General features: G+C 38.6%; 7 protein-coding genes and 1 pseudogene across 14 annotated transcripts; 6 read left to right on the top strand and 2 right to left on the bottom strand.

Annotated features, from left to right (window-relative positions):
• Positions 1–23,343: 23,343 nt before the first annotated feature.
• Positions 23,344–54,669, top strand: LOC141365309 (calpain-1 catalytic subunit-like). Its single transcript, XM_073869509.1, has 21 exons — positions 23,344–23,483; positions 24,061–24,322; positions 24,639–24,708; positions 26,612–26,730; positions 28,890–29,023; positions 30,616–30,790; positions 30,937–31,008; positions 35,114–35,199; positions 35,872–35,943; positions 36,037–36,197; positions 44,691–44,851; positions 45,154–45,380; positions 45,568–45,616; positions 48,309–48,389; positions 48,507–48,564; positions 50,639–50,703; positions 51,177–51,245; positions 51,333–51,411; positions 52,464–52,580; positions 53,016–53,068; positions 53,163–54,669. The coding sequence occupies exons 2-21, from the start codon at positions 24,074–24,076 to the stop codon at positions 53,187–53,189; spliced, it is 2,124 nt and encodes a 707-aa protein (XP_073725610.1). The 5' UTR covers positions 23,344–23,483; positions 24,061–24,073; the 3' UTR covers positions 53,190–54,669.
• Positions 54,670–56,537: 1,868 nt separating this feature from the next.
• Positions 56,538–71,963, bottom strand: LOC141365308 (calpain-1 catalytic subunit-like). 2 transcript variants are annotated; one of them, XM_073869507.1, is made up of 13 exons: positions 71,829–71,963; positions 70,718–70,952; positions 69,225–69,297; positions 66,950–67,068; positions 66,721–66,854; positions 62,179–62,353; positions 61,938–62,012; positions 61,616–61,701; positions 60,973–61,047; positions 60,737–60,894; positions 57,617–57,783; positions 57,245–57,256; positions 56,538–57,153 (listed from the first exon to the last, which is right to left on the bottom strand). In XM_073869507.1, exons 2-13 carry the CDS (start codon positions 70,934–70,936, stop codon positions 56,944–56,946), a joined length of 1,503 nt encoding a protein of 500 aa, XP_073725608.1. In that variant the 5' UTR covers positions 70,937–70,952; positions 71,829–71,963; the 3' UTR covers positions 56,538–56,943. The 2 variants fall into 2 exon arrangements, with proteins under 2 accessions (XP_073725608.1, XP_073725609.1); XM_073869508.1 differs by having other exon boundaries at positions 71,834–71,948.
• Positions 71,964–76,062: 4,099 nt separating this feature from the next.
• LOC141365307 (protein N-lysine methyltransferase METTL21D-like) lies at positions 76,063–79,114 on the top strand. The gene is made up of 5 exons (XM_073869506.1): positions 76,063–76,359; positions 77,843–77,956; positions 78,300–78,372; positions 78,654–78,773; positions 78,896–79,114. Exons 1-5 carry the CDS (start codon positions 76,103–76,105, stop codon positions 79,001–79,003), a joined length of 672 nt encoding a protein of 223 aa, XP_073725607.1. The 5' UTR covers positions 76,063–76,102; the 3' UTR covers positions 79,004–79,114.
• Positions 79,115–80,236: 1,122 nt separating this feature from the next.
• LOC141365412 (calpain-1 catalytic subunit-like) lies at positions 80,237–96,940 on the top strand. Its single transcript, XM_073870016.1, has 14 exons — positions 80,237–80,248; positions 82,163–82,290; positions 83,403–83,643; positions 84,343–84,415; positions 84,795–84,913; positions 85,209–85,342; positions 85,474–85,648; positions 86,590–86,664; positions 91,249–91,334; positions 92,268–92,342; positions 92,431–92,591; positions 95,548–95,714; positions 95,867–95,878; positions 96,032–96,940. Exons 1-14 carry the CDS (start codon positions 80,237–80,239, stop codon positions 96,269–96,271), a joined length of 1,698 nt encoding a protein of 565 aa, XP_073726117.1. The 3' UTR covers positions 96,272–96,940.
• LOC141365306 (calpain-1 catalytic subunit-like) lies at positions 81,589–132,981 on the top strand. Its single transcript, XM_073869505.1, has 13 exons — positions 81,589–81,772; positions 105,436–105,676; positions 106,298–106,370; positions 106,739–106,857; positions 107,217–107,350; positions 107,482–107,656; positions 109,316–109,390; positions 119,598–119,683; positions 122,110–122,184; positions 122,268–122,425; positions 131,629–131,795; positions 131,946–131,957; positions 132,110–132,981. Exons 2-13 carry the CDS (start codon positions 105,443–105,445, stop codon positions 132,344–132,346), a joined length of 1,545 nt encoding a protein of 514 aa, XP_073725606.1. The 5' UTR covers positions 81,589–81,772; positions 105,436–105,442; the 3' UTR covers positions 132,347–132,981.
• A 19,196-nt stretch (positions 132,982–152,177) lies between these two features.
• Positions 152,178–154,660, bottom strand: LOC129417595 (ADP-ribosylation factor 6). The gene is made up of 2 exons (XM_055172410.2): positions 154,505–154,660; positions 152,178–154,315 (listed from the first exon to the last, which is right to left on the bottom strand). Exon 2 carries the CDS (start codon positions 153,635–153,637, stop codon positions 153,110–153,112), a length of 528 nt encoding a protein of 175 aa, XP_055028385.1. The 5' UTR covers positions 153,638–154,315; positions 154,505–154,660; the 3' UTR covers positions 152,178–153,109.
• Positions 154,661–156,727: 2,067 nt separating this feature from the next.
• Positions 156,728–191,246, top strand: LOC141365304 (60 kDa lysophospholipase-like). Of its 7 annotated transcripts, none has more exons than XM_073869503.1 (18): positions 156,728–156,866; positions 157,241–157,391; positions 160,401–160,530; positions 160,957–160,992; positions 164,997–165,108; positions 166,984–167,109; positions 167,504–167,587; positions 168,058–168,184; positions 169,407–169,519; positions 171,064–171,363; positions 172,095–172,214; positions 172,789–172,884; positions 177,363–177,526; positions 185,247–185,333; positions 187,599–187,698; positions 187,879–187,944; positions 190,256–190,377; positions 190,568–191,246. In XM_073869503.1, coding segments are annotated over exons 1-18 (1,953 nt in total). In that variant the 5' UTR covers positions 156,728–156,848; the 3' UTR covers positions 190,569–191,246. The 7 variants fall into 7 exon arrangements, with proteins under 7 accessions (XP_073725604.1, XP_073725599.1, XP_073725600.1 ...); XM_073869499.1 differs by lacking the exons at positions 156,728–156,866; positions 190,256–190,377 and adding exons at positions 189,187–189,210; positions 189,778–189,804 and having other exon boundaries at positions 157,090–157,391; XM_073869498.1 differs by lacking the exon at positions 156,728–156,866 and having other exon boundaries at positions 157,089–157,391.
• An 8,542-nt stretch (positions 191,247–199,788) lies between these two features.
• LOC141365303 (kinesin-like protein KIF26A) lies at positions 199,789–297,030 on the top strand (annotated as a pseudogene).
• The last annotated feature ends 184,298 nt before the right edge of the window (positions 297,031–481,328 follow it).

Raw genomic sequence — 481,328 nt, 5'->3', positions numbered from 1 at the left:
CATGTCGGGGTCAGAAAAGCCATTACAGCAGATTGAGTTGCGTATTATTCGGTATCGTCTAAAATGCCTACTTAAATTGTGGGTGGTGAAATCGCACCAGGTCTTCCTTTAAGTTTTCGCGATTCATGCAGAATCTAAAAAAAACAAAAAAAAAAAAAAAAAACATCTGCGTTTACAAACCTTGAAGGGGTCTATTCTACAGCGCTTTGTAAACAGACCATTTCCTCTGGTGGTTACCAGTAATCTGTAATTGTTTAAAGCCTTTTTAAGTTTTGTTAGTCACTTAGTTTAATCTTACAATCATCTTACCTCTTTGTTTTCATCAATAATTATGTTTATGTCCATTGCGATTATTATTGCCCCACCATTTAAAGCATAGCTGTGAAAAATCCACCCTCAGTTATGTCTTCCTTATGCACCAAAATAGTGTCAAATCTGCAATAATCCTAGATCATTATTCACAGATGATGTATCAGCTCTTTAAATTCTTGGCACTCTTAATTTAATTTTAAGACAGTACAGATTGCAACAAGACTGGTGAACAACAATGTTAGATTTCAATGATTTTTTTCAGAATTGAATTTCTGTAACAATTAAGATTTATAGGATCTAAGAAAATTAGCTGCAGTACACTATAAAACTTTTTGGGATCTCGCCAAACAGTTTAAATCTGAATCTATATTAAACAAATTTCACTTTTTAAAAAAACTTTAAATAACAGTAATATTCAGTTACATTGATTTAACCAAACAAACAAATCTCCAACAGAAGGATCTTGTACTAGCCTAAAAATCTAGACGCACCCTAGCGGCCGCAAAATATATTTGCTGCCAGGGTTTAGTCTAGGCACTCACTCACAATAGAGACAGAGCGCCGTTATGCAAATTTGAAAACCACGCCCACCGGGGGGGAAATCAATCCAACCGTCTCCATTGAGGTTGTATTGCGAGAAGCAGCCTCCTTGTCATTTCTGGCTTATAACAAAAAACTGAATAATGCCTAAAAGCTGCTGTGTGACAATATGTACAGCTAACAAGCCAAAGAACCCAAAAATAAGTTTTTATAAGCTGTCGAGCCGTAAAACACAGCCTTTAAGGAGAATAAAGTGGATCGCCGACTACGTTTCCCCCTATTGGACGCAGTTCTACTAATAGAAGTACTATAAAAAGTTGCCTGTATCCATTTTTGTGTCTTTAAACGCTCGTTTTTTGGGGTCGACAGCTTATAAAAACTTATTTACAGAATAAACTTAAAAACAGAATAATACCTAAAAGCTGCTGTGTGACAAGGTGTACATCTAACATGCCAAAAAAATAAATAAATAATTTTTTATAAGCTGTCGACTTCAAAAAACGAGCGTTTAGACACAGAAATGGAAACAGGCAACTTTTTATAGTACTCCTATTAGTAAAACTGCGTCCAATAGGGGGAAACGTAATCGGCGATCCACTTTATTCTCCTTAAAGACTGGGTTTTACGGCTCGACAGCTTATAAAAACTTATTTCTGTGTTCTTTGGCTTGTTAGCTGTACATATTGTCCCAAAGCAGCTTTTAGGCATTATTCAGTTTTTTGTTATAAGCCAGAAATGACAAGGAGGCGGCCTTTTGCAATACAAAGTCAATGGAGACTGTTGGATTGCTTTCCCCCCCGGTGGGCGTGGTTTTCAGGTTGTGACGCGCTGCGCTCTGTCTCTATACACTTAACAGCTCCAAAAACCAAAATTTGGTCAGGCCAATCACATCGTGTGTAGCGTCTGTGGGGCGGGCTTAACATGATGACGACAGAGCTGCCTGCGACGGTTCCTACTTGAAAACAAAGAATGGCTGCTGCTGCTGGCGAACAGCTTTCGTTTGAAGCGGCTTTGGCCGCGACTCTGGAGGACTTAGACTTATGTTTTTCTTTGAGAGAAGAGCAAATAACCCTACTGAAGTCCTTTTTAAGCAAGAAAGATTTGTTTGGAGTTTTGCCGACTGGTTACGGTAAAAGTTTGATATACCAATTAGCTCCACTGGTGGGGAAACGCAGGGGACTCATACGTCACCTTCTTCGTTGCTCTGATTGGTCATAGCGCTATCCTATTGCGTGCAGAGGCATTTTGAGGGACAACCTTATATCCCGCCCCTTGCATTGAGCCGTTTGTGTGAAGAGTTGCCAGACCTTACATCTTGATGTAGGTCTGGCTAACCAGGCTAATCTTGTACATCATTTTTGTTGTTTATAACTTTTCACTATGTCATGTATGTGTACATGTTGTAATGTTATGAGTGTACGCTATGAGGCGCTATTGAGTTACCATCTTGTATATAGATCCAGACATGAGTAAACGTTGTTGAGTTCAACCACATGCGGTCTCTTGTCATCAATACATTACATGGTGTCAGAAAGTCAATGATAAATAATGGATCAGCTAAAGCCCCCGGGAGCTCTGTGCTTGGAAGGAAACCTAGCCGAGAACTGGAGAGGTTGGATCCAGCGATTTGAACTTTATCTTATCGCGAGTGGAATCTCAGAGAAGTCGGAAAAAATAAAGTGTGCCACTTTTCTGCACGTTGCAGGAGACGATGCAATCAAGGTATTCAACACGTTTACATTTGATGACGATGTTGACGACTTCGAGACATTAAAAGAGTTGTTTGCCAAATACTGCGAACCACGAAAGAACCTGACATACATAAGACATTTGTTCTTTATTAGAGCACAAGGCCAAGCAGAGTCGATTGATGCTTATGTAACAGATTTAAAGAACAAAGCGAAGGACTGTGAATTCGGAGAACTTACCGAGTCACTGATAAGGGACCGAATCGTTTGTGGCATTACAAATGACCAGATCAGAGGCAGGCTGTTGCGGGAACCTGATTTAACCCTACGAAGGGCAGTGGATATTTGCCGTGCCAGTGAGGTGAGTCAAAACCAGTTAAAATCACTGCAAGAGGAAACAGAAATTCCCGTGCAAAAAATTCACAAGCAAAAGATTGGAAAAAGGGAAAAAGAGTATGTTCAGCCAAAGAAATCACTAGCAGAATGCACAAGATGTGGCTACAAGCACGAACCAAAGAAATGTCCTGCATACGGACAGATATGCAAAGCCTGTCACAAAAAGAATCATTATGCAAAGAAGTGCATGAGTCGCACACAAACAGAGAAACAACGAAGAATTCACGGAATCGATCAAGATGATGAAATGTTTCTAGGAACAATTGAATTGATGGAGACTGAACTGTACCAAATCAATGAAAAGGATAAGGTGAAAAAGAAAGAACTGCAAACTGGAGTGAAACAGTGGACTGAAACCCTTAAGGTAAACAACCAGAAACTGATTGTTAAGTTAGATACAGGTGCAGACTGTAATGTAATTTCAGTGCAAGAACTGGATGCATTGAATATTGACAGAAATGGCATGAAAAAATCACGTTGTAAATTAGTGACATATTCAGGCCACAAGATGTCGCCATTGGGTCAGCAATGCATTGAATGCCAGTACAAAAGCAAGCTGTATACACTTCAATTTCAGGTGATAGAGCAAAATGCCTGTGCTATTCTGGGAAGAGAATCCTGTAATACATTGGGATTAATAAAAAGGATCTATGAAACAAATGTAGACACTTCAAATGATATAATGAGTGAATTTGAAGATTTGTTTACAGGACTGGGTTGTGTTCCGGGAGTCCACCACATTCAGACAAAGCCTGAGGTCATGCCAGTGATTCATGCTCCCAGAAAAGTTCCTGTGGCTTTAAAAAAAGACATTGAAAGAGAACTGAAGCGTATGGAAGAGATGGGTGTCATCAAAAAACAGACTGAGCCCACTGAATGGGTAAATAGTATGGTGACAATAGTAAAGCCCAACAAGATTAGAATCTGCATAGACCCTCAGGATCTAAATAGAGCAATACGGAGAGAACACTATCCTCTTAAGACGCTTGAGGAAGTCGTTGCAGAAATGCCCAGAGCCAAGGTATTTTCTGTAGTAGATGCAAATCAAGGATTTTGGCAGATCCGGCTGGATGATGACAGTTCTAAACTATGCACATTTAATACACCCTTAGGAAGGTACAGTTTTACAAGGCTTCCCTTTGGAATATCTTCAGCTCCAGAGGTGTTCCAAAGGTGCTTGTCACAGCATCTGGAAGGAATGGAAGGAGTTGTTAATGTGATGGATGACATTCTTGTGTGGGGAGAGGACAAAGACTCACATGACAGCAGACTGAGAGCGCTGTTAGAGAAACTGAGAAGCATAAACCTGAAATTGAATAAGGACAAATGCAAAATTGGTCTCAACGAAATCAGCTACATTGGTCATGTGCTGAGCAAAGATGGTCTGAAACCTGACAAAGAAAAGGTGAGAGCTATTCTGGAGATGCCAGAACCACAGGATAAGTCAGCCCTACAGAGGTTCTTAGGCATGTTGCAGTACTTAGCAAAGTTCATCCCAAACCTTTCAGAAGTGACTGCACCTCTCAGAGAGCTGTTAGAAGGTGAAACAAACTGGCATTGGGAGAGTGAACAACAAGACAGCTTTAATCGTCTGAAAGTGCTTGTCAGTACAGCACCAGTGTTGAAATTTTATGATGTAAACCAACCAGTTACCCTGTCTGTGGATGCCAGCTCAGAAGGGCTAGGGGCTGTTATACTTCAGAACGGACAGCCAGTAGCATACGGATCGAGAGCACTAACAGACTGTGAGCGTAACTATGCACAAATTGAAAAAGAGCTATTAGCAATTGTGCATGGCTGTGAGAAGTTTCACCAATACCTTTATGGTCGATGCGTTCAGGTTGAGTCCGACCACAAGCCGTTGGAGATAATTTTCAAGAAGCCACTACATAAAGCTCCAGCCAGACTTCAAAAAATGCTGATGAGACTGCAAAGGTATAGTCTAATGGTGAGATATGTACCAGGAAAACTGATGCACATTGCTGACGCGCTGAGCAGAGCTTATCTTCCAGTGCAGTGCACTCCAGACAGCAAAGACGAGGATGAGATGGATGTGAGCTTTATAGTGCACCAGTTACCTCTATCAAAGCAAAAAAAGGAACAGTTTCAGTCAGCAACCGCAAAGGATGATGAATTGAAATTAGTCAGAGAAGCGGTCCAGTCAGGTTGGCCAAACTCAAGAAGCCAAGTACCCGAACCCATTCAGCAGTACTGGACGTTTAGGGAGGAACTGAGTTACGCAGATGGACTGTTGTTCAAAAATGGAAAACTAGTAGTTCCCAAAGCAATGCGAGACGACATGCTTGAAAGAATTCATGAAGCACACATGGGTATCGTTAAGTGTAAGGAAAGAGCCAGAGATGTCTTGTTTTGGCCAGGGATGGCAAAGCAAATTGAGGATGTTGTAAGTAAGTGTGACATCTGTAATAAGCACAGAAACAACAATCCTAGAGAACCGCTTGTGTCACATCCTGTCCCAGAAAGAGCATGGTCAAAGGTCGGAATGGATTTATTTCATTTTCGAGATGCTGATTACCTTCTCTGTGTGGACTACTTTTCCAAGTACCCTGAAATCGCGAAGTTAAATGACATGACAAGTAAGCAAGTTATTGCTGTTCTCAAATCAATGTTCGCCAGACATGGAGTGCCAGATGAACTTTTTTCTGATAATGGAAGACAGTTTGTGAGTGCTGAAATGCGAGCATTTGCAGCCAGCTGGGAGTTCATTCATACTACTTCAAGTCCAGGATTTCCACAGTCAAACGGTCAAGCAGAGAGAGCAGTACAAACAATAAAAAATCTGCTGAAAAAAGCCCAAGAGAGTAACAGAGATCCGTACATTGCTCTTTTGGAGTATAGAAACACACCGTTGAATGGAATAGGTCTTTCTCCTGCACAGTTATTAATGGGAAGAAGATTGAAATAAAAGATACCAGTGTCAAATAAACTGTTGATGCCCAAAGTTTTCAGACGGGTGCGTGATCGACTGAGGAAAAGACAAGTCAGACAACAGCAGTACTTTGATCGTGGGACAAGGAAGCTGCCAGATCTGAAAAAAGGTGAATGTGTGAGAATTAGACAGGATAACAAATGGCAACCTGCAGTAGTTCTTGACAAACTTGAACAGCCAAGATCTTACATTGTTCAAACGCCAGACAGTCACGTCTTCAGGCGGAATAGAAGACATTTACTAAAAACTAAGGAGACAGAGTTTTCTTCAACTCCAGCAGAAGCTGTGGAAGATTTACCTGTTGATTCTCCAGCTTTGGAGCAGAATTCAGAGCAGGAAAACATTGTGGACAATAATGCAAGTGCAAGTTGTTCTTCATCTGTGAATAGCAAGAGTTCACCCGTGAGAAATAGTCAATCTCACTCAGTGGGTCATGAGAGACTGTCAAGGTTTGGTAGACCTATCAGAGTGCCTAGTAGATACCGGAAGTGATACATTGTAAGAAGGTGTAACAAAGTTTAAGTTTAAAGTACAAGTTGTGTTACTCAAATGTTTTTTTATTTTTCTCTTTCTCTCTAGTGGTGTTTAAAAAAAAAAAAAAAAAAAAAAAAAGGGAGATGTCATGTATGTGTACATGTTGTAATGTTATGAGTGTACGCTATGAGGCGCTATTGAGTTACCATCTTGTATATAGATCCAGACATGAGTAAACGTTGTTGAGTTCAACCACATGCGGTCTCTTGTCATCAATACATTACACACTAATACTGCAAGTTTGGTATATTTTGTATCTTAGGCTTCAAAATTCTCCTCGTCATTTTTATCATTTTATTCATTATTTTCTTTTCGTCTGAATTCGACAAAATCTAAAAGAGTAATGAAGTTTCGACTACTGTAATGGACGGAGCTTAAAGTAAAATACTGAATCTGACCACATTGAGAAAAGCAATCAGATATATGAAGAATTTGATCTGTAGTTATGGCCAAATGAAAATAAAATTATGCTATGTTACAGTGACCTCTGGTGGAAATACGGTGACATACAGTATTGGAGTTTTAATAGTCACTGAATCCTAAATCAACCTGCACATTCCACATTGTGCCCATATTATAAATGACAATAGAAAGTATTCTTAAGGAAGACAAGAAAATATTTGATCATAATCTTTTTAAGACACATAATTTGCTTTAAAGTTTGTATACTGTACATAAACACTTTAATTCAATCACACATGTTGTGTCTGAAATACACCCCATATCATTTATAGTGCACTATTTGACATGACAACTTTGCAGTGGTGTTTGAATCAAAGTGGATTTTATTGAGATTACTCTTAATTCAGCCCCACGAAGCTCCATTAATGTATTAAGGCTAAGGCCTAAAGTATAGTTTTTACGCATATACATTCGGCGCCTGATTTTAGTAACTGCATATGGGCATACAGGAGTATGTAGCATGTTTTTTTTTTTTTTGCAAATGTACATAGATATCAACAAAAAATAGAGCTTTGCATTACACATATACACAGTTAAAGAGTAATTATTTAGTAGGCCTATATAGGCCAGGAGAGCCATTGCAATTTGTGTGTAGCCGTTTGAGTCAAATAAACAATGCTTTGCATAGGCTGTAAACCTGAAGTATAGTTCCATTTTTACTTGTACACAAGGGTCAGCACCACATTTGAAGGTGGTTAAGGCCCAAATTTGTAAAACTAAGGAAGGTCATTTAGCCCAATATTTGTTTAGACATTACATGTACAGATGGTGGCCACTAGGGGGCGCCAGACATGTATTTTTCATGTCTAACGCCCCTAAAAGCCACAAGCGATGCAGCACTGTCACAAAGGAAAAGAAGACAGAAGATCGTGTAGCTCACATTTACAAGCCATTTGTAAAGGTGGTCACTTGTTTAAAGTTTATATTAACAAAATATTGCCTTTAAGGGAAAAAAACCCGGGTCGCCCATGTCGTAGGTCTGTGAAACTAACACAGCGCCACAGAGTCACATGACATAAGTCACTCTCTACACTCCCCAAGTAGCCTCCAGCTAAATTCATGTAAAAAAAAATTTGTGTTCGGGCCCCAGACAGGACTTATATATTCAAGCAATATAACATTACTTACTAGTCCAAAAGCATGACGGCCAAGTCAGCATCGGTCAGGAACCCCTCCTCCTCCTTTAGTTCACGCCAGCGAGCGACCGCTGGCCCAATATTGATCCTTGTCCTTCCTTTAATTCTGTAACTCTCCTGTTTTCTCTTTCTGGTCTCCTCCGACAAAATCTTGGGTTTCTTTTTCTTAGTTGCTGCTTCGGCCATGACAAAAACATCAGGAAAATAAATAGTTGCGCTCTCACATCCGAATTTGAGGAAGTGGAGGAAGTGACATATGCTGTAAAGCAGTCGAATTTTGTAGTTCTTTTTGTGCTCGGGTTACTACCAGAAACCCCAAGTTTAAAAGTACGGTAGACATGCCATTCAACCTATTTTAAGTCGATGTACCATCACAAGGGTCTTGAAAATATATTATGAAGGTTGGAAAACTACAAAGTGTCACTCTAACCCGTGCTTTCTTAGTTCTGCCGTAGGCTACAGGTCAGTTCCCTTATGAAGGAACTTCACGCTGCGCCAGAGAGCTGACGTTATGTAAAATACGTGTGGCTGATAATGAAAGCAACTAGAAAGCAGAAAGGCGCTTTATACCCGCTTTATCACGAGGGAGGATTCGCACGAAGTGTGTTGTATGTTTAGTCATAATGTTATCACATTGTTACTCACATTATGTCACAAATCAGATCCGAGGACTGGTTTGTGTCAATATATTTTTCATGTTCAGAGAGTCTCAGGTTTGCCTTTGGGGTCATGGCATACCAATATCGTCCTTCCCTTCGGCCTAGCTCTATCCCCTCTCACATTTACAAAATATGTAAATGCTGCCCTGGCACCATTGCGTCTTCAGGTCATATGCGTACTATTTATACTGACAATTGTTTAATATTAGCCTAGTCAGCACAAATGGCAGCACAGCATCGAGATGTTGTGCTTGCAGATTTAGACACCTAGGGTTGAGACTGAACACTAAGAAAAGTATGTTAGTCCTAACACAGGTGATCACATTTTGTGGATAATATGGAATTTGATGATGATGCAGGCACGGATGTCTCCTGCTTGTGTCATGTCCGTTTTTCACAGAAGTGAATAAGATGAAGCTAGGTGAATCACACACCAAGTGGTGGCTTAAAAACAGGGTTTTTCCCCAAGGAGCAACCCTTTTTTGCATGTTCAGGGTTACGTGCACGTCTTCGTATCCTAAAATATGGAAAGATTTTAAGTTTCTGTCTCAAGGCCCGAGACACAGTTCTGTTAAGATGAGGATTGGCTATGGAAGGCCAAAAGAGAAAAGATGTCCGATCAGCTAAACGCCAGGAAAAGTGTGCTTTGTCAGATGACCTCTTTTCTGAGCGTAGTACGGATATTAATGATTGCATGCACGGCTGTCTCTTGATCGTACAGAATCCATTCTTTAACCATGGCGTTCCCTGAGAGGCAACCCATTTCTTATGATAAAGGTCACACGCAGATGCTTTGTGCCTTAGTATTATGGAAGAAACCATGGTTTCTTTCTCAAAAAGGCCAGTGTTGGCCTTTTTAAATGTTTAGGGTTACGTGTGCATGTCTTGTACCCCAAGAATATGGAAAAATGTCAGGTTTCTGTCTAAAGGTCTGGAGTTAGATACCGTCTGTCGCCACATGACATTAATGACAAATGCATCTCTTTTAGGGTGGGGATTGGTTATGGAAGGCCAAAGGGACAAAAATGTCCCATCAACAGGGGACCTCTTTTCTGGGCGTAGTATAGATTTCAACGACTGCAGGCTCGGTTATCTCCTGCTCATATAGAATCCATCCTTTAACCATGGGGTTCCCTGAGGGGCAACTTGTTTCTCATAATCAAGGTCACACGCAAATGCGTTGTGCCTTATTATTATGGAAGAAACCATGATTCCTTTCTCAAAAAGGCCAGTGTTGGCTTTTTTTAATGTTCAGGGTTACACACATATTCTTTGTGCCCTAAGAATATGGAAAAATGTTGGGTTTTCTGTTTACAGACCCAAAGTTAGGTCATTAATGACATACGCACCTCTATTAAGCTGAGGATCGGCCATGGAAGGCCAAAAGGGCAAAAATGTACAAGAAGCTAAATGCCAGGAAAAGTGTGCTTCTCCAGTACAGATGACCTCTTTTCTGGGTGTAGTATGAATTTCAATGATTCCAGGCATAGTTGTCTCCTGCTTTTATAGAATCCATCCTTTAACCATTGGGTTCCGTGAAGGAAACCTCATGTTCACTCTTGTACACTCTTGAGTTGGATCCCAACTCTACTCCTGGGGATCATGTGCTTAGGTCTTAGTTGTGCTTTCAACACACAGACAGGCACTAGGTATAGCGTTCCCTATAGCGTCAGCTCACTCTAGATGATCCATCCGGAAAAAGAAAATCTTCAGCTATACCTTTAACAGTTTTATTCACAAAATACGGGACAAGTTGTTACACATAATGATTCAGGGACAGTGTTTTCCATGGCAATCCCATATTAACCTGAAGGGTTGCAAACTTGTAACAGTATAGTGCACACTGAGCTGTCTGTACAGTATATATTTAAAACAGACTGCGCAGAAAATGAGAAAGCACGAACAATAAAATAATTGCTAAACATAAATCTTTATAACAAATTTGAAAAATTGCATAAAGACAACCATTTGTCCATAAAGACAACTGGGCATTTTCTTGTATTGTCAAATGGATTAAATAATTTTATTTTCTTTGTGAATTAGGCCTATGTGTGCATTATGTGCTTTTCTGCTGGAATTGTGTGTATCAAGTTTGGTTTAGGAGATACAGGACCAAAAGTAAAGAGTGCTGTTATGACCTTCAGTCATTTGTTTTATGGTTCTGTGCTTCCCTCTTGTGTCTTCTCTCTGTACCTGTACTGTATTTGTTTTCAGAAAAGCGGTTCCTGGAACTAATATGATGAAGGCTCCGATCTTCTGATCGGTTCTTTTCTCCACCGGTTCCGGATAAAAGCAGTGCTTTAAGTGGCCCAAAAGAGGTGCCGGTACTCTATTATTTTTTGCTGACTCGACTCCCCCCCTAAGGTACCAACTGCATTGAAGGGGTTTTATATACAGCAGTCAACAGACAACCTTGTTAAACATAATAAATCCTTTTATAAGTTTGTGGATTGCTTGAGCTAGAAATAGCTACTGAACATAAATAAAATGTGCAAAAGGTATGCAAGTAAAATTTTCAACATGGTTAAATGCTAAAACTAATTGTTCAGATAGAAAGAGCTTGAAATAAAAACTTTAAAATGACACCAAGACCATGTCTATGGGTTCAAGAATAACAAAATACTGGTCATTTGAAACTCATCACTTTATTTTGTCCCATTGTTTTCCATTTTGCGGGTGGTAAAACTCCTGTGCGTGTTCAAATTAATTGAAATTTCATTCACTTGTAGTTTAGAAATTAAACTAAATGTATATTACAATTTCAATAATGTTTTTACTCCGCACATTGCCTGAGGAAATCCGAAGTTGAGTAGAGGGGAACCAAACTGACAGCCGCGACAACGGAGATTGTCACGTACCTATTGGAAAAAGTTTGCGTCTGACCTGCAGCGATATCACTCTGGCTTGGTGGGATGTCAGCCAGTGAGTCCTCTGATTCTGACCTTGTTCTTACTCAGAGTCTAAACCAGGAGGGCATATTAAGTGTTCATTTGTATTTTCATTTTAACTGAGCAGCTATGGTTGGGCATTTCACACACAAATACACACCTCTCCAGACCACGTTGAGTTGACACTGACAGCAGCAAAAGCGACGCATGCGCTTTTAACTTGTAAAACTCAAGGGTGTATGGGTAATGTAGTCTCTCCCGGTGGGACGAATTAGCGTGCATAAGGGCGCTCTGAAAAGCTGCAGCACAGCCAAAGGATTAAATTAAACCTCTGATTTAAACAGATGTGCAAATAAGCGTTCCGGTACGCTAAAAGCACGTTCTCGGCGCACAGAGAGGTGGTGGTATGCTCAAGAGCTATATTTGGAAGTGGTGGTACTGGGTACTGGCGCGTACCAGCCCACTTAAAGCACTGGATAAAAGGACTGGCTGGATAACTGATTGAGGCCTTCGTGCCGTTGTGATTACTTTGGTTGCGTTGTGCTTTTATATTGATTATTTGTGTAATCCTCTAGGTATTAATTCAATTCGTTGTCATTTATTACTGATTGTCATATGAGAGAGAGAAAGATTGTAAGTTAGTGTTCGGAGTGTGTTGAGCCTGTTATTTTGATATGTTCTGTTTTTGTTTAGTTTATTATTTTAATTGATAGATTTGTTTGTACTTGACCTATGCCTGATATTGACTACGATCACAGATTCTGATTTTGACTTGTTTGTCAGATAATTATATATAAACTTTTATTTAATACGTTGTAAAATATTGTGACAAGGTATGTAGGGGTTGACGCCATTTATTTTGGAATTCTTTATTATTGTTTTTTTTTTTGAGAAAGGGAGTTAGGTAAGGATTGTACTTCATTTTCTTTCATTTTTGGTGCTTTTCCATTGCATAGTACCCCACGGTTTGGTTTGGGTCAGGTCGGGTCAGCTCACCTCACTTTGGCTTGGTTAGCTTTTCCATCGAGTTTAGTAACACTTCTCAGTGGGAGGGATTATAGGCGTGTCGTTATATATATATATATATATATATATATATATATATATATATATATATATATATATATATATACAGTGTTGGGGAAAGTTACTTTTAAAAGTAATGCATTACAATATTAAGACACCCCCTAAAAAAGTAACTAATTGCATTACTTAGTTACTTTTCATGGAAAGTAATGCTTACGTTACTTTTAGTTACTTTTGCGTTACTTTTTCTTGGCTAAAGCTTGATCTCTTTCAGGCCTTCCAGGTGTTTTTATGACTGAAACGTTCTGCATTCAGAAATTGCATATTTCATCACAAAAATGTTTAGCTCTGGCCTGCCATCTCAGTTTCTGACTCAAACTGTTTCCACTCAGGCACAGAGAGTGCATACGTTAAGTTTAATTCAGTACATATTTTTTAATCAAATTAATTAAACTAAAAAAGTAACTTGAGTTACTTTTTTGAAAAAGTAACTCAAATATTAATGTGTACATTTAAAAAGTAATGCGTTACTTTACTTGTTACTTCAGAAAAGTAATATTATTACGTAACTCAAGTTACTTGTAATGCGTTACCCCCAACACTGTATATATATATATATATATATATATATATATATATATAGACAAGGCGTGTCTGCTGCTGTATCAAACAAGTGAGAGCATTGTTGGAATGCTATACATCCCCATACATTCATTTAATTCTCAGCCACAAAATAAAAATTGGCCACCACAAAGATGTTTGCACATCGTGTTTATTACTACCTCTGTATCACATGACAGTTTCTGTACAAACACCAGTGGCGTCGTCAGTCGACGTGCTCTGCTGAGCCTGTTTAAGTTGCATATACACATATAATGTGCATGCGCGTTGCGAATGTGCCGCTACAAACAAGTCTGCAAGTCTGGAAAAAGTGGTATGGTGTTCCTGGTTCTCAACCTGTGGATGTTTTTCATCGCTAAAAGGGAGTTTGGGAACTTAGCAGAGCACAGAAGACAACATGTTTGCTGGAGACAGCGCAAGCTAGCATGAAGATAAAGCTAATCTTTACATTATAGCGCTGATGCTGGTAGTGACGATTCTCTCAGACCAATCAGTGATCTACTGTGTTTTTGCGTCACGTTCGGTATCAGCTCGGATCGCTTGGAACCCCTACCGAGGTGGTATGAAAAAAGTATCAGGTACTACGTACTGCACCCAATGGAAAAGTTCCCAAAAGTAAGCTGACCCGACCCAAACTAAACCAAACCAAACCAAACCGTGGCGTACTATGCCATGGAAAAGCGCCATTTGATTCAAGTAAGAGAGAGGTATTTTAAAGAAGATTGTTTTGTTTGTTATTTTAGCCTTGTCCTTCCCTGAACTAGTTATGTGCACATCTTTGTGCCCTAAGAATATGAAAACATGTTGTGTTTCTGTCTCAAGGCTCTAGGTTAGGTGCGGTCTGTTGCTGCATGACATTAATGACAGACAAATCTCTTTTAGGCTAAGGATTGGTTATGGAAGGCCAATAGGGACAAAACTGTTCCATCAGCTAAACGCCAGGAAAAGTGTGCTTCTCCAGCACAGAGGACTTCTTTTCTGTGTTAAGTAAGGATTTCGACAGGTTTGGTTGTCTCCTGCTTGTATAGAATCTATCCTTTAACCATGGGTTTCCCTGAGGGAACCCTCATGTTCACACGCAAATGCTTTGTGCCTTAGTATTAAGGAAGAAATCATAGCTACTTTCCCAAGAAGGCCAGTGTTGGGGGCTAAGGGTCATCGCATCAGGCTTACATCGAATGCATCCCTCTAGGCCTGGGTAGTGCCTATGGAAGACCATAGGGTTAAAATCTATGTAAGTTCACAGGGAGCAGACGTTCTGTTGAGGCAGGCATTGATCTCAGGGGAATGGAAGATGGTTTTAGAACCCAGTCTCCCTTCTAGACGGCTCCCCATTTCAGGTTCTGATCAGGACGGATCTGTGGTCTCAGGCGAGGGGCACAGTGTTTTACCCCTGCCCTTGAGCAAATGAGTTTGTGGTTCTGGCCTCTAATGGCGCTTTTCCATTGCATAGTACCCCACGGTTTAGTTTAGTTTGGGTCGGGTCAGCTCACCTCACTTTGGCGTGGTTAGCTTTTCCATTTGAGTTTAGTATCACTTCGCAGTGGGAGGGATTATAGGCGTGTCGTTATATTTGCGCTGCATACGGCTGTGACATCATACAACTGAGAGCGTCCTTGTACATTCCCATACATATTTATTTATCAGTCCGCCACAAAATTAAAATTGGCCTCCACAAATAGATGTTTACTTTGCACATCGCGTTTATAACTACCTCTGTCTCACATGACAGTTTCTGTTCAAACACCCGTGGCGTCAGTCAAAAGAGCTCCGCTGAGCCTCAATGAAGTTGCATTAAAGCATAAATAATACTGACGTGCACGTCGCGAATGTGCCGCCACAAACTGCAAGTCTGGAAAAAAACTGTTATGTGTTCCTGATTCACAACCTGTGGATGTTTTTCATCGCTAAAAGTGTGTTTGGAAACTTATAGCAGAGCACAGATGACAACATGTTTGCTCGAGACAGCGCAAGCTAGCAGTAAGCTAAAGCTAATATTTTACATATTAGGATGACGCCGATGACGATTCTCTCAGACCAATCAGTGATCTACAGTGTTTACGCGTCATGTTTGGTATCAGCTCGGGTCGCTTGGAACCCCAACTGAGGTGGTACGAAAAAAAGTATCGGGTACTACGAAGTGATCCCAATGGAAAAGCTCACAAAAGTAAGCTGACCCGACCCAAACTAAACCAAACCGTGGGGTACTATGCAATGGAAAAGCGCCATAAGTGGGACAGGCTCATAGAAACGGGTCTCTCAAAAGAGGTTGTGCAGACTGTTTTACATTACAGAGTTCCCTCCACCAGGAAATGATACACATTTAAATGGAAGCCAGAGGCACTCTTACTGTGCATTCATACCGCCACTGGCAAGAGCGTCAAAGTGGCTGGAAGTCATTCATTTTCAATGAGAGCCGGCGACGAGCTCCGGCGAGCAGCGGCGCGGCACGTTATATACAGCGTGAGTGTTGAGGAGAGTTGAAATCAGCTCAACTTTATGGTAATGAGCTATGACGGAAATGTTCAGCGGCAACCAATCAGAAGGCGGAAACCTCCGCCTGAGAGGAGTTCAGAGAATGCATTCGAGCGTCATCACATCCACTACACCTTTTCTTTAGCGTCATTGACAGGGCAGCCAGAGCTTTTATTGACGCTCTCGCCGGTGGCGGTGTGAATGCACGGTTATGACTCACTTAAATGTCACCTTCTTCTTGATACCAGTTTTCAAACTTTAGTTAGTGTGTAATGTTGCTGTAAGAGCATAAATAATACCTTCAAAATGATAAAGCTTGAAGTTCACTGCCATGCGATATATATTTTTTAACAGAAGTCCCCTTTCAAAGCCTACAGCGAACGGCCGGTTTGGACAACAGCCCTCTACTTCCCCGTTTAATTACGTCAATAAAATAGTTTTTGATTAAACTCCGCCACACAGGAATACATCAGTCGTAAGGTCAAACGGCTCTGCTAAGCTAAGCTGCTGTCAAATCACAACACACTAAATAAACTACAAAATCAGAACTCGTTACGTATTTCTGAAGGAGGGACTTCATAGAACAAGGAAGACATCGGCCTGTTTTTAGGACAGTGAAAACAGCGGTATACAGATAAGTAAATTGTGTAAAAAAATAATTTTTTACATGTGAAACGTGAGCACATGTTATATTGCGCACAATCAAAGCTTCAAAAACACAGGAACAACGGGACCTTTAACTGCCAAGCAGGTTCAGTTCTGGAGTCAGGAATGTTTGCAGCATGGCTGTCTCCTAGGACCATTAAGGTTTATGTGGCAGCTACGTATATCTGCTTTCCACACCTTGGTTGTTGGTCCCTTATTAAGTAGAGATCAACTAGTTATGCGTTTCCTGTGTTGCACTCGAAGGCTGAGGCCTTCGTGGGATCTGTCCGTGGTGCTGGAGGGCTTTTCAGGGGCACCATTTGAGCAGTTGGACACAGTGTCTGACAAGTTTCTCACACTAAATCTATTTCACCTTAGCTATTACCTTCTTTAAGAGAGTAGGAGATTGAGATGCTCTCTTAGTTTTGCCAATCTGTCTGGAGTTTGCTCCAGGCATGGTTGAGGCTTATCTATACCACAAGGGTATGTTCCTAAGGTCCTTAACAACATAACACGCCCTGTAATTTTGCAGGCATTTTGCCCTCCACCTTTTAGGGATATGAGCCAAAAGAAGTTTAATTAACTCTGTCCAGTGCGAGGACAGGTACGTGCCCAGAACAGCTCAAGAAGACGTTCAGGAAAACGTAGCAGTTATTTTAATGAAACATCTGTGAACGACGGCATCCAGCTGATGACCCTGCAGCTGACCTAATGGCACCGGCGGAGGTGCGACAGGCTAGAAAGCAGACTTTGAGTTAATGGATAGTTGAGGCTATTTCATTTGCTTATGAAGCCTCTGGACGGCCCTTCCCTTTAACAGTCAGAGCTCATTGACCTAGAGGTATGGCAGCATCTGAAGCATTTGGGCAGGTGCCTCTTTCAAGGATGTCTGTGATGGGCATGCTGGTCCTCACCGCTCACTTTTGTACAGTTTTATAAGTTGGATCTTATTTCTACCTCTGTATCTTGGGTGGTTAGGTATGTGCTTTTACACACAAACAATCACTCGTAGTGTGACAGATTGGATATAGCGTTTCAATAGTGTCACTACGGTGACACAGTGTGAGTTCCCACGAAAAGGAATATCTCGGGTTAACTGTAGTTACGAATTGTATCATAACATATGTCAAAATTTAACCCATCACAGTAATTTCTTCATGCTTTAAAACAGCTTGTTTGTAACTCTATACCCTTGCCTTATTTAGTATATGCAGATATATGAATATGCAAATTAATCCCCAAATCAACCGCACTGCTCGGACCATAAATATGAATATGCAAATTTGCACCGAATCGAATCAGCGTTACTGAGGGTCCATAATGACATTCTTGGAGCCTTGGATAATAAAAGCTCTGTGGTTTTGGTGTTACGGGACCTAACCGCTGCATTTGACAGCGTGGATCATGCCATCCTCATCTCTCATCTCCAACATGTTATTGGACTGCAGGGTGTGGTGCTAAATTGGTTCTCATCATACCTCACTAACAGAACTTTTTCAGTAATGCTAAATGATTATTCTTCCTCTATTGCTTCTCTATCATTTGGTGTGCCTCAAGTATCTATTCTCGGCCCTATACTGTTCTCACTCTATATGCTGCCACTTGGTCAACTCATATCCAAACACAACGTTCCTGTTTAGCCCGGATTCACCCAGTTCGCTTAGTTTTGGTCCTCTAACACCTCAGTTTGCACCTACCGCGTGTAACCTGGGTGTTATTTTTGACAAAAATACGCATTTTGATAAACAGATCAGTACAGTAGTGAAGGCAAGTTTTTACCAGCTAAGACTTCTCAGTAAGGTCAAATCATTCTTGTGTTTGGAGGCTGGTCATTTACCGTCCAGGGACCAAAGCTGTGGAACGCACTTCCAGCACACCTACGAAGCATCTCTGTGCTGAGTTATTTTAAGCAGCTGAAATCATATTTATTCTTACAAGCTTTTAACACGTAACCTTTGATTCTATTGCTATTTTATGTACAATTGTGTTGTTATATTTTATTGTCTATTGATGTATTTTATTGTCTGTTGATGTTTTTTTACTGGAAAGCACCTTGTGCTCCTTTTGGTTGTTGTAAGGCGCTCTATAAATATAACTGAATTAGTCCCTGCCTCCACTCTTTGGCACCACCTCAGACCGTAGATATATATGTAAATAGATGCTACATGCGGCATTTCAGACACATTACTGCTATCTTCGGTTTCACACAATGTATATGTGAACTGTCACGGTGATCCGTGTCATGTTTTGTGTCTGTTCCGATTGTCGTCACCTGGACTCTTGTTAATTAATTACCTGCCTCATCACACCTGTGTATCGTTAGTCTGTTTGTATATATACCCCTGCCTGTTGTATGTGCACTTGCCGGATGATTGTCGTTACTCTCATGTCTGTTCTTGTTCCACGTTTGATGTTCCTGTGTTACTTACTTGCCTGTTGTTTTTACTCCTCGTGTTTTGTTTATTTATTAAATGTTCTTTATTCAACCACACTTGCGTCCTAACTTCCTCACTCCTGCATCCCAGTCGTGACAGAATCATCCGGCCATTATTGGACGCAGCGAGTTCACGGAGGGCGGCTCCCCAGGAGTTTCGTCGAGGGGGAGTAGTGACATCGGGGTTCATTCCCCATCAGCCCCGATGTCTCTTGGGGACCACCATGAGCGATCGCTCGCTCCTGCGGGAGGAGGATCGGCCCAGGCGGTCCCCCAACGGTTGAGTCGTCGTCGACGGTCCCTCGGAGGACCACCATCCTGCTCGCAGGGGGATCCTGAACGGACCACGCCCGATCATTTCCCCGGGGTGGCTACCGAGCGAGGGTCTCCGTTTCCGCGAGGGGATGGGAGAAGATTTCCGGGGGCATCTGATCGTCGACGATTCCCAGGAGGGGGGTAATTCGTCTGCCTCGGTTCTCGGAGCGATCGCTCCGGTTCTCCTGGCGCAGTCCGGCCAACCGTTCTGTTGGTCTCATCCCGGCGGCTGCCTGCTTCGCCAGGGTCCCCAAGCCCTCCACCCCTCCCTTGGACTCTCGCTACCAGACTTTGTTTTTGTTTTGTGTCATGTGAGTGTCTGGTAGCCACTCGTAGAGGGAGGGGTTATGTCACGGTGATCCGTGTCATGTTTTGTGTCTGTTCCGATTGTCGTAACCTGGACTCTTGTTAATTAATTACCTGCCTCATCACACCTGTGTATCGTTAGTCTGTTTGTATATATACCCCTGCCTGTTGTATGTGCACTTGCCAGATGATTATCGTTACTCTCATGTCTGTTCTTGTTCCAAGTTTGATGTCCCTGTGTTACTTACTTGCCTGTTGTTTTTACTCCTCGTGTTTTGTTTATTTATTAAATGTTATTTATTCAACCAGAACTCTGCACTTGCGTCCTCACTTCCTCACTCCTGCATCCCAGTCGTGACAGAATCATCCGGCCATTATTGGACGCAGCGAGTTCACGGAGGGCGGCTCCCCAGGAGTTTCGTCGAGGGGGAGTAGTGACATCGGGGTTCATTCCCCATCAGCCCCGATGTCTCTTGGGGACCACCATGAGTGATCGCTCGCTCCTGCGGGAGGAGGATCGGCCCAGGCGGTCCCCCAACGGTTGAGTCGTCGTCGACGGTCCCTCGGAGGACCACCATCCTGCTCGCAGGGGGATCCGGAACGGACCACGCCCGATCATTTCCCCGGGGTGGCTACCGAGCGAGGGTCTCCGTTTCCGCGAGGGGATGGGAGAAGATTTCCGGGGGCATCTGATCGTCGACGATTCCCAGGAGGGGGGTAATTCGTCTGCCTCGGTTCTCGGAGCGATCGCTCCGGTTCTCCTGGCGCAGTCCGGCCAACCGTTCTGTTGGTCTCATCCCGGCGGCTGCCTGCTTCGCCAGGGTCCCCAAGCCCTCCACCCCTCCCTTGGACTCTCGCTACCAGACTTTGTTTTTGTTTTGTGTTATGTGAGTGTCTGGTAGCCACTCGTAGAGGGAGGGGTTATGTCACGGTGATCCGTGTCATGTTTTGTGTCTGTTCCGATTGTCGTCACCTGGACTCTTGTTAATTAATTACCTGCCTCATCACACCTGTGTATCGTTAGTCTGTTTGTATATATACCCCTGCCTGTTGTATGTGCACTTGCCAGATGATTATCGTTACTCTCATGTCTGTTCTTGTTCCACGTTTGATGTTCCTGTGTTACTTACTTGCCTGTTGTTTTTACTCCTCGTGTTTTGTTTATTTATTAAATGTTATTTATTCAACCAGAACTCTGCACTTGCGTCCTCACTTCCTCACTCCTGCATCCCAGTCGTGACAGAATCATCCGGCCATTATTGGACGCAGCGAGTTCACGGAGGGCGGCTCCCCAGGAGTTTCGTCGAGGGGGAGTAGTGACATCGGGGTTCATTCCCCATCAGCCCCGATGTCTCTTGGGGACCACCGTGAGCGATCGCTCGCTCCTGCAGGAGGAGGATCGGCCCAGGCGGTCCCCCAACGGTTGAGTCGTCGTCGACGGTCCCTCGGAGGACCACCATCCTGCTCGCAGGGGGATCCGGAACGGACCACGCCCGATCATTTCCCCGGGGTGGCTACCGAGCGAGGGTCTCCGTTTCCGCGAGGGGATGGGAGAAGATTTCCGGGGGCATCTGATCGTCGACGATTCCCAGGAGGGGGGTAATTCGTCTGCCTCGGTTCTCGGAGCGATCGCTCCGGTTCTCCTGGCGCAGTCCGGCCAACCGTTCTGTTGGTCTCATCCCGGCGGCTGCCTGCTTCGCCAGGGTCCCCAAGCCCTCCACCCCTCCCTTGGACTCTCGCTACCAGACTTTGTTTTTGTTTTGTGTTATGTGAGTGTCTGGTAGCCACTCGTAGAGGGAGGGGTTATGTCACGGTGATCCGTGTCATGTTTTGTGTCTGTTCCGATTGTCGTCACCTGGACTCTTGTTAATTAATTACCTGCCTCATCACACCTGTGTATCGTTAGTCTGTTTGTATATATACCCCTGCATGTTGTATGTGCACTTGCCAGATGATTGTCGTTACTCTCATGTCTGTTCTTGTTCCACGTTTGATGTTCCTGTGTTACTTACTTGCCTGTTGTTTTTACTCCTCGTGTTTTGTTTATTTATTAAATGTTATTTATTCAACCAGAACTCTGCACTTGCGTCCTCACTTCCTCACTCCTGCATCCCAGTCGTGACATGAACTGCGCGTTTGCGGCACTAATCTTCTTACATCTACAGTATGTAGATGTATGACTGTATGACTTAGATTTAAAAAAATACGATTTGTAGATAATTTTTCTTTTAAAGGCCGTTCGTATCAAGTCGTGCATAGATCCGTGGCAAAACCGAGGGGCAACCTTCCGATCTCTCTAATGAAGCCACTTAAACTGCAATTCATCGACTGACCGCTTGAGGCAGGCTCCAAAAGGGAGTCAATTTCCATAGACTTCCATGTTAAAAATGGCGAACTTTACAGCAGGAAATAATATGTTTACAGTCTGGTACAAAAAGTGTTTCATGACAACTGTGAGGGGGGTGAATTTTTGTATAACTCATCCGGTTAAATTATATTAAGCCTTAAACTTCTGCATAATTAAGGGCGTGGCCGCTTGAGTGTCGTTTGAACAGCCACTGCTGTCACTAGACTCGCGCTAGGCGGGCGTGGTTTCACCTCAGCTTCACCCATATCCCGCCTCTTTACCCATTTTCGTTTTCCGCGAGTAATTCGCGGGGACGCGTGGCCAAGATGGCGATGGCAGGCAACGCCTACTTTAAGCTTCAAAAGCGATCTTCACAAACCAATGGGTGACGTCTCGGACACTACGTCCATATCTATGGGCAAAACTCTTTTTCACAGGTGAGCGTTTTCAAAAGCCGAAGAAAACCGCACGTCCTGCGGTAAAATTTTTAAACCCCGCAAATGCAAGTGGGGCTGGATAAGTGCTGGCATCCTAGGGACAGCAACCTTCAACCCGGTAGCATGACAACACCGGCCCTCGTGGCCAAAAAAAAAAACAGACATGCCCACCGGGATTTCTCCCGGTCCTCCCCATGGCCAATCCGGGCCTGTCTATGACCCAAACTATTGATCCACGTGTTCAACTGTGTTGATATGATTTGTTACATGTTTTTGACGTTGGAAACCAAGGGGATTTAAATCACAGGAATGAGACTGTGATTGTTTTTGGAAAAAATACTTGAATGATAAATTTGCACATGACTTGTCCTAAAAATATTAAACACATGGACATATAAACAACAATAAAAACCTGATTTTCCCCACAGTGAGACTTTATCAGTATCTTGTAAACTTATGAACTAAACTTTAACCTGATCTAACATATCTGGTATTCCTTGGCGAACAGTAATGTAAAGTCATGCCATTTGTGTTTGTTTAGTACTTTTCACAGATATAGTTTTACAAAAATGTCTTCATGTTTTATGCTTTGAGTGACAACTGCAAGAAAAACTATAACAAGTATATTGTATATACTGCAGTATGCTGTGTGAATAGCTCAGGTATGCACACAAAGTATACTGAAGGCCAATATGTCATGGGTGCTTAGTGTCAATAATTGTAAAGATTTTCTTGGTAAATACAAACAAAGGTCAACGTGGTCTTGATGAAAAAGTAAAAACCTGCATTCCAGACATGTACGGACAGAACTTGCAAACTGGTTTTTGTTGCATAGCTAAAGTTTTTGCTGGCCTTTCGTAAACCCATACTTTAAACAGGTTCAAATATAAAATGTGCTAGCAACCCCCCAAAAAAATGATGCTTCATTTTAGTCATTTAATGTACATGTAATGTACAGAATGACACAGTAAGAAACACTTTTTCTTTAAATCAAAATGCCTCTGTTCTTTACACATTTTACATCTGACCTACTTTGTTGTTTTTCAAGAAAGGACATCCCTCCATTGTTTGCATAAATCCATTTGCTTAATGTGAAATTGTCACGCATGTAAAGAATTTAGCTGTTTCTTTAAAAAATGACAATTGGCTATGGGTGAATAATCTCTTAATAAGCAAGCTGTGGGATGGGTGTGAACTCCAGAGGCGTTTTTAAAGCTTGAGGCAGGGCAACGGTGTACCATATATAGCAGAGAAGATTGTAAAATCATTTGAGTGTAATTTTCGGCTTCGTCATTTTATTGCAGCCTTGAAGGTACATAAAGATCTTATTCATTTCAATAATGAGATGGTGAAGGATTATAATCTTAACTTCAAAATATTGCTTTTAAATTAAATAACATAAGGTCTGTATTCTATCTGTAAATGCAAATTAACTGATCTGTAGCCAAATGCTTTTGAATGTAGTTTGCATGATTGACAACTGTTTGACTTTTATTAACACTTTTATATGTATGACTGAACAATATGATGTAAAACAATTTTTGAAGTATATTTGTATTGTTTGTCTTGGAAATATGAAATCCAAATGTTTATAAACACTTAGCAGTATTTAGTATGCAAAACTTAATAGATTGGATGTGTAATTGCATCTGTAAATACAGTTACACAGGTAATGTTCCTACAAGAATACACTTCTTACTTATGTTTATGAAGCATTTCATTAAAAAAAAATTCTGGAATCTCTGCAGAATAGGGAATTATTTGGTATTGATTTGCTAGAGTTTTTTTTTTTTAATTTACTAACTTATGCTTTACTGCAAAATAGGTTACATCTCTTTTATGCAAATGTTTTTTTTTCTTTTTGCATTTTCTCTTTTTATGGAAAACAGGTTAGATTTAAAAATGAATTCAACAATGGCTCCATATGGTATGTGCCTAACAATCATGAACGAGCGCAACTCCAAGGGTGGCATGGGCTCTAAAGCCAAACCTTTAAAGTTTATGGATCAGGACTATCACTTTTTACAAGATTACTGTCTCCAGAATAAATTGAGATTTCTTGATGAGGTCTTCCCACCAGACCCCCGTTCCATTGGCAAAGGGCTGCTGAAAGAGGAAGATATGCTTAAAATAGAATGGAAGAGGCCAAAGGTATGTAAACAGTACTGCATTCATTCCTATTTAAGACTTAGATATGTTGCATGCAAAGGCGGACACTACATAAGTACTTTTACTTTCTATATAGAAGTACATTTTGAAGTATTCGTATTTTATCCGTTTTTCTTAGGAAAACATACATTTCAAAACATATTATCATAATTTTTACTCCACTTAAAAAACACAAATTCTCAGAAAAATCAGGTGTATAAGATAACAGAGCATTTCAATACATTCAGTCACTTTCAGAGAAATCTACATGTTAATACGTTGCGTACCAAATGCCATCATTCTTCTTATTTTTTTTCAGACCATGAGGCAAAATGCTGAATTTGTTGTAGATGGAGTGTCCAGATTCGACTATGCGCAAGGAAGTTTAGGTAAGAATAACACAACATACTCAACATGTTTAAATAAAACATTTAGTAAGTGATCTGTGCAGTCCTAAAATCTTATATTTAAACATTCAGCACACTCAACCCTTGATTTGGTCACCTTGGTAATCAATAGTGTTCACCTGTACAGGCAAAAAGCCACATGATGCAATTTCTCACAACTATTCAGAGAACTAAACAGAGGTTGTTGTTTATACAGTTGGCACAATGAAGTTAGGTTTTATGTTGAGCGGGAGGGTGCAGATAGGGTGTAGTTAGGAACTCCACCTGAACATTCATCCTATGACTGCTGGTTAAAAACAGCTGACAGGTATGCCTCCGTCTTAAGATTACTATTGAATCCATCAAGATTTGCATAATAGCCCACAGGCATTTGAGGTTTCAACGAATGCCGTTTTATGTGGGTTAAAATAACAACTTTTGTCTTTCATGATTTGTCATTGAAACTGTTTTTAATTATAACGTGATGAGATGGTAACCTCTGCACATAAATCACTGGTACGTTACTATATCACTTGTATCTTGTATACATCAAAAGCCAACCCTATAAGGTCCCTGATGACTCACTACATTCTAAATATGCTAGGTTATTTTCAACCCTGCTTTGGGTCAAAACGGGACAACAATGCGTTGGGTTGTAATATAACCTATCAATACAGAAAAGGATTCAGAGAGTAAAAAGCTAGCTACGGTTTCATCAGATGCTTATGCATTTGGGAGGAACTTAACTTTGTTTAATGGTCTGTCTATGGCTAAACTGAACTTTTATAAATACCTCGTCAAAAAGAACTAATGTAATGGTTTCCTAAAGATGAGGGTAGACGGCGATCACAGTAGCCGATTTGTAGTTAAAATTGTATACAATATATAGTACACATTTTTTATACGCTTTAGGTATGATATATGAACTAAAGTAATCTACTTGTTGTTTATTTGGCTTGTTGTCAGAAGGACTCTGTTGTTATTGATTCTTTTAGGTTACTGGAAGTTACGTTTGTTCTACGAAAGCCATTTGTTTATGTTGTTCCTGCTGAAAGCGTCTATATTAACATTATTGTCAACATTTCCGTATGATTTAGTATATAATCATGGATACTATACAGTGATATGCATAGGCTAAAGAGATTCATAACATGAAGGGGAATGTCACATTAAGTCAAGTTGGTCTGTGCTTGGTCTTGAAGCCCTTTGGCAACTACACGTTTTGGATTTCTCCCTCATCTAACACACCTGATAAAACCTATAGCTCACTACTAGTGAATTGGGTATAAATTATTGTTTTTATATTAAGGATTTTGTAAAGAAGCTCAATGTAATACCCAACATTTTAAATTCTGCTGGGTTATTTTTAAATGCTGGGTAAATATTGGACAGAACACATGTTGGGTTATAAATAAAAGTGTGCAGCATTTTTGTCAAATCAACATATATTTTTATGTTACTTTAACTTAAAAAATTAAGTTAAACAATTTTAACTTGGTTTTTAAGTTATTTCAACTTTTTTAAGCCAAAATTTAAAATAGTAGGTTGAATTGACTTGCAAAACCACTTAGTTTTCTCTTTATGCTGCATATTTTTTACAGTGATGCTGGATTGTTGTTAACGCAACCATGAGTTGAAACAGCCCACCATTGCATTAAAACAACCCACCGTAGGTTTATTTGTCAACTCAACATGTTTTCTGTCCAATATTTACCTGGCATTGTGTTAGAAATAACCCAACAGAATTAAGATTGTTATTCACTATTCACAAGTTGCAGCCACCACTACTAAGTGTTTTCTGTTACAAAGAATGTAAATGTCGTTACTAGTAAAAATATTTGAATTGACATGACATGTCTTATCCACCTGAAACATTCACTGTGCCAACTGGTTTATTTGTTTTTAGGAAACTGCTGGTTTCTGGCTTCTGTTGGGGCTTTAACTTTTCAAAAAGACTTATTTCCCCACATCGTTCCACCTGGACAATCTCTCATTAACAATTATGCTGGGATTTTTCACTTCAGGGTAAGATCCTTGATTCTTAGATCCGTACTTTCCTATATTCTTTAATTATAATATAATTTCTTGGTTATTTGTGACCCTGTCCTGGCTAAAGTCTTAAGAGGGTCGCACACCGAACGCACACCGCGCCGTTCTAAAAAGATCAAACACAATGACCACGTTTACATGCACACCAATAATGCGATTATTTCCAATAATGCGAGTAAGGTCTTAATCGCAGTAAGATGTTTACATGACTGGAGCTAACCTCTTCACTCCGGTTTATATGCAGTTTTTATTTTCGGATTATTCACACATAGCCCAATGCAGAGCACAAATGATGAACTCACATATATGGTCCACTTTTTTAATTTACTTACGTTAAATGACAAACACATTGTTATAGATGTATTTCATTATCCGGTGCCGTGATGAAGATATAAGTATGACAGTGCCTGTAAAGGGCGTTCACATGATATAAAAATATCGTTTTAAAAATCATTTTATATTAAAGATAATAGCAGAGCTCACACAACAACTATAACGATAGCGATTTTGGCACATGATGAACGATAAACCATTAACAGCCAATCAAATATTTGAACTTGAAGTGCACACGCACTTAAAATGCAGTAGAAAGCTCATTTATTGCTGAGGTTATAACATAAAATTACCTCAGGTATCCAGAGCTGATGCAGTTGTTGCCGTGAAATTTTTCTACCACACGGACTACGCCAAAAGGTAAGCTATTAACCTAGTACATTCATTGTTTAGTTACGCGAAACGCAGCGAGTTGAGGACATCTGCTGGTTTCCCGCTGTGTAAATGCAACAAGAACAGCATACATTCAGTGACATGTAAACAATTGCAAAAAAGTTTTTATTTCAAGAAATATCCAATATTAGGTAATGCCGCGCTCGTTGAGCGAATTAGCATGAAGTTATCATTATGATGTGGTCACTAATATATTTATCGTTATAATTATCGTTATAATGTCCCTTAAAGGTTTTATACACTGCTGTTGTGTTATTTGAGCTGGTTTTGGATGAAGGCAGACTGCTGACAGCGAGTCGTGTTGGCAGAGTTCATGTAAAACTTCCTAATGTCAAGTTTAAAAAGAATTTGTGGTTAAGGTGCGTGACTAAAACACACGTGCACTTAATTCGTGCGGTATAAATGCGATTAAAGCGTTTACATGGACGCATACTGCGATTATAAACGGCGTACGGCACCTCTTTTAATGCGATTATACTTACTGCGATTATGAGCTTAATCGCATTATTTTTATCGAATTATTGCGTTTACATGAGGTAAAGTATAATCGCAGTATTGACAAAATCCCATTATAATCGCATTATTAGGGTGCATGTAAACGCAGTCATTGTTTTCTTTGAGTATACACCCGTGCCGACAGGTGGCGCCTATCTGCGGCGCCCAGCTACGACTCAGGAAGTTGCTCAAATCTCTTGTCTCGCCACAGAGTGACACTCACATAGTTTAACATTAAATAACATATTTGCCCCAAATCATTAACTATTAACATTGGCTGCTAATGTATATTTTGCATTTTGAAGTAGATGCTATCTGACTAAGCTTGCGCTATTTAATATGCACTTCCGGTGTACGATACCTCCGAGTTGTCCTAAACGCGACGCGGTGCTGAGCTGCGCGTTTGGTGTGCAACTCCCTTGAAAGATTAGAAGTAGTAAAGTTTGATTTCAATCACTGATTCCCATTTGCCTTGCTCAGTCATTATTAAAAACATTAAAATTATACTCTAAAAATTAATAATGCTAAGGAATAAATGTGTTTCACTGGCTTGTAAATGTATAAGAGAACCACTTCAAGTGCTATACAGCACCTATGTAGAGCCATAAATGGTGCAATACATGATTATAGTACCACTTATGGTTCTACATAACACCATATGGTTTTTATATACTGTAGGATGGTTCCCCTACATAAATACGAGCCAGTGAACCACTTTTAGTGCTATTAAGCACCATTTAGGTTCCTGTTATTATGTAGTAAACAGTAAATCACAATAAAAAACAATTTTAGCTTGGTTTTTACCAACTGGGTCACATTTTATTAAGCATCGCAAACCCAAATGATGTATATTTGTTGTTAAGACAAGCTGTTTTGCCTTAGTAGCTCAGTCTCTGTAATGCTTGATTTTTCAGTTTTGGAGGTTTGGAAAATGGTATGATGTTGTGATTGACGACAAACTGCCAACAATCAATGACAGACTTATTTTTGTGCAGTCGAAAACAAATAATGAGTTTTGGCCAGCCTTGCTGGAGAAAGCTTATGCCAAGTAAGTGCCATAACTTGTTTAAGAAGTTACCTGACTCTGTTTTTTTAGCTTTTTAAAATATTACATCAAGTGCACTGACAGATGAAAGGTGTTGACTCACAATCATTATTTAAAAAATCACCTACACACAGAACTTGCTAGACAGGTTACATGCAGTGTAAGGTGACAGGGTGCATCTCCTTCACAAAGCTCGTTCTCCTCTTTCATTTGAAAGATCTTTGTTCCTTGAAATCACAAAGTGTACCTAATACCCCACCACTGCTGATATATCTACTGTCAAACAAATGCAGTTTTAACTGGCTTATTTAAGCCTTTAAATGGCACAGCCCTTTTTAAGTGGGGGTGAAAAGGTGATGTACACCTTTGAATTGAAATAACTCTGGCATTTTATGGTCTAGAAGGCTTATTTTGGTCTTGTTTTAAAGAAGGCAAAGTAAAGAAGACAATTTTTATGGAATTGTCTGGAAGTAAAAATATTAAATGTATAAAAATAATGGCATATTGCAGTGGCGGTTCGTGACTGGTCTTCCGAGGGGCGCAAATTCAAAATAAGTGTTCGGAGTGTCATGTGTGTTGCTCGTGTTTTCAAAATATGTGTTTGTTGCGTCATGTGAAGTCACGTGCATCACATGTTTTGTCAAAATAAGTTTTCAGGCGAGTTGAAGTACTGCCAAAAGTGCTATTACGCCATACAATATAGTTCTTCTTTTAAATCCGCTTAGAAAAGCGTTACGTTTTATTTTGTACCACCAAACTTGCTTGTATAACTACTCGTCTTAAATAGGAAAAACGTTGATGTGTTTGGTCACTTCTAACTTTATCTCTAAATGGTACCATTGAATGAATGGGGCTAAGATAAATGCTATCGAAGCGTCGCAGCGCGCTCCAGCACTTACGTGTACACACACAGATGATAGAGGGATGTATCAACAATTCTTAGTTAAGGTAATAACATATTTTAATATTGAAAATGAGTAGACTATTCCTTTAACCCTTTTGACATGTCTGCAGCAGGCATTTATTTTGACAAAACACGTGATGCATATAGGTTCACTCGATGTGCCTTACACATATTTTGACATTACAAACCACACACATGACGAACTAGATAAATGTTGTGACGAACTTCGCATCGTGTGTCCTCGAAAAAAGAAGTCACCGGGCGCCACTGCCATATAGTTTTATTTTATACATAAAATTATCAAAAAAAAAAAAAAAGTTTTCCTGTGAGGTTTGCTCTTGCAAACTCTTGTCAAAAATTAATAAATTACATTCACTGCATTATTATTACTGCTAAAAGGTGAATATGAAAACTACATTCTTAGACCTTTCCAACAATATAGTTTGTTGTGATTAACATTTACAAGCAAAATATTGAAGTAAACTCAGGTGTCCCGCTCACAGGTTAAAAATGGTTCTCAAGCTAGATTTGAACCTTTTAGTTTTTGTACTTGTAAGTCAAGCTAAATTTCTTTTAGCCACAATAGAGTACAGTATATAAGTATAATGGAAAAGTAGATAATATCTCCCAAGTTGTATTTTTTTTAACATCTATATCTGTATACATTTTAAAGTTAAAATGATTGTTACAGGGTATGTGGCTCTTACGCTGACATGCATGCTGGTCGGGTATCTGAGGCACTGTTGGACTTTTCTGGTGGGGTGCACATGCACTATGAACTCAATTCAGCTCCTCCTGACTTATGGGAGATGATGCACCGTGCAAATCAGGCAAATGCCCTCATGGGATGTGAAACTCCTGTATCGGTAAGCAGTGACAACATATTACGAAAGTGAACTTTTCACGTGTGGTATTACCAAAAATATTAATATACAACACTTAACAATCAGTACATTTTTCGATATAACATATGACTACTGATAAAAACAACAGTTTTTTTCTATAAAACCAGGATGTGCCTGAGAAAAAATTACATAACGGCATAGTTCTGGGCCATGCTTACGCTGTCACAGGGGTTCATCAGGTAAGACTGCGGTTTCAATTTACATAGTCATCCAGTTCATCTGGTCTCAAGTAAACAGCTTAGGGAGAATGTTGCTGTGGGGTTACACACCCACTTTTAAGCTGTATTTCACTGTTTTCCCACCATTTGCCTTGATTCTTTAAGTCCAAGTCATCATCTGTAAAATATATAATTAAATAAAATGTTAGTTTTCTAACTAAAGAAATTAAATATGTTTGCATGATTATATTTTGTCTACAAAAGTATTATAAAACAAGCATTCACCTTCAGATTAAATGATTTTTAAGATCATTAGAAACATTTCAGTCAAGTGTTGTAAAACTTTTGTATGGTAGTCCATATATATTTTAAATTATGTTAAAGCTAGCCCTGGCACAAGTCACGAACCGCACATACACGGTAACATCTCAATGTATGAGCCATGCCGGCAGCAACTACCCACACAGCAAAAGGACTCCGTGGCGGATTAGCCGTGGAGGTATCGCGGCTTCCGAAACAGACCCGTGTCTGCGTCCACTTGCGCGCCGTGACGGATCCGCAATGAAGGCGGATCGTAGACCCGCCGTGGCCTCGCGCTGCATCCGTGGCGCAAATTGATTCATATATCCCCCGCGGACCCGCAACTGACTCAAGTCTGACCCTCAATTTCCACCGACTGCGGAACGGCTGCGGATCCGTTGCGGAATGGCGGCGGAGTCAATCAGTTTCCATTAAAGTCAATGTGTGTGTTTCCACTGACTACGTTCCGAATCCATCACAGCTCCGGCCATCCGCAGCCCTCCGGCACAAATACGCAGAGCTTCTATTTTTGACGGACGCCGGACAGCTCCGCAGGGCGGAGGCATGAATTTATCGCGTGATCATACCTGAATTCACGAGATCTCGTGTTGGGATCTGGGCTGGTTTGTAATAACGTCATAATTTAACGTCATAATGGGCGGAGACGGAACTACATATCGCGCGATCTTCATGTGAATTTGCGAGAACTCACGGGTCCTCGTCACTTCAGCACGCAGCCGCTCTGCAACAAATACGGATCCGGTGGGTATTGACGGACGGCGGAGTGCGGAGCCGTAACGCAGCGGACCCGCTCTGCAGCCGCTCCGCAGTCGGTGGAAATTGAGGGTGACTCAAGCTCCGGGATGGATCCGCAACGGATGCAGACCGGAGCTCTTCGGAGCGGTTCCGTTATGCTGGGTACACACCAAAAGATAATCGGGCTGATTTTGGGCCGATTTCCCCCCTTCCGACAATCCTAGCTATGTCCCGAGTATCACGATGGTTTTACAGATTATCTTATCAGATTGTCCCTTCGTGTGAGTTGTGTTAAGAGTGTCCGAACCTGCTCGGAAGAACGTCGGAGCCGCGCCAATCGCGAATCGTAAATATTAAACATGTTGAATATTTACGATCAGAAATCCCGATGTGTGTGGGGAATCCCGAGGACAAACGCGAGCAAGCTATTGAGATTATCACGTGAAACGAAACCATATCCAATCAGAAAGCCAGATGAGGGAAGACGGAAGCAGTAATGGCACGGCACAAAGGCCGCTTCTCATTTCCAGGCTGCATAAACGTCATCAAGACTGTCTCAGAATATTAACAGTTATAAAATTGACTATTATTCCTAGTTTATCGTATATTGTTGTAATATACTTATGACTTTCGAATGTAATGCTCAGTTAACTTGAATAAACCAGGTTTCATGACGTATGCAGCCTGCACTGCGACCTCCGCAGGCTACAGCCTTCGGATTGAGAAACGGCCAAAGTGAAGTTGATGTGGACAGCAGAGATTGAGGATCAGCTTCTTGATTTGTGGCAACAGCACGAATGTTTATACAACGTGTCTTGTAAAAATTATTCCAAGCACTATAATTGAAATGTCTTCCTGCATATCGTCCACCATTCTGAAGTCTCGCGAGATTTTGTGGGATTTCCTGTGTTCACAGTCGAGACTCTGGTTAAAAATCTGTTTGTGTGTGGTGTGCTGTCTTTGACACATAATGGCACACCACACACTATAAGAGCAAAACGGTTAAATCTAGGATTTTTTATCCTCATGTTTGTGGTCTATCACATTTTTAAAATCTTATAAGATGTAAAAAATCTTTTGGTGTGTACCCAGCATTAAGGATCCGCCCCGGAGCTTATTGCTATCAGGGCCGGGTCCGTTTTGGACCAGTTTATCTCACTTTCAAATTCAAAATCCCTTCTGTTCTTACTGTAGGATAAAATAGGATAAACTAAACTAAAGGATAAAACCAAAACTATCACTAGGCCTGGCTACTGCAACAATATAGAACCTTAAATCTTCATTGCCTTGTATTTTTAACCTAACAATATTGTAAATAGGCCTAACAGAAAAGTTTCCCTAAAAGATATCAATCTAATGTACAAAAGTAATTACTGCTCAATGGAAATATAAAATTGCCATTTACATTATTGGACAGTTATAGGTTATATATTTTTTGTGGTCAAAACCTAATTTGGTGCTTTATAGGCCCAGGTCAATGCAAACATAAAATACTTGATCTATTAGGCTACAACTTCAATGAAATGCTGCACTATGCACAGCTAAAACATCTGACAATGAATAATTGGAAAAAGGCAAGTTCAACAAAAATGTTTTTATTATTTAATCATTTCTCCCATTACACGTCTCCTCGTTGCCCGATCTGTTGCCAGGTTGAACACAGCACCTGTAATCAAACAGACAGAAGTTTATGGTATGTAGCATCCAAAGTCAAGTATGCTTATCATAGTAACGCCACCGAATGAAGTAAAAGTACAGTTTTTTCACTAAAAATGTACTTGAGTAAATGTATCCTTAAAAATCACTTTAAAAGTAGTTACCCAAAACTGTAAATGGAATTCATTGCACACCTCTGGTTAAATCACCCTGTTAACGGATGCTCAAAATAACAGACGAGAAGATTGTCTTTACCAACCACACAGTCGGTCTGACTGACACCTGCATTCATTTAGTCACTGATTAGGTAACATGGCTTCTTGCAGTGTGACCGTGAGTCTGAACCAAGTCAAACAATGATTAAATTGCCAAAGATTATTTTTCATTATAAAGAAGATGGCAGATACACTACACCAAAATTGCCAACATGTAAACTTAATAATGCACAGCTAGGGCTAAACCATTATCCACGAGTGAACATGCTAAAGTTTTCCTAATATCAACGTCATTCCAATCATTAGTATACAGGATGATTAAAAAACATGTTTACTGCCACAATTATATCAATAAATCAATACTTACTCAAAAGAGGGTTCAGCTCAACCATGTCCCAGCAAAGAAAGTCTCAATTGACAGGTGTGCATGGTTTAACCGTTCAGTAAAGGCGCGTCCGAGGATCCGACATGGGTCCGTTCAGGATCCGCTGTTTGACAGTAGAATTTCCGGCACTGCCGGAGGCGGAGCTGATCCTCTGTGCGGCTCCAAAACGAATGTGACAGTCACGCTGGTTTGGTGACTTGAACGCGGATCCGCATAGAGTCTCCTGCTGTGTGGGTTGTAAACAGAGTGAAAAGAAGAGGCTTGTGCATGCTCTCTCTCGTGCACATGTTTATTAGGCGTCCCCTCTCGGGAGCAGGTAGAGTATTTCGCATGTGCATTTTTTTTAAAAAGTGGAGGGGCGGTTCTTTTCAAAAATTCGGGAAAATCTTATGCTATACCTTTAAGTTAACTTTGAATAAATGGATAAAAAGAAGAAATATACATCCGGGTTTTTATTTTCTTCTTTGACAATAGTTTGATCCTACTTCGATCCTTTTCACCTGGTATGGTCCTTATTTAACAAAAGATTGCTTCACGTGCAAAAAAAGAGTACACCAAATCATAGTGATTATTACACCAAATCAAAACACACTGAAAAAAATGATTCATTGAATTGAATCAATTTTTTTGGGGTAAGTGGTTGCAGTCAATTTAATTGAGCTACATTTAAGCAAAAAAGATTAGTAACGTAAAAAAAATATAAAACTTTTGTTTAAATGTAGTTTAAGTGGATTGGTTGCAACCACTTACCTTGAAGGGATTGATTACATTCAATAAATCATTTTTTTCAGTGATTTGAATGTGTACTTAACAGGTAATGAGTGGTAGACATCTAGTTCAGCTGGTGAGACTATTCAATCCATGGGGAGATACAGAATGGATTGGAGACTGGGGTGACATGTAAGTAAATTGAATTTACAGACTGACTTTCTATGAATGCTTAACAATCAAGCTGTTTTTCCCTATTACTAATAATTTGTCTGTGCAGATTATATCAAATGAAAAATTAACTGAATTAATTTGGATATTGCATAAATTAGTATTACTTATATACAGTATTTATGATGTCATTTGTATGTACTTCCAAAGAATTTGATTGAGTTTACTTGGAGAAAGGACATGGCCTCCAACAGAATATGACACTGCTGTGCAACAAAAACAAGAACAAACCGATATGAAATGCATAAATGTATTTCTGAAAATGTATTTTCAGCTTTTGCCTACAGCATACTCAAATGGCAACCATTTTTACTGTTTGTGTGTCATAAAATTATTCTTTTATATTTAAAGACTTAAATCATGTTTATAGTATAGCTTAGTAAACATGTCATTAAACAGTATTCGTGTCCCGTAAACCACATATAACACCCCCACCCATACACACACATAATTAGTATTTATGTGGTTAAAGAAATGGTAGTAAATGGTAGATATTAGAGATATATTAGAGAGAGCAAATATGAGGTAAAGCAAAAAAAATGGTATTGGTTAGGATGTACTGCAAGGTTTGATGACCACAAAGTAAATATGAAGTTAATTTTTTTCTGATGTTTGTGTACATAATTTATTCAGGTCACCTCTGTGGAACACAGTGAGTGAGGCGGACAAGAAAAAACATCGATTGGCTGAAAATGGAGAGTTTTGGTAGGCCAGAACCATGTTTTTTAATGTGATATTTTTAACATCTAAATAATGAATTACATTTAGCAATGATTTACTATGAAAGTTATTTTTTAGGATGTCAATGAAAGATTTTACAAGAATTTTTGACAACATGGATATCTGCTGTCCTTGTCCTGATTTTCTGGAAACGTCCTCTCAGTGTCACTGGACATCAAAGTACCACCAAGGCCGTTGGGTAACTGGGAGTACAGCTGGTGGCTACATGAATTATAAAGGTGCAAAATAAAAAGTTAAAGAAAACATTTATCAGTTTAAAATCAGTTAGCCACATGATGCTAATTATACATTTCATGTTAATAAAGCTGAGGGCTAGTTAAAGATTTATCAAAATTATAATCACAACACTTTTTCATGAGCTGAAATCAAAGATCTAAGATTGTTTCTATGTATACAAAACGCCTATTTCTCCCAAATTTTGTTCACAAATCTGTCTAAATCTGTATAAGTAAGCACTTCTCCTTTGCCGGGATAATCCATTCACCTTACAGGTGTTGCATATCAAGATGCTGATTAGACAGCCTGATTATTGCACAGGTGTGCCTTGGGCTGGCCACAAAGAAGGCCACTCTAAAATGTGCAGTTTTATTACATAGCACAATGGCACAGATGTTGCGAATTTTGTGTGCAATTGCCATGCTGACTGCAGGAATGTCCATCAGAGCTGTTGCCTGTGAATTTAATGTTCATTTCTCTACCATAAGCCGTCTCCAAAGGCTTTTCAGAGAATTTGGCAGTACATCCAACCGGCCGCACAACTGCAGACCATGTGTAACCACACCTGCCCAGGACCTCCACATCTAGCATCTTCACCTCCAAGATCATCTGAGACCAGCCACCCAGACAGCTGCTGCAACAATCAGTTTGCATAACCAAAGAATTTCTGCACAAACAGTCAGAAACGGTCTCAGGGAAGCTCATCTGCATGGAGAGGTGTTCTCTTCACAGATGAATCCCGGTTTTCACTGTACCAAGCAGATGGCAGACAGTGTGTACGGCATCGTGTGGGTGAGCGGTTTGCTGATGTCAACGTTGTGGATCAAGTGGCCCATGTATGTTATGGACAACGAACACAGGTGTATTGTATGGATAGTATTTTAAAATGCACAGAGATACAGTGATGAGATCCATTGTTGTGCCATTCATCCATGACCATCACCTCAGGTTGCAGCATGGTAATGCACAGCCCTATGTTGCAATTATCTGTACACAATTCCTGCAAGCTGAAAAAAAATCCCAGTTCTTGCATGGTCAGCATACTCACGGCATATGCCACCCATTAAGCATGTTTGGGATGCTCTGGATTTGCGTTTACGACAGCGTGTTCCAGTTCCTGCCAATATCCAGCAACTTCGCATAGTGAGGCAACTTGTGGTCACACCAGATACGGACTGATGGTTTTCGGACCCTCCCTCGACCGCCCAATGCAGTAAGGCTGCACATTTTGGGGTGGCCTTTTATTGTGGCTAGCCTAAGGCACACTCCGTTCTTCATACGTGGATTACTCGGTTAGCTGGTTTTGACCGTTTATGATTTGGCTTGATCTTTAATTATTTGGTTCTTTCGAAGCTCATCCTACAGTTGCTGTCATAGTAATAGGGCCGTTAGCTAAAACCTGCTCGGGAGGCTTATTTCATATAAACAAGATTAGATCGCACCTTTGAAAGCGGAGGTGATATGGAAAGTCTGTCGCAGTCATGTATTCTCCATATACGAGCTCATTTTGTCTAAGAAGCACGATTAATATAAAGGGCTTTTTAAATTCAACACGTAATAAAAATATTAGATTGAATCTTTTAGCGATGTTCTAAAAAAATTATATAGGATTTTTTTGGTGCTTGTGCAACTTGTTTTTGTGGAGCAGGTATTTTAATTATTATTCTTAAACGAATGACACACTTATGGCCACATTTATTAAAAATTTCCTTTATAAAAACAGCAATACTAGATGTGATTTAAAATAAAAAATATTACTCAGTGTGAAATAAGTTTCCTTTAAATCAACTCATCTCCAATTTTATCTTTGTCTTTAGATTGTCAAGTTAAGTATAGTGTCATTCATGAAAGGTTTGCTTAGTAATTTGTATCTACTATATTTAAAACTTGTCTACAAAGATGTTGTTACCCTGTCCCTTTTCTATGACAAAATAATTCCAATAACCAAAAACGTTTATTGCACATATTGCCACATATCTTTATCTTCTTTACTACATTTTTCTGTGCAGACTCAGTAGATGCAGGACTTTCAGATAATGTGGACTCCTGCTAGGCCTATTGCTGCAGTCAGAAATCAGTTATATAAGAATAATGCAATTAAAGTAAACTTATTTAGGTACTTGCAGGTAGTTTCTCTGAAGGACTGTTATTTGAGAGGATTTCTTTACTGTCCTTAAACATAAATGGCTCAGAAACGATTGCACTTTGTAATCTTTTGATGTGAAAAGTTTGATTACAATCATGATATCAAACTTTGACATGTATATTAAAGATATCAAGATTATATTTTCAAAGAATAGTTCACATTATGTTGGGTGATTTTATGTAGAATAATTAGCTTTAGCTGGGTTTACAAATTCAGCATATAAGAAGTTCACAATAACCTTGCACACTGCAGGGGTTAAAAAATGGGAGTGTTCTTTGGCCATTGTAACAACCGACCAATCACAACATTGCTGATCATTGTTTCTACTATCGATATGTATTGCTTTTTCATGTGGTGCACGAATGCACAATGATTTCAGATAATTAAATCCAGCCATACAAATCATCAACAGCAGGAGTGTTTAAAGAACCGGAAAAGCAAGGTCATAATAAGCGAGATCTGAACATCTTGGATGTCTCATTTAATCTTGAATGTATTAAGCGTATATACGTAGAACAGACCCCTATTAAAAAATCATGCTGTCTAATGAGCAGCTTGATATGGCGCACTTCTGTGGTAGATGGATTATCTTGGCAAAAAAGTGCTCACTTTTCACAGATTAAGACAGATTTGTGAACAATATTTGAGAGATATAGGCCTTTTGTTTACATAGAAAACGTTTTAGATCTTTGAGTTCAGCTCATGAAAAATGGGGGCAAAGACAAGTGTTGCGTTTATAATTTTGGTGAGTGTAGTAAACAAAAGACACTTAAAGGCACAAGAAAATCATGCGATTTTTCCACTGTATCTCTTACTCAAATAAGGACTTTTCCTTAAGTCTTTTCCTTCAGTGTCTTATAATTTCTAAAACGTTGTAGAAGACACACATGAGATTACTAGGGTGTTTTCTCAGAAGACAAATCTATCTAAACATATATCAGTGCCATTGTTTTGTCTCAAGATGCACACCATATTGTTTTTTTGTAAGGGTTGTTTGGAAAAACTATTTAAATGTCATACTATAACTAAACCCTTTCTGGGAAACATAACTGAGACCTTTACTGTAGTTCTTCTGAGCTATAAAAGCTACAAACCTTTAGCAATTAAACATTTCTGTGGGTACATTTATATCATAAAGGTCTAATTAGGTCTAATTTAAAGATAACAATATTTACTGAACATTGTTAAAGGTGCTCTAAACGAATTCACGCGTTTTAGACCAAAAAACATTTTTTGTTACATACAGCAAACATCTCCTCACTATCTGCTTGCTGCCTGTCCGCTGATCAAACAGTAAAAAAAACACGATCTCTGTAGATGTCACGTACAGAAGATGATGGAGATAGTTTTAAAGCAGAATGGAACCGTTTATTGGAATGATACTGAAGGATAAATCAATTGCAGATAATGTGGCTTGTAGAAGGTTCAAACAGGAAACACAGACACACACTTTGGCTCTGGAAGTTCCACAGAAGAAGATGAAGATTATATCGATCTGAATAATAAACACGTAGAGTCACGTTAAGTCCACAATAGCTCACAGTAATGTTTGCTTAGACGAGACCGGACAAAGAGTGTGTGTCAGTAACAGGTGCAGTAAATCAATAGTCCGGTGATTGTGATCGGGGATAATGAGTGATGTGTGTGGACGGACCTTGTGTATCCGTGACAGTACCCGCCCTGAGGGTCCGCTCCCGAGGACCGCTGTGATCCACGACGTCGAGGAGGGCGACCTCTAGGTCTGGGTGTAGGTTTGTCAGGATGTGTTTGGTGAAAGTTTTGAAGGAGTTCAGGGTCGAGGATGTCTTCTCGAGGTACCCAAGATCGTTCTTCGGAACCGAAGCCCTCCCAGTCCACCAGGTCCTCCAGCTGCCCACCTCGATGTCTGGAATCCAGTAATTGTCAGACGGTGTAGATGGTAGAGTCTTCTTCAAGAGGGGGGTTTTCTTCACCAGGTCCTGTGGGGGAAACAGAAGAAGTGACAGGTGGATGAAAGGGTTTAAACTGGGAAACATGGGAAACTGGATGGATCCGGTAGTGTGAGGGGAGACGGAGCTGAAAGGCTACCGGATTGACCTCCTTGATGATGACAAATGGACCGATGAATTTGGGTCTCAGCTTTCAGCAAGGCAGACAGAGCCGGATGTTTTGTGTTGATAGCCATACCTGGTCCCCGACCTTGAAGTCGGGTTACATTTGGCATCTGCCTGCCGCTGATGACGTCTAACAGCTGCCTGGAGGTGATGGTGTGCTGAGTCCCAGACCCTCTCGCTCTCTCGGAACCAGTGTTGGACTGATGGTACTTCGCTTGGTTCTTCGGTACAGAGAAACATGGGTGGCTGGTAACTGAGCACGCACTGGAATGGGGTGAGTTTGTTCTGTTTGGCCGTTAGTTTGAGGGTGGTAACCTGATGACAGACTAATGGTAACATTCAGAAGTTTGAAGAATGATCTCCATACTCAGGATATAAATTGCGGATCACGATCTGAAACAATATCCTCTGGGATGCCAAAATATCTGAATACGTATTGAAATAATACAGTTCTGCACTTTCCATAGCAGTTGGCAGTGCTTTGATGGTATTAATCTCAGCATCTTCGAAAATCGATCCACCACCACAAAGATACAGGTGTTACCTTGTGAAATGGGCAAATCCGTAGCGAATTCTACTCCGAGATGAGACCATGGACTACGGGGAACAGGTAGAGGACGGAGTTTTCTATGTGGTAAATGTTTTTGTCTTGGCCATTGCACACTCTTTACACCCCCTCACAAACCTTCTGATGTCCTCTGCCATGGTGGGCCAACAGAAGCGATGTTTTAGCAGCAAGAGGGTTTGTTGGATGCCGGAGTGACCAGTGCCTGGAGAAACATGAGACTTTGTAATGAGTGGTGTTCGCTTATGCAAGGGTACATACGTTAATCCAGTTGGACAGCCGCGTTCGCCGTCTCGTGGATGGTATCATCTCCACTCCATTCAATGGGACAGATAAAGAACTTTTGTAGGTAGGATGTTTTCAGGAGGCACAGTGTCTTCCTCTGAAGATGACAATCTTGACAATGCATCTGCCTTACAATTCCTGTTATCTGGACGATATGAGATGGTGAAATCAAAACGAGTAAAAAAGAGAGCCCACCTGGCTTGTCGGGGATTCAGTCTTTTCGCTTCCCGCAGATATTGGAGGTCTGTTAATACTGTGAATGGATGACATGCCCCCTCGAGCCAATGGCGCCACTCCTCCAGGGCCAGTTTGATTGCTAGCAACTCTCGGTTTCCGATATCGTAGTTCTTCTCTGCCGGGCTGAACTTGTAGGAGTAATATGCTCCGACACCTGTAGAGGAAGCATCCACTTCCACAGTAAAAGGTTTATTTGGATTTAGATGAATTAGGATGGGTGCCTGGCAGAAAGTTTTCTTCAGCGTGTTAAATGCTGTGCCTGCTTCATCATTCCAAATTAACTTTTTGGGTTTACCTTTTACTGCTGATGTCAGTGGAGATGCGATGACACTGAAGTTGTTGATGAACCTACAATAAAAATTTGCAAACCCCATAAATCTTTGAAGTTCCTTCACTGAGATGGGTTGGGGCCAGTTCTGAATAGTCTTGACCTTCCTCTCGTCCATACTCACTCTGTGACTGGAAACTTGGTAGCCTAGGAACTTAATGGTGGTTTTGTGAAATTCACATTTCTCAGCTTTAACGAATAAGGTGTGTTGACGTAATCTTTCCAACACTTCTTTAAAATGCTGAACATGGGTGACACGGTCACAATAGATGAATATATCATCAATGTAGACTATCACAAAGCGATTGAGCAGATCTCTAAAAATAGTGTGCATGAAATTCTGGAATACGGACGGCGCGTTGACTAGGCCAAACGGCATCACCAAATATTCCCAGTGACCAGTAGGGGTCACAAAAGCTGTCTTCCATTCATCACCGTCACGTATTCGGATGGGATTATAAGCACTGCGTAAATCAAGCTTTGTAAATACCTTTGCACCGTGAAGCTGTTCTAATGCCGCTGGGACGAGGGGAAGAGGATAGTGAAATTTTCGGGTGATGGCGTTTAATCCTCTGTAATCAATACAGGGTCGAAGTCCTCCATCCTTTTTAGCCACAAAGAAGAATGGTGAAGCAGCAGGAGAGGTTGATGGTCGAATGTAACCTTGCTCTAAAGCTTCCGTGATGTACTTCTCCATTGCTTCCTGTTCTGGGATGGTGAGTGAATACATTTTACCATTGAGCACTGGTTCACCCTGGAGGAGGTCAATCACACAGTCCCATGGCCAATGAGGTGGTAGTTTGGAGGCTCTCTTGGGACATATTGATATTCTTAATACTCTGGAGAAATAGAAACAGAGATATTATCCTGGGGACTTTCTATTGTAGTTCTGCATACCTTTAATTTTGGAGGAGGATGATGAGGTTCTGGCATCTCAGGAAAACATTGCGGAAAACAGTGACCACTCCATCGTTTTACCTCCCCAGTGTCCCAAGAGAGCTCTGGATGATGTTCGATTAATCATGGTCTCCCTAAAATCACGTCTGCTGTGGAGTTCTCCAGGACCAGCAGTCTGATCTTTTCCTGATGCAGGATGCCCACTGTCAGAGTGATTTCATTGGTGTGATGCTGGATTGATGAGCGGTTTTCCAGTGACAGATTGAACTTTAAGTTTTTGTGGAATGCGTTCTTTCTGGATGTTGAGTTGCTGGCAGAGCTGGGCAGATATGAAATTCCCGGCTGACCCAGAGTCGAGGAGGGCAGACACTGCAATAACAAAGTTTTGAAATGATAATTTAACCTTTGTACTCAAGGGGGTATATATGTGGTTGGACTGTACTCACCAAAGCTCTGGGTGGACGGATGGGGCATTCAGTGATGACATGCCCTTTGCTGGCACAGTTTAAACACAGACCCTGGGTCAGTCGTCATTGTCATGGGTACTGGTCCTGGAGAGGGCAGCTCTGGTGGGCAACATGGTGCAAAAGTGGAATGATGGCATGCTAAAATCCGATTTTCCGTACGAATCGCATTCTGTATGAAACGCTCAAGCCCGATGGTGTCATCAAATGCAGACAACTGTAAACGAAGATCTGGATTAAGACCATTGCGATATGTGGTTATAAGGGCCCATTCGTCCCAGCCGCTAATGGCCGCTAGCGTGCGGAAAAGGAGAGAGTAATCTAAGGCTGAAGCTTTCCCCTGTTTGATGTTATACAGTTCATCACTAACCGAGCTATCGCCTTCAGGAAAACTAAAAACTTCTTGGAAATACTCACTGAAAGTGCGATAGGAGTTGAGGAATGGACCGTTTTGATTCCAGATGGAGACTGCCCAACGGAGCACTTTCCCGGTGAGTAATGAAATTACAAAGGCAATCTTGCTGCGATCTGTAGGATAATGGGTGGGTTGCATCTCGAAAATAAGTTCACACTGGAGGAGAAAACTTTGCACTCATGTGGCTCACCAGAGAACGTTTTAGGGTTGGCCATAGGGACTGAGGTTATGGTAGCCGGAATCTGTGATGCTGGCGTGAGATGTTTGTTGTAACTCCGCTCAAAGTATGTCCACCAGGTTCTGGAATGTGTCCTGATCTTATAGAGTCATATATAATTTGTTGGTCCGGTCTTCTGTCATGTACAGAAGATGACGGAGACAGTTTTAAAGCAGAATGGAACAGTTTATTGGAATGATACTGAAGGATAAATCAATTGCAGATAATGTGGCGTGTAGAAGGTCCAAACGGGAAACACAAACACACACTCTGGCTCTGGAAGTTCCACAGAAGAAGATGAAGATTATATCGATCTGAATAATAAACAGAAAGTCAAGTTAAGTCCACAATAGCTCACAGCAATGTTTGCTTAGACAAGACCGGACAAAGAGTGTGTGTCTGTGACTGCCTTATATTGAGTGGGTGATGATGAGACAACAGGTGCAGTAAATCAATAGTCCGGTGATTGTGATCGGGGATAATGAGTGATGTGTGTGGAAGGACCTGGTGTATCCGTGACAGTAGACCGCCTAGGCTCCACAAACTGCAATAAAAACAAAGTGGCCAAACATACTACCAGAAACGATAACAAAGTGTTCCAGCCAATAAACGACAAGAAGGATTTGGGGGTGGGGGTTTGGTGCGTTTATGAAAGCACGAAAGGGAGGGGGAGTTAGCTACGCAGCTAACAGTTCAAACATCAACAAAAAGTAATGTCACACAGATTTGCTTAGAGTACCTTTAAGATGGCATATACTTTAGTAGAGTTGTTCAGTCCTGCTGTAATGTACTTTTCTTAATACAGTTTTAACCCTGCTTCTAACACTTTTTCATGTCATTGTATAAAGACACTTTCTGTACAAATCCCCAGTTTTGGCTGAGAGTAGGTGAAATGGATAAGACAAGTGAAGATGGCCACAACAATGTCCTCGTATCCCTGATACAGAAACCAGACAAAAGAAACAGGCGCTCTGTTTCAATCCACGCCATTGGCTTCAGTGTGTTTGAGGTCAGTATTAACAGAACAAATCTAATGCAAGTGGCTCTTAAACCACACTTATAAATGTGAGAGTTTCATTGTATTTGAAACAAAATATAAACTCTAAGTGGCAAATTGCTTTTCTCATTTCTCATAATAATTTTTCTTTTTAAATAACTAAACATTTAACACTAGAACAAAACATTTTGTCATTTGAAACCTTACAATCTTTTTACTTCTTTCACAGATTCCACCAGAGGTAAGATGCACCAACTAGGATTGTTTATACATGTTTATTAACACCTTTTCGACACACTTGTTTAATCTTGAAGTTTTGTATCATTCCCCCAGAGATTAGATATGAAGAAAAGTTTGGTTCAAGCTTTTTCCATAATAGAAAGCCTGTGGAAACAAGTGGGGAGTTTCAAAATGTAAGACAGGTGATGAAGTTCTTCAGGCTGGAGCCAGGACAGTATCTCATTGTGCCATCCACTAATAAGCCCAATAACAATGCTGAATTCTTCCTGTCTATTCTCTGCAAAAATGAGATCCAAACTGAGTAAGTTGTAATGTAATTCAAAACTATAATTACCTTGTGCTAGTTAAGTAAATATTTTTGCTAACAGCTTTAACACCCCCACTGTGTATTCAGTCTATGTCTTACTCATACATTGCCTCAGTTAAAACCTGCAATTAATGTTTGCATGCTTTATTGCATTCAAGTTAAAAGTATATTTTTATTTCAGAAAAGACACAGAAAGAACAGAGAAAGATTTTCTTGTGGATTTTACAAAGGTAACGAAACTATCAATATGCAATCAACTTTCAATGGTGTAGAATTAACTGAAAAAACACACAAAGCTTTCTTTAAAATAAATTTAAACAAAGGATTAAATAGTAAAATATAGTAAAATCAGAACTGAGGATTTGTATTCTGCCTTAGCTAGCCGTAATGCTTCTGTGACCGCGAACAGTGCTGTTTCAGTAGAGTGATTGCATTTGAAGCCTGACTGCTTGTCATCAAGCAGGTCATTCTGAGATACAAAGAAGGATACCGGGTTAGAAACAGCTCTCACAGGTGTTTTTCGCAATGAATGGAAGTAGGGAGACAGGTCTGTAATTGTCAATATGAGAGGAGTTCAACCTAACTTTTTTAAGCAGTGGTATGACCAGGGCCTGCTTGAAAGATTAAAAAAAATCCAGAAATTACAATGTATGATTTATTAACTATTTATTTGTATGATACAGCTGCAGATAAGTATTTGAACATCTGAGAAAATCAAAAAGAGTTATGAAACACAGGACATGATGGTAAACTGTCCTTTGTGCCAATAGGTGGTATGCACATGAGGTTTGCCTTAATGTTGAGAGTGGCGTGAGAGCTGTATTTTAGTCGTGGGAAAGCTGTAAATTGGGGCACATCATCAGTAGTGTTCCTTTGAATCAGGGGGTGTTTCGGCCTTTCAACACTAGACACCCTCAACAAAGGTGGCCAACTACAGGGTGATCAAACCTGAGCTTGTGTCCCATTTCCACTCATGAGATTGCCTAGTTGTTTGAGTGGCGCAACCCATGGGCCTATGCAAGGCAGGGGGGTCCTTTTCCATAAGTCAAGCCTAAAGCTTACCGCATATCTTGTTCACCATTCCTCCTGGAGGGTCATAACCTGGATTTGCAAGTGGGGTATTGGGTGGGAGAATTTCACGTTAATGCCTTTTGAGCCCAACAAGGGGCCTTCCGCTTAATTCATATCTTGTGGAATGTGATTTGATTGTCTGTCAATCTCTGGTGGAAAGATTAGTTGCTGGCCAATATCGACTATGATCTTCCAATCCCAGGCCATGGCTAATTGTCCAGCTTCTGATTTAATAGGGGGATGGTTGGGCTTTTCCTGTCCCTCTCGGATGAAGGTTGGAGCTGTGATGGAATTAGTTCTCAGGGGCAAGGCGTTGATGGTATTCCTCTTGGTCTCAAGAGCTGTTGCCAAACTCTTGAGGACCTTGTTGTGCCTCCAGGTGTAGCGACCCTGTGTAAGGCTGGTCTTACAACCAGTCAAGATATGTTAATATTTGGTACAGTACCCTTTGTTTGCAATTACAGAGGTCAAACGTTTCCTGTAGTTTTTCACCAGGTTTGCACACACTGTAGGAGGGATTTAGGCCCACTCCTCCACATAAATCTTCTCTAGATCAGTCCGGTTTCTGGTCTGTCGCTGAGAAACACAGAGTTTGAGCTCCAAAGATTCTATATTGGGTTTAGGTCTGGAGACTAGCTAGGCCACGCCAGAACCTGGATATGCTTCTTACAGAGCCACGACTTTTTGTATTGGCTGTGTGTTTCGGGTCATTGTCATGTTGGAAGACCCAGCCTCGACCCATCTTCAATGCTCTAACTGAGGGAAGGAGGTTGTTTCCCAAAATCTCACAATACATGGCCCCGGCCATCCTCTCCTTAATACAGTGCTGTCGCCCTGTCCCATGTGCAGAAAAACACCCCCAAAGCATGATGCTACCACCCCCATGCTTCACACTAGGGATGGTGTTCTTGGGACAGTACTCTTCATTCTTCTTCCTCTAAACACATTTAGTGTTTGAAAATAGAAAAAGTTCTATTTTGGTCTCATCTGACCACATGACTTTCTCCCATGACTCCTCTGGATCATCCAAATGGTGATTGGCAAACTTAAGATGGGCCTGCACATGTGCTGGTTTAAGCAGGGGAACCTTCCGTGCCATGAATGATTTAGTGTATTACCAACAGCAACCTTGGAAACGGTGGTCCCAGCACTTTTCAGGTCATTGACAAGCTCCTCCCATGTAGTTCTGGGCTGATTTCTCACCTTTCTTAGGATCATTGAGACCCCACGAGGTGAGATCTTGCATGGAGCCCAAATCCGAGGGAGATTGACAGTCATGTTTAGCTTCTTACATTTTCTAATGATTGCTCTAGCAGTGGACCTTTTTTCACCAAGCTGCTTGGCAATTTCTCCGTAGCCCTTTCCAGCCTTGTGGAGGTGTACAATTTTATCTCTAGCGTCTTTGGACAGCTCTTTGGTCTTGGTCATGTTAATAGTTGGATTCTTACTGATTGTATGGGGTGGACAGGTGTCTTTATGCAGCTAACGACCTCAAACAGGTGCATCTAATTTAGGATAATAAATGGAGTGGAGGTGGACATTTTAAAGGCAGACTAACAGGTCTTTGAGGGTCAGAATTCTAGCTGATAGACAGGTGTTCAAATACTTATTTGCAGCTGTATCATACAAGTAAATAGTTAAAAAATCATACATTTTGATTTCTTTTTTTTAGATTATGTCTCTCACAGTGGACATGCACCTACGATGACAATTTTAGACCCCTCCATGATTTCTAAGTGGGAGAACTTGCAAAATAGCAGGGTGTTCAAATACTTATTTTCCTCACTGTATGTGTGCATTTTGACAAAGCAGTTAATTGAAACAGTCCTCTCGTGGTTGTCTTGTGTTTAGGGTGATTACACAGACCCTGTGGACCAGGAGTCAAACTATAGAAATCAAAATGTCGGACTGTTTCGACAGTATTCTGATCAGGTAAATCTCCAAGTTTATGTCCCCTTTTCATAAGACAAATTTTTATTTTAAATTAAAACAACCTTGCATTATCAATGTTAACTGTCACAAACCCTCAAATGTCTTGCTTGGAAATAGTACAAAGATGTTGATGCTGGGCAACTTCAACAGCTTCTACACAACAACTTGTTCGGAGGTTAGTATTTTGAAATCACTCATACTGTTGTTGTTGAATGGGGATGTTTCATGAAATTGGGGGGCACATAGCGGATTTGTAAAGTCCATTTCAAAACCTGGCCCATTAAAATATATGAATAAATGCATATTCACATATGCTCTACCAAATCCGTAAATGTAAATATAATGTAATGCGAATTTTGAATATCAATATTGAAGCAGACAACTTTGGCATTGTTGAAGTTACTGTAATTTGCCTTTATGGCAGTGGTTCTCAATCCTGGTCTTGGAGGCCCACTGCACTGTACATTTTGTATCTTTCTCTTATCTGACAGACTCAGTTCAATTCAATGAGATCTCTGCTAATGAGTTGATGATTTGAATCAGCTGTGTTAAAAAAGGGAGACATGCAGAGTGTGCAGAGCGGTGGGCATCTAGGACCAGGATTGAGAACCACTGCTTTAGGGCAATATAAATGTTATTTTCTGCATAATTATTGAATTGCTTGCAGATTAAAGAAAACAGGACTTTTTATTTATCATATGGCTTTTGTTTCATATGTATTGCCAGAATGTTATAGAAAACAACCAAATGTGTAAATTAAAGGGACACACCACGTTTTTTGAAAATATGCTAATTTTCCAGCTCCCCTAGAGTTAACCTCTCGACGCGCACTAGTTCGGGGGCAGAAATACGTCCGTTTTTTTAACGCCGCTGACAATATAGCCTACTGTCTACAAACAATGATAATATTAACATTACTATTATTAGTTTAAAAGGTCTACAGGTTTAGCATCAGTGTAAGGTCTCTGTTTTGAGATACAGATGCTCTAGCATCATAAATATAGTATTTTGTTACAGAAGTCCAGATGACAACATGCAAAATATAAACGGGACTGCTTACCTTTGTGTTGGTATAACGATCGCGTATTGAATCCAGTCTGTTTCAGATGTTTGAATAACCCATAAAACTCTCAATAAAGTACATCCAATGACCATTTTTGTCCACAAATGCATATAATCCGTGAAATATATATTGTCCATTGTTTACATCAGATTTCACATGCACGTCTTGTAATAGATTATAATATACAATCTGAGGACTATTTACATCGTAACACTTGTATATGAGATTAAAACTCACGTTCAAAACCAGCGGTCAAGCTTGTTTGTAAAAGTAGGCGAGAGTATAATACATAATATCCAAACAGCGCTGTCAAATATCGTGACGTCATCTGACTCGCTCGTTCCTCCAATGACTTCATGGAAAATATTGATAGACAGAACGTGTAGCCAATTAGATAACGAATCCAACGATCTTTGTGTGACGTTTTATTTCCTGGTGTGGAAACTGCATTTTATACGCTTACATAAGAATAAATAATAATAAGAACGAACATGTATGCATGGAAACAAAAGACTTTTATTTTGGGCTGACTGGCACTTAGAAAAGGCACTAGTCTTACAAAAACTCTTGCAAGAACCTCATTTTTGGGCCTATTGACTTCAAATGTGAAATATAAATTCTTTAGACTTGTGGCTTTAGCATCATTGCATTTCTCATTAAGATTTTTAGTATTAAAAAAGATGTTATGCAAAAAAATTGTACTTCAGCCTCTCTAACTTTTTAATTTTTATCTTAAAATAATTTTGAAACCAGAAAAATGAAGCTCAAAGTGTCTTCTATCTAATGATACCACAGTTTTGCTTATACAAATGGTTTAGTAAAAACAGCTTTTTTGGTGAAAGTAGGTCTTTTCATGGTATGGGCCAGAGTGTGGGTGCTTTTCAAGAGGTTAAACATTTGATTTTTACCGTTTTGAAATCAAGTCAGCCGATCATGATGCTAATGGTCTAATCAGATTCAATAAATTATGCTAAGCTATGCCAAAAGTGGCAGCGCCAGACCAGAAGATCGGCCGAATGGATTCCAAAACGGCAAAAAACAAATATTCAACTCTAGGGAATCTGGAAAATACGCATATTTTAAAAAAAGTGGAGTGTCCCTTTAATAATTATTGGCCCTGTTTAAAACAAAACATGTGCAAAATGTAACTAATGTTAAAATTCATTTTATTATTCATACTTTATAGGAAACGCAAAAATTTCAGAAGGATTCGGTCTGGATACTTGTAGAAGTATGATTGCCATGTCAGATGTATCCTTTTCTCTTTTTATTTTTTGCTTATTAGCTGATTAAATGTTTCATTATGATTTACCCACAAGTTAAGCGTATTTTTCTTATTGTTATGAAATATGTTACCCTGGATCACAAAACCAGTCATGAGTCGCATTGGTATATTTGTAGTGATAGCCAACAATACATTGTATGGGTCAAAATTATACATTTTTTTAATGCCTAAAATTTACTTCTGTAAATATATCAAAAATGTATTTGTCACTATATGCTAAGGACTTCATTTGGACAATTTTAAAGGCAATTGTTTTTCAATATTTCAATTTTTTTTTTAAATTGTTGTGTCATACGAAACCATAGATTAATAGAAAGCTTACATATTCAGCTTTCAGATGATGTATCAATTAAACAAAAGACCCTCATCACTGGTTTTGTGGTCCATGGGTCACATAAAATATATCCTTATACAATTTCTTTGACTATAATTGCTATAGTCGTCTATAACTGGAAGACTTAATGGATCAGAATTCATGCATCTGTGGAATCGAATTATCAGATACAAGGTGAGAAAAAAAGTAAACTGAAGTCTAGAATATGGCATTGTTTTTTTCAATGTTGTTTTAACTCTATTTTTTAAATATTTTTACAAGGATATCTTTTACAGCATGCATTCCACTAAAGATGGTGTTCTCTCTTTGAAAGAACTGAATAAAGCATTGGAGAAAACAGGTTAATGCTTTTTATTTCTTGTACACTACAGGTACACTACAGTAGGTGCTTAAAAGGTTTTCCACAGTGATGCCATAAGAAGCATTTTTTGGTCCTCAAAGAATCATTCAGCATTTCATTTATACATTTTTGTAATCTAAAGAATCTTAAAGATGTTAAGGGTTCTTTATTGAACCATTTGATTACAGTATATTTCATTAATATTGTACGAGTAAAGTAAACACTGTACATGATTATACTGAATGTTTACAGTATTTCTTTCCGCATGGTAAAAAACATCCATGCATTTCCAATATGTGTGCTTTCCACTGAAAATCAGTTATACTAAATATGATGTAGAATATAAACGTTTGTGGAGACAAAAACAACACATGAGGGGGAAAACACAAAGCTTACAGTATGTTTTTGATCAACTGGTTCATAAAAGGTGTGGTATTTTGAAAAAGCAGTGCCTTGAAATGACAGCATGTTAGATTGTGTTTAAAGTAGAGATGTGGGTTTAGTATTTCGCAATACACTGTGTGTATTGTTTTGCAAAAAGTATGAGGCTTAGAATGTGCTTGTAGCTAGCAGATTTTGGCTGAAGTTTTGCTTCTTGAGTGTCAGGTTTCACTAACTGAATGTTATTTGTCATTTTTGTGTGTAAACAATCATAAAAATCTGTAATAAGACTACCCTTAAATAAATTAGGGGTTTTAGTGCCTCAGTGATCTTGGAAGCTTTATTTTATGGCTCCTGGTATAGGCATGGTGAATCTTGGCACCTTATACACTTTCAGAAAAAAATTACAAAACTGTACCTTTTCTATCTTTGGAGTGGTATCCTTAGGTTCTGTGCCTTTAAAGGGCTATAGTTGTTTAGAGGGTCTTTTAAGATGAAGGTACTGATAAACAAATGCTCCACTATAGAGTTTTGTGTGCACATATGTTTGTCCTTAAAAATATGTTAATTTTGACATACCTACCTAATTTTAATGTTTTAAATATTGTTGTCCAAATATAATAGAGGAACTGCATTTTTTTATGCGAACTGTCACAATCCCTTTCCCCCAGGCATGCATTTAAGTGAAGAAATCCTGAATCTCATGGCTGTGCGGTATGGTGGTACACTAGAACAGATCTCTTTGGAGGGTTTCATATGTCTTGTTTTACGTTTGGACTGCATGGCTAGTAAGTACGACTCGACTCGTTCTTGTGGCTTCCTTTGTCCATCAGTATCAGTAACAGTTGTTTTGGTTTTGTCATTAAAATGGCAATGGGTTGTGGCAGACCCTTCTCAGGGATGAAAGGACAATTTAAATTTCATTGTTCATGCACCAGCCCTTGGGTCAACACAATATTTTGCCAATTAGGTTGAACATGAAATACACAATGATAACTGTACTGGCATTAACTAACATTAAAAAAAGATTGCTGAAAAGCTATTATTGATTGTTAGTTTCTGAACCCATTCACTTGCTTTTGAAGACTTATTCATAACCACTGTAAGGACAAAAACCAAACAACTGTTTTAAAAGCGGTCAAATTAATATAAATAATTCATATTTTAATAAGTTTACTCTTCCTTTAATTGGAATGCTAATATTGTTATTCTTTTGTTATTAGAATTATTTCAGAGACTTTGTAATAAAGGAAAGGTGACTTTTGATGAGAGTGAGGTAATCCTGATGTAAACAATATATTTTCTCTAATATCTCTCCAGATATAAAGAAATATATACTTTAATGTTCTTATATATCCTTGTTGTTTTAGTGGATAAGGCTCACCATGTATTCATGAGGGAATGTCTGATTGCAATCAAGTGGAAGAAGCAATGCGACGACTAAACATTGAAGTTACTGATGGATGTAAATTTGATTGGTGTCAACTGTACCTGTACATGTGTTTTTAAGGGGTTTAATTGTGAGTTTTGATTATTGGTGTGTGGGGAGGTACCTTTGCCCATGACCGAATCCCCCCGAAACTCTCCTCCTGATGAGCTATTTTTCAATACAATATAACTGAACAGTGATGTTAACTTTCAAGCTCCAAAACCCCCCCAAAAAGATATCATTATATTTATCCATGTGGGTCGAGTGGTAATTCAATCGTTCTAAAGAAAAACAACCACTCATAAACAGACTAAAATTTAAAAAATCAACTGAAATATTCAATTAATTTAATAGACTAAAATACTTTATTGGCATGATGGTGAGTTAAGATGACGGCATTTTCTATTTGAGTTTCCCAGTCCTATCCTATTGTACAGCATATGTTTGCTTCAAGTGATATTTGCCCACATTTCCTACGGTGACCACTAGGGGTCACTGTTGTTGGGCCGTTTTGCTTTAGTTTTCTCCGTTTCTTCTACTTGCTAATGTATAATTTGTGAATCTGTACTCAGGTGTTTGTCTTTTTACATCATGTTTAAATGTTGTAATTTTCCTATTAGTCAGATGTACTGTAGCATGCAGCTATTATTGCAAAATCAATATCTTAAGGCTGAAACATCCTGGTGTTCACCACAATGGTGTTGATTTAGATTTTTTTATGTAGTTTACATTATAGGTTCCTTTGAACTTTGAAACTGCTGTGTTTAAGCTTTGAAACAAATAAATGCTATAATGCTAACCTACATAGTTTTGTATCAATTGAGGCTTCTTTGCAATGACTGCTAAACAAAATGTAACATGCTAAAGCTTTTCTATTAATTTAACCTCTTTTTTTAAAGATTTTTGCCATCACTTACATAAAAGTAAACCCGCCATAAAGTTTCCTTAAAATAAACACATAAACCTTGCAGTATGTCTCTCAAGTTAATAGACCATGACGTGCCAGTGTGACATTGTGTATTACGTAATCACGTCGAAAGGTCACGTGTTACATATGTAAAATGCACACTTGCGGACCTTTTTTAAACAATAAACTGACACAAAAACATTAATTAGTATCATTCCACATACAACAACATTGGAAAAGTCCTTTTTCTCCACCCTTGTAAACCCTGAATCCATAGTTTCGCAGTAGTCATGCGTCATGTGATTACTTAATATGCAAGTTCATGCTGGCACTTTGGCACATCACATGGCTATTGCAAGATGAGAAGTTGTTGTTTAAAAGTACCTTTTCTTGCCGAAAATGACAATCATTTGTTAGACCCTTATGCCTCAGTTAGGATTGTTTAGAGCCCGTTAAAGCTGTGTTGAAACGGCAATTTTAAACTACATTGAAACTGTTGAGGTCCAATAAAGTCTATTAAATTGAGAAACATTTTGGAATCTTCTTTACTAAACAAAGAAAGACATAAATATTCTGGATGACATGGGGGGTAAATTATCAGGATTTTTTTAAGAAAGTGGAATATTAGAGTTATTTTAGTTAATGTCCTGGCTCTTCCAAGCTTTATAATAATGGAAAAAAAAGGGTCCATGAATTGCAAGCCCAAAAAAGTGCATCCATCCTTCCCAGAAGTAAACCAATGGAGCTAATAAAGGCCTTCTAAGGTGAAAATAATGTAATATGAAAGAAAAATATTCATATTTCAAACTTAAAAAGTTATAATAACAAGCTTTCCTCGCAATGCGCGTTCACCAGGGCATAATTTTTCTTAAGGGGGCATAGTGTGCACACTTCATACTTCAATTATAATAATTAATAGAAAGCTTTAAACACATATTCTCATGAACAGACACAAAATTTAAGAAGCGTTTACAAGTTAATTTAATTGCCATTCTATACATTAACGAAATGCTAAGTGAAAAAAGCAAACACGTTTACACCGACAACTCATTTAAACTTTACATTGATGCGCCTATCGGCCATGTCTGTAATTGGTTGTAATGATCAACAGGGAATTAAAAGAAACCTTTGATGCAATAAGTAGATCTTAATGTAATGCTGTACTTTTTTTTCTTTAATAAAAACTAGCATATAAAACAAATTTGTAAGAAATTATTAGATGAATGCATTTGCATTATATATTTTACCTCAGAATCAAAGCACATAAACGTGATGGCACGCCCCCCCAAGAGGTGAATCTAGATATAAGCATTAAGAAACTTTGAACCATTATGTACGCCGGATAAACTGAAAATTGTGGTACTGAAAAAAAAACTTGTGAACACCAGTTGGACATGATTGAATTAAGTTTTCTTAAAATTAAATTAAGTATGATATTGTTCATACAAAATCGCACCGATTATTGATTATCCTCAGAAGTCACATTGTGCCTTGTAGCTAATTCATTATGAAGGCATAAAATAATGTGATCAAACGTACAGGTAAAAGTAAAACACATTAATCCATTACCTCATTCATGAACACGATTAGCGAATTCCATACATATGTGAAAGCAAGATTTCCTATCATTCCACTTTCTTTTATATAATCCTATAATTACATTAAAGATTATGTTATAATCTTCGCCTTTGTTATTGTGTTGTTGTGTAATAGCGACCTCTAGTGGAATATTTACATATTGTGACTAAACTAACCTACAGACTGACACTACACTCTTGTTTTCAATATGTGGTTCACATATGGACATTTTCTTTGTTAATTTAACACAATGGTTGTGTTTGGTCCATTGAAACAACTCTTCAATTTGTGCAACATGACTTTGGAGCAGGTTAGCCATGAACAAAAGTTATGGATGAAAAGGTAAAAGCCAGTAAACGTTTGTGGTGCCTCATGGTTAATGGAAACTAATTTAAAATGCACTTGGTTATTCATTTAAGTTGGTTTTGTGGTTCTGGGATAAGGGTGCGAATGCTAGGTGTATATGACTTTCATCTTTCAGCCAAACACAGTCAGTTATATTAAATGATATCCTGGTTATTTTTAGCTTTATAATGGCACTGAATAGTGCCCCATTTTAAAACACCAAAAAGTGAATCCATTTATCAAAATGTAATACATATGAGTATTAAATGTAATCTGAAGTGAAGCAATGAGTTTTTGTAACATTGGGTCAGAAGTCCACCTGACCTCAACTGTCATGTACGGCTGTAAGTAACATATACTGCCTTTGGATTAGTTTTTGATGGATAGATGTGCTTTTTGTAGCTGGAGCTTAACGTTTATGTTCACTTTAGCGACACTTTTAATGTTGTTTATCTAATAGTTGAATATATGATAAATTACTCAAAATAATTTTCATTGTGTTTTATTTGCCAGAAATTGCCTATGAAAATACATTGACATTTTAGCCATTACAGGATAAACCATGGCATGGCTAATAAACAAAACATGTCAAGATGTAACACATTGTTACTCACATGACAGCAATGAAGCAGCAATGAACTCTCATTAAACTAAAATAATGGAACATTAACATAACGCATATAATGTAACAAAATACCCAACAAATACAACAGTTACCTAAGAATAACCTTTAAAATTATTTACATTAATCTGATGCATCAAACAGACATTTATGGGATTGTCATTTTAAAGTTTTCATTTCATAAATATAATGTATTCTATCACCAGGGGAGTCTTAACCAATTAACAGGTGCCTAACAAAGCACAAAGTTCTGCCTAACAAAGCACAAAATCATTTTCTACATTGAGTCTTTGTAAAAACAGATAGGACAAAGGACGCACTTTCACCAGGATTTAACGTGCATGGTACAATCACGTACTCTCCTGGCTCCAGCCTAAATAATTTCATCACTTCTCTCAAGTTTTGGAAAACGTCAGTCCTGGCCAAAGGCCTTTGAGTTGTAAAAAACGAAAATGGAAACTTCCCAGTTTCGGCTTTCATCTAAAGGAAAATTAGAAACGGCTTTATTATCAGAGTACAAATATACATAACCTAACATATAGTATATAAAAAAATCTGAGATGGTACTTGCCTTAGGTGGTATCTGTAAAAGTGAAAAAGAAATATGAATAAAAACAGCAAGCACAACAGTGAAACTACACACAGTACTACGTATCACTGGATGCTCCATAAGGATACTACGCCTTTAATTTCCAACAATAAGTGTGAACTCATCTAATCATACATATAATGAAAGAACCTTCAATTTAACTAACTTTGTTTCTCTCTCAACAGATATTGTTTCAGAATTGTAAAAAAAGTGTAACTTTGTATAAGCACTTCTTGTATTATTGCTTCCCTATGACAAATCGTTTGATTGTTTCCTTATCTTTGTAAGTCGCTTTGTATAAAAGCGTCTGCTAAATGCCTAAATGTCAATGTCATAAAGAAGTACAATACTGACCTCAAAAACATAGAAGCATATTAAAAGGTTGGTGAACTGTTTTCTGTGTCTGTTCTCATTGTACTGCGTTAGAGACACCAGTATGTTTTCCGGGCACTTCCCAACAGCACAGTCATCATCAGTCTTCTCAATCTTTACGCGAAACTGAGGATTTGTCCAGAAGGTTCCTACAGAACATCCAGTTTGAATCATTTATAATCTACATCTTAATTTAACCTGTCCTTTTTGTACTGTAAGTCGCACTGTTCTTTTGATCTTTAAGCCTATAAATTGTTATTCTATGGCAAGCCATTTTAACTTTTATTTGTTGAGTTCTTGATATCAACATTTTAATTTTCACTAGTTAAAATTTTAATTATTGATATCAGAAATTAAATTTCTACTAGTAACAATGGTAATTCTTGATATCTGTAATTGTATTTTTACTACTGAAATGTCACCATAGACTGCTATTTAAATTCAATTGTTGATATCAACAATTACATTTCCACTAGTAACAATGTTAATTGTTGATATCAAGATTTATATTATTGATATCAACAATCGAGTTCTTGATATCAAGAATTCAATTGTTACTAGTTAAAATGTTAATTCTTGATATCAATTATTCGATTTTTACTAGTTACATTGTTAATTTCTGTTATTTGAAATTGTATTACTGATATCAATATAATTTCAGATATCTACAATGGCTTTCTTACAAGTAACAATCCAATTCATGATATCAGAAATTAAAATGGTCACTAGTGACAATCAAATTATTGATATCAAGAATTAACATTTTAAGTAGTAACAATTGAATTCTTGATATCAAGAACTCAGTTGTTGATATCAATAATTTAATTCTTGATATCAAGAATTAACATTGTTACTAGTGGAAATGTAGTTCTTGATATCAAGAATTGAGTTTGAATGGCAGTCTATGGTGACATTTCACTAGTGAAAATACAATTACAGATATTAATAACTTAATTGTTGATATCAAGAATTCAATTGTTAATATCAATAATTGAATTGTTGGTATCAAGAATAAACATTGTTACTAGTAGAAATGTAATTTCTGATATCAAGAATTAAAGTTTTAACTAGTGAAAATTTAATTGTTGATATCAAGAACTTAACGAATAAAAGTTAAAACGGCTTGCCATATTGTTAGTAGTGGAAATGTAATTGTTGATATCTATAATTCAATTCTTGATATCAACAATTCAATTCTTGATATCAAGAATTAACATTGTTAGTGGAAATGTAATTGTTGATATCAACATTTGCTATTGTTACTAGTAGAAATATAATTTCTGATATCAAGAATTTAAATTTTACTAGTGAAAATTGAATTGTTCAGGGCCGGTTTTTGCTATGGGCAATGTGGGCGAACGCCCAGGGCGCAATCTATGTGAGGGCGCACGAGTGCATTCAAAAAAAAAAAAAAAACAAACATCAAAGCGGTTTTTTAGACTAACGCTCATTTCCATGTCAAGTTAGTGCTGAGAGTCATACACAGGTTGTGTTCGTCGTGTCAGAAGAGGCACGGGAGAAAGGGGCGGGCCAACTTGCGACTGCAAATCGCTCGCTCGCCTTATAGGGGGCGAGCGAGGGATAGACTGATCCCAGGCCAGAGGCCACACAACATAAACTGCTGCGTCTGCTTCCAAATAAATTTTATTTTTCATTCCTAAAATTAACATAGACCCATATACCTACGAACATGTTATCTATTGGATTTTGTGAAAAAAAATCTGTAGAGTCATCTACGTGACTCACGTCACGTGACACCGGTTGATTGACGGGCGAACGGATGTTGTTGTTGGCAAAATGTAATGCAAAGTTAATGATGTCGAGTTTTCATCATCATCATGCCATGGATCGAATTAAAAGACCAAAGAAGCCATAAGTTGCCCAGATCAGAAAAAGAAGAAAAGAAGATGAGGAAAAATTATAAAGATAAAGGTATGCCGATTTCTATAAGTGACGACGTGAGTGACAGTAGGAAATAGGCTAACGTTATTTATATTAGCCTCGCCCTCTTGCTAATATATTGCTATTAGCCACAGAACACGACTGTTTTTTGTTTTAGTTTTGCTGAACTAGCAACGAATTGAGGCACCATGTCATGCAACTAAATTCACCCATAGGCAACACAGTCTAGTTTATCTGTGCAAACTCACACAGACCTCCTGACTGTGTCCTTTTTTATTGCTATATACGCTATATGTGAACTTAAATAACTTCTAATATAAGTTGACATGCCATTTTGTAAGCTACACAGTGATAGCTTTTTAAATAATTTGTAGTGTATGCTTAGCATTTGTTAACATCATATAAACTAATAAAATATGTGTTATGGTCATTTTAATTGGGTAACTGATGCATGTGTGATGTAAGTGTATCTAACTTACATATTGTATCTTAATTGTAAATGCAGGGGCACTTCTGAAATATTTTAGAGTTAGAGCACCCACTGGCAAAAATGAGGAGTCGGATACTTCAGTATATAGTCTGATGAGGAGTGTGTGTGTGTGTGTGTGTGTGTGTGTGTGTGTGTGTGTGTGTGTGTGTGTGTGTTTATATACTGTTCTTGTTACCTTTTTGTATTTAAGATTATATATAATAAAATAATACATGTTGGTGGCGGGATTTGGGGGTAATTTTTTTTCTGGGGGCGGCGAAGGGATGGTTCGCCCAGGGCGTAAATCTAGCCAGGACCGCCACTGGAATTGTTGATATCAAGAACTCAACGAATAAAATTAAAATGGCTTGCCATAGTCTATGGTGATATTTCACTAGTGAAAATACAATTACAGATATCAAGAATTATGTAATTCTTGAAATCAAGATCTGAATTATTGATATCAATAACTTAATTGTTGATATCAAGAACTGAATTTTTGATCTCAAGAATTGAATTGTCGATATCAAGAATTAACATTGTTACTAGTGGAAATGTAATTTCTGATATCAAGAATAAAAAATTGTAACTAGTGAAAATTGCATTGTCAACGAATAAAAGTTAAAACGGCTTGCCATATTATTCATGATTTGCTCAATCCAATAATAAACAAAGTATTTTTTGTGCCTGGGAATAATACTATTTGCTAATATGATCAAGAATGTAAGTACTTATGTTAGCCCTGCTGCCACCAGCTGTGCCAAAATTCCACTGGCCAAAATAGCATTTGGAGGTCCAAGAACATTTAGAGGAAACATCCAGATAATCAGGAGAGAGACAACAGATATCCATGTTATCGAAGCTTTTGGTGTAATCTTCCACTGACATCCTGCAAAAAAATATTTGGGTTCCTAAATATAAGTTTTATTTTACTGTACATTATTTTAAAACTGTTGTTCATACTTACCAAAATTCCCCGTTATCAGACACAGAAAGGCAATTTTTGCGATCTTCTGCACTCACTGTCATCCACAAAGGTGATCTGAAAATTTGTTTTGCAAAAATAATTTTATGCACAAATGTGACCTTAACTTAATGACCAACCATGAGTAAAAAAATTAAAAACATTCTTTAAAAATGCCTTAAGCTTCATACATCCACTTTTTTATTTTAACTGCAACAAGACCCTAGGCTAGGGCATGAACCAAGACATTACTGTATATCACAAGGATCTCGAGGATGTGACTAAAGATTAAAGGAACAGTATGTAGGATTGTGGCCAAAACTGGTATTGCAATCACAAAACTTGTGGCTAAAACTGGTACTGCAATCACTCAACTGGTGGCCAATACACGAAATGACAACATAAACATGAGTTGAGGGCGGCAACTCTACATTTTAAATGACAATATCCTGGCCAGACTACTGTTGTCAGCGAAATAAGTATTTGAAATGAAAATTATTTCTTAACGTCTAGTGACATATCAGGGCCAATTTATGATTAATTGATATAAATTTCTTACATACTGTTCCTTTAAATAAAGTATTTGTACTGCAACTGCACTTCTGGGCTTGTGAAAATGTTACAAAATGTATAGAGTAGCTCTTACTCGTCACTCCAATCCCCTTTCCATTCACCCTTTGCCCATGGGTTGAACATCCTCACCAGTCTAACTGGTTGTCCTCTACTCATTACCTGTCAAACACAATGCCTTATTAATGGAGGGATCATGTATAGAGTAGGGCTTAGTTAAATCTAAAAAAAATCAAAAAGATATATACACAGACTCAGAAATGAAGGAACTTTGACCTTGTTTAAATATTCATTAAGTGCACCTTTTCATATTTTCAATCAATCTTTATTACAAAGAAATCATACATAAAACTAGGGTCAACATGAGTTTAATCAAGACGGTATGATTTCAATCTTACCTTGTAAACCCCTGTCACAGTGTAGGCATGACCCTCTACTATGCCATTAGGTAACACTGTGTTTTTTGAAGATGCCTATTATTATACAAAAACAAAATAAAAATATAGGTACAGAGCAAATCACATAAAATGTACCCTGGGGGGAGGGGGTCTAAGATACTTCTAAAAAAATATTTTACAAGTCAATACTTAAATTTACCATGCAGTGAAATGTGAAAGCTATAAAGATGCCTCTGCTTACCCCTTGAGGTGTGCTACAGCCCATGAGTGTACTTGACTTGAATGCACTTTCCATCAAATTCCACAAGTTAGCAGGTGCTTCTTTCAGGTCAAAGTGCAAGGGCACCCCACCAGAGAAGTCAATGAGAGCCTCAGATACAAAGCCACCTTGTAAGTCAGCAAAGGATCCGCACAACCTGTAAAGGCATTTCATTTTATACTAGCTATAATGTCATAGATATACATTTGTCTTTTAAATCGCTTCCAGCTGTACACTCTTAAAAATAAAGGTGCTAAAAAGATTATTCACAGCGATGCTTTAAAATAACCATTTTATGTTCTTCAAAGAACCTCTCGGTTATGACTGTAACCTCTGTTACTGAGATAGGGAATGAGATGCTGAGTCACGAAACGACACTTTTGGGAATGGCATCATCGTTCACGCATCTGAATAATTTGTAAAACTTGTCCATCTTGAAGGTGACGGTCACAGGAGATGACGTCACAAGTGCGAAGGATACCGGAAGCATGAAAGAGAATCGCAAACAGTGCATGTCAAATAAAAAAAGTGAATCAAGTGCTACAGGCACAACACCCATAGCCTTATTTACGCAAGTTTTTTTAAGTCCTTGAAAAAAGAACGAGTCCTTCATTTTTAAGTGTCTTTTCTGCCTGCCTCTTTTTACAAGAATTCTTATTTAAATTTAAAGGAAAACACCAAATTTTTTCAATATTTTACTATGTTCGTACCTCAACTTAGACAAATTAATACATATGTATCTTTTTTCAATGTGTGCACTTAATCTATGTAAAGCCTGTTGTGAATATGTTAGCATTTAGCCTAGCCCTATTCATTCCTTAGGATCCAAACATAATAGACAGTACTTTTATACTTAAGTACCTTTTGAGGCAAATACTTTTGTACTTTTACACAAGTAAAAATGTATTACTATAAAAGTAAATTACTTATACTGAAGTAATATTTTACCTTGGGTACTTTTACTCAAGTACATGGTCTGTGTACTTCTTCCACCACTGAAACTTTTATTGAGAAGGAGGCCTCATCCTCAATGTACCACACATGAAACAAACAACTAACGGATAACTCCCTCAGTAAGGGGGGTTGGGGGGGCCTTAAGGCTGCAGTATATACTTCTTAATGTAGAGGGCGCACGACCTAAGGAAAACCGGTCTTACAGAAATTTCAGAACTGAAGCAACGTAGGCAGTTAACTGGGTCAATATGATTTTCACTACACATAAAGTGAAAACTCTATACTTTAACATATACAGTACTGTGTAAAAGTCTTAAGGCCACCACCACCAGACTTGTTGTTTTAGAAGTTTTAATGTCCATCCATATACATTTTTCAATCTATTTTATTAATATAAATACAGAAGATACAGGAAATGTGTACAATAAAAATTTAATTAAGGACTAAATGTCTTCTTTAGGCATCGTCTGTGTTTAGTGTGAACACTAAACACATCTTGAGCGTTTTTGAGCAGAATGAAGTAAAGTTGAAGTAAGTGAAGACAAATTTCTTTAAAATTAGAAATTAGGATTTAATTTTATTAAGGTCTAAGAGATCCTGCAGTTTCCTGCTATTGCTCAAGTGGAAGCTGAGTTTACCCTAAAAACTTGACACACTTTTGTACAGACTTTTGTACAGTACTGTAGTTTCCTGGTGGAGGGAGCTCTAGAGTAGCCTGGTTCCGCCCTCCTACGTTCTTCCGCTTAATTTTCATTTCGCTTCAGAAGAACGTCTGGGACTGCTCTGTATAGTTTCGTTTTCTCCGGCAAAAAACTGCAGGTCCAATCAACGAACAGCGGGGAATGGCTAAGAACGCAGACATTGAGGTCGTGCGCCAGACTGAGTGACATACGTCACGACCAAACGTTAGCGATTGGTTATGGCAGATTCAGAGTGACTCTGGGCAGATCCAATAGTTTTAAACTTCAACAGAGGACCCTCCTTAACGGAAGTAACGCTTGCAATGGAGCGTGGCCAGACTCTCTGTACAAATGAATTAAATGTACGAGAGTCTGGTTGCACCAGGCTAGCTCTAGAGTTAGGTATGGTCTCAACAACCTCAGTTGAGAGACACTGATTCAAAAACTGATAGCCTACAGAACCCTAAAAACTCAGGACGCAAAAAAATATGGGCTATCAGTTCACTAGAATCCTCAGGAGCAGAGCAATTGGGAAATAAAGGTGTGCAGGCGTAGCCTCAGCCATGTCTGTACCATAGCCCCGATGGGCCTGGATGTGTCATAGTGTCAATAGTGTCATATGCAAAACCATAGGGGTCGTCTGCTGAGACACAATAGGTCTGTTAGATCTAAATCTGTTCCACCAGCTCAGGCCTTTCCCCTGCATCGACAGAATATCTTCTTTCATGTTTTGAGCACCTGGAATATGCATTTCCCTGGGTACAAAAAATGTTTCCTTTAGGCCCAGAGGAGAATATAAAGTGCCTGCCTGTTCAGATGGTGTGACTTTAGACCTCCTTGGTGATTGTTGAACGAGACCACCGACCTATTGTCTGTTCTGATAAGAACATGATGGTCTCTGAGGACTGGGAGGTAGTGTTTTAATACCCGAAAAACAGCTAATATTTCTTTGCAATATATGTGACAGAGAAGATGCTGCCCTCTCCACAGGCCTCTCGCCATAGACTGTAAAAAAGATGGACGACGCGACGTCGCCTCCCACCATTGTAATGAATTGAAGCCAAAAATGTCCGACCACGGTCGCCGCCATGTTACGTAAAAACGTCAGTTTGGAGCCAAGGCATGCGCAGAAGGAATCGTCCGTGGAGCCAGAGGCGGAGCCGCGGTATCAAACTTCCGCCCAAACGCTCGCGCGGCCAATTCAACCACTCCAATCATAACGACACGCCCCGTTTCTATAGCATCAAATTACAAGCTAAAATGAAACTTATCACAAAAATAAACACTAGAACATATATCAGTTTGATAACAACTACTTGAAAGGACCAAAACCATTTTTCGAAAACTTTTACTGGAAGTGTAAATATTTTTTTTATTTAGAGCGCAGTCCCATTCATTTGAATGGAGAGGGTGGGGTTATGACTTGTACTGCAGCCAGCCACCAGGGGGCGATCAAAGAGCCAGAGGCTTCACTTTTCAAGGCTTATGAGGCACACCCGCCTCTCGCTAAGCGGCCCTCTACTACTGCTCCCCAACGAGGGAAGAACCCCCCAGTTCAGACCCTGGTTAAGAAACTCGGATGCTGCAATCAGGATTGACTCAGTGCAAGCAGGAAACAGATGTGCCTGCATTGTCACCAAATCCAAAACTACCCAGAGAAACGTTGTTCTTGTTAGGGGGTTAACCAGGAGATTTAAAACTTCTTCCTATAACAACTGAGCCTTCATGGGGTTCACCTTGGTGAAAAAAATCCTATGAATCTGGGAGGATGAACAGTGAATTGCATCCTGTACCATTTTTCTATGGTGCGAAGAAGCCAATTTATTAGATATGGCAGTTTACTCCACTTGTGGAAGAAGTGTGTTAGAGAAATCAACCAAGGCGCAATGTTGGGTTTGGTTGTAAGATGTGTTTTATCAATGGCCTGAAGCGACTGATCGTCAGGGCATTGATTCGATTTTGCTACAGTATTTTATATTGAATTCATAGTTCTAAAAACCTCTACGGGTAGAGACAGATTAACCTGTATACTGTAAGCTGACCTGCCACGAAGCATCATAAACAGTGGGGTTAATGCTTGATTTTCAGTGGGCTCTTTGGGAGAGGGTCATGAAGGCCTGACTGACTGCCAGGGCCACTTAGTGCCAGCCTTACAGTTTGCAATAATTACCATTCTGAGATCAGTTTTACTGCATTAATCTGTGGCTGCTGTGTGCCCCATGCCACTATAAAGAGTTATATAAGCCTTGCCCACTAATTAGATGCGACTTTGTAGTCAATGTTGAAGGCTTCAGGGATGATGCCAGCTCAAGAAATAATATGTATTAGGAGTATCTTTTATGGCAAATTAATGTTCCATTCTATTTATAGCCTATTATGCTTATTAAGATAGATGACGTGCTTGTGTAAACTTTATTGAATGCCTTATCAAACGTGTGAAACATGATATCATTGTCTGACGCATCAAACAATGACGCACTGGCCACTGGTTGGGGCGGGAGAAACTGACATGCGAGTTATAATCTCTATCAACTCCTCATATTTGTGTAACATTCAATAGACCAGTTGGGGCGGGGCTCAAACTGCGAGGCACGCGAACATTGTCTGACTCATCAAACAATAATGCACTGGCATCCAGTTTGGGCGGGAGAACCGAATCTATCTATCTATCTATCTATCTATCTATCTATCTATCTATCTATCTATCTATCTATCTATCTATCTATCTATCTATCTATCTATCTATCTATCTATCTATCTATCTATCTATCTATCTATCTATCTATCTATCCATCGCATTTGTAAAGTTATCTCCCGTCGTCTATGAGATGAATAGTTTTACAGATTATTCAGATGTTATCGTAATCATAAATGATGTCCTGGCACTTACTTTGCATAAGCTTTCTCCAGTAAAGCAGGCCAAAATTCATTAGGCGTTCTTGAATGAACAAAAATTAGCCTGTCGTTAATTGTTGGCAGTTGGTCATCAATGACAACATCAATCCATTTCCCAAACCGCCAGAACTGTGCAATACACAAAACACAGAAATTCTAAGTCAATGAGTGATAATATAATATTTATATATAAAAATTAAGTAAATTATACAATACGTGCTTACCCTGAAATGAAATATTCCAGCATAATCCTTGTCGAATGACTGTTCAACCGGAATGACTTTGTCCATAATATCCTGTTGACAGCTAAGTGCCCCAAATGAGGCCAAAAACCAGCAGTTTCCTAAACACAAATGAAAACTTGCTTATCTAAAATCCTGTACACCAAGTTTTCAAACTTTTGTTAGCCTAAACCTCTTAACCTAAATTATTAACTTGAATTACCCCTGAAATTGTATTATTTAATTGCTAAAAAACAACGTTATTTTGTGTATTTGGTATAATCTAATGTTTTAGCATTGTTTATGGTTCAAACACATTGTGTTCCACTTGCCGTACATTTTTGTATCTCCAGATTTCACTCTTTTCCTGAAACGCACCAATTTTGTACAAAACTCATCAATTTGAAAAGTGATTTGTTCGTACGTTGTGATTGGCCTAAATATCTCTGACGTCAGCCGGAAATGTGATGCTCCTTACCATGTTTGAAAGATTCAATCACAAGGCAATGCTAACAGGAGTTTACTTAGACTGAGTCCGAAGCGGGAGGAGTTATGATAATGTCGGTCTTGTCTAAAACACCAATCCCAGGAAGTAAACTGTTGCCACACATTGAAAGGGTTTATGATAAAAGAGACCCTCACTTACAGTTTTTCTCAGTCGTTTGGTGCATTTCTCACATCACTATTTACATTTGCACAACAGTTAGTTCAACCTCCACAACATTTGTGCACATCATAGAAGCAGTTTCTCATTCTTTCGAACAAATTGCAAATCCTTTTGGACATGCATCAATTGCTTTTTATACAATTCTCTGCTGTTTTATAACATTATCATTTGCTTATGTCATGTCAGTCAAAATTAACTATACTTGTGAATGCTGAATAGTCATTCCATATAAATCTAATAGTCCTCAATTCATTGCTTGACTCATTACATACAAAAAATGTTGAACTAGTTGTCAAAATCTTTTTTTTTTAATCTTTTTTCTCAGAAAATATCTCCTAAATTGAGCATTTTTTGAAATTATGTGGCCAGACAGAGAGGAATGTCTGGATATGCAAGAATGATTGCAGTACTATGTATGTTGTATGTTCAGTTCCAATATGTACCGCAATATTGTTTACAGTTGTGCACAGCCAAAGGGAGTTTATGTTTGTTGTAAATAAGGGTGTATTTTTTTTTTTAAACATTAGGATAGGTGAAGAAAAGTAACTGATCCACCATTGCAAACACAGTTTAGAACAAACAACAAGACAACAAAGAACAGGAATCAAACAAACATGCTCCACAGCTTTCTGTTCTTGGAAGAAGTAAAAGTTAAAGAAGAAAAACGATAGTGTGCGCAAATGCTGTCTATTTCCTTTGTATAATTGTATATAGTGGAGTGTCCTGTCTAAATATTTTCAAGCGCATGCTCTGTCGTACGCGGACTGTACGCGCACTGTCCGCGAGCTCTCAAATTTTTTTCTGCACGCGGACGGTCCGCCCGGCCGGCCGCGGACCCTCCTGATGACGAAAATGACGTCATGCGGACGGCGCGCATGCGCGGACGTCCCTAGTATACTTTCGGCTTAAGCCATTTGACCATCTTGTTCATAAACAATTGTGTCAGGACTTTTTATCATTCATTTTGATGAAACTGACACTTTCATTGACATGAATACTTGCTTTTGAGGAATGACCTATCCATTTTGAGCAAGTGACATGCTTTTGCAGGTTATCAACTATGTTTTGCAGTTTGTACTAATTGTTTTGAGAACTGCATTAACTGTTGTGCAAATGTAAATAGTTATGTGAGAAATGCACCAAAGTGACTGAGAATAACTGTAACACTAAACTCTGATTACACATGAGCTTAAGCGAGTATCTGGCGAACGCAAGTGTCTCCTTTATCAAGAACCCTTTTGAAGCATCTGCAGCAGGCATGAAATGCATAGTGAAGCTACAGTAGCCACCACAGGACAAACATGTCATCGTCTGAGACAATGTAGTGACAAAATGCGCTCTATAGAACAGTTTTTCCATTTAGGGCTACTGTAGAAACATAGCGGGGTAAAAATTGTGACTTTATGTACCCACAGTGTATGTAAATAAAAGATAATCATTCTAAGGTAATAAAAACAATACACTTCATTTTATGAGGTATTTATATACCCCAGATAATATTTTTATGTATATTATTTTGCATTTCTGTCAAGAGGACCTTCTAAAAGTTACACAATGCATCTTTAAAAAGATTGTAATATCATATTAGTATGATAATAAATTCAAATGTACCTAATTTAGATCCCTGGGCATAGTCAAATCTGGAAATTCCATCTACAACAAGACAAGGCTCGGATACAATTTCCTAGTAATAGAGAATTAGAGCATCAATGGCAGCAGGTCAAAAATATACAGAGAGAATGCAATGTTACAGCATAGAGTAAAACAGTCAGGTTTGGGAAGTAAAGCTTTAACTAATTTTCTCAATATAGATGTATAAGTGGTCAGAAAAAATGGGCAAAAAATGTTAATGCTCATGAGGAGGTACCCTAGCACCTAAAAAGTTCATATTAGTACCTCTGAGGTACATACTGGTACAAAAGAGTGCATGTTGGAACCTCAAAGGTACATATTGGTATACATATCTGTACCCATACTTTAATATTAGTACCTCATTAAAGGTTACTGCCCAAGTGACAACTTTGGGCTATTTTTGACCATTTCTTCTGACAGTGTACAGTATATACTTGGGAGTTCCCGTTTTATATGCAAATGCAAAATGGACAAACTCCCTAGATGTATAGTTCTTCTTAAAGGACAAGTTCGGTATTTTACACTTAAAGCCCTGTTTTCAGATTGTTTATGATGAAATAGAACGGTTTTGACTGAAATTTGGACATATGATGCTGGCCCGAGAATTTTCAGGTGTTTGTTCTATCACCCCCCACCCTCACAATGGCTGCATAGGTGCACTGGATCAATCCTTCCAAAAATGCATAAAATTTTCGTTTACAAAGACGTGAAACTCACCGAGTGGTCAGGGGTGTTCACTGATATGCTCACACAAAAATTGCTGCAAAATATGCTTTCCAACAGCTGTTTTAGCATTCGTTGAAAACTTGTGGACCTATTTTTCCAAACGCCTCACACCCGTATATTCTTCCGCTGAGAGCTTGAATAATAAACACTCCAGCCCAGTTGATGGCGATAATCCGCCTTTGCCAATTGCAAGAATACAAACAAAGTTTCCGTCGCGGATTAAAATCGTACCTCACAGCACATCTAATACAAGTCAATGGAGTTGGACAAAAACTACGATAAAACCTGTTGGAATGCATTTTTTCCAGCGAGTTTTGTGTGAGCTTATCACTGAACACCCCTGACCACTCTGTGAGTTTCACGTCTTTGTAAACGAAAGTTTAATGCATTTTAGGAAGGATTGTTTCTGTGCACCTATACACCCATTATAGAGGTGGGAGGTGATACACCAGACAATTTCAGTCAAAACCGTTCTATTTCATCATAAACAATCAATGAAACGAACAAATGAAAACAGGGCTTTAAGTGTAAAATACCGAACTTGTCCTTTAAAGAGTTTAGATTTTTTTGGAAGAATGCTATGACTTTGGAAAACAGCTTTAACTGAGTTGGATATAGCTTTAAAGACATTACATACACATAATCTTACTTTTTCCGTTTTCAAATACTTTGAGGAAAACTTTGAGGAATTTTTAAAATCCCTATGTTAAAATATACTTTCAGACACTTTCGCACATTTTACATACCGGTGGTCTTTTCCACTTGACTAGGGCCATATCCCTATCAGACAGCAACCCTTTCCCAATAGAGGTGCTGTTTGCAGGAAAGGAATCATCCATGTACTTCATTTTGTTGGAGAGATAGCGCTTTTGCAACATCTGGTAGTCTTGATATTGGAACTTCACAGGGTTGTGTGAAGTACCCACTTCATCGTCTTGTCTTTTGTACATATCAGGGGGAGGCATTTTTACTCTGAGGACCCTTTTCAGAAAACAAACATGCACATAGTTTTACATTTCAATGTCATTAACATTATAGGGCGGTTTCCCGGACAGGGATTAGACTAGTCCTAGACTAAAATAAATGTTAAAGCTGTCCAAACCTAAAACAACTTGCATTGACATATTTTAAAATACATCAGTGCCCTTTGTTTTGCCTCAAAATGCACACAAGTAATGTTTTTAGTCAGGCATGTTTGTTAAAACTATTTCCTAATTAAACTAAGGTCTAGTCCTGGCTTAAACTTATCCCTGTCCGGGAAACCAACCCAATATCACTTAAAAGCAAAATGTTTCAGTTATCAGTATTATTGTAGAAATCCTCTACCAATCAGTCATTAGTTATTTAAAAAATTTTGTTTTTGCAAGCAATTTTAATCTTTAAAAAACTTTGGCAGTGGATAGTGCAGCGCTTAGCTTCCCTAAAAAGGGAAGGAGGTAACTCCCATATAATCAAAACAAGCAATTACAACCCTTCTAATATTTATACAAAAAATAATAAAAACATACAATATGTACAACTGACACTGCAACCCCCCAACATTCAAAACAAATTTTTGTTTGATATCAAAAACAGAATTGTATGTCTGCAGTAGCCGAACCACAATGACAATAATAAAAAACAGATACGATTTTATCAAAGCAGAAATTTTAGTACAATGTTTTTTAAGTCCCAGTATGTCCTTATTAAGCAGTTCCAAGTAAAGTAAAAAAAAAACATACCATTTAATATTTATATTTAATTTATTTTATATTTAGATTTACACACAATTATATATTAAAATATTTATCATTCTGTTTGGCTCCACATAAAACGCTTAAACATAAAAATATATTGTTAAGTAAAAGATATACATACTTCACCTGCAACGATCCAATGAATAAACTTTACACAACGTGTTTCTTGCTGTGCATCTGGTTTTATATTCTTCTTGTTCCAAACTTCTTTCAAGGCATCTGCAGGGATCAAAAAGCTCCACCCCAATTTTCGCTGTGTCCACCCTTACTATGCAAACTTCTCATTGCTTTATCACACCCACTGAATGTCATGGTACAACAAAACAACAAACTAAAAAAATATATATAATTGGTGTGGTTTCCTCAGGCTATACTGTGACTTGCATGATAAAACAAAGGAGTCAACTGTCAGAGCAGTTCTCTTTCTAGTTTCACCAATATTATAGGTTGCTCTGTATGTATCTTTTCAATAAAATAATAATATGATTACAAAATCAGTTTACTTAGACTGTCTATGAAGCATAACTCCACTTACCATCATTTCAATATCCACATGTCAGTAATGTTACACATGATATTCTATGGAATCATATGTTTCATTAGCATGATTGCTCTGTCATATTTCCCCCGTAAATCTTATACTTTATTTACAGTAAAACATAGAGAACATAAATGTCTTAAACATGTTGGGACAGGGACAGCAACAGGTAAGTTTTACAAAGTAACAGATTGAGAAACATTTTTAACTATTTAGGTTACTTGACAACAGGTCAATGATATGAAAAAAAAAAATTTCACATTTAAGTTTTCTGGCTCTTTTTCTGTAAAATGGAGAATTCCATTTAGTCTTTTTTTAATTATACATTCATGTAGGAAAATAGTTTAGATTTTTAAAAGAGATCTCATCTGTGATTTTGATTTGTTATGGGTAAAGACAATCTTCTAGGGGTGGTTTTCCAGACAGGATTTAGATTAATCCAGGATTAGGCCTTAGTTATATTAGGACATTGAAGTAGATTTTACAATCAAACCTTACAAAAACAATACTGGTGTGCATCCTGAGACAAAACAATGGCACTGATATATGTTAAGATATGTCAGTACAAGGTGTTTCAAAATGAAGGCAACTCAAACATGTATTTTACTCTGAGACGATAAGCCCTTTTTCTCTCTATATATATATATATATTATTTAGAGAGAGAGAGATTATATATATACTTATCATATATTTACATTTATTCATGGCTGACGCTTTTATCCAAAGCGACTTACAATTTCTATATATGTCAGAGGTCGCATGCCTCTGTTAAGTGTCTTGTTCAGGGACATAATGTGTCACAGTGGATTCGAACCTAGGTCTCTCGCACCAAAGACGTGTGTCTTATCCACTGCGCCATCATATATAGTTCACTGAAAGCCCTAATGCTGTTTGCACTCAAAAAGTCAAGCAATGATGACTTCAATTTTGCATTTTGGATCCATAGCTTAACTATATTTGTTCATTTAACGTATTAACTTAAATTAAACCATAAACCTAAACAAGCAAGTGCAATTAACTTAAGATTATTAGTTCAAAATGCTCTTAGAAAAACCCATAAGCCCATGCCCCTGAAAATTTTAAAAGATAACAACTGATAGGACATATAAACCAGTTGATAATAATATTTCTTAGAGTTTTACATTCTTTGTAACATTATTGATGTTTTTGTAAATTATAATTTTTTGTGAAGTCACTGTTCAGGTAATTAGTGCTTTCTTTGGTATGCATGCACCACATTTAACTCTAATTGTATTTCTCTCCACTACAATGAAGATACACGTGAACAGTGCAGTTTGTTGTGTGCTTTTGTGGAGAATTAAGTTCATTGATTGATTGACATAGACTCAGTCCTGAATACCTTTTATTACACATTGTTATATAAAGTTAAATGACAAATTAAGTTCAGTCTTTATGAACACCAAGTGAAATTAATTGTTTACAAACTCCAAGTTTGGTGAACTTAAAATTTTAAGTTCAGTCTATGTGGCAACCAAGTTAAGTGAACTTAAATATAAATACATTTTTGGGAGACCCATTACTTAATTTAATTGAGGCAACGAGTTTACTCATTAAAATAAGTTCAGTCAGTTCAGGGTTTTCAGTGTAAATAAATAAAAAAAGAAATAATAAATAAATAATATATATAAATATATATATATGGTTATTTAAAGACTTTTGACAGGTCAGGTGTGTGGTTTACGTAAGGAATAATTGACGACGGGCCATTGGATTGTAGGAAAATGATGCACACCAAGGTGGTAATGCGGCACGACGCGAAGCGGAGTGCTGTTACGCCACAGGTGTGCATTATTTTCAAATAACTCAAAGGACCGGAGTCAATTATTCCGCTTATACCACGGTTACCACAAACATTGCTCTGGTGCCTATTTTTAAGACATTTGAAAAGTTAGGTGTGCGGTTTACAGAAAAATAATCAACACCCATAGAACATTTCTCAGCCAATCAGAATGCAGCATTCAACAGACCCGTGGTATAAAGAACAATAATCAATAAAACTAAGGCAAACAGAAACACTTCTTAGAATTTTATTTCGTAATTTTGTATTGAGGCACATTTTTATTCTTTTATTCCCCTTTTAAATTACGCAAAACAGATAAGTTTCTTCAGGCGTGTCTCACGTCATAATTGTGGAATGCATGACAGGTAGCTGCGTGTAGAACTTTTCTAAGAAACATCACCACCTCATTTTATTTCAATGTTTAATTGCTCTAAAAATAAAAGGATAGCTTCAGAGAAAACATATTGTGAAGCAAAATGGTGATATTGTTAACCTTATACATTGTTGGACTTTAGAGGCAATCGCTCCAAACAAGAGCATTCTGTAGCTCTCAGTAAGACTTCTTTCACCTATCAACTACTGTAGTTTGCTGATGGGATTTAATAATGGGGGTTTATGAGCCCATTCCAGAATAGTTCAGTGTTTTGTTCCTGGCCTTTTTTTACTGCTTTTAACCATGTGTTTTGAGTCATTGTCTTGTTAAAGGACATATGACCTACAACTGAGACACAGCTTTTTGATACAGGGCAGATATGTTTTGCTCCAGAATTAATTGATAATCTGATGATATTAGATCTTGTTTTGTTAAATCATGCGGTCACATTCAGGGAGGAAGGATTTAGTCTTCTTTTTTACCTTCTTTTCGTCATGAGCTCTTCAGATGACTTTTACATTTAGTCTCTCTGTGGTTATTTTGATGTATTGTCGTTTTTGGTGCACACAATGATATCAAACAGCTGAACAATAAACATACTGAAATGATTACAAGATTGTGTAAAACTGAGAAAGGAAATTATACTTTGTTTGTTTAAAAATCACTATAATACAATAATTTATGATCTTTCTATGGGTACTAACAAATCTGTCTGGGCCATTTCAGAATACCTGTAGTAAAAACAATACTTCTTCCAATATTTAAAGACAGTTGCTTTGGATTTCATTCACTTTTTAGGAGAAATTAAGCATTGATTTAATGAGCTTTAAGAGTAACAACAATTTGTCAACATCTGTATTTGATATTTTTTACATTCTTTTACCGTATATGTTGCATTTTTCTCTTGTATATGTTTAAGATTGGTTAAATTGAGTAGTTCAATTCACAGCATTGTATCATATTTTATAAAATAAAAATATCTATTTTTTAAATCTCTATTTTAAAAATATGTTTTTTGTCAGTAGGCAACAGGCATGATAACAGTTGATGACACAAATAAGAAATCTTTAATCATTGTTAAAAATAGGTTCCTAAAACATGTATTGACTGTATGTGGTTCATAAGAGTCACTTCTATAGTATTCACTTCCACAGTAGGCTATTCTTTATTTCTACTATGAAAGTAAATGGGGCTCCAAACGTTACAACCGTTCCTTAAAATATCTTCCTTTGTGTTCATTAGAACAAAGAAATTTATACAGGTTTGTAACAAAATAAAGAGTAAGTAAATAATGACAGAATTTTCATTTTTGGGTGAACTACCCCTTTAACATCCACACAAAGTTAAGTAGACGACGGTTATACAGACAGACTATAAAAAGGTAAGAAATAAATGTTGTTTTTTTTGCAAATTAGTTCTTTAGTTGAAAACTCCTTTTTTTCATTTAGCAGAATAAAATGTTTTTTTTTTTTCACGGGGTTATTGTCCAGAACTATAATAATCCGAGTTACAACTCTTTCCCCTACTCATAGTTGTATTTATAAACATTATATATACATTATATTTTAATGAAATTCTAAATGATTCAACTCGGTTCTTTCGGTGGAAGCTTCAAAAGAATGATTCGCGAATCATACGTCATGACGTAGACCATCAGCGCCGCCGCGTGCAGCGAACCAAACATGGCGACAGAAGAATCGGAAGAAGATTACTTTGTTAGAGAAATAGAGAAAAACAATGGGTCTGTGTTGAGAATGTATCAGTGCAGCAAAGGTGACGTCGGATGCGTAGTATGGGACGCTGCTATCGTTTTATCAAAATATCTAGAAACGCAACAATTTTATAATGTTCAGTCTGATGCTAGTACATGGCACGCTAAAAACATTATTGAACTGGGCGCAGGAACAGGACTAGTGGGTCTCGTGGCTGCCACTCTGGGGTGAGTTATGAATGCAGAGCTGCCAACTTCTGAGTTCAGCTTGGAGTGAGATTTTTTTTTTTTTTGGGGGGGGGGGATTTTTTATATAAGTCCCAACCATTTGCCAATAGATAATATTGTGGATTTTAGCTATTTCTGTGTTAAATAGTTGGAAAAGACTGCGTTAAAATGGTTCACAATACAAATCGAATCATATTTTAGAAATTAAATTTAAATAAAAGCTTTTACTGAGTTTAAATGCCTGAGATTAGAGTCTTTACCATTATTTTATACAATTCTATTATGCTTTCCTTCTGATAAAAGTTCCTTCCAAAAAAGTTCTTAAAATCTAATGAATACTGGTCTCTGTAAAATGTATAACTGCAGATAACAGCAGCTTTGATTCAGTTTATCCACTGAGAAAGAGAAGCGTAAAGTGATGATTTGTGATTGGTGATAGAGGGACTGTCACAATCAAATAATCCAAATGAGTACTTTATATTAAACTAAAGCAACAGATAATGTGTATGTCAAGGCCATATAATTATATTTCGTATATATTATTGTTTATAGATGTCAAATATCAATTGACTTTTTTCTCTTTTATTAAAACCTGCCACAGCAAACATCACGCAGGCTTGTACTGCTTGCAAACATGCACACGCGAGTGATGGTTGATTAAAATTTCTGTTTTCTGAGGGTATCTGTGTGCGTGGAATCCGGGCAATTCTCTGCTTTTCATCCAAACCTTGACGCTTTGTGTGTTCGACTGGTGCGGAGCTGACTGATCGGCGTATGACATCAGAGTAACGCGAGAGCAAAGGTAAAGGCGGACCCTTTTGTAACATTTCGCATTGCTCTCGCGGTACTCTGATGTCCTCGCTGCCGAACTTCCTGCGAAGCGCCACATAAAGTAAAATGCTCTTTGACTCTTTGCAGCAAAGTACCAGCAACATGAGAAGTGGTGGCACCTAAGACAGTGAAGGTTCGTTAAATATAAAAGTGTCAGTAGGCTACTGCGAGCACTGGTTTAGCTACTTACATCGTGCTTTGCTCTTTCACCATCGCGCAGCCGCGCACTCGCTCTCTGTGGTTTGTAGCTGGCGCTTCGGCATCTGTAAACAATAACTCCACCTTCTTTGATTTGATTGGCCTTCGCATCATCTTGACTTTGACGAGCGCTTTATGCTGTTTGAGGCACGCTAGATAGAGATAGGCGTTACAGTATTTACAGTTAGGTATATTAGGCAATTATTTCATGTCTTTTGTTAAACTCAATGGGAATCTCAATGGTGGGCACGAGCCTGCGTGAGAAAATGGATGTGTGGCGTGAGAGCGTGAGAATGGGGTCAATTGTGTGAGTCTCACGGTGAATGCGTGAGAGTTGGCAGCTATGTGAATGCCGTGCGATGTCAATGTGTTTAATCACCAACAAGCTATTACCAATACAATTAAGTTTTGAACATGTTAAATGGAGTTGAACTTGATCAATGTGCTCCTGTAGGGCTAATGTTATAGTGACTGATCTAGAAGACTTGCAGCCTCTTCTGCAACTGAACATTAGGAAAAATCAGAATCTCATTCGTACAGGTTCAATCACAGCCAAGGTACTGAAATGGTTTGTACTAACTTTCATCCTATGGGTTTTTTGCCTTTATGTATTCCTGACCATAACAAACTGTACTGTTTTGGTTTGTCAGAGGTGTAAAAATAATCTGAACATTTTGATATTATAAATGATATCAGCATCAAGACACAAGCAACAACATGATATTACATAATGCCAATTACAATTATAATATTCCCCAAACTGGTTTGCTAAACTGTCATTGGCAGAGGTTTCGGCTTAGTATAATAGTTATTATGCCTCTGGGCTTGGCTAACTTATCTCAACAACCATAACCAAAAGATTAGTCACAAATTGTTAACTGTTTTGTAATGCGTTTTCGTCTTTTTGAAAGGGGAGAAAATGTGGAAGACCTTCTACCTCAACCTCATTATATTCTGATGGCTGACTGTATCTACTATGAGCAGGTATATAGCAGGACAGTTTATTAAATCTACTTTACTTACATTATTTACTCAATTTATTCACAGGTACTATTTACATCTAAAATGCCTCATATTTATACTAAAACAAATGTGCTGGGTTGTTTTAACCCAGGGTTAGGTCACACTGCTGGGTTAAAATGAGCAGTGTGTTCTCTCTAGTGACCCAACCCTGGGTTAAAAACAACCCAGCACTTTTTATCTCAATAGTTTAGTTTAACAGTTTTGACTGCTATGTAAACTACTGTGGTTTATTTATATTGCAGTCTGTAGAGCCTCTAGTGCAGACTCTGAAGTGTCTTGCTGGGCCTGAGACATGCATCATCTGTTGCTATGAACAGCGCACTGTTGGTGTAAATCCTGAGATTGAAAAAAGATTCTTCGAGGTAAGATATAAGATTGATTATAATGCATATGATATATGACATTTTAGAAAGGGCATTTAGAAGTATCTGGGAAAGCTAAATATAATGTTGACTTCTTTTTCCTTAATGATTATTTGAAACAGTTACTTCTGCAAGACTTTCAGTCTGAGGAGATCCCACCTGAGAAACAAGATCCAGAGTTTAACAGTCCTGATATTCACCTTCTCCATCTGAGACGAAGAATTGTATAAAAACCTCAAGCTTCTTTTAATTTGAGTAAACTTGTCTTCGGATGTGTATATGTTCTTTTCATTGGACTGTTGTGTGGGCCAGGTTTCATTCATTATAACAAAATATTTTTGCTTTTCTTTCCCCCAGTTTTTCTCTCACCATATTGACCTTATTTAAATGCAGTCTGCTTAACCTCAAGTGCTTGTTATGTGGTTTGCGGAGCTTCATTTTAGGATTTACTAGACAAAATGTGTACTACTGTAAGTGATTGTATGTATCAGGGTTCCCACGGGTCCTTGAAAGTTTGTGAATCTGGAGGAAATAATTCAAGGCCCTGGAAAGTTTTTGAAAATATACATACATAGATAGATACAGGTCATTGAAAGTACTTGAATCTATTTTATGCAAGAAGTTTTCTGGAAATAAAATCCATATTATTCCCTGTGTAGTGTAGGATAAAATCATCAAATTTGCAAAGTGCAAAACTGTTCACTTTAAATGCTTACATCTTCTGTGTGCAGATGTTAATTCTTATCAAAATGCTTTTTTGCATAGTTGTGTTTGAAAACGGTTAGGTATGTAACTGTTGTTCCCTGAAAAGGGAACGAGACACTGCGTCTCCCTTGCCATACTTCCTGCGTCCCTGTTACACCATCTATGGCGATATTTCCAATAGCGATATACTTCCTGGCTCCCACTTCACCCTGTCTTTGTCATTAAGCCTCACCATTGGTTGAATTTGATATACACATTCAGATGCACTTACCCCTGGAGGCGTCCCCAAAGTGTCACCGCATGATGCAGCACGAGTTCCCTCGAAAGCAAACTGTAACAATGTATCTTAACAGGTAACACGATGTAACCTTGCTCTCATTTGAGATGTGTCTCCACATTTAGTCCTTGAATTTGAGGGTATTGGTTTGGAAAGTCTTTGAAAGTTAACTAAGGTGTGGGAACCCTGATGTATACACATACACTTTACAGATTTGGATGGCATAAAATAGTCTCATATACATTTTTAAACTGTTAATCGTTGAATTAAATAAGAGTGTTATTTTCTGTAGTCCAGTGTTTTTTTTTTTTTAAGTAAAGTTATAGAATGTTACATTAAGTGTAATATGTTAACAAACACTGTCTAAAGTTAACAAATAATTTTTTTAATCAATTTAATTAAAACTTAAGTATATTTTATGTTTTGTTTTGTTATCCTTTTTACGTAATAGATCTCTTTGGTCCTTTGTGTATATTGGAGTATGGATGCACAAGTGGGAAATTCCACTTTTTGGGATTTCTTTATACACTCTCTGATAAAAAGGTACAAAAAGTGTCACTATGGTGGACCTTCTAAAAAAGTTCCTAATATGTACCATTTTGCTACAGATGTTTGAGGTACTACTAATGAACACCTTTTATGTAGGCTACAAAAATCTACTTTTTAAAAAGGTACCACCCTAGTGACAACTTTTGTTTGTTTTTATTAACTCATGTTGGCCAAAATGCTTTCCAATAAAACAACATGTAACCAAAACATAAAAACAACATGACATAAGACCAACATATATACCCTGACTATCTCACAGCAAATGCTTGGGCAAATACGTGCCCTATTTAAAGTGTTTTAAATTGACCTAATGATGTACAACATCTTATTTACAGTGACATTCCAGAGGCAAGGTGCCACAATCGAAAAGACATCATCTCCTGTGGACTATAAGTGGCATTTAGGGACCTTTAATATTTATTTTTAGATGACCTCATTGGCCGTGTCGTTTTTTTGTACCTTTCTTTTTAAGAGTGTATGATGGATAGATTAGATCATCTCTAACGTTGTTCCTGAAGGGCACATGTCCTGCATATTTTAGTTCCAACCCTACTCCAACACCCTACACCTCTTTATTTTTTCGGTAGCCCTGAACAACTTGATGAGCAGGTTTAGGTGTGTTTGGAACTGAAATCTGCAGGACAGGTGCCCTCCAGGAACAGGGTTGTATATATATGGATTATATTTTTCATGAACAAACTTAATAAGCAGTTCATTTTGTGAATTGTTTTTTATTTAAAAGAATAATTTTAAATATTTTACAAAATATCAATAATTGCTTTTATGTATTAAGTTTAGGAGTCTATAAGTTTGTCTGACATTTTTGTTGACACCTTGTCTTTGGCTGTATAGACTGTTTAATACAGTAAACACTTAAAAGTGCTACTTGATGCCATAGATAAACAAGTGTTGGTTGTATGATTTGGTTTTATTAAGAGGGATGGTTCCCTTTGAATGGTTCTTTGTACCTGTGAGGAACCAAAAATGGTTCTTCTATGGTATTTCACTAAAGATTTAATGTTTCTTAGGGCTCACAAATCCCAGGGTGTAACTGTTAACATTAACACTTGATGTGTTAACAATTGTTAACATTTGAGCAAATTGCCTTTTTAAAACCTGACAAGGGCCAACAAATAAAAAAGCTGTGGCTTGTTTACAATTTTGTACAGTACTGTGTGTTGATAAATGATATCTTAACAATAAATTAAATAAAAACAAACATTTCCATAAAGAAGTTCATAATCAAAGATTGCGGCATATTGGTGTTTAAGTCTCTTTATGCAAAGGCGTGTCTGTGCAGTGTCGACAAAACAAAATACTTTACATGCTGTATGCTTCCTGAAACAGCACATATCTAAGTTACCCAAATGTGAATTTCTGAAGCCTGAGGCAGAGAGAAGACATTCAAACCATAACAGAAGACAGCTCATTTCAGTGGACTCCCAGTATTTGCACTGTATCCTTGAAGGTGAAGTATTTCTTATAATATCTTTAATTATTTTAATTTATTTATTTTTAATTCTCAACGTAGATGATATGTGTCAAAACAAATTGACTTTACACCCATAAAGTTAGACTACTCTGTAGTCCAGTTTCTTTAAGTTCTTTAAAAACTAACAGTATGAGCCAGGGGATGTAAACTTGTCACCCTCGGCGAAATTTGCCGGTTTTTGATCCAAAATAGGTCACTCTTTTGATTCGTCTAGATCCGATGATTTTTTGAAAATGATTCGAGCTACGCGCCCGTCAAGTTGCTGTGACATTTAACATTTGTACACGTACTTAGCACCGCAGTTTTAAATAAGTGACGTTGAAACACAAACAAACGTTCTACATGTGCTTACTGTTTCTGTTTTAGAGGAGCGTGCAAGCCGCACATCCGCTTTTCGTTGAGGTTGTGAGTATTTTTGCAGCTGTACACACATGCGTCAAAATTCCCGGCTTTCGCGAGTATCCTAAACACGCCAATTTAGATCTTAAGAGAAGGTAAACAGATTAAAGAGAAAACGCAAGTGTAACAGTTTATTAGATCCGCACTTTGGTCTTAAAGGGTAAGTAACCTAATTTTGCTCTGTCTGTCACTCGTGTTAGAAAAATCGTGCAGAAAATCTCTCACTGCTCTTAACTAAATCACTTTTCTACCTTTTAATAAGAGTTGTACGTCGAATTGTACACGAGTTTGATTCGAGTTGCTCTATCAGGGTTCATTCATCTTGTATTAGAGCTATGAAAAATCCAGTTAAGACCAGCATAAGCTGGTGAGCTGGTTTTAGCTGGTCTCCCAGCTTGGTTTTAGCTGGTGTAGCAAGCTGGTCTAGCTGTGTTTTGGTCACTTTTTAAGATGGTCTAGCTGGATTTAGCTGGTCAGACTGGTAGACCAGCTTAAACAAAAGCAGTTACCAGTTTATGCTGGTCTTAGATGGATTTTTCAGTAGGATATGACTGTGAACGGAACAGCTAGACCTTAAATGATTGGTTTATGTGTACTGAATAATATGAAATACAAATTTCTGTAACACTTTACAAAAAGGTTGTATCCCTGATAGCACACATACATCTCGGAGACGTCTATTTAATGCGTTTACATCTGCAAGAGTCAAGACGTATTATTTAAATTGTTTGCTCATCTGCAATACATCTCTGAGACATTTCCTAAAAGATGTCAGACATATTAAAGACGTCTGCAAGACGTTTTTGAATTAGAATGTATGTAAAGTAGCTCTTTCTAAGACCTTTATAAGATTTTTTTACACACCAGATGTAGGCCTATTCCAGATCTTTACAGACATCTTACAGTAAATGAGTTATGAACAAAAAATGAACAATATATAAGCATTTATTAATTCTTGTTTATGTCATTACAGTAATTGATGTTAGTTTGAGGTGCATTAACTAATGTTAACAGTTTCAAATTTGATATAAAATTAAATTGCTAAAATGAATCAAATTTACAATAAATAAATATTAGATAGATAGATAGATAGATAGATAGATAGATAGATAGATAAAATACAAAATTATAATTGATATCATGTGTTTTGTGTCAACTTCCCAAATACAGTCAGTTGTGATATCTGTTTTTCTCTTCATGTTTTCAGTGTAAAAATGCCTCGTGTAAGTAAAAAACCCCGTAATGCGCGCACCACAAAAGAAGAAATAGGCTCTCTCCCTTTTCCTGTCAAATTCTTGGATCAGGACTACCAGGAATTGCTCCAGAAATGCCTGCTCAATAAGAAGAACTTTGTTGATGAAAAGTTCCCTTTGGACCGCAGCTCTATTGATCCACGGAAGACGCTTGAAGAACTGAATCAGGGCCAAATCAAGTGGTTGAGACCATCAGTAAGTTATCTTTACTTAAGACCAGTGCAAAATAAATATAATTGAATGCTTTAAGCAATGTTCTGCAGCGAGTGTCTTTTAAACACAAAAATGATAGGTTGCATATATTCTTGCTTTTTAGAAACAGATCTCATAAAGCTTGTTTGAACAGGTTTGCTATCCAAATCTCCCAACATTTTTAATAATGGTTGTGACAAAACATCTGCAGTGTCTTATCAACAGAAATATAAATCAAGTCAAGTCATGTTTATTTGTATAACGCTTCTCACGGACATTTCTTCAAAGCAGCTTTACAGACAGCCATACTCTGTTTTAAATGTAGTCACACAAAATAATTGTGGCATACGCATTTGCACAGCAATCGCAATAAAAGTACAATTAAGAATAGTTTAAAATATGAAATTATGATATATACAATTAAAAATGTGAAAGGATACTTGTAAACGTGAAACGAAATTCTTAAATATTACAGTATGCTCTCTCATAATAAAAAGTATATGTTTATCAAGTCTGTGTAAAGATGATTTTATTCAATGGACAACTTATTTGGAAAACGCCTGAATGGGCAAATCAAAGACAACTGTGGAAAAAATGTAAAACTATATAAGATTATAAATGTCTTAATGTTTTTTTTTACTTGCATTGTAGTTCTAAATGCTTAAGACAAATATCAAAATATACGTTATTCTCTCTTTTTAGCAAATAGTGAAAGACCCTCAGCTCATTGTAGAGGGGGTCTCACGCTTTGACTATGCCCAAGGAGATTATTTAGGTAAGTTTATGTGTATTTATTTGTGTATTTAACATAATCCCTTCAGTGACCACTACCTAGTTTATCCAAGTAACCACATATCACTTTGTTGACACAACATTTTTAATTCAGTTTTATTTCTGTAGCCCTTTTCACGGTGCAACTAAACAAAAAAACATCATTACAACAAATCAACATAAGAAAAAATACTTACTTTTAAGAAATGGTCACACTTACTGTAATATATGGTCACATAAATAAATGCTAAAACATCCATACCAGCCAAATGTAGAACCCATCCATACAAGTCAAAAAACATGAAGTGATTGGTGATGATTGTAGTTTCACAGTTAATTTGTTGTGTTAAATGGTTTTTTGTTTGTTTGTTTGTTTTTCTTAGGAAACTGCTGGTTTCTTGCTTCAGTTGGGGCTTTAACCTTTCAGACGGATATCTTGAACCAGGTCATGCCAGCTGGCCAGTCATTCAGTAAAAACTATGGAGGGATATTTCACTTCAGAGTAAGTTCTTTGGTCATAACTGCCTCCAGATCTGTGGAAATGCAATTATAAGTCCAGTTGAGTAAATTTTTTTTTTTTACTTTTTTTGTCATTTCAACTTACCATTTTTTTTTTTTAAAAAACGTATAATAAGAGTTAAAATATGTCAACTTTATTTTAGAAGTTGTATTAGCTCATCTCTTGTCAAGATAAACAAGTAAGTTGAAATTAAGGCAGCAAAGGATTTTTTACAGGGTAAAATACTCAAGAGGTCAACATGTGTGAAGGATCTGTTTTGCTTAAATTATTCCCACAGTTCTGGCAGTTTGGGAAATGGATTGATGTTGTCATTGATGACCAACTGCCGACAATCAACGGCAAGCTAATTTTTGTTCATTCAAAAACGTCAAATGAGTTTTGGCCTGCCTTGCTGGAGAAGGCTTATGCCAAGTAAGTGCCAGTAGCCCATGTCATTTTTAAGATTGCTTTAATTAACGTATTTATATGATGAAAGTAATGACAATGGTCACAGAATCTTTTAAGAATTTGAGTAAATGATACGGATATATTGTCTTTCACAGGGTGTGCGGCTCCTATGCTGACATGCATGCTGGTTTTGTGTCGGAGGCCCTCATGGACTTCACTGGTGGAGTGCATTTGTACTTAGAACTGAAAAGACCTCGCACTGATCTGTGGGAACTAATGGATTGTGCAACCAAAGCAAAGGCCCTGATGGGCTGTGGCACTCCTCAGGGGGTAAACAATAATCTCTTTCACTTTGTTTCACCCTTTTAAACTTACTGTTGGGCTGTCGCTAGATTTAGCTTTAAAGGGGACAGAGAATGAAAAACCATTTTTACATTGTCTTTGTTGAATAATGGTAGTCTACCCACATTCACAAACATACAAAAAGTGCTAAATATGCTAAACATCTCAGTCTCATAGAAATTCCTCTTTTAGAAATGTCAGCCAGAAAACAGCCCAATCTGAAAAACTGATGCTTATGACATCATAGGCATCTAACTGCCCATCCACTTTAAAATAATTGGCTACATTTTTTGAGTGGCAGCAAAGTCAGCCAATCAGTAATGAGATTGCAAGTTAAGCCAGTAGGGGGAGCCAAATAGGTGCAAAACCACTCGTTTGAAATTCCCCACCCTAATAGAGCTTTCTTAGAGAGGTTTTTAGGAAGCTTCTAATGCATTACAGACCCAAACAAAACATTTTTTGTCTACATGTCACATCACAGAACAAGGATAAATACTCCGTTCAACCATTCTATGTCACCTTTAAACAAAACAAACTAAATTTAAATGACTGTGGACATACATACATTTCATATACAAAGTAAGATGCACACAAAAAAAGTGTATTAGTTGAAGAGCTCATGATGCAAAACCTACTAAGTGCGTCCTGTAAATTAGCATTTTTTTATCAGACTCTTAATAGATTCTGCCAACAAAGCAGTATTTCTGAATGGCCTGATGCCGGGATTAAGCAGATTTGAAGCGAAAGTATTTGATTAATGTATAATACGCGCCAAGAGCATTATCTAATTTTTGATTGAGGTGGCATACAGCCACTTTTGCATCAGGACTAAATGTAAATGTAATTAAATGTAAATCCATCTATTTCTGATGCATATTTATTCTTATTGTATTACTGATCAAATATATCTGTTTTTTACACAATTTCAGAAAACATCTGCAAACACAGTATTACCCAATGGCATAGTTCGGGGCCATGCGTATACAGTGACAGGGGTTTTTAAGGTAAGTCTGCACTAAAAACATCCTCAGTTTACATTAGCAGTAGCATTAGACTTTATAACTGGAAAACAGCCCAGTGGCATTATCTAAGAACACTGTCTTTATTATCAAATTGAATACATAGTATAAGTTTTAGTTATGTGGTTAGGTAAGAAAGGCAACCACCAACCAGCGAAAACAAACAAATAAACAAAAACATTACAGCTAACTTTTAATGCTCATTGCTTCAGGGCAAAACTTTTCAATTATATACCACAAATTGTGGTTTGTAATTCTGAGATGTTTGACATAAATAAAAACAATAAATGTGCATTGCTTAAACATACATGCACTGATGCGAGAACATTCCTTGAAAACACTCCAAACAGTAGTTAGCACTTTAACCCTTTCTGTTAACCATAAACTTAGTAATATTTTTGTTATTCAAAACTGCCGTAGCACAGAAGAAGATTACAGTTACAGTTGTCAAAAATGTGTAGGAAGTGTAGAGGACTTTTTAAATGACTTCAGCACATCTACAACCGCAGGACATGTAGTGTCTCACACCACTCTGGTGTGTTCTTGGTCCACTCTTCTTTCAATCTTAGAATTAGTTCAGTAACTAGTTTTTTTTATCATAATTCGATTTATTCAGATCCCCCAAAAAGTTTGTCATCAAAGACAAATGCACGAGAGGATAGGATATAATGCAGAGGCTCAATAGGGAATCGATTTGACACTGCAGCTGGAATTTCTCGCCAGTTCAGCATTAAACAGATTAAGAGTCTCAACTCAAGGTCTCAACAACATACACAGTCTCACAGTTTAAAGCAACTCTGCAGTGAACAAACCTTTCATCAGCATAAAGAATTAAAAGGCTACTAACCTTTACAGAGAAACATGCCATCTTCCACAGACAGAGGAGAACAAGTCTAAAGTTCACTTGAAAAAGAACTCAAAGTGCATAAAGAAGTCAGTAAAAAGTGGGGTGTGTCATGGTTTTGGGGATAGTTTTTGCAGCAGACCTTTTATAAAGCTACCTGGCAGAGTGAATGCAAATATTTTTCATAATCTCTTTCAGCAACTTGTGATTCCTTCCATGCAAACATCTCATAACCAGGCTGCAATTTTTTTCATGCAAGACAATGCCCACAATCACGCTGCAAATAGAAATTTATGATTTCTTGGCCATTTTTATTTTGATCAGGGTCATTTGGGAAGTTTCTGTTGTCATTATGATTTAAAGAGAGTAAACACAGTTCATATGCATCATTCATATTCAAAATGGCCAAGAAAACATAAATTCTGCCATTGTATGTAAACTTTAGAACAAAACTCTTTCCTGGCCTTTTGATTACAGTTTTGCTCATAACTCAACTGAAAAATATTGGAAAATTATTTGCCATAATGTTATGTAAGTTAAATAACAGTTACTGAAATGTGATATGGACCAGAGTGGTGTGAAAAACCAGTCATGTTCTGCGGTCACAGATGTGCTGAAGTCATTCAAAGTCCTCTACACGTCCTACTAATTTTTACAACTGCCTTGAAAGTGTTTAGTTAATCTTCTTTTGTGCTACAGTAGTTACTTTTCTCTACTTTTCTCTGCAACTGTTTTAAGTCAAAAACTAATTTTTTAAACACAAATGCAATGCTATGTTCAGAAATTATTATATGAATTTTATTTCATTTGAAAAAGTAAATGTGAAATGAGTTGCAGCTTAATATAAACAACAAACTGCACATGTGAAAAAAACTGCAATTAAACATACTATTACAGCCTAGGTCCCATTTAATGTCATTCCAAAGAGCCATTAGTTTAAAACTGAGGTGGTGGGTATATGAAGTTTATAGTTGTAACAATCAATAAAATGCTAAAAAAAAAAGTTCCCCTTAATGTCCAAAATCACTGAAATTACAGGAATTTCACACATGAAACAAAAACTAGTACATTACAAAGCGAATAGATCTGTGGATTTTAGCTGCTTTCAATTGATGCTTGATCTTTTCTTTTGACTCCTCTTTGGTTTAGCCACCGATCCATTTTTATGTTATTAAAACAAAATTGCAAGAACTGATATCACAGTTTCACAAGTGCATTAAAATCTACTTACATAAGTGACGATTGTGTAAACACTTGCCTAATTTAGGTCATCTTTTGGCGGACCACTGGGGGAGTTTGGCGGACCACACTTGGTATGCACGTGATGTCACCTTCGGCGAAAGTGACTGCGGTTACGCCCACTGAGTGGCAAAAGACAGAGCGTCAGCATTTGTGTATAGTGTAAAATCAGCGAAAACACAGAAATGGGAAAAAGCTGTTATGCGATAGACTGTACTAACAGATTTAACAAGAATTCGGAGCAATCGTTTTACAGACTGCCAAAAAACACAGAAAGGAGAAGACAATAGCTCCTCAAAAAAATACAGCTTGAAGGATAAAAAATGGCTTGAAGGATTTTAATCCTTCATGCTAATTCTGTTTTCTAATTATTTTAGAGAAATAAAAACCAACACAGACTTTATTTATTCACATTTTTTAATGTAATTGTGTGTACTTATGTTTATTTGCTGTTCTACCTTCACCTATATCAAGGCCTATTTAAGTTTCCCCAAAAAAGTTATCACTGGATAGTACTTTATAAAAAGGTCCTAATATGTACCATTTTGGTTCAGATATGTACCTTTGAGGAACCATTATGTACCAGTACCACTATGGTACCAGTATGTACCTTTTAGTTATAAAAATATACTTTTAAGAAAGGTAACGCCCCTGTGACAATTTTTTTACCTTCATATACACTCCCTGACAAAAGTCTTGTCGCTTGTTTACAAATTGACCTAAAGTGCCGCTAAAATATATTTCTAATCAAGATTTGCTTTCAAGAAATGGCTCATTTTAATCCCAACAGCTTTTGTAATAATGTTTCAGTGCAAAATGAAACTCTCAAAAAGTATTCTAATATTCATGCTTGGTAAAGCCCATTGAGTAAATTTTTGCAAAGACATAAGTCTTGGCGCCTTGTCATATAAGGTTCATCTGTGACTAATAATGGATCAATTAGGTCTTAGAACCCCAGAACACTAGACCTTCACATCAACTGCAACTAGACATCTACAAACATGCCTAAGATTCACCCTGAGACTAAAGTTTTGATTATCAAGAGGCTGAAGACCAGGTCCACTGCTGATGTGGCAGACACCTTTAATGTGTCTCAGCATCAATTACAGAGGATAAAACAAGATTTGAAGAGACTGGAGACGTTTTGACAAGCCCAGGTCATGCAGACCCTGCAAGACAACTGCTCATGGGGGCCGTTTGTTGGCTTGAAAATCCAAGGCCAGCCCATTTTCCACTGCAGCAGAGGTCCACAAGACCTGGTCACCTGAAGTCCCTGTGTCAACCAGAACAGTTTGTCGAATTTTGTCTCGAAATGGCCTCCATGGTTGAATCTGTGTCCAGAAGCCAGCACTAAACAAAAGACAATTGAAAAACCATGTGGCATTTGCCAAGGCCCACAGCCTGCTAAAAGGATGGACGCTGGAAAAGCAAAAGGTTGATTTTTCAGATGAATCTTCTGTATAATTACACCACAGTCATCTCAAACATATTGCAGGAGACCTACTGGAGCCTGCATGGATCCAAGATTCACCCAGAAAACAGTGAAGTTTGGTGGCGGAAAAATCATGGTCTGGTTACATCCAGTATGGGAGTGTGCGAGAGATCTCCAGGGTGGAAGGCAACATCAATAGTCTAAAATACCAATAAATCTTAGCTACCTCTTATATTCCCAACCATAAAAGAGGCCAAATTCTGCAGCAGGATGGTGCTCCATCACATACTTCCATCTCCACATCAAGGTTTCTCAAGGCGAAGAAGATCAAGATGCTCCAGGATTGGCCAGCCCAGTCACCAGACATGAACATCATTGAGCATATGTGGGGTAGGATGAAAGAGGAAGCATGGAAGATGAAACCAAAGAATTTTGATGAACTCTGGGAGGCATGCAAGACTGCTTTCTTTGCTATTCCTGATGACTTCATCAATACATTGTATGAATCCTTGCCAAACCGCGTGGATGCAGTCCTTTAAGCTCTTGGAAGTCATACAAGATATTAAATTTGATTCTTACAGCACCACTACTTAATTTGCTGAAATATTTTTGTATTTGCAGTAAATTTGTTCAATTTCTGTATAGGCGACAAATCTTTTCTCTTGCCAAAATTTGACCTCTCTGTCTTGATTAAATGATAAAACATTTTTTAGTGAAACTAATTCATTTTAGTGCATTAAACATCATTTTGGAGGGTTTTAGCTTTTCATATGAGCTATTTCTAACAGCAGTTGATTAATTAAAAGTCAGGTTAATAGCAGGTGTTTCTACAAAATAGAGTGTAGGCTACCATTTTCTGAGAGTGTGTGTATAGTACTTCTTGGGTCAAAACTGTAAAGTTTCTAATCTTCACTGACCAATGTTTAATTGCTGTAGATATGGCACATTTAGGTTATATATAGCTATATTTGCACAAAAATATAGCTTATTTTGTAGATCCTCATTAAGGTGTAAAGACATCACTAAAGGTATGATGTCACTTTAAATTTGACAGGTAACATGCCAAGGAAAACCAGTAAAGCTGGTGAGAGTCTTAAACCCATGGGGAGAAGGAGAATGGACCGGTGATTGGAGTGACAGGTACAGTAAGAGCTAGTGTATTATGGGTAATACTTTAAAATAAGGTTGTATTTGTTAACAATTAGTTCATGCATTAGCTAACATAAACTAACAATGAACAATACTTCTATAACATTTATTAATCATAGTTTGTGTTAATTTCAACATTTTCTAATACATTTTTGAAATCAAGCATAAACATGAAAAACTGTATTGACAAACTAACATTAACATGAATTCATACTTGCTGAAAAACTGTATTGTTTGTTCATGTTAGTTAATATATTTACTATTCTTTACTAATAAAATCTTATTGTAAAGTGTTACCATATGAAGGGGCGTCGCCAGGCGATTTTCCAGGGGCTTCAGCCCCAAATGTTTTGAGTTTAGCCCCGAATGTATTTTGAAAAGTTGATTGACAAATATGAAACCGGACAATAGCCTATGTAAACCTCTTAAATCAAGTTGCCTTATTTCATTGTGCTTTGGCTTACTGCATACAGTCTGTTAGAAATAGACATAGGGCTAGGTCTTAAAAAAATCTAGCCTATAGAATACATTTCTTTACTGTCGGTGAAACCATAATTAAATAATAATAATAACAATAAATAACGTATATAAATTATGAAGTAATTTATGATTAAAATTATTCATACAAATTATTCCTGTGGCCGGAGTTTAGTCAAAAAACTGTTCTAGTGATGTCATTAAAGCACGAAGTAGAGGGCTGTAGTCCAAACCGGCCATTCCCTGTAGGCTTTAAAAGGTGAATTCTTTAAAAAAATATATATCACCTGGCGGTAAACTTTGAGCTTTATCATTTTACAGGTATTATTTTTACTGTTATAGCAACTGTTATATGACTCAATTTTTTAACTTTTATTTAAATTTCACTTTTATTTATTTTTCTTTTATTTAAAAATCCCTTTCTCTTTCTACTTGCATAACATATAGATCCCCACTGTGGGACAAAGTGAGTGAAAAGGACAAATCCAAGTGTTATTCGTTGGCCAATGACGGGGAGTTCTGGTGGGTATCGTTTTAGATATGACCTATTTAGATATGTCACAAGCATACAGTAAATTGTGTGTTGCCACTGACACATTTTTCACTGTAGGATGTCAGTGGAGGATTTCACCAAAAGCTTCGAGGACCTTGATATTTGCTGCCCCCGCCCTGATTTTCTGAGTGGTACCTCTAAATGCAGCTGGACGTCCACTTGCTATAATGGCAGCTGGGAGGCTGGAACTACAGCTGGCGGATGCATCTATAATAGAGGTAGCAATTCAGATCTTCAAATAATCATTTAATCAAAAGAACCATTATGAAATACTTCTAAAATCAAAATTATTAGCTTTGAGATCAGTATGCTACATTACTCTTAAAAGTTATGAATAAATAAACAAATCTATTTAAATGTACTCTTTGTTCAAATGCATGGCTATGATCTGGGCCATATGCAGGGTTTTAGAAATACTAATGTCAAACAACTACCTTCGTGTTGGTGGGGTTGTTTTCACTATTTTCCATTTTTTTCAATCAATCAATTAATCAATCAATTTGGCTCCTGCGATGGGTAGGGGGTGTCCCCTCCCTGTGCGTTGAACCGACCAGATGAACCAGCTGTTTCCAGCGCTGACGGTCTTGTGCCAGCTGCTCTGCATCCTCTACAGCGACTCCTTGTTGTTGGAGGTCACCCGCAAGGACGTCAAGCCATCGGGTGTGGGGTTTACCTTGTGGTCGTCTCCAGCCTGCGGCCCTCGGATCAAACTGGAGAATAGCTCTCATCGGATGGTCAGAAGGGAGGTGGAGGACATGGCAGAGCCAGCGGGTGCGACGTTGTGGTGTTATATCCCCGTTGTCTGTCACTATGGATCCCAGAAAAACAAAGTTCTTGACAGGCTCCACAGTGTCATTGCCGAGCCGAAGGGAAGGTGGATGCGGACATGAACTTGGATTTTGTCCATCTCACCTGGCAGCGGAGCTTCTCCGCCTCTTCACTGTATATGCCCAAAGCGTCTCTCAGTTGGCTGTAGGATGTGCCGAGAAGGATGGTGTCATCAGCATACTCCAGGTCAGTCAGGTGGTAACTGTCGAAGGACACTCAGAGGACCTGCTCCCAAAGCCTGGACATCAAATGGTCAATGATGCAGTTGAAGAGGTCAGGTGCGGCCACTGGAGATGGGAAACCAGTCTGAGTCTCTGCCGTTGATGCGGACACATTTGAGCGTTGCTATAAAGCAGCTTGAGCAGGGCAACGATCTTGGGTGGTACTCCAAGGGCGTGTAGGATACTCCACAATGAAGTGTGGCAGACAATATCAAAGGCAGCCTTCAGATTTATGAACTTGATGTAAAGATGGTGATCTTTACGGAATTCATAAGTCTTCTCTATCAGCAAGCGAACTGCAGAGATTTAAGGGGATCGCACACCGGCCGCGCAGCGCCACGCTGTTCTAAAAAAATCTAACACATTGTTTTCTATGAGTATACGCACACCGGCGCCGCCAGGTGGCGCCTGTCCGCGCCGCCCAGCTGTAACTCAGGAAGTTGCTCAAATCCCTGTCGCGCCACACAGCGGCACTCACATTGTTAAACATTAAATAACATCGTATTTGTCCCAAATCATTAACGATTAACATTGGCTGCTAACGTATATTTTACATTTTGAAGTAGACGCTATCTGACGAAGCTCGCGCTATTTAATGTGCACTTCCGGTTTACAATACCTCCGAGGTTTCCTAGACGCGACGAAGTGAATCATACAAATAAGCAAGATTATTATTAAAAAAGCAGCCCTGACCCTGCCACTAACCCCAAAGTCACAGGGGTAAAAGCAAATCATACAAAAGTGGTCATAAAAGTTTATACGAATTGGCAAAATACGTCTATCACTTTAAAAAATTGCAGCATGAAGTTTTAAGCAACATAATTATTCAAGTCAATTTAACCTACTTAACCTAAGTTAGCATAACTTAACAAATTAAGTTAAACAGTTTCTACTTGTTTATATCTTATTGATATTTCCGCTATTATCCACTAGATGGCAATCTTACCCAACTTAAACACTGACGCATTCACTCGACACAACAGCGTTTTGGTGGATTTAGCGTGACGTGTATGTTTGATCAGGATCTGAATCTGATCTCTTACAAAAGTTCTTCACAAAAAATGGAATTATCTCTGCTTTTTGAGAGGTGATAACTGATAAGAGAACAAATGAAGGTAGGATGAAACTTTTTTTGTTGTTGTTGGAAAGCGAATGGACTGTTCTTTCATTTGATATTTTATGTTTATTTAAAGAAGATAATTTTTCTGTAAGGCATTAAACTAAAACTGGGTGGCAACTTATAAAAAACGCTGACGGGGAAAGAGTTAAGCATGCTTCCAAGCATATTTAATCATCACTTCAACAGTTGCACGATATAAATGTTAATGTATATTTTAGATGAATGTTGATATATATAAATAAACACCACAGTCTTTAATCATATTTTCATTGTGTCTTTGCTGTGTCTGTGTTGTTTGTGAATTGCGCTCTGTTGCAGCCACACTTGATTCTGAGGAACTACTTTGTTTGGTGGAAGAGTAATATTAGTACTAATATAATTACAACTTATTTGTGTTTTATTTTGTGAAACCCTGCTATGCATATGATGTAACCATTTTATAAACGCCATAAACCCCGCAAAGCAGTGGGTTACCAGCGGGTTACTCCGCTTCGCGTCGTGCCTAACAACGCCCCTTAGCTGTTATAAAATGCAATGGTAACCCACTGCTTCTTGGGGTTTATTGCTTTATCAAAATATTTGTTTGTTACTTTAACTTAGAAAAACAAGTAGAAACTGTTTAACCTAATTTGTTAAGTTATGCTAACTTAGGTTAAGTAGGTTAAATTGACTTGAATAATTATGTTATTATGCAATTTTTTAAAGTGATAGACGTATTTTGCCAATTCGTAAAAACTTTTATGACCACTTTTGTATGATTTGCTTTTTACCCCTGTGACTTTGGGGTTAGTGGCAGGGTCAGGGCTGTTTTTTTAATAATAATCATGCTTATTTGTATGATTCACTTCGTATAAATTTAGACAAATTAACCAACTTATGTGCACATATTTCCGTGGGATCAGTACTTCGGGACAGACAAAATTATTATTATAAATTATATTATTATTATCTTATTAAACTTGTGTGTCTGTATACCTCTGTTTTAACTCATTGAATGTTTTGCAGATACCTTCTGGACAAACCCACAGTTTCGGGTGAGGATTGAAGAGCTTGATGAGGAATGTGCTGGTGGGCAGTACCCTGAAAACATACTGGTGTCCCTCATTCAGATCAATGAAAAGAGAAACAGAAGTCTTGCTTCTGAACGCTCAATTGGCTTCTATGTTTTTGCGGTCAGTATTAACAACAACAACAAAAAAACAGTCTACACAATCTGTAAATGTCACAGAATACAGTTATTTTAATTTAAAAAATATTTCAAAATATATATATAAAAATGGTTTGATAATTCTTATTTCTAAATGTATTGTTTCTACTTTTACAGATACCACCAGAGGCAAGTAAAATTACTCATTAAATACTACTACTCTGATGAGAGTACAATATTTATTATTATTATTATTATTATTTGGTTTTTGAATATACTTTGTTGCAGAGCATTCATATAACAGGTTGCTTGAATACAGGTTTTAATTTAATTCTCTTTTAGCTGAAAGATGAAATAGGAAACTTCCCAGCCAAGTTCTTTAATCAAAGAAAACCTGTGGCAGATACTGGGATCTTTGTCAAAGTAAGAGAAGTGATGAGTTTCTTCAAACTTAAACCAGGGGAGTATATCATCATACCATCCACTTACAAGCCTAATGAAAATGCAAAATTCATTCTGTCCGTTTACTCAAAAATTGAATCTCATAAGAGAACTGGGAAACGTGTGATGACAGATGTTTGACTGAGGCAAAGTGTTGTGCTTTATGTAGCATTAAATGACTAAGAACCACCCACTTAGAGCCATCCGACATTTATAGTTATAAGTAAGATTGTTTTTATAATTTTGGCAAGTTGTCATGTCCACTTGCAACACATACGTTCACATGCATTTTAACCTGAAATATAATTGCTACTGTGAAACATTGGAATTTATTAAACAGTATTAGAGATGGGAAAACCCAGTGTTAAGTGCTATGCTGTTTATAAACAACCATGATTGTATTTTTTAAACCAGTGTTAGGTCAAATATAAACATTTTCTGGTAAATTTTACCCAACAGCAGGGTTCGCCCCTTTTTGAACCAATGCTGCGTTGAAAATAACCCAGCCTTTATTTTGTACACTCCAAGATCTTTAACCACTCAAAATGTATGCAAACCAAATTGTGATGGTCCTTTAATGTATATGATTGTCTCCTTTTGTAATACTTTACTTGTATGTAATATCTGCATTTGTGAAACTGTTTTCAGTCAGTTGATTTAAGTTCTGTTAAACTCATGCTGTAGGTTTGTGTTTAGCTTGGGAGTGTATTCAGTAGTTAACATTTTTTATGCAATTTTACTCCTATCAGCATGTGCTAACAAAAGTAACTTGGAAAACTGTGTACATTAATAAAAAAATATTTTGACAAAGTACTTGTTGATTTGAGTGTCACAAAAAATATGTCTGTATAACACTCCAATCCTCACATTAATTTCTGGGAGATATTTACATTTATGCTTATTACCTGAACTAGGCATTTTACAGTATGTGCATTCCCAGGAATTCATGACCTTAGGGTTGCTAGCACCACGCTTTGCTAGTTCATGAGTTCAGGTACATGAAACCTATCAGTTCTTTATCTTTACATGTGTAACAGATCATTGTAAAGAGGACATTATCTTGGTTATCTGGAACCTTAACAGATTTTCTAGACTTGATTTTCTGCTCTAGGCACAAAAGAGCGTGTGAACCGTGTGCACTTCACAACTCACAGCAAACATTTCTGTTCATGCCTGTGTGGTTTCCATGCCAGGCAAAATATAATCAGACAGGACGCTTCAAAAACAGTAACAGTGTTCAGAATGTGTCGGTAGCCTAAAACCAATGTGGCAAAACATTAAAAAAACTGTTAGAAAGCTGACAGATTTTATACATATGTAAAAACAGACTCAGAATAATTAACTGCATGTTGTTGAAAAGCTTGTTGTTGCATATGGTAACTGCCCCGATAATAACACTGCACTCTCAGAAAAAAATCTCTGGGTGGTACCTTTTAAAAAAAGTACACTTTTGTACCTTAAATACATAACAACTGTACCAAGATGGTAGTTTTCTTTTTCTTTTTTTTTTGCTGTGCATAATGTTACTTTACAGAAGAGGGCAGTAGATTACTGAAAAGTGGTTTATAGTATCACTGACAATGGCATTTAAAGCAAAACAAAGCAGTTTTTCAATATTTTACTATGATCTTATATCAACTTAGACAAATTAATACATACCTATCTTTTTTCAATGCGTGCACTTCCATGTGGGCCTCATATGGGCTTCTTATGTGGGTTTTATATGGGGTTTTCAATGGGTTCCACTATGGCCCCACCTGGGTTAGCCAACATGAATTTGATATAGAAACTGAGTGGGGCTTATGTGGGACCCAGCTGGGGAACACACATAGGGCGCATATTGGCCCCACCTAAAGAAGCCCACATTATTTACCAGGGCCCAGGGTTTTTAATGGGTACTGGACTGGTCCCTTATTATGTAATAATTATACTTTTAATGCTTAATTGTAATTTACTTAAATAATATATTTGTTTTAAATTGAAACTGATAAAAGCTAATTAATTTCAGTGTGGTAAATATCAGTTTTCAGCATAAATATTCAACAGTTCATTCATCTATAACATCACAAAACATGAAGGAGCTGCAATATGAAAAATGAAATAAAAAACTGTAAAGGTTCAAATATCAAAATACTTTATTGTCAATTTATAACACTTTCAATGCTAAAATAATCATCAACATTTCAAAACTGCTAATGCAGGTAATGACTAACAATTTAACATAACACAAAATAAACATTGAAAAAAGTCAAACTCTTAATATACTTGGAATTCAAAAACAACACAAATATTGCTCACTGTTCTGGAGATGGTCTTAATTCTGATCATCAATTTATCTCTACTCAACAGTTTTATGAAGAACTTCCAAAGCACCCACAGCCAAACTCATTAAATGTCCTTGCACGTTTGCTTTGATTCATCGCTGTGCAGTCCGTGAACTTGTACCGTAGTACATTTTCTAAAAACACAACGCAGAAAATAAATTACAAGTGTAACGGTTGTGAGAGACTCCTGCTGCTCCAAGAGAGGCAGGTAAACATTAAATATCACAATTAAATGTAAAAAAAAATAATGCATTTTTATTTAAAATGTTTTATACTGGTCAGATCCTATCTGTGATATTATTTGATCTTTGTATAAAAGTGACTATCAACCAAAAGTAATAATTTTAAGAGTTTAAATGTATATAAAATGTATTTTAAGCAAGAAATTATTTAGCCCACATAGGTCTCATATGTCACATAGTCAACCCACATGGGACCCACACTGTAAAAAATACTTTTCTGCTTTAAAATCTTTTGTTGAATCAACTCGTATTTACAAGTCATTTCAACTTAATATTATTTAGGGCTGAAACGATTCATCGAGTTACTCGATTTACACGATTCAAAATCGGAGCGAATATGTCCATAAACGGCAGAGAGAGAATGTCTAAAGTTTGGGATTATTACATTATCATTACATTCAGCATCTGAACCGAAAACATCCACTGCTGTTTCACCAAGCGTCGATGAAACAAGGTAACGTAGCTTCCGCTGATTTTAATCCCATACTGTATTTGTAGCGATGTCGTTATGCGGTTTGACTAGATATGATGCTTAGCTTTGACGTTTTTAAGTAGTAAACGTATTCACGTTCAATTGCAGGAGAGTATAGCTTAAAAAAGAACCCCTTCACACACACGCATGCACTTTACAGGTGTGTGTACCAAAATACGGCACCACAGTGCAATCATATATGGGCAACTTGTAATCTGACATATTTTGTTCAATAATAATAATCTTTGTCTTATTGGAGTTTAGCATAAGTTATTCTCTCTCACGCGAGTCGGACCGATCGCGCAATGCATCACATATGCTTAAACTTTTATGTAGCCACGCAACAATAATTTCAGCATGCATTCAAAGTATATAGGGGACGTGATGTTGTGATTTTTCAAACGGATTCTTAACCTAAAATGCACCGCAATGCAAGTGATGCAAACCAAATGCAGCGTTCTATTGAAAAGGAATGTATTTATTTCTGCCGTACCAAAATGCAATGAAGCAACTGAACGTCTGACTGGGGTGTCACTCTTCCTCACACACAGAACGCGTGCACACACACAAACACAAGTGCACGTGCGCGCATACACATAGGTTGTTACCATAGCAAATAGGCTCACCCCAGAAATTATATATTATATGTTAGTAGCCTAATGGTAAATGCTGCCAGTGTAGAAATGTACATAAACCAGATATTTACTTTGATGTCAGGGCTAGATTACAGCATGAAACCTGTTGTGCATATTAATAAATTAAAGTGTTGGCACTGGCACTTATAGACACTAAATGGGTAAAAATTGAAATAAATAGGCTTATTTTTTGGAGCCAAATACCTCTGTTTTTTTTAGAAATAAAAGCCAAATGCTTGAACATTTTACAGCCACATCATTTTCGTTATGCATTATTTGTTTTGGTTGTTTAAAAACACATACAAAATTTTTATCCGATTACTCGATTACTCAATCGATTTAGTGCTAGATTAATCGATTTCAAAAAGAATCGATAGCTGCAGCCCTAGTTCCAGTTGCAATTGATGGCAAGCGTTTTAAACGTGATAGCATAGTCCGTAACAGATGAGGTCCGCTGCTGCAATCTCACCAACTCAGCTGCTGCCATGTCTCCTTGAAGCGAACGGTCAAATAAGCTCAACATCTCCTTCTCGAGGGCCTCAAACGAGGTCGTACATGGAGCCTTGGCCCCCCATGCAGCCATTCCCCACTCTCTATCTCTCCTGGTGAGTAACGTCAGGACATTTGTCACCCTGGATGTAGAAGGAGCAAAGCGACGAGGCCTGAGAGCGAAGAGGCCCGGCAGGTGTTGGGATCGCCGTCAAAGGAGGGGGGTGTTGCCGTGTGTGGCTCACGCTCTGTCGAAGCGGCTCCTCCAGAGGTAGAAGAGTTCACCGAGTGGAGAAACGACTAGGTCCAACCGGTTACTGAGTTCCGAAAGTTGTTCAGACAGGAGGCGGAAATCTCTGGCCGCTGCATTCAACAGAGACGAATGCTGCTCAATGATCGCTTCCTGCTGGTGAAGAGCGTCCTGCACAGGATCCGAACCCTCCGAACTCGCTGACTCCATTGGTGGCGCGCTCATTCTGTCACAAAGAGTCTTAGAGTCAAATGCAAGTTCACAAATTTATTGAGAAAATAGAGAGAGGATGAGACAGAGCAAAAGTCAGTTCACAGGAGAGCCACACACGACGACCACCGCTGACCCACTCTGGATGGAGTCAGAGGAAATTCATAGGAGAGAGGCTCACTCGAGCCGCTGTGCTGGACGCTATTACAACAGCGCCTGCTCTTTTAGCTTATAGCTTTATATTAAAAATATTGATCTTACCGGGCGGCCGCAGGGGAGACCTCGTCAAGCATGTGTCCGCTGCACAGGGCTCGTACCACGGCAAGCGAAGGCTATCTTCGGTTCTCAGCCGGAAAGCGGCAGGGGAAGACGCTTGGCCTGGATTCCGCTGCAGGGCTTGTATCAACGGCGAGTAAGGCTTCTTCTTCTTCGGAGCAGCGAGAGGTTCGCGCTGAAGGAGAAAATTAATGAGCTCTTGACGCTTGATCCCGGACGTATATAAGGACGTGTGTCACGCCCCACGCGGGCTCAAACATCCGTGAATGAATGCCGTGCAATGTCCATGTGTTTAATCACCAACAAGCTATTACCAATACAATTAAGTTCTGAACATGTTAAATGGAACTGAACTTGATCAATGTGCTCCTATAGGGCTAATGTTAAAGTGACTGATCTAGAAGACTTGCAGCCTCTTCTGCAACTGAACATTAGGAAAAATCAGAATCTCATTCGTACAGGTTTAATCACAGCCAAGGTACTGAAATGGTTTGTACCAGGGGCGTTGCTAGACATAAAGCTCTACTGGGGCACAGGCCCCCCATTTTTTGCTGACTTTTTTTTAAAGCCTGCTGTGTAGGCCTGGCAAACTCGATTCCTTTTAAGGATCCGGGTTATTGTGAGTCACTCACTAAAGTGATCCGGTTTGTGTGAGTCACTTGAGTCAGGATTGCTAAATCGCCAAAGAAACTCAGTACAGATCCACTTGTAACCGGCTGATAAACGCGACTCGAGATTCTCAGAGCCGGAAACATTGCACTCACAGACCATGGGACTCATGAGACTTCACTCCCTCTACAGATCCACTAACCGGCTCCTGCTGATCTGCGCAAATCAGCCAGTTAGTGGATCTATAGAGCAACTCATGAGGATTTGCTTTTGAGTCTCCTCAAAAGCAAATCCACAACAAAAGCCTTTCACTTCTAAAATAAGATGCTTATAGGTTTTAGGTTTGGTGTGTATGATCGACCATTTAAAAATAGGCCTAATAATAATAATAGCATAATAATATAGAGAAAATATATAAAAACTGTGTCCTGATTATGTAGCCCCCCGAGCCGGAGAGTCTCGAGTCTGCAAATCTGCAGTGTTTCCGGCTCTGATTCGAGAGACAGTTTGCGTTACAAGTTGAGAGATTCTCAAGTCAAATCAGATTCACGTGTCTCTTGAGTCCGCATTGTTTTAGGCTCCGAGTGAGATTCTCAGGTCAGTTTGCGGCTCGCGCTGATCAGCAGGTCTCCAACACCCTACACCTCTTATTTTTATTTTATGAGCAGGTTTAGGTGTGATTGGAACTGAAATCTGCAGGACAAGTGCCCTCCAGGAACAGGGTTGTATATCTATGCATTAGATATTTCATAAACAAACTTAATAAGCAGTTAATTTTGTGAATTGTTTTTTATTTAAAATAATAATTTAAAATTTTATACAAAATATCAACAATTGCTTTTATGTATATAGGTTATGGGTCTATAAGTTTGTTTGATATTTTTGTTGACACCTTAACTTTGGCTATGTAGACTGTTTAATACAGTAAACACTCAAAAGTGCTACTTGATGCTATAGATAAACAAGTTTTGGTTGTATGGTTTCATAAAAAGGAATGGTTCCCTTTGAATGGTTCTTTGAACCTTTGGGGAACCAAAAATGGTTCTTCTATGGTATTTCACTAAAGATTTAATGTTTCTTAGGGCTCACAAGTCCCAGGGTGTAACTGTTTACTTAACACTTGATGTGTTAACATTTGAGCAAATTGCCTTTTCAAAATCTGACAAGGGCCAACAAATAAAAAAAGCTGTGGTTGTTTACAATTTTGTACAGTACTGTGTGTTGATAAATGATCTCTTTACAATAAATTAAATAAAAACAAACATTTCCATAAAGAAGTTCATAATCAAAGATTGCGGCATGTTGGTGTTTAGAAGTCTCTTTATGCAAAGGCGTGTCTGTGCAGTGTCGACAAAACAAAATACTTTACATGCTGTACGCTTCCTGATACAGCACATATCTAAGTTACCCAAATGTGAATTTCTGAAGCCTGAGGCAGAGATAAGACATTCAACCCATAACAGAAGACAGCTCATTTCAGACCCCCAGTGTTTGCACCGTATCCTTTAAGGTGAAGTATTTCTTATAATATCTTTAATTTATTTGTTTTTAATTCTCAAAATAGATGATATGTGTCAAAACAAATGGACACCCATAAAAAAGTTAAACTAATCTGCGGTCCAATTTCTTATATAGTTCTTTAAAAACTAACAGTATGAGCCGGGGATGCAAAGTTGTCACCCTCCGGCGAAATTTACTGTTTTTGATCCAAAATAGATCACTCTTTTGATTCCTCTAGCTCTGATGAGTTTTTAAAAATGAGGGGGGTCTGCAACAGGGTAAATTAAACTATTAAAATCATGTCCAGTTATTGTAACAATGTCAAATCACTAGCCAGTTTGCTGGGTTATGTTTTACAATTTATAGTCACCTTATTTGCTGCGTGAGCAGATTGAGTGCACACACAAAACACTCGTAGTATTTTCTCATTCGGGCGCCGTCACGTTGCTGTGAGATTTAACATTTGTATACGTATTAAGCACCGCAGTTTTAAATTAAGTGATTTTAAGCTGTTGAAACACAAACAAACGATCTACATGTGCTCGCTGTTTCTGTTTGAGAAGAGCGTGCAAGCCGCGCATCCGCTTCTCATTGAGCTTGTGAGTATTTTTGTAGCTGTATTTGCCTTAAATATACACACATGCGTCAAAATTCCCAGCTTTCGCGAGTATCCTCATAAACACGCCAATTTAGATCTTAAGAGAAAGTAAACAGATTAAGGAGAAAACGCAAGTGTAACAGTTTATTAGATCCGGGCTTTGGTCTTAAATGTGCAGTGTGTAAATTTTTGCGGCATCTTGTGGTGAGGTTGCGCATTGCAACCAACGGCTAAGTTCACTGCTCACCCCTCACGTTTGAAACGCATAGAGGAGCTACGTTAGCCGCCACGGGACAGACATGTCATCGTCGGAGACAACTTAGTAAAAAAAGTTTGTGCATTAAGGGCTTTTGTAGAAACATGGCGGCACAAAATGGCAAATTCCATTTAAGGGGACCCTCGGTGTATGTAGATAAAAACATCTCATTCTAAGGTAATAAAAACCTAACGGTTCATTATGAAAGGTCTGTATACACCCCTGATCATATAGTTTTGTATAATATTTTGCATTTATGTCAAGAGATTCTTCTTAAAATTACACACTGCACCTTTAAAGGGGAAGTTACCTAATTTTGCTCCTGTCTATCACTCAAACAGCAACAGTCTGTCAATCAAAAAGCAATGAGAGAAAATCTCTTACTGCTCTTAACTAAATCACTTTTCTACGTTTAATAAGATTTGTATGTCGAATTGTACACGAGTTTGATTCGAGTTGCTCTTTCAGGGTTCATATTCATCTTATATTAGAGCTACCCTAATGAAAGATCCGGTTGGGACCAGCATAGGCTGGTTTTAGCTGGTCTCCCAGCTTGGTTTTGGTTGGTTTTGCTGGTGTAGCAAGCTGGGCTAGCTGTGTTTTGGTCACTTTTTAAGATGGTCTAGCTGGATTTAGCTGGTCAGCTAATTCAAGCTTGGCCAGCTTTGCCAGGGTGGGAGGGCCAGCTTAAACCAGCTGGAACCAGTTACCAGCTTATGCTGGTCTTAGCTGGATTTTTCAGTAGGATATGACTGTGAACAGAACAGCTAGACCCTAAATGATTTGTTTATGTGTACAGAATAATATGAAATATAAATTTCTGTAACACTTTAGAAAAAGGTTGTGTCCCTGATAGCACACATACATCTTGGAGACGTCTATTAGATGTCTGAGTTTACATTTGCAAGACGTATTATTTAGATTTGCAATACATCTCTGAGACGTTTCCTAAAAGATGTCATATAGACATATTGAAGACGTCTGCAAGACGTTTTTGATTTAGAATGTATGTAAAGCAGCTCTTTCTAAGACCTTCATAAGATGTTTTTACACACCAGATGATCTATTCCAGATTTCCAGATCTTTACCAGACATCTTACAGACATACCTGTGCTATCTGGGATTTGTTCACAAAAGTAAATGCGTTATGAACAAAAAATGAACAATATATTGTATATAAGCATTTATTAATTCTTGTTTATGTCATTACAGTAATTGATTTTAGTTTGAGGTGCATTATCTAGTGTTAACACTTTCGAATTTGATTTAAAAATTAAAATGCTAAAATTAACAAAAATTACAATAAATAAATAAATAAAATATAAATTATAATTGACATATAAATGCAGACATATTATATGTCTGCATTATATATAATACGTTTTGTGTCAACTTCCCCAAAAACAGTCAGTTGTGATATCTGTTTTTCTCTTCATGTTTTCAGTGAAAAAATGCCTCGTGTGACTAAAAAACCCCGTAATGCGCGCACCACAAAAGAAGAAATAGGCTCTCTCACTTTTCCTGTCAAATTCTTGGATCAGGACTACCAGGAATTGCTCCAGAATTGCCTGCTCAATAAGAAGAACTTTGTTGATGAAAAGTTCCCTTTGAACCGCAGCTCTATTGATCCACGGAAGAAGCTTGAAAAACTGAATCAGGGCCGAATCAAGTGGTTGAGACCATCAGTAAGTTATCTTTACTTAAGACCAGTGCAAAATAAATATAATTGAATGCTTTAAGCAATGTTCTGCAGCGAGTGTCTTTTAAACAAAAAAAAAGATAGGTTGCAAAGATTCTTGCTTTTTAGGAACATATCTCATAAAGCTTGTCTGAACAAACATCTGCAGTGTCAAATATAAATGAAGTCAAGTCATGTTTAATTATATAACGCTTCTCACTGACATTTCTTCAAAGCAGCCATTTTAAATGTATTGACACAGATTCATTTTTGCATATGCATCTGCACAGCAATTGCAATAAAATTACAATTAAGAATAGTTTAAAATATGAAATTATGGCTATAGAAATATACAATTAAAAAATGTGAAAGGATACTTGTAAACGTGAAACTAAATTCTGAAGTATACAGTATGCTCTCTCATGATGAAAAGTATTATGTTTATCAAGTCTGTGTAAAGATGATTTTATTCAATGGACAACTTATTTGGAAAACACCTGAATAGGCAAATCAAAGACAACTGTGGAAAAAATGTAAAACTATATAAGATGATAAATGTCTTCATGTTTTTTTACTTGCATTGTAGTTCTAAATGTTTAAGACAAATATCAATATTCCCTCTTTTTAGCAAATAGTGAAAGACCCTCAGCTCATTGTAGAGGGGGTCTCACGGTTTGACTATGCCCAAGGAAAATATTTAGGTAAGTTTATATGTGTATTTATTTGTGTATTTATCCTAATCCCTTCAGTGACCACTACCTAGTTCAATTTTAATTCAGTTTTACTTGTGTAGCTCTTTTCATGGTGCAACTTAACAAAAAACATTATTAGAACAAATCGACATAAGAAAAAATACTTACTTTTAAGAAATGGTCACATAAATAAATGCTAAAACATCCAGAGAACCCAAATGTAGAACTAATCAGAAATATTTTTCGTATACAGAAACATCAAAAAACATGAAGTGACTTTTACTTCTGTGTTAATATTTTAGATAAAACCGGATTGGTGATGATTGTAGTTTCACAGTTAATTTGTTGTGTTAAATATATTTGTTTGTTTTTCTTAGGAAACTGCTGGTTTCTTGCTTCAGTTGGGGCGTTAACCTTTCAGACGGATATCTTGAACCAGGTCATGCCAGCTGGCCAGTCATTCAGTAAAAACTATGCAGGGATATTTCACTTCAGAGTAAGTTCTTTGGTCATAACTGCCTCCTGATATGTGGAAATGCAATTATAAATTCCAGTTGAAAAAAAATCTTACATTTTTTTTGTAATTTCAACTTACCATTATTTATTCACTATGACTTATATAACATAAACTATAAACTTATAATAAAAGTTAAAATATGTCAACTTTATTTTAGAAGTTGTATTAGCTCATCTCTTGTCAAGATAAACAATAGTAAGTTGAAATGACTTGTAAATCTGAGTTGATTTAACAAATAAACAAAAAAAATTAAGGCAGCAAAGGATTTTTTACAGGGTAAAATACTCAAGAGGTCAACATGTGTGAAGTATCTGTTCTGCTTAAATTATTCCCACAGATTCTGGCGGTTTGGGAAATGGATTGATGTTGTCATTGATGACCAACTGCCGACAATAAACGGCAAGCTAATTTTTGTTCATTCAAAAACGTCAAATGAGTTTTGGCCTGCATTCCTGGAGAAAGCTTATGCCAAGTAAGTGCCAGTAGCCCATGTCATTTTTAAGATTGCTTTAATAAACGTATTTATATGATGAAAGTAATGACAATGGTCACAGAATCTTTTAAGAATTTGAGTACATGATACGGGTATATTGTCTTTCACAGGGTGTGCGGCTCCTATGCTGCCATGGATGCTGGTTTTGTGTCGGAGGCCCTCATGGACTTCACTGGTGGAGTGCATTTGTACTTGGAACTGAAAAAACCTCGCACTGATCTGTGGGAACTAATGGATTGTGCAACCAAAGCAAAGGCCCTGATGGGTTGTAGCACTCCTCAGGGGGTAAACAATAATCTCTTTCACTTTGTTTCACCCTTTTAAACTTACTGTTTTACATGTTGTGCTGTTGCTAGATTTAGCTTTAAACAAAACAAATTAAATTTAAATTACTGTGGACATACATTTCATATACACTCACCTAAAGGATTATTAGGAACACCATTCTAATACTGTGTTTGACCCTTCTTTTGCCTTCCGAACTGCTTTAAGTCTACTTGGCATTGATTCAACAAGGTGCTGAAAGCATTCTTTAGAAATGTTGGCCCATATTGATAGAATATCATCTTGCAGTTGATGGAGATTTGTGTGATGCACATCCAGGGCACGAAGCTCCCGTTCCACCACATCCCAAAGATGCTTTATTCGGTTGAGATCTGGAGACTGTGGGGGCCATTTTAGGAAAGTGAACTCATTGTCATGTTCAAGAAACCAATTTGAAATGATTCTAACTTTGTGACAAGGTGTATTATCCTGCTGGAAGTAGCCATCAGAGGATGGGTACATGGTGGTCATGAAGGGATGGACATGGTCAGAAACAATGCTCAGGTAGGCCGTGGCATTTAAACGATGCCCAATTGGCACTAAGGGGCCTAAAGTGTGCCAAGAAAACATCCCCCACACCATTACACCACCAGCCTGCACAGTGGTAACAAGGCACGATGGATCCATGTTCTCATTCTGTTTACGCCAAATTCTGATTCTTCCATCTGAATGTCTAAACAGAAATCGAGAGGCAACATTTTTCTAGTCTTCAACTGTCCTGTTTTGATGAGCTGGTGCAAATTGTAGCGGCTTTTTTTTCTATTTGTAGTGGAGATGAGTGGTACCCGGTGGGGTCTTCTGCTGTTGTAGCCCATCCGCCTCAAGGTTGTGCGTGTTGTGGCTTCACAAATGCTTTGCTGCATACCTCGGTTGTAACGAGTGGTTATTTGGGTCAAAGTTGCTCTTCTATCAGCTTGAATCAGTCGGCCCATTCTCCTCTGACCTCTAGCATCGACAAGGCATTTTCGCCCACAGGACTGCCGCATACTGGATGTTTTCCCCTTTTCACACCATTCTTTGTAAACCCTAGAAATGGTTGTGCGTAAAAATTCCAGTAACTGAGCAGATTGTGAAATACTCAGACCGGCCCGTCTAGCACCAACAACCATGCCACGCTCAAAATTGCTTAAATCAACTTTCTTTCCAATTCTGACATTCAGTTCAGGAGATTGTCTTGACCAGGACCACACCTCTAAATGCATTGAAGCAACTACCATGTGATTATTAATGAGCTTTCTCATTAATGAGAAATTGAACAGGTGTTCCTAATAATCCTTTAGGTGAGTGTACAATGTAAGATGCACAGAAAAATGAAGTGAACTAGTTGAAGAGCTCATGATGCAAAATACGCTAAGTGCAACTTGTAAATTAGCATTTTTTTTATCAGACTTTTAAGAGATTCTGCCAACAAAGCAGTAGTTCTGAATGACCTGAGGCCGGGATTAAGCAGATTTGAAGCGAAATAATTTGATTAATGTATAATACAGGCCGAGAGGTGGTGTAGAGCGACTTTTGCATCAGGACTAAATATAAATGTCATTAAATGCAAATTCATCAATTTCTGATGCATATTCTTATTGTATTACTGATAAAATATATCTGTTTTTCACACAATTTCAGAAATCACCTAAAATCCCAGTATTACCCAATGGCATAGTTCAGGGCCATGCGTATACAGTGACAGGGGTTTTTAAGGTAAGTCTGCACTAAAAACATCCTCAGTATACATTAGCAGTAGCATTAGACTTTATAACTGGAAAACAGCCCAGTGGCATTATCTAAGAACACTGTCTTTATTATCAAATTGAATACATAGTATAAGTTTTAGTTATGTGGTTAGGTAAGAAAGGCAACCACCAACCAGCGAAAACAAACAAATAAACAAAAACATTACAGCTAACTTCTTCAGGGCAATACTTTTCAATTATATACTACAAATTGTGGTTTGTAATTCTAAGATGTTACTATAATCTAAGATGTGACATAAAAAAAACAATAAATCTGCATTGCTTAAACATACATGCACTGATGCGAGAACATTCCTTGAAAACACACCAAACAGTAGTTAGCACTTTAATCCATAAACATAATAATATTTTTGTTATTCAAGACTTACAGTGAAGATGGAAATTATATAACAATTTATGAATTTTTTTTTCAGAAATGTTTATTTTCATCACTTAAAATTTGAAGGAATATTTTGGCTATGTATATGGGCTGGGGTATTACAATGTTCTACTAGTATGTTTTACAATATAACAAAGACATTAAAAAACAAAAACATTAACACTGTGATCAAGATTAAAGAACAGTAACTGCCGTAGCACAAGAAGATTACACAGGGTTACAGTTGTCAAAAATGTGTAGGAAGTGTAGAGGACTTTTTGAATGACTTCAGCACATCTACGACCGCAGGACATGTAGTGTCTCACACCACTCTGGTGTGTTCTTGGTCCACTCTTCTTTCAATTTTTAAAAATTATAATTTAATGAATTTTGAGAGCTTTAGCAACTTTTGCTTTCTTAAATGAATTTACAAGTGCATTAATCATTTAGTACTTGTGCCACTAAGTTCATTTATTGAGAGACAGAGCAGCACTCGAGTCACTAGGGGTTTTTCAAATCATGACTGTAAAATCCCATTCTGTAGGACCAGTTTTGCTCAGACGACCTTCTCTTTGAAGAGCTCCAAACTCTGGAACTCATTACCATCTGACATTAAGACTGTACTGGATTTTAATGTGTTTACTTCCAGGTTAAAAAAACTGGTTAAAAACAAATCAAAGGTGCACTAATTTTTAACTAGTAGGTATGAGTTGTATGTATATGTGTGTATGTAAACCTTACGGGTAAATTTCATGGGTAAATTTATTGTGTATGACTAGGGACATGAATTGTCTATATCATGTTATTTGTTTTAAATTATAGTAGTTTAGTATGTAAATTGTATTGTGTTTAGAGCCCAACCAGGGACAGGAGTGAAAATTAGCATTTGCTAATGCATGTTTGCATTGTCCCTGTCAAATAAATTGTCAGGCAGAAAACACAGAAGATCCCAGTGCGGATAACAGAAAGTTTTTATTTAAATAATAATGGGTGCAAAACTGACAATCGCACGTCTGGGCACAAAGCCACACCAAGGCAGACGGCTGGAGGTGGGGAGCACACACAGGCACTGGGGCGATGAACCACACGCGTTCGGGCTCCGGCCAGACAAGCGAACGGTGGGAGAGAGTATCAATGGCAAATAATCCACTACACACAAGGAGACTCGTGGTCAACCCGGCAACAGGCACTCGAGGCAGAGGGTGATAAGAGATCCTGCGACGGGCAGAGAGAGAGAGAGCGTTAGTGGTGCTGACGGGAGAAGCTGGACAGCTCCAGCGATGAAGGACCGTCCCACTGGACAGCGGCAAATGCCGCGGCGAGCGTCCTCTGCTGCAGATACTAAATAGCAGTCTATAAAGCAGGCAGAAGGTGTTAGCAGTCCGTAACTGACAGATGACAAACAGTCCTGGGAGCCGTCGATACAAACAAAGTCTCAGAAATAATCCCAGACAGCAGAGAGCACAGATTAGGGGTGGGTAAGGTTAAATCCACAAATAGAAACAATCACAAGACAAGACTGGAAACTAGCAGAGCTAGTAAATTGGCGAGAACATACACTGACGAACTCGCAATGAACCAAAAACACACAGGGATTAAATACAGAACCGATTGGCCATCAAATGAACTGCAGGTGAGGAACGCAGGTGAAGGAGATGACACTAATGACACCCAGAGACGCGCACGTGTAAAACTGTCAACACAAAAACACAAACAGAGAAACCAAAATAAAGCAGTCAATAAAACCAAAGTCATGACATAAATAAAATGAATGAATGAATGAAATCTTAGAATTAGATCAGTAACTAGTTTTTTAGTCATAATTCGATTTTTTCAGATCCCCCAAAAAGTTTGTCATCAAAGACAAATGAACGAGAGGATAGGATATAATGCAGAGGCTCAATAGGGAATCGATTTGACACTGCAGCTGGAATTTCTCACTAAGTTCAGCACTAAACAGATTAAGAGTCTCATCTCAAGGTCTCAACAACATACAGTGTCTCACAGTTTAAAACAACTCTGTTGAAACTGAAAGCCCAATCTGCAGTGAACAAACCTCTCACCAGCAGAAAGAATTAAAAGGCTAACCTTTACAGAGAAACATGTCATATTCCACAGACAGAGGAGAACAAGTCTAAAGTTCACTCAAGTGATGAAAGCAGGTTTAATAGGAACATTATGTGAAAAAAAGTGCATGAAGAAGTCAGTAAAAACTGGGGTGTGTCATGGTTTTGTGGATAGTTTTTGCAGCAGACCTTTTATAAAGCTACCTTGCAGAGTAAATGCAAATATTTTTTATAATCTCTTTCAGCAACTTGTGTTCCCTTTCAATACGGTTCACTTTGCACTGCGCCAATTTGCTGACACCATGGGGGAAATTCCTGTTTACTCCGTGATTGAAGCCTATTGGTTAACGTCTGTACAAAGTACAGGCCAATGACGTTTGAACCCGCGCGCGGGATGCACATGTTCTTATATAAGCGCGGTTCAAGCGTCAAGAGCTCATTAATTTTCTCCTTCAGCGCGAACCTCTCGCTGCTCCGAAGAAGAAGAAGCCTTACCTCGCCGTCGACACAAGCCCTGCAGCGGAGTCCAGGCCTAGCGTCTTCCCCTGCCGTTTTCCGGCTGAGAACTGAAGATAGCAGAGTCCAGGTCTAGCGTCTTCCCCTGCTGCTTTCCGGCCGAGAACCGAAGATAGCCTTTGCTTGCCATGGTACGAGCCCTGTGCAGCGGACACATGCCTGACGACGTCTCCCCTGCGGCCGCCCGGTAAGATCAATATTGTCTATATAAAGCTAAAAGAGCAGGCGCTGTTGTAATAGCGTCCAGCACAGCGGCTTGAGTGAGCCTCTCTGCTATGAATTTCCCCCGAGCACGTCACCGGTCTGGCACCTCCCACGCCGGGATCGCGCTTATATGCATCGGTTGCCCTATCTGTCACATCGCAACCGTTCATGCTTACACTCACAGAGTCTCTTTGCTCCTCTCACATTCAGTGGCGAGATCTCTGGCACATATATGAATTCCCCGAGTGCATCGGGTGATACCGTTCATACGACGCATGGCTGTTCTGTCTGTGTTGCTGCTCCCCTCTGCCATTCCTCTCTTGTTGAGATGAACAAGCGGGGGAACCGTAGAAGTAGATAGATGCATACGACAAGCAAACACAGGCGGGTATGCCCCTGTTCCCTGTCATAGCACAGCCACTCGTGCTCCACGCTCGCGGAGTCCCTCGCTCCTTTCCCCGCAGTGGTGAGGTCTTTTAACGGCTTCTTAGAGTTAGCACGCGGTCTTATGGCTCGCTGCCTCTAAATGCCTCTAGCTGTCTAGTGTTCAACGATTACAGAGCTTCATGCCCCTCCCCTCTGGAGCGGCGCGATCTAATTCGTCTGCTCGATAGGGCGGATTCACCGCTATTGGAGCACCAAGAACACTCATTATAAGAGCTTAACCGGCCTGAGTCTGTCTCACTTCGGGAGAGCTCACTATTCGTCTGCCCGGTCATTTCTCTCTGGTTTAGACGGAATCAGAGACAGAACGAATTTGTTTATGATATACTGAGTCCCGAATACCTCCCTTTATTTAGTCCTGTCCTATATCAGTACGCTGAATATTGGTACATTCTTATATACCCGTTTTTTCTGCCCTTTTAAAAAACAGCAAAACCGTGGGCCTCACGGCAGACTTCCTCTCTGTGATGGGTCCAGTCTGACACAGCACAGCTGCGTTGACAGAGAACGAACTGTCTGGGAGAAGAGGGGTTAAGTCGCGCCTCGGCTGGACTGCCCTGAAATGTTTTCTGTGTGCTGTTTATCCAAAACATACTGTGTAATACTGTCGGTTATGTGACCTCACTGTAGTGGCGAACGGTATTGAATTCCTCTAAAAAGAGTAATTTCCGTGCTTACTATACTGTGTATTGACACCCCACAGTTGTACGTGTCTCTAAACACTTTTCGCCTTACTGACAAGCAATCAGTAATATGCACACACGGCCCGCTGTCCATAATTCTATCGTTGCTTGCCGAAAAAAACCCGGTTTGGCCATATATTGTGTATTGACACCCCACAGCTATACGGTGTCTCTAACACCTTTTTGCCAAATTCGCTCGCAGCCCACCTCAGATGCGCAGCATCTCGTTTAAGACGGGCTCACGTACCCCTCTAACGAGCCTCAGAAAGCTGAATATTGTGGCATTCTGGTCATAAGACCACTTCAGTTTGACTAAGCAAAGGTCCCGCCCCGAGCTAATGGCCGGGAAGCTTATGCTTAAGCTGCACACAGCTGCATGAAGTGCTATCATTACGAGATCGCCAGCATCTGCTGTGGGTTGAACATGCTTCACGACGGCAATCAGCCTTCGGCGCGTGGAACGCCCATTTGTCTCATATCAATCACATTGTACTGTACATACGGTCCATTAAGAGGATGATTTTAGCACTGCAGCACTCTCGACCGTGTTAATGCGATCAGGCAAACTACGTTGGTTTCATTATTCACCGAACCAGACTGAGATCTCGCCCCTGTACAAGTTGACGAGTCATCTCCTTTATAAACTTATTGCATCGCTTTATAAGCTATGTTCAATCAGAGTGATACGCATCTCGTTCTTAAACTACCAAGATGCAGAGATATTAACCTGTTACGATAGGCGTGCGGAGATTGCATCCGTGGGAAACGACCTACATTACGTGCCTTATGACACGTTGACACGAACTGCCAGGACCCTTTCGCGAGGCGTCCTTATGCAAAGTCTGATCTATTCTGTCTAGTGACAGCGAAAGTATAAGCACCCCGCGAATTGTGGGTGGAACACTTTTCTCCTCACTACAGAGGCTCGTGGACGGCGGCTCTCTCCTCCTACCTATGTGGCGGTGAAAACAGCAAACCACGCTCTTAAGACCGACCATTTACTTTATTCATAAGCCTGTCATTTCTCAGATGCGGATGGTGCCCGAGGCGCAGCGCTTTGAAACTGTCCAAGGTCCTGTATGACAGATACGTCTGACGTACATCAGACTATCAGCTGTTCATCAGCATCACAGATCACTCACTAGCGCACCTGTCACTACAGGTTATTTATGGATCGTTGACGTTATCACCTCCAGTGACAATGATGCTCACTCGTGGTTAGTCTACTCCATGTATGGATTAGCTCCTCGGGCATGGTCTTAGAGGTTTCTCATTTGACATTTGTGACACGGCCGGCTGGTCCCCGCTGTCCACATTGTCAGTTTACAGCTTCGACATCCCTGCTTCGCGCACTACTGAGGTTTGTTGCATTAAAGGTGCGCCCGTAAGCTCACCTGTATGCTCGATATGGTTTTTAATTATATGCACTGAAGGGTTCACCCGTGTGCCCACAACTTGTTATCAGAACACATACCGGCCTGTGCATTATAACACTCTGATTCATCTATATGCATTCACGATGTACTCAAGTGTTCACCTGTGCCCGTGCAATTTATAGTCAATACACATTTACGGCGCGCTTGGAAAGCTCACCGATCTGTGCACTATAATACTACCTATATGCATCCCGATGCGCTCGAGGGCGCACCTGGGTTCACACTATTGTGGTATCCAGGGTGCGATTTGTGAAAAAAACAGAGGGGGGGGGGTTCATAGGCGTCGATTTCGGCATTTTTTTTTTACATTAACTTACACCGCGATGCTGAGCTACAGTGAAATGATAGAAAAGACAGATGCATTATGTATTAGTCAATTAGCCTCATTTGCGCAAACTGGACGTGCCCGCGCCTCGCTAAACGCCTCATCAGCATTTATCATGTGTAACTTCAGCCATTCTCAGTGGTGTGACTGGGACACTAACTCTGCTTGTCATCATAAACAGATAATCAGATTGTGATGTTTATTTCCGCTTTATTAATATGTGGCTGAATATGCTGGCTTCCATCGTTTCGACACTCCATAACCATCTCGCAAGTGTTGATAGGCTATTACTCGTGAGGCGTAACCTGGTCTGTAACCAATCAGATAGCGCCGTGGGCGGGACATTGAGCAAGTCTGCAGAGTGGTGAATACAGAGAGGCTGCGTGGCAGCTGTATCAGAGCCAGCCAAAGTAGCGAATTTTAAAAAACAATATTGACTTTAATCAAACCACGGATCCGTGATAAGTTTTGTGATCTGTCACTACGTATGTCTGTTGCTAACAGTGGTTATTTGGATGGATCGTTGAAACCATCGCACTGGCTCACGCCCCTCTATGAGCTATGTCCTATATAGAGCTCACTCTGTGCGAGTTTGGCTTCTTCATGGACTTGGTCTACAGGGGTATCTATATTTGATATCTGCTACGCAGCAGGCTGGTCTTTGCCGTCTACGTTGTCAGATTGTACAGCTTAGACGTCCCTGCCCTACGAGCGCAGGTTCTCTCGGCTCAATCATGCACGCTCATGCGTTTTATGTGTACACCACGGTGCGCTCAGCGAGCTCACCAACGTGACTCTGAATTTACTTATCTCGCACACCCGCGGCGCGCTCTGTATCTCGTTGTCTTGTGCTATGTTATGTGCCTCCGGTGTGTTTAAAACCCCACCGTATGCGCGTCAACATTTTATATGGTGCTTACACATTTGCTTTAAAGCTGTGAATATGCCGGGTATAGGGCCACACGCAGTGTCTCTCCGGTAAGGCACTTCAGTATGTTGTTTATGCACGGCATGATAGGATTACATTCCCCCATAGCGTCAGCTAACTGAGTCTCTTGCCGTGCTACAAACGTCTACGCAGGGAGTGTTATTCGGCTGCACGCTTCAGTCGAATAATAATGAGCTCTTGACGCTTGAACCGCACTTATATAAGAACGTGTGCATCCCGTGCGCGGGTTCAAACGTCATTGGTCTGTACTTTGTACAGACGTTAACCAATAGGCTTCAATCATGGAGTAAACAGGAGTTTCCCCCATAGCGTCAGCTAACTGACGCAATGCTTCTTTCCCATTATTTCAGGGAACAGGGGTTACGTGAGTAACCTAACCCTGCAAGTAAGCCTACGATGGCCCTTTATGGGCCCACTTAGGGCTAGTCTAAGTGCCCCGCGCAGGTTTGCTCATTGGCAAAACGTTGGCCCTTTAGCGCTGGCCCTGCGCGGGGAGCCCTCACTTGTCCCCCAGGAAGCCCTCATACAGAAAAATCCCCAGAGTTCAATGAACACTGCTGGATGTATATATTGTCCCAATCTTACAGAGTGTTAAAAAGTAACAATGAAGCAGAATTAAAAGCTCTGTTATCCTCTTTCTCAACATCTCTGTCTGAAACCTAAAATTGCATTTCACATCTTACTTGTAGAGTCATTTTCTTAACTTATGTTAAGATGTTGTCTGTTTCATTTAAAGTCACCATTATTGTGATCAGTGGTTGTTTTAGTTGGACTTTGACTCTTGACCGTTGGCTTGTAAGTGTTTTCTGGCTGCTATATCTAAGTGTGTTTAAAACACATGTTATAGCAAAGAAAAGACAATTGTCTAATTGAATATTGATGGTTGATACATAAACATTGTCAAACCTAATCATTTAATGAACAGATTTATTAATATAGTTTTCCCCCCTCATCAGAAGCATCCTTTTATGTTAATAATGAAATACTACAGTGTAAGGTCCAGAACTCTCATAGCAGTTTATCATTCTGAAGGATTTTGATAGTTTGCACTTAAACATTAACCACTGCATAATGTAGATGCACAGACATCAAGAATCAGAGTATAAATCTCAACAATGGTGACAAAGATGGTTAAAAAAGGTAATTATTTAATCATGCTGCGGTTCATTCTGGGAGCCCTGGATGAGATTTGTAATTTGTTGATACCCAGCATGCATTGCAGCATGAAGCTTTTCATTTTATTGTCACCATCATTGTGATTCATACTCTGATTCTTGATATTTGTGTGTCTACATTACACACCGGTTAATTTTGAGTGTCAGTAGTTTCAAAATTCTTCAGAAAGACAAACTGCTATGATAGAGCTGGATCTCATACTATAGTATCACATTATTGTCAGAGAAAGATGCTTCTGATAAGTGTGCAAACAATAAATTAATACATACGTTTTCATATGATGATGTTTAGACTTTATTTACTGAACTGACCAAACGATTGCACTCTGACATAACAAACATGTCTTAAACACACAAAGTTATAGCAATCAAACGACTGAGCAAGGCAGGAGTCAAGAGTCAAGTTTAACTAGGTCAAGCACTGATCACAATGGTGGTGACTTTAAATGGAACAAAATCTCAACCTTTAGTAGGAGGATGACTCTACAAATAAGATGTAAAATGCAATTTTAGATTTCAGACAGAGATTGTGAGAGAGAGGATAACAGAGCTTTTAATTCTGCTTCATTGTTACTTTTTAACACTCTGTAAGATGGGACAATATATACATCCAGCAGTGTTTATTTAACTCTGGGTATTTTGCTGTATGAGGACTTCCTGGGGGCTAAGTGAGGGCTGCCCATGCAGCGCCAGCGCTAAGGGGCCAACGTTTCGCCAGTGAGCAAACCTGCGCGGGCCCTTAGGCTATGCCCATACAGGGCCATCGTAGGCTTACTTGCAGGGAAGCGTTTCCTTCCTAATCTGGCTGCAATTTTCATGCAAGACAATGCCCACAGTCACACTGCATAACAGAAATCGCAATTCAGCTAAGAACATACAGTTGTGCTCATAAGTTTACATAACCTGGCAGAATTTATGTTTTCTTGGCCATTTTGAATATGAATGATGCATATGAACTGTAAATCATACTACTCGCTTTAAATCATAATGACAACAGAAACTTCCCAAATGACCCTGATCAAAATAAAAATCATGGTATGTAAATTTATGAGCACAACTGTAATCAAATGGGCAGGACAGAGTTTTTTTCTAAACTCAACTGAACATCTCTGGAAAATCCTTGGCCATAAAGTTATGAAACTCATGACAGTTACTGAAATGTGGAATGGACCAGAGTGGTGTGAAAAACCAGTCATGTTCTGCGGTCGCAGATGTGCTGAAGTCATTCAAAGTCCCCTACACGTCCTACTATTTTTTTACAACTCCGGCGTGGTTACGTGGAAAAGTGACATCAATGCATACCCGCTATACCCATAGCTACCCTTCACATTTTGAGTGATGAAGATTATAACATTATTTCAGGAAAACAAGTTTTATAAATTGTTCTCTAAATTTCATCTTCACGGTAGCTCCTCCAAAAATATAACTTGAAGGATTAAAAATAGCTTGAAGGATTTAATCCCTCATGCTAATTCTGTTTTCTAATTCTGTTAGAAAATTAAAAACCAACACAGACATTATTTATTCACATGTTATTTAATGTAATTGTGTGTACTTATGTTTATTTGCTATTCTACCTTCACCTATATCAAGGCCTATTTAAGTTTCCCCCCAAAAAAGTTACCACTGGGATAGTACCTTATAAAAAGGTCCTAATATGTATCATTTTGGTTCAGATATGTACCTTTGAGGAACCATTATGTACCACTATGGTACCAGTATGCACTTTTAAGAAAGGTAACGCCCCTGTGACAATTTTTGTACCTTCATATAGACTACCTTTTTTGAAGAGTGTGTGTGTGTAGTACTTCTTGGGTCAAACCTGTGAAGTTTCTAATCCCACTAACCAACGTTTATTTGCTGTAGATATGGCACATTCAGTGTTTACTGTATTTACATTTGAGGTTACATCCTACAGAAAAATATAGCTTATTTTGTATACCCTCATTAAGGTGTAAAGACATCACTAAAGGTATGATGTCATTTTAAATTTTAAAGGTAACATGCCAAGGAAAACCAGTAAAGCTGGTGAGAGTCTTAAACCCATGGGGAGAAGAAGAATGGACCGGTGACTGGAGTGACAGGTAAGAGCCAGTGTATTATGGGTAACACTTTAAAATAAGGTTGTATTTGTTAACAATTCGTTAATGCATTAGCTAACATGAACTAACAATGAACAATACTTCTATAGCATTTATTAATCTTTGTTCATGTTAATTTCAGCACTTACTAAATCAAACATTGTAACTGTTAAAGTGAATTAATGCACCATGAAAACTGTATTGAAATAAACTAACATTAACAAGAATTGTATTGGATTGTTCATTGTTTGTTCATATTAGTTAATGTATTTACTAATGTTTACTAATACAAGCTTATTGTAAAAATATGTACCATATTATGAAACCATAATTAAAATATAGCTGCAAGCAGCAATTGCGGGGCCAAGCACCTTCAGCGCAATGAGCACTCAAAGCACAGCAAGCAACATACACGCAACAATCACCCAAAGGCGCATTGAGCACCCCAGGTGCATTAGGCACACAAGGCACAGCAATCACAGAGCCGAACCACCGCAGTGCAGAGCAACAACGGGAAACATGGCAAAAATAGAACATATGTGAACTACAGACAGGTTGAGAATAATTGGTGAGAGAGAAACTTTAATAGAAGAACCCAAGACCTCAGAATCTCAATGCATCTGATTTACTAGATGCGCCACTCAGTTGACACAGTTCATGGGGCAGCAGAAACAGCATAGACATATGCCAATCACCAAAGATGCAGAGCAGAAATAACAGAAATACATCTATATTGAGAATCAAAAAGCTCAAGTGAGATTGAAGACAAGAAGAACATTCTGTTAAGTAATGTTATACAATGTAATATACAGTCACATTAATTTACTATGACAAATAGACAACGTCACGGTCAACTTTGGAGTGTTATTTCTAAGAAAGAATAGAATATCAAAAATCTGTTTAGTCATTTCTGTGTGGATTACTCCAAATATTATACGAGCAGAACCTGGCATAAAATAAACACAATTTGTAAAAGGAGTAGCAAAAAAATCATTTACCATATGCCTTACAATAACACATGAACAGAGTATTGGAAAATGACAAACGAGGTATCGTTGTGATCGGCATAAACGAAAATGTATATCAGACAAAGTATTCAGAAGTTATAAGCAGTTCTATAAGAACTGTTATAGTTTATAAACCCTTGGTGGCGCTGTAATGACTTTCCAGGTACCTTCAGGACATCAAGGTGAAGCTCCTCACCGATTTTTGCACGGATATGTCCAACAGTTCAAAAGATATAACAATTTATGACAAATTTCAAAATGGCGGACAGGCGGTGTGGTCCAACCCGACATAATACATATATACAGATTTGGCATGAGCCAAGGAATACGTAGACACCAAGATCAAAATTTTCTGACAAACATTTCAGTAGTTATAGGCAAAAAGAGCCATTTTCAATATCTCATGACCCATAGGTGGCGCTGTCACCAAATTTAGCATGGACCCCCAGCTCATGGTTGACATGAAGTGTACCAAATTTCATTTCAATTGATGAAAGAATGACCGAAATACAGCCTCAGAACTATTTTTGCATCAACCTCGTTAAGTTTGCGCATTTATTACTTTTGAACAAAGATAAATATCAAAATTCTGTTCAGTCATTTCTGTGCAGCTCACTCCAAAGATCACCTGTGCCAAAATTTATAACAATTTAACCAAATTTGGGGGAGTAGCAAAAAAAAAAGAAATACCGTACATTTCAAAATGGCCACTACTGTAATGGGTGGAGTCTTACTGTAAGGTATTAAAAACAATAAGCGTGATGAGAGCAATCACGTGTACTAAGTAGAATTTTCATAGATCAAGCGGATCAGCAGTTATAACCATTTGAACATTTAATTTTTGCACTGCTGGTGGCGCTAGAGAGTTAGTGCTAGAGACCCCATTTTTTGTCACATGACTTTATAGGACCACCACCACAACTGTGCCAAATTTCATCATTTTCCTACTTGCGGTTCATAGGGCTGCCATAGACTCACATTGGGGAAGAAGAAGATGAAGAATAATAATACTGACAATTCCAATAGGTGCCTCAGCACCTTCGGTGCTTGGCCCCCAATAATAATAATAATAATAATAGTGATTTTTTTTATATACAAAGTAATTTATGGTTAAAATTATTCAAGATTCTATACAAATTGAAAATTGTAGTTCTTTGGCTTTTTGACATACATCAAAAGTGTATTCCAATAAAGTTGGTGTAAAAGAGTTACAAATTAGTTTTAATTATACTATGTTTTAGTTAATCTTTTATAGTCTTTTTATAAGGGGTAGATTTAGATTTTAATGTGTGTTTTTGTCAGGAACTGAATTTTGCAGGGCAGTGGCTTTTGGGGAGTATAACTGGATGCCAGCTTGACTCAATATTCACAAGTTTTATTTAAATTCTTATCACTTTCTCTTTCTACTTACATAACATATAGATCCTCACTGTGGAAGAAAGTGAGGGAAAATGACAGATCCGAGTGTTATTCGTTGGCCAATGATGGGGAGTTCTGGTGGGTATCGTTTCAGATATGACCCATTGCCACCTAAGCATACAATAAATCATGTGTTGTCACTGACACATATTTCACTGTAGGATGTCAGTGGAGGATTTCACCAAAAGCTTCGAAGACCTTGATATTTGCTGCCTCCGCCCTGATTTTCTGAGTGGTACGTCTAAATGCAGCTGGACGTCCACTTGCTATAATGGCAGCTGGGAGGCTGGAACTACAGCTGGTGGATGCATAACAAGAGGTAAAGATTTAAATCTTTAGCAACCTAACGACAAATAATTATTTAATCAAAAGAACCATTATGAAATACTTGTAAAATCAAAATTGTTAGCTCTGAGATCATATACTACATTACTCTTAAAAGTTAGGAATAAATAAACAAATCTTTAAATGTACTTGTTGTTCAAATGCATTCCTATGGTCTGAGACGTATTAGAAATACTAAGGTAAAACAACTACCTTCGTGTTGGTGGGGTTGTTTTCACTATTTTCCATTTTTTATTTATCAATAAATCAATCAATCAATTTGGCTTCTGCGATGGGTAGGGGGGTGTTTCCTCCCTGTGCGCTGAACCGACCTGATGAACCAGTTGTTTCCAGCCCTGATGGTCTTGTGCCAGCTGCTCTGCATCCTCTACAGCCGGGGTTCCCAACCTTTTATGTTCCAGGGACCAGTACATTCAAAAAAAAAATTCCAGGGACCAGTTGTCAATTTTAAGATGCATCGTTTGAAACATATCACTGTGTAAAAACAGTACAGCCTATCATTTAAATGCATATAGGTGGCAACAAAGGCTACTTGTATGAATATATCAATCTTTTTAAACTTTCAGACCGGTTCACAAAATATTTCCCTTCTCTCCCATACAATTAGGTCTACTTTAAAAGCAACTTGCACAGCACTCACTCACTACCAGTAATGGCAAATTGTATGAAAATACCGGTTTTACCTGTCAAATCTCTCCAGAACCACTAAAGACAATCACTTCAACAGCAACATAGTGTTTTCACTTACCAACAGGTGACAACAAAGACTAATTGTATGAAAAATAGAGCCAGTTTCAAGAATACAATATCAAACATACAGTAATTTTTGTTCAGCCTAATCACTAATCAGCCAATACTTTTTAAAAGTATTAAATTAGAGATTAAGCTTTAACCTTTAACAAAAAATACCAGACCAATGAGAACAAAACTATTTTAATGTGAAAAAAACATACGCACTCAAAACAACGCAGAGCGTGCCGGAGTTATGTTTGGGACCATTTTACACCATTGTGGAGTGTAGTAAATGAGGAGACAAAAGACGGAGATGCGTTGAGTCAGCTTTACTATCCACTTCAATACTACTATCACACAGTACAGCGAGTGATATCAAAACACAACACACAACCGAAAACCGTAACTTGTCATTATCTACCACCCCTTCCTTAAAGGTACAGTCCCTTGGTGAATGTCTCTTTCAGTCTTAATTGTGGTCACATAGGCCCCCCCCCAGAATTCACACATAATGACTGAACAGGTACCCCAAATAGAACATGTGACACTATGCACTACAACAAAATAGAACTGTCCAGCACATAACAGTCCCTGAAACAAAGTCAACGTACAGGGGGGGGACTGGGCGGCCATACCGGCTGCGCTCAACAGCAGAGGGGCCAAGGGCAAAGGGCGGGGCAGGAACAGGGTTAGGGGCAGGGGTGGAGGCTGCCGCAGATGGGCGCCCACGCTGGGGGGGCAGTGCCAGCTGAAGCGGTTCGCCAATGTCCACATGAGCAGGTTTGAGACGGTCAATAGTCACCCACTCAGGCCTGCCTCCCATATCCACAACAAAGTTCTTAGACCCCCCCCACCAGGACACGAAAAGGCCCATCGTATGGGGGCTGCAGCGGGGTCCGATGGCCATCATGGCGGATGAACACATACTTGGATGACGGTAAATCCTTGGGCACGTAGGACCGTGGAAAAGGCCATGATGAGACGTCGGAATGGGGACAAAAGCGTCTGCAATGTTCCGAGACACAACCCGGTGTGAGCGGCACAAACGTCAGCGGCTTGTGGTCAACGAAAGCTGTGAACCACCAGCCCTCCAAAAGGAAACGGAAATGACGGGTGGCGAGGAAAAGACCCAGGAGCTCCCTGTCGAAGGTGCTGTACTTTCTCTCGTTGTCCCGGAGCTTCCTGCTGAAAAATGCCAGGGGCTGCCAGGCTCCACTCACCCACTGCTCGCACACAGCCCCCATAGCGTAATCAGAGGCATCCGTAGTAAGAGCAACTGGGGCGGTCGGAGACGGGTGTGCCAGCAGAGCAGCGTTGGCCAGGGCAGCTTTAGCACCATCAAACGCATCAGTCATCTCTGGGGACCAATCCAACATGTCTGCCGGTCTCCTACCCCGCAAGGCGTGGTACAATGGACGCATGAGCTGGGCCGCACGGGGGAGGAAACAGTTGTAGAAGTTCACCATGCCCAGGAACTCCTGCAGGAACTTGTCAGGGAGGGGAACTGCCCCTTGCGGGGTGACGTGGTGGCCGAGGAAAGTGATGGACGACCGGCCAAACTCGCACTTGGCTGGGTTGATAATGAGGCCATGCTCACTGAGCCAGCCGAACAGCTGCCGAAGATGCATCAAATGGTCGTCTGCGGATGCACTGGCCACTAGAATGTCATCCAAGTAAACAAATATAAATGGCATATCTCGCAGCACAGAGTCCATGAGCTGCTGAAACGTCTGTGCAGCCCCCTTGAGGCCGAAAGGCATCCGTAGGAATTTCGAAAAGGCCAAAGGGTGTGATGACTGCTGTCTTGGGGACATCCTGCAGGTGGACAGGCACCTGGTGGTAACCGCGCACCAGGTCCACCTTTGAGAAAATGGTGGCGCCGGGTAGAGGGGCGGAGAAGTCCTGTATGTGCGGCACTGGGCCGGTCGGGTGTGGTGGCATCGTTCAGGCGACGGAAATCTCCACAGGGAAGCCAACCGCCATCAGCCTTGGTCACCATGTGCAGGGGGGAAGCCCACGGGCTGTTGGAGCGGCGCACGATGCCGAGGTGCTCCATGGTGGCAAACTCCTCCCTGGCGATTACCAGCTTGGCAGAGTCGAGGCACCGGCTCGTGGGTAGACTGGTGATGTAGTGCTAGTGATGTAGTGCTCCATGCCATGCTTAGCCACCGCCGATGAAAACGTGGGCGTGGTGATGTCAGGGAACTCAGCGAGCAGGCGTTGATACAGGTCCCCATTGGCCAGCGTGTTCGACAGACAAAGCGCCCCTCTCCCTCCCAGCGTGCAGGGGTACGAAGCAAAAGAGAGGGCATCGATCAGGCGGCAGTTTGTAACATCCACCAACAGTCTATATGCACAGAGAAAATCCGCTCCCAGGAGCGAAGTAGACACAGCGGCCATGACAAAGTCCCAGCCGAAACGGCGCCCACCGAAACACATTTCCACATGTCTTGTGCCATAGGTACGAATGGGTGTGCCGTTGGCGGCGTCCATAGGGGGGCTATGCCCATCAGCTATGGTGTCCACCGGCTTTGCCGGCAGGATGCTGCGCTGAGCCCCAGAATCGACCAGCAGCCGCCAGCCGGACAAGGTGTCAGTGATGAATAACAGCTTGCAGTCACAGCCAGCGCTCATAGCTGCTAATGAGCGCTGGCCCTGGCTTTTCCCTGGGCTACAAAACTGCAAGGCTGACGACACTGCTTAGCTTTGGCCCCAAACCTGGAATGGTAATAACACCCCCCGTCCTCACGCTGTCGGCGGGCCATCACCGCAGCTGCAGTGTCTGGGTCATCCTCCGAGGGTGGAACAGATGTGGCAGACGTGAACAAATGTGGCAGACGTGCGCTGGGTGGGCAGCAATGCATGGACAAACTGCTGCCGTTGGCGAGGAAAATCCTGTCTGCCCCCACAGCCAGCGCTCGGTAGTCTTTGGAGGAAGTGAGGGGGGAACTAGCCAGTGCAGTGCGTACGGGTGACGGAAGCTTCCGCAGGAAAATGTGGGCGAAAAGGAACGAGGGATCCGCCCCGCCCAGCACCGCCAGCATCCGCTCCATTAACTCAGATGGCTTGCTGTCGTCCAGGCCGTTCAGGGACAGCAGGCGATCTGCCTTCTCTAGTTCCGAAAGTTCAAACAGGCTCAACAGGAATGCTTTCAGTGCGTCGTACTTGCCGTCAGCTGGCGGAGCCTCTAAGGGCGCACTCACACTATCCAAACCAAACCGCGCTCGGGCGCGTTTGACCCCCAAAGCCTGGTTTGTTTGACAAGTGTGATCGCTCTGTTCCGCGCCCGGGCGCGGATTGGTTAATCGCGCCACGGCCGGGTTGCAGAGGTGGGCCGGAGCGCGGTTCACTGGGGCTCAGGCGCGGAAGGCTGTGGTGTGAGCGCATTCGCGCCTGAGCGCGATTCAAAGGTGAAGACGTCAGCTGCGCGACCACTCACCTTCATCTGCCGCCGTAAAAACCTTTTGATGCGCGCAGCGGGGTTACGTGAATGTCCGAGCTGCACACGTGACAGATCAACTAAGCAATATGATGACATGTGAGAGGGCTGTCTGTAATCGCGCACCAAACGACTCCGGGTAAAAAACACAGACTTATCATTACGGTGGGTGCCAGTGTTAAGGGAGAGCTTTACTTCCTGCTTTTTTCAAAACAAACGCATTTTAATGACGAAAGCACGCCCGGACTCGGATCGATAAAAAGTACAGTGTGAGTGCGTGCACCATGGGAGAGAAGGGAGGGGTGACAATCGCGCTGGGGCATGGTTTGGTTTGGTTTGGATAATGTGAGTGCGCCCTAACAGTGCCATAGCCCTAGCCGTCGTCGAGGCATCTAAGGCTGCTACCACATGGAAATACTTCGTAACGTCTTGTGTTATTCCTTTCAGCTGGAACTGTGCCTCGATGTGCTGAAACCACGGCCGTGGATTATGCTGCCAAAAGTCTGGTAACTTAATGGTGGCTGCGTAGATAGAGCGACATTATCCGCGAGAGCGTCCACAACATGAGCATTCTGAATGGCACATAACTTGGTTCGAATTCCCTTGTGCATTCTCTTAATTTTGTGCAGATATAATTTGTAATGTTATGTTTATTTTGTATATATCTGATTAATATCATCTAGGTCAGGATACATTTCTTTGCGTTAAATAAAGCGCTATGCTCAAGTTTATGATAAAACTATTTTATTACTAAATTTTGGGAATTTATTGGTATTTGTTATTTTCATCACATTGTTCCAGGAAGAGCGGGTCCACAACAGTAAAAATAATATATTTAAATTAATTAAATATAAAAAGTAGCCTATCATTGTTTGAAAAATCTGCATTTACTGAAATTATTATTTTGCCAAATTGAAAATTAAATAGAAAATATACTTTGGGGACGGGCTTATATGAATATGTAATGTGAAAATATACCTTGGAATGGGTTGTGCATTCATACTTTGCCATTCCTTGGGTCTTTTTCAGATGGAAAATAACGCTCAAACTCATCAGACAGTGAGGTCAGGTAGCAATGTATCAACTAATGAAATTAGCCATTGAAGTTTGCTGAGGCCCGCTCATCTCTCCACATACTTCTCTGTCACTTCAGGTGCACCATGCTTTTTTTATAGTCCGTTCAGATACGACGTTGCTAAGCAAGGCGCAAGGTGCTCAAAGAAACACATTTTAATTTACTTATTGCTTATTGTTTGGATTAAATAACATGACATGTCATAGCATTTAAAAAAGACAATTATTATTATTATAAAAATATAATTCTGGGAATATTCTGGGAATATTTCAAGGCCCGGGGGTTGGGAATCACTGCTCTACAGCAACTCCTTGTTCTTGGAGGTCACCCACAAGGACGTCAAGCCATCGGGTGCAGGGTTTACCTTGTGGTCGTCTCCAGCCTATAGCTCTCATTGGATGGTCAGAAGGGAGGTGGAGGACATGGCCGAGCCAGCGGGTGCGACGTTGTGCGGCCAGGGAGGATGCTTTTGTCACAGGTCGGAGCGGACCACAGACTTTGTGAGTCACGCCCCTTCCTAGGTTCCACCTCGAGGAGGTCCCAAAAGTACCCCAATGACCAGCCAGCAAAGGTAAGTGCCCACAGATAAAGGACAGGACGGAGCTCCTTCGTCCCGGTCACACCTCCTGCGATTTTGTTGTTGCTCCCGTGGCGCCCTTCTCTTCTTCCTGAAGGCAGAATAAACCCACTATGAATTTTTGGGGAATAGGTGAACAGCACTACCTAGATCCACTGTGGACTAAGTGTCCTCAGGCCCGTCTCCAGTGGCCTCGTTCTCCTACTCAAGGTTGTGTTGAGTATTGGTTGTCATACTTTCCCTTCTACGTGGAGCCTTCTAGATACCCGAGATGGATGAACATGGACAGGTAAGTAGCGAGGATCGTTGGTGTATTCCTCCACTCTAGGTCTCTGTCAACACAGGGTGAGTTAGCTTTAGCTCTGGGTACAGGTAAGTATCGTTCGTTGCTGTATTCTTCCACTCTAGGCTCTCAAAATGTGCAAGATGAGTTAGCTTTAGCTCTGGGTACAGGTAAGTATCGTTCGTTACTATAATCTTTCACTCTAGGCTCTCAGACTGTGCAAGGTGAGTTAGCTTTAGCTCTGGGTACAGGTAAGTATCGTTCGTCGTTATAGCTTCCTACTTTTAGGCTTCATACAGGGTGCGTTAGCTCTGAGTGTAGGTAAGAATCGGTCGTCGTGATATTTTCCTACTTTAGGCTTTCAGTACATACAGAATAGATTAGCTTAGCTCTGTACAGTACCTCCACGATGAACTCATACACCTCCGTTTCCTCTGGGCCACAGATGGCAGTGGGTAGTCGTAAGGCTTGGGCGATTACTGGTGACAGCAGCTCTCACTCGTTCTGACAGGGGCTCCCCAGACCTGAGGGAAAACTTGGATTTACTGTACACACACAATATTCGGCCGGTTGGGTTAGGCCCGCAAGACCACAGGGCTTCACTCTGCCACTTCAACTCCTCCACTGATGTCCTCATACATGGTGGGGCAGTTTTAGACAGCAGTCGTACTTTGCAACAATAATGTCCAAACAAAAGAAATAGCAAGCATCAAGATCCGTTGTACTCACAGTCTGTGTTGATACTCGTCTCACTCTCTCCACAGCTTGCTTACCGGATGCTCCACAATTCCACCCTGACTTCACCCTGGCCGGTTTCCTTCTCCGTGTCTTTAACACAACACACACAAAGGTAAGTATGTTTCCTTCTTAACATTCACGTTGCTCACCCCGTTTACTCATCTGCTTCCCATCCTTCAAAGCACGCAGCAAAAATCCTCCAGAGCCTCACTCGTCCTGTTTACTTCCGGGTGTTTGACTCACCGCTTCGCCCGCGGTGCTTCTTCCCCATCAACATGCGTAACTTCTACATCTCCACTGCTCCTTTTGTACCCTATACATCCACGGAGACGCCCAGTCAGCAATCGCCACGTCATTCCTCTCACCTACTGTGAATTCGGCCTGATTTAGGTTGCCCAGGGTTACCCGGAAGTGACGGTGTTTGCGGTATTCGGTCCGGGCAGAACTTTTCCTCTCACCTTTGGTTCCGCCCTAAAAGTCACTCCATGACACTTTGGACTGGCACGTGCGGGCTCTAGCATTTGATTGGAAACCCACTGGGGCCACCTAATGTTCTCGATGGTTCTGAGAGCCAGAATAATCTTGCAGCCAGTGTCTTGTTTAAGGCCCAAGTCTCCGAGCCATAAAGCAGGATGAAGGGTACTGCTGAGTTGTAAATCCGGAGCTTCGTCTTGTGTGAGATAGTCTGGTGCCGCCAGAGTGGTTTCCAGAGAGATAGCAGAGCTGACACAGCCAGGCCTCTTATGCAGGTAATCTCTGGTTTTAGGTCCCTGTTTTCTGTCACTATGGATCCCAGATACACAAAGTTTTTGTCATTGCTGGGCCGGAGGGAAGGTGGATGCGGACATGAACTTGGATTTCGTCCAGCTCACCTGGAGGCGGAGCTTCTCCGCCTCTTCACTGTATATGCCCAGAGCGTCTCTGAGTTGGGTGTAGGACGTGCTGAGCAGGATGATGTCATCAGCATACTCCAGGTCAGTCAGGTGGTAACTGTCGAAGGACACCCGAGGACCCGCTCCCAAACCCTGGACATTAGATGGTCAATGATGCAGTTGAAGAGGTCAGGTGCGGCCACTGGAGATGGGAAACCAGTCTGAGTCTCTGCCGTTGATGCGGACACATTTGAGTGTTGCTATAAAGCAGCTTGAACAGGGCAATGATCTTTGGTGGTACTCCACAGGCGTGTAGGATACTCCAGTCCACAATGAAGTGTGGCAGACGGTATCAAAGGCAGCCTTCAGATCTATGAACCCGATGTAAAGATGGTGATCTTTACGGAATTCATAGGTCTTCTCTATAAGCAAGCGAACGGCGGAGATTTAGTCTATTGTAGAGCAATAAGGCATGAAGCCGGCCTGCTGGGGACGGCGGCTGCTTCTAATGGCTGGGAGAGCACGATTATGCAAGATCTTGGTAAAGAGCTTGCTGGGGATGTAGAGAAGGGTAATGCCTCTGTGGTTGCCATTTTTTAACAGTTGTCAAATATTAAATGTTTTGCTCATTGTGACAAAACTTAAATTACATACCATGGAAAATATTATTTATTGCCATCTGTAGTTTAAACAGAATCTCATGACAATCCATACACTGTAAAAATTATATCACAATATTTGTTTGTTACTTTAACTTAAAGGAACAGTATGTAAGAAATGTATATCACTTAATCATAAAATGGCCCTGATATGTCACTAGACATTAAGAAATCATTTTCATTTCAAATACTTATATCACTGACAACAGTGTTCTGGCCAGGATATTGTCATTTAAAAAGTCGGGTTGCAGCCCTCAACTGATGTTTATGTTGTCATTTTGTGTATTGGCCACCAGTTGTGTGATTGCAGTACCAGTTTTAGCCACAAGTTTTGTTATTGCAATACCAGTTTTGGCCACAATCCTACATACAGTTCCTTTAACAAATTAAGTTAAACAGTTTCTACTTGTTTTTCTAAGTTATACTAACTTAGTAAAACTTTAAAAGGAGGTTAAATTGACTTGAATAATTATGTTGCTTAAACTTCATGCTGCATTTTTTAAAGTGATAGACGTATTTTGTCAATTCGTATAAACTTTTATGACCACTTTTGTATGATTTGCTTTCACCTCTGTGACTTTGGGGTTAGTGGCAGGGTCAGGGCTGTTTTTTTAATAATAATCATGCTTATTTGTATGATTCACTTTGTACAAATTTTATACAAATTATCCAACTTATATGCACATATTTTCGTGGGATCAGTACTTCGGGACAGATAAAATTATTATTATAAATTATATTATTATTTTATTAAACTTGTGTGTCTGTATACCTCTGTTTTAACTCATTGAATGTTTTGCAGATACCTTCTGGACAAACCCACAGTTTCGGGTGAGGATTGAAGAGCTTGATGAGGAATGTGCTGGTGGGCAGTACCCTGAAAACATACTGGTGTCCCTCATGCAAATCAATGAAAAGAGAAACAGAAGTCTTGCTTCTGAACGCTCAATTGGCTTCTATGTTTTTGCGGTCAGTATTAACAAAAAAACAGTCTACACAATCTGTAAATGTCACAGAATACAGTTTTAATTTTAAAATATTTCATAATATATATATTTCATATATATAAAAAATGTATAATTATTCTTATTTCTGAATTTATTGTTTCTACTTTTACAGATACCACCGAAGGCAAGTAAATATAAATCAAAACTACTTATTAAATACTATTATTCTGATGAGAGTACAATATTTATTATTACTTTGTTTTTTGAATATACTTTGTTGCATAGTATTCATATAACAGGTTGCTTGAATACAGGTTTTATTTCATTCTTTTTTAGCTGAAAGATGAAATAGGAAATTTCCCAGCCAAGTTCTTTAATCAAAGAAAACCTGTGGCAGATACTGGGATCGTCAAAGCAAGAGAAGTGATGAGTTTCTTCAAACTTAAACCAGGGGAGTATATCATCATACCATCCACTAACAAGCCTAATGAAAATGCGAAATTCATTCTGTCCGTTTACTCAAAAATTGAATCTCATAAGAGAACTGGGAAACGTGGGATGACAGATGTTTGACTGAGGCAACGTGTTGTGCTTTATGTAGCATTAAATGACTAAGAACCACCCACTTAGAGCCATCCGACATTTATAGTTATAAGTAAGATTTTTTTTATCAATTTGGCAAGTTGTCATGTCCACTTGCAACACATACATTCACATGCATTTTAACCTGAAATATAATTGCTACTGTGAAACATTAGAATTTATAGTATATAAGAGATGGGAAAACCCAGTGTTAAGTGCTATGCTGTTTATAAACATCCATGATTGTATTTTTTAAACCAGTGTTAGGTCAAATATAAACATTTTCTGGTAAATTTTACCCAACAGCGGGGTTCGCCCCTTTTTGAACCAATGCTGCGTTGAAAATAACCCAGCCTTTATTTTGTACACTCCAAGATCTTTAACCACTCAAAATGTATGCAAACCAAATTGTGATGGTCCTTTAATGTATATGATTGTCTCCTTTTGTTATACTTTACTTATATCTGCATTTGTGAAACTTTTTTCAGTCAGTTGATTTAAGTTCTGTTAAACTCATGCTGTAGGTTTGTGTTAAGCTTGGGAGTGTATTCAGTAGTTAACATTTTTATGCAATTTTATCAGCATGTGCTAACAAAAGTAACTTGGAAAAGTGTGTACATTAATAAAAAATTTTTTGGACAAAGTACTTGTTGATTTTGTCACAAAATATATTTCTGTATAACACTCCAATCCTCACATTAATTTCTGGGAGATATTTACATTTATGCTTATGGCATAGGCTTACCTGAACTTAGTGCATTTAGGCATTTTACAGTATGTGCATTCCCAGGAATTCATGACCTAAGGGTTGCCAGCACCACTCTTTGCTAGTTCATGAGTTGAGTTCAGGTACATGAAACCTATCAGTTCTTTATCTTTAAGTGTTTAACACATCATTGTAAAGAGGACATTATCTTGGTTATCTGGAACCTTAACAGATTTTCTAGACTTGTTTCTGGTTTTCTGCTCTAGGCACAAATGAGCGTGTGAACCGTGTGCATTTCACAACTTACAGCAAACATTTCATGCCTGTGCAGTTTCCATACCAGGCAAAAATATATCCAGACAGGACGCTTCAATAACAGTTACGGTGTTCAGAATGTGTCGGTAGCCTAAAACCAATGTGGCAAAACATTAAAAACTGTTAGAAAGCTGACAGATTTTATACATATGCAGAAACAGACTCAGAATAATTAACTGCATGTTGTTGAAAAGCTTGTTGTTGCATATGGTAACTGCCCCGATAATAACACTGCACTCTCAGAAAAAAGGTACAAGAAAGTACAAAATTTGTCTCTGGGTGGTACCTTTTAAAAAAGTACACTTTTGTACCTTAAATACATAACTGTACCAAGATGGTAGTTTTCCTTTTTTTCTGCTGTGCGTAATGTTACTTTACAGAAAAGGGCAGTAGATTACTGAAAAGTGGTTTATAGTATTCACTAACCATGGCATTTAAAGAATTTTTATATCAACTTAGACAAATTAATACATACCTATCTTTTTTCACTTCCATGCAGGGGCGGCTCTAGTCCTTTGATTGCCCTAGGCGAGATTGAGTTTTGCCCCCCCCAGTAAAAAAAATTCACTCCAACAAGCAAATTATGACTAATGATACACTCTAATAAATTACACATACAAAAATGCTACAAATAATGTAAAAAAATTACAAACATTTATAAAAAAAGAAAGTTGCACATTAAGTAAGGTCTAAAATTAGCATTAGTTGCAGAAATCAAATCAAATTAATAAAACACCGTCTTTATTGTATAAATTAAATATAATTATTATTTTTTTGAGCTACAGAAGTGATTTTCTCTTTGTCTTGGGTTGTTTGATTAACATCAATGACACAGACCTAAGTAGGTTAATGTATTTGAGGTTACTGTCTCATTAAGAGAAGCTTGGATCTGGTTTTTGACTCTAATCTATACATAAACTTAAGAAATAAAGTCTCACTTTAGCACCTTTAATGGTTTAAAATCACTTGAATGTTAACATTTTCATGCCTTTGAAACGTGTAAATTATAAACTTTTTTCCAATTTAAACTTGCATATTAATCCGTGAATCGCATATGCGAGCCGAACGTTTGGATCATGGATCAACTGCGATCCGTCACAGCACTGATTAGAAGACTAAACGTTACCGGGGCTTTCTTCTTCCTTTCTCCGTTTTTGTCCCAGTGCACCAGAGGGTTTAGTAGGCCGCTTGATTTTAGATCAATGCGCCAGCAGCTGAGCACTTGCCTAACATAACGCAACTCCCCTCCCACCAAAGGGCCCCCAGGTGCCCCCATCACATTTGTCGCCCTACACTGTAAAAAAATTCAGTAGAAATTGCAGCTGGGTTGCCGGTAACTTACCGTAGATTTAAATTTATGTTATTTACTGGCAAGAGTTTGTTCAAAGTTAAATAAATGTTAAATATGAACAGGTCTTTATCTTTACAGAATAAGGCTATACAATGGCGGCCTCGTGCAAAGCATTCTGGGAACCAGAAATCATCATCAACCTTTTTCTGTTTCTTGCTTCAGATTTTGTTTCCCAGAATGTTTTGCTTGATGCTGTTTTTTTAGTTTTACTCTGTAAAGACAATGACTTGTAAATGTTTAATGTTCATTTAACTTTGAACAAAATGTTGCCAGTAAATAACACAAATTTAAATCTACGGTAAGTTACCGGCAACCCAGCTGCAATATCACTATAATTTCTACGGAATTTTTTACAGTGTAGGCAACTGACTAGTCCGCCTATAGCAATCGCCGGCCCTGCTTTCATGTTTTTCCTATTTAAAGACTGTTACACGCATAGATATGTATAAAGGCTAGATGGCTCAAGGCGGAGTCCCTAACGGCATCACCTGGCGGCCATCTTAGGACAGGGCGCTCGCTTACTCGTAGCATTGAGTTTAATGGTGCAGGTACTTTTAAATGACCATAACTTGCTCAATTTTCTACCGATTTTCAAACGGTTTGGGTTTTTACAAACGTTATTAACGTGGCTATAATTCTGGATGCTTTAACATGTTTCATGAATTTATTTTTTATTTTTAGTATAGGTATGCAGTGTCATAGGTACATCTTTGACGTTTATAACAAACCAAACCGTTTGAAAATCGGTAAAAAATTAAGCAAGTTATGGTCATTTAAAAGTACCTGCATCATTAAAACTCAATGCTACGAGTGAGCGAGCGCCCTGTCCTAAGATGGCCGCCAAAATGCGGACGTTGCACTCAATTGGCCAGCAGCGCGGACGAGCCATCTAGCCTTTATATCTATGGTTACACGAGTAAGTATGGTGGCACAAAATAAAAAAAAATTTAAAGGGACACAATGCAAGTCTGAGTATTATTTCTCTACTAGCTCCCCCTAGTGTCTGGGAGTACATGCTTTCTATATCTGAGACTTTACGAGACTGAAGGACACCGGGTCGGATACAGCGAACTTGCAAGTGGGGTATTCTTCCTACAGACGGTAGGGGCGGGCGAGAGAGTCTTCATTCGTCATGTAATGAGTCATTTAACCATATACAGACTTACGAAGATGATTTATTAACATAAAAATGCTGCCTTGTGTCTCTTTAAGCGGATAAGGGATGGGAGCTTGTTGTGTGGTGGAGGAGCACTTGGTTTGCAGCACTTTGGCCGCGGGCGCATTAATTTCGACGGAAGTTTGAGGAGGAGTACTCAGGAGTGATGATGTTACTGCGCGCTGAGGTCGGGGTGCTGCAGGCTGGGTGCTCTTCCGCCATGCAATATAGTTCTAATTTTTTATCCGCTTAAAAAATCACCACGTTTTATTTTGTGCTACCATACTTACTCGGGTAACTACTCATATAACAGTCTAAATTCATCCCTGTTTGGATCCTAAGGAATGAATGGGGCTAGGCTAAATGCTAACAAATTCACAATGCGCTGTGCAAAGATGAAGTGCACGCATTGAAAAAAGATAGGTATGTATTAGTTAGTCTAAAATTAGGTAAGAACATAATAAAATATTTAAAACAGTGACAAATATTTTTTCCTTTTAAGTGTAAAATGCCGTTAATATTTCACTGTCTAGTGCCTTTCTTATAACAGATGATAGTCACTAATTTAAAGCTAGGATTTTCTTATGGCTCTAGAAAAATATCCTACATTTAAAGCTCATTGGATTGGTTAAAAAAAGTTAATTCTGGTAAGATTTCAATCACACTATTTCAACTAAGGCACTGCTATTATGACAAATAGGAATGCTGCACTGAATAGATATAGAATCAGGTTATGCACCATATGCAGCACCACGTAGGGGCGCTATATGAACAGGGGGTGCAAACCATCAGGGGGAGGGGTGGGTGCACAGCATAAGGGTCAGCATACATGTTCAACACTACTTCAGAACCTTCAGGGTCTTATTAAGACATCAGCTGCTCTTAATGGTGCTCCAGTGGTCTGGCAGGTCATGTAGTCTGCTGAGGTTAAACCCCATTAAAAGACCAGAAGAAGCCATCTGTGCTGTGTCACTGCAGCCCATTTCAGTGTAATCCCATTATGTATTCATTTTACATTTATGGATTTTGGCAGACGCTTTTATCCAAAGCAACTTACAATGCATTACAGGCGATACATGTTTATCTGTATGTGTGTTCCTTGACCTATGACCTTTTGTGCTGCTGCTAACACGATGCTCACTAAGCTATACAAGAGTCTTTGTTGTATTCTTTCAGGGTTTGAGGTTGATGTTGACACTGCACATGATCAATAAACACATATTTACTGTCCTACTATCTACTATTTCCTCTCATGATTTGTGTTTAAAAACAGCAACAACATCAAGCTGATTTTTGCACTACTTAAAGTAAACATGATGTCATTTGTGATGTGACTTATTTCCAAATAAAACAGGACGTTCAATTAAACAAATGTAGTGCCTAATTTCCATCAAGAAAATATAGCGATATTTATTATAACATGCTTCCTTGCTATCTAACTCTGTTTGCCCAACATAACCAACAGGTGGCACTGTATGGACAGCAACCACAGAATACAGTAGTGTGCACCATAAAGGTTTTGAATACATTTTGAATTCAAATGTTCAATAAACATACAGGAAATTACATGAAATACAGTCTAGTTTAGACAATGAGGGTTATTTCAGACATATTAAGAATTCTGTTTTTGACAGAATAAAGTTAAATCTAAAGTAAAATAAATTGTATGTTAGTGAATAGATGCTATGGCATAGTACTAGCTTGCATATGATGCATTTTACCCTGAACTTGCCTCACTTCCCTTGCAACAGTTACTATAGGAAACCCACACTTCCTCTCTTTCTGCATTGCAATCTGACTATGCAAGCTGCTCTATGATAAAGGCCATTGATTCATTCAGTAAAAGTTCATTGCATGTCTGTCACTTGATGATGGGACTGACCAGGTAGGTAGTTTATAGTTCTTTGGAGTTCTTTAGTCTCTCTGAAGAAGGACCGGTGTACAGTACACCAATACAGATAGAAATCCTTCAGGGTTTTTGCACAAAACACATTCACTGCTATTAAATCCCATTAAAATTGTGCAGAATAAATATTAATGATACTCTTGAATATGACTACAGGATTTGACATTGTGACTTCTAATAAGATTATTCTGCCCAGCAGGAACGGAACTGTATCAATGTTTTACATCACAGGACATCTCTGCCTTTCATTGGTAGATAGTGACATCATGCAGAATGGTTTTTGCATGGTGCATGTACACACACATTCACAGTGCAGAAATGTTATCATTTTAAATACTGATAATATTCAAAACTACCAATTACAGTCAAAGTAACCAAACCCAATTAGGGTGTTCTCTCTTATTAGCCTAATAACAACACTGTCCTTAGATCAGCTTCTGACCAGATCAAAATGGGCCTACATATCTGCCTAAATTAATAGATTTTAATAGGATGTTAATAGGAGAAATACTATTTAATCCATTCCTCTTGCTTGGTGAGACTTCACAATTCAAGCTTAGAAACTGGATGAAGCTGCTTAGAAATTTTACTGAATGTGTTTGGTCAGCATGATGTTTCAGAGAAGTGGTATGCTGGTTGGGAAACATTTTCTGATAGCTTTGTGTAAGAAAACAGATATAAATGTAAGTTTTATTACTTTATTATGGAGACAAGTTTACAGTTTGATTTCAGGATTGTGAGGCAGTGGCAGGCCTGGACAGTGGAGCAATGGTGGGCCTGGGCCGTGGAGCAATGGTGGGACAGCTAGCCACTAGCATAGCAGGCTAGATGTGAGCAGACTCTGGTTGAGCAGAAATTATGTGAGCAAACTCTGGTTTGGCAGGAATTATGTGAGCAAGCTGTGGCATGCATGACGTCAGCAGGCTGTGGCATAGCAGGCTTTACATGAGCAAGCTGTGGCATCGCAGGCATGACGTGTGCAGGCTGTGGCATAGCAGGTATGACTTGAGCAGGCTGTGGCCTAGCAGGCATGAAGTGAGCAGGCTGTGGCATAGCAGGCATGACGTGAGCAGGCTGTGGCATAGCAGGCATGATGTGAGCAGGCTGTGGCATAGCAGACATGACATGAGCAGGCTGTGGCATAGCAGGCATGACGTGAGCAGGCTGTGGCATAGCATGCATTATGTGAGCAGGCTGTGGAATAGCAGGCATGACAAGAACAGGCTGTGATATAGCAGGCATGACGTGATCAGGCTGTGGTATAGCAGGCATGACGTGAGTAGGCTGTGGCATTGCAGGCTTTACGTGAACAGGCTGTGGCATAGTAGGCATGACGTGAGCAGGCTGCGGCATTGCAGGCATGACGTGAACAGGCTGTGGCATAGCAGGCATGACGTGAGCAGGCTGTGGCATAGCAGGCATGACGTGAGCAGGCTGTATTATAGCAGGCATGACGTGAGCAGGCTGTGGCATAGCAGGCATGAGGTAAGCAAGCTGTGGCATCGCAGGCTGTGTTATAGCAGGCATGACGTGAGCAGGCTGTTATATAGCAGGCATGTCGTGAGCAGGCTGTGGCATTGCAGGCATGACATGAGCAAGCTGTGGCATAGCAGACATGAGGTGAGTAGGCTGTGGCATAGCAGGCATGGCGTGAGCAGGCTGTGGCATAGCAGGCATTATGTGAGCAGGCTGTGGCATAGCAGGCATGACAAGAACAGGCTGTGATATAGCAGGCATGACGTGAGCAGGCTGTGGCATAGCAGTCATGACGTGAGCAGGCTGTGGTTTAGCAGGCATGACGTGAGCATGCTGTGGGATAGCAGGCATGACTTGAGCAGGCTGTGGCATTGCAGGCATGACGTGAGCAGGCTGTGTTATACAGGCATGACGTGAGCAGACTGTATTATAGCAGGCATGACGTGAGCAGGCTGTGGCATAGCAGGCATGACGTAAGCAAGCTGTGGCATCGCAGGCTGTGTTATAGCAGGCATGACGTGAGCAGGCTGTGTTATAGCAGGCATGATGTGAGCAGGCTGTGTTATAGCAGGCATGACGTGAGCAGGCTGTGGCATAGCAGGCATGGCGTGAGCAGGCTGTGGCATAGCAGGTGTGAGCAGGCTGTGGCATAGCAGGCATGACATGAGCAAGCTGTGGCATAGCAGGCATGACGTGAGCAGGCTGTGGCATAGCAGGCATGGCATTAGCAGGCATGGCGTGAGCAGGTTGTGGCAAAGCAGGCATGACGAGAGCAGGCTGTGGCATAGCAGGCATGGTGTGAGCAGGCTGTGGCATTGCAGGCATGGCGTGAGCAGGCTGTGGTATAGCAGGCATAACGTGAGCATGCTGGGCATAGCAGGCATGGCATAGGCAGGCTGTGGCATCACAGACATGACTTGAGCAGGCTGTGGCATAGCAGGCAAGATGTGAGCAGGCTGTGGCATAGCAGGCATGACGTGAGCATGCAGTGGCATAGCAGGCATGACGAGAAAAGGCTCTGGTATAGCAGGCATGACGTGAGCAGGCTGGGCATAGCAGGCATGGCGTGGGCAGGCTGTGGCATCGCAGGCATGACTTGAGAAGGCTGTGGCATAGCAGGCAGAATGTGAGCAGGCTGTGGCATAGCAGGCATGATGTGAGCAGGCTGTGGAATAGCAGGCATGACGAGAGCAGGCTGTGGTATAGCAGGCATGACGTGAGGAGGCCGTGGCAAGGCAGGCTTGACGTGAAAGGGCTCTCAGTTCCCACAGTGAAAGGAGAGGCACCCAACAACAAGGCATAGTTTATATATTTTTCTAGAGTTCAAAGTGGATTATTGCATGGCATTAAACAGAATATATATATATATCAGAGTTTATTCATAGCAGTTATGTGAAGTTGATCTGAATTCCATTATTTTCAAAGGGCAGTGTGCCTGAAAATGTGCATTGCATATGCCTGGGTGCTTTGTGGACAGATCTAAAGCTCCTGTCATACACACACTGCTGCTGATGTCTGAGAGCTAACATTAAGAAGCCTGTCAAAGCCTGATGATACTCTGGGTTCGTGAGAGCGTGTGGGCTAGGCAGTTATAATCAAACCATAAAATTTAACCCACAGTCTAAAGGAAGTGGTTGGTAACATCCTCAAACAGCAACTGTCAGTGTCATCTTTGCTTGTGGCCATGGCCATTGTGCATAAAATAGTCTAAACCATCAAACTGATTGATTTAAGCTTTCTGAGAATCATCACAGATAAGCCTTACATAGTAACTATACACTACAATTGTTTAAAACACAGTGAGGACTTTATACAATTATTTGCTAAGAACTATGGTTGTATTTTTACCAGCGTGATTCACTCGTCCCCCCGCCCTGTGCACAACAGAAAGTTAAACTCAAAAGGCCTGTTTGTTTTATTTTAATCTGGTGGATGAGGGTAAGAGCCTGATCACCATGTTTTTCAAATCTGTGTCCACCAGTGGCATGTATGCATGCTCTCTGAATGGAAATGTGTTTAATGTGCGTACATGTACTATGCAATTGCAAAATTGCAGTATTCCACATATGTGAACCTGTCTGTGAAATCCATTCTGCATCTGTATTACCCAGTGATAGCGTTGCGTTAGCAGCACAAAATGTCAGGATCCTGGGAACACAAATACTAATTAAAAATTGTATACTTTGTATACATGCACTGTAAATTGCTTTGGATAAAGTGTCTGTCAAACGTTCAAATTTAATGGTAAATCCAGGCTAAAGTGTTAGAATCAATCATTAGATGTGGCAACCAAGTTTGATTTCAAACATTAGTTTCTCATTGATTTCAATCGTTGACCTTACTCTGTCAATATATTAAAGATATTAAGGTTATTTTCACAAAATGTTTCTTACACGTAAAATGATTTTATTTAGAAAACAGTAAATCACTAAAATGACTTTAGCTGGGTTTTAACATCCAGGGTCAAATATATTACTGCAGTTACTACTTCAATAATAAGCATAATTACATTAAAGGGGATATTTTCACAAACCTTTTTTGACATGTAAAATAAATCTTTATTGTCCCCAAAGTACGTATGTGAAGTTTAAGCTCAAAATACCATATAAATAATTTATAATAGCATGTTAAAATTACCACTTTGTAGCAAAAATGTGCCATTTGTGGGTGTGTCCTTTAAATGCAAATGTCGTGGTTGGATATTGCAGATTAAGGGGCGGTATTATCCACTTCTGAGATCACAAGGGGAGCCAAATTTCAATTACCCATTTTTTTTCACATGCTTGCAGAGAATGGTTTACCAAAACTAGTTACTGGGTTGATCTTTTTCACATTTTCTAGGTTGATACAAGCACTGGGGACCCAATTATAGCACTTGAAAAAAGTATAAACATGGAAAAAGTGAGATTTTCATGATATGACACCTTTAACATAATTATAGTATTCTGTATATGTGAGTTTAAGTGCAGTTACAGTATTACCTTGATCCCATATTCCCATTATAATAACATTTTGAGGTTGCATGTAAACATACTGTAAAAAAAGCAAGCATGAATTTAAAACAACTTGGTTTTGCAAGTTAAAGGCGAGGTGCATGATCTCTGAAAGCCAATGTTGACATTTGAAATCACCTAAACAAACACATCCCTACCCCAATAGAATCTGGACCTATAGACCCATACATACGCAACCCAGGCAACAATGTCAGTTAGTAGACACAACATTACTGCTGATTGGCTCTATAGTGTTTTGGTAGTGACTCCCTTTTCTAAAATGACTCCCTTTTCTAAAGTTTTTTTTTTGTTCAGTCATGCACCCCGCCCTAATTAAACTTAGTGATTAAAGTTTTGGCTTGTGAAAAGTTAATATAACTTATAAAATTTGAAATTGTTTAACTTTTTTCATTTTTTTAAGTTAAAATAATATAAAAATATGTTGATTTGAGAAAATTGCTGTGTATTTTTTACAGTGCTTGTTCAATGCTTTGAGACTAACAGCACAAGTAGTGATTTTGTATAGCAATTTTCCATCTGTAGTTCTGCTAACTCCTCACCTGCACCACATGCCCGCAGGGTATGTACAGAGTTTCTCTTCCCAGTCATTGTCAAATAAGACAATCATGCTTTGTGATTGAATAACCGCATTATCTCTTCTATGTTTAAGTTAAAAAAAACAAACACAACAAAAACACTTACTCTCTGTTTTTCTCTCAACAGGTATTGTGTCGAAATAATGAAAACTTGTATCTTGGTATAAGCACCTTTTGTATTATTGCCTCCCTACAGTATGAAATATCGTTTTATTTTTTCCTAAGCAAGTCGCTTTGAAAAAAGCGTCTGCTAAATGCCTAAATGTAAATGTTACATATTTAACAAAGCATAGATGATTGACATGCATGTAAATTGGTCTCCTTAAAGAAACATACCACTTTTTTGAAAATATGCTCATTTTCCAGCTCCCCTAGAGTTAAACATTTGATTCTTACCATTTTGGAATCCATTCAGCTGATCTCCAGGTCTTCCGCTAGCACTTTTAGCATAGCACAATCTATTGAATCTGATTAGACCATTAGCATTGCGCTAAAAAATAACCAAACAATTTCGATATTTTTCCTATTTAAAACTTGACTCTTCTGTAGTTACATCCTGTACTAAGACAGATAGAAAATTAAAAACTGTGATTTTCTAGGCAGATATGGCTAGGAACTATACTCTTATTCTGGCGTAATAATCAAGGACTTTCCTGATGTAACATGGCTGCAGCAGGCGTAGTGATATTACACACTGCCCGAAAATAGTCCCCGCCTTGGTTACTTTCAATAGCAGGGGACTTTTTTCGGGCACTATGTAATATTATTGCCCCTCCTGCAGCCATGTTACATCAGCAAAGTCTTTGTTTATAACGCCAGAATGAGAGTATAGTTCCTAGCCATATCTGCATAGAAAATCGCAACTTTTAATTTTTCGTTGGTCTTAGTACACAATGTAACTACAGAAGTTTTAAATAGAAAAAAAATCTAAACTCTTTTGTTATTTTTTAGCGCAATGCTAATGGTCTAATCAGATTCAATGGATTGTGCTAAGCTATGCTAAAAGTGGTACCGCCAGACCCGGAAATCAGCTGAATTGATTCCAAAATGGTAAGAATCAAATTATTAACTCTAGAGGAGCTGGAAAATGAGCATATTTTCAAAAAAAGGGTAATGCCCCTTTATTTTTTTACAAAAAAGCAATTTGCAATTTAAAACAACACTGCCAACATTAGTTGTAAGGCTAGATCATTGTTTTGATCCTTAATTCTCATACATTTTCTAATATGACACTCCGTTTGCAAAACCAACACATTATTTCCAAATAAATGCAGAATTCATTGGTGAAAAACAAAATAATTGGGAGCACTAACATTTAATATTACTTTCAGTGACAGCATGCAAAAAATGTACAATAAATCACCATCAGAGAGTGATCTTTCTATTCAGTGCTTGGCACAAGAGAGGGGTCGCTTTTCTCAAAGTACTTGCCAAAACAGCCTTGCACTTCAATATAATATTGTTTTCTATGCCAACCAATCAGATCTCTTTCTTTTTGCATCATAATGTCTGTGCAAAAGGTCAACTCCCTCCTTTCTTCCTGTCTGTGGCTTTTATTTGAACTAGACTCATGGTGGATGATTACTGCCTCTTATATGAATGTGAAGGTCCTTAAATTCCCATTTCCATACATTTATAAAATGTGCTTGTTACATCTGCATGGTTCTTAAAATGTTTACTTTTTGCGAGTCAAGCTAAAATAATATTTATCCTATAGCTCGGCATGAAAGCAACACCCTTCTTCATTTCACATGTTTACAATTAGCATGAAATATTCTGATGTGAAAGAAAACACAGGCTGTTTGAATTATCTCAGTGCCTGTCTTTGCATGTTGCTTGGGTTTAGTTTTCTAAAGACCTGTAATTATGACTTGTTAGGCGTGAAAGATTTAGTCCTTACACTTTTATTTTTGAATGCAACAGCTCAGTATGACTATGGCCCGCTACAGGGTTTCAGTGACTACAGATGGCTCCATTCAGTCTTATGGACCACAACAGGAAGAGTGCAAACTATAAACCACTTCCTGTGTCAAATGAAGAACGGTATGTAGTGTTTATGAGCAGGGCAAAACTCTGAAGACACGCTGATGCCTTAGGGTCACAGATTAAAAAGAAAAGCAGTGGTGGTTTAAACTTAAATCATATAAATGAGGTTTAAATCAAAATTGTAATAAAGGAGATAGTGGTATGTAAAAAGGGAGACAGTGGTATGTAAAAACTCCCTGCGATCCTCTCAATCTATCCCATTTGGAAATCTTTGAAATATTAGTTGTTTCTAAACTGTAAAGTTTTTTTTGAGTGTTGTGAAAGGCTTATTAGAGGTCAAGCCATGAAAGGGTAAAGACCTCGATTGTATCTATTATTCTTCTACTTCTGCTATTGCATCTATAGCAGCCCGCAGAAGCGCAAGTAGGAAAGTTATGAAATTTGGCACACAGATCATTTGACGTAATTTTCGGTCATGGAAATGTATCCGCCATTTTGAAATTCTTGAAAACCCCACTTTTTCGTCCTCCTCCTACAACTTTTGTCCAATTAACGTGAAAATATCTATAGGCACTCTGGGCAAAAAGTTATGGAATTCGTGTTGATTGGCCACCCCTCAATTTCAAAACGCATGGTAGCCGCCACACGACAAACATGTCGTCATCTGAGACAACGTAGAGACAAAACATGCTCTGTAGAACAGTTCAACGCTATCTCACAAGAATTCGTACATATTTTACAAGTTGGCTAATTCGTACACATTCGTACGTTTTTGTGCAATTTGCCTTGACCCCTGTGACGTTGGGGTTAGGTGCGGGGTTTGGTTTTGTTGTTGTTCTTTAAACGAGAATCATACGTTTTTGTAAGATTAACTTTGTATGAATTCATACGAATTAGCCAACTCGTAAAATATGAATGAATTCTCGTGAGATCGGGCTGAACAGTTTTGTCTGTTTAGGGCTACTGTAGAAACTTGACGGCGACGTTCATGTAAGTGTGCCCACGGTGTACAAAAAATAGCTCAAGAGCCTTCTAAAAGTTACACAATGTACCTTTAAGGAGTAACTACACCCTAAACAAACTTTTTTTGGTAAATTATCTGTAAGAATGATGCTTTATTATTGCTGTTTATTGATTTTAGTAATTTTTTGACATTTGGAAGTGTTTCAATACTACAATATATGGTGTAAAAACGTCTGAGTGCTGCCCTCTTCAGGTTGAACGGTGGCTACTGCAGTTGAATTTTCCTATTGGATGTTGGGTCCAAAAAATAACTTGTGAGGTAAGCAGGTTCAAGCTCACCACGCCCTTGTTACGGTCTCACCACAAACTTGGTACGAGCTTAGTTCGTCCCTTCTATCTCAGTTGGGATCTGCCCACTTTTCTTGCATTTTTCAAATATTGCCAGTGGGTGGAGTCAGGCTTTGACCAGGGGGTTAGTTACGCTTTAAGTGATTTCCCTTTGTGCCCAGGTTGAGCTTGACTCCGTAATTGCTGCTTTTAGCTATATTTAAATCCTTAAGTTTAAAAAAGCTTGAATTGTTGGATTTTTTGTAGGCTTGCAATAGTGTGTTTAAAGTCATATTTGCATGCTAAATAAGAACTCATATAAGCTTTATATAAACCATTTATTATAAACCAAAGCATGTATAAAATGTGAGTACAGATAATGACATGTCCCCATGTCACGTCAGCAAGACAGGTTTGACCCACACAACCCTCTGAAAAAATTCTGACTCAGACTTACTCATGATTTGCAGCAACAGTTTTGTAAGACTGTTGCCACAGCAACGGATCAAGCAAACAGGCTTTTGGGTGAAGTTATCTTGCACGCTTGAAAAATGGGTGGGTCTGCTCTAAACCCACGGTTACACCCTTTACAGAAGTGAGCTACCACTGAAGCAGATTTACTGACATACTTTGGCTCAGTTAATTACAAAAAATATACACATACAATGTTTCAGCCAATGGTTGGGTAAAATACGAGCAAACCCTAAAATATGAGTTGACCCTAATATATAATTAGCTGATAGGTGTATTTGACTTCCATTCTTCAGTCAAACAATAAAATCATTTTTCAAAGTTAGTAATGCATTAAATGGTGTTTGGTTTTCTCAAGGCCACCCATCATCAAAAAATGACTCCATTGGGTTAATATATGTCTTCTAAAACAAAACATACCTCGTATGGCATTAGGGTTAGTAAAATATTGGGTAATTTTGGCTTTCCTTTAGAAACAACCTAGAAAAATGAAAGTTAATTTAACAAAATGGTTGGATTTCTCCATTTTGACCCAACCACACTGGTAAGTGATCACAATCAATTTATTTAAGCTACATTAAAAAAAATTAGAAAAACAAAACAAAACAAAAAACTTTTGTTTAAATGTATCTTAAATAAATTGATTGCAACCACTTACCTTAAAAATTTGAGAAAATTGAATGAATAATTTTTTCAGTGCATGGATTGAAGAATTTTTGTTTGTGAAATAAATATAGCCTACCATTACCATAGATAGTATATAAGTGGAAGGTTGGAGGCTGGTATATTATACATTCATGCTGTCTATTTGTTGCTCTGAAAGCTTAGTTGAAATTGCATGATGATCGGGTAGGAGGGAAATCTCTCCTAATGTAATAACAAAGAGCAAGCATTCAATTCCCACTGGTTGTCAGATCCATTAATGATTCGCCTGGCAAGCATTTCATTGGTTGTGCAATCTATCCCTCATGCCTAAACAGTGAAACAACATCTGTCCCATTCCACTTTCCCATTCATCGCCTTTCCTCCCAGGAAATCCTAAAGAATTCCACAAATTCCCATAAGAATACTTCCTCTAACAATTCCCGAGCTGCAGAGCATATATTAGAATATTGTAAGTGATAATAATAAACATTTTATTTAAGTTATTTTAAGACTGGTCAGCCAATAAATTAACTATGACCAAAGCCATGGGTAGAAAGGTTGTTTACCACTGTAAATTAGATAATCCAGTTTGACTGACAATTCTTTCTTTTAAAACTCCACCCCCTTGGTTACTTTTGATCCCCCAGGCGACCTTTACAGAAGTTACTATTGATCGAATTATAATGGGATAATTAGTATATTTCTATAAACAGTGTCATTTTTGGTAAAATGTGCTCATAAACTGGTAAAAATAAAATGGATATTATTTTTTACAAAAGCTGGAATGTGTAACATTATATTTTATCTGCAATTTTAAATGATTAATTAGTTTCAAAGTAAGCAGTCACATGATGAAAATTGTGTCAATCATCTGAAAAAGTCTTGTTTCTCAGAAGAGTTTTTTTATTATAAAATGCTATGATCTAGTGAGCATTTTATTTACTATGATTTTTGTTTTGTTTTAGGTATAGGCAATTTCATTTAAATTACATTGTTAACACTTGCCTAACACTTTGGACTTAAAAAATCTAAATCTAAAGGTTTGCATGATATTATATATTATTTTTTTAATGCAGGGCCTACTGAAAGACCAATGGTTGGTGATATGGTTTTGATAAAAATAAAGATAAGCACATGTGTGCATGCTGGGCTTGGAATTCGGATCAGTCTTTATGGATTTGGGTGTTTCATTACATACAATATACATCAGTGAGCACCAGTGCGATTGGTAGTTTTCTTATGCCGTCATTGCTAATATTGATTCTAGATGCTACCATTTGACCTTTCCCTCTTCCCCCTGTTTCTCTCCCACCATTCGCTTTTCCATATCCAGTGTAATCTGAGAACATCTGTAGCTGAGGTTCACCAGGGTCAAAGTACAGAGAATGTAAACACTACAGAGTCACTAACAAATCTATGCATTTGGTACACAGCCATATGAGGTACAATGATATTACTATTAAATGAATCATTTGAGTATTTATGCTTATTTTATTACTAAATATATTTATAAGATATAATGTACTACTTCCCTAAACATCAGTTAACGATTGCACCTTTTTTAACAGTTGAATACGAGTCTGCTGGTGGTCCTTATTGTAGAAACATGGATTTCAACTTGATTCCCAGGGAACACATACACAAAAAATGCAGTTTAAATGCAAATGCAAGTCAATTTGACTAAACGTGTCTGCCAAATGCATAAATGTAAAATATAAATGCATATGTAAACTTTTAAAAAGGGGTTATTTTGTAAATTCAGTTATTACTCAGACAGCAGACGACACTGGGCCAGATCTACACCGGATAAAGTCAGAGGATCCAATCCAGCGTTGTCTGTTGTGTTGTGGAGTATATGTACACATCTGTCTTGTGAAATAGCATTTTCAGGACAGTGCTAAATATTAAACAAGCTACAGTTTTACACTCTTTATGTTTAGTACAATATAGTATTGTATATGTAAATTGACTGCATGATTTGGTATTTTAATTAATGTAGCTTACAGTGTTGACATCCTGTATTTGTTTAATATAAGGGAAGCATTCTTCACATTACTCTTTCCACAATAACGTCCTAGTTCCCAATTCAAAATAAGCAGGTTTATGAGGTATAAAGGCCATATTTTCAGCTTAAAACCATTTTCTCTGCATGGCCTAAATGCACCTGCACATGACTGTGAAGAAGGTACCTGACAAGAAATAGACCTTGAAGATCACAGCCCATAGATGTTCACCTCCAAACATGTCTCATAACCATTTTATATTAATGCAGAAACTGTATTAAGCTAATATGACAATTAAAAACTGCAGTTACCAAACCTGTTCAACAGAAACTTTAGTCAAGCTGTACAAACAATAATGTTTACTTCAACTGACTGGGTGGTTTGTGTGTTAGATTGTGTGATAAGGGTGTCCATGTACTACACATCAAGTTCATAATTATGAACTTGAATTGGTTAAATACAAGCACCAGTTACCCCTATGGCATCAAAAAGATTAAAAACTCATTTACTGATGAGTAGACTTTAAGTACGACCTATTTCATTGCTCTATTCTGGTAAGCGATTTCTAGTTCTAGCTTTTATGATATGACCATTTTATTTTTAACACACAGGCCTAACTTCAATAATACACAATAGTTACAATAGTGGTGTAAGTGTAGTGGTTGAATGAATTAAAGGTTATGTTGCATTGAAACTGATACCAGAACAGGGTGAGTGACCTCAACTCAATGCAGCTTGGCACACCCAGGCAATAGGGATTGCTAAAGGATGTGTACACATCAGAAACAATGTAAACCAAACGTTTATTACAAATCAGAATTAATTTTGTGTAAACAACACCTAGACATAAATATCTGGTTTGAATGAATTGTTTTTGCACAATGAATGCGTACGAATGGTTTCTTTGAAAGACGCAGGTCCCATAGCCGAGTCACATGCATATTCAAACATTATAAGTTGTGTTCTGTTCCGAGTTAAATATATATAGAGTGCTATTATTAGCGTTTGTGTCATTAGCTCAACACCGCCGCAGAACTACACAGTACCACCCAACCTCCCACAGCCAGGCCTCACAACATACCGACCACTTCCCTTCACAGATCGCCATGAGATTCTAAAGCTAAAACTTCCTGCAACGCACTTACATTACTGTCTACTGAGAATGTGTTGGGAAAACTGCTGATTGGAAAATGTAAAAATAAACATTTGTTACTGAACTTTTGCCTGCCTTCATTAATCATTTGACTCATGTGAAGGTCTTTGGAAAGACTGAAGAAAAAGAAGTGATTCTCTTTTTAATGTTTAAAATGCATTTGCTTAGAGCTAGCAATTCTGAATGTTACTGAGCCCATTTATAAAAATACAAACGACCAATCAGAGGGGTGCGTTGAAGGCCATTTTAAGATAAGTGCAGGTGGTTTGGCATAATCAAACCATAAAGTGGAAGTGAAACTCTAAACCTGGTAGTTGTTTGGAAAGGCGCTGTCACACTTCCTCTTTAACTTAAGTATGAAAACCATCGAAAAACTGCAAACTGATGTTACCACGCAAACATTTCGGTTTTATTCACTGTGCAGGAGTTTACCCTTTTTCTGCATACCAAACTGATCAGTAATAAAAAGCATCTGTTTCCTCCATACACTTACTCACCGTTTACAAATAGTAACTTTTCAGGCTCAACACTATTCATGCCTTTGTTTTTACTATCTAGCACATCTCTTCATGGGCTATGAATGAAACATTGTGCATTAGGCGAGATATAAAAGGGAGAAACGAGATTATTTATACTTTAACCTTAGCTATTCATAAACCCAAAGAAGAAAGGTTATAAAATGCAACTATGAAAATAACATGTGACTATCACCTGCTTTGTGATTCAAACAGTTCCATCCTTAATGTGACTAACATACAAAGTCTAAGTGGCAGGTCTCAACTAGTTGGACGACAAAAGTAACAGTAACATTCATCCCTCAGGAATGGTTAACAAAGAAAACAGTCCGTTTCATTATTTCTTGCTTAAAAAAAAACACACCATCACTTCTTCTCGATGAATACAAAACTACTCCACATACCAAGTGTCAAAATGCCAGCGCTTAGCTCATTTCCGGCAATATGAGCGCCTTTGACTGATTTGAATACTGTTGTGTTCAGTGCGGGACAAAAACAGCCTACTGGTTTAACAATCTATCAAGATGGCGAGCAAAGCAACAAGTGTGCACAGCACTTGTTATTAACAGCTGTGTCAGCAAGTGCAGCATTTGTGCCGTCCAGTGCCGGCCGCCCATTACACTGTGCAAGAGTTTAGCAGCTGTGCAGCCTTTAGAAAGCATGCGGGAGACATCCTGTTTTTAAAGCTGGATTTGCTGGGGTGTATAGACCTGACCTGTTTCCAACACACCACTTTAAAACAGTAGAGAGAGAATCATGCTGGATGAGCTTATTTGGATGAACTAAAATGTTTATATGAAACATATAATAAGCTTATGAATATTAAAAGAGTTGCCAGATTTCCCCCCCAAGTTAACGCAACAGTTTACAAAAGAAATCACTCACCACAAACCTATATAGCCTTTAGAAAGGTGTTTCTAATCCTGTGTGCAAACAAATGAGGATGAGGTCAAACATTAAACCCAACACACATTCTTTGCAATCTTATCTACTGTAGCATGGATTCCAAAGTTCTTAGTGTCCCAGTTTAGAAAATATGGTACTAAACCCTACGACACAGTCAAAGTGAGAATACTTCAACAAAAATTAAAAAGTAAATAATGGGGCCAGTGGGAGGAATTTCCTCGCACAGAATTGCTAAGCATATTTTCCATTTCACTTTGGTTTGGCTTCTTATAAAACTGGAAACTCCCATGCATCATAGCATAGCATAGTCATAAAAGACGGCAGAATTGGCAAGAATAAGAATGAACTAAAATGTTAAAATGACTAAGTTTAATTCGAAGTTACAATTACATAGCTGATTCTGTACATGTTTCTCAAATTGAGTAAAGCAAAAAAGATGAAACGAATAGAATGAAGCATTTCTCTTAAAAATTAGTCCACTCTACCATGAGCACTACACTGGAAATGCAAGAATGAAATAATCCCACATTTTAGAAACATAACTGTAAGTCAATGACAATCTGGTCAATGCATTAAGCCTAAATGGTAAAAGGGATACAAAATGCATCACTCTGTCAACAAACAATCCTGACGTTTTTCAAGCTTTTTTTCTGAGCACAAGACGTGTTTATGTGAAAATAAGTTATGCCTATGAAAACTGTTACTTTCAGTATTATAGCCCAAAACTTTTGCATAAAATGTTCCATGGACTCATTTACAAGTTTATCATTGGATGTCAGTGATATCATAACTATGGCACGGTTTAAGGTCCGTTTCACCACATAGCTACTTACAGTTAGTATGCTACTACCTCCTCAGCAAAACTGTGATTTGCTACAGTAGATGCCTGGACAATTCTGATACACTGTAGTACAAAATGTCTTTAACAAACTGATGGACCTGTTGTCGGGGAGCCAACCAACAGGTTTTTGACTTTCTCAAAAGAAACAAGCTGAAGACAACAAAGATATAAAACCTATACTGTCAAAGGAAAAAAATAGAGACTCTTTAATCAGGAATGCTTTATCATGTTAAGCCACAGTCCGAGGTGTGTGACAAGTGTATGCCACAATACACAGAAAACTATAAGCAGGCCAAACCCATTATGTTTTTAAAGAGAAGGGTCAACTCAAAACAAAAATAAATGTTAACTATAAATCAAAATATTACGAATATTTGTTGGAGACATCCGATTTTCTCCAATATTAAGTTCATTTGTCCTAAACAGTCAGTGCCAAACGGTGTCATTAAGACTTGTAGTTAGATGTCAACCAAGTTAACCCCTCATACAGTCCGTCACCGGTGGTCGCACAGGAGGGCTGCACGTACCAATTCCTATCTCTGATGCGGGTCAGTCCCAGTTTTTCCTGGATTTCGTGCGGCTTCATGGCGTCCGGTAGATCTTGCTTGTTGGCGAAAATCAAAATGATGGCATCCCGCATCTCGCGGTCGTTGATGATGCGGTGGAGTTCTTGCCTGGCCTCGTCTATGCGATCTCTATCCGCACAATCCACCACGAAAATTAACCCTTGAGTGCCCGTGTAGTAATGTCGCCAGAGGGGACGGATCTTATCCTGTCCACCGACGTCCCACACGTTGAACTTGACGTTTTTATAAGTGACCGTCTCCACGTTGAAACCGACGGTGGGTATGGTGGTCACGGACTGGCCGAGCTTCAACTTATAAAGGATGGTGGTCTTCCCTGCGGCATCCAATCCGAGCATCAATATTCTCATCTCTTTGTTACCAAATATCTTTGACAGCATCTTCCCCATCTTGTAAACTGTTCATAAATACTTAACACCTTCCCAAAAAAAGTATGATACTGTTTGTTTAAGAGACAGTACAGTCTTGGTTTGTTTTCCTTCAAGATTTCTTTCTGGGAATGTCAAGTTTAGAAGGGATCAGGATGACAGGGGGTGTATAACGTCAGTATATTGGAATGAAGTTACTGTGATCAGTGATGAAACAGGCCGTCAAGGTAGAAAAAATACTGGAATATTGATTAAACGACAATACTGAAAACTTTCAGTACTACACATGCGATGCAGAAGGTCAAAGATCGTTTTGTTAAGCTTTTGCTCCAGCTGCGGGGTGGTACCAGTTTGACAAAAAGCACCGCACTCAGCAATAATCCAAGGGAAACGAGAAAAGCAGCGTTTAAACCTATATCTCAGTGCTTTTCCGGTGTGATTTGAAGTGCTGCGAGGCCTCTTTAAGAAATTGCGGTGTTTCAAGACTTCCTTCTGGCGTGTGAATGTCCGTCTCTGGGGCTTTTCTACGTCCTTCCCCCAAATTGTAACTGGATAGCAGCTGAAGACGTTCAGAGCCTCGACTGTGAAGCATTAAATTGGCCGGCTGGTAACGTTACGTCTGTCATCCAGGTTGCCCGAAGCTGAGGCGCATCGATTTCAACCGTCCCGTCCCGAATTCGAATTGTGCCTCACGTGCCCCTGAGAGACAAGAGAAGCTCAGAGGGAGTGCCAGTAAAGAGCAACTTAGCCAGCTAGCTTAGCCGGCCGAACAGCGATTAAAAATTCGTTAACAGATTCTTTTCGCACACATTTTCGACAGGATATATAAAATATAATGATTAAAAAGTTCTTCTTATTCATTTTAGACAATAAATTTGTTTCGGTTACCTGCAAAGGCCCACCATTCTCTAGCTGTGTCAACCCCGGTGCTCACTTCTACAATCAGCCGACTTACAACCGCCGAGTTCAGTGTGAAACTGGCTACGTCAACAATAACCAGCGGAAATGGCTGTTGCAGCCCCAATTTCACAATAAAGGTTCTTATCAAACGTCAAAACTGTTAAGCTTGTTGTAGTTACTGTATATAAAAACTACAGTCTGCAATAAAAATAACTTTTATTGAATGCCGAACATTAATTTGTGTTAAAAGTTATATTTAACGAATTACAGATAATGGTTACCACTAGTGCTCCTCATGAATGGGTCAGAAATTGTGTGGTAATTATGGAAATAAAATGCTAACATACTATACCGTTTATAAATAAGTAATAATTTTATTTTTTTATAGAGAATTTTTATTTTATTTTGTGCACTACCAAATTGCAAAGGCAAAATAAATAAGAATGGGAAATACAATTTAAAGCATAACAATACAATGTTTCTCAATGTCCATATGCAATGCTGCTAATTTGCTACATCATCTGAGGACTTTTGGATTGACATAGTTTCATTGTTCCTCTCACACGCACGATCTTCTGATCTTCTGACGCAAATACCGCCTAAGAAAAACCGGAAAAGGTGTGGGTAAGACTCTATAAAGCCGTGGTGTGGCTATTTTGTGCCATTGGCTTAAATGCATATTGCTAGAATCCCACAAGTTACACTTTTGATCATTAAAAATGTCCCAAGTTCATAAAACAGTACATTGCTTTAACTATTATAATATAACTGTTATTGGATTTAATGGCAATAATAGCAATTAATAGCTGTTTAGTAGTGTTTAGTAATAACTATTATAAACTTTTCCTGTAGATTCACAAAATTACCTCTTACAAAAGCTAACGTGTATGTACACAGTTCAATTTTCAGTGAGAACATTGTGCACGTAATTATGCCATCTAGCGGTCCTAATCCTCATCTTCAGCAGGTTTTCTGTTGGTACATGAATCATTATTTTTCATTATAACGACGTTCCGTTGCGTTTACCAATAGTTGTAAGAGTCTCTTTGATCACATTACGGTTTATAGTTGTCCACAAAAAGACAGCCAGTTTGGTAATGTAACAATAATTAAATTTGACTAATTAAGATGCAAGACTGTGATATTTATTTTACAAGACAGGTATAAACCAGGTAAATGGCGACATCTATTGGTAGAAAAAGATTACAACATTAAATCAGGCCTATGCTTCCATACTTCAGCTCCCATATCTCACATATTTCAAAGTTAACAATGCTTTTTATTATATTCAGAGCATTTTAGCATTTTGTTAAGTCAACAACCAATTGAACATATTCGTATTGTGTACTTGTTTACAAGTAAAAACGAAAACCAAAGTGTACTGATGTGCATACAGTAGCTATCTGGGAGCTAAACAAAACCACACATTTGTATCCTAATACTCAATTTGTAACAGACAAAAGCTTTTCTACGCTCTTTTAAAATGAAAAATATATATATATTTTTTCATTTTGAAAAGTTTTTTTTTGTCAGGAACATCAACATACATGAAATTGTTTGTGTTTAAAGTTAAAGGGATAGTTCACCCAAGAATGAGAATCCTGTCGTCATTTGCTTATTTTCATGTTGTTCTAAACCTGTATGAATTTCTTTTTTTTATGAACACATGGTAACCACATAGCTGACTTTGACCATTGACTTCCATAGTAGGAAAACAAATATTATGGTATTGTACTGTGATAAATGATGAAGAAGATAATTTGATAAATGATGGTAAGCACCATAGGGTAAGCACACAGACAGTACCCACTGAATTCCATCGTATTTGTTTTTCCTACTATGGAAGTCGATGGTTACAATCAGCTGGGTGCTTACCATAGGAGGCTAACATTGTCGTACGCCCCATTTAAGAAGACAGCTTTAGGCAGGCAATTCATTATCAAGCCCAACTTTAAGTTAGTACATGTTAATTTCAAGTTTAAAATATGGTTTAATTTACCAAGTAGTGTCTATAAACAGCTTTTCACAGGCAAACAGTAAGCTACCTGAAAGCTTTAAACACTAAACAAATACCTCCTTGGAAGAAAATTAAACATGAAAATTGAATAACTAGAAATATGTAAAAATGTAATAACATAATACAGTCGCCCTGTTAGTTCAAAAACTATTTTGCATTCATTATACACCGCGCCTCCTCATTGGTCAAACACTTTTACATCATGTCTTTGACAAATGAGAGTAAACTAGAGAAGAGGGTGTGAGTAAATGTTATTTTCATTCCCATGGTCTATGAGGCATCCTGCACGAACATGATGATAAAACCTTTACTAAGATGGCTTTGAATATTTTGGTAAGAAAAAACGCTAATGTTGATTTTATTTTAAAGCATTATCGATTATCAATACTTTTTGTCACAATAAAATACAATAATATAATATAATATAATATAATATAACATAATATAATATAATATAATATAAAAGTATAATGGCATACCTGTGTCGTATGTTTCCAACCACGTGTGTGAAAGTGTTTAAAATAAATGCGCTGTCTCTTTAAGAAACACACATGCTATTCGCGGTGGTACTAGGTTAGCTTAAACAGTCAGATATGGCGGAATGGAAGCGCACTACATCGGCTCCGTCTTCAACAAGCATGACCTCGCTGGCTCGAGCCCTGTCTCAGACCAGGTTAAATCAACTTGACCAGAACGATCTATTTCAGTCGCAGACGTCTCTCAGCCGGGGCCAGGGACGCAGGAGAAGGAGGTCGAGCGGTACCAGTGTCGATTCTCTGGACATTAGCCCCAGTGCCGAGGCGAGGGTTCTGGTCATAAACACCGGCGGAACCATCGGAATGATGTACCACAATAACGGTAAACACCTGACTGCACGAACGATCAGATGTAACAGATGATTACCATTCCAGACATTATGCACACAGCATTGCAGGATTATAGAGTTATGTGATTATAGAGTTAAATGCTCACACATAAAGATTTGCCCCCCAAAATATTTTGGGAGTCAAGCCACAATTAAATGTTGATTTTCACTGCCACAAATCTCAAAAAAGGAGACATCTAACGTTTTAAACCAATGTGCTCCCCTGAAGTTCGTAGGCTACAGTTTCGTAGCAGAAGTATGGTTGCAATGTTTGCTTGAAATTGCTCTTGTGATATCTTTATTAAAAGCCATAGCTGTCACGTGTGGCTTGTATATGGGGCACTGTAGGAATCCATGCCTCTAGAAAGATGTTGGTTGTAAGATACTGGATGCAGGTTTATTCTCCAAAAATGTCATTGTGGTCCTAATCAGTAAACTTTATTAAATTTGCATGCCCTCACCACAAACACATAGATATTCACCTGGTGGAATATGCAGCTGAGCTACACACGTGATTTGATTATATAACACAATGAAGAGTAAGCATCAAGAGGAGTTTGGTTACATAATTTAAAAAGAATTGAAAGTCTGTACGGTAGATCATGCTTTAAGCCTTATTAACATTTTAAGTATGGATTTGTCTTTCCAACCACTAAGCTTTAGTATCAGCGTCTGCACAATAATACTACTTTTCAAAGCATAGGACCTCAAATTCAGTTTTGAATTTCATCCAAAATGAGAAAGAGATCAATATTCGAAATTATGCAATATTAAAGATAGCATCTTTTATAGAATTAGGGTCGAATGCAAAACACAAAAGTTGACTCATAATTTACAGGTACGCATTTGGCAGACGCCTTTATGCAAATAATTTCCAGGTAGCTTATAAACTTCATGATTTTGCTGTTGCACGCTCTGTCAGTTTGGCTGAAACACAGAGTTCAAGAAGAAGCGTGCTTGTGACAACAGAAATACAGACGTTTTTCCCTGAAACAAATAAGTTTGGATGTTTTCACTGTAACCTCTGCATATCAGAAACTTCCAGTTTTAGACTCAAGATCAAGGACATTGTTTTTCAACACACTATTTTTGCTTAGCAGCTGATCCGGCTCAGTAAACACATGAACAGTGGTAGTCGTATGGTGGGCGTGCTGTTTTTGTAATGTGACACTGCATGACGTAATATCGCATTTACCTTTCAAACACAAAGAAAAGGATTCTAAGAAATATCAAGTGTTTCACTGACAACACAGTTTGACAATTTGAACTTTGTTGTTCTAAAAAACTTAACGTAGAAGTTCTGTCTGTTAGTGTGAATTGCAGTACTGTGAGCTGATGCAATGTCTTGCAGTCTGCCCTTCAAGCTGTTTGAGTGTTTTGAAAGTCAATACCTTTGTTTGAATAAATTAAACTAGGAAACTTGCCATCACATAGAGTTAACTTTTAACTTTAGTCTTAAGGCTTTTTCAAGTAGTCCCTTTTTATATATTTTGAAGTGGTTCATTTTTATTAACTAACAAATTGAGACTGTGGTTATATTAGTTTTTGCTACTTTACTAATTTTTTTAAATATTTTGTTTTTGACTTTAACACTTGTCATAAAAATTGCACAAACCATGAAAGCCAAACAAAGATTTCAGTATTTACTGTGAAAAAATCATTTGTAGCAATTTTTACACACTGCAACAAAACGTGATTTAGATTAAATGAGTCATGTGATGTGTGAGGAAGATAAAAATCAAGGTCAAAGTTATATATAATTTGGGACCAAAATATCTACATTGTAGGTAAAGTAAGTAAGTGTGACAACATTATTCAATTGTTTTAATTTATAAAATGCTCGGCAGTGAAATTAGATTTAGCAAGACAAAAATTGAAACCTGAAATAGACGCAAACAGTGCTATTTGTTGGTTCAACTAAATGATTTGGGATAAACACACAAGTCTCCTGTGATGTTTGTATACTCCTGCAAACAAACTAAACTAGTAAGAGGGTAAAAAAATCATATAGAAGTCCATAAATTATTTACATTTATGTTGTTTCCAGTTATTGTTACATCATATTTTGTGTCTGTTTTTGTTTTATAATAAAGAGGACAGATTGTTACTGTGAATTATACAGGTCCAGTGAAACATAAAAAGACTAACTATATCAACCAGAAGTTAGTCAAATTTTAGTTCACCCAGAAATGAAAATTACCCCATGATTTATGTGAAGCCATCCTCGGTGTATGATTATCTTTATTCAGATGAACACAATCGGGGTTATATTAGAAAATGTCCTGGGTTTTCCAAGCATTAAATGTTAATGAATGGTGGTTTTGATTTATAGCCCAAAAAGTCTATCCTTCACTGTAAAAAAAATTGCTGTAATTATGCACCTGGTTGCCAGTAACTTACTGTAGAAGATAAAGCCTGAAAATGTTTCATGTTCATTTACTGTTGCCAGTAAATAACATAAATGTAAAATCTACAGTAAGTTACTGACAGCTAGTTCCCAGTAATACTGTAATTTCTACAGAATTTTTTACAGTGTTCCTATGCAATTTTGTAAAATATAAATAATATAAATTTAAAAAATATAAAAACTTTACAAATAAAACGACTAGCTTCTGGTAACGACCGACATGCGTTCATGGATTTCTTTTTGTGAAGGATGGATAGACTTTGTTGGGCTTTAAGTCTGAAGCAGCATTAACTACCCTTGGAACAGTCAGGACATTTTCCAATATAACTCTTACTGTGTTCGTCTGAAAAAATATAATCATACATCAAGGATGTATTGAGGGTGAGTAAATTTACATTGTAAATTTGATTAAAGATCAGTTCTTGGGAAAACGTGACTGCAGAAATGATAAAAATCTATATTTGTATCTATAAAGTTTACTGCTGCTCTGGAATTACCTTGATTTTTATGTTTATAACTGGTGTGCTGCAGCATTTGCTATCAGCCGCATCTTTGTTTATAATATTCTTATCAGCTTTTTTTATCTTATCTGCAGGGTTGTGTCCAGAACCAAACGCACTAGTCAAAACTTTACGCAAGCTTCCCATTCTGCACGATGAGCAGTACGCACAACAGACCAGACTGTACGACTACTATGATCCTCCAGAGATCACGCTGGTGCTGCCGTAAGTTCCCACACAAATAGTTTTGTCATTATTTACTCACCCAGATGTCAAACCACTTATATCTTGTGTTTTATTAAAAAGGTTTTTATAAAAATGATATTTTAAAGTGTGTTCAAAAAGCATTATTAAATAACTCAACAAGATGTTCCAAGTGTTGTAAAAAAAATAGGAACAGGTTTGATGAAAAACAAACTATCGATGTAAGTGTTAAACTCACTAATTTTAAGTAATTTATTTTAATGATTATATTCCATCACATATATTTTTGTGACCGACTTTATTCAAAAATGTTTTTTCCTTTCATTGCAGCTCTTTTTAATGATTTTAAGTGCTTCTGTCATGTAACCTGTGGAGGGTGCTGTTTCCTAATATTTTGAGATGTCAAAATTTACTGATAGCGAAACTGTGTGTGTGTTGTTTTGACAGGAAGCCCACTCATGCTGCTGATCATCTTTTTCATGGGTCCTGTAGTACTGGTAGCATAATGTTTGCCCTTGTGGGATGAGACATAAAAAGTTTATATGTACTTGTATGTTGCATGATTTGTGCAGTATTTTGCGTAGTAGTGTTTACTCTTCTGGGTGGAGCTGTGAGAATAGCAGAGAGAGAGTATGATGGATAGTATTTCACGAGTTCGCATTAACATGGGAATGAGAGAAAGCGTATTTGGTGTGCTGTCTAAGAAATTTTAGCCCGAACCCAGAGTACCCCCCCTTTAACTGGGAGAAATGAAACACGATGAGATAAAGTGCAACCAAATGATATAAAAGTGTTTGCAAGATCTAAACTGTTCACACTGAGTTTAATGCTGCATTTTGCTATCTTCTATTTACCATTATCAAAATATTATATTACAGATATTCACAGCGTGATATCGGGAATTTGTCATGAATTTGGACTTTGTGCAAGTAAAAGCTTTTGAAGTTACACACTGGCTTTAAAAAAATCTGCTGAAATCTATTTGCATGATGCTGTTGTCAGGCTGCTTTTTAGCTGAAAACTGAAGGCTTATTTGCTTAGCCCTTTTTGCCTATTTGTTTGATCTTTGCATTTATTAATCTCAATGGGCCAGTTAGGTTGTTATTCACTGTATCCAGTCTCTTTGGGGTGGAAAATTGGGAATTTGGGAGTGGACAGCTTTTGAAACTCTTTCATCATACAAGGTCTGTGGTGCGTGAAGTGCATTCTTGGGCGATGATGTAATGGTTGTCGCATAATATTATTATAGTTTACTTTAAATACTATGGCATCTATCTGGTAGTTTTTCATGTGTGAATGTTTTACTCCTCCTCACTCCCACCTTCTTACCTCTCAGATCGTCTTTATTTTGATAATAATGTTTCATTTGTATTTTTTCTGTATTGTTTATCATTTATATTATTTTCGGCCCGGAACATAAGACATGGTATTATAGTTTAATTGTAAATGCAGTCAACTGCCACAATTTGTGTATAATTAAATTGAAATATTTTGACATTATAACTACAGTGAGGAAAATAAGTATTTGGGCACCCTGCTGTTTTGCAGGTTCTCCCACTTGGAGGTCGCGGAGGGGTCTGAAGTTGTCATCGTGGGTGCATGTCCACTGTGAGAGACATAATCTAAAAAAAATGCAGAAATCACAGTTTTTTAAAACTATTTATTTGTATGATACAGCTGCAAATAAGTATTTGAACACCTGTCTATCAGCTAGAATTCTGACCCTCAAAGACCTGTTAGTCTGCCTTTAAAATGTCCACCTCCACTTCATTTATTATCCTAAATTAGATGCACCTGTTAGCTGCATAAAGACACCTGTCCACCCCATACAATCAGTAAGAATCTAACTACTAACATGGCCAAGACCAAAGAGCTGTCCAAAGACACTAGAGACAAAATTGTACACCTCCACAAGGCTGGAAAGGGCCATGGGGAAATTGCCAAGCAGCTTGGTGAAAAAAGGTCCACTATTGGAGCAATCATTAGAAAACGGAAGAAGCTAAACATGACTGTCAATCTCCCTCGGACTGGGGCTCCATGCAAGATCTCACCTCGTGGGGTCTCAATGATCCTAAGAAAGTTGAGAAATCAGCCCAGAACTACACGAGAGGAGCTGGCCAATGACCTGAAAAGAGCTGGGACCACCGTTTCCAAGGGTACTGTTGGTAATACACTAAGAACTCATGGTTTGAAATCATGCATGGCACGGAAGGTTCCCCTGCTTAAACCAGCACATGTCCATGCCCGTCTTAAGTTTGCCAGTGACCATTGGGATGATCCAGAGGAGTCATGGGAGAAAGTCATGTGGTCAGATGAGACCAAAATTGAACTTTTTGGTCATAATTCCACTAAACGTGTTTGGAGGAAGAAGAATGATGAGTACCATCCCAAGAACACCATCCTTACTGTGAAACATGGGGGTGGTAGCATCATGCTTTGGGGGTGTTTTTCTGCACATGGGACAGGGCGACTGCACTGTATTAAGGAGAGGATGACCAGGGCCATGTATTGTGAGATTTTGGGGAACAACCTCCTTCCCTCAGTTAGAGATTTGGAGATGGGTCGAGGCTGGGTCTTCCAACATAGCACACAGTCAGGATAACCAAGGAGTGGCTCTGTAAGAAGCATATGAAGGTTCTGGTGTGGCCTGGCCAGTCTCCAGACCCAAACCCAATAGAGAATCTTTGGAGGCAGCTCAAACTCCATCTTTCTCAGCGACAGGCCAAAAACCTGACTGATCTAAAGAAGATCGGTGTGGAGGAGTGGGCCAAAATCCTTCCTACAATGTGTGCAAACCTGGTGAAAAACTACAGGAAACATTTGACCTCTTGCAAACAAAGGCTACTGTACCAAATATTATTAACATTGATTTTCTCAGATGTTCAAATACTTGTTTGCAGCTGTATCATACAAATAGATAGTTGGAGGTCATGCATTTTGATTTCTGGATTTTTTTTTATTATGTCTCTCACAGTGGACATGCACCTACGATGACAATTTCAGACCCTTCCATGATTTCTAAGTGGGAGAACTTGGAAAATAGCAGGGTGTTCGGATATTTATTTTCCTCACTGTATATCGAACATCTACCTCACTTTCTGTTTTGTGCTATATTATTTTTATTGCCGTTATTTGTAAATCATTTGTTTTCCAATTGTGATTTGGATTTACACCAGCAACCAGTTAACCTGTCATAAAGTGTGTTCACACATAAAGGCTTTAAAGTGTTTAAGTAATATTTCAATGTTTTTTAAGCCTTAAAAAGAAAATATTCTTGATATTATATTAAAGCTTATAAACGGTCACACCAGATGACTGACAAGTGCCCTAGACTACCGATTAAATGACTAATCAAAGATAATAACTCTTGTAAAAGACGTCAAACAAGTCAAAACAACACCCGTCCGCTGTCTGTCTCTTTCTGCTCTATTGTAAGCTTTGTCTTCCCCTGTACCTGTTTATCACATTCTGTTATACACTCATAGCAACATTGTTTGGTAAATAATACTTTGAAATATAAGTCGGTGCTATTTTTGAAGGTAAGGCTAATCTGAACAGTTGGGCTGCTTGTTCATCGCAGTGGAGGTTTGAGGTGTGTGTGTGTGTGTGTGTGTGTGTGTGTGTGTGTATATGTGTTTCTGCTTCATCCCCTGCTGTTCTATTGATCTATCGAAAAAGGCTTGGGCTGCACCCTCCTCCATGTCTTTATTTGTTAGTAGGATGTCATAAGGGTTGGGAGGATTCCTTTTTAAAAACGGAGAGATTAAAGCAATCTTTTCAACAAGCCATAAGCAGCCACATGACTCTATTAGCTCATCTGTGCTTCTAACAAGGGTAACAGCACTTGTGGGGCCACATGAATATTTATGCGGTTTTAGGATAAGCCACCCGTTTTTAATTAGGACATGGAGGTCATTCTAATCTGCCCACTTTCTGCTCTTAAATGGAGAAAATCCCAACAGAGTTCCCTCTCATCATGACAGTAACCCCCACCGACACCGCGAGCCGCCCCCTAAGCGATGAGCAAAGTCTAAGGTCTGCTTCTTCGCAACATTTGCTCATCCCTCCTCCCCTTGATACACAAAATCACACAAATATACAAGGACCTGCTTTTTAGAGAGCTATAATCTTCCTGTCTGCACTTTTTGCCTTTCACAATATGGGACACCCCGCTGCTCAGGCAGACGAGCCCCTTAAATCGACTTTGCTCTTACCCCCCGCCCCTTGCTGCTTTTTCTGAGAAAACCTGAACTTGCGCCAGCTCTTACTGTCTGTGAATAATCTGTCTATTTGAGTGAAATCTGGGCTTTTTGTTTGTTTTCACTGGTTTAACTTAACTAATTTGTGTTTGGCTATAAATAATTTTCACCTATTTAAATGAGATGTGTTGCTTGACTGATGGAGCTTCTTACTGTTTCAGTTTATTTTTAATTCTGTATGGTTCTCATTTCAGCTTTTTTTCATTTTCCTCTTTTTTTTTATTGTAGACTGTCCAAACAGAACAAAAGGATTGTGTATACGGTTTTAGAGTACTGTCCTCTGCTGGACTCCTGCAATATGACCACAGATGACTGGGCCTGTATTGGTAAAGACATAGAGGTGCATCACTTTTAACAAATTGAATGCGCACAGTTTATTTCTGACATCAACTCTTAAGTAAAGAATCTAGAATGATATTAAGCACATTTTGTGACCGTTAAGATCAAGACAGTATGCTTATTTTGTTTAAGAATGCTTATAAGATGTGTGTACAATCATGACATTTATGGAAAAGCACAACATCTAAGGCCCTGTTTACACCTGGTATTAAGATGCGTTTTGGTCGATCATCTAACAAGTAATACAGATGTAAACGGTGTGTGAAACGTTTTGAGCTTGTCCACTTTCAACCACATTCAGAGGTAGTCGAACCTTCGACCGGATTGCTTTTGTGGTGTAGATGTGGTTGAACAGCCACAAAAGAGTGTCTAAACTCCGCCTAGTGATCTAATGTGCAATGTACAATGTTTTTACATCGGACCTGTTGTGTTCGGCATGGTCTTATAGGGCTGTCACAATGATTAAAGAATCGTTTCATCGCGATTAATTGTCATCATCGCAATGATTTCACGTTCTTTAAACCATCATTGTTAAATCGAAAGCTGCTGCTCTCTGCCTTTTTCATTCCGGTTTCATTGCTCATTTTATGAATTGCTCTGGAATATCTGAGAAAGCTCTTATACATGCACAGAACACCGTGTGGCATGTTTACTAAAACATAAGTGATACTCTCATAATAGTAAGCGTCAACTTAAACCCGGCATTTCTCCCGCTCGTGTTTTGAAGTGATAGGTTATCCAAATTGCATTACATTAACTACAGTAACAGATTCGGTAACTAGAAAAAACGCAACTATGCAGCAGAGATGGTCTGTTACAAACATCTATAAGCAAGGTAATCACACAAACGTACAGAATCATTGTGTCGCTGTTTATTTCCTATCAATTAAGTATGAAATTAACAGCATGTACATAAAAATATATATTAATAAGTATATACACTCAAATTGATGGTCAGGGCCAAACGGAATCTGCGCCCGCAGATTTCCGCGGAGAACTCATGGAATTCCGCAGATTTTATGCCCGTGATTGACAAACTTACAGTTTGAGTTAAGCAGATCTTGTCTCTCGTCTATATGACGTGACAGTCAGCACTCAGCACCTCATCATTTCAAATCCGTTTACAAGACGAATGCTCTTTTAATATAAAGTTTACATTGGGTTGTAAAAATGCTGAAATGCGTGCTTAATTCATAATGAGAACGTATTAACACAAACTTTTTTTATTCTGCTATATAACACTATAAACATTAATATGTCATTTTATATACAAACTATCATTCTATCTTGACATGCACATTATCTGGTTCATGTTGGTCCAGTTTAATTCAGAGAACTCATTGGTTTGGTGTATTCATTTAAGCCTTAAAAAGTAATTATTTTAGATGAAATTAAATTAGATGTAATATTTATAGCTTTAATTCTCTAATATCTTCTAAACACATTTAAAAACATTCCGCAGATTTTGCTTCAAGCACTCTTTTTCTTCCTTCTTGGACAACCAAACAATCACAGCCTTCAAAAGATTGTGTCACACGTAGCAACAGGGTAACCCCGCCTCCTCACTAAGATAAAAGTTTTTGTCTTTTCCTTACTCAGAGTTGCTCTCAGATCCGTCCCGAATAGCTCTTAAGCTAAGACTCCTACCTAAAAGTTTTTAAGCTAAATAAGGAGTTTTCTGAGAGGACTCTTAGAATCTTTATGAATACGGGCCCAGGTGTGAACGAATATGCGTCTTCCTTGATCAACTAAAACGCATCCTAATATCAGATGTAAATGTGCTTTATGATGCTCACATCATAAAAACAAAACAATCCACTAATCGTTTGAGGATCTGAAATCAATGCTGAAGACTTTATTTCTATCATGTTCACAGAAACACTATGAGAAATACGATGGCTTTGTTATTCTGCATGGTACAGACACCATGGCTTACACAGCCTCTGCTTTGTCCTTTATGTGTGAGAACCTGGGAAAGCCTGTTATCCTCACTGGCTCACAGGTAACACACCTTAACCATATTACAATTATCTATTACATTTTTTTACATCATGGCTTAAATGTCATATCAAGCAAGCTTTTTACTGTTAGTGTTATTCTTGGAAAAAAAGTTGGTTGTTGAAAGGGTTTGTGTAATCAATGAAGTAAATAATGTTCACTCTGTTGGTTTAATGTTTTATTTTAATAATAGAAATTAATGAATTATAATAACTAACATTTTTATGATGGATGTATGGTTATATATTAAGATTAAAAGGCTAGGTCTTGACGCTGTGCGTACATGCATATTAACTTAATGTTAAATGTGCATTAACTTAGTTATTAAATCTGTGGTTAACTTTTAACACCTGTGCATCAAATTCTTTCTTTCTTTTTCTTTTCTACAAAACAACCAGGTGCCTATTTATGAGATGAGAAATGATGGGAGAGACAACCTCTTGGGGGCGCTGTTGATAGCTGGACAGTTTGTCATCCCTGAGGTGAAACTGCCTTTCATTCTTACTGTCAGATGCATATGACCATTACACATGCAGTGTGTTGAATACAGTCAGTATTAGTTATTTTAAGACGTGTATTTCAGGGCAAATGTTAACATGGTATTGTTTTCACATCCCTTTACTCCGTATTCATTAAATCTAAAATCAGTTATAGAATATGAAATAAAATGTATGCATGAAAATTTATATATTTTATTTCTGCCATTTCTGATCTTTAAATCTGTGCAAAAAAGAATGACGTAAACACAAAGTACACCTGTACACCACCTGCCAAACAAGTCACTACATGTTTTGATGGCACCATGATAAGGTGTTTTAATGAGGGTTGACAGAACTGAAATTACTATAGCTTATAGGAAAATACTGTCTGGTATAATAAAGAGACATAAAATTGCGCTGTTCAAATTTTTCAGAGTATAACAAATAATCCCTTTCTGTCATTTTCTTCACAGGTGTGCCTTTATTTTCATCATAAGCTGTACAGGGGTAACCGTGTCACCAAAGTGGATGCTGGAAGCTTTAATGCGTTCAGCTCACCAAATCTGCCACCATTAGCCAATGCTGAAGTTGACATCAAAAGTAATTCCAGTTTATCATAAAGGTTTATGTACATTAAAAGTCTATAGAGTGTATGCATTGACGTCACTTTTCCACGTGACCACGCCGGAACTCGCCCTGTTAAGTGGCAAACGTTCAACAAAATGGCTGGTTTTCATAGCGGCTGCCAGGAAAACTGACTATTGTCAGATTAAATTGAATTTTTTGGGACTTGATAGCAGAGGTGGACAATACTTAGGTACATTAGTTACATTTTTCAAGCATCTGTGCTTTATTAGGATGTTTGTATTGGGAAAAATTTTACTTCACTACATTCTAAAGCATAGAATCATACTGTGTATTCTTTTTTTATTGCATATTAACATTTATTTAATATCTACTTACATTAAAATTGTGTACTTTTACTTGATTAAAAGTACGTTAATGCACTTTAATATTAAATGTAAAACAAACACGTGTATTTATGAAATGTAATAGAGTAAAAATTATGATAATATGCTTTGGAATGTTTGTTTTCCACAGAAGAACACGAATTAAATACAAATACGTGAAAAATAAATTTTAGTAGAAAGTAAAACCTCTGCTTGATAGTGACCCTAGCAAGTTATCAACCCACCTGTGGTCTGTGGACGTTGGCATGAACGATCTATTTATTTCTTCTTTCAGTGTTTTTTGGCAGTCTGTAAAACGATAGCTCAGAATTCTTGTTAATCTGTTAGTACAGTCTATCGCACAACAGCTTTTTCTCATTTAGACGCGTTTTCCCTGATTTTACACTGTACTCAAATGGTGCCGCTCTGTCTTTTGCCACTCAGTGGGCGTAACCGCAGGCACTTTCGCCAAAGGTGACGTCACGTGCATACCCTCTATAAATTTGGAATTGATGCTTGAAAATGTTAATAAACATGTTGAGCAACTTTTAGCCATTATTCCCATATTTGGATTGTTTCTAACTATAAATATAATTGGTAGTTAAAATATTATTTTAGGATAAAAGCGTATAAATGTATAATGAAAAGCTATATTTTACCCTATTTTAGATTGATATTAGAAGTTTCTTTCAGCTGAATTACATTTTTAAAAGTAAAATATTAAATTAATCTTTAAAAAAAGCTGCGTAACTATATCCAAATAAACCGTAAAGCATATCCTATTCTTGAAATGTAATGTTGGTACTAAAGCCATTGTAGTATTCTCTTTATGTGTAATAACAAGCATTTTGCTGCATTTTCTATTGTTTCAGTTAACTGGGATACTGTATGGCGAGCCAACACAACCTCTAAATTCACCGTCAACACGCAGATGAACCGCAATGTGGGTCTCCTGCGTCTTTTCCCGGGAATCACTGCTGCAACTGTAAGGCTGTGTGGTAATGTCTTAAAAATTTTTATTTGGTTCATTTAACCAAAGTAAAGAAATTCCTAACCTCTTTTGTGGTACACAAAATTAGCAGAACATGTTTGGTGTTCTTTCCACTGCTACCATCATCCAAAATTAAAATTATTTGCTATCAAATCTCACTGATATCTGAAATCAAACCTGGTGTAATTTGTGTATAAGCACCACTTTTGAATTTTTCAGAGCGATGATGTATTGGAGCATTTTCAGTGAATCGACTGAAATTTAAACAAGCAAAAAAAAATCCCATGGTTGAGTCAAATATAAACATTTTAGGGTTAATTTAACCCAGTGGTTGGGTGTGTCCCTTTTTGACACATCCATGTATTTTTCTATATAAAAAATAAAACACATATGGGTTTAGAACAACAGTAGAGATGAGTAAATGACTAAGTTTCGAAATTTGAGTAAACTACAGCGTTAATTCAAATGCAGGATTTCACTTTGTTTCTACTATAAGCCAAATTACAATATGTGCAAACTGTAGTTTCTTGGTTGTCCACCAGTGCTTAGTGTTGCTTTCTAGCTGCTGTTATTTGGTCTGTATATAATGAAGCAGAGTTATGAGGCATGTCTAATTCTTTACAAAAAAGCCAGGAGTTGGCACTAACATTTACGCCACCTCTATTAAGAGGAGTGGGGGAAGGATGCAAATATTTACTACCTCAATCTGGCTGTTTTGCCATGCACGGCCTGGGTAGATTTTTTATCTTTTATGACCTCAGTTTTTATGGCAGATCCTTTATATAAGCTTCTGTTTTTATGACACCTCTTCACGTTCATTTATAGCCCTAATGCTAATATACTCTTCTGTTGAAAGTCAGATTAAAATGATATGGAACCGTGAAGGTATTGATGATTTATTCTGCACATTTTCTCTTTGTATCTAAGTATGACATTGCTAGAAGTTTATGGAACTATTATTAGCTTAGTACCTGGAAATGTATCCTAATAGCTATCAAGTTGCAACAGACTTAACTTTCATTTGACCTGTGATAAAGCTCTGTTGTGTCTGTGGTTCCTCTGAAATGTCCTTGGGTGTGCAGGTGTTTAGGAGCAGCTCCAGATGTGCTGTAGTGGGTGTGGGGTCCACCAGGGTTTTAAATTAATCTTTAGCATCGTTAATTCTTTTCTCTGTGGGACACTTGGGCCACACACATCCCAAAGTACAACAATATGGAGACGTGATGGGTTAGCCATCCAATTGGGACACTTCTTGGTAAAAATAAAACATATAGCTTGCGATGTCTGTTAATAAATGGACCTAATAATAGCTGAGCTGTATTTCTGCACATAAACTTACAGTTTACATAACATTAACCAAAATTGGTTTGACTTTGCAAAGACAAAATGTGATTTTAATGCTGCCTTTTTTAGATGCAGTTTTAAATAATTTCTATAAACGTAACCCTTTTAATTTATTTAAGCATAAATATTGTAAAATATTACTTTATTAGCGAAAATATATTTAAACTTTTTAATCGGTTTTGTTCCTTGCACAGGTCAGGGCCTTCTTGCAGCCTCCTATGGAGGGGATCGTTCTGGAGACCTATGGCAGCGGTAACGCCCCTGACAATCGAGCAGACCTGCTGGAGGAGATCCGTAAAGCGACAGAGAGAGGACTTATTATGATCAACTGTACCCAGTGTCTCAGGGGCTCGGTCACAACATCATACGCCACTGGCAAGGCCCTAAGTGATGCAGGTTTGGTCGCTGGGTGCGATATGACCCCAGAATCTGCTCTGTCAAAACTCTCCTATGTGTTGGCAAAAACAGACCTCAGTACGCTAGAAAAAAAGAAGGTATGCAGAGTGTTCTGAAAATGTGATTTCAACCACATATACTTTATGGGTGTTTCTTCAACTACTTCTTGGAAATGTTTTACCGTCTGTCTGTCTGTCTGTCTGTCAGTCTATCTATATCTGGTAAATATTATTTTGTTTGTACAGTGGGGAAAGTAAGTTTTGACACATCAGCATTTTTATCAGTAAGGGGACTTATTATGACTCAACTTGTATACTTAAATGTTCTGATTTCTTTGTATATATTTAATATTTGGCTTAATGGCTACATCTGGTGGAAATTTTGTCAATAGCCCACTTAGAAATCCCCTTACTGATAAAAATGCTGATGTGTCACTTATTTTCCCCGCTGTATATATAATGTCTGTCTGTCTGTGTATCTGGTAAATTATTATTTTGTGTGTATATAATACTGTCTCATTTCCAGTCAAGTTGTTATTTTGTTAAATTGTGCAAAGAAAAAACAAACTGTTACTACTTACTATTTTAACTGTTGTCTTGGCAAAATAGTTTTGTTTTAATTTTTTTATATAGACATTTAAAACACCATGATTTTTAACACATAACTGTATCAGTTTACACTATTGACAGTGTGAAAGTGTGTTTTTAAGGGAGTTTATTTACCAAAAATTGCTTTAACAGAAAGGCAATTTTGACTAGTTTGGAGCATTTAGCTTCAAACAGTGCAAGACATGTTATTTTAAGCTGTAAACACACGATTTGTTCTAAAGATGCTGAGCCGCAATCTACGTGGTGAGATGATAGCTGACCTGGAGGGAGCAAAGCTGTCTCTCAGCGACAGTCGCTTTATTCAGGTTATTGCCAAGTCCCTCAGCATTAGCTGTAAAGAGGTGAGTTGCCACATTCACTTTATATGTATTCACAATGTTTTTGCTTGCAATAAAAAACAAACAACATCTCAAGTATTCATCATCATTTAAATGGAATAGTTCACCAAAGAATTTTAAACCTCTTATATTGCTAATGGTCTAATCAGATTCAATGTATTATGCTAAGCTATGCTAAAAGTGGTACCGCCAGACCCAGAGATCCGCTGAATGGATTCCAAAACGGTAAAAATCAAATGTTTAACTCTAGAGGAGCTGGAGAATGAGCCTATTTTCAAAAAAGTGGAGTGTCCCTTTAAAACCATGTACATCTATGATTTATTATCTAGTTGGTTCATAAACGTCTTCTAAAGTAAATAGACATTTGAGGGAGAAAAAGTATTAATATTTTGAGGCAAAAAATTTAATTAATAAATATATAAACCAACAGATCGGAGTGATACATTCAAACTTGGCAGCACGTCCATGACTTAAAATCTCATTGGTTCTCACACATCTCATATAAACTGAAATGTAATGTTTAGTTACATTGCTCTGCCCATTTTGTAACTAACAATAATATGACTAATGTTCTTAGGAACTTGAAGCCATCCGGGATGCCCTAACACCTACTTTGGCCTGCGCTGCTGCTAAGATTGGAGACATTGAGGCGTTAGAGGCCATAAAAGAAATGGTAAGCAGCTGGGTGTTTGCGGTTACATACCGATAAACCAGCACATGCCTATGCTATGACTGTATTCTATCACACTCTTTGTTAAGACACATGGGGTAGTTTCTTAAAACCTTTAACGCAAACTGTCAGTCAGGTTGGACCAAAATACTACCACTTCTGCCGAACAAATGGCCCTTCACCCATAATTCCAAATACCTGTTTTTAGACCAGTTTTGAGACCTGTTCTGACAGTCTTTTTGATGGACACGTGCACACGTTCCTTTAGAACGACTCAACGTCTTTCTGTTGTGCTGAAAGATTGAAAGTTGTGCGCAAGATGATTTATAATCTTTTTCCAAATTACAATGGGTTTGTGTTTGCAGATTGGGTTATCAACACAATTTATTTAGTAAATGCATACGGTATATTACATGTGTAGTTTGCATATCTATGCCCTTATCAGTTTGGACACAGTTGGTATAAGATAAATGTTGACCCTGCTTATCGCAAACATTAGTGTCATGGCATCACTAGTTAAACAGAAGAGGAAACCAAAACATGTTTTTCATCTGCAGTTCGATAATGCAGATAAGGCCTCTAGTTCAGTGTACTGCTGTTTTATTTATGTAGCCATACAGCTGATAACCCTAACCCAGTTAATTCATGTTACTTATGTAATAGATTTGGCTTGTGTTTACAGTAGTTTCTCAAGGTAATTTGTCTAGCATAATTATATGCTACCCCATATCATTTACATTTTGTGATGCAAAGACAAAATAAAGTATAGTATTCTAGTATAGTCATAGTTCCTGCAATTTAAAGGTGCCATTCTTGTGTTTTTGAAGCTTTGATTGTGTTTACAGTGCGCAATAACACGTGTTCATGTTTCACATGCAAAAACACTGTATTTTTCCACACAACTTACTTACCTCTATACTGCTGCTTTCACTATCCTAAAAACGGGCTGATGTCTCCCTTGTCCTATAAAGTCCTTTCTTCAGAAATACGTAAAATGTTCTGCTTGTGTAGCTTGTTTAGTGTGTTGTGATTCGACAGCAGCTTAGCTTAGCAAAACCGTTTGAGCTTAGGTGGCGACTGACGTATTCTTGTGGGCGGTGTTTAGTGAAAAACTCTTATATTTATGTCATTCAACTAGGAAGTAGAGGGCTGTAGTCCAAACCGGCCGTTCGCTGTAGGCTTTGAAAGGGGACTTCGCCTAGCAGTGAACTTTGAGCTTTATCATTTTGCAGTTATTATTTAAGCTCTAAAGCAACATTACATACTAACTAAAGTTTGATAAATGGGATCAGGAAAACGGGACCTTTTAATAGATTTGTTATTCGCCAAAATATTCCCTATGGTCAAAGTAGTGGAAAAGCAAAGTAACTGGATTGCTTGTATAACATCATAAAATTAAACCCACAGTCCCTCATAACTACATACACAGTGAAATATAACATTTACTGCAGTGTATATTTACATTAGGTGACCCATTTTCAATTTAAGTATTGCTGTGACAAAGATTAGTGGCTGTAGACCAGGGGTTCCTAAACATCTGAATCCTATGATCACCAAAAAAATCGACTGGTGGTGCTAAAATCACTTCTTTTACATTTTCTGTGATTACCTGTCAGGAGTAATGTGTAGCATTTTATTAAGCAATGCCTGCCTTAAACAAAACAATTGGGATTATAGTTCCTTGGCAATCTGTTCGCTTGATGTTTTCCAGTTTGTTCATTCAAGTTTTCAAGTTTAGTGTATTTATGTAACGCATTTAAAACAGCCACAAGGCTGACCAAAGTGCTTAACAAAGGAAACAACATCATAAAATTAGAATGGATAAAAACACAATAAGCAGGAAAGAAAATATATAAGACATAACATCATAGAATTGAAATGACCGTAGCAATTAAAACAAATGCAAATAAGAGAGAAAAGGCGCAGAAGTAAATCCTAATAGGCCAATGAAAACAAATCGTCCCACGCTTTGTCCCCTGCAACACATACCCACAATTGGGGAGATGCTGCTGTGGATACATTACAGTAGGTATTGGTACCTGTATGGGTTCTAGTTTTGCCTACAGCTTATGTCAATTCAATGTCTTCATCTCTTTACCAATAATTTTTACTCTGACCCTAAAACAAACCAAAATCATTCAGTGAATTTAATCAAATGCAGTACTGCCAAAAAAACTAACCAGGTGATACCTGGCTTTCTATACTTATGTTGAATACACTTTTTTGAAAGCGACTTACAAATGTGGAGAATAATAAAGGCAATAAAATATGCAAAAGTAGAAGTAATGCACACTGTAACGGTAGATTCACACGGAGCGTAAGCGTTTATGGTTCCCATTCACTTTTTATGGGTGACGTCATGCGTTGACGAACTGAATTGTGGATCCATCTGCGGCGTATTAACTGTCGTTGCTCACGGGAAAAGTTGAAAATTTCTCAACATTTCAAGCGGCAACGTGTGCGTCAGCCAATCAGATCACTTTATGCAAATAACCTAGGGAAAGCCAGCCAATTACGTTTATGGAAGACCGGCGCATGTGTCGCGGCCACTGTTATTGCCTGTTGGCCACGCTTCAGACAAGCCTTCCGTCAAGCGTTAACGTTTTCGCCCCGTGTGAATGTGCCGTAAGTGCTCCGAGAAGTCCCAAGTTGTCTACGCTGTTAGAAACAAATGACCAAAATGGTTACCCCAGCTCTCACTGGCGCAGTACCCTTTAAAAAGCTCCTAAATGTATCATTTGGTACCAGTATGTACCATTGAGGTGCTAATAGCTAATCTTTGTGCAAAGCTGTACTTTTTGAAAGGGACAGCTGAGGTACATATTTTGGCCATTTTCTTTCTGACAGTGTAGCATAGCCATAGTGTACATACAACCCGAATTCCAGAAAAGTTGGGACGTTTTTTATACTTTGATAAAATGATAACTGAAGGACTTTCAAATCACATGAGCCAATGTTTTGTTCACAATAGAACATAGGAAACAGCAGATGTTTGAACTGAGAAATTTTACAATTGTATGCACAAAATGAGCTAATTTCGGATTTGATTTCTGCTACAGGTCTCAAAATAGTTGAGACAGGGCATGTTTACCATGGTGTAGCATCTCCATTTCTTTTCAAAACAGTTTGAAGATGTCTGGGCATTGAGGCTATGAGTTGCTGGAGTTTTGGTGTTTGAATTTGGTCCCATTCTTGACTCACATAGATTTCCAGCTGCTGAAGAGTTTGTGGTCGTCTTTGACGTATTTTTCATTTAATGATGCGACAAATGTTCTCTATAGGTGAAAGCAGGCAGGCCAGTTCAGCACCCGGACTCTTCTACGACGAAGCCATGCTGTTGTAATAGCTGCAGTATGTGGTTTTGCATTGTCCTGCTGAAATATACAAGGCCTTCCCTGAAATAGTCGTTTGGAGGGCAGCATATGTTGCTCTAAAACCTTTATATACCTTTCAGCATTCACACAGCCTTCCATAACATGCAAGCTGCCCATACTGTATGCATTTATGCACCCCCATACCATCAGAGATGCTGGCTTTTGAACTGAACGCTGATTACATACTGGAAGGTCTCCCTCCTATTTAGCCCGGAGGACACGGCGTCCGTGATTTCCAAGCAAGAATGTCAAATTTGGACTCATCTGACCAGAGAACACTATTCCACTTTGAAATAGTCAATTTTAAATGAGCCTTGGCCCAAAGGACACGACGGCGCTTCTGGACCATGTTCACATATGGCTTCCTTTTGCATGATAGAGCTTTAGTTGGCATCTGCTGATGGCACGGCGGATTGTGTTTATCGACAGTCGTTTCTGGAAGTATTCCTGGGCCCATTTAGTAATGTCATTGATACAATCATGCCGATGAGTGATGCAGTGTCGTCTGAGGGCCCGAAGACCACGGGCATCCAATAAAGGTCTCCGGCCTTGTCCCTTACGCACAGAGATTTCTCCAGTTTCTCTGAATGTTTTGATGATGTTATGCACTGTAGATAATGAGATTGCAAAGCCTTTGCAATTTGACGTTGAGGAACATTATTTTTAAAGTATTCCACAATCTTTTTACGCAGTCTTTCACAGATTGGAGAGCCTCTGCCCATCTTTACTTCTGAGAGACTCTGCTTCTCTAAGACATACCTTTTATAGCTAATTATGTTACAGACTTAATATCAATTAACTTGATGTTCTCCCAGCTGAATCTTTTCAAAACTGCTTGCTTTTTTAGCCATTTGTTGCCCCCGTGCCAACTTTTTTGAGACCTGTAGCAGGCATTACATTTTAAATTAGCTAATTAAGTGGATAAAAGTGTAAAATTTCTCAATTTAAACATTTTCTATGTTATCTATGTTCTATTGTGAATAAAGTATTGGCTCATGTGATTTTAAATTCCTTTAGTTTTCATTTTATTCAAATTTAAAAAACGTCCCAACTTTTCCGGAATTCGGGTTGTAGTTTAATTAAAATGTTTCAAATTTTTTTCTATAGGGTGCTGACTTGAGCATGGCCGATTATGATGGCCGTACCCCTCTTCACATCGCCGCATGCGACGGGCATCTGAAAGTAGTTCAGTATCTTTTGAGTCAGGGGGCAACCGTCTACGCCAAAGATCGCTTTGGCAACACACCCCTCCGCAATGCCGTTCGCTTCAGGTAAGGCTGGGTGGTATAGCTCGATACGTTTGTGAATGAGTGCGTAACTGAATGTTCTTCTGTGACTGAAGGTTTGCCATTGTTCAGCCACAGCTAACATGTGGGTGCGGAGATGTGTGTGGGCATGTTGTATAACAGGTCTTTTATCCTGTAACACATTTCTGCTCTTTGCTCACACTGACATCACCAAAGTGCTCACAGCTTTAGTCACCTAAAGGTTTTAGTTTTAATGCAATACTGTTTTAGTTTTGTCCACCTCATTTACAAAGTTTTCTACCCCTGGTGCCGATCTTATCTTGCAGAGCATGTTTTCAACATTGCTGAACCTTTTGATCTAAAGGCGTATGCTTCTGTGATTCAGTTTTCATAGATGAGTAGGTATAAGTTGTGCCTTCAATTTTTTTGTTTTGAATGTTTTTTTAATGAGATAATGAAGGGATAACAGGCAAAAATTGCATAGTGTAAAGGAGAACTCATTGCTGTTTACTCCTGAGAAAGTTTAAAAGCTTAAGTTTTTACATTTCTGTTTAAGTCATGGTTTGGGTGACATTATTGTTTATCCAAAATGTGAAAAAATTAAGAATGAAGTATGTATGTCTAAACTTTTAACTGCAGGTGTACAGTAAGTAAAACCATTCATAAATAATTCCTTTTCTTTTCCTCATTTTATATCAGATTATCCCCTCTTTACTAGCAAACTCAAACTATCTTCCTGTCAGTCTCTCTGTCATCTTGAAAACTGGTGAAACTTAAGATGTTTATGCTCTGTCTTGATTGAACCTTGTCTATGTAACCCATATGCATGCCCTTTAAAGCACGACTTCTTTTAAAAAAAATTAGAAAATCCTTTAATCCATTTTTATTGTTTCAATCTTAAACATGGTTTTTCGACCTTCAATTGAAAACGATGCTAAGAAAATTTGTACAAAAATTTGTAGAATCGTGTCTTACAGAAATGAATATCATCTAAAGCCCTATTCGGACAAGACTAGTTTTCCCGTAGGAGGACTGAGAAACTGACATTTCACAGACAAGTTTGTGATTTTAATCTGTGGAGTATTTACAGAGAAATTTACCTACTGTTTAAAAAAAAACAAAGTTAATTCTGTCCAAATGTAATCTCATTTTGTCAAGGTAAACTACTGTAAAAAAAAGTCCTTGTTGCACTTACATTTTTACATATAAAAAACTTGAATGATCAAGTCATTTTAACCAGGGCTGTGACGATAAATCGTGTGTCCCATTAAAAAGACCGGTCTGAAATCGATTTTGGCAATTCTGTGTTTAATGCGCATCTTGTGCGTTTTGGTCAGTAAGAAGTCCTTATCAATCTAAAATCATTATGAGTCTGAGTCGTTTATAACATGCATTTAAAAAGCAACACTCATTAAACAAAATCATTCAAAATATTCTTTATTATCTTGAAAATACCGGAAACAATTTGAAGAACAGCGATATAAATTATCTTAGACATTTCCTGGATTGTGTTTGTAATGGTACTTCTTCTTTGGCACAATTGGAGTTTCTTCAAGAGAGCGCCCTCTGGCTTTTGGATGTGCCGGGATTTCATAATTCATTATAATTCATTAATTAATAATGATTCATTAAAATTCATTCATTGAGAAAATGTGCATTTGCGTGATTAATCATTACAGCCTTATTTTCAACTTTTTAGTTTCAATAATTCATTAATTGTTATTATTTCATTCAAATTCATTCATAGAGAAAACACGCATTTGAACGATTAATCATAAAAGCCCTAGTTTCAACTTTTTTGACTAGTGAGAGTTGGCATAAATAAAAAAATAAAGTTAAATGGGCTTAAAGATGCAATTTGTATAATCCGCGCCACTAGAGGGCGCCAGATCAAATCAATAACAATGACGTAGATTAATGATGCTCTGAAGCAGCGTGGACTGATGGGATTTGTTGTCTTTAACTCAAACGCTGATGGCCATCAATCAGACGGTAATGAGAAATCATGTTACACATGAGATAATCAAGTTTTATAAATGTTGTGTTCGATGACATCATTTTTTTTTTCATTATGTAAGGTTTCATGTATTGTTTAAAACGCAATTGTTAGTCATAGATGTTACAGTATTAGTCCAATACGATGGTATGTTAACACAGCACATAATTAAGTGTTCAGATGAACAAACTTACCATAAAATGGCAAGTGGCCCGACAGATGCTATTACTTCGGCATTTGTCCACAACACTGTTGTCATGTGGTTTTTACGTCAGTAAAGGCGGTAACAAAGGGTAACGTAGATATTTACATCATTTACAGGCAACTGCACTACCCCGTGTCACTGTTTAGAATGGCAATTTTCTCATAATTTACAAGTAGTTGAAAACATTAGGGATATTGCTAGTAATCAGCTGGACAAAATATATAACACCGGACAAGTGGTTTTTGGATATTTTACTGCAAATATCTTACAAATTGAACCTTTAATTTCTTACAACTTTATTTTGTAATTTAGTTTATAAACTTGCTAATTTATAGCAACTTCTAACTTGTCAAAAAAGTTTAAATGACGTAATTGAATGCATACATTTTCCATTTATTGCGCTACGTTTACCGTGGATATTTATGTTTGTGCCATCCAGCGAAGAGCTAAAGAATACAATAATAAAGTCAACGGCTTAATCATGTAACTGTAAATCAAAGTAATGTCAGCTTAGTATACGGTTTCATCGGACGCACGTGATACACGTCTGGATCCGAACCTTACTTCCGGTTTGGTTTTTTAATGGTCTGACTAGTTGCTAAACTGATCTCTTGAACAAATGCCTCGTCGAAAATAACTAATGTTTTGGTTTCCTAGGTAATCTATGTGTTGTTGTTTTTTGCTTGTTATATAAATAAACTACGTTTAAAGAACTTTGTTGTTATATATTTTTAGCGAAGTTTACCGGAAGTTCATGCGGACCGTGACAGCCGCTTGTTTATGTTGTTACTACTGAAACGGTCTATACTTACTTTAATTTGTCAATTATGCAGGCTTATGTTGTTATTATTATAAAAGGTAATTGTGTTTATTTCAGTGGGTTTGTTAAAGTAACTAGTCCTTGTAATTGTATTTTAAAGTGCTTCTTAAGTAAATAATTTTGAATTTTAAGTTTGTTGTTTAGAAGTTTATTTATTTATTTATTTTTTACCATACGTGTTGCACGCATTCAGTACACGTAATATTATCCAACACACAGATACACAAAACAGACACTCCCATGCTATATGTCTGAATCAGTACATGAAATCACAGACGTCGGGTGATAACAATCGTAACTCAGCTGTCTTTATATTAAAACTAATCCCGTCCGAATAGAGCTTCATTCTGACTTGATCATTTGTAACATGTATAAGCAAAAAATAATGACTTTATCTTAACTTAAGTAACATCATTTAGCACACTTAGACACGTAGTTTAAAAATATTATGCAGGATTTGTGCTAAAATAGGGCATGCAAATGTAGTGCAAATGTTTAGTAGACCGCCTAGTTTGAAAACAGCAATCAGATTTGCCTTTAAAGGAGAATTTTACGGATAACAGCTAAACCGGTTCTCCCTGTAATGTTTATTTTACTGCTGTTTGTCACATTTTTAATTCTTGACTGCTAGCCAACTGACAATACAGAGCCGTGGTGTATACTGTACCACAGTTGCAGATAAACTCCCTTAAACGGATGTTAAGTCTACTGTATGTCTGCCCTAATTCCACTGTTTGTGTGCATGTAATTGTACTAATAAAAATTTCCCCTAATGACCACATTATGCTCTGTCGAGCAAAGCAAATGATTTGAAAAATCAAGAAACTGGGACGAAGTTTTCACATTTTTTACACTAATCCTCTACAGACCATCAACAGCCACTTAACGTCTTATTCTGTCTCTCTCTCTCTCTCTCTACGGAGAAATAATGTACAATATACACAGTGTCAACCTCATTAATAAGAGTTTAGAAGCCTTAATAAAAGAAAGTAGGGGCTGTTAAATTAGCACAGTGTCCAGAGACAGAGAAAGTGTGTGATTCAAGTGATTAGAGATGCATAATTGGATTCATTATCGGTCAGATCATTTTAGCTCTGTTTGCTTGGACCTGTACACATATTTTATGTTTCACATCATTAAAGGGGGTCGCACACCGGATGAAAGGCGTAGCCCTGCATCGCATCTAGGACAAAATATACGTTAGCAGTCAATGTTAATCGCTAACGATTTGGGACAAATATGATGTTATTTAATGTTAAACTACGTGAGTGGCGCTCTGTGGCGTGACAGGGATTTGAGCAGTGTCCAGAGTCACGGCGGACAGATGCCGCCAGGTCCCGCCGGTGTGCGCACATTCATAGAAAATAATGCGTTCTGTTTTTAGATTCATGGCACGATGCGGCGTTTCTCGTCCGCATCTGCGACCTTTTAAATCTTTTTTTCATAGGACATAAAAGAACTATACACATACCAAATGCACAATTATACCAAGCTGTTACTGTAGCAGTACCCTTTAAAAAGATAACCTAATATGTTTAATTTTGGTACAGCCATGTATGAAATATTTAGGTGCAAGTTTACTTTATGAAGGGTTACTGCCCCAGTGACAGCTTGGGGCTATTTAAAAAAAAAAAAATTGACTGTAGAAAATGTTTGGTAAAATGTCTTTCGTTTACATTTAGCAGACGCTGTTTTCCATATCACATACAGTGCATTACAAGGAATAGATTTGGTTTTATTAGCATGTGTACCCTGGATCGATCCCATGACCTTTTCCGCTCCAGCACAATGCTCTAACAACTGAGCCACAGGAATACGTTTTCCAAGTTTAATATTGAGGGGCAACCTTCCGATCTCTCTGATGAAGCCAATACTGAAGTGATTTAAACTGCAGTTCATCGACTGGGCGATAAAGACTGTCTCCACTTTACAGTAGAAAATAATGTTTACAGCTGGGTACAAAAAGTGTTTTTGGTCTATATAGCTTTTTGTATATGTAAATTAAGGGAATTTTTTATAACTCATCCGTTTAAATTATATTACGCCTTAAAGTTCTGCATAATTAAGGGGGTGGCCGCTTGAGTGATGGTCCCGCCTCTTTACCCATTTTCGGATATCTGCGAGTGATACGCGGGCAAGATGGCGACGGCAGGCACCGCCTATTTTAATCTTCAAAAACTATCTTCAGAAACCTGGTGATGTCATGGACACAGCGTCCATCTTTTATACAGCCTATGTTTAATACAGGGACAATATGGACTTTTAAAGCTTTGCAATTGATTTGTGTGAGGAAAAGACTGAAAATGAATGCGTTATTTGCTAAAAATCTTTTGTCTTCGGCACCTTTGACATTTGCATTCACATTTGTGTATTCACAGACGTGTTGCACAAGGTGATGACAAAATCTTCAATATCATGTGACCAATCATGTAGCAGTGAGTTTGAATATGCTTAGCACAAATGACATTTTAAAACTTTAATTAAAACATTCAGTCAGTAATTACTTGCATTTCTTTATAGGAAAACACCACAGTTTTTCAATATTTTACTGTTCTTAGACGAATTAATACATACCTATCTTTTTTCAATGCGTGCATTTAATCTTTATACAGTGCGTTGTGAATGTGTTAGCATTGGGCCTAGCCCCATTCATCCAAACAGGGATGAATTTAGAAGCCACTAAACACCTCCATGTTTTCCCTATTTTAAGACTGCTACATGAGTAGTTACACAAGTAAGTTAACACAAAAAAAACGTGGTGATAAAAAATGAGAACTTGTATGGCGTAAGAGTACCTCAGCATGCTGTAACATCATCACTCTTGACTACTCCCCCTCAAACTTTCATCAATATTACTCCACGCAAGGTCGAAGTGCTGCAAACTAAGTGCTATTCCGCCATACAATATAGTTCTCATTTTTTATCCGCTTAAAACCCACGTTTTATTTTGTGTCACCATATTTACTCAAGTAACTACAATAGGGAACTAAGTGGGGAGAACATGGAGGTGTTTGGTGGCTTCTGCATTTATCCCTGTTTGGATCCTAAGAAAAGAATGGGGCTAGGCTAAATTCTAACACATTCACGACACGTTTTACAAAGATTACGATCCATATGTATTCATTTGTCTAAGTTGAGGTAAGAACATAGTAAAATATCGAAAAACTGTGCTGTTTTCCTTTAAATCTTTTACATAGAGCACTAAACAGCGACAGAATAGTATGTTACATTTTTGGATATGAGCAGCATCAGCATTCTGCCACTACTTGAGGAGTAAATAAAAAAAAAATGTTTAGGTGAACTGTTCCTTTAAATACGTGATTTGTGCATGTGTAGTCGTCAGTGGATACGCCAGAGTTACGGCAGCATCTTTTTGTTTGCAGTGCAAGTCCAAACATGTTCCACCATTAAAAACACTTAAGGGTTCAACTGACCTGAGAACTGACAACTTTCGACTTTCAATTTCGTTCTGAGTCATTGAAAACCGACGAAAAATGATTCCCTTTAGATCTGTTGTGACAACAGCAATGTCTGATTTGACAATTTGGGACCTCTAGATGTTTACCCTTTTCAAAGTAATAAGGAAAAGTAGGAAAAAACAGAAGCAGGCAAATAGAAGGGGGTGTTTTCTAAACCAGCCCTACCTGATTCAAGTTTCATGTCTAGCAGATACTCTGACTAGTGAAGAGAAACAGAACAAACTGGAAGGGTGACTGCCACCAGATTTGTCAGAGCTTGGTTTGAAACGGTGCCACGGGGGTAGGGCCAACGCTGAGGTCTAAAGTACCTGAAATAGATTAGGCAACAACCACGCCTGGATTCTACACAAGACAACTGCATTATTTCATATTATAACTCAGTTCCGCTCCAAGAGGCACGACTCTTACGCCCTTTCACATTGCTAAAAGTTTTTCAAAGTTTCATTAATTCTGCTCACCAAGGGTGTAGTGTTTTAGGGTGTTGAAGTGTCAACTGAACAGGATGATAAAAATAGATCGTATTAACTTGAATTGAAGAAAACCATATCTAAGAATCCGAATTGGGTGTGAGTTCTCTTGACTTGGGTCTCTTGAGGTTTTTGACATCCTTTAGGAAATTTGTACTGTTAGGAAATGTTTTATTCTGTGCAGCCAATGACAGCTTGGTTACTTATAGGCCATATCTGATTTCTACTGTAAGTAACAAGAAAGGTCATGTCTCTTCATACTCTTATCTTTTGGCCGACTTTAAAATTACACTTAAATGCAATTGTGTTAACAATGATTTCTCATATGACTTTGCTTGTCCCTGCGTGTCAAGACCTTCACGTGTGATAAGCAACCAGTCATTACTGCTGAGCAATGAACAGGATTTTAGTAAAGCAAAGCAGTAACAATGTAGCTTATACTTGGCGTTAAGGATTTGAACACTCGAGTAAACTTGTATTAGTCTTAATTTAGTAAATAAAAGAGATCAAGAAGAGTTCTTTATATATATATATATTTAAATAATTTAATTATATTCACTATGTTAATTGATTTCCTTTAGCTCAATAGATTATGACAAAAAAGTAACACCAAGCTCATAGGTTTGATTCTTAGGGTACACACAAACTGATGTAATCTTGTGTACAGTAATATACATTACTTAAAGTCTATATCCAGTATGTCACTCTAGTACGTCAGAAATCTATTGGACTTTCCCATGAGTCACCTCTCTATACTCTACATTTCTGTGTCTGCAGGCATAAGGACGTGGTGAAACTTCTCAGGAAGACTGGAGCTCACTTCTCTCGTGACGAGATTGAGGATGCAGGGACTGAAATGTGCAGGTCTTTTACATAAACATTTATACACACAGTTTTCTTCATGCCCCCCTCCCTCCTCAGTAGCATTTACTCAGGTCTGACCAGTAATTCAGGGACTTTCAAAAGCTGTTAGAATGCTCCCGGACAACATTGCTTTGAGACGGCAGAGATTTTCAAAGAATTTGGATTTAAACACGACAGGTGTCTTGTGGCATATCAAACCTACATTGGTTTTTCTTGCTGTGTCATTTAAGATCTTTAAAGTGGCAAATTTTTTAAGCAGTAAATGACAAGAAGCTTTAAAAGGTCGTCAAAGTGATTGTACCATGTGTAAGGGGTGTTCCTTCAAAAATGGCAAAATTGACTGGCATGCAAAGCCTTAAGTATAGCTTTTTTAACCAGTGCCAACAGTAATATAAGGACATACCAAAATAATAATATCAATCTGAATTAACAGTTCCTATGCCAAAAAATGTACTTTATTAGAATTTATCATGTGGCTTGTTGGAATGCTTGATTCTGATTGGCCAGTCGCAACATTTGCAGGTTCATTATTCCCAGATAACAACCGCTCGAAACTAATAACACACTGTAACCCAGATTCTGCAAACCTTTTGAGGGGTACATTTTAATATTACACAAAATGAAATATAAATATGCCTGTACATTTTTTTTACTTTCGGTTTTAAGATAAGACAAGACATTTAAGTGTCATGAACACACCATTTGGTTGAATCATTTGTAAATATAATGCTATATTGGACTATGGAAGGGAGGCTTTTAGTGATTTTTTTTAAGTTTATACATATTTTTTGCTTTAATATTTGTATTGTATGCTAACTATTTAAAAAAGCATTAAGGTACCAAAGGCTAGTGCTGTTTTGTGAATAGGTCACGGTTAAAGGGGTTGCAGGTAGAAGTTTTGTTGGGTGCAAAGAAATGTACGCGACCTGAAATGACCCAAATCACTTTTTACCCAAACCTGACATGCAAAAATCTTTTTGTTTTTTAAAAAAAACACCCGACCCGAGACAAACCCATGAAAATAGACACTTTTACAGCCCACATGATCAAATAGTTGCGTGCGCATTTTGGCAACGGTAGTGTTGTTGTTGTTTCCTGGTGGTGTTCAAAAGCATACAGTGACTTATATGCTCGTGATTTCTTTCAGGTGTACACGCTCAGTTTCTCAACTAAATACGTATATAAATCCGGGGTCTCATTTATAAAACTGTGTGTAGGATCCTTACTAAAAGTCTACGTATGCACAAAAGCCAAAATTGGCATATGCCAAAAAATATTACGACTTATAAAGGAAACATTGCTATGTTTTAGAGTCACAGATCACCTGCAAGTGTGCGTAAATGAATAATCCTCAGATCTTACCCTGCAAGCTCATTCTCCCATCAAGTTTTTTTATAGATCGCAACCTTTGCGTGGGAAAGGGCGTACGCACAAAACGGGGCTCGAAATCTGCGTACGCCCGTTCCCACGCTTTATAAATGAGACCCCAGGTACTTGTATATTTGGCCATCTGCTAACGTCTTCTATCCACTCCACTGAAGTACACGGATCTGGTAGCCGGATACTATTTGATAAATTCAACTTTTTAAAATAACTTTCTCTGTGTTGCTTTATCCCCTCACGTAGCTTCACACGCTGCTGATTCTTGCCATACTTTCGTTGCCAAAATGCACGTGCATAAGTTGCAACATCATCATTGTGTACAAACAGTAAAAGGGTCTATAAGACCGGAGTCCGACCTCCCCACTCGCTGTAAATTTTTTGGACCCGATGGCACCGACGTGTGTTCCGTCTGCAGCCCTGCACGTACCGTCAGACAGAAAGAAACCCCGGTGGCCTCGCAACCAGTTTGATCTGCTGGTCCAATTTATTTTCATTTTAAAATACACAAGAACCGATAGCGCTCATATTATACCCAACCATTTCCGAGGGACACGTTTTTTTGGATCTACAGTAAGTGGACCCGTGAAGACCTCTAGTTGTAGGCACTTCGCCTTGCATTGTGCTTAACAGCACCCTTTAGCCGTGACTTATTACACAACCCCTATTATTACAGTACCTTATTGCTTACTAAAGTGGTAGCTATATACAAAAAAATTAACTTTGTACCAAGAACATATCAGGAGTGTCCTGCTGAACAGATCAGTGTATTAAATGTGCCAGAACTGATATTTTCCAAGAGTGGGTGTAAATGTAAAAGTTTATGAAGTTCCAGTGTTTGAATTTACAACTGTCCATTCAGAGGTTCTGGTTTATGTTTTACAGTCTTGCGGCCAGTGCAGATTTGGAGGGATTGGAGATATGGCACTTAGCTGGAGCTGATTTAACTACAACCAGTTATGATGGACAGACACCTATTGAAGTGGTGAGATGTGTTTGAAGAACATAATCATAAATTGACGGCCAGTGCCTACAGTGTCATTAGATGATCAAATCTATGAATAGAAATAGAAGACAAACGTTATTTTTATTAGTGTTGTGTTATAGTAGAAAATATGGTTTCTGTCTTGTTTAAATGATGTTATGTGAAATGTTGGAAATGTAGGCAAGAGCTTCTGGACTTGAGGAGGTGGTTGACTTTCTACAACAGGCTGCTCAGTACCGAACCCAGGTAGGATACAGACACACAAATCCAGACTTTAGAAGCAATATTAGTGTGGTCCTCAAATAGACACAATGGTTTTTGCTATTATGTTATATACACTTATATATTAACTATACCTTACCTCCCCAAAGCTCTTACATAAACCTGTTGAAATTACAGTAGATTATTTGTGAATTTCAAACATGTGTCCCTCAAAACATAGCCACATCAGTACCGAGGGGCAACCTTCCGATCTCTCTGATGAAGCAAAAAATGAAGTGACTTCAATTGCACTTCATCGACTGGCCACTAGAGGCAGCCTCCAAAAGGGAGTCAATCCCCATAGACCCTCATGTTAAAATGCAACTTTACAGCAGAAAATGTTTACAGCCTGGTACAAAAATCAGTTTCGGGCTGTATAGCTATAGCTATTTTGCTCTTCATAACAACTGTGAGGGGGGTGAATTTTTTGTAACTCATCTGTTTAAATTATATTAAGCTTTAAAGTTCTGCATAATTAAGGGCGTGGCAACTTGAGTGACGGTTGAACAGCCACTGCTGTCACTAGAGTCAAGCTATGTGGGCGTGGTTTCAGCAACCAGCCACCTCGGCTTCATCCACGTCCCCCCTCTTTACCCATTTTCGGATATCCACGAGTGATGTGTGGCCACGATGGCGACGGCAGACACCACCCACTATTGGCTTCAAAAGCAATCTATGGGGGACGTCACGGACACTACATCAATCTTTTTTTACAGTCTAGGATCAGTACAAACACGTCTGCATTGTCTCCAAAACACATGCAAACAGACAAACGAACCCAGTCTCACCAAGTTGCGTATAAATAGCATGAAGTGTGAAAATCGTGCAATACATATGCCAATTTCCAATTCGGCGTGCATATGATACGGCAGTACTCCCCATTCACTTAAATGGCACATTCTTTGCTATTTTTTACCATTGTCTCTTGGATTTAGGGTTAGAACAACTTTTTGTTACATAAAATTGACACCAAAACCTATATATTTAATAACCTCTTTAAGCAAATCTCAAATCTAACCCTAAACCCAAGCGAAAAAAAATTGGGTAGGACAAACGCATGCATTTGTCCTTAACAGCATTTTCAGACTGGTAAGATGTATGGAGATTAGGCTACATTTACCAAATATTGCAAACATGACACATGTTTATTCTAGCCTTTTATTTCTGGTTAAGCTAGTGTCTTTATTTTTGTAACGTATCTGTTTACTGCTACTCTTCACTTTTCAGCATCAGGCAGATGAGGGTAATGAGGTAAAAAAATGTTTTCAAGTCATTTTACTCATCAAAGTCAACATCCATCAATTAAAAAAACTTTGAATTTGAATTTTTGGTCCCACTTTATATTAGGTGCCTTAAAATACTGTGTACTTCATTAAATATATACTTATTGTGCACATACTTTCTGGGTAGGTTATGGGTGGGTTTAGGTATTAAAGATAAGGTCAAGAGTGTAATTTTTAAGTGCATGTACAATTGTATTATTTTTTTATGCAAGTACATAATATTTAAAGAAATCTAATATAAAGTGATCTGTTTTTAATGTGCATTATGTAATGTGCTTTAAAGTCATAAAAAATGTATAAATTGGAAAAATACAAGTGGTGCTGACATAATAATAACAAATTATCTTTAGACAGGCAATGTATAAGTGACCATTAAAATTAAGTAGAAAATCCACTGTGATGAAGAGATTTAGGGGACCTGTTAAGGCTCATGTGATTCATTCATAAACCGTGGCATCTTTGTGGCATGATTTGGTGTATACTTCAACACAATAAACCAGCTTTAATTTAACAAATAAAATCCCTTTTCTTGCAGTCAGTATTTGAGGAGAATGATGAAGAGGTAATCTGTGCTGCATATTATTTAGCACGATTGATGTTTATCTTGTTGTTAAAGCGGTAATGTGTACCCTAAGCTATGCTGTGAATGGTGACTTGCATGTTGCAGTTTTTATTGGTGCATCCATTAGTAGTTGTTATGACTCACTATAAAGCTGTGGTTACACCAATTTTAACTTTTGTGAAAAAGCACTTGCTAATCTATAGAATTTATGCAGAAACCGAACTGGACTGTAAACTGAATTCATGATGTAGTGCATTTTCACTAATGGAGACATTGGTCTGACTTCATAGAGTCGAAAACTATATGAAAATTGTATTTTAAAGTGTCACATTTAAATTGTACACATAAAACATTATAACTTTGTGCATGTGTACAACTTTGAACAATTAAATGCATCACTTAACATTTTGATATTCATTTATATTTATTTTTAAACGTTGTTTCTTTGTAGACTTTGTCAACTATGATTTCAAGCAACGAAACTGGAGAAATCCAAACTAAAGCTTTGCTTCAAACAATGTGGGATCCACATACTGTAGCTGTTTTAAGCATGAAAATGGCTGATAAAGTGTGGTAAACGCACATTGTTGTATTTACATCTTCCATGTTGTGTAATTTGGATGTTTTAAGCTATCCAGTATATTTTTTGTGTATAGATTAAACAGCTGTTGCCTGTTTTGCTTATAGCCTTTAAACTCCAGCCACATTGACTTTTGAAGTCCAGAAGTTTGCACATATTTTAGTCTCTTTATCTCTTTTCTAGAATGGCGAGTTTATTGAGTTCACCGCTTGTCCAGCAAGATCCTGAGGACGTCGTCCTGCTAGCAGTCACTTCCTGCCATTATCATCTCTTCAGTTTCTTTAAGGTTTTTTCATAAAAATTTCAACAACAGAAACGCACAAGTCATGCTGGGTGTTAAAAGCCGTCCATCTATAAGAGGCTCTCTGTGTGCAGTCAGATATGAAAAGTAGATAGTAAAGGAATTTGTGTAAGCACATTTTTTTTCAGGGAAAGTTACAGTACTGGACACTGTAACTTAGAAAGTATCAATGTTTTTGGAAATTATTATGCAATTACTCTACATTTAGAAAAATGTACAACTGCCTTCCACTGCTTCATTTAATGGTCTCACTGTTGCCCCAAATACGACAACAATTCAATTAATGTTATATTTGTTGCCATTTGTACTTCTGACATGGCCACCATAAGATTTAAAGTGTGTGGCTTAGGTTATTTTACATTTATGCATTTTACAATTCACTGTTCCCACTGTTCTGTTAATCCACTCTTATTTATTTACATCTATCAGTGTTAAATATTTGTGCGATCATTTTAATGTGAATGTAAAACTGTAAAACTAACTTGTTGCACTTACATTTTTAGGTTTAATCAAATAGAATTTATAATTCATTTAAACTTTTCTGACTAGTAAGGAGTTGCTATAAATAAAGTTTAAATAACTTAAGCTAATTCAACTTTATTTATGAAATTTAGAGTAACTCCTCACTAGTTAGGAAAGTTGATTTAAATTGTAAGTTGAAGTTGATTAAACTTAAAAATTTAAGTGCAACAAGGATTTTTTTTTTTTACAGTGTAGTAATGATAGTACCGTGTAAGGATGTCTTTAAATACTGTATTTAAAGAGATGCTGTAAAAAAAACCATAGAAGTAAGTGACTATCAAAAACAAAGTGTTCATACACCAAAATGAATTAATGTATTGCTGTAAGTTGTTTTTCTTTATTTCCTTGTCTTGTTATTTAGTACATCTGTTTCTTGTTGAATGGTTTGAATTTTGACATAAGAAACTTACATATAAATTGTTTTATAAACCCATTTTAAATTGTTGTAGCAATAAAAATACAACAACATATATTTATGATCAAATGCAAATTATCAGCACATACTAGCATTGTTGTGTTCTGTTTTTAGTGTCAGTAGAACAGGAAAAGGCAATAAATGTGTATTTTTGTCTGAAATATGAAATAAAATTGTTAAGCACAAACAGAAAAAATAAAGTTATAAGTGTTAAATTTCAGTTTGTTGTTATTGTGAAAATTAGTTAAATGCTCTCTCATTTGTAGGTCTTTGAATTAATAAAAATAATGCAAGTGTAATTGCAAAATAAGCAACATTTAGGATAAAATTTGTTCATGAACAGTTTGTTCATGTTTAACAATAACTTGAATTCACATTAACTTCGAGTTAAAAACTATTTATGCACTGTATGAAAACCTAGTTGTAAATTAACAGATTACAAATTGCTAAAAGACTTGTGATTAAGTAACCTTAAGTTCTCCCACCCTTTTTGTTCATAAAAATGTTTAAATACCATTATACACGTTTCTATGGATTGCTGGGTACTGAATGATTTTGGTTTCATGTAAATACAGGGCCCTCAAATATACTTCAGCTTCCTAAAAATATTAGAATTTTATTTTAAGCTTAACAATACATAAAGGAACATTTTGAAGGTCTATACAAAGTAGATGAACTGTTGAAAAAATATTTATCATATTAAACGCATTCAGATAATGGGATGAACGACACGTGTCTAGCCAAAAGCAATTGGCTACAATTGGTAACATTGTAATCATTGTTTAGTTTCATAATAAAAGAAAACAAGTTATTCAAATGTGTTACTATGCGAATTTATATAACACGGTGATAATCTAAGCTTTAAAGACAATAAATGCATGAGTTAACCTAAATCACGTGTGAGATGCAGATGGCTCTTTCCTTCCCCGACAACCCAGAAAATCTGGTCGGACCTGCAGAGTCGCCATTCCAGTCTGAATGAAAAGACCAGTATGAATAGTACACGTACAAAGCAGTATAAAAGACACACTGCACACCCAAAATATGTATAGCTGAGACGAGGACACTTCCAAGGTCTGTCCAGCGATCTTTCATTATATTTCTTGCATGACCTGGACTGGGACGCATATCTCGGAGGAATGAGGTGAACCAGGTGCTCCTCAAGCTATCTGGTTATAAGGAGGTTTCATTCTAAAGAGGAGATACTATTCCAGAAGTTATGCGGCGCAAGCTACGCGAATGAGAATTTTAACGTCGCGTTCAGCTGTTTTGTCAGCGTCGCAGTATGCTTAAAGTAAAAGTAGTTCAGCTTTAACGCGTCGCGTGCGCTCGTTATGGTAGTTTTCAGATGAAGACGCGCTCCTGTACAGCTTCACGTGTGGATGTCGTCGGGTCTGCTCTCTTTTAGTTAGTCTCTCTGGTGCAGTGGTTCTTAACAGTTCAACAGTTCTATCTCAAAATTGTGAAATGTTTAGGACCACTTGATCAGGGAGGCACTTCCATTGGATCTGGGAAAAAGAGGAGACTCTGAACCTATGAATGGTTAACATGAAACATTGCATATTAAACGAATGAGCGTGAGATTATGACTTCATTTTGTCAATTAAAACTTTTATTTGTTGTTATTAAAAGTATTATTTAGGCTGTCTTGCGTAAATACTGTATACAGTGCAACAGAACTGTATACAGTACATATCACGTACAGTATACTACAGTGCTTATATTAGCCTATTTTTTCTTTCTTATTGTCTAAATCTATTGAGATTTTTTTTGTTTCTTTTTATACTGTTTAAAGGGTCGACTGGGGTGTCATTGTTCTTTAAGATGTAATATCAAATCACTGTAAATTGTTTTAACAGTTGCCACAACTGTATTTGAATCAACTTATAATAGGTCTGAGTTATTTGCTTAACTGAGTCTAGGTAAAAATATATGCATGTGATCTGAAGTGACCTGAAATGTTAATTGAAAATGTAAACGACTAACGATTGATATCTTTCAAACGATTGGACACCAAACAGTTTGATTTAATATATTATTTATAATATCTTTAAAGTACATAATGCAATGAAAATAACCTATTGCTGACCTGTTGTATCTTTTATGTGTCACTTTACAAACTGGCTTTTAAGAAATATTTTGTAGGTTCACTCTTATTACAACTGTTTCAATAACACTGAAATAATAAATAAATTAAAAGCTTGGGTATGTCATGTTTATATTGTATGAATGCAGTATCCATTCAAATCATTCACACGTGAAGACTCAATTGTTAATGTGACATTAATGTCACAACCAATACAGTAATGCCTCTTTCATCCTATTTGTTATCACTCAAAAAATGTAAATCAATTTATTAAAAGACAAAGTTCTTTTAAGAGAACTTTAAAAATGCTTTACAGAATGATATTCAACAATTTGTCTCACAAGCATGCATACACACTTGAGGTCAATGATTACAATAATTTTTAGTCAGAAGAAATTTTTGTAGTTTCTTTTCTGTGTTATTTTCATGTTATGCACTGTTCTTTTTCTAACAACCAACTTTATCTTCCACCGCATCGCCCTCTATGAAATTTTAAGACCTATATGTTACCATTATGTATAATCCAAACTTAGATTCAGATTCACTGTTATTTGAGGTATTATGTCATAAAATACTATATTATTTACAGTATTACAGTACAGTATTTTTTTTTTCTTAAAATAAAACCGAATTCATATAAATTTACAATACGTAATTAAAATATGTAATTTAATGTGTAGTTTGTTATATTGAAAGTACATGACCATACTAACCATTTAGCATGAGAACCACAAAAATTTAAAAATGACATCTGTTTTATAATTAATTTATTGCAATTTATAGTATTTATTTTTCACATTACCTGAACAAACTTAATCATCACAGAAAGGTACAAAACCCAGTAAACACGTGAGATCACGCAATGATCACAGTGACACCCCATTCTCATAATGAGATTCTCATATTGTGACTAATAGGAAAGCTCATTGTAAGAAATACTGATTTGATAGTATGAGTGCACGAGAAGTGTGTCTTATATAAAATGTCAAGACATGGCATCAAGAACCCTATATAAAGGTTCTAGAAAGCTCACACAGACTGTATGTAAAAGTGACCGGGATTCACAGGCTTGTGTTGTCCAAGCATCTCAGCCTATAGTGGTAAGAGAGTCAGACTTGTTTGTAACACAGAAGTTGGGTTCAATTCTCACATCTGGCAGGAAGTGTTATAGTTGTCCAGTGTTTGTGTCTGTGTGTGGTTTGTGTGTGTTCATGACTTGCAGTGGACCTTTTATTTTATTAGTCACTTTATTAAAGGTGTTTGATCATAATAATATGGGGTAAATCTGTAAAATAACAATATTTAGCTACAGAACTTTTACAGAACTTTTAGCTTACAGAAAAAATCTGTAAAATTATTGTTTTTAGACTTTATTAGAATTTAATTTATTATTTAATTTATTATTTATTTTTTTAATTTATTATTTAATTTTAATTTGTGTTTGACAACCGCTGCTGCCAGTCATTTGACCATTTTTTTAGAATATTTTTACAGTGCATTTTTGTAATGCCAAAATACATTTCTTGAGAGATAATTGTAACTTAAAAGAGGTTTAGGTATACTGCTTATTTAAGCTGAACACATGACCCAGTTTAACTTGAAAACAATGATGTTGACACAGAGGTGGACTTTAACAATTTGCTTATAACTTGATAGAATAGACCTGACAGCATTGAATGCTGCTTTTAATGTTTACCAAAGTAAATTATTTATCAAAAGGTTTCCTTGACTTAATGTGTTTTTCTAAACAGATACAGCACTTACAACAGAATATATTTAATCTAATAATAACTACAGGGTTTAAAGGTTGGGTTAGTATTTAGAGCAAGCCTATATGAGAACAATAAAAGATTTCCTATTTAGATGTACAAAAACATTTTGATGTGTGTGCTGTGCGCTGCATAGGATTAGATTTTAAATAGATAACATATGGTCTGACACATTAAACATTAAAGTTTTTGTCTTTCTCTCTTATGCCCCCTTGTGTTTCCTTCTGTGCATATTTAGCTCTAATTAATTTCTTTTACGGAATAATTTTTTCCATTTCAAGATTCACATATATGGACTCTCAATAGACTGCTTAACACAAACTGTAATAGGACACTCAACAAAACTGACCATAGCCTCCCAGTTGTCGTTTACACAGTGATGTGCTGTCCGTGGTGCTGAACGCTATAAGTCTCTTGGGTACCACTAACGGGCTTTGCTGGCCCTTTGACATTCGTTTGTCTACATGATTAAATTGGTCCAACCTTAAGATTTAACACTTTGTCTTGAGGTTTGACAACAGAACAACTAGGTGGCGAGAGCAAATAAACACAAATGAACGTCATGCAAATCAATAGTCACAATTATCGCGTCTCAACAGTTTCAACAGTTCATTAGGTAAGCAAAAGGCCAACATGTGACCCTGCTTTTAATTAGAGAGCATGACAAAACCAAGCTGTGAATCAAACTCTGTACCCCTATCAAACTGTTTGTGATCAATCGATCTGAATCAAGAGGGACAAAACAGAGGGGGCTGAAGAAACATCTCATGAATTGCAAATAAAAGTGTCATGCTTAAAGTTAATTCATGCAAGCAAAGCAAAAACCCATTTTTAAAATATCTTTGCAGGTCAGTTTAGCCATTTGTGTTGCTGAAAATAAATGCATATTAACAAAACATGTAGGCCTACTACTCCAACATTAACAAAAGTGCCTTGCTCCGTTTTAAGTTAATTGCTTTTTATTTAACAACCCCTGGCGTACGTTGCATTATATGCAATCCTTTTAATAACAAAAAACAGAAAACTAAACACTGTAATTTGATGTAGACAAGAACCCTCGCTCCAGTCTAATGCTTCAATGGACCCACATTTTGCTGTCCCTTGTTATTGATAAATTATTCATGAGTTTAATCAGTTATTCTGTTTATCCGAGTCCTCTAAAGGCGCGCCTCGTTTTCTTTTGGATCTCAGAGGCTCGTCCTAAACAGCGGCGATATTCGCTAAACGCTCCGCATTGCACCCATGGCGAAATATTTCAGGGGCCTTAACGAGGAGCCTCGAGCGATTTCCCTACATGCATAAGGGCAGCAGATGTCGAGCTGCCCTCCCATGAGACTCGATCTGCGGAATTTCATCATCGTGTCGGGATGACCCTGCGCCAATAGGGGAGTGGGCCAAAGACTTGTGTAGCCTACGTGGTAAATCACCTTTACAATGGATTGTAATCATCAGGACTAATGCATGAGTGACCCATCTCCCCTTAACACACAGCTGAAAAACTAATCTGAAAATCCTCAGGCTATCAATGTAACTTACGCCTCAGAATATTGAGCCGAGCTGATGACCCAATATCCAATTCACAATCAGACTTGTCAACAGTCAACTGCCTAATTTTCTTAATCGGACCAACAAACCGCGCTCCTTCAAAGGACAGTCGAGAGGAGCGAGTATATTATGGCAATAATGTCTGAATTCTTATCTACAACGCGCTCCTCTGTATGCTTGAGATAAGAGTTTTTATGAAGAGAGCAGCAATAATGCCGCGTTCATAGCCCAGCAAATAAGTGACTTTATCTAGCATATTAAGCTTTCTTTTTAAGCTGCTCAATAACAGCCCAGTTTTGCATTAGTTACGCGCACCAGGGAGTCCTTGGTAGGTCTATTTGGTATAAGTGATGAAAATGATATGGGCTAGTGTTAAAATATAACGATAAATGTATGATAAAAGAGTGTTAATAGATATAAAGTAGTTTGGGGTGAATTGTTTCTTTTTCAATAATTTATTGAATGCAAAATTATTTTTTTCACCCTTTCAGCATATTTTAGTTAGAGTTCCCATATAAAGGTCGTATCACGTCTGTATTCCTGTAACATCACAATTCTTTGTCAAAGTAAAAAAAATGTCATGTTCATTAGTATAGCTTAGTTGTATTCTGCTTTATTCAGTTTTAAAGAATATTAATGGTTAAAACGCCCTCACATCACAAACGAGTAGCTAAGCTCTCGAGCAGCGTGGTCCGCTTTGCGCACACTGACTGGGTTGCTGAGCATCATGCACGAGACAGACCACACTAGCCACACTTGTGTCAGTGCGCGCGAGCGAGAGAGAGAGAGAGAGAGAGAGAGAGAGAGAGAGAGAGAGAGAGGTGGAGTTGCTCGAGGTGGTCCACAACAGGCTAGCACGAGTTCACTCCAAGACCTGCAGTGGAGACAAGACAAGGCGTAGACAGCCTGTTTCACAAGGATGTATGTCAACAGCTCATGGATCATGAATGGATTGTATGGGCTTCTTGCGTGCTTTGATGACTATCAACATTTGGATATATGATTATTCGTGGCAACTGATTTGGAACAGAAACGGAACGATCTAAATGTTTTATCAGTTGGATGTATCTAAACAGAAACCTCTGGATAAGAGCATGTCACTGGTTTGGAATAAATTTGAACAATCCGTAAAATGACTCCCAACTCCAAAAAGCTGCAATGACTTCTCCACGTTTCCTATAAGCTGGCCGAGGACATAAATCCACCTTTCAAAATGGATTTACAAAACTCTGACGGGTCGTCTGGGGCGGACCAGCAGAAGCCCAGTCTGATCGACTTGGGGACGTTTTTCGTGGACGCTGACATCATTTTTGGATTCACTAGCCATCTATTAAAGAGAAAAGCGAAGGTAAGCAGCCTTTGAAAGGGGAAAAAGTGGACTATGGTACAACAGGCAGAGTACAGAGTAAAAAGTTTTTTTTTTTAGAAATACTCTCTTTTGCTGTTTATCAAGTGTAATTAGAGGAAGTCCTAGCCTTTTATGTTTTGGGGCAGTCTCCATTATGCATGACAGATGTCATTGGTTATGAAGCGTGGCACTTTATTTCAGCACCACGAACAGCGCTCATCGTCTCCAGCATTTGTGCTTTCAACACGTTGAACCCACATCATCCAAATCTCACACATTTAAAAAAGTTTCAAAATAGCCCACGAGACTTTAATATATTTTAATATAACACAACGTGGATTGTCTTTATCTTTAAAAAACAGTAGTAGCCTATTAGATAAAAAAGTATTAGATAAAAGTATTTAGATGTTGAAAAAAGTCATCCCGACAGTGGGCTTTATGATCAAAATATTAAAGTTGGCCTCCGATTTGTAGCCTGTTTAAAAAATGTCGATTGCATAGAAAATATGAGAAAGGAATTACGTTTCAAACTTCAATAGAAAATATCAATAGAAACGCAAAAAACAGCATTTTTGTTCAAATAAACATTTGAAATCAGTCACAAATTACATACAAAACGTTCACGTATGTTCTGAAAGTCGACCGCGCAAAATTGTCTATTCTGTGCGCGCGCCTAAACGGTCCGTTATTGATAGTTTATTGGACCAGTTGCGCTCTCGCAGACAAAGGATTGAGTGTAAGTTATATGAGGCGAGACTGACAGGATTTGGGTTGTGATTTACCCTCACGTGACCCAAATATAATCTTCATCATCACTATCAAATATTTAGCGATGAATAATTAAACATTTTATTTTAGCATTTATATACCATTTTCCTGAACACCAAGGTTGGAAACTGCAGTTAAAATAAATTCCAGAGGATGGCGCCAGAGTAACAAGTAAAATACAACAGTGTCATCAGGATCCGTAATCTTACAGTAGACACGAGCAATGAATTGCAATATAAAAGGTGACGTAATTTATATCAGAAAATAAACTGCAACTGGTGTATAAACTGTTTTTAGTCAACTATTTATTTTTTGTCATTCGTATCTTTTAAGGACAGTATGTCACTCACTTTAATCACAAAACGGTAAACAATTTGATTATTTTAACATGTAGTATAGGTCTAATCAACACATGTTAAACACACCAGAAAGGATTTAATTCAGGAGCAATTTCTGATCTGGTGCGACCTAATGTGTTCAGGGTGATTCCGTTATTTTTTTATTCATGTCTTAAATACATCACTAACCTTATGAACCGTACCTAACGAACCAGGAGTTTATTAACGTTATCGCATAGTTTATGAACAGGCAGTGGAAAGTAACTCCTCAGCCACCGCATCAATAGTGTTTGAAAAAGTTACTGAACGCAGCTCCACCCTTCCAACCAAGAGACCGCGCGGCTCGCATTGACAGCAGTCAAACTTCGCTTCAGCACACGCGCGTCGTCATGGGATTACAGAAAACCCAAACTTTAGCACGGGAGTTTACTCATGCTTGTTCTTTTGCGCTCAAAACAACACTTCGGGAACCGCGTCTATAGTCAATGTGCCTGGCACGGGTTTAGATAAAACAGATGTGCATTAAATGCACTGTTTAAAGTGTTAATCATTCATACTGAGATGGATTTAACATATGGAGATGAGCAAGAAGAGTTCCAGTTCAGCCGATCATCTGTAAGTGCTTTTAATAAGCAGCTAATGCTGAGAAGTTGTTGGATGTAAGCTACATAGTTTACATGATCATAGTTTACATTACATTGTGTATTTAAGCTGCGTAAATAATTATTGTTGTTTGATTACGAATTTAATTAGGGGAGTGGCCTTTAACACATATTGGTAATATTTCTTAGTTTAATTTGTATTATGTAATATATGTGTAAGTGTAAAGTGGGTAACACAGTGTTAATTTAAACATTTACGAATACATTATTCAAATCTTGTTAACATTAGTTAATGCACTGTGAACTAACATGAACAAACCATGAACAGCTGTATTTTTATTAACTAATGTTTACAAAGATGAACAAATACAGTAAAAAATGTACTGCTCATGGTTAGTTGTTAACAAATGACTTTATTTTAGATTTATATACATACAGTATACCACTTCTGAATTTGACAGATGCATATTTTGTAAATGGTTTTGTTGAATTTTTAAAGGTTGAAGGCAGTTCAAGCGGAGAGTCTTCATTCTCACTCGAGTTGGGTCCAAGGAAAAGACTGTCAGTGGACGAGGAAAGGTGTGCCAGTAGACCACCACCTGAAGGTGCAGGAGCTGTGAGCGTCTCGGAGTCAGACAGGAATGAGACGAAAGCAGATCTGTGCAAGCAATGTCAGATGACCGTAGTTGAACTAAGGAGACAAGCCTTCGCTCTGGCCGATCCCACATCCTTGAAGGTCAGTCAGTGAGAAACATCATTTTTTACGAGCAAACACATCCGAGGCAGGGAAAAACTTTTGTATTATTATTATTAATCTTTAGAGGACCCTCGATTCGTGCAGCAATGGATCTTTGGATCTTTTGTTAGTTTCAAGTAGCACTTGACTTTCACCTTGGCTCTTGAAGTGCTGAAAGTTTTTCTTTGTTCCACTCCGCTCTTTTCAGCGCATTGAGAAAGCTTTTTTGGATCAATGGGATGGAATTCCCAGTGATTGGCTATTAAAGACCGTTTTGTGTAAGATCTCATAAGCTGATGAAAAGTTGACACAAATAGGCCGTGTCTTTCTAGTTTTATGACACCCTTAACAGAAAACTGATATCCTATTCAGGTCCCTATTCACAAAGCTTACGGAGTCATCAAAAGGTTAATCTTTTTACTATACCTTCAAAGAGAGCAAATATTTTAACAACGTCTTTTTGAAAAATGTTGAGCTATGGGCTTTGTAGTGCTTTGGAGTGATTGTTTAGTTACACGTTCACATTTTTTCATATTCTGAAATGTATACAGCACTGGATAGAAGCTTGATCATAGCCGTACCACACAAACACTTTGTGAGTTAATTCACTACAAGCTGTTATATTTATGGTCAATGTGATGATGATACCCCCTCAAGGTGAAGCTAAGGGACTGGAGTGAGATATAAACACTCAACTGTGGATGGGTAGGATATAAAGAAAGCAAAAAAGAAAAAGAAAAAAAAAAAATGGGCTTTTTCATTAGACAGAAGTTGAGTCAAATCAATCAAATGGCTTCCACTGAAAGATTCTATATCACTAAGTCCCAAACAGTGAAAGTAAATCCACAATATCACCAAACCCCAGAACAATCATTGTCCTGTCATAGATACCCCTGTATCACAGGTCTCCACCCTTTGCATTTGGAAACTAAAACACCAGCCACCATTGTTTGTTTGCATTGACTGCAGTCAATCTGTTCAATTCCTAAAGCCAAAGTTTTCTCATAACCTTCCCTTTCGGGAGTTCTTGACAGCTTTTTTTTACTTTCACACACTGTATTCATGGAGAGTACGAGAGTGCCAGTCTTTGAAAGTCTATTGAGAGGAGGGGGGGGGGGGGTGTTTTGGAAGTGGCCCATTGTTTTAGGAAACAATGCTTATCTCCCCCCTTGTCTGTCGACATTGGGGGGAGAAAACGTTGAGTGGACTCGCTGCGGAGTCTGTGGAGGAAGTGGAGACCCAGTTGACCTTCATCACACATTCAAAGTGTTCCTGTATACCCCTCACCAAATTCCCACCACAGTTAAATATAGGCTGTCGACTTTATATTGTTGTCTGACTTGCTGCTTGGGTTAGCCTCAGGTTTTCCCCTCCTCCTTGCTTTCTTTTGTGCTTGTTTTCTAGGAGAGATCTCATGCTTAGGTAGGATTACAAGCCCTTCGGTGTGCTTTGAACCCCCCTCAATTCTCCCTCTGCAGGTTACCTCGGGGAATAAGAAGAGGGCTTTTTTGTCTGTGTTTGTAGGTGTGCATCGGTGTGTGTATGACCTTGTCCAACCCTATCATGTCAGAATAGTGCATCTACTACATACTTATATACAGAATCATCCCAAAGTTTGGCTGTCCTTTTTATGGCACATTGCACTGGGTGGTCTGCTCCAGGTGTGGGATGAAGCGATGGGGTCAAGCCGAAGAGGTAATGGCTCTATCAGCTCATCTACTGATGGCTTAATAAGACTGTGAAGACATTGGCAATGGGAGTTCTGCGTTCCCCACAGTATAGGAGAAGAAAGGATGCTTTGTCCAACAAGAGATGTAGGGTGGTTACCTGACCTGAACTTCTAGACTGAGCGATACAGTTCAAGATGAGGAACTACAGAGGGGTACTGTTTATCAGCTCCTGACAGAGATTTGTGCATGCGTGGGTGGCCTGGGTTTAAAGAGTTTGGTTTGTAATTTTCCTAATTTTGTACAGCAATTCAATTTTAGATGTTTATAATGTAAGTTTGTACTGTAAACCTCAGCAGTCAATAAGTTTCGTATATCACCTCCTCTAATGACCCAGTTGCACTTCAGTGGTTCATATAGTTAATTATCCAGAGCCAGCTTGTATGCCGATAAGTACTAGAGTTAGTTGCTTTTGTTCAGTCATTAGAATGCATTTTTTGTTTAACCCCCCATTCAGACAGCCAGCGACCAGCAGTAGCAGAGCGACACGATCTCATTCATTTCAATGGAAACCGGGCGACTTCCGGCGGCACAAGCGAAAGTGACCGTTGGCGACCGTATGGGCGTGTCAAGCGACGCGAGAAAGTTAAGAAAAGTTTAACTTTATACAAATGTCGAGCGAATTTCGGGAGCAACTACCAATGAGAACGAGGTAGTGGAGTTCACGTCATCCTTCTCTCGTCAGTTATTGGCATGGATGGTACTCATTTGTGTATGACAAGCAGATTTAGAAACGCCTCATTGAAAGAGACAGGCGACACACAGTGATAACATCGCTGGCTGTCTGAATGCGGTGTAAGGTTCACTTTTAAGGTAGTAGCGTGAGCGTCTTGTATCATCAGATTTTGGACATCAGCACAACCAAAACCCGTCCAGAATCGCCTCAAGTTCGATCATTTTCGCAAAGTTACAAAAAATGCCATGCACACCTCCACGGGAAATGGGGTCTCACGCACCCACGCGCACGACCGCCCACTCCGCGTTGACGTAATTTTTGACGCGCGCACCAACGCGCCCGTGCGGACGCGGCGAGCATTAACATAGCTTTAGTACGGATAAGATTGTAGGCAGCATGTAAAGTGACGAAATAATTCATACCTCAATAATAGACTGACCTAGAAAAAAATTTATTGGAATGTATGTGGATTTTGTATCCAAGAAGAATTAGTATTGATCATTTCTCATGATTCAGAGCTCGGTGCAGACGATAAAAATCTGCTGATGCTTTCTGAGTGTCTGTCAAACATATGATGCCACTAACTTAACAACACGGTACACTCCCAGTCTCAGAAAATTGTGCAAAAATGTAACTTTTGACAGCTTGACACTGTTGCAGTAATCTCAAAAAACAACACCTCAAGGTATACAAACATGTGACCCTGCCTGTAAACCCAGCTCAAGTCATTTATGGTGATTTACTGTTTTTTACATAAAATCATCCTAGGTAATGTAAAGAACATTCTGTGAAAATATATCATTGATATCTTCAATGTTGACTGGGTAAGTAAGTTTTTTACACCAGCCAGTCAAACACGTTACTGCAATTTTGGCACACACGTTTCTCTGAAATGGGACAAATTTGAACCAAGAGACTTTGTCACAAGAAACAATAGATCTCACAAAGTCCATTTCAACCTTTAACTCAATTTTGTCCAAATGCGTAGTTACTGCACTTTGGCTTTGTAGGGCAGAGTAAGTGAGGTACAAAAATAGTCAAAATTGGTCTCAAGGTGTCACTGCATTAATACCTATTAAAAAGGTCTGAATATTAAAAAGGCCCGGGTATACCTTTTTTCAGCTTTTAAAGCATACGTGTCTGACACGTACGCAATGCAAATAATTTCTTATTCAAGCTATTACTCTACCAGGCCGTCAGGGCAGCGCTGATTTGGCGGCATTAACAGTACATTCAAATGTAGAATAGGTTTAGAAAAGTAGCCGATCCACCATTGCAAACAAAGTTTAGAACAAACAACAAGAAAACAAAGAACAGCAATCAAACATTATGGTGACAAAATGCTGAAAGTAAAAACAAAAAAAGAAATTGTATATTGCCTTTATGTAATTGTTTGTAGTGGAGTGTAGGGGTGTCAACAATAATCGATTCGGCGATGCATCGCAATGCGCGCATGCACGATTCAGCATCGATGCAGCAATTGCCATAATTGATTATGTCACTGTTTATTTTCTGGAGAGAGATGACCGTGATAGACGGGTAAATAAAAACGCACCCTTTTCCATGGAAATTGGACATATGGGCACATTTCGGATTCTATGAAGTTAATGGGAAACTAGACAAGACTTACGTTGTGTGTAAAATTCTCATCTCAGGCATGCAGGGCTCGCAAAATCGCTAGCCCGACATCTCGGGGCTAATTCCTGTTGGGCTACCAAAATGTATCTCCACCCTGCCCACCCTGGGTATCTTGGGGAGGAAATAATATTTTAATGTTTTTGCTTTGTCTCAGATTTAGTTAGGTAATTATATTGTATGTATTTCGGCGTCCTCTTGTCAGTCATTATCCTCACGTAACAAGTGAAACTGTCAGGAAATCGAGTGAAAGCATAAATAAACCCATCCTTTAATGTGCACGTCTGATATGCTGATAGGTGACTAAACAGCAGTGGTAAGATATGTTTACCTAAAGCGAATTGAATGTGTGTTTGTCATTTCGTTTTACCTCAGAGTCTAACATTCGGGGAACATAAAGGGAATTAAATGTTTATTCCTTTTTAATAAATATCTGCTTTAAGTCTTCTATATTGTGTTTAAAGTCAGTGGTTGTTTATATATTTGATAAAATACCATGTTATCTAAATACAATGTGTGATGTGTTGAGGTTTTTTTTTTTAAATAACCTGTGTTATAATACATTCATATAATATTTCAGTAATATAATTAAATTATTCTAACCTTAGGGGAACGTTAAAATCACCTAAAAATAACATTAGGGGAATGTTTATTTTCTTTAAAAAACATTCCTGGCTAACCAAAAACCTTGGAAAATAGGGGAACGTTTTGGGAACCAAATTGTTAGCTGGCGATGGGCAGGAGTAGTTGGCTTACATGGAAATCAGTGCATTTTTTATTCGGGCTACTTATATTCATTTCGGGCTACCAAAAAAGTAAAATATGGCTGCCCGAAGTGCTACCAGGGATTTTAAAATTTTGCGAGCCCTGCTCAGGTATATAATTGTCATTGTCTTAAAGCTGCTCAGCTTCCGTTTTTGTTGAGAATAGTTGCACTTGACTTTTGTAAAAATTTGCCTTGTTGTGTACAGTAGAATTCTGATGCATCGCAATGCATCGTAGAATCGAATTGAATTGAATCGTTACCTGGTGAATCGTAATTGAATTGCATTGTGATGGCAATGGCAATGCACACCCCTAGTGGAGTGTGCTGTCTCAATATTTTCTCGCACATGTGCTGTTGTACTCGTACTGTGGGACGTCCGTGTATGCGCGCTGTCTGCATGACGTCATTTTCGTCATCAGGTGGGTCCGCAGTTGTCCCCGCGGTCTCAAATTTTGGGGCGCATACAGATGGTGCGTGCGGACGCACGCGGACCTTCCTGATGACGAAATGACGTCATGTAGACGGCACGCGTACACGGACGTCCTGCAGTACGTGTACAACAGCGCATGCGCGAGATATACGTCCCTAGTATACCTTCGGCTTAAGGTACTTGAACTCTTTAGGCCGGTTTCCTGGACAGGGATTAGACTAGTCCTAGACTAAAATAAATGTAAGAGCTGTCCAAACTGAAAACTACTTGCACTAACACATCTTAAAATACATCAGTGCCCTTTGTTTTGCCTCAAAATGTAATGTTTTTAGCAAGGCATGTTTGTTAAAACTAGTTATATTTCCTAATTAAACTAAGGCCTAGTCCTGGATTAAGCTAATCCCTGTTCGGGAAACCACCCCTTTAAGTGCAAATGTGTCATCCCTGTGACAGCAAGGGAGGGATCTTTTATTCTGACAGTATACAAAAACATCTCTGAACAGTTTTTAATAAAAATAGAAGTGGTGTAAAAAACTGTGCACCTGCCAAAAATCTGTGCACCCTGAACTCAATAAAGCTAATCAGAACAGAACATGCCATATTTGAATGGATTATGCATCAGACGGTCTGTGTGACTGTGGGTGTGCCATGTGAGGCTAACATTCTAGCATAGGGTGGATCTGTACAATGTGAACATTACAAATTAAACCTAATTTAATGTGTAGGTTAGGTCAGGAGCAGACTTTAACTGTGCCCGAGTAGAATAAAAGGCCTTGTACATACCGTTAAGGCAGTTTAACAACCTTTTTAGAAGTCCAGTGCTCACTAAAGACATTCTGAGGGATAATAAATATCTTAAAACTGGTCCTGAGTGAGTCGTCTTCCAGAAAATGCCATGTCAGCGTTGCAGCCCACCAGTGACAGGCTGTTTCTTTGCAGTCTTCTGCCAAGCACACGTTCACGGGCGGCAATTAGTCTTTCTTTACGCCCCACAGCTTTTAATGGCTTCACTCTTTTTCACCAGGTTTGCTTTGAGACAGCGCCATCCTTTGTTTTATTATTTATTACCGATGATTCCTTCGCCTGATATCTGTGAGGAATGGTCTCTCCTCTTCAAACAATAAAGAAGCGCTCCCCTCAGTAGTTCATTCACTTCAATGTCAGGGCACTTAACACCTGAACAATGCCGAGGATGGAATGCCTGGAAGCTTAACATGGGACAATGGACAAAGACTTCATTGCCTTCAATGATTGGCACTAAACTTGTCACAATGCTCCAACACAAGGGATGGTTTCAGCACAGCTGACGCAACTCTCAATTTGAGAGTTATCTCTAAATTATATCTCTTGTATACAATTGTAAACAATTAACTGGTAAGAACTAATCTGAAAAGGTTAAACTCTTCAACAAGATCATTCAACAAAATTGCATTTGCACCTGGGTTTTTGCAATGTAACCATATGGAATGTATAGCATTTCCATAGTGATGACAGATTACAAGGTATATGATATCACATTTAATAAGAAGAATATGCGCTTGAGGGCGGTCGCTGTTTCATCCTCATTGTCCAAAGTAAGGCTCTGAAATGGCTGTCATCAATAATAACGGCCACTATATTTCTGAGGGTCTGTAAGCTCTCTGTTGTGACACGTTAGAAGTTTAAAGTCCATTCACAGTTCAGGTCAAAAACACCTGCATCCCTCTGCCCTTCGCATTGTGTGTGAAACCCTAGACGACGGTTGTAATGAGAATACTTACCTCTCCTGTGCTATCACTCATCTCTTCAAACTCCCTCGTGACTAGTCCCCTAACAACCCTGGGAGAATTATCTAAAGGGAAAGCCAAGCTATGGACTCATAGTTTGGCTTTCATTTAGAGTACTTAACCCCTGTAGCGAGTAACACTGGGCTTGTAATTGTTACGTGAAAGGTCAGTTTAGTTTGGCCACCATGGGACAGAATTACAATAAAATATGAAAATGGGTGGACCAGCCATGATTAGACTGCATTGTCTGGCCGCAAGGTTTAGATCTTTCAGACCGTTGGCGGATTCATTCATTTGGTAGTTACGTAAGACGCTTTTACTGAGTTTTATTGCATGCCCATTCTGTGTTATGAAAAATCTGTGAGGCTTGAAAGGACGTGGCATTTCAAAGCCATTGCAAATTAAAAAAGCTAAACCTCTGCTACCGTGCATATCACTTTTATACCCTTGCCATTTTTTTTAAATGTGTCAATATGTCAAGCACTGTCATGAGCTAATCGGAATTTTCAGGTGGCTGTATGCCCAGCGGCATTTTTTGGATGGTTATTCCGAGGACTTCAATTATTTCCTCACGCCCCTACCAAAGAAAAAGTTCTCACGAGAAGCGAGGCTGATTGGAGCGCAGTTGAAGGACTACTGGAAGTCCTGGTTCGACTTGCTCGCCCCATTCTTTACTCTAAACCCTGCAGGAGAGGTTTGCCTCGCACATGCCACAGCAGTCACTGTAAATCACTCCGCTTTTATTACCATTAGCAATAGTTTCACATTCATTTTTGCTCATGTTTTAGTGCTTTCGTATACTTTTAAATGAGTGTAAAAGAAATTCACAGGTGTTTATTAGAAGATTTGTGACGAACGTGGGGGCGTACATGCAATCCAGAGAACATTTTAGTGTCAATCACACCTTCTCAACTGTTTAGTTTGCATGCCTTCTGTTTTATTTGTAAAGAAAGTTTAGTGTCTTTAAATGTAAAATATTTTAAGGGAAATCAATTTAGTCTTTTTACAACATCAGTAAATCAGTCTACAAATCCTTGATTCATGACTTTGTAAATGACCATCCAATGATATTACGGCTCTGGGGTGCGTTTCCCGAAAGCATCGTTAGCCAACTACTGTCGTAAGTTTCGTTGTTACTGACAAAGTTTAACGATTTGGTGTTTCTCGAAACCATAGTTCAAACGGACATTTGCAAGTTGCATCGCAAAGTTATGTGGTTTGAATGACAGCTCTTTACCTGTCATTAGAAGCATCGTTCCTTGTTACTATAATATGTAGACTTATGTTAATCATGCTTTTGAACAAAATAAACAAAAAGCATGTATGTGTATCCATCATTCTAAATATATTACAATTTTATTTTATGTCTTTAAGTTTGTAAACAGAATTAAAGCGCTGCATTTGAAACTGCGCATGTGCGCATACTACGAACTTTAAGTCCCTGGGGAATCCCTGGGAGGAGTGACATAAGAGGGAACTTGCGCGTGAATAAATATCTTGAAAATAAACAACAGATAACTAAATCACGATATGTTATTTACAGAAATAATCTAAGATTAAATCAATTTGCACAGATTAATTAATACTCCCACGTGACATCATTAACTATGTTGTTAAACCAACATGGTTCAAACAACGAATGTGCGACAAAGTTACTATGCTTTCGGGAAACAGTCGTGACAAGGTAGTTCGTTTCTCCAACTATGCATCGCACTATGTTGGTTCAGCAGCGAGTTGCGTCGTTGTTCGGGAAACGCACCCCTGATTCTGTTTACAAACTTAAAGACATAAAATAAATGTTTTATATATTTAGAATAATGGATATAAAATGTACTACATGTTTTTTGCTTATTTTGTTCAAAAGCATGATCAACGTAAGTCTACATATTATAATAACAAGGAACTATGCATCTAACAGGTTAGACAGCTGTCGCTCAAAGCGCACAAGTTTGCGATGCAGCTATGGTTTCGGGAAGCACCAAATCGTTGAACTTTTTCAGTAATGACGAAACTTACGACAGTAGTACTTTTCTAAGGCTAACGATGCTTTTGGGAAACGCACCCCTGAAGTGAAACAGCTGACCAGTAGCATTTTGAAACCAAACATTGGGTGGGAATAATGTTGAGCAATGATGTTGCTTGATTCTGGGATCACCAGCAGCTCAATTTGGAGATGGTCTTTTATGCATGCTGCCTTCCTTTTAACCTTTTCAACCCTGACCCCTCTGACCATATCGGAAACCAGACCGTAAACCACAGGGTATGATGGCATAGACAGAGCCAAGTATGGCATTGCATTATTGATGTTTACTCTAGCGAGCTGTTCTATCTGATTTCCAATCGGTAAAGGTTTAAACTCTTTGTTTGCTTCTGGGCTGTGTCACTGTTAAGCTGTGAGCTCAGCTGATATGACTCTGATAAGCTCTTCCTAAACGGTTTCATTCTCTGTATGATTATTTTGTTGTCATGGTGAAGCACCTGCATTGCATTTGTCTTTTTAAAACATGCATTGATTACTACTGATACAAAATGAGCTATAGATGTCATGATGATTTACGCTGTCAAGTGAAAGGTTTTTCCCACAGGAGGTGGGTTTGACTTTCGATCTTTAAAGCGTATTGAAGTTCCTCTCCTGTCCTCTAGAGGCATATAAGCCTTTTATTTTGAACGCTCTTTTGAGGATTTTGACTTGGTGTGACGGGTTTTTTAATCGTTTGCCAGTTAAATCAACACTTTGTCTTTTATTAACTGGTCAAGTTTATCTACTGACCTATTTGGTATGGAAATGGTTAAATAGAGTAAATATATAGAGTTAAACACATTAAAGGACAAGTTCGGTATTTTACGCTTAAAGCCCTGTTTTCAGATTGTTTATGATGAAATAGAACGGTTTTGACTGAAATTTCGACATATGCGGCTGCCCCGAGAATTCTCTGGTGTTTGCCTTTCACCTCCCACCTCTACAATGGGTATATAGGTGCACTGGAACAATCCTTCCTAAAATGCATTAAACTTTCGTTTACAAAGACGTGAAACTCACCGAGTGGTCAGGGGTGTTCACTGATATGCTCACACATAAATCGTTGCAAAATATGCATTCCAACAGGTTTTATCATAGTTTTTGTCCAACTCCATTGACTTGTATTAGATGTGCTATGAGGTATAGTATTAGTCAGCCGCCGGGACTTTATTTGTATTCTTGCAATTGGCAAAGGTGGATTATCGCCACTAACTGGGCTGTTGAGTGTCTATTATTCAAGCTCTCAACGGAAGAATATACGGGTGTGAGGCGTTTGGAAAAATAGGTCCACAAGTTTGCAACGAATGCTAAAACACCTGTTGGAAAGCATCTTTTGCAGCGATTTTTTTTGTGAGCATATCAGGAAACACCCCTGACCACTCGGTGAGTTTCACGTCTTTGTAAACGAAAGTTTAATGCATTTTAGGAAGAATTGTTCCAGTGCACCTATTCAGCCATTGTAGAGGTGGGAGGTGAAACAACAAACACTCAAAAATTCTCGGGCCAGCATCATATGTCAAAATTTCAGTCAAAACCGTTCTATTTCATCATAAACAATCTGAAAACAGAGCTTTAGGTGTAAAATACCGAACTTGTCCTTTAAATAAGAATCTCACAACCAGAATGTGTTTTGCATATTTACTGTTTTATTGTTATAAAAGGTTGTTTAGGTAGCTGTGTTATGTTACCTTCAAATGCAATTACATTCTTAAACCCTATTCGGACGGGATTAGTTTTATGGGGGTAGATGGCGTAATGTAATTTTACCACAGGACGTCTGTAATATTGATGGTCAATTCGCACAGGATTAGAAATCTCACTAAAACATTCAGAAGTGGGAGGGGTAACATGATTACGCAAAGCGTCACCTCCCTCGTCGTCCTGTTCACATTACCTTGCTTTTGAAATCCCATGTGCAAGCACGCAACATGATGCAGATGAGAAAAATTCAAAATCAGACCAGAGAGGAAACACTGTGTTTAATTGCGAATTGGGGATACGTCAGTTTCAGAAACAGTTCGTTGCCTCTGAGAAGTTTTTTAAGCAGTTTGTGTCATGGTATGCAAGTGGTACTTGCCACTGACTTTTTCCTCCACCTAGAACCCAAGTGAATGCTTCGTTAGGCGCTTCTATATAAAAAACCTTGCAAAATTACAGGAAATGACGGAATTTACGTGTATATTTACTGATGGTCTATTCGCACAGGATTAGTATTAGGCTACCTGAGGTAATTTCTCCGGACCTTTTTATAGAAGGTAAAAGGCGCCGTAATCTTTACTGACATTGTCCGTAATGATTACTGACATGGAGCATTTGGACAGGAATAAAATCAGTGAGAAGCTCTGATAAAAATGTATTTACCCCACCTCCCTATGTAAAACTAATCCCATCCCAATAGTACTTTACATTTTTAAGCAATACAGTAGTATCAAACATTTCAAGATTCACGATTGGATATCCATGAAGTCACCTTTTCTGTACTGTATTTTTGCGACACCACGTGAGAAGAAATGCAGGGCAAAGAATGCAAAACTGTTCTGCTGGCTGTACAGTGCAAAAAGGGTGAAAAGTGAAAAGAAATTGACCCAGTTCACATCCATCCCTCCTCTTTCTGTATTTTATCCCAGGCTGGCAACAACAGGAGGAAACTTCTCAATGTTTCAGGGTGTGACACAGGAAACAGGCTGAAGGGGACCTAAGCTGAAGGCTGTGTACTAACGTGTGTGTGTGTGTGTGTATTTGCGCAAGTACTTTGGCATTTGTGTTGTGTCGAGCTGTCTAGGAACCCACACGACCAAATCTGTGTGGAAAAAGAGCATCCAAGAATGTCCCAACCAGCATAATTGCCATTCTCTCACCGTGCCTTTCCTTGTTCGGTCCTGCCTGCTATTAGACTAAATGTCAGACTGACTGCAGGCTAGCAGATAAGAAATAGGCATGCAATGTACCACACCAGCTCTGAATATCTAGATCTTAAAACATCTGGCCATCAGCTGACCGGCACACTGCCTGACCATTGCATTTACAGACTAAATAAGTGAACTTGCATGGCATACACTTGGTATTCTAGAGGAATTTATTGTGATGATTTTATGTCACCATACAGCACAGTGATCTTAATACAGTGGCAGTCAGCCTGTATGGGGACCCTGGGGTCGAGTCCGTGAACAGAAATCTGTGACATGTTCACGCAAAAAGTTGGAAAACCGTCTCAGTGTCATTTCGTGGTACTGGGTTGGCTTATTCTTCAAATTCCATATTAACAGGCTCAAACCTTAGGTCTTTTTACACACACAAGGAGCTACTGATAGGATATGCTCTGTAAAACAGCCAATCGGAGCAGAGCTCAACATTATTATTCATGACCCTTTCAAATAAGGTAATAATAAATCATTTCATTCGGAAAGCAAATCAAGCCACATACCTTCTATGTAGATATCAGATAACAATTTAACATATTATTTTAATGCATTTTTTGGCACCTTCAAGAAAATAAAAAAATTGTGACTTTTAGCCCCACCAAGATTAAAAAATAAAATCTTTGTATTGTAAGTATATCTGCAAGTTTTGTCCCTGTTCTGTTTGCTTGGCGTGGCCAGCACGATATGAGAGTGTGTGTGATGCCTCCTTTGTATGCCCTTATTTATTTTTTATTCCGCAGAACTCATGCTGATATGTGGCCCCCATAAATCTCTTCATGGAAATGCCAGTCAAAGTTCACACCTAAGTTCATTTCATGCTTCACCGTCTTCCTCTTGCATCTGTGGTTTGGTGTGTTAGTGAGCGTGATATTTTGCATTAAATTATGCTGCTTTATCATGGAACGATTATAATTTTTTTCCTTCATGTGTGAGTGTGTGCGTGCGCACGTCTTCAGAATTTATTCAGGAGTTTAAGAACTGCTTTATGAAAGTGTTCCTCTCAAAGATGAGAAGATTTAATCAGCCATTAAAGTAAAAAATGATTTGTCTCACCTTTAGGGAAGAGATTTGCAGGATTTATTTATAGGTCACTGCCTTCAAAGTTATTTGTCTGTATAAATAATAGCAAAGTTGTTTGGGAAGGCATGCATCGGGGTCATTTCTTCCCAGGTTATCAAATTGAACCTGTTTAGCATTTAAAATGTGTCACTGTTATGTTTTGTGAGCATTGCTATGAAGGAAAAAGTTAGAGTATCTTATTTAGACTTTTAGGGGCTGTTTTCCGGACAGGGATTAAGCTATTCCTAGACTAAAATAAATATAAGAGCTATCCAAACTGAAAACAAACTGACATATCTTTAAATACATCCGTGCCCTTTGTTCTGCCTCAAAATGCACACAAGTAATGATTTTAGTAAGGCATGTTTGTTAAAACTAGTTATATTTCCTGATTAAACAAAGGTTTAGTCCTGTCTTAAGCTAATCCCTGTCCGGAACACCGCCCATAAATGTTGTTTGCAATAGTTATATGCTTTTATCAAAAAAAACTATTACACTGCATTCAAGCTATACATAAGTTCCCTGGGAATCAAACCTGTGACTTTGGGGTCATAACCGCTATGCTGTACTAGTTGAGCAACCTTGTTGTTTTGATATAGCAGGCATCCTGCCAGGATATTCTAATCTCTGTTTTATGGACTTGTAATTACGTTGCATCATGCTTCTTCTCACATTTCTCATTTAAACAGGCTTTTCATGACACAGAGCAGATAAGTGTCATTTTAGCTTGTTGTGGTTACTATCTGTCTGTTCTTTCATCTGTAATGTCTTTATTGCTGTTCTTCTTCATCATTTGCAACATGGTAGAGGATTACGGTGTATTGTAATGCCTTATTATAAATAATGATTTCATGTTTTTGATTAAAAAGGATGACAGCATGATAAATTAATCACTTGCATGTCTTTAGGTGTTTCCAAATTTCCAAGTTTTTCAATGCCAGTCACTGAAATTTGCACTTTATTGTTTTGGTGCTGTAGATCTAAAGATAAAGTCAATATGAAGAGCTATGGGTGGGCGATATGACAAAAATCTTATATCACAATAGGATTTATTTTATACCATGGCAGATGGTAACGATATGTATCACAGTAGAGTTTTCTTTTTCTTTTAATATGTTTTCTATGTTATTAAAATCTTACAAAATAAAATTATCATACAAAATAAAAGTGATTTTTTTGCATAATATATGCGTGTGTACTGTGTGTAATTATTATGTATATTTAACCAAACACACATACATATATTAATTTCAGATTTTTTTTTAATATATACTTTTTAATTTATTTATACATCATATAGTATATATAAAAAATTTGGGCTGGGCATAGATTAATCTAGATTAATATCATACAAAATACAAGTATTTTTTGCATAATATATGAGTTTGTGCTGTGTATAAATATTATGTATATTTAAACACACACACATACATATATTTACATTTAAGAATTTTTTATTTATTTATTGTTTATAATAATATAATATTTATTTATAATATAGAATATATAAAAATATAAATAAATATATATACACATGTAAATGTTTCTTTAATACATACATGAATATGTGTGTATTTATATATACATAATAATTACACACAGCACAAACTCATATGTTATGCAAAAAACTACTTTTATTTTGTATGAGATTAATCTAGATTAATCTATGCCCAGCCCTAATAAAAATATAAAGAAATATATATACACATGTAAATGTTTTTTAAATACATACATGAATGTGTGTGTATTTATATATACATAATAATTACACACAGCACACGCCCATATATTATCCAAAAAAAAAAAAAACACTTTTATTTTGTAATAAATATGAAGAGTTTTGTTGCAAAACGAGATAAATCCATTTTTTTTACATTTTTGTCAAAACATGTTTATTATTATGTTATCATGTTATTATTTTTTTTTTTGGTGCTACTTAGCTGTATTTTTTAACTTATGAATGTTTAAATCAAAACAAACCAACTGCAGTTGCATTGAAATTAATTGGAATGCACAACAAAAAAACGAGATTTCTGAACAATTAAAAAAACGATGGTTATCTCGTTTTGCAACGAAACTCTTCATATGCATATGTAATATATATGCATATGTGTATTTTGTCATAATACACCACTGCTTGTTAAAAATACCTTATATTTAAAGCCACTCTTTTCTAAGAACAACTCTATTTTTAGGTACTTAACCAAGACTTGTTTGCCATTGCACTGGTTTTCCCTTTCATATTCTTCAAATCTTGATAATTAGCACCATGAGAGGTCACAATAGATGCTACAAAAATCCTCTTGTTTGGGGCTATTTATGTTGTGAATGCCAAAGAAATCCTCTGTTGGGTCTGTAATAACCTCCAGTCAACTATTCTGTAGAACCCAATCTGTTACCATGGCCTTACTAATGATGTCGCAACACAAGGACTTTGCATTACCCCATCTGTTACCATAGCATCATTTATGATGTCACAATGCTATCATCCTTCTCTTTGCCTGAAGTACTTGCAGGCTTTTATGATGTCAGATCGGCAGCATCCTCCTGGAGATCTTGTCTTTTACTCTTGCAGCGTGTCAGCTATTTTATCTCACGCCTCTCTTTATGAGCCCCACCGCAGCTTTTCCCACAGACATCAACAGTTCTGTGGTCCTCTGTGTAAAAGGTCTACAAAATTGGACACTTAAACGGCGCAGTCAGGCCTTTTCACACCACACTGTGAAGTCACGTTGTTACAACGGTTACAGTTATGGTTGTTAAAGTTATGTTTGATCCCTGTGGTCTTTTCATGAAAGGAACAGTTTAATTATCAGTGACGCAGCTATTAATGCCAGCTTGTTATGTTGTTGTAAAGGGGCAATGGGTGGTGTGAAGCAATCTTCTGTTTTACTTTCCCACACTGTCTGAGCCAGCGACCGTAAGCAGAGTTATGGCTGTTTCACTCTTTCATTTTCCTTGGAAGTGGCATTAATGAACTCAGTTGCATTTTCTTATTAAATGATGTTTGGAACGGGTATATAGATGTGTGTGAGCTATCTATCAAATGAGTGTCAGCTTTTTAAGAAGTCACAGCCTTTCATCTTAAATATTGACTGATGGAGATCCATTAGTGGATTAAATACTTGTTTGGTTGTAATGTAATATAGGAAGTTTCTTTAATCATTTCTACAGATCAAAGTGGCAACCTGTACTTAAAAGTGAATACAGCTTATAGACCTATTTCTACCTCTGAACCTTAAAAAGGTATTTTTGACTTTTTGAATCATGTAATAACAAGGTTAGGAGATTTTCACCCATACTGACAAAATCCCGAGTACTTTAAAGTTTGTCTTGCAAAACACAGAACTTTATGGAACATGGCAGCAGTTTAAACAATTAAAGGTGGTTAGGTAGCATATTTCTCTTAAAATGAGGTACAATTGTACTCGTATGGCATAGGATAATGTAAATGTATTGTAATGCTGTGTTTACACCAGCCGCGGTAGAGGCGTCAAGCGCGAGTGATTTCAATGTTAAGTCAATGTGAAGACGCGTTGACGCGTGTCTGGAGGTCGCGCGGTGCGGTAGACGAGATTCTGCCTAGATGTGCGAATGGCGCGAATTGAGCGTCTGCAGCGGTATGCGCGGCACACGCAAATGATGTTTTTTGTGCATTTTGTGTTTCATGCGAATTTGTGTCTGACACAGAGTTAAAAAATGTGAACTTTGGCGGATTTTCGCGCCGCGTTAACCAATCAGGTTGCTTGCTGCGGTGGCCCCGCCCGGAGTCACTTATTCAACATAAAGGAACGATTGATATTGTCCGTGAGCAGTCACCCGGAGCTATACAACACAAGTTCTTATTTCTATAGAGATAAAAGGACCTCCCTGGAAGAGTGTCAGTCAGGACATTGGGCATTCTGGTAAGTTGTAAATACACATTTAACTTTTGAGTCACGTGACGTTTATCGACCCGTGGCATTCCCGCCGTTTTTTAAAGTATTTTCCCACTATAGTAAGGCGACCAAATACAAACCAGTAACTTTCTCGATGAATGCACGATCAACATCAGCCATCTTGCAAACAGACAACCGCATAGCACTTAGCCCTTCCACAAGAAGCGGATTTCGGCTCTGACGCACGTCAAATGCTTGCATTTTCCGCGCGTCTACTTCACTCTAGACACGCGAAAAATGCAAGCATTTGACGCGCGTCAGAGCAGAAATCTGCTTCTTGTGGGAGGGCCAAGTGCTAGACGCGCGAATGCATTCAAAATGTTCAAGCGGCAAACTAGGAACGTTAGACGAGATTTTGACACCTCAAACGCGGCTGGTGTAAGCGTCTATACAGCCCAGTCTCACGAAATTACGTACCTATAGTCACGTAATTTTTTTTTGTGATACTGTCATGAATCGTATCATGAATTTCTGCTTATTTGTCATTGGCATGTATTGGTTACTCAACTGTTATGTCGTATTTTCTTACCATTGTTGCTTCGGTTTAGGGTTAGATTTACATAAAATGACATCCTTATCCAAACCCAACTCTAACCCTAATCTGAAAAAATAGTATAAACCAATACTTAAAGGGACATCCTAACGCAAAAACCAAATCTAACCCTATAAACCGAAGCAACAATGGTTTAAAAATAGGAAAAAGCAATTGGGTAACCAGTATGTGACAATGACACATAAACACAACTTTGTGATACGATCACGAAAAAACGTGGAAATCCGTGACAGTATCACGAAAAAGAATAAAAAAATTACGTGACTATAGGTACATCATTTTGTGAGACTGGGTAGCAGCGTCTATAATACCTGAAAATAATCCAAAGGCATACAACACAGTTCACGGTTAAAAATCAGCCTATGTGCATTTTCACAAAAACAAATAGTTTCAGAAATTATCTTACTACATGACGTGATGGCAGTATTCCCAAACGTGATTTATGTTGCAAACTTGGAATGGAATGCTTTTGAACTTTAAGGTCCACATCCACCACTACTGTGCACAGGGCACCCCCCCACTGGAAGGGGATACACTTAAGAAGTGCACCTGTTTCTACGACCTTGGTCAGATTCCTTCTGAGGTTTATGGCTCTGGCTTCAGGGGACAGGAGTTCGAGTACTGTCCAGTCAAATTGTCTGACTTCAGGCTAAATTCAAGCTCTCCTCCCCCTGTTTGTTGCTCTGTCCAGGAGGTCTGCTGGCTGTGGGAAATCCATCCAAGCAAGGACACGTCATGTCACTGACGTCCACTGTATGTTCATGCAGCTACTGCAGGATACAGCATGGATAAAGTATACATGTTTGCACATTTGGGGTTGTCAGGGTGGGTGATCAAAAATGTATAGCTTGAATGAACTATATGTTGGTTTGAGTCAAAGAATCTGCCACATATAGAACGCAATTACTATAGCCATTATTCTATTCTATTCTATTCTATTGTATTCTATTCTATTGTATTCTATTCTATTGTATTCTATTCTATTGTATTCTATTCTATTGTATTCTATTCTATTCTATTCTATTCTATTCTATTCTATTCTATTCTATTCTATTCTATTCTATTCTATTCTATTCTATTCTATTCTATTCTATTCTATTCTATTAATATTATTTGTTGGTGGTGCTTGTTAAGACACTATTACCATATCTCATACCTACAGGGTTAGTGATTTAAATAAACCCATAAGACAGATAAGATGAATATTTAATTTGGTTTGCATTTTTGTTCAGCGTCAAAATGCAAATATCTGTGTGGGTAGAAATTAAAGTGAATCTTGAATCTGTTTTTCATGGTCATGTGAGAGACTATGTATGTACTCCCGTGCTTCGTAATTCTTAATTATCTCTTGAACAATAGGCCAATGAAGATCAGAGAGGCAAGTGAGGGGCTTGTTGTGTCTTCTCACAAGCAGCTTCCTGAACACATGAAAGGAACACACACTGCCCAAAAAAAACGCGTGTGGAGAGAGGAGGAACTCCTGTCAACACCGAACTATGGCCTTCAAAGTGAATGCCACCCGCCCTGCTCCACCCCCCACACGTACATGCAGACAGCCGAATACGTTCATTAGGATGCTTTAAACACACACACACACACACACACACACACACACACACCAATGCATAAATAGACAAACACACACACACAGCATGTATGCATTGTTCTGTTTTTGATTCTTTTGTATTGTCACACTCTGTCTGGTTATCACTGTCTAGAATAAGGTTGTCACTATACCGAAATTTTGATACGGCAGCAAAAACAAATAGACAATTTTTATCTCTTTAATTTTGAATGTTAAATATTATACACACACACGTGCACATATACATAATCTGTGATTCATATGGTCAGGTGCCACTTGATTTAGATGACAGTTTAGTAATCAAATTTAGTCTGGACTAAATTGTATAAATACTGGTATTGTTACATTTTATTTACTGTTTTGTTGTATTTACATTTTTGAAATATATATTGATACTTCATCCAGAGTAGTTATATTTATGTGCTATCTATTTAGTATAACAGTTGCATGATATGCTGTTTCATGAATTGACTATACAGGTATTTTGATCATTTATTGGCTTTATTCGGAAGCAGATGGCCTTTGCATATTTCTATCATATGGGTCATGAGTATCTGATCCAAAATCTTTGATTCACTGCAGATGATATAAATAATAATCTAAAATGACCCGCCACAGGTCACACCCTTCATATCCCTGTTTTCTAGACTGTGAAAACAAGAGTAGGATTCCAGCCAATACACATCAATACAGCAATTTCCTATTCGGTCATTTCCTGTTTTGACAGGAAGCAGAAAAAGATAGCTTGCTCACACAAACAGAGAGAGCAAAAGACTGCTGGGTAATGAAGCCAACTGTCCTCAGGTAGTTCAAGGCAATAGGGGGTGGCTGCCTGCATACACCCTGGTAATGAGATTGGCCTGACACGTGTGTTTAGGAAAGGAAGCATTTGTGGGGAATGCTGTTAATCATTTCAGAAGCGGTGCCCCCATTTCCAGGACGCTCTTTTTTTGACCCGCACACAATGCAATGCTTTTGAAGCCCCCGTTTCTTTTGTTTTTTCCCCTCACATTTCATCAATCACTGTAATCCATCTTGCTATGGTCGGGAAGTCATCACCTCTGTTCACACCTAGCTTCCTCTAATGGGAGCTGAGCATATGATGTTACAACTGCACTAAGGACTGCTCAAGGCATTTAAGTTCAAATAAATATTAGCATGCCTGACAGCCTTGTTAAGATAAACAGCTGCTAATTGATACGTTATTGAGTATAGTAATGGGCATGAAGACACCTTGTAATCACTTAAGCAAGAGGTAAATTAATATGTAATGCTCTCTGTTTTAGTGGTTGTACCAATTCATTCCACTTTTCAGATTATGTACTTTTTCATTTGTACAGTGTATTTAAATCAAGCGTGCCCCATAAGCCTTGAAAAGTGAAGCCAAAACGTCTTGATCGCCCCCCAGTGACTGGTCTCAGTATAGGTCATAAACCCCGCCTCCCCATGTTCTTCAATAGGACTTGAGACAAACTAAAAAATTGAATTACACTTCAATTATCTTTTTCCGAAGCTGGTTTCTGTCATTTACTGTAGTTTTTATCACGCTGATATAAATTCAAATGTTTGTTTTTAAAATAAGTTTGTGTTTAGTTAGTTATTTAATGATTTAAAAACGGTGGTGTCACGTCATGTTTGACAGCTGTGATATTGTGTGAAATGCGCATTCTGCGAGAGGGAGGGCAGGGTCTTGATTTCGCGGCTTTACTTCCTGCTCACTACTGTGCAGGACTGGTCCAGAAATCGCTACTGCGCAGACTCAAGACCCAAGATGTCAGCGCCGTATCGAGACACTGGCGGCTTCACTTTTCACCAATGGAAGAGAGCGAACAGGCATCGTCCATCTTTTTTTACAGTCTATGGTTTAAATACTTTTACAGTATCTACAGTACATTTTACTATAGTAATCTGTGATTAAGGGTCTTGCTTGCCAACAAGGTTTGAACTAAAACTGCAAATGGATGTTATAGACGGTTTCAGCAGTAACAACATAAACAAGCGGCTTTCGTGGTCAACACGCAACTTTCGGTAAACTTCGCTAAGAATAAATAACAACAAAGTTCTTTAAAAGTAGGTTATTTATATAACAAGCAAAATAAACAACACAAAAATTACCTAGGAAGCCAAAACATTTGTTGTTTTCGACGAGGTATTTGTTCAAGAGTTCAGTTTAGCAACTAGTCAGACCATTAAAACAACTGAAACCGGAAGTAAAGCTCGGACCAGATGCTTATTGCGTCACCGCACATGCTTCCAATGAAACCATCTATAGTGAACGCTTAGCATGAACACTAGAGCATAAAGCGCTCTTATGATGAACAAGTTGAGATATGCAGTCATCCCAAAAAGTATTAATATTCCTAAAGCATTTATTTTATGCATTAGTCCGTTGGTTTTCAAATACAGTCGAGTCAGAGACAAGACTGAGTCTTTGAGGAAGCAAGTCTGAGTCGAGACCGAGTCCTTTAGGAGTCAAGACCAAGACCATAAAAACATTTCAGTTTTCATATTCATGATTTAATATCACCCCAGTTAATAATCAACAGTTAGGCCTAGAGACTAAGCTAGATTGGGAATTAATATGAAAATCCAGGAATTACCAATCAAAAGTAGAATATAGAAATCCAGAACGATTGGTCAGTGTGTTTTATGTGTTTAAATGTCGGTGTTTGCGAGTGGGTGGGTCTGTGTATTGTAAATCATTTTTTTATGTAAGGAGTAACCTAATGAGGATGTGCCATACATGTGTTATATAGTACCGGTAAAGGTGAGATGTCAAAGGTCAGTGCTCCTGAAAGCTTGACTCGCTTGTAGCTATTGAGCACTCCCACACTGACCTTCAGAAGCTGCACAATTAGCTGACCTTTGACATCCTATCCCATCCAGTGAACCCTTAAGCACAAAGAACATGCTTACGCATTCTTATCCCACATTTTGTGTTTGCTCAGAACAAAGCAAACATCTTAATAAGGCTGCACGGTGAAATGGAGAGGACACATGTCTTACTGCATTGTCTCTCTCTGTCTGCTTTTATATAACTGGCATAGACATTTTAATGTACCTCTGTCAGCCTTTTAAGTACTAAGGTTTATTATCAGCACAGAAACAGCAAAGAGTGCATGCATATTATGTATTTTTAATGGGTGTTAATATGGGTGGATATATGGTTCTCATAGTTTTGAAGTCATGCATGGTCATTTTTAAATGACCCATTGTCACAAATGCTCTAGTTAGACAGGTGATTGAGCTTTGCATTGTACATTTTAGAGTGCATCTATGGTGGTAAATTATTTTACCAGTATGCCCCATTTATTTTAGTTACCTAATAATTAACCATAACCACACTTTATGTACTAAATATGATTCTAAATTCAGAACAGCAGGCACACATTGGCAGAGGTTAATGGTCATGCAGGAAGTGCTGATATGGACTCCCTTGCCTGGATAAAGGGCGTCCATAAGCCCTGCTCAGTCTTTAACTGAGTACACGACTGAATATTTTAGCCCATTAAAATAATGTAATGAACGCACAATGTAATAGGCTCTCATTCATATGCAAATCAAAGTGGATTCAACCCTGGCCTTGCTGATCCCTCATTCCACATTGACGCTTTATGACAGGAGATGTTTTCTGGTTATACTGTAATTGCCTAGATGCACTGACAACCAATGAGTTTTTATATAAGTGCAGCAGAGATGTGATTTTTCCAGGTGTAGGGCTTCTGGCCCATGACAAATTCAACGTATTTCAATAAAAATAACTTAAACAGGGCAAGAAAGTTCAATTCTTAAATTTTTGCATTTGAATATTTTACAAATGACCAATAACAATTTTAATAATGACATGTTAAAGCACCAAGGTCATTTCTCACAATCATCTGCCCTTTTCTTTATATAATTTTGTCATTTTAATACTACCCATTATAAGTTAGGATCCCACCGCCTTTTTGAATGTGAAGGAGATTTTGCTTTTCGTTGTTTCCTTCAAGGCCATTTGCAGCTCTCTCCATTATTCCTGTCACACCGTGACTAAATACCTATTGTTTAAATTTTTGATAAGGAAATCTTTCAAAAGGAAGAGAATGAAAGCAGATAGGGATGTATGATGGTTAAGGGGATTCATTCATGTGGTACTGCGTTATTTATTTTCCAAGTGCCTGTTCCAGACGGAATCAGCGGTCTATCTTTCTATCTTTATTGACTGTGTCTAGACGACTCTATTCACTCACTGAACACATTTAAAGCTGCCAATCTGCAAAGGCCATTAGATTGTAATGTGTTTCCAAAATATATATAGCACACAATTAAACTCATTAAAACTGTAATTAGACTAATGGATTACTAAATTGACCTAAAATAAATGTTGTTTGTTGTTACCAGTTAACAGAATTGTCTTCTCTAACAAAAGAAGACAAATAAATCAAATGTTTTATACAAATTAATATGTATTTATAATAAAAGTGCATTATTTATTTATGCAAAGTGTTCATAAGATGATTTTATTGCTCACTTTTCAAGAGTGTAAATGGATAGTTCAATCAAAAATTTAAATTCTGTCATAATTTTCTCATCCTTATGTTGTTTTAAACCTGTATGAATTTCTTTTTTCTGATGAACAGAAGGTATTTTGATAAATGATGCTAAGCACACAGCTTATGGTGGAATTCAGTGCTTACCATCATTTATCAAAATACCTTCTTCATCATTTATCATAATACTTCCATAATATTTGATTTAATTAGTAAACAATGATTAAAATAAGATTTTAAAGAGATCATTTAAAGGCAGGATAGGCAGGAACCATCCAAAAAAACTTCTCTACAAATTTGTTTAAACTGTCTTCATATACCAATACATAATTAAAATGTAAGTACTCTGAAAAAAAGAGAGTATAAAACTCGATTGTTTGTAGACCTCTCAATGTTGTTTTAAACACAGCTAATTATTTCCATTCAGGATGAAACAAATGATTGGCTTGCGCGACTATCACTCTCTCTCGCAACCATGGCACAACCCCTCTTGCTACGGGATCTGCCCACAGTATTCACAGTATATTCAGAACTCACAGTACCTGCATATCCAGTCAGCGAAGCCAAACGAGGCAAAAAAAAGGAAATAAACGAAGAAAACAAACGAGAGTAAATATCGCGTGGCTTTCCCCCGGGTCGACGATGCGGTTAGCGGTATTGTCTCCAGAGTGTAGTCCTCATCAGAGTCAACAATGCTTTCATCACGGAAACTCTTACATGCAAAACACCGTATATTTTATGAATCTTCCACGAAATTCACCTTCATCACAGTGTAACTGATGGTAATAAAAAAACTTGTATAAATGCAATCTATTTTTAGTTTTGTCTTATAAATATAACTAGCTCGTTTGTTACCGAATCAAACAAGATATATTTGAAACTTTACCAGTATCGATATGCTAGCTTAATAGTGAGTACTAAAAGCCATCATATTTGTTTATATTCATAGTGATAAGGTTAGGTGTATTATTACATGTGATTTTGACATGATGTTACTACATGCACCGCGCTCCCTTCTCTCCGCTCGTCTGAGGTAAATGCTTCTCCCAGCAGAGCCGGTCAGCGTCGCGCGTTCATGTGTTTTGGGGCGTGGCTTTAGAAGGAACCCAGAAGGGAGGGGGTGGAGTGAATGGAAAAATGAGCTGTGTTTAAAACAGTCGTGAGAGGTCTAGAGACACTCGATTTTTATACTCTCTTTTTCAGAGTACTTACATTTTACTTATGTATTGGTATATAAAGACAGTTTAAACAAATTTGTAAAAAAGTTTTTTTTAGATAATTCCTGCCTATCCTGCCTTTAATTCCTACTGGCACATCTGATTAAACTTTGTTCATGTGGTTTTGACAGAATGATTTTGATAGTGCAATCAGTACACATGTGATTGTTTTTAGCAACAATATTTGAGGAGTTTGGTTACAAAACGCGATAAACAGTATTAAAGGAACAGTATGTATTTGTGGCCAAAACTGGTACTGCAATCACAAAACTTGTGGCTAAAACTGGTACTGCAATCACTCAACTGGTGGCCAATACACAACATGACAACATAAACATCAGTTTAGTGCTGCAACTCCACTTTTTAAATGACAATATCCTGGCCAGACCACTGTTGTCAGTGATAAAAGTATTTGAAATGAAAATGATTTCTTAATGTTTAGTGACATATCAGGGACATTTTATGATTAATTGATATAAATTTCTTACATACTGTTCCTTTACAAAAAAAGCTACCGCCAAAATCAGTATTGTATGGTCAGTATTCAAAAATAAATTCTTAATTTTACACAAAATCCAATATCCGCCGTGTTATTCTGTCATCTTTTCTCTCTTTTTTCCCAAAACGTTATAAACGGCAGTCCTCCTTCTCTGCAAAATGCAATAAATCTGCTCAACAAATCACAGCGCACCATTCCACGCATTGTAAACAATAATGGTGGCACGTTGAATACACACAAAATCCTAGTTTTCTTCATCTACTTTGTACTTCATGATGAACAAATAAACAAAAACAAAATAATACTTTGATGGCATTCATAAACCTGTGGTGGTTTTCTGTGGCAGGGAAGAAACGTAAGCCATCAAAATCAAATAATTTACAACTGTGCTTGTTCTCACACGACAGCATCAAGCTTCTGTCATGCTAACACATTGTGAAAAACTTTCTTATGAAAAACTTTCCATTATTTTACTCGAAGTCAAAGAAAATCGAGCAAGACCTAAACATTTTACAGCTGATCGCTGTCAAAAAAGTTCAGCGATGACTTCCCAAGGATGACAATTGCAATGACAGTGTTCTTAATGTTTATTTATTTAATCAGCGTATACCACTAGTCAACTAAATGAATATACAATGGCAAAGGTTAATGCACATTTATATTGATTCAATAGATTTATAGCATTTTGCGTATAAATAAATCTTTGAAAATCAAATTATGGATTTGAATTTTTAATGTTATTTTACCCAAAAAGCTATGCTATGTGAAAGTTTGCAACAGAAAATAGTGGTTTTCATCGTGTCACTTTCTTGGTATAGAAAACACATTTTTACAGGAATTAGTCAAAATGGATTTATTGCGTTTTGGAACCAAACTCTTTATTTGATTCAGCTGGTTGCCATAGTTCATGTTTCATCATCACCTTTAGTTGTGCTAAATGATCTGTAAACAAAGTGGTTTCTCTAGTTTCACTAACCTCCATGTCGCCTCCCATTTTCTGTTGCAGAGAAATACGTTTTTGAAAATCTCTCATCCTTCCCCTAACAGATGTTGTCCCGTGAATCATATAGCAGTCAGAGTCGACTAATCACATTCAACTCAAAAGTTTATACACTTAGAGCAGCTGAAGACATCATTCTGTTGTGAATTACACTGCATAATTATACATGTGTGCAGCTTTAGAAAGGGTTGTCTTGAGATTGATTCTCAGTGATGAGAGCTTTAAAGCCAGCAATCCCAGTTCCTGTGCATCTCTCTGCATATGAGTGGGGCTCATACAAATTACTGATGCATGTGTTAGTGTGTTTACCTTTCCTGTTTGCATTTTTCACTAGGTAATTAACTCACTACTCACCCGCGCAGACCGGTGCGTGTAAGATCCCAGAGAGCGAGTCTTTGCTGAGCACAGCTGTCTCTGTCTGCCTTTGAGGGCTTACAGGAAGTAGAGTAGAGGATTATAGCTGTTAGTGAAAAAGTTAATGAAAGTTGGCTGAAAGCTGAGATGATGTTTAGCATACAGTGTTTGTGGATAGAGGTGCTCAATTTTAGAGGATGTGGTGGGATTGGGAGGATTTTCAACACATTATAGCTGCATCTCAAAACTTTTTTGTTAGAAATAAACAAAACTCAGTTATTGAGCAAGAAGATAAAAAGTGTTCAAAATTGTCCCATTACCTAACCCTGATTCACATTGGTAGGCCTATAATAATAATTTATATGTTGAGCTGTTGGGAACCCTTTCAGTCTGACATCATCTGACCTCAACCCACATGAAGAAAAATACAAAGTAACTTGCAATTTTTGTTTACTACATCAAATACAATGTGATTTTTATTAAGGTCTGGTAGCAACAGCACATTTTCTGATTGGTCGATGCTCTTGACTCACATGTGCTGGGGTGCCTGCTTAGCAGCTTCCCGCACCCCAAGTGGGCAGACTCGTTCACTTTTCTTTCAGAAACACCACCCAATGCAGAAAGAACCCAGCAAATTCCAATTAACACATAAACAGAACAATCGTGCAGCTTGTCTTAACATTTAAGCAGAACAGTTTGCTACAATAATGACTGAAGAGCACAACAAAAACAATAATGATGATTTACAGCCCAAGTCAAGTTTTTGTGAATGTGATCCGCTCATCCGAGCCCTCCATAACAAGCACAGAATAGCAGTAAAAAACTATGATCTTTCTTTATGTAACCTTTATGTTTGTTAACAGCTTCCCTGTCCTTATTTTCTCCAATGGTACGCAGCACATATATGAACTTCATCCTCTTACACTGATGTAAAGAGCGATTTTTGTTTCATTTATGAATTAGATTATAAAGAATGCAGACTTGTAAAAGCTTTACTTAAGCTACCTTCTGCAAACTATGGTATTTTCTAATTACTTTCTCAAAAGTGGTGGGACAAAAATGGGGAGGGGGCATACCACCCATCCCACCTGCAAATTACGCCTTTGCTAAGCATAAATAGAATTAAAATGTTCAGGTGCATGGGTTTATAGGTATTCATCACATCATGTTGTACTGATAATTAAGTTCATTACATTTGAGGTTTATGGATTTTAATTTAATGTAATTACTACGATTTTTATATGTCCAGGCGCCTCATTTATAAAGTGTGCGTACGCAAAAATCCACGGCAAAGTCCATATTTATAAAAACTGTCTTTGACGTGGAAAAGTGCTTTGCGTCACGTCAGGATCGGAGCAGACGTACACACTTTTGCTTGTCTGATTGCTGCAGGTTTTTGAAATGTAAGCCATTCTTGCTGCTCAAAAAGGATTTAAACATTGCCAAGCGCTCTTTTATATGTCAGTGACATTAATTAGGCATCGTTAAAAGTCGGAGATCTGAAACTGATTAGCTGCGCACAAGTTCAAGATCATTTGCGATTTATAGATTTCACATCTGAAAGAAAGGGGTACGTGCGTTTTCTTTGCGGACGTTCGTTTTATGAATTACACGCAGGGTTTTCCCGCAGAAAATGTGTTAGTTAAGGTGGTAGGGTTGGGGTGGGCGGGGCCAAGGGCGTGGCAATCAAAGGGGGGCGTATGCGTTATGATGAAAATTAAAATATTTTAATAAAATAAATAAATAAAATATTTATTTTTAAAACACTCAAATAAAACTTAATTTTGAAGAAACTATGACAAAAAATGAACACATACTAGATTATTATTGAATTAAATGTTTTTACCTCTAATGGGAATAGTTGCGTGATGAAGTGAAACTAAAGGGTTAATAAACACAAACTAAACCAGATTTTGTAGAACGTCTGGCGAACGATGATAGATAGCGCAAAAATTGTAAAAACTGATTATTTCCCACTATTACATTATTTTGAAGGAGTGTAACTGTAGCATGTAAATAATGCACATAAATAAAGTGAGCAAGAGCGCTCAACAATTATATCTAATCAACAGGCACGTGAAACCCTAGCAGGTTGCTCAAACAACAAAATCACCAGCTAACTTACTTTAAAATTAGAAGAACTATAGACTAATACAATAACAGGTTTAAATAACCCCAAAACATAAGTCCACTTACAGTTCTCACGGACACGCGTTTTATCAACGGGCTATCCTCTAGACATGACGGACCACGTCTTATCTCATTTCGGCCGTGTGGTGCGGGTGCACGCTCGAGGTGTGAAGCGCGTCTGCGCTACTCTCCGAGATGTTTTATCAACTGGCTAGTTATTATCCAGACAGTGACGGTCCGGACCACGTCTTTCACATTTCGGCTGTGTGGAGCGCCTGCATGCGGTGTGATGCGCGTACGCGCTATTCTGCGAGATGTGCTTGCCGATTTATTTATTATTTTTTTTGGACGACCTAGTTAAGGCGGTAGGGTTTCCAAGCTTAGGCGGGCCGCCTTAACTGAAATATGCTGCGGGAAACCCTGACACGTACACATTTTTGATCAATGATTGTAAGATCAAATATAGGATGGTTTCTACGCAGCATTTTTTAAATGAGGTATTTACATTTTAAGTACCGTTTAGCATTTGGGTTTAAAGTGTACTACCAAATAAGTATGAAGAGTTTATTTTCCAAAACTCTGACTAAAAATTAATTATTAAAGACAGTCTGGAGAGTTTCCAGACAGCCTCGGCAAAACAACTGTTTTAATTAGATGAAGAGAAGGAAGCCGGTGAGCATGTATAAATATGTATACACTAGTGAGTCTCCAGCGCAACGTTAGATAGTGTTGTTAGTTTAACTGAGTGCTTTATGTCTCCTCCCTTAGCTTTGGGCCACATTACACTTTTGCTGAATAGATGGCAACCAATTTGTGTTACACTTTGAGCCTCTTCAGTTATATTGAAACACATAAAGTCTTTATAAAGCAATACACCAATAAACAGTTCATTTCATCTGGTCATTATCACAAAATTAGCTAAACTAGGTGATCAGGGCATGTCTTGTATTTACATTTGCGCTTTTGGCAGACGTTGTCTTCAAAAGTGAATTACATTGCATTTAAAGGAACACACCACCGCTTTTCAACATTTTACTATGTTCTTACCTCAACTTAGACAAATTAAATACATACCCATCTTTTTTCAATGCGTGCTCTTAATCTTTGTACAGCACGTCGTGAATGTGTTAGCATTTAGCCTAGCCCCATTCATTCCCCAGGATCCAAACAGGGATGAATCCAGAAGCCACCAAACACTTCCATGTTTTCCCCATTTAAAGACATGAGTAGTTACACGAGTAAGTATGGTGGCACAAAATAAAACGTGGTGATTTTTTAAGCTAATAATATTGTATGGCGGAAGAGCATTTAGTTTGCAGCACCTCAACCTCATTGCGCAGTAATGCTTAAAATTGTCACGTTTTATTTTTTATGCCAGCATACTTACTTTGTGTAACTACTCATGTAACAGTCATTAAAAAGGGAAACCATTGAAGTGTTTTGTGGATTCTAAATTCATCCCGGTTTGGATCCTAAGGAATTAATGGGGCTAGGCTAAATGCTAACACATTCACAACGCGCTGTACACAGATTAAGTGCACACATTAAAAAAAGATAGGTATGTATTAATTTGTCTCGGTTGAGGTAAGCACATAGTAAAATATTGAAAAACGGTGGTGTTTTTCTTTAAGCTATACATTGTTTTGAGTTTTTATTAACTTAACTGTTTATTAACCTTCTTAACTTAGTAGCACAGCTACAAAAATAGGTTTCCTGGAAAATCTATCAGTTACATTGATATTAGTGACAACGCAGTAATACAAACATATTTCATTGGTGAATGTCACATTGTAGTAATCTGGGAATGGTGCAGCAGGTGTACAATAAACTTATTTTCTGTTTTTTTTTTTTAAACAAAAGTTAAACAAAAATAGATCATGTGTCATACTGTACCAAAATATACCTTGGGAATACAAAATTTAAGCCATGTGACTGGTGTTTTTATATTTTTATTTAATTTTTGGTGCTTGACAGCTCAGTTTCAATCACTACTATTTAGAAGTGTTTGACATAAAAGCAGTCAAATGTAATATTTAGGGCTGTCAAAAGATTAATCGTGATTAATCACATCCAAAATAAAAGTTTGTGTTTACATAACATGTGTGTGTGCTGTGTATAATTATTATTTATATAAAAAACACACACACACAATCATATATTTATATATCGTATATATTTAAGATTTTTTTTAAATATTTTTTATATAAAATATTTATATTTCTATATAATATAAATTATATAAATATATATACAGTGTATATATGCAAATATTTCTTAAATATACATGAATGTGTGTGTATTTTTATATACATAATATTTACACACAGTACACACACATATGTTATGTAAACACAAACTGTTATTTTGGATGCAATTAATCGCGATTAATCTTTTGACAGCCCTTGGCTTCTCATTCGCTTGCACACACTTTGTGTTCTGTTTCTATTTTGCCCCTTCACCCCATGTTAAAACCTCAGAAGAGCTACTGCTGTCTCACACACTGGCTGGCTGTCCATCCAGAGTTTGACAATCCACTGACAGCTGGAGTGATCCATGGGAGATGGAGAATGGGAGTGTAACAGACAGAAGGGAGACAATATTGTTAGAAATGGGGGATGTCCAGTTGGAAAGAGAACTGTTTTTTTTTTTACAAACCCCAGTAAACAGGAAAAGCCATTTAAATAACTGAATGACGAAAACGATCTGTGATGGGTAGATGACCACACACAAATTATCTCTACCTGGGCCTTGGAGAACAAGAAGGTATTAGTTTTTTCAACAAAAGATACGCATTTTGCTGATTCAGAAGATGCACATGGACCTAAAATCTGGTAAAATGCTTTAATACCTAAAAGCATAAAGATAATGAAGTTTGTGTATTTGGGGTACTTATTGTCATAATGCAGTTTACCACAAATACTAAATGAATAAAACAAAAACATGTTGAATTAACTCACAAAAATCCTATGCTTTTATATATAATGTTAAACTGGTCCAAAGACAAAGAGGTCTTGATGTTCTGGCTATGTACTGCATAAATATTCATGTGACTTAGCTTTAAAGCTCACGTAACACATGCTGTTTCTGCATTTCTGATGTTAATCTGGAGTACCTATAGAGTAGTATGACATCCTTTATATCTCCGAAGAGTCTTCAGTTTAATCAGATTTATAAAAGAAAGATTAGCTTTACCAAATCTTTCCGATAACGTACAAAAAAATTAAGAAGGAGGAGTTACTACCACGGCTGGAGCGAGTACGAGTCATGCAACACTATACAACACTTATAACTTATGATTCATGTTTGTGTCATTTATATAATATGAACGCGCCAATTTCCAACATAAGACAGAAGTCTTACTTACCGCATGCAACTCATGACCCGGTTGGGAAAATCCACTGCATCAAACACACACGCAAAACGCCGCTGCTAGCCCGGATAATAAACTATATCCATTGTTTTCATAAGGCTGACTATCTTCTCCTTACATTCAAAAACACACTTCTTCATTCGTGCCAATGTTGAGTTTTGAAATTAAACAAAGCTGTGTCGCATGATAAGATGTTTGTAAGTTCTAGCGTCTCCCGCTGATTGACGGGTACGCAGGGTTTTCCGGGGGAAGTGCCCATATAAAGAAGTGATACGTATAGAAAACCCCTGAAACGTCAGTTGGACCTGTAATCGAAAAAAACTTTCTGAAACTTGTACGAACCCTGGCGAAGTGTTCAGCACAGAAATACTCTGTAACACGCCCAAATGCTTTTTGACACTTTGCCTACGTTTAGCATGAGGAAACAACTCTATAACTGTGTTAATAAGTCAGAATGCTTGAAATACCATTGAACCCCCCCCCCCTTTAATTGATAAAACTCGCTAAAATACTGAATGTAATGATATTTTAAATGATGAATGTATAAATATTAACCCACATACATGTTTAAGTGGAAATACATTTAAACAAATATTAAAATATATGGTGTGCATTTGTGTCATAGATTTCAACCGAAAAAGCTTAGTACTAGCAAGAATTTGAATTGAATGTGCGGCAGCCAAAACCCACATTCACTTATGATACACAAACACGCATGAATACAGGTATGTACTATACACCTACAAGTGTCCTCTTCTCCATAATTACACCCAAATAGGCCCTGAACATCTAAAAGCCTTTCATTTAATACGTGGTACAGTTCTATCTGTCTGCAATACTTTGACCATGGTGTGTGTGACTGTGTAAAGGTCCATGGAGATTAGTGTTGGATGTGGTCTTTTGCTCTTTAGTGTACAGTATAGTGAATGTAATCCGAATTGCCTGCTGTGAAAGGACCCAGCTCTTACCTTTTCACTACAGGGTGTGTAGCAACAGCTGTTCTTACGACTTTCTCACAATCCTGTTTACACCTCATAGATGCTCCTCCCTCACATACCAAATTACAAAACTGGCAAATCAGCTTCGCCAGTGGCTAAAACTGTCGGAAACATATTGATGAAACATACATTTTTTTTCATCTTAAACATTATTTGAGTTCTATATACCGAAAGAATCACTCACATAATTCTTGTTCTTTAATGCAAGATACCAATTTTATAAGTCTACATGTAACTTGCCTAGATATTGTTTAGTGATTATAGCAGTCAGACTTCTAAAACATCCTATATGACTCATGTGCCTAATGCAGAAGAGGTCATGTACAGTCTGATTAAATTTTTTTACTGTCTTCAGCTATGTTTTCAATTTCAGCTAAGCAGCTGGTTTCCAAACCCTGCTAATATTGGCATCTAGACTGACTGATCAGCACAGAAACTCTTTTTCAGGCATAGTTATCAAACATCTGATTATTTCTTTTTTAATACACTTTACAAACTCTTCTATCATCTCTGATTATTTTCTCTTTTTTCTATTTTTCCTGCATCACTGTTTCCTTTCTCCTGTGTTTTTCCAGTATCTCAGAAGCTTCCCCATCCCTGTATTTCCCATCTTCTCTTTTCACACTTGTATCTTATCATCATTCGTTTTAAAGACAGTCTGACTAGCAGGCCGAGGGCACACAAGAAGTCGTTTATCCTTCTGTTCAGTCTCTGTTCTTTAGTGCATCACTAATCGGCAGATAGTCTCCTACATTCATCCCCAGAGCTTCATAAAAACCACAACTGGCTTCCAATAAAGTCACACAATGGCCAACTACAAGCCCCAAGGCCAGGGGTCTAACCCACATCATGCCTTGTATTCTTTTGCTATTTCACACATACTTTCCATTTTTCATAATTTTCTTTCTGGCTATATTAGATGGTACTATCTATGAAAAACTGTATTTTTTCTCTTAAAGCTAACTTTTTTGAATAGATACCTAAAATCCTTGAGTATAGTTTTTTACCTGACGTGAGGGGTTCTGGTGGACCAATCACAGCGCTTGTGTCCACGTAGAACTGACGCGTAAAAAATTTTGCGAGTTACAGATCAGGCTACGCAGAGCTACGCACATAACCTACGGTGTAGAGCTTACGCACGACTATAAATTAGGCTTAAGGTACACTCTGTAGTTGTCACTGGGGAAGTATCCTTTTAAAAAGGACACATTTGCACCTATATTAGTATCGTAATATGGTACATATTGGTACCAAAGTGTGCATATTATTACCTCAAAGGAAGATATTGGTATCAAATGTATACATATCTGTAGCCTACCTAAAAAGTACATATGAGTAGGCCTACCTTTTAAAAGGCTACTGCCTCAGTGACAGCTAGGGATCAGTTTTGGCCATTTTTTTCTGACAGTGTATCCAAGCTTCAGTAAGTATGGATTTTGATTCATATACAAGAAAACAGCTCTAGTCTACCTCACTATCGTTTTGAGAAATGCAACTCAAATGGGAGTGAATGCTTTGAGAAGAACGGCAAGGAGTGGGCGGGGCACATGATATAATAGGCTATCTAGTCCAGGTACATCTTAACAAATATTAAGATTTACTAAGAATAGCTGTTTTACAGAGATAATTTAACAGGAAAATCATAGTTGATGGCAAGCCAGACGCACGCAGACAAACCGAGCCTGCGTCCCAATTTGCCTACTAATAGACCCTTTTACAGCGCATGTGATCTAATAGCCTGCGCGCACATTTTGGCAATGGAAGTGGTGTTATTCCCCAGTGGTTCTAACGTGTTAGCAACTCAGAAGGTTTATTAAAACGGTTTCCCAGCATCAAAATGTTTGGTTGTTGTGTTTGGTTGCACTAATATAATATACTAATATACGTACTGTATATATGTATCTGGACACTTTATCCAGATACTCATCTGCTAACATCTTCTATCCACTCCACTATAGCAGTGGTTCTCAATCTGGGGTCCGGGGCTCCCAGGGGGGCCGCGAGATAGTGCCAGGGGGCCCCAGTTTTATGACATTTTATAAAATACATTCATTTATCATGAATTCTGTGAAATTAAACCTAAAAAAAATAAGGCAGCACTACTTTGTATAATTAAATGTTTTGTTTAATTAAAATGTGAAGTTTTAGAACTGTTTTTTGTCATAAATTTTCTTGGGGGGGGGCTTGCAAGGAATGTACCGTACACAAAGGGGGCCGCACGCTGAATAAGTTTGAGAACCACTGCACTATAGTACACGGATCTGGTAGCTGTGTTGAAAAAGTTAATAATGTGAACTTTTTAAAATAACTTTCTCTGTGTTGCTTCACTGCTGATTCTTGACATACTTCCATTGCCAAACTGCGTGCGCAATCGCTGCCACCTCATCATTGTGTACAAACAGAAAAAGGGTCTATTCTATGCCCTAAAAGTACAGTATGTGCAGTTTTTGTTATGAAAAAGTATAGACTTTTGAGTGCATTAAAGGAGATCCTAAATCTAATTCCGACTACTGCTTACTACTACATGATACTACATGACCCTTCAATAGCAGTGAATTATCTTGTGCTGTAACAGTAGTACATGATCCGAGCACATCGCTGTGATTTGAATATGAGAAAGCAAAACATAAGCCCCTGGCCACCAGGTAGGCTGGCTTCATTCCCCTGGCATTGAATGGGAGATTATTATTTTCATGCTGGGCTTCTTGTCATATCTCTGCCTGCTGGGAGTCTTATCAAATGTAAATATACACTGCAATGCGCTTCATGCCCCGGCTCAGCTGTTGTTTTCTTTACACCCTACCACCATCCACCACTCCCTCATGGCCTTCCACAAAACTCTCACTTTTCAGCTCTGCCTAGTTTGAGATTATAATTAAGATGGGGTTTTGGGAATCCTGGGAATATTTTATTGTTGAAATTTCTAAAGGTAGTTGTTATTGATAAACAGTTTTTTTTATTAAAATCTTATATTAGTTGTTTTACTTAGACAAAAACAAGATTAACAGAGTACAAATAAGGACTTTCCTCAAGTAATCGGCATTGTCTTTTGCACATCTGTCTTTTGCGATGGTTGTGTTATATTACATATACTAAGACACTTGAGGACCCCATAAAGTCCATACAAATTATAAAGCTTTGGGTTAGCAGAACAAACGCCGAGGGCATACTGATTAAATTAACCTTAAAGTCACTTTGAATTAAAGCATTTACCGAATGCATAAATGTATGTAATGGAAGTCTTAATACAGAAAAATATGTAAAACAAGCACCATTTATTCTCTTCACCGTTTTTCTCTTGCTCTCTATAGGACCCTGGATTTGCTTCCTTCATCATTGACCAGCTGCAAGTACCTGATTGGCCAGCAAAACGTGGGCATGAAGAAACAAGGTGCCATGTGTGTGCCACACCAGCACAGCAGCTAAGACAGCAAGCACTCCAGGATCTATACCTGGATTCTGACATGCCATCATTGCCTCCCAACACCTACCCTGGACATCCCACCAGGTTGACCACTCACAGCGTGGTAACTCTTTCCTCTAGAGCTGCAAAATCCAGGATACCTCACCCAGCGCACAGCATCCTGCCCGTGGGTGAGAGACAGCGTGAGATGGGCTGGACCCAGAACCCGTCTTCCAGCACTGCTGCACTGAAGCCTGGTGTACAGGTGACCGTGAGTGGAAGACCTTTGACGGGAGCCATCAGCTCAGTCACCATTCAAGCCCAGCAGTACCTGGAAGGGATGTGGAGCATCTCACGTGTAAACAACTTCCTGCCTCAACCAAGCCCAGTATGCAACCTTTTGTTATAAGCATTCTTAGTTTAGATTTTCTTATTTGTAGATTTTAAATTATACATCGAGTAAGTGGTTACCAACTAATCCATACAATCATATGCACAACCTGTTTATGTTAGTCTACCATTGCCTTTCCTCCCAAAGAAAAACTGTTTGTCTTCATAATCATTTATCAAAATGTAACAACTTGCCTCTGCAGGATTTAACCCCTCCCCTTTAACCACCTGTCATATTGATGACAACTTTACACGATTAAATTACTTGGCAATTTGAATGAATAGCGTTTGGTTAAGTACACCTGAAATGCCTGCACATGTAAGATTAAGTGTTGATACTACATGCTGTATCTCATTTCATTTGATTATAAATTTGTAGTTTGACATTTGTTAACGCACCCACAAACTTGAGTGAGTGATTTGGAAATTTAAATCACATTATGGATAGTCAGAGGAGTTGTTTTATTACTTTATTGATGGGCCGTTTCACTGCACTGTTACATTCCACAGTGAACTGCACTTGTGTGCTAAGTGCCCAGCTTTGGTATGTCAACCAAACAAAATAACTAAGCTATTCATGTCCAACTTTAATGGCAGATGCTCTTTTCTATCAAGAGCAATCTCATTTTTAACCCAAATCACCGCTTTTTTATAGTATTGATGTTTCTTTCACAATGCCGGCAATTGCCACTGATAGGGTTCTTTTGTTCTTGCCAACAGTGAAGCTATTGGTGAACAGCGGTGAATTTCCTCTGTGTGCTAATGTCAATAAGCGCCGACACAGAAGCTTTTAGCAACCAGCGTGTGCTTTTGCACAGACAAAGCAAAAAGCTCTTGAAAAAATGAAAAGCAGACCAACTGCTGGCCCAGTTCATGTATAAAACCAACAGAAGCTCTCTGCCTGGCGGTGCTCACCCACAAACACAACTAAGATTTACATGCAGGCTATGCATGTACACTACTGAAACAGCTTTGAGTGGATGTTTTACACTTGCGTTTGGGATTTTATAATATGAAAAGACTTCATGTGAAGTGAAGTTTCCAATCTCCATGAAGAACCTTTAAAAGGATAGTTCGGTAAAAAATAAAAAGTACTCCATGATTTCCCTACTGAAAAATCCAGCTAAAACCAGCATAAGCTGGTAGCTGGTTTTAGCTGGCTTTAGCTGGTTTAAGGTGGTTTACGTTGGTCCTCCCAGCCTGACAATGCTGGTCATGCTGGTGGGCCAGCTGGTATTCCAGCCTGACCAGCTAAGTCCAGCTAGACCAGCTTAAAATGTGACCAAAACACAGCTAGACCAGCTTGCTACACCAGCAAAACCAGCTAAAACCAAGCTGGAGACCAGCTAAAACCAGCTCACCAGCTTATGCTGGTCTTAGCTGGATTTTTCAGTAGGGTTACCATCCCAGACTCATGGAGATAAGTAGCACGAAGTGTGAAAACACATGCAATACATACAGCAAATTCCAATTTTGTTTGCATATGATACGCCAGTCCTTTTACATTAACTTAATACAGTGCATCTTTTGTGTCATTTTATGCGTAAATTTTTTTACCATTGTCGCTTGGGTTTGGGGTTAGAGCAACTTTTTGTTACATAAAATGGTAAATGGACTGCATTTATATAGCGCTTTTCATAGACCAATGGCCATCCAAAGCGCTTTACAATTTTGCCTCACAATCACCCATTCATACACCGACGGCCGTGTCAGCCATGCAAGGCGCCATCCAGCTCGTCGGGAGCAGCTGGGGTTAGGTGTCTTGCTCAAGGACACCTCAACACTTGGTCAGGTGTAGCCGGGGATTGAACCACCAACCTTCCAATTTGTAGACAACCTACATGAACCACTCAACCACTGACACCCAAACACCAATTCTAACCCCAGCTCCTAGTGACCATGGCTTAAAAATAGACAAAAACATGGAGAAACCTATATATTAAATTAAATCCCAAATCTAACCCCAAACCCAAGCGAAAACGGTTTAAAAAACTGAAAAAATAGAGAAACCAATACATAAATGACACAAAAAGATGCGCCGTATTAAGTGAACGTGAAGGACTAGCGTATCATATGCATGAAAAATTGGAATTTGGCGTATGTATGTGTTGCATAAGTTTTCACACTTCGTGCTATTTATACGCATCTACATGAGATATATATATGTCCTAGGTCTTCCAATCTTTATAACGGATGAATATGGGGTGGCTTTTTCATGTCCAAAGAATGTGCATCAATCCTTTGCAAAAGTAAACCACACGGCTCCAAGGGTATAAATAAAGTCATTCTGAGGGCAATCGATGCGATTTTGTGAGAGACATTTCCATATTTAAAACTTTATAAAGTAATGCCTTTCGGTAATGCCGCCATCTTAGAGGCAGTTTATAGAGTGTATTAAAATGTGGTTTGGTTTATAATAGGTTCACAAGTGAATTAAACTAAATACAGGTGTAAACAGGGTGTAAAACACTTTGAGCTCATCCACTTCGACCACATTCAGAGGTAGTCGAAAACGCTTTCGACCGGATTGCTTTTAGCGTGAACCAACAGTGTTCAGCGCAATCTTTAGGCTTTCATTAATAAAACCGCGATATATAGGCTTTCATTGATAAAACCACAATTTTTAGGCTTTCATTGATAAAACTAAAGCGGCTACTCTTACATGCACATGTACAAAAATCTGTGCAGCATGTTTAGTAATAACACAAGCAGCGGACATAATATTAGTTTGCATCAATTTAAACGTGTAATTTCTCATGCCCATGTTTAAACAAAATCAGAGGGACTCGCCAACGCCAACAGTCTCCACAGACCATCCCCTCAAAGTTATCAGGATCAGAAGCAGTTGAAAAGGGACAAAAGAGAAGGATTAAAATGGCAGGTGTAAACGTGAATGTGTCTCTCTCATTCACTTGTGGTCCGATTGACGGAAACGCATCTTAATACCAGGTATAAACAGCCAGCCCCTTACTGTGGGTTCACACAGCTGCGTTTGTTACATCAAATTCGCGTCTACCGCGTCTAGTTTGCCGCTTGAACATTTTGAGTTTACTCGCTTCATTCACTCGTGAAATTCTAGTCATCGAGACATTCACGTGGGAATTCACGTCATGGGAGGGGCTTCTGCGACTTCGCTTGCTTCCTGTAATCACGTCACTATTAGAGCAAGCTCCTGATTTGTTAACGTGGCGCATTTTTCCGCCACAGTTCACATTTTTCAATTCGTGCCATTCGCGAATGAGGCGGAATCGCGTCTAATGCGCTGCGCTAAATGCCTCATTCGCGCCGCGAGACCTCCAGACTCACGTCAACGCCTCTTCACATTGACTTAACATTGAAATCACTCATGCTTGACGCCTCTACCACGGCTGGTGTGAACGCAGCATTAGACCCCTCTGCATGCAAAAGAGAGTATTCATGTTGTGTACACACTTTTTGTATTGACGTATGACGAATGCAGAGGCACTGAACAACCCTCCTCATTCCTCATAACCCATAAAATATTTATATTCGATCCAACAATGGGTTAAAACAACCACAGCATTTAGAGCTAAAACAATGCAGAACAGATTAAATTACAACCAAACAAGTTGGGTTTGTCCCTTTCTGACGCAATGCTGCGTTGAAAAATTAAATAATTTATTTTATTGTAATGACATCATAATGTCTATTTATTTTTAAACTCATCATCTACAGCGATCGGTCATAAAAAAGTTATGTTTGGCTAGCTATGCTGACCTATTCTGATATGCCCAATTCACAAATCAATGCCTGTTAGATAAAACAAAAACATGTCATATTCAATGAATATCCCGTTTAACAGGTTACACAGAAAAATAAAATGATTGCTAATGCAGCGTCATGTTGCCTTTAAGCTTGCCGTATATCTATCACAGTTATCTATCTAAAATGACAGACAAGGCTGTGATTAATAGTTTGTCTCAATATAGTTTATAGCCTCTTTATGACGTGCTTTAAAGAAACGAAAACATTTGACTGAAACCTGATGAGTTTCAACTTGAAAACGTCTTGAGCTGACATTAGTGTCAGCTTTATTGCTTTTGTAGATGGCAGATAAAATTATTAGAGCAGAGCGGAGTGGGATTTTCCACCAGAGTATCGTATGGGTTGAAATGACCTACTAGCCTACTGGGAGCGCAAGACCAGGAATCCTTAAGCAGCTTGAACAGACTGTGCACTGCCTGAGCTGAAGAAAAAGAGAGATGATATCCTGCTTCTTTTCATCTAAGAAATTCTGAATCAGATGTTGATAGTTGGATTTTCTGGTGAGGGTGTAGGGAATACCTGATTTTATCGAGCGCTCTAAGCACGCTGCAGCTGTACTTTAATGACCCGACCTGGGGATACAGCATGCTCACCTCATGCTCCATGTCTGACACACATGAAAACTGCTTGACTGGAGGGCTTAAGTCCTCAAAAACCCACAGTGTTCGGTTGACAGCTGCTGCAGTGTGCGTGCACACAAGCTTATGCCTAATGTCTGCATTTGTGCTTTCCAAATTCGGTATCACCCCTACTGTGAGGCCCATTTAACCGTCTTGGTGATGTGTCATCTGACACTCATTTCATCCTTATCTGTGCATGGGGGTTTAATGTGCCGTCCAGACAGCCACCATTCGTTCTCAGTGTGACGCAGTTTTGATTTATCGCGCTTCATTTGAAACCGGAATGCCATGTGCCGGGATATGATTCCTTGTCATGTCACTGATCCAGCATTGATGTTTTTTTGCATTGATGACTGCACGAGTGTTGTGTTCATTTATGCCTTTCTGACTTTTCAGAAAATGTACTTTTCTTTTTTAAAGTCGACAGCTGTAAACTATTGCTTATATAAAAACGGCTTTGACAGTTATCAACTGTGTTCATTGTCAAAAAACTAATCGAAATTTTAGTCATGCATTCCATGTTATTTTGAACCACGCATTTGTCAGCTCCACAACCAAATTGACAGACATAATTATTGACTTGCACTATAAACAGAAGACAATTACAGACATAAACACAAGCCTGAGGCGTTTGAATAAACAGACATAAACAAAATCAAAAATCATTTGTTCTGCTTTGATTAGTACTCTCTCAAAACTCAATTGCAGCTTGAGGTAATTGTATTTTCTCAACCAAGTTCAACAAAGTGCAGACTAGAAACATCTCAAACTGGACGCTGCTTGTCTGGCTTTATCTGTTTCAGTGATACCACCACGTGTCTGCGGTTCTGTAATGTATGGCGCTCATATGTCATGCTAGCTATATAAATAGGCTTCCTGTCAGTTATGTCGACACATCGGGCACATTGGATGGCATATGCTTCATAAACCGATTCTTAATGCTGTTATTTTAGTTGCCAGACATCAATCCAGAGCAAACACGAAGCCAGCCATTATGCACAGCCACCACAAAGTAGATGTCAGTTGCTCAATCTGATTAACTCATGCCAGACTCTTGGATAAAGCCCAACCTTACCTGTGGGTTCTTTGCGTGCTGCCTTCATACAAAACAACCACTTGACAGGTCATATTGATTGTGGGTTTAAGCTGCTCACTTACTCACAGGCCTCAGAAACAAAGACCGGCTCTAGTAAACTAATGAAAACGTCCCTAAATTAATGGTTTCAGTTTGGGGGGCGAGCAGGGACTAGACGTCATTCTAAAAACTTTTTGATTTGTGAAAAGGCTTTGACATGCAAGACTATGTACATTTCAAATATAAAACTTACTCGAAATCTCTTATATAAATCTCGAATAGCTTCTTTACATGGTTGCTTTTCGCAAGAGCAGTCAACCACCTCCCTACTGTATATTAGTCAAGAAAGCTCTGATGGATCCACATCTGAATCCACATCTATCTCTGGCTTAGAAGTGGACATTATATGTAAACCAGCTCAATCTCTGCCTATTCAACTGAATAGATGAATGCTCCTCCCTGGTGGCATTTTTTATGACCTTGCTTGTGTAATTTTCGATAAATGCATGTACGTAATTGTTTTAACTCTTAAATATGACCTTTAAAACATAATTCAAGGAACCGGCTTTTGTTCCATGTAATAACCTGCTCTACTTTGTCTAGCTGTTAGCAAACCTACGTTTTAAGGTGTGATACTTCATGGCCTAGGTGCAGGATTCTTAGGGCGCACTCATAATATACCTAACACAAACGAACCGTGACAGATTGCAATTGTCTCCACTTCCTTCTCCCCCAGAATTTTGATTTGGATAATGTGAGTGCGCCCTTACAGCTGCAAACAAGTGTGAAGCATCTCTCTTTTCCTCCTCAGACACAAGCCCTCATGAGTCAAGGAGAACAGAGCGACTCGTCCTCAGACACATCCATCTCTAGAGTGTCTCTAACACCCTCCAGACGGAAAAGCCCGGTTCAGTTTGGCCAGGACGGGTCAACTTCCATCCAGCAGCCAAGCTCAGCTGCAGCATCCTTCTTCATTAAGTAAGAAAAGCATTGAATTTGCTTGACATTAGCTTTAATGTGGCCATGCATGTTTTTTCTTAGATGCCTCTGGTACTCTTCTTTACGTATGAGCAGACTATGCAGGTTTTGCACTTGTTATTATGCGATATGCTATTGGGCGGGTTATAGGAACATCTGTAGAATGGTCCTGGAAAGTACATATGACATTGTCCCCAAGCCAACTGACAACATGGGACATTAAAGAGTGATCAGTGGGCCTTTCCCTGGGTGGAGAACTTAGACAGCCCAGTCTTCAAATCCGCTTGGGATATTGCCACCTGCCCAAGCACATCCAGGTCAATCTGACACAACAGACAGACCTGACCCCATGTAGAACAAGGTTAATTTTTGTGCTCTGATTTATTTTGCTTGTGTGTTTTCTTTGGAGTTGTTCTCAAAAGAGCGGATATGAGGCTGCTATGTCACAGAAAGACTGAAAGAGAGAGAGAAAATATATTTGTTTTCCCTTCTTAATTTAACTCCTGGCTGAAAGCAGCAGGAAATTTTGTCGGGTACCACCTCATGTTTCATCCCAAATACTGACACGTGCCAAGAATTTTGATGTTGTTGTTCGGAATGAGTTGCGTTCCTGGAATAGTAGTCAAAAGATTAGGAAACACAGTGGTGTAGTGCAGGATATACATAGGTATACAGAGTATACCCACTTCATATTAGATGGCATGGGCTATACCCACTTCTGCTTTAAATAAATTGTGTCATAAATTAACAGTATACTCACTTCTCCAGGCACCACTACACCACTGAGGACACACATAACCTTTACTTTAAAACAGCAAAAGCTAATAAATGTAAACTAGTATTGCAGAGTATCCTAAATTGTATCACGGCCATAGCCAGGGTTTGGAAATTAGTGAGGTCCAGGGAGGGGTAAGAGTTAACAAAAGCTATCCCAGGTGAAAAAGTGCACTAAAAAACACTTTTTAAAGTACAGTTATTAAATGTACAATTTCGTGCATTAATTTTGAAGCTAATATATCAATATACCAAATTTGTATTTAGTACTTCTTAAGAATAACTTAAGAACATTTTTTTTATTTTGAGACACCATTTATTTTAATACACTTAAAAATTTATTTTAGTATTATTGGTATTTACGTTTAATATACTATACTTTTTCAGGTGCACTAAAGTACTACTAAAGTAGAACTTTATTTTTAATTAGTATATTTGTTGCATAACTTTACAACTTACAAATGTACTTGCTAGTATTAGTTTTTAGTACATTCATGTATACTTGATTTTTACCTGGGATCTAATGTGTTCTGTCTTAACCTTTTTTGCCATTTTACACTTTGGGTACACACTCTGTCTGTCTGTTTTGGGGGTGGACTGAAAATGTGGATAGAAAATGTATTTATTTTTAATGCAACAATGCTTGTTATTGTAAATCATTTTAATAAGCAATGTTATTAAAACTTTCCAAGATACTAAACAAGAACTTTGTTTAGGGCTTTTATGAATGTTTTCAGAATGACTTTGTTAAAGGTTAACTCCTAAATTAAATTAAATGAAATTACATAGAATTCTTAAGGCTTATGTCCTGTTAAGATAAGCTTTTTATGCTTGGGTTGTTAACAATTGATACATTTTATATTTCTTTTTTTTAATAGTGTTGATATAGTTGATACTCTTACAGACACAATCATGATGATTACTGCTTTTGTCTTACCCAATTTAGTATTGTTTGATTTGATTTGATTTGTTTATTTGCACATTTAAAATACAACTTTAATAAATCCATAAAAGGAAACAAAAGAAAAGAAAGCAAAAAAAAAATACTGTGCGGGAGAGAGTGAGAAGACCCTAAGGTCTTATAAAACCACCTCCCCCAAATCTCATTAAATGAAACATAATATTACATGATCAAACAAGACAATACAATCAATACATAAATCATTTTAATATAACAAATTTACAAAATAAACTTATTTGTATATAAAAAATTTTTTCAATTCTCCTTTAAAAGAGGTTAAAGTGATTTTAGTCTTTAATGCAGAATCTAAATGATTCCATAGGAAAGGCCCTCTGTATTTTAGTGTAGATTGATTAGCTGTAGTTCTACAAAAAGGAAGATCAAAATCTTTGCAGCGCCTTGTGGAGTAGGCATGAATATCCGAAGAATACATGAAAAAGTTTTTAAAAGCTCTGGGCATAATTTTTGCCATATTCACATACTTATACATAAAGATGTTTATGCAATAGATGTTAACATTAAATATTGTCAAGATATTATATTTTATGAAAAGCGGAGCAGATGATGACAATCTATTTGAGTTACTCATTATTCTTAAGAATTTCTTTTGTATTAATAAAATCTTATTTAAATATGTTTGGCATGTTGCACCCCAAACAATATTACAATACAAAATATGAGGATAAATTAAACTGTAATATAATGTTTTCATACATGAAATATCAATTAAAGAGCGAATTCTACTCAATATAACCTGCCGTGCTGAATGATGCGCCTTATTTTTTAAATAGTCAGTTAAGGTGCTGGTCACCCAGTGTTGCCAGATATTAGTACGAAAAACAAACAAAAATAATAGGCCATAAAGAACAAAGTAAGTCCAAACCTTGTCCTTCAGAAATAAATAGAGAAATCGCTAAAAATAATCTACACCTAATCATCACTTTATAAATATCCCAAAGTGTCTTATTAATTGCTAAAACACTACTTCTAAAGAGGATTTTTAATAATGGGATTTGGCAACACTGCGAATTCTGCACCAGCGCCCTCACGTCAACGAGTCAGTCTCTATCATTTTACACTAAATAAGTTTTACAAAAACTAATAAGTCATTCAGGGAACTTTACAGACATTTGGAGAAAAATAAAAAGCATTAAAGGACAAGTTCGGTATTTTACACTTAAAGCCATGTTTTCAGATTGTTTATGATGAAATAGACTAGGTTTTGACTAAAATTTGGACATATGATGGTGTCCCGAGAATTTTCGGGTGTTTGTTCTATCACCTCCCACCTCTACAATGGTTGTATAAGTGCACTGGAACAATCCTTCCTAAAATGCATTAAACTTTCGTTTACAAAGACGTGAAAGTCACCGAGTGGTCAGGGGTGTTCACTGATATGCTCACACAAAAATCGCTGCAAAAGATGCTTTCCAACAGGTGTTTTAGCAATCGTTGTAAACTTGTGGACCTATTTTCCAAATGCCTCACACCCGTATATTCTTCCGTTGAGAGCTTGAATCATAGACACTCCAGCCCAGTTGGTGGCGATAACCTGCCTTTGCCAATTGCAAGAATACAAACAAAGTTCCCGGTGTGGAGTAATACCGTACCTCACAGCACATCTAATACAAGTTAATGGAGTTGGACAAAAACTATGATAAAACCTGTTGGAAAGCATCTTAAGCAGCGATTTTTGTGTGAGCATATCAGTGAACACCCCTGACCACTCTGTGAGTTTCACGTCTTTGTAAACGAAAGTTTAATGCATTTTAGGAAGGATTGTTCCAGTGCACCTATACACCCATTGTAGAGGTGGGAGGTGATAGAACAAACACCCGAAAATTCTCGGGACAGCATCATTTATCCAAATTACAGTCAAAACCGTTCTATTTCATCATAAACAATCTGAAAACAGGGCTTTAAGTGTAAAATACCAAACTTGTCCTTTAATGTGAGCATCTTCTGAGGGAGCCATTTAAATGTCCACATTTAAAGTAAGAGCCAATGCTGAATGTCGAGATCTGCAGTGATATGCATTGGCCCTTTAACATGCTTGTAAGGTGGATCTTTTTGTAAATAAATTGTTAATTACACTTTAATTAGAGGAGCACAGCAGAGAAGAAAGCAACAGGGGATGTCAATCTGTTTCAATCTCCTGAATATCTTTAGTGTGGTTATCAGGCTTCCAAAAACATCTGGGTACGTTGTTGCACGAAAATCTCCTTTATCTGTTGTGTATGTTTGTTGGTAACGTTTTTTAAACGAGAAGCGCCATTTCTGCACCACTGCTGGCACCAAATAAAATAAGCAAAAGAGAAAATCACTCCCACCATCATTAATTTTGATTATTAATTACCTTCTTTATGGTATCTAGCATTAATACATCACTAAACAATAGTCCTGCCACTGTATATTTTGAAGGGGATTTTTGACTGCAAAGGGTGATTCAACCTTTTATGCAGCATTAAGTGTGTAAACAGTAGTGGGTAGACAGCATAGAAATCGAGGAGCGGATGGCATGTAGATGCCTGGCTAAGAAAGTTGACTTTGCGTTAACCCTCCCCTTCAGCATATGTTCCAGTGTGACGAAGCATATGATCGGTGTATTGACATTCTAGCTGGCTCCTGTAATGAATACAGACACAAAGTCTCATAGCTCTGGGAGGCACTGTCACAATCAGCAGTCTGGTGTGTTTGGCTATTCCACCTCAGTGCTCCACAAAATGAAAGGCTCAGAACTGCAAAGCTATTGCGTTGTGTGTGAGGTCGTACTGTATGAGTGAACCATCTGCTTGTGCTAGATGGGAGTTGAGGTAGAACTGATTAAAAGGATATGACTGTTTTAGATGGCCACATGCTCTATTGACTCCAAACGGGTTGAGAGAAAGAAAATAGGGTTTGTGTGTGCGGAGCTGTCCATGCTCAATGAATGGTAAAAGCTTTGGTGTGTATGTGATGAGTTTTCAATGTGAAAGGGTTTTTTAAGCTTCAGGAAATGTTAAGTATGTGTAAAAACATCATACATGCTTGTGCACGCATGTGTGCAGGTCAGCATGCACATTGGACAGCTGTTTGGCGGTATGCGGACCTGCAGTGGCATCGAGCATAACATGCAGTGAAATGTTTTTATGGCCCTGTTCTCATTTTCAGCCGCCCGTCCAGGTGAGCTCAACGGTAATGACTATGATTGGAGTAAACATTCCACCATAATTATACGTAGAACAATCCAGACTGTCACCAGATGAGGTGAGTAGCCAACGAAACTGCCAAAGTGCTTTGTTACCCCAGCCTTAGGGAGCAACCATAGAAACAAATGTTTTTCTGAAAGTACATTTGTGGCATGTTTGTGCTATCCCTCAAATGAACGCAATTGCAAAGCGAAATAGACGCTAGTCGACGTGTCTAAATCCAAATTAGATTTCACCTCCTTTAAATGGTTTTGTTTAATTTCACATTTGTATGCTCGCCAGAAAAATACAAAGCTTTGAAGTGGCCTTTCATGAGTGCATAACTGCTAACAACTTAGTAGATATTTAACAAGTCTTCCTCTTGTAGTGAAAGGTCAGTTGATACATTTGGGTACTTACCCGTTTACGACCCTAATTCTTGGATGCTCACTGCGTGCTCCAATTTAAAGTCAATTAGGTACATAAATGCATCAGTTTAATCTCATTGTTAGGAAGATTAGCTTCCTTCTCCTGCTGTAAAGGGACAATAATGAAAATGCATCCCCAGAGTTGTTAACAAGGGAATGCCATTCACCTTCCTACCCACATGCAGTGTCAAAGCTAATGGAGACAGTAAGGGGCAGGGCTTAATGGGGGGATGGTTGACTGTGGAGTAGAGAGGTGGGTGAAAGAGGAAAAGGGCATTGAGAAATCTTGCGTACACGTCCACAACAGCACTCAGCTAAGCTGATAACATTGGCTCCGTAGGCCACCCATCACTGCAGAGGATTACAGGGAGAGAGAGACTGACACGGAGAGATGGAGAGATAAAGTACACAGAGAAAAAGAGTTGTGGAGATAAAAACAGGCAAATGATCCGTGTGGCTGGCTGCTTGTTGAGTGACAGCACTAATCCCTGTCAGGGACAAATTGGGAAAACAGATTAATGCTGAGTGGTCGAGGCCCTGGAGCGGAGCCGGGCCCTGCTGCGCAGCTGTGTGACAGGATCTGGGAACCACGGACACTGCAGTGTGAATGAGCTCTAAGGCTGATAGAGGCAAACACATGTATCAATGTGCAGTTAGCCCGAAGAAACTCATGTGGTTGTAAACTGGTAGGCATTGAGGTGAACCCACAAAAATATCCACTCATGGTGGGCAGACTCGGACTAATGCCCCAATCTACAGCTCCCAACTGCAGGGAGAGAAAACCGTGGACTGTGGATGAAAGTAGATGGAACGCCAGCATGAAACTGAAGTGAGTAACTGTACCAGTGTTTGCAAAGGTGCAATGTTTAAACTTTATGCTGTTGTAGTTTGTTAAAAATTCTGTAGTGTTTGTTAAAAAGACCCAGACAATTGCACATCTGACTTGAGTATCCATAAGACTCATGTTTTTTTTAATCTAGTTGACACAATCCTTATCCTTATAATACCATAGTATTACCTGAATACAATCTTCTGCGATTTTGTGAACACTTCTGCGTACTTCTTGATACTTCTTTAAGTATTTTATGCATCCAAATTTTCGTTGAAGAGCTGTAAAAAACTTTTTTATCCTTAAACATTTAGGGACGTTTTCCGGCCAGGGGACGGTTTCCGGCCTAGTCCCAGACTAAAATGCATGTTTAATTTAAAAACGTTTTGCATATATACTTAACATATATCAGTGCCATTGTTTTGTCTCCAGATGTGACCAGTATTGATTTTTGTAAGGTATGTCCTACTTTAACTAAGGCCTAGTCCTGGATTAATCTTTGTCCATTAAAATGAACTTCACTGATTACTGTCTTCTGATTTGAGTAAGATTTTATTTGTTGCCTGTGCTGTCTTTGGCTGTACCTTGTTGCTTTACCCTGTATTTACTTTGCTGCCTAAGCACCAGCTGGTGTTCACCGGTCCTAATCAGACTGTCAAGCTTGAGTTTGTCTGTAAGTGTGTGTATGTGTTTGTGCGTGATGATCTGCGTGTTTGTATAATGGTCATGGAGCAGCTGAGTCTGGTACTTGAGAAGTGGAGGTTGTGAAGGAGGGGTGTACTTTGGGAGCAGATAAGTCCAGGTGTGAAGAGCCTGCTGTGGGTCGTGAGCTGTTCTGGTGTGTGGTTTGGATGGGGGTGGATGATGGAGGTGTTGATGGATCTATCACTCCGGTCAGGAGCCCCAGGGATCTGCTCGAGACAATCTTTCTTCCTATCCTCAGGGGTTGTCCAAATGGGTCGATCGTGAATCACACCAATTTACAAAGTTTTTTTTAAATATGTGTTTTTACTTTGTACTCATGCCTTCCATTTTCTGTATCTTAATGTTTTATAGCAATTAGCTTCATCACTATATTGATCAATCTCACAAAATGTATCCGTTCAACACATCTAATAATCAAAGGAAACGAAGGCATACTTTAGGGCCTTTAGGATTTTAGAATTTGTGTTTTATTCATATATATAGAATTTATGTTTTGTATATACAAAAAATCAATTTTGACTAATTTGGGCAAAAATGTGTTTTCTATACCAAAAAAAGTGACAAGATGAAAACCACTATTTTGTGTTATAAACTTTCACATAGCATCTTTAGGTTATATTAACATTCAAAATTCAAATCCATAATTTGATTTTCAACGATTTATTATAAAAAAACTATTATTTTCCCCGCAAAATGCAATAAATCCAAGTTTTTTTTCAAAATGCAATAAATCGATTGAATCAATATATAAATGTGTTTTCATCTTTGCCATGTTATATTCATTTAGTTGACTAGTGGTATACATTGATTAAAAAAAAACATTAATGGCATTAATCAAAACATATACTTTGTCATATTAAGAACACTCTCATTGCTGCTGTCATCCTTGGGACGTCGTCGCTGAACTTTTTTGACAGCGATCAGCTGTAAAATGTTTTGATCCTGCTCGATTTTTGTTGACTTTGAGTAAAATAATGGGAAGTTTTTCATAAGATCCCCTGGGGTCAATGTGTTAGCATGACAGAAGCTTGCCTCTCACATAAATTATTCGATTTTGATGACTTACGTTTCTTCCCCGCCACAGAAAACCACCACAGGTTTATCAATGCCATAAAATTACTATTTTGTTTTTGTTTGTTTGTTGATCCCAAAGTACCAAGTAGATGAGGAAAACTAGGATTAAGTGTGTATTCAAAGCACCACCATTATTGTTTACAATGCATGGAATGGTGCGCTGCGATTGGTTTATTGCATTCTGCAGAAAGGGAGGACTGGCGTTTGTCGTGGTTTGGAATAAAGGGAGAAAAGATGACAGAATAACACGGCGGATATCAGATTTTGCGTAAAATTAAGAATTTATTTTTTAGTACTGACCTTATACTATACTGCTTTGTCAGTAACACATTTTTAAAATGCCGTTTATTGCGGTTTGTAACTAAACTCTTCAAATATAGAGGAATGGAATATGTACCTTCATCTCCACACCTTTACTAAAACAAAGGCTGCCCTCCCGAATGTCTTCCCCACAACCTATGACCACCTCCCCTTAATGTTTCTCACCCACTTTCTTCATTGTCTCCCATCTTCCTGCTTTTTACACCCCCCCAGGTTCTGTGAATAACCCTTATTTTGTGAGTCTCAGCCCAAACAGTTTTCACTAGGGTGATTATCACCTTCATAGAAACATGAAGAACACTAAAGCTCCTTTGTTTTGTCTGAAAGGAGGCAGACTCACCTTTGAAGCGCTTGTGAAACAAATGTACTGTCAGCGTTTTAGCATCACAATGGCTTCTCTCTCATATGTCACGTCTCTTAATCTTTCCTTGCTTGTTCTATGGTCAACTTGTTTTTGTTAACTGCTCACTCTGTTTAGAAGTGTAGCGACAGCAATTCATTTTAGACATATAAACTACATCTTGCTGAGTTTACGTGTTACATAGTGAAGAATGTGCCTCCTCATCAGCTCTGTGATGAAGGCATCACCACATTTGTGGTGTTTGTCTGGGAGAAATCTCATGAAACCTGAGGAGACTGGTCAGTGGCGTGACATCTGGAGCCATTTACACCTGGTGTTGACATCTGCCTCAGATGATCCGTTCTCAGGTGGTCAGCCGAGATAGATTTCCATTTACACCCGGTGTGTCTAAAATGCTCCAAAGATCCCTTGTGATTAGATTGTGTTAATATTTTTTTAGAGGAAGCTCCGATATATATCATTTATTGTGATTTTTAAGGCATACTTACAGTAGCAGGAAACATGTTAAATCCTTGTTGTAGCACAGTTATTATGTATAACATGATCACATCAAATGTTAGCGCTGTCCAGTTGTGATTAAATTACTCAAGATGGATGTAAATATGAGACATAAATCAGACTATGAGGTACTAAGGCTCACACATTTACAAGAGTACATACAGATTCAAGAATGCACCATTTTTTCCGTAACATTTACAATGCAAAGTGGTCAAAAGCCTCATAAGGGCATTCAGCATTTAAAAGGGCTGTGGTGTAAACCCCTCATAAACCAGGAATCCTAAATGAACCATAAGGGATACCGCAAACATTTGGTATTTTAATGCTTACAGTGGGAGATCTGAGGTCTGTGACAGCTCAGGGAAAAGCCACACAAACTGCTGTGTCATGAACACCAGCCAGCCCACTCGCATAGAGCCACCAAAAGACGAGCAGCAGGCATCAACGAACCCCCAGACAACACAGATCTCCCGATTCATGTATGTGGACACAAATGATAGGGGGCTGCAGGAGAGCTAATGTTTACTGTGACACATTTTAGAGGAAATCCTGTCAAATCAGTCAAGTTGAAAGTGCTGAGGAGGTCAGTTGGAGAAGCGATGTTTGCAGGCATTTTGTTTTAAATGAGATTTATAGTTTATTTCCTGTATATTGTCTGAAAAACATATTTGTTGCAGTCTCAATAGAGACTTTAGTTGCATTCAGACTTCCCACGGTGAAGTAGAGTACCAAGGACTGATTCCGTATTGCTTTAGCGCACAGTTAACATGACAGACGAATCACCGCTCCTATTATATTTACCTTCTCAAGGCTTCTATTTACTGCTTTCATAAATGTTGAATAAAGAAGACCCTAAATAACAATTGCAGGCATTTCACAAGGGGAAAACAGTAAACACGGCAGAAGATGGAATCAACAGATCTTCTAAAGAGGTCTCCTGTTGGCTGGATTTATGGAATACAGATCAGATAAACAGAGGTTATTAATTGCGTTACCAGAACGAGTGGGATATACGTTTAGGGGTTTATTACCTATTGTGTTTTCAGACCGCGGATGTGTTTGATGTTGAAAATTCCCATGAGGTCATCCAGCCTGTATATCCTCTGTTGTGGCTGGAGAGAACAAAAGCTACAGCCCACAATCCCACCACGATCCACCCGGTTAAGCTCCTGAGCAAAAAAAATCTCAAAACAGCATTACGTCTAATTTGTTTTCAACATGATCTCCCGGCCCAATACCACCCAAGTGCGCAGTTCATACTTATTCATGCAGAATGCTGTAATGCCACTCAAACATAATTTTATAGAGCTTAATGAGTTCCCTCTTGCATGTCATTATGGATACACTTATACAGAGGGGTTCACCGAGGCTGGAAAGGTTTGTGTAAAAAATGGGTAGCAACTTTTTGGCCAAAAATGCAGTCGTATGCGTTTAAAGGGACATTTCACTTTTTTTGAAAATATGCTCATTTTCCAGCTCCCCTAGAGTTAAACATTTGATTTTTACCATTTTGAAATCCATTCAGCTGATCTCCGGGTATGGCAATACCACTTTTAGCATAGCTTAGCACAATCCATTGAATCTGATTAGACCATTAGCATCGCACTGAAAAATAACCAAAGAATTTTTATATTTTTCCTATTTAAAACCTGACTCTTCTGTAGTTACATCGTGTTATAAGACCGATGGAAAAAGTTGCGATTTTCTAGGCGATGTGGCTAGGAACTATACTCTTATTCTGGCGTAATAATCAAGGACTTTGCTGCTGTAACAGCTGCAGGAGGCGTAGTGATATTGTGCACTGGCCAAAAAAAGTCCCCTTGGTTACTTTTAATAGCAGGGGACTATTTTCAGGCGCTGTGTAGTATCATTGCACCTCCTGCAGCAAAGTCCCTGATTATTATGCCACAATGAGAAAATACTTCCTAAAAATAGTTCCTAGTTTCCCTAAATAGGAAAAATATCAAAATTCTTTGGTTATTTTTTACCGCGATGCTAATGGTCTAATCAGATTCAATGGATTATGCTAAGCTATGCTAAAAGTGATATCGACAGACCCGGAGATCAGCTGAATGGATTCTACTGCTAATCTAATTAAAAAAAAATTATTAAAAAATCTCAGCAGGTCAAACAAGAGTTCCACTTTGGTTTGTTGAAAATTGATGCATATTGTGAAGTTGAAAATTGACTATGATATATTACAAAAGCGATAAAGGTTCTTAGTAAAAGGAGAATATAGAAAGGAAATGAGCAAGCAAGGTGGAGTTTAATCGGATGTTTTTATTTGTTGAAAGCTGCTCAGCATGCAGATTGTCTGAAATGGAGTGGATTACATTTATAATCTGTTCATGACCTAGCATGTAGGAATTGAAATTGCCATTTTCGCTTCTCTGGTTATGTTTAAAATGGAATACTACTAAATGTCCTGCCTATAAATTTTCCTTAATAATTTTTTCACACTGAAAGTAAAAAGTTAAGTGTATTCTGTGATACAGTAAGCCTATTTTGTTGCACACTTTAAGAAAAAAGTGTCTCTAAAGCTAAACTCTGGGTAGGCTATAGTCTGTTTTTACACATACAGTGTAATACAATGTACACACACAGTCAAATGCACAGCCTTGCACAGTAGTTTATTTGACTCATACATGTACGCAGACATTGGATGCATGTGCATTGCGACAAAATGAAATGCATCTCCTGGGCTATAAACTACATTCTTCTGTATGAGCATGCGCGACCTTAAGGTACAAAATGGGACTATACTTCCATGTATACATTAAGAAATGTATACATTTGGTACTAATGTGCAGCTTTTACTACTAATATGCAGTCTTTGGTATGAATATGTACTTTGGAGGTACTCTTTAGGTGCAAATTTGCTTTTTAAAAGGGTACTACCCCAGTTACAGCAAGGGACAATTTGTGACCCTTTTCTTACAGTGTAAAGGTATTTGTTGTATGCATTACATTTTGGCAAATCTATGTAATCTGGGTTTTCTATGCATACAAAATATTTGCATAATGTGCGCAATAAGCGCTATGTTCTGTAACTAATTATTTTCATCTCCAAAACCCCGCAAATATACACATTTGCACATTAGGTCTCTTTGTATGCATTAGGGTTGATTGTGGGTTCCTTAAAGTGCATGGATGCAATGGACACAAAAGTGATTTTCAGCATGTTACGACACAATGTATGTATCTGGTGCAGACAGGGTGTGACCAGTGCCATGTGAAGGTCACCACTGAATATAATGAAGGATTTATTCGCTAGATCTGGTGTAAGGTCATTTTAATTATATTATTAAACTTATGATCTATGTGTGATTAGGGACGCATCCATCATTCTGTCTATGACTTTCTGACTTTGGTCAATAAAGACTATTGACATATTTATCGTATTTTAGGATGGGGCTCATTAAATGGCATGATGGATGTTCATTGCACTGTGACATTTCTTAATCCACTTCATGACTTCCATCTATATTTCGACTCTGTCCTCTACCCACTTTTACTAATATTTTTTCCCTCTTCCCCCTTTTCATCTTATGCACTCTTCTTCCAGGCCCTCTGATTCATCATGCACTGATGCTCCCAGAAGCCACTGGGGTTGTTTGTTGTGAAAGCCTCAGAGCAAAGAGTGCAAATAAATAAGCGTTTTGTGTCCTCCCCTCCTGACAGAGATTAATGAATGAGTTCTGGGGCGACTTGGTAGCAGTAGGATGCTCTTGTTGTCCTCTTTGCATATCCGCAGGGCTCGGCCACCCTCTGTCGCAACGCTGTGGCCATAATTTGTTACAGTCAGTTAAATGCAATTAGATCTTAGCCTAAAAGGGCTGAAACATCATAATTGTGTATAAGAACAGATGAAGGTCCTGTTCATAAACATCTCAATCCTCTGATCGTACAGTACAGTGTGAGCTAGTTTACCAACAACTTCCGAAATTGGGTCGCACTTTTTGTAGTATGTGTAGGCAGGATTATTACCGATCCATGTGCTTGTCCTGTAATTAAATTCCTTTCCCTCAACAACCTTTTAGTGAAACCTAATGCTGCGGGTTGTATACCTGTAGAGCAAATCCCAGCGGTGCATAAAGAAAAGATGTATCACGGATGAGATGAAAGTAGATGGTAATCTTTGTAAACAGAACAGGGGTGCGTGTGAGAGATGCGAGTCTTTGCTATCTGTCAGTTTTTTGCAAAAATGGAATTGATCTTCCTTAAACGTTAGCTTGCTGTGCTTTTATACGAACGCCGGGCTACACTTCTCATAAATAAAAAAAGAAAATAATCTCAAATATATAAAAGAAGACAACCCCATTAGTATCTTTATTCTGTGGCTTTCAAGAGCTCTACCCCAGGGGCCTGGGATTGAACTCTGCAACTCATTAAATAACAAAAAACCCTTGCCACGTTTATGGCTTCTACTCTGTCCTCCCTACCGTGGCTAAGCCACAACAAGCCGGTGCCTGGATTAGCCGCATATCCTGTCTGCTTAGGGATGCCATTGAGGGGGTAATTGAGGAAACGGCAAAAAGGCAACAATGCTTTTCTCGTTCACTCCCTCTTCAATATGCTTTTTGCGGCCTTTTTCATGCTCTATAAACAATTCGTCCCCTCTTTCATTTACTGTATGCATTGTTGAAGGTGGTGGGCTTGACTTTGTGGAAATCCGTGTGGAAGTCTGGGTGTTTTGGTGACACTTTTTATTTTAGTGTTTTATGAGTCACATTGCTAGCACAGGAAGCAGCAACATTAGCACCTACCTGTTAGCAAACAATGCTAGTCAGCAAATACTGACTTTATTTTCTTACAAACACATACAAAAAGTATGGATACGGTTGACTGTATATATGTTTTTAGTAACTTTAGGTGGGATACTCTGCATGTACAGTACATCAATTTACAATATGTTTTATAGATTATGTGTAAAATAGCAAGTGTTTGCACATCTGACATCAGTACTATAAAGGGAAATATTTGCAATCTTAAGTGAAGGCATCTATAGAATTAGTAAAAAAAATGGCACTTTTAACTTAAAGGCAGAGTAGGCAGGTTTAAGTCTAAAAAAAGTCTAAAACACTTTTTTCCCGAATTTGTTTAAACTGTCTTTATATACCAATACATAAGTAAAATGTAAGTACTCTGCAAAAGAGAGTATAAAAATCGAATGTCTGTAGACCTCTCACGACTGTTTTAAACACAGCTAATTTTTCCATTTACTCCACCCCCTCCCTTCTGAGTTTCTTCTAAAGCCACGCCCCCAAAACACATGAACGCGCGATGCTGGCCGGCTCTGCTGGGAGAAGCATTTACCTGAGATGAGCGGAGAGGAAGGAGCGCGGTGCATGTAGTAACATCGTGTCAAAATCACATGTAATAATACACCTAACTTTATCACTATGAATATAAACAAATAGGATGGCTTTTAGTACTCACTATTTAGCTAGCATATCGATACTGGTAAAGTTTAAAATATATTTTGTTTGATTCGGTAACAAATGAGCTAGTTATATTTATAAGACAAAGCTAAAAACAGGTTCACTATGATGAAGGTGAATTTCGTGGAAGATTCATAACATATAAGGTGTTTTGCATGGAAGTGTTTCCATGATGAAAGCATTGTTGACTCTGATGAGGACTACATTCCGGAGACAATACAGCTACCGCATCGTCGACTCGGGGAAAAGCCACACGATATTTACTCTGGTTTGATTTCTTCGTTTATATCTTTTTTTGCCCTGTTTGCCTTCGCTGACTGGATATGCAGGAGCTGTGAGTTCTGAATGCTCTTTCTCTGCGTACTCTTGCTTTTCCTAGAGTGCCTCGTGCACGTTCAAATCAATCGGGTGTGCGCATGTGTGGGCAGATCCTGTAGCAACAGGGGTGGTGCCATGGTCACGAGAGAGAGAGTGATAGTCGCGCAAGCCAATCATTTGTTTCGTCCCGAATGGAACTAATTAGCTGTGTTTAATCTTGAAAGGTCTACAGAGACTCGAGTTTTATACTCTCTTTTTCAGAGTACTTACATTTTACTTATGTATTGGTATATAAAGACAGTTTAAAGATTTTTTTTAGATAATTCCTGCATATCCTGCTTTAATGCAATGTAGAAAGTTCATATAATTACTTTGCATAAATTAAATAATAAGGGATTAACATTTATATATAAATATACAGCCAACAAAATATAGCAATACGGCAATTTTGGGGATTTTCTTGTTTCTTTTTATTTTAATTAGACTGTTTTCCATTGAGAGTATGACTGCTTCATTTATTCTGCTCTAGCGGGGGATTTCCACCCTGGACCCACTAAGGGAATAAAACAAACTCTAACTGAGCTTGGTCCGACACAAGCGATCATTTTTCAGTTTTCTACTCTGGGGCTTAAAATGATTTACCTCCACTCAGACATACGCTGACTGGCTCACAGCCAAAACAGCAAGACCAGACTGATAACTCACTATCACTATCTACCACTGGCACTGAGGTCTCTCTCTCTCTCTCTCTCTCTCTCTCTCTCTCTCTCACACACACACACACACACTTTCTGCAGGTCTTCACCCTGTTTCTTTTTTCATTTCCATCTCATTTTCTGATTTTTGACTCTCTGATTTTACATTTCTGTATTTTATACTCAATGCCCCCCAATGCCCTCGGCTGCATATTTATATCTGTGCACTCTCCCTATTTTACATTTATTCTGTTTATTCGTTTTTTATTTCATTATTTTATTCCACCTTATCCTTTGTCCGTTGCATTTTATGATGTTCCTTTTCATTCTCTGCACAATGCATACTATGCATAAATATATTAAATCCACAGTTTGGAGACATCCAAAAATTGATTAATTCATGTGGTTTGTCAAAACATTGTACTCCATGTACATTGTATACTAGGGCTGGGTGATATGGCCAAAAAATTATCAAGAAAATGTTTTTCATACGAGTCGATATCGATAATTATCATGACAAATAACAAATCCTTATTCCTGTCAAATTAAAAGGCAGATCTATGCTCCTGAATGAAAATTGTAAAAACCAGACAGTTAATAATGGTTTTAAACTACTTTTTTTCAGAAAATGTATACTAAAATCTTGTTTTAATGTTCAGGCACAGTATTAAATGTAAATATATTTGTTATGAATTCAACACATTTCTGACACAGAAAGCAGCAGGCTACTGTCACTTTAAGACCCAAGACAAACTGCTTTACGTTTCAATATACTGATAAACATCCAGCTGTTTATGTTCACTTAAACAAGAAAGAAAACTTTGTTCAGTGATCACGCGTGTGTCATACATATACGAGCTATACACGCTGATAAATGGATGTCAAGAGCGTCACATTGCTGTGGGAGCGCACACTCATACAGTACATTAACTGCAGTGATGGATCCGCTGTTTTTCCTCAGTTTTCTGAATTTGTGAATCTCCTGTAAATATACTTTTAAAGCTGTACCGACGTGTGCGCACGCAAGGCGGACGCTGAAAGAAAGTACAGTATACTGTACCTATTTTGTCTGCTGGGTTCCGGGCTTTGACGAACCCTGTTTGCGCGTCCATTACACAAAAGAAAAATGCGAAAATCATAGGGCTCCACTAATAAATGAATAACTTTCCTCATCTTACTCCACTCCTTCAAGTCTAACTGACACTGTGATTGTAAACCAAGAGCGCTTGCCGCATCCGGAAGTGCTTGCGCAACATTACGCACAGTGCGTAAACATTATCGATCACTTATCGAACTGTCGTTATCGCTTCATCGGGAAATTTTATATCGGTAAAATTATCGTTATGGAATTATCGCCAGGAATATCGTATATTTGTTTTTATAAAATACTCCGCTCCCTCCTTTACTTGTGTGTGCTAATGTGTAGTCTCGGCCTCCCTAATATAGCACTGCCATTAGCATGCGATTCATTGACCAATGCAGTGTATAATATGTCTATGGATGATTACTAGAAAACATTTGTATGCATTTATTATGGAACAAACCATGTCACTCTTTTGTGTCTGTGTCTGGCTTGCGGAAAGAATTCCCAGATCCCAGTATAACATTGTCTGTCCGTCATGTTCTTGTACTGTGTGTGTGTGTTTGTGAGTACACCTAAATCCAACTAGTCACAGATGCTAAGAAAAACCGCTATGACAAACTGGTTTTAAATATACTGTAGGTGATTCCAGGTATACACATTGTACCAACTAGAGAGCGACCAAAAACAAACAACAGGCAATAAAATGACAAGAGAGCAAAATACTGCAAAAGGGAGGTTAAACACTGTTTTATCTTCACATTCAGTGCAAATATTTTTTCCCGGGAAGTTGTTTGTTTACAGTTCCTGGGTTTTTGTGTGCTTGAGTTTGTGTAAGAAATGATTTTCTGAATCACAACACTTCAGCAGGACACTGTCAGTCTTTAAATGGCTTTAGGGCTTTGAGCTTCTGTCTTGTTTGTGCTTGGCTGATAAATGGATGGCTTGTTAGCACGATGCAGCACAGCAACAAAATGTCGAAAAAGCAGTTATCATACTGGTTTGAAAGTTTAACCATATGTCATGCAAACTTTTTGATTTGTATATTTTGTCACTAGTACTATACTGTACTGTAAACGTTTTCTGATTAAGCTTACACGTTTTTTAACATTAAGCTATAAGTAAGGAATAATTGACGACGGGCCATTGAAGTATAAGAAAATAATGCACACCCATATATATATAACAACTATATTAGACAGTCAATCAAGTTATATATGTTATATAACTATGGTATAAGCTAATAAATCAAAACATTAACATCCATATAGCTAAAATGTTACTTAGTTAAAGTGTTGTATTATATCCCAAATCCTTAACAGTCACTGGAGTTTGGATGTATTTGGAATGAATGACCAGGCCAGTTTTATACATAGCATGTATTGTCTCCACAAGGGGGGACTAAGGGACTTTACAGTGCATTAGATTTCATTTACACCATCTTAATATGTAACACATCGGATCAATGGCATATGGCTCTTATGAGCTACACTACATTATGATAAGGCAATATGTTACATTACTAGCTCAATGAACACGACCAGAACTGCCCTGTGGTGAATTCTGTATTGACATAATGCCCAATTTTTTAGATTTCAGACAGTGTGCTCTCATGTACACGTTTTAATGAGGGATAATGTTACGGGGTAACCAACGCCTCAGGTCAGAAGTGCTTGAAGGAAGTGTTTAGTAATGGAGGTTGAGAGAGCCCTCATACCCCTCCTGCTGCTTACAACAAAAGAGCATCTATACCAAGCCATTGAATTATTACAGTAGATCAGATTTAGTTTGTTAGATACTGGGGCTACCAGGTTCCCTGAGATCAAACTATATTCAGTATTATGGTTGAAGAAAGTAATGGATATTTAAAAATTAATTTAGAGTGTGATTGTGCAACGTAATTGCAATGCTATATCTTACCTCTGTGGGAAAGAAACTTAAAACCTATGGTTACTGTGCAGCCCACTCCATATGTCGGTTATTTAAAGAAATCCTGTTCACACATCTTCTACTGTTCTGGTTCTTAAAGTGATGACAGAGATATTGCATATTTACAATACGTTTAAGAGTACAATCATTTGAAACTTATACGCACTCATGCTAACTCTCACTGTAGAGTGAATTGTTGAAATGGCTAGCTGAAGAGAAGCTGAAAGCTTTGTCTGTGACACATGGGTTTCCGCTATCAGCCCCTTGACCTGACTACTAAATCTTATTTGAGGCAACTGGCTGTGAGGAGAGGATGACATCATCCTTCGATGCCCATGAAGTGATGTCATAATGCATTTATTACAGTTGCTACAGTAATTGTTTAAAGAGCCAATGTACATTCAATGCTCCTGCCGTCATCGATCTCACTGAGAATTCACTTTTGACCTCATAAATTTGGACTATGATCAGTTTTACGTGATGCCGAATGATTTGTCTATGTACTGGATGTCTCATTTTGACCCCAAAACCCATCATTTTTTAAAGTGTAAGAAGCTTTTATATGCTGTGACAACCAAGTATCTCATTTATGTTCGTCCTCCATGCTGTTCGTGAAAGCACATCGAAGACACGCACTGATTGACTTGGGATCCTCCTCAGTGTCCAAAGCTTTGTTATCCACGCAGTCCGAGAAAGAAAAAAGACCTTGTTACTATAAAGGAAAATGTCAGGGATGGTAAATAGGGCCAACATGGCAATTAGGTACAAAAGCTGTCTGGACAGAGAGAAAGACAGAAAGAAATCCTTACAAACAAGCTAATGGCTCTACAGGCTAATGACTCGGTCGGCTTGAGGAATTTCTCTTTCTAATTTGACAAAAGCTGAAAAGCAGAAAGGCAGACTGCAAAGATTATTGACAACAAGCCAAATGGTTTTGCTTTCACAAACAGTAGATAAGCAACCCATGCCTGATACGGACACGCTTAAAATGCCCCTCCTCACCCCCACACATGTTCACAAACACTCAAGTCCATTTTGATTTTAACAAAAGCTCTAAGAACCTTTTATAAGGCGTGACAGCCATGTATCCCAATTATTTTAGCCATATGTATGCACCCTTAAATACTGGGTTGTTTGTAAGATATGGACAACCCAAACCTAGAAAATGTCCATATCATTGTTAATGGTCAGAGTAAGTAGTCGTAATAAAAAGGCCGTAATATGTACCATTAAAGGTGGTGTGTGTAAATTTGAGCCGCATCTAGATTGCAGATTGCAACCAACAGCTCACCCCTCAATTATAAAAGCCACCACAGGCCAAACATGTGGGACCACGTAAGGATGAAGCTCGCTATGTAGAGCAGTTTGTCCGTTTAGAGCTACTGTAGGAACATGACGGCAACTTCCATGTTAGTGGGCCCATGGTGTGTGGTGATAAAAAATGTCTTATTCTAAGGTAATAAACACAATATAGTTTGGTATAGGTCTTTATACACCACTGATGATATAGTTATGCATATTATATTGCATTTATGTCAAGAGATCCTTATTCACAATGAACCTTTGTACATGTGTATACATATTGGTACACAAATGTACATACATTTGGTACCAATATGTACCTCTGAACTCGTTAGGTGCAAATCTGTACTTTTTAAAATGGTACCACCCTAGTGACATCTGGGGTACATATGAGGAGCTCAGATGCAAAAGCAGCTAAAAAGCCACCTCTGTCAAAAATGAAATAATGATTACGTATAATAATGATATTATATGTTCATCAAACACTTTCACTTCAAATCCACTTAATCCCTGCCCTCAGGCCATTCAGAAATACTGGTTTGTTGGTAGAATCCATTAAAAGTCTGATAAAAAAAGCTGGCTGTGATGTAACTCAGCTAACATTTTGAGGTGAAACAACCCAGCATAGGTTAATTTGAAGAGTTTGGTTCCAAAACGCAATAAATACATTTTGACTAATTAAGGTAAAAGCGTGTTTTCTATACCTAGAAAGTGACAAGACGAAAACCATAATTTTCTGTTACAAACTTCATAGCATAGCATCATAGCGCATAGAATCTTTAGGTAATAATAACATTAAAAATTCAAATCCATAATTTGATTTTCAAAGATTTATTATAAAAAACAAATATTTTTTTCCATAAAAATGCAATAAATCCATGACAAGTTTTTTTTTCAAAATGCTATAAATCTATTGAATCAATATATAAATGTGCATTCATCTTTACCATGTTATATTCATTTAGTTGACTAGTGGTATACACCAACATATCCTCACCCCATGTCGTCAATATTTGACAACACTTGACCATTCGTCAATATGTGACGGGGAGGGTATACCTTTCGCGTCATTTTTTGACGAACTGGGGACTTCAATACTATTACGTCCGTTGCATTCTCTTTCCTATTTTCTTACCATTTTCGCGTCGGTTTAGGGTTAGATTACGCAAAATTAAACAGTGTACGCGAAATTAAACAGTTGTCACCTGGCGTTGGGGTTAGAGTTAGGTACGACAGTTGTCCCCTGGCGTTGGGGTTTGAGTTAGGTGGGGGTAGGGATGTCATTATGTAAATCTAACCCTAAACCGACGCGAAAATGGTAAGAAAATAGGAAAGAGAATGCAACGGACGTAATAGTATTGAAGTCCCCAGTTCGTCAAAAAATGACGCGAAAGGTATACCCTCCCCGTCACATATTGACGAATGGTCAAGTGTCGTCAAATATTGACGACATGGGGTGAGGATGGGTTGTATACACAGATTAAACATTAATCAAAACACTTACTTTGCCATATTAATAACACTGTCATTGCTGCAGTTATACTATGAACATTTTTCACAGGGATCAGCTTTAAAATGTTTCGGTCCTGCTCGATTTCATTGGCTTTGCGTAAAATAATGGAAAGTCCCCTGGGGTCAATGTGTTAGCATGACGGAAGCTTGATGCTGTCGGGAGAACATGGAACTGACATTTTCCGTCTCCCGAGTGCCTCTCGCGTAAACGATTAGATGTTGATGGCTTACGTTTCTTCCCCGTCACTGAAAACCACCACATGTTTAGCAATGCCGTCAAAGTATTATTTTGTTTTTTGTTTGTTTGTTGATGACGAAGAACAAGATGAGGAAAACTAGAATTCCGTGTATTCAACGCGGCGTCATCATTGTTTACAATGTGTGGAATGGAGCGCTGTGATTTGTTGAGCGGATTTATTGCATTCTGCAGAAAAGGGAGAAAAGATGACAGAATAACATGGCGAATATTGTATTTTGCATAAAATTCAGAATTTACTTTTAAATACTGACTTGATACAATACTGATTTTGGCAGTAATTTTTTTTTTTTTTTATGGCGTTTGGAACCAAACTTTTCATTTTAATGCTACCGTTGCATTTGTCCATATTTTACCCAACCATGGGTTGAAACAACCTAGCAATGCTTTAGCGTGCATGATCAAAAAAATAAAATAAATAAATAAATAAATAATTATGTACCAAGGACAGATTTTGGAGAATTCTTTGTTTCCTATCCATTCTGTCAGTCAATATATGTAAACACTGTCAGATACAAAAATATTATATGTTTTCATAAATTCATTATAAATATTGGAATTTGTTTGAATTCAGTTGGATGAATTAATGAATGGAAAACTGAATTATCACAACCATTGTACAGAAAATCTGAGTTGCCTGCTGACTGTGTTGAGGAAATAACCATATTTTGCATTTCAATCTTCTTAAAGCAGTAGATATTTTGCAAATTTTAGTGTTACTAACAGTATTATCAGCTAAAAAACCCATCTCTTCCACCATTACCTCACTTCCTAATATAGGACTTACTATTTTTCTCTATTTTCCTTTTTCCTCATCTCTATCTGTACATTCTTGCATACATTCTAAAAAAAAAACTTTTAGTTTTACTAAAAATTACAAACCAAACCTTTGCTATGTATAATGTATTAGACTTGACAAAACTATTTCTGGTGCACTTATGTATTGCTGTTCTTGTGTTGCTATAATTGCTTCTGTTGTTTGCCTCATTTGTGAGTCGCTTTGTACAAAAGCGTCTGCTTAATGACTAAATTTAAATGTAATATTATGCAAGTTTCGGGCACATGACGTGACAAACACATATTATGACATGACAAGCCACACACATGATGGGCTAAAAATACATTTTAACAAGCTTCGCATTGTGCGGCTTCGAAAAAGAAGTAACCAGCCGTCATTGGTTAGTGGCTAACATGATCCAGAAGTGAAATAATTGAACTCAAACATTTTGTTAGAAATTGACATAGTTTAGGCAATTTAAAGCTATTAGCCTTTCTGCTTTCCTTTCCCAATTCGAGGAACAGTTTTCTAGTACATTTTCATTTTAAAGTGGTGTCAGAGATCACATAGCTTCAGCATTGCCTGTACCCATCTCATCCCTAGCAGTGGGCGGCAGTGGAAGTCTGTGTTATGTGTTGATATGTAGGGCAGTATGTTGGTAGGGTAGCGTGTGAGCCGTGCTATGCTGTACACCAACAGAAAGGAGACTCCCGCACCCTCGCAACATGTTCAAGCATTCTCTCTTTCTCTCTCTCTCCTTCCCTCTCCCTTGCTCTTCAACTCAAATTAGCAGTTTAGGGAATAGATCTCTCTCACATAAAGCGCTTAGACTTGTTACAGCTGCTGGTTTTTCCCCCGCCTTGCCCTTACCCACAGGCCAAGGACATCTCTAAGCGCTGTATGTGTCTGGAATATGATTTTAAGGTAGTGGTCGCTCACAATGCGCTTTTGTAGATGTTTGATTTTCTACACCTGAATACACACACGCGCTACACCACACCTTAGCGCATGTTGTGTGCTTATTTCACGTTTGTGATAATTAATAGCTTTATGCCACCCGTCAGAGCGATTATGTTTGTGACAAAGCAAACACTTAATGAGATTTTCAGCACACATGGAAACACAGGTGCAGGACGTGAATAAACAGACGTCTTTTCCTTCTCTCTTTTTTTCTTGTTAGTGGTGCTTGCTAAGGGAAGCATCACTTTTGCTCATAATTAGGGTTAGACCCCTAACGCTAAGTGTAGGGGTGTAGTTTCCTTCCACGCTGTTTGTGCTGCAAACACGAATGATGTCTCAAATAAAGGAAAGATGTGCCATTACTTTTTCAAAGCAACTCGGCTTATGATTTTCACCTGGTAGATGATAAAATGCGCAAACAATTTTGTTACAGGCGGTGGGTTCTTTTCTCTCAAAAATGTACCCAGACAACCACTAAGCAATGCCATAGCAAGCACCCTAGCATCCACTAAGAAATGGTTAAGACACTAAGAACATCTTAAAAAGCATGTCTACTTTAGTTCTGTATTTCTCATCCAAGTTTTATTTTCTCTAGGATACATAAAACAACACACTCTCTTTTACACACATGCATATAGCACCCAAAGCCGTATAGCCGTACACACACACACACACACACATGCATAGACAAACAGAATAGACATGCAGCACATACTAAGCAAATCTGTTTGAAGTCTGGGCTAGAATAAAAAGAGACCCCCTCACACATGAAGAATTCATGCAGTAAGGGGCATGTGTGTGTGTGTAAGGGTAAGCGGGAGAGAGAGAGATAGAGAGAGCGAGGGAGCGCTGATTCCTTTTTTTGGCCGTGGGGAGTGAAAAGGGGCTGGGCTGAGTAGAAAGACAGAGAGCAAGGGAGAGAGAGAAAGTGTATGAATGAGTGTGTTTGAGAAGCAGGACAGCTGCCAGCGCTCCTTCGACAGCAACAGCCGAATCCAGACTGCTGGATTCCTGCCTCTCCTCCATTTGGCGGAGCAAAAGAGGGATGGATGACATGAAGAACCGGGATGCGTGACAGAGGAGGTGGATTGAATAACAAAAGTGTTCCAGGGAGTTGCAGAGGAATGGAAAGAAAAGTTCTCGTATGGTTTGGTGCATGCTGGAAGGTGCAAAGAAAAATTGTATGAAGGAGAGCTCCCAAAAGTCAGATGTGTCGGAGATGACTTTAAACTTCCATTGACTGATGTTTGCAGAGGACATGATCTATAAATTGCAGTCTTTCAGATGTTTGTGCATTGAGAATGGGCAGTGAGCAGACCTTTTACCTTTGTGATCACTTTTTGAAGAGTTTCTTTTTGATGGCGAAATGTGGATATGGACACATGGATAATGTTCTCTTGCATCCCGGCTGCCTTTTTCTGGGTATGAGTGGCGAATACAATAGATGATGGATTGGAAAGAAGTGTAAGTACTTTAAAACCTTTTCTGCTCAGTGTGTGCTGTAGGTGGGTTTTGGGGGCGGGTGACCCGTGCTCACTTTCGTAACGCCATTGCCGATGTCAATTCCAACACACCCGTCTTACCACTAGGAATTTTCGCTTTGTCCACTGAGCTCACCTGCCAGTTCTACAAAGGCTGCTGTCTGATTGTTTATACATACTTGGGATATGGATTGCTTCTTGACTGCACGACTTGTCAAAGCATGTATGTTTAGTGCAGAGCTTGTGTGCGTGTTTGTGTGTATGTTGCAGGTGGATAAGTAGCAGAAAGTGCATGCACACAGACTTGTTCTTTATGTCTGCTCTCCGTTTATTAACTGAGCCAGGTTTTTTTGAAGCGATAGAGAGAGAGAGAGAGAGAGAGAGAGAGAGAATTAAAGAAGGAGAATGTGTGTCTTAATAAGCAATTAAGTATTTGTATGAGTGTTAGTCTACAGGTTAGCATGCTGGGATATTGTGGATTCATGAACTGCTTTATTACCGTACAAGCACTTAATTGCAACCAATTTATCTGTTATTTTATCTTTGCCAAAAAGCTAAATAAATGTAAGGGCACTTAAAAAAGTCAACTGCACTCATGCACTGTAAGATTTTATTCTTAATCTTTATATTTTTAATATTAAGAACTTCATATTAAGTAACTACACTGTAAATTATGCTGTAAATATGCAGCTGGTTGCCAGGAACTTACTGTAGAAGAGGAAGACTGCAAATGTTTCATGTTCATTTAACTTTGAACAAACTTTTGCCAGTAAATAACATAAATGTAAAATCTGCAGTAAGTTACTGGCAACCAGCGGCCAGTAATACTGTAATTTCTACAGATTTTTTTTACAGTGTAATTATTTTAAGTGTATTATAACTTATATTAGGAACTGTAAAAATAATGGCCAATCAAAAAAATGGCTATTCACTGATTTCAATGATTGGTTTCAGATTTTTTTTTTTCAAAATTGTAGGACTGTAAATGTGTAGTTTGACATGCTCCACTGTTTTTTATTTGTTATTAACTTAAACGTCACTATTACATTATTTTATAGAACTGCATTTGATTTGTGGCTCTGTTGGCTTTTATTGACTGAATCTTTGTATAATTATTTCTAAAGATGTTTGTCACATCTACTTCTGCATGTTTTACCAGGATTTTTTGACACACGCCACATATGCGCACACACATAACTCCTGCTCTGTCTGACTTACTATGTCTGTCGCTTTATCTTTTTCAGTTGTTCTGTCTGTCTCTCACACATACTGTGTTCTCAATGCAGTACTCACACATTTTCTCAATCCCCTCCTTCTGTTTGTACACACACACAGACACACACACCCACATGTGCGCACACACACGCATGCATGCACGCACACACACACTCATGTCTCCAGTGGTCCACCAGTTCCCTGGGGAGGAGCTCCTCCTGTATTCCTCCTGGATGTTATAATTATTTCATCAGCGAGCGGTGTGTTCTGTGATTGTGCTCTCAGGCTGCTGCTGGACGGCTCGAGAGAGAGCAAGAGAGAGGGGTGGGGCAGGGGGGAGAGAGAAAAGAGAGGGAGGGGTTGTCACTCCTAGAAGTATGGAGTGATGCAGAGAGGGGTGAGATACAGAAAGAAAGGGTGTATTGCTAGACATGCTCTGACACAAGCACACGCTGCATGTCCAAAAGGCATGTGACTAGACTAATGAGCAGGGATTACTCGGCTTTAGAAAAAGACATTTGTGACCTAGTCTGAAAAAAAACAGCTAAAGTAATTTTTTTGTGATTTATTGATTTCTACATAAAATCATTGTACATTATGTAAAGAACATTCTGTAAAAATATTACCTTAATATATTTACTATTAAATAAAAATGAAAGGGAAATCAATAAGTAAAATCAAGACTATGAGACTTTAGAAATTTTGGTAATATTTTCGGTAACGCTATTGTGGCACTGAAAGTACACACTTTACTTTAAAGGGGACATTTCACAAGACTTTTTTAAGATTTCACATAAATCTTTGGTGTCCCCAGAGCACATATGTGAAGTTTTAGCTCAAAATATCATAGTTAATTTATTATAGCATGTTAAAATTGTCACTTTGTAGGTGTGTGCAAAAATGTGCCATTTTGGATTTGTCCTTTAACATGCAAATGAGCTGATCTCTGTACTAAATGGCAGTGGCGTGGTTGGATTGTGCAGATTAAAGGGCGGTATTATCCCCTTCTGACTTCACCAGGGGAGCCCATTTTTTTCATATGCTTGTGGAGAATGGTTAACCAAAACTAAGTTATCGGTTGATCTTATTCACATTTTCTAGTTTGATAAAAGCACTGGGGACCCAATTATAGCACTTTACTCTTTCCCCGCCAACGTTTTTAAAAAAAGTTGCCAGCCAGCGCCAGCATTTTTCATGATTTTCACAAAAGTTTAATGCCTTCCAGAAAATGTTCCCCTTTAAATATATAAACAAACAATATATCAAATGAAAGAACAGATTGTCTGCTTTCAAAAAAAAAAAAAAAACGTTTCATCCTACCCTCATTAGTTCTTTTTTTATCACCTCTCAAATATGGGTAGGTTTCTTCTAAAACACCCAGTTTTAAGCAAAAGCTGAGATAATTGCATTTTTGTGAAGGACTTTTGATAGAGATCAGATGCAGAGCGATCTTTAAAATATACACAGAGTTCTTTCTCTTTCACGTGAGGTGCTACTTCCAGGTTGTATAAGTTGCGGAAGTGCACCTAGTGGATAATAGCGGTATTGCGGAAAGCCATCATGGGCAGGGAAGCGTTTTCTCTTAATTGACGAGTTATCTCGTCAATGGCGGGGAAAGAGTTAAACATGGAAAAAATCTAATTTTCACTGTATGTCCCCTTTAAAATCTCAATCTAGACATCTTGTTTTGTTTTACATCACGTTAGACATCATATGGTCAAATTATCTGGTTATCTGGGTTTTTTTTAGCATGACTTAAATGATCTCCAAAATATGTTTAGGTCATGAAAGTGATGATTGATTACATGGTTCTAGCATGAGTTCTAGTACTTTAATACTGGTGGCCATACAGCAGATTCGGGTTCACTAAAAATACATCCACTGTTTGGTGACAGATTTTTGGAACTGAGCCTAGATTCAGTGTCTACATCTTTGGATCAGTCAAGAGCTATCAGGTGACTAATTTGCCTGGACAACGTGTTGGTCTGTCAGTAATTTTGAGTGTTCTTCAAAGTGTTCATTTAGTGATCAATTACAGAAAACAGCTGTGATCTGTCATGCTCTCTAGCCCTAATGTAGCTCTTAACACGAGCTAAGTCCCCAAATGTCACTTGATATCCATTGGCTCACACGGTTGTTATCCTCATATGTTAATTCAGTCGGCAGAACAATTGTAAAGTTCAGCCTGAGGTTATTGATATTGCAGGCTGGGAAGATAGCTGTTGCTTTGGTTAAGGTCTAAGGACAAAACCATTAGCCTACTACCACTACTGTATATCTATCTAGTTAAAAAGTGATATCTCATATGGATTTTCAGATTAATTGCCAGGCTGTATCTGGGTCAATATAAAGATGAACTTAGCTAATGGCTAATGTTAGGTTAGGGGAATGAAGGCCTTCGGGCTAACTACAGGCCCGACCCCATTAGCCTCAGTGTTATGTTTTTAGAGGACATTTATAAGGGTTTCAGTGTGCCTATTTAGTTACGAAATAGAGAGAGGGAAGGACTGCCTAAAGAGAAACTGTGAACAAGGGAACCCAGTCGGTGTTTACTTTGGCAATTCAATAGCGGGCTTTTGACCTTTCAGGTCTGATTTTATAGCTTTCAGTTTTAAATGTCAAACTATACTATTAAATCAATCAGACCAGATTGATTTTTGCACACACAAGCCTTTGTCTGAAGGGAATATGATATATGTAACTCTCCTTGGAAGTTGCTTTTACTGAGTTTTAGCTCAATTTAGATGAAATCCCATTTCAATATTCTGTACCGAGTGGATTTGGGAGACTGCTTTGTTGACTCTTTGTTATTAATGTGACAGCAGGCTTTGCTCTACATTTTTGCATTTAACTTCATCCCACTTAATGCATCAACATACTTTAGCATCATGAACATTAGTGTAGCTTCATAGCATATCAAACTTCTTATTAAAGTTTAAAATAAAACACGAAAGTATTGTGTATTGAGTATTGTGTGCTCATAATTCCTATCCTGTTTTTGTCTGTTGTCTCAGGGCTGCTCAAAAGCTGAACCTGTCATCCAAAAGGAAGAAACAGCAGCCACCACTGGCATACTCCCCGGAGCCCTCCATCTACCCAACTAACTTTAGTGCTGTTCTCCAGTTTTCTCCTCCACCTGCTCCACCATGTCTGCTCAGGGCGGGGTCAAAGGCCAAGGAGAACCCTGGCATGGGCAAGGTCAGTGTAATGTTTTCTTTTTTTAACTCTACCATTTTGACCATTATTCTAGTTCTTTATTTCATCCTACAAAAGAAAACATAAACCTAGCATCTGCAAAAAGAATACCAATTGTCCATTACCAGCAGTACCCATATGAAAGTGAACAGATTGTGTTTTTGGGTTCTCGGCTTGGGATCCTGGCCAAGAGTAGTGAGTTGTTCAGCATCTGCACAGCCCTCCTCATTATACAGAGGGTTTTGTCTTTAACACCATATTACAGTATATGTATAGTAATAGCATGGACAGTTTCCAGATTAGATGCCACCTGTTTAGTAGCATGATTGTAGAACATTATGGCAAAAGCTCTAGCCCACTGAAATAATTGATAAGTGCCTATTCAGAATAGACTCATTACAACCCAGCTTCACAAATGAGCGTCCTTTTCGTTCCACTGAAAAAACCCATCTGATGCTGCTTGAATGGACTCCAGTTGTTGGCAGCTTTTATGATAACTATAAAAAGCTACAGGCATTATAATAATTGCCCAGCCGTCTGTGTGCGGCTATTTTGTTTTGCACAATTACCATCTTGTGCAGAAGAAAGCCCCTCATCAAGACACGTGTTAATATACTGTACAGAACTAGAACTTCTACACTAGATTCTATACTACACTTCTTAAGCAATACAAAGGAATACTTTGTATTAGAAACATATGGTGACCATCACATTAAAAAAAAAAATTTTCGCTGGCCAACCCTTCTCAAAAAATCGGACACACCAGCTTGACCAGGCTGGAAGACCAGCTTTGCCAGACTGGGGGGACCAGCTTTAACCAGCTACTTTCATTGTAAAACAGCTACTTCCTTTGTAAACCAACTTGTAAAGACCAGCCAACCAGCATAGCAAAGCTGGCCAAGATTTCAGCCTGTTCAAGCTAGTTTTAGCTGGTAGGTCAGCTGGTATTCCATCTTGACCAGCTAAAAAAATGGCCCAAACCTTCTAAAACCAGCCTGTTAAACCAGCTAAAACCAGGCTGGGAGACCAGCTAAAACCAGTCAACCAGCTAAGTCTGGTTTTGGCTGTTTTTTATTCAATATATAATTGTGCCCACCAGGGCATGGACAAATGTGATTGAAATTTGTAAAAAAATGTTGTAAAATTAGTTTTTATTTAATATTCAGTCTATTGTATGGCTTTAATTATGTAATTATTGCAGAGCACAATGTCAATTTATAGCAAATTATTAGGTAGATATTGAATTAATAGTGTTCTTAAAGCTCAAGTGGTAGAGCATTTTGTTAGCAGTCCAAACGATTATGGGTGATTCTCACGAAATCCAGACTTAGAAGGTGTCCAGCATCAGATTTTTTTAAAAAGCCCTTGAAGCCAAATTTTTTGCACATATAAGATTAAGGTCTGAACGTACTATAACCATTATTTTTAGAGGATTTAAAAATATTTCCTATTGAACTATTTAAATGTTTAGATTATCATTATCAAAAATTATCATTACCGCAACATGATATTACATTAAATATATGCATTTACAAACTCATGTTTCGGTAAAGAGAACTAAAAAGTCTAGGTACTATGACAAACAGAATTTCAACTTTTATCTGGATAGAAAAAATAAGAACTGCCTACCTGGTAGCCATCTTGAGTGTCACAGTCAATTATGTCCCTTCCAATAATCATTTTTTTTGAAAATGTTAGTTCCTTGAGGGCTTAAACAATGATTATAAAATTATAGCGGAGGATGAGAAAATTTTTCTTGGACACATTTATATTTTTTATTATTGTCTCTACATTTACCGATGATCACCAAATACCACACATTTCTTTAATGTAAATGTTTATAGTATAACATGCACTGAAACTTTTTTTTTTTTAGATTTTTTAATTATAAATATTTCCATGTCAAAGAACCAAAATCCAGCAGACACGTTGCGGTAATGAAAATTTTTCCCTTAAATGTGGAAAAAACAACAAAGTTGGTTTGTATAATGTCATTTGAAATCATGTGCAAAATTGAGAATCACCCCTATGGGTTTGATTCCAAAGAACTCACATACTGATAAAATGTATAGCTTGAATGCACTGTAGTGGATTAAAGCATCTGCCAAATGCCTAAATGTACATGCAGATTGCTGTTTGGATCGACTTAAAGGACAGCATTACGTGCCCACCATACGGAAGCCATGAAAAACCAACAGCCGAGGGATCAATTCCCTCAAACCTCATATCAAATGGCCAACAAATGTAAAGCCCAGCAGCCCACATATCTGCGGTGTCTATATTGCGGCCCCGTTCTGTGGCCAGTCATATATGGCAGCCTATTTTCAATGTCACAAGCGTAATTTGTTCCCCACGTGCACATGTCCATCAGAGTAATCGGCCCCTGCAGAGAGAGTGAGAGGGAGTTCACAGCGGGCCGACGCTGTGGCGCAGGCATGCTACTTGGCCCCGGGTGCCGTGGAATAGGATCAGCAGTGCAGACATTGTTTTATAGCAATGGAGCCTAAGTGCTGTAATTGTATCTTCACTACGAATCAACCGTGGAATACTGTAGCTTTGTGTGGCTGTGAATGATATATGGAGTCCATGAGGTTTTCCTATGGTATGTTTGTTTAACTCAACTGTATTTGCTTCAAATGTTAGCGGTTCACCGTGACACAATCGTGACAATGTGCAGTATAACTGACATAACGGCTGGATTTGTTAGTGTGCTCTGTGTGTGGTCAATGTTAATGATATAGTAGAGGGTGTTTTGTTAAAAAGTTTCCTCCCTGTTCAGCTGTATTTATGTTAGAAAATGAGTTTGCTGTTGAATGAGTAACTGTTGCACCACAGTCCTCTGTGTTAAGTTAATATATCTTCGTTTAAACTGATATTCATCATTTTATGTTGCTTGCAATGTTGTATGACTTTGTTGTATAGGCATACTGTTGATGAAAAACATTTTTTAAACATTTTCAGTGAATTTTATCATCAAATTTCTTTTGGTTCCTTTGTCTAGGTCAAAGTGATGATGCGCATCTGTCCAACTCTAGGAGTTCTGGATTCGTCTGAGTCCATGTCCTTCCTAAAGGTGGACACTCGTAAGAAACAGTTGACCCTTTATGATCCCTCACTCAACACACAGCCCACCTCAGTGCACAGACGTGCAGCGCTGCCCGCCCCAAAGATGTTTGCCTTCGATGCTGTTTTTTCCCAAGATGCCTCTCAAGTAAGACCCACTGGGGAGATGTTTTACCTTTGTTACGTTTCCATGAAGTTTATGATACTTTTGATGCAAAATATTGTGTCAGGACGATATCTGAGAAGCACACACACACATTCTTAGCAGGACAAGGGGCTTAATACGAAATTGCCCATTTTGAGGCAGCACCAATCTTTAAAGTATGAGCTCAACAGCTGTTTCTTTAAGTTTAGAAAATAGTTTGAATTCCAGACTCGCATATCTAGCACCTCATTCACAGTTCATTATTTGTCCTCCAAAAGCTGCAATGGTATCCACATCAAAATTAGTGTTGAACAAATGGACTCACACTAAAGAGAAACTTGAGGAGACATGACTGTCCTTGAAAATGATTAAGTGCAAACAATTTAGTTGTCACACAGATTCCCATGTGTATAAGGAACCAAAAGTAAAGGCAGATCTTGTAAGTTCTGACATGAACACCTGACATCTGCTAAATAATTATTTTGGCCAACTTTAAAATAAACTTTTTATAGAGATGACACAATCCCAGAATGCACTGCAACAACCTCAGGTAAACAATTTATTCAAGATTGTAGAAGAAAAGTAGAGAAAAAATGGTCAGAAAGTAGTTATAAATACATTTATTTTCCGAAAGCTCAGATAAAACAACCCATTCTCATGAAATGTGTATAAATAGCATGCAATGTGAATATAGTGCAAGACATACGCCAAATTCAAATTTTGCGTGCATATGATACGCCAGTCCTTCCCGTTCACTTATATGGCGAATTTTTTGTGTCATTTGTTTCCTGTTTTTAAACAATTTTTGCTTGGGTTTAGGGTAAGATTTGGGTTTTGCTTTAGGATGTCATTTAATATATAGGTGTCTTCATGTTTTGTCTATTTTTAAACCATGGTCGCTTGGAGTTGGGGTTAGAATTGGGGTTTGGTTTAGGGTGTCATTTTATGTTACAAAAACTTGCTCTAACCCCAAACCCAAGCAAAAAAAAAGAAAGAAAATAAAACAAATGAGAAACCAATAAATAAAAAGACATGAAAAGATTATATGCATGCACAGGGTTTCTCGCAGAAAATTTGTTAGTTAAGGTGGTAGGGTTGGGCTGGGGGGTGGGGGCGTGGCAATAAAAGGGGCGGGGCATACGCGTCGTGATGAAAATCGAAATATTTTATTTAAAACACTCAAATAAAACTTAATTTTGAAGAAACTATGACAGAACAAAGAACACATATTAGATTATAAATGAATTAAATGTTTTTACCTCTAACAGGAATAGCTGCATGATGAAGTGAAAGGGTTAATAAACACAAACTAAAGCAGATGTTGTAAAACGTCTGGCGAACGATGATAGATAGCGCAAAAATGGTAAAAACTGATCATTTCCCACTATTAATTACATTATCTTAAATGAGTGTAACTACTGTAGCATGTAAATAATGCACATAAATAATGTGAGCAGAGCGCTCAACAATTATATCTAATCAACAGGCATGTGAAACCTAGCTAGCAGGTTGCTCAAACAACAAAATCACCAGCTAACTTACTTAAAAATTGCAAGAACTGTAGACTTATACAATAACAGGCTTAAATAAACCCAAAACATAAGTCCACTTACAGTTCTCATGGACACATGTTTTATCAACTGGCTATACTCCAGACCAGTGATGGTAATAACGACGTTAGAAATAAATGGCGTTACTAACGACGTTATTTTTTTCAGTAACGAGTAATCAAATAAATTACTGTTTCCCCCGTTATAACGCCATTACCGTTACTGACAATAAATGCTGCGCGTTACTATAATTAATCTCACTAAAGCAATTTTCACCAGAGTAGGTTCTCTCATCCAGACTGTTATGTAATGTGCAACTTATGCAGAGTAAGAAAGAGCCTCTTCACGTCTGTAATTCTGATCTAATAAAGCACCTCACATCATCACATGCTGTAACACAATTATTGATTTCTCTTTAGTGTCTAATTCATTCATTTAACAAATTTTATATGGGGGGCATCCAAGTTTGAAATATTTTAACTTTTTTAAGTAACGTAATAGTTACTTTGCCTGGTAATTAGTTACTTTTATAATGATGTAACGCAGTTACTAACACAGTTACTATTTTTGAGAAGTAACTAGTAACTATAACTAATTACTTTTTTAATGTAACGTTGCCAACACTACTCCAGACATGACGGACCATGTCTTTATCTCATTTCGGCTGTGTGGTGCGCGTGCACGCTCGCGGTGTGAAGCGTGTCCACGCTATTCTCCAAGATGTTTTATTAATTGGCTAGTTATCCTCCAGACAGGGATGGTTCGGACCACTTCTTTCTCATTTTGGCTGTGTGAAGAGCGTCTGCGCTCTTCTCCGAAATGCACTCAACGGTCTTTTTTTTAACAATCTAGTTAAGGGCTGAAGCAAAATTGTAATTTGTCGTATGTATTGCACAATATTCACACTGCGTGCTATTTATAGGCATTTCATAAGAATGGGCTGAATAAAATTTATTGGTCTCATTCCACTAAAAGCAGAGATCCCTGAGGGTCCACACGTGACGAAATTTTTGTCACCAGTATAGTACTCGCACACTGTATGCGCACAGCTAGATTTTTGCCACCGTGCATACTTTGTACACGTAGGTTGCGCATGCACATACAAGAGAATGTATGATGTAGCCCTGGAGATTGATTGCATTTTGACGCAATGCGCATGTGTCGAATGTTTGTGTACACGAGTCAGATAAACTATACTTTGCAAAGCTGTGCGTTCGACTGTGCAGGTACATTTGCATACAGGTAAAAACTGGCTATATTCCAGGTGTAGGATGCTGACTTTGTAGGCAGCTGACAGCAAGGCTGAATTTTTCGAACAGATCTGTAGATAAACATTTGTTGTAAGTCACATGCACAAAGACAGATTCCAATGTTTTTTAAGCAGATTATCAGTTTAAAGTGCTTTCACTGTAGGCTGTGCCAGCATGCAACTGTCCTGTCTATAAATCAGGGAGTAGCCAGGAATAGGTTTTCTGATCTCAGTACCAGCCCAGTGAAGTTGTAGAACAGTAAATCCTCCACATCTACAGTGTGTGTGGTTTAGTGAGACCACAGGGAGATATTTCTTACCAATGCACGGTGCTGTTGTTCTGTCTTTTGTAAGAATGTATGTGTGTGTGATGATCTATGGGAGGAAATTGCTGCAGTCCCAAATTGTCTCCGGGGACTGGGCCTAGTGGAACAGATTGTAGCGATATGGATGTACAGTGCAGGCGGTGTGAAGCTGCCCATGTCTGATGAATCTGTGATGAGGAGCTGCTTTGTTGGCGCTCTTTGTGGTTTACATTTGCTAGTGAATAAATCAATGATTGAAATAAAGATAAGCCACTCTTTTACAGTGCCAGACAATGTTTTGTTTACATTGCAAAGCTTTTATTTGAGTGTTAACAATCAGATTATTGATTACTGTTGCCTACTGCAACATCCAATAGTGATTAGAAATTGAATTAAACAGCTTTTTCACTGCATACCACAATTTCAACAAATTTCAACAAAATTACAAATTCAAACACTCTAATGGTGCATTCACACCAGACGCGGAAGAGGCGGCAAGCGCGAGTTATTTACATGTTAAGTCAATGCAAAGATGCAAATTGGCATCCTGCGGCGCAGTAAGCGCAAATGATGCGAAGCGGAACAGATTGAGCATTGCCGCCTGATCCGAAAAATCTAAACCAATCAAGAGCTTGCTCTAGCAGTGACGTAATTACAGGAAGTGAGTGGAGGCAGAAAAATAAAACAACAATGGAGGACAATCACCACACGACACATCTTCATACTTTTACAAGAATTAAAAGGATCTTGTTTGGAAGAGTGAGGAGGTCGAACAATCTGTTAAGTTTAGTCAATTTGAGCTATATAAGCCCCGACCATGACATGACTTTCTGAGTGATGTCTCGAATTACTAGAATTTCACACGGTGCTTTTTTATGCACGGCAAATGAAGCGCATAAACTCAAAATGTTAAAGCGTCTAACTACGCGCGAATAGCACGTTTTTGCCACCTCTTCCGCGTCTGGTGTGAACGCACACTAATTAAAGGGCTGCCAGTTTGTTGACAACTTTGTTAGCAACTTCAAAATAGTTTAATCACATATTAGAAACTTATATTTTATTTCTGAATGAGTAAATTGTCATGAATATTTACATTGAGAAAATTATTTACATGCACTGTAAAAAAACCCTTGCACTTACATTTAATTTTTTAAATGTAAGGTTTAATGCCTTCCAGAAAATGTTCTTCTTTAAATATATAAACATCCAATATACCAAATGAAAGAACAGACCGTCTGCTTTCAAACAAAAAAACCTGTTTCATCCTAACTTCAGTAGTTCCTTTTGTAACCAGCTTATGAGTATGGGTAGGTTTCTGCAAAAACACCACATTTTGAGCAAAAAGCAGAGAGAATTCAATTTTTGTAACGGACTTTTCATAGAGATCCCATTCAGAGCCATAGGGCAATACTTTCGGGTTTAAAAAGTTGCGGAAGTTAATAATAGCGGTATTGCGAAAAGCCGGAAGTACTCGTCATTGGCAGGGAAGCGTTTTCTCTTGATTGACAAGATATCTCATCAATGGTGGCGAAAGAGTTAATCAAGTCAGAATTGCTTTAGTTATGTCAACTTTATTTAATAAGTTACAGCATCACTAGTCAATAAAGTTGAAATTACTTGTAAATCCAAGTTGATTAAACTTAAAAATTTAAATCCAAAATATTTTTTACAGCCACAAAACAGTAAAGTAATTGTTTCCACAAGCTGAAGTTTGCTCAGGGACAGTGGCTGAAGTTATTCAATCAGTGGTCAATGGAGCTGATGGGTGCATTTTCTGCTTTGGTCATGTCAACGTTGGTAAGTCATCATCAATGCACAGCAATGAACTGGTTTGCCTAAATTGATTTGAGTTGTTTACAAGATTCTTTGATGTCTAATAATAGAGTGAATGTTTAGACTTCTTGCTTTTTGGAAAGTGAGAATAGTGGTGTGTGCGTATTATGTGTGTGTGTGAGCGTGTAATTAAAACGCTGTCTAATTGATCCTTACAGTACACTTACTGCATCAGAGGTTTGTGCTTGTGCCAATAATGCTTGTAAAATCTTTTTCTCCATCATTTACTACACATGGTCTCATTGCTCAAGCTTTATTTATGACTCTTACAAAGCCAATCTGCCTTTATATTTTTTTGATGCAGTAGTCTGTTATACTGAGATTCTCATCGTTTCATTTTTGGCACATGTGATGATTGTGATCTAATATCCTGAACATGCCATATGTTAAACTTGAGAACGTTTTTTTACTGTCTAAAAACATGAAAATTCGAATTCGATTGGCAGTTTGACAAAGTCGTCAGATCTTATTCAAGTACTGATAATGATCTACTGTGATTTTGTGATGTATTATCTATCACGATTACCACATCAAATAAGTGCTAGAAATGCCTGCACTTGAAACACTTTCTCATCCCACTCACCTTGCCAGAATCAACAGATTTCTCTCTTTTTCTCAACAGGCAAGACATACAGCATGATTGGCACGGACAGCTCCACGCAGAGCATTGGCATTGCGCCCTGTGCCATTTCCTGGCTTTTCAAGCTCATCAACGAACGAAAGGAGAAGACTGGCACGCGCTTCTCGGTCCGGGTGTCAGCTGTAGAAATCTATGGCAAGGATGAGAGCCTGCAAGACCTGCTGTCTGACGTTCCTACAGGAAGCATGCAGGATGGACAGTCGCCTGGTGTCTACTTGCGTGAAGACCCCATCTGTGGAACGCAGGTAAATAACTTCACAGTCTCACTTTCTGGTTATATATTTACAAAATCACGTTCACAGTTAAAGGGGTCATGACATATGTTCTCTAAGGTGTACTTATTATACTATTACTTAAAGGGACTGTAAGTAAGGTTTTAAGTGTTTTATTAATCAAAATAAATATCTTTATTCATAAATATGTCCTCGTTGGTGTCAAATGACCTCTGCCAGTGATCTGACTTTTCATTGTAAATTTAGGATTTCTTGTCTTTACTTATATTGAACGGGTAAGTCCAAGGAGGCTTCCATGTCGTTCCGCCATACTGATAAACTATAATAGTAGAGAGGGACAAAAAGCACTAGCCTACCAACGCATTTTCCACAACGCGTTTTCATTCAGAACACGTGAACTAGCTGAAACGGACAAGGAGATCAGTGATTACATAACGACTACCGTAGTTGCAACACGCATTTGGAAAAGCGAGGCGCTAGAGAGCACTATTCGTTTGAATGCAAAATACAATTTCACCACTAGATGGGGGTAAATCCTACTTATTGTCCCTTTAAGGTTTTAGCCAAAATACATACAAATTTAAGTAATTTATGACCTTTTATGATTTATGTGTTTCCCCTTTAAGAGCATTTAGTCTGGCTCGGTGTCCCGCCCACTTCTATGAATGACAGCCTACATGTATTTCACTACAAATACAGCTTGTGTGCTTATTCATGTCACAGACAGCCTAAAATCTCAGAAGCACAACAATAAAAGCTTTAACCACTAAAGGAAGCAAAAAAAAAAATTGATCACTAGCAAACACAGACTTATCGCTCACAGCTAGTGTGTACAACACCGAATATTGTCTGACATGGCAATCGTACTGTTATTACAATCTTATTATGATTGTAAACAACTACTCCTTCAGATCCGTTTGAGTTGCTGCTCTGACTGAAATTCAGTCACTGAACGCCAGTGGGCGGAGCCAACAATACAGTGATGTGCTGTGTCTTTCTCTGGGGCAAAGAAGGGGGAGGCTGCAGACCTGGAGCAGACAGGTCATATGAAAAATATTATATCTATATGTACGTCACGAATCCAGCCAATTTTCCGAAAAACGATTATATAAATGCTTTTGCTATTGATAAGGAGAATGTTTTAAATTACTAAACTTGCAGGATGTATTAATGATACCAAGACATGTTATATGTTAATAGATTAATTGACTAATGTCATGACCCCTTTAAAATTGCATTTAGCTTGCATTTACTCATACAAGTGTAAAAGCGGTAAAGTGAAATACCTGTCACATGTCTAGGCCAAGGCTGTAATGATAATTTCTGTTCTGTCAGCTAACTTGTTTTCATATATTTTAATAGTACCTCTAGCAGTAGTATTTATTACAGAATAGATTTAGCTGAGTGTAATCACTAAATCTCAGATTGATGAGCAGATGTTGTGGTGACTTCTATACTCAGTGCCCCATCAGGATCCATCTGCAAAAGCTGCTGCTCTGTTTCCCCCCTCCCTCCCCCTAATACTTTCTACTGGAGAAGGGTAAATATCAGGAGGGGGTCGTTGGATTTTGGGGGTAGGTAGAGGGTAGTTAAAAGCGCTGCCAGGTGTTGGCATCAGATGTTGTTTTTTTGGGGGTCCATATGAAGCAGACATCAAAGGCTGCCTTGAGGCCTCTGAAGTTTTCGATTTTAGGAGTGGGACTACACCCATCTTTACATTCATGGCTCTTTCAGTGGTTCCAGAGCGAATTATTGGCCACAGGCAGTCTGTGGGCATTGCAGTAAACATCTCACTGTTGTTTTGAAAGAGACCATTCCACACTGTTAGTCAAAATATGAACCCCAGGTGTCACCGGGGTGGTACCATTTAAAAATGTCCTAATATGTGACATATTAGGTACATATATGTATACATTTGGTACCAATATGTACCTTTGAGATATTAATATGTATCCATCTTACTATTTATGTCCTAGCTTCAAAACCAGAGCGAGTTACGAGCTCCCACCGCAGAAAAGGCCGCCCTTTTTCTTGACGCAGCCATCGCGGCACGAAGCACCAGCCGGCCGGATGCAGATGAGGAAGACCGCCGCAATTCCCACATGCTGTTCACCCTTCACATCTATCAGTACCGCATGGAGAAGAGCGGCAAGGGTGGAAGTAAGTCTTGTGTTGGTACTGCGTGTACTGCATGCAAAATGATACCACTATGATGTTGAAGCCTCTAGTTGAATTCCCATTCCTTCTCCTACATATTCAGCCCATTAATGTAATAGCTGTGATATTACAGGGCAACTCACTGAGTTACCAAAATTCATTTAATTTGCCTCTTACTCTATCACGATGGGAGGGAAATCAATCATGTCTGTCTTGACCACTTCATTAAACCTTAATGGGAATTTTAACAGAGAGTAATAATTCATGAGCAGCTAAAAGCTCTAATCATAGTGTAGAGGTACCTGCCATTATGGGATTAAATGCTGTGTTGGTCACAATCTCAGAATACTTGAAGTACTGCGAAAGTGTCCTAAAATGGGTTCATCAAGCCTGCTAATTTTTAAAGCTTGAATATGTGCTTTTAGAAAAATAGCAGAAGGATGAAATAGAAATAGGTACTTTTTTGCTTTCCACAGGTATAATGATAATGATTTTAAGGTATAGCATTTTTCTATATCATCATGTGTAATAGCCCATTGTGCAGCCCGTATGATATCACTCAGTGTGTTTCGATTGTCAGCTCAGATTTAGCCTTTGTCTTTCTGTATGGCTTTGTGTAAGACAACTGTAGTGAAACCATGAATGAAGATAATGGCATAGCAATCATTCACAGTGTTTGTGTTATTTTATGCAATTGTGGTGTTAGATTATCCATTCCCTTCTACCATGTAATCTGGTAGCCATTTGGCAAGAACCATTTACTACCAAAGTTTTTAAACCCCCAAAATATGAAAAAATACCTGAAAAAATGTTTAAAAATTACATCTCATATTTAGCTGCCCAGCAAACTCTGGGTGTTCCCTTAAAGGGATAGTTCATGCAGCAATAGTTTTTTGAGGAAACATTCCAGAATTTTTCTACACCAACAGTTTACAGTTTAAATGCAGTTTAAAATTGCAATTTTAACGCAGTTTTAAAGGACTCAACCGTGGCATAAAGGTCTTATCTAGCAAAACGATTGTCATTCTTGGAAAAATTGAGCCTTGCTACAGGAAACTCGCGAGTTGAAAAATCTGAACTTTGGCGGAAAACATGCTGTGTTAACCAATCAGAATTAAGCGAGTACGCTCAAAATGTTCAAGCGTCCAATTTACGTGCGGTAGATGCGAATTTGATCCCTTAGGGCGCACTCACACTATCCAAACTGCTCTTTTGCGTTGATCCCCAAAGCCTGGTTTGTTTGACTAGTGTGATCGCTCTGTTCCTCGCCCGGGCGCGGATTGGTTAATAGCGCCACGGACGGGTTGCAGAGGTGGGCCGGAGCACAGTTCACTTGGGCTCAGGCGCGGAAGGTTGTGGTTTGAGCACAATCGCGCCTGAGCGCGATTCAAAAGGATGACATGTGAGAGGGCTGTCTGTAATCGCGCACCAAACAACTCCGAATTAAAAACACAGCCTTATCATTACGTGAGTTCCAGTGTTAAGAGAGAGAGTTTTACTTCCTGCTTTTTTCAAAACAATTGCATCTTAATGACGAAAATGCGCCCGGACTCAGATCGATAAAAAGTACAGTGAGAGTGTGTGCACCAGGGGGAGTAGGGAGGGGTGACAATCGCGCTGGGGCATGGTTTGGTTTGGATAATGTGAGTGCGCCCTTAAACGCATCTGGTCTGAACCCACAGTAAAAATGGCTGCATTATTTTTTACGTATGTTGGGTAAATATAGGACAGAACACACTGCTGGGTTAAAATTGACCCATTGCTGGGTTGTTTTAACCCAACTGCTGGGTTATTATAAACCATGGTTGCATAACAACAACCCTAAATTGGGTCATTTTTAATCCAGCATGGGGTCATTTTTAACCCAGCATGTGTTCTGTCCAATATTTACCCATTATGGGTAAAAAATAACCCAGTCGTTTTTAGAGTGCACACTTGTAAACACTGGGTAAGTTTCGCATACGTCATGCGTGACCTTTTGGCATGATGACGCATTACGTAAAGTCGCGCTTGCGCGTCACACCACATGGCTGGTGCAAGACAAGAAGTTTAAAAGTACATATTTTTTATTTTTCTCTCCGAAAATGACAATAGTTTTGCCAGATAAGACCTCTTATGCCTCATTTGGGATTGTTCAGAGTCCCTTGAAGTTGCGTTGAAACTGCAATTTTAAACTGCATTTAAACTGTAAACTGTTGGGGTCCAATAAAGTCTATTAGGGGCTGGACACACCAAAACTTTTAAATGCAGCTGAAAACGCCTTGAGGTTTAACCTTGAGATTAACCTTTTGTCTGGTATATTTCTGACGCAGCTTTGTCATGGATTAATGACAGTGGTCTGTTTTATCCATAGGCACAGAGTGACAACACATTATTGGGTATTAGTCCAGACCCACGTGTGCATTTATGTCTTCTACTGAGCATAGTATGAATATAGGTTTTTTATCTAGGCCAGGTTGTTCTAGGTTTGAATCATAGCGCGCTGTGTAACTTACTCATGAATAAATCACACAGCCTTGTCAGCTGCAGGTCATCTCCGGGGGTGTTTATTAATGTCTTTGAGTTTGCTTCTCCTTATTTTACCCGACACTACCTCAGTGTGGGAGTGTCAGCAGCATGCTTTTAACCGCACTGGCAACATCTCAAACTGTCAGTAAGATCATAATGAGTGGGGTTGTCATTGTATTTGTAACTTCTGTTGCATGGTTGGTTAAACCGAAAGTATCTTACATGAACGAGGCATTATCTTCACTGAGGTGATTCGGTTGGGTCGGCTGTGCTTTATTTTATTTGCTCGTGTTTGTTTTGCTCAGAAGCGTGAAACTTCGGAATTAAACTTTATTGTGAGTAATTTTATGCTAGGAGGAGGTTTAATTGTGCTTTACCAGTTACAGTTTTTTCATGTTTTCATGGCTGCAACATTTTATTTGATCAGTTTTTATATTACTAAGCATTTCATTATATTATTTATTTGCTAGCACAAGTTTGTTTGATCTTTGATGTACATGTTAATGGTACTTTTTGGAAAACTTTGAATGTTGTGGCACAGGATCACATACTTACTGGTGTATATTGTTCTTTCAGTGTCTGGTGGAAGGAGCAGATTGCATCTGATTGATCTGGGAAGCTGTGAGAAAGTCCTGAGTAAAAGCAGGGATGGAGGAGGAGGACTGTGTCTGTCTCTCACGGCGTTAGGCAATGTCATACTGGCACTGGCCAATGGAGCCAAACACGTTCCATACAGGTAATAAAGCACATTATCTAAGAATCATTTTTTTAATCTATTAGATTTGTAAAACCAAGTAGTTATTTAACTAGTGTCTTTAGTAAAAATATTTATTTTATGTTTAGCATAAGTGTCATGTGCACGACAATTCTGTAACTATCTGCCTGAGGTTTATTGTGTTTCCATAGAAGATGTAACAAAAGGATTTGGGCACAAAATCAAAGCTGCCAGCAACAAGCTCGTACTTGTGAGCTTGTGTTGACAGGTTTATTTTTCGCCTGATGCACTGCTGTTTATCTACGTTTTGCTGAGCTCATAGATGAATCCTGCATGTGGATGTAAAAATGCTTTAAAAGAGACTGATGCCTACAACATTGCAGATACATATTTCTTTAGCATTTTAGAACCTGCCAATGTGCGGATTGTGCAGTATTGCAAAATAGACATTTTTGTGATTAAATACAATGTCAGGAGTATACAGTGTAAACTTTCTGCGATTATGTGCTTCTAGGAAACATTTTATGGCTTGGCTTTCTCAGTACAGCCTACTTTCTGCTGACAATCTATTACGCTGACAATAAAAATGTATTTGGTAATGTGTTTTTTCAGGGATAGCAAGCTTACAATGTTACTGCGAGACTCCCTGGGGAACATCAACTGTAGGACAACCATGATTGCCCACATTTCTGACTCCCCTGCCAATTATACAGATTCTCTCACCACCATTCAGTTGGCCTCTCGAATTCATCGCATGAGGAAAAAGAAATCAAAGGTTATCTATTTAAATAAATAGAAAATCAGCATTTAACTATTAACAATTTCTAACTTGTAGTGATGCCTGTAGTGTACATTTCTTTCAAATACATGCAAGAATAATGAAGAAGACCCTTTTCATATTTGTTTGACTGAGTCTTTGTCTTTGTGTGTAGTATGCATCCAGTTCTTCTGGAGGAGAGAGTTCCTGTGATGAAGGAAGGATTCGTCGACCACCACACTTGCGTCCCTTCCATCCTCGAACTGTGGCCCTTGACCCAGATCTCCCGTTAATGCTTAGTGATCCAGACTATTCTTCAAGCAGCGAGCAATCATGCGACACTGTCATTTACGTTGGCCCTGGTGGAGCTGCCCTCTCTGATCGAGAGCTCAGTGACAACGAAGGTCCTCCAGCCTTTGTTCCTATCATACCTTCACTTAACCGTAGACAACGAGGGAAAGAAGGGCCAGTTGACCGTGATCTCTTCAAATGCAACACCTTTGCTGAGCTTCAGGAGCGATTGGAATGTATTGATGGAAGTGAGGAACCTACAGCATTTGTTGGAGAATCCGGAGGAAATTCTGCAAGTCCTAAATTGGAGCGTAGTGCAGACACATTGAAAGAAGACTCTTCTAGTTCAATTTCAGCTTCTCCCAAGGCTCAAACCAAAGCATCTTCATCAACACAGGAAAACATATCCATACAATCAATACCTGTAGCTAGTAAGTTGCCTGGCAGTCCAAAACACAAGTCCAAATTAGAACATTCCAAGTGGCAAAGTGCTACCATGACAGACAAAGATCAGAGAGACATGTCTGAGTTTGTGTGTAGGACAAGTGCAGATGGGGAGAAGCAGCAACTGCCGGACAATGTAGCTCTCCAATGCACTCCAGAAAAACAAAGTAAATCAATAGCATCCCAAAATTCAGAGCCTGTGGTTAGGGAAAAAGTATTTTTTAATAAAAAACAGTTACCCAAGCCAGCTCCCCCACCACCACAACAGAGAGACTTTGTCAAGGTCAGTAGTGAAGCAGAAGAAAAGTCTACCACAAGGATACCACCAATTGGAATGAGCCATCAAAAAAGAAGTGATTCAAATATAAACCTATCTGTGAGGGTCAATCATCTTAATCCTAGGACTCCAATGGAGCTAAGGTCAAACCTTAGGGAGAAATGCATGGATAAGGACATATTAAGGACAACTGTGACCCTTCAGCAGCCAGTGGAATTAAATGGCGAGGATGAGCTTGTATTTACTCTTGTGGAAGAGTTGTCTATTGGCAGTATTGTGGACAATGGAAGGCCCTCTAGTATTGTTAGTTTCAATAGTGACTGTTCTTTACAGGCACTTGCTTCAGGATCACGACCTGTAAGCATCATTAGCAGTATCAATGATGAATTTGATGCCTATACTTGCAATCTTGGTACCTCAGAGGCAAACAGTAAAATTGTGGCACCACCGCAGGAGAAAGCAATTGCTTCACTGGGGAGCTGTGGTTCTTCTATCACCTCATGGCTCAGTGAAGTAAGTGTCTGCACCCTGGAGAGTGAAGGTGCCCAGTCATCAGAGGTCTTCTTCCCTCATGGTACTTTTATAGGCCCAGAGAGTGATTTTCACTTTGAATCTCCAAGCATATTCCAAAACAGGCCCCAGAAGGAACCCAAGAACTCTTTGAATGATAGTGGCTGTAGCATCTCAGAGTTGGACAGTGACAGTGCTACATCAAGTAAGCTATCCCTTTGCAGGTGCCCATCCTCTCCAGATGCCACAAAAGTATCTGCCAAATGTTTGCCAAAACTGGCAAAGGCAAATACCATTCATTTATCTGGTCCCCAGTCCTTTCAAGACTCTCAAGTTGTTCAGTGTAGTCTTTCCAGGAAATTAAAACCTACCTCGTCCATAACCCAGAGTAGCAGCATTAGTGGAAGCAGCTCTAGTAGTAATTGGAGACGTGAGCCACCTAAGCAAGACTGCATACCAGATAATCCATGGCATCGAACCGATAGCCCATTGGAGTCTTCAATAACCTCTAATTCAAGTTCTTTGTCCAAACTGGGTAAAAATGGAGTGAGTGGAATTCCTGCTAGAAAAGCAGGCACAATCAACAGCAGTGTACCTCGAATGCCCAAGGCACTGGGGTCAATTCCATCTCAAAGGGTTGTGGATGGATGCGAAAAATCCAGTAACAGCAGAAAGATTGAGTTCCCCAGCAAAATGCCACAGCTCAGACGAGGAGCAACAACACTTGGGACTGTCCCAGTAATTCATACATCGAATGATGTCAAAGTTGCTCAAGATATTAATTTATCGATGGGCAATTTAAAGTGCTCTTCTTTAGGGAAAAGTGGAAGGACCAACAAGCAGGAGGAGGCTATGTCAAAACTTGCCAATGTATCACCTCCTCCCCCTCCAATTCGTAAATCCAGTTTGGATCAAAAGAATCGATCCCTGTTTCCCCCAAGTGCCTTGAAGTCTGCTTATGATGCAGGAAAGTCTTTAGCACCAAGGGCTACAGGTTCTGAGGATGACATTGATCCTCTCTGTAAGGGTGATTCAAATAGTTTAAGAGCATCTAACCTAAAGTCAGACAATAGTTTGATAAAAGCAACCTGTAGTCTCAAGACTAGAGGAACTAGAGGTGATACAGGACTGCTTTATGGAAGCCAGATATCTTTGGAGAGATGTGACAGTTTTTCATCTTTGGGGTCTAAACCTGCTCTTAGTAGAGAGAACAGTGGAACTAGTCTTAACAGCAAGTCAAGCAAATCAGTCAGTAGGTTTGGATCACCTGTTGCCACATCCTCCCCGATTGCTACCTCTCCACCTCCTTGTATAAACCCTGTGACCACTGTAAAATCTGGGCTTGTCAAAGGCAGCCTTAATGCAAGACCAATACCTGTTAATGCAAACAAAACTCGTACATTGTCTGCAAGCAACTCCAAAGCGCTAAACTCATCAACTAAGTCTCTTGCTTCACCTGCAACAAGGAATGCCAACCTCCCACCTTCAGGAAAGACTGCATTACCTAGGGCAGCGGTAGGAGGTAATAATAAATTGACAAGAGGAACTATTATGGGTACCAAGCAAGCAATGTGGGCAGCAAATAGTCGTGTTAGTGAGTTGGCAACAGCCAATCCTTCTGGGAAACACCCAAGAGGGTCAGGTGATTCAGACAGTGGCAACGACAGTGGAGCAAACCTCAATGAAGATAAGCATACCCCCATTCCCATTCTCCCATCTCCATATAGTAAAATTACAGCCCCCAGAAGACCTCAACGTTACAGCAGTGGGCATGGAAGTGATAACAGTAGTGTCTTAAGTGGAGAGTTGCCCCCTGCCATGGGCCGAACAGCACTGTTTTACCACAGTGGTGGAAGCAGTGGTTATGAGAGCATGATCCGTGACAGTGAGGCTACTTGCAGTGCCTCTTCAGCCCATGACTCTATGAGTGAGAGTGGAATGTCCTCTTCTGGTCGCACAAGGAGCTGTAAAACACCCAAGAAAAGGTCAAATGGTGAGTACCACCTTCTGTTGTTATGTCTTATAATGTGGTGATATTGATTTTGCACTACGTACATTATGCATAAGCAATTCTAATACTTACTCTAATACTACTTTCTCGTGGAAATTTAGTGTTTTTATGTTTAATGTATATACTGTATGGGTACCTAAGAATGACATAGCATAGCTTCACATTCATATTTATTTTAGGGTGCATGCTACATATACCTTAAAATACAATTCAGACAGGAGGCTTTAACATAAAATTCTATAAAAATCTGCATCCCATACTTGTGAAACAAAAATGCAAAACACAGAATATCCATTGATATTTGTTCAGTCCTTTAGGTACTATCGTTTAAATGACACAGTTTGCTTTCCCATCCATCTTTTTAAATTGATTTCTTTTTGTTTTGTCAATATGCAAGGTCTCCAGAGGCGACGTCTCATCCCAGCTCCCTTGCCAGACACTTCATCCCTGGGTAAGGCTGGGACCACAGGCCAGTGGGTGGACCTTCCTCCTATGTCTGGACCATTGAAAGAGCCTTTTGAGATCAAGGTGTATGAGATTGATGACGTGGAACGGCTTCAGCGTCGAAGACAGGAAAAGGCAGACGAGGTTAGTATGAGCTTTCTTTGATAAATGGGTGACTTTTTTTAAACTGAGTCTGTCCTCATGGCAATGCAAAATGTGCTTGATATACATTTGCAATTCAAGATTTTTTTAGAGGAAATTTTCCTGAATTGAGGATTGATTTACAACAATTTGTCATGACTGGTGTTTTTAAAATCAATCTGAAGGCATGTTTCCGCATTTGATAGCAGAAATCTCACAGGCGTATTTTTTTTTGGATTTATCTCTCTAAAGATTTGCTTTGATCCAGGTTAATTGAATCTTTTTGGCCCTGCTTCTTATTAAAAAGTTTAAAGATAATGATAAGATAATGTGTCTGTAAATAATTGCATCTGTACATTTTTAATAACTGTGTTTTTTTAAAGGGCGCACTCACATTATCCAAACCAAATCATGAGCACATTTAACCGCAAAGCCTGGTCTGTTTGATTAGTGTGATTTCTCCGTACTGGCCCAGGCGTAGTTTGGTTAAAGGCGGAGGGCACAATGTTTGAAAAAAAGCTTCGGAAAAGGGAGTCGGACTGACTACCAAAACACACTTGTAGCGAGTCACCAGTAAGGGGCGTGTCTACTAACCGACATCCTTGCCGGGGTTGCGTATGTGTGGGGCGGGTCTATCAAAAGGTGGTCCAGATTCTATTGGGGTAGGGGCGTGTTTTTTTAGGTGATTTCAAATGTCAACATTGGCTTTCAAACATTGTGCACTCCGCCTTTAATCGCGCCATGGCCCGCTTGCAGTGGTGGGCTTGGGCGCGGTTCACTTGGGCTCGGACATGGCAAAATGCAGTGTAGTGTTCATTTTGCCCTTCTTATGCTTTAAAAAAGCACCTAGTAATGATTTGTTAAGGGAATATGCATTTCAGAGTTATTAAGAAAATTGTGAAAAACTGTGGCTCAAGATTTACATTCTATCTTGCACTTTCTGCATTATTGCAAAGGATGATTTTCCCAGGCGTGTTGTGATGCATGTTGGTGTAGCATTGGACCATGCCTTTGATTGGAATAATTAGAGTGCATGCATGCTGTGAATCTTTTATTGTTATTCTGACATTATTTCCCTCTTTGTTTCAGCAGTCAGTTCAGGATGTTGAGACGGTACACTTATTATTTTTGGCGTAGACGTGACTTGGTTGAATAAATCTGTCATTCAAACTCTAGCATACAACCATGAGAGGAAACTTAATCTTCCATTACAATACTCAGCAGTCACCGAACCATTCTAGTTCTGCACCTTGTGGTTCCTGTGTGGGCAGATTAAATTGGTTTTGAATGATCTGCATTCTAGTGCGTACACAAATGTGGAAAAGTATTGTTAGTAAAAATGTCAAAAACATTCCCCTCTATCTTCCAAGCAAAATCTGTGGTGTGTAATTGCGATTTTTAACCAAAATCATGTCTATCTTCTGTCCACAGGGCCTGTACTTTAACAGTAAATTGAAGGTTCTTGAGAAACGACAGCAGCAGATCAAAGATCTCAAAACAAAGCATAAGACTCTGAAAGAGGAACTTGAGGACACCAAGTCTAGACTAATGATGGACCCCAGCAAGTGGATAGATGAGTGTAAGTACATTATATATTTAAATTCCCTGTCAAGTGTGTCTTTTTGTACCTAAAAGAAGTTACTGCTTTAAAAAGCCAAATGTAACATTTGCTTTATAACTGAAGTGCATTTAACATAATACGTCTACTGTTTATTTATTACTTGTTGCACACAGTTGAGGTGGATCAGGATTTGGATCAGGAGTCGCAGGAGTACCTGGAGGGATTGGAGCAGGTCACGGCTGAACTGGAGTATTGCGTCAACCTATGCAAGTCACGCATCATGATGGTGACCTGCTTTGATATCCGAGTAGCATCTAATGTGCAGGAAGGTCCGCGTGAGGTGGAGGTATAAGAGCAGGATGTGGTGATTGATGGATAGCAAGATGGTGAGATGGAGTAAGACAGGACCCTGGATGTCTGAAAGAAGGATAGTGAAATGTAGCAGCCTGTCAGACGATTCTGAGAACACGAAAACGGAACAAAGCAAGATCTTAACAATAGGACACGGAAGTCTGCATGAAGTACGAACTGGTTACCTTAGTGGGGAAGTGAAACAGTTCTGGTTTATATATGCAGTGCCTCATAAAAACATACGGTATTGACTTGTAGAAATGGAAAGCGAACAAGCTCTGATGTGTTTCCCAAACTGAGGAAAGAAAAAAATCATTCTCATTTACCGAAGAGTTATTCAACCACACCAAAAAGTGCCTTTTTCATATGACTGTTTTTTAGATTGTTTGTCAATCATTATTTTTTCTACAGGTGCTATGACCAGCATACCCAAACCGAACCATATATATTTTTATTATTTTGTTGTATTATATATTGTATTTATATGATCATGCAGTGTGTAAAATATGATTTTGGTTGCGAAAGGAGAGCAATAAGCTGATTTTTCACACTTTGCCTCCTGTCTAATCACCTGTCCGCATATTGTTATTAAACCATTTGAGCCTTATGTTCTATTTCTGTTTACTGAGTGTTTTTCTACTTTGCGAATAAAGGATCTTTTTTTGTACAAACCATTAAAAAGTCACTGAAAAAATTGACAGTCGTATGTGACGCAAACCAGCTTTCATAAAAACAAATCTCATTTTGATTGGTTGCCTTGAATTTTCCAAGCTGGATGCATATAACCATTGATTTTTACTGATAACAACACTTGCTGTGATAATAATATATGATTATTTGAATTGGTACTACATTTGCCTGCAAGGTGCTCAGCCACATTGAATGTACATTTATGTACAACTGAATGATCAACCAATAAATTTCAGGAATGTAAAATCTCGTTATTGGTCCTAATAGGATGAACACATCCATGTTGTGTAGCATTGCCATTGTTATGCCTATAATGGATGTGTCATAGTGAGATTAAAATGCAGATTGAGCTTCTTGTTTACTTTAAATAGACACTTTGGCAAAGGGCATTCATCAGTGTATCCTGACATGTCTAGCTCTCTCTTTCTCTCTCTGGACACTATGTAATTAAAACGTTAAAGAGCTTGGTGCATGATTAATGTGGGGTGAGGTGACATTTGTGCGGTACAGAAAAGAGTCAGTCAGTCTCTAAATACCCAGTCAAAGAGTGACTTCAAAGTAAATTAAAAAATTGATAAGATTGAACAAATTGCAGCTACTTTAATGGCATATTTAATGCAATTGAAAGGACAGTTCACCTGTATGTCTTTCTTCCATGGAACACAAAAGGGATGTTAAGTTGGATGTCAAGGACTGACGGCCTCTGTCACTATTCACTTCCATTGCATATTTTTCCATATAATGAAAGTTAATGGTGAGTGAGGCTTTGAGTCTTTAAAATCCAACATCTCTTATGTTCCAAAGAAGAAAATCTGTCATAACAGTTTGGAACGACATGGATAAGAGTTACACCCATTTTTGGGTGAACTATCATATTAAAATACATTTTTATAGACTAAGGGAAGGTTAATAATCTTAACTGACAGTAGATCCATGTCGCTAAACATGAAAACCATGAATGGTTCGGGTAATGACACTACAGTTTGTTTTAAATGGATATAGATCCAAGCCTTAGTCCTATGCATTCATGCAATTGTGGTCTTAAACAAACAACCTCAAAAATGCAATAGAAAGCATTTAGCACAAATGATTGTTTTACGTGCCGGCCTTTCTCACAATTTCAGGATTAGATGATCAATGTCTTGTTTAAATGCTGTACACAGCTCGCATTTCAACGATGTCAAAAATGCCATGACAGAATTTGCAAGCATTATGGAAATGTCAGTGCATTAACATATAGCTGCCAAACGGCTTTCATGTTTCTTGTCTGTCAAAGTAAGACTTCGAATCACCGCTAGATACCATTTAACATTTAAGCTGTTTTTGTTGCTGACATCAAAAACATTTATTGGATTCATTTACCTTTATAAACACTCTCAGGCCCGTTTTCAAGATGCTGCATGAGATTTGTATTTTTTTTCTAGACTTCAATTGATTTGAATGTTTTGAATGATAATGCTGGCATTCACTATACTTTATGAACATGGATTTAACTGACACCAAACCTTTTTTGAATGAAAGCTGACAATGTATATGTGAATCATGTTTCATATTAAAATATTTTCTAACTTTTTTTTGTTTTGTAAAGAATTTCTGACCCTCTGTATAAATGTACATTATGGCAGCTTGGGATAACACTGTTTTTCTTGTGAATAAATATGTAATTCTAAATTTTGTCTCTGCTTTTCTCTTTTTAACTATATGTCAGGAGTATTAAGCTAATATTTTCATACATACTTATAGATAAATGCATACCTTTTTATGCACTGTAAGTTGCTTTGAATAAAAACCTGCACACAAATGTAAATGTTAAATGGTTGCCAGTGTGTTGCGAATTTGTTTGTTGTTGTTAAAATGTATTGAAAATAGCATATTGATCAAGTTTTTTTAATAGTAGATCAGTATAAGCACCAGTTGCTACAAAAATATTGTCACTTTACTCTATACGGGTTGTCATTTTAACAAACCTATGCCTAAACCTAAGCCCAATGCATATGAAGTACATGTAGTTACTGTACCAGTGTTTTGTTTGGAACGTAAACTGTAGATATGATTTAAGGGCCATATTTACTATCAGTGCCGGTCCTAGATGCTGGGAGGCCCTAAGCAAAGCTTTGTGAGGGGCCCTCTGTCAGTGCATTCAGACCCTGATAGCATAGCACACATACATCTCGGAGACGTCTATTTGATGTCTGCGTTTACATCTGCAAGATGTCTTATTTAAATTGTTTTCTCATCTGCAATACGTCTGTGAGACGTCTCCTAAAAGATGTCATATAGACATATTGAAGATGTCTGCAAGACGTTTTTGATTTAGAATGTATGTAAAGCAGCTCTTTTCCTTTATAAGATGTTTTTACACACCAGATGTATTCCAGATCTCCAGATCTTTACCAGACATCTCACAGACGTACCTGTGCTATCTGGGTAAAACCCAGTCAATGTTGCTGTTAGTTAGTTGTTAACTAACCACATAGTGTATTATCTTATAGCTGTATAATATTCCCATATGCACATTACTTTGAAACCCTGACTGATAAACTTGCTGATTATAACATGAAACATGTATTTGCTGATAAGTTGTTTTGATTTAAAATGTGTTGTGAGAAGCACTAAAAAATTTACCTGATCTAAATAAATGTAATGAATCAAATTAAATTACATATAAATACATACTGTTAATACACAGGGGTTAAATTGGGATTTGTTATGTGGGGGGGGGGGGGCTCTGTGGGGAGGGGTACTTCGAGGGGTAACATGTTTAATACTGATGACAGCAAAGCCACTGGTGTGTTTCAATGACATTCTGGACCTCTGATAGGATTTGATAAGTTTCAGCTTTAAAAGAGCATTTCACCCGTAGAAACATTAATCTTTATTGAAAGTGTTATATTTGTAGTCGAAATGTAACATAGATTTAGAATTTGGTGCCTATTTTACAGAGAAAAGGGGAGTTTGTAGTCTCATTCCCTCAACAAAGATATTGCACTTCCTTCTTTCAATGATGCAAAATGATGATTTTTACGTCATTGAAAGAAGGAAGTGCAACACTGAAGTCTGTATTTCTCCTGTCTCAGCGGCAACTGAGGAAATGATGCACGACCATTCAAAAACATGACTGGAGTTCTAACTATACAAAGCTTAATGCAAATGGGTGAAGTGTCCCTTTAAAGCTGTCACAGAGGTTGACACCAAATATTTTAAAAATAGTGTCTGATTTTAAATATTGCAAATCTATGAGTTTGACAATGAGTTATATCCAGTGTTATCCAGTTAACATACTGTAATTAAACGAGTGACATATACTTTAATCCTTTACAAATTTCAAGTCTTCTATTAAGTTTTCTCGACGTGGGCACCATTCTTACCTCTCTCTCTCTCTCTCTCGCTCTCTCTCTCTCGCTCTCTCTCTCTCCCTTCTCTCTCTCTCTCTCGCTCTCTCTCTCTCTCTCTCTCTCTCTCTCTCTCTCTCTCTCTCTCTCGCTCTCTCTCTCTCTTTCTCTCTCGTCAAATTATCCTGCACGAGAGCGCGTTCTTGAAGTTCAAAGGAAAAAGCGCGTGTTTTCGCGGCAATTTCGTCACCCAATTCGCGTCATTTGAATCGCCCCATGCTAGGACGCGTGTCTTTACATTGACTTAATCTGCTCGCGCAAATCCTTTATCTTGTTCCCTTGCTTCACGTTTTTCCCCTTTATTCTGCTCCAGACGGATAGCTTTGTCTTTGTTTTAAATCAATGGTGGGCATATAATATGCGCATCGTTACCAAATCACTCTTCTGCGTCATGCACGCGGCCGTTTCTAAATTTGAAGGCTGCAACCTCCGGATCATGTCGCATATGCGCGCTGCATACGTCATCAAGCCTGATTTATTTAAGTTAAATAAGCATTTCATTTGCAAGTCATAAGCATAATATAACAATTAACCATTAACTAAGAATAATAGTCAACATTATAATTGTTAATATTCTAAAATACGTTTTTATGACGCATATGCCGCCTACATATGTGACCTCTGAAGGCTGCAGCCTTCGGATTGAGAAACTGCCTGCATGTTGTCCGAGTACATATCAGTGATTTAAGAAATCATTAAGTATTTTTAAAAACCCGCACAAATTCGGAAGTTTGCAAATTATTTAAATTATAGCGTCTTGTTTTCATTAAACATAATAATAATTTTTCTTTGATATAATGGTTTTAAAAAATTATGAGATCAAGGGGGCCCTCTAGTGGTGCGGGGCCCTATGCAAATTGCGTACTTTGCGTATAGGAAAGACCGGCACTGTTTACTATCAGCTTGCTTACGCCAGCACAAACGCCTCTTTTGCTGTTAAAAATGTACTGTCTGGATCTGTTACTGTCGAGTTGTTTTTTACGATGCACCTTATTGCATATGCATTTGTTGGAGTTTCCCTTTCATACCCAAAATGTAAATATTATTATTTAAATATTATTATTTGTATTATTTAAAGAAATGACACAGCACGATTTACTAAGGCTTGCGCTGATAAGTTTGCGTCATTATTTAACGCCTAAAAAGCTTGTCTTAAACTCTCCACTATAATTGGTACATTGTGTTGGTCATCATGGAAATGAGATTTCCGCGGCTGTGTTTTTTAACGTGCGCCTTGTCTGTAAATTTCCACACCCATCCCATCCACTCCCAAAATGTGCTCTCATGCTAACTTGCCCTGTTTAGTAAATCTGGCCCGAAGTGTAAAATAAAGTGTAACCAAATTACAAATTATAAATAAATGTTTTATGTAGGGTGACAACCAGTCCCGCATAGAGCGTGCGCGCACAGCGTTCGAAGCCCAATTCATGCGTCCCGCAAATTGAGACCGTGTCACGCATAATCAGTGCTTGCTCAAAAAAAATGTTGGTCGCTCTATATCCTCGAGCCCTAGACAGCCAAACGAACATTATAGGGCATTATTTATATGCCATGTACACTGAAAAAAAATATTTTCAAAAAAAAAAATTCTTAATATGTTTGCCTTGTTTTCAGTAAAAAATATCTAAAAGTTCTTAGATTGGGATGCTTTTTCTTGATGAGCAGGGCGGCCCAAATAATAGGTCTGGTTTTTAGACCAAAAATATCAAATTTAAGTGATTTTGTGCATAAAACAAGCAAAAAAATCAGCCAATGGGGTAAGCTAAATTTTCTTGAATTGAAATGTTTAAGATTTTTTTTTTTTGCTTACCCCATTGGCAGATTTTTTTTGCTTGTTTTATGCACAAAATCACTTAAATGCAATATTTTTGGTCTAAAAACTAGACTTATTGTAAATGGGTCATTTTGCTCAACAAAAAAAGCATCTTAATATAATTTTTTGATATTTTTACTGAAAACAAGAGAATTTTTTTCTTAAAAATCATTTTTTGCAATGTAATGTGGTATGTGCTAGAAATGGATAAACCACTATCAATAAGTCTGCCCGTGGGTTGGGTGCACCACAGCACCAGGGAGTGTCCCACATTGTCCCTCAGAAACATACCCCTTGTACCCATTGGGCTTATTAGCAGGTGGTCACCGTAGTTTTATGCCTTTTTTCATGAGGTATTGCTTAGCCGACTGGACAAATTATTGTGCCACATTGCAAACCAGCGTGACTGTTGCACCCTAGACTAAAATGACCAGCAGAGATACTGTGTCTAAATATATTCAATATAAATATTCATACAGTATGAGCAAAGCATCCTTCATCTGTTTTGTTTGTAAATAAAGACCACTTGCGTTGTATTCTATATTTACATCGATGTTATTATGAAATGCCTTTAGGAGCTTTTTAAATATGGTAAATGTCAAGGCCAAACAGAAGGTTTAAAAGGTGAACATAAATCAGTGCTTGAAACAGTGTAGCTGCCAGAACATGTTTAGTTACTTACATTAATATCTATCATGCCTTTAAAAGGTAAATATTTTGTCTGTGCAGTATAAATACACATGCGGGTGTAATTTCATCCAATGTTGAACTGCTAGTAAAACAAATAAAATTGAAAGTTGAGCTAGCATAACAGTCATTCTAGTCAAAGTAAATGTAGTTGAATTTATAAACAGCAAGACAGAAAACTGTATAAGGAATGAGGAATATGTCAGCAATCCACAGGTGGTAGAGAAAAATTTAGATGGTGGTGAACTGTTCGAGCAAACCATCACAGCACACATTCTTACAAAAACACACACAAAACCATAATCCTGCCACCTTGTCATCCTGTAGCGCTGCCACCTGCTCAGAATTTCACACACGAATAGTCTATTTGATTGGTTGTAACCACACACACATATAAAAATGTTCAGCATGAATACTAGCCTGTTACTGAACACTACACAGTATATGCTTCATATTGTTTACATGAAAACAGTGCAGTGGTAAACGTTATTGTATTCCTCAATGCATTAGCTTGCATGTTTAATTTAGTGAGCATTTGAAATTAAACTATAATTATGTGTGCAGACGTATTAAAACTTAGCAATCAAATAATACGTTGATTCTCACAAAAACTTGGTTTTAAAAATGTCAAGCATGAAAATGTAAAAATTGCTTAAATTTACTTTTTTTCCCACCAGACATTGAAAAACAAAGTCTGGAGTAAATGGGAACATTAATTTAAAAACTTTTACTTATCATTTAACACTTTTTGTAACATAATTTAAAAAATTAGTCCTAAAAAATCTAATTACCGCAACAGTCAGAAAACATCAACACTGACATATTTTCAAAATGACATGACAAACCTGAAAGAACATAATTTGGAGATTCTGGACATGCATTTAAAATCAAAGTATTATGCTTCTATTAATTAAATTAAAATTTTATAAGCATCTGTTGCGGTAATGATAATCAAAATGAATGTAAGCATTCTGACAAGACAATATTTCAAATTAACTGTAAAAAAAATGATCTTACCTGGTAGCCATCTTGAAGTAACTGGTCCATGTGCTTGGTCACTCAAAATCAAACTTTATTAAAATTCTGTATGTGTGCTTAAACTGTTCATCAGGCATGGACACATAATTTTTCTAATTTTTCTTCATTATTATTATACATGAATATTCAGTAAATATTTTTTCTGTCATCTAAAGTAGTCTAGCAAAACATCCATTTATTTTTTTTCTTAATATTTTTGTCTTAATTTGATTACATTACAATATAACGCATGTTCAAACATAGCCGGACACATTGCGGTAATGAGAATTTCAGCAGAAAATGAGATAAAATTTACAATTATAAATTCTTATGTTAAAATCACACATTGTGCAAGGTAGAACACAGTATTGTGTTAATTCTGATGCTTTTTAATGTTACTATATTACACATTTTAAAGCTAAAATCATTAGTGCCGTGGTGTTTCAATGGTTTTGTGAGAATCACCCAATAAGTGATGTTAGAATATATTACTTCTGATTCGTTCAAAACTAAATTTGAGCATATTGTAATATGTGATGGCATTACATGCAATATAATCTGTTGTAAAGTTGGCAACATAGTGCAATATTTTATCTGCATGTTTTATGCATATACAGAAAATTTGCATACTAGGAACATAATACAAACACAGCAGCAGCAATTGTAAAGATATTTCTTAAACACCCTGCATGCAACACACTGCTCACAGGGCCGTTATTAAAATAAAACACAGGTCTTTAACCTAACTATGAAGTATGTTAACACTAGTAAGTCATGTAATCAGCAATTTACACAATGCATATGGTGAAGTCTCTCTGGTCCTATAATTCCCTCTCCCGTTCTGTCTTCATTCCATTGAAAGCTGCAGTAATGATTTGGCTATTGTATTGCAGCAGCTGGTCACTGTATCGCTAATCACATTTGTTGCCTTTAGTCTAGTGGGCCTTGAGTGCTTTTTGACAGCAGGAAAGTGCGCCAAATCACTCAAACAACAAAGTTAAAATGTACAAACAATCTAATCTAGGATTCTGTTTCACTTTTCTTGTGCTTGTTATTACTGGCATATCACCATAGAGTTGTTAGGTCATGTGGACATTTTACCACAAAAACTATTAAATGCTTTAAATGAATAGTTTAAAATAAAAAAGTATTATTATTATTTTATTTATTATTTATATAATAATTTTATTATTTTTTATAATGATTATTATACAATTATTTAAAGCAGTTGTTTATATGATTTGTTTATATGATTTGAGTGCTAAAATCTTCCAAATGTACAATCTTCAGACTATTCATCCTGGCAGGCTTCAAAACTAGAAGAGTTGGTGCAGAATGTTATTGCTAAGGTAGCAATTTTGCAGACTGACTGGATTTAAATCTCATTTGCGTATATGTAGTCAAATATGCTGCTTCAAGACGTGCCGCTCCCGGTTTGACATCAGTAATGTGACCAATGTGAGAATTGCTGTAACTGATGTCAAACATGACAGTAACCATTGTATGTAAATGTGTTTCATGGAATATAGAAAGTTGTATAGGTTTGGCGTTATATTAAACTAAATACATTTTGACTGACTGCGACAAACTGGCCACCATTACAGGTGTTTCTCTACCTTCACTGCAAAATATGCTATATCACTATATGTACACGTAGAATCTTCCATTAGCAACGCAAAAGCCATAGGTTCGAACCCAGGAAACACACACACGTATTGATAAAAAACTGATTGAATGAATGGTAAGTTGCTTTGGATAAAAGTGTCTGCCAAAGGCATAACTTTCCTGGCTTGTCTTTCTACTTTTAAAGGGGCCCAAAAGGATTCTGAAGCCATTTTCTATGCTATTATATATTTACAGTCAAAGTATTTTCTTGTGGTCCACAGTATTTATAGAGTAACAATGGTTTGGAATGATATTGAGAAAAAAAATAACAGAATATTCATATCTGTGTGAACTTCTCCTTAAAGATCTCTCATGCACATACATATCCATATGCCAGCCTGTCAACCATACACATTAAATTAACATTACATATATACCATTTTGGGCTAAAACCTAAACAAATCTTACAGAAAACCTTTTACATACAAACCATTCAACGGTGAAGCGGATGTATGTTGTGATTTCATGTATTATTCCTCTACCGATTGTACCATCTCACCTGGTAGAGCTAATGTAATCATTGTGGTGACATTTGGTAAAATGTAAGTGAAACCTGACCCCCTGACACACAAAACTGTAAAGACAAAATTTCCTTCAATTTACAGTATATTTGGAAGGGTACTGGATGATAGCAGCCTCAAGATAGCAGAAATCTTATTTGTCATATTTGTGTCAGATTTTCTTTTTTTTATCTGTTCTTGCTCATGCATTATTAACTCATGTAGCAAAGTCCTCTGGTATCCAGCCAGTACCTGGTGTGTGTATGTCTAACCACTTCAAACCCTTCCAGCTCTCACAAAGACAACTCAGTATTGGGTGAGGGCCATAGCTTCTGCGCTCTATCATCATAAAAAAACAAGACAAAAAAAGAGACACTGCAGAGTCTCTATATGGAGAGATGTGCTACACTGTGGGGTCTTTGGTCTTTAAGGGCCATTTTATCAGACGTTGAAATGAGAACCTTCAGACTCTCCTGCAGGGGATGGAACGTGATAGCAATGTGATGAGATGGAGTTCAAGGAAATGTCAGAAGACCTAAAGCAAACCAAAGTTATTCTGGGTTATTCTAAACCCTAGGTTAATGGAATCCTGGGTTAATGTTTCACACTGTCCATTCTTAAAGGGTTAAGAGATAAACCTGGGTATTCATAATCTGACGTTTCACACTGTACATTCCTAAACCCTGGGTTAACATTTTTATTTGCATATTTGTGTTATAAACAGTCATGATTGGATAAAAAGCGATGTCAAACGGACTGAATTAAAATAGTGCACTGTCGCTTTAAATAACCGCTTGTCTCGCGTTTCCGTGTCAGTGACAGAACAGGTTGCAATGTAAATCTCTCTTGGATGTTTTAAGTCTCCTGTGATGTCATACTCCAATTCAGATTGTACGTGTACCTCAGTTTCTGATTGGCTGTCCGTTACTAAGCATCAAGTCAGAACATTCTAACCCCACTTCGTTTCCCATTGCATGCGTTTGGCACCGCAATGCGGTGCTAACCCTGCTTCGGGGAAGGGTTTCATAACCCTGGGTTAATTTCAGAGATAACCCTGCTTTTAAATTTTAAGTGTGAAACGCTCCTTAACCAATGGTTAAAAGCAGGGTTTAGAACAAAGATAACCCAGGGTTAAAGGTGCTCTAAGCGAATTCATGCGTTTTAGACCATACAATTTTTTTTGTTACATACAGCAAACATCTCCTCACTATCTGCTTGCTGCCTGTCCGCTGATCAAAATGTAAAAAACTGCAATCTCTGTAGACAGCCCAGGCGCCACAAATTGCAATAAAAACAAAGTGGCCAAACCTACCATCACGAAACATAACAAAGTGTTCCAGCCAATAAACGACAAGAAGGATTTTGGGGTGAGGGTTGTGCGCATTCATGAAAGCACGGAAGGAAGGGGGAGGACTTTGGTACGCTCCGATTGTTTGAAAACAGTTCAAACATCAACAAAAAGTGAAGTCACACAGATTCGCTTAGAGCGCCTTTAGATGCAGTGTGAAAAGCCCTATTGTGTTGTATAAGCTGACAAGCACTTTGTAATGTTTTTTTATTGGTTAAATATTTACAAAACCAACAGGCAGACATGGTGACTTATAATAATGATTTACAAAAAATGTAAAATCACAAAACATAGAGATACAAGGTTTTGAAAGAACAATATGCAAGTGTGAACATAGCATGGAATAAATCTGGATAATACAAGCCAAACAAACCAGATATGTATATGTTCTTGCCTACACAGTCATCTCAGTTACTATTGTACAAACTGCTAACCCCACAAATTAAATCTTAGGGATCTTCAGTTGGCTCCTTTTGAAGATAAGATTTTATAATTGAACACTGTTCTTACATCTAATTTGGATCATTTTGCTCCCTGCCCCTTGGTATACTGATGACCTGCGCTCTAAGATGGGAGCTTGCCGTAAACTGGAGCGCAAGTGGCGTGACTCTGAATGTATTTAATCAGTCATGGAAAGACAACTTGGGGGAATATAGAGCTGAAATTGAGTCTGCATGATCCGCTTATTTTTCTCAGATTTTATACTATAAACAGACTTCTAAAAGTTAATGTTGGCACTTCTTTACTCGTCTTAAATCAGTTGTGTAATGATTTTCTAAAATTGACAATGTTTATAAACTTATTCATACTGCACCTGTTTCCTCTTCTACATTATGCTCATCTACTTTCTCTGGCACATCCCTTTCTACCTTTTCTTAAATTGACTCTGAGCTGCTCACTAGGGAGGTATCACGTATACTGTAAAAGTCACCACTTGCTTATTGTTCCCCCTCCTACAAGCTTGTTTAAATCTTGTTTGGTTTCATTGTGCACTGCTGTTGTAAACGATTCCCTGCATACTGGTGTTGTACCAGCAGCACTGAAAACTGCTGCTAACACCTGTCCCAAAAAAAACTAATATTGATTTGGATAACTTAAACAATTTTCATCCTATTTCAAATCTTCCTTTTCTTGTAAAAATTCTGGAACGTCTTGCGGCTTTGCAGCTACACAGTCATTTTACAGTAAATAATCTGGATTTAGAAAATCTCATAGTACTGAGACAGCCTTAATCAAGGTCACCAATGATCTGTTATTAGCTTTAGATTCTGGTTCTCTTTATATTCTGATCCTCCTGGATCTTAGTGCCACTTTTGACACTGCCAATCACAATCTGTAACTCAGGCATCTGGAAACTGTCTTTGGTGTTTCTAGAGCTGTTTTAACATTGTTTAGTTCATACCTTTCTGACTGTTAACAGTTTGTATGTACTGCATGAGTGGATTCAGGTCTGTGTCTGGCTTTGTCTTTACGGGTGTTCCTCAAGGTTCAATCTTAGGCCCCTTATTAGAATTTACATATTTCCACTTGGATTGCTTTTAAGATCACTTGGGCTTTATTATCACTTTTATGCAGAAAATACTCAGAATTATATTCCCTCTAAGCCTAATCAAAATGTTTACCTTCCTTTTTAACACAGCATATTTCTAAAATAAAAACATGGATGTCACAAAACTTTTTAGGTCTCAATAGTGATAAAACAGAGGTCTTGCTTACTGGCACCCATCATCAGTTTTGTAAAGCTGGTTCACTATTTTTTAAATGTAAATGGCTCTTTTCTGGAAGTACAAACCAAATAAAAAATCTAGGAGTAATTTTTGATTTAAGTTTGTCTTTTGACCCTTATGTTCGGTACACTGTACTAATTATTATAAACTAATTTTTATTATCTCAGAAATTTTGCTAGACTCCACTTTATGTTATCTCTTTCAGTGACTGAAAGGCTTATTAATACTTTTGTGATTTCCCACATTGACTATTGCAATACACTTCTGTCTGTGGTTCCTAAATCCACACTTAAAAAACTGCAATGTGTGCAAAATTCAGCTGCTAGCATCCTGCACTGGCTTCCGGTCAGGTTCCATGTTGATTTTAAAGTATTTATGCATTGTCTGGCCCCCCAGTATCTGTCTGCCCTTTTAACCTTATACACACCCAAGCATCACAAGCAGGTCTACTGGCAGTCCCACAGACACGACTGCATTCGTCGTACTTGCCACGACTGCATTTCTCATCGTGCTTTGCCTAGACTTTGGAATGCACTCCCTCCTCTCATCAGATATGCACATAATTTAAGTATTTTTAAATCTCTTTAAAAACTATTTTTTAGGGTAGATTTTCCTTGACAATGCACTTCTGAATGGGGTTCCTAAATCCACACTTAACAAACTGCAATGTGTGCGAAATTCAACTGCTAACATCATGCACTGGCTTCCGATCAGGTTCCAAGTTGTTTTAAAATACTTAAACATTGTCTGCCCCCCCCAGTATCTGTCTGCACTTTTAACCTTAAAATTCAGCTGCTAGCATCCTGCACTGGCTTCCGGTCAGGTTCCGAGTTGATTTTAAGTCCTTATACATTGTCTGGCCCCTCAGTGTCTGTCTGCACTTTTAACCTTATACACACCTGTCTTGATTCTTTGTGTGTGTGTGTGTGTGTGTGTGTGTGTGTGTGTGTGTGTGTGTGTGTGTGTGTGTGTGTGTGTGTGTGTGTAGGTGCATATATACAGTATGTATAACTTGTTTTACTTTGTGTGTGTTGTATTCTTATTTGCTTGTTTCATGTAAAGCGCCTTAAGAAGCTAATTTAAAAGCGATATGTAAAAATAAAGTAATTATTATTATTATTATTAAATCTTGGTGCATAATTGATTTGCTATGCATTTGACTTGGTGGGTTGGCTTAGACAGGCACCTTCATAAAGATAACCATTTTGTACAGATTCTTTAGAAAGTTCTTCCAAAAAAATAATCATAAAAGAATTAATAAAAGATTAAGTGGAAATAAAATTCAACCCATCCAGTGAGTCATGATTACACATCCTGGAGTAGTGGGCAGCTATCACTGCAGCACCCAGGGAGCAACTTGGTAAAGGGGGGGACATTGCTCCAGGGCATCTCAGTCACTTCCTGCTGGCACTTTGAACCTGTGACTTGGGTTTCAAATACACCTCTCTAACCACTAGGCCACGACTGCACAAAAGATAGTAAAAGTGATAGTAATGTTGGGTTTGGAAAAACTTAAATTTAAATGGTATAGTGCAGAGTCAGGTGTTGTCAGGAAAAAGGAAACATTATTGGTGTTTCTAGCAATACTGTGCACACAGAACGAGGATGTGATTGTTAGATTTACTTTCACTTGTCACTTCTAATGAGTAGAGGCTTCGGCACCTTAATGACACAGGGTCTCTCATTCGGTCAGTCCCATAAAAACGCACAGTTGATTTGTGAGGGAACTAAACCAATCCGTATATTGCTTAGGTAGATCAAGGAAAACATTAACATCCCCTCTATAATTTATTTTGGTTTACACCTGACATGATAGGTTCATGGTTTCATTAACCCAGAGCTTATTTACACTTCAATCTAAAAGTTCTTTCTTCACACCTTGACTTTCCCAGATTTTGAGTTTTTTGGTTTCTTTAGAAGATTCAACAGTTTAAAAAAATCACTCTGCACACACACTCACCATGTCAGTGAAAACCTAGCTAAAGTCATTTCATTGTGATTTCTTATTTCCAAAAATCATCCTATATAACGTGAAGACCATTCTCTATAACCTTGATATCTTTAGTATCAACTGAGACAAGCATGTCATCAATTCAATGAATAAAATTACATTTCAAATTACATCCATGGCTTCTTGACCATCCTTTCCTTTTCTGAGTCCAGGTCTAGATACCATTTGGCCTTTGATACTGTAAGGTTGTTTGTGCCACCCATTGTCTTTGTGAGTTGGAAAATTAAAAGAGAATTTACGAGTGGCCTCCAGTCAAGGGGTAAAGCCGCCGGCCTGGGTATTGTTGGAGAAGCAGCAAGTCTAGGGATTTACAGCCTTGCAATCAGGCAGAGTTGGCTTTCTAAAGCAGGGGCCTAGCTCTTTAAAGAACAACCATAAACTCAGCCAAATGCTGCCACTTACTCTTAAGTAATTAAAACAAGCTGCTTCAGAAAGGGACCTTAAACTACCCCAGTGTGTGGGTTAGATTTAGTGCTCACACATCCCTCGCCCTGCCTAGGGTTGCTTCAGGGGTGCTGTAACTATTGACAGCCCCTAACTAACACACATATCACTTTTCATAGGGCCAGTCCTATCCAATGCTTAATGCTGAGCCTTCCCAAGGGATTGCAAATTTCAAAATTGGCTTTAAAGATAAGGGAATATTTGAAACTCTTCTGTAAAATATTTTCTGTTTCTTTGTAGTGGAAAAGGATCTGGCATGAACGAAAGTGTTCTACTAAGAACCTTCTTTGAGGAAAAAAATGATTCTTGGTCAAAAGTACCAAGCTTTGGGGTTCAAATGGAGTCGGGTCTCGTTTGGTACACATGATGTGACAATTCCCTCATTTTGGTCCTTACACAAAGGGACCAAACGTGTAACTTCAGAACAATTGGAATTGAAGTATAAAATGGTCCCTGTCCAAAAAAACAACAACAACAACAGCCTTTACATTTTGCAAGACAATTCAAAATGGCTTTTACATTCCACAGTACAATTTGATGATGTTTTATAATTAACTGAATTTCTTTCTGTCAATAGCCCTTAAATATGCTTGGATAGACTGAAGCTCTACTGACCCTATACACTCACCTAATGATTATTATGAACACCTATTCAATTTCTCATTAATGCAATGGTGTAATAGTGTGGGGGATGTTTTCTTCGCACATGTTAGGCCCCTTAGTGCCAATAAGGCATTGTTTAAATGCCACGGCCTACCTGAGCATTTTTTCTGATCATGTCCATCCTTTTATGACCACCATGTACCTCCAGCAGAATAATGCATCATGTCACAAAGCTTGAATAATTTTAAATTGGTTTCTTGAACATGACAATGAGTTCACTGTACTAAAATGACCCCCACAGTCACCAGATCTCAACCCAATAGAGCATCTTTGGGATGTGGTGGAACGGGAGCTTCATGCCCTGGATGTGCATCCCACAAATCTCTCTCAACTGCAAGATGCTATCCTATCAATATGGGCCAACATTTCTAAAGAATGCTTTCAGTACTTTGTTGAATCAATGCCACGTAGAATTAAGGCAGTTCTGCAGGCGAAAGGGGGTCAAACACAGTATTATTATGGTGTTCATAATAATCCGTTAGGTGAGTGTATAAGATATGTTGTTTGTAAAATATATAATGGTAAGTAGATGATATATCAATCAACAGTCTGGTCAAGCACAACATGGCCTTTAATATAGCTGGATAGAGACCTCTCAGGTCAGTTGGCAAGCCTACACAAACTCCACCTAAAATCCCTGTGTAATAGAGATACATGGCAGACACAGACCTGATCTGAGCTGACAGCATCCTGGCAGCAACCAGCCAGGCTGGTGTATCCTTCTCATTATCCTTTCTCTCCTCTCAGCACCCCAATGGTGCCACTGCATATAGTCAAACAACCTTTCTGGACGAGTGTTCAGAAAGATGAGACCCTTATAGAGGCTGTAGCTCTATGACTATGAGAGAATGCTCTAAAAATGGCTCACAACCAATTAAACTGGGTCCTCTATTTTTTAGCCAATTCCACTCTTATATAATTAAGGTTCTGACAAGGATTGTTCAGAGTGATGCCATAGAAGAACCATTTTTGGTTAACCAAAGAACCTTTCAGTTAAATGTTCTCAAAAGAAACATTACTTTTTATAAACCGTACCTTAAGGAAGCTTTTATTTTAAAGAGTGTTTGTCTTTTCATGTTCAGTAATTTGATGCTATTTTGACAACCTACTTTTATTGTCTAATACAAATTTTGATTCATCCCTGTTAAATGACAAAACAATAAAAAAATGTAAAGCATGGTACCGGTGCACATCTACAGTCAGAATATCATTATGACCTGAGCTTGGGTTTGACTTGCTAGTAAGCAACCTTCAAGCAACCACTCAGAACACACCTGCAACCACCTAGCAATGTCCTTGCAACCAGCCAACAATACCATAGCATAATGGTGGAAAGTTTTGCATAAGCAAGCACCACTCCTGTTTTCTCCATAAAATGTAAGAATGTTGTTTCCTTTTAACACGGTTGAATGAATGTTTTACATAATAAAAGCTCAATGATAAAAGTTCATTAAGAACAAATTTAGTATTAGCTGCTCCTATTTTAAATTCTGAAACATCATTTGGACCTTATGAGTTGTTAAATTTGTACAATCATCTGTGCATGATCTGTCTCTGTCATAGACAGCCATAAATCCCATATGTTTTGAAATATGTGTGTCTTCATGACCTTCACAATGCTCCGGATGAAACAGCTGCCATGCAACAGCTACAGCTTTCAAATGCAATGTTTTACTCCTTTAGACCTCACACATGAGTGAACTGTAATCAGTCTTTGGAATGCAGTCGATCACAGCGGTTGAGATTAGAATCAGACAACTGTGCTCGGCTTGTTATGCCGAACGGCAATGTTTGTTGCTCTGCTCATTTTCAAAGCTTGAAAGCAACTTGTGGTGAAAGGTATGAAAATAAATTAACATTAAATTGCTTTCATATAAACAAAAGAAGTTGGTGGGAACGATGAGCTCCTATAGCAGAATGCTGTGTGAATGCTCAATGTGATCTCATGAGAATAAGTGTGTATTTTTAGGTAAGGTTGTACCACACGTACATTTACTTATGTTTTCATACACACTGAAATGTATAATAACGACATATTGTCAGGACAAATACGCTAATTATTTAAGTAGTAACAGCTTTACAGATGTTAAAATTTGTACGTTCCTATAAATATTAAAATCGTTCATAACTTTCAAAGAATTACATTATTAAACAAGATTACACTTTAAAACCTTAAATGTATACCATTTCTGTAATCATTTAACCATTTTGTAATATTTTGTTAATTTCCCATGACACACAAAATGCGTTTTCTCTTATGCAACAATAATAACACCAGAACACAACATAAATTCAGGTTATTTTTAAAAATTCGCTGTAATCTACATTTTTAAAATTCATAAGAAGAACAGATCAAAATTTAGCCCTTTAGCAATACTGATTCTAGTTCTCAGCAGCGACTGTAATTGTAAAATCTTGAGTTTATTGTGATTAGAATTCAAATTCATATATTGCGCCATTGCTTTACGGCAGTGATATCAAACACTTATTATATATATATTTTTTTTTTTTATTTGGTATACAAGGGTTTGGGTTTAGGGTAAGGTTTGGGGTAGGGTTGGGGTGGTAACATTATCAATAAAATGGTTAAAAGGGAAATTATACAGCAGTCTTTAATGTAGGAAAGACTGGTAAATGTTTTACATTTTGTAGCTGTAAAAATGTAATAATGCTACGATTAAATGTTGCAAATATGTCTGGTGTATGCTTCAGCATCTATTTACATTTTAAAAAGTACATTTTAAATGTTAAATGTGTTTTTAAAAGTTACGTACGCTTGTGCCGCACAAGCCCTGAAAAGTGAAGCCAAGTGAAGTCATAACCCCCCCCCAACTAAACAATTTAATTACACTTCAATTATCTTTTATCCGAAGCTGGTTTCTGTCATTTACTCTAGTTTTTATCACGACTTAAGACCCAAGATGTCAGCGCCATGAGGACATTGGCGGCTTCACTTTTCACTAATGGAAAATAGCAAACGGCCATTGTCTATCTTTTTTACAGTCTATAATTAATACTATGTATTAACAGTGACTACGCACACCAATAATACGATTATTTCCAATAATCAGAGTAAAGCAAGATATTTTGAGAAAGGTTTATACCCAAACCGTTCGTGTACCCCATTTACTTCCATAGTAAGTGAATGGGGTCTACGAACATTTGGTTACAAACATTTCTCAAAATATCTTCATGTTTATTATATTAATATATAACAAAGAAATGTATGCGGGTTTGTAACAATATGAGAGTGAATAAATGATGACATAATTTTCATTTTTGGGTAAACTATCCCTTTAATAGCAGTAAGATGGACTCACTGGAGCTAACTTCTTCACTCAGTTTTTATTTTCTATTATTCAGAAAATAGCCCAATGCAGAGCATTAACTCATATATACTGTCCACTGTTTTAATTTACTTAAGGTACTTTGTGGAAACCCAGAGAGCAATACACTCCAAAAACTGTAGAAAGAGATGGCACTTTGAAAGGGCAAGAACCTTTTACTTAGTGGTTCTTTGGGAAAAATCAGAAATGGTTACACTGTAACATCTCTATGATAAACCTTTGGGAGCACCATTATTTTTAAAGGGGCAATAAGTAGGATTTTAAGTGTTTTATTAATCAAAATCAATGTCTTTATTCATAAATGTGTCCTCGTTGGTGTCAAATGACCTCTGCCAGTGATCTGACTTTTCTTTGTAAGCTTAGAATTTCTTCTCTTTACTTACATTGAACGGGTAAGTCCAAGGAGGCGTCCATATCTTTCTTCCATACTGATAAACTATAATAGCAGAGAGGGACTACCAACGCGTTTCCACAACACGTTTTCATTCAGAATCAGCTGCAATGGACAAGGAGATCAGTGAGAACATAAGGGCTACCGTAGTTGCAACACGCATTTGGACAGGGAAGGCGCTAGAAAGCACTGTTCGTTTGAATGCAAAACACAATTCCACTACTAGATGGGGGTAAATCCTACTTATTGCCCCTTTAAGAGTGTATGTAAACCAGACAATAAGCTATAGTAATATAAGTTTGCAGGTTCCTATAACCTGTTTAAAAAAATTCATCTAATAAACATTAAATTACACTATACTGTATGGCAGGTAACACCCAGAGCCATCATAAAGAAAAAACTCTAATCTCATAAGAGAACATCAAATTATTGACAGGCCACAAAACATGAATTTAATGCCAGCTAGTGTGAATATCCATACCAATGGCTCACCAGGTCTTGTGTTGCTAACAGATGGAGTCCTCTAATGAAAAATACCCTTTTAATTAGCATGTCCATGGACATTTTCATTCTCCTCTTATGGCCATCTCCCCAATAAAGTTTCATTGAGCTGGTTTGCCCTGCAGTGGGATTCCAGCAGCTGCCATCTGGTGGGCTAGGGGCTCTATGATGGTAAAGCGGCACCCTTCTTCCCACTTCAGTGAGCCGGAAAGGGGTCGAGGAAATCATGCAGGAAGCTTGATCTGAGGGAGTTCTTGCTGTGTCACCTTTCACTATCTTAAAGGTGATCTTGTCAGTGGGCTTTGATGCAGGGGCTGGTGGGTGGATTATTTTTCATGCATGTTAAACTGCTTTAACTTAACACAGACAACAGGAAAAGTGACAGGAAATTAGGGTCATATACTGTATGCCCACACAGGCGAGCAGTGCTAACATATGCTTTTGTTGCTGATGATCCCTGCTGGGATTATAAGCTTTGCATTATGGGGTCATTTTTTAAACATGTTCTTTTGTATCCTTACCTTACAAATTTAATTAACCACACATAGTTACCATCAAAAGAGGGTTATATACACAATACATAGCTTTTAATCGGGTTGCAATGATTTGGCTAAGGAGTAAATATAACAGCTCTAATTGAATTTTTGGAGGGTCTTTATACTCTTAAAAAATTGTGCTTATGCCATAGAAGAAACATTTTTGGCTGTATGGTCCCCTAAAGAACTTATAACATCTGCATAATCTTTATGTTACACAGGAGGTTCCTTTTTAGTAAAAATGTCTTTTTAACTAAAGTAAGAATGAAACATTTATTTAAGAACAACTGAATAGTTCTTTAGGGAACCCAAAATAGTTCTGCTATGACATTAGAATAACCTTTTGTAACATGTTTACTTGCGGTCCTGTATAGCTAATACTTTGTTTGACCCCCTTTCGCCTTCAGAACTGCCTTAATTCTGCATGGCATTGATTCAACAAAGTGCTGAAAGCATTCTTTAGAAATAGGATAGCATCTTGCAGTTGATGGAGATTTGTGGGATGCACAAAAGATGGTCTATTGGGTTGAGATCTGGTGACTGTGGGGGCCATTTTAGTACAGTGAGCTCATTGTCATGTTTAAGAATCAAATTTGAAATGATCGAGCTTTGTGACATGGTGCATTATCTTGCTGGAAGAAGCCATTAGAGGATGGGTACATGGTGGTCATAAAGGGATGGACATGGTCAGAAACAATGCTCAGGTAGGCTGTGGCATTTAAACGATGCCCAATTGGCACTAAGGGGCCTAACGTGTGCCAAGAAAACATCCTCCACACCATTACTCCACCACCACCAGCCTGTACAGTGGTAACAAGGCATGATGGATCAATGTTCTTAATCTATTTACGCCAAATTCTGACTCTACCATCTGAATATCAAGACCAGGCAACATTTTTCCAGTCTTCAACTGTCCAATTTTGGTGAGCTCATGCAAATTGAAGCCTCTTTTTCCTATTTGTAGTGGAGATGAGTGGTACCCGGTGGGGTCTTCTGCTGTTGTAGCCCATCCGCCTCAAGGTTGTGCGTGTTGTGGCTTCACAAATGCTTTGCTGCATACCTGGCACCAAACGAAAGGTGATTTAAGCAATTATGAGCGTGGCATGGTCGTCTGACACCAACAACCATGCAAAATTGTCAGGTTAAATCACCTTTCTTTCTCATTCTGACATTCAGTTTGGAGTTCAGGAGATTGTCCTGACCAGGACCACACCCCTAAATGCATTGAAGCAACTGCCATGTGATTGGTTGATTAGATAATTGCATTAATGAGAAATTGAACAGGTGTTCCTAATAATCCTTTAGGTGAGTGTAACTGTATACGTTGTAAGGCACTTTAAGTCACCAAAAGTATTTATATACATTTTATCATACAAAATATATTTAACTAGGTTATATATTATTGCACTGAGAAAATACTATCTGTTTGAGGTGAATAGTTCAATCTCAACTTCAGGTTAACTCTATTTTCATCCTTAGGATCTGCTCTCCATTATAGAAACCTGATAAGATGAATTGGATTCACAAGTTTGACTTGTTCTTTGATGGAATGCATAAATTGAGTCTTTTTTGTATTGTCTTTGCTCTTGTCTTCCCACTAAAATGCGTCAGTTTTTGATTGTGTGTCTTTCACAGGTGAACATTTGATTTTGCTGACGCTAGATTGCTTTTGAGCAGAAGGTAATTTTGTAACCGTCTTTGCAAGACAAATTGACTGTATTGCATATAAAAGAAAAGAGAAAAATACATGCACTTTAACAAAATTGAGATGTGGGCAGGACAACTTTCTATCAGGACGGCTTAATTCTCTGAGCATTTCGAACATTAAAGTAAGCTACTACAAATGTAATACAGCAAAACTGGCCACCCTTCCCCCTGCAGAAAGACTCCAACATGTGAAAGTGTTTTTCATGTGTGTTTCAGTTATTCTGTCATGAAATCTTAATTCATGTCTACTGTTAAACGTTGAGAACGTTGAATTCACTCCAAGAAAATTAAAATAAATATGCATAGATAAATACACAGATCTGCCAAACCACTGTATTAAATAATGAATGGTCAGTTCATATGGCATTAAAATAAGCACAGAAATTAATAATTAATTAATAAAAATCTCATGTTGTTTTCATTACTGCATCTTTCTCTATCTCTCTTTTTAGTTGGCTGGCAGACAGCGATGACTCTTTATACACTTGTCTAATATTTATTCATAGCTTACCAGGAAGAGAAAAGTAATAGAGCTTTGATGGAGATGGGAACTCTATTACTGTGCGCTTTGTCTGCCCGGCACCGATTACAGTTACAGCTCGCCAGGGTAATTTCAATAACATGTTTTTCTATTGGCTTTTCTGATACTCCAGTTAGGTTTTTCTCCTTTTAAACTTTCAGTGCTTGAGCAGAGAGTCTTATTTCAGCACTAAGATCTTTTGGCATGATCTTTTGGTACCTACAGAAATATTGCTGCTATATACACCGATCAGCTATAACATTATGACCACCTGCCTAATATTGTGTAGGTCCCCCTTTTGCCATCAAAACAGTCCTGATACGTTGAGGCATGGACTCCACTAGACCTTTCTATCAGAACCAGGATTCACTTTTTCAGCAATTTCAGCTACTTGGACCACTTTTGATAGGTACTGACCACTGCAGACTGGGAACACCCCACAGGAGCTGCAATTTTGGAGATGCTCTGAATGCGTCTAGTCATCAAAATTTGGCCCTTGTCAAAGTTGTTTATGGCGCTTTTCCATTGCATAAGTACCCCATGGTTTGGGTCGGGGCAGCTTACTTTTGGGGCCTTTTCCACTGGGTGCAGTACGTGGTACCCAATACTTTTTTTAGTACCACTTTGGTTGGGGTTCCAAGCAACCCGAGCTGATACCACTGCAGATCATGGATTAGTCCGAGAGAATCGTCACTACCAGTGTCATCGCTATAATGTAAATATAAAAGATTAGCTTACCCTCAGGCTAGCTTGCGCTGTCTCGAGCAAACATGTCATCTGTGTCGTTGTCATCTGTGCTCTGCTATAAGTTTCCAAACTCCCTTTTAGCGATAAAAACATCCACAGGTTGAGAATCAGGAACACCATAACAGTTTTTTCCAGACTTGCAGTTTGTGGCAGCACATTCATGCCACACATGTCCGCATCAAATGAGGCTCAGCTGAGCGCGTTGACTGATACCACGGGTATTTGTGTCATGTGAGACAGAGGTAGTGATAAACGCGATGTGCAAACATCTATTTAATTTTAATTTTGTAGTGGACTAAGAAATAAATGTAGGCAGCACACATATAATGACACACCTATAATCCCTCCCACAACGAAGTGTTACTAAACTCGATGGAAAAGCTAACCAAGCCAAAGTGAGGCGAGGTGAGTTGACTCAACCCGACCCAAACCAAACTATGCAATGGAAAAGCGCCAATAGATACATTTTTCCTGCTTGTGTTTTCCTGTAAGTGGTGAACCGGCGACAGGGTCATGAATGGACAAGGTTTATTGATACACGTGGGGAGTGAAGGCTGGCCCGGGTGGTCCGAACCAACAGATGAGTTACTGTAGCTGAAATTGCTTTGAAAGTGAATGCTGGTTCTGATAGAAAGTTCTAGTGGAGTCCATGCCTCAACGGATCAGGCCTATTTTGGTGGCAAAAGGAGGACCTACACAATATTAGGCAGGTTATAATGTTATGGCTGATCGGGGTGTGTGTGTGTGTGTATCATATATATAGGCCAATTATATGGTTTCACGTTTGATCTTCAGAACATCTTATTCTCCTGAAGCAGTACATGAAACAGTCATGTTGACCTTTTATAATAGAGCTAAAGTTTTATCTGGGTCTTCGGCTGCCTACTCTTGAAAGCTTGGGTATCAAAAGGTCTGAAGAAACTCATAACTTACTGAAAAGCTAATTATTGTGCTTTACAGCACCGTTGCTTAATAAGAGGAAAAGTCTGAGAATCTCCAAGGCCAATGAAAATCACAGCGATAGATTTAATGGATGCTCTTTCATGATGCTGACTACAGCACTGCTGTATGGTGTAAAATTCTGTTTTACTGTAAGCTCAGAAGGGGGTGATGAACAGTGGCTCAGTTGTGAAACTCCTCACCCAGTAGCACAGATCAGTGAACTGCTGAAATCAATGGAACTCACACTGACAGCTGGAGATGTCAGTGAATATAGGTTAGCCGACATATGTCTGAGATAAAATGGAGAAGAACTGGTTGCGAATTTTAGAATAGTTGTCACAGTATGTGTAGGCTTCTATCAAGAGGAATCCACAGATACCAGAGAGGAATCATTTTTGGCTTTTGTCCAATGTTCTTTAACCATTTATTTCTTACTTTTGTATAGTCTTGAGATGGTAAAGCTTCTTTTTGTAAGATATAAGTTACAGGAGGCTGTGCTATATTGTAAAATAAGTCACACCTGAAGGGCGTTGCAAAGCAGAGTGTCAGGAACCCGTTCATGTGCGACTTATTGCCGATACAGCACTAGTCTCGAGTACCTTATTGCTTTTATAAAATGTTTGAAATGGAAAAAATATATTAAGGCAATATAAAATATGTATCAACACAACTTTCATAAAATAAAACCTCTTGAAGCCTTCTTTCTGCTGGAAAAATAGTCCCTGACCAACTGTGAACAGCAACAGAATGTTTTAACATGTTTATGTTGCTAAAGGCTGAAGTATGGTCTATTTTTTACACGTACGCAAGGGTCCATTAATTTTCGTCAAGAGTGCGTGCATACTATACATTGTAGGTTGTGTCAGCAGGAGAATGTAGTATGTATCCCAGTATATGCATTGCATTTTGTCGCAATGCATATGCGTCAAACGTCTGTGTACATGTACGAGTCAAATAAACTAGGCTGTTTACACTTGGCATTAACATGCGTTTTCATCGATCGGATCACAAATGGACGACGTTAATGCCAGTTGTAAACGGTATTCAAAACGTTTTGAGCTCGTCCACTTTTGACCACTTTCAACCACATTCAGAGGTAGTCGAAACCCCTTTCCATCGGATTGCTTTTGTAGTGTAAACGCACATGTGGTTGAATGTGTTCGAACAGCCACACTTGACCACCTTTTTTCCGCCCATTTATCTAATCGGAGGTAATGAGCACAATGTTTTACGTCTTTTCTGACGTCTGGCGCGAACACACGGTGCACAGCGCTATTTTTAGCCTTTTATTGATAAAACTAAAGCGGCTGATCTCCGCAGTTTCATTTTGCAAGCGTGTGATCTTATTTCATCAATTGCGCTAAAAAAATTCAGAGAAAGCTCTTACATATACACGGAAAAAAACACTGTACAGCATGTTTACTTACTTCACAAGCAGCGTACTCTGATATAATATTAGGGTCATTCTACAAAAAAGGTGGAAATGCTTGTTCCTTGCTTTTGCAGACCCCTTAATCATTTAATTTTTCCTTCCTTTTTTACACTTTTTTTTAATGTCTGGTCCTGAAAATTGCCCTGTCCCTTTGATCATACATGGAAGTACGGATGTCCCGATCCGATCACGTGATCGGAAATCGGCCCCGATCACGTGGTTTCAGACTCGATCGGAATCGGACGTTACCTCCCGATCAGGACTCAGATACATATGCAGGGTTTAAAATCCCTCAAGGTCTCGCTCTGCTCCGCGCCAGTGTACGTGCTGCGCTTGTGCATGTGAACTGACGAGAAGAGAATAGGCTTGTTCGACACAAGAACCGGCAGCCGAATGACGTCAAAGTTCCGCGAGAGCGATTTAAAAGCAAACTCCGCCGTATGATTTCGCGGATCGCTCTCGCGGTGGATTGACGTCACCCGGCTGTCGATTGTGGCGGCGCCCCATGAAGTCGAACAAGCCTGTGGTTTCATTTATAGGCTTCACACTCGTGCGTGCAAGGAACCCACGACAAAACCGGGTTTTTACCGCTTATTTAAACGACGCGTTGATCGTTTTTGTCATCATGTGCTCAGACGCAGCTCCGCGTTTCACTCAGAACCTCAAGAATGCGCATTCGCGCAGGATCATTTGACATTACTGTAGAGATGAGAGACAGATTTAAATACCAAGTGTAAATGTGATGTGTCTCTCTCGTCCACTTGTGATCCGACCGATAAAAACACATCTTAATACCAAGTGTAAACAGCCCCATACATTCCAATGCTGTGCGTTCGACCGTGCACATATGTTCGCTTACACTTAAAAAAACAGACTATAATCCGGGCTTAAAGTTCCAATGAAATCAAAACTGACAGTTGTTATTTTTAATGTAATATAGGAGTATTTATTATAAAAAAAATTCTGTGTAAGTCATTTTTTTATTCATGTGCCCTCAATTAAAATCTGCAAATTCATTTTCAGATGACGTTTGTTAGACAGCTCAGGCAGGAGCATCCGTTAACAAAGCAACAATGCTTTCCTCAATTAAAGCACAGTGGATAACACAGGCTACACCCACTATTTTTCTCGTGTGGTATTCTGTTCACTCGAAAATACGTCATAACCGTGAAGTAAAGTCGATTGTGACTTTCGATTTACAGGGTGCTGTGCAGTGATACACATAATTGTTGGGTGCAACGGTTGTTGTATTTTATGTACGATTGACCAATCAGAATCAAAGACTGGAATTAACTTTATATGGAACATACAGCTTGACAAAGACCCTTTTAGGAACTTTTCTTTTTAAAAGTGTAAAGGGAGAAAAAAAATTAAACCAAAAACTTTGTTGAAATAAAGAAACCCCTGTGGCTTCAGAAGACATAAGCCAGTCATCTCCCCAAAAATGTGCTAAATATATTTTATTATTTTTGTATGTTCATTGTTCCCACAGTGTCTGAGATGAAATTGTTCTATTGATTTGTCTGGTAGAGCAAATTAGACCTCGGCTCAGGAGACAACGTAACCATTAATTTTGTGCTGCCTAGTTTACCTCCCACCACGCTGGGCTCTGGGCAGACATATTATCCAAGGTTTAATTACCGCTACTTACCTGACTGCTGTTACGGCCGAAAACACAATCTCAGACACACTGCCCCTTTAATTAGATGTCAGCTGTTTTAGCATTACAGCTCATTGATCAGGACATGATGGTTAATAAGAAGTGAAATCCTGATGCTTTTATTGAAATAGATGAAGCTGAACTGGTGACAAAGAGATATATCTGTTTACAAGCTCTACTTGGATTTACTTGCTTTAACATCATTATCCCACTCTTTTTTATTTTATTTCTTTCTAGATAAACAGAAATAGATAAACACAAATCTGTCACAAAGGGTCTCCGGGTCTAAAATTGTTATGTAAGTGGAATTGGTTCTGTCACTTTTGTTCAGATGTTTGCTTCCTTTAAGCCCTCCTGGGAAATTATAATTTTGTAATGTTGACGTGACTTGAGTGCAAGTGATTTTAGTTCAATTGGACGCAATAGAATTTCATAAGTTTTGCTATTTCACTTCTAGACATAAACTTGACAATCTAATCAACAGTATGCAAAATGCATGCATAACTAAATGGTTTGTGCTTGCTTTGTGTTCATCTGAATATGTAAAGTCAAATATATCTGTGATGGCATGAGGGTTAGTACATTATGAGTGAATTTTCATATTTGGGTGAACTTTCCCTTTAAGTACATTTGGAGAAAAAAGATTACCAGCTAAACTAAATTGATCAGACTGTAAATCAGTCCATCACACACATTTTTATTAGCACAAATTAAATATGACGTCAAGCCTGTCTACGATCTGTGCTCAGCATGTTTTATTATGCACAGAACTCAGCATTAATCATGCACTCAGTAGCAGTAAACCAGAAAACTGACAACAATTAATTTGTACACACAAGTTTCCTTGTGATGGTTCATACTAGCATCGGTTGCATTGTGATCACACATTCTTCATCTCTCCACAGGTCTTGAGCATTGGACAATCCTACATGTGGGCACCTGGTTGTAGGCTGGTAAACTGGCATTGTTGTTCTTCAGGATGTGCCTGGAAGAGTTTTGGCAGAATCTACATCCCCCTCCCCCCCTTTCTTCTGTTCAGCCTCTCCTCACAGTTGTTCATGAATATGAATGAAGGGCGAGTCTTGCTAGCATCATTAATGTGCTGCAAGTCCACATAAATCACAGCAATATAAAACTCAAAACGCTAGTGGAGGTTGTTGATAATAGAAGAGGGACCGAGTAAGACTGTCATGATAACTTGGCTAGGAAAGAGTATCCTTGATGTTATTAAATTCTACAGGCTGCCTCTGGCTTATTTAAAGATCCCCTATTACGTTGCTAAAAAACTTTATTTTGTGTATTTGGTGTAAAACAATGTGTTCACGTGGTTTATGGCTCAAAAACAGTATTTTCTACATACCATGCATTGTTGTTGCGTCTCTATGCCCCGCCTTTCTGAAACGCGTCAATTTCTACAAAGCTTATTGTTCTAAAAAGCATGGTGTGCTCTGATTGGCCAGCTATCCAGTGCATTGTGATCATATGACGCTCCTTTCCATATTTTCAAGACAACATGATCCCACGGAAAGTCGTGTTATAGTCACATACAATTTTATTTATTTATTCGTGTCCATGGCATGAATTTCAGCTTTTTTCGTGCCTTTAGCACAAATGTCTTTTTTGTGACACTTTTCTCGTGTCCATGGCACGACTTACTTTTTCGTGGTTTGTGTTAGGATGTCATTTTATGTATTGGTTTCTACATGTTTTTCTTACGCTTTTAAAACTATTCTCGCCTAGAGTTGGGGTTAGAGTTCTGGTTTGGGTTAGGATGTCTAAAAATGTAACAGAAAGTAATTCTAACCCCAACCCAATGGTAAGAAAAAAGGAAAAAACAATGAGAAAACAATCCATAAAGTAAAACGGAAAAAAAAAGTCGTGCCACGGACAAGAGAAACTATTTATAGAAATTTGTGCAAGTGTCACGAAAAAAACATTTGTGCTAAAGGCATGAAAAAGCTGAATTTTGTGCCATGGACAAAATTTTGCCTGACTATAACACGACTTTCCAAGAGATCAGTCAGTTGGAAGATCAGCCCCTAAAGCAATAAAGAAGATAATATGGTCTTTACTACCTTATCAATATGAGCCTGAATCTGACCCCGAAAATGCAGATGACCAAAGCTGATTTATCAACTTTGCCAACGTGGCTTAAGCAGAACGTAAAAGAATGGTAAGGTAAGGATACTAAAACATTAACCCTTTATGTGTTGTTGGGGACATTTTCATCCACTATGTTTTTTTTTAGTTTAGTTTGGCCAAAATGTTCTCTGTGTTTCAGCAAATCTAATGATTTTTGGTGAGAAATCTATCAATACATTGACACATATTTTGTGAAAATGCTTTGAAATGTTTCAAAAACTCAGCAATACACCCATGGGCAACTTCCCAACCTCTTGTGTTGTTTGTGGATGAAAACATCCACTAAATTAAACAGCTGTAAAAATGTAACAGATGAATTTTTTTGGCATAAATCTGTTAATCAACCCCAGTACTGATCAAAAATACCAAATCTTTACAAAAAAAATCATGATTTTAACAGATGCAAGTGCTGAATGTTGTTCTTTTTTGTTCTGTGCACCACTTGCATGTTTCCCTCTTAACTCATGAGCTGCTGGTGTCTGTGGATTGGTGTCTGGAGGGAGGTGTAGGAGACTAAGGGCTCTATCATACACCCGGCGCAATGGAGCGCCATGCTCGACGCAAGTGTCTTTTGCTAGTGTCAACCCTGCGCAATTATAATTTTCACACTTAGCCCCACATTGTTTAATTAGCAAATGCATTTGTGCCCACTTTTCACCCATGGGCGTTCTGGTCTGAAAACAAGGTGTGTTCAGGCGCATTGTTGGCGCATTGCTATTTTGAGGCAACTAAAATAGACTACGCCATTGACCAACAAAAACCTGCTCTAAATTCTAAATTCAATGGCGCAATATGTTTTTTTTTTATTTAAATTGCGCAGTAAATTATGCACCTGTAAACGAGGTTTGCTTATCACATACATTAATGCGCAGCAGCACAAAACACTTTTAAATATGAAAGATTAAAGGATTGAATGTAAAATATTATTACTGAGTCTCTTGGACATAAATGAGGACTAATTATGAGACGTTAGAAGGAACAAAGAGTAGCTTCACCTGTAGCCTGGTAAGTAAATAAATGCTTTGCTTTAAACTAGGGCTGTGAATCGATTAAAATTTTTAATCTAATTAATTACATACTCTGTGATTAATTAATCTAAATTAATCGCCTACATAATTTTTGCTGTGAAAGTATTAAATATTTCTTTTTAAATAAATCAGTGAATAATCAGCATTAGTGACAATGAAGCTCAAAAACTCTTTTATTATTACAGTATTTTCACTGTTCAAATAATGGCCATAACAATCAACAAAAATAACCTAAAGTAATATGCTAAGGAAATAAAGTGCTTCAGGAAGATTATTTACCAAAAGTTTAACAGTGCAATATCAATTGCAGAGCTTTTTTGTGCAATTGAACATAAACCTTAAATAAAGAACCCGACAGGTGGATGACATCAAAGTACCGCGAGAGCATTTAGGAAGCAGTCTTCTGTTATGATTTCTCGAACTACTCTCACGGGATTTGGATGTCATCTGCTTCTTGGTTCTTGTGGCGCCACATAAAGTGTACTCACTAGTTTAACAAACCTGTTTTATCAGCCACTGGTTAGATCAACGTAGCAGTCAAAAACGGGACGCGAGTAATCACGTACGAGAGAAATCGTTTACCCACAAAATACAGGACACCTATACTGTGCTATATTTGGTTGTCTGATCCCAATCTTCATCATTCCGCTAAGACAAGTCAATCTCCATTGGTCTTTTACACCTTTATCGATCTCCAAAACTTCGGAGCCTTCCTGCATTATAAGTATGTCCATGCTAGCTGAAATAAAGTTTTACCTCATCTTACGCGCTACAGCCAGAAAACCCGGAGTGGATCCGGTGCGTAGTGATTACAGAAAGCTTACAGTGGAGAGAGGAACGTGATTTTGCTCCACTCCAGGCTTTGATCACATCCCACTTAAAAAGCTGAATACACGTCGTATTTATGAAAAGTTAATTTAATAATTTTGCAATTGACGGAAATCCGTGTAACGACGGAGAACTTTAATCCATGTGCTTTGTATGATGTGGTACTTTAGAGTGGACGAACTCTATGATATGCAAATTCTTTGCTGCAGACGTTGCATACTTTTTTATCATCACTTCCATCAGGCCGTTTTTTATAAATGTTCCAGTCAATGATCCAGTCACCGCCAGAGCGTTCTCGTCTACCTCCTTTATTTTACAGTCAAATGGTGGCTAGAATGTATCCAGGCGTTATTTTTTCTCAGATTAATTAATCGAATTAATGCGTTATTTTCACAGCCCTACTTTAAACAAATGCATCTATTTTTAAATGTTTTTAAATGCTACCCTACGGATTTATTGTATATGATGACATGGTCATGGTATATGGTGAGATGAGAAACATTTTAAGTAACCCCGGATTTCCACCGACTGCGGAGTGGCTGCACATCAGCTCCGCTGCGTTACGGCTCCGCACTCCGCCGTCCGTTAATACCCACCAGTTCCGTATTTGTTGCAGAGCGGCTGCGTGCTGAAGTGACGAAGACCCATGAGGTCTCGCAAATTCACGTGATGATCGCGCTATACCTAATTCAACGGCATAATGGGCAGAGACAGAACTATAACGTTTTTACAAACCAGCCCAGATCACAACACGAGATCTCACGTAGACAGAGCAGTACATCAAATCCATCCAAAATTAAAAAAATAAGAAGGCTGCTAAAACATTTATTTATGCTCTTTAATGTATTTATTTGAAACTCCCCCTGGCTCTGTTCCTGTCTATTATTTGTTGTTTCTGTATTAATGACTTTATTTGTGTGTGTTTGTAATGTTTGTATTGCAAAGATTTAATAAAAAAAAAAAACATGAGTTCTCGCGAATTCAGGTATGATCACGCGATAAAGTCATGGTTCCACCCTGCGGAGCTGTCCGGCATCCATCAAAAATAGAAGCTCTGCGCATTTGTGCCGGAGGGCTGCGGATGGCCGGAGCTGTGATGGATTCGGAGCGCAGTCAGTGGAAATACACACATTGACTTGAATGGAAACCGATTGACTCCGCCGCCGTTCCGCAGCGGATCCGCAGCCGTTCCGCAGTAGGTGGAAATCCGGGGTAATGCTTTTTTTAAAAAAATCCCATGGCGCTGTTCTAGTGCTGAAACGCTTCAGCTCTCTGCACGTTTGTAAATCCTTTATCTCTTGTTTGTATTTTTAGAGGACAAACCTTTTCTTGCATATTTGTAAATTATTTTATGAGATCACAATGATTATGTAGGATATCAATAAATTTACAGCAATTTAAAGCCTGCTATTTGTACTTCTATGACTGAAAGAAAATGTCTTTTAAAGGTTTTAATCCAAAAAAAAAATATTTCAATAAAAATGAAAACAACAATTTTTTTAACATTATTTTAAACTGGGGGTCGTCTTTCTCTGCTTAGTTTTTCAGTTTACAAAGTCCATCATCTAAATAGGGATTAGACATAGTGCCAGCGCAACTGGCTTTTAAAGGGGATGAGAGATAAGACTCTCATTGGTTTATTGCACGTTACGCCCAAAACACACCCAATACTTATTAGGACAATATTAATAAAACAACCCTTTTCTACCGTGCGCTCGCTGCACAAACCATTTTTCCCGTCGTTAAATTAGCAAAAGTGGCATCGGACACGCCCATTTAGACGGTGTGCCATGTGCTTTAAATAATCCGCTTAGATCGTTAAAATAGGGCCCTAAATCTCTCTCACCAGTGCAGCAGCAACTGCTGTTATATTCTATATAACTTAATGTACAAACCAGAAATTTAGCTTTGTTTTTTCACAGGCCCACTAAAGGGTTAATGGTGCCACATGGTGATCAACAGTAAAAAGGACAAATTTTACATCTTTGCAAAAGAAGAAAACCCCACCCACAATCAAAATATGTTGTCATAATGGAAGTCAATGGGGCAAAAACAGCCATAAACAATAAATGAGGGAGAAAAAATTCAAATCTGATCCTGCACAAAAACTAAAAATGCATCAAAGCCAATGTTTTTACTAATCTTTGACATGCTCAAGACTGTAAAAAGCTTTAAAAAATCCAGTCCACAAGCACTTTTTATATTTAATCGTTCGTTTTGTGCCCCCCCCCCAAATCAATGACATCACTTATGAACTAGGCAATTCAAGAATTTTTTGTAAACATTTAGTAGTTTTGATCAGTACTAAGGTTGATTAACAGATTTATAAAACATTTAATAAAACAATATTTTGATAATATTTTTACAGCCGTTTAATTAAAGTTGATTTTTCATCCACGAACAACACGAAAAGATAGTGAATTTGAACAATGCACAAGGCTTAAACCATGTTTGCATTTGTGATCTTAGAAATGACAAACAACAAGCGCTACTCTACACTGCTCAAAACTCAATCCTTGGTTTAAATCGTCAGTAGCAATTCCTTTAAACATAGGCTACTTACAGGAAATGAGGCAGAAGTTGGCAGAATTTTGATAATGTGCATCGAGTCCACATCAACAGGCTGAGGAAGTAAACTGTTGCCTACAATCTTTTTGCTCATTGAAGTCCAAGAAATGAGATTTCAGTTGGAGACGATAACTTGCGTCATCGTAGACGTTGGGATTTGTAACTTTGCATTGTTAACATGTACTAACACACACTTACACACCAAAAGAAATGTAAAATCATGTAAAAGAAAAAAATGGGCTCTTTAAAACATACAAGGTTTGCTTATGCACATCTGATATTTAAAGCTGTTTCAGTAGTTTTATCTGCAACTCTCATAACAAATTTTCCATTTAACAAAAATAAGAATTATTATCAAATCATGATAAAGTAAGATGGAAATATACAACTTTGTAAGTTTAACCAGAATGTTGATACCATTTTTAGTACAAAAAGGAACAATAAAAAATGTGCAAATCTATCACTTGTACTTTGGTGCTTTGATCTTGCACCTGTTGAATGTGTTTCTTAATTTTTTTTGAACATTTTGTAAATTTTTATTTAACAAAATGCAACGTTTGTATTAGTGATGCGCGGGTCAGCGTATTTGGCCCACCCCAACCTGCCTCGCACCACTGTATCTATTTTTACAATCCGTCCCGCACCCGCGACCATTAAAATAGACATACTATTCAATTAAATTAAATTCAATTTTATTTATATAGCACTTTTCACAATTGTTAATTGTTGCAAAGCAGCTTTACATGAGTAGATGTAGAGGAGAACACAGAAAATCAATAGATAATTTAAGAAGTAGAATATAGCGGCTAAGGTTTAACCGTACAAGCGAGCGTATTAATAATGTAACATATAAGTGCTAAGTTAAGCCAAAGTTGGCTGACTCTCCCTGGGACGAAAAAACCCCCTAGGAGAAAACCCGGTGGGAAAAACTCCTAGAAGGACAAAAGCCCTTGGGAGAAATTAATATATACAGTGCCCTCCACAATTATTGGCACTCCTGTTTAATATGTGGTCGTGGACTTCTAGAACCCAACATAGAACCCAAATGCAAAAAAAGACAAAAATCCAACCCTTGATTCAAGCACATTACCTTGGTGGCAAAGAACCCACACGCCTAGAAAAAAAAACTTGAAATCATGCGTTTCACAATTATTGGCACCCCTGACATTAATACTTTGTACAACCCCCTTTTGCCAACACGACAGCAATTAATCTCCTCCTATAACATTTCACAAGATTGGAGAACACAGAGAGAGGGATCTTTGACCATTCTTCTTTGCACAATCTTTCTAGATCATCCAGTGTCCTGGGTCCTCTCTTCTTTAGCTCGCCCCACAGGTTTTCGATTGGGTTGAGGTCTGGGGACTGAGATGGCCATGGGAGGACCTTGAGTTTGTGACTGCTGAACCATTTTTGTGTAGATTTTGCCACATATTTTGGATCATTATCCTGCTGAAAGCCCCAATGACGACCCATCTTCAGCTTTCTGGCAGAGGCCCTCTGGTTTTTTATTTAAAATGTCCTGGTACAGTAGTTCAAAGCATTCATAATGCCATGCACCCTAACAAGGTTCTGAGGGCCTTTGGAAGAGAAACAGGCCCACAGCATCACAGATCCTCCACCATACTTCACGGTGGGCATGGGGTGCTTTTCGGCATACTCATCTTTTGTTTTACGCCAGACCCACTTAGAGTGTTTGTTGCCAAAAAGCTCAATCTTAGTCTCATCTGACCAAAGCACATGATCCCAGTTGAAGTTCCAGTACCGCTTAGCAAACTCCAGATGTTTACGTTTGTGAGAAAAGGCTTTTTCCTTGCATGCCTCCCAAACAGCTTGTTGGCATGTATAGAGGTTCTGATAATTGTTATGGAGACTTTGTAACCCCAAGATGCCACTCTTTGATGCAATTCTGTGACAGTAAGCTGAGGACAGTTTTTTACTTCTCTAACCCTACTCCTCACTGTGCATTGTGGCAAGATAAACATGGGACCTCTTTCAGCCTTGTTTGTCACTGTTCCAGTTATTTTAAACTTCTTAATGATTCCTCTGACTGTAAATACGGGCAAGTTAAGGCGAGTGGCTATTTTCTTGTAGCCATTGCCTGCAGGAGCGGAGTGGGACCAAAAAATCTACCGGGAAATTTTGTATACCACCGGCCCTCTGGTAAAAAGAAAAAAAGGTCTTGTATTTGTAGTAAAACTATGGTAATACAAATCGTAATCAATCTGCAAAAAAAAAAAAAAAATCATAATAATAATAAAATCATCAAATCATGGATAATTTCCCTAAATGAGTAACTATACAAAATGATACTTGTTTGAAAGACGGAGATGCGCACCTGTCAATCAGCTATTACATAACAGAGCGAGACCAGAGATGAACGTACTCATAAATGGGAGTAATATGGAATACTTTCTTTACATCTTTGAAAAACTGTACGAATTTTTCCTTTAAATATCATTTTTGTCATAAAAAGTTTTGAGAGATAATAATGTTTTTTTCCACTGCTATTGCTCATTTATTTTAACGTGTTTGGCTCATTTACCTCAGAGTTTATTTCAGTTATTTTGCTGTTTTTCCGGTAATAATAATACAATTTACATGCCAATCCTGCTTCCTTGTCTGTTTATTCATTTCATTATGCTGTTATATGTAATATGAAAATCACATAGTAGGAAATATATAATGTGATACTGCAAAGTTACCCTTCTTATTTTTATTTATTATATAGCCATATGGAGACAAACATTTGCAAATGTGCAGATTTGATCCATTCATGTACTGACCACTAAGCTAGAGATTTTAAGCATCCTTAATCCACACTTACTATCAAATAGTCTATCTGCTTGATGGATCAATCTGACCGCATATGAACCCCAATAAACAGGCATTCGGCGGCGGTGCTTTTTACATTAAAGGCCGACAGGCTATGCCATTTGGGGAGCGCCGTTCAATGATCCCCCTATATTTAAAAAAATCCTAAACATGGTTGGACCTGTTGAACAGGTTGAGCACTTTTATGTTGAGCAAAGAGGCTGCACAGTTTGACCAGCGGGAAGCGGCCGCACATCAAGCTGCCAGACGGGGTTGCTATAACTCGCAATGTATAACTATTATCAGACCGACCCTTGCAGCCTCAAAACACTACCGGCCCACCGGGAAATGTCCCGACTCTCCCGATGGCCACTCCGCCACTGATTGCCTGACTTATGAAGGTCGACACACATCTGCCTTACTTGAATGGTGTGTTCTATTGTCTTTGCCATGATGACAAATGGGTAAGAGAATTAGACCTCTTTGTCATGTCATATTTATACTCCAGGGAAACAGGACGTCATGAATTACTAATTAAAACTTCCTAGATACTCTGACCAACTTTAGCAACTACAGAAAAATATATTTAAAACTTTTTTATTATTATTTTTACAATTTAACTGGTTGCCAGTGTAAAGATGCCAGAACTGGACTAATGTGGTCATACTTTTTAGATCGAGTAAGCTACCTTGCGGCGGCATTTTGAACCAGCTGTAGCTTGTTTACCTGATTTGAATGGCATCCCCCGAGTAACGAGTTACAATAGTCTATTCTAGAGGTCATAAAAGCATGGATAAGCTTTTCTGCATCTGATGCAGACCGCATATGGCGTATTTTTGAGATATTTCTAAGATGGAAGAATGCTGTGCGGCAGACGTTGGAGATAAGACTCGAAAGATAGATTGCTGTCGAACATTACGCCTAAATTCTTAACCGTGGAAGATGACACCACCGTGCAGCCATCTACCTTAAAAAAATTGATTAAATTCAATTAATAATTTTTTTTCAGTGTAGGCATAACGTTAGTAGGCATACTAGGCATAACGTTAATGAAAAGAGGCTTTATTTCAGCCTAAATGTGCTTGGAAACAGCCATTAGATTACATCGCCTGTAAACTGGCAACAACACACGCGAACCATGGTCATATTAATATAGAGATAGAATAATGATAAATGTTCAACATTTACAAAGCAGCGTTTATATTATCTACACTGAAAAAAATGATTCATTCAATTTACTCATTTTTTTAAGTTAAGTGGTTGCAATCAATGTATTTAAGCAACATTTAAACAAAAAATTTGTAAAGTAAAATACAATAAAAAACTTTTGTTTAAATGTAGCTTAAATAAATTGATTGCAACCACTTACCTTAAAAAAATTGAGTAAATTGAATGAATCATTTTTTTCAGTGAAGATTTGGGGATATCAAGTTACGCTGCGCAAGTTACGTTGCGCAAGTTACGTTGCACAAGTTACGTTGCTACATAGGCCTATGTAATTTAACTTGATCAAAGAACCTAATAAATTCAATGTTCCTTCAAAGAAACACATCAAAAACTGCTGTCAAGACCAATTTTTATAAAAATATCATTTAAAAAATTCTATGTTTTTGTGAAGTATCATTCCTTAAGCAAAAGCAAGCTGCTCTGCCAATTGCAGAAGAGAATTTAGAAAGAGGCTTCTAGGCAAAATGTATAAAGCCCACCACATCCAAAGAAGGCTGGAGGGCGCAAACAACAGGGAAGAGGGATGGTGACGATGAATATAGGGAATGCTCTGACAGCAGTTTTGACTTCTTGTGTTTAGCTGGAATGCTTCATGTCATTTGAGTTGTCTGGCAGAGAATCATGTTTGCAATGATTCACTGTGATGGATGCTACATGACCTTGTTCGCTAATCTCTTAACATTTAAATAAATCATTTTCATCCATATTAATTTAATATTGGTAAACAATTGCAAATGTTTGGAGACGTTCTTTGTTAAAAGATTGGATGTTAAATCAAGTTTGCCTTTTACAGAATTAAAGTGGGAATTTTCTGTATGGTCCATTTCAACACAACACGCAACAAAGTTACAATAGAAGGAACTGTGTCCTTGACGGATTCCTATTGAACTGGAAATGTAAAGACTGGGTTTTTTACATTAAATATAACTAGGAATGGTGCTGAATTTGTAAAAAATGTATTTATTATGATAACTGGCAAATACAGTAAAATGTATATTCATTTTGATTGGTCCAGAGATCCAAAATAAAGTTAAAATAAAATATATTTTTAAATAGTTCCTACCAAATAATATTTTCATAGTGTTTCATCGTTTCATAGTTATTGTAAATGTTAACAATTACAACATGTACAATAACACTGTTTGATGTTTGATATTGTGTGAAAAGTCTTAACATTTTTATTGTATTGATGTGGCCATAAGCCCCCAAGACATGTCAATAATACAGTTTGAAGTACATAGTGCTTATATATAAAAGATAACATACGGTATGTTATATGATTTATATGTGTGGATGATGGATTTACTGTTTTTATGGCTGTATGATGCTTTTGATTTTCTCATGATGTTTAATTTGTTTTTGATTTCCTTGGGGATGTAGGAGGCTAGCACATCATTCACTGAACTTCATTGAAATCCAGTTGAATTGGTGAAAATGATAGCTACTAACCCAATCAACAGACTTTAACAGCTCGCCTCTCCCACTTTAGGCAGAATGAAATTATAAAAGGCTGAATGCTGGTATTAACCTGGTGATGTAATTACCTCTGCAGGTTGAGTGCTAATGCAGTTATCAAGCATGCTGAATATCCCCTAATCTTATCAGGAACTGACCTCTCCCTCTGCTGGGGATTCTCGCTGTATTTTGTGGTAAAGTGAAAGCCGGTCAGTTTTGCCTTCCAGTTGACTTTCACAGCAAGGTGATCTTCATCTGACCCTGCCAAATAGCAGTCATGCTTTTTTATGGTCGGTTGCCTTGCTAATGTGTGGAATTCGATATTTGGGCTTGAGCTGTACATACTGATGCTTACCTGAATTAAACCTAGATGGGAAGAATACAAAAAGGGCAGGATTTGCAATGTGTAAAATGTACGAACATCAGATGCACAACTTATTCATTAATTTATAAGTCAATTATATGATATTCATTTTTGCTGCTTTGTCTATATCTATTAAATTCAGTGTAAAATCATTTCAGATAATTGTTTCTGAACACATTTGAATGTTTTAAAAGATTGCTGAAACAATACGCAAAGACTGTTTTACCACATTTCTGTGTTCAGGAGTATTTGGGCACTGCTAAAATGGTGGCTTCATAAAACACTGGAGCCACAGAGTATGCTCTCGCCCCAACACAATAGTGAGCATCCATTCAGATTGTAGTGGTATTTGAAAGTTAAAGGACAAGTTCGGTATTTTTACACTTAAAGCCATGTTTTCAGATTGTTTATTATGAAATAGAATGGTTTTGACTGAAATTTCGACATATGCGGCTGCCCCGAGAATTTTCTGGTGTTTGTGTTTCACCTCCCACCTCTACAATGTGTATATAGGTGCACAGGAACCATCCTTTCTAAAATGCATTAAACTTTCGTTTACAAAGACGTGAAACTCACCGAGTGGTCAGGGGTGTTCACTGATATGCTCACACAAAAATTGCTGCAAAAGATGCTTTCCAACAGAGTATAAATAATTTATAATTCTTCATATTCTTACCCCCTTATTACCCCAAACTTAAAATATTATTCCCTTATACCTACAAGTACGTACTGTAGAGGTACAATGTTGTTACAAATAGGTACGCTGTAAATTCGGTTTAATTACGTGGTACTTTACGGGTCGTAAAATAAAGTGTTACCATGCAAAGAAATAGAGTTGTTGCTAAAAGGGAAACAGCAACTGCCAAATTAGCATGAAATCTCGCCCAATCAATGCTGTTTTAATCCTAATCCTACCCCCAAACCTAACCGTAAATCCAACATTTTATGGGATTTAGGCCATAGCTGTATTCATTCTAGTCAAAATGAAGAGATAGAACACATGCGTTAAATGCATTCATGTTCTCCTCACAATTATGAGGGTAGACATAGGATCCACAACTAGATCAACGAGTATAGAAGCCCTCGTGTATGATTGCAACGACCATTTAAAGTAAATTATCGTACATAGTCAAAATTATGGTACGATTACAATAATTATCGTACATCTGGCAACACTGATCATAGACAACCTTATGTATTTGCTGTACAGTTTATTTCCAATGTGTATTCTCTGTAATGTACATGATCCAGTATAAGAGATAGTGACACAGAAAATATGTCCCAGGGGAAATTATAACTCAAATCTTATACTGTGAAGGCATATAAATGTGTTCATGAGATTTTGTAAAGCAAAGAAATAAATAAAGTATAAATATAATCAAATATCCAATAAACCTCAGTTTAGTCCAAAGGGGTTTTCCGAGAGAGAGAGAGAGAGAGAGAGAGAGAGAGAGAGAGAGAGAGAGAGAGAGAGAGAGAGAGAGAATATATTATATTATTTGCAGGATCCTGGGCCAGAAATGTTCTATAGATAGGCTATAATTGTAACTCAAGGTCATGAAATGAGAAACAGGGCTGTGACAAAAGGCAACTGATGTGTTCACCCAGCCAGGTTGGTGTAAATTATGTTACACAAGACAAAGAAAGCACAGCATGACCATGCTGATAATACCATAATTGGAGCGGATTGTGGTGTTTGGACCATACATCATATTTACAGTTTGCTATAAACAGTTCAAAACAGGACATAATTCATAACAGTACAGTATATACAGAAGACAAAGCCTCAAGATTTAGAGAATAGTAATAGAGAAAACTCTTACCCTCACATTCTGGGTCTTGTTGTGTTCATTCTCATCTTCTCCAGTCTGGATGTCCTGGGCAGTCCTGCCTGCCACAGTGCCTCATATCATGCAGAGCTTTAGGCTGGGAATCTGGCTCTGGTACAATGATGACAGACTCCACTGGTGATGGAATCACACCACATTAATTAGTGTGATTGATTCACACTAATTCTGCTTGATTAATTTCTTTTATATTATTTTACAATTAATATAAAAACTGTATTCACCTTATTTACGAATGCTGAAATAAGTGATGTGCGAATCTTCCGTTTCAATAGCCACCCAGAAGAAAACAATGTTGTGGGAGCACACACAAAATATGATTAAAACAGTAATGGTAAATATTTACTAAAACGGCTATGTATAACCCAGTGGGAGGATGAAATTAAGAAGTGGCCTTGTACTGTAAATCATATGATATACTACTGTATCTTTATATGAGGACAAGTCTTCGATGAGCAACTATAAAAGCACAGAGGCATAATGGTAAAGTCAGTCAAGCGTTTGTACATGAAAAAGATCAAAAATTGGTGTTTTTACCTTTTTCATGCTTTGTTTAAAATGTCCCAACTGTTCCCCTTGAGTGAGTTTTTATACACCACAATTTTTAATTGACTGTTAGTAGCTGTTTCCCAATTCGAAGGCAGCGACTTTCGAATGACACACTGTTAGACTTAACTGTAATTTCTGCAGTTACTTACCACAAGATACCCAGTAAAATACCATCGTTTTCTTTTCCAGTTCATTACTGTAATATGCATTGCATTAATGGGTATTAACATTTAATTTACAGTGATATACTGTATGTTTCGAATTTGCGGTAGACTGCTGTAAAACAACAACAGCAGTAGTACTGTAGTTGAATAAAACAGTGTTATAAAAGCATATAAAATGGAAAAATAAAATATATCTACGAAATGAAATACATTTTATTTGTTATGCTTTTAGCAGTGAAGCAAATTTCAAAATGTGAATTGTTTTTCAACAGTGTAAATAATTTAATTAGAAATTGTAGATCGAAACAAGACAGGAATTATGGATAAATGCTTGACCGTCAGATTTATATTTGACTCAAGACATCAAAACACTAGTGATTCCAAGATTTCGCTCCTCGGAGTGTCGTGAGAGTGACAATATAAGGCAATATATTTTTTAAAACTAGGTTACAGTAAGGGTATTATACTGTAAAATGGAACTGCGGTAAAGGCATCTTACTGTAAAAAACAGGTACAGTTATGGTACTGTAATGGGGCAGTTACAGTAACTCGTGTTGCCAGTGACTTACCGCATATATACAATAAAAAGTCTAACAGTGCATATTCTAAGACCAAATGTGTCACAGGAGCGTGACTGAAGGCTAGTAAGGCTGTCCTAATTCAAAGGATGCTTAAAATATATATATTTAAAATATAATGGCTGTGTATTTTAAAATGAACATTTAAAACCTTCATAAAAAGGTTTCTTGTAATTGTTTTAGTATTTTAAGTTATGTTTTGTATTAATATTATTTTGTTTATGTTGCGTATTTCTATGGTTGATTATTTTGATATACCGTTGATCAATGTGCCATACTTTCTCAAATAAATTTATATATTTTTTTGGTTCGATATTTATTTTAATTAATAAGTCAGAAATGTCTCCACTGTGTCCTGCTGACAGGCGCGGTGAGCGTGTACATCAGTTGACGCAAATTATGGATCCTCCTGCTAGACGTCTCATTTCAGTTCTCATTGTGGACTTCGGAGGCTTGACCTTTAAAGACTGAGTGGCCGCCTTCTGAGGTCGCGTCTTTAGAAAGTCGCAGCCTTTGGATTGGGACATAACTATAATGTTTGAGTTTCTATAGTGACACATCAAGCTCATCACGTGAATGTGGCCTTCATCCTGACAGCCATCTTTCTTATTCAACACTTTTTAAGTTATTTAAACAAACCATAATAAACATATAAATCAAATACATTTATTCAGTATAGTTTTCTTTTATGCAAAATTGTATTACATCGTTCTTATGTACTAGAGGGAGACATGAGCAGGTAATTTAGGAAATTATTTGCATTTTCATTTAAAAACATAACATAAGTAACTTGCAAACACATTAAGAACTAATATAAAGATTAACCAATAAGCAGTTTATGTCATAAAATATTCTGTACTGTAAGCACATTTTGTAATAATAATAGCAAAATAAATATGTCAACATAATATTAGTTGTTTTTGAACAATTATTTAATTTATTGTTTGCTGGGATTATGGGTGTGTGTGTGCGCCAGATCCATATTAAGCTCTGGTGCATGGATTATTGTCAAAACAAATGAGATTTACTGCATTTGTACCAGCTATTATGGCATTGGCAACCCCTAACTGCACAAATTATGCTGGTCTTTCTGGATTTCATAATATAATTAACTAGCCAGTCAAACGACACACTTATGTCACTTGCAATGCGACTACCATTAGCTTTAGTGGCTCACCAGAAGTCTATCACAAGTCTTAAAAGATCTCAAAGATGCCGGTGCCCACATTTATGTCAAAAGTAAGGTGCATAAAAATATTTTAATGTTTCAAAGTAATTGTTCAATTTTGTATGTTCTTATAACAATATCAAACAAATATATTGGTTTAAAGCAATATCTATTATTAGTCCCTTTCACACATATCTTTACTAGTAAATTAATGGTAAATTGCAGTTAACAGATCATGTGTGAACAGAACCTGTCTGGTAAATCAGTGCTGCCAATTTACCAGTAATTTACTGGTAAGCGCTATTTGTAAATGGAGAATAAGGATCAGAATGCTTAGGGAATAACGTTTAAATACAGATGATGCGTTTACCCCTGCATTGTTAATAGACGTCAAGCACACCTGGAGTTAAATGGCGGGGTATCACATTTGATCCTGAAACATTTTTAGTTATGCTAGTTAAAAGTCTCCTCAAATCCTGATAACAATCACTATGTTAAGTTGTTTAAATGTATATGTAGAAATTTATGTCATCTGTGAAAGCAACACATTCTCACCCCATGGCGTCAACATTCTCGCGTCGGTTCAGGGTTAGATTACGCGAAATTAAACAGTTGTCACCTGGCGTTGGGGTTACAGTTAGGTATGACAGTTGTCACCTGGCGTTGGGGTTAGAGTTAGGTTTGGGTAGGGATGTCATTATGTAAATCTAACCCTAAACCGACGCGAAAATTGTAAGAAAATAGGAAAGAGAATGCAACGGACGTAATAGTATTGAAGTCCCCAGTTCGTCAAAAAATGACGCGAAAGGTATACCCTCCGCGTCACATATTGACGCATGGTCAAGTGCGTCAAATATTGACGCCATGGGGTGAGAATGGGTTGGTGAAAGACGTAGAACCAATAAATGTTTAACCAATCATAGATCTCGGTCCAAACGGACGTTGCCTTTTTATCCCTCATCCGTTAGCGTAATTTGAATGCCAGCGCGCAGCTTGTTCACGCAGACCCCATACGTCATCGGCGTGTTCACGTGCCCTCACCTCCCGTCTGTAAACAGAGGGAGAGAATGGCAAACTTTTCTGGTGAATTGACAACCTGCACAGGAGCCACAAAACAAAATACATCTTTTATAACAACAACAGCAAAAACTGCCTGGTTCAGCAAAGAGCAAAAACCCAAATTAATATTACGGTAACTTTACTGCTTTACCACGAGATGCAAACAGCTGCAGGAGGCAAAGGGTCTGAAAAGGTCGTTGCACTGTTTATTTTGGTAAGGTAGGTACGCGATATGTTTGTATTGAGATGGATTCAGATATTCTACTTTGATGAAACATTGTGTTGCTTATGAAATGTTTGTTTGTTTATGGATTAGTGTAACGATATAGTTACTACGTCTACACAACTGAAAGTTTGCTTTAACTAATTCTGATCCCTGCTGAAAAAATCAGCATACCAGCAAGACCAGCATATGTTGTGTTTTGGTGCTGGTTTGCTAGTGAACACCAGCTAAACCAGCATCAGCACCAGCATTAGCACCAGCTAAACCAGCATCAAACCAGCATAGACCAGCATAATTCCCATGCTGGTTTGATACTGTTTTTTTTCAGCAGGGATGTAAACCAGTTGTTTATGTTGGTGTTTTTGGTAATGTTGGATTGTGATTTGAATGGAGGGTGGGATTGTGATTTAATTGCTAGGCTACCGTTAGCATTTTCAAAATTAAATATCCTACCTTTAACATCCACATCTCTTTACCAAAGTTGTTTAAAACAGCTTACCAAACAGTTTATTTGCAGAATTGCAAGAATTAAGATGCAGGTTGTGACTTTTCTTCAGTTCAGTTCCGTTTGAAGTCACTTAATACAATGTTTGGTCACGAGCAACTGCATGACTGTCAGTGAAAACAACAAATATTCAGACTGTTGATATAAAGTCATGACCCATCATTGTTAACAAATACAACCGCGTGGCAGTTTAGAGGTAACTTCCACTTTCTCACAGAGTTTACCGGTATTTTGATACTGATGTGTGAATGATAACTTACTGGTAAATAATTGAATGTGTGTGAACAGCACATTTTTGTATTTAATGGTAATTTACAATAATTACTGTGTGAAAGATGCTATTGTCGTTACAGGCACCATGTGTTCATACAGGATGATCTTTTGTTAGGGTATTTCAGGGTATTCAGGACCATTAGTTGAATTTCAACTTTACAGAACATTTTAAGTGTTAACATAGATTGTGATGGAGCAAGAAATTTCACATTTCTCAGTGTTCTAAATTACTCACCCAAGTAAATTACGTTCATTCTCCTTGACATGATCCATAAATTCAGTGATGTTGTGAGGGTTGACAACCAGAAACACTATTCTCTATGGTTTAGCCTACTCATTTGGCCCAGGAGAGTGGGGGCCCATTCAATTCATTTAGTCACTGAAACTTTTCAACTGTGGAATATTATTTCTGAAGCATCTATCATGGGTAAAATGTAAATAGACAATTACACTGTTATACATTACATGGCTGTCATGCTGATGATCAGAGTGTTACAGCAGATGACATGTCCAGTAAATGTCCAAGCTTCAAATACTCAGCTGGTAGCTGTGTTTTGTGATGGTAGCGCATCAATAAAGCACAATCAGACCCTACCAGATCAATAAAATCAAAGCTCATCCCGGTCAGGCATTAATTATCTAATAAATGGCATTTGGCTCTCCACATGTGAGTCAATCAGTTTCCATTGACAGTGTGCCCTCTAGATAGGGACTGTGATTGTGAATTTAACACACGGTTAAGTTACAATGTGCTTCTCATGCAGAAATTATGTTGGGAAGGGCTTTTTTTTACAGTTGGAGCAGTAGCAGAAATAAATATGGGATCAACATGCTGTGTCAACTGTTAGAAAACCAAAAATGCTCAAATTAAACAACAACCTTCTTGTCATCTGTTGTGTTCTTGTCAAATCATTGCAAAAAGATCCCTGGGAATATGTATAAATTGCAGTCCTTGGCCAAGAGGCATCCCGACAAGCTATAAAAGATTTTTTGTCACAAAAACGTGCAAGAAATTAGTGTTCACAAGATTTTCTCAGGATTCTACATGTGTTGAACTTGTTCCCCTTCTGTCTGTGCTGTGATAGTCTGGAGGAGTTTACTGTTGTAGTGCATATTATGTGGTTGTGTAACAGGGTTGGGACTGGCAAGGGTGGTGTGTAGAGACTTCATTTGCCCCATAAAAATTATTTTTTTTCCGCTGAATGTAATAGTAATCAATAGAGAATGTACTATAATGATTACAAGAGGAACTGGCAGTGTGCAGTGTTGACTCACTATTCCTTATAATCAACTTTGATGTTAACTTGTATTATATAACTTTCTTTATACACACAGATATTAGATAAAATTGTCTACTTAGATTTGACAATTTTATATAGTTACTTTTTAGTTGAAATAATGAACTAGTTGTTATACTTTAAACTGTCAGAAAGGTACAAAAAAATACAAAACTGGACCTTTTTGTTTGCTGGTATGGTACCCTCAAAGGTTAATTTTTGTACCTTTGTGTATACAGTACAATACATTGAAATGTTGTACCTTTTGGGGTATCATTTTATACCATAAAGACCTATTATATACTTCAAGGAACAATTTTGTTCTAGTTAAATTGTTCAGGCACAAAATAGTTTACTCAAACTTTAAAAGTACACAATACTTCATTAAGGTACAGTAATAGCCAAAAAGATACAAAATTTTATTATGTTTAGTACACCTGTAAATGTACAAAATGGAACCTTAATGTGAGTTCACACCATCCGTGTTTAATGCATCAAATTTGCGTGTACCGCATCTAGTTTGCCGCTTGAACATTTTGAGTTTACTCTCTTCATTCGCGCGTCAAATTCTAGTCATCGAGAGATTCATGCAGAAATTTGCGTCATGGGAGGGGCCTCTGCAACTCTGCTCACTTTCTGTAATTATGTCACTACTAGACAAGCTCCTGATTGGTTAACGCAACGTGATTTTCCACCAATGTTCAAATTTTTCAACTTGCGTGTTTCCCGTGGCAACGCTCAATTCGCGCCAAATGTGCAAATTAGACACATGTATGAGGTGGAACGTCTCTTTTGTGTTGCGAGACCTCCAGACGTTAATTTCACATTAACTTAACATTGAAATCACTTGCCCTTGATGCCTATTTGCGCGTAGTTGGACGCTTGAACATTTGAGTTTACTCGCTTCATTCGGGCATGAAATTCTAGTAATTCGAGACATTCACGTGGAAATTTGCGTCATGGGAAGGGCTTCTGCTACTCCACTGGCTTCCTGTAATCACGTCACTACTAGAGCAAGCTCCTGATTGGTTAACGCAGCGTGATTTTCTGGCAAAGTTCAGATTTTTCAACTTGCGCGATTCCCGCGGCAACGCTCAATTCCACAGGAAGACTATTTGCGTCTTTGAATTGACTTAACATGTAAATCAATCGCACTTTGCAACCTCTACCGCGTCTGATGTGAATGCACATTTAGGGTATCACCCCAGCAACAGAAAAGGTACAGTTTTAAACCTTTTTATTTTTTGACAGTGTATTTGCAAATCTGCTATTTTGTATTATTTTTAAATTTACATTTTACTCGGCACAATTAAGTCCAAATATGCCTTGCTTGGGATACATGCAATGCTGTCTTGAAAGGTTTTAGAAAAATGTTTACACCAAGAAAATGTATTTAATAGCAATGTTTGAAATTATTTTTTTCATTGAATGAGTCATTTAAAACATTTAAATGCCATAAGGGACAATTCAGTCTTGATGTTTCAAAGGAAAGAGACGACAACAATAGACTTCCAAAGCCTTATTTACACACTGATGTGTCAGCACTTCCTATGCCTGATCCAATATTTTCTCTCCGACTTAATTACTCACACTGCCAGTCAATACTGTTTGCATTGAAGACAATGATGTCAGAAATGAAATTACTACTGATTTTCTTTTTAAATTTATGCTTATGGATCCGACTTGCATTCTTTTGTGCTGGAACATATTCATTTGAACATTTTCAGGTAGTTGGCACACCATTGCAGGAATCTGGGATTGACTTTTACCTCTGCCGTGTCGTTATTACCTTTCGTTTTTTTTTTCGTTTGATGAATGACATCATTTGTCACGCTATAGGACAAAACTATTAATCACAATCGCATGAATCATCTTTTAAAGGTACTTACATCATGCTTAAGTATTAAGCGTGACAGTTGATATCAGTCAATCAAATCCAGAGAAAATCATTGTGACATGTTTAATGAGACATGATCTTAAAAATATTACAAAATAACACCAAGAATATATTATTTGAAATATATATCTTAATTATTTTTTCATTTGTCCATGAGGTTTTGTATTTTTGTGTTAAAGGCAAATCTAGACACTAATAGAATACTTGAAATCCCTATGCAACAATCATACTGTGGCATACAGTATAGCCAAGACAAAAAAAACACTGCACGCTTTGTCTGACCTTTCAGAGTAAGCTGGTGACTCTGGAAGTGTGTTGAAAACTAAACCAGCTTTATGATAATTACCATGGCTATGCTCTATGAATAATTTAGTGTTTAGATGGAGAAACCCCAAGCCAAGAGCTTCCACCAAAACATTTGCACACATGTACTGACAGCCCAACACCTGCTCACCTCCACCGTTATTTCATTAGCTGAAACATTTAATTCTGAATAAATACACCATGTCTTATCTGTGAAAATACACTACATAGCCACTAATTTGCTGGATATTGTACACACTACTTCATATGCATGCAAAGACATGTTAATCCTCTATGGAGGGTTGTTCTACATCCAGCAAAGTGTTGCAAGAGGACAACATCTCTGAGGACCAGCAAATCACCAACACAAATATTCATTATTTTTTGGTGGTCCTGTTTATGATTCCATACATATTTATGTAGTATATTTTTTACAACTGGTGTATCGCTGTAGCTCCATGTAGTTTATGAATTAATTCTGAGTCTTCACAGAATGCAGTAATTACTAGGGAGTGGCTTTGAATGTGTTCTGCATTATAAGCAGCTTTGGAAAATAAATAAATGGTCATTGGGGATATTATTTTGAAAAGGAGGTGGGGGTGCATGCAAGGAATTCTGCTATGTTTTACAATCTGTCAAATACATCATTGTTTGTTTTTGAAGAATGAAAGGTTGCTGCTGTTCTGCAAATAATAAATGTCTTATACCATATACATCAATTCTACAATTAAAGCAACTTATTGACATTGTTTATAAATATGTAATATAATACATATTAAACAACATAAAAACATAAACATTTTGGACTAATGACATAATTGTCAACAACATTTTTTTGTAAACAACACATCATCAGGATTATTATTATTATCATTGTGAACAATTTTGCCATCTACCATATACATACACTTAACCTCACATTGCTTCTCATATATTTTTAATAGTCTTTTTCTTTCTTGTCAAAAATGGGGGGTTGACCCCTATTCTGCCCAGCCATTCCTCCTGTCCTGAATATCAATTATCTCACACTCTAAAAAAAGCATGAATTTTCTTAGATAAAATATAAAAGTGATGTATATGTTCTTTAACATTTGCAGTTGAAATAAATAAAGAAATGCCTAAATATTGATTTATAGATTACTTTCCCTTCTCTCCGGGGTAGTGGAAGGTGGAGGTGATTTGAATATCAAACAGTCAACATAAAGCGGATGGTGAAATTACAATATCTCATTCAAAATGTTTCATATGGACAAGGCTGGATATATTAATTTCAGACTAAATATTTAACTATGCATTCCTAATGCTACGATTTCAGAAAACTATCATGAAAAGCTGATTTATTTACTCTAATACCAAATATATTAGACCAGCTAGAGCAATATTTTAAGAATGCACAACAAAAGTCTGCTGCATTGACATTATTTTGATTATTTTTATTTCTTGCTGTATGTGATGGTTATAATCAGAGTATGTTTTATGAAATGTCAAGACACGCATTGTCATTACAGTATAACATTAGCTGTAGTTTCTGTACATTAGCAGTATGATTTAGTAATCGTCCCAAATTAATAATCAGAAAATACACTCATCTAAAGGATTATTAGGAACACCATACTAATATTGTGTTTGACGCCCTTTCGCCTTCAGAACTGCCTTAATTCTACATGGCATTGATTCAACAAGGTGCTGAAAGCATTCTTTAGAAATGTTGGCCCATATTGATAGGATAGCATCTTGCAGTTGATGGACATTTGTGGGATGCATATCCAGGGCACGAAGCTCCCGTTCCACCACATCCCAAAGATGCTCTATTGGGTTGAGATCTGGTGACTGTGGGGGCCATTTTAGTACAGTGAACTCATTGTCATGTTCAAGAAACCAATTTTAAATTAATCGAGCTTTGTGACATGGTGCATTATCCTGCTGGAAGTAGCCATCAGAGAATGGGTACAGAGAATGTACCCATTCTCATCAGAGAATGGGTACATGGGTACAAGGAATGGACATGGTCAGAAACAATGCTCAGGTAGGGTGTGGCATTTAAAACGATGCCCAGTTGGCACTAAGGGGCCTAAAATGTGCCAAGAAAACATCCCCCACACCATTACACCACCACCAGCACCACCACCAGCCAGCACAGTGGTAACAAGGCATGATGGATCCATGTTCTCTACCGTCTGAATGTCTCAGACCAGGCAACATTTTTCCAGTCTTCAACTGTCCAATTTTGGTGAGCTTGTGCAAATTGTAGCCTCTTTTTCCTATTTGTAGTGGAGAGTGGTACCTGGTGGGGTCTTCTGCTGTTGTAGCCCATCTGCCTCAAGGTTGTGCGTCTTGTGGCTTCACAAATGCTTTGCTGCATACCTCGGTTGTAACAAGGGGCAATTTCAGTCAAGTTTGCTCTTCTATCAGCTTGAATCGGTCGGCCCATTCTCCTCTGACCTCTAGCATCAACAAGGAAATTTTTCACACAGGATTGCTTCATTCTGGATGTTTTCCCCTTTTCACACCATTCTTTGTAAACCCTAGAAATGGTTGTGCATGAAAATCCCAATAACTGAGCAGATTGTGAAATACTCAACAATACTAACAACCATGCCACGCTCAAAATTGCTTAAATCACCTTTCTTTCCCATTCTGACATTCAGTTTGGAGTTCAGGAGATTGTCTTGACCAGGACCACAGCCCTAAATGTATTAAAGCAACTGCCATGTAATTGGTTGATTAGATAATTGCATTAATGAGAAATTAAACAGGTGTTTCTAACAATCCTTTAGGTGAGTGTATATTACTGATATATTTCATTCAACACCAAAATGTATAAAAACATAGTTCAATGGACTATGTTACATTATTATTCTTATATATTCTGTATGCTTATTTAAATATTTTGTTACTGTCAGAAAAAAATGATCAAAAATGGTCCCTAGCTGCGTTACCCTTTCAAAAAGTACACATTTATACCTAAAAATATATCATAATAGTACTTCAAGTGAACATATTGGTACCAAAGAGTGCATACAGTATTAGTACCTCAAAGGTACATATTGGTTCCAAATATACACAGTGTCAAGAAACATTATGTAAACCCCTAGAAATTAACTTTTTACAGTAATTTGCCATAAAATGTGATCTTACCTTCATCAAGGTCACAACAATAGACAAACATAATGTGCATAAGCTGACAACACACAAATAATTCTAGTTCTTTTTTCACTTCATTAAGTATTCTACATTGTGCCTTAGGAGACATCTTGGCTGTGCGTCCACTTCTAGGAAGGGTGGCAACAGTATTACTCCATTTATAGACAATTTGTCTAATTGTCGACTGATGGATGTCTAAACATTTTGGGATTGTTTTGCATCCCTTTTTAGCCTTATGGAGTAACAACTCTTCATCAGATATGTTTAGAGAGCTCCTTCTTGCAAGGCACGGTTCATAAGAGCTGATGCTTAAAAAGTTTGAGGGTCTTTTATCAATCAAAGTAGCACTAAACCACACCTTTAAACTCATTTTATTAACTAGACTCCAGTTCGACAGCTTCTGACACAAATTAGCTATCATTAAAGTAATTAGTCTATGGGTTCACTTACACTTTCCTTCAGCACTGTGAATATTTACTGGGTATTTTCAAAAAAGACACAAGAACCTAGAATTATTTGTGTGTTGTCAGCTTATGCACATTGTGTTTGTCTATTGTTGATAAGATGAGGATCAGATCACATTTTATGGAAAATCACTGTAGAAAACCAGTTAATTTCTAGGGGTTCACATATTTTTCTTGCCACTGTACATATTATATATATATACCTAAATGGTACATATTAGGACCTTCTTAAGGGTACTACCCCAGAGACAATTTTCCCAAACCGTGTAATAATAATGGATAATCACATCACCCTGTGATACTAAATGTTCTCCTGTTTTGTCTTATTACCATATCACCTCTAGTCGTAAATGGTGTCCAGATTCTACACAAAGACAATTCTTCAGCACATTGACATATTTGACATGATACAAATGCCAAGCAAAACTTTCTCCCGACCTCTACATCCCTGGAGATCTGATACATGGTTCCCGTGCAGGAGATCTGTAACATACTTCATCTGATTCTTCAACCTCCATCCTGATCTGGCAGACACATATTTAAACTTGAGATGGATGGAGCATCGGAGCATGCCTATATGTCACTGCGCTGCTTGTAGCAGGAGGAAATAAATAATGATCGAATTGAACAGAGCTGAAGACAGTGTGTCAGAGCAGAGCTTGATCCAGGGTAGTAATACTGTGAGGTGTTAAATCAACAGTGGAAAAATATGAGCCCAAGGTTATTGAGTGCTGGGTGAGTGATAGAGCCTTCAGGACTTTTGGCCCTAGCAAATCAGGTTGCCATGGAAATTTATATTTTACTTTGCACTGTGACATTTCTAGCCCTGGTACAGAGATATACAACTGTGATATGGTAATTGTTACTTTTTCCACTGGATTTCAGTTTTATATTCTCAATTAGTTCCTAAATAAAATGAATTAAATCCTAAGAAAGTCAAATATGCTGTTGAGAAAGCTAAAGTTATGAAATTCTTTTAATGGAAAATCAGAGAGTTTGAAGCTCTTCAATAAATCCATATATTCCTCTATTTCCTTTTCTATTATCTGTATTGGATTGTGGCAACTGCATAACATCCTGCAAGTGGCCTTTACTTTACAATTCGCCCAATTATGAAAACTACAAAAAACAATCCATTCAGAAATCTTTACAGTTATTAACATTTGACCACCTTGTAGTCATTTTTTCAGTACATTTCAATCCCACTTCAAGATTCAGAGGTTTTAAAGCTACAAAAGCAAAAACAGCATTATAAATAATTTTCAAGAGACAGGGTGAAAATGGTGCAAATTTAAACTATGCAACTTTGCAAAAATATTACAAAAGTCTAGAATCTGCCCCTTTAAATGCAGAGGGTGTTTGAAGAAAGAGTAATAAGTGGTGTTATGCAGAGGGCAAAGGGTGATACCAGAGTTTAGGAGGAACAGCTGCTACCCCTCAAGCAGGTACTTTACACAAACAGTTCCAGTAAAAAGCCCATCTGTTGAAATGAGGGCCAGCAGTTCTTCGGTGCATCTTCGGTGCGTCATTTTGGCCAAAGGCACTCGTGGTTGAAGCTATATGTGAATATGTGTGTGAAAGATAAGCATGTGGTAAGCTTATTAGATGTGCCATAAAGTGACACTATTGTTCTGAGGCAGCGTGGCAATGCTGGATATACAGCCTTCCATATCTGCACTGCTTTAGAAACCACCTTTCCTCATATGCGATTTGCATTTGCTCCAAATCAAGATAAGTGTTAAGCCCTGTATTTTCTGAAGCATAAAGCTTGAGATACCCCTTAAGTCACGCAATAACATGAATAGCATCTCACATAGAAAGATTTTAATATCAGTTCATGACAGATTGGAACTGAATGTTGGAAATTAAAATTGGCAGAGCCTAAACCATTAAGCTCCTAATTTCCCTGTAGGTAAGACAGTAGAAATAGATACTGGTGAATAGCTATTCTTCTCATTCAACATGTTGTTTAACCACTGGAAAATGAAACTCACAGAATAAATTTTGTGCAAACGCTCTATAGTCTATCGTGATGTACAAGGCAGTCATAAAGTGAACTTTGAAGAACTTACTTTGTTGTGGCTGCATTGTAATCTTTACAAATGGCCTTTTGGTTCTTACAACAGTATATGCATTGATTAACTATTCACAACACGACTTGCATTGTATATTTTATGTTAATTTTTCTGTTGACCTTTTGACTGCTGAAATTTTAACTGTAGAGGAAATAAAACTCCAATGTCCTGCGTGAGTAAGAAATTAAAGAAACTCTAATTCTTAAAGCGGTTTTATTGACTATCATACTGAGAATTAGGTGATAATATAATCTATTCTGTCCTTTTTATCTACTAGCTGGCCTAAATGGCAACATTATGTTAGCAGTGCCCAGGGGGTACTTCAATGCCCCTTAAGAGAACTAACACATCTATCCATTTTCTCTCCAAGCATGTCCATTTAGCCCACCAACTGTCTGTTTTCAGAAAAAATATCTACTGGGGCCAGAAAAGAAGTGTCAGAGACCATTCTCCTCCTTTACTCTCTCACCATGGATATGTCCATAGTTGCCTCATTTAAGTTGGTAAAATGACATGGCTTCCCGTCGGCTTCAATCTTTAAAAGGAGGTGCTGCGCTGGGGTTTGTCTGTGTGACCATGCGTGTGTGCGTGTGTTTCCAGCTGTGAGGTTTTGGGGCATAAATGACACTGACTCCACATGGGAACCACCAACCACCATCATTTCTATCTTTCCTGTGTGTTCATTTCACTTCAAGGTCATTCACAATGACTGATATAAAAATCAAAAGTAAGAAACTGCCATCAGACCGGTATTGAAACACAATCCATTCATCATTTCTCTATATAGCTCATTTCTATCGGGGTCACAGGATGTGCTGAAGTCTTACTTAAACAAATAGGATAATATTAATCACCTAATAAAATTATTTTAATCAATGACTGTATAGTAACTTTCTCAGTACAATATAACTATTTGCCAAAAAGGAACAAACTTGGAAAAAATGTGAAAAAATAAATTGACACACATCACATTTATCAACAAGGTTTAGACAATTATTCTGCTATCATGATCTACATCAGCATCCCCAAATAGTTGGTCCTATCCCCAAAATGGGTGTTCTCCCCTCATCCACCTGCTGCCCAAATATTTAGTTCCCAAATCATCATCAATGGGTAGAAAGCGTGCAATTGTTTAGTTAATTGAAAACTAGAGGGCATCAGGCACCAGTGGGCCCTGCACCCCACATTTTGGGCACAGAATAATTAACAATTTACACAGGCTAAAATGGCTGCTGACTGCTGGGGATTTCCTGATAAATTTTCACATTTATCAACAAGGTTTAGACAATAATTCTGGAATCATGATCTACATCAGCATCTCCAAATAGTGAGTCTTATCCCCAAAAATGGCCATGTTCTCCCCTCATCCACCTGCTGCTCAAATATTCAGTTCCCAAATCATCATCAGTGGGTAGAAAGTGTGCAATTGTTTAGTTAATTGAAAACTAGAGGGCATCAGGCACCAGTGGCCCCTGCACCTCACATTTTGGGCACATAATAATTAACAATTTACACAGGCTTACATGGCTGCTGACTGCTGGGGACTTCCTGATAAATTTTCACATTTATCAACAAGGTTTAGACAATTATTCCGCAATCATGATCTACATCAGCATCCCCAAACAGTGAGTCTTAACCCCAAAAAAATGGCCATGTTCTCCCCTCATCCACCTGCTGCTCAAATATTCAGTTCCCAAATCATCATCAATGGGTAGAAAGCGTGCAATTGTTTAGTTAATTGAAAACTAGAAGGCATCAGGCACCAGTGACCCCTGCACCCCACATTTTGGGCACAGAATAATTAATGATTTACACAGGCTAAAATGGCTGCTGACTGCTGGGGATTTCCTGATAAATTGTGACATTTATCAACAAGGTTTAGACAATTATTCTGCAATCATGATCTACATCAGCATCCCCAAATAGTTGGTCCTATCCCCAAAAATTGATGTTCTCCCCTCATCCACCTACTGCTCAAATATTCAGTTCCCAAATCATCATCAATGGGTAGAAAGCGTGCAATTGTTTAGTTGATGGAAAACTAGAGGGCTTCAGGCACCAGTGGGCCTGCACCCCACATTTTGGGCACAGCATAATTAACGATTTACACAGGCTAAAATGGCTGCTGACTGCTGGGGATTTCCTGATAAATTTTCACATTTATCAACAAGGTTTAGACAATTATTCTGCAATCATGATCTACATCAGCATCTCCAAATAGTTTTATCCCCAAAAATGGCCATGTTCTCCCCTCATCCACCTGCTGCTCAAATATTCAGTTCCCAAATCATCATCAATGGGCAGAAAGTGTGCAGTCATTTAATTAATTGAAAACTAGAGGGCATCAGGCACCAGTGGGCCCAGCACCCCACATTTTGGGCACAGAATAATTAACGATTTACACAGGCTAAAATGGCTGCTGACTGTTGGGGATTTCCTGCCAGTGCATCTAAATCTCCTGCTAACATGTCATGCTGAAAGAGTAGTGGAAATGGCCAATGAACCCACAGTAAAAGGCACACAGTATTTTGTTAAAATGATGTATATAGTGTAGTGCAAAGGAAATGGCATTACCAGCTTAACTACATTTTTCATTAGCATGAAATTAGAAATCAGTGGACAACATAAGAAGCAGAGTAAAGCTCAAAGATTATACCGCACTATTCCTGTTTATTTATATACAAGAAACGGTCGGTGGTCGCTGAGCAGACATTGGCTGGGCATCATGTTAGAAGAAAGCCAGTAGATCAGTGGTGTGATGACCTTCACGACAGCAGGAATTCGGTCTGTTAGTCTCAGTGTCAGGACAAAGAGGGAAAGAGAAACAAAATCCTATTAGCGTAGGGCCTTTCGCATGTAATGAAGTGTCAAACAGTATAGTGGTTGAATATCTGCTCGGTTCCGGACATGCTAACTATTGGGGCATAAGTATATTTCCCAGACGAATTATGTGAATGCTTTGTTCCGGACAAGCTAACTATTGTGACATAAGTAGACTAGACAAATTATTTGAATGCTTTGTTAAAGAGAAATGTCTTTGGTTTAGACTTAAAGAGCACCAATTCATGATTTTACATTTCCTTTGGTGTGTAAGTGTGTATTAGTACATGTTAACAATATGCAAAAGGTACAAGCTCCAAGGTAAACAATGGCGCGAGTTATCGTCTCCAATGTAAATCTCTTTTCTTGGACTACAACAAACACATGGATTGTAGGTAACAGTTTACTTCCTGGGATTAGTGATGTAGACCAGTGCTTCCCAATCCTGGTCCTCGAGCACCCCCCCACCCCCCAAGAAGTTTTAGATGTCTCCTTATGTAACCCACCTGATTTAACTCCTGATATCCTCTTGACTTGAACGTTGCACCAACATGTCAGCTAACTATCAGTATTGTATTAGTAGACTGACTGCCAACACTTTATTTTGATGGTCCCACCTCTTTTTGTGGATTAAAATGTAATGGCGCTTTTCCATTGCATGGTGCCCCGCGGTTTGGTTTGGTTTGGGTCGGGTCAGCTCACCTCACTTTGGCGTGGTTAGCTTTTCCATCGAGTTTGGTATCACTTCGCAGTGGGACGGATAATAGGCGTGTCGTTATATTTGCGCTGCATACTGCTGTGACATCATAAAAGTGAGAGCGTCCTTGTACATTCCCATTAATTTATTTATTTCTCAGTCCGCCACAATATTAAAATTGGCCACCACAAATAGATGTTTGCACATCGCGTTTATCACTAACGTTACCGCTGTCTCACGTGACAGTTTCATTTCAAACAACTCGGCGTCAGTCGACGGCGCTCAGCTGAGCCTCATTGAAGTTGCATTTAAGCATATAATTCTTTGCCACCTTTAAAAAGTACTCCCTTATGCTGTATAGGCTACTGCATTGCTGTACTGTACTTTGGTTCTTTTTAGGGAAGTTCATGGGGTATTAGTGAATGGGGTACATAGCTTGGTGTCCAAAAATTTGCTTTTGAGTAAAAGGTTGTTGGCTCAAATGTGATACTATTACAATTTTTACTTGCAATAAACATCCTTCAATTTGCTTTGGATAACGGTGTTCTATGATACATCAGAACCTGATAATGAAAGTCATTAAAAATTGTCAGGGAGTTTGGCAATTTTTATTTATTGAGTTTACCTAGTGGAGAATGTGTGCTGCGATTGTTTGTTCGATTATAGAGTCTACATGTCTCAACATGCGCTTGGACATGATACCACTGCTTAACATGCTGTAAACACTTCATTTACATTAGGAGTGAGAAGACTGTCTGAGCTTGCATTACTGAACATGGCAGGGTGCTTTGCCATGTTTTCCAAATGTTAACAGAGATAATGGCTACGCTTCTCTCAGCTTCTCAGTTTGATTCCTTGACAATGCAGGTTTTACACAGGTTGACTTTGACACAAATAGCTTGGTTAGTGCAGTCTCGTGGGAGAGATTTACTCATCATTTTAACTTGAAATATAGCTAGAGGCACTCTCAGAGGAAATCATCTGAATGCGTGTATAAGATCATCTCACTGACATTAAACAATGGATAAAACAAAGAATAGAATTGAAATACTTTATAATTCTTTAAATTAAAAAAAGAAAGAAGTGTAAAAAAACACTTACAGAATTTTATTTTTCAATGTAATGAAGCTGTTTTTATTGTAGTGTTAGCTAAGGGAGAACTTATTTCACTAAGGTTATTTGGCTATGATCTAATTTAGATATTATTTTAACTATTCTGGTACTATTTGTGACTTGATCTTAAATTAATACTATTCTTAATAAAAATTACTATGTTTTAGAATTTCAAAATAAAGAAATTAAAGATAAATTGTATATTTCATATATCACAGCTTTAAAGGCAGGGTAGACAATTTTGTCCAAAACATTTTTTTATGCTGGTTGAAAATCCTTTCACATTCTGATCAATCAATAGGGGTGTAAATGTATTTACAGTATATAGCATAACATGTTCATCCAATCATTGCATTCTGTCCCAAAGCAATTATAGGTTGTCATACCTGCCTTTCAAACTATGCCTTAGGGGTATGCAATAATTGAAAAAAAACAACAACAACAAAGAACAACTCGATGTTGATAATATCTGATTTATTTATTTATTTTGCATCCTTCAAAAATGTTTGTGAAAATTGTTACAAAATGGTAATAGGATTAATGTAAATACGTAAATGTTGATTAATGAAAACAAAAGATGAAATGTGGAAACAAAATGGAATGATAAAGCACTCAAGTAAAAACATTTCAAAACACTGCTATATTAAACAGTAAACCATGCAACATAGAAGAAGCAAAACTATAACATTGTAATACAAGTCAGCAAATACAAAATTCTGTCAAACACACCACTAGAAGTGAAGCATAACTTCACATAGTGGATTATTGCTTTAATAACGCGAGTTCCTCTATGAATCATTTCACGCTGTCATGTTTATAATAGTTCCTTGTTCATAGATATTGGTGATCCAATGGTCCATTTGAAATGATTCGTACGAACGGACTATATTCATCTGATAAACACTAAATAAGTTCTCAAGTACCTTTTCTCTACCTGTCGCTGTCCTCTTCGCGTGTGTGCGCCCCCCGCCTCCGACACAGAGATAACAAAGAGTGAGATCAGCTAAAGTATTAAAAATGAATATGAAGTTGATTTTTATGAGTGCACAAACCATATCAAAGGTGATGCTACATCACACTCTAAGGGCCCGGTCTAAATGGTCGTGTCCGTTGCCACTTTTGCTAATTTAACGATGGGAAAAATGGTTTGTGCGCTGAGCGCACGGTCGAAAAGGGTTGTTCCTATGCTTCTAATGAGTAATGGGTGTGTTTTGGGCGTAACGTGCAATAAACCAATGAGAGTCTTTTCTTTCATGCCCTTTAAAAGCCAGTTGCACGGGCGCTATGTTTAATCCCTATTTAGATGACGGACTTTGTAAACTAAAAAAAATAAGAGGAAGAAGAAGACACCGAGTTTAAGAAATTTTTTAAAAAAAATGTGTTGTTTTCACTTAGAAATCTTAATGTTTTGGATTAAAACCTTTAAAAGCCTTTTTCCTTCAGTCATGGAAGTAAAAATAGCATGCTTTTAATTGCTGTAAATATATTGATATCCTACATAATCATTTTAATCTCATAAAATAATTTGCAAATATGCAAGAAAAGGTTTGTACTCTAAAAATACAAACAAGATATAAAGAATTTACAAATGTTCGGAGAGCTGAATCGTTTGAGCACTCGGACAGCACCATGGGATTTTTACAAAGCATTACTTAAATGTTTCTCATTTCACCATATCCACAGGTACAGAGTCATCATATACAATAAATCCGTGGGGTAGCATTTAAAAAACATTTTAAAATAGATGCATTTGTTTAAAGCAAAGCATTTATTTACTTACCAGGCTACAGGTGAAGCAGCTCTTTACGCCTTCTAACGTCTCATAATCAGTCCTCATTTATGTCCAAGAGACTCAATAATAATCTTTTACATTCAATCCTTTAATCTTTCATATTTAAAAGCGTTTTTGTGCTGCTGCGCATGTATGTGATAAGCAAACCCATGTTGTTGTCCCGTTTATGAGCACATATTACTAACGCGCTCTTTAAATAACAAACAAACTTATTGCGCTATTGACTTTAGACTTTAGACCAGGTTTTAGTTTGTCAACGGCGTAGTCTATTTTAGTTGCCTCAAAATAGCAACGCGCCAACAATGCGCCTGAACACACCTTGTTTTCAGACCAGAACGCCCATGGGCGCAAAATTTCGCACAAATGCATTTGCTATTAAACAACGTGACGCTAAACGTGAAAATGATCATTGCGCTGCATTGCGCCGGGTGTATGATAGAGCCCTAAATGTGCATACACACAGAGTATTTGTGTACACTGAATGCTATTTTTAAAAAAGCTAGCAATATACTCAATAATATTATTTTACACACCGTTTAAACAACAACTACAATATTAACACACCCCTAGTAATTTGCATATGTTTATGTACCCTACTCGCACAGACAATCTCTTGTGATATACGTCGATTTATCTGTGCAGTAGCACTTCACTCTGTTGTTGCTTCTATCAAGCTACATTGGGCTGACATTATAATGTAATGGTTATAAAACTTTATTTCAATATGTCATCTATTAACATGATTTGTGAGTCTTGTTAGATTGATTCCTATCAACAGTTAGGGTGAATACTACAACTCCCATCGCTCCATGCTCTTTCACAGCATCGCCAAGCTACGCCATTGTTGTTGTTTAGCAAACTCTAGGGGTCTTTAACTTTGCAAAGTGGTAAATACAAGGAGATGTTTTAATGCTTACTTTTATGTAGTTGCTCATTAACTGATTTTGGTTTGTTCTTAATCACAAAACGTTACAAATTGCATTATTAAAAACAAGTTTTCTTTGTAAAGCAAAAAAGGAAAGAATAAACACACACACGCACACACGAACAGAGAATATTTTTTTGAAGTCCTGCTTCTTTTAATAATGCATGTTTGCGTATGTGTGTGTGTTTTCCTCAGGGTGTTATGTCTGTCTGTGTAGCATGAGCTACACACAGCGCCCTATCTCTCTGGCTGTGCTGAAAGCTTTTTGGGTATCATGCTGATCCAAAGAGAGTCCGCTGTTCCCTCTGCAGGATGCGTTTGTCATTGGGGAGGGGTGTTATTGCAGATTTGCCCTGCAAGCTCACATGGCAGGTCCTGCTGCTCTTCTGTGTATGTTTTAACACATCTGTGCTGGACCTCTGCTATTTGGCTTCACCTTGTTCAACTCTGTCCTTCATGAATTTATCGAATTTAGCCTCTGCAGGAATCTGATCTGCAGCATGTAGACTGAATGCATTTGGAGCGTGTCGGTGCATTCTGAGTGCAATGAACCTTGTCTTACGCAGGAATGCTCGAGAGATCGCTACGCGTCAGTGATGCACTCAGCACATTGAGCTATTATTGAACCCAGCCCACATTTTTCAGTGTCCTCTTTCCATACCTGCTGGGAGACATTTGCATCCTGTCGGACTTCATCATGTCTGAGACCCAGCATGCCCTGGTTAGCCAACACTTGGTTACAGGGATGGACAACTATACTTCTACAAATAGATGCTGTGAAAACGTGGGCGTGAGATCACTGGTACATCGCACTGATTAAATGAGCACCTATGTAGGTGGAGGGATTCACAGAGAAAGGGAAAGGGCTTAGGGTAGGAGACATCTGCCTTTCAAAACAAACTAACAGATGGACACCTGTGTGGGGTCCGACAATTTTGGTTCCTCTTTGAATGCGTTCCACAATCAAATCTTTGCAAGGTTATAGTGTGGCAGAAAATTAAGGCAAAAACTTCTCTGAAGGCTAACTTTGTATAACAAACATGTTTGTTGCAGATTTGCATACATTGGTGGCACACCACTGCTTAACATTTATGCATTGTAATTCTATTGCTTGGCATACATATTAAGTGTGGGCTTGTTGCAAATTAAGAAAGCACTGAAGAATATTGATAAGCACTTAGGCTATACATCATTCCTTAAATCTGATTGGAAGAAAACTGTTTGAAGAGCGACAAAAACAGCACTGAAACACTCTTCTGTTTTGTATCACTTCACCTTTAACTACCACTATGGCCAAATCATAGCCTAGAAATCTAGACGCACCCTAGCGGCCGCAAAATATATTTGCTGCCAGGGTTTAGTCTAGGCACTCACAATACACTTAACAGCTCCAAAAACCAAAATTTGGTCAGGCCAATCACATCGTGTGTAGCGTCTGTGGGGCGGGCTTAACATGATGACGACAGAGCTGCCTGCGACGGTTCCTACTTGAAAACAAAGAATGGCTGCTGCTGCTGGCGAACAGCTTTCTTTTGAAGCGGCTTTGGCCGCGAGTCTGGAGGACTTAGACTTATGTTTTTCTTTGAGTGAAGAGCAAATAACCCTACTGAAGTCCTTTTTAAGCAAGAAAGATGTGTTTGGAGTTTTGCAGACTGGTTACGGTAAAAGTTTGATATACCAATTAGCTCCACTGGTGGGGGAAACGCATGGGACTCATACGTCACCTTCTTCGTTGCTCTGATTGGTCATAGCGCTATCCTATTGCGTGCAGAGGCATTTTGAGGGACAACCTTATATCCCGCCCCTTGCATTGAGCCGTTTGTGTGAAGAGTTGCCAGACCTTACATCTTGATGTAGGTCTGGCTAACCAGGCTAGCCAAATCAAGCATTTCTGATAAAAATCCATAACATACTCTCGCTGATGTGACATTTTTAACTAGTTTGTGAGAGGTATGTCACCGTCTGATAATTATAGTATTACTGATGATGTATGGTCTTCTTTGTGCTAGTTCATTTGCTTTTGCCTGCAGTATACTTTGGGTAAATGTTGTAGAAAGAAAATCACCATTATGTGGTTTTTGGTGTTAGTTGCATTTTTCAGGACTTCTAAGTTCACCATCTACTGTAGCTAAACCAGCTATACCCTAAAAAATAATTGGTTATTTTAACTCATGGTTTGAAATATGTTGGAAAGGTAGGGTTATAAATAGACCTACAGTATGCTGCAGGGGCACAGGAAGATGTTTAGGTTGGGGTGCTGTGTGTCTGGACCGCTGTAAATCTTATTCTCTCTGAATTAATAATAAATAGTTTAAACTCTTTATTTGAGTGTCTGCATGTGTAATTCACTTTAGACAGTTTGCAAAAATTATCACCCAGATCACTGCATGGTTTGAGAGAGAATTGAGGGGGCACAGGCACAGCCTCCGCAGTTATCTATTATTTATATTGGCAGATACTATTCAGACCTTAGTGTTTCTGTACATTAACAGGATGTGATAATAACGAGTGTAAACAATTATATTTATTAAAATGATTAAATTGATGCTGCATAATTAAGATCCGTATTATTATTTGTACACAACCCTTAACTTTACCATATAAATACTTTCTTAACACTCTTTGGGCACCTTGTTTCCACCTTTTGAACATGTTCTTTATATAAAAAAATTTGATGTAAAATGTGAAAGGAAAACTTTATTTGAAAACCAGACACTGGTCGGCAGAACTGTAACGTTTGCCAATAAGGGAAACTATTACTTAGTAAAAGTAAACACTCAGAATGAATAAATATAAATAAACCAAAATTTGTGTTGCTTTTACAATTCTATGAAATTAGGGGGTGCTATAACACCCTTCCTAGCTACCCTTCTTCCCCGGTATGCTGGGGTATTACCCACCTATAGCTTCAAAAAATTAGCATAAGTTTACTCTAGGGCTGTCAAAAGATTAATTGTGATTTATCAATTTTTATTTTTTTTTGCTTGTTTGTCACACTTAATGTTTTAGATCATCAAACAAATTTAAATATTAATCAAAGATAACATTTGAAAAAGGATTTTATTAGGAAACCAGGGAAAATAAATGCCCTGTCCCAAATGGCACATTCCGGACTTGTGGTCCTTCTCAGAGTCCACACTTTGATGACATCATGTAGTGCAGACTTTAGGGACCCTTGATGCGAGTCCACGTGGGTGCACCGGAGTTGTATTTTGGGACAGACTCGAGCTTCCCGCCGGAAATAGTTGGAGAAGTTGCCTGTCAGTGTGAACTCCTCCCTTTCATCATCCAATTGGTCTGATGGCTCTTTTGCAAGGACTTCTGGGTTGGTAAAGTGCGTGAAGCCTGCTGCAGTGTGGGCTTCGCTGAAGACCGCATCAAGGGGGCAAAGGAGGCGCTGATGAGCACACTTTAAAGTGTAGAAATGACAGATGGGACACCCTACAGACTCGTAGACTCAGCGAGCACGCGCAATTTAAGGCCATGAGACCGAAAGTCCACATGAAGTGCGCCATTTGGGACAGGGCCAAAGGGAAGGGAAGGGAAAACAAAATCCAAACACACATGATGAAAAAGGTATGAAAAAAGTGGCTGTATGAAAAAGGGCTTGCCCCCTAGGCCTGATTACTGCCACACCTGTTCGCAATCAAGAAATCACTTAAATAGAACCTGCCTGACAAAGTGAAGTAGACAAAAAGATCCTCAAAAGCTTCACATCATGTTGAGATCCAAAGAAATTCAGGAACAGGTAAGGAAGAAAGTAATTAAGATCTATCAGTCTGGAAAAGGTTATAAAACCATTTCTAAAACTTTGAGACTCCAGCAAATCACAGTGAGAGCCATTATCCGAAAATGGCGAAGACATGAAACAGTTGAGAACCTTCCGGGAGTGGTCGGCCAATAAAAATGAACGCAGCGATGACTCATCCAAGAAGTCACAAAAGACCACACAACAACATCCAAAGAACTGTGGGCCTCATTTGCCTCAGTTAAGGTGACTGTTTATGACTCCACCATAGGAAAAAGACTGGGCAAAAATGGCCTGCATGGCAGAGTTTCAAGACAAAAAACATTGGTGAGCAAAAATAACATAAATGCTTGTCTCAGTTTTGCCAGAAAACATTTTGATGATCCCCAAGACTTTTGGGAAAATTCTCTGTGGACTGACGAGACAAAAGTTGAACTTTTTGGAAGGTGTGTCTCATTACGTCTGGTGTAAAAGAAACACAGCATTTCAGAAAAAGAACATCATACCAACAGTAAAATATGGTGGTGGTAGTGTGATGATCTGGGGCTGTTTTTTTCTCCCTTCTTCAGGTCCTGGAAGACTTGCTGTGATAAATGTGACATCTCGGTTACGTATGTAATCCTTTTGGGAAATGAGGGTTACATATGTACCCGAGACGTTCCCTTTCAGTTGGTCACTGCAACGTCACATCGTGACTGAAGTATTGGGAATCCCTTACAAAGCGCCAAGGGTGCTGCCCTTTCCAATGCCCTGCATTAACCTTCTGCAACTTGTTTTTATAATAGGCGTATGCAGAGAGGCTGGTCACTACTTGTTCCTTAACCCACTAGAGTAACCTTAGATAACACTGGGAAGCGTACCCACCTGGGCAGTAGCTGGGAACACTGTGGAGCCACATCCCTTTGAGGTTTCTTAGATGGTGCATTACAATATGTAATAACCACTGAGGGTTTTACTACATATCGAGGTCTCTGGGGTGCGTGTACATAGACAGCAGAGACAACTCTGTTGAGGGAAATACGTGGGCTTAGTTTTCACTCCATGGACATTACACATATGGGATCCTGCTTAGGGGTCAATCATATGGACACCAAGCCTTAACATAACCTTTCAAGAATTCAGCTGATGAAAGGCTGGCAGCAGACACTCCGTCTGACTGTCAAGCGTGTTGGAGGAAGTACCAAATTCTACAAAAAAGGATTTATGGCACTAATATTGCCTACACACAAGCCGGGGCTCTCAGTGTTTCTATCAGTTTGATGATGGAGGGGACAGCCTCCTCTTCAATTGATGTGGAAGGAAAGCAAGCACGACACTTATCGGGCATCTCTGGGGGTCCTCTTGAAGAAAGTAACACCACTTGACAAACAGGTTCCGCTTCAGCGCATAAGTGTGTCTTGTAGATGGTGCTCAGGCCGAAGTATTGTATTAGCTACCTCCTGGGGTAAACCACTTAGAACTTACCATAATGTGCCCCCTCCCAGACAAAGATGGTCCTTCCTCAGGGAAATCCACTGGGGGGATTGTCACGAGGAGCATGAGTTTGTGGAACCACGTCTTGGTGGGCCAATATGGAGCCGAAGTCCCCTGGAGACCTCACCTGTCTCAGGGCCATTTAAATTTTTTCCCCTCCAGGTTTAGCAGTGGGCTGGATGGGCGAGACGACCTGCTTGCGACCAGTTCCTCTGTGCTGCCTGGATAGTGTATGCTGTGGAGGCTGCGGAGGAATGCACTCGGCAAGAAGCCGACTGAGGCACTCATGTAGATAGATGGAAAGAGGCAGCTGGCTTCCAATGTGACAGGATGTGACTTATTGCCTTAGTCTGCTTCTGGGCGGCTGAGAACAGTTGGGCGAAGCTCTCGATCCATTCGCCAAAGAGGCACTACGAGACAGCGAGACAGGAGCATTGAGGAATTTCTCCACATCCTTCATGTCTGTCACCGTTGCTTCACCGTTGGGACAGCCGTATAGCCCTTAGAGAGGTGAAGGGTGAAGGTGTACAAGGCCCGTTGTGGGTGAAGAAAGGAGTCCCCACAAACGCTGAGGAACAGCACAAGCAGCCCCCAGTTTACTCTAAGCTGACCGCCGCTGCCCGAGAGAGCATAGCCGCCATATCTGGGACAGCCACGGGTTGTGGAACCTCCCCCATAGGCAGCAACATGTCCAAGCCGACATCAGAGAGTAACGGCCCCCCTATGTTTCAGCAACAAACATATGGTCATACTCAGGAGAGCCGAAGAATAAGGGTGATCCAACATTTGGCGGACTAGCCCTTTCCTCAACCTCTCTGCTGGTTGCGGAACTGAGGTGTGAGGGGGCCCGGACACGGTGACCTGGAGGTCGCCTTCCCAAGTGTTTGCACTCGTGGTTTTCACGGGGTGAGGCAAGGGGAGGGGGGCCATGCCATCCTTTAGATAGAGAACCCTTTTCCTCAGATCCGTGAGGGTCATATTCCCACAATGGGAACATGACTCCTCCATGAACGCCACCTCAGCTTGCTTAATGCCTAGGCACGAGAGGCAACGATCGTAACCATCCGTGGGTCCCATATATTTGCCGCATCCAAAAACACACAAGTGATACAACATCTTTAAAAAGACGCGACAGACCTGTGTACACGGGAGAACCGTTGAACTCGTGCAGCTCTTTTAGGGAAACTGCTCTTTAGGGCTGAGATGGATATGGCAACCCACTCATTCAAATTAAAGATGAAGATAAACTGCAGAGCCTTTGCGTACAGTGCTTTAGACGCCAACTATCTCTGAAGCAGGCAGTTCTGTTCCCAGGTGAATAGAGAGCTTCTCACAAACAGCTTGCTGCAGAATTTGGAAGCGAAAAAATCAGATTAATGGATTGCACCTGCCTCTCATTTATCTAGTAAGTTCCCAATACGTCAGTCACAATGTTACGTCGTAGTGACCGACTGAAAGGGAACCATAAATTCAGCTGTCTACCAAAAAATCCTCAAGGACAATTTCCATCTTTTCGTAACCTTAAGCTGAAGCGAACTTGGGTTCTGTAGCAGGACAATGATTCAAAACACACCAGCAAGTCCACCTCTGAATGGCTAAAGAAAAACAAAATGAAAACTTTGGAGTGGCCTAGTCAAAGTCCTGACCTCAATCCTATTGAGATGCTGTGGCATGACTTTAAAAAGGCGGTTCATGCTCGAAAACCCTCCAATGAATTACAACACATGCAAAAAAGAAAAAAAATAGAAAAGGAAGTACCAACACTTTCTCACACCACTGTATAATATATATACATATAAATGTTTCTTAAATACATACATGCATGTGTGTGTATTTATAAGGTTTATACAAAATAATTACAGACAGTACACACACATATATTATGCAAAAACAAACTTTTATTTTGTATGCAGTTAATCTTTTTGGCAGTTCTCTCATAACCCAGCAGCTTGTTCTGTCCAATATTTACCCAAACATTTTTTAGAGGTAATACACTAGTTTGACTAGGCTGGAAGACAAAGTAAACAACCAACAAAACACCTGGGGCTGATTTGAGTTTATTTTATTTGAGTAAGGGTTTGCTGGGTGTGCAGTGGTGCTAAATTGTAAGAGTTATGGCAATAGTGTTTTCGAGAGATGCGGCTGTTTTCATAGCCCCGCTCGTCTAACCACCTCATCTTACGACTGACTGTCAGGACGTTTGGCTCATGATGAATGAACACTGTCTATATGATGAAGTCTTCCTGGGAGGTCGTTTGCTCACAAATATCCTCTCAGCCTGGCGCGTGATACTTTCTGTCATAACAAAACACAGTGGATCGACCAGCGGCAATAGTTTATGGTTAATTAATCACATGGGAGACAATTAATCAAGGACTAATTTCACTCTAATGATTCCTATCAAAGTACTCTTTACATTGGGAGGTTTGTAATTACACATTGAAAACATCTTCATCTCTGCATCTTAATTTTCTTCCAGGCCTGTGCAGTGGTTATGAATTAATAGGATTGTTTATTTATTACTGTCTAGTACTCATGATATTCATTAAGGTCCACTGAGCTCAGACAGAGGGTCATATCTCAAAGAGTTAAATGAAGTTAGTGAGAGGTTAAATTATGCTGTATTTGTAGATGGCTCTGCAATTTATCAAATTCCTTTTAGTGTAACAGAGAGTAAGCCAGATGTGAATTTGTATATTGTTGTAATAAAGACGGATTACTAAACGGTATAGCCAGCTTTGTATAATTAACTGTTTTAATTACACAAGCACATTAATTATCTGCCTAACATGTTTGAAAAATTGTTCTGAGTTAAACATTTGTGACATGGGATTATGATACAAGTTTTTTGACTTGTCCCTTGTTTTGTAAAAAAAAATCACATTTACAGTAATGTTCTAAAAATTAACTCTGTATAATGCGACATTCCAGTGGGTTCAAAGCAGAAATGTGCAACTAGAAATTGATCTGTACAGTAAATTTTTGTTTGGCAATCAATGGCAATACTGTTATAGATAGAGAACCTGTTAGTAGCATTGAAATTACAAAACTACTAGAGATAATAATATATATCATCATTTAAAACTACATAATGACATCTTTTGCACTGAAAAATATTCTAGGCAAAATCCGAACAAGGTTATGCTTTCTCTGTTTGGCAGTATTCTTTACTGTTAGGAATGTAACCACCTGTGTTACTTAGTAAACATGTGAGGCATTGAGCTTTAGCTCAAGAGCCAATGTTATTAAAGGCGGAGTCCACGATGTTTGAAAAACGGTTTGGAAAAGGAGACGGGCCGACTACCAAAACACACTTATGGCCAATCAAATTAAATCAAATGCCGGGTTGCGTATGTGTGGGGCGGGTCTATCAACAGAAGGTCCAGATTCTATTGGGGTAGGGGCGTGTTTGTTTTAGTGATTTCAAATATCAACATTGGCTTTCAAACATCATGGACTCCGCCTTTAAAGTTATGCCATATGTAATTTGATGTAATGGCTTTACAAGACTTCGATTCAACCACTTTATGTCCTTTTAGAGCTAGAAACTATTGACTTTTAATGTATAATTTTATAACAGCTAAACATTTATTTAAATACGGTATTTTGTGTTATAAAGGTGAATTAAAATGATAGATTTCACCAGCTTATACCTACTAGCTTACTAGTGCACCAAAACACAGTTTAAAAGATAATTTAAAGGAAATAAAAGCATGCCATGTTTGTCACGACCGGTTAACACCGGGAAGTGGAAAACAAAAAGAGAACCCAAACGCAGACCAGATATACGAAAATAACTATGAGTTTAATAAATATAACAAAACAAACCCACGTGGGGGTAAAACAGAATATGAAATAATAACACTGTGCTGGAACACAAATCAGAACATGAGAATCACAGGAACAGATAACGGAGTACATAAACACTGGATATACAACAACGCACGCACACCACACAGAGAACACGAGGGCATTATATAGACAGCACATCAATGGGGAACAGGTGAACATAATTAATCACGTAAGACACGCGGACATAAGGGAGTAGGGTAAAAGTGACAAGACACTGGGAACACGTGTTACACATACATGATGTGAAAACACACGTATTCCCACATAAACACAATGCTGCCATAGTCTTGCCCTCTAACATACCACCTGGATAATAACCAGGGTCAGGCAAGACTATGACAGCCACAAAACACTGGGAACACGTGTTACACAGCAACAAGACACCGGGAACATGTGGAAGCCACACACACAATGTGAATCCACATGCCCCCACACAGAACATGATACTGCCACGGTCCTGTCAGATGCACTCAGACCTACATCTAGCACAGATGTCTGACAAGACCGTGACAGTACCCCCCTCTTTAAAGACGGATACAAGACGTCACAACAAAAACAAAAAAAAACATTAAACACGAGTAACGAACGACTGCACAACAGAAGACAACCACGACAACATTACTACAAACAACAAAGGTAAACAAACATATGTGACAAACGGATTGGGGTAATTTAACAAAAACAATATATGATGAAGGGGTGGTGGGGCAAAAACAGGGGGAACAAAAAGTCCAAGGTTATGAGTATGAGTCCCAGAGTTCTGTTGCCTTGATGAGGCATGACGTAGTCCGGGTTGCGCCTGCGGCTGCGCAGGCGGCTGACGTGTCCGCGGTTGCGCAGGCGGCTGCGCCGGCGGGTGACGTGTCTCCGGCTGCACCGGCAAGTGACGCGTCTCCGGCTGCACCGGCGGGTGACGCGTCTCCGGCTGCACCGGCGGGTGACGCGTCTCCGGCTGCACCGGCGGATGACGCGTCTCCGGCTGCACCGGCGGGTGACGCGTCTCCGGCTGCACCGGCGGGTGACGAGTCGGCGGGTGACGAGTCTCCGGTTGCACCGGCGGGTGACGAGTCTCCGGCTGCACCGGCGGGTGACGTGTCTCCGGCTGTACCGGCGTGTGACGTGTCCCCGGCTGCACCGGCGGGTGACGAGTCTCCGGCTGCACCGGCGGGTGACAAGTCTCCGGCTGTGCCGGTTGTAGCTGCAGCTCCGACGCCCCCTTTGTCCTCTTCCTCCTCCGTCTGGAGACTGGAAGGACCTCTGGTGCGGGCGTGGTCTCCGGTGCCGGAGAGACGGGAGGCGATCTCTCCAGCCTGATCGCCCCGGTCATAATGCCCCTCGGGCTGGACTGTCGGTTGTCAAGACAGTCCACCAGGTCCCAAAAGGGTAGGTGGAGTAAACCCTCTCTCTCCCGAATCGGTGGAGGCTCATTCATTCCAGCTACCAAATAAGCGCTGGCGAGAACCTCCGGGTAACACCCCTTGCTTTTCTCCACCGCCCGGGCATAGTCCCTGAAGGGAAGACCCCGCTGCGGTGGAAAGGGGCCACTGCCCGTGAGTGTCTGTGTGGAGATGGACGACCACCACTCTGGGTCGGAAGCACACTTCATGGCTGGTCCGCTGGGTTCCGTTGGGTGCGTGCGTTATGTCACGACCGGTTAACACCGGGAAGTGGAAAACAAAAAGAGAACCCAAACGCAGACCAGATATACGAAAATAACTATGAGTTTAATAAATATAACAAAACAAACCCACGTGGGGGTAAAACAGAATATGAAATAATAACACTGTGCTGGAACACAAATCAGAACATGAGAATCACAGGAACAGATAACGGAGTACATAAACACTGGATATACAACAACGCACGCACACCACACAGAGAACACGAGGGCATTATATAGACAGCACATCAATGGGGAACAGGTGAACATAATTAATCACGTAAGACACGCGTACATAAGGGAGTAGGGTAAAAGTGACAAGACACTGGGAACACGTGTTACACATACATGATGTGAAAACACACGTATTCCCACATAAACACAATGCTGCCATAGTCTTGCCCTCTAACATACCACCTGGATAATAACCAGGGTCAGGCAAGACTATGACAGCCACAAAACACTGGGAACACGTGTTACACAGACATGATGTGAAACACACGTGTTCCCATGTAGACACAATGCTGCCGTGATCTTGCCCTCTAACCTAGACCTGAACCTATACTAAGGTCTGGCAAGATCACGACAGCAACAAGACACCGGGAACATGTGGAAGCCACACACACAATGTGAATCCACATGCCCCCACACAGAACATGATACTGCCACGGTCCTGTCAGATGCACTCAGACCTACATCTAGCACAGATGTCTGACAAGACCGTGACAATGTTTTTATTAACAGTGTTATAACTTCAATAATGGCAAATGCACACTGTATCTACAACTCATTATGGTATACAGTACTGTACCATATATAAAAATAACAATAATTAAACATCTGCTTTATTGCAGTTGCCTCCACTTGAATGTAGGGATAATGCCCTAAAGCAATGGATTGCATTTCCCAAATGATATAATATGAATAATCAAGATCACTATCTGAGGCATCAACTGTGTTTTCCTATGTAATTTGCATATAAACACTCTTTTAATTAAACCCCAAATTAGGTAGGGAAATGCTAACTAATACATAAATATAAAGAGAAATGGAGAGAACATGATTATATTGAAGGGCTTTTGTAATAAAGAGGTATTTATGGTTTACAGAAGACCTGCCACTAATTGAAAAATAATCAGTTTCTTGTAAATGGTTGCATTTTTCTTTTGTAATACTGTTGGATTAATTTTATCTCAGACAGCACTTTTTATTTCCATTAAGTTAAGTGTCAGACTAATTCTTCAGTGGGTTAAATGTATAAAATTTTATATTTCACATAGAATTTCATAAGGTTTAACAGAGTAAAACGCATTAAAAATAGATTTGAAGCATATTTAGTGCTTAGAGAAATCACATCCACTCTTTTTTATGGACCATGGGAGTCAAGGAATCCCAAAGCCATAAAGCGCTGTAAATCTGTTCAAGTTACTGTATAATCTATAATGATATTAGTGAGCTCGGCTCAGATAGTAAACACCAAGGTGAGTTGCTAGAGCCGTGATGTATTGCTCTTGGAGTCTCTGCTGACAAATAAACTCCCGTTGATAGAGAGAGGCATCCGAGGTTAAGCTGTTTTAAGCTTGAAGAAACTTGACCTTGAACTTTTTTTACTTTTTATTTATTTATTTTTATGAGAGACACATTCACATGGCTTGTTAACCCTAATCCTTTTAATGACATTCATTTAAAATAATAGTAAAAATAAATCCTGTAATCATTTACCCTGCTGTTCCAATATGTGTAGGCTCATGTTATGTATAGAATAAATAAAGATGCTTAAAGTGTCTTCAAAATATGTATTCTGTGTTCTACACAAATGTATTTATTATTAATTCATTTTTCAAATGATGTACACTTTTAAAAATAAATATGCTTCATTATGTCAAAGAAAAAAAGGTTTTGGCTAAATGGTTCAATAAGACCCTTTAACATTGCTGTTTTACAAAAGAGTTAAAAATAGTTTTTTAGAAAAAGTACCAAAAAAAAAAATTATTTGAAAACCTTTGACTATATGGTTCTTTTAAGGAACCAAAAATGGTTCTTGCATAGCATCGCTGTAAAGAACATTTTAAGCACATTTTACAGTGTAAAACCTTAGATAAAGAAAGTGGTGCACCATTTTGAAATCACTCTCACTTTTTTCCTCCATGATGAATAGCATCCCACACTACTGGTCTTTACCAGCACTCAGCCCATTAATAAAGTCAAAGGCCAGACACCAGTGTGTGGGACTGTATATGGCTGGTATTTTTACTTGCTTATTTCTTTTTTTATTGCACTGTTGCAATAAAAATAAAGGTGCTTAAAAGGTTCTTCACAGCAATGTCTAAAAGAACCATTCAGTCAGAGGTTCTTTACATTTTAAAGGTTACTTTTAGAACCATTCAGACAAAAAGGTTTATCTATGGTACTGTGAAGTACCTTCATTTAAAAAAGTGTAGCTGTTGTCACATTGTGATGCGTCTGTCACACACTTACTCTGTATGGACCCTTCTCATAATCAGAATCACACACAGAAAGCTATTCTGTCATTTGTGAATGTGGGTTAAAACATGTCACTCTTCTGATGTTCCCAGAGATCTCTGCTATTGTGCCAGGAACAAAGAAGCAGGCCCTACGAGAACAGGTATGATAACTTACACTCTGTTCTGTTGGGCCTTTGAAAAACTATTTGTTAAGGAAGGGGCGTCCTTTGTTTCAATGCCTGAGGCGGCACCAGTGAATTTAATTATAATATTTTTTTTGGGTGGGGAGTTGGGGAGCTAAGAGGATTCCAGATTTGAAAAGCCCTGGTCTTAAAAGGAATAAAATTGACAGTATTCATTATATCTGTGTGAAGGAGAGGAGAAACAAAAAATAAATTTGACAGATGAAGCTTCTAACAAGGAAGCTAGTTCTTCCAAAACAAACTCAATGGAACATACTTGACAATATAGCACTTACAGTAAATCCTAAGACTACAGAAAAAGCTGTGAGCCTTAAACCGTAGACCAGACCCCAACTTAACCTAAGATTTATTTATCATAGTTTAAAATAATTAGAAACAAACATATGAACAACATAACAGTTTAAAGTGTATAAAAGCAATGAAACAGACAGAATATTATGTCAGTTGAATGGTTGTATAGATAACGAACAACCTGATCTCACGAATTTCCGTGGCATAGTCACGGAAATTTGTGCTCAATTTTCCGTGGCATTCTCACGGATCTCCGCATTTTTCCGTGGCCCTGCTACGGACTGTCTTTTTCCGTGGCATTCTCACGGATTGGTTACTCAACTGTTTTGTCCTATTTTCTTACCATTTTCGCTTCGGTTTAGGGTTAGATTTACATGAAATGACATCCTTACCCAAACCCAACTCTAACCCCAACGCCAGGCAACAATTGTTTAAAGTTTAGAAAATATAAAAGAATAAATCAGAAAAAATAGTATAAACCAATATTTAAAGTGACATCCTAACGCAAACACCAAATCTAACCCTAAACCGAAGCGATAATGGTTTGAAAATAGGAAAAAGCAGTTGAGTAACCAATCCGTGAGAATGCCACGGAAAAAGACAGTCCATAGCAGGGCCACGGAAAAATGCGGAGATCCGTGAGAATGCCACGGAAAAATGAGCACAAAATTCCGTGACTATCCCACGGAACTTTGTGAAATCATGTTGATAACGAAGCAAGATACTTTCTATTGCAGTTGCGTTGAAGACAGAGGAAGTGATAGCGGTGATGAGGATAGAGGAGCAGGGACTCGAGGCACGAATCACCGACCAGAAAAGCATGCAGGTCCCCGATTATCGTTATCGAAGCCAATGCAGCGAGGAGCAAAGTTTTAGTTGACAGAAACTTAAGTTGCACTGACTGCAGGGGCTCTATGGTATTGAAGATCGTGGACCTGATAGAGGTGGTATGGATGGAGGAACAGGGACAGGGGCTGATCTAGACCCTTTAAGAGGGTTTAAGCCACCCTGTCTGTCATCTTAGCCACCCTAAAATTTGTAAATCTATCAAATTTTCAAAGATGTTTTTCAAAAGTTTTACTCGAAAATAGTAACGAAAAAAACGCAATATGCAGGACAATTAGTTTTTCTGTTCTGCGCATGCTTGGTAACGTCTCGGTTACAAATGTAACCCTCGTTTCCTGAAGGTAGGGAACGGAGACGTCACGTGGATGACTGACGAATTGAGAAAGACCAATCTGCTTTGAGTGTAACTAAAAAGAGCCAATGAACATTGGCGTGCAGTATTTGCATATGCCGGCCACGCCCCGCTGGGAGAGTATAAATACAGCTGGCAGCTGAACTGCATTTCAGTTTTTGGCTGAGGAGCCGAGCATAATAGACGCGGCCACCTCAGCAGTGGTACAGTAACCGTGGCAATGGTTCATTCAAGAATTCAACAATAAAAGGCCGGAGCCAGACGCTTAGTGAGAACACGAGAGCATACTGATTGGTCTCAGAGGCTATAGAACCTATCGAACATGTTAGGTGTCCCCCAGCCCGCAGCTTTACAAATGTCCGTTAGTGAGGCACTAGCGCCCAGGAAAATGCAACACTACTTGTCTAGTGCGCTCCCATTCTGAATGGGGACAATGTGCCCTGAGCTTGGTAAGCATCCACTATCCAGTGAGACATTCTTTGCTTGACAACAGCTTTTCCATTTTGCTGGCCTACTTAACAGACAAAGAGCTGTTCTGAGGGCCTGATTCTTTGCGTTCGGTCCACATATATCCACAGAGCGTGGACGGGACAGAGCAAAGCCTTGGGCATGTAGCTGGGTTTCAGAATCACATAAGAGTAAGTGGGCCCAAACTCAAGGCATAAATCGCCGTACGGAAAAGCATGCAGGTCCCCTACCCTCTTTACAAAGCCAATACAGCGAGAAGCAAAGTTTTCATTGACAGAAACTTGGGTTGCACTGACTGCAACGGCTCAAAAGAGGTGTCCTGGAGTGCTTTCAGCACCAGGGACAGGTCCCAAGATGGTATAGAGGAAGGACGAGGTGGATTTAATCTCCTCGTGCTCCCTAAGGAACCTGATGACCAGGTCGTGCATACCTACTGACTTACCTGCTATGGGATTGTGGTGGGCAGAGATTGCAGCAACATACACTTTAAGGGTGGAGGGAGACAGCTGTCCCTCCAGCCCATGCTGTGAAAACGAGAGCACGACACTGACCAAGCATTTTTGGGGATCTTCTCCATGAGGAGAACACCAGTCGACGAACAGGTTCCACTTCAAAGTGTAAGCATGTCTCGTAAACTGCACTCGCGTTGAAGTGATGTTGTGCACTACCTGCTAGTGTAGGCCACTTAGAACCTGCGCACCCGGTCCAGGGACCACACGCAGAGTTTCCAGAGGTCCGGACATGGCTGGCATAAGATGACCCGTCTCTGAGAGAGGAGGTCCTTCCTCACAGGAATGGCCAGGCGGGGCTGTTGCAAAAAGTACTAGTTCCTGGAACCAGGTTAAGCAGCATCCGGAGACACAAATAAATCTACCTGCGCAGCTCTGAACTGACTCCTACTCAGCTGGACCATCTGGGGGTGGAGTCACCACTCGCCTGGGAGTAATGTTTGCGAGAGCTCGTCGACTGCATGATTCAGTGTGCCTGAAATGTGAATTGCTTGAAGTGACCTTAGATGCTTCTGACTTCACAGAAGGTGATGGTAGGCGAGCTGCGACATGTGACAGGAGTGTAGACCACCTTGCCGGTTGATGTATGCCACATTCACAGTGCTGTCTGTGCGGAATAGCATGTCTTTGCCCTGTAACATGTACATAGCCCCCAGCCCATGTTAGAAGCATCTGTGAATACAACAATATGCCTGGACACCTGTTCCAAGGGCACATCAGCCCAAAGAAGCAAGGGGTCTGACAACAGAGTGAAGGTTTGGCGGCAAATGTGACATGCACATGGTGAGTGCCACGCTGCCACGCCCATCTCAGGACTCGGTCAAACAGCCAATGTTGAAGCTCTTATGGAATAGCTTAAGCAGTGTTACAGCTGCCACAGCTGCCATATACCCCAGGAGCCTTTGAAATACCTTCAGTGGGAACACCTACCGGTGTTTAAATAAATTATAGCAGTTCAACATAGACTGAGTACGCTGTAAGGTGACCAGGTCCAGCTCCATATTGAGATAAGAGACCTGCTGCACAGATACAAGTTTAAGGCCCAATCAGGTGAGGTGCCTGAGCACCAGGTAACTGTGGATGCATAACTGCCCTTGAGACTATGCTAGGATGAGCCGATCGTCGAGGTAGTTGAGTATGCGAATGCCCTGCTCTCTCATGGAAGCAAGGGCCGCCTCCGCTACCTTCGTGAAGATGCAGGGAGACAAGGACAGCCCGAAGGGCAGAACTTTGTACTCATATTCTTGCCCCTCGAATGCAAAGCGCAGAAACGGCCTGTGTTGGTGGAGAATCGAGATATGAAAGTATGCATCCTTCAGGTCGATAGCTGCAAATCAATTGTTGGGACGGACGCTTTAGAAAATGCATTTCTGCATCAGCATTTTGAACAGCATTCTGCACTGCCCATGGATCGCCACCATCCGTAGGTGCCAGAAATTGACCACATCCAGAAACACATGGGTGGAAACCCATCTTTTAAAATATATATATATACTGTATAACAATGATATCACAATGAAACAAAAGGAGCATGTACTGTAGCGTTGGACAGTAGTTACAAACTAGTTAAAATAGAGGATTCTATAATTTTTAAATACATTTTTAGACTGCTGTATCCATTTTCACATTGCATAATCTTTGACATAGAAACTGCTCCTGAAACATTGTTTTCTGAACTTTTCTGGGACTACACAATTAACAGTTCTAAGGTGTTAGTCTATGTAGACAGGTCAGTTACACTTTATAATAACACTATATGAATAATAATGCACAAAGACCTTGATCCGTTATAAAGTAAAGCTGAGTTAAGGCATGTTCTAATCATAAACTAATGAAAAGTCACCCCCTTCATTTGATACCTGTTAATTAATACATTAAATAACAACTAACATGTCACACTGTTGTTAATGATGACTTTTAATCAATTTGTGATTAGTACATGCTTTCACTGAGTGTTGTAGTCTATGTCAAGTCGAACTCAACTACAACACTGCTTTCACTCATCATATTTAAGTAAGGAAAAATCAAGTGCATTGTTATTCATGTGTTGTTAAAGTGTTACTCCCAGTCAAGCAAAAACCTTTATTTTTGCCCAAACAGGATCCTTCTCCAAAAATGCCTTTCCCTATTAGGACACAGCTGGAGAGGGTAGATAAGAGAGGCATGCAAGGGTCCCTGGCCTTTAGTCATAAACTAAGGGGTGAACAGAGTGAAAAATACAGAGGTAGAAGAGTAAAAAGTAAAAGTCAGAATTGGAGACCTATAGATTTAATTACCACGGATTGTAAAACTTCACCTTTCTTACAATTAAAATGTCTTTAGCCCCGCCTCGGCTGTACTACATGCACATGAATAGTTAAAGTCTCTGTTGTAATTTATAGAATACATAAAAAGACCTGCTTTGTACCTTCATTGCTTTACCATTCATGCTTAGCAGTAATTCATGTTTGGTTGCCTTTATAATTAACGTTCTGTTTTTTGAAGCTGTGAACTGACTGTTTTAAAAGGTTTTTGTTTTGATGTAAATGGTTGAGTTGCAGGACTTGTTTTGAGGGATATACATGATCAGCTTACTGTGTCTCTTATCAGCTCAGGCCTTAGTGTACACATGATTAAATGCAGTGCTGTATTAACTTAAAATCAGTGACGCTTGGATGAATAAATTCCATCAAATTGCAAATCCTAAATGTACACGTCAAAGAAAAAAATGTATAAAATAGACTCATTAAGATGGCATTCTTGTAAATAAAGCATTGTTTCTGTTCAGCAAAAAAAAAGAAGAAAGTCATATACATTTGGATGGCATGAAAGTAAGAATGGTAAGAGAAATCTTGTAATTTGAGAAAGGAATAATTCCTCCAACAAAACATGTAAAAGTATCAATAGCAAAAGGAGAATTATCAGAATATAGTGCACACATGCCCTGTCTTGCATTTTTCTTACAGCATTCACATCTAAAATGGGTCTACAAATTGCCAAATGTGACTTCATTACGCCTCTATATATACTGTATAGTGTGACTCTTTTCTGTCATTTAATCTTCATTTGATGAAATTTTTTTTTGCCATGATAAAAAGAAAATGCAAACATCTCTTTTAAAAACAAACTAAATCCTAGTCTAAAATGTCAAAGTTTGATTTCAATCATTGATTTCACAATAATTTTAATCTTTGACCTTAGCCAATATTAATGTTATTTTTTCACAGAATGTTCTTTAGATTATGAAGGATGATTTTATGTAACAGCAATTAACCAAAATGACTTTAGCTGGGTTTTCACAGAGTGGGTCACAGTCATCCCAATACTTACACATTTATTGATTTAGGAGACATTTAAGATAAAAGAGCATTTAAGATTTTGTCCTAAATTAATTCCATAATTCTTTTTTTAGTTTTTTTTTCTGAAAAGACATGGGCACTTTCTTCAAAACATTTGTAATGCTCTTAGGTTGTGCAAGACCACTCAATGACACACAAAATAAACTAGTGAGTGTTTTAAGGCTGACTTTACACTCCAACTCTATTGACTGAAAGAGAACAGAGAAGCGGTCGGGGACTCATTTCTGACTCCTGATTACAGCTGCTTTGTGACACCTCAGAGAGTGATGTGGTGGATGGTTAAAACCTCCATAAATATTCAGGGCAAGTTTACAGTGCGTGCTGAAGTGCAGGCGTAAAATCAAGCTTTAATGATCCCTCACTGGTGGCTGAATGGGTTCTTTTTGGTCTTTGCTGAGTAGGCTTGATGTGTATTCTCCATCAGCGCCATCCCTGGCCTTTTTTGCTGTAGGGAGCACATTGTGAATGACTTGTAGCTGTATTTTAAAACTAATTTAAATGAATGAAACAAATGTACAGATTTTAGGTATGTGTTTACCTAATTGTTTTTAACAGTATTTCAAAAAAAGTTAATTTAACCATGTGATAAATGCACAAAAAACTTTACCTTTAAAAATTAGTAATTGCTAGCCTTTTGAACACAATCACACCTCCTTTCTATAAGTTAGACTTATTTTAGATGGTCTTGTTTAGCCTTTTTTGGGGGGGGGGCAGTAAGAAACCAGGCTCTACAGGCTGTGGAGCCAAGCTGGATGCTAGAGCCTGTGTGCACTACGCTGATGGTGGTTAAATAAGGTTTGCTGAACCTATTCCTAAAATGGCCGCCATGCCTAAGCCTGTCCTCAAGATGGCTGCCATTGCCAAACCTGTCCACAAGATGGCTGCCATGCCCGGACTTGTCCACAAGATGACTACGGCCCTGTCCCAAATGGCGCACTTCATGTGGACTTTCGGTCTCGTGGCCTTAAATTGCGCGTGCCCGCTTAGTCCACGAGTCCGTAGGGTGTCCCATCTGTCATTTTTACGCTTTGAAGTGTGCTCATCAGCGCCTCCTTTGCCCCCTTGATGCGGTCTTCAGCGAAGCCCGCACTGCAGCAGGCTTCGCGCACTTTACCAACCCAGAAGTCCTTGCGAAAGAGCAATCAGGCCAATCAGACGACGGAAGGGAGGAGCTCACACTGACGGGCAACTTCTCTACCTATTTACGGTGTGACGCTTGAGTCTGTCCCAAAATACGACTCCGTTGCACCCACGTGGACTCGCATTAAGGGTCCCTAAAGTCTGGTCATCAAAGTGTGGACTCTGAGGAGGACCACAAGTCCGGAGTGTGCCATTTGGGACAGGACCTATCATGCCCGAACCTGTCCACAAGATGGCTGCCATGCCCGAACCTGTCCACAAGATGGCCGCCATGCCTGAACCTGTCCACAAGATGGCCGCCATGCCCGAACTTGTCCACACGATGGCCGCCATGCTTGAACCGGTCTCTTAGATGGCTATCATGCCCGAACCTGTTCACAAGATGGCTGCCACACCCGAGCCTGTCCATAAGGTGACTGCTACATCCGAGTCTGTCCACAAGATGGCTGCCGCACCAGCTCTCCCAAAGAATTACAGGACAAGGCAGCTGGTGTCGAATATAGGAGACACTCAATTGGTGTCAGTGCGGGTGGCTGGTATGGGTGGACCTTTTGCTTCTGTACCTTTTTAGGTATGTCCCTGGTCCATTGCACTTCCTATGACAGCTGTGGCTCTGTGCTGTGTGTGTAGGCTGCTCTTTGTTTTTAATTTCCCCAGAGGACGCAAATATCTAGGAGCCTAAGCCGTCTGAACTCAATTGAGCTTTATGATCTGACCAAGTTGGCTGAACCAATGCCCTCCAAGTTTCCTGTTTCAAACATGTGGACTGAATCTGTGTTTCCTGAGTCCCCTTTCACAGCCACAATGGTCATTCTGGAATCCCCTGTGTCCGATAGGTTAGGGGACTGTCTCTGGTCCTGCTACCCCATCTCTTTAAACTGCAGATTCCCTTCATACATATTAACCTGGCCAAGACTGTTTCTCTCTGTCTCTGTCCATGTTCCTACCACTACTGGTGTCCCCATTGCTTCCAGTTCCACCCTGGCTTCCTGCTCTGCTGGCTCCACCCTGATCTCAGGGACCATTACTTCACATGTTGATAAACTAGAGCCAGCCAGACGATCACACAGGGAGAAGTTGGAGTCCTAATTACCTGAACATCCCAATTTGCCATTCTAAATCAATAGATGCACAGTTGAAAAAGGAGGCCATTCATCCTAATCTGAAAGCTGCTCCTTTAAGGTGTGTGTGTGTGTGTGTGTGTGTGTTCTGTCACAGTCCTCTATTGTGCTTCCCCAGTCCATGTCTCTTATTTTAAAGTTGTGTCTTTGTCTGCCAAGTTTGTAGTTCTGTGTAGTTATTTTGTTCCACTGGTCCTTATTCTTGATTGTCTCCCAGGTGTGTCTAATCAACCATGATTACTCTGTATATTATACAATTATAAAAATAAATAAACTGAAATACAGTATACAGCGGGTGATACAGCAGACAAGCTTATTGTTTATATCTATGCACGCATTAGCTCTTATGCATGCATTAGCTTTTGGTTGGGATGGGACACTGCAGTGCCTTGTTTGTCTAAGTCCGTCGCTTCTCTCTCTGTTAGTAAAAAATATTAATCTAAGCTGCTCCAATCATCGCCCTCCTCCACAATGCTGCATCAATGCCAGCTTTGAAATGCTACAGTTTGCCTCCACCCACTTTAACTCACCATTGTGATCAGGGCCTCCCACTGTTTTATTGACTATCTCACTAATTACTGCTTGCATTAACAAAGCCCTTAAAGTACTGTAAAGAAGTTTCAGTTGACTGGATTGAAGAGAAAGGGGGTGGAGTCTTCTCCTCTGAGCTTCGGGGTAAAGGATGTATCTTCCCTTTGGCAGGTACACACTCCCTCTGATCATAGATCATTGATCACAGTCGTCAATATCTGCTGTTCCCCTTGCATATCAATGCTCTTATCCATCTCTGGATTAGGATGAATGGCCTCCTTTTTTCCTCAACTGGGTGTCCATTGATTTAGGATGGCATATTAGGATGTTCATGTAATTAGGCTTCCAACTTCTCTCTGTGTGATCGTCTGGCTGGCTCTAGTTTATCACCATTTAAATCACTGTTCTGGCACACAAAGCTGGCAAAAGACCAAGCACTAAAATGCAATGACTAGTTATAGGACGACAGTGTTGTGGTGTGGTTTCAACATATGTTCTGGTTTTCATGTTGTTATTAGTGAGTAAGTAAATATTAATTTAATAATGTATATAATGGAAAAATTCCCAAGAATGTGGTTAATTTGAAGATACTTAACATCAACTAGTCATCTAGAAAAGTAGTAAACTAGTTAGTTGGTGTTTTAATGTAAATTATTTCTCATGAATCTTGTCACAGAGTGACTTTTAGGGCGGAACCAAAAAGTGAGAGGGGAGGTTTCGCCTGGACCGAAATTTTAAAACACCCAATGACTTCCTGGTTCTCCATGGCAACAAAACGGGGTTATTAGAAGCAGGTGACATCGTTTAGCGTGGCGATTCGTGATTGGGAAATGCAGCGAGGGAGAGACATATAAATAGGACATCCAAAGACACAGAAGAGTGAATTTCCGGGCTCACTTCCGCCATGGGCGCAACCACAGCACGATCCCGCTGAAGAGTCCGCGAGCCCCATTGATCCGGCAAACGTTTAGAGCGAGCGGAAAGAGTGCGGGGCCGTGAAGGACGAAAGGAAGGAGTCGTTGTTGTTTGGGAAGTGTGGAAGTCATCACGTTCATGATTGTTCCATTGTTTCTTGTGGATGTTGGAGCGGGTGTTGTGGCAAGCGGTGTGTTGATGCGGTGAAGTGGATGAGGAAGAGTTGAAGAGAGGATCTGTCGGAGGAAAGAGGAGAGAGAGACAAGTCATTGAAACAGGTTTGGAAGAAGGCAAATCATATTGAAGCGGTACATTCTTACTTGTGTGTGTGCATCTGCATTGAAGGTCACAGTGAAGCACGATCTCTGGCGGAGATTTCGCAGAGTCAAGTGACTGTTTGAAGACTGCTAAAGGAAGGAGAACAACACGGAAGAAGAGAAAAAAAGCGTTACCAGACTGTGAGTACCAGTGGTTTATTTTACACTCACTGAAGCATTGGAGGAACGGACAGTCACCATTTGTGTGGAGTGTGTCGTTGCGTAGTGGCCCTGCCGTGGAGAACGAAGCCGGTGGGCGAGCCAGTGGATTGCAGGACATCTGGAGCGCTGTGCGGGGACTCGTGTCATCTATCCAAATCGCCTGTGGCAGCGATTGCAACATCTCCCCCTTCAGTGAAGTACTTGATCCAGCGTGGAGGTATGGGCCTTATCTGTCACTAACGAAAGTGTGGATTGCCGTGGGTGAGTGTGCATTTTTGACGTGTGTGCATCTGAGGTATTTGCAGTGCTGTGCCGTGTCTCCTGTCGCCCGTACCGTCCCTAGGTCAAGCCAGTCGCTGTGAGGTGTGTCGTGGAGCTGCTATGGCGCGATCATCATCGTGGACTTACCTTCTTATCCCCCCCACCTGCGTGTCCAAGCAACGAAGGAGATTGGTTGAGTACAGTGATTGAAGTGCTGTGGAGGAGATAGCGCTTGTAGCTTTAGAGCAGCACGCCTAGTGCACCACAGAGCCACACTAGAATCAAGCTAAAAGCTATATGTACCCGAAGTCGTCTGTTGATTCAGAGCAGCACACCCAGTGAACCGCAGAGCCACACTAGAGCCGAGCTAAGAGCTATATGTACCCAAACGCCTTGTCGATTCAGTCCAGCGCGCCTAGCGAAGTTCATACTTACCTTGTGCATCCACTAATTGTTTTATTCTGCCTCCAGGAGAAGAGGAGGGCGCCACGGGTTCAAGAGACACAAGAGAAGGAGCTCCGTCCCCCTGTCTCCCCCTTAGCAGTGCCCCTGTCTCTGGCACTTGGCCCTCTGCCCTCCTGCAAGACTCAGCTGAAAGGCAGAAGAATTATTTTAGCTCCCCCTTTTCCCCTCTCCCACCATAGTTTTAGATAATTTAAATAAAGTTTGTTTTAATTTTACTTACCTGCTTCGTGTGTTTGGTCATTGGGGTGCTTTTGGGGACCTCCTCGAGGTGGAACGCCCGGAGGGGCATCAGTAGCCCGCTCCAGTTGGTGACAATCTCATGGCAGTTTGTACATATTTTTTGAGGTGACTAATTCATATGAATTTGTAAGACTTAATGCATAGAGTTCAGGATGGATATTTTGCTCAAGAAAGATGAGGTAGAAGGGCATCAGAATTGTCTCAGTTACGAATGTAACCCTCGTTCCCTGAAGGAAGGCAACAGAGACGTCACATCGTGATCAACGAATTGGGAACACACTTTGCGAAACTTGTTAAAGGCCAATAAACTTGGCATTCAGGTATTAGCATCTGTCAGCGCCGTTCTGCTGCTGGAACATAAAACGAGCGTCAGGTGCAAAACCAAATCAGTTATTTTCGCTAAGAAAGCCGAGCATCAGTGCCTGGCCAACCTCAGCAATAGTTCAGCAAACTGTATTGACGGGAAATAACGCCTCCGTTCCCTTCCTTCAGGAAACTAGGGTTACATACGTAACCGAGGCGTTCCCTTTCAGTCGGTCATTCAGCCGGAATTCAGGGAATTCCTACCAAAGCACCACTGAAGCTGTCCCTTCCAGTGCCTATGTAAACCTTCCAACTCTAGATCTGACCCTCTACTGGGGGAGGTTGAAAAGCAGTCCCCTCTGTCTCCAAGTCGCCCAGTCCAAAGCTTACACTTTTCCTTTTCATGAAGAGGGCTAAGTGGGCGGGCTGCTTACTTCAGGTTCCTCTGCGGTGCCTGGGTGAAGGAACGATGTTTGCTGAAGCAGGATACCCTCGGCGAGGAGCAGGCTTAGGCGCCGGTACAGATTGAGAAGGGGCAGCTGGCTTCCGATGCGGCATATATATGGCCTCAGTCTGCTTTTGGGTGGCCGAAAACTGTTGTGCCAAGCTCTCTACCGTGTCGCCGGAAAAGTTGGTCTGGGAAATCGAAACATTCATGAGACAATACTGATCGACATCCTTGATGTCTTGCAACCAGAGATGGCAAAAGACAGCTGCGCTTGGGTTCTCTCTTGTGCAGATCCATCAGAGCCTTAGCATGATATACCTGCAGCAACTCCATGGCATGAAGTGCAGAGGCCACCTCCCCGCAAGCCCAATACGCAGACACCGTTAGTGTGGACAACTGCCAACACGCCCATGATGGAAGGGCTATCCGTCCAGGTGGCCGGAGTTGCTGGACACAGCTGTGTACAACTGACCACTCCACTGTCGGGACGTCGCAATACCCTTTAGCGGCACCGCGATAGAGAGAAGTGGGGGTGATGGCTGAAGGGTCACAAGAGGAGAACAGAAGGCAACAGAAGGCAACAAAAGGGGAGGTGACGTTCCCGGAGGTATCCAAACACAAGAGACAGAGATCATGACCATCCTCAGGACCCATAAATTTGCTGCATCCGGAACTGCACAGACAAAATGACATTTTTAAGACGACACACTTGTCGTGACACGAGAGAATGGCTCCCTTTAAAAAGACACATATTATTTAAGACAGAGAAATAAAGAGGTGGAAATCTGCAAGACTTCACTGTGGTGCTGTCTCTCCAACCAACTTCAAACAAGCGGCGAATTTCCGAGCAGAAAGAGAGCTCCTGATAGCAGTTGATCTGCTAGCTTTTGAAGCGAAAAAAACTGATTTGGTATTGCACCTGACGTCCGCTTTATGCTCGCGCGGCAGATGCAAATACCTACATGCCAAGTTCATTAGCGTTTTACAAGTTTCTCAAAGTAGATTGGTTCCGTGAAGCACGTTTCCAATTAGTTGATCATGACGTGACATCACAGCTGGGGTTATGTGTCTTGCTCAAGGACACCTCGACACTTGGCCAGGTGGAGCCGGGGATTGAACCACCAACCTTCCCGTTTGTAGACAACCTACATGAACCACTGCCACCCCATAGGAAAGTAGTTACTCTATGTAAAGTGGTAATCTTAAATGGATAATGTGTCTGTTCATGTCACATTTCATATTTAATATGAATCTGAGATCATAATGGACAAATCTGCATTGGTTAAAAAAGCAGAAGGTAAAATAGTCACATGATTACTGAGATAATGAAGCACTTTCTATTAACAAACATGTCCTAACAAACCACCCTTTCACCTCCCAGGGGAATCTGGAATTAAACAGGGTCAATGCCCCTCCTCACCTAGGTGGCACGTGTAGGGATGTCAGTGACTAAAAGCTTAGAGGGGAAAGACCAAGATGAGGGTGTGGGGGGTTGACCTTGTACATGGAGGGTTGTGGGGCAGACCAGCCAACCATCTGTCAGAGCTGCTGTGGACCTGACCTGTCATGATTGTCTGGCTGGGAGGTCAAAGGGAGAATGAGATGATAGGAAAGTAAAGAAGGAACCAAGAAAATAGAATGGAGAAAAACTAGACAACTTAACTAGAAAGCATTCCGATTATTTTCTTATAGTGAATCCATTACCTTTGTCGATCTGAAAGTAGATTTTTTTTCTATAAAGACATAGTGCAAAAGCCTCACTAACCTTTAACCATTTTGAATGTCAACACTGTACATGTAAAAATTTGATTTTTCAGTAATTTTCACAAGGTGACATAAATGGGCAACTAATGCATGGCATTAATAGCTGACTGTAAATGGGTCTTAAGTATACGCTTATGGTGTGTGCAAGCACTTTGCTCTAAAAATGTTCAAACATTAATGGCAATCTATTTTTAAAATGTCTTTTAAAGAAAAATTCAAGAATGTGAAATGACTGGTATAAAAAAATGCATATATCTAAAGTAATACAATATACAATATGAATGTGAAACTCAATAAATGTAACATCTGTAATAACAGTTTGCACAATGCAATTGCTATAGCCATACAGTATCAGTTGTGTACATGTGCAGTTCGACCTGCAGCTAAGCATACATTTGATATAATAGTAAGTGTGGTTTATGGGTAAATATAGGTAAACCTTTGTATACAGTTTTTAGTTTAACTGTGTTAATGGTGTTCTTGAAGCTCGGCTAACAGGTTGTTTGTTATGCTACCAGTGCCAGAGTCGTGGGTTTATTTAAAAAGTCATAGCTATTAAGCGTGCGCATGACAAATCAAAAACAGAATAGATTAATTATGACTCCACATATTAATGTAATTAATTATCACTATACCACCTGCCACTACTCAGCTGATGAACTTAATGCTAGTTTAACAATTGCAAGGTCTCTACTGTCTACTGTCAACCATTTACAAGAGGGATGATTTTACTACGGGGTGCAAAACAGACAGCATTCCAGACCCTTGCTAATTTGTAAGGATGTGCTATTTGTGAGTCTGTCCACACCTCACATCTATCTGAACACATATTTCATTCTTTGACTACTTGTTCTTTGTCAGACAAGAGTAATTTAACTCTAGGATGAGTAAGACTTGTCACTTATGTGAGACTGACACTGATGTAGAAGTGACCTTTGACCATGCGTGCTTGTCTCTCATTATCACTTACTCTGGAACTGAAATCAGACTGGGCCAGCCTGTTGTCACATGATTTCCCAGTATGGCCTTCTGGACAACACATTCATGGACACACCCGTAGAGAGAGAGAGAGAGAGAGAGAGAGAGAGAGAGAGAGAGAGAGAGAGAGAGATGGCATACTTTGACAACAATACATCCTGAATTAGATGAAGTAACTACTTTCTGACTGTTCGTATGTTTTTTATAATATAGATGGGTGGAGTATACATACCCTGCTTCTGAATTGTACATGAATTCTGAATATACTACACCCATCATGTTATCATTGTCATGTGATCCGTGTGCATATGCACTGCAATTGAAATAGCTTACTTCCATACTATATAGTAGGTAAAAATCAGTATACAAGACAAGAAGTATGTCTGAATTATAAAAGTCTGAAAGTAGCTGGGTGACCTACTATTTTAAGCTAGATTTTTAAAGGGATAGTTCACCCCAAAATAAAATAACCCCATGATTTTCTCACCCTCAAGCCATCCATGATACATATGTCTATCATCTTTCAGACTAACACATATTAAGTTATTTCCTAGCTTTTCCAAACTTGATAATGGTTGAAAACAGGGTCTACTACCTTGAAGCCCAACTAATGTGCATCCATCCTTCACAAAAGTAATAGCTTTAGGTGTGCATTCAATGGACACTTTCCCATGAGGCCGTGCAAGCTGTGGAGCTGACGCATTCAAAAAAGTGAGTATTGTTAAAAGAACTGGGTGGCTCTTTAAGTGATTTAGGTAATAAGAAATGTATTCCTCACAATTTTATTGTACAACGCATACGTAAATTATGGCCATGGTTGTTCAAATTATGCAATAGGTCAAAAGACATATGGGTCACATAACAATTAAAAACATGGGCGGATGCAATACGGCTGAAATGAATTTATACTGCACCCAATAAAGTTTAACAATTAAGCAGTCGGTTCTTCATTTAATTCAGTAATCCAGATGCAGCAATGTCTTTTAAATATAGACATTTCAGCAGCAACAACACAAACAAACAGCTTTTGTTGACCAAACTTAAAGGGAAACTTCACCCATTTGCATTAAGCTTTGTACCGTTAGAACCCCAGTCATGTTTTTGAATGGTCGTGCACCATTGCCTCAGTTTCCCCTGAGAGGGGAGTAATACTGATTTCAGTGAGGCACTTCCTTCTTTCAATGATGTAAAAATCGTCATTTTGCGTCATTGAAAGGAAATCCTGTATCTCGATTGAGTGTGAAAGACTACAGACACTCATTCCTCATTTTTCCAAGGTGGGGGCTATGGGTGGGACCCACTCACGCTTCAGACCAATTACAGATAAGTGGGTGGGACTTACGAAAATATACGAACACAGACCGAAAAAAAACGACCAGCCGCCATCTTTATGCTAAGCTAAGCTAAACAGAAGTTGTGGAGCGAGCCAGAATTCATGTTACAATAACAGTGGAAGTTAATCAATATTACATGGAAGAGGGTGATTTTACAAGCGTGATGCTCTAATCCGCTGTTCATTGCACCTTTATGAGCCACAATACTGCAAAGAGCTGAGGCAGATGTAGGAACAGAAGCCCGAGGAGTAGGCCGGAGCCTGGGCGTCGGCTGGGTAGAGGAGCCCGGTGAAGAAGCAGCAACCATCGGCCTCTGCTGCGTAGAGAAGCTTGCCTGTTCTCTCGCTGTGTGGCTTCTTTATAACATTTCTGCATCAGATAAGGATATGGACGTTTGTTTGGTGAAGGTTTCTATGCAAGAGAGGAACTTTGCGCGCGTTTGGAACGTTTATTTCACGGACATGTTTCGGTTTACGAGCAGACGCGCTGCGGAGTATATAAGCTTGGACGGACTCGCGCCGTTTGCTTTCGGTTTAACATTTCTGGATCAGATAAGGATATGGACGTTTGTTTTGTGAATGTTTCTGGTCGCGTGCTTATTTCAAAGACGTGTTTCGGTTTACGAGCACAAGCTCCAAGAGCTGAGGCAGCGCGTCTGTGGAGATATTATGCAGGGGACGCGTTTGTGTGCAGGATGCAGGGATAAACGGACGTCTGACTAAAGTGAGTGTTTATATTTTCTTTGTTATACTAACGTGGCATTTATGTACACAATAGCATATCTGAGCGGTGTTTTATATGTCTATATTGTGAGAGCAGTGAGGCCAATAATAACACAAATGTAATTACAGTAAACAAGAGACAAAAAGAAAATTGGTAAAACTAAATAAACATTTAAAATGCATACACTTTTTTTAAGTACTTGGAAAGACATTTGAACTGTGGATCTGAAACCGCACGTTACTGTTTGAATAAGACTTTGCTACACACCAGGCCAGAGTGTTATTGTGTGTACCACAATGTAACATCACGTTTAAAAGTAAGTCATGATTGGTGTCTGTCAGACACAGTGGTGATGGCTATTTTCTTTGTTTTACTAACGTGGCATTTATGTACATAATAGCATGTCTGAGCCGTGTTCCGATTAATGGGAGTGGCTTGCAGAGCTGTGCATTGTGGTGCATAGTGGCAGTTGTAGTTTTTCATACAAATGTGCTCTAAAGTCACATTTTGTCTTTTCTCTGTCAAATAGGCACAAAATTCTACATTTATGTTACATTTTGACTACAAATATGACTCACTTTCCATAAAGATTAATGTTCCTATCGGTGAAATGGCCCTTTAACTTCTGGAAGACTTCCTCATAGAGTTAATATACACAGAGTCCTTTCAGAATAGTTCATTTCTGATAACACGCAAAAAAGACAAGTAAATTACCTTCATTTAGATATCATATTTAACACGTATCAACTACACTGAGCTAACGTTACATTGTAATTTTTTTGTTACAGATCCTTGAATTGTTTCCTGGCTGCAAAATCACTCTTTACAGTGGTGATCTATAGAAGTGTTTCTCAATACTGGTCCTCAAGGCGCCATGCCTAATCCCTATTTAGATGACGGACTTTGTAAACTGAAAAACTAAGCAGAGGAAGAAGACCACCAGTTTAAGATTAATGTAATTAATTAATTAAATTGTGTTGTTTTTATTTGTATTGACATTTTTATTATTATTATTATTATTATTATTATATGATTAGAAACTTTAAAAGCCATTTTCTTTCAGTCATAGAAGTAAAAATAGCAGGCTTTTAATTGCTGTAAATGGCATTGTAATCTCATAAAATAATTTGCAAATATGCAATAAAAGGTTTGTACTCTAAAAATACAAACAAGAGATAAAGAATTTACAAAGGTGCGGAGAGCCGTTTCAGCACTTGGACAGCGCCATGTTTTTTAGAAGCATTACGTAAAAAGGTTCTCATCTCACCATATCCACAAGTACAAAGTCATCATATACAATAAATCCATGAGATAGCATTTAAAAAATATTTTAAAACAGATGCATTTGTTTAAAGCAAAGCGTTTATTTACTTACCAGGCTACAGGTAAAGCAGCTCTTTAAGCCTTTTAACGTCTCATAATTAGTCCTCATTTATGTCCAAAAGACTCAATAATAATCTTTTACATTTTAATCCTTTAATTTGTCAGCTTTTTTGTGCTGCTGCGCATCCATGTGTGATAAGCAAACCCGCTTTGTTGTCCCGTTTATAGGCGCATATTTCTAACGTGCTAATTAAATAACAAAACAATATTGCGCCATAGACTTTAGACCAGGTTTTAGTTGGTCAATTGCGTAGTCTATTTAAAGGATAATTCCGGTATTTAACACTTTGAGTCTCATTTCTGGTTTGTTTTGGATGAACTACAGTGATGGACACAGAAATTTTGACAATGGGTCGTGTCTTGACTTTTCGACTCATTTAGAAGCATCTCTTGACTGCTTCAGAATGGAAGTCAATGACCATGCACAAAATGTCATTAAAACAACACTTAACGTTCATTTTCAAAACTGTACTACTCACCGAGTGGTTCGTGGTGTTCGTTGATGATTAAAAACAAATATATTGGCGCAATGTATGATTTCAATCCATGTTATTTGCTATAGTGGAACTATTTTTTCAGATACCTCACAACCACGTATATGCTTCCGCTCTATATTTGAGTCTGAAGAATGAATGAACGTAGTCCAACAAACTGTAATAAAACGGTAGCATACTTTCAAAATCAAGTTTATTTATAACACTTACACCATCCAATATGTTTTTTTCATCGGCCGAACAATAAAGAAGATATTTTGCAGAAACCCCAGTGCTCCGTCATGCAAGTCAACAGATCCGCACACTTTAAGAGCTAAAGCATATATATCCAATACAACAGTAATCCCCCAAAACTTCATGTGACATATTGATGTCTTGTGAAGCAAATCAATCAGTTTTTGCAAGAAACTGAAGGTTATTTACAACACTATTAGCGTGAATGCCAAATCAGGAAGCGCGCTTTCCGTTCGAGGAGATCTCTTCCACTGGTGCCGTTTGGTGGCTGTTGGCTATGGATGTTGGTCTCTCTGCGCCACCTATAGAGCGGGAGCATGAAGTGCACTTCCTGCTTGGCAAAAGCTCTGCATTAACGCTGTAAAATATTTATATATATATTCGAATCTCAAAACTGAAAATCGAATGTCAACCCACGGAACAAATATTCGAATATTCTGGTCCAGCCCTACAAATATGGGAAAAATTTCTTCTGAGAGAAACCGAGCAAATAAACAACAACCACATGTACACAGTCCCTTTTCTGTTTCCCGGCGGCGGAGTGATATATCAGCGAGCAATGAGTCTTCCAGAGAAGTCAATGGAATTTTATAAAATGCCAAATAAAACACGACAGAAACTGTATTTCGCTACACAACTTGTTTTTAATCATCAACGAACACCACGAACCACTCGGTGAGTAGCACAGTTTTGAAAATGAACGTTAAGTGTTGTTTTAATGACATGTTTCTGCATGGCCATTGACTTCCATTCTGAAGCAGTCAAGAGACGCTTCTAAACGAGTCAAAAACTCAAGACACGACCCATTGTCAAAATTTTTGTGTCCATCACTGTAGTTCATCCAAAACAAACCAGAAATGAGACTCAAAGTGTTAAATACCGGAATTATCTTTTAAGTTGCCTTAAAATAGCAATGCGCCTGAACACACCTCGTTTTCAGACCAGAACGCCCATGGGCGCAACATTAGATGCAAATGCGTTTGCTGTTTGAACAACGTGCCGCTAAACATGAAAATAATAATTGTGCTGGGTTGAAACTAGCAAAAGACACTTGCGTCGCGCATTGCGCCGCATTGTGCCGGGTGTATGATAGGGCCCAATAGCTTGTTAAAGGAGCATATCTCCCGTAGAAACATTAATCTTTATTGAAAGCATGTCATATTTGTAATCGAAATGTAACATACATTTAGAATTTGGTGCCTATTTGACCGAGAAAAGGGGTGTTTGTAGTCTCACCCTCTCAACAAAGACATTGGACTTCCTTCTTTCAATGATGCAAAATGATGATTTTTACATCATTGAAAGAAGGAAGTGCAACACTGAAATCTGTATTTCTCGTCTCAGAAGCAACTAAGGAAATGATGCACGGCCATTCAAAAACATGACTGGGGTTCCAACTATATAAAGCTTAATGCAAATGGGTGAAGTGTCCCTTTAAGGAGACATTCTGGAAGGAGGTTGATGAGTTGGTTCAGGTGTTTTAAATAAGGAGACATCTATAACTCTCTGGGAGGGGGTCCTCGAGAACAAGGATTGAGAAACACTGATCTATGCTATCCGGTCTTCCCTCCTCTTTGAGAAACTGAAACTTTTATTTTCGATAAGGTATTTGTACCAGATCTCAGTTTAGCCACTAGTGAGACCGACAAACAAGCACAGATCGTAAGTTAACTTCTGGGCCGTTTATAGCAAACAGGAAGTAAGTGTAGAAGGAATGGAGTAGTTTAAATATTCAGAAGTGGGCTCCCTCTGGTGGTTGGAGCAATCAGTCTCTGGCTGTGGTCTTACAGTGTTATTTAAAACAAAGTGATACTTAAAGCTAACATTGAGGACATAAGATAATGCTTTACATGAATTACCACTTAAAACAATATTTCAGAGAAAACATTAGGTTATAGAGAGAAGAAACAAAACAAATTATAGTTGGCAAAAACTCTAGCATCCACTCAAACCAAAGTAGTGTCATGCTTCAAAAACAGTAACGTAATTGTGATAATAAAAATACTTGGCACTGTAATGTGATTTTTTAATAATGCAGTCTTTCATGGTGTTAATTAAGATATAAGAAGGAAGTCAATTTTCCAGTAGCTCTTTATACAGCATGTATTAACATCACCGTTCTTACCCTCTGACTCTGAGTGATAAGTGCACTTGCATAAGGCCCAGACTTGTAAAATGAGTTTCTTTCAGGGAAAAACGGGGCACTCTGGTCTCTGATGTGGCTTCAAGTTCTATAAACCACTGTGTTGTTAAGCATTTGATGGCAGTATGCAGAGCACAGTCCTGGCCTCTCCTAATGAGACTGTTTTTATAACCTTAAAGAAAGAGGGGGAGAACTTTTAAGCCTGATTAACTTACCAAAATCTGCTCATGTTTCTTTCACACCAGACTTCAAAGGGATCACATTTTAAATTTCCTGGACACTGGTATTAAGTGGACCAATTTACAACTGCTTTCTTGATCTTCAAAGACCGCACACTCTATGCCGTGAATCTGCCCTGTCATAAGTTCATGGGGCATCGCATTAACACAATTTGTCAGCAGTAATGCCAATAAATAATGGCCAGTAGTAGCAAGAAAGTAATTCATCTCTTTATGTGTTGGAGTTTATGGCTTTGTGTTGTAAAACAAACTCTTACTTTGGTCTTTCATTGTAGTTGTAATTTAGAGTTTAGTGGAGTATGACATCACCAGCCATGTTTGATTCCAACACAAAAGCTGAGGATGATTTTGTAAAATGAAAGAGGCTCTTGCTTTATATCAACAGTCTGTGCGTAAGAGTGATGAAAGCCAAAATCTTGACAAAAATCAACACTCAGTTCTGAAGTAACCCCCAAGAGATTTCCATTGCTTACAGAGTAAGGAAGATGAAGTATCACTTTTTAAATTGTGTGAAAGGCAAAATAAATTAATCCAACAGTATAATTAATGATGTGACACCTAACTAATGATGTCTGGATTGTGGTGACCTTTCCCTAGAGTCAATGAGGTATACCGTGTCCACCTGTGACCACCCTTAAGCTGTCAGATTGAGATCTGAATTTGTCTTCTGCCCCCTTGTCAGGCTTGTCAGTGACCTCTTGTTCTTGATTTAGACATGGGTAAATGGATCTATTCATCTTTGTAAGTTCATACAATTTGTTCATGAATTTAGCATTTACAATAAATCATGACTACAAATTTGCCAAAACCAGTCAAAGACTGATCTGCATTGCCTTGCAATCTTTTCATATAATAGTGTTTGGTGTATTTGATACCTCCTTTACAGCACTATTAAATATTTATTTCTAATTGGCAGACAGGTTTATTAAATTATGTTATGATAATTCACTAGGCTTTGCATCATACTTGCAATACCACCACGAGAAACATGTGGTTGTATACCACATAACTCACTATCTAGATATATATCTGTGCACATATTTAGAGCACAACTTTAAGAAATGATTGAGAACCCATGTGATTTTCTAGGGCAAGAGTACTCAACCTATTTTAGGCCAAATGCCTCTTGGTGGATAGAGTGACAGAGTAATACAACCACTGACACCCTGTTGAAGGCCCTTGCTCTAGGTGTGCATGCATACATGTTCAATTTTTCCAGTTTTTCTGTCCTTCTGTCTTCCTGTAAAAGCTTTGACTTTGACATATGAGGGTTTCATTTAGCTAAAACCACATCATATGTCATGCATCCTGTGGAACACATGCCATATGTCCCTACAGAGCTGTTTAACCTTACTTCTGTTCTTCTCTGCGTACTGTGTCGGTTGACCTCATTGTTGCACAAAACCAGTACAAACCATTATAAACCACCTTTAAACCAGCAGAGAAGTTCATGCTAGTCTGTGTTGCCTTTTAAAGGGACACTGCACTTTTTTTGAAAATAGGCTTATTCCAGCTTAGTCTCTCATTCCGGCATAATAATCAAGGACTTTGCTGCCATTTCATGGGTGCAGCAGGTGCAATTATATTACCCAGTGCCCAAAAATATTCCCCCTGGTAACTTTCAATAGCTGGGGGCAATTTTTGGACACTGCATAATATTATTGTGCCTGCTGCACCCATGGTAGCTACAAATAGGAAATGTTTTTTTTTTTGAGTGCGATGCTAATGGTCTAATTAGATTCAATGAATTATGCTAAGCTATGCTAAAAGTGGTACCGCCAGACCCGGAGATCGCCTGAATGTATTCCAAACGGTAAAACTGAATTTTTTTAACTCTATGGGAGCTGGAAAATAAGCCTTTTTTATATAGTTAGAGTTTCAACACACTGCATGAGAACACTACATAGTCAAAGACATTTAGCAAGGTGGAAGCAAGGTGGAAACACACACACACAAATGCAAATTATTTCGTTTCTGCAGATTTGCAATTTTGTGGATATGTTGGGACTCAAAATTGAATTCTGCTTTCTGACATTAAAAGTGCACCCTTAACATAAATATGGTTGGAACAGAATAGTTTCTATCAAATATTCATAGCCTGATTTTCTGTGCCGGTTGACCACTTTGTCATTTACTGTAGATTTCATCTCAGTCTTTTCTCCATTTCATCGCGTCAGAGTTTTATGAGAACTGTTGATTAATCCCAATTCACACTGAAGTCCCAGCCATCCAAAGTTCTATCAGATAACCAGTCTGACATTCTCATGCTACGAAGTCATTTCACGCATGGCACTGAGCTAATCTTCAATCACGGTATGGCAGATATGCTCATCTCCATCACATGTCTAAAGCAGACCCCCACAGACTGATATCAGACTTATAAAATGAGTTTGGTTGAAGCTTACTATGTGGGTTCTGGCAATGTATTGTATCAATGTAACATAACCATGCACCCTGTTGATTGATATGGGAACACTGGTCAGACGGTCTCTTTTCGTAATTAATAGAGTCAACTGTGTATGCGGTAAAGCTTTTGAATCACTTAAAATTGATTGCTATAAGTATTAATATTCATAATCCCCATGCCACTGTTGGAAGATGTGCTCAGTGGCATTCCAAGTGTCAAATATCTGATTTCCCTAAACCTGAACTATTCCACTTGCCCAAACCTGAGGATAAGTTCTTAATTTCTGGCAATAACATAAAGGTATATAATACCGGAGAAAGCAATTCTCATTCATCTTAATGTTTTTTTTTTATCTTATTATAATTGACTATGCAGCCACTGCAGAACTGCAATGATACATTTTGCTTATATGACCACTTTTTATAGCCAATCAAATGAGCCAAAAATGTCAGAAATTATGTTTTAGTCCAGATGTTGCAGTTGGTACATTGGGTAGTTGTAAAAGGTAACAAGCCAAACATTAAGGGGTGGTTTCCCGGACAGGGATTCGCTTTAACCAGGACTAGGCCTTAGTTTAATTAAGAAATATAACTAGTTTTAACAAACATGCTTTACTAAAACACATTACTTGTGTGCATTTTGAGGCAAAACAAAGGGCACTGATGTATTTTAAGATATGTTTTAAGTTTGAACAGGTCTTACCCACTAAACACAGGACGTCGGATAGACGTGCAGATCATGTCTATATTGGGTCCGTCGGTCCATTACCAATTCTGGACATCTATTTGACGTCCAAACTAGGTCCACTATTTGGACGTCCAACCATGACCCTACTTGGACGTCATATTTACGGGCAACATTTGACGTTTGAACTGGGTAATATTTTGGACGTCATTTGGACGTCATATTTACGGGCAACATTTAACGTTTGAACTGGGTAATTCTTTGGAGGTCATTTGGACGTCTATGACAGGCCTATGTCTATATTACATGATTAGACCTATAAAAATGTGTTTATTTACAAATATCAGCATTATTGTACCAACATGATTAATACTTACGAATAGTCTATATTATTTATACAGTACGGTTTTTTCTGCTTTCTTGAATTATATACAAATTCATCGAAATGTACAATTTAAAATCTGTAATTAAATGTGTAGTTCGTTATTAAAATTAAAATTATATGATCATACAATGATTATATACAAAGTAAAGATATGGCTGTGTGGCCGAGTGGTTAGCGAGACTTGCTTATAACCCAGAGATCGAAATGACTGAAGTGTTTCAGTGTTGCAATGGATGGGTGAAATGCAGAGACAATCATTTCTTTTCGCTTTTTTCATGTCTATTTTCCTTACACGGAGGTCCTACGGATGTCAACCTGTAGACGTGCAGAAGACGTCGAAAAAAAGACGTCGCCTGGTGTTACAAAACAACCCCTTTTATGGACCGGATTCGGACATCCAAAAATTACATGAAAAAGACGTCATTCCAACGTCACTTTGCACAGTGGGTAGATTTGTTTTAGTCTAGAACTAGTCTAATCCCTGTCCGGGAAACTGCCCCTATAGCAATAATACTAGACATATATTTTAAAATACTAAAGCTATTTGAAATCAATATCATATCTGACTCTTCCTTCCATGACCCTACTTTGAATGCTAGTAAAATATGTTTTTGTGAAACTTTCTCTTGAAGGGTTTTGGTAAAAATAAGTTTTTGACTAATTACAGATTGGCCTACACTGTAGCATATTCTGTCCAAGAACAGTCCACTATGCTGAAAAGATCACAATGAATTTCCATGTTGAAACAAGGTGCAGGTCTAACTACTATTCTGGCTATTAATTTAATTTCAACCTATCTTCCAACCCATAAAATTGTTTTGATCGTTTGACAGTTTTCCCAAATACGACTGAAAGATGCATTTTCTCCTCTACCGGCTGGTGAAAATTAATATATTAGGGTATGAAATTATACATATTGAGGTACAATATGATGACATGTACTGGAATTGTGAATTTCAATTTAAACCACCAGGATTCATTAATTTTTTTTTACACATTATACTATTCGGGCATTTAGGGCAAATAACGTATCTATTTATTTATTATATGATTTACTACACAGGATACAAAACAGTGACAACTTTTCACGATCATCGGTGTATGAATGAGTGTGTGAATGGGTGAATGTGAGGCTAATTGTAAAGCGCTTTGGATGGCCATAGGTCTGTTAAAAGCGCTATATAAATGCAGTCCATTTACCATTTACCATTTCACGAAAACGTTTTCAAAAAGTACTTAAAATATTAGCAATGATAGGTCACCTTGTGGTGGGGTTAGATGCTCCAAAATATCTTGAAAAGCATAAATGTTTATAATCATTTTTCTACATTTAAAAATTCATAAAATTAAATGCATCTAAGCTAACGTATAAAGCAAACATATAAAAACGTTAAAACAACCACAGGTAGTATAAGCTAGTGGCGCTATAAGGCACAAACCCCTTAACACATTACTTTAGGTTGTAACAAGGTGCTTGCACAATCAAATTATGAGGTCGTTATTTTTGGAGGACAGTCTCTTTAATCCAGTTACAAACATATAGGGGTGGTTTCCAGGACAGGGATTATAGGACAAGGCCTTAATTTAATTATGAAATATAACTAGTTTTAACAAACATGCTTTACTATAAACATTACTTGTGTGCATTTTGAGGCAAATTCATGTAAACTTGTAAACAATGACTCCAGAGGAATTAGTTTTCTGCTACATAATGAATTTTAGTGTTATTTTGATACATTACTTCTGTCCCTAATGTATTTAGGGGTCAAGCCACGAAGTGGCGTAGACACCTATTGTTTCTGTTAGTTTTCTTATTATTTAGGGGTCAAGCCCCGAAGGGGCGTAGAACCCTATTGTTATTGTTAGTTTTCTTATTATTAGGGGTCAAGCCCCGAAGGGGCGTAGAACCCTATTGTATTTGTTAGTTTTCTTAATTTTATTATTAGGGGTCAAGCCCCGAAGGGGCGTAGAACCCTATTGTTATTGTTAGTTTTCTTCTTATTATTATTAGGGGTCAAGCCCCGAAGGGGCGTAGAACCCTATTGTTATTGTTAGTTTTCTTATTATTATTCTGCATCTTGTTCTTCCGCCATTGAAGTCAATGGCAGCCCATAGAACCGTACGTAGGAAAGTTATGAAATTTGGTACACATGTAGAGGACAGTCTCAGAAGTTACTATAGCAACATTGGTGTGTCTGACTCAAACCCTCTAGCGCCACCAACAGTCCAAAAATCCACTTATGTTCATGCTCACAACTTCTGACCCGTGAGACCTAGAAACTAAATTCTTGTTTCCTCTGAATCCTTGGCTCATGTTGATTCAATTGCACACATTGATGTCATTTGTGTCATGCACATCTTTCCGCCATTTTGAATTTTTCGTAAAACCTACTTTTTTGAACTCCTACTAGACCGTTTGTCCGATTTGCATGTCCTTTGGTATGTAGCATCTAGAGACACCCAAGACAAAAAGTTATCAAAAGCTTTTTGATAGACCAATGCGTTCTCATATAAATTGACAACATATATGGCGGCGAGCACGCCAAAACGGACGTGAGGCCGTATCTTGGCAAAACTTTTGTTTATCGACACGAAACTTGGTATATGTCATAACAGTCATGACCTGAGGGTGCCTGCAACGTTTCGTCACAGCGCCACCTAGTGGTCACGAGATTCGAAAAATGCCTATTTTCGCTTATAACTACTTCAAACTTGAGTCTAAAATCATGAAGGAGGTCTTGTTAAATTCCTTGAGGCATGCCGAGTCAAACGATACCAAACCGTTTTCGGTCGGCCATTTTGGGTGTCGGCCATTTTGAATTTTCTCATTAATTTCAGTATTTCACAAACCGAATGGCGTATCGCTACGAAATTTGGCATGGTTCATCGGTGACATGTTCTGAGCGCACCTATAAATCTTTAGGACGGCGCCACCTAGTGGTCAGGATATGTAAATAAATTGTTTTAAATCTTTATATCATTTGATTAAATTGCCACTATGACATAAGACTTCACTCAATTGATTCCTTGGCTCATGCTGAGTCCGACGGTATCAAATATGTCTGAGTCAAACCTACTTCCTGTCGGCCATTTTGAATTATATTGAACACCTACTTTTTTGAACTCCTCCTAGAGCGCTCGTGTGATTGGCTTGATTTTTGGTATGCATCATCTAGAGACACTCTAGACAAAAAGTTATCAAAAGATTTTCGGTAGACCTATCCGTTGTCGTATAACGCATCAAAGAATGCGAGGGCGAGCACGCCAAAATGTGTTTGAGCCTGTATCTTCGCAAAACTTTTGCGTATTAATATGAGACTTGGTATATGTCATAACAGTGATGACCTGAGGGTGCATGCACCATTTCGTCACACTGCCCCCTACTGGTCACGAGATATAAAAAATGTCTATTTTTGCTTATAACTACTGCAAATTTGAATGTAAAATTATGAGACTGGTCTTGTTAGATTTCGTGAGGCATGGCGAGTCAAACGATACCAAATGGTTTTTGGTCGGCCATTTTATTTTTTGGTCAGTGCCCCCTAGTGGTCAAGTCATTTAAGGCTATATCTCTGCATCTCTTTATTGTATTTACACCAAATTTGGTGGGTGTCATCACAATCAAGACCTGAGTCACAATTTATTGTTTGGTTAGTGCCCCCTAGTGGTCAAGTCATTTAAGGCTATATCTCTGTATTGCTTTATCGAATTTACACTAAATTTGGTATGTGTCATCACAGTCATGACCTGAGGCACCATGTATTGTCATGACCTGAGGCACCATTTCGTCACACTGCCCCCTACTGGTCACGACATATAAAATATGTCTATTTTTGCTTATAACTACTGCAAACTTGAATGTAAAATTATGAGACTAGTCTTTTTAGATTTCGTGAGGCATGCCGAGTCAAACGATACCAAATGGTTTTTGGTCGGCCATTTTGTGTGTTGGCCATTTTGAATTTTTTCTTTAAATTGAAGTATTTCAGAAACACAATTGCGTATTGTTATGAAACTTGGTATGGTTCATCAGCAACATGTTCTAGGAGGACTTGTAAACTTTTCGGTGCCCCCTAGTGGTCAAGAGATTTGAGGCTATATCTCTTCATCTCTTTATCATATTAACACCAATTTTGGTGGGTGTCATCACAATCAAGACCTGAGTCACAATTTATTTTTTGGTCAGTGCCCCCTAGTGGTCAAGTCATTTAAGGCTATATCTTCGTATCGCTTTATCGTATTTACACTAAATTTGGTATGTGTCATCACTGTCATGACCTGAGGCACCATCTATTGTTTCGGCAAAGCGCCACCTAGTGGTCTCAAGATACAAAAAATTGCTATTTTTTCCCTAAAACTAATGCAGAGTTAGATCTTAAATCATGACAGTCATCACGTATGAATCATTTTTTGCCATGTTTGGCTTGACCCCGGTATCGCTGCTTGCAGCTATATTTAGGGGTCAAGCCCCGAAGGGGCGTAGAACCCTATTGTTATTGTTAGTTTTCTTATTATTATTATTATTATTAGGGGTCAAGCCACGAAGTGGCGTAGACACCTATTGTATCTGTTAGTTTTCTTATTATTATTCTTCTTCCTTCTTCCTCCATTGAAGTCAATGGCAGCCCATAGAACCGTACGTAGGAAAGTTATGAAATTTGGCACACATGTAAAGGACAGTCTCAGAAGCTACTATAGCAACATTGGTGTTTCTGACTCAATCCCTCTAGCGCCACCAACAGTCCAAAAATCCACTTATGTTCATGCTCATAACTTCTGACCCGTGATACCTAGAAACTAAATTCTTGTTTCCTCTGAATCCTTTGCTCATGATGATTCAATTGCACACATTGATGTCATTTGTGTCATGCAAATCTTTCCGCCATTTTGAATTTTCCGTAAAACCTACTTTTTCGAACTCCTCCTAGAGCGTTCATCCGATTTGCATGTCCTTTGGTATGTAGCATCTAGAGACACCCCAGACAAAAAGTTATCAAAAGCTTTTTGATAGACCAATGCGTTCTCGTATAAATTGACAACATATATGGCGGCGAGCACGCCAAAACGGACGTGAGGCTGTATCTTCGCAAAACTTTATTGTATCAACACGAAACTTGGTATATGTCATTACAGTCATGACCTGAGGGTGCCTGCAACGTTTCGTCACAGCGCCACCTAGTGGTCACGAGATTCGAAAAATGCCTATTTTCCCTTATAACTACTTCAAACTTGAGTCTAAAATCATGAAGGTGGTCTTGTTAGATTCCTTGAGCCATGCCGAGTCAAACGATAACAAACGATTTTCGGTCGGCCATTTTGGGTGTCGGCCATTTTGAATTTTCTCATTAAGTTCAGTATTTCACAAACAGAATGGCGTATCGCTACGAAATTTGGCATGGTTCATCAGTGACATGTTCTGAGCGCACCTATAAATCTTTAGGACGGCGCCACCTAGTGGTCAGGATATGTAAAGAAATTGTTTAAAATCTTTATATCATTTGATTAAATTGCCATACTGACATGAGATTTCACTCTATTCATTCCTTGGCTCGTGCTGAGTCCGACTGTACCAAATATGTCTGAGTCAAACCTACTTCCTGTCGGCCATTTTGAATTATATTGAACACCTACTTTTTCGAACTCCTCCTACAGCGCTCGTTAGATTGGCTTGATTTTTGGTAGGCATAATCTAGAGACACTCCAGACAAAAAGTTATCAAAAGCTTTTCGGTAGACCTATCCGTTGTCGTATAACGCATCAAAGAATGTGAGGGCGTGCACGCCAAAATGTGTTTGAGCCTGTATCTTTGCAAAACTTTTGCGTATTGATATGAGACTTGGTATATGTCATAACAGTGATGACCTGAGAGTGCATACACCATTTTGTCACACTGCCCCCTACTGGTCACGAGATATAAAAAATGTCTATTTTTGCTTATAACTACTGCAAATTTGAATGTAAAATTATGAGAGTAGTCTTGTTAGATTTCGTGAGGCATGCCGAGTCAAACGATACCAAATGGTTTTTGGTCGGCCATTTTGTGTGTCGGCCATTTTAAATTTTTTCTTTAAGTTCAAGTATTTCAGAAACGCAATTGCGTATTGTTATGAAACTTGGTATGGTTCATCAGCAATATGTTCTGAGAGGACTTGTAAACTTTTCGGCGCCCCCTAGTGGTCAAGAGATTTGAAGCTATATCTCTGCATCTCTTTATCGTATTTACACCAAATTTGGTGGGTGTCATGACAATCAAGACCTGAGTCACAATTTATTGTTTGGTCAGTGCCCCCTAGTGGTCAAGACATTTAAGGCTATATCTCTGCATCTCTTTGTTGTATTTACACCAAATTTGGTGAGTGTCATCACAATCATGACCTGAGTCACCATCTATTGTTTTGGTCAGTGCCCCCTAGTGGTCAAATAATTTAAGGCTATATCTCCGTATCGCTTTATCGTATTTACACTAAATTTGGTATGTGTCATCACAGTTATGACTTGAGGCACCATCTATTGTTTCGGCACAGCGCCACCTAGTGGTCTCAAGATACAAAAAATTGCTATTTTTTACTAAAAATAATGCAAACTTAGATCTTAAATCATGACAGTCATCACGTATGAATCATTTTTTGCCATGTTTGGCTTGACCCCGGTATCGCTGCTTGCAGCTATATTTATATTATTCTTCTTCCTCGTTCTTCCACCCAAAAGTCAATGGCAGCCCATAGAACCGTACATAGGAAAGTTATGAAATTTGGCACACATGTAGAGGACAGTCTCAGAAGTTACTATAGCAACATTGGTGTGTCTGACTCAAACCCTCTAGCGCCACCAACAGTCCAAAAATCCACTTATGTTCATGCTCATAACTTCTGACCCGTGAGTCCTAGAAACTAAATTCTTGTTTCCTCTGAATCCTTTGCTCATGATGATTCAATTGCACACATTGATGTCATTTGTGTCATGCACATCTTTCCGCCATTTTGAATTTTCCGTAAAACCTACTTTTTCGAACTCCTCCTAGACCGTTTGTCCGATTTTCATGTCCTTTGGTATGTAGCATCTAGAGGCACCCCAGACAAAAAGTTATCAAAAGCTTTTTGATAGACCAATCTATTCTCGTACAAATTTCCAACATATATGGCGGCGAGCACGCCAAAACGGACGTGAGGCCGTATCTTCGCAAAACTTTATTGTATCGACACGAAACTTGGTATATGTCATTACAGTCATGACCTGAGGGTGCCTGCAACGTTTCGTCACAGCGCCACCTAGTGGTCACGAGATTCGAAAAATGCCTATTTTCGCCTATAACTACTTCAAAGTTGAGTCTAAAATCATGAAGTTGGTCTTGTTAGGTTCCTTGAGGCATGCCGAGTCAAACGATACCAAACGGTTTTCGGTCGGCCATTTTGGGTGTCGGCCATTTTGAATTTTCTCATTAAGTTCAGTATTTCACAAACAGAATGGCGTATCGCTACGAAATTTGGCATGGTTCATCAGTGACATGTTCTGAGCGCACCTATAAATCTTTAGCACGGCGCCACCTAGTGGTCAGGATATGTAAATAAATTGTTTAAAATCTTTATATCATTTGATTAAATTGCCACTATGACATAAGACTTCACTCTATTGATTCCTTGGCTCATGCTGAGTCCGACTGTACCAAATATGTCTGAGTCAAACCTACTTCCTGTCGGCCATTTTGAATTATATTGAACACCTACTTTTTCGAACTCCTCCTAGAGCGCTCATGTGATTGGCTAGATTTTTGGTATGCATCATCTAGAGACACTCTAGACAAAAAGTTATCAAAAGCTTTTCGGTAGACCTATCCGTTGTCGTATAACGCATCAAAGAATGCGAGGGCGAGCACGCCAAAATGTGTTTGAGCCTGTATCTTCGCAAAACTTTTGTGTATTAATATGAGACTTGGTATATGTCATAACAGTGATGACCTGAGGGTGCATGCACCATTTCGTCACACTGCCCCCTACTGGTCACGAGATATAAAAAATGTCTATTTTTGCTTATAACTACTGCAAACTTGAATGTAAAATTATGATAGTGGTCTTGTTAGATTTCGTGAGGCATGCCGAGTCAAACGATACCAAATGGTTTTTGGTCGGCCATTTTGTGTGTCGGCCATTTTGAATTTTTCTTTAAGTTCAAGTATTTCAGAAACGCAATTACGTATTGTTATGAAACTTGGTATGGTTCATCAGCAACATGTTCTGGGAGGACTTGTAAACTTTCCGGTGCCCCCTAGTGGTCAAGAGATTTGAAGCTATATCTCTGCATCTCTTTATTGTATTTACACCAAATTTGGTGGGTGTCATCACAATCAAGACCTGAGTCACAATTTATTATTTGGTCAGTGCCCCCTAGTGGTCAAGTCATTTAAGGCTATATCTCCGTATCGCTTTATTGTATTTACACCATATTTGGTGGGTGTCATCACAATCAAGACCCGAGTCACAATTTATTGTTTGGTCAGTGCCCCCTAGTGGTCAAGTCATTTAAGGCTATATCTCCGTATCGCTTTATTGTATTTACACTAAATTTGGTATGTGTCATCACAGTCATGACCTGAGGCACCATCTATTGTTTCGGCAAAGCGCCACCTAGTGGTCTCAAGATACAAAAAATTGCTATTTTTTCATAAAACTAATGCAAACTTAGATCTTAAATTATGACAGTCATCACGTATGAATCGATTTTGGCCATGTTTGGCTTGACCCCGGTATCGCTGCTTGCAGCTATATTTAGGGGTCAAGCCCCAAAGGGGCGTAGAACCCTATTGTTATTGTTAGTTTTCTTATTATTATTCTGTTTCTTGTTCTTCCGCCATTGAAGTCAATGGCAGCCCATAGAACCGTACGTAGGAAAGTTATGAAATTTGGCACACATGTAGAGGACAGTCTCAGAAGTTACTATAGCAACATTGGTGTGTCTGACTCAAACCCTCTAGCGCCACCAACAGTCCAAAAATCCACCTATGTTCATGCTCACAACTTCTGACCCTTGAGTCCTAGAAATTAAATTCTTGTTTCCTCTGAATCCTTGGCTCATGATGATTCAAATGCACACATTGATGTCATTTGTGTCATGCACATCTTTCCGCCATTTTGAATTTTCCGTAAAACCTACTTTTTCGAACTCCTCCTAGAGCGTTTTTCCGATTTGCATGTCCTTTGGTATCTAGCATCTATAGACACCCCTGACAAAAAGTTATCAAAAGCTTTTTGATAGACCAATGCGTTCTCGTATACCGTAACAACATATACGGCGGCGAGCACGCCAAAACGGACGTGAGGCCGTATCTTCGCAACACTTTGGTGTATCGACACGAAACTTGGTTTATGTCATTACAGTCATGACCTGAGGGTGCCTGCAACGTTTCGTCACAGCGCCACCTAGTGGTCACGAGATTCGAAAAATGCCTATTTTCGCTTATAACTACTTCAAACTTGAGTCTAAAATCATGAAGGTGGTCTTGTTAGATTGCTTGAGGCATGCCGAGTCAAACGATACCAAACGGTTTTCGGTCGGCCATTTTGGGTGTCGGCCATTTTGAATTTTCTCATTAAGTTCAGTATTTCACAAACAGAATGGCGTATCGCTATGAAATTTGGCATGGTTCATCAGTGACATGTTCTGAGCGCACCTATAAATCTTTAGGACGGCGCCACCTAGTGGTCAGGATATGTAAATAAATTGTTTAAAATCTTTATTTCATTTGATTAAATTGCCACTATGACATAAGACTTCACTCTATTGATTCCTTGGCTCATGCTGAGTCCGACTGTACCAAGTATGTCTGAGTCAAACCTACTTCCTGTCGACCATTTTGAATTATATTGAAGACCTACTTTTTCGAACTCCTCCTAGAGCGCTTGTTTGATTGGCTTGAATTTTGGTAGGCATCATCTAGAGTCACTCTAGACAAAAAGTTATCAAAAGCTTTTCGGTAGACCTATCCGTTGTCGTATAACGCATCAAAGAATGCGAGGGCGAGCACGCCAAAATGTGTTTGAGCCTGTATCTTCGCAAAACTTTTGCGTATTAATATGAGACTTGGTACATGTCATAACAGTGATGACCTGAGGGTGCATGCACCATTTCGTCACACTGCCCCCTACTGGTCATGAGATATAAAATATGTCTATTTTTGCTTATAACTACTGCAAACTTGAATGTAAAATTATGAGACTGGTCTTTTTAGATTTCGTGAGGCATGCCGAGTCAAACGATACCAAATGGTTCTTGGTCGACCATTTTGTGTGTCGGCCATTTTGAATTTTTTCTTTAAATTGAAGTATTTCAGAAACGCAATTGCGTATTGTTATGAAACTTAGTATGGTTCATCAGCAACATGTTCTGGGAGGACTTGTAAACTTTTCGGCACCCCCTAGTGGACAAAAGATTTGAAGCTATATCTCTTCATCTCTTTATCGTATTAACACCAAATTTGGTGGGTGTCATCACAATCAAGACCTGAGTCACAATTTATTTTTTGGTCAGTGCCCCCTAGTGGTCAAGTCATTTAAGGCTATATCTCTGCATCTCTTTATTGTATTTACACCAAATTTGGTGGGTGTCATCACAATCAAGACCTGAGTCACAATTTATTTTTTGGTCAGTGCCCCCTAGTGGTCAAGTCATTTAAGGCTATAGCTCTGCATCTCTTTATTGTATTTACACCAAATTTGGTGGGTGTCATCACAATCAAGACCTGAGTCACAATTTATTGTTTGGTCAGTGCCCCCTAGTGGTCAAGTCATTTAAGGCTATATCTCCGTATCGCTTTATTGTATTTACACTAAATTTGGTATGTGTCATCACAGTCATGGCCTGAGGCACCATCTATTGTTTCGGCACAGTGCCACCTAGTGGTCTCAAGTTACAAAAAAATAGCTTTTTTTTCGTAAAACTAATGCAAACTTAGATCTTAAATCATGACAGTCATCAGGTATGAATCATTTTTTGCCATGTTTGGCTTGACCCCGGTATCGCTGCTTGCAGCTATATTTAGGGGTCAAGCCCCGAAGGGGCGAAGACCCCTATTGTATCCGTTAGTTTTCTTAATTTTATTATTAGGGGTCAAGCCCCGAAGGGGCGTAGAACCCTATTGTATTTGTTAGTTTTCCTATTATAATAATTATTATTCTGGTTCTTCTTCCGCCATTGCGGTCTATGGCAGCCCATAGAACCGTACATAGGAAAGTTATGAAATTTGGCACACTGATAGAGGACAGTCCAATGTGTCCCCACAGCAAATTTGGAGTCTCTATCTCTAACCCGCTAGCGCCACCAACAGTCCAAAGTTGCACTTATGTTTTTGGTTATAACTTCTGATCCGTAAGTCCCAGAAACAAAATTCTTGGTTCTTCTGATTCCTTGGCTCAAGACAATTCAATTGGACCCTATGACGTCATTTTCCGTCATTAAATTTTTCCGCCATTTTGAATTGTTTAAAAAACCTACTTTTTCGAACTCGTCCTAGAGCTTTTGTCCGATTTCCACGAAAATTGGTATGTATCATCTTGAGACACTCATGGCAAAAAGTTATCAAAAGAATTTTGATACAGCAATCCGTTGTCATATACCTCCTTAACGAATTTTACGTAGAGCGCAAAAAAACGGATTTTAGGCTGTATCTTCGTCAAACTTTGGCCTATTGACACGACACTTGGTACTTGTGATGCCAGTCAGGAACTGAGGGTGCATGCACAGTTTCGTCGCAGCGCCACCTAGTGGCCAGAGAAATGTTTTATACACCTATAACTTTGGCTCCGATTGACGTATTTTCACGGGACTTGTTGCTTTGGAGTTCTGAATAGTTGTCGAGTCCAACGATACCAAACATGCCAGAATCCGCCTTACGGTTAACCCTGCGCAGCAAAATAGCGCTTAAGAAACACGCATGAATATCTCCGCGAACGTTTTTCCGATCGACTCGAAAACACCATAGGAAGAAACTAACCTTACCTTCTGAACAAAAAGTTCTATTGACGTTATATTAAAATTTTTATCAGAAATGGCCGAAAATTGCAAAAAAACGAAAAATTTCCTTCAAAATTTGTGTTTATTACACATAAATGGTTGTAACTTCGTAACGAAAATATATTTTTTCACCAGATTTGATACACTGATGCATGAGCATATTCTGAGGCTGCACAAAAAAAATGGTATGCTTTCACCACTAGATGGCCTTATAATTGAACAAAACCTTTGATAACAAGCCATCCCTATGGTCTTACAACTGTTTCTTCACTAAACTAAAGTGTATAGACATAAAACTAGCTAGATGTAACACAATCATGACCTGATGTTGCATGCACAATTTTGTCATTGCACCACCTAGTGGTTTTGAGATAGAAATATGGTATTTTTGCTTAAAACTACTGCAATAACATATCTAAAACCATGAGTCATCATGGATTATTCCTTTCATGGCTTTGACTATGATCACTGGTGGTTGCCAATTCACTCCCTAGCAACCATTGAGAATACCTTATTAACCGTTTTTGCAAAAGCTATATCTCTGCATCAGAACATCGTAGAGACACGGAGATGGTTTCTTTTGACTAATTAAACTTGTTATAACATGATGTGATGTTTTGCCACTGCAAACACCACTCACATGTCCTTCAGTGCTCTAATGTTCCATAATTGTCAATAACAGAAGGACGATTGCAGTAGACAAGAACATAGATTATTTTTGTGGATAACTTTTTTGTTTTTTCATCTACAATTATTAGGTTTACTTGGGTTCTTCAATCTGCTCATCCAATCTCAATTTTACATCCTTTTGTGCCCTTTTCGGCTTGACCCCGGCATTGCTGCTTGCAGCTATATTTATTATTAGTTATTCTTCTTCCGCCATTGCGGTCTATGGCAGCCCATAGAACCGTACGTAGGAAAGTTATGAAATTTGGCACACTGATAAAGGACAGTCCAATGTGTCCCCACAGCAAATTTGGAGGCTCTATGTCTAACCCACTAGCGCCACCAACAGTCCAAAGTTGCACTTATGTTTTTGCCAATAACTTCTTATCCGTAAGCCCTAGAAACAAAATTCTTGGTTCCTCTGATTCCTTGGCTCAAGACGATTCCATTGGGCCCTATGTCGTTATTTTCCGTCATGAAAATGTGTCCGCCATTTTGAATTATTCGTAAAACCTACTTTTTCGAACTCGTCCTAGAGCTTTAGTCCGATTGCCACCAAAATTGGTATGTATCATCTTGAGACACTCATGGCAAAAAGTTATCAAAAGAATTTCGATACAGCAATCCGTTGTTGAATACCCCCTTAACAAATTTTATGTAGAGCGCAAAAAAACAGATTTTAGGCTGTATCTTCGTCAAACTTAGGCCTATTGACACGACACTTGGTACTTGTGATGCCAGTCAGGAACTGAGGGTGCATGCACAGTTTCGTCGCAGCGCCACCTAGTGGCCAGAAAAATGATTTATACACCTATAACTTTGGCGCCGATTGATGTATTTTCACAAGACTTGTTTGTTTGGAGTTCTGAATAGTTGCCGAGTCCAACGATATCAAACATGCCAGAATTCGCCTTACGGTTAACCCTGTGCAGCAAAATAGCGCTTAAAAAACACGCGTGAATATCTCCACGAGCGTTTTTCCGATTGACTCGAAAACACCATAGGAAGAAACTAACCTTACCTTCTGAACAAAAAGTTCTATTGGCGTTATATTAAATTTTTTATCAGAAATGGCCGAAAATTGCAAAAAACGAAAAAATACCTTCAAATTCTGTGTTTTTTACACATAAATGGTTGTAACTTTGTAACGAAAATATATTTTTCCACCAGATTTGATACGCTGATGCATGAGCACATTCTGAGCCTACACAAAAAAAATTGTATGCTTGCACCACTAGATGGCCTTATAATTGAACAAAACCTTTGATAACAAGCCAGCCCTATGGTCATACAACTGTTTCTTCACTAAACTAAAGTGTATAGACATAAAACTAGCTAGATATAACACAATCATGACCTGTTGTTGCATGCACAATTTTGTCATTGCGCCACCTACTGGTTTTGAGATAGAATATGGTATTTTTACCTAAAACTACTGCAACAACACATCTAAAACCATGAGTCATTATGGATTATTCCTTTCATGGCTTTGACTATAATCACTGGTGGTTGCCAATTCACTCCCTAGCAACCATTGAGAATACCTTATCAACCGTTTTTGCAAAAGCTATATCTCTGCATCAGAACATCGTAGAGACACAGGGATGGTCTCTTTTGACTAATTAAACTTGTTGTGACATGATGTGACCCATAATTTGCCACTGCAAACACCACTCACATGTCCTTCAGTGCTCTAATGTTCCATGCTTGTCAATAACAGAAAGACGATTGCATTAGACAAGAACATAGATCATGTTTGTTGATTACTTTTTGTTTTTTCATCTAAAATTATTAGGTTTACCTAGGTTCTTCAATCTGCTTATCCAATCTCAATTTTGCATCCTTTTGTGCCCTTTTCGGCTTGACCCCGGCATTGCTGCTTGCAGCTATATTTAGGGGTCAAGCCCCGAAGGGGCGTAGAACCCTATTGTATTTGTTAGTTTTCTTAATTTTATTATTATTATTAGTTATTCTTCTTCCGCCATTGCGGTCTATGGCAGCCCATAGAACCGTACGTAGGAAAGTTATGAAATTTGGCACACTGATAAACGACAGTCCAATGTGTCCCCACAGCAAATTTGGAGTCTCTATATCTAACCCACTAGCGCCACCAACAGTCCAAAATTGCACTTATGTTTTTGCCTATAACTTCTGACCCGTACGTCCTAGAAATTAAATTCTTGTTTCCTCTGATTCCTTGGCTCAAGACGATTCGATTGGACCCTATGACGTCATTTTCCGTCATGAAAATTTTCCCGCCATTTTTAAATATTCATAAAACCTACTTTTGCGAACTTGTCCTAGAGCTTTTGCCGGATTGCCTTGAAAATCGGTATGCACCATCTAGAGACACTCAAGGCAAAAAGTTATTAAAAGAATTTTGATAAACCAATCCGTTGTCGTATAGCGCGTCAACAAATTTTACGTAGAGCTCAAAAAAACGGATTTGAGGCTGTATCTTCGCCAAACTTAAGCCTATTGACACGATACTTTGTATTTGTGATGCCAGTCAGGAACTAAGGGTGCATGCAGAGTTTCGTCACAGCGCCACCTAGTGGTCAGACTTATGTTTTACATGCCTATAACTTTGGCTCCGATTGACATATTTTCACAGGACTTGTTTCCTTTGAGTTCTAAATAGTTGCCGAGTCCAACGATACCAAACATACCCGAATTCGCCTTACGGTTAACCCTGCGCAGCAAAATAGCACTTAAGAAACACGCGTAAATATCTCCGCGAACGTTTTTCCGATCGACTCGAAAACACCATAGGAAGAAACTAACCTTACCTTCTGAACAAAAAGTTCTATTGGCGTTATATTAAAATTTTCATCAGAAATGGCCGAAAATTGCAAAAAACGAAAAATTACCTTCAAATTTTGTGTTTTTTACACATAAATGGTTGTAACTTTGTAACGAAAAGAGATTTTTTCACCAGATTTGATACGATGATGCATGAGCACATTCTGAGGCCACACAAAAAAAATTGTATGCTTGCACCACTAGATGGCCTTATAATTGAACAAAACCTTTGATAACAAGCCAGCCCTATGGTCATACAACTGTTTCTTAACTAAACTAAAGTGTATAGTCATAAAACTAGCTAGATGTAACACAATCATGACCTGATGTTGCATGCACAATTTTTTCATTGCGCCACCTACTGGTTTTGAGATGGAATATGGTATTTTTGCCTAAAACTACTGCAACAACACATCTAAAACCATGAGTCATCATGGATTATTCCTTTCATGGCTTTGACTATAATCACTGGTGGTTGCCAATTTACTCCCTAGCAACCATTGAGAATACCTTATCAACCGTTTTTGCAAAAGCTATATCTCTGCATCAGAACATCGTAGAGACATGGGGATGGTCTCTTTTGACTAATTAAACTTGTTGTAACATGATGTGACCACTGCAAACACCACTCACATGTCCTTCAGTGTTCTAATGTTCCATGATTGTCAATAACAGAAGGACGATTGCAGTAGACAAGAACTTAGATTAATTTTGTTGATAACTTTTTTGTTTTTTCATCTAAAATTATTAGATTTACCTAGGTTCTTCAATCTGCTTATCCAATCTCAATTTTACATCCTTTTGTGCCCTTTTCGGCTTGACCCCGGCATTGCTGCTTGCAGCTATATTTAGGGGTCAAGCCCCGAAGGGGCGTAGAACCCTATTGTATTTGTTAGTTTTCTTATTATTAGGGGTCAAGCCCCGAAGGGGCGTAGAACCCTATTGTTATTGTTAGTTTTCTTATTATTATTATTATTCATCTTCTTGTTCTTCCGCCATTGAAGTCAATGGCAGCCCATAGAACCGTACATAGGAAAGTTATGAAATTTGGCACACATGTAGAGGACAGTCTCAGAAGTTACTATAGCAACATTGGTGTGTCTGACTCAAACCCTCTAGCGCCACCAACAGTCCAAAAATCCACTTATGTTCATGCTCATAACTTCTGACCCGTGAGTCCTAGAAACTAAATTCTTGTTTCCTCTGAATCCTTTGCTTATGATGATTCAATTGCACACATTGATGTCATTTCTGTCATGCACATCTTTCCACCATTTTGAATTTTCCTTAAAACCTACTTTTTCGAACTCCTCCTAGAGCGTTCGTCCGATTTGCATGTCCTTTGGTTTGTAGCATCTAGAGACACCCCAGACAAAAAGTTATCAAAAGCTTTTTGATAGACCAATGTGTTCTCGTATAAATTGACAACATATATGGCGGCGAGCACGCCAAAACGGACGTGAGGCTGTATCTTCGCAAAACATTATTGTATCGACACGAAACTTGGTATATGTCATTACAGTCATGACTTGAGGTTGCCTGCAACGTTTCGTCACAGCACCACCTAGTGGTCACGAAATTCGAAAAATGCCTATTTTTGTTTATAACTACTTCACACTTGAGTCTAAAATCACGAATGGGGTCTTGTTAGATTCCTTGAGGCATGCCGAGTCAAACGATACCAAACGGTTTTCGGTCGGCCATTTTGGGTGACGGCCATTTTGAATTTTCTCATTAAGTTCAGTATTTCACAAACAGAATGGCGTATTGCTACGAAATTTGGCATGATTCATCAGTGACATGTTCTGAGCGCCCCTATAAATCTTTAGGACGGCGCCACCTAGTGGTCAGGATATGTAAATAAATTGTTTAAAATATTTATATCATTTGATTAAATTGCCACACTGACATAAGAATTTACTCTACTGATTCCTTGGCTCGTGCTGAGTCCGACTGTACCAAATATGTCTGAGTCAAACCTACTTCCTGTCGGCCATTTTGAATTATATTGAACACCTACTTTTTCGAACTCCTCCTAGAGCGCTCGTGTGATTGGCTAGATTTTTGGTATGCATCATCTAGAGACACTCTAGACAAAAAGTTATCAAAAGCTTTTCAGTAGACCTATCCGTTGTCGTATAACGCATCAAAGAATGCGAGGGCGAGCACGCCAAAATGTGTTTGAGCCTGTATCTTCGCAAAACTTTTGCGTATTGATATGAGACTTGGTATATGTCATAACAGTGATGACCTGAGGGTGCATGCACCATTTCGTCACACTGCCCCCTACTGGTCACGAGATATAAAACATGTCTATTTTTGCTTATAACTACTGCAAACTTGAATGTAAAATTATGAGACTGGTCTTGTTAGATTTGGTGAGGCATGCCGAGTCAAATGATACCAAATGGTTTTTAGTCGGCCATTTTGTGTGTCGGCCATTTTGAATTTTTTCTTTAAGTTCAAGTATTTCAGAAACGCAATTGCGTATTGTTATGAAACTTGGTATGGTTCATCAGCAACATGTTCTGGGAGGACTTGTAAACTTTTCGGCGCCCCCTAGTGGTCAAGAGATTTGAAGCTATATCTCTGCATCTCTTTATCGTATTTACACCAAATTTGGTGGGTGTCATCACAATCAAGACCTGAGTCACCATTTATTGTTTGGTCAGTGCCCCCTAGTGGTCAAGTCATTTAAGGCTATGTCTTCGTATCGCTTTATCGTATTTACACTAAATTTGGTATGTGTCATCACAGTCATGACCTGAGGCACCATCTATTGTTTCGGCAAAGCGCCACCTAGTGGTCTCAAGATACAAAAAATTGCTATTTTTTCCCTAAAACTAATGCAAAGTTAGATCTTAAATCATGACAGTCATCACGTATGAATCATTTTTTGCCATGTTTGGCTTGACCCCGGTATCGCTGCTTGCAGCTATATTTATTATTATTATTATATATTATTCTTCTTCTTGTTCTTCCGCCATTAAAGTCAATGGCAGCCCATAGAACCGTATATAGGAAAGTTATGAAATTTGGCACACATGTAGAGGACGGTCTTAGAAGTTACTATAGCAACATTGGTGTGTCTGACTCAAACCCTCTAGCGCCACCAACAGTCCAAAAATCCACTTATGTTCATGCTCATAACTTCTGACCCGTGAGTCCTAGAAACTAAATTCCTGTTTCTTCTGAATCCTTGGCTCATGATGATTCAATTGCATACGTTGATGTCATTTGTGTCATGCAAATCTTTCCGCCATTTTGATTTTTCCGTAAAACCTACTTTTTCGAACTCCTCCTAGACCGTCCGTCAGATTTGCATGTCCTTTGGTATATAGCATCTAGAGACACCCCAGACAAAAAGTTATCAAAAGCTTTTTGATAGACCAATGCGTTCTCGTATAAATTGACAACATATATGGCGGCGAGCACGCCAAAACGGACGTGAGGCCATATCTTCGCAAAACTTTATTGTATCGACACGAAACTTGGTATATGTCATTACAGTCATGACCTGAGGGTGCCTGCAACGTTTTGTCACAGCGCCACCTAGTGGTCACGAGATTCGAAAAATGCATATTTTCGCTTATAACTACTTCAAACTTGAGTCTAAAATCATGAAGGTGGTCTTGTTAGATTCCTTGAGGCATGCCGAGTCAAACGATACCTAACGGTTTTCGGTCGGCCATTTTGGGTGTCGGCCATTTTGAATTTTCTCATTAAGTTCAGTATTTCACAAACCGAATGGCGTATGGTTACGAAATTTGGCATGGTTCATGGGTGACATGTTCTGAGCGCACCTATAAATCTTTAGGACAGCGCCACCTAGTGGTCAGGATATGTAAATAAATTGTTTAAAATCTTTATATCATTTGATTAAATTGCCACACTGACATAAGACTTCACTTTATTGATTCCTTGGCTCATGCCAAGTCCGACTGTACCAAATATGTCTGAGTCAAACGTACTTCCTGTCGGCCATTTTGAATTATATTGAACACCTACTTTTTCGAACTCCTCCTAGAGCGCTCGTGTGATTGGCTTGATTTTTGGTATGCATCATCTAGAGACACTCTAGACAAAAAGTTATCAAAAGCTTTTCGGTAGACCTATTCGTTGTCGTATAACGCATCAAAGAATGTGAGGGCGAGCACGCCAAAATGTGTTTGAGCCTGTATCTTCGCAAAACTTTTGCGTATTAATATGAGACTTGGTATATGTCATAACAGTGATGACCTGAGGGTGCATGCACCATTTCGTCACACTGCCCCCTACTGGTCACGAGATATAAAATATGTCTATTTTTGCTTATAACTACTGCAAACCTGAATGTAAAATTATGAGACTAGTTTTGTTAGATTTCGTGAGGCATGCCGAGTCAAACGATACCAAATGGTTTTGGTCAGCCATTTTGTGTGTCGGACATTTTGAATTTTTTCTTTAAATTCAAGTATTTCAGAAACGCAATTGCGTATTGTTATGAAACTTGGTATGGTTCATCAGCAACATGTTCTGAGAGGACTTGTAAACTTTTCGGCGCCCCCTAGTGGTCAAGAGATTTGAAGCTATATCTCTTCATCTCTTTATCGTATTTACACCAAATTTGGTGGGTGTCATCACAATCAAGACCTGAGTCACAATTTATTGTTTGGTCAGTGCCCCCTAGTGGTCAAGTCATTTAAGGCTATATTTCCGTATCGCTTTATTGTATTTACACTAAATTTGGTATGTGTCATCACAGTCATGACCTGAGGCACCATCTATTGTTTCGGCACAGCGCCACCTAGTGGTCTCAAGATACGAAAAAATTGCTATTTTTTTCCTACAACTAATGCAAACTTAGATCTTAAATCATGACAGTCATCACGTATGAATCATTTTTTGCCATGTTTGGCTTGACCCCGGTATCGCTGCTTGCAGCTATATTTATTATTAGTTATTCTTCTTCTTCTTCTTCCGCCATTGCGGTCTATGGCAGCCTATAGAACCGTACGTAGGAAAGTTATGAAATTTGGCACACTGATAGAGGACAGTCCAATGTGTCCCCACAGCAAATTTGGAGTCTCTATGTCTAACCCACTAGCGCCACCAACAGTCCAAAGTTGCACTTACGTTTTTGCTTATAACTTCTGACCCGTACGTCCTAGAAGTGAAATTCTTGTTTCCTCTCATTCCTTGGCTCAAGACAATTCGATTGGACCATTGATAATATTTTCCATCATGAAAATATTTCCGCCATTTTGAATTATTCGTAAAACCTACTTTTTCGAACTCGTCCTAGAGCTTTTGTCCGATTGCCACGAAAATGGGTATGTATCATCTTGAGACACTCATGGCAAAAAGTTATCAAAAGAATGTCGATACAGCAATCCTTTGTCGTATACCGCCTTAACGAATTTTACATAGAGCGCAAAAAAACAGATTTTAGGCGGTATCTTCGTCAAACTTAGGCCTATTGACACGACACTTGGTACTTGTGATGCCAGTCAGGAACTGAGGGTGCATGCACAGTTTCGTCGCAGCGCCACCTAGTGGCCAGATAAATGTTTTATACACCTATAACTTTGGCTCCGATCGACATATTTTTACGGGACTTGTTTCCTTGAAGTCCTGAATAGTCGCCGAGTCCAACGATACCAAACATGCCAGAATTCGCCTTACGGTTAGCCCTGTGCAGCAAAACAGCACTTAAAAAACATGCGCGAATATCTCTGCGAGCGTTATTCCGATCGACTCAAAAACACCATAGGAAGAAACTAACCTTACCTTCTGAACAAAAAGTTCTATTGGCGTTATATTAAAATTTTCATCAGAAATTGCCGAAAATTGCAAAAAACGAAAAATTACCTTCAAATTTTGTGTTTTTTACACATAAATGGTTGTAACTTCGTAACGAAAAGAGATTTTTTCACCAGATTTGACACGCTGATGTATGAGCACATTCCGAGGCCACACACAAAAAAATTTATGCTTGCACCTCTAGATGGCCTTATAATTGAACAAAAACTTTGATATCAAGCCAGCTTTATGGTCATACAACTGTTTCTTCACTAAACTAAAGTGTATAGTCATAAAACTAGCTAGATGTAACACAATCATGACCTGATGTTGCATGCACAATTTTGTCATTGCCCCACCTACTGGTTTTGATATAGAATATGGTATTTTTGCCTAAAACTACTGCAACAACACATCTAAAACCCATGAGTCATCATGGATTATTCCTTTCATGGCTTTGACTATAATCACTGGTGGTTGCCAATTCACTCCCCAGCAACCATTGAGAATACCTTATCATCCGTTTTTGCAAAAGCTATATCTCTGCATCAGAACATCGTAGAGACACGGGGATGGTCTCTTTTGACTAATTAAACTTGTTGTAACATGATGTGACAAATGTTTTACCACTGCAAACACGACTCACATGTCCTTCAGTGCTCTAATGTTCCATGATTGTCAATAACAGAAGGACGATTGCAGTAGACAATAACTTATATTGTTTTTGTTGATAACTTTTTTGTTTTTTCATCTAAAATTATTAGGTTTACCTAGGTTCTTCAATCTGCTATTCCAATCTCAATTTGACATCCTTTTGTGCCCTTTTCGGCTTGACCCCGGCATTGCTGCTTGCAGCTATATTTAGGGGTCAAGCCCCGAAGGGGCGTAGAACCCTATTGTATTTGTTAGTTTTCTTATTATTATTAGGGGTCAAGCCACGAAGTGGCGTAGACACCTATTGTTATTGTTAGTTTTCTTATTATTATTATTATTCTGCTTCTTGTTCTTCCGCCATTGAAGTCAATGGCAGCCCATAGAACCGTACGTAGGAAAGTTATGAAATTTGGCACACATGTAGAGGACAGTCTCAGAAGTTACTATAGCAACTTTGGTGTGTCTGACTCAAACCCTCTAGCGCCACCAACAGTCCAAAAATCCACTTATGTTCATGCTCATAACTTCTGACCCATCAGTCCTAGAAACTACATTCTTGTTTCCTCTGAATCCTTGGCTCATGATGATTCAAATGCACACATTGATGTCATTTGTGTCATGCACATCTTTCCGCCATTTTGAATTTTCCGTAAAACCTACTTTTTCGAACTCCTCCTAGAGCGTTTGTCCGATTTGCATGTCCTTTGGTATCTAGCATCTAGAGACACCCCTGACAAAAAGTTATCAAAAGCTTTTTGATAGACCAATGCGTTCTCGTATACCGTGACAACATATACGGCGGCGAGCACGCCAAAACGGACGTGAGGCCGTATCTTCGCAACACTTTGGTGTATCGACACGAAACTTGGTATATGTCATAACAGTCATGACCTGAGGGTGCCTGCAACATTTTGTCACAGCGCCACCTAGTGGTCACGAGATTCAAAAAATGCCTATTTTTGCTTATAACTACTTCAAACTTGAGTCTAAAATCATGAAGTTGGTCTTGTTAGATCCCTTGAGGCATGCCGAGTCAAAGGATATCAAACGGTTTTCGGTCGGCCATTTTGGGTGTCGGCCATTTTGAATTTTCCCATTAAGTTCAGTATTTCACAAACAGAATGGCGTATCGCTACGAAATTTGGCATGGTTCATCAGAGACATGTTCTGAGCGCACATATAAATCTTTAGGACGGCGCCACCTAGTGGTCAGGATATGTAAAGAAATTGTTTAAAATCTTTATTTCATTTGATTAAATTGCCACACTGACATGAGACTTCACTCTATTGATTCCTTGGCTCGTGATGAGTCCGACTGTACCAAATATGTCTGAGTCAAACCTACTTCCTGTCGGCCATTTTGAATTATATTGAACACCTACTTTTTCAAACTCCTCCAAGAGCGCTCGTTTGATTGGCTTGATTTTTGGTAGGCATCATCTAGAGACACCTCAGACAAAAAGTTATCAAAAGCTTTTTGGTAGACCTATCCGTTGTCGTATAACGCATCAAAGAATGCGAGGGCGAGCACGCCAAAATGTGTTTGAGCATGTATCTTCGCAAAACTTTTGCGTATTAATATGAGACTTGGTATATGTCATAACAGTGATGACCTGAGGGTGCATGCACCATTTCGTCACACTGCCCCCTACTGGTCACGAGATATAAAAATGTCTAATTTTGCTTATAACTACTGCAAATTTGAATGTAAAATTATGAGACTGGTCTTGTTAGATTTCGTGAGGCATGGCGAGTCAAACGATACCAAATGGTTTTTGGTCGGCCATTTTGTGTGTCGGCCATTTTGAATTTTTCTTTAAGTTCAAGTATTTCAGAAACGCAATTGCGTATTGTTATGAAACTTGGTATGGTTCATAAGCAACATGTTCTGGGAGGACTTGTAAACTTTCCGGTGCCCCCTAGTGGTCAAGAGATTTGAAGCTATATCTCTGCATCTCTTTATCGTATTTACACCAAATTTGGTGGGTGTCATCACAATCAAGACCTGAGTCACAATTTATTTTTTGGTCAGTGCCCCCTAGTGGTCAAATCATTTAAGGCTATATCTCTGCATCTCTTTATTGTATTTACACCAAATTTGGTGGGTGTCATCACAATCAAGACCTGAGTCACAATTAATTTTTTGGTCAGTGCCCCCTAGTGGTCAAGTCATTTAAGGCTATATCTCTGCATCTCTTTATCGTATTTATACCAAATTTGGTGGGTGTCATCACAATCAAGACCTGAGTCACAATTTATTGTTTGGTCAGTGCCCCCTAGTGGTCAAGTCATTTAAGGCTATATCTCCATATCGTTTTATTGTATTTACACTAAATTTGGTATTTGTCATCACAGTCATGACCTGAGGTACCATCTATTGTTTCGGCACAGCGCCACCTAGTGGTCTCAAGATACGAAAAAATTGATATTTTTTCATAAAACTAATGCAAACTTAGATCTTAAATCATGACAGTCATCACGTATGAATCATTTTTTTGCCATGTTTGGCTTGACCCCGGTATCGCTGCTTGCAGCTATATTTAGGGGTCAAGCCCCGAAGGGGCGTAGAACCCTATTGTTATTGTTAGTTTTCTTATTATTATTCTGTTTCTTGTTCTTCCGCCATTGAAGTCAATGGCAGCCCATAGAACCGTACGTAGGAAAGTTATGAAATTTGGCACACATGTAGAGGACAGTCTCAGAAGTTACTATAGCAACATTGGTGTGTCTGACTCAAACCCTCTAGCGCCACCAACAGTCCAAAAATCCACTTATGTTCATGTTCATAACTTCTGACCCGTGAGTCCTAGAAAATAAATTCTTGTTTCCTTTGAATCCTTGGCTCATGATGATTCAATTGCACACATTGATGTCATTTGTGTCATGCACATCTTTCCGCCATTTTGAATTTTTCGTAAAACCTACTTTTTCGAACTCCTCCTAGACCGTTTGTCCGATTTGCATGTCCTTTGGTATGTAGCATCTAGAGACACCCAAGACAAAAAGTTATCAAAAGCTTTTTGATAGACCAATGCGTTCTCATATAAATTGACAACATATATGGCGGCGAGCACGCCAAAACGGACGTGAGGCCGTATCTTCGCAAAACTTTTGTGTATCGACACGAAACTTGGTATATGTCATAACAGTCATGACCTGAGGGTGCCTGCAACGTTTCGTCACAGCGCCACCTAGTGGTCACGAGATTCGAAAAATGCCTATTTTCGCTTATAACTACTTCAAACTTAAGTCTAAAATCATGAAGGAGGTCTTGTTAGATTCCTTGAGGCATGCCGAGTCAAACGATACCAAACCGTTTTCGGTCGGCCATTTTGGGTGTCGGCCATTTTGAATTTTCTCATTAAGTTCAGTATTTCACAAACCGAATGGCGTATCGCTACGAAATTTGGCATGGTTCATCGGTGACATGTTCTGAGCGCACCTATAAATCTTTAGGACGGCGCCACCTAGTGGTCAGGATATGTAAATAAATTGTTTAAAATCTTTATATCATTTGATTAAATTGCCACTATGACATAAGACTTCACTCTATTGATTCCTTGGCTCATGCTGAGTCCGACTGTACCAAATATGTCTGAGTCAAACCTACTTCCTGTCGGCCATTTTGAATTATATTGAACACCTACTTTTTCGAACTCCTCCTAGAGCGCTCGTGTGATTGGCTTGATTTTTGGTATGCATCATCTAGAGACACTCTAGACAAAAAGTTATCAAAAGATTTTCGGTAGACCTATCCATTGTCGTATAACGCATCAAAGAATGCGAGGGCGAGCACGCCAAAATGTGTTTGAGCCTGTATCTTTGCAAAACTTTTGCGTATTAATATGAGACTTGGTATATGTCATAACAGTGATGACCTGAGGGTGCATGCACCATTTCGTCATACTGCCCCCTACTGGTCACGAGATATAAAAAATGTCTATTTTTGCTTATAACTACTTCAAAATTGAATGTAAAATTATGAGATTAGTCTTGTTAGATTACGTGAGGCATGCCGAGTCAAACGATACCAAATGGTTTTTGGTCGGCCATTTTGTGTGTCGGCCATTTTGAATTTTTCTTTAAGTTCAAGTATTTCAGAAACGCAACTGTGTATTGTTATGAAACTTGGTATGGTTCATTACCTACATGTTCTGGGAGGACTTGTAAACTTTTCGGTGCCCCCTAGTGGTCAAGAGATTTGAAGCTATATCTCTGCATCTCTTTATCGTATTTACACCAAATTTGGTGGGTGTCATCACAATCAAGACCTAAGTCACAATTTATTTTTTGGTCAGTGCCCCCTAGTGGTCAAGTCATTTAAGGCTATATCTCTGCATCTCTTTATTGTATTTACACCAAATTTGGTGGGTGTCATCACAATCAAGACCTGAGTCACAATTTATTGTTTGGTTAGTGCCCCCTAGTGGTCAAGTCATTTAAGGCTATATCTCTGCATCTCTTTATTGTATTTACACCAAATTTGGTGGGTGTCATCACAATCAAGACCTGAGTCACAATTTATTGTTTGGTTAGTGCCCCCTAGTGGTCAAGTCATTTAAGGCTATATCTCTGTATTGCTTTATCGTATTTACACTAAATTTGGTGTGTGTCATCACAGTCATGACCTGAGGCACCATCTATTAATTCTGCACCGCCCCACCTAGTGGTCTCAAGATACAAAAAATTGCTATTTTTTCATAAAACTAATGCAAACTTAGATCTTAAATCATGACAGTCATCACGTATGAATAATTTTTTGCCATGTTTGGCTTGACCCCGGTATCGCTGCTTGCAGCTATATTTATTAGTTATTCTTCTTCTTCTTCTTCCGCCATTGCGGTCTATGGCAGCCCATAGAACCGTACGTAGGAAAGTTATGAAATTTGGCACACTGATAGAGGACAGTCCAATGTGTCCCCACAGCAAATTTGGAGTCTCTATGTCTAACCCGCTAGCGCCACCAACAGTCCAAAGTTGCACTTATGTTTTTGCTTATAACTTCTGATCCGTAAGCCCTAGAAACAAAATTATTGCTTTCTCTTATTCATTGGCTCAAGACGATTCGATTGGACCCTATGGCGTCTTTTTTCGACATGAAAATTTTCCGCCATTTTGAATTATTCGTAAAACCTACTTTTTCGAACTCGTCCTAGAGCTTTGGTCCAATTGCCACGAAAATTGGTATGTATCATCTTGAGACACTTAAGGCAAAAAGTTATCAAAAGAATTTCGATACACCAATCCGTTGTCGTATACCGCCTTAACGAATTTTACGTAGAGCGCAAAAAAACAGATTTTAGGCTGTATCTTCGTCAAACTTAGGCCTATTGACACGACACTTGGTACTTGAGATGCCAGTCAGGAACCGAGGGTGCATGCATAGTTTTGTTGCAGCGCCACCTAGTGGCCAGAGAAATGTTTTATACACCTATAACTTTGGCTCCGATTGACGTATTTTCATGGGACTTGCTTCTTTGGAGTTCTGAATAGTTGCCGAGTCAAACGATACCAAACATGCCAGAATTCGCCTTACGATTAACCCTGCGCAGCAAAATAGCGCTTAAAAAACACGCGTGAATATCTCCGCGAACGTTTTTCCGATCGACTCGAAAACACCATAGGAAGAAACTAACCTTACCTTCTGAACAAAAAGTTCTATTGGTGTTATATTAAAATTTTCATCAGAAATGGCCGAAAATTGCAAAAAACGAAAAATTACCTTCAAATTTTGTGTTTTTTACACATAAATGGTTGTAACTTTGTAACGAAAAGGGATTTTTTCACCAGATTTGATATGCTGATGCATGAGCACATTCTGAGGCTACACAAAAAAAATTGTATGCTTGCACCACTAGATGGCCTTATAATTGAACAAAACCTTTGATAACAAGCCAGCCCTATGGTCATACAACTGTTTCTTCACTAAACTAAAGTGTATAGACATAAAACTAGCTAGATGTAAAACAATCATGACCTGATGTTGCATGCACAATTTTGTCATTGCGCGACCTACTGGTTTTGAGATAGAATATGGTATTTTTGCCTAAAACTATTGCAACAACACATCTAAAACCATGAGTCATCATGGATTATTCATTTCATGGCTTTGACTATAATCACTGGATGTTGCCAATTAACTCCCTAGCAACCATTGAGAATACCTTATCAACCGTTTTTGCAAAAGCAATATCTCTGCATCAGAACATCGTAGAGACATGGGGATGGTCTCTTTTGACTAATTAAACTTGTTATAACATGATGTGACCCATGTTTTGCCACTGCAAACACCACTCACATGTCCTTCAGTGCTCCAATGTTCCATGATTGTCAATAACAGAAGGACGATTGCAGTAGACAAGAACTTAGATTATTTTTGTTGATAACTTTTTTGTTTTTTCATTTAAAATTATTAGGTGTACCTAGGTTCTTCAATCTGCTTATCCAATCTCAATTTTACATCCTTTTGTGCCCTTTTTCGGCTTGACCCCGGCATTGCTGCTTGCAGCTATATTTAGGGGTCAAGCCCCGAAGGGGCGTAGAACCCTATTGTTATTGTTAGTTTTCTTATTATTATTATTATTCATCTTCTTGTTCTTCCGCCATTGAAGTCAATGGCAGCCCATAGAACCGTACATAGGAAAGTTATGAAATTTGGCACACATGTAGAGGACAGTCTCAGAAGTTACTATAGCAACATTGGTGTGTCTGACTCAAACCCTCTAGCGCCACCAACAGTCCAAAAATCCACTTATGTTCATGCTCATAACTTCTGACCCGTGAGTCCTAGAAACTAAATTCTTGTTTCCTCTGAATCCTTTGCTTATGATGATTCAATTGCACACATTGATGTCATTTGTGTCATGCACATCTTTCCGCCATTTTGAATTTTCCTTAAAACCTACTTTTTCGAACTCCTCCTAGAGCGTTCGTCCGATTTGCATGTCCTTTGGTATGTAGCATCTAGAGACACCCATGACAAAAAGTTATCAAAAGCTTTTTGATAGACCAATGTGTTCTCGTATAAATTGACAACATATATGGCGGCGAGCACGCCAAAACGGACGTGAGGCTGTATCTTCGCAAAACATTATTGTATCGACACGAAACTTGGTATATGTCATTACAGTCATGACCTGAGGGTGCCTGCAACGTTTTGTCACAGCGCCACCTAGTGGTCACGAAATTCGAAAAATGCCTATTTTTGCTTATAATTACTTCACACTTGAGTCTAAAATCACGAAAGTGGTCTTGTTAGATTCCTTGAGGCATGCCGAGTCAAACGATACCAAACTGTTTTCGGTCGGCCATTTTGGGTGTCGGCCATTTTGAATTTTCTCATTAAGTTCAGTATTTCACAAACAGAATGGCGTATTGCTACGAAATTTGGCATGATTCATCAGTGACATGTTCTGAGCGCCCCTATAAATCTTTAGGACAGCGCCACCTAGTGGTCAGGATATGTAAATAAATTGTTTAAAATATTTATATAATTTAATTAAATTGCCACTATGACATAAGACTTCACTCTATTCATTCCTTGGCTCGTGCTGAGTCCGACTGTACCAAATATGTCTGAGTCAAACCTACTTCCTGTCGGCCATTTTGAATTATATTGAACACCTACTTTTTCGAACTCCTCCTAGAGCGCTCGTGTGATTGGCTTGATTTTTGGTATGCATCATCTAGAGACACTCCAGACAAAAAGTTATCAAAAGCTTTTCGGTAGACCTATCCGTTGTCGTATCACGCATCGAAGAATGCGAGGGCGAGCACGCCAAAATGTGTTTGAGCCTGTATCTTCGCAAAACTTTTGCATATTAATATGAGACTTGGTATATGTCATAACAGTGATGACCTGAGGGTGCATGCACCATTTCGTCACACTGCCCCCTACTGGTCACGAGATATAAAAAATGTCTATTTTTGCTTATAACTACTGCAAATTTGAATGTAAAATTATGAGACTGGTCTTGTTAGATTTCGTGAGGCATGCCGAGTCAAACGATACCAAATGGTTTTTGGTCGGCCATTTTGTGTGTCGGCCATTTTGAATTTTTCTTTAAGTTCAAGTATTTCAGAAACGCAATTGCGTATTGTTATGAAACTTGGTATGATTCATCAGCAACATGTTCTGGGAGGACTTGTAAACTTTTCGGTGCCCCCTAGTGGTCAAGAGATTTGAAGCTATATCTCTGCATCCCTTTATTGTATTTACACCAAATTTGGTGGGTGTCATCACAATCAAGACCTGAGTCACAATTTATTTTTTGGTCAGTGCCCCCTAGTGGTCAAGTCATTTAAGGCTATATCTCTGCATCTCTTTATTGTATTTACACCAAATTTGGTGGGTGTCATCACAATCAAGACCTGAGTCACAATTAATTTTTTGGTCAGTGCCCCCTAGTGGTCAAGTCATTTAAGGCTATATCTCCGTATCGCTTTATTGTATTTACACTAAATTTGGTATGTGTCATCACAGTCATGACCTGAGGCACCATCTATTCTTTCGGCACAGTGCCACCTAGTGGTCTCAAGATACGAAAAAATTGTTTTTTTTCATAAAACTAATGCAAACTTAGATCTTAAATCATGACAGTCATCACGTATGAATCATTTTTTGCCATGTTTGGCTTGACCCCGGTATCGCTGCTTGCAGCTATATTGGCAATTGTTTCTGTTAGTAAATTTTTCTTCTTCCGCCATTGCGGTCTATGGCAGCCCATAGAACCGTACGTAGGAAAGTTATGAAATTTGGCACACTGATAGAGGACAGTCCAAATAATATCCATAGCAATTTTGGAGTCTCTATCTCAAACCCGCTAGCGCCACCAACAGTCCAAAGTTGCACTTACGTTTTTGCTTATAACTTCTGATCCGTAAGTCCTAGAAACGAAATTCTTGTTTCTTCTGATTCCTTGGCTCAAGACGATTCGATTAGATTATATGACGTCATTTTCCGTCATGGAAATTTTTCCGCCATTTTGAATTATTCGTAAAACCTACTTTTGCGAACTCGTCCTAGAGTTTTTACCCGATTGCCACGAAAATCGGTATGCAGCATCTAGAGACACTCCTGGCAAAAAGTTATCAAAAGAATTTCGATAAACCATTGCGTTGTTGTATAGCGCGTCAACAAACTTCACGTGGAGTGCAAAAAACAGGTTTTAGGCTGTATCTTCGCCAAACTTAGACCTATTGTCACGAATCTTGGTACCTGAGATGTCAGTCAGGAACTGAGGGAGCATGCACAGTTTCGTTGCAGCGCCACCTAGTGGCCAGACTAATGTTTTATAGGCCTATAACTTTGGCTCCGATTGACGTATTTTCACGGGACTTGTTTCTTTGGTGTTCTGAATAGTTGCCGAGTCCAACGATACCAAACATGCCAGATTTTGCTTCACGGTTAACCCTGGGCAGCAAAATAGCGCTTAAAAAACACGTGTGAATATCTTCGCGAGCGTTTTTCCGATCGACTCGAAAACACCATAGGAAGAAACTAACCTTACCTTCTGAACAAAAAGTTCTATAGGCATTATATTATAATTTCCATCAGAAATGGCTGAAAATTGCAAAAAACGAAAAATTACCTTTAAATTTTGTGTTTTTTACAGATAAATGTTTATAACTTCGCAACGAAACAATATTTTTTCACCAGATTTGATACACTGATGTATGAGCACATTCTGAGGCCATACAAAAAAAATTGTATGCCTGCACCACTAGGTGGCCCTATAATTAAACAAAATCTTTCATATCAAGCAAGCCCTATGGTCATACAACTATTTTATAGCTAATCTAAAGTGTATAGTCATGAAACTAGCTAGATGTAACGCAGTCATGACTTAAGGTTGCATGCACAGTTTTGTCATAGCGCCACCTAGTGGTTTTGAGATAGAAAATGGCTATTTTTGCCTAAAACTACTGCAACAACACATCTAAAACCATGAGTCTTCATGGATTTTTCCTTGATTATTCCTCCATGGCTTGGAGTATAATCATTGGTGGTTGCCAATTCAATCCCTAGCAACCAATGACAATACCTTATCAACCGTTTTTTGCAAGTGCTTTTTCTCTGCATCAGAACATCGTAAAGACATGGGGATGGTCTCTTTTGACTCATTTAACTTGTTGTAACATGTTGTGAACCATGTTTTGCCACTGCAAACACCACTCACATGTCTTTCAGTGCTCTAATGTTCCATGATTGTCAATAACAGAAGGACAATTGCAGTAGACAAGAACATAGATTATTTTTGTTGCTTACTTTTGCGTTCTTCATCTGAAATTTTTAGGTTTACCTAGGTTCTTATGTCTGCTTATCCAAACTCACCTTTACATCCTTCTGTGCCCTTTTCGGCTTGACCCCGGTATTGCTGCTTGCAGCTATATTTAGGGGTCAAGCCACGAAGTGGCGTAGACACCCTATTGTTATTGTTAGTTTTCTTATTAGGGGTCAAGCCACGAAGTGGCGTAGACACCTATTGTTATTGTTAGTTTTCTTATTATTATTATTATTATTTATCTTCCTCGTTCTTCCGCCGAAAGTCAATGGCAGCCCATAGAACCGTACATAGGAAAGTTATGAAATTTGGCACACATGTAGAGGACAGTCTCAGAAGTTACTATAGCAACATTGGTGTGTCTGACTCAAACCCTCTAGCGCCACCAACAGTCCAAAAATCCACTTATGTTCATGCTCATAACTTCTGACCCGTGAGTCCTAGAAACTAAATTCTTGTTTCCTCTGAATCCTTTGCTCATGATGATTCAAATGCACACATTGATGACATTTGTGTCATGCAAATCTTTCCGCCATTTTGAATTTTCCGTAAAACCTACTTTTTCGAACTCCTCCTAGAGCGTTCGTCCGATTTGCATGTCCTTTGGTATATAGCATCTAGAGACACCCCAGACAAAAAGTTATCAAAAGCTTTTTGATAGACCAATGCGTTCTCGTATACAGTGACAACATACAAGGCGGCGAGCACGCTAAAATGGACGTAAGGCCGTATCTTCGCAAAACTTTATTGTATCGACACGAAACTTGGTATATGTCATTACAGTCATGACCTGAGGGTGTCTGCAACGTTTCGTCACAGCGCCACCTAGTGGTCACGAAATTCGAAAAATGCCTATTTTCGCTTAAAACTACTTCAAACTTGAGTCTAAAATCATGAAGGTGGTCTTGTTAGATTCCTTGAGGCATGCAGAGTCAAACGATGCCAAACGGTTTTCGGTCGGCCATTTTGGGTGTCGGACATTTTGAATTTTCTCATTAAGTTCAGTATTTCACAAACAGAATGGCCTATCGCTACAAAATTTGGCATGGTTCATCAGTGACATGTTCTGAGCGCACCTATAAATCTTTAGAACGGCGCCACCTAGTGGTCAGGATATGTAAAGAAATTGTTTCAAATCTTTATATCATTTGATTAAATTGCCACTATGACATAAGACTTCACTCTATTGATTCCTTGGCTCATGCTGAGTCAGACTGTACCAAATATGTCTGAGTCAAACCTACTTCCTGTCGGCCATTTTGAATTATATTGAACACCTACTTTTTCGAACTCCTCCTAGAGTGCTCGTGTGATTGGCTTGATTTTTGGTATGCATCATCTAGAGACACTCTAGACTAAAAGTTATCAAAAGCTTTTCGGTAGACCTATCCGTTGTCGTATAACGCATCAAAGAATGCGAGGGCGAGCACGCCAAAATGTGTTTGAGCCTGTATCTTCGCAATACTTTTGCGTATTAATATGAGACTTGGTATATGTCATAATAGTGATGACCTGAGGGTGCATGCACCATTTCGTCACACTGCCCCCTACTGGTCACGAGATATAAAATATGTCTATTTTTGCTTATAACTACTGCAAACTTGAATGTAAAATTATGAGACTGGTCTTGTTAGATTTCGTGAGGCATGCCGAGTCAAACAATACCAAATGGTTTTTGGTCGGCCATTTTGTGTGTCGGCCATTTTGAATTTTTTCTTTAATTTCAAGTATTTCAGAAACGCAATTGCGTATTGTTATGAAACTTGGTATGGTTCATCAGCAACATGTTCTGAGAGGACTTGTAAAATTTTCGGCGCCCCCTAGTGGTCAAAAGAGATTTGAAGCTATATCTCTGCATCTCTTTATCGTATTTACACCAAATTTGGTGGGTGTCATCACAATCAAGACCTGAGTCACAATTTATTGTTTGGTCAGTGCCCCCTAGTGGTCAAGTCATTTAAGGCTATATCTTCGTATCGCTTTATCGTATTTACACTAAATTTGGTATGTGTCATCACAGTCATGACCTGAGGCACCATCTATTGTTTCGGTACAGCGCCACCTAGTGGTCTCAAGATACAAAAAAATTGCTATTTTTTCATAAAACTAATGCAAACTTAGATCTTAAATCATGACAGTCATCACGTATGAATAATTTTTGCCATGTTTGGCTTGACCCCGGTATTGCTGCTTGCAGCTATATTGGCAATTGTTTCTGTTAGTAAATTTTTCTTCTTCTGCCATTGCGGTCTATGGCAGCCCATAGAACCGTACTTAGGAAAGTTATGAAATTTGGCACACTGATAGAGGACAGTCCAAATAATATCCATAGCAATTTTGGAGTCTCTATCTCAAACCCGCTAGCGCCACCAACAGTCCAAAGTTGCACTTACGTTTTTGCTTATAACTTCTGATCCGTAAGTCCTAGAAACAAAATTCTTGTTTCTTCTGATTCCTTGGCTCAATACGATTCGATTAGATTATATGACGTCATTTTCCGTCATGAAAAATTTCCCGTCATTTTGAATTATTCGTAAAACCTACTTTTGCGAACTCGTCCTAGAGTTTTTACCCGATTGCCACGAAAATCGGTATGCAGCATCTAGAGACACTCATGGCAAAAAGTTATCAAAAGAATTTCGATACAGCAATCCGTTGTCATATACCAACTTAAAGAATTTTACGTAGAGCTCAAAATAACAGATTTTAGCCTGTATCTTCGTTAAACTTAGGACTATTGACACAACACTTTGTACTTGTGATGCCAGTCAGGATCTGAGGGTGCATGCACAGTTTCGTTGCAGCACCACCTAGTGGCCAGACGAATGTTTTATACGCCTATAACTTTGGCTGTGAGCAACTTTTTTCATGGGACTTATTTTCTTGGAGTTATGAATAGTTGCCGAGTCCAACGATACCAAACATGCCAGAATTCGCCTTATGGTTAACCCTGCGCAGCAAAATAGCGCTTAAAAAACACGCGCGAATATCTCCGCGAGCGTTTTTCCGATCGACTCGAAAACACCATAGGAACAAACTAACCTTACCTTCTGAACAAAAAGTTCTATAGTCATTATATTATAATTTCCATCAGAAATGGCTGAAAATTGCAAAAAATGAAAAATTACCTTTAAATTTTGTGTTTTTTACACATAAATGTTTATAACTTCGCAACGAAACAATATTTTTTCACCAGATTTGATACGCTGATGTATGAGCACATTCTGAGGCCACACAAAAAAAATTGTATGCCTGCACCACTAGGTGGCCCTATAATTAAACAAAATCTTTCATATCAAGCAAACTCTATGGTGATACAACTATTTTATAGCTAAACTAAAGTGTATAGTCATGAAACTAGCTAGATGTAACGCAGTCATGACTTAAGGTTGCATGCACAGTTTGTCATAGCGCCACCTAGTGGTATTGAGATAGAAAATGGCTATTTTTGCCTAAAACTACTGCAACAACACATCTAAAACCATGAGTCTTCATGGATTATTCCTTGATTATTCCTCCATGGCTTGGAGTATAATCATTGGTGGTTGCCAATTCAATCCCTAGCAACCAATGACAATACCTTATCAACCGTTAAGACATGGGGATGGTCTCTTTTGACTCATTTTACTTGTTGTAACATGTTGTGAACCATGTTTTGCCACTGCAAACATCACTCACGTGTCTTTCAGTGCTCTAATGTTCCATGATTGTCAATAACAGAAGGACAATTGCAGTAGACAAGAACATAGATTATTTTTGTTGCTTACTTTTGCATTCTTCATCTGAAATTATTAGGTTTACCTAGGTTCTTCAATCTGCTTATCCAATCTCAATTTTACATCCTTTTGTGCCCTTTTCGGCTTGACCCCGGTATTGCTGCTTGCAGCTATATTTAGGGGTCAAGCCCCGAAGGGGCGTAGAACCCTATTGTATTTGTTAGTTTTCCTATTATAATAATTATTATTCTGGTTCTTCTTCCGCCATTGCGGTCTATGGCAGCCCATAGAACCGTACATAGGAAAGTTATGAAATTTGGCACACTGATAGAGGACAGTCCAATGTGTCCCCACAGCAAATTTGGAGTCTCTATCTCTAACCCGCTAGCGCCACCAACAGTCCAAAGTTGCACTTATGTTTTTGGTTATAACTTCTGATCCGTAAGTCCCAGAAACAAAATTCTTGGTTCTTCTGATTCCTTGGCTCAAGACAATTCGATTGGACCCTATGACGTCATTTTCCGTCATTAAATTTTTCCGCCATTTTGAATTGTTTAAAAAACCTACTTTTTCGAACTCGTCCTAGAGCTTTTGTCCGATTTCCACGAAAATTGGTATGTATCATCTTGAGACACTCATGGCAAAAAGTTATCAAAAGAATTTTGATACAGCAATCCGTTGTCATATACCTCCTTAACGAATTTTACGTAGAGCGCAAAAAAACGGATTTTAGGCTGTATCTTCGTCAAACTTTGGCCTATTGACACGACACTTGGTACTTGTGATGCCAGTCAGGAACTGAGGGTGCATGCACAGTTTCGTCGCAGCGCCACCTAGTGGCCAGAGAAATGTTTTATACACCTATAACTTTGGCTCCGATTGACGTATTTTCACGGGACTTGTTGCTTTGGAGTTCTGAATAGTTGTCGAGTCCAACGATACCAAACATGCCAGAATCCGCCTTACGGTTAACCCTGCGCAGCAAAATAGCGCTTAAGAAACACGCATGAATATCTCCGCGAACGTTTTTCCGATCGACTCGAAAACACCATAGGAAGAAACTAACCTTACCTTCTGAACAAAAAGTTCTATTGACGTTATATTAAAATTTTTATCAGAAATGGCCGAAAATTGCAAAAAAACGAAAAATTTCCTTCAAAATTTGTGTTTATTACACATAAATGGTTGTAACTTCGTAACGAAAATATATTTTTTCACCAGATTTGATACACTGATGCATGAGCATATTCTGAGGCTGCACAAAAAAAATTGTATGCTTGCACCACTAGATGGCCTTATAATTGAACAAAACCTTTGATAACAAGCCATCCCTATGGTCTTACAACTGTTTCTTCACTAAACTAAAGTGTATAGACATAAAACTAGCTAGATGTAACACAATCATGACCTGATGTTGCATGCACAATTTTGTCATTGCACCACCTAGTGGTTTTGAGATAGAAATATGGTATTTTTGCTTAAAACTACTGCAATAACATATCTAAAACCATGAGTCATCATGGATTATTCCTTTCATGGCTTTGACTATGATCACTGGTGGTTGCCAATTCACTCCCTAGCAACCATTGAGAATACCTTATTAACCGTTTTTGCAAAAGCTATATCTCTGCATCAGAACATCGTAGAGACACGGAGATGGTTTCTTTTGACTAATTAAACTTGTTATAACATGATGTGATGTTTTGCCACTGCAAACACCACTCACATGTCCTTCAGTGCTCTAATGTTCCATAATTGTCAATAACAGAAGGACGATTGCAGTAGACAAGAACATAGATTATTTTTGTGGATAACTTTTTTGTTTTTTCATCTACAATTATTAGGTTTACTTGGGTTCTTCAATCTGCTCATCCAATCTCAATTTTACATCCTTTTGTGCCCTTTTCGGCTTGACCCCGGCATTGCTGCTTGCAGCTATATTTATTATTAGTTATTCTTCTTCCGCCATTGCGGTCTATGGCAGCCCATAGAACCGTACGTAGGAAAGTTATGAAATTTGGCACACTGATAAAGGACAGTCCAATGTGTCCCCACAGCAAATTTGGAGTCTCTATGTCTAACCCACTAGCGCCACCAACAGTCCAAAGTTGCACTTATGTTTTTGCTTATAACTTCTGATCCGTAAGCCCTAGAAACAAAATTCTTACTTCCTCTGATTCCTTGGCTCAAGACGATTCGATTGGACCCTATGTCGTTATTGTCCGTCATAAAAATTGTTCCGCCATTTTGAATTATTCGTAAAACCTACTTTTTCGAACTCGTCCTAGGGCTTTTCTCCGATTGCCACGAAAATTGGTATGTATCATCTTGAGACACTCATGGCAAAAAGTTATCAAAAGAATTTCGATACAGCAATCCGTTGTCGTATACCGCCTTAACAAATTTTACGTAGAGCGCAAAAAAACTGATTTTAGGCTGTATCTTCGTCAAACTTAGGCCTATTGACACGACACTTGGTACTTCTGATGCCAGTCAGGAACCGAGGGTGCATGCACAGTTTCGTTGCAGCGCCACCTAGTGGCCAGAGAAATGTTTTATACACCTATAACTTTGGCTCCGATTGACGTATTTTCACAGGACTTGTTTCTTTGGAGTTCTGAATAGTTGCCGAGTCCAACGATACCAAACATGCCAGATTTCGCCTTACGGTTAACCCTGGGCAGCAAAATAGCGCTTAAAAAACACGCGTGAATATCTCCGCGAGCGTTATTCCGATCGTCTCGAAAACACCATAGGAAGAAACTAACCTTACCTTCTGAACAAAAAGTTCTATTGGCGTTATATTAAAATTTTCATCAGAAATTGCCGAAAATTGCAAAAAACGAAAAACTACATTCAAATTTTGTGTTTTTTACACATAAATGGTTGTAACTTCGTAACGAAAATATATTTTTTCACCAGATTTGCTACGCTGATGCATGAGCACATTCTGAGGCAACACAAAAAAAATTGTGTGCTTGCACCACTAGATGGCCTTATAATTGAACAAAACCTTTGATAACAAGCCAGCCTTATGGTCATACAACTGTTTCTTAACTAAACTAAAGTGTATTGTCATAAAACTAGCTAGATGTAACACAATCATGACCTGATGTTGCATGCACAATTTTTTCATTGCGCCACCTACTGGTTTTGAGATAGAATATAGTATTTTTGCCTAAAACTACTGCAACAACACATCTAAAACCATGAGTCATCATGGATTATTCCTTTTTCATGGCTTTGACTATAATCACTGGTGGTTGCCAAGTTACTCCCTAGCAACCATTGAGAATACCTTATCGACCGTTTTTGCAAAAGCTATATCTCAGCATCAAAACATCGTAGAGACACGGGGATGGTCTCTTTTGAGTTATTAAACTTGTTGTAACATGATGTGACCCATGTTTTGCCACTGCAAACACCACTCACATGTCCTTCAGTGCTCTAATGTTCCATGATTGTCAATAACAGAAGAACGATTGCAGTAGACAAGAACTTAAATTATTTTTGTTTATAACTTTTTTGTTTTTTTTATCTAAAATTATTAGGTTTATCTAGGTTCTTCAATCTGCTTATCCAATTCAACTTTACTTTCTTCTGTGCCCTTTTTGGCTTGACCCCGGCATTGCTGCTTGCAGCTATATTTATTATTAGTTATTCTTCTTCCGCCATTGCGGTCTATGGCAGCCCATAGAACCGTACGTAGGAAAGTTATGAAATTTGGCACACTGATAAAGGACAGTCCAATGTGTCCCCACAGCAAATTTGGAGTCTCTATGTCTAACCCACTAGCGCCACCAACAGTCCAAAGTTGCACTTATGTTTTTGCTTATAACTTCTGATCCGTAAGCCCTAGAAACAAAATTCTTACTTCCTCTGATTCCTTGGCTCAAGACGATTCGATTGGACCCTATGTCGTTATTTTCCGTCATAAAAATTGTTCCGCCATTTTGAATTATTCGTAAAACCTACTTTTTCGAACTCGTCCTAGGGCTTTTCTCCGATTGCCACGAAAATTGGTATGTATCATCTTGAGACACTCATGGCAAAAAGTTATCAAAAGAATTTCGATACAGCAATCCGTTGTCGTATACCGCCTTAACAAATTTTACGTAGAGCGCAAAAAAACTGATTTTAGGCTGTATCTTCGTCAAACTTAGGCCTATTGACACGACACTTGGTACTTCTGATGCCAGTCAGGAACCGAGGGTGCATGCACAGTTTCGTTGCAGCGCCACCTAGTGGCCAGAGAAATGTTTTATACACCTATAACTTTGGCTCCGATTGACGTATTTTCACAGGACTTGTTTCTTTGGAGTTCTGAATAGTTGCCGAGTCCAACGATACCAAACATGCCAGATTTCGCCTTACGGTTAACCCTGGGCAGCAAAATAGCGCTTAAAAAACACGCGTGAATATCTCCGCGAGCGTTATTCCGATCGTCTCGAAAACACCATAGGAAGAAACTAACCTTACCTTCTGAACAAAAAGTTCTATTGGCGTTATATTAAAATTTTCATCAGAAATTGCCGAAAATTGCAAAAAACGAAAAATTACATTCAAATTTTGTGTTTTTTACACATAAATGGTTGTAACTTCGTAACGAAAATATATTTTTTCACCAGATTTGCTACGCTGATGCATGAGCACATTCTGAGGCAACACAAAAAAAATTGTGTGCTTGCACCACTAGATGGCCTTATAATTGAACAAAACCTTTGATAACAAGCCAGCCTTATGGTCATACAACTGTTTCTTAACTAAACAGTGTATTGTCATAAAACTAGCTAGATGTAACACAATCATGACCTGATGTTGCATGCACAATTTTTTCATTGCGCCACCTACTGGTTTTGAGATAGAATATAGTATTTTTGCCTAAAACTACTGCAACAACACATCTAAAACCATGAGTCATCATGGATTATTCCTTTCATGGCTTTGACTATAATCACTGGTGGTTGCCAAGTTACTCCCTAGCAACCATTGAGAATACCTTATCGACCGTTTTTGCAAAAGCTATATCTCAGCATCAAAACATCGTAGAGACACGGGGATGGTCTCTTTTGAGTTATTAAACTTGTTGTAACATGATGTGACCCATGTTTTGCCACTGCAAACACCACTCACATGTCCTTCAGTGCTCTAATGTTTCATGACTGTCAATAACAGAAGGACGATTGTAGTAGACAAGAACTTAGATTATTTTTGTTGATAACTTTTTTGTGTTTTCATCTAAAATTATTAGGTTTACTTAGGTTCTTCAATCTGCTTATCCAATCTCAATTTTACATCCTTTTGTACCCTTTTCGGCTTGACCCCGGCATTGCTGCTTGCAGCTATATTTTTATTATTAGGGGTCAAGCCCCGAAGGGGCGTAGAACCCTATTGTATTTGTTAGTTTTCTTATTATTATTATTAGTTATTCTTCTTCTTCTTCCGCCATTGCGGTCTATGGCAGCCCATAGAACCGTACGTAGGAAAGTTATGAAATTTGGCACACTGATAGAGGACAGTCCAATGTGTCCCCACAGCAAATTTGGAGTCTCTATGTCTAACCCGCTAGCGCCACCAACAGTCCAAAGTTGCACTTATGTTTTTGCTTATAACTTCTGATCCGTAAGCCCTAGAAACAAAATTATTGCTTTCTCTTATTCATTGGCTCAAGACGATTCGATTGGACCCTATGGCGTCTTTTTTCAACATAAAAATTTTCCGCCATTTTGAATTATTCGTAAAACCTACTTTTTCGAACTCGTCCTAAAGCTTTTGTCCAATTGCCACGAAAATTGGTATGTATCATCTTGAGACACTTAAGGCAAAAAGTTATCAAAAGAATTTCGATACACCAATCCGTTGTCGTATACCGCCTTAACGAATTTTACGTAGAGCGCAAAAAAACAGATTTTAGGCTGTATCTTCGTCAAACTTAGGCCTATTGACACGACACTTGGTACTTGAGATGCCAGTCAGGAACCGAGGGTGCATGCATAGTTTCGTTGCAGCGCCACCTAGTGGCCAGAGAAATGTTTTATACACCTATAACTTTGGCTCCGATTGACGTATTTTCATGGGACTTGCTTCTTTGGAGTTCTGAATAGTTGCCGAGTCAAACGATACCAAACATGCCAGAATTCGCCTTACGATTAACCCTGCGCAGCAAAATAGCGCTTAAAAAACACGTGTGAATATCTCCGCGAACGTTTTTCCGATCGACTCGAAAACACCATAGGAAGAAACTAACCTTACCTTCTGAACAAAAAGTTCTATTGGTGTTATATTAAAATTTTCATCAGAAATGGCCGAAAATTGCAAAAAACGAAAAATTACCTTCAAATTTTGTGTTTTTTACACACAAATGGTTGTAACTTCGTAACGAAAAGAGATTTTTTCACCAGATTTGATACGCTGATGCATGAGCACATTCTGAGGCTACACAAAAAAAATTGTATGCTTGCACCACTAGATGGCCTTATAATTGAACAAAACCTTTGATAACAAGCCAGCCCTATGGTCATACAACTGTTTCTTCACTAAACTAAAGTGTATAGACATAAAACTATCTAGATGTAAAACAATCATGACCTGATGTTGCATGCACAATTTTGTCATTGCGCGACCTACTGGTTTTGAGATAGAATATGGTATTTTTGCCTAAAACTATTGCAACAACACATCTAAAACCACGAGTCATCATGGATTATTCCTTTCATGGCTTTGACTATAATCACTGGTGTTTGCCAATTCACTCCCCAGCAACCATTGAGAATACCTTATCAACCGTTTTTGCAAAAGCTATATCTCTGCATCAGAACATCGTAGAGACACGGGGATGGTCTCGTTTGATTAATTAAACTTGTTGTAACATGATGTGACCCATGTTTTGCAACTGCAAACACCACGCACATGCCCTTCAGTGCTCTAATGTTCCATGATTGTCAATAACAGAAGGACGATTGCAGTAGTCAAGAACTTAAATTATTTTTGTTGATTACTTTTTTGTTTTTTCATCTAAAATTATTAGGTTTACCTAGGTTCTTCAATCTGCTTATCCAATCTCAATTTTACATCCTTTTGTGCCCTTTTCGGCTTGACCCCGGCATTGCTGCTTGCAGCTATATTGGCAATTGTTTCTGTTAGTAAATTTTTCTTCTTCCGCCATTGCGGTCTATGGCAGCCCATAGAACCGTACGTAGGAAAGTTGTGAAATTTGGCACACTGATAGAGGACAGTCCAATGTGTCCCCACAGTAAATTTGGAGTCTCTATCTCTAACCCGCTAGCGCCACCAACAGTCCAAAGTTGCACTTATGTTTTTGCTTATAACTTCTGATCCATAAGTCCTAGAAATAAAATTCTTGTTTCCTCTGATTCCCTGGCTCAGGACGATTCGATTGGACCCTATGCCGTCATTTTCCGTCATGAAAATTTTTCCGCCATTTTGAATTATTCGTAAAACCTACTTTTTCGAACTCGTCCTAGAGCTTTTGTCCGTTTGCCATGAAAATTGGTATGTATCATCTTGAGACACTCATGGCAAAAAGTTATCAAAAGAATTTCGATACAGCAATCCGTTGTCATATACCGCCTTAACGAATATTACGTAGAGTGCAAAAAAACAGATTTTAGGCTGTATCTTCGTCAAACTTAGGCCTATTGACACGACACTTGGTACTTCTGATGCCAGTCAGGAACCGAGGGTGCATGCACAGTTTCGTTGCAGCGCCACCTAGTGGCCAGAGAAATGTTTTATACACCTATAACTTTGGCTCCGATTGACGTATTTTCACGGGACTTGTTTCTTTGGAGTTCTGAATAGTTGCCGAGTCCAACGATACCAACCATGCCAGAATTTGCCTTACGATTAACCCTGCGCAGCAAAATAGCGCTTAAAAAACACGCGTGAATATCTCCGCAAGCGTTTTTCCGATCGACTCGAAAACACCATAGGAAGAAACTAACCTTACCTTCTGAACAAAAAGTTCTATTGGCGTTATATTAAAATTTTCATCAGAAATGGCCGAAAATTGCAAAAAACGAAAAATTACCTTTAAATTTTGTGTTTTTTACACATAAATGGTTGTAACTGTGATGAAAAGAGATTTTTTCACCAGATTTGATACGCTGATGTATTAGCACAGTCTGAGGCCACACAAAAATAATTGTATGCTTTCACCACTAGATGGCCTTAAAATTGAACAAAACCTTTGATAACAAGCCACCCTTATGGTCATACAACTGTTTCTTAACTAAACTAAAGTGTCATAAAACTAGCTAGATGTAACACAATCATGACCTAATGTTGCATGCACAATTTTTTCATTGCGCCACCTTCTGGTTTTGAGATAGAATATGGTATTTTTGCCTAAAACTACTGCAACAACACATCTAAAACCATGAGTCATCATGGATTATTCCTTTCAAAGCTTTGACTATAATCACTGGTGGTTGCCAATTCACTCCCCAGCAACCATTGAGAATACCTTATCAACCGTTTTTGCAAAAACTATATCTCTGCATCAGAACATCGTAGAGACACGGGGATGGTCTCTTTTGACTAGTTAAACTTGTTGTAACATGATGTGACCCATGTTTTGCCACTGCAAACACCACTCACACGTCTTTCAGTGCTCTAATGTTCCATGATTGTCAATAACAGAAGGACGATTGCAGTAGACAAGAACTTAGATTATATTTGTTGATAACTTTTTTGTTTTTTCATCTAAAATTATTAGGTTTATCTAGGTTCTTCAATCTGCTTATCCAATCTCAATTTTACATCCTTTTTTGTCCTTTTCGGCTTGACCCCGGCATTGCTGCTTGCAGCTATATTTAGGGGTCAAGCCCCGAAGGGGCGAAGACCCCTATTGTATTTGTTAGTTTTCTTTTTATAATAATTATTATTAGGGGTCAAGCCCCGAAGGGGCGTAGAACCCTATTGTATTTGTTAGTTTTCTTAATTAGGGGTCAAGCCCCGAAGGGGCGTAGAACCCTATTGTTATTGTTAGTTTTCTTATTATTATTATTATTCATCTTCTTGTTCTTCCGCCATTGAAGTCAATGGCAGCCCATAGAACCGTACATAGGAAAGTTATGAAATTTGGCACACATGTAGAGGACAGTCTCAGAAGTTACTATAGCAACATTGGTTTGTCTGACTCAAACCCTCTAGCGCCACCAACAGTCCAAAAATCCACTTATGTTCATGCTCATAACTTCTGACCCGTGAGTCCTAGAAACTAAATTCTTGTTTCCTCTGAATCCTTTGCTTATGATGATTCAATTGCACACATTGATGTCATTTCTGTCATGCACATCTTTCCGCCATTTTGAATTTTCCTTAAAACTTACTTTTTCGAACTCCTCCTAGAGCGTTCGTCCGATTTGCATGTCCTTTGGTATGTAGCATCTAGAGACACCCCAGACAAAAAGTTATCAAAAGCTTTTTGATAGACCAATGCGTTCTCATATAAATTGACAACATATACGGCGGCGAGCACGCCAAAACGGACGTGAGGCTGTATCTTCGCAAAACATTATTGTATTGACACGAAACTTGGTATATGTCATTACAGTCATGACTTGAGGTTGCCTGCAACGTTTCGTCACAGCGCCACCTAGTGGTCACGAAATTCGAAAAATGCATATTTTTGCTTATAACTACTTCACACTTGAGTCTAAAATCATGAAGGAGGTCTTGTTAGATTCCTTGAGGCATGCCGAGTCAAACGATACCAAACCGTTTTTGGTCGGCCATTTTGGTTGTCGGCCATTTTGAATTTTCTCATTAAGTTCAGTATTTCACAAACCGAATGGCGTATCGCTACGAAATTTGGCATGGTTCATCGGTGACATGTTCTGAGCCACCTATAAATCTTTAGGACGGCGCCACCTAGTGGTCAGTATATGTAAATAAATTGTTTAAAATCTTTATATCATTTGATTAAATTGCCACTATGACATAAGACTTCACTCTATTGATTCCTTGGCTCATGCTGAGTCCGACGGTATCAAATATGTCTGAGTCAAACCTACTTCCTGTCGGCCATTTTGAATTATATTGAACACCTACTTTTTCGAACTCCTCCTAGAGCGCTCGTGTGATTGGCTTGATTTTTGGTATGCATCATCTAGAGACACTCTAGACAAAAAGTTATCAAAAGATTTTCGGTAGACCTATCCGTTGTCGTATAACGCATCAAAGAATGCGAGGGCGAGCACGCCAAAATGTGTTTGAGCCCGTATCTTCGCAAAACTTTTGCGTATTAATATGAGACTTGGTATATGTCATAACAGTGATGTCCCGAGGGTGCATGCACCATTTCATCACACTGCCCCCTACTGGTCACGAGATATAAAAAATGTCTATTTTTGCTTATAACTACTGCAAATTTGAATGTAAAATTATGAGACTGGTCTTGTTAGATTTCGTGAGGCATGGCGAGTCAAACGATACCAAATGGTTTTTGGTCGGCCATTTTGTGTGTCGGCCATTTTGAATTTTTCTTTAAGTTCAAGTATTTCAGAAACGCAACTGTGTATTGTTATGAAACTTGGTATGGTTCATCAGCAACATGTTCTGGGAGGACTTGTAAACTTTTCGGTGCCCCCTAGTGGTTAAGAGATTTGAAGCTATATCTCTGCATCTCTTTATCGTATTTACACCAAATTTGGTGGGTGTCATCACAATCAAGACCTGAGTCACAATTTATTTTTTGGTCAGTGCCCCCTAGTGGTCAAGTCATTTAAGGCTATATCTCTGCATCTCTTTATTGTATTTACACCAAATTTGGTGAGTGTCATCACAATCAAGACCTGAGTCACAATTTATTGTTTGGTTAGTGCCCCCTAGTGGTCAAGTCATTTAAGGCTATATCTCTGCATCTCTTTATTGTATTTACACCAAATTTGGTGGGTGTCATCACAATCAAGACCTGAGTCACAATTTATTGTTTGGTTAGTGCCCCCTAGTGGTCAAGTCATTTAAGGCTATATCTCTGTATTGCTTTATCATATTTACACTAAATTTGGTATGTGTCATCACAGTCATGACCTGAGGCACCATCTATTGTTTCTACACCACGCCACCTAGTGGTCTCAAGATACAAAAAAATTGCTATTTTTTTCATAAAACTAATGCAAACTTAGATCTTAAATCATGACAGTCATCACGTATGAATCATTTTTTGCCATGTTTGGCTTGACCCCGGTATCGCTGCTTGCAGCTATATTATTATTCTTCTTCTTGTTCTTCCGCCATTGAAGTCAATGGCAGCCCATAGAACCGTACATAGGAAAGTTATGAAATTTGGCACACATGTAGAGGACGGTCTCAGAAGTTACTATAGCAACATTGGTGTGTCTGACTCAAACCCTCTAGCGCCACCAACAGTCCAAAAATCCACTTATGTTCATGCTCATAACTTCTGACCCGTGAGTCCTAGAAACTAAATTCTTGTTTCCTCTGAATCATTGGCTCATGATGATTCAAATGCACACATTGATGTCATTTGTGTCATGCACATCTTTCCGCCATTTTGAATTTTTCATAAAACCTACTTTTTCGAACTCCTCCTAGACCGTTTGTCCGATTTGCATGTCCTTTGGTATGTAGCATCTAGAGACACCCTAGACAAAAAGTTATCAAAAGCTTTTTGATAGACCAATGCGTTCTCATATAAATTGACAACATATATGGCGGCGAGCACGCCAAAACGGACGTGAGGCCTTATCTTCGCAAAACTTTATTGTATCGACACGAAACTTGGTATATGTCATAACAGTCATGACCTGAGGGTGCCTGCAACGTTTCATCACAGCGCCACCTAGTGGTCACGAGATTCGAAAAATGCCTATTTTCGCTTATAACTACTTCAAACTTGAGTCTAAAATCATGAAGGTGGTCTTGTTAGATTCCTTGAGGCATGCCGAGTCAAACGATACCAAACGGTTTTCGGTCGGCCATTTTGGGTGTCGGCCATTTTGAATTTTCTCATTAAGTTCAGTATTTCACAAACAGAATGGCGTATGGCTACGAAATTTGGCATGGTTCATCAGTGACATGTTCTGAGCACACCTATGAATCTTTAGGACGGCGCCACCTAGTGGTCAGGATATGTAAAAAATTTTTTTAAAATCTTTATATCATTTGATTAAATTGCCACTATGACATAAGACTTCACTCTATTGATTCCTTGGCTCATGCTGAGTCCGACTGTACCAAATATGTCTGACTCAAACCTACTTCCTGTCGGCCATTTTGAATTATATTGAACACCTACTTTTTCGAACTCCTCCTAGAGCGCTTGTGTGATTGGCTTGATTTTTGGTATGCATCATCTAGAGACACTCTAGACAAAAAGTTATCAAAAGATTTTCGGTAGACCTATCCGTTGTCGTATAACGCATCAAAGAATGCGAGGGCGAGCACGCCAAAATGTGTTTGAGCCTGTATCTTCGCAAAACTTTTGCGTATTTATATGATACTTGGTATATGTCATAACAGTGATGACCTGAGGGTGCATGCCCCATTTCGTCACACTGCCCCCTACTGGTCACGAGATATAAAAAAATTCTATTTTTGCTTATAACTACTGCAAATTTGAATGTAAAATTATGAGACTGGTCTTGTTAGATTTCGTGAGGCATGGCGATTCAAACGATACCAAATGGTTTTTGGTCGGCCATTTTGTGTGTCGGCCATTTTGATTTTTTCTTTAAGTTCAAATATTTCAGAAACGCAATTGCGTATTGTTATGAAACTTGGTATGGTTCATCAGCAACATGTTCTGGGAGGACTTGTAAACTTTTCGGCGCCCCCTAGTGGTCAATAGATTTGAAGCTATATCTCTGCATCTCTTTATCGTATTTACACCAAATTTGGTGGGTGTCATCACAATCAAGACCTGAGTCACAATTTATTGTTTGGTCAGTGCCCCCTAGTGGTCAAGTCATTTAAGGCTATATCTCCGTATCGCTTTATTGTATTTACACAAAATTTGGTATGTGTCATCACAGTCATGACCTGAGGCACCATCTATTGTTTCGGCAAAGCGCCACCTAGTGGTCTCAAGATACAAAAAAATGCTATTTTTTCATAAAACTAATGCAAACTTAGATCCTAAATCATGACAGTCATCACGTATGAATCATTTTTTGCCATGTTTGGCTTGACCCCGGTATCGCTGCTTGCAGCTATATTTTTATTATTATTATTAGTTATTCTTCTTCCGCCATTGCGGTCTATGGCAGCCCATAGAACCGTACGTAGGAAAGTTATGAAATTTGGCACACTGATAAACGACAGTCCAATGTGTCCCCACAGCAAATTTGGAGTCTCTATATCTAACCCACTAGCGCCACCAACAGTCCAAAATTGCACTTATGTTTTTGCCTATAACTTCTTATCCGTAAGCCCTAGAAACAAAATTCATGCTTCCTCTGATTCCTTGGCTCAAGACGATTCGATTGGACCCTATGACGTCATTTTCCGTCAAGAAAAATTCCCCGCCATTTTGTATTATTCGTAAAACCTACTTTTTCGAACTCGTCCTAGAGCTTTTGTCCGATTGCCACGAAAATTGGTATGTATCATCTTGAGACACTCATGGCAGAAAGTTATCAAAAGAATTTCGATACAGCAATCCGTTGTCGAATACCGCCTTAACGAAGTTTACGTAGAGCGCAAAAAAACAGATTTTAGGCTGTATCTTTGTCAAACTTAGGCCTATTGACACGACACTTGGTACTTGTGATGCCAGTCAGGAACTGAAGGAGCATGCACAGTTTCGTTGCAGCGCCACCTAGTGGCCAGAGAAATGTTTTATACGCCTATAACTTTGGCTCCGATTGACGTATTTTCACGGGACTGGTTTCCTTGGAGTTCTGAATAGTTGCCGAGTCCAACGATACCAAACTTGCCAGAATTCGCCTTACGGTTAACCCTGCGCAACAAAATAGCGCTTAAAAAACACGCGTGAATATCTCCGCGATCGTTTTTCCGATCGACTCGAAAACACCATAGCAAGAAACTAACCTTACCTTCTGAACAAAAAGTTCTATTGGCGTTATATTAAAATTTTCATCAGAAATGGCCGAAAAATGCAAAAAACGAAAAATTACCTTCAAATTTTGTGTTTTTTACACATAAATGGTTATAACTCTGCAACAAAATAAGATTTTTACACCAGATTTGATACACTGATGTATGAGCACATTCTGAGGCCACACGAAAAAAATTGTATGCTTGCACCACTAGATGGCCTTATGATTGAACAAAACCTTTGATAACAAGCCAGCCTTATGGTCATACAACTGTTTCTTAACTAAACTAAAGTGTATAGTCATAAAACTAGCTAGATGTAACATAATCATGACCTGATGTTGCATGCACAATTTTTTCATTGCGCCACCTACTGGTTTTGAGATAGAAAATTTTATTTTTGCCCAAAACTACTGCAACAACACATCTAAAATCATGAGTCATCATGGATTATTCCTTTCATGGCTTTGACTATAATCTCTGGTGGTTGCCAATTCACTCCCTAGCAACCATTGAGAATACCTTATCAACCGTTTTTTCAAGAGCTTTTTCTCTGCATCAGAACATCGTAGAGACACGTGGATGGTCGCTTTTGACTGATTAAACTTGCTGTAACATGATGTGACCTACGTTTTACCACTGCAAACACCACTCACATGTCCTTCAGTGCTCTAATGTTCCATGATTGTCAACAACAGAAGGACGATTGCAGTTGACAAGAACTTAGATTATTTTTGTTGATAACTTTTTTGTTTTTTCATCTAAAATTATTAGGTTTACCTAAGTTCTTCAATCTGCTTATCCAACCTCAATTTTACATCCTTTTGTGCCCTTTTCGGCTTGACCCCGGCATTGCTGCTTGCAGCTATATTTAGGGGTCAAGCCACGAAGTGGCGTAGACACCTATTGTTATTGTCAGTTTTCTTATTATTATTATTCATCCTTGTTCTTCCGCCATTGAAGTCAATGGCAGCCCATAGAACCGTACGTAGGAAAGTTATGAAATTTGGTACACATGTAGAGGACAGCCTCAGAAGTTACTGTAGCAACATTGGTGTGTCTGACTCAAACCCTCTAGCGCCACCAACAGTCCAAAAATCCACTTATGTTCATGCTCATATCTTCTGACTTGTGAGTCCTAGAAACTAAATTCTTGTTTCCTCTGAATCCTTGGCTCATGATGATTCAATTGCACACATTGATGTCATTTGTGTCATCCACATCTTTCCACCATTTTGAATTTTCCGTAAAACCTACTTTTTCGAACTCCTCCTAGACCGTTTGTCCGATTTGCATGTCCTTTGGTATCTAGCATCTATAGACACCCCTGACAAAAAGTTATCAAAAGCTTTTTGATAGACCAATGCATTCTCGTATACCGTGACAACATATACGGCGGCGAACACGCCAAAACGGACGTGAGGCCGTATCTTCGCAACACTTTGGTGTATTGACACGAAACTTGGTATATGTCATTACAGTCATGACCTGAGGGTGCCTGCAACGTTTCGTCACAGCGCCACCTAGTGGTCACGAGATTCGAAAAATGCCTATTTTCGCTTATAACTACTTCAAACTTGAGTCTAAAATCATGAAGGTGGTCTTGTTAGATTCCTTGAGGCATGCCGAGTCAAACGATACCAAACGGTTTTCGGTCGACCATTTTGGGTGTCGGCCATTTTGAATTTTCTCATTAAGTTCAGTATTTCACAAACAGAATGGCGTATCGCTACGAAATTTGGCATGGTTCATCAGTGACATGTTCTGAGCGCACCTATAAATATTTAGGACGGTGCCACCTAGTGGTCAGGATATGTAAATAAATTGTTTAAAATCTTTATTTCATTTGATTAAATTGCCACTATGACATAAGACTTCACTCTTTTGATTCCTTGGCTCATGCTGAGTCCGACTGTACCAAGTATGTCTGAGTCAAACCTACTTCCTGTCGGCCATTTTGAATTATATTGAAGACCTACTTTTTCGAACTCCTCCTAGAGCGCTCGTGTGATTGGCTTGAATTTTGGTAGGCATCATCTAGAGACACTCTAGACAAAAAGTTATCAAAAGCTTTTTGGTAGACCTATCCGTTGTCGTATAACGCATCAAAGAATGCGAGGGCGAGCACGCCAAAATGTGTTTGAGCCTGTATCTTCGCAAAACTTTTGCGTATTAATATGAGACTTGGTATATGTCATAACAGTAATGACCTGAGGGTGCATGCACCATTTTGTCACACTGCCCCCTACTGGTCACGAGATATAAAAAATATATATTTTTGCTTATAACTACTGCAAACTTGAATGTAAAATTATGAGACTAGTCTTTTTAGATTTCGTGAGGCATGCCGAGTCAAACGATACCAAATGGTTTTTGGTCGGCCATTTTGTGTGTCGGCCATTTTGAATTTTTTCTTTAAATTGAAGTATTTCAGAAACACAATTGCGTATTGTTATGAAACTTGGTATGGTTCATCAGCAACATGTTCTGGGAGGACTTGTAAACTTTTCGGCGCCCCCTAGTGGTCAAAAGATTTGAAGCTATATCTCTTCATCTCTTTATCGTATTAACACCAAATTTGGTGGGTGTCATCATAATCAAGACCTGAGTCACAATTTATTGTTTGGTCAGTGCCCCCTAGTGGTCAAGTCATTTAAGGCTATATCTCCGTATCGCTTTATTGTATTTACACTAAATTTGGTATGTGTCATCACAGTCATGACCTGAGGTACCATCTATTGTTTCGGCACAGCGCCACCTAGTGGTCTCAAGATACGAAAAAATTGCTCTTTTTTCATAAAACTAATGCAAACTTAGATCTTAAATCATGACAGTCATCACGTATGAATCATTTTTTGCCATGTTTGGCTTGACCCCGGTATCGCTGCTTGCAGCTATATTTAGGGGTCAAGCCCCGAAGGGGCGTAGAACCCTATTGTTATTGTTAGTTTTCTTATTATTATTATTATTATATATTATTCTTCTTCTTGTTCTTCCGCCATTAAAGTCAATGGCAGCCCATAGAACCGTACATAGGAAAGTTATGAAATTTGGCACACATGTAGAGGACGGTCTTAGAAGTTACTATAGCAACATTGGTGTGTCTGACTCAAACCCTCTAGCGCCACCAACAGTCCAAAAATCCACTTATGTTCATGCTCATAACTTCTGACCCGTGAGTCCTAGAAACTAAATTCCTGTTTCTTCTGAATCCTTGGCTCATGATGATTCAATTGCATACGTTGATGTCATTTGTGTCATGCAAATCTTTCCGCCATTTTGATTTTTCCGTAAAACCTACTTTTTCGAACTCCTCCTAGACCGTCCGTCCGATTTGCATGTCCTTTGGTATATAGCATCTAGAGACACCCCAGACAAAAAGTTATCAAAAGCTTTTTGATAGACCAATGCGTTCTCGTATAAATTGACAACATATATGGCGGCGAGCACGCCAAAACGGACGTGAGGCCATATCTTCGCAAAACTTTATTGTATCGACACGAAACTTGGTATATGTCATTACAGTCATGACCTGAGGGTGCCTGCAACGTTTTGTCACAGCGCCACCTAGTGGTCACGAGATTCGAAAAATGCATATTTTCGCTTATAACTACTTCAAACTTGAGTCTAAAATCATGAAGGTGGTCTTGTTAGATTCCTTGAGGCATGCCGAGTCAAACGATACCTAACGGTTTTCGGTCGGCCATTTTGGGTGTCGGCCATTTAGAATTTTCTCATTAAGTTCAGTATTTCACAAACCGAATGGCGTATGGTTACGAAATTTGGCATGGTTCATGGGTGACATGTTCTGAGCGCACCTATAAATCTTTAGGACAGCGCCACCTAGTGGTCAGGATATGTAAATAAATTGTTTAAAATCTTTATATCATTTGATTAAATTGCCACACTGACATAAGACTTCACTTTATTGATTCCTTGGCTCATGCCGAGTCCGACTGTACCAAATATGTCTGAGTCAAACGTACTTCCTGTCGGCCATTTTGAATTATATTGAACACCTACTTTTTCGAACTCCTCCTAGAGCGCTCGTGTGATTGGCTTGATTTTTGGTATGCATCATCTAGAGACACTCTAGACAAAAAGTTATCAAAAGCTTTTCGGTAGACCTATTCGTTGTCGTATAACGCATCAAAGAATGTGAGGGCGAGCACGCCAAAATGTGTTTGAGCCTGTATCTTCGCAAAACTTTTGCGTATTAATATGAGACTTGGTATATGTCATAACAGTGATGACCTGAGGGTGCATGCACCATTTCGTCACACTGCCCCCTACTGGTCACGAGATATAAAATATGTCTATTTTTGCTTATAACTACTGCAAACCTGAATGTAAAATTATGAGACTAGTTTTGTTAGATTTCGTGAGGCATGCCGAGTCAAACGATACCAAATGGTTTTGGTCAGCCATTTTGTGTGTCGGACATTTTGAATTTTTTTTAAATTCAAGTATTTCAGAAACGCAATTGCGTATTGTTATGAAACTTGGTATGGTTCATCAGCAACATGTTCTGAGAGGACTTGTAAACTTTTCGGCGCCCCCTAGTGGTCAAGAGATTTGAAGCTATATCTCTTCATCTCTTTATCGTATTTACACCAAATTTGGTGGGTGTCATCACAATCAAGACCTGAGTCACAATTTATTGTTTGGTCAGTGCCCCCTAGTGGTCAAGTCATTTAAGGCTATATTTCCGTATCGCTTTATTGTATTTACACTAAATTTGGTATGTGTCATCACAGTCATGACCTGAGGTACCATCTATTGTTTCGGCACAGCGCCACCTAGTGGTCTCAAGATACGAAAAAATTGCTATTTTTTTCCTACAACTAATGCAAACTTAGATCTTAAATCATGACAGTCATCACGTATGAATCATTTTTTGCCATGTTTGGCTTGACCCCGGTATCGCTGCTTGCAGCTATATTTAGGGGTCAAGCCCCGAAGGGGCGTAGAACCCTATTGTTATTGTTAGTTTTCTTATTATTATTAGGGGTCAAGCCCCGAAGGGGCGTAGAACCCTATTGTTATTGTTAGTTTTCTTATTATTATTATTATTATATATTATTCTTCTTCTTGTTCTTCCGCCATTGAAGTCAATGGCAGCCCATAGAACCGTACATAGGAAAGTTATGAAATTTGGCACACATGTAGAGGACGGTCTCAGAAGTTACTGTAGCAACATTGGTGTGTCTGACTCAAACCCTCTAGCGCCACCAACAGTCCAAAAATCCACTTATGTTCATGCTCATAACTTCTGACCCGTGAGTCCTAGAAACTAAATTCTTGTTTCCTCTGAATCCTTGGCTCATGATGATTCAAATGCACACATTGATGTCATTTGTGTCATGCACATCTTTCCGCCATTTTGAATTTTTCGTAAAACCTACTTTTTCGAACTCCTCCTAGACCGTTTGTCCGATTTGCATGTCATTTGGTATGTAGCATCTAGAGACACCCCAGACAAAAAGTTATCAAAAGCTTTTTGATAGACCAATGCGTTCTTGTATAAATTTACAACATATATGGCGGCGAGCACGCCAAAACGGACGTGAGGCCCTATCGTCGCAAAACTTTATTGTATCGACACGAAACTTGGTATATGTCATTACAGTCATGACCTGAGGGTGCCTGCAACGTTTCGTCACAGCGCCACCTAGTGGTCACGAGATTCGAAAAATGCCTATTTTCGCTTATAACTACTTCAAACTTGAGTCTAAAATCACGAAGGTGGTCTTGTTAGATTCCTTGAGGCATGCCGAGTCAAATGATACCAAACGGTTTTCGGTCGGCCATTTTGGGTGTCGGCCATTTTGAATTTTCTCATTAAGTTCAGTATTTCACAAACAGAATGGCGTATCGCTACAAAATTTGGCATGGTTCATCAGTGACATGTTCTGAGCATACCTATAAATCTTTAGGACAGCGCCACCTAGTGGTCAGGATATGTAAATAAATAGTTTAAAATCTTTATATCATTTGATTAAATTACCACAGTGACATGAGACTTCACTCTATTGATTCCTTGGCTCATGCTGAGTCCGACTGTACCAAATATGTCTGAGTCAAACCTACTTCCTGTCGGCCATTTTGAATTATATTGAAGACCTACTTTTTCGAACTCCTCCTAGAGCGCTTTTTTGATTGCCTTGGATTTTGGTAGGCATCATCTAGAGACACTCTAGACAAAAAGTTATCAAAAGCTTTTCAGTAGACCTATCCGTTGTCGTATAACGCATCAAAGAATGCGAAGGCGAGCACGCCAAAATGTGTTTGAGCCTGTATCTTCGCAAAACTTTTGCGTATTAATATGAGACTTGGTATATGTCATAACAGTGATGACCTGAGGGTGCATGCACCATTTCGTCACACTGCCCCCTACTGGTCACGAGATATAAAAAATGTCTATTTTTGTTTATAACTACTGCAAACTTGAATGTAAAATTATGAGACTGGTCTTGTTAGATTTCTTGAGGCATACCGAGTCAAACGATACCAAATGGTTTTTGGTCGGCCATTTTGTGTGTCGGCCATTTTGAATTTTTCTTTAAGTTCAAGTATTTCAGAAACGCAATTGCGTATTGTTATGAAACTTGGTATGGTTCATCAGCAACATGTTCTGGGAGGACTTGTCAACTTTTTGGCGCCCCCTAGTGGTCAAGAGATTTGAAGCTATATCTCTGCATCTCTTTATCGTATTTACAACAAATTTGGTGGGTGTCATCACAATCAAGGCCTGAGTTATAATTTATTGTTTGGTCAGTGCCCCCTAGTGGTCAAGTCATTTAAGGCTATATCTCCCTATCGGTTTATCGTATTTACACTAAATTTTGTATGTGTCATCACAGTCATGACCTGAGGCACCATCTATTGTTTCGGCACAGCGCCACCTAGTGGTCTCAAGATACGAAAAAATTGCTATATTTTTCATAAAACTAATGCAAACTTAGATCTTAAATCATGACAGTCATCACGTATGAATCATTTTTTGCCATGTTTGGCTTGACCCCGGTATCGCTGCTTGCAGCTATATTTAGGGGTCAAGCCACGAAGTGGCGTAGACACCTATTGTATCTGTTAGTTTTCTTATTATTATTCTTCTTCCTTCTTCCTCCATTGAAGTCAATGGCAGCCCATAGAACCGTACGTAGGAAAGTTATGTAATTTGGCACACATGTAGAGGACAATCTAAGAAGTTACTATAGCAACATTGGTGTGTCTGACTCAAACCCTCTAGCGCCACCAACAGTCCAAAAATCCACTTATGTTCATGCTTATAACTTCTGGCCCGTGAGTCCTAGAAACTAAATTCTTGTTTCCTCTGAATCCTTGGCTCATGATGATTCAATTGCACACATTGATGTCATTTGTGTCATGCACATCTTTCCGCCATTTTGAATTTTTCGTAAAACCTACTTTTTCGAACTCCTCCTAGACCGTTTGTCCGATTTGCATGTCCTTTGGTATGTAGCATCTAGAGACACCCAAGACAAAAAGTTATCAAAAGCTTTTTGATAGACCAATGCGTTCTCATATAAATTGACAACATATATGGCGGCGAGCACGCCAAAACGGACGTGAGGCCGTATCTTCGCAAAACTTTATTGTATCGACACGAAACTTGGTATATGTCATAACAGTCATGACCTGAGGGTGCCTGCAACGTTTCGTCACAGCGCCACCTAGTGGTCACGAGATTCGAAAAATGCCTATTTTCGCTTATAACTACTTCAAACTTGAGTCTAAAATCATGAAGGAGGTCTTGTTAGATTCCTTGAGGCATGCCGAGTCAAACGATACCAAACCGTTTTCGGTCGGACATTTTGGGTGTCGGCCATTTTGAATTTTCTCATTAAGTTCAGTATTTCACAAACCGAATGGCGTATCGCTACGAAATTTGGCATGGTTCATCGGTGACATGTTCTGAGCGCACCTATAAATCTTTAGGACGGCGCCACCTAGTGGTCAGGATATGTAAATAAATTGTTTAAAATCTTTATATCATTTGATTAAATTGCCACTATGACATAAGACTTCACTCAATTGATTCCTTGGCTCATGCTGAGTCCGACGGTATAAAATATGTCTGAGTCAAACCTACTTCCTGTCGGCCATTTTGAATTATATTGAACACCTACTTTTTCGAACTCCTCCTAGAGCGCTTGTGTGATTGGCTTGATTTTTGGTATGCATCATCTAGAGACACTCTAGACAAAAAGTTATCAAAAGCTTTTCGGTAGACCTATCCGTTGTCGTATAACGCATCAAAGAATGCGAGGGCGAGCACGCCAAAATGTGTTTGAGCCTGTATCTTCGCAAAACTTTTGCGTATTAATATGAGACTTGGTATATGTCATAACAGTGATGACCTGAGGGTGCATGCACCATTTCGTCACACTGCCCCCTACTGGTCACGAGATATAAAAAATGTCTATTTTTGCTTATAACTACTGCAAATTTGAATGTAAAATTATGAGACTGGTCTTGTTAGATTTCGTGAGGCATGCAGAGTCAGACGATACCACATGGTTTTTGGTCGGCCATTTTGTGTGTCGGCCATTTTGAATTTTTCTTTAAGTTCAAGTATTTCAGAAACGCAACTGTGTATTGTTATGAAACTTGGTATGGTTCATTACCTACATGTTCTGGGAGGACTTGTAAACTTTTCGGTGCCCCCTAGTGGTCAAGAGATTTGAAGCTTTATCTCTGCATCTCTTTATCGTATTTACACCAAATTTGGTGGGTGTCATCACAATCAAGACCTGAGTCACAATTTATTTTTTGGTTTGTGCCCCCTAGTGGTCAAGTCATTTAAGGCTATATTTCTGCATCTCTTTATTGTATTTACACCAAATTTAGTGGGTGTCATCACAATCAAGACCTGAGTCACAATTTATTGTTTGGTTAGTGGCCCCTAGTGGTCAAGTCATTTAAGGCTATATCTCTGCATCTCTTTATTGTATTTACACCAAATTTGGTGGGTGTCATCACAATCAAGACCTGAGTCACAATTTATTGTTTGGTTAGTGCCCCCTAGTGGTCAAGTCATTTAAGGCTATATCTCTGTATTGCTTTATCGTATTTACACTAAATTTGGTATGTGTCATCACAGTCATGACCTGAGGCACCATCTATTGTTTCTGCACCGTGCCACCTAGTGGTCTCAAGATACAAAAAATTGCTATTTTTTCATAAAACTAATGCAAACTTAGATCTTAAATCATGACAGTCATCACGTATGAATAATTTTTTGCCATGTTTGGCTTGACCCCGGTATCGCTGCTTGCAGCTATATTTATTATTAGTTATTCTTCTTCCACCATTGCGGTCTATGGCAGCCCATAGAACCGTACGTAGGAAAGTTATGAAATTTGGCACACTGATAAAGGACACTCCAATGTGTCCCCACAGCAAATTTGGAGTCTCTATGTCTAACCCGCTAGCGCCACCAACAGTCCAAAGTTGCACTTACGTTTTTGCTTATAACTTCTGATCCGTAAGTCCTAGAAACAAAATTCTTGCTTCCTCTGATTCCTTGGCTCAAGCCGATTCGATTAGACCCTATGACGTCATTTTCCGTCATGAAAATTTTTCCGCCATTTTGAATTATTCGTAAAACCTACTTTTGCGAACTCGTCCTAGAGTTTTTACCCGATTGCCAAGAAAATCGGTATGCAGCATCTAGAGACACTCATGGCAAAAAGTTATCAAAAGAATTTCGATACAGCAATCCGTTGTCATATACCAACTTAACGAATTTTTCGTAGAGCTCAAAATAACAGATTTTAGCCTGTATCTTCGTTAAACTTAGGACTATTGACACAACACTTGGTACTTGTGATGCCAGTCAGGAACTGAAGGTGCATGCACAGTTTCGTTGCAGCGCCACCTAGTGGCCAGACGAATGTTTTATACGCCTATAACTTTGGCTGTGAGCAACTTTTTTTCACGGGACTTATTTCTTTGGAGTTCTGAATAGTTGCCGAGTCCAAAGATACCAAACATGCCAGAATTTGCCTTACGGTTAACCCTGCGCAGCAAAATAGCGCTTAAAAAACACGCGTGAATATCTCCGCAAGCGTTTTTCAGATCGACTCGAAAACACCATCGGAAGAAACTGACCTTACCTTCTGAACAAAAAGTTCTATTGGCGTTATATTAAAATTTTCATCAGAAATGGCTGAAAATTGCAAAAAACAAAAAATTACCTTCAAATTTTGTGTTTTTTTACACATAAATGATTGTAACTTCGTAACGAAAAGAGATTTTTTCACCAGATTTGACACGCTGATGTATGAGCACATTCTGAGGCTACACAAAAAAAATTGTATGCTTGCACCACTAGATGTCCTTATAATTGAACAAAACCTTTGATAACAAGCCAGCCTTATGGTCATAAAACTGTTTCTTAACTAAACTAAAGTGTATAGTCATAAAACTAGCAGGATGTAACACAATCATGACCTGTTGTTCCATGCACAATTTTTTCATAGCGCCACCTAGTGGTCTTGAGATAGAATATGGTATTTTTGCCTAAAACTACTGCAACAACACATCTAAAACCATAAGTCATGATGGACTATTTCTTTCATGGCTTTGACTATAATAACTGGTGGTTGCCAATTCACTCCCTAGCAACCATTGAGAATACCTTATCAACCGTTTTTGCAAAAGCTATATCTCTGCATCAGAACATCGTAGAGACACGGGGATGGTCTCTTTTGACTAATTAAACTTGTTATAACATGATGTTTTCCCACTGCAAACACCACTCACATGTCCTTCAGTGCTCTAATGTTCCATGATTGTCAATAACAGAAGGACGATTGCAGTAGACAAGAACTTAGATTATTTTTGTTGATAACTTTTTTGTTTTTCATCTAAAATTATTAGGTTTACCTAGGTTCTTCAATCTGCTAATCCAATCTCAATTTTACATCCTTTGTGCCCTTTTCGGCTTGACCCCGGTATCGCTGCTTGCAGCTATATTTAGGGGTCAAGCCCCGAAGGGGCGAAGACCCCTATTGTATTTGTTAGTTTTCTTTTTATAATAATTATTATTAGGGGTCAAGCCCCGAAGGGGCGAAGACCCCTATTGTATTTGTTAGTTTTCTTTTTATAATAATTATTAGGGTTTCGAGCACGAAGTGCTGAAAACCTATTGTATTTGTCTGTTTTATTATTATTATTATTATTATTATTATTATTATTATTATTTTTCCGCCATAAAACGCGTCGCCCAGCACAAACCGTAAGTCGTAGAAACTTGCCACTTGGTCAACTGGTTGTATATCAGCTCGCTACTCAGATACAGTGAATCAGCCAAATCGGCCCATAGGTGGCGCTATAGCAATGCCCGACGCGTTGGGGTTTATAACTCTTAAACCGGACATCAGACACTCAAGTGTTTGGTATCATTGTAATCCCTGGCTCCAAACTTAAAAAATGTATATCTCCGATTTCATTTCCGGTATGCAAATGTTTCGCTAATTTGCATAATATGCATTTCTAGCCAAAATGAACTAGTCATAGGTTTTTCGCCCGATCGGAATCGTTCCAACGCAGGAGAAATCTGTGGAGTGAGTAGGTAAATAATTATCGAACAGATTTTGAAATTTCGCTTCAGGGTCACTAAGGGGCGCCAAAACTCCATACAGGAAGTAGCCTATCGTCAGTAAAATGGCTATAACTCGTGAACGGTTTGAGATATCTAAACGTGGTTCGGTACACATATGTACCATCTCACTCCGGGGTCAAAGTAAAAAAGATGCGGATTTTGGACACTAGGTGGCGCTAAAACAGGCTTGAGCTCGGGAATGGCTATTACTACACAACCGTTAGCCTGATACACTTAATATTTGGTATGGTGTGTCTTTGTGCAATGTACCCTGAGGGTCTGGAAGGACATTGGCGTATCTCCAAAAACATGGCCGTCATCGGCCAATGAAGGTTGAGGACTGATTTGACAGGGTTAACGAAGGTCGATCGGAACGAAACGCACTGTGCTTCTTTGTGTACTGCTCCTGAAGGTCTGTAAGAATTACGGTGTCATTTGGCCATTAGGGGGCGTAATACTATATTTCGGTGCGTGTATCACGTGACGTTTGACATACACACACAAACATGATATCATATGATAGATCTGCCCATGGTGAACAAATTTTTCCTCTTGAAGTGTTGCTGTCAATCAAACGGTTCGTGAGTTATTGGTGATAACCTTCAAAACCTACTTTTGCGAACTAGTCCTAGGTTTTTCGCCCGATCGGAATCGTTCCAACGCAGGAGAAATCTCTGGAGTGAGTAGGTAAATAATTATCGAACAGATTTTGAAATTTCGCTTCAGGGTCACTAAGGGGCGCCAAAGCTCCATACAGGAAGTAGCCTATCGTCACTGAAATGGCTATAACTCGTGAACGGTTTGAGATATCTTAACGAGGTTTGGTACAGATATGTACAAGTTCACTCCGGGGACACAGTAAAAAAGATGCGGATTTTGGCCACTAGGTGGCGCTATAACAGGCTTGAGCTTGGGAATGGCTATTACTACACAACCGTTTGCCCGATACTCTCAATATTTGGTATGGTGTGTCTTTTTGCAATGTACCATGAGGGTCTGGAAGGACATTGGCGTATCTCCAAAAACATGGCCGTCATTGGCCAATGAAGGTTGAGGACTGATTTGACAGGGTTAACGAAGGTCGATCGGAACGAAACACACTGTGCTTTTTCGTGTACTGCTCCTGAAGGTCTGTAAGAATTACGGTGTCATTTGGCCACTAGGGGGCATAATAACATATTTCGGTGCCTGTATCACGTGATGTTTGACATACACACACAAACATGACATCATATGATAGATCTGCCCATGGTGAACAACTTTCCTCTTGAAGCGTTGCTGTCAATCAAACGGTTCGTGAGTTATTGGTGATAACTCCTATAGGTCCCATAGGTGCACGTGTGTTTAAGCATACATAGTCTGTATGAACCGTTTCTTACCATCTCTTTTGTTTTTGTGGATGCTGGATCAGCCTGGTCGACGACGTGTGACATCTTTGACGTGCCTTAATGCTCGAAACCCGGCAAATGCTGCTTGCAGCTTTAATTAGGGGTCAAGCCCCGAAGGGGCGTAGAACCCTATTGTTATTGTTAGTTTTCTTATTATTATTATTATTATTATTTTTCTTCCTCGTTCTTCCGCCGAAAGTCAATGGCAGCCCATAGAACCGTACATAGGAAAGTTATGAAATTTGGCACACATGTAGAGGACAGTCTCAGAAGTTAATATAGCAACTTTGGTGTGTCTGACTCAAACCCTCTAGCGCCACCAACAGTCCAAAAATCCACTTATTTTCATGGTCATAACTTCTGACCCATCAGTCCTAGAAACTAAATTCTTGTTTCCTCTGAATCCTTGGCTCATGATGATTCAAATGCACACATTGATGTCATTTGTGTCATGCACATCTTTCCGCCATTTTGAATTTTCCGTAAAACCTACTTTTTTGAACTCCTCCTAGAGCGTTTGTCCGATTTGCATGTCCTTTGGTATCTAGCATCCAGAGACACCCCTGAGAAAAAGTTATCAAAAGCTTTTTGATAGACCAATGCGTTCTCGTATACCGTGACAACATATACGGCGGCGAGCACGCCAAAACAGACGTGAGGCCGTATCTTCGCAACACTTTGGTGTATCGACACGAAACTTGGTATATGTCATTACAGTCTTGACCTGAGGGTGCCTGCAACGTTTCGTCACAGCGCCACCTAGTGGTCACGAGATTCGAAAAATGCTTATTTTCGCTTATAACTACTTCAAACTTGAGTCTAAAATCACGAAGGTGGTCTTGTTAGATTCCTTGAGGCATGTCGAGTCAAACGATACCAAACGGTTTTCGGTCGGCCATTTTGGGTGTCGGCCATTTTGAATTTTCTCATTTAGTTCAGTATTTCACAAACAGAATGGCGTATCGCTACGAAATTTGCCATGGTTCATCAGTGACATGTTCTGAGCGCACCTATAAATCTTTAGGACGGCGCCACCTAGTGGTCAGGATATGTAAAGAAATTGTTTAAAATCTTTATATCATTTGATTTATTTGCCACACTGACATGAGACTTCACTCTATTGATTTCTTGGCTCGTGCCGAGTCCGACTGTACCAAATATGTTAGAGTCAAACCTACTTCCTGTCGGCCATTTTGAATTATATTGAACACTTACTTTTTCGAACTCCTCCTAGAGCGCTTGTTTGACTGGCTTGATTTTTGGTACGCATCATCTAGAGACACTCCAGACAAAAAGTTATCAAAAGCTTTTCGGTAGACCTATCCGTTGTCGTATAACGCATCAAAGAATGCGAGGGCGAGCACGCCAAAATGTGTTTGAGCCTGTATCTTCGCAAAACTTTTGCGTATTGATATGAGACTTGGTATATGTCATAACAGTGATGACCTGAGGGTGCATGCACCATTTCGTCACACTGCCCCCTACTGGTCACGAGATATAAAAAATGTCTATTTTTGCTTATAACTACTGCAAATTTGAATGTAAAATTATGAGACTGGTCTTGTTAGATTTCGTGAGGCATGGCGAGTCAAACGATACCAAATGGTTTTTGGTCGGCCATTTTGTGTGTCGGCCATTTTGAGTTTTTCTTTAAGTTCAAGTATTTCGGAAACGCAATTGCGTATTGTTATGAAACTTGGTATGGTTCATCAGCAACATGTTCTGAGAGGGCTTGTAAACTTTTCGGCACCCCCTAGTGGTCAAGAGATTTGAAGCTATATCTCTGCATCTCTTTATCGTATTTACACCAAATTTGGTGGGTGTCATCACAATCAAGACCTGAGTCACTATCTATTGTTTTGGTCAGTGCCTCCTAGTGGTCAAGTCATTTAAGGCTATATCTCCGTATTGCTTTATTGTATTTACACAAAATTTGGTATGTGTCATCACAGTCATGTCCTGAGGCACCATCTATTGTTTCGGCACAGCACCACCTAGTGGTCTCAAGATACGAAAAAATTGCTATTTTTTCATAAAACTAATGCAAACTTAGATCTTAAATCATGACAGTCATCACGTATGAATCATTTTTTGCCATGTTTGGCTTGACCCCGGTATCGCTGCTTGCAGCTATATTTATTATTAGTTATTCTTCTTCCGCCATTGCGGTCTATGGCAGCCCATAGAACCGTACGTAGGAAAGTTATGAAATTTGGCACACTGATAAAGGACAGTCCAATGTGTCCCCACAGCAAATTTGGAGTCTCTATGTCTAACCCACTAGCGCCACCAACAGTCCAAAGTTGCACTTATGTTTTTGCCTATAACTTCTTATCCGTAAGCCCTAGAAACAAAATTCTTGGTTCCTCTGATTCCTTGGCTCAAGACGATTCCATTGGACCCTATGACATCATTTTCCGTCATGAAATTTTTTCGCCATTTTGAATTATTCGTAAAACCTACTTTTGCGAACTCGTCCTAGAGCTTTTCCCCGATTTCCACGAAAATTGGTATGCAGCATCTAGAGACACTCAAGGCAAAAAGTTATTAAAAGAATTTCGATAAACCAATCCGTTGTCGTATAGCGCGTCAACAAATTTTACATAGAGCGCAAAAAAACAGATTTTAGGCTGTATCTTCTCCAAACTTAGGCCTATTGACACAAATCTTGGTACTTGAGATGCCAGTCAGGAACTGAGGGAGCATGCACAGTTTCGTTGCAGCGCCACCTAGTGGCCAGACGAATGTTTTATAGGCCTATAACTTTGGCTATGATCATCATATTTACAAGGGACTGGTTTCCTTGGAGTTTTGAATAGTTGCCGAGTCCAACGATACCAAACATGCCAGGATTCGCCTTACGGTTAACCCTGTGCGGCAAAATAGTGCTTAAAAAACACGCGCGAATATCTCCGCGACCGTAATTCTGATCGACTCAAAAACACCATAGGAAGAAACTAACCTTACCTTCTGAACAAAAAGTTGTATTGGCGTTATATTAAAATTTTCATCAGAAATGAACGAAAAATGCAAAAAACGAAAAATTACATTTTAAATTTTGTATTTTTTACACATAAATGGTTATAACTTCGCAACGAAAAGAGATTTTTTCACCAGATTTGATACGCTGATGTACGACCACAGTCTGAGGCTACAAAAAAAAAATTGCTTGCTTGCACCACTAGTTGGCGTTATAATTGAACAAAACCTGTGATATCAAGCCAGCCCTATGGTCATACAACTGTTTCTTCACTAAACTAAAGTGTATAGTCATAAAACTAGCTCGATGTAACGTAATCATGACCTGAAGTTGCATGCACAATTTTGTCACAGCGCCACCTAGTGGTTTTGAGATAGAAAATTGAAAATTTTGCCTAAAACTACTGCAACAACACATCTAAAACCACATGTCATCATGGATTATTCATTTCATGGCTTGGATTATAATCACTGGTGGATGTCAATTTACTGTCTAGCAACCAATGAGAATACCTTATCAACTGTTTTTGCAAGAGCTATATCTCTTCATCAGAACAGCGTAGAGACATGGGGGTGGGCTCTTTTGACTTATTAACACCACTGTAACATTTTGTGAGCTGAGTATTACCACTGCAAGCACCACTCACATTTCCTTCAGTGTTCTAGTTGTCAATGCTCCTCAAGACGTGAGGGAGAGATTTCACTGAATAAGAACACAGCTTTTTTGCTGATTACTGTTATATTAATTTGTCTGAAATCAGGAGGTTTTGCTAGGTTTTTTAAACTGCTCATCCGGACTCAAGTTTACCTTCTTCTGTGCCCTTTTTGGCTTGACCCCGGCATTGCTGCTTGCAGCTATATTTTTAGGGGTCAAGCCACGAAGTGGCGTAGACACCTATTGTATCTGTTAGTTTTCTTATTATTATTCTTCTTCCTTCTTCCTCCATTGAAGTCAATGGCAGCCCATAGAACCGTACGTAGGAAAGTTATGAAATTTGGCACACATGTAGAGGACAGTCTCAGAAGTTACTATAGCAACATTGGTGTGTCTAACTCAAACCCTCTAGCGCCACCAACAGTCCAAAAATGCACTTATGTTCGTGCTCATAACTTCTGAACCGTGAGTCCTAGACACAAAATTCTTGTTTCTTCTGAATCCTTTGCTCGTGATGATTCGAGTCCGCTCTATGATGTCATTTCTGTCATGCAAATCTTTCCACCATTTTGAATTTTCCTTAAAACCTACTTTTTCGAACTCCTCCTAGAGCGTTTGTCCGATTTGCATGTCCTTTGGAATGTAGCATCTAGAGACACCCCAGACCAAAAGTTATCAAAAGCTTTTTGATAGACCAATGCGTTCTCGTATACAGTGACAACATATAAGGCGGCGAGCACGCCAAAACGGACGTGAGGCCGTATCTTCGCAAAACTTATATGTATCGACACGAAACTTGGTATATGTCATTACAGTCATGACCTGAGGGTACCTGCAACGTTTCGTCACAACGCCACCTGGTGGTCACAAGATTCGAAAAATGCCTATTTTCGCTTATAACTACTTCAAACTTGAGTCTAAAATCATGAAGGTAGTCTTGTTAGATTCCTTGAGGCATGCCGAGTCAAACGATAACAAACGGTTTTCGGGCGGCCATTTTGGGTGTCGGCCATTTTGAATTTTCTCATTAAGTTCAGTATTTCACAAACAGAATGGCGTATCGCTACGAAATTTGGTGTGGTTCATCAGTGACATGTTCTGAGCGCACCTATAAATCTTTAGGACGGCGCCACCTAGTGGTCAGGATAAGTAAAAAAATTTTTTTTAAATCTTTATGGCATTTGATTTAATTGCCACACTGACATAAGACTTCACTCTATTGATTCCTTGGCTCATGCTGAGTCCGACTGTACCAAATATGTCAGAGTCAAACCTACTTCCTGTCGGCCATTTTGAATTATATTGAACACCTACTTTTTCGAACTCCTCCTAGAGCGCTTGTTTGATTGGCTTGAATTTTGGTAGGCATCATCTAGAGACACTCCAGACAAAAAGTTATCAAAAGCTTTTTGGTAGACCTATCCGTTGTCGTATAACGCATCAAAGAATGCGAGGGCGAGCACGCCAAAATGTGTTTGATCCTGTATCTTTGCAAAACTTTTGTGTATTGATATGAGACTTGGTATATGTCATAACAGTGATGACCTGAAGGTGCATACACCATTTTGTCACACTGCCCCCTACTGGTCACGAGATATAAAAAATGTCTATTTTTGCTTATAACTGCTGCAAACTTGAATGTAAAATTATGAGAGTGGTCTTGTTAGATTTTGTGAGGCATGCCGAGTCAAACGATACCAAATGGTTTTTGGTTGGCCATTTTGTGTGTCGGCCATTTTGAATTTTTTCTTTAAGTTCAGGTATTTCAGAAACGCAATTGCGTATTGTTATGAAACTTGGTATGGTTCATCAGCAACATGTTCTGAGAGGATTTGTAAACTTTTCGGCGCCCCCTAGAGGTCAAGAGATTTGAAGCTATATCTCTGCATCTCTTTATCGTATTTACACCAAATTTGGTGGGTGTCATCACAATCATGACCTGAGTCCCCATCTATTGTTTTGGTCAGTGCCCCCTAGTGGTCAAGTCATTTAAGGCTATATCTCCGTATCGCTTTATCATATTTAGACTAAATTTGGTATAAGTCATCAGGGTCATGTTCTGAGGCACCATCTATTGTTTCGGCACAGCGCCACCTAGTGGTCTCAAGATATGAAAAAATTGCTATTTTTTCATAAAAGTAATGCAAACTTAGATCTGGAATCATGACAGTCATCACGTATGAATCATTTTTTGCCATGTTTGGCTTGACCCCGGTATCGCTGCTTGCAGCTATATTTATTATTATTATTGTTATTCTTGTTCCTCGTTCTTCCACCCAAAAGTCAATGGCAGCCCATAGAACCGTACGTAGGAAAGTTATGAAATTTGGCACACATGTAGAGGACAGTCACAGAAGTTACTATAGCAACATTGGTGTGTCTGACTCAAACCCTCTAGCGCCACCAACAGTCCAAAAATCCACTTATGTTCATGCTCACAACTTCTGACCCGTGAGTCCTAGAAAATAAATTCTTGTTTCCTTTGAATCCTTGGCTCATGATGATTCAATTGCACATGTTGATGTCATTTGTGTCATGCACATCTTTCCGCCATTTTGATTTTGCCGTAAAACCTACTTTTTCGAACTCCTCCTAGACCGTCCGTCCGATTTGCATGTCCTTTGGTATGTAGCATCTAGAGACACCCCAGACAAAAAGTTATCAAAAGCTTTTTGATAGACCAATGCGTTCTCGTATACAGTGACAACATATATGGCGGCGAGCACGCCAAAACGGACGTGAGGCCGTATCTTCGCAAAACTTTATTGTATCGACACGAAACTTGGTATATGTCATTACAGTCATGACCTGAGGGTGCCTGCAACGTTTCATCACAGCGCCACCTAGTGGTCACGAGATTCGAAAAATGCCTATTCTCGCTTATAACTACTTCAAACTTGAGCCTAAAATCACGAAGGTGGTCTTGTTAGATTCCTTGAGGCATGCCGAGTCAAACGATACCAAACGGATTTCGGTCGGCCATTTTGGGTGTCGGCCATTTTGAATTTTCTCATTAAGTTCAGTATTTCACAAACAGAATGGCGTATTGCTACGAAATTTGGCATGGTTTATCAGTGACATGTTCTGAACGCACCTATAAATCTTTAGGACAGCGCCACCTAGTGGTCAAGATATGTAAATAAATTGTTTAAAATCTTTATATCATTTGATTAAATTGCCACTATAACATAAGACTTCACTCTATTGATTTCTTGGCTCATGCTGAGTCCAACTGTACCAAATATGTCTGAGTCAAACCTACTTCCTGTCGGCCATTTTGAATTATATTGAACACCTACTTTTTCGAACTCCTCCTAGAGCGCTCGTGTGATTGGCTTGATTTTTGGTATGCATCATTTAGAGACACTCCAGACAAAAAGTTATCAAAAGCTTTTCGGTAGACCTATCCGTTGTCGTATAACGCATCAAAGAATGCGAGGGCGAGCACGCCAAAATGTATTTGAGCCTGTATCTTCGCAAAACTTTTGCGTATTAATATGAGACTTGGTATATGTCATAACAGTGATGACCTAAGGGTGCATGCAACATTTCGTCACACTGCCCCCTACTGGTCAGGAGTTATAAAAAATGTCTATTTTTGCTTATAACTACTGCAAACTTGAATGTAAAATTATGAGACTGGTCTTGTTAGATTTCTTGAGGCATGCCGAGTCAAACGATACCAAATGGTTTTTGGTCGGCCATTTTGTGTCGGCCATTTTGAATTTTTTCTTTAAGTTCAAGTATTTCAGAAACGCAATTGCGTATTGTTATGAAACTTGGTATGGTTCATCAGCAACATGTTCTGGGAGGACTTGTAAACTTTTCGGTGCCCCCTAGTGGTCAAGAGATTTGAAGCTATATCTCTGCATCTCTTTATCGTATTTACACCAAATTTGGTGGGTGTCATCACAATCAAGACCTGAGTCACAATTTATTTTTTGGTCAGTGCCCCCTAGTGGTCAAGTCATTTAAGGCTATATCTCCGCATCTCTTTATTGTATTTACACCAAATTTGGTGGGTGTCATCACAATCAAGACCTGAGTCACAATTTATTTTTTGGTCAGTGCCCCCTAGTGGTCAAGTCATTTAAGGCTATATCTCTGCATCTCTTTATTGTATTTACACCAAATTTGGTGGGTGTCATCACAATCAAGACCTGAGTCACAATTTATTGTTTGGTCAGTGCCCCCTAGTGGTCAAGTCATTTAAGGCTATATCTCCGTATCGCTTTATTGTATTTACACTAAATTTGGTATGTGTCATCACAGTCATGACCTGAGGCACCATCTATTGTTTTGGCAAAGCGCCACCTAGTGGTCTCAAGATACAAAAAATGCTATTTTTTCATAAATCTAATGCAAACTTAGATCTTAAATCATGACAGTCATCACTTATGAATAATTTTTTGCCATGTTTGGCTTGACCCCGGTATCGCTGCTTGCAGCTATATTATTATTTATCTTCCTCGTTCTTCCACCCAAAAGTCAATGGCAGCCCATAGAACCGTACGTAGGAAAGTTATGAAATTTGGCACACATGTAGAGGACAGTCTCAGAAGTTACTATAGCAACATTGGTGTGTCTGACTCAAACCCTCTAGCGCCACCAACAGTCCAAAAATCCACTTATGTTCATGTTCATAACTTCTGACCCGTGAGACCTAGAAACTAAATTCTTGTTTCCTCTGAATCCTTTGCTCATGATGATTCAATTGCACACATTGATGTCATTTGTGTCATGCACATCTTTCCGCCATTTTGAATTTTCCGTAAAACCTACTTTTTCGAACTCCTCCTAGACCGTTTGTCCGATTTGCATGTCCTTTGGTATGTAACATCTAGAGACACCCCAGACAAAAAGTTATCAAAAGCTTTTTGATAGACCAATGCGTTCTCGTATACAGTGACAACATATACGGCGGCGAGCACGCCAAAACGGACATGAGGCCGTATCTTCGCAACACTTTGGTGTATCGACACGAAACTTGGTATATGTCATTACAGTCATGACTTGAAGGTGCCTGCAACGTTTCGTCACAGCGCCACCTAGTGGTCACGAGATTAAAAAAATGCCTATTTTTGCTTATAACTACTTCAAACTTGAGTCTAAAATCATGAAGGTGGTCTTGTTAGATTCCTTGAGGCATGCCGAGTCAAACGATACCAAACAGTTTTCGGTCGGCCATTTTGGGTGTCGGCCATTTTGAATTTTCTCATTAAGTTCAGTATTTCACAAACAGAATGGCGTATCGCTACGAAATTTGGCATGGTTCATCAGTGACATGTTCTGAGCGCACCTATAAATCTTTAGGACGGTGCCACCTAGTGGTCAGGATATGTAAAGAAATTGTTTAAAATCTTTATATAATTTGATTAAATTGCCACTATGACATAAGACTTCACTCTATTGATTCCTTGGCTCATGCTGAGTCCGACTGTATAAAATATGTCTGAGTCAAACCTACTTCCTGTCGGCCATTTTGAATTATATTGAACACCTACTTTTTCGAACTCCTCCTAGAGCGCTCGTGTGATTGGCTTGATTTTTGGTATGCATCATCTAGAGACAATCTAGACAAAAAGTTATCAAAAGATTTTCGTTAGACCTATCCGTTGTTGTATAACTTATCAAAGAATGCGAGGGCGAGCACGCCAAAATGTGTTTGAGCATGTATCTTCGGAAAACTTTTGCATATTAATATGAGACTTGGTATATGTCATAACAGTGATGACCTGAGGGTGCATGCACCATTTCGTCACACTGCCCCCTACTGGTCACGAGATATAAAAAATGTCTATTTTTGTTTATAACTACTGCAAACTTGAATGTAAAATTATGAGACTGGTCTTGTTAGATTTCGTGAGGCATGCCGAGTCAAACGATACCAAATGGTTTTTGGTCGGCCATTTTGTGTGTCGGCCATTTTGAATTTTTCTTTAAGTTCAAGTATTTCAGAAACGCAATTGCGTATTGTTATGAAACTTGGTATGGTTCATCAGCAACATGTTCTGGGAGGACTTGTAAACTTTCCGGTGCCCCCTAGTGGTCAAGAGATTTAAAGCTATATCTCTGCATCTCTTTATCGTATTTACACCAAATTTGGTGGGTGTCATCACAATCAAGACCTGAGTCACAATTTATTTTTTGGTCAGTGCCCCCTAGTGGTCAAGTCATTTAAGGCTATATCTCCGTATCGCTTTATTGTATTTACACTAAATTTGGTATGTGTCATCACAGTCATGACCTGAGGCACCATCTATTCTTTCGGCACAGTGCCACCTAGTGGTCTCAAGATACGAAAAAAAAAATTTTTTTCATAAAACTAATGCAAACTTAGATCTTAAATCATGACAGTCATCACGTATTAATCATTTTTTGCCATGTTTGGCTTGACCCCGGTATCGCTGCTTGCAGCTATATTTATTTATTGGTCCCATAGACCCAGTTTTGTACAAATCTATTATCATTTCTGTTTGTGTTCCATAGCCATATTGCAGAGTCATTTCAGTAAGATAGCTTTTGTGTGCCATCACAAAGTGTCTACAGATGTGGGAATGAGTGTATATGGCCATTTGAGTGCTTATCTGAACATTGCTCTCAACACATTTGTGGCTAAAATGGGAAAACTGAAAGGCTAAAATTGGGTGCTTTGTAAAAGTGTTTATATGCCAGAAGGCTTGCCATATGGAGAATGGTATGGCTCAGCATGAAAATATGTTATTACAGTGAGAAGAGATGGGTAAATAGTCTCCCACGAAGAGTGAGTTATATTGAATTTGAAATGGAAACAAATGGAAATTCAAATGAATGCAAGTGTTCGTATGATGTAAATTGATTTTTTTTGTTTTTACTTTTCACTTAAATAATTAAATAAACGTATAATTGTTTTAAAAATGTGTATTTGTTACATGTACTTATTATGGTAATATAATGATTACATGCAACTAACCCACTATTGCCTCAGAGAAAGAAGGTCCCTGTTCAAGCTTCGGCTAGGTGAGGAGGTCTTTCTATGTGGAGTTTGCATGTTATCCCTGTGTCAGTATGGGTTTACTCCGCATACTCCGGTTTCCTCCCACAGTCCATTGCATGCAGGTTTGATAATTTGGAAATGAAAATAAAAAAATGTCCTTCTCCAACTTATGTGTGGTTTAACTTGTGTATGGATTTACTTGTGAGTGGAATAACCATTGTTCTTGCAACGAATATGGATATCGGAATAGTGTTAAAAAGTTAATACACAAATATGCAACTTATCCAACCCTAACCATATACTAGGTGCATGTTGTTAATTAATATTATTCAGTATTCAAATGTATAGTTGCACACTTACAAGGACACCTTAAAAAGAGTAACCAGTTACAATGTACTGTGGGTGAAACATTGCATACTTTGACAGTAAAAATCCACCTTCCTGTAAAGTCATCTTCACATATAATAATAACATTTATAGAATGCATAAGTGTCTGGTAGCCACTGGACTTTCTAACATCCTGACATTATTCATGATCTTAGGATACTAGTGTCCTTTCTTTCAAAATTGATTTTACTGAATTTGCAGATTAATGTAAACCAGCTCCCCAAACTGCCTTGACATTTATGCTATACATAAAAAATATAATACCAATTTATGTAATAATTTGCCATAGCATTTGAAATCTTTAGTACCTCTGGGTCATTCTACAGAAAAGGTGGAATTCAGGTGATGGGAATTTGCTTAAATGAACTTCTTTCAACATACCCAAATCTTCTTTAATAGCATTAAATAACTTGTCAAATCTATGAATCTGCAAAGCGGGGAGCTTAATCTATTTTTAACTTTTTAATACACTTTAATAAAAAATCCATGAGTCATTTATTTGTCATTGGTGTTACCTGTGATTTAAACAACATTCATGTTGATAATAAATATTTTTTCTCATTACAGCTTGTGTATTTAGTTAAAGGTTGAGTAGAGGAATGATAACAGCAAGAAAAATAATTGATTATTAATATTTGTTTAATTAAATTCTTCATCTTTACCCATCATTGTATGAAATTATTTGATTCTAAGTTTGACCTTTTTCTTTAAAACCAACAAAAACAAAAATATTCAACCAAAAAGGCTTTGATGCAAAGACTGAAATATCAACAATGTCTTACATCCCATATCAACAACAAAATATTACTAGAAAGTACAAGAAAATACATTCATAACACCAAAACTTTATTTAACACCAATGACACAATATAACACAAATGACAAAATTAGAATATAATAATACATAATGAATATGATAAAACTTATAAACTTTCATAGAATTTTCCATCTTGTTTTGTTTTTATGCATAGTTTTAGGAATAGTGCTAAGGAAGTACTCATTAGTGAAGTATCACTAATGACGGTAACACCAATGATGATAACACAAATGACAATTTACAGAAAATAAATTATATTTTACAAAATGGCTGTCATTAGCCATGTGCTATTTCATCAGAGATGTAACAATCACATACTTATTCAGAATAATGTATTTTTATGTAAAGATCGTAACACTCTCAGCTATAAAAAAAAAGAGTAACACTAATGACATCCAAAAAATCTTATCTTAAAATTCTTAGATATATGAAGAGTTTTGTTGCAAAACGAGATAACCACCGTTTTTTTAATTGTTCAGAAATCTCGTTTTTTGGTTGTGCATTCCAATTAATTTCAATGCAACTGCAGTTGGTTTGTTTTGATTTAAACCTTCATAACTTAAAAATAAGTTAAGTTACTTAAGTAGCACCATAAAACAAAATAATAACATGATAACATAATAATAAACATGTTTTGAAAAAAATGTAAAAAAATGGATTTATCTCGTTTTGCAACGAAACTCTTCATATCATGATATTTTAGACAAATAAGGTAAGACATCTCAAAAACCTTTTGCCTTCCTCCACTGCACTTCTTTCACTGACCTCTTGACCCATGAAAAACTTCAAAGAGCTGATGCATTGTTTCAAAATAAAAGTGCTTTGGGTAGGGTAACACCAATGACATAAATTTGAGGGAAAAATATTTATTTGATATTATTCTTATTAATAGTATTTTTACCATTTCAGTGTTGTAGTAAATTCATACAGGGTTAAAGGTACATGTAAATTAGATTTGTTTTATAAAAACATGGTTTTAAGTAATAAGTACACAGTTTAACTCTCATGTATGATCAAAGAGACAGGGCAATTTTCAGGACCAGACATATAAAAAAAGTTTAAAAAAGGAAAAAAGAAAATTAAATAAATAAACTCTCTCATCATTTTAAGGACAGTCTATATTTATTAAATATATATCATTATGGGATTATTGGGTCAAATTAAATGATTAAGGGGTCTGCAAAAGCAAAGGACAAGCATTTCCACCTTTTTTGTAGAATGACCCACCTGCAATTCCTCAATTTCAAGTGGTTTTGAAAAAAAAGGCCTATTGAGAGTAAATAAGTATACATGCCTGCCACAAAGAAGGCGGCCTGAGATAAAGGGCAGGATGGTGTGCCAGATGTGCCTGTGTCTCACATAAGAGAGGTTCATAATTAAACTTCAGACACTCAATAACTTTACGGATTCTGTGTTGCCAGCATTTTCTTCTTTGTTTTCCATGCTGCCTTTTGAAAAGCCTGGTTGTTGTTGGCATAACTCCCTGTCTACCCGCTGAGCAGCGTCGCAGTGCTAGAGTCGAAGCGGGTTGCGTCATGTCTGTGTTTTATTCTTACCCCCTTCTGGGAGATCACACATAAGGGTACAAATGGTGCCTCCCGAATTCTCACCCCAAACATGTTTCAGATACTACTGGAAGAGATGTCCTTTAAACTTTAACCTTTTCTGACACACATATTGCTACCAGTAATGTTCGCAGTAAAATAAAAGAAAGCTTCTGTTCGGAAACATATTCCAGGAAATGATTTTACTTTGTAAACGTCTGTAAATGTTTAGCCTTTATACAACTGCGGTATACCAACAAAGAACATTGAGATTTTATTCCATTCAATTCGGTTTTTGGAGCCATGCCACATACATACCAACAGCGACAGATATTGTGCCAAGTCAGATAAGCTTGTAAAACCATAAGGAGCCTTGTGCACATTTTTGGCTAAATGGACACAAATGTTGTCAGAATGTGTCAGAGAATTACCCACAGGATTTGAAACGTTGGGAGGGCAATAAAAGCAATAGAGTCATAGGGGAAAGAAGTTAAATGACAGACAGAATGTTAAAATCTTGTTCTGAATTTTTTTTTTCATTTGCTCAACTTTTTATCTTAATCACTGCATCCGAAACCGAAAATCCGTAGGCGAGGCGAGAAGTATGTCTGAATTCATAGTATTTAAAAAACAGAAGACGAAATGTCCTTGGATGACCTACGACTTCTGTCAAGATCCCGAAGTGTTAATTAGATTGACACTTTACTATCCTGTGAGCCCCCGGGAGAGGAGTTATCCAACAAAGAAGTCATTATTTTATTAAAAAATGTCTGAAAATTGAAACGCAATGCAATTCAAATTGCAAATACACAAATTAAACAGCTGTCCCTTGAGGTTAAATTACATTCGTTTAACGTCATTCCAGTTAATGACTAACTTTTTCTTATGACAACGTATGTCACGTGATGTTTCAACATGACGGATGTAGTACGTCCGAATTCATTCATACTACTCATATTCATTAAGGGTGTGACGAGACGAGACACGAGATTGGGTTCACGAGAACAAGACGAGACAATATTTTTACACTTTTTAAGAAACCCTCAATGATAAAATAAATTAATACGAAACTGAAATCATGTTATTTTTAAATGTTTTAAAGCAACACTATGTAGGTTTTTACCTTTAAATAATGTCTTTAAAATTATTTCAGTGGTAGAACAACTTTTAACTGGACAAATTGTACTGTTGCTGCAACCTGAGCAGCCTCCTAGCTGCTACAAGCACATTCTGAAAGTGGCGGTGGAGGGTAGAGCACACAGCCCCGCCCCTCCCCCTGCCTGCAGAAGAGTGCCTGATTCCAGGCACTGTTGCACTTTTCAACCACATGGGGGAGCTGTAAGTCATTTTTACATACAAACTACATAGTGTTGCGTTAACTAATCAAGGACTGGCCCTAACAATTATTTTTCTAACTGATAATGAAGTAATTTGTTATTTTTGGGTAATAAAAATAGACCCAAGTGAGCAGTAGCCTTTACAATTACATAATAATGAAGATGCAATAATAATTGGTTCAATTAAAGTATTAAAACCAAGTTACATTGAACAACATTACATTAACAAACACATTACATTTGTGGTCTATAAATAAAAAGCATAATGTATATATTATAACAAATGCCTGCAGGGGGCAATAGTGGACTCGTCTCGCGGACGCTATCTTCACTTTCGACGGAGAGAAGCGCTTATTTTTAGCCAAACAATGTTTGAATCCATTTGAATATTTAATATACGTCCATTTCTTTACAATAGAAATGATACAGCTACTGTCATTTTTGAGCAAGAACATGCAGACATTAAATCATGTAAACTCTGTGATGGTTTAATCTGCTGAGATGCTTCACATCTGACACTGATCAACAGACAAACACAAAGCGTCTCAGACTTAATACAAGTTCCCAAACAAACATTATTGGAAACCCAAACAAAAAAGCAAATGCAGTAAAAGACAGAATATAATGCATGCGTTGTAAGGGGCTAATCACACCAACCACGCTTTTAATGCTTCGAAACGCACGGCGCGACGCACTGCCTTTTTTTAAAAAAAGAGCAGTGCGACGCGGATTTTTATATTGCTAAGCAACCACCGAGTCAGCTGTCTTGTCAATCAAATATTGAAGCGTGCGCTCTTTTGCTGTTAACTGTCATATTAGCAGAAACTTTAAAAAGAGGACGCTTGCTCTGACCTAGAGAGAGAGAGAGAGAGTAAGCGAGTGGAGTCCGGTTCTTCAAAGCAACTGTAAACTTCCATCACCACAACATAAGGCCCGCCTATCCCCTCATTCGATTGGACAAAGGAAAGACGCGAATTACGTTGGGCGCTTCTCCGCTCTCAGCGTTCCTTCAAAGGCACGTGCTGCGGCCGGTGGCAAAATGCAAACGCTCCCTGCCCATAGAATATCATTCAAAAACGGCGCCTGCAACTGCCATAAACGCTTTTGGTGTAACTGGCCCCTAAAAGGGTCAAACAGAAAGCTGCATCCTCCGGAGGTCGCATATGCAGGCTGCATACGTCATCAAGGTTTATTTCAGATCATTAACTGAGCATTACATTCACAAGTCGTGGGCATCTTACAACAATTTGCGATTAACTAAATTATTAGCAAACAAAATAATTGTTAATAGTCTCTAATAAGACAGTCTTTATGAAGTAAATGCAGTTTAAAAATGCGACCTCCGAAAGATGCAGTCTTTTATTTGAGAAACGGCCAGCATTTCACCTCCACAAGAAATCTCGCGAGACACACTTAATCTCGCGAGACACATTTAATCTCGTCACACCCCTAATATTCATACAATATAACGGTTGATGAGTAGGTCCTGATTTACTGTCACGGTATGCGATTTCAAACGCAGGGTCTGTATTTTTTGGCACAATTGTTGTTGTTCAATATATAGTTCAACACAAGCCAGTAAAAACATTCACTTGTTAAAATCTGTAAAAAAAACAGGTATGCACTATATTCTAACTTGAACATATTGAAATTCAGGTAAAAACAATCCTCCCAATGCTGCATCTCTCAAATACAATTCACAAATAAAAATGTTAATTAAAAAAGAAGTGAGCTTTTTACCCAATCCTCTACTGCTATAGGCTACTGTTTTCATTTTATAAAACTGAATTCATATTGATAGAGTCTGCATATTGTCTGCATAAGTTAAATTCCTCTAAAGTAATTTTAGATTAACAGATGGTGTTTGAACATTCAAGGCCTGCACTGACCACAGGAGATCGAACCTTGGGAAAGATGCAAAGATATTGTCATTCAGTGATTCGAAAGGATATAAAAACAGGAAATAGCATGTCTTATTTTTCCTCAGTGATATGAGATCAGCAATTCTAAATTAACCTTTCACCAATGTGGTTATAGGTTTAAAATTATACTATCAATTCAGTAGTTATTATATTCAGTAGTTAATATTTTAAAGTGATAGAGGTGCTCATTACAACATGCCAGCATTTTAGCTTATCAAGAAATGCCCATAACAGCATAAAATATGTCAATAGTTAAAGTACAACTTAATACTTTCCCCAAAACCTTCTTGTATGTGGAACTACACAAAAGTAGCACGTTTTTGGCGCTGGGACAGCAGCTTTTAAAAAGGTCCCAATATGTACCATTTAGGTACAGATATGTACCTTTGTGGTACCATCTACTGTACCTCTAAAGCCGCCTTTCCACTGTACATGACATTCAGACACAGATTTTGCCCCCTAGTCGTAATGAAGTTTCAGTTTAATCGTAAATCCAACATGGAAGAGAAGCTCATTCCAGCGCAAGAGCCTTCAATTTACCAATATTCACCATAGTGAAATAAATAAATGGATGCAAATGAATGAAGCAATAAACAGCTATATATGATAAAGATTGCCAATATTTTTGGAGAGAACATATGGAGACAAGATTAAAATAATAATAGTATAATATTAAATTAATAATGTATTACTTATCAGTAATCATAAACCAAAAACTTTGATTGATAGTTTTCACATTGCACAGTGTTTGATTAGAATACACTGAAATACATCACTTCCGGTCGGCGTATCGCATTTGGTGTTGTCGCACAAGTGAAAATGTTTGACGGATCCAATGCTTAAAACAGATCCAAAAATTATGCATCCACAGATGGTCGGCACCTCACGCAGACCCTTTACGACTCTCTAAAGGGAATGGATGACTTCCGATTTATCGGCCGTCACTTGTGTACAGTGGAAAGGGGGCTTAAGGTACCTTAGAGGTACGTATACCTTTTAGGTATAAAAATTTACTTTTTGTAAAGGTACCACCCCAGTGACAACTTTTGTACACTCATGTACCTTCTTTTTCTGAAATTGCAGGTTACATTGTATACACACAGAAAAAAATGACAGAAATTTTGAACAACACTTAGTACATAATATTTAAAAATAATGGAGAACAAATTGCTGTTAATGCTATCATTTTTACCGCTTTACTGCAGTCAGTAGTCTTTAGAATTTCCGTTTGTATTCACTTTCCCACGAGAATATGCATTTGTCTTTGTCTCCTTATTAACATCATCTCTTTCCCTATACACCTTCTTCCATGTATTTCTCTCTCGCATCCACTGCTCTAAACCCCCCGATCTCTCTTTTCATTTTGGGCCTGTCTGAAGACCATGGCCGCAGGCTCATTTGAACCCCAGGGGGTTTAAGAGAAGTGCAGCAGACAATTATGTACAGCGTGATGGCAGGCACTCATGGCGATAGGTTTTTTTGGGCTGTGCCACACTGAATGTCAGTGCAGGGTGGTTGAAAATAAGTGGTACCTCTCCATGCCATTACCTGAGGCCCTTGATGATGCCTATCCCAGCATGCTTTGCAAATGAACTGTAATATTCCACACTGAAGCCAAATGAACTGTGATCAGTTTCATAAATCATTTATATTTTTATAGAGCACACATACTTCAAATAGCAACATATTTCGAATTTTGTTGTAAACTGATGAAATGCATTGAATTTGCTTTGGATAAAAGCATGTACCAAATGCATAAATTTAAATGTAAATTGTTAACCACAGAAACAAAAAAAAAACATCATTCATAAAGGTGCAATATGTAATTTTTTTTTGTAAATATTCCAAAACAACTAACACAATGTGTGTGTACATTATTTCTAACATTTCCAACATTGTTTGAAACCAGAGAAATGCACAATTTTACCAATTTTTGTCATTTTTATCTCATACATCGATTGATCACCGCAGCGCAGCATCCAAAAGTAATATTCATAGTGTCTAGCGTCAAATAAACTATACTTTGCAAAGCTGTGCGTTCGACCATGCATACGTTCGAGTACACGTAAAAAACAGACTATACTCCAGGCTTAAGGCAAATCTTATTGACACAGACCCTCTGGGCTGAACAGGTTTGATTCATAATGATGAAGCCTGTACTTTAAGTTGCTAAGACACATGTATGTACGCTTGGATAAGTCTGCTGGTGTGTCAGCTCTTTCATACAGTAGGTGTGTGTCTAGATAGCTGACAAAAGCATGATTAACTGATAACGGTAATGGATTATAGTGTGTCGGTCTGTGTGTCAGCGCGAGCATGTGTTAGTATGTGTGTGATGGTATTGATTTACACACGGTGGCCATGAGTTTCTTTGTTCATGATTGTATGTGTGCACTGGTGGGGGATGGTTAACCGCCAAGTCAGCAAAGCTGTCAATCTTTCAGCCTCTTATTTTAAAAGATGAAATACTGAAAGTTTAGGTGTGTTGCAAATACACTGCTTCATTGAAATGGACAAAAGGACAATCGCTGTTAACTGTCTTTATTAATTTAAATTGTGTGAAATGTAAAAAAAATTGTCAATTCTACGGTATTTCCATAAAATGGTTTTCAGTATAAACCTATTCTAAGAAATATTTACTTAGTAAGAAGTGACAACTAGCCCCAGTCTTTACTTATTAAATGCAAGATGGCTGTCAGATGGCATCTTTACAGTCTTTTCTTAGGGGCAATTCTGTTAAATTCTAAAAGTGTTTAACATACTGCATCAGTGTTAGCATTTTATAAGGTCACCAAAAATGTATGCACATTATATATTCACTGATCAATTATGAATCAAGACTTTTTTTCAGATTCTCAAGCATGTACAGTGATAATCATCTGTATACTACAGTCATCAATGTCAGCACGACATGGGGGGCCATCAGACCTTGAACTAATATGGAAACAGCTGGGTGATTGACAGGTAGGACCTTGCAGACTCAGGAAGGACGTGTATGTAATTCAAATATGAGTCTGGGTTGGAATATGGGGTCTCTAGGGACCCCACTAACCCTACTGACCTGCTTGTCTCCACCCTGATTATTTACACAAGGAGGAGAGAGGTGGATTGAATTATAAGCATTGCTGGTATACTGTACAGTATATGCTGGGATACAGCTTATATTATTTATAAGTCAACAGCAGTTTTCTTTAAACATTCAGATCTCACAAAGTTCCGTGGGATAGTCACTGAATGTTTTGCTCATTTTTCTGTGGCATTCACACGGATTGGTTACTCAACTGTTTTGTCCTACTATCCTACCATTGTCGCTTCGGTTTAGGGTTAGACTTGCATAAAATTACATTCTTACCCAAACCCAACTCTAAGCCCAACGCCAGCCAACAATTGTTTAAAGTTTAGAAAATATAAAAGAATAAAGCAGAAAAAAGTTACAAACTAACGCAAACACCAAATCTAACCCTAAACCAAAGTGACAATGGTTTGAAAATAGGAAAAAGCAGTTGAGTAACCAATCCGTGAGAATGCCACGGAAAAAGACAGTCCGTGGCAGGGCCACGAAAAAATGCGGAGATCCGTGAGAATGCCACGGAAAAATTCTGTGACTATCCCACGGAACTTTGTGAGATCATGTTGATCACAAAATATATGGCCTGGTTTCAGCATAAAATTTAAGATTAAGCCTAGGTCCAGACTAAAATGCATGTTTGAGCTTTCATAAAGGAAAAAAAACTTTACCTATTTTTAAATGTATCTGTGCCATTGTCTTGTCAATAAATTACCATACAAAGTTTCACCTTGGCTCCAAAACACATAAATTTAATCCACAAAGGCTCCTTTTCAAAAATATTTTTGTTCTATATAGGGTGACCACCACCCAACAAACCAAATGTGGGACAAGTAGTAAGTTTGTGGGATAATGTGGGACATTACATTAAAACATTAATATGATTTAATAAAAAAATTGTATTCTGCATTTTAGCCCATAACAATACAGTAACCTACTTCCAGAACAAACCAACAGGTTACATATTGGCAAAAGATTATTTAAGGGTGATGACCAACACTGCAGCATTTTTTTTTCATATAGTTGTTGTCTGGAAAGTTGGACAAATATTCAAGGTAGCGCTTGATTGACTGCCATCACTACCTCTTAAACGCATGGTTCCCTGCTTTCTTCCAAACAACTGCATAAAAGGCTTAAAATTGTTGTTATATTTGGATGTGTTTGGCTTCATGCGTTGCAACAAGAATCATCAAAGTACCGCAAGAGTGTTTTGAGAAATCATACAAAGGAGTCTCTTTTTGAATTGCTCTTGTGGTACCGCGGTTCTTGTGGCACCTATTTGTGTAAGCGGAGTTGCTGGTCACCCTAGTATATCATGCAGTTTTGGCTGAATAGACCCTTAAAGGGATTAACTCCCAGTGATCCTGCCCAGTATGACAACATCTGTGATAGGGTATCTGTGCCACAGCGTCATCACTTCCAATTGGGAGAGGCATGCTGACACAACCAAAGTGTCAATGCCAACAGTGGCCTGGCACATTAACTCACCGGCTGGCACAGATATGAGTGGTGTGGTCAGTATATGATGAAGCACATTGGCAGTTGTACAGTAGGTGTACTGACCACACACAGCACAAGTCATGGAATGTTTGGCCATTTTGTAAAGTTTGGGCAGTCGCTATTAGGCTACTTCTTCTAAATAGATAGTTTTTGGTGTTTGATAGTGGTTCCATAAAAGAAGTACAGGTGCCTTACTCTTACCTGTCTACATAAGCTAAATGCAACATTTATTAAAGTCTTTTGTCTTTAATCAAAACAGTTACTGAGCTTATGCAATGAATTTAATAGGTTCTTATGGATCTATCTGTGAAGGATACATGCATCACTGAATAAGATTCAAGCATAAGATAAGACAGTATGATCTTGCTGCCTTCACATTGAATCTGCAATACTTTGGAGAGGCTTATAACTACTTTAATTCTTTAAGGGGTGGATTCCCGGACAGGGATTATCTTAAAACAGGACTAGGCCTTAGTATAATTAGGAAATATAACTAGTTTTAACAAACATGTCTTTCTAAAAACATTACTTGTGTGCATTTTCTTGCAAAATTAAGGGCACTGGTGTATATGTCACTGGTGTATATGTCATATATGTCAGTGCATGTTGTTTTCAGTTTGGACAGCTCTTACATTTATTTTAGTCTAGGACTAGCCTTATCCCTGTCTGGGAAACCTCCCCTAAGTGTACACCAAAATGACTAAACGCAGTTGAAAATGCCAGGCGGACACCGACTGTAGGCGGTTGCCAGCTTTTTTCCAGCTGAGGGCTTTGGTTACTATGATACTTCTTCTTTGTTTATCAGTCGTTGAACGATGTGCTGTCCCACCCCTCTGCCAATGTGATTGGATGGCAGAGTGAGAAGTGACATTGACACCCAAAGTTGAACATTTGAAAAACATATGCCGACCGCTGGCATAAACGCCTTGGTGTGCACTCCCACTTACCCTGGATTTCCACCGACTGCGGAACCGCTGCAGATCCGCTGCGGAACGGCGGCGGAGTCAATCCGTTTCCATTCAAGTCAATGTGTGTATTTCAACTGACTGCGTTCCGAATCCGTCACAGCTCCGGCCATCCGCAGCCCTCCGGAACAAATACGCAGAGCTTCTAATTTTGACGGATGCCGGACAGTTCCGCAGGGCGGAGCCATGACTATATCGCGTGATCATACCTGAATTCGTGAGATCTCGTGTTGTGATCTGGGCTGGCCCAGCAAAACGTCATAATTTAACGTCATAATGGGCGGAGACAGAACTAGATATTGCGCAATCATCACGTGAATTTGCGAGACCTCATTGGACCTTGTCACTTTAGCACACAGCCGCTCTACAACAAATACGGAACTGGTGGGTATTGGCGGACGATGTTGTGCAGCCGCTCCACAGTTTTTGGAAATTCGGGGTTAGGGTTTGAAACAAAGCCAGTGATTAATAATTTGCCATTATATGGTTATCATACATTAAAATTAGGATAAAGGGATCATGAAATATTATAAACAAATCTTTAAACCCCTAAATCTCTTAGGCACAATCCAAAAAAGATTTATCTTATTT

Source organism: Misgurnus anguillicaudatus, chromosome 7 (genome assembly GCF_027580225.2).
Source record: "Misgurnus anguillicaudatus chromosome 7, ASM2758022v2, whole genome shotgun sequence".
In the NCBI taxonomy this organism is placed as follows: Eukaryota; Metazoa; Chordata; class Actinopteri; order Cypriniformes; family Cobitidae; genus Misgurnus; species Misgurnus anguillicaudatus.
The sequence above is the reverse complement of the archived record's forward strand: the minus strand, read 5'-3'. Positions and strand labels throughout refer to the sequence as shown.

Excerpts from the sequence above, each read along its gene's own strand:
- LOC141365309 (XM_073869509.1), top strand. The coding sequence starts at position 24,074 with ATGAATTCAACAATGGCTCCATATGGTATGTGCCTAACAATCATGAAC. Across the intron at positions 44,852-45,153 it reads TTGGCTTCAGTGTGTTTGAG|TTTTGTATCATTCCCCCAGA; the intron begins GTCAGTATTAAC and ends TTAATCTTGAAG. Across the intron at positions 45,381-45,567 it reads AAAAATGAGATCCAAACTGA|AAAAGACACAGAAAGAACAG; the intron begins GTAAGTTGTAAT and ends TTTTTATTTCAG.
- LOC141365308 (XM_073869507.1), bottom strand. The coding sequence starts at position 70,936 with ATGCCTCCCCCTGATATGTACAAAAGACAAGACGATGAAGTGGGTACT. Across the intron at positions 62,354-66,720 it reads CTGGAGAAAGCTTATGCAAA|GTTGTGCGGATCCTTTGCTG; the intron begins GTAAGTGCCAGG and ends ATGCCTTTACAG. Across the intron at positions 61,702-61,937 it reads CTGTGACAGGGGTTTACAAG|GTAATGAGTAGAGGACAACC; the intron begins GTAAGATTGAAA and ends TGTGTTTGACAG.
- LOC141365307 (XM_073869506.1), top strand. The coding sequence starts at position 76,103 with ATGGCGACAGAAGAATCGGAAGAAGATTACTTTGTTAGAGAAATAGAG. Across the intron at positions 77,957-78,299 it reads ACAGCCAAGGTACTGAAATG|GGGAGAAAATGTGGAAGACC; the intron begins GTTTGTACTAAC and ends TCTTTTTGAAAG. Across the intron at positions 78,774-78,895 it reads TTGAAAAAAGATTCTTCGAG|TTACTTCTGCAAGACTTTCA; the intron begins GTAAGATATAAG and ends TATTTGAAACAG.
- LOC141365412 (XM_073870016.1), top strand. Across the intron at positions 85,343-85,473 it reads CTGGAGAAGGCTTATGCCAA|GGTGTGCGGCTCCTATGCTG; the intron begins GTAAGTGCCAGT and ends TGTCTTTCACAG. Across the intron at positions 86,665-91,248 it reads CAGTGACAGGGGTTTTTAAG|GTAACATGCCAAGGAAAACC; the intron begins GTAAGTCTGCAC and ends TAAATTTGACAG.
- LOC141365306 (XM_073869505.1), top strand. The coding sequence starts at position 105,443 with ATGCCTCGTGTGACTAAAAAACCCCGTAATGCGCGCACCACAAAAGAA. Across the intron at positions 105,677-106,297 it reads TCAAGTGGTTGAGACCATCA|CAAATAGTGAAAGACCCTCA; the intron begins GTAAGTTATCTT and ends CCCTCTTTTTAG. Across the intron at positions 107,351-107,481 it reads CTGGAGAAAGCTTATGCCAA|GGTGTGCGGCTCCTATGCTG; the intron begins GTAAGTGCCAGT and ends TGTCTTTCACAG.
- LOC129417595 (XM_055172410.2), bottom strand. The coding sequence starts at position 153,637 with ATGGGGAAGATGCTGTCAAAGATATTTGGTAACAAAGAGATGAGAATA.
- LOC141365304 (XM_073869498.1), top strand. The coding sequence starts at position 157,127 with ATGGCGGAATGGAAGCGCACTACATCGGCTCCGTCTTCAACAAGCATG. Across the intron at positions 165,109-166,983 it reads GTATTGGTAAAGACATAGAG|AAACACTATGAGAAATACGA; the intron begins GTGCATCACTTT and ends TCATGTTCACAG. Across the intron at positions 171,364-172,094 it reads GTACGCTAGAAAAAAAGAAG|ATGCTGAGCCGCAATCTACG; the intron begins GTATGCAGAGTG and ends TTTGTTCTAAAG.